Source organism: Homo sapiens, chromosome 9 (assembly GCF_000001405.40).
Source record: "Homo sapiens chromosome 9, GRCh38.p14 Primary Assembly".
In the NCBI taxonomy this organism is placed as follows: domain Eukaryota; kingdom Metazoa; phylum Chordata; class Mammalia; order Primates; family Hominidae; genus Homo; species Homo sapiens.
In genome coordinates, this window is record NC_000009.12 from 68,220,553 (window position 1) to 68,656,502 (window position 435,950).

The 435,950-nt window shown below is 40.4% G+C and overlaps 4 protein-coding genes, 10 long non-coding RNA genes and 2 pseudogenes across 31 annotated transcripts, besides 12 other annotated features; 9 read left to right on the forward strand and 7 right to left on the reverse strand.

The window, feature by feature from the left end:
• Positions 2,020 to 2,521: an enhancer, noted in NCBI's record as "OCT4-NANOG hESC enhancer chr9:70837488-70837989 (GRCh37/hg19 assembly coordinates)". NCBI's record gives its function as "activates a minimal SCP1, AML or CMV promoter by ChIP-STARR-seq in naive and primed H9 embryonic stem cells {active_cell/tissue: H9 hESC(naive and primed)}" and the evidence as "EXISTENCE:reporter gene assay evidence [ECO:0000049][PMID:30033119]".
• ZNG1C (Zn regulated GTPase metalloprotein activator 1C) lies at positions 21,431 to 79,483 on the forward strand. Of its 7 annotated transcripts, NM_201453.4 has the most exons (15): positions 21,431 to 21,633; positions 24,661 to 24,747; positions 27,061 to 27,157; positions 28,254 to 28,345; positions 36,369 to 36,428; positions 37,980 to 38,017; positions 43,916 to 43,962; positions 45,668 to 45,754; positions 48,382 to 48,426; positions 54,330 to 54,386; positions 65,437 to 65,488; positions 77,028 to 77,096; positions 77,200 to 77,265; positions 78,412 to 78,541; positions 78,929 to 79,483. In NM_201453.4, the coding sequence occupies exons 1-15, from the start codon at positions 21,480 to 21,482 to the stop codon at positions 79,033 to 79,035; spliced, it is 1,188 nt and encodes a 395-aa protein (NP_958861.2). In that variant the 5' UTR covers positions 21,431 to 21,479; the 3' UTR covers positions 79,036 to 79,483. The 7 variants fall into 7 exon arrangements, with proteins under 7 accessions (NP_958861.2, NP_001365042.1, NP_001365043.1 ...); NM_001378113.1 differs by lacking the exon at positions 77,028 to 77,096; NM_001378114.1 differs by lacking the exon at positions 45,668 to 45,754.
• Positions 59,929 to 60,512: an enhancer, noted in NCBI's record as "H3K27ac-H3K4me1 hESC enhancer chr9:70895397-70895980 (GRCh37/hg19 assembly coordinates)". NCBI's record gives its function as "activates a minimal SCP1, AML or CMV promoter by ChIP-STARR-seq in naive H9 embryonic stem cells {active_cell/tissue: H9 hESC(naive)}" and the evidence as "EXISTENCE:reporter gene assay evidence [ECO:0000049][PMID:30033119]".
• Positions 60,513 to 61,096: an enhancer, noted in NCBI's record as "H3K27ac-H3K4me1 hESC enhancer chr9:70895981-70896564 (GRCh37/hg19 assembly coordinates)". NCBI's record gives its function as "activates a minimal SCP1, AML or CMV promoter by ChIP-STARR-seq in naive and primed H9 embryonic stem cells {active_cell/tissue: H9 hESC(naive and primed)}" and the evidence as "EXISTENCE:reporter gene assay evidence [ECO:0000049][PMID:30033119]".
• LOC124902173 (uncharacterized) lies at positions 65,496 to 71,867 on the forward strand. Its single transcript, XR_007061560.1, has 2 exons — positions 65,496 to 68,391; positions 68,474 to 71,867. It is a non-coding gene; the product is annotated as an uncharacterized LOC124902173 (long non-coding RNA).
• A 2,831-nt stretch (positions 79,484 to 82,314) lies between the features above and the next one.
• Positions 82,315 to 84,532, forward strand: FOXD4L3 (forkhead box D4 like 3). Its single transcript, NM_199135.4, has one exon. It carries the CDS (start codon positions 82,400 to 82,402, stop codon positions 83,651 to 83,653), a length of 1,254 nt encoding a protein of 417 aa, NP_954586.4. The 5' UTR covers positions 82,315 to 82,399; the 3' UTR covers positions 83,654 to 84,532.
• Positions 84,533 to 85,979: 1,447 nt separating this feature from the next.
• On the forward strand, positions 85,980 to 91,272 carry LOC107987077 (uncharacterized). The gene is made up of 3 exons (XR_001746700.1): positions 85,980 to 87,272; positions 89,046 to 89,051; positions 91,140 to 91,272. It is a non-coding gene; the product is annotated as an uncharacterized LOC107987077 (long non-coding RNA).
• Positions 91,273 to 101,911: 10,639 nt separating this feature from the next.
• On the forward strand, positions 101,912 to 103,284 carry LOC124902323 (putative uncharacterized protein FLJ45355; annotated as a pseudogene).
• A 17-nt stretch (positions 103,285 to 103,301) lies between these two features.
• Positions 103,302 to 109,884, forward strand: LOC101929800 (uncharacterized). Its single transcript, XR_007061561.1, has 7 exons — positions 103,302 to 103,354; positions 103,394 to 103,750; positions 104,002 to 104,705; positions 105,711 to 105,947; positions 106,332 to 106,402; positions 108,028 to 108,138; positions 109,574 to 109,884. It is a non-coding gene; the product is annotated as an uncharacterized LOC101929800 (long non-coding RNA).
• An 11,544-nt stretch (positions 109,885 to 121,428) lies between these two features.
• LOC102723624 (uncharacterized) lies at positions 121,429 to 130,591 on the reverse strand. Of its 3 annotated transcripts, none has more exons than XR_929893.3 (3): positions 130,399 to 130,591; positions 129,134 to 129,290; positions 121,429 to 122,247 (listed from the first exon to the last, which is right to left on the reverse strand). It is a non-coding gene; the product is annotated as an uncharacterized LOC102723624 (long non-coding RNA). The 3 variants fall into 3 exon arrangements; XR_428544.3 differs by lacking the exon at positions 121,429 to 122,247 and adding an exon at positions 123,293 to 123,676; XR_929894.3 differs by lacking the exon at positions 121,429 to 122,247 and adding an exon at positions 128,129 to 128,475.
• A 4,020-nt stretch (positions 130,592 to 134,611) lies between these two features.
• PGM5-AS1 (PGM5 antisense RNA 1) lies at positions 134,612 to 137,314 on the reverse strand. 3 transcript variants are annotated; one of them, NR_121192.1, is made up of 3 exons: positions 137,171 to 137,314; positions 135,738 to 135,794; positions 134,612 to 135,053 (listed from the first exon to the last, which is right to left on the reverse strand). It is a non-coding gene; the product is annotated as a PGM5 antisense RNA 1 (long non-coding RNA). The 3 variants fall into 3 exon arrangements; NR_015423.2 differs by lacking the exon at positions 135,738 to 135,794; NR_121191.1 differs by lacking the exon at positions 135,738 to 135,794 and having other exon boundaries at positions 137,051 to 137,314.
• PGM5 (phosphoglucomutase 5) lies at positions 136,059 to 310,509 on the forward strand. Of its 5 annotated transcripts, none has more exons than NM_021965.4 (11): positions 136,059 to 136,836; positions 157,647 to 157,809; positions 163,846 to 163,992; positions 166,911 to 167,036; positions 170,982 to 171,172; positions 171,767 to 171,921; positions 244,541 to 244,656; positions 258,866 to 259,001; positions 263,313 to 263,496; positions 278,675 to 278,809; positions 309,015 to 310,509. In NM_021965.4, the coding sequence occupies exons 1-11, from the start codon at positions 136,576 to 136,578 to the stop codon at positions 309,102 to 309,104; spliced, it is 1,704 nt and encodes a 567-aa protein (NP_068800.2). In that variant the 5' UTR covers positions 136,059 to 136,575; the 3' UTR covers positions 309,105 to 310,509. The 5 variants fall into 5 exon arrangements, with proteins under 5 accessions (NP_068800.2, XP_047279429.1, XP_024303341.1 ...); XM_047423473.1 differs by having other exon boundaries at positions 136,059 to 136,267; XM_024447573.2 differs by lacking the exons at positions 244,541 to 244,656; positions 258,866 to 259,001; positions 263,313 to 263,496; positions 278,675 to 278,809; positions 309,015 to 310,509 and adding exons at positions 184,795 to 184,848; positions 185,703 to 185,917.
• LOC105376070 (uncharacterized) lies at positions 173,848 to 185,838 on the reverse strand. Of its 4 annotated transcripts, none has more exons than XR_929898.3 (3): positions 178,531 to 179,448; positions 177,496 to 177,669; positions 173,848 to 173,887 (listed from the first exon to the last, which is right to left on the reverse strand). It is a non-coding gene; the product is annotated as an uncharacterized LOC105376070 (long non-coding RNA). The 4 variants fall into 4 exon arrangements; XR_007061563.1 differs by lacking the exon at positions 173,848 to 173,887 and adding an exon at positions 185,751 to 185,838 and having other exon boundaries at positions 175,144 to 177,669; positions 178,531 to 178,719; XR_929899.3 differs by lacking the exon at positions 173,848 to 173,887 and adding an exon at positions 175,144 to 176,190.
• On the reverse strand, positions 278,329 to 280,132 carry LOC124902174 (uncharacterized). The gene is made up of 2 exons (XR_007061565.1): positions 279,468 to 280,132; positions 278,329 to 278,901 (listed from the first exon to the last, which is right to left on the reverse strand). It is a non-coding gene; the product is annotated as an uncharacterized LOC124902174 (long non-coding RNA).
• Positions 310,510 to 316,027: 5,518 nt separating the features above from the next.
• On the reverse strand, positions 316,028 to 320,331 carry TMEM252 (transmembrane protein 252). The gene is made up of 2 exons (NM_153237.2): positions 319,985 to 320,331; positions 316,028 to 316,941 (listed from the first exon to the last, which is right to left on the reverse strand). Exons 1-2 carry the CDS (start codon positions 320,260 to 320,262, stop codon positions 316,707 to 316,709), a joined length of 513 nt encoding a protein of 170 aa, NP_694969.1. The 5' UTR covers positions 320,263 to 320,331; the 3' UTR covers positions 316,028 to 316,706.
• Positions 320,332 to 320,472: 141 nt separating this feature from the next.
• TMEM252-DT (TMEM252 divergent transcript) lies at positions 320,473 to 423,898 on the forward strand. Its single transcript, NR_187592.1, has 5 exons — positions 320,473 to 320,678; positions 321,826 to 322,090; positions 405,089 to 405,295; positions 412,487 to 412,708; positions 423,041 to 423,898. It is a non-coding gene; the product is annotated as a TMEM252 divergent transcript (long non-coding RNA).
• On the reverse strand, positions 322,989 to 326,050 carry LINC01506 (long intergenic non-protein coding RNA 1506). Its single transcript, NR_109769.1, has 4 exons — positions 326,007 to 326,050; positions 325,165 to 325,284; positions 324,949 to 325,072; positions 322,989 to 323,051 (listed from the first exon to the last, which is right to left on the reverse strand). It is a non-coding gene; the product is annotated as a long intergenic non-protein coding RNA 1506 (long non-coding RNA).
• Positions 339,346 to 339,455: an enhancer, noted in NCBI's record as "active region_28436". NCBI's record gives its function as "activates an Ori minimal core promoter by ATAC-STARR-seq in GM12878 lymphoblastoid cells {active_cell/tissue: GM12878}" and the evidence as "EXISTENCE:reporter gene assay evidence [ECO:0000049][PMID:35858748]".
• Positions 341,854 to 342,388: an enhancer, noted in NCBI's record as "OCT4-NANOG hESC enhancer chr9:71177322-71177856 (GRCh37/hg19 assembly coordinates)". NCBI's record gives its function as "activates a minimal SCP1, AML or CMV promoter by ChIP-STARR-seq in naive H9 embryonic stem cells {active_cell/tissue: H9 hESC(naive)}" and the evidence as "EXISTENCE:reporter gene assay evidence [ECO:0000049][PMID:30033119]".
• Positions 364,102 to 364,191: an enhancer, noted in NCBI's record as "active region_28437". NCBI's record gives its function as "activates an Ori minimal core promoter by ATAC-STARR-seq in GM12878 lymphoblastoid cells {active_cell/tissue: GM12878}" and the evidence as "EXISTENCE:reporter gene assay evidence [ECO:0000049][PMID:35858748]".
• Positions 375,022 to 375,522: an enhancer, noted in NCBI's record as "H3K4me1 hESC enhancer chr9:71210490-71210990 (GRCh37/hg19 assembly coordinates)". NCBI's record gives its function as "activates a minimal SCP1, AML or CMV promoter by ChIP-STARR-seq in naive H9 embryonic stem cells {active_cell/tissue: H9 hESC(naive)}" and the evidence as "EXISTENCE:reporter gene assay evidence [ECO:0000049][PMID:30033119]".
• Positions 375,523 to 376,023: an enhancer, noted in NCBI's record as "H3K4me1 hESC enhancer chr9:71210991-71211491 (GRCh37/hg19 assembly coordinates)". NCBI's record gives its function as "activates a minimal SCP1, AML or CMV promoter by ChIP-STARR-seq in naive H9 embryonic stem cells {active_cell/tissue: H9 hESC(naive)}" and the evidence as "EXISTENCE:reporter gene assay evidence [ECO:0000049][PMID:30033119]".
• On the forward strand, positions 388,347 to 391,829 carry LOC347097 (dermatan sulfate epimerase pseudogene; annotated as a pseudogene).
• Positions 396,229 to 396,730: an enhancer, noted in NCBI's record as "H3K4me1 hESC enhancer chr9:71231697-71232198 (GRCh37/hg19 assembly coordinates)". NCBI's record gives its function as "activates a minimal SCP1, AML or CMV promoter by ChIP-STARR-seq in naive H9 embryonic stem cells {active_cell/tissue: H9 hESC(naive)}" and the evidence as "EXISTENCE:reporter gene assay evidence [ECO:0000049][PMID:30033119]".
• LOC105376071 (uncharacterized) lies at positions 405,945 to 414,451 on the reverse strand. Its single transcript, XR_929902.3, has 3 exons — positions 414,217 to 414,451; positions 413,909 to 414,130; positions 405,945 to 406,480 (listed from the first exon to the last, which is right to left on the reverse strand). It is a non-coding gene; the product is annotated as an uncharacterized LOC105376071 (long non-coding RNA).
• Positions 418,634 to 418,723: a silencer, noted in NCBI's record as "silent region_19927". NCBI's record gives its function as "represses an Ori minimal core promoter by ATAC-STARR-seq in GM12878 lymphoblastoid cells {active_cell/tissue: GM12878}" and the evidence as "EXISTENCE:reporter gene assay evidence [ECO:0000049][PMID:35858748]".
• Positions 423,358 to 423,437: an enhancer, noted in NCBI's record as "active region_28438". NCBI's record gives its function as "activates an Ori minimal core promoter by ATAC-STARR-seq in GM12878 lymphoblastoid cells {active_cell/tissue: GM12878}" and the evidence as "EXISTENCE:reporter gene assay evidence [ECO:0000049][PMID:35858748]".
• Positions 432,803 to 432,902: a silencer, noted in NCBI's record as "silent region_19928". NCBI's record gives its function as "represses an Ori minimal core promoter by ATAC-STARR-seq in GM12878 lymphoblastoid cells {active_cell/tissue: GM12878}" and the evidence as "EXISTENCE:reporter gene assay evidence [ECO:0000049][PMID:35858748]".

Consider the following 435,950-nt stretch of genomic DNA (forward strand, 5'->3'; position numbering starts at 1 on the left):
GAATTCACTCAATCCTAACATAATGACACCAAGCAACTCATGAGGGATCTGCCCCCCTGACCCAAACACCTCCAACTAGGCCCCACCTCCCACATTAGGGATGAAATTTCAACATGATATTTGGAGGGAACTAATATCCAAACTATGTCATAGAGGTATGTGTGTAACCTCATTCATTTATGCATTCATTCAACAAAATATGTAGTGAGCACCTGCTATGTGCCAGGCACTGTGCTAGGCTGTAGATATGACTCATAAATAAGATGAATATTGCCACAGTCCTTAGGAGCCTAGTGTAGTTGGGGAGTAAATAAGCAAACAGATAATTTCTATACCTGGTAATTACTACCTTGATAGGGCAAAGAGGATTCTGTTTGTGCTGTATAAGCACATGAAAAGTACAAAGTCAATCCTTGGGAGGTCATGGAATCTTTCCTAGGAAATGATATATAAGGTGGATAAAAAGGTAACCAGATACAGATGAGAAGAGAAGGTGGGCCAGAAATTTTGAAATACTGAACCAACTGGATGTCATTCACTGACATAGGGTAATAGTATAGATGACTGGATTGGAAAATGAAAAAGGAACTAAAAGTAATTAAATGAGCTGCAGACATGAAAATGAACACTTGGGAAGTCCTGGCAGGAAGTCATCAATAAGACAACATAATGAAGTGGAAAGTGGTTGGGAGTAAGGCTGACTTGGATTCAAACCCTAGTTTCACCACTTAATAGACGTGTTACGTTGAACAAATCCTTTAACTTTTCAGAGCCTCAATTTTCCTCTTTGTAAAATACAGATAATAACATGGACACTATAAGGGTTTTGTTGTTGTTGTTGTTGTTGTGAGACGGAGTCTTGCTCTGTTGCCCAGGCTGGAGTGCAGTGCCTCGATCTTGGCTCACTGCAACCTCTGCCTCCTGGGTTCAAGCGATTCTCCTGCCTCAGCCTCCAGAGTAGCTGGGACTACAGGCGCACGCCACCATGCCTGGCTAATTTTTGTATTTTTTGTAGAGACGGGGTTTCACCATATTGGCCAGGCTGGTCTCGAACTCCTGATCTCAGATGATCCGCCTGCCTTGGCCTCCCAAAGTGCTGGGATTACAGGCGTGAGCCACCGCACCTGGCCCAGACACTGTAAGTTTTGGGGAGGATTAAATGGGATCATCCATGTAAATGCGCCTATCCCAGTCTCTAGCACACACTGAACACTCAAAAATGGGAGGTTTTGGTATTTCAGAAGAAAATCAGGTGTCGGGGAGTGTTAGTAGTAACCTTGAACTATATGCAAAGACTAAAGCTAGGAAGATAGGAAGAGTTTTACAAGATCCTTTTGGCTATATAGTTAAAGTTATTAGCAGTTAGAGTTTCCCTTACAGTTGACAAGTGAACCATACAAGTGAATGACTTGTGGTTCCTCAGATAAAAGCACGAGTCAGAGTTGTAATTTCTGTTTTGTGGACGTAATTGTTGACCAAGTGCACTGAAGGTAGGGATGGCCAGTAGCAAAATTATAAAGCAGGCCTGTTTGTCTTCAAACACTCCTGAGTAAACTTGTCATTTCCTTGTAAAAATGCAAAATAGACTACTGAGTAGAGGTGATCAATTACAGAAATGCACTTACTTTGGCTTTCTTCTGAAACCTAATAAAATGACAGTAAAGGGATTATTTTTTTAAGGCAGAAACCCACAATGATGATGAAATTAGAAAGGAAGACAAGAACAACAAGGTTGTGGAATTCAGAAGCCATATAGACAAGAGGTAACACACCTGAGAAAGATGATCCCTAAATTTGTCTTGGAGAAAACTCAGAAGTACCTGACTACATCATAGACCTCCCAAACAGCTTCCAAATGTCAGATACCACTGAAAATGGGGATAAAGGTAGGGTCAAAAATAGGAGGATTGGGTTATAAGTCTGTATAAGAAGTTGTTAGATCCCTACATCCTCTCTTCAAACCTGTATAGCCAGATAATGGTCCCTCTCCCAGCCTGGCAGAGGCTAGATAAGGTAAATAGAGAAACTTACTTCCTGGAGAACATTTGGCACATTTGGGGATGGAGTTCAGTAATATAAATGAAGGGGTAGTGAAAATTTATCGGAACATTTATAACCTAACAGAACCCCATGTCTTTTACCCCATTCTAATTCCAGACCACTAGAGATTAGAAAATTATTCTCTGGGGTATCTGACCACTTCCAGAGGAAAGACATAAAGATGCTGATGTCGAGAATGACCCAACTAAATGGCCCAGCCAGATGACCCAGTTGAAGCTGGTGGACAAGAAGTTTCATTCATGGAATCAGAACTTCCAATAAGGTCTTTTAGTACCTCACTCCTAAATTTGAATAGACTACCAAAGATTATCAGACATCTAAGGGGAACTACCAGCATGAAAGGTAGAGACCAAAGCAAACAAACAAACAAAGAAAATAATTTGGAACTAACCAAGACTATGCTGGGAGAAGAAAACTATTATTAATATCCACAGAGCGTAGTACAGCCACTATGGAGAACAGTATGGAGGTTCCTCTAAAGACTAAAAATAGAACCATCATATAATTCAACAATCCCACTGCTAGATATATACCCCAAAGAAAGGAAATCAGTATATTGAAAAGATATCTGCACTCTCATGTTTACTGTAGCGCTATTCATAATAGCCAAGATTTGGAAGCAACTTAAGTGTCCATCAACAGATGAATAGATTTTTTTAAAATGTGGTACATATACACAATGGAGTACTATTCAGCCATAAAAAAGAATGAGAAATGTCATTTGCAACAACATGGTTGGAACTGGAGGACCTTATGTTAAGTGAAATAAGCCAGGCCCAAAAAAGCAAATTTCACATGTTCTCACTCATTTGTGGGACCCAAAAATGAAAACAGTTGAACTCAGGGAGATAGAGTAGGATGATGGTTACCAGAGGCTGGAAGGGTAGTTGTGGTGGGAGGTGGGTGGTTAATGAGTACAAAAATATAGTTAGATAGAATGAATAAATCTAATAGTTGCTAGCACAACAGGGTGACTACAGTCAACAATAATTTACCGTACATTTAAAATAACTAAAAGAGTATAATTGGCATGTTAGTTACACAAAAAAAGGATAAATGCTTGAGGCAACGGATATACCATTTACCTGGATTTGGTTATCACACATTGTATACTTGCATTAAAATACCTGCCGGGCACATGGCTCATGCCTGTAATCCCAGCACTTTGGGAGGCTGAGGTGGGCAGATCACCTGAGGTCGGGAGTTTGAGACCAGCCTGACTAACATGGAGAAACCCGTCTCTACTAAAAATACAAAGTTAGCTGGGCATGGTGGCTCATTCCTGTAATCCAAGCTACTTGGGAGGCTGAGGCAGGAGAATCACTTGAACCTGGGAGGCGGAGGTTGCAGTGAGCCGAGACCACACCATTGCACTCCAGCCTGGGCAACAAGAGCAAAACTCCGTCTCAAAAAAAAAAAAAAAAATCTTATGTTCCCCATAAATATAAATACCTATTATGTACCAATAAAAGTAAAAAGTAAAAAGTTTCAATTGATTCACAACTTTAAAAAATATCCACAGAGGTGTAAGAGGAGATATTGTATTGCACCCACGAACCAGTCTTATGCTATTTCAGAAAGGGACATTCAAGAAACAAAAAGGGAGCTCTGGGAAATTTGAACAATAAATAATAGTAGAATAAAAAATTCAGAGAAAGTTTGGATGATAAATTTGAGCCAATCTCCCAGTAAGCAAAGCAAAAATATAGAAAATGAGAGTTAGAAAAGAAAAAGAAAAAAATTAAAGGACTAAAATAAGAAGTCCAACATCTAAATAAGAGGAGATCCACAAAGAGCAACAGAGATAAGAGAAGAAAGGAAATAATCAATAAAATAATTCAAGAAAATCCAAGGACATGAATTCTCAGATTGTAAGAGACTACTTGAGTGAAAAAAAAAAAAAAAAGAATGGAGTTAGACCCATCCCAAGGCACATTATTTGTGCGATTTTAAAATACCGATATATTAGTTTGCTAGAGCTGCAGTAACAAAACACCACAGACTGGGTGGCTTGAACAGCAGAAATTTGTTTTCTCATGGTTCTGGATGCTAGAAGTCTAAGATCGAGGTGACAGCAGTTTCGTTTTTTCCTGATGCTTCTCTCCTTAGCTCACAGATGGCTGCCTTCTAGTTGTGTCCTCATACTGTCTTCCCTTGGTCAGTGTTGTCTGTGTCCTCGTCTCCTCTTCTTAAAGGGACACCAGTCATATTAGGTTAAGAATTGCCCATTAGACCTCATTTTACCTTAATTACCTCTTTAAAGGCCCCACGTCTAAATACAGTCATATTCTAAACTACTGGGGGTTAGGGCTTCACTGAGTGAATTTTGGTGGAAAGTGGGGCAGGGGACACAATTCAGCCTACAAAAACTGGAAACAAAGTGAAAATCCTATGTGTTTCTGTGCTCAGAAGACAGGAAGTAGTCATACCCAAGAGTCAATAATTAAACTGGTTTCTCACCAGCAATTTGGGAGACTGGAAGTCGGAAGACACAGAGCAGTGCCTACCACATTCAAAAGAGAAAAGAGGCCGGGCATGGTGGCTCACGCCTGTAATCCCAGCACTTTAGGAGGCGAGGAGGATGGATCACCAGGTCAGGTGTTCAAGACCAGCCTGACCAACATGGTGAAATGCTGTCTCTACTAAAAATACAAAAATTAGCTGGGCATAGTGGAACACGCCTGTAATCCCAGCACTTTGGGAGGCCACAGAGGGCAGATCACCAGGTCAGGAGTTTGAGACCAGCCTGACCAACAAGGTGAAACCCCATCTCTACTAAAAATACAAAAATTAGCCAGGCGTGGTGGCGCATGCCTGTAATCCCAGCTACTCAGAAGGCTGAGACAGAAGAATCACTTGAACCCAGGAGGTGGAGGTTGCAGAGAGCCGAGATCATGCCACTGCACTCCATCCTGGGTGACAGAATGAGACTCCGTCTCAAAAAAAAAAAAAAAAAGAGAGAGAGAAAAGAATTCCAACCCAGAATTCTCAACTTCACTGTGTCAGAACATATGAAGTAAACAAATATTCATCTCTACATTTGCCAGTCCCTGTGGACTTAGACCAGATAGTATAAATAATAGTCACAAAAGGAGTATGAATGGGATAAGAAGCCACTTCTAGTCTGAGACAATTAAGAGTAGTAGTGCCTTCTCTGCACTCTCACCGCCTCATTCTGACAGCTGAAGTGAAGGACTCCCAACTTCTGGAACTGCCCAATGAAAGTAGCCTTGTGTGAGTGTTAGCTGGCCTGCTTTGGTCTGGGATGCAAGTAGAAATAAACTCCTCTCATATTAAGCCACTAAGACTTTAGGGATATGTTGCTGTAGCATAGCCTAATGTAGCCTGATTACTGAACGAGCCACCCCATCAACTGAATCTATGTATATACTAAAAACATTTTAAGATACGCAAGGTCTCAAAGAGTTCACTCGATGCACACTTTTTCTCAGGAAGCTACTAGAGGATGTGCTCCACAAAAAATAAAGGTATAAATTGTGAAAGAGGAAAACATAGGATTTAGGAATCAAGGGAATTCAGCACAAGACAGAAGAAAAGGGAATCTGCAGCAAGATCCCTGAGCTGTGCATGTAACATAAAGGGCAACAATTTCCAACACAGAGCAGATCACAAGACCCTAGGATAGATTTCTTGAAGAAAATGAAATTAAAAGAATACTGGATTCATCTGAACATACGAAAAGGAGATTTAAGCAACTTTTTAAGAGCTTGGGAATGAATTAATGATAAATATATGGTATTATGCAACCAAAACTACAATAAAAACTCATTAAAAATTATAACTCATAAAATTATTAATTTCAGGGAAAATAAAAAGTTGAGTAGGAATGAAAAAAGAATCAGAGGATACTATAAAGCTCATCTGTGGATATTGTTTACATAGTCATGATAATGAAAAAGAAATAATCTAACCAAAATTAAACGTTGGAAGTGTGGGGAGATAGAAATGGTAGTGTATTCGCTATTTATGTGTTGGGGAGGATACCTGTAACTTTAACATTAGTGAGCTTTACTTTACTAAGGCTAAATAAACAAACTCAAGTGTCCAGAAAGGCTAGAGAAGGAGCTTACAAGAATGAAGCTATTGTGGTGTGATTCAATAGGGAATAGGTGGGGCCTTGGCAACATCAATTTGTAGTATCCCTGCCAATTGATACTACAACATCAATTTGTAGTATCCCTGCCAAAATTTAACTATGGAAAATAGTTAAATTTTAATATGCACACATCTGTGGTTGTGGTTATACAGATATATATATATATATATATATATATATATAATAAAAATTTATATATAAATAAATACATAAACAAACTCAAGTGTCCAACAGGGCTAGATAAGGAGCTTACAAAAATGAAGCAGTTGTGATGTGATTCAATAGGGAATAGGTGGGGCCTTGGCAAACCAAAGAACATATTCTATCTAAAGTGGATGGCCACAACTTGCTCCAGCTGTGGAAACTTGGGCCATGTACTGCTAGATCTAAGGATTTTCTTTTGAGAGATGCTAGATATATACATTTTTTAAAAATAAAATTATCCTGATTTTAACAACATTGCCTTATTATATAAAACATACCTTGGAGGGTGTGGGTAAGACACAATGTCCTTGAAATTATATTTCACTGGGTTAATAAAATTGGCTCCGGAAGAAAATAATTTTAAACAGCAAACCAAAAAGTGAAGGCCTTCAAAACTAACAAACCAAAGGAAAACAAAACAAAATGACAACAAGAAAAAAACAAAGAAACAAAACCCCTGGACCTTACCATTTTTCTAAGGCATGTTGACATGATAAAATCAAAATTGCTTTGTGCTTATAAGGATCAAAGGTTATGCTTTTGACTTTATAAATTCAGAGAAAGAATTTAATTGGAATTATTTTTATGAATTAACTGAAGATCTAAGGCAACTGGATAATTTAGGTTCTGCTAGTATCTAGAATATTCAAAGTTTATGTTTAGTCTGACACTAAAGAATCCATTATTTCTCTTGACTTCCAGGCTGGTCAGTGTCTTTCCTGTGTCATATACCAAACAATGTGTTAGAAATTGTCTTCTCACTCATAAACTAATATTTGTTCAGAGTAAAAAGTCAAGCAAGTAAATAATGAGAAAAAATTCAGTGTATTGTATAAACAAAGACAGAAGGCAGACCAATGGTTACCTGGGGCCTAAGCTAAAGAGATTAATTGTACACAGTCACAAAGGAATTTTTTGGGATGGTGAAAGTGTTCTAAAACTGGATTGGGATGATTGTGGCACAACTGTATAAATGTTATTAAAACTCATTGAGTTGTACACTTAAATGAGTGGCTAAGTTGTGCTTTAATAAAGCTGTAATTTTGAAAAAGAATAATGGATGATCAACTGTGAGCTAGAGTATGATGAAAACACAAGACATTTACATAGCTTCAAAGTATCTCCCCATCAGGTACTTATTAACTGCATCAGGGAAACAGTAATTTTCTTGTGGCAGAACCCTGCTGACAAAGTTAACATTCTAGTAAAAGCACAGGTGGATGTCATGTGCCTCCTGAAGTGATGCACAGAGAAGGATGCAACATCAACTTGTAGTATTCCTGCCAAAAATATATAACCTGAATTTAACCATGCTGAAACATAAGACAAATCCAAGTGAAGGAACATTCTACAAAACAACTGACCAGTACTCCTCAAGAGTGTCAAGGTCCTGGAAGACAAAGACTGAGCAATGCTTCTGATTAAAGTAGACTGAGAGGTGACAACTGAATGCAATGTGGGATTCTGGATTAGGTCTTGGCCCAGAAACAGGTCTTCGGTGGGACAACTGGCAAAATGTGAATAAGGTCTCTGGTTTTGTGAATGGTAGTGTATCGACGCTCATTACCTGCTTTTGATCATGGTAGTGATAGTAAGATATCAACATTCAGGAAAGTACAGTGAAGGGTATATGGGAATCTCTACTATTTTTGTAACTTTTGTAAGTTGAAATTGTTTCAAAATGAGTTAGAAAATTAAAAGGAAGTTTTCTCTTTCAGCTGGGAAAACAGCAATGGATTAATAACAAGAAATTAATGGTGAAGTGGTGACGAAAATTCTACATTGCTTAGAAAGCAAGTAAGAAAATCAGTGGTTGTAGAGAAGTTCTTACATGAAGTAATAAAAATAAAAATTGTTATGTTAAGCATTTTCTATTTTCTTTTCCTCCCCTCCAAATGAAACAGCATACTATTCTGCATGTTTTTCTACCTAACAATGTATCTTTTTAATGACTCTTGTATTTTAAACCTAAAATTTTGATTAAGCTTCACTTAATATTAAAAAAGATAGTATAGGTCACGATGTTATTTGATGCAAACGTTGGAAAGACAGAATCTTCTTGATCCAAGAGCTTTTAGAATTCAAAGTCTGATTCTGGTTATTACTCTGCTCATTTAAGATAGTGAAATGAACATTTACATTCTGGCAACCTCAGAAGTACAATGAACAAAGGACACCAGCCAGGTAGGGCAAAGGCCTGTGCACCCCCTTTTGCTGTTACATGTTTATCAGATGCGTGCTCTGTTTCTGTTATATTACATTACTTTTCTCTTCAATGTTTACTGAGGAAGAACAAGTAGCTCCTCAGGCAAATCAACTGTTAACTTTGCAGTTTTTATTTAATCTCCCAGGAATGTAACCCTTAACTTTAAAGAATGTAGTGACCATAAAACTTATAAAGCATGTTTCTTAAGGAAATTGTACCTGTTTATTTAATCTATCAGATATGAATGTTATAGAAAATTAAATTTGTCCACTTAAGCTGTAGATGAACTTTTCACCTTTCTGATCAGAAATTCACCATCTTATAGTATAGGTTCTGTTATTAATCAGAATATTTCATTTAGACTCTTTCTATCCAACTTTTTCTTAGAGGCTATTCAAAATAAAGGTGCTTCTAACAGTTTCATATCGAAATACGATGCAAAGCCTTGCTCTTCCATGGTATCCTTTGAGTGAGCCAAACTTATTTAGCCATTCCCCTATAGTTAAATAGCTAGGATGTTTCCAACATCTCACCTTTAAAACAATAGTGCTATGAATGTCATAAATGTTTGTATATGTAAATATGTGGGATAAATCCCTATCAGTAGAATTTCAAAAGGTATACGCAATCAGTATTTTCATACATATTTAAAATTTTCCATCCATACAAAGGTTGCTAACATATTTATTTAAAATTTTAAAAATAATTTTATATGCCTCTTGTAACCAGTAATAGGATGCCAAGTTTTTTTTTAAGGTAACATTGCTCCTCTTCCCCCATTGTCTCTGTCATCTATAGTACTCCCTGAGGTAGTTCATGTTATTGCAAGGGTGTGTATCATCACAAACATATTGCTTCCACATACATATATCAGCATACATATATATATATATATATGTATAGCATATATATATATGAGCACATATTAATATATGCCCATGCACATACAAGCATGTTTTTGTTAATTTTTACTGAAATGGAATCATACTACATACTTATGAACAAATTGCTTCTTTCACCTTATATCACTTATAATTGTTATTCTACAAATCAGTACATATAAAAAATACATATTTACATATGTAATACTCTATCTTTCTGTTATAATTTTCTGCATGCACATGTATGCATATACATATATTCATAAACATAAAACTTAATCTAAACGGGATTTTTTTTTGGGGGGGTGATATGGTTTGGCTGTGTCCCCACCCAAATCTCATCTTGAATTCCCATGTGTTGTGGGGGGACCCGGTGGGAGGTAATTGAATTATGGGGGCAGGTCTTTCCTGTGCTGTTCTTGGGATAGTGAAAAAGTCTCACAAGATCTGATGGTTTTAAAAAGGTGAGTTTCCCTGCATAATCTCTCTTCTCCTGTCTGGTTCCATGTGAGATGTGCCTTTTGCCTTCCGCCATGATTGTGAGGCCTCCCCAGCCATGCGGACCCGTAAGTCCAATAAACCTCTTTCTTTTGCAAATTGCCCAGTCTCAGGTATGTCTTTATCAGCAGCATAAAAATGAAACAATACAGTAAATTGGTACAAGTAGAGTGGGGCGCTGCTGAAAAGATACCTGAAAATGTGGAAGAAACTTTGGAACTGGGCAACAAGCAGAGGTTGGAACAGTTTTGAGGGCTCAGAAGACAGGAATATGTGGGAAAGTTTGGAGCTTCCTAGAGACCTGTTGAATGACTTTGCCCAAAATGCTGATAGTGATATGGACAATAAAGTCCAGGCTGAGGTGGTCTTAGATGGAAACAAGAAACTTGTTGGGAACTGGAGCAATGGTGACTCTTCTTATGTTTTAGTAAAGATACTAGGGGCATTTTGCCCCTGCCATAGATATATGTGAAACTTTTAACTTGAGAGAGATGATTTAGGGTACCTGGCAGAAGAAATTTCTAAGCAGCAAAGCATTCAAGAGGTGACTTGGCTGCTGTTAAAGGTATTCAGTTTTATAAGGGAAGCAGAGCACAAAAGTTTGGAAAATTTGCAGCTTGACAATGTGCTAGAAAAGAAAATCCCATTTTCTAAGGAGAAATTCAAGCTGGCTGCAGAAATTTGCATAAGTAACAAGGAGCTGAATGTTAATCCCCAAGACAATGGGGAAAGTGTCTCCAGGGCATGTCAGAGTTCTTCATGGCAACCCCTCCCATCACAGGCCCAGAGGTTTAGGAGGAAAAAGTGGTTTTGTGGGCTAGGCCCAGGGTCCCTCTGCTGTATGCAGTCTAGGGACTTCATACCCTGCATCCCAGCCATGAATGAAAGGAGCCAAAGTACAGCTCTGTCTGTTGCTTCAGAGGGTGCAAGCCCCAAGCCTTGGCAGCTTCCACATGGCTTTGAGCCTGCGGGTGCACAGAAGTCAAGAATTGAGGTTTGGGAAACTCCTCCTAGATATCAGAAGATGTAGAAGTTTGCTGTAGGGGTGGGTCCCTCATGGAGAACCTCTGCTAGGGCAGTGTGAAAGGGAAATGTGAGATTGGAGCCCCCAAACAGAGTACCTACTGGGGCACCATCTAGTGGAGCAGTGAGAAGAGGGCCACTGTTCTTTAGACCCTGGAATGGTAGATCCATGGACGGCTTGCACTGTGCACCTAGAAAAGCCACAGACACTCAATGCCAGCCTGTGAAAGCAACCTGGAGAGAGGCTGTACCCTGCAAAACCTCAGGGGCAGAGCTGCCCAAGACCATAGGAACCAACCCCTTGCATCAGCATGACCTGGATGTGAGACATGGAGGCAAAGGAGATCATTTTGGAGCTTTAAGATTTGACTGTCCCACTGGATTTCAGACTTTCATGGGGCCTGTATCCCCTTTGTTTTGGCCAATTTCTCCCATTTGGGATGGCTGTATTTACTAATGCTGTACCTCCATTATATCTAGGAAGTAACTAACTCGCTTTTGATTTTACAGGCCCATAGGTGGAAGGGACTTGCCTTGTCTCGGATGAGACTTTGGACTTTGGACTGTGGACTTTTGAGTTAACACTGAAATGAATTAATGCTGAAATGAATTAAGACTTTGGGAGACGGTTGAGAAGCCATGACTCATTTTAAAATGTGAGAACATGAGATTTGGGAGGGGCTGGGGTGGAATGGTATGGTTTGGCTGTGTCCCCACCCAAATCTCATCTTGGATTCCCATGTATTGTGGGAGGGACCCGGTGGGAGGTAACTGAATCATGGGGGCAGGCCTTTCTCATGCTGTTTTTGTGATAGTGAACAAGTCTCATGAGATCTGATGGTTTTGAAAAGGGGAGTTTCCCTGCACAAGCTCTCTTCTCTTGTCTGCTTCCAGGTGAGACATGCCTTTCACCTTCTGCCATGATTGTGAGGCCTCTCCAGCCATGTGGAACTGTAAGTCCAATAAACCTCTTTCTTTTGCAAATTGCCCAGCAATGTGAAAACAGACTAATACAGTGGGAGATTACTTCTCCATACCCTCTTTGTCTGCCAACCATATCACCTCTGCTGTTTCCTCTCCCCAAAAGGTAACCCATGTTAACCTCTGATTATGATCAAATAATTATATGTATTTATTTATATAAATACCATTTCTTTATATATTTTGAACATATTAATGCATACACAAGTGTGCTAAAATTTATATTTCTACTGCTGTCACCATCTGTAGCTTGTATGATTTACAGAATTTCATGAACAAAAATACATGAAGTAAAAGGAACCATTATGATGTAAAAGCATATAGATTAATAATATTCTGCTTACTAAAAGTTTCTTTTTTCTTTTTTTTTCCTTTGGAGATGGAGTTTCTCTGTTATTGCCCAGGCTGGAATGCAATGGCATGATCTTGGCTCACTGCAACCTCCATCTCCTAGGTTCAAGCGATTCTCCTGCCTCAGCCTCCCGAGTAGCTGGGATTACAGGAGTGTGCTATCACACTCGGCAGATTTTTGTATTATTAGTAGGGACACGGTTGCACCATGTCGGTCAGGCTGTTCTCAAACTCCTGACCTCAGGTGATCCACCTGTCTTGGTCTCCCAAAGTGCTGGGATTACAGATGTGAGCCACCGTACCCGGCCTACCAGTGGTATTACCCAGGGATATGAATAGCTAAGCTATACTTTAGGCACAAACCAGCACTATTATCAAGATGCAATATGTGAACTCATCTTTCTTCTAGCATCAGTTCAGAATTAATTTTAATCTGTGTATTGTATACTGCTGCCAAAAACTCATTAACCACAATTAAATTATGAAAGTACATGTGTAAATTTATGGATAGCAATACACAATCCAAAATATGAGTTTGCTATAAAAATAAAGCATATGGGTAGAATCATATTAATTATAAGTAACCAGAACTGTTAATAAGAAATTAATATTAAAATATATTGAATTTGATATTTCCATAACTGAAGTAAACTAATTTAATAAGCGAAGCTAACCAGTCTAAAATATCAAAGGAGAATAAGAATAAAGTTTATTATTAAACATACAAGCTAATCAACTTACTTTCTTATATTTCTTGATAATATGTTGAATTTACTTTCGAGCATGTTTTGAAGAGGTAGTTAGTCAATCTTTATGTCCCTTTTGAAGATATGATGAAATAGTTACATCTCTATTATGGAATAACATGAAGTGGTTTAAAAAATGAGTGATGTATGGTCTGGCATGGTGGCTCACACCTGTAATCCCAGCACTTTGGGAGGCCGAGGCAGGTGGATTATCTGATGTCAGGAGTTCAAGACCAGCCTGGCCAATGTGGTGAAACCCCATCTGTACTAAAAATACAAAAATTAGCCAGGCGTTGTGGCGGGTGCCTGTAATCCCAGCTACTTGGGAGGCTGAGGCAAGAGAATTGCCTGAACCTTGGAGGCAGAGGTTGCAGTGAGCCAAGACTGCACCATTGTACTCCAGCCTGGACACCATGAGCAAAACTTCGTCTCAAAAAAAAAAAAAATGATGAATGATGTATTTCTAATTCTAGTGAGAAGGAAAGAGTATCAGTGCATATTGTCAAGTGAAGAAAGCAAGCTCCAGAACAAAGCCTATGTATGTTCCTATTTATTAAAAACAAAAGCCACATATGTATACAAATGTACTCTATCTTTCTGTTATAATTTTATGAATGCACATGTATGCAAATACATATATTCATATACATAAGACTTAGTCTAAACAGGAATATTCTTTCAGGAGGGAATCTTGCTTCTCCTACAGAAAAATACCTAACATGGCAGGGGCAAAGGTAATATTGGACCAAAAAAATCTGGACCTATGTCTATTAAATTGCTCACAGTGTTTATATAATATCGGTGAAGGGAAGTAAAATTGAGGTTAGTGAAAGATACTCCACGTTTTACCCTAATACTTTTCTACTGTTTGAATTTTTTATAGTTATAATACATTCAGGTATAATACATAATTTATATATAAATACTATATATATACACATACACACACATATATATATATGTGTGTCTATATATATTTTAATAAGAAACAAGGTCTTTCTCTCTCACCCAGGCTGGAGTGCAGTGCAGTGATCATAGCTCACTGTAACCTCAAACTCCTAGGCTTGCGTGATCCTCCCACCTCAGCCTCCTGAGTAGCTGGGACTACTGGTGCATGCCACCATGCCCAGCTAAGTTTTAAAATTTTTGTAGAAACAGGGTCTTGCTATGTTGCCCAGGTTGACCTTGAACTCCTGGCCTCAAGAGATCCTTTCCCCTCAGCCTCCCAAAGTGCTTGTATTACAGGCATGAGCCACTGTGCACAGCCTACTTATATTATTTAAAAAACAATTAATCAAATAAGTTGGTTAGGATTAGTTTCAGTGGCATAAACAGAAACTTAAACAATGTGAAAGCTTATTTCTGTCTCCTTCTGCCAGGTGAACACACAGTGTTCATCCCCTCAGGAGGACACAGCTTTTGAGGTACCATCTTGGAAGCAGAGACCAGCCCTCACTAGACACAAACTTCCTGGCACGTTGATTTTGGACTTCATAGCCTCTAGAACTGTGAGAAATAAATTTTTATTATTTATAAATTACCCTGTATTGGATATTTTGTTATAGCAGCACAAAAGGTCTAAGACAATGACTGAAGGACGGAGCTATAGGACTCAAAAGACCCTGGTCTTGAAGCCAGAAAGACCTGGCTTTGCCAGTAGCATGGTATTTCAATTAAGTATGATTAAACACTCTTCGAGGGAATAGAAAGGGGAAGGAAGAATGGAGATGGATCATTTGTTTCATGCCTTTTACTTACGTGTAAGGAATTATGAGCAGGTGCCTATGGATTTTGGAATATGCTTCTCTAACACTATAAAAATTAGAAAGTGAAACTTATAGCCACAAATGTCCATTTAAAATTTCTAATGACAATGGAAGAAATTATTTAGACTCTCTCCTAAACTATTACACCATACATCATTGCAAAACATTTTTTTTCATTTTGCCCAACCTCCACTCCTGTCATTCCACCACTCCTATAGTATCTAAAATATAGTTTCTTTTAGAGAGATTGGTGCACCACTCAACTTGTCAGCTTGAGGGCTTTGAATGGTGTTTTCTTTTTTTTTTTTAATTTCATGGCAAGCTGACTTACAAGTGACTCAACTGTAAGCTAAGACTTATTAATAGCATGGTTTAACCACCAAAGATAATGAATTCAAACAATGTTACTCACAGCCTTTAATGTCACAGCCCCTAAAAACATTGAAATGTACATTTTTCACCTGCTAGTCATCTTCAGTATTCTGGAGAGGAAATATTCTTTCCTGTCCTTACAGTGGTTGTATATCTTAAAAGACGACTATATGACACTTGAATATTGATATTCAACCTTAACCAAAGCAGTCACAAGAATACAAGCCATTGACCTCTGGCCTTTTAGATATGTTCCCAACAAGTTCATGTGTACCCAATGAAAAATGTTAAATAAACTGATAAACTTTAAACATTTAAAAATATTTTATTTATTTACTTGCCACAGCTAGATAAGAGGAACTGGGTTAATTTTGAAACTCTCAGCTTCCTTTCCTCTAAACCAGTAGCTATTGCTGGCCACTAGTATGTTGTTTCCTTTGCAGGAAGTTGCAAAAATGAGAAAGAAAAAAACGAAAAACAAAACCAAGTTGGTATTATTTTTAGCTTTCTTCTTATTTGGATATAGCTACAGTTCTTTTTCTTATGGTGATTAACATAACTATTCAAGAGAGAAGAACCAAGCAAAGGGGAGTAGTAGGGAATTAGTAGGGAATTGTGCCAAAGGACATATGGCAAGGTTATTGTCAGAAAGCTGAGCTGCTGAAATCCAGACAGTTTAAGAGCTTATCTGCTCTGCTCTGCTCCACCTAGGAGGACTCCTACTACAATGCAAAGACTCAAGTTTCACCTTAATTAGGTCTTTCCCAGGCCAGGTATTAGTGACCTTGGGAAAAAAGTTTAAGCTTCTCAGCTTCAGATCTTCCTCTGAATATTAGCACTGTGGTAATTGGCACAGTGGTACCTAACCCTTTGAGGGTCCAGGATTGTTTTAATGGTGAGTGATTTACAAACTGAGTTTAAAAGAGCAAGGAGGATCCAATTTCGCAAAATTTCATTAACTCTGCTTAAGAAAACAGTATATTATATTAGCTTAGATCAGGAGTTGGGAATCTATAGCCTGCTACCATTTATTGTGTAGCCTGCAAATGGTTTTTACATTTTTAATACATTGGAAAAAAAATTAAAGAAGATTATTATTTCGTGATGTGAAAATTATACATGTTGAAAGGAAAACTTTAGAGTTTAATTGAGTAAAGAATGATCTGTGAATTAGGCAGCCCCCAGAACCAGAGTAGGGTTGGTTACAGCTGAGCATTTGCCTTATTTGAACCTGGTTTGAAGAGTTGGCTGCCTGTGGTTGGCTGAAGTTCAGCTGCTGTGATTGGCTGAGACTCACTACTTGTTACAAGAGTAGGTTACATATCAAGTTTTACATATCAAGTTGAAATATAGTTTTTTATGTACTGGGAAACCTTTAGGGTAAACTTAAATTATGTAAGGAGGCAGCTTTAGGCCACAATGAATTTAACAATTCCTCCTTTTGGTCAACCTGTCAATTTTGAGAGGATGATTAATTTTGAGGTTGCCCAAAACTTTAGGCACTGACATCACTTTTTATCATCATAAATAGAGTTATTTGGTCTCTAATCCCATTGGAAAATAGCAGAACACTGGATTTTGTAAGGTGGGAACAAGGAAACAGTATAGAAAAAAAAACTGATTGGTTAACATCAGATTACTTTTTTATTTTTTTGTCACCCAGGATGGAGTGCAGTGGCACAATCTTGGCTCACTGCAACCTCACCTTTCGGGTTCAAGCAATTCTTCTGCCTCAACCTCCCAAGTAGCTGGGACTACAGGCGTGTGCCACCACACCCAGCTAATTTTTGTATTTTTAGTATAGACGGGGTTTTGCCACGTTGGCCAAGCTGATCTCAAGCTCCTGACCTCAGGTGATCCACCCGCCCTGGCTTTCCAAAGCGCTGGGATTACAGGCATGAGCCACTGTGTCTGGCTGAGATTGCTTTTTTGTAAGTAATCTGTTGTTACTTTGGGTTACTTTTCTGTAAGGGATAGAGCAGAGGGGACTTCCTTATTATACTGGAATCTTCTGTCTTCAGGAGAAGAAAAAAAAAAACTCGTCTATTTTGGGACCTGTTTTTTAAAGTTTTAGTTTGATTTTGTGGTGCTTAGCATGAGCGACTCCATTTTGGTTTGGTCTGGTCTGCTTGGGATTAGTGCAGGAGCTCAGTCCAAAACAATGGCCTCTCATAATTTTGTTTAATACATGAAATTCAAATTTCAAACTTGTAGACATTTGCTCTCTCTCTTATTATATAAGTACCTACACAATGTCCTCAAATTTGCTTTTTGATCTGTAAAGACTAAGATATTTATCATCTAGTTTTACAGAAGAGTTTGCAGATCTTCTGGTTTAAAAGAGCAGGAGATTTAGTGTCAGGCAGGTTTGGATTGAGCCCAAGGGCTGCCATTTACTGATTGTATGACTTTGAGCAAGGTATTTATCTTTTCTAAGCCTCAATTTCCTCATCTATAAAATGGGCACACAAATAGTATTTACCTTGGAGAGTTAAATGGGATAATGCATTTAATGTGCTTAACACAGTGCCTATCAGATGCTTAGGGGCTCAAAACATTATTATTGTTGTTGCTGTTGTTGTTTTACCCTAAAGTAAATGAGACAAAATAGCAAAGCTAGATGAGGAGGAATTTTTAAGATACATCAGAAACTGTAATAGATTCTAAAATATTATAATTAAGAAATTTCATACTTATTTAAAAAGGCATTTTCAATTTAACAATTTAACAATTTAACCCTCTTATAAGTTAAAAAAAAAAAAAAAGCCCGGCACAGTGGCTCACGCCTGTAATCCCAGCTCTTTAGGAGGCTGAGGTGGATGGATCAGGAGGTCAGGAGTTCAAGACCAGCCTGGCTAACGTGGTGAAACCTCGTCTCTACTAAAAATACAAAAATTAGCTGGGGGTGGTGGTGCATACCTGTAATCCCAGCTACTCAGGAAGCTGAGGCAGGAGAATCGCTTGAACCCGGAGGCAGAGGTTGCAGTGAGCCAAGATCGTGCCACTGCACTCCAGCCTCGGCAACAGAGCAAGACTCCATCTCAAAAAGAAAAAAGAAATAAAAATAAAAAGTCATGCCCAGCTATTTTGGGAGAACTGAAATTACAACTCTATCTGAGAAAATAAAATGACAGGACTCCACAGAATCCATAGATAAAAACTTAACTGAAGAGGAATATGGAACAGACTAAAGGAAAAATTTTATCAAGCTGTAATCTTTATACTTGTGCCTAAGGCCAGAACTTGAAACTGCTGAAGACAGTGTTTCTCTACAAATGCACACAGGCACCCCATTTTGATGCACAGATAGGTGTTTATTTCTTTTAAGAATAGCAGCTTTATTGAGATAAATTTCACATATGATACAATTCACCAATTTAAAGTGTACAAGTCAATGGTTTTCAGTATAATCAGAGTTGTACTACCATCACCATAATCAATTTTAGAACATTTTCATCACCGCCCAAAAACCACTGTAGTCTCTCCCCAGTCCTCCACTCCTGGGAACCATTAATGTACTTTCTGTCTCTATAGATTTGCCTATTTTGGTTATTTTATATAAATGGAATCATACAACATGTGGTCTTTTGTGAATAGCTTTTTTCACTTACCATAATGTTTTCAAGATTGATTCATTTTGTAGCAGGTATCAGTCCTTTTTCCTGTTTATTGCCAAATAATTTTCCATTGTACGGATAGATCATATTTTGTTTATCCATTTGTCACATTTTGGTTGTCTATCAGTTGATAGATATTTGTGGTGCATTTAATTTTTGGCCAATGTGTAAAACTTATTTTGCTCTCATTGAGGCTACATACTGTTACAACAATGCTATTTGGTCAACTTGACTGAGCTGGCCTCATAGGTTACAGGTTGTTCATTGTTAGAGATGAGACTTTAGACCAGACTGGACAACATAGTGAGACCCTGTCTCTACCAAAAAGAAAAAGAAAAATTAGCCAGATGTAATGGCATATGACTGGAGTCCCAGCTACTTGGGAGGCTGAGATGGGAGGATCACTTGAGCCCAGGAGTTTAGGACTGCAGTGAGCTGTGATCGTGCCAATGCAATCCATGCTGGGCGACAGAGTGAGACCCTGTCTCAAAAAACAGAAAGAGGGATTTTAGTATAACATTCAGCCAGTGCCATATTGGGAACCCACAAGAATGTACTTTTAAAAATATGTCAAAGAAGATGGTGAGGGCTGTAATAGCTGCTATTCAGGCAGTAATGCAGTGCTGAAGGGACATCAAGCAAATAGTGTGATGCCTGTGGGTGCAATGTTACTCCTTCCCTTAGGTTGCCAAAAAAATCAATACTTCATAGCATTCCTGAAACGAAAAAGCTTATGAACCATTGTGTTTAGGGCGTAAGCTATCTATTTTGGGCTACCCATCACAGCTTCTCTCCTTTGGCAGAATACAGTGAACTGAACCACCACACCTAAGGTATTTGCCTTATTTCTTCCTCAGCTGGTTCATGGTTACATTGTCAAAGCTGGCAAAGCATTCAAGACCTGATTTCTCAGACCGAGTGTATGTGTGAATATAATATACTCATTTGCACAAATATAAACCCTCTGTCTTAACTGTGTTCTGCAAAAGGCGTGATAAATACTTTCAAGTTATATGTACTTATCAGTAGAACTAATGGAATACACACAGTATATTTTATGGGGAATTTCAGAGAAGGAAGGAAAAGTCAACCTTTTATTTGGCATCAGGATAGTAGTAAAACATTCTACTTGTGCATCAGATAGATTTTTATGACCTAACCTGGACAAGTAACTTAACTCTTGGTGCCTCATGTTTGAAAGAGGGATAACACTCTACAGGGTCATTCTAAGAATTACATATTGCCAAAACACATGAAAAGATTCTCAACCTTGTTAGTAATCAAGGAAATGCAAATGAAGATCACAATGAAGTCTTCTTTTGTACTCAATTGATTGGTGAAAAATGCATGCCTGATAATATTGACATACAGACCAATGAGATCTCTTATAATTTGCTGGGAAAATGTATCAATTTGTACAAACATTTTGAAAAATAATTGTGCATTTTCTTGTGAAGTAAAACATTTGAATAATCTAGGACCCAGCAATTCAACTCTTAGACACTCAAGAGGAAGTTGCACACACATATGTCAGGAAAAATGTTCATAGCAGCCCTGTTCATAAGAGCAAAACCTGGAACAATTGAGAGGAAATGAATAAATTGCCGTGTAGCCACACAATAGAATACAAGACAGCAGTGATGCTGAAAAATATAGCAAGCCTCAGGAGTTTATATATTATATGGATAATTTTATGAAGCTCAAAAACACCCAAAATTAAACAACATATTCTCTAAGTACATACGTGGGATATGTGATAAAACTAAAAAGAAAACAGGGAAGGATCAGCAATCCAGAACCAATTCATGACTGTTGTTACTATCTTATGGGGCAGGCTGTGGATTGGAAGCGGGGGCGGTGCACATAGGTACGTGTAGCTTACTGGTAATGCTTTTATGTTAGGAATGAGGTCAAAGGAGTTCACTATAAATTTATATTAGAAAGAAGGGCTATCTATGGATTAGTGATGAGAGTGTCATGCACCAGCAAATATGATTAATGAACTTAGGTTACCTGAGGTCCAAATAAATAATGAGAAAAAAGTAAATAAAAGTGATGCATGAATACTAAAAATTTGGAATTACATATATAATATGTAATAATAAAAAAAGAAAAAATTGTCACTGGTTATCCTTCAGGTATAAAAATTACAATTAAAATTGTAATGTTATAACCTTCCATTCTTTCCCCTATGAATTAAAACTTTTTTTTTTAACGAGACTAAAAAATCAAGTTGATAAAATCTATGCCCTGTGGGAACTGGTTAGGTCAGGCTACCCACTCCAGATTTCCAGCAGGCTGGCCTCAGCTCTACCTACAGCCAGTAGCTTATTAAGGCTCTAGGCGCCAGTGACACCTTCAGACAGGTGGTTAGTGCGCCCTAAGGACTCTCCGCAGCGTCGCTCAGGTTCACAGAACACGCCCAGGGGCGTGTCCAGCTGTCGTCGGGGAGAGCCCACCTCCCCGGGGGGTGTGGCTAAGGGACGAGGCAGTTCTCGTCCAGAGCCCAGGTAATCCGGGCGGGATCAGCTAGCGTCGCGATGTGATGACGTCAGGCCCCGGCCAGGCCGGGAGTGGCGTGCTGGGCGTGCGCGGCTGCGGTACGGCGTGTTGGTCCCAGCGGTTCAGCTGAGGTAGGGACGTGCTGTAGGCCGGAATGTTACCGGCTGTTGGATCTGTGGATGAGGAAGAGGATCCTGCGGAGGAGGATTGTCCTGAATTGGTTCCCATTGAGACGACGCAAAGCGAGGAGGAGGAAAAGTCTGGCCTCGGCGCCAAGATCCCAGTCACAATTATCACCGGGTATTTAGGTAACTAACCATCCCAGTCACAAAATGCCGTGAACTCTGGTGTCATGGGATTTTGCGGGCTGCCGGTGCCTCTTCTCCTGAGGCATTGGGGCCTCATGATCAAGAGCAAATGTCTTTGAGGTAGGGGCTGGGTCACTTGCTTCTCGTATGGGTTACCTCTCATCTTGGGAGTTAATGATGCCCGGTCCCCTCTGCGTTAGATTCCCATTTCTCAAGTGAGATGGAAAGTTAGCCTTTGAAACAAGGCTTTGAAGCTAAGACACGCCCCCCTAATTGTCTCTGTGACCTCTTACCAAGTTATCTTACCTTCCTGACGCTCATCTACCTCACCTGAAAATGGAAAAATACCTGTCACCTGTGAAATAGGGCCGGAACAACCTACCTATTGCCATTAAAGGATGTCCCGTCTGTAAAATGCCCGACACGTGGGGCTTTCGTCAGCAGATTCCCCTTCCCCAGGAGCCAAAGTCCTCCAGCCAGTTGGCAGGAAGTGCTCCTATCTTAAACACTTTTCTTTTGAGGTCTGTTTGTAAACCACTGCGTAGGAAGTAAGAATAAAATCTCTGTCCTCCAAGACTATTTCTCAAACTAAGAACGTTTAGAGTGTACAGGGATACTCGAAACCACAAGTTTGTGAACTTGGTAGTTTCGTGAAGGGCGGTTTATGCACTTACACTAGAAGTTTCTTACTGGAAAAGTTTGAGAAATATATTTTTAAACCTTACAGTTAAATAGAAGGGCTAGAACAAATATATGACTGTATTAGAAGTTTGGAAAAAGTTAAGAAATGTAAATAAAATAATACTGTTTCCGGGAAATAATATTCCTAGTTGTTGCTAGAGACAGGTACAGACTTGGGCCACTTCGTGACCTTTTATGTAAAAATAAGAAATAACTGCTTTTGTTTTTTTAAAAACTTTGTAGACTGTAAGTTTATTCCCGTTTTTTGCTCGGAAGTAATTTTATAAAGGAATTTATTTTTGGCGTTTCCCCACAGTTATTCAGAGGCTGCTCTACTGAGAAGATGAACAAATTTCTTGTCCAAAACAATGTATTTCAAACGTGCCCCTCGGGCCTTTCCCGTGTTGCTCACTGGTAGGTCAGTAGATCATTGGAGAAAATGATCTGAAGCTCAGGAGTGAGAATTAATACCAGCAACCTTGTTGCTGAATCTAGGGATAGTTTCACTCCTATCCCTGACCATTTTCCCTTTTTGAAACACTGTTCCTTTGGCTTCTATTACATTTTTCTTCTGATTTTTCCACCTGCTTCTCTGGCTTCTTTTTAAGGCTCCCTCCTCCTTCCCCCTTTGTCCATCTTTAGCTACACACCTGTGTAATTTCTATTTTGATGTCCTACAACTTAAAACTTAACATGTCTGAAACTTCGTCTGTTACCATCCCCCCAAATCCTGCTTCTGTGATCCCAACCATTTGGAATACTCTAAAAGCCTCCTGACTAATCTGGAGTCTTGCTGCCCTTTAATTTATTCGTTGCATGTTAGCCTTAATGATCTTTATAAATGTCAATCCGACTGCGTCACACCTTTCAGTGGCGTCCCTATGGGTTAAAATTCAAATTCCTTAACATGAATTACAAGGACCTGTAGGATCTGGATCTTGCCAACCTTTCCAGCCTGCCAAATTGGCCCCGCACAATAAACTAAGGTTACTTCAAAGGTGCCAAGTGTTTTAGCCCCTTGGAATAGGTACTTTTTTACTGTGACTCCTCTGGCTAGATGTCCCTCTTAGGTTCTCCATAGCATTTTGTGCATCTCCTATTGAATATGTCACCCTGTGACATAATTGCCTCCTTATTCACTGAATTCCCCTCCATTCCCCCCTTCCCTTAATATTTCTAAGCTCTATGAAGGCAGAGACTATCTTGTTCACTTTTTCACCAAGGCCCAGCATAAATCTGTAACGTATTAGAAACCTTTGAATGAATGAACTATGTCTTAAAGTGTTTTTTTTTTTCATAATATGGTTAAAAAGCCCTAGTAAATCTTCTCTTAGAAGATTTCTTACATTCACCCTTTCCTTTCAGTTTTCACATCACTGCCCTGTGAAACACTCATGTTCAGGGCCTCTGTCTCAGGCTTGGACTGGTTTTAAGATCTTCCTCATTGCCCTAAGTCTCTCTCTTCCATACTATACTTCATATTTTTGTGATGTTGAGCTTCCTAAAGTACTCTAAATATAAGCCTTCATCTCTTAAAAAGCTTTGAAAGGAATATGACCTAAAAGATATTAATACCCTAATACTCCGTAAAATCTTCCTAGTTGTAGGAAGATCTAGTTATATACTAGAAAACTTTATTTCAGAAGACATGTATAGCCTACATGTAAAAGTTTTTAGCAGCACTGTAATAGTAAAACACTGGAAACAAACCAAATGTCCAACAAAAAAAAAGATAAAGAAATGATATAGTCATACAATTGAACTACAATACTATGCAGTTAGGATTTTCTTTTTTTCCTCTATGAATTTTAGTGTGTACGGTTCACAAGACTTTTTTTTCTACTGGAGATTGACATATTGGGTTTCATATGCCACCTGCTGGATAAAGTTGGTATAGCTTTATGAATTTATCTTAACTGAACATTCTGTTCATTGTTGACACTACCTGGCTCTATTCCCCATTTCATAAAAACTTTTATAGATTGTTTAAAGCATACTATAAGTAGCCATATAGTCAGCCTGAAGTTGCGTCTCGTTAATGTTGAAATAAAAGGTCACTATAAATAAAAGATTGTGTGTCAATTTTAGGGAAGGTTAGGCTAGGTTGAAGAAACTGTTTCAACTTGTAGGAGTGTTTGTAAATATTTATAAAATTTTATGTCTACATAAAGTATTTTGCAACAGGTTTCAAAGGATGCTTTAATCTTATCCTCTAGGATATTCTATACTAAAATAATATATGAAAAATAGCATGCAAATTCTCAAAAACGTTAGGATTCTTTATATGTTTTTTGTATCTTTAAAATTATTTTGAATTTTTTTATTTACAAAAAATATGTTTTATAGGTGCTGGGAAGACAACACTTCTGAACTATATTTTGACAGAGCAACATAGTAAAAGAGTAGCGGTCATTTTAAATGAATCTGGGGAAGGTAAGTAAAGTTCAATAAATGTCATGTTGCAAGATTTTGTGTGACTGTTTATTCCTCTGGTGAATTGATATTCCATATTTAAAAATGAAAATGCAAGGTATTGTATTGATGTGGATAGCTTTAGAAAAATTAGATTAATTTCTGTTAAGATTTATATGGGTTGAGATACTGAAATTAGTTTTAATAAAATTTTATTTTGTATAACTTTGGAATTCTTATTAACAGAATTAAACTACATTTTTACATGAAATAAATGACTCCAGAAGTAAAAATCTAGACATATGAAAAAACGTTTATTTTTTATTTTATTTTATTTTTTTTGAGATGGAGTCTCTCTCTTGCCAGGCTGGAGTGCAGTGGTGCAATCTCAGCTCACTGCCACCTCTGTCTCCCGGGTTAAAGTGATTCTCCTGCCTCAGCCTCCCGAGTAGCTGGGACTACAGGCATGCGCCACCATGCCCAGATAATTTTTGTATTTTTAGTAGAGACAGGGTTTCACCATGTTGGCCAGGATGGTCTTGAGCTCCTGGCCTTATGATCCACCCGCCTCGGCCTCCCAAAGTTGCTGGGATTACAGGCGTGAGGCACCATGCCTGGCCAAAAAATGTCTTTTTTAGGAATTAGAAAGGCAGTTTTGTATGGACTCTATTGCAACTCATGAAAAATATTTGAAAATGCTTCTGTTATTAGTTAACTTTGTTTAATGTTTATTATCTGCAATGCAGTTAAAACTCAATATTTTAAAAAGAAAGTAAACATATGGTCTTTATCCTCATGTATTTTATCTGTGAAAATAAGTGTGCTTAACTTCTCAACTCAAATATTAAACTGTAGTAAAAAAAAATAGCTCTAGACACAATACTTCTGTTATCTTTATAGGAGTTTTTCTTCATAAGTATGAATTGTAATCAAAGCTCACTTCTAGCCAAAAAACAATATCTATTAGACGATTTCTTTTAAAATGTACTATTTTTTTCAGTTGTAAAAAGTAAAAGAGCTAGGTTTTATGAACAGGATGGGAAGCCAGTTATATTCCAGTTATATTCGATTTCTGATTTTAATAAACTAAAGAGAAAAGTGCTTTTTAGGCAAAAATCCTGAGATTTCTAATAACAGACTGTTTTTTTCATCATCTTATTAAATAACCTATTGCACACTGATTACATTTATTCTTACTATTTTCTTTATTTTTTCCTGGATCATTTTCACAATTTTATTTTTCACAGCATTCTCAATACTTTTCTTCATGTTTCATTAATGTTCTGTATATAGTCCGAATTCTGTAGCAACCTCTTTAGAAGCTCTTTATTAATACCTAGCTGAAATATAAAAAATATGTAAGTGTAAAACTACTCGATTTTATGGGAGCTCATTTGCTTAGTGGACTTTTAGAACTTCACCGTTTGGTATATTTCTTTATTAGAGGAAAAGTAAAACATTTAAAATAATTCTTATAGATAACAAGCATTTCAAATATAGTTTATTCTTTCTTAAGTAAGTATTGCTAGGAAAATATGTGAATTTGACTAAAAGTTTAGGTTTTTTTTTTTTGAGATGGAGTCTCGCTGTGTTGCCCAGGCTGGAGTGCAGTGGCACAGTCTCGGGTCACTGCAACCTCCGCCTCCCGGGTTCACGCCATTCTCCTGCCTCAGCCGCCTGAGTAGCTGGGACTACAGGCGCCCGCTACCACACCTGGCTAATTTTTTGTAATTTTAGTAGAGATGAGGTTTCATTGTGTTAGCGAGGGTGGTCTCGATCTCCTGACCTCGTTATCCGCCCGCCTTGGCCTCCCTATAAGTTTAATTTTTAAATGAGCACATGGTACACTGGCCAAAAACCTTCCTCAGGATGAACTAGGGTTTTTACTCATTGGGAATATTCAGCAGTTTGTCTAACAGAAACAATTTAGAAGAAGAATGAAAAGAAAAAGATAAGGCAGTCTCTTAAGAGGTTGAAGGGCATACAGAATCCAGTATATAAAACATACTAGTCGATTTAGAAAGTTTACCCTGGACAAGAAAAAAATGCCTTCATTAAGAAATGGGGGTGGCCAAGTAAGAGGCCTAAGGAGGAAGTAGGTATGTTTATCAGTTTAGGATGTGTCTTTTTCAGGGCTTAAGACATCTTAAATAAAAGCTAAAATAATGTAGTGTACTGTAATTTAGGTATCAAGGCTGCATGAATAAAGTGAAAGAATATAAGTTATAAAATGCAGTTTCTGCTTTAAGATCTCCATTATTGAGTTATCCTCATCTTTGTTTTTTGTTGGCTAATGGACATAAGCTAAAGAGTGCTGTTTGTTATTTATTCTAGGAAGTGCGCTGGAGAAATCCTTAGCTGTCAGCCAAGGTGGAGAGCTCTATGAAGAGTGGCTGGAACTTAGAAACGGTTGCCTCTGCTGTTCAGTGAAGTGAGGAATGTGTTTACTGTGTACATGGTTTACTAGAAATGTTTATTGATTATATTTCCAGCTTTAATTTTCTTGAGTAATTTAACTGAATTTACACAGTTTGCTTCATTGTATTTTCAAACAAATAGAAAATAAACTTATTAGGAAGCATTTTCTTAAAGTGTTTCTTGCTGTCTTTTCTATCTGCTCTAATGTTTTGGTCCTTTTATTGAGTTTTTATTGCTTTTGATGTCAGGGCTTATTTAATCTCTAGTGCATGAAAGTCTCATATGTAAAAAATGATTATTCTGAATTTAATCTGTCATTGGTCATACTTCTAAGTGTTCAACCTTATAAAAAATAAATGACTATCAAAAAAGAAAAACCTTACATTATGTTCTAGTAGTTAAGTTTCCAAGGACAGTGATCACTAGTCTACCATAGACCCTAGAAGAGTTACCCAACACATAGTAGCACTCAAATATTTGTTGAATGAATTATAAAAATGACTACTTGTATTGTTAATTTTGTGTATTCTAGTGAATTAAATCTCTTCGGCATCATTTACTCCCTTAGGTATTTGACTTTGTGTCAAATGTTTTGGCAAGGATAAAATTATAACAGACTTTCTTGAACAACCAAAATGTAATCTATTAAGGATTTTCCTTCACTTTTGATAAAATAAGAAAAAAGGAATTTAAAACCTTGCATCCTAATGTAAAATAGAATTATATGGTGTTTAATATCAGTGTCCCTTTAGCTATTATATTAAACTACTATAGTTAATAAATTTTATCATTATTTTGTATGTTGGTTTTTAAAAATTTCATAAAGCTATAAAAAGATACTTGGTCAGATAAAGTTTCCTCTGCTTTTAATTTTAATAAAGTATTATTATGTATATGATTTCTTTTTACCTATTATATATATGCATCTATTGTTTTCTCACTGGTAAATATGGGACAGACATTTTGTTAGAAGGTTAGAAGTGAGTTAAATTTTCACATTCCTAAGGATACTTTTGTCTCGGGTTGTTGAATACATTTTAAAGTGTTTATAATAATCACTTCAAAATATTTAGGTAATTAACTGTAAATTATGTTTTGGTATTCTCCAGGGACAATGGCCTTAGAGCTATTGAGAATTTGATGCAAAAGAAGGGGAAATTTGATGACATACTGTTAGAGACCACTGGATTAGCAGACCCTGGTAAGAAGTGAGATTATTAATAACCAGAATATAGTTCTGTGATATATTGTAAATAGATGTATTAGAGGAATATCTAAAATGAGTATTAAAGCTTTTGTTAGTATTAAACCAAAAACTTTTTTTGGTTTAAAAGAGGAAAAGTACTCGTTTGTCATTTTCTTTGGCAGTTGAATGAATGATCAGAGTATTTCTTGGTGCTTTTAAGCTGTTAATAGAATTGGAAGTTTTATTGATTGATTTAGGATTATTTGTAAGAACAGAAGTTGTTAAAAATAAGGACATGTAGGAAGAGCAGAGACGTTCTACTTCTAAGTACAGTTGTCCCTTGGCATCCATGGCGTATTAGTTCCAGAACCTCTGAGGATACCAAAATCTATTAATGTTCAAGTCCCTTACATAAAATGGTGTAGTATTTGCCTATAACCTATGCACATCCTCCCATATACTTTAAATCATCTGTAGATTACTTATAATACCTAATACAATGTAAGTGCTGTGTAAGTAGTTATTATACTGCATTGATAAGGTAATCATGACAAGAAACTCTAAACTCTACTATGGAAAGCTACACAGAGTCAACCTGTTTCTCACAATGGGTTTCTGTTACCTTCTTACCAAGCTCTAATTCTTGATAAAGTCTGCTTATTTTCCCCAAATAACTTTTAGATAAAATCTTTATTTTCAGTTTGCATAAAAGTTAGTGCTTATTCTGTGAATCTGACCCATACCATTATTTTCTTTTTGATCTGGGTCTCTGGCATTGGGGCGATTTGTAAAACTATATTAAAGTATTTGGGGGTAATTTACTAAACAGGTCATAGTTGTCCAAAAGAAATATTGAAGTATCCTGAGAGTTCAAATGTGATCAGTGGTTATTGTACTTAAAACAATTACGTAGTAACATCATCCCCATGTTTTCAAAGTAGTATTGAATTAGGCTATTTTGGTCCTTATAGTAGGCATGGGTTTTCATACCTTTCTGATAAATCTGACTGATGATAGGACTTGGACTAATATGTTGGCGTTAAATATTATTTGAATCTGGTAAGAAAGAATATATTGTATGCTTTTATTAGAAATAGCAAATATCAGTTTATTTCATCATAGCCAGTTTTGCCATTTTATAGACAAAAACTTGATACTTTTGAGAGTTTAATTAAACACTATTCAGCTTTTCAGAGGAAGAAAGAAAAACTAAAGATCACAGAGAAAGCTTTTATACAAATTGTAGTTATAAAAAATGTTAATGTTTCTTGCTTCTAACTTTCTTTACAATAAAGATTTTATTGTTTGGGTAAAGATGGAACATTCATTGTAAAAAAATTTAAATACCTAAAAAATACAAAGAAGAAAGTTGAAAAGTAATCATCTCACTATTGTGATATACAAGTAAGGGCTGGGCATGGTGGCTCATGTCTGTAATCCCAGCACTTTGGGAGGCTGAGGCAGGTGGATCCCTTGAGGCCAGGAGTTCAAGACCAGCCTAGCCAACATGGTGAAATCCAGTCTCTACTGAAAATTCAAAAACTAGCCAGGCGTTGTGGCGCACCCCATAATCCCAGCTACTCAGGAGGCTAAGGCATGAGAATCGCTTGAAAGCTGGGAGGCGGAGGTTATGGTGAGCCGAGATCACGCCACTGCACTCCAGCCCAGGCAACAGAGCAAGACTGTATACACACACACGCACATGCACACGCACACACACACACACACATTCATACACACACACACAAGTAGGTAAATTTTATTCCAGGGATCTCTCTATGCCAGTGCTACTTGGTAGTATGTTGAATGGCAGCCTCAGCCTCAGCTGGGAGCTTGTTAGAAATGCAAATTCTTGACCAACCCAGATCTACTGAATCGGAATCTCTAAGGGAGGGGGTCAAGCAAGCTGTTTTTAATAAGCCCTTCAGGTGATTCTTATACTGTACAGCCATACCGCAGGGATATTGTGGGCTTAGTTCCATATCACTGCAGTAAACTGAATATCACAATAGAGTGAGTCACACACATTTTTTTGTTTCCCATTGCATATAAAAGTTATGCGTTTTGGCCGGGTGTGATGTGACAGGCCTGTAGTCCCAGCTACTTGGATCACTTGAGCTCAGGAGTTTGAGGCTGCAGTGAGTCATGATTGCACCACCGCACTCCAGCCTGGATGACAGCATGAGACCCCATTTCTTAAAAAAAAAAAAAAAAAAAAAAAGCTGTGTTTATACTATACTGTAGTCTATAAAATGTGTAATAGAATTGTCTAAAAAACATACATACCTTAATTAAAAATATTTATTGCTAAAAAATGCTAACGATCATCTCAGCTTTCAGCAAGTCATAATCTTTTTGCTGGTAGAGGGTCTTGCCACAATGTTGATGGGTGCTGACCAATCAGGGTAGTAGTTACTGAAGGTTGGGGTGGCTATCGCAATTTCATAAGATAATAATGAAGTTTGCTGCATTAGTTGACTCTCCCTTTCATAAAAGATGTCTCTATAGCACATGATGCTATTTGATAGCATTTTACCCACAGTATGACTTCTTTCAAAATTGGAGTCAGTCCTCTCAAACCCTGCTTTATCAATTAAGCTTCTGTCATATTTTAAATCCTTTGTTGTCATTTTGACAGTGTTCATAGCATCTTCACCAGGAGTAGATTCCATCTCAAGAAACCACGTTCTTTTCCCGTCCATAAGAAACAACTTCTCATTAGTTAAAGTTTTCTTATGAGATTGCAGGAATTGAGTCACATCTTCAGACTCCCCTTCTAATTCTAGTTCTCTTACTGTTTCCACCATATCTGCAGTTATTTCCTCCGTTGAAGTCTGAAATCCCTCAAAGTCATCTGTGAGGGCTGGAATCATCTTTCAAACTCCTATTCATGTTGATACTTTGATCTCCCATGAATCACGAATGTTCTTAATGGCATCTAGAATGATGAATCCTTTCCAGAAGGTTTTCAATTTACTTTGCCTAGATCCATCAGAGGAATCACTATCTATGGTAGCTATAGCCTTATGAAATATATTTCTTAAATAAGACTTAAAAGTCAAAGTTACTCCTTGATCAGTGGGCTGCAGAATGGATGTTGTGTTAGCAGGCATGAAAACAACATTAATCTCCTTGTACATCTCCATCACAGCTCTTGGGTGATCAGGTGTGTTGTCAATGAGCAATAATATTTTGAAGGAATCTTTTTTTTTCTAAGCAGTAGATCTCAATGGTGGGCTTAAAATAAACCATGCTGTAAACAGATGTGCTGTCATCTAGGCTTTATTATTTATAGAAAACAGGCAGAGGAGATTTAGCATAATTCTTAATGGCCCTAGAATTTTCAGGATGGTAAATGATTATTGGCTTCAACTTGAAGTCACCAGCTGCTTTAGCCTCTAACAAGAGAGTCAGCCTGTCCTTTGAATCTTTGAAGCCAGGCATTGACTTCTCTATAGCTATGAAAGTCCTAAATGGCATCTTCTTCCAAAAGGAGGCCATTTCATCTCCATTAAAAATCTGTTGCTGGCCGGGCTCGGTGGCTCATGCCTGTAATCTCAGCACTTTGGGAGGCCGAGATGGGCAGATCACGAGTTCAGGAGTTTAAGACCAGCCTGGCCAACATAGTGAAACCCCATCTCGACTAAAAATACCAAAAATTAGCCTGGCTTGGTGGTGGGAGCCTGTAATCCCAGTTACTTGGGAGGCTGAGGCAGGAGAATGGCTTGAACCCGGGAGGCGGAGGTGGCAGTGAGCTGAGATTGCACATTGCACTCCAGCCTGGGTGACAGAGCGAGACTCCATCTCAAAATAAATAAATAAATAAATAAAAAATAAGTCTGTTGCTTAGTGTAGCTACTTTCATGAATGATGTTAGCTACATCTTCTAGGTAGTTTACTACAGCTTCTATATCAGCATTTGCTGCTTTCCCTTGCACTTTTATGTTATGGAGATGGCTTCTTTCTTTAAATCTTGTGAACCAACCTCTGCTACCTTCCAACTTTTCTTCTCTAGCTTCCTCACCTCTCTCAGCCTTCATAGAACTGAAGAGAGTTAGGGTTGCTCTGAATTAGGCTTTGGCTTAAGGGAACATTGTGGCTTGTTTGATCATCTATCCAGACCACTTCATATCAGCAATAAGGCTGTTTTATTATCATTTGTGTGTTTACTGGAGTAGCACTTTTAATTTCCTTCAAGAACTTTTCCTTTGCATTCACAACTTAGCTAACTGGCTCAAGAGACCTAGCTTTTGGCGTATCTTGGCTTTCAACATAACTTTCTCACTAAGCATAATCATTTCTAGCTCTTGATTTAAAGTGAGAAACAGGTGACTGTTCCTTTCACTTGAACACTTAGAGGCCATTGTAGGATATTAATTGGCCTAGTTTCATGTTGATCATATTCTTTATGTTGTCATGGTTCTGTCATAATTCTTTTAGTTCTATGTTTTAATAGTTTTGGTGCTCATTACCAGTACTGTTGCTTCTCCATTCCCGAGTTAGTCCATCTCCTGATTGAATTTCATTGTCAGGCAGTCTTTTCAAGTTACAGGTACTGCATGCATTCTTTGGGTTCTTATACACTTCATTGATTCAAAATATTTGTCTTTTGTTTTTATATTACTTGAAGGATTACTTGGCTCGGTATAAAATTTATCAGTCACACTTTTTTCCCCCTCAACTTTGTAAATGTTGTTCCATAATCTCCTAGTGTTTGATTGGCTGGATTTCTTTGTCCAATGTTTTCTCCTTTTATTAGGAAGAATTTGTGAGTATTATAGTCTCTGAGTTTCAATGCTTGCTGTTTTCTTTAATGCTTGAGAATGTCTGTCTATTGCTTTCGTTCCTGAAAAATAACTTGTTTGGGAACACTTTCATTAGAACTTTGTGGTCACTGTTTTATTATTTTGGGACATCTAGTGTTACTGTAGAAAAGTCTGATTTTTCTCCCTCCCTCCTTGAAGGCACTTTTTTTTTTTTAATCTAAAATGCCTGAGAGTTTTCTTCTTTATTTTTGAAATTCAGTAATATAAACAAGGTATATCTAAGTGTCACTTATAATCATTTTTCCCTAAATTATAATATGCCCTTAGTTCTTCTAAGAACATTTTCCTTGTTTGTTACCATGAATACTTTTTTTTGGTCAAATTATTAGATCCTCTACTTCATGACACCAGTTTTTTTAATACTGAATTTTCTTTTGTTCTTCGTATGTATTCTAATTGCTTTGATTTGTCTTTTACCTTTGCATTTACTGTGATCATCTGAAGCCTTTCTTTTTGTCAATAATTCTGTTTTCTCCAGTATCTGTCCTGTTTTTGATATTTTAAATGAATTAATTGGTTAAGTCATTGTGTTATATAGGCTCTAAGTTTCTTTAGCACTACAAACTGCATTTTCATCTTATTCTGCTTCTTGCTTTTGAGCTTGTTTATTATAAGGTTGTATTGTTTTCAAGTTCTTCATTATGATGAAGTTGTTGAGAATTTTCTTTAGTTTTTATTGGGTTATGTATCCTTCCAGAATGGGTTCTTTGCCACTTGTATGCCCTATTCATTTCTTCATTTTGTGTTCTTTCTTGCTTTTTATTCCCTGTATGTGTGTATTTCTTTTTGTCAGGCTGTAATACATATGCATACAAGTTTCTTCTTGATATGGGAGAACTTCTATGTGGTGCTGATGGGAAATATTTTTAATACTCCACTCTCCTTACCCAAGTTTGTTTTTCTCCTGAGCCCTAGTTTGAAAGCTGTATATTGTTGGAGTGGAGGGAAAGAGAAGGGAAAAGTGGTGATTCAGAGAGCCAAATGGGGCAATGTGGCTTTTAGGCTCTGCTCTCTTGAAGTACCAAGTATTTCACTCTTGGGTCTGCCCAACTGCTTATGAATAAAATTCCTTTGCCTTGTATGGGGACATCATTCGACCTCAGACCTCTCATTTCTCTTTGTTCTGAGCCCTAGAATGTGACCTGACCTTCTCCTTCCCAAAGCATGGAGATGGTTAAAACTCACTCTTGAAATTTTTTTGTTGACTTTTCCCTCTGTTGCTTATTCATTCCTCGGCTCTACTTTTTGCCATTTTGGAGTGTATTTCTGGTAAGTGTTTAGGATTTTGTAAACTATTTCCCTACAACCTCTTATTGGAGGTAGGGGTAGAGTTGGGAATGACCATCAATCACATATAACTTTGTTTCTTATTTTGACTATCAGTCTTCAAAATTTATGGCAGGCCCTTTTATATTTGGTTGCTGCTAATAAAATGTTGGCCTTTTTGTTTTATTTTTTATTTTTATTTTTTGTTTTATTAGATTTTGAAGAAGGGAGATTCTAAAATGTAGTTCAGGTTTTCTCAGTGTCAGCACAAATAACATTTTGGGTTGGATAATTATTTGTTGTGAGGGGGTTGCCCTGTGCAGAGTAGGATATTTAACAACATCCCTGGCTTCTACCCACTAGATGCCAGTAGCATTCCCCTAGTTAAGACAACCAAAAACATCTTCAGACATTGCCAAATATTCCCTGGGGAGAAAAGCACCCTGGTTTGAGAGCCACTAATCAATTTTGTTCATTCATCTTTACTCCTCCTAAATACCTACATCCAAATTTTAAATAGATCTTTCTCATGTAGTCTGGCAAGTATTATATCAAAGATAAATACCAGTTTTAGAATAAAGCATTAATATACTCTTACATTTCAACTTAAGAGGCAAATATTAACAGTAGGATTTGTAAACTATTTATTAGACTAAAAATCAATGAATTTTTAAAAATTACAAAATGATTTATGTATGTTAGATATTTTACTGAGTGAAAAAATTCATGCTTTTTTAAATGACTTATTGTTTGGAGTAGTGATACAGTAGATTTAATTTTCCCCCTCATTAATTAAAATCATGTTTTAGCCAAGAAAGTGAACAGAATTCTTATTGGCAATTCAGTTGTTTCCCATTTTGGAGACTGACACTCTCCAGTTCTAAGTTAAATAATTGTCATGGTAAAGTAATTTCCTTGAAAAGAACGGACATTGATTCAGCCCCTGTTACTCACAAATCCTATTTGAGTCAAATTGGAAAACTATTACGTTTTTGGGAAAAAAATCAATAGGTATCAGGAAACCATTAGATCTTGTGGCCCTTGCTATATCTTGCATGAGTAATCACTGTAAACAGCTGACCGGTATTTCATTGTTGACACAGAGTGATGCTTGGGGGACCACATCTTGTCAGAGCAGGTGGACAGCTTTAGACGTTGGAATGAGTTTGATTATCCTTGTTTTTCTCCTACACTCATTCTTTTAGACAGCCCTGTCACTAACTGGGCCTGTGATGCTTTCAAAAATCAAATACTTTCCTTGCTGTCAGTTTTCTTTTTCTTGCGTTGTGGCATACTAATCAGGGTATGTGGTTTGGTACTGAACCAATTTCTGTCAAAAGCAAGTTTTAATTTATTATTTAGGAAAAATTTTTCCTAAGACCCAGGTTTTATACAGTCCTAAATAAATAGTGTGAGGAATAATTAGTAATGCCATAGAGTATATAATTTTACTTCTAGTTCTACACAGATTACAAGTAAATTTTTTTTGGGCAAGTGATTTTGGAATTATCTATGTTTTGTTTTCCTTTTCCTTTAGAGTGATAATTCACTATTTATGATTGAATGATTATCATATTAAAGAGGTGAGAAAATAAAAATAAGTCTGATGTGCACAAAGCCATACTGCTCAAATTGTTTGATAATATCTGTTAATTAAATTATTATGGCATCGGTAGAAGAATGATGTTTTGTTTATATGTGGTTAGAATTGGTCTTTTTTAAAGGAAATAACGAGAGATGGAAATGGAATGGGTATAAATAGTAAAAGGTTCTATCACTATAATTCCCTTTTGCTATAAATAGTTAAAGCTTCTATCACTATAATTTCCATAAGAAGATATATGTGTTTACCTGTTAATTTTATCAGGGCAAATTAAAACATGGATAGAATCATGTTTCTCAGTGTGAAGAAATATTTTTATTTGATGAATATTATATATTTTCAGGTGCAGTGGCTTCTATGTTTTGGGTTGATGCTGAATTAGGGAGTGATATTTACCTTGATGGTAAGTTAAAAAACAGTTTTCTTTTATCTTTCTTGGTTTTTTTTTTTGTTTTTTTTTTTTTTTTCTGAGACAGAGTCTCACTTTGTTGCCCAGACTGGAGTGCATGGAGTGCAGTGGCATGATCTCGGCTCACTGCAATCTTTACCTCCTGGGTTCAAGTGATTCTCCTGCCTCAGCCTCCCGAGTAGCTGGGACTACAGGCGTGCACCATCGTACCTGGCTAATTTTTGGATTTTTAGTAGAGACGGGGTTTCGCCATGTTGGCCTGACTGGTCTTGAACCCCTGACTTCAGGTGATCCGCCAGCCTCGGCCTCCCAAAGTGCTGGGATTACAGGCGTGAGCCACCACACCCTGCCTCTTTTGTTTTTTAGTAAAATCTTTATGGTTAAGCTTATTGTTGTTCATTCATATTATAACTTTAATTCCTTGCATTGTTGTTCTTTTCACACTTTAGTTTAATGATGAAATCTTTGTTCATATAGATTAAAAAACCCCAAACAGTGGTGGAAATCGATGTCACTCAACTTCCAATTTAGTGCTTCCACTAAGGTTTTCTTTAAAAAAAAAAATGCTTTGTAGGTTTTCTGTATCCTCTGTTGTTTGATTTATGCCCTTAATATAATGTTAGAGCCTTTTATTTTAATCCTCCAGGCAATATGAGGATCATATTTTTGCTTTTATTTTCTCTTGAAGATAAGAATTAAACACTCCTCCCTTACTTTATTTACCTGAACACTTTTGGGCAATGATATGCCTTCATTTAAAATATATTAGAAACTTTCTTAGTTAAGCGACTATGTTTTCTCCCTTTCTCTTTCCCTTTTTCACCTTTTTAAAAACCAGTCGAAATTTTCTTACTTTTTCAAAAGTAATAATCATTAAGAAATTTAAGAATTATTAAGCTGGGCCCCATCATTGAGCTCTAATATATGTGGCGGGTAACTGGTTGAATTCCTTAGCATAATTAAACTCATTCTTTTGTTATCAGCATATATTCAGAGATTGCAAAATGAATTGGTAGTTTGGAAACTTAGGCATATGTTATGTAAAACATTTATGAGCTGGATTTGGATTTGGATTTGGTGAGAGATGTTAGGAATGATACCTTAAGATGTCTCATTCTTTAGGCAATAATTTAAATCTTAAGAAAAGTCTTGATTTTGATTATGTGAAAATAAACTAGAAATAACCTGTCTTATGTACTTATCACATTTGACTATGTTATGAAATTTGACTTATATTTTGGATTGTAAGCTTTTTCAGTGCCAAGGAAATCTTATTTTCTTATTTATTTAATTTAAAATTTTTATTTGTTTTATATCTTCTCTAGTGCCTTAAAATAGTGCTAGCCACTCAGGAAATGCATTGACTTATTACTGGAATTTAATTAAATGGCAGCACTGGCAAGAGAAAAAAACAGTACATTGTTTTATTGAGTAGTATTTGTGAACTGAAATAGGTTAGTTTTAATTTTCATTCTGAAGTATGGTTGCACAAGTATTAATAAGCATTCTTTTTAAAAAGTGATTAAAATGTTTTTTCCTTTGTAGGTATCATAACTATTGTGGATTCAAAATATGGATTAAAAGTAAGTTGAAAGATTGCTATGAGTGGCTCATTATTGAGAGCTGGGAATATGGGGATTGATTGTTTAATTTTCTTTATGTTTGTATCTGAAATTTTCTTTAACAAAAACCTTTCTCAAAAAGATATCCTGAACAATAGGTGAAATTTGTGTTTTAATTATTAGTTTGTGTTAAATATTTCTTTTCTATTACTCTGAGTTTGATTTGGTGATAAAATTTGGAATTATAATTTGTAATAAGCATATGGGGTTAGGATAGAGTTTGGTATGTATAGCTCTTCACAAGGATTCAACCCCAATATTGCTAAGTTTTTCTGTTCCATAGAAGAAGCTGAGCTTGATAAAGCATCTGAGATCTTATTTTTCTTGTTAAATTACTATTAAACACACACTGGAAATGAGTTTTTAAAAAATATTGAAGACCTAGGTGATGGGTTAATAGGTGCAGGAAACCACCATGGCACCCGTTTACCTATGTAACAAACCTGCACATCGTGAGCATGTACCCTGGAACTTAAAATTTAAAAAGTACATATTGAAGAAAATCAGGATATACACATAGGATTAGTAAGAAGACTCTCTCCATTAAAAGGCATCTTGCATCGCTTCTTGGTCTTTTGGCTAAGATCAAGTGTAAAAGACATCCTGCTATGAATGTTTTTGTTAACTTCTAAGGTCCTAGAATGCATTTAAATGAGGTTTAATTTATAAAATGCATTTAGTAAGATCTTTAAAAGTATGTTGTTACATACAGTAAAATGATGTTTCTCAACTTCCCAGGTGAAATACCACTAAAGGCAGAAGAGAATGAAATCATCCCACCCACTGACCCGTTCCCAATCTGAGCATATGGATAGGGCCCAAAGCAGTAAGTTCTTAGAAGTTTAAATTCAGTGTTTAAAAATTAGTGTCTGTTTTGTATCCAACCTCATATCTGAACGTGTTAATTTTTTTTTTTTTTTTGAGACAGAGTCTCACTCTGTTGCCCAGGCTGGAGTGCAGTGGCACCATCTTGGCTCACTGCAACCTCCACCTCCCAGCTTCAAGCGATTCCCTTGTCTCAGCCTCCTGAGTATCTGGGATTACAGGTGCACACCACCATGCCCAGCTAATTTTGTATTTTTAGTAGAGACAGGATTTTACCATGTTGACCAGCCTGGTCATGAACTCCTGACCTCAAGTGATCCACTTGCCTCGGCCTCCCAAAGTGCTGGGATTACAGGCATGAGCCACCACGCCCTGCCTGAACTTGTTAATGTTTAAGTTTGCTTTTTTTTCCCAAATCTTTGCTGAAATTATGCTCTAAGGGGATATGTCAGGTTTGTCAAATAGCTACCAATACCTCTTCACTGGGCCTTCTCTCCCTCGTTGATAGAGTGCCCTAATTTGAAAAGTTTGGAAGAAAACTCCTTTTTTAGAGTTTAAAATCTCAATTTATGAATTTATGAATATAATTTAAGAATCAAAGAATGATCCCAAATACAGTATTACAGTTTCACGCAGAAAAATTCCAATGACTGTTGGAAATCATATTTCTTGCAAAATGCTTATGGAGGTAGCAAAAAAGCCCCAAATTATTCATTTTGAATGTTTATTATAGGCATGTTTGAATCTACCTCTTCCATAAATTTATTACAAAATTTGATATACCTATGTGACAGATAACTGCTAAGACATTTTGTTTTTTTTTTATTTTGATAGACTGAAAATGCCATGCTAAAAGTCAAACTGTTTATGTATTTTATGATTATAGGAAAAATTTTATATGTATAGTTGGGTATGGAGAAGAGTTAAATAGAATCTATTATCAGCATGACGGAGGCCAAAAAAACAAAGCAACATTCTGAATAATGCAAACACAGTAAACGTTTAACCTTCTGCTACCTTGATAAAACCTCTTAAATTATTAAATCAGTATACCTACACAAAACTGACACACTGTCAGGATAATGGAAACTTTAAATTTTCTAAGTCGGATGCCAGATAAATAACTTTGCCTTGATATAAAGAATTTTCCAACTTGTCCAATTCCTCTGGTTGCAAAGCTTGACCTCAGTAGCTGCTTGTGATTCAGAGAATTCTGAGGCAGTACAAGTAATGACACTTGGATAATGGGCAGCAATTTAAGAATGTCATGCTTCACAGAGCCAGCCCATGACAAGTAAAGCTGAGAAATGGTACCCTGTGGCCAGCCAGCCAAATTGAAACTGAAGTGGTAATTGATATCATGGGGTATCACTCTAATGGGATTGTCACCCATTGATCTGAAATATTCATTTTTTAATCATAGGCAAAGAATTGGACAACTTAAAATGACAGCTCTCTATTCTGAGGACTTGACACCCGGGCTACTGACATTGTTCTTTTCAGTTCTACAAATGTGACAGCATTTAATGCAATAGAAGCAATGAATGAAGTTACCCAGAGAAGGTCAAGTGAGAGGTTTCTTCTTGGTTCCTCTGTTATATTGCACAATCTGTTGAAACAATTCAGTCAGAAAACAGTTAGCTTGGAAAAGGCCAGAACAATAAATAGACTGACATTATGCAATAATTTTTTAAAAACTAAAATAGTGTTACATCTGTAACCAATCCATTTGAAAGAAATAGTTCCTGCTGCTGCTTTTTAAAAATGACACCAGACATCTTTGACACTAGATTTATTTCCACTCTGGTCAACAGCAGTGTTCTTTCATAGCCAGTGGGTTTTAAGATAGTTTTTTCTTTTCTTTCTTTCTCTTTTTTCGGTCCGGCTTCTTTCTTTATTTCTGCAGAAAAGGACACCCTATAGCCCTTCATGAAGTTAGGTCTACAGTGGTGTTATTTCAGAGAGTTCCTTTGTTTCTCTCTCTAACCCCCCAGCTTTATTGAGGTATAATTGACAAGTAAAAACTATATATATTTAAGGTATACAGTGTGTGAATTACATTATCAAACAATCGAGCTAGTTAACCTATCCATCACCTCACATTGCTATTTTTTTGAGAGGGGGTGGTAAGAACAATTAAGATCTATGTTTTAGCAGATTCAAGTATACAATAGAATTAACTACAGTCATCATGCTGTAATTAGCTCTCCATGACTTATGCATCTTGTATAACAAACTTTGTATTCTTTGACCAACATCTCACACCACTCCCTTTTAATTTCCTTTGTTTCTTGTGGTAAGTTAAATTGGGGTTTTGATCCTTAGCCTTTTGAATATGTTGGATTAATTAGTATCAAAATTATTTTTGTCTTTTTTGATATATAAGCAAAAGCCATAGTTGTTAAGCAGAGATAAGGAATACTTTGGACATCTATGTAATATAAAATATTTAAAAAATATTTTGCAAAAATTTTTTCTTCATTTACTTATACAGGTGGAATAGAATGCCAAACTTTCCATTTTGTTTTATTTTATAAATGAAAGTCATCTGACTTAATGACCAAATGGTATATAATGTATTATTGGAGAATGTTCTTTTGAATAGAAGACATTGATTTTATACTTTTTGCAGAGTTTGATTTGGGAAGGTAGGAAGTCACATGAGGGAAATGCAGGGCTGATATCTAAAGAAAATAAATGTTAAGATGCACTTATTTTTTTAAATATTTGTATAGCTTTCCTATGGGCATAGAAGAGGACATTTATCTCTTCTGCTATAATTGTATATGATTACATATAATTTTAATACAGCTGTAAATATTGGCAGGCTCTCATTTGGGGTGATTTTCATTTATTTTTATATTTGATACTTTCTGACTGCCTGGAAGTAGTAAAACGTTAGTCTACCACTGTTAGCTTTGAGTGAAGAATTCTAATATTTTGGAGAGGTAAATGCATTTAAAACATTGCACATTACCTTGTGAAACTAACATTGTATTAGTTACATTTAGGCATGGAAATGCAAAAACAAATCTGTAATTCTTCTGTCATATCATTTTTATGCCTCACAAACTCATAGCCAAATAACCCCAATTTCATATGTTAAAAAAGCTTTCATAAGGTCAATAATATAATATCTTGAAAAATATTTCAGTTTAAAAAGAATTTTCAGTACTATAGGATCATTCAGAGGCAGATGCCTTGCCAAAAATATATCATTGTTAAGTAGATTTACTGCTTAATGGGAAGAGATTTGTTGCTGCATGTTAGATGGCATTTTTCATGTAACATCTTTTATGTATCCCCACAACAGGAGGTGTTAATTACAATTCATTCAACAAATATTTCTTGAGCCTTTGTGCCAGGCACCATTCCAAGGTCTGTTAGCAGCCTCATTCTCTAGAGGCAGAGTATATAACAATAGGACTTGTTGTAGCCTCAGGCCAAGATGAATTATGAAAAAAATATTAAACTTGATCTTTTGGCATGGAATGATTTTTGATACAATACTTGTCAAGTTCTGTGACTTCCATAATTGCAGAGTGGGTCTGCAGTTGAATTGAACAAGATTTTGCCTGAAGTAGAAGTATCATTGCCATGATTTTATTTCAGTTTTGTTTTCCTCAAAATAGAATTTGCTGAACTTTTAGAAGGAAAAAATGTTTCTTCTATAGACCTAATCAAGCTTGTTAAATAAAATTATTACCTGCTTGCTCTGAGGTTCCAAACTATTCAGATACCCCTAATGATCATCTCCCCATGAATTATGAAACTGGTTTGGCTCTGATATATGGTTATTGACATTTGTGTAGCATTGTACACAGGCTGATTTTATGTGGCATAAAAGATTTCACAAAGGCTTTAAAATTATGTTCATTTTACTTGATGGGTGTGTGTTCAATTAAAAAAAAAAGTCCCTGTGATTGCATATAAAATATAGTATCCTGTGATGATGAGGGTGTTAGATTTAGTTTCTTCCTTTATAAATGAAAATAGCCATCTCCCATAATTATTATGAAAGCTAAATGAGAAAAATGTATATAATTTATAAAGTTAGATTCAAGGATTTAATTCATTTGTAAAGTTGGCTTCAAATATAGAGTATTACTATAATCTAGTTGCCTCTAAACCTCAGTAGCCAGCTTTTTATTGTGACAGGGAACCTCTATTGAGGTTTGAGGTAATGAGGGTAAAAGTGTAATTTCCCAGAGAAGAAGCTTGTGATGTTGATGACGTTAGGGATGTAAACAGGATTATGAGGGGGAAAAAAAAAAACAGACAACAAAACTTGCCTCCAGAGAGATGGAAACTACCACTTGGGCTCTAAGTCAGTGTCAAAATATTTTTTGGAGTTAGCCTGACTCTGGAGAGGTCAGTAAAATAAACAGTTGCACTGAGAGGCCAGATTAGCAAGTATGGGTTTCTAAATGATAAACTGCTTTTAGGCTAGAATCAGGGCTGAATCAGCCTTCCCACCACTTATTTGTTTCTAGGGTGTTTGAAAGGCCTAGTACTGAGTTCACGTGGTGCATGATTGTGGGCTGGGGTGTAGGGAAGTATTTTAGATTCTAATATGGGGGTTTGGTGTGAAGGGAAGTATATTAGATTCTAAGAAACTATATTTCAGTGGTTATCCTTTTTTTAAAATAAGTAATAATGAATATTTAGAACCAGAACAGTTTTGTAAGAAGGAAAATACCTAAAATCTGAACTGTAATCTTCTATGTTTTTATGACATTATGTGAATCAAAGGGGTTTTCCTTTTAAGTAAAAGAAAAGGTCAGGAGTATGAAATCCTAAGCCCTCTTCCTCCCCCTATAAAACCCCACAGGTTCACTTGTAGAAAAAAATTGCAAATGGGGAAGAAAAATGCTTTCAGCTAGAAAAGTTAGTTTTGGATTTGTGTATTCAGTAACAGAACATGTTGAAGTTTTTATTAAATGCAAGAAAATGTCTCTAAAGTAAAATCCTTTGTGTTGACATTAGATTTTTTATTGTATTATAGTAACTTTATTCAAACTTTTTTTTGTTTAGCATTTAACAGAAGAGAAACCTGATGGCCTTATCAATGAAGCTACTAGGTATTCATATTTAAAGTATATATTGATTGCTGGCTAATCGTAAAGAGAAAAATCACTAAGATGAAAACCAAAAACAAACTAAGAAATTTTAAAACATAGTCAAGGAAAATTTGTTTTCTTTTTTTCCCTTAGTTGAATTATTGCTATCTATTTATAATGATCTCATAACTAAACTTTTACTTGAAGTCATTTTTGTCGTAGCATAAAGTGAATGCTGAACACAGGAGTTCTGTAATTTTGAGGAACTCGGGAAATATTAACATTTAAAAATATTTTCTTGTTATACAATTTCTTTGGGATTGAAGATTATATATATATATATATATATATATATATATATATGTATAATAATAATTATTATTATTATTTTTTGAGACAGAATCTCACTCTGTCACCCAGGCTGAAGTGCAGGCTCACTGCAACCTCTGCCTCCCAGGTTCAAGCGATTCTCCTGCCTCAGCCTCCCAAGTAGCTGGGATTACAGGCACCCGCCACCATGCCCAGCTAATTTTTGCATTTTTTTATTTTATTTATTTTATTTTATTTTATTTTATTTTAGTAGAGATGGGGTTTCACCATGTTGGCCAGGCTGGTCTCGAGCTCCTGACCTCAGGTGATCCACCCGCCTCGGCCTCCCAAAGTGCTGGGATTACAGGCATGAATCCACTGCGCCTGGCGGAACTTAAGTATTTTTGTAACTTTTTTCCTTATGAAAATATGGTTATTATAGAAAATATAAATAAGCCAAATAGAAAATAGCCAAATTGGATTTGTGATGTACATACTGTTGAAACCTGCTCTTTCAGTGAACTAAAGTTAATTTAGTTTTGAGAATTTAGTTGTATTCTTTGAGATAAAGCATAAGACCCTGAATAATTGAGGAAAATTGAAAGAATTTCCAGTTTTACTATCCTGTTAATAGAAAATAGAGCTTCTGATTATTATCATCTACTTTGTTATCTAGCATTCAGTCAACTGGATTCTTTACAGAGATAATATACAGTATATTTATAGTGATAAAGAAGACATTTGTGCAATATCCTGATATATCTTCTGAAGTATAGCTTATTTTTTTTAAGAAATGGAGTCTTGCTATGTTGCCCAGGTTGGACTTGAACTCCTGGGCTTAAGGGATCCTCCCTCCTCAGCCTCCTAAGTAGCCAGGACTACAGGTGTGCTCTACCATGCCCAGCTCTGAAGTATAGTTTTAAAAAACCTGTTTAATACAGTTTTTAGTATTAAGTGAAGTTATTCTATTTCTTTGAAAATTTTGGTAAATATTACAGTATTTTAGTAGGTAAACTCTTCTTCTTTTTACCATATTGGATATCTGAATTTTATGCTTTTCTTCACAAAGAAAATTATGAGTTTAAAATCATCCTTTTGATTGTAAACTTTTTGAGACTTATCTTTGTAGCACAAGAGTAGCAAGTAACAGAACTTAGTAAATACTTTGCAAATGGGTAATGTGAAATCTGAACTTGCATAGTAATGAATACAATTCATTCACATTGAAAAATTAGCGGATTAGGAGTAAACTGAATCACTCCTATAGAGCACTATATAATCCTTAACTGATATATTGATCTACATGAGGTGTTTTTATTTATTTTTAATTTGTTAACATTTCTCTTTTGATGTATTAATCTGCATGCGTGTATATTATTTAAAATTTCTTAACATTTCTTTTTGTTTGCTATTTTAGGCAAGTTGCTTTGGCAGATATCATTCTCATTAATAAAACAGACTTGGTTCCAGAAGAAGATGTAAAGAAATTAAGAACGACAATTAGGTACAAAATGATAAGTGTGTTAAGTGCCTACAGATCCATATTGTATACACAGAATATTTTTTACTCTGATTGTTGCCCTGTAGAAACTTAAGGTATAAGGTTGACCTGCTTCAAGAACGTTAGGGAATCACATATATTGTTGATGGCTAATTGTTATATAAATGGTAATACATAAAATTAGTCCCCAGTGCTTGCAGAATATAGTTCACAGTTAATAGACTGATATTCAGGGTCTTCGCACTCCATCTTTCTTTTCCTGTCTTCTCTTTGACTCTTTCCTAATGTCAGTCTTCCCTAACTTTACCCAGGATGGTTAATTCACTTTCCCATGGATGCATCCTGTCAGTTCCTGTCTTTACTCATAATGTATTCTCACTCTGCCAATCCCTGAGTTCTTTCTTGTTCTGTTTTTTTTTTTTTAATTTATTCTATAGAGCCTATTCTGTCTCTCCCCGCTTCCTATGTGAAGTCTTCCCTGACTCAAGTGGTCTCAGTTTTCCCTGAACTCTTGTTGACTTCATCTTCCTTAACTGTCAACCATGCATTGTCTTCCAGCTTGCTTGTATATCTTCTTTGTCCATAGCCAAGGCTGATCAGCATAGGACAATCAGGACAATATGAATGATGCTCAAATATGTGCTAACAGTCATTTTGCTGACTGTTCTGGAGACTCCCATTCCTTTTGAAAACAAAGATGGACTTTTCAAATGAAGTTATAGTTCAGGGACTTTGTTTTGAATTATTTTGTAAGACCTGAACTAATAAAAGCCCTATACAGAGAGACATTCGGTAGCTATTATTATTGGTTATCTTTAATGTGTACAATGCTTTGAGCGTGATGGCTCAAAATTACTATTCTTAGTATTTATAAGTTCTACTGACTAGATTTTCAATCTGTCATCTCAGTTCATATAGTATATATTATAAATTGAATCAATAAAGGTAAGGCTCATTAGGAGATTATTTGCCATGATTAATGATTGTGGAAGAAAGAAATTCATATTTTTTCCACATATTTCATCTTATTTTAATAGTAATGTCCTTAAACTTTACTATAAAAAAATATAATGTCTCCATGTGGAGGGTAGGTATTGTTGCCTAGTGTTGAAGATCACAGACCTTGGAATCTGCTTGGGTTCTAATCCTTGGTCTGTTTCTCATTGTCTTCTTAGGGAGCTTATTTACCCTTTTAAAGCCTCCTCTGTAAAAGGCATAATGCCTATCATAAGTTTGCTTTGAGTATTACATGAGACAATGTTGGTAAACTTTGCACAGTGCTGACACATAGTAAGTGCTCTGTTAGCTATTATTATGTAATTTTTTTCTTAGCTTACATAGTAAGTTCAAGGTATAGTAAAAAAGGGAAGAAAGAAAAAGATGGCTGATTTTGAAAAGGAGAAAGTGATGAATGAAGATTGCTTTTACATTTTTTGACACTGGTCTTCTAATCTTGTTTCTCTTCATAAATCTTGTGCACCATTGTGATTGCTAAGAAGAACACAATCTATTTAGCAAACGTTTTTGGCATAAAAGGAATGATAATTATTACTTGACTTTTATATCCTTATAGAGACCTAAGCTAAATCTCTGACACTGACAATATTGACTATTAGCCAGCTTGTTAACAGTACTAGAAATGAATTTGGTAGAAGCAATTTGGTAAATTACACACCCTTTTGGCTTTTACCCTCCGTTTATATCAGACTTGTGACTGACTCAGAATGATATTTGGGGAGGTGAAAAAAGGTAAACATGTTTGAGAGGAATTAGCCATCAGACTAGAGTGTATTCAAAAAAGAAGATTTAAGAATTTTGTAAAATAGTGGAGAGACTTGCCTCAGAATCATTATATGTGGGAAGCCTTACCCATGAGAACAAACTTGAACAAGTAGCAAGAATCTTGGGTAAGTAACCCTAAAGACAATTGAATTCATGATAGAGAATTGATGATTGATGATAGGCAATGGAAAAGATAAATAGATGAGGTGTACAGTGTGTTGAAAAGAATTTAACAGGTACTTTTTGGTTCCATACAAAGCCATATTCTATAGTATCAAAAGAGGGAGAACAGGCATAACGGGTAGAGAGCCTAATTAGGGAACTGACGAGGTTATTCTATAAAGGAACCTGGGATGTGTGACTTAGAATTACTGTGAATACTAAGGACAGGCTGGGGGCAAAGCAACTTACAACTAGGTTTTTATTTTTAGTGTGTATATAGCCATTTCTACCATGTATGCCTGAGGAAAAAAGTGACCACCGTAAAAATTTTGAGTATCTACTCATTTTTAAGAACACTGGGATAACTGACTATTTATGAATGATTTTTTCTAAAGTGAAGCGTCTTTTTATTAACCACAAAGTAGCCCTTAATCTGACAGTTGTGTGAATTTTTGCATATATGTTTTATTGATGTATGAGTGGAATATATGTGATTTATTGTTTGAAGGAAAATCATAATTATTTTTTAAAGCAAGTTTTGTTTTTCTGTTTTTAATTTTTTTCTGGTTCCAGATGTATTTGGGTATGCTTATTTCCCGTTTTAGAAACAATATACTTTGTATACTTTTTTAAAAAGTTAATTTTTACTTTTAAACTTTGTCTTCCTCATTTATTATTTATTTCAGATCCATAAATGGACTAGGACAAATCTTAGAAACACAAAGATCAAGGTACTTTAAAAAAGCTATTCCTATTAATAACAAATCATTTTAGTTATTAATAATAAACATTAAGTAATTGACAAATATGCTTGATTCTGATATAAGAAAGATCTAAGTGCATTTAAAAAGATTTGGATCCAAAATGTTGTTTGGAATGCTCTTAATAAGTTAGTTTGGCATATTTGACTAGTACATTTGCCTGTCTTCAAAACTAAGATTACAAAGCCATGATAACACTGTGTAAGTGTTTGCTTAATGAGGAAGAAAAGACTTCCAAACACTCGAGAGGGTAACTCAGTACAGAAATCTGAAGTATATTGAGGAATCTTAATTTGAAGTGTTTAAATGGCTTTTTAATATTTAAAAAGCCTTCTTAGTGTTTTATAGTTGCCAAAAAATACATGGAGTCTTTACCTTGAAGTTCCTGACAAATTCTTTTATTAAATTTTGACTTTCATTTTCTCTAGGTTCTGTTCCTAAAACATCTGTGAAGTGTATTTCTGTAGATTAAATTCTGTTTTCCATTGAATGTTATCTTAATTTCAGAAAATTTCTGTGCAGGGTTATTTTATTAAGCTCATTTTTTTTTTTTTTTTTTTTTTTTTTTTTTTTTTTTTTTTGGTGAGAAAGGCTCAGCAGCTGATAGACTCAGCAACAGGCAGCCAGGAGCTCTGAGGCTCACAGCTGGCAGTCTAGTTCCACTCAGTCTCTACTTGAGAAATTCTTTCTTTGGAAGTACAGCAGAGGCCTTAGGTGAGTGGCTTGTCTGCTATGGCAGAGATTAGAGGTGCTGACAGACTGCCATAAGTATTAGGCAGTAACAGCAGCAGCTGCTTATATGCATGTGAACAGCTGGGGAATTAATTTGGTATGCATTCTCAGGAGCCACTCATCTGCTGGCAGAGGTAGCAGAAGAATGCCCTTAGTGTAAGTCCTCTACAACCATACACCAAATGTGCTCCCTGCGTTTCAAATTCCATTGTAGAGAGTCTCTGATAATCTCACTTATACCATGAGCCATTCCTCAGTATCTGTCCTCTTCCTGTTAGTGTTCTACAATTCCTTTCTCCTTAATTTTTCTCCGCTTTACAAAATGTCACACAGACAAGTGCATGATACTTAAACAAGCTTTTAAAAATAATGCTCATAAATAGCTTTGGTTCTGTCATAATATTCGTATTTATAAACATTTTAAGTCAATTCTCTTCTTTTATTTTCATTTCAGAAATATCCATGTCCTGAATAAAAGTTGTGTCTTGATTAGTTTATTATGTAACAATTTAGTGTGTTTGACATTTCTAACTTTTATTTCTAACATTTGCTTTATTATAGAACAATAAACATGCAGTGATTGATTTTTCTTACTTCAAGTGGATGAGTGAGCAAGTGACTAAAATCTTCTGTGAATTCTTCAGTGTATGGTGCTTGCCAATGCATCTGAGAATCTAGGGACTTTCTGAAATAGTACTTCCTTGCTATGAGGACTGAAGTTGGATTAGAATCCTTTTCAATGAAGATCAGATGTCCTGAGTAGAATTCTTACTATTGGGTCCTGAATCTTATATTAAATATTCTCTCAAATTCCTTGAGGCATAGCAACTTGAGCTTACCAGTTTAGAAACTGGAGATTTGGGCTGGGCACGGTGGCTCACGCCTGTAATCCCAGCACTTTGGGAGGCCAAGGTGGGCGGATCACGAGGTCAGGAGATGGAGACCATCCTGGCTAACACTGTGAAACCCCATCTCTACTAAAAATACAAAAAATTAGCTGAGGCTGGTGGTGGGCGCCTGTAGTCCCAGCTACTCAGGAGACTGAGGCAGGAGAATGGCGTGAACCCGGGAGGCGGAGCTTGCAGTGAGCTGAGATCGCACCACTGCACTCCAGCCTGGGTGACAGAGCGAGACTCTGTCTCAAAAAAAAAAAAACAAACAAACAAAAAACCCGGAGATATGGTTAACAAAATAGTCAAAGTCACTCTTATAGAAGTTTTGTTTTATTTTTTGTTTTTTAAAATTTTTTTACCATTTTGTAGCTGACAAGTACTGACAATAAACTGCTATAAGCATGTGTAGAAAAAGGCTCACCTTGAGTAGTTAAGAGTAAGGAAAAGGAATAGTGTGTAGCATCGTCTTAGTGGTAAGACTTAAGTTGATTTAGTAGCAAATGGAAGTACTAGTGAACCACATAGATTTCAGAAGTAGGAGTAACAGGTTAGAAGATGTGTCATTTTAATCTTCTCTAGACTTTTTCTTAATTTTTAGAAATGTAAGTGGACTGAACAGAGGAAAACCAAAACACAGCTGGTCAATAATAAGTTAAATTAATTTGACAAACTGCCTGCTATGCATTTCATAGCATTTTAAGGACTATATAAGCAATGGATAAGGCAAAAACTCTGCCTTTAAGGAGATCAGTCATTGGGGGGAAACAGAAGCAAACAAACAAAAAGGCAACATAATAGATATTAATATTAATACAAGAATTTTAAAAGCACAGAGTTCTATAATAATAGGAAAATAGAGGGAATGATTGCTCAACTTTTCTTGAAAAAGAGTCAGGAAAATATTGACCGAGAAGGCAGTCATTGACCTGAGTCTTAAAGAATGAATAAGGTTTTTACAGATGGAGTAGGGTAGGGATAACTTTCCAGGTATAAGGAAGATTTTGTATTCCAGGGACCTTTGAATATTTTAGAATGGCTAGAAAACTTGGTATTATGTAGCACAGAAAAAGTGGTATGACTGAAGAGATAGAGAACTTACCACAAAGGGTCTTGAATGCCATGATACATAGTTTGGATTTTCTTCTGTAGGGAGCAAGGAGTTAGTGAAGGATTTTAAAAGCAACATGACTCTTGGGAGGTAGATTCAATGTGAGACTAATCTCCGAGGTATAGGAAATACAGGAAGGAGGAGCAACAGGTCGGGTAGTGGTGGAAGCAGGTTTGGAAAATGTGATTGGTTTTGTAAACGTTTTTGAGTTTGAAGTGCCACTGGGGAAGGCTTTTGGAAATTTATTTCCAGAGTTCAAGACTGAGCTATCATTGCAGTTTGCTCAGCTATTTACTGAGCTATCTACTGTCAATTTGGATAGTATCTACAGTTTGCATTGTAGATACTGGATACTTGGATTGGCTGGTGCACCCTGTTTATGAGACTCACTGGAGTTTGAAGAGCTGACCACTGGAAAATATCCCTAAGCAGTAGCTGCAATTCCACCCCCACCGAGGAGAGCCAAAACCCTCTTCGTTTTCACTCTCCTGTCCTTGGTCTTAAGCTACTTAAAGCAGCCTTTAGACATAGGGAAAAATTGAAAGCCTCTCTTTTAAGAAAAACATTAGGTACTTCTGGAATAGAGAGTTCAAGAAATTAGGAGAAAAATGAACTTTTGAAGCTTTTTCTTTCCCTTTTTTGTTTACTTCATTCTCTTACTCAGTTTTAAAATGCTGGTAATGGTCTTTTTTTTCTTTTTTTTTTTTTTCTTGGCGATTTTAATGCTTTGGAAAAGATCTCATGGTTTTATCTCCAAAGGAGGAAATTAATTTGATGCCATGGAAATTAGTTTTCTAGTCGTATGCCTTGAATGAGTGAAGAATTTCTTTTTCATGGTGGTACTAAATTTGGGGAAAGCTATAGAAACTTTCATCTGGAAGCTTACACTTTTCCTCTTTTTTGAAAATTTGGTGAGAGACTTGGATATTTTATTATTTTCTGTAAAAGAGTGTAATTTGTTATACAGGTCTAATATTGATCCTTTTTTGGAAGTATGGAAAGAATCTGAGTATAAAGCAGAATTACCTCTGGATGGCATGTATTCTCAAGGACACTGTCACAGTGAAACAGTTTATTTAGAAGCTTGTGTTTCCAAACTGTTGAATTTGATATTCACAAAATTGGCATGTGTAAACTTTATTAAACTTTAAGCTATTTCCTAAGATGAAGATGACAAACTTGGAGGGAAACTTCATTCATTTGGTTTATTTTTATTTTTATTTTTATTTATTTTTATCTTTTTGAGACAGAATCTCACTCTGGTTTGAGACAGAATCTCACTCTGTCCCCCAAGTTGGAGTGTGGTGGTGCGTTCTCGGCTCACTGAAACCTCTGCCTCCTGGGTTCAAGCGATTCTCCTGCTTCACCCTCCGAGTAGCTGGGATTACAGGTGTGCACCACCACACCCAGCTAATTTTTGTATTTTTAGTAGAGACGGTTTCGCCACATTGGCCAGGTTGGTGTCAAACTCCTGGCCTCAAAGTGATCCGCCCACCTTGGCCTCCCAAAGTGGAGCCCCCATGCCCCTTGTTTGTGACCTGTCAATATAAATATGCTCAGTAGCGGGGGGAGGGGTGGGGGGTGAAAAAGGAAATATGTTTAATATTAAGACTTTGGCCTTTTAGTGTAAACTGATATTCAAAAATTTCTTCATAGAACATTTGCTTCTTTGCTTGATCATTTTTCTAATTCTGTACATCTAAAATGCCCAGAATTTGAGTTGCTGTTATAGTCTACTAACATAGAACTTTGGAGTAATAAGATGGGAATTTGTCTCTCTTTTGCCAAGACAAGCATTCATAATCTAACACAGTATTGTTGCCACGAGTACGAGTATGTGATAGACTGTTGAGAATAAAGAAAGCAGGCACAGTTGGTCAGTCCTAAGATAAAGGAGATGTTTTTTCTTATATGTTTGTGCATTAAAGAAAAAAAAATCTTGAATCTGACCAATGATGTTTTTTTTCCTTGTAAGAAAATTTAACAAATGTTTGGCAAGCTTCTGGAATCTAAATTTGAAATTATACATTTGTCATTTTCTTTAAATATTTCTTCACCTTAGCTTTGATTATGAGAAATCACTGTCCTCTGCTGTTCTTTTTTTTTTTTTTTTCTTTTGAGGCGGAGTCTCACTCTGTGCCAGGCTGGAGTGCAGTGGTGCAATCTCGGCTCACTGCAACCTCCACTTCCTAGGTTCAAATGATTCTCCTGCCGCAGCCTCCCGAGTAGCTGGGACTACAGGTGCGTGCCACCACACCCAGCTAATTTTTGTATTTTTGGTAGAGACAGGGTTTCACCACGTTGTCCATGGCCAGGATGGTCTTGATCTTGACCTTGTGATCCGCCCGCCTCGGCCTCCCAAAGTGCTGGGATTGCAGGCGTGAGCCACCGCGCCCAGCCTGTCCTCTGTGATTTTCTGGGCTTATGTTAAAATTATAACTCAATCACCAGTCTTTATAAATTTGCTTTTTTATATTTAAACCAAACCTAATGCTAATTGTGATATGTTATTTATTCTCACCTGATTTGAATCATTGGATTCAATTAAATGAGTTTAATTATCATTAAATAATTCTAAGAGAAATAATGTCTATTCGGATGGTGGGAATTTTCTTTCTACATGCAGCCCCATTCTGAATGAATGAAATCAAATCACGTGACGATCAGGGTCCTAGAGTAACTTAATATTTTGTACATTGGTTATTTGACTCCTCATTTTTATATTACATGTTATATCAAGGGAGGGGGTATAAAAGAAATACAAAAATTGCAGAGGTATCTGGAATGTACCTATTTGTTAATTCTATTTGTCATTTCTTTTGTTTCATCTTTTGAGTAATAAGCTGCTTGGAAAAGTTTCTGTTCTTTAGCTGATTTTTTAGCTATAAAAATGTATTTGAAAAGCTCATAAATTTCAGGATTGAAAAGATAATTGAAAGTTTAAAAAAAACCTAATTCATTGAAGTAATAACCAAATAATTTTCAATCTTGATTCAACTGTGATTCAAATCTTACACCATTTGCCCACTTCTATGAATTTTATGTATAAAATTTTTTAAGAGTCAGAGTTTTTTTTTCTTGATTAATTGGATGTATTTCACAGAATTTCCAACTGCTCACGTTAGTTTTCTTCCTTTTAGAGTTGATCTCTCTAATGTATTAGATCTTCATGCCTTTGATAGTCTCTCTGGAATAAGGTATGTTTTGTATAATTTGGTTACTTTTATTGTTATGTACCTTTTTTCCCCATAGTTAACAGGAATGATTTGCACAATTGCATCCATGATTTAAGCTTCCTGCCATTCCTTTGGCATACAAGACCATTCTTAATGAGGTATATTCTTGGAAGTTTTACTAATTGGTTGTTTGGAAATCATATTGCATTTTCCTGTAGAAATTATAGTGTAAATGATAGTTAACTTTAGAGGCTAATCGTTAACACTTCTACGCCAAACACTATGTCTAATACTCTTTCTATGAGAAAATGCATGAAATACATAGAAAATTTTAGCTTAGCGTTTTCACACAAATAACTCTCTTCACTTTATTTTTTTATTTTTTATTTTTTCTTGAGTTTTTTTTTAATTTATTTATTTATTATTATTTAAGTTTTAGGGTACATGTGCACAATGTGCAGGTTAGTTACATATGTATACATGTGCCATGCTGGTGTGCTACACCCACTAACTCGTCATCTAGCATTAGTTATATCTCCCAATGCTATCCCTCCCCCCTCCCCCCAACCCACAACAGTCCCCAGAGTGTGATGTTCCCCTTCCTGTGTCCATGTGTTCTCATTGTTCAATTCCCACCTATGAGTGAGAATATGCGGTGTTTGGTTTTTTGTTCTTGCGATAGTTTACTGAGAATGATGATTTCCAATTTCATCCATGTCCCTACAAAGGACATGAACTCATCATTTTTTATGGCTGCATAGTATTCCATGATGTATATGTGCCACATTTTCTTAATCCAGTCTATCATTGTTGGACATTTGGGTTGGTTCCAAGTCTTTGCTATTGTGAATAATGCCGCAATAAACATACGTGTGCATATAGTCCTTTAGGGTATATACCCAGTAATGGGATGGCTGGGTCAAATGGTATTTCTAGTTCTAGATCCCTGAGGAATCGCCACACTGACTTCCACAATGGTTGAACTAGTTTACAGTCCCGCCAACAGTGTAAAAGTGTTCCTATTTCTCCACATCCTCTCCAGCACCTGTTGTTTCCTGACTTTTTAATGATTGCCATTCTAACTGGTGTGAGATAGTATCTCATTGTGGTTTTGATTTGCATTTCTCTGATGGCCAGTGATGGTGAGCATTTTTTCACGTGTTTTTTGGTGGCATAAATGTCTTCTTTTGAGAAGTGTCTGTTCATGTCCTTCGCCCACTTTTTGATGGGGTGGTTTGCTTTTTTCTTGTAAATTTGTTTGAGTTCATTGTAGATTCTGGATATTAGCCCTTTGTCAGATGAGTAGGTTGCGAAAATTTTCTCCCATTTTGTAGGTTGCCTGTTCACTCTGATGGTAGTTTCTTTTGCTGTGCAGAAGCTGTTTAGTTTAATTAGATCCCATCTGTCAATTTTGGCTTTTGTTACCATTGCTTTTGGTGTTTTAGACATGAAGTCCTTGCCCATGCCTATGTCCTGAATGGTAATGCCTAGGTTTTCTTCTAGGGTTTTTATGGTTTTAGGTCGAACGTTTAAGTCTTTAATCCATCTTGAATTGATTTTTGTATAAGGTGTAAGGAAGGGATCCAGTTTCAGCTTTCGACATATGGCTAGCCGGTTTTCCCAGCACCATTTATTAAATAGGGAATCCTTTCCCCACTGCTTGTTTTTCTCAGGTTTGTCAAAGATCAGATAGTTGTAGATATGCGGCGTTATTTCTGAGGGCTCTGTTCTGTTCCATTGATCTATATCTCTGTTTTGGTACCAGTACCATGCTGTTTTGGTTACTGTAGGCTTGTAGTATAGTTTGAAGTCAGGTAGTGTGATGCCTCCAGCTTTGTTCTTTTGGCTTAGGATTGACTTGGCGATGCGGGCTCTTTTTTGGTTCCATATGAACTTTAAAGTAGTTTTTTCCAATTCTGTGAAGAAAGTCATTGGTAGCTTGATGGGGATGGCATTGAATCTGTAAATTACCTTGGGCAGTATGGCCATTTTCAGGATATTGATTCTTCCTACCCATGAGCATGGAATGTTCTTCCATTTGTTTGTATCCTCTTTTATTTCCTTGAGCAGTGGTTTGTAGTTCTCCTTGAAGAGGTCCTTCACATCCCTTGTAAGTTGGATTCCTAGGTATTTTATTCTCTTTGAAGCAATTGTGAATGGGAGTTCACTCATGATTTGGCTCTCTGTTTGTCTGTTGTTGGTGTATAAGAATGCTTGTGATTTTTGTACACTGATTTTGTATCCTGAGACTTTGCTGAAGTTGCTTATCAGCTTAAGGAGATTTTGGGCTGAGACGATGGGGTTTTCTAGATATACAATCATGTCGTCTGCAAACAGGGACAATTTGACTTCCTCTTTTCCTAATTGAATACCCTTTATTTCCTTCTCCTGCCTAATTGCCCTGGCCAGAACTTCCAACACTATGTTGAATAGGAGTGGTGAGAGAGGGCATCCCTGTCTTATGCCAGTTTTCAAAGGGAATGCTTCCAGTTTTTGCCCATTCAGTATGATATTGGCTGTGGGTTTGTCATAGATAGCTCTTATTATTTTGAAATACGTCCCATCAATACCTAATTTATTGAGAGTTTTTAGCATGACGGGTTGTTGAATTTTGTCAAAGGCCTTTTCTGCATCTATTGAGATAATCATGTGATTTTTGTCTTTGGTTCTGTTTATATGCTGGATTACATGTATTGATTTGCATATATTGAACCAGCCTTGCGTCCCAGGGATGAAGCCCACTTGATCATGGTGGATAAGCTTTTTGATGTGCTGCTGGATTCGGTTTGCCAGTATTTTATTGAGGATTTTTGCATCAATGTTCATCAAGGATATTGGTCTAAAATTCTCTTTTTTGGTTGTGTCTCTGCCCGGCTTTGGTATCAGGATGATGCTGGCCTCATCAAATGAGTTAGGGAGGATTCCCTCTTTTTCTATTGATTGGAATAGTTTCAGAAGGAATGGTACCAGTTCCTCCTTGTACCTCTGGTAGAATTCGGCTGTGAATCTATCTGGTCCTGGACTCTTTTTGGTTGGTAAGCTATTGATTATTGCCACAATTTCAGATCCTGTTATTGGTCTATTCAGAGATTCAACTTCTTCCTGGTTTAGTCTTTGGAGGGGGTATGTGTCAAGGAATTTATCCATTTCTTCTAGATTTTCTAGTTTATTTGCGTAGAGGTGTTTTTAGTATTCTCTGATGGTAGTTTGTATTTCTGTGGGATCGGTGGTGATATCCCCTTTATCATTTTTTATTGCGTCTATTTGATTCTTCTCTCTTTTTTTCTTTATTAGTCTTGCTAGTGGTCTATCAATTTTGTTGATCCTTTCAAAAAACCAGCTCCTGGATTCATTAATTTTTTGAAGGGTTTTTTGTGTCTCTATTCCCTTCAGTTCTGCTCTGATTTTAGTTATTTCTTGCCTTCTGCTAGCTTTTGAATGTGTTTGCTCTTGCTTTTCTAGTTCTTTTAATTGTGATGTTAGGGTGTCAATTTTGGATCTTTCCTGCTTTCTCTTGTGGGCATTTAGTGCTATAAATTTCCCTCTACACACTGCTTTGAATGTGTCCCAGAGATTCTGGTATGTTGTGTCTTTGTTCTCGTTGGTTTCAAAGAACATCTTTATTTCTGCCTTCATTTCGTTATGTACCCAGTAGTCATTCAGGAGCAGGTTGTTCAGTTTCCATGTAGTTGAGTGGTTTTGAGTGAGATTCTTAATCCTGAGTTCTAGTTTGATTGTACTGTGGTCTGAGAGATAGTTTGTTATAATTTCTGTTATTTTACATTTGCTGAGGAGAGCTTTACTTCCAAGTATGTGGTCAATTTTGGAATAGGTGTGGTGTGGTGCTGAAAAGAATGTATATTCTGTTGATTTGGGGTGGAGAGTTCTGTAGATGTCTATTAGGTCTGCTTGGTGCAGAGCTGAGTTCAATTCCTGGGTATCCTTGTTGACTTTCTGTCTCATTGATCTGTCTAATGTTGACAGTGGGGTGTTAAAGTCTCCCATTATTATTGTGTGGGAGTCTAAGTCTCTTTGTAGGTCACTCAGGACTTGCTTTATGAATCTGGGTGCTCCTGTATTGGGTGCATATATATTTAGGATAGTTAGCTCTTCTTGTTGAATTGATCCCTTTACCATTATGTAATGGCCTTCTTTGTCTCTTTTGATCTTTGTTGGTTGAAAGTCTGTTTTATCAGAGACTAGGATTGCAACCCCTGCCTTTTTTTGTTTTTCATTTGCTTGGTAGATTTTCCTCCATCCCTTTATTTTGAGCCTATGTGTGTCTCTGCACGTGAGATGGGTTTCCTGAATACAGCACACTGATGGGTCTTGACTCTTTATCCAATTTGCCAGTCTGTGTCTTTTAATTGGAGCATTTAGTCCATTTACATTTAAAGTTAATATCGTTATGTGTGAATTTGATCCTGTCATTATGATGTTAGCTGGTTATTTTGCTCGTTAGTTGATGCAGTTTCTTCCTAGTCTCGATGGTCTTTACATTTTGGCATGATTTTGCAGCGGCTGGTACCGGTTGTTCCTTTCCATGTTTAGCGCTTCCTTCAGGAGCTCTTTTAGGGCAGGCCTGGTGGTGACAAAATCTCTCAGCATTTGCTTGTCTGTAAAGTATTTTATTTCTCCTTCACTTATGAAGCTTAGTCTGGCTGGATATGAAATTCTGGATTGAAAATTCTTTTCTTTAAGAATGTTGAATATTGGCCCCCACTCTCTTCTGGCTTGTAGAGTTTCTGCCAAGAGATCCGCTGTTAGTCTGATGGGCTTCCCTTTGAGGGTAACCCGAACTTTCTCTCTGGCTGCCCTTAACATTTTTTCCTTCATTTCAACTTTGGTGAATCTGACAATTATGTGTCTTGGAGTTGCTCTTCTCGAGGAGTATCTTTGTGGCATTCTCTGTATTTCCTGAATCTGAATGTTGGCCTGCCTTGCTAGATTGGGGAAGTTCTCCTGCATGATATCCTGCAGAGTGTTTTCCAACTTGGTTCCATTCTCCCTGTCACTTTCAGGTACACCAATCAGACGTAGATTTGGTCTTTTCACATAGTCCCATATTTCTTGGAGGCTTTGTTTGTTTCTTTTTATTCTTTTTTCTCTAAACTTCCCTTCTTGCTTCATTTCATTCATTTCATCTTCCATCGCTGATACCCTTTCTTCCAGTTGATCGCATCGGCTCCTGAGGCTTCTGCATTCTTCACGTAGTTCTCAAGCCTTGGTTTTCAGCTCCATCAGCTCCTTTAAGCACTTCTCTGTATTGGTTATTCTAGTTATACATTCTTCTAAATTTTTTTCAAAGTTTTCAACTTCTTTGCCTTTGGTTTGAATGTCCTCCCGTAGCTTGGAGTAATTTGATCGTCTGAAGCCTTCTTCTCTCAGCTCGTCAAAGTCATTCTCCGTCCAGCTTTGTTCCGTTGCTGGTGAGGAGCTGCGTTTCTTTGGAGGAGGAGAGGCGCTGCGTTCCTTTGGAGGAGGAGAGGTGCTCTGCTTTTTAGAGTTTCCCGTTTTTCTGCTCTGTTTTTTCCCCATCTTTGTGGTTTTTATCTACTTTTGGTCTTTGATGATGGTGATGTACAGATGGGTTTTTGGTGTGGATGTCCTTTCTGTTTGTTAGTTTTCCTTCTAACAGACAGGACCTTCAGCTGCAGGTCTGTTGGAGTACCCGGCCGTGTGAGGTGTCAGCCTGCCTCTGCTAGGGGGTGCCTCCCAGTTAGGCTACTCGGGGGTCAGGGGTCAGGGACCCACTTGAGGAGGCAGTCTGCCCGTTCTCAGATCTCCAGCTGCGTGCTGGGAGAACCACTGCTCTCTTCAAAGCTGTCAGACAGGGACAGGTAAGTCTGCAGAGGTTACTGCTGTCTTTTTGTGTGTCTGTGCCCTGCCCCCAGAGGTGGAGCCTACAGAGGCAGGCAGGCTTCCTTGAGCTGTGGTGGGCTCCACCCAGTTGGAGCTTCCTGGCTGCTTTGTTTACCTAAGCAAGCCTGGGCAATGGCGGGCGCCCCTCCCCCAGCCTCGCTGCCGCCTTGCAGTTTGATCTCAGACTGCTGTGCTAGCAATCAGCGAGACTCCGTGGGCGTGGGTCCCTCCGAGCCAGGTGCGGGACACAATCTCCTGGTGCGCGGTTTTTTAAGCCCGTCAGAAAAGCGCAGTATTCGGGTGGGAGTGACCCAATCTTACAGGTGCAGTCTGTCACCCCTTTCTTTGACTAGGAAAGGGAACTCCCTGACCCCCTGTGCTTCCCAAGTGAGACAATGCCTCGCCCTGCTTTGGCTCGCGGATGGAGCACGCACCCACTGACCTGCGCCCACTGTCTGGCACTACCTAGTGAGATGAACCCGGTACCTCAGATGGAAATGGAGAAATCGCCTGTCTTCTGCGTCTCTCACGCTGGGAGCTGTAGACCGGAGCTGTTCCTATTCGGCCATCTTGGCTCCTCTCTCCTCTCTTCACTTTAATAATGGATTAGTTTTCTGCCTTCTCCTGTGGGGAATCTTTTTGGTAAGGGAGGGAAGAAAGATTAGTTATTCTTGTGCATCGGTATCTTTTTCTTTTTTTATTGTAGTAAGAACATCTAACATGAGATCTACCCTCTTAACAATTTTTTAAGTGTACAATACAGTATTGCTAACTATAGGCATGAGAATGTGCAGCAGATCTCTGGAACGTTTCACTCTTTAAAACTGAAGCTTTATACCCCTTGAATAGCAGCTTCCCATTTCCCTGTCTTCATAGCCCCTGGCATCCACCATTCTACACTCTTTCTGTGGGGTTGACTATTTTAATTACCTGACACAAGTGGAATCATGCATTATTTGTCTTTCTGTGACTGGTTGATTTCATGTAGCATAAAGTCATCAAGGTTCATCCATGTTTTTGCATATGGCAAGGTTTCCTTTTTAAGTCTGAATAATATTCCATTTTCTACATATACCACATTTACTTTATCCCTTTTTCTGTTAGTGGACATTTAACTTGTTCTCACAGCTTGGCTATTGCAAATAATGCTGCAATGAATATCTCATAAGTCTCATATATGTCCATACAAGATCATGAAAATGGACATGTCTCTGGGTATTTTGAATTGGTGGGACAATTTTGCTTAAGGGTAGGCATAGTGGGTGGCTCTACATTTGAGAGTTCTAATTCCCATTCCTATATATATTTCTTTTCTTTTTATTTATTTTTTTGAGATGGGGTTCTCTGTCACTCAGGCTGGAGTGCAGTGGCACAAACATGGCTTACTGCAGCCTCAGCCTCCTGGGCTCAAGTGATCCTCCCATCTCAGCCTCCCAAGAAGCTGGGACCACAGGCATGTGTCACCATGCCTGACTAATTTTTTTTTTTAATTTTCTATAAGCATGGGGTCTTGCTATGTTGCCTAGGCTGGTCTCAAACTCCTGGGCTCAAGTGATCCTCATGCCTCAGCCTCCCAAAGTGCTGGGATTACATGTGTAGGCCACCACACCCAGCCTTATAAATATATTTCTAATTTTGGCTTAGCCATGCCCTTAAAAACTAATTCTACTTTCAACTAGTTTTTTTTTCCACCTTCAGTCTGTAGTATTGTTCACATTTTGAAAACAATACCTACAGTAACCTGTGAGGTAGGACATGATAGTGTTTTATTGGACCCCTTTTACTTTATGAATTGGAAAAATTAAATTTGCATGTAGTTTGTAAAAAAAAAAAATAAAGAAAGAAAAAAGAAATTGATTGAGATTATTTCAGCAGCCAGAAGTGTGGGACAGGCAGGGCAGTTATTCCTCCTTCTCAGTTTGGAAACTGAAGCTCAGAGAGTAAACTTGTCAGTGACACAGTTATTCAAGAAGTTGTCTTCAGTTGAGAGATATGTTTTTCACCTGTAGCTTCTGGTATTGGAGGAGTACCTTTTTAGACTAAACAAATTACAGTTAAAATTATAAAGGTATTTTTGGAGTACCTGGAAAAAATCAGCATTTTGCTTTTCTAGTTCCATTTAGTAGGAAGGCAGGAAAGTTTGGTATACCTGAATTACATGTGAGTTATTTCTATTTTTCTAAAAATTCTTATAAATTGTGTAAGGTAAAAATGACTACTTCTTGTTTTATGGTAAATATAGTTATATCCTTTCAAGCCACTGCTGTACAAAGTTGTGAAATCTCCCTGAGGCTTTTTCCCTCATGTCAGCTTCAGGTATCCAGTATCACTTATGCTTGATAATGATTGTATGAAAATCATTCAGAATTATACTATGTTTTTTCATATAAAGCTTTTGTTTTACTAATTTTGAAATGACTGTTCCTCCATTAAGCGAATACAGCCCTAAGCATAAATTTGGTTTGTTCATTTAAAAATGGTCTTTTTTTCCCATCTTAGCTCTGGCTTTACTAGGGAGATAGATTGGCTGAGGTTGTCACCTAATTCTGGGAGGTTAAGAGCCTTTGTCTTTTGCTACCCATTTCTGAAATAACCAGAAGTCTAGCCCATCCTAACTTTTCTCTCGATGATCCTTTTCTTCTTTTTACTTCAAGGTTCCAGCCCTTCATTTGACTATCAGTGCTGTTTCACTAGTTAGCCATGATCGCTTTCATCCGCCGTGTCTGGATTAGAACTGTATTTTTAATTTGATGCTGTGGGCAGTTTTGATAGTTACAGATCCTGTGATACATTTAAATGTGTTTACAAGGGGAACAAATGAAACAATGCTGCATGAAATTTGCCTTTCTTTTTTTTTTTTTTTCCCCTTGGAGACAGGGTCTGGGTCTATTGCCCAGGCTAGAGTGCAGTGGTGCGATGTCAGCTCCCTATAGCCTCTGTGTCCTGGGCTTAAGCCATCTTCCCACCTCAGACTCATGAGTAGCTGGGACTATAGGCACGCACTACCATGCCTGGCTAATTTTTTATTTTGGTAGAAGATGAGGTTTTGCCATGTTGCCGAAGCTGATCTTAAACTCCTGGGCTTAAGTGATCTGCCCACCTCAGCCTCCCAAAGTAATGGGATTATAGGCGTGAGCCACCACACTTGGCCTTTTCTTTTTTTCATATTTATTTAATTATTTTATTTTATTGAGACAGAGTCTCACTCTGACACCTGGGCTGGAATGCAGTGGCTATCATGGCTCTCTGCAGTCGTGAACTCCTGGACTCAAGTGATCCTCCCATCTCAGCCTCCTGAGTAGCTGGGACTACAGGCTTGCACCCATGCCTGGCTAATTTTTTTATTTTTACTTTTTTGTAGTGACAGGCTCTCGCTACGTTGCTCAGGCTCGTCTTGAACTCCTGGCCTCAAGTGATTCTCCTACTTGGCCTCTCAAAGTGCTGGGATTATAAGCCTGAGCCACTGAACCCAGCAAAATTTGCCTTTCTTAAACTAATTTATCTCTGTTGGGTCCAAGAGCTTACAAGTTGGTTGTCATTTAATATGTTAAACACTAGAATATTTTTTAGTTGAAGTTTTATTTTTTCCCTTTACATATTGTATCCTTTAGTGCTTTATTTCACTAATAAGAATTATAGTATGCAATCATTTCCCACCTCTATATTCAGTATATCAATTTTTGTTTTTCCTTTCTACTTCTGTCTTTTGCTATAATTTGCTGTAATACAGGTACTTTCATCAAGGCATCCAGTTCTTTATATCATTCTATATTTTTACTTGGGAGAAATAGAAATGTTGCTAATTCCATCTTACTGACAATACCTAAATTATTGTTTGTTATAGAACATAATGATTTAAATATACAAAACACTAAACTGTTTGAGATTTTTTACATTTTATGCGTGCAGAATTTACATTTTATGTGTGCAGAGACAAAAATTGTTATAAGATTACAAGTTAATGTGCAAGATGATTTCCGATTCATGAGTTTCAGGTTTTGATAGCATATCCTTATCCACTAGATTAGTCTTTTAAAAATGTGTATGATAGGGAAAAAATCGAGGGCATGAAATTCTGAGACTTATGGGAACTAAACTTAAATGTTCGTTGTTAGATTTTTTTTTTTTTTTTTTTTTGCTGCGTATGAAGTTTTAGGCAGTCATTGTCCAACAACATTAAATACTGAACATATGGGAAAAGCATATGATTTTTCGAAATGTTTTTCTAAAGTAATCTCATTCTACATACACTTAAGAGCAGTTATAATGCTTTAGTGACACTTGAAGTAGCTATTTAATGTGATCTCACCACTATAGGGAAGGCCGTTGCATGACTTTTTTGTGTGTGCTTAACTGCTAAACAGGAGAATCTTTTCCTGAGCAACCAGCTGGGAAGGATTTAATTTGACATTCTCCCTACTAGGACCCCCCCAAAGAGACTCATTCCCTCCAATAGTTCCTACAAGTTCTTTCTCTTTCCTAAACTTGCTGTTACTAATTTACCCCTCACTGTTCTTCAAGGCAAAGCATCTGCAAGGTTTTCAGTCCTTTCCCCCTCCCGTCCTGTCCCCATCAGTGTTGAAATGTATGCTACAGTTATTATGGTTGTAATTTGTTATGCCATGTTGATCTTCTTGTGCTTTTCATATCAGAACAATGTATTTTTAACATTCTGACTTTCTTTTTCTCTCAATTGGTAACTGACTATATAGAAAATTTATATTTATGGATACTATTTCTTTTTTAATAAGTTCAAGGGAAAACATTGATAAAGGAAAATTTATCCTTTCAACTTTCTTTAGGTGCCAGCATTATTTTCATATTAGGAAGCAGGAGAAAGTTAAGGAACTCTAAGCAATACTAGAATGGTTATATATATATTTAAGTTTGTATTAAACCTGTTGGAATGGTAAAGAAATTTACTGACATATTTAACCATACAAAATAGTGTTGCTAAAAGACTAGTTTTTCTCTTTATTCTGTGCATATGTATATATATGAATGTGTGTTTTTTTTAAGAAATTTTAAAAAAACTTAATCTGCCAGCTTTTCTCTATTGGAATTTGCGAACAACTTGTAAAATTGGAATTACAGAATATTAGAATAGTCAGTTATGGAAAGTCACTTCATTATCCTTGTGTCACTAAATAACGTATAAAGTTAAATCAGAAGTGTATTCATCTCTGAATTTCTAATCAGTTGTTTTTAGTTTGCAGAAAAAACTTCAGCATGTGCCAGGAACACAACCTCACCTTGATCAGGTAAAGAAAAAAAATCTAAATCCAAAATTTCTAATCAATGTTTTTAAAGGACCTCTTTAACTAGATAGGCTATGTTTAGGACTATTTTATTATAAACTTTTTCTAAAATGGTATTTTTGAACTGTGTTGATAATTTTTGGAATCTTAAATGCTTTTGACATAGTCTAATTCTATTTCTTAACACATAATAGGAATTCATCAAACCAGATTTGTTTTAGAATCTGAGGAAACCATGCTTTCTAGCCTTTCCATTCTGTAGATTGCTTAGCATATTGGTTAGTTCTGATAGGGATTACTCCTTAAAAGCAGCCTGGGGGTTCTATAGGCAGTCTGTTTTTAAGTATGTTGAATTGTTTAAGGAAAGGTCTGATATAAGCATGGCTTATTTAAATAAAAATTGACTTGGAGTTTCACCTTCAGGTAGCACTATAAATTTGAACTCCTTAAGATGTTTTTCATGCTCTAAAATTCTAATCCCTAAGGTAAATATCTAAGATGCTAGGAACAATTTAAATATAATTTTACTGTACCTGCGTTTCTGTTAAGCAGATCATAGATCGTAGAGCTTTAGGATAACTTCTTTGTTCCTCTTAAAACCCTGAGGGGTGGAGTGGGGGATGTGTAAGTGAGCAGTGTGCCTAATCTTCCTTCCTCTCTCTCAAGTGATCACTCAATTTTTGAATTGCTATTGGTTGTAATAGGGCCAAGATAACAGCTACTTGCATTTGTATTCATTTTGGTTCACATTTATGAGCAGGTTTGCTACTATGTTTGTGGCACCTTTCCCTGTGAAACTTTTGTTAATAGGATATTCCTCTTCACTTATCTTTAAAATGAATAAATGAGAGAAATACAAGTCCTTGGAGATAGAATTTATGGTAAAAAAAAAAAAAAACTCAGTTCTTTATGATAGTCGGTATCTGTCATATAGTTGAACATGAAGCACATTTGAGCTTCTGGGTAAAGAACGTGATGCCAAGAATCATAGGGATGAAAAGATGAAGCAAACGCAGTACTCACTTACCATGAACATTTGGAGCAGCCAGTGTCTCCATCCATAGAATCTCGAATGAACCCCTATTGTGGCAGTTATGATGCCTTGTAGTTTGGTTGAAATGCTTTTGCCTTGCATTAGTCTATAAATTCCTTAAATATAAAATCTTTATTGCTTAGTACAGGGCTTGGTGGATACTCAGTGAATATTTGTTAAAAGAATGAAAAGCTGTGTTTCTCAAATGGGGTATAAATCAGAATCACATGTGGAGCTTTTTTAAAAAAAATTCGATAACTCAGTAGTTCTCACCCCTCAGTCTCCAGGATTGGGACTTGGGTATGTGTATATTAATGTATATTTTTAACATTTTATTATGGAAGATTTCAAAGATATAAAAGAATAAACAGAATAGTAAAGTAAACCCCTTGTATGCATCACCCAGTTTAAATGGCATCAACATTTAGCTGATTTTATTTCACCTATCCTCCCAACATTTCTTTTGCCTGGAGTATTTAAAAAAAACAAATGTATTTTAATAGGAAATTTCAAACGTGCATAAGAGTAGAATAGTATAATGAGCCTGTATGTACCTATTGCCCTTGGTGTAGTGTATTAAAGCAAATTCCAGACATTATGTCACTTTACTACTAAATAGGGCATATCTATATTTTTGTAGCCTCTGTAGGAGATTCTGATGCACTGTCCTGCTTTAGATAATATAAACATAGGGAAAAATAGTATCACAGCCAAAGGGCTATGGGATTCAGAGGCAAGAACAATTTCATTTGGTTTAGTGGATCTGAGGTGTAAGGGAGGAAATTTATCTTTTCCTCGCCTATCACTAGATTCATGGCTGAGGTCTCTCTAACAGAAGACCAACTATCAAGAGAAATTTCAACATAGAAATTTATTTAGTAAGTTTTACTTGACACAGGAGCCTTCATAAAACATACCTGTGTATGTTTTCTGTTAGTTATGGTATGGAAGAGGATAGTTAATGGAGAAGCATAATTAGATAAAACAGTATGATCTAATAATAAACTGGGAAGAACTTAGCAAGGCCTGTTTGTTCAGATTTTTCTCTGTGACCCTTCATATTCAGACTTAAGGATGTTCTTTTCCTCTGTGTATAGAGAGGGCACCTCTTAAATGAGGGTCTTATGACCTGCATCAGCGGAAGGTCAGAAAATCTTTCCTAGGTTTTATGACCTGCTTCAGGAGAGAAGGTGAGAGTGACCTTCCTGATTCTGCCATTTTCTCAAATATTGAGTTGCCATATTTTGGGATAGCATGTCCTGAACCCCATCAAATGCTTCATGAGGATAGTTTTTTGTTTGTTTGTTTTGGTTTTGGTTTATTTATTTGCATAAAGCATGCAAATGTGTAATTTTAGTGTACAATTCAATGTTTGGGTTTTGTTTTTGTTTTTGTTTTTTTGGTTTTTTCTGAGACGGAGTCTCGCTCCGGCTGGAGTCTCACCCAGGCTGGAGTGCAGTGGTGTGACCTTGGCTCACTGCAACTTCCTCCTTCTAGATTCAAGTGATTCTCATGCCTCAGCCTTCTGAGTAGCTGGGATTACAGGCATGTACCACCATGCCTAGCTAATTTTTGTATTTTTTTTTTTTTTTTTTTTTTTTTTTAGTAAAGATGGGGTTTCACCATGTTGGCCAAGCTGGTCTCAAACTCCTGACTTCAGGTGATCCACCTGCTTCGGCCTCCCAAAGTGCTGGGATTACAGGCGTGAGCCACTGTGCCCGGCCTCAATGTATTTTTACATATATTTGTACCTATATATCTGTCTATATGCACATTCAAACACATATCCTTCTAACTCCCACTCAGGTCAAGATACAAAAGATATCCAAAATTGTAAAGAGTTCCTTTTTGCCCCTTCCTAGTCAAAGAAGGGGTAAGTGCTATTCTGACTTACTTAACAAAAAATAACCTTGAACTGGTAGGATTTTTTTTGACGGTAGGATTTTTTTTGACAGGAAGAAGTAAGGAAAAGAGCAATATGGATGTTTAAAAATGAGAAGGTGAGAATCTTATAGATGAGTAGGTCTCTGGTACAGAAGTCTTAGTGGAGAGTTGGTACTGGAATCCTGGTCTAAGGTATTAGGTTTTAATTTGCTAGACAAAGAAAACTCAAGCAGTGCTGTCTAGGAGTGTTATGTAAGCTAGATTGGACTTTAGAGTCAGGAGACCATGCGGGAAGATACTGTGTGATAAGGGCCTGAAACATGTTGGTTACAGTGAGACTAGAAATGGGATAAATCCAGAGCTGTTTCACCAGTAGACTTGCCTGAATATCCTGTCTGACTGAGTATGGATCAGAAAGAAAAGAAGGGGTGATGGGAAACAAGCCTAGATTGACTAGAGAAACCTAGAAATAGAAAAATCGGGAAGGCAAAGTGATTTGGATGATAATGCCATATATTCAGTTGTCCCTGGTGGCCAGATATTATAGTATAGATATTATACAGGCAAAGAAGAACAGAGGGATAGAGTGTGAAGGTACAGATTTTGAGTTTAAGCACATTAGGGGGCTTAGTGTTCTGGATGAAGAAAACATATAAAAGTTATTGTATGTTAGGTATTGTTTGCAAAAGAGTAGAAAATGGAGAAATAACCCAGTGGGTTAAAGAAGAAACGGACTAAATAAACAAACCTGAGTAAGTTGTTCCTAAATTTTATTTTAGAGACAATTCCTCATTTTGCTTTAGTTTTCTCAATTATTGCCTCACTTTTCTGTTTCTTTCTGTGTCAGCATACATGGAAAAAGGAGTTAATTTTAGATTCAAAACAAAAACTGGAAAAAAAAAGTCTGAAATGGGTAATACCTAGGACCTAGTATATATGTGTTATTAAGGCTCTATCCCTGAATTTTTAATGCAGTTATCTATTTTTCATGGATTCTTTGTTTATTCCCCATAAGGAACACCTGGGTTTGGAGAGTGGGAAGGTAGATGAGAAAACCCAAGTGACAAATAATGTTTAGTTTATTATTAGAACCAACTATGAGTTGTGACCCTTATCTTCTGCACTGGGAATTACAGATTTTTTCAGGGTTTTTCTAACATGAAAAGAGTTTATTGGTGTAGGAAAACATCTGGTTCCAAAATGTAGATCATCCTTCTTGAGCTTTAATTTTTAAAGCCTTTTTTGTCTCATACTGGAGTTTATTGTACCCCTTAAAAATATTAAGTCACATATTTAACCTGTTAAAAGCAAAAATCATTATAAAAATCTTTAGGCTGGGTGTGGTGGCTTATGCTTGTAATCCTAGCGCTTTGACAGGCCAAGGTGGGTGGATTACTTAAAACCCAGGAGTTGTAGACCAGCCTGGGCAACATGGTGAAACCCCATTTCTGCAAAAAATACAAAAAATTAGCCAGGCATGGTGGCATGTACCTGTAATCCCAGCTACTCGAGAGGCTGAAGTGGGAGGATTGCTTTAGCTTGGGAGTTCAAAGCTACAGTAAGCCATGATTGTGCCACTCTACTCCAGCCTGGGCAACAGAGTGAGACCCCATCTCAAAAAAATTTATTCAGTTAAAATCTTTAACAATAAAGCAATTTTGAGTCGTATTTTGCGACATTCTCAATATAGTTTTCCAACTTGCATTAAAATACATTTTAAACATTTTTGAAGACTAAATTTATTTTTTTTTAACTGACAGTTATGTTTCATTTGACAACCTTTTGCTGTATATTTTTATGTGGACTTTTAGGTATTGTAGTGATTCCTTTAATGAAGAAATAAAATAATTGTCATTTAAAAATGCATATTATTATTACCTTATGCTATAAAAATAGTTTTAAAATAGAGTATGTTTATTAAGATTTAAAAATAAGTATAGTCATGCACTGCATAACAGCGTTTTAGTCAGACTGCATAAGATTACGATGGAGCTGAAAAATTACTGTCACACAAATACTTACCATTGTGTTATTATTTCGATACACTGTTCAGTACAGTAACATATATGCTGTACAGGTTTGTAGCCTAGGAGCAACAGGCTAATACAGCATAGCTTAGGTGTGTAGTAGGTTATACCATCTAGGTTTGTGTAAGTGCACTATCATGTTTGTATAACAACAAAATTGCCCAACAGCTCATTTCTCTTTATGTATCCATGACTGTATATTTTTTATTGTGGTAAAAAACACTTAACGTGAGACCTACCTTCTTCCACAAATTTTTAAGGGTACAATATAGTATTGTTAACTGTCTGTACATTGTTATATAGCAGATCTCTAGAACTTTTCATCTTGCATGACTAAAATTATACCCATTGAACAGCACCTCCCAATTTTCGTCTCCCTCTCACCCCTGGTAACCACCATTTTACTTTCTGATTTGATGAGTTTTACTGTTTTAGACACCTGATATTAGTGGATTCATGCAATATTTGTCCTTCTGTGACTGGCTTATTTCACTTAGTGTAATGTCCTCAAGATTCATCCATGTTGTAGTATATGACAGGATTTTTTTTAAGGATACATAATATTTGGTTGTATGTATATTACCACATTTATTTTATCCATTCAACTGTCCTGGACATTTAGGTGGTTGTTAGTGTCTTGGCTGCTGTGACAAAATAAGTAGTTTTAAAAGTCTCACATTTGCAAGTTCAATTTGAATCTTTTTTTAGTCTGCTTGTACTTCTCTTATCAAGCAAGAAAGCACTTTTCCGCTTTTCCTATTACTACTAACAGTGGAGATTAAGTATCTCATGTTTTTGGGCGTTCTAGAGCCCAACACATCACCTGTTCCTTTCCATACTACCACAACTGACACTCTCTGGAAAGTGCCACCTCCCTGCAGCAGGCCAACCAGCACAAAAATAGTACATTAAACCAGCAAAGCTAAGAACCCTCAAAGAGTACATTTCACCCTCCTACCACCTCCACTGGAACAGGTGCTGGTATCCACAGCTGAGAGACCCACAGATGGTTCACATCTCCCGACTCTGTGCAGACTACCCCCCAGTACCAGCCTGGAGCCTGGTAGACTTGCTGGGTGGCTAGATTCAGAAGAGAGAGAGCAATCACTACAGCTCAGCTCTCAGGAAGCCACATCCATAGGAAAAGGGAGAGAGTACTACATCAAGGGAACACCCCGTAGGACGAAAGAATCTGAACAACAACCTTCAGCCCTAGACCTTCTCTCTGACAGAGCCTACCCAAATGAGAAGGAACCAGAAAACCGACCCTGGTAGTATGACAAAACAAGGTTCTTTAACACCCCCCAAAAAATCACACTAGCTCACCAGCAATGGATCCAAACTAAGAAGAAATCCCTGACTTACTTGAAAAAGAATTCACTAGGTTGGTTATTAAGCTAAGGCACCAGAGAAAGGTGAAGCCCAATGTAAGGATATATATATATATAAAAAAGATACAAGAAGTAAAGGGAGAAATATTCAATGAACTAGATAGCATAAATAAAAAACAATCAAAACTTTAGGAAATAATGGACATACTTATAGAAATATAAAATGCTCTGGAAAGTCTTAGCAATAGAATTGAACAAGTAGAAGAAGGAAATTCAGAGCCTGAAGACAAGGTCTTCTAATTAACCAAATCCAATAAAGACAAAGAAAAAAGAATAAGAAAATATGAAGAAAGCCTTCAAGAAATCTGGAATTATGTTAAATGACCAAACCTAAGAATAACCGGCATTCCTGAGGAAGAAGAGAAATCTAAACGTTTGTTAAACATATTTGGGGGAATAATTGAGGAAAACTTCCCCAGCTTTGCTAGAGACCTAGATCCAAATACAAGAAGCACAAAGAACATCTGGGAAATTCATCGCAAAAAGATCATCATCTAGGCACATTGTCGTCAGGTTATCTAAAGTTAAGATGAAAGAAAGAGCTGTGAAACAAAAGCACCAGGTAACCTGTAAAGGAAAACTTACCAGATTAACAGCACATTTCTCAGCAGAAACCCTGCAAGCCAGAAGGGATTGGAACCCTATCTTCAGCCTCCTCAAACAAAACAATTATCAGCTGAGAATTTTGTATTCAGCAAAACTAAGCTTCATATATGAAGGCAAGATACAGCTTTTTCAGACAAACAGAGAATTCACCACTACCAAGCCACCAGTGCAAGAATGCTAAAAGGAACTCTAAATCTTGAAACAAATCCAGGAAACATATCAAAACAGAACCTCTTTAAAGCATAAATATCACAGGACCTATAAAACAAAAATACAATTAGAAAAACAACAAAAACCAAAAAAACAAGGTATACAGGCAACAAATAGCATGATGAATAGAGTGGTACCTCACATCTCAATACTAACATTGAATATAAATGGCCTAAATGCTCCACTTAAAAGATACAGAATTGCAGAATAGGTAAGAATTCACCAACCAACTATCTGTTGCCTTCAAGAGTCTCATCTAACACATAAGGACTCACATAAACTTAAGGTAAAGGGATGGACCGAGACATTTCATGCAAACGGACACCAAATGTGAGCAGGAGTAGCCATTCTTATATTAGACAAAACAAACTTTAAAGAAACAGCAGTTTAAAAAGACAAAGAGGGACATTATATAATGAAAAAAGGCCTTGTCCAACAGGAAAGTATCACAATCCTAAACATATGCACCTAACACTGGAGCTCCCAAATTTATAAAAGAATTACTAATAGACCTAAAAAATTAGACAGACAGCAACACAATAATAGTGAGGGATTTTAATACTCCACTGACAGCACTGGACAGGTCATCAAGACAGAAAGTCAACAAAGAAACAGTGGATTTAAACTATACCTTGGAACAAATGGAGTTAAAAGATATATACAGAATATTCCATCCAACAACCACAGAATATACGTTCTGTTCAACAGCACATGAACTTTCTGTAAGATAGACCATATGATAGCCAACAAAATGAGCCTCAATAAATTTTAAGAAAATTAAAATTATATCAAGCACTTTCTCAGACCACAGTGGAATAAAACTGGAAATCAACTCCAAAAGGAACCTTCAAAACCATGCAGATACATGGAATAACCTGCTCCTGGATGATCTTTGGGTCAAAGATGAAATCAAGATGGAAATGTAAAAATTCCTCAAACTGAATGACAATAGTGACACAACCTATCAACCTCTGGGATACAGCAAAGGTGGTGCTAAGAGGAAAGTTCATAGCCCTAAATGCCTACATCAAAAAGTTGGAAAGAGCACAGACAATCTAAGGTCACATCTCAAAGAACTAGAGAAACAAGAACAAACCCAGCAGAAGAAAGAAGATCAGAGCGGAATTAAATGAAATTGAAACAAAACAACAAAAAAATCCAAAAGATAAATGAAACAAAAAGCTGGTTCTTTGAAAAGATAAATAAAATTGATAGACCGTTAGCAAGATTAGCCAAGAAAAGAGAGAAAATCCAAATAAGCTCAATAAGAAATGAAACGGGAGATATTACAACTGACACCACAGAAATACAAAAGATATTCAAGGCTACCATGAACACCTTTACATGCATAAACTAGAAAACCTAAAATAGATGGATAAATTCCTGGAAAGATACAACCCTCCTAGCTTAAATCAGGAAGAATTACCCTGAACAGACCAGTAACAAGCAGGGAGATTGAAATGGTAATTAAAAAATTACCAACAAAAAAATGTCCAGGACTAGACGGATTCACAACAGAATTCCACCAGATATTCAAAGAAGAATTGGTACCAGTCTTAAAGACACTATTCCACAAGAGAGAGAAAGAAGGAATCCTCCCTAAATCATTCTATGAAGCCAGTATCACCCTAATACCAAAACCAGGAAAGGACATAACCAAAGAAGAAAACTACAGACCAATATCCTTGAACATAGATGCTAAAATCCTTAAGAAAATTCTAGCTAACTGATTCCAACAACATATCAAAAAGATAATCCACCATGATCAAGGGGTTTCATACCAGGGATGCAGGGATGGTTTAACATACACATGTGCGTAGCCAAAGCAAGACTAAGCAAAAAGAACAAATCTGAAGGCATCACATTACCTGATTTCAAACTTATACTATAAGGCCATAGTCACCAAAACAGCATGGTACGGTTATAAAAATAGGCACATGGACCAATGGAACAGAATAGAGAACCCAGAAATAAACCCAAATACTTACAGCCAACTGATCTTCAACAAAGCAAACAAAAACGTAAAGTGGAAAAAGGATACCCTTTTCAACAAATGGTGCTGGGATAATTGGCTAGCCACATGTAGGAGAATGAAACTGGATCCTCCTCTCTCACTGTATACAAAAATCAACCCAAGATAAATTAAAGACTTAAATCTAAGACCTGAAACTATAAAAATTCTAAAAGATACCATTGGAAAAATCATTCTAGACATTGGCTTAGGCAAGGATTTCATGAACCCAAAAGCAAATGCAATAAAAACAAAGATAAATAGCTGGGACTTAATTAAACTAAAGAACTTTTGCAGAGCAAAAGGAAAAGTCAGCAGAGTAAACAGACAACCCACAGAGAAGGAGAAAATCTTTCATAATATATACATCTGAAAAAGAACAAATATCCAGAATCTACAATGAACTCCAACAAATCAGCAAGAAAAGCAGTCCCATCAAAAAGTGGGCTAAGGACATGAATAGACAATTCTTAAAAGAAGATATACAAATGGCCAATAAACATATGGAAAAATGCTCAACATCACTAATGATCAGGGAAATGCAAATCAAAACCACAGTGCGATACCACCTTACTTCTGCAAGAATGGCCATAATAAAAAAATCAAAAAAATAGTAGATGTTGGCATGGATGTGGTGAACACGGAACACTTCTACACTGCTGGTGGGAATGTAAACTAGTACAACCACTATGGAAAACAGTGTGGAGATTCCTTAAAGAACTAAAAGTAGAACTACCATTTGGTCCAGCAATCCCACTACTAGATATCCACCCAGAGGAAAAGAAGTCATTATACAAAAAAGATACGTGCACACGCATGTTTATAGCAGCACAATTCGCAATTGCAAAAACGTGGAACCAACCCAAATGCCCATCAATCAATGCGTGGATAAAGTAACTGTGATATATATACATACAATGGAATACTCCTCAGCCATAAAAAGGAGTGAATTAATGGCATTCACAGTGACCTGGATAAGATTGGAGACTATTATTCTAAGTGAAAGAACTCAGGAATGGAAAACCAAACATCGCTATGTTCTCACTCATAAGTGGGAGCTAAGCTATGAGGATGCAAAGGCATAAGAATGACACAATAAACTTTGGGGACTCAGGGAGAAAGGGTGGGAAGGGGATGAGGAATAAAAGACAAAAATTGGGTGCAGTGTATACTGCTCAGGTGATGGGTGTACCAAAATCTCACAAATCACCACTAAAGAAGTTAACCAACACCACCTGTTCCCCAGTAACCTATGGAAAGAAAGAAATGTCTCATATGTTTCTGCCTAAATTGGTCTTTAATACTTTAGCGATTCTCTTGAGTTTGGATTATAAAATAGTTTTTGGTCTTTTTGTATTTTCTGCTGTAAGCCTGTATGATTATGTAATGGTGAGTAAAATTGCTAGGCCAGATACGCAGTTCTAGGAAGTTATGCAAAGATGTGCTTTAGTATATTATTTTCTACCTTTTTAAATTCATTTTGAGCTTGGCTTTTGAGCCTCTATTTTCCAAGGTGGGGTGTATGTTTTTATAATGTTATGCTTAGCCCTTGTGTATTTTCATCTCTGAGTTTGAAATTTGGGGTTATATTGGCAAAGGGAGGTTTGGGTTTTAATTAGGTGACCTGTTAGAGGAAATGTTAAGCTTCTGTTTCTTTAGGGTAGACAGTGAGAGATTTATCAAGATAAAGAAGAAAAATAAATCCTAAAGTTAATATTCAATACATGATGATGTCACCCTTACTAAAGCCAAAGAGGGCATTATCCTATCATTCTCATCGCTAAGAACTCTTCTCCTCTTGGCACATGCTTATTCAGTTAAAGATAAGCCAAGCCTTTCTTTTGTATTTTTTTTTTAAGAGAACAAATTTACTTTGGTTTTGAGTTTTATTCCTGGCTCTGGGTAGCTTATTTTTTTGACCCTTATTTTCCCCAATTTATAAAATGAAATAGTTATCTTCACTCCCCAGGATTGTTGTGAAGAGTAAGTCAAAAGATACAATGAGGTGACTCAGGCAAAAGTACCTGGCCCTGTGTAGTGAGTACATTGTATGTGTTACATATATTCTTATTCCTGAGAATCCACGAAAGAATGAATTAAATAATGAGGACCCTTTCATCAGGGTTTCTGAGTGAGTTTTTTAAAATACAAGGTAGTAGTTTGTGTAAATACTAAATCCATTGGTACCTGTGCAGAATGTAGGAAATGGAGTTGCTAATTCCAAAAAAACAGCACATATGCTGAGGAAAGTATAATACGTAATATATATGGTTTAAGCAATGTAAAATTCCATGAATATGTTCCTTTCATCTTAAAATTTGTGATTTAAAAAACATTGATATTACTATAAAGAATTATTATTATTTCCCTTGATTTACAGAGTATTGTTACAATCACATTTGAAGTACCAGGAAATGCAAAGGAAGAACATCTTAATATGTTTATTCAGGTGAATGCAATTTTTAACTGATTAATGATTTATCAATGGTTTTGTTACATAGTTGTTGCTATTAGCGATGGTTGGTCTTATTAAAATATGTCACTTGATACAGAATCTTCTGTGGGAAAAGAATGTGAGAAACAAGGACAATCACTGCATGGAGGTCATAAGGCTGAAGGTACAGTTTACTGTTGCAGACTTTTGGACAAAGTCCTTTTCTTGGCTGTTATAAAAACTATATTTGGTTTTAAACAGAAACACTGGTTTTAGTACAAATCATCTTTGTCTACTTTCATTTTTCTTTATTATTTTCATGACTGAAAAGGAGCTTTGGAAATCACTGCATAAGGCTTGATTTATTTGCACAACTTTCTTTAGGGTTGCAGCTAGAACAAACCTGTGTGCTTTGAAATGTTACCTTCTGCTCTCTGTTCCCAAGTACAGAGAAATAATGTTGCAAATCTCACTTCTGCTGAACATTATGCTTCCTGATGCATTTAGCAGACACTAAACATTTGTTGTACTCTAAACAAAGTTACAAAGGACTAGAAGAATTCTTGTTCTGTATTTAGAAACCCACTCACATTACTTGATATTTGGGTATTTAAGTCATGAAAGGTATTTCTTCTAGGAAGCAGTGATTCTAAAGTGTATGCTTAACCAGTCAGTTGAGTGTCTACTCTTGTGTGTTCACAAGTGTGCACAAAGTTTTTGGTAAATTAAGAATATTATTTCAAATAAATTAATTTCATCCCCATAGGAGCCAGTTTATCAGATAATTCGTTTCTCATTTCTGCAAATCAATACACAATGAGCTCATATTCAGATAAATTGAGCTCATATCCAGATAAATATAATAGTTTTTCTTTATTTCAACATTGTTCATTGATTGCAACCCATTTCTAAAACAAATTATTTAATATAACAAAACTCCTTTAACTTCTCAACTTTTCCCACTAAAACTGTGAAACATTATATAAAATCTTTAATCAATAGGATATGATACATATTTCATCATTTTGTTTCAGGTTTTGGTTGTGATAAATAACACTGAAAAACCATCCTAATATATGTATTAACTTTATCATTAGAAAAGGGGATTGTTCAAAAAAAAATCAATACACAGAAACCTTTTTTGAAAATTAAAAACATTAAGAAACTTCTTGTAATTCACAAATAATTGGAATTAAGTAATTTTCTCAGCTTAAGAGTTTGTATTTTTTAAGTGAATATCAGTAATTAATCCATTAACATTGATGCTCTATTTCTGCTTTTAAGTTTGAACTGAGGCTGATTAATGTTCAGTCAATTCTCCTTTGAGCAGGGATTGGTGTCAATCAAAGACAAATCACAACAAGTGATTGTCCAGGGTGTCCATGAGCTCTATGATCTGGAGGAGACTCCAGTGAGCTGGAAGGATGACACTGAGAGAACAAATCGATTGGTCCTCATTGGTAAGTCTCAAAGGATTCACAGTTTTGAAACAAAGTGAAAAATATATTTGAAAGGGATATCATGTGCCACTTAAACAGATTAACCATTCAGGTCCTCTTTTAAAACTAAATAAGCTTGTGGTCAATGTTTCATCTTTGTCACATTACAACGTTCGTAAAAGCTTGTTAGGACTTTTGTTCTTCTTCAATTTTAGAAAAGTGGTTAATCCAAGGACCAATGTGACTTTGATGTACTGACCTGGAAAGTTAAAGATGGAATCACTCAATTACTATTCTTTTTGTAAATTTTTAAACACCATAAAGCATTTAATGAACTGGAATTGATAGGTGAACTGTGTCATTTTAATAAGCATAATGTAATCACGTCATATTTTGTTTTGTTTGCAGGCAGAAATTTAGATAAGGATATCCTTAAACAGCTGTTTATAGCTACTGTGACAGAAACAGAAAAGCAGTGGACAACACATTTCAAAGAAGATCAAGTTTGTACATAACACTAGAGGCATTTCTTATCAAAAGGATTGGATAATAAAAATAAGTTTCTACTGGGTATATTTCAAGCATTTATTTATTACTTTAGTTACGAATTCCAATATACTTTAAAATGGTATTTGTTTTACAGCATACATAAAATGTAGCAAATCAGTACTGTAAAACATTTAACATTCATACAATTATATATAATATCCTTTTTTTTAAAGAATGGTATTTCACAAAAATATCTTTTGAAATTGGCTTTGGAGTTTACATATACTGAACATGAAAGTTTATAATAATGATGATACAACTTTCAACATTGTCATTTTTTCTTAGAACTTCAGCTGATTGCAGAGATATAATGATTACATTGTTATTAAATTTTTTTAACACAAGTAAGTGTCACCATTTTATGACATGAAATAAAAGGTTATGACTGTTATTGATGTTGATGTTGACGACCTGATCACCTGGCTGAAGGAGTGTTTGTCAGGTTTCTCCATTGTAAAGTTACTCTTTTCCCCCATTTCATACTGTGCTCTTTGGAAGGAAATCACTATGCACAGCCCACACTAAAGGAATGGGGAGTTGTAGTGTACTTTCTTGGGAGTGGTCTACATAATTAATTGAAATTCTTCTGCGAGGGACAGTTGTCCCTTTCGCTTTATTAGTTCGATCATTTATGTTTATCAGTGTGGACACATGAATATTTTATACTTTGGGTTACAATTTAATACTACTTTATTTTGTTGCTCAAATTATCCCAGCTTTGACCATTGGGAACTCTTTCCGTTATCTCCTGTTCCCCCCTTTGACATACCCCCATCAATGTGGGTTTTGTGTTTTGTTTTTGAGCGCCTCCTTATTTTTCTCCTGTATTTTTAAATAACCCCAATCCCTATTGAAGCTGGCTCTAGGAAAACTAACAATACTCCCTTTCCCAGGTCATCCGATTCCTATGCTGATGGAGGAAATTTGCCTCACATGCTGGGGGGCGCTGGGGAGGAGGTGTCTGGGATTATGTGGTTGAATAAGACACCTGGCCTGGCCCTCCTGGAGCTTAGTTTAGTAGGTCACACAAGCAGTCATTGGTAAATTTGGGATTCAAACAAATCTGTTAGGCTCAAACCTGTCTGTTATTTGTCCTCCAAGCTTCATATAAACTGAGGAGCCTTAAAGGGTAAAAACTTCAGGAGCAGCAAAGTTTCAAAAAAAGATCAGCAAGAAAGCTCTTTTCCAGATTTTATCCTGAAGGCACTAGCTACTTTAAGCTATTTTTTATTATATTTTGCCCTTGCAGTTGGCGTTTGATTTCTCACTGAACATTCATTGTCATAATTATAGACACTATGTGACTATCAAGGGCATAATATTCTTTCATGCTGCATTTTTATTAGATGGCACCTCAAAGTTTTCCCAAGTAGGTGGGTTTTAAATTATGAATATATACCGTGGCATAGTATCTTACTTAGTATTTTAATAAGATTCTTATTTATATAACAAATTTTTTTTATTCCTCTGTAGTGCTACTTTAGTCTCTGAGCTAATTTTCATGAAGCCAATCTAAAAATCGTGTTATTTCTAAGGATGTGGAGCGAGTGAGATGAACAGTTGTGCTGTCATATTGCCCCTCCCCAGTGCAGATAGTGAATGAGGACCCACTGATTTAAAGGCAACACTGCAGCCCCTTCTTGCCTCATTGAAGTCCCAAGTTTTATTACAGTAAAAGCACTTAATGTTGACATTTCTGAAAGAATGAAGAGGCTGGGCATGGCGGCTCACGCCGGTAATCCCAGCACTTTGGGAGGCTGAGGCAAGCGGATCATGAGGTCAGGACATCGAGACCATCCTGGCTAACACGGTGAAACCCCGTCTCTACTAAAAATACAAAAAATTAGCCAGGCGTGGTGGCGAGCGCCTGTAGTCCCATCTACTTGGGAGGCTGAGGCAGGAGAATGGCGTGAACCCAGGAGGCGGAGCTTGCAGTGAGCTGAGATCGCCCCACTGCACTCCAGCCTGGGCGACAGAGCGACTCCGTCTCAAAAAAAAAAAAAAAAAAAAAAAAAAAAAAAAGAATGAAGAGCCAGAGCCAGGCATAGTGGCACGCCTGTAGTCCCACCTACTCAGGAGGCTGAGGCGGGAGGATCACTTGAGCCCAGGAATTCAAAGCCAGCCTGCGCAACATAGACCCTGTCTCTAAAAATGAATTGGTTATAAAGGATGAAGAAAGGAAGGAGGAAAGGGAGAGAGAGAAGCCCTTATAGAGTGGGTGCATTTCTTGTATGTGGGGCCACTTTGTAAGAACAGGATTTTTCAAACTGGGCCCATACTGGTATGTGTGAAATCAATTTAGTTGGTTATGGCCATTTTTTTTTAAAAGGAAATATCAGTGATCACTATAGTGTAAGTATATTGTTTCGTGAAACCCATCTTAGTTATGTATTATGTCTGTATGTGTGAGATTGTGATATAAAATGTATTTCTGTGGTTAAATATTCAAAGAAATTGGAGAACCATTGCTACAAGGGGACAGAGGACTCCGTGTGAGCTCTCCTGCCTTCCCTGAGTAAACTTACACAATTTAGTGCTGGGACATTTGAGCCTTTTCTGAAAATTTGAGTCAGGGAGAGCATCTTGAGGAGGTGGGAAGGAAGGTAGAAGGAGCAAAGCAACACCCCCCTGAAGCCTGGGAATATTGTCAGAACCTTAAATATAATTCAGCTCACCATTCTGGGTAAGGACAGACTCTACCAATGAAAATGGGTGATTACCAGCTGTGAAACACAAAAACATACTTTTACGGTTACACATTCCTTTACAAACAACCGTGTACATTTCAGCCTCCTGCCCCACCATTTCTTTTCTCCAGGCGGGAAGGCTGCATGTTGAGGTGGTCATAGAATGTTGAGTATCATACTTTCCTACCTCGCTTTTATTTGCGCGGGTTTAAATGCGCCTTAACAGAACCCGTGCAAAGGCTTGCCAACTGTCTGGCTGCACCGGATGAGTAGAGCATCTTCCTTGGTGGCAGGTGGGTGCGAGGAGGAGGGGGCTGGGCTTTTCTCCGGACGGGTGTTTGCCCAGAAGACCATCATCCCTGGACTACGTTAGGAGGAAGTGGCACCGCTCCGAGGTAGGGGAAGAAGGGTTATAAAGGGGGGAGTCCACCACACATGGTCTTGAAGAAGCTTTTATAAAAGGCAAAGGCATCTTTGCCGGACGTTGTTGCAAAGGAGTAGAAACAAGCAGACGAAAACATCCCAAAGGGTAACCACTAGCGTTCCTGCTTCTTGCAACATTCATCCCAGGCTTCCAGCTCAGCCCGCCCCAGGCCAGGTGATCGGCCGCCACATCCCCTGCGACTGAAGCACCTGCTCCTCCATGAACCTGCCAAGAGCTGAGCGCCTTCGCTCCACACCGCAGCGCAGCCTCCGGGACTCCGATGGGGAAGACGGTAAAATCGATGTCCTGGGAGAGGAGGAAGATGAAGACGAGGTGGAAGACGAGGAGGAGGCGGCGAGCCAGCAGTTCCTAGAGCAGTCGCTCCAGCCGGGGCTGCAGGTGGCCCGGTGGGGCGGGGTTGCGCTTCCCCGAGAGCACATCGAGGGCGGCGGCGGCCCGAGCGACCCCTCAGAGTTTGGCACCAAGTTCAGGGCACCGCCAAGGTCTGCGGCGGCCTCTGAAGATGCCCGGCAGCCGGCAAAGCCCCCCTACTCGTACATCGCGCTCATCACCATGGCCATCCTGCAAAACCCGCACAAGCGCCTCACGCTCAGCGGCATCTGCGCCTTCATTAGTGGCCGCTTCCCCTACTACCGCCGCAAGTTCCCCGCCTGGCAGAACAGCATCCGCCACAACCTCTCGCTGAACGACTGCTTCGTTAAGATCCCCCGCGAGCCGGGCCACCCAGGCAAGGGCAACTACTGGAGCCTGGACCCCGCCTCCCAAGACATGTTCGACAATGGCAGCTTTCTCCGGCGTAGGAAGCGTTTCAAGCGCCACCAACTGACCCCGGGAGCCCACCTGCCCCACCCCTTCCCTCTACCTGCTGCACACGCCGCCCTGCACAACCCCCGCCCAGGCCCTCTGCTTGGGGCCCCTGCCCCGCCGCAGCCAGTCCCGGGGGCCTACCCCAACACCGCCCCCGGGAGACGCCCTTACGCTCTGCTGCACCCGCATCCTCTTCGCTACCTACTGCTCTCGGCCCCCGTCTATGCCGGGGCACCGAAGAAAGCAGAAGGCGCGGCCCTGGCGACCCCGGCACCCTTCCCGTGCTGCAGCCCTCACTTGGTCCTCAGCCTTGGGAGGAGGGCAAGGGTCTGGCGTCGCCACCGGGAGGCGGATGCATCTCTTTCAGCATTGAGAGTATTATGCAAGGGGTCAGGGGAGCGGGTACAGGGGCTGCGCAGAATTTGTCCCCGACCGCGTGGAGCTACTGCCACCTGCTCCAGCGACCATCAAGCCTGTTGCATCCCCAGACCGCTGCCCCTTTGCTGCAAGTGTCCGCCGCCGCCGCTGCTCGGACAATTTTGCAGCAATAGCAGCAGCATCAGGAGGAGGACTGCGCCAACGGCTGCGCTCCCACCAAGGGCGCGGTGCTGGGCGGGCACCTGTCGGCCTCGTCGGCCCTGCTGAGGTATCAGGCAGTGGCAGAGGGCTCTAGGCTGACATCGCTGGCTGCCCCTTTGGGCGGAGAGGGGACCTCACCAGTTTTTTTAGTATCGCCCACGCCCAGTTCCCTGGCCAACTCCGCAGGGCCCTCCTAGAGCCAGGTGGGAGTGGGGAGCGACCCGCAGCTGCTCACTCCACCTTGCGCGGCCCATACTGGGCGTGTGCATCTGAATCCCGCTGGAGAGCAAACACGAACTTCTGTTCGCTGCAAAATGGTTAGAAAGAAACAGCTGGATTACGTTCCTCTAAAAACCACCTGAACGTAACCTTCGCAGGGCGTCAAGTCATCTTTTCTTGCCTTCGGTTGTGGCTTCTATGGCTGTCCCGATTTGCGCATTTCCTGGGGTACTATGAACGTGAGTGGGGTATTTTGTTCTGGCATTAAAAGAAAAACAAGCAAGCAAACAAAAACACAGCCTCCGATGCCAAACATGTTCCCCCTTCTTCACTTCCTTGGAGCTGGAAGTATTATTCCTAAGTCTAGTGCAAAATGCTTCTACTCTCTGTGTCTTCCTGATAGGGATGTTTAATGTAAGTAGGATATTAATTTCAGAACATTGATTTCTTATCTGTGTGTCTGACGTGCCATCTTTAATGTTAAAATTAAGGTGTTAAAATTAAGCCTAGTTATATAGACGAAATAAAATGCTAAGTCACTACACTACATCGTTTATTTTCTATTACATCTCATTCTTCCCTTTCTAAATGGAACTTTTTAAAACCTACGTTATTTTCCCTCAAACAATTTATTTTCACAATTCATATTTATTATAGATAGCAGAAGTAATCCATTTTAATATGGCCTTTAAAAATTCCAAATATTTGAGGTTGAAAATGTCCTGGCTTTTAAAATAGGAAATTTACTATTTATGAGACTTCTAAAAGAAAAGAATAGGAGGGCATGTAAATATATTCTCCATTTATTTTTCATCACCCCTCAACAAGCTGGAAAACCATTTGAGATAAATTTGGAATGTAGTGGCCAACATGTACTCAGAGAAAATAAAAGGCTATAAATTATATATATATATATATATATATATTTTAAGCACTAGAATTTTCAAAACTTATTTCTTAAAAAAAAAAACAACTCTGAAAAGACTTTGCAACTAGAAAGGTTTAAGTGTTACTCGGCGTCAGGGGACGGAGTGGGGGGAAACCAGACAAGAACGCCCATCATGAATTGCTCCCCACAAAGAAAACAAATTTCTAGGAACTTGGCCGTTTTCCCCTGTCCTGAGTGGGGTTCCCGATTCCGTGCCGCTTTGAGGGAAGCTGCTCCGTGAATGTGAGAAAGTTTTTCCCCCAGCCCCCATCTACTCCCCACCCCCAGCTATGAATTTCTTATTTCAGGAGGGAGGACAAACATGGAGACACACATTTTTACAGGAGTCTAATTGGCCGATTTTTCTCCGGCTTCTCTTCTCCATCCCGTCTCTTGGAATTTCTTGGCACGCCCTACCTGAGATCCCCTACGGGAGATTTCCTCTTGGCTCCTGCGGTTCTGAGGACGTTCTGAAAAGTTCCCAAGCCCCACCTTTGGTAGCTGCCCAGACCCCAGCTTCCAATTCTTCCCTCTTCTTTGCACAGGTAGCCGTCAGCCCCATAGCACCACCAGCGTCCAAAATAGACCACTTTTAGCAAATCCGGCAGGGCTGGGGCAGTCTAAGAGTTTGGAAACAAACTGAGAATAGAGGGGTCCTATTTCATGCCAGGTTCTCGCTGGTTTACATTCCAACTCCCCTCTGTCCGTTGTGCGAAAACGTCTCCAGGCCGACCTTCATTCATTTATTGTCAACAAACGTCCTGGGAGAGCGGCTACAGCCGGCCGCTGAACCCAGAAGGGACTTTCTCTAGGCTTTCTTGGCACCCTCCCAATTATCTTCCTTCTCTTGCCCGAGGGCAGACCAACACAGCTACGAACATGGGTGACTGAGGGTCAGACCCCTTCCCGGAACCGCCTCCAAGCTCCTAATTTTTGCCTAATGTTAAACCATATCCAAAGATGAATATTTAAACAATCAATTCAGTGGCGGAGTAAATTAAACGTTATTCTCCGATCAAACAGGAGCTTCGGGTCCACCTGTTTGGAAGCACCCAGGCAGCTTGGAGAGGTCCGGCCTTCGGGTGCGACCCGCAGGGGTTGCCCTGCCCGGTTCGCGGAACGGACGTTTACCTGTCGCAGCTACGAACCCACCAACGACACCAAGCACTTGCCGGGCAGACCAGGCGTCGTGGAGGCGCCCCAGCCCCCCCAACTCCCCCGCAACGACGCGTCCCAGGGGTGCGTAGTGCTTGGCGCGGTGACCAGACCTGGCCGCCTTCCTGACTGCACAGAGCAAGAGGCCACACTCTGGATCCCAGGCCGGGTCCCTGTGGTTCTGGGAGGGAGGTCCCGGATGCCTCCCAGATCTCGGGCTTCTGTAACCCTGAGGCTGGGTTTTAAAATCACGGCTCTTCCAAGTTACACGAAGAGTCCATGGTCAAGGGTCAAGGGTGGTCTTCGACCCTCGGGATCGTCTTCTTGAGAAATGGCTGAGAGCTAAGCCTAGAGCTGCCCAGGGAAGGAAGCCAAAGAGCTGGAGCCGAGCGCGAAGGGCTGGGAGGCGCGGGGAGGCCCCTTACCCCCGCCCCCCCCCCCCACACTGTCCTGGCCGCTAATAACGCTGATAATAGTAACAGTATCGGCCAACTGTTTCCCCCCTGCTCCTGGTCTGCCAGGCACCGGATCCTCCTTTAGCACTCCCAGCACTCACTGAAGAAGACACTATGGAATTCTCCGTTTTCCAGACTAGAAATAAGTAACTCGGAGAAATTAAGAAACTCGCCCGACGACCCTCAGGCAGTAGCACCTGGCCAGGTTTGCTTTCTGAACCACTAACTCCACTCGCGCACGCCACCTTTCCTGCCTGGGCCTCTTGCGGGTCGCAGGGGTGGAAGCCTGACCTGGGCCAGGGCCCGGATTTCTTCCTCCTGGCCTCTGTCCCACCGCCCCCGGTGCCAGGAAGCGCTTTTCTCTCCCCGAGACCCAGACGCGCCGAAAGACTCGCGCGGTCAGTTCCCTACCCCACGCCCTGGGCTGTGCGTTTTCTTGCAAGCCTCTGCCGAGTGCGGGGAACGGCGCCGCCAGACTCCCCCAGACCGCGCTCCGGCTCACGCCTGACTAGAGCACTCTGCTTCACAGAGGGGCGTTCTGCGCGTTCTTCCTCCCTGGTGTGATTTTCGTTCTTTTTCCTCTCATGGTCCCCAAGAACCCAGGCACCCCTCGACGTAGGTGCCGGCGGTACCGGGAATCCCTCCCCTGGACTCCCTGCGGGCCCGAAGCCACCTTCTAATCCCAGCCGCCTTCCCAAGGCGGCGGAGGTGGGCAGCTCCGGGCTCCGCGCCGCCCCGCGAAGCCGGAATTTCTCTTCGGAGTCTTGATACAGCTCTCCACTTCGTCGCCCCGCACTGGATCCTGGTAGCGTGAAACTTGCCCAGGAAGCTGGGCTGCGCTGGCCTGGGGTGAAGGTCCAAGAGACGAGGGGGCCGGGACGCGGGGCTGTCGCAACGACTGGCCCTCTGCGAACCCTCAGGCCAGCAGGTTCGGGACTATAGGAGTGGGAGTGGAGGTGGTGGCCACTGGAGAGTAGAGAGAACGTCCAGGAACCGGTGGACTAGGGGTCCCCGGCGGCTGGCCGAGGGTTGCAAGCAGAGGGGACTATCGGTTGCCAGCAAGTCCCAAGCAGATGCCTTCTGGCAGGGCAGTCACATTCTACAGTGCCGATTCTGTGTACATTGAGTATCCAAAATGAATAAAATCTGTTTATACATTGGAATGTAGCTTATGATTCCAAAATCTCATCTCCAGGCTGCCTAGATCACACGGCCCCGTTTCATTCATTTTTACTTAATAACGGTCGTTAGACAATTTAGAGAAACAGCAGAAACCACGAGAAAAATAATGGAATCAAACGGCGATAAGGACTAACAAGGCTGGCGGGGAGATTTAGCAAATGGTGGCTTCTGAGAGTTTGCACCAGTCCTTCACCACATTTTATTGGAAGTGTGGAGAGTCATGATTCTCATTCCTCCCCAGCCTTCCGGAAAAATGCTCAGAAATTTCTTTCCACATTGACACCTGATTACAGTCTAAATAGTAACCTTATTCTGACTGTTAATGTAACCTTCTCGTAATTTCTACAAAAATACTTTAGTTTTTCTAGCTGTGTTTTCATGTAATCACTGAAATTATTTTTAATTGGTTTTAAGCATTCATTGATTCCATATACACCACCTGCAAAAAAGTTACATAGGTGATCGCTAACAATACTAGAATTCGCCCCATCCAAAGGAAACATTAGAGTAGAAAAAGAAAAAGGATTTGAGAATCCAGTATGAAATTCAGTTAATCATTACTTCCCTGTTACTCAACTACCTTAACATTGTCAGGTTTACCTGAACATAAACTTCATTTTCTTAGTTGTTCTTAGAACGAAGGGATATGTTTATTGAAATCAGTAATTAAGAATATTTTGGGACAGTTATGATTTACTTAGCCAGTGAAGCAGTTTCTATTCCCAAATCCAGGCAAAGAGAACAATAAGATTAAACGTAGCCTAAGAGATTTCCTTTTTGTCAAATAATGTGATTTTGCTATGTATAGAGGAGATGTCTATATGTAAGGGCATATTTATGACCAGTAGTTCCTAAAATTAAGGGGACTATTATTGTGTTACTCAAGGTATCAGTTGTATAGGATACATTATGTCATATTTCAAACAATGTTTATAAAGAGATTAGTATAATTAACCTGTATGTACTTCTCCTCTGGGCCAACCTTGTGTCTTCTTTATCTGCTGACAGTCCCCTCCCCACTGAATTATTTTGAATCAAATCCCAGATAGTCTATCATTGTATTGTATTTTTGAATATTTCTCTAAAAGATAATAATTCCATCAATGAGACTGGATGCAGTGGCTCCTCCCTGTAATCCCAGCTCTTTGGGAGGCAGAGGTTGGAGGATCACTTTAGGCCAGGAGTTCAAGACCACCCTGAGCAACACAGCAAGACCCCATTTATAAAAAAGAAGATTCCCATCAATGTAACCACAATACCATTATCACACCTAAATAATCCATTAATAGCATCGGTTTATCCAGGCAATATTTAAATATCTTCAATTGTCTAAAAACTTTTTGTTTAGTTGGTTGGTTTGAATTAGAATGCTAATAAGGGTTACGTATTGTGTTTGGTTGATATGGGCTATTATATCTCTTTTAGATTTCCTCAATCCTCTTTTTTTGTTTCCCTTGCATTTTTTATGGGAGAAACTGAACTGTTTGTTCTGAAGAAGTTGACATTCTGAACTTTGTAGCTGCAGGTAATAGTTTTTTGGCAAGATATTCCCAGGGATAAGGTCGTTTATTCAGACTTTTGAATATTGGCAAATAATAATATTGTTTGTAGAGGGAGAAGGATTAGTCAAGATATTTTTAAGAATCAACTATTGAAAAAACAAATTTTTATCAGAGTAAGCATGGATCTGGTAAAGATTATGTGAAATTTTCCTAAATGCAAATACAATCTAAAATTGTAATGTCTTAAAATTAAAAAATAGATTATTTTCCATATATTTATAGAAATATAAATGATCAATCAACTATTTCACTGACAATTTTAAATCTAGTTTTATCTTGAGGAGAATAAAGTTTTTTATATCTTTAGTATTTTAGTTGAAGATCCAAAGACATTTTATGTTAAAACTTTAGGTTTTATATTGTTTTGTGTTTTAAAACATAAAATCTAAAATGTGGTAATATCCATGAGGTGCAGATAGAGTAATAGCACAAATTCTGTGTTCATGAAAATTCATTTTAGGATAACTTAATTAAAAGGACTCAGGATTTGAATGATATTAGATTAGACAGAAAAAAGTTCACCTGAGTGTAAGACATAAGTAATAAAAACCAAAGGTAGCTAACTTTTTTAGGCTTCTTCTTTCTTTAAAGAGTATGCATATGAAATAAAATTTCCATGTCAATGTCCATTTTTCCATGGTACATAGGGCTTCTATAATTTCGTCTATTTCATCCTGCAGTTATTTTCACGGGTTTCTGTGTCCACCACTATCTGGAATCTCTGAGATGGTGAAAACGAAATCTTATTCTTCTTTATATTTCAAACAATTCCTAGCACATTATCAAAAATACCTGATAAAATTTATTGTGTCTGTAATACTGGTAAGCATGTAAAAGGGTGGTAAATATATAGGCTTTAAGTTTAGATAGATCTAAATATTATTAAAATTACCAAATTATTGTTTTTAAAAAGTATTAGTTTCCTAGGACAAATAGAGATTTTTCGATAAGGCTGGATTTGTAATACTTTAAGCAACAGGTCACAGTGCTTAAGTATTTAATGCCGATTTGGCAAGCAGCTGATGTTTTACATAATGCTGTCGGGTATTTTATATTTGCGTGTATTTTCTGATGCACTGGATCCAGCACTTCATGTCACGTCATATATCTGTTTATAATATATACAAATGTATTTTCATATATATTTGATGTTTGATGGCTTTGAAACTTTAATCTTGAAATAGATTTTAAATTTTTATTAAAACTATTTAAATAATTACCATAAGGAAAGAGCTCTTATTAGTTGAAAGAAAATGTAGATTCATGTTTCCTTGGAGACTAGTCTAGTTTCCAAGGATAGACGGCAGTGAGGAGTTGGGTATCTAGATGGAATTTCTGTTGGTTTGGATTCCAGCTCTGCTGCTTACCAGCTTTGTGACCTCAGGCAAACAACTTAACCTCTCCAAGCCTCAATTTCCCCATCTATATAATGGTGATATTTATAAGTTTCACCTTATAGGGCCATGGTGGGGATCACATGAAATAGTGTATGTGAAGTGCTTAGCACAGTGCCTGGCACATACTCAATGCTCTATGCATGTCAGCTAGTACTTAATGATGCTAATAAACATGTTGTGTCCCTAAGCACGGGTGGAATCTTGCCTGACGTCCTTCTCTCTGCGTCCTGGTCAGTCTTCACATGGTGGGCCTCCTTTATTTCCGGTCACACACGGGTGGTACACAGAGCATGCTGTTTCTTTCCTGCCAGAAGGTTCCTGCTGCAGCTCTCCTGCTAGTTTAGCTTAGCCTTCTGGTTTGAGGGATGAGTCACATGTACCATCACTTCCCAGGACCAACAGGACCTTTCAGGAAAGCTATCCCTGCTTACACAGAGAATTGCCCTTGCCTAACACTGAAGCCTGGCAGAGTAACATGAAATAACCACAGCAATTCTAAAATTAGAATTAGCATGCCTAGAATAACAGGTATAACCTTCTCTTGTAGTTTATCACTTGCTTCATTTCTGCTCAGCCTAATTTTCACTTGATGTGTAGATTTATTTTTTGTTCACCCATCCAGAAAATGTTGACTGAGGAATTACTCTGTGTTAGGTGCTGTTGTAGGAGCAAGGGATACAATGATGATCAAGGCAGATGCAGCCGTTACCTTCAGGTTGTGGAGTCCGGATACAGACTGGAGGCAGGCAGCTGTAAGATGTGTGAGAAATGCTGCGCTGGATCAGCCCATGGTATAGGAGAGCAGGTAAGGAAGGGTGGGGACAGGAGCGGACAACCTGGAGGAAGAGGCACCTAAGCAGAGTCCGGAAGGCTGAGGAGGAGTCAGCAGGTAAAAGAGAGGGGAATCATGACATGACATCTCAACTGTAGGACACGGCTAGCTGGCTGACTTAGCTGCTGTAACACCGGATTTTTGCAAGACTCCCTGAGTATTTCTCGTGGACTTGCGAACAAATCTGAGCAAGAAAACCACGTAATTTCTTTTATGCCTTGCCCAAGAAAGCCACCTGGAGGGGCAAGGGGACCTTAGCAGAAAGAAGCTGGAGGTGGGGGGAGAACAGGGTGATATTACTCTCCATATGGTGGGGGGTGGACACCTCCCTGTCATATGGCTCGTAATATCCAGCGGGGGAGAGGGGGTTGACTTTCCCCTACGTTATTGGTAATATCACCCCCCTCTCTCCCGCTAAATATTAAGTACAATATCACAGGTGGGGTGTACACCCCCGGCGATGTTTGAAGTAATATCAACTTCTCCCCCTCTGGATGTTAGAAACAATATCACAGGGGGGTGTACACCCCCCTGCGATCCTGGGAGTAACATCATCCTCTTTCCCCCGGATATTAGGAACAATATCACGGGGAGGGGGGTGCACACCCCCTGCGATATTGAAAGTCATATCATCTTCTTTCTCCCCGGATATTAGGAACAATATCACAGAAGGTGTTTACAACTTTTGCAATGTTGGGAGTAATATCATCCTCTCTCACCCTAGATATTCAGAACAACATCACATGGGAATTGTACCCTTCTGTTTATTGAGAGTAATATCATCCTCTCCCTTTCTGTATATTAGAAACAATATCACAGAGGGCTGTGTACACCCCCAGGAATGTTTTGAGTAATATTATCCTCTCTCTGCCTGGATATTTGGAACAATATGACAGGAGTTGTGTACACCCACTGTGATATTCGGTTTAATATCAACTTCTATCCCCTGGATATTGGGAGTAATATCTATCTTTAGCCCCTGGATACTAGGGACAATATCACAGGAGGGGTGTATACACACGGCGCTATTGGGAGTAATATCATTTTCTCCACCCCTTGATATTAGGTACAATATAACAGTGGGGATGTGTACCCCCTGGGATATTGGGAGTAATATTAATCTCTTCCCCTGTGGATGTTAGGAACAATATCACAGAAGGGGTGTATACCCCCAGCGATATTGGGAGTAAGATCATCCTCTCCCAACTTGGATATTAGGAATAATATCACAGGGGAAGTGTATAACCACTGCGATATTGTGAGTAATATCATCCTCTCCCAAAATGGAGATTAGGAACAATATCACAGGAAAGGTGTACACCTCTTCTGATATTTGTGGTAATATCATCTCCTCCCCTCATTGATATTAGGAAAGATATCACAAGGTGTGTACAGCCCCTGCGATATTGGGAGTAATATTATTCTCTCTTCCCCTGGATATTAGAAATAATATCACAGGCGGAGTGTACAGCAAACCCCCTGCGATATTGGGGGTAATATCATCCTCTTTTAACCTGGATATTAGGAACAATATCACAGGGGGCTTGTACACTTCTTTTGACACTGGGAGTAATATCATCCTCTCCACAAGTAAATAGTAGGAAAAATATCAAAGAAGGTGTGTACACCGCTTGTGATATTGGGAGTAATATCATCCTACCTCACCTGGATGTTAGAAAAAATATCGGGGGGCGTTTACACCACCTGCGATATTGGGAGTAATATGATTTTCTACCCCAGTGGATATTTAGAACAATATCACAGGGGCAGTGTACACCCTCTGAGATATTGCGAGTAATATCGTTCTCACCCCGCCGCCCCCACCCCAGATATTAGGAACAATGTAACAGGCAGATTATACACCTGCTGCAACATTGAAAGTAATATCATCCTTTTCCCCCTGGATATTAGGAACAATATCTTATGGGGGGTTTACAGCCCATTCCATTTTGGGAGTAATATCAACTTTTCATTGCTGGAAATAAGAAACAATATAGCAGTTCTGGTGTACACACCCTGTGATATGGGCAGTAATATCATAGACTCTCCCCCGGCATATTAGGAACAATATCAGAAAGGGGTGTATACCCACAGCGATTTTGGGATTAATATCATACTCTCCCCCCTGGATATTAGGAACCATATCAAAGAAGGAGTGTCTACCCCTTGCGATAGTGACAGTAATATCATCCTCTCCCTCCCTGGATATTAAGAACAATACCACAGAATTGGCGTACACCCACTACGATCATGGGAGTAATGTCATCCTCTAACCCCTGGATATTAAAAACAATATCACAGAGGAGGTGTACACCCCTCGCGATATGGCCAGTAACATCATCGTCTCCTCCACTGCGTATTAGGAACAATATCAAAGGGGTGTGTACACCTCCTGCGCTATTGGGAGTAATGTCATTCTCTTTTCCCCTGAATATGAGGAATAATATCACTGATGGGGTGTACAACTCCTACGATATAGGCAGTAATATCATCCTCTCCCAACCTGGATATTAGGAACAAAATAACAGGACATCTACACCCCCTGCGATACTGGGAATAATATCATCCTCTCTCCCACTTAATATTAGAAACCGTATCCCAGGAAGAGTGTAAACCCTCTGAGATATTGAGAGTAATATCATCCACTCCCTACCTAAATATTAAAAACAATGTCACGGGAGGGGTGTACACCCCTACAATATTGGGAGTAATATCATCCTCTCCCTCCCGAGATATTAGAAACAATATAAAAGGGGTCGCGTACACCCCCTGTGATATTGGGAGTAATATCATTCTAATCCCCCCTGGATATTAGGAAGAATATTATACAGGGGATGTACACCCCTTGACATATTGTGAGTCATATCATTTCTCTTCCCTTGGACAATAGGGACAACATCACGGGGGGGGGGGTGTCCCCTGTTATATTGAAATTATTATCATCCTCTCCCAAACTGAATATTAAAAACAACGTCACGGGGCTGCTGTGACCCCAGTAATATGGACAGTACTATCATTGTCTCCCTCCCTAAATATTAAGAACAGTATCACAAGAGAGGTGTACACCCCCTGCGATATGGCCAGTAATATCATCGTCTCTACCTTTGGATACTAGGAACAACATCACAGAGGGTGTGTACACCCCCTGCGATATTGGGCATAATGTTAGCCTCTCTTCCCCTGGATATAAGGAACAATATCCCTGGTCGGGGGAGGTGGAGTACATTAAGAACAATATCTGAAGGAGGTGGGTGTACACCCCCTGAGATATTGGGTGTAGTATCATCCTCTCTTTCCTAGGATACTAAGAACAATATCACAGGAGGGGTGTACAGCCCCTGCGATATTGGGAATAATATCACCCTATCCCCCTCTCGATATAAGGAACAATATCCCAGGGTGGGTGTACATCCCCTGCGATATTGGGCGTAATGTCATCATCTCCCAACGTGGATATTGGGAATAATGTCCCAGGGGGGTGTACACCTTCTTCGATATTGGGAGTAGTATCGTCCTCTCCCCTCGGGATTGTAGGCAAAATATGGAAGGGGTTTTACAGCTCATGCGATATGGGCAGTAATATCATCCTCTCCACCTAGATATTAGGAACTATATCACAGGCGGCTGTACACTTGTTACGATATTGGGAGTAATATCATCCTCTCCCATCATGGATATTAAGAACAATATTCCAAAGGAGGTGTACACCCCCTGCGATACTGAGAGTAATATTATGCTCTCCCCTTCGGGATATTAGGAACAATATCGCAGGAGGTGTGTATAACCCCTGTGATATTGGGAGTGATATCGCCTTCTCCCCCTGAATATAAGGAACAATGTCACAGGAGGATGTACACCCCCTGGGATATTGGGAGTAATATGATTTTCTCCCCCTCGAGATATTCGGAACAATATCACAATGGGTGTGTACAGCCGCTGCGACATTGCCACTGGTATCATCCTCTCCCTCCCAGGATATAAGGAACAATGTCACAAGGGGTGTACACCTCCTGCGATATTGGGGGTAATATCTTCCCCTCCCCCGCTGGCCATTAGGAACAATGTCACAGAAGAGGTGTCCACTCCCTGCTACATTGGGAGTGAGATCATCCTCTCTGTCCCTGGATATTAGGAACAATATCCCTAGGGAGTGTACACCTCCTGCAATATTGAGACTAACATCATCCTCTTGCCCCCTGGATATTAGGATCAATATCACAGGGGTGGTGTACATCCCCTGCGAAACTGGAAGAAATATCATCCTCTCCACCTTTGGATGATAGGGACAATATCACGGGGGAAGTCTACGCCCCCTGCGGTATTGGGAGTCATATCATCCTCTCCCACCCACGATATTAGGAAAAAAGATGACCGAAGGGATGTATACACACTGCGATATTTTTCATAATGTCATCCTCTACTCCCTGGCAATTAGGAATAACATCATAGAGGGGTGTACACTTTCTGTGATATTGGGAGTAACATCCTCTACCCCTCGGATATCGGGAACAATTGTATTAAGTATTAATATTCATAAATATAATAACAATTAATAGAAATCATCGATATAAATAATTACTATAAAGATAGTAAAAGTTAATACGGATTAAAAATATTAATGTTTACTATTAATAATTAACAGCAACCTCACTATTAATAATAACATAATGATATCGGTAATTAATGTTACTTAATTAAATCAATAAGTGATGTTGGTAATAAAACAATAATTAATATTAAGGTTAATAACGAATATTGAAAAATGACAATACTAATAATTAATTTTAACCATGCATAATCATATTTAAAATAATCATTAATGATTAATAACGTTATACTATTAATTAATATTACCATTGATAATTATTAAGACTGATGTTTAATAATTAGTAATATTATTAAGACTGATGCTTAATAATTAATCATATTATTTCTCCTAATACCGTAGGGGGTGTACACCTACCTGTGATATTGTTCCTAATATCCAGGGATGGAGAGCATGATATTAGTTTTAATATCTCAGTAGGTGTACACTCACCCTGTGACACTGATCCTAATATCCAGGGGATAGAGCATGACATGACTCCCAACATAGCAATTAATGTACAGCCACCCGGTGATATTGCTCCTAATATTCACGGAAGAAGAGTATGATATTACTCCCAATATCGCAGGGAGTGTACACCTCTTCTGTGACATTGTTCCTGGTATCCCGCCGGGGAGAGGATGATAAAAATTAAAGTATCGCAGGCTGTGTTCACTCACCCTGTGATATTGTTATAAATATCCTGAAAGGGAGAGGACGATATTACTTCCTATAACAGATAGATATTACTCTCCATAATAGAGCAGGAGGTGTACACCCACCGTGTGATACTGTTCCTAATATTCAGAGGCAGAGAGGTCGATATTACTCTCAATATCGCAGGAAGTGTACACCCCCGTGTGAGATGGTCCTTAATAATATTCCAAGGCAGAGGGGGTGATATTACTACATTTATCGCAGAAAGTGTACACCCCCCCCCAGGGATGTTGTTCCCATGATCCTGGAGAGAAGAGGATGATATTAGTTTAAATATGACAGAAGGTGTACACGCCCCAACTGATATTGTTTCTAATTTCAGTGTAGGAGAGGAGGATATGACACCCAATATCGCAGGGAGTAGAAACACACCTGTGATACGGTTCTTAATATTCAGGGTGGAAGAGGATGATATTACTCTCAATACAGACGGGTGTACAACCTGCACACCGAGGGTGTACACCCATCTGTCAAACAGCACATAATTTCCAGAGGGGGAGATATTACCCCCAATATAGTAAACAGGCTGTGAGTCCACCGTGGATCGTAATAACTCGGGGGGGGAGAGGAGGTGGCTCTTACTCCCCATATCGCGGGGGGTGCCTCACCCCACTGCGAGGTGGATCATAATAGCGAGGGGGGGGGAGAAGGGGTGGCTGTTACTACCCATATCGCGGAGGGTGCCTCACCCCCGACATGTGGATCGTAATAAATAGCCGGGGGGGGGGGAAGGGGGTGGCTCTTACTCCCCATATCTCAGGGGGTGCCTCACACCCCTGCAATGTGGATCATAATAAATAGCTGGGGGGGAAAGGGGGTGGCCCTTACTCCCCATACCGCGGGGGGTGCCTCAACCCCTGCGATGTGACCTGTGTCCGTTGTGAGCATTCTCTTTTTTCCTGCTATTAGGAACAATTTCACAGAGTGTGTGTACACAGCCTGCGATATGAAAACTAATATCCTCTGCACCTCCGCATATACGGACCATATCACACAATGGGTGTACACTTTTTGCGGCATTTGGGGTCATGTCATCCTGTGTTTCCCTAAATAGTCGGGGAAATATCACAGGCCTATTCGGAGGCACATCCTACTTTTGCTACTGGAAATTAGGAGTAATATCACAGATGGGGTGTAAAGCCGCTGTCATATTTGAAGTAATATCATGCTCTCCCCCACTAGTTGTGACGCACAGTATCACAGGGGGTATATACCTTCTGCGGTATTGGGAGTAATATCATCATCTCTTCCTTTACATGATAGGAACAACATCAGAGACGGGGTGTACACCCCGTGTGTTTTTGAAAGCAATGTCATTCACTCTTCTTCTAGATTTTACGATTCATATCACAGGCGGGGTGTGCACCCCTTCTTATATTGGGAGTCATCGGATCCTTTTTCAAGCTGTATATTTAGAACAATATCCCATGGGGCTGTACATGTCTTCGATACTGGTCGTAATATCATCTTGTCCTTTCCTGGATACAAGAAAAAATATCACAGACGAGGTGTACACCCCTTGTAATATTGGGAGTAATATCACCTCTCCCCATGTGGTTATTAAGGACAAAATCACAGGGTGGTGTACAGTTCCTACTTTATTGAGAGTAATATCATCCACTCACCCCCTGGATATCAGGAGCCATATCACAGAAGAGTTGTACACCCCCTTCGATATTGTCAGCAATATCACCATCTTCCCACCTAGATATTAGGAACAATACCCCGGGGGGCTTGGGGGTGTACACCCACTGCGAGATCCAGAGTAATATCAGCCTTTTCCCGCTGGATATTAGGAAGTATATCACAGGTGTGTGTGCATCTTCTGCGATATTGGGAGTAATATCAGCCTCTACCCCGCTGCATATTAGGAACAATATACGGGGGGCGTGGGGGTTACACTCCCTGCGATATTGAGAGTAATGTTATTCTCTTCTCCCTGTACATTAGGAACCATTTCCGGGGTCGTGGGGGTTACGCTCCCTGCGATATTGAGAGTAATGTTATTCTCTTCTCCCTGTACATTAGGAACTATATCACGGGGTCTGTACACCTTCTGCCATGTTGGGATTAATGTAATCCTCTCCCCCCACTGAATATCAAAAACAATATCACAGACGGGCGTACACCCTCTGCGATATGGCCAGTAATATCATCGTCTCTACCTTTGGATACTAGGAACAACATCACAGAGGGTGTGTACACCCCCTGCGATATTGGGCGTGATATTAGCCTCTCTTCCCCTGGATATGAGGAACAACATCCCTGGTCAGGGGAGGTGGAGTACATTAAGAACAATATCTGAAGGAGGTGGGTGTACACCCCCTGAGATATTGGGTGTAGTATCATCCTCTCTTTCCTAGGATACTAAGAACAATATCACAGGAGGGGTGTACAGCCCCTGCGATATTGGGAGTAATATCATCCCCTCCCCCTCTCTATATAAGGAACAATATCCCGGGGTGGGTGTACATCCCCTGCGATATTGGGCGTAATGCCATCGTCTCCCAACGTGGATATTGGCAATAATGTCCCAGGGGGTTGTACACCTTCTTCGATATTGGGAGTAGTATCGTCCTCTCCCCTCGGGATTGTAGGCAAAATATGGAAGGGGTTTTAAAACTCATGCGATATGGGCAGTAATATCATCCTCTCTCCCCCTAGATATTAGGAACTATATCACAGGCGGCTGTACACTTCTTGCGATATTGGGAGTAATATCATCCTCTCCCATCATGGATATTAAGAACAATATTACCAAAGAGGTGTACACCCCCTGCGATATTGACAGTAATATTTGGCTCTCCCCTTCGGGATATTAGGAACAATATCGCAGGAGGTGTGCACAACCCCTGCGATATTGGGAGTCATATCATCCTCTCCCCCTGAATATAAGAAACAATATCACGGGAGGATGTACACCCCGTGCGATATTGGGAGTAATATCATTTTCTCCCCCTCGGGATATTCGGAACAATATCACAGTGGGTGTGTACAGCCGCTGCGACATTGTCACCAGTATCATCCTCTCCCTCCCAGGATATAAGGAACAATGTCACAAGGGGGCGCACACCCCCTGCGATATTGGGGGTAATATCTTCCTCTGCCGCGCTGGCTATTAGGAACAATGTCACAGAAGGGGTGTCCACTCCCTGCTATATTGGGAATGAGATCTTCCTCTCCATCCCTGAGTATTAGGAACAATATCCCTAGGGAGTGTACACCTCCTGCAATAGTGAGACTAAGATCATCCTCTCGCCCCCTGGATATTAGGATCAATATCATAGGGGTGGTGTACACCCCCTGCGAAATTGGAAGAAATATCATCCTCTCCACCTTTGGACGTTAGGGACAGTATCACGGGGGATGTCTACGCCCCCTGCGATATTGGGAGTCATATCATCCGCTCCCACCCAGGACATTAGGAACAAGATGACTGAACGGAGGTACACCCGCAGCGACATTTTCAATAATGTCATCCTCTACATCCTGGCAATTAGGAGAAACATCATAGAGGGGTGTACACTTTCAGCGACATCGGGAGTAATATCCTCTCCCCCACAGATATCGGGAACAGTTATATTAATTATTAATATTAATAAATATATTAATAATTAATAGTAATCATCGATATTAATAATTGCAATAGAGATAGTAAAAGTGAATATGGATGAAAATATTAACAATTACTATTAATAATAGCAATATCACTATTAATAATAAAATAATGATATTATTAATCAATGTTACATAAATCAGTCATAAGTGATGTTGGTAATAAAACAATAATTAATATTAAGATTAATAACTAATATTATTGAAAAATGACATTAATACAGATAATTTTAATCATGCATAATTGTACATTTAAAATAATCATTAATGATTAATAACGTTATACTATTAATTAATATTACCATTGATAATTATTAAGACTGATGTTTAACAATTAATAATATTATTAAGATTGATGCTTAATAATTAATCGTATTATTTCTCCTAATACCGCAGGGGGTGTACACCTACCCGTGATATTGTTCCTAATATCCAGGGATGGAGAGCATGATATTAGTTTTAATATCTCAGTAGGTGTACACTCACCCTGTGACACTGATCCTAATATCCAGGGAGTAGAGTATGACATGACTCCCAACATAGCAATGAATGTACAGCCACCCGGTGATATTGCTCCTAGTATTCACGGAAGAAGCGTAGGATATTACTTCCAAAATCGCAGGGAGTGTACACCTCTTCTGTGATATTGTTCCTGGTATCCCGAGGGGGAGAGGATGATAATAATTCCAGTATCGCAGGCTGTGATCACCCACCCTGTGATATTGTTATTAACATCCTGAAAGGGAGAGGATGATATTACTCCCCGTAATAGATAGATATTACTCCCCATAACAGAGCAGGAGGTGTACACCCACCCTGTGATATTGTTCCTAATATTCAGAGGCCGAGAGGTCGATATTACTCCCAATATGGCAGGAAGTGTACACCCCCGTGTGAGATGGTCCTTAATAATATTCCAAGGCGGAGGGGGAGATATTACTCCCAAAATCGCAGAAAGTGTACACCCCCAGGGATATTGTTCTCATGATCCTGGAGGGAAGAGGATGATATCACTTTAAATATCACAGAAGGTGTGCACGCCCCCACTGATATCGGTTATAATTTCCACGTGGGAGAGGAGGATGTGACGCCCAATCACACCTGCAGTAGAAACACAGCTGTGATACTGTTCTTAATATTCAGGGAGGAAGACGATGATATTACTCCCAAAACAGACGGCTGTACACCCTCTGCACACCGAGGGTCTACCCCCATCTGTGAAATAGTTTATAATTTCCAGAGGGGGAGATGATATCACTCCGAATATCGTAAACAGGCTGTGAGTCCACCGCGGATCCTAAAAACCAGGGAGGGAAGAGGGGCTGGCACTTACTCCCCGCATCGCGGGGGGTGTCTCAACCCCTTGCGATGGGGGTCCTAAGAGCCAGGGGGGGAAGAGGGGCTGGCTATTACACCCCGCATCAAGGGGGGTCCCGTCGATGGGGGTCCTAAGAGCTAGTGGGGGAAGAGGGCCTGGCTCTTATTCCCCGACTCGCGAGGGATGCCTCCCCCCTCTGCTATGGGGGTCCCAAGAGCCACAGGGGAAGAGGGGCTGCCTCTCAGTCCCCGCCTCGCGGGGGGTGCCTCCTCCTCCTGCGATGGGGGTCCTAAGAGCCAGGGGGGGAAAGGAGCTGGCTCGCAGTCCCTGTCTCGCGGGGGGTGCCTCCCCCCACTGCGATGGGGGTCCTAAGAGCCGGGGGGGGAAGAGGGGCTGGCTCTCAGTCCCCGCCTCGCGGGAGGTGCCTCCCCCCACTGCGATGGGGGTCCCAAGAGCCAGGGAGGGAAGAGGGGCTGGCTCTCAGTCCCCGCCTCGCGGGAGGTGCCTCCGCCCCTTCCGATGGGGGTCCCAAGACCCAGGGAGGGGAGAGGGGCTGGCTCTCAGTCCCCTCCTCCCGGGGGTACCTCCTCCGCCTGCGATGGGGGTCCCAAGAGACAGGGGGGGAAGAGGGGCTGGCTCTCAGTCCACGCCTCGTGGGGGATGCCTCCCCCCCCTGCGATTGGGGTCCCAACAGCCAGCGGGGGAAGAGGGGCTGGTTCTCAGTCCCCGCCTCGCGGGGGATGCCTCCCCGTGCTGCGATGGGGGTCCTAAAAGCCAGGGGGTGAAAAGGGGCTGGCTCTCAGTCCCCACCTCGCGAGGGGTGCCTCTCCCCCCTGCGATAGGTGTCCTAATAGCCAGGGGGGGAAGAGGGGCTGGCTGTCAGTCCCCACCTCGCGAGGGGTGCCTCTCCCCCCTGCGACAGGTGTCCTAATAGCCAGGGGGGGAAGAGGGGCTGGCTGTCAGTCCCTGCCTCGCGGGTGGTCCTTCACCCCGCTGCGATGGGGGTCCTAAGAGCAAGGGGGGGAAGTGGGGCTGGCTCTCTGTCCCCGCCTCGCCGGGGGTGCCTCGCACCCTTGCGATGGGGGTCCTAAGAGCCAGTAGGGGAAGAGGAGCTGGCTCTCAGTCACCTCAGCATGGAGGGCCTTTCTGTTCTGGTTTTGCCCAAGAGTAAGCTTATTTGCATCTGGTTCTAGCAAGGGAATTGCTGCGAAGGCCCTCAAACAGGGGGGCCATCCTTTCGAATCCCTATCTAGTTGTTTAGAGATGTAGGCCACCGGCCTCAGCCAAGGCCCCACAGTTTGGGTTAAAAGTCCAGCTGCCATCTTTTCTCTCTGACGCATACAATGGAAAAGGCTTTGTGAGATCGGGTAGCCCCTCGGCTGGGGCTTTCAGAAGTTTTTCCTTTAAGTCATGAAAGACTTGCTGTTGTTGGAATCCCCATTCCAAAAGTTCCCGGTCCCCGCCCCCATTGTGACCTCATACAAAGGCTTGGCTAATACTGCAAAGTTTGGGATTCCCAGTCTACAAAACCCCACAGCTCCTAGGAATTCTCTCACCACCCTTGTGCCTTTAGGCTTCGGTAGATTGCAAATGACCTGCTTTCTTTCGGATCCCGGGCTGCTTTCGGACACCTGTCGAATAGTAAATCCCAAGTAAGGTACCTGCGGTCGTCGGCAGATCTGAATTTTCTTCTTGGACACCTAATACCCACAGCCCTCCAGGTCGGTCCTAAGGATCTTAGAATCCGCGATGGGGGTCCTAAGCCACGGGAGGAAGAGGGACTGGCTCTCAGTCCCCGCCTCGCGGGGTGTGCCTCCCCCGTGTGATGGGGATCCTCAGAGGTGGGCGGGGAAGAAGGGCTGGCTCTTAGACACCGCCTCGCGGGGGGTGCCTCCCCCGCCTGCGATGGGGGTCCTAAGAGCCAGGGGGGAAAGAGCGGCTGGCTCTCAGTCCCCGCCTCGCGGGGGGTGCCTCCCCACCTGCTATGGGGGTCCTAAGAAAAATGGAGGGAAGAGGGGCTGGCTGTCAGTCCCCGCCACGCGGGGGGTGCCTCTCCCCCTGCGATGGGGGTCCCAAGAGCCAGGGGGGGAAGAGCGGCTGGCTCTCAGTCCCCGCCTCGCGGGGGGTGCCTCCGCCCCCTGCGATGGGGGTCCCAAGAGCCAGGGAGGGAAGGGGTCCCAAGAGCCAGGGGAGGAAAAGCAGCTGGCTCTCAGTCCCCGCCTCGCGGGGGGTGCCTCCACCCTGCGATGGGGGTCCCAAGAGCCAGGGGGGGAAGAGCGGCTGGCTCTAATTCCGCGCCTCGCGAGGGGTGCATCCCCCCACTGCGATGGGCGTCCTAAGAGCCAGGGAGGGAAGAAGGGCTGACTCTGAGTCCTTGCCTCGCGGGGGGTGCCTCACCCCCTGCGATGGGGATCCTAAGAGCCACGGGGGAAGAGGAGCTGGCTCTCAGTCCCCGCCTCGCGAGGGGTGCCTCCTCCCCCTGCGATGGGGGTCCTAAGAGCCAGGAGCGGAAGAGGGGCTGGCTCTCTGTATCCACCTCGCGGGGGGTGCCTCCCCGCCCTGTGATGGGTGTTCTAAGAGCCAGAAGGCTTAGGGGGGCTGTCTCTCAGTCCCCGCCTCGCGGGGAGTGCCTCCCCTTCCTGCGACGGGGGTCCTAAGAGCCAGGGGGGGAACAGGGGCTGGCTCAGTCCCCGCCTTGCGGGGGGTGGCTCGCTCCCCTGCGATGGGCATCCTAAGAACCAGGGGAGGAAGAGGGGGAGAGGATGATAATAATTTCAGCATCGCAGGCTGTGTTCACCCAGCCTGTTAAATCGTTATTTATATCCTGAAAGGGAGAGGATGATATTACTCCCCGTAATAGACAGATATGACTCCCCATCGTAGAGCACGAGGTGTACACCCGCCCTGTGATTTTCTTCCTCATATTCAGAGACCGAGAGGTTGATGTCACTCCCAATATCGGAGGAAGTATACACCCCCGTGTGAGATGGTCCTTAATAATATTCCACGGCGGAGGGGGTGATATGACTACATACATGGCAGAAAGTGGAAACCTCCCAGGGATATTGTTCCCACGATCCTGGAGGGAAGAAGATGATGTTACTTTCAATATGACAGAAGGTGGATGAAGTGGTGGACTGCCCCTCCACACCTGTGAGTATTTCTAGTTGGGTGGGTGGGAGGAGAGACTGAGAAAAGAAATAAGACACAGAGACAAAGTGTAAAGATACAACAGTGGGTCCAGGGGACCGGCGCTCAGCCCACCAAGGACCTGCACCGGCACCAGCCTCTGAGTTCCTTCAGTTTTTATTGATTATGATTTTCATTATTTTAGCAGAAAGGAATGTAGTAGGAGAGCAGGGTGATGATAAGGAGAGAGTCTGCAGAAGACATGTGAGCAAAAGAATCTATGTCATAATTAGGTTCAAGGGAAGGTACTATGACTGGACGTGCACGTAAGCCAGATTTGTTTCTCTCCACCCAAACATCTCAGTGGAGTAAAGAATAACAAGGCAGTGTTACTGCAAACATGTCTCGCCTCCCGCCACAGGGCAGCTTTTCCCCTGTCTCAGAGTTGAACGAATGTACAATCGGGTTTTACACCGAGACATTCAGTTCCCAGGGGCAAGCAGGAGATAGTGGCCTTCCTCCACCTCAGCTGCAAGAGGCTTTCCTCTTTTACTAATCCACCTCAGCACAGACCCTTTACGGGTGTCGGGCTGGGGGACAGTCAGGTCTTTCTCATCCCATGAGGCTATATTTCAGACTATCACATGGGGAGAAAGCTTGGACGATACCCTGCTTTCAAGGGCAGAGGTCCCTGCGGCTTTCCACAGTGCATTGTGCCCCTGGTTTATTGAGACTAGAGAATGGCGATGACTTTTACCAAGTATACTGCTGGTAAACATTTTGTTAACAAGGCACGTCCTGCACAGCCCTACATCCCTTAAACTTTGATTTTATACAACACATGTTTTTGTGAGCTCCAGGTTGGGTCAAAGTGGCTGGGGCCAAGCGGCTAGGGCAAAGCTACAAATTAACAACATCTCAGCAAAGCAATTGTTTAAAGGACAGGTCTTTTTCCAAATGGAGTCTCTTATGTCTTTCCTTTCTACATAGACACAGTGACAGTCTGATCTCTCTTTCTTTTCCCTACAGGTGGACACGCCCCCACTGATATTCCTTCTAATTGCAGCGTGGGAGAGGAGGATATGACACGCGATATCGCAGGGAGTAGAAACACCCCTGTGATACTGTTCTTAATATTCAGGGAGGAAGAGGATGATATTACTCCCAATACAGACGGGTGTACACCCTCTGTACACCGAGGGTGTACACCTGTCTGTGAAAGAGTTCTTAATCTCCAGAGGGGGAGATGATATTACTCACAATATGGTAAAGAGGCTGTGAGTCCACGGAGGATCCTCAGAGCCAGCGGGGGAAGAGGGGCTGGCTCTCAGTCCCCGCCTCGCGGGGGTGACTCCCCCCAGTGCGATGGGGGTCCTAAGAGCCAGTGGGGGAAGAGGGGCTGGCTCTGAGACCCCGCCTCGCGGGGGGTGCCTCCCCGCCCTGTGATGGGGGTCCCAAGAGCCAGAAGGCTTAGAGGGGCTGGCTCTCAGTCCCCGCCTCGCGGGGGGTGCCTCCTCCCCCTGCGATGGGGGTCGTAAGAGCCACTGGGGGAATAGGGGCTTGCTCTCAGTCACCGCCTCGCGGGGGGTGCCTCCTTTCCTTTCTACATAGACACAGTGACAGTCTGATCTCTCTTTCTTTTCCCTACAGATGGACACGCCCCCACTGATATTGTTTTTAATGCAGCGTGGGAGGGGAGGATATGACACGCGATATCGCAGGTAGTAGAAACACCCCTTTGATAGTGTTCTTAATATTCAGGGAGGAAGAAGATGATGTTACTCCCAATACAGACGGATGTACACCCTCTGTACACCGAGGGTGTACACCCGTCTGTGAAGGAGTTCGTAATCTCCAGAGGTGGAGATGATATTACTCACAATATGGTAAACAGGCTGCGAGTCCATCGCGGATCCTCAGAGCCAGGTGGGGAAGAGGGGCTGGCTGTCAGTCCCCTCCTCGCGGGGGGTGCCTCCCCCACTGCTATGGGGATCCCAAGAGCCAGTGGGGGAAGAGGTGCTGGCTCTCAGTCTCCGCCTCGCGAGGTGCCTCCCCACCCTGCGATCGGGGTCCGAAGAGCCAGGGGGGAAGAGGGGCTGGCTCTCTTCGTGGATGATTCTTTTTCCATTCTCAGGCAGTTTTCTTTTTTCTTTCTTTCTTTTTTTTTTTTTTGAGACTGAGTCTTGCTCTGTTGCCCATGCTTTGCTCGATCTCGGGTGACTGCAACCACTGCCTCCCAGGTTCAAGAGATTCTCCTGCCTCAGCCTCCTGAGTAGCTGGGACTAGAGGCGTGTGTCACCACACCCAGCTAATTTTTGTATTTTTAGTAGAGATGGGGTTTCACCATGTTTGCCAGGATGGTCTTTATCTCCTGCCCTTGTGATCCACCCACCTCAGCCTCCCAAAGTGCTGGGATTGCAGGTGCGAGCCACCGGGTCCAGCCTCTCAGGCGATTTTCATACCTGCATACTCTGATCACTACTCTGTTAAACAGTCAAGGAGGGTAAGTATTATCTTCAGATTTCCAGAGCTCTGTCTCTGTACAGCCCTCTCCTCCTCAATATTCTGCCCTATGAATTCTAGCCACATTGGCCTTCCCAGGCTCACAGTTCTGTCTTCTCAACTCAGGAAGATCTCTGAGTTCCATCTGCATTCTTTCTTCCTGTGCTGTGGCCTGGAAAGTTTTCTAAGGTGTTAGGGAGGTCAATTGTGGGGCTAGCCTCATTTGTTTCTCATCTCTTGAGGATCACTGCCCTTTGATGCTTGATTCCAGTGATTGATTCCCTTTGTTGCTTGAGGGCCATAGTTTCATATATTTTGTCCAGTAGTTTTGTTGTTTTAGGTCAGAAAGTAATTTTGGTCTCTGTTACTCTATCTTGGCCAGAAGTGTAAGACCTAAGCATTTACACATCAAAATACTGCACACATAATTTTAGTTTAAGCTACTTTTTAAAAAATCTCCTTCATTTTCCATTTAGCATTCTATTTAGGGTATTACATTGGTTTTTTTGAAATTCTGTTATTGGCAGTTTCTATTGCCTATCAATCCCATTTAAAGATAGTGCATAGGGTATTCTAAAATAGCTGTTAAGCAAAGAGAAAATTGGGCCTGATAGGGTGAGAATCACAGCTCTAATACCTAGAGTGACCTTATAATGTATTGTCCAAAGGAGATATTTTTGACAGTGAAAGAGGGTGTTGTTAGTAATTATATCAGGACCATGGCCTAAACCAGGACTATCCCAGGAAGCCTGGGACATATTTGTACCCCATCTCTATTTAATGCCTTTATACAATTCTTTACTTAATTCTACCAGCCTTTATTGAGCCTGCTTTCTTTGTCTAGCTGAGTGCCACGTGCTGACGTCACTAAGATCAATACAGCAAACTCTGAAAGATGGACAGAGAGACAGGAGATGGTCCTTTATAATGCAGTGTGATCTGTGCTGCAATAGAGGTGAGCACAAGGGCCTTACGAAGGTTCAGTGAAGAGCATGCTTGACTGCAGGGGAGGGTACTTAGGTTAGAAAAGATGAGTCGAAGTATGTTCATAGGGAGCATGAGATGAGAGGTGGTGGGAAAGGTATTCCAGACAGTGTGTGTCAAGGCCAAGAGCCAGGGGAACACAGGTAGGGCTTTTTTTTTTTCTTCTAAGATGGAAGAGTGTTCTGATTGGCTGGAAAACAATGCACATGGGAAGCTGTACAGAAATGAGTGGGGAAAGGTAATACTTAACAGCAACAGCAGTTAATATTTAGTGCCCACTTACGACATGCTGGACACAGTTCCGGGTACTCTGAACATATTCGCTCATTTAATCTTTACAACAACCCTATGAGGTAGGTACTATTATTATCCCCATTTTCAGGTGAGGAATCTGAGGCACAGAGAGAGTAAGTATGTTGCCCAGGGCCACGCACCAAGTATGTGGTAGGTCCTGGAGTTGAATGCAGAGCCCCTCCACTCTAAACTCCTGAAAGCCAGATGCTACAAGGCATTGTTATTCCAAGTGGAGGAATGCTAAGGACATCATCCTGCAGGTGACCAGGAAACCCTGAAGCATTCGAAGCAGGGGAATGGCTTAAAACAAGGTGGTATAGGAAAGTGCTCCCAGAGCAGCATGAAAGTCTGGTGTAGTGGAGGTCTCCGCTAGCCACAAGAGGTGGTAAGAGGCTGAGCTGAAGCAGCTGCAGCAGGGATGCAGAGGATACATTCCCCAAACCCTTATGGGCAGAGTCCTTTGGCTTCAGTGACCACGGCCAAGGGTGCAGAGGAGAAGCCCAAGAAGATGCCAGGTGTCTGGCTTATGCCCCTGTGTGAACGTGAAGCCTCTCATTGACATGCAGGTTACAGGAGGAAAAGCAGGTTTATTTGGGAAGGAGGCTTCTAGACCATGACTTCCATTTTAGCCATGTAGTTTTTGAAGTGCTTGTACAAGTTCTAGGTGGAAATGTCCAGGAGGCAGTGGGGAACTCAAAGTAGATCTCAGGAGAGAGGCTTAGGCCAGAGGGCTTGGGGAATCATCAGCATGGGGGTGGGAGGAGAGCTGGTATTTGGATGAGATTGCAGTGGAGCATGAACAGAGTGGGAAAAGGTGGTGATGAACCCAGGGACTCCAGTATGCGGTAGCTGGCTGTGAGATTAGGAAGCAATGAAGGAGGCCGAGAAGGATGTGGGGGAGAAGCATCAATAAGGAATAAATGAGTTGCACGTGCTCCAGAGAGGCCAGCTAAAGACTGGATTTGGCTCTCGCAGGTCATACACGAAAGAATCTTGGAACCAAAAGGAAAACTGTGGTGGTTTGAAGGGTATATTCAGTTTCTAGGTCTGCTGTCACAAAATACCAGAAACTGGGTGTCTTGTTAAAACAACAGAAATTTTTTCTCTCACAGTTTTGGAAGCTAGAAGTTCAAAACGAGGTGTTGGCAGCACCATGCTCTCTCTGAAGATGCTAGGAAGAATCTGCTCCATGCCTTTCCATTCGCTCCTGGGGTTTCCTGCAAGCCCTGACATTCCTTGGCTTGTAGATGCATCACCCCAGTTTCCGCCCCCATCATCACATGGCCTCCTCTCTGTGTGTGCCTCTGCGTTCCCTCTATTCTTCTTCTAAGGACACCGACACCAGTCATAGTGGATTAAGGGTCCACTCCTAACCAATTACATCTGCAACAACCCTATTTCCAAATAAAGTCACATTCTAAGATTCCTAGGGAGAACCTGAATTTTTGGGGGTGTGTGGATACTGTTCAACCTGGGATATGGAGTAAATAAATGGCAAGGAAGATTACAGATGACTTTAAGCTAAAGAGGGAGATAGGGTTAAATGTAGGACTTTTTTTTTTTCCAGGACGGGAGAGGTTTAAACATGTTACTACATTGAATAAATGAAATAATCACGGACATGGAGTGGCTAAAGATTCTGAACTAAGTGCAAGTAATTGATAGCGCAAGCTCCCAAGGGGCTGGGGCCTGGAGCGCAGGTGGATGGATCCACTGTGGGCAGAACTGGGGCGTGGGAGGGGTGTGCCGATGCAGATGTGTTTGAGTGTGGGGGGCCAGAAGCTGATTGGGGCGAAGCGTGACAGTGCAGCTCCAAGCACGCTGGAGGTGTTCACCAAGCAAATCAAGAGCAGATGGCAGAACAAGCAGCTGAAATAACAGCTTGTGAAATCAACCCTACTTTGTGGGGAGAGGATGAGTTAAGGATTCTAGCCATGAGAACCAAGAAGAGGAGGATAATCTGTTCATGCCTATTATGGGGCTTTGCGGGAGCAGTTTCAGCCTCAACCTGGAGAATGTTTTAGAAGGCCAGAGAAAGGAACCCTGCAAATCATGTGAGCTGGCCCCTCACTTTGAGATGAAGTGTCCATACAGCAGTAACGCCACCCTCTGTAGTGGTTCTAGAGTGTGGCAATCTGGAGGGGTCATTATGGAAAAGGGCTGAAGCATAAGAATGTAGGCCCAATACTGAGATAGAAAGAGGATTCTCTGAGATGACTTAGGCAGGGTGATGGTGGTGGAGGTGGGTGTAAGAAGCCCTCTGCTGCCTCAGTCCGAGCATGGAATTCAATTGGTCAAGAGCAGAGCCAATCACCATTTAGGCCCCCTTGTTAGCCTTAATTTATTCCTCAGGTATGGAGAATACTCCTCAAGATGCATTCAGAGTGTAAGCTCCCTCTTCCTCAGCAGAGGACTGCCCTGCAGGTTTGCAGTTCTGTCATTTGGAAACTCCCTGATGTGTCCCTTGGCTCTTCCCATTCTTTTGCTTCAACACATTTTAAGACCAGGCACCTTAACTGCAGAAACAGCATGAAAAACAAGTAGGTTTCAGGAAAAATTATCCCAAGTGGAGTCTCTACTGTGCTCTGTTTATCAGATGTAAAGCTTAAAACAGTGTAAGAGTTTTTACAGAGTGTATTCATATCACACCAGTTTTGGGTCCATAGACAGGGGCTTTTTCTAGATCAAACCGTTCAATTGTCCTGTTGATCCTGGCCTAAAATCTGAGTGGATAAAAAATATTCTAGGAGAGATGAGATTCTAACCCTCAATGGCAAAAAGCAGGGCTGAGCCCTAAGCCCACGTTTTTACACATATTTTACAATTGAATGTGTTGCACTACCGCTAGAACACTAGTTCTCAACCAGGGGCGATTTTGCTTTCCAGGGGACATTGGCAATGTCTGGAGACATTTTTTTTTCCATTTTCAAAAATTGTGGCAAAGCACATAACATAAAATTAGCCATTTGAACCATTTTCATGTGTATAGTTCAGTGGCACTAAGCACCTTCGCACTGATGTGCAACCATCACCACCATCCATCCATAGAACTCTCTTCATTTTGCAAAACTGTAACTCTGTACCCATTAAACACTAACTCGCCATTTCCCTCTTCTCCCAGCCCCTGACAACCATCATTTGACTTTCTGTCTCCATGATTTTGACTACTCTAGGTACCTCAAATAAGTGGAATCATACTGTTGAGGGATTTTTGATGGTCACAACTTGGGATGGGGTGCTGCTGGTGTCTAGTGGGTAAAGGCTAGGGAGGCCACTTAACATCCTGCAATGCACAGGATGGTCCCCACAAGAAAGCAATAACTAACCCCAAACGTCAATCCTACCAAAATTGAGAAACTCTGAGCTAGAAAAATCCCATGACTAGTCTTACACCATGGAGTATCAGTCAATAGAGACTAGTTATGTTGCAATAAGAAACCACCTCCAAATTTCTGTGGTTTAAAACAACTTATATTTTTGCTCTAACATGGAGCATCCTTAATCAGCAATCCAGGCTGGTGGGAGTTCCATCCTGACCTGGGCTTCTACGATGACTGAAGCAGAAAAAGGATCAGTGATAAATTGTGCACTGGCTTTTAAAGCTCCCATTGGAAGTGTCCAGGTCATTTTCGGTCACACTTTCTTGGCCAGATCAAATCACAGGTCCACATCTCACTTCAAAGGGAGGAAGGAAGTGCATTTTTACTCTGAGGAAATACAACCACCACACCTAGCAATTAAAAATAAACCTCATAGTGTTATCACCTGCTTGAAGTGCTGATATCAGAGCAAGCCTACCAGTAGGAGTGGTGCAGGCTGCAGGTTTTTGGTTTTGTTTTGTTTTGTTTTTTGAGACTGCACTCCAGCCTTAGTCTGTCATGCAGGCTGGAGTACAGTGGTGTCATCACAGCTTATTGCAGCCTTGATCTCCCCACACAAGCGATCCTCCCACTTCAGCCTCCTGAATAGTTGAGACTACAGGCCCGTGCCACCACGCCCGGTTAATTTTTTGTATTTTTTTTGTAGAGATGGGGTTTCACTATGTTGCCTAGACTGGTCTTGAACTCCTGGATGCAAGTGATCCACTTGCCTCGGCCTCCCAAAGTGCTGGGATTACAGGCGTGAGCCGCCATGCCTGGCCTAGAAGCTCATTCTTATTGGCCAGAAGCTAGAGAGTGATCTAAAGGCTCCAAGCCAGGCCAGACTGGTTTCAAGCCTTAGGGCTAGTGTATTAATGAATGAGGTTCGAGCTTCTGTGGCATGGGAACTGAGGGGCACCACAACACTCAGCTTACTCAAGGGACCAATTCTAGCAGCCTTCGAAGGAGTCTGAAAAAGGTAGCCTTGAATTAGTTTCCAGGTGAAAAATATTTGTCCCAATTGAAGCAAGTACTACTAGTGACTGCCTCTGCTATGGAAGAAGGGGTTACCCGCTTGCCCGTGAGCAACAGGATTTCTTGGGGTTGATTTTGCAGGAACATGTACCTCCATGTGGCCAAACAAGCAGGCTTGCTTAGATTTGCACCACAGGATATTAAAGTGGAAAGGAATCTTAAACATCTAATTGAGGGATGGCAAATTGGGTTCATTGTAAGGGTCACCTCTGACCCTTTGGTTGTGGCTGCTAGGAGCATTGGGTGGGAAGAATTCCGTAGTTTTTTCCAGAGAGAGACAGCCACGCTTCATTAGAGAGTCTAGTGGGCATGGAAGGGAGGGGGTGAGTTGTTGTGCCTGTAACAGGATTTTGCCATCCCTAGTTCTAATCCAACACTTTGAGAGCTGAGGCTCAGCTCCACAAGTGATTTATAGAGGTCCTTCCTTTATTGCTTTTATGTCACCACATCTAGAATTAGGTCTTCTGCTTCCAAGAAAGTCAGCTGCCTCATTACCATGTAGCATAGTTAGATTCCCCATTTCATCTAGAAAATAAACATTTATTGAGGGCTGGCCAAGTGCGGTGGCTCACGCCTGTAATCCCCGCATTTTGGGAGGCCAAGGTGGATGGATCATTTGAGGTCAGGAGTTCGAGACCAGCCTGGCCAACATGGTGAAACCCTGTTTCTACTAAAAATACAAAAATTAGCCAGAAATCCCTTGAACCCAGGAGACGGAGGTTGCAGCGAGCCAAGATCGCACCACTGCACTCCAGCCTGGGCGGAAGAGAGAGATTCCGTCTCAAAAAATAAAATAAATAAATAAATAAATTCACAAAAATATTTATTGAGGGCCCACTTGGTTTTTAGCACTGAAATAGGAGCCGAACATAGAGCAGTGAATGAATAGGCCAAGTCCCTGCTCTTCTTGGCCTTACATTTTGGGGGAGGAGACAGATTAGTAATTATTAGGAGAATTATTAGTAATTATTAGGAGAAAGCAGGAAATTTCTGCTTTCATGGGTGGGATACCAGAAGGTAAATCATTATGAAAGGATATTTTGGGACAAGTTTCTATAGCATAGATGTATTTTAGGATGATTGGGGCTGTGTGTTGTGAGCACGGGATCTCTGAGGCAGTCAAAGGGCACCAGGAACCTCATCTCTTAAGACATGCATGCACCGTAGGCTGCCGTTTGTGTCCCTCACTTTGGCCAAGCTCCCTTCTTCATCATGGCCTTTGCACTTGCTGTTCTCTGTCTGGGGAAGAATGCTCTTTCCCTAGAGATCCAAATGGCTCACTCCTTCAGTGTCTTCAAATCTCTGTCAAATATCACCTAAACAGAGAGGCTTTCCCTGGCCTCTAGAGGACAAAGTAGCACATTTTCTCACCCACTTACCCTGCTCATCCTTCTTTATAGCACCCCTCACCACCTGCTGTATTATTTGCTTATCGTTCAGCTTTCTCTCTAAAATGGAAGATCTATGAGAACAAGAACCTGTCTGCTCATTGAGGTGTTACTCCAGAAAAATGTCTGGCCCATGGCAGGTGCTTAATCAACAATTTTTGAAGGAAAAGTGGAGGAAAAAAAGATAGGAGAAAGCAAACTCATGAAGAAGAGTGCTTGGGTGGGGTGGGAGGAGAAGAGGGCAATGGATCCAGGCCCTACAGGGATTCACTGTTCAAGCAGAAAGTCCAGGGAAAGCCACATGGCCTCCTTCAATCGGACGAGCTGGAGCTGCTGACATCCCCTGCAACCTGGGAGCCAGTGCATGCAATGCTCCAGCTGGGTCTAAGGACAGAAGGAGGCTAATGAACAGCCACCTTCGGAGCAACAGGGTCACTTCAGTCCTCCCTGTTTACTTCCAAGCTGCTGGGAGTCTTATGCACATTTCCTCTTCTCACTTGCCTCTTCACATCCCTAGCTGCCGCAGGAATTTATGGCTTAATTAAAGTGGGAAGCAGGGTTTATATATGTTTATATAAAGTTATATTTTCCTCCACCTCTTTGTTGGAAGAAAACTCAAATGTTAAAATTCTTAGGAGCCCAGGAGTTCGAGACTAGCCTGGGAAACATTGCAACCCCATCTCTACAAAGAATAAAAAAATTAGCTGGGAGTGGTGGTCCCAGCTACTTGGGAGGCTGAGGCAGGAGAATCATTTGAGCCCAGGAGGTTGAGGCTGCAGTGAGCCATGTTAGTGCCATTGCACTCCAGCCTGGGTGACAGAGTGAGATCTTGTTTAAAAATAAAGAAAGAAAGAAACACCTAGAAAGGACACTAGAGATAAATCTAGTTCATGCTCCTTGTTTTCTGTGGGAGGACACTGAGGTCCAGGGTCACACAACTCACAAATGGCCAGCCTACGGAAACCCTGTAAGAGGCACAGTGTGAGGAAAAGGCAGGCACTTGTGATAACCCCACTGGTGGGCAGGAGCTAAGCCTCCATAGGTGGGGAAGGGAATTAACCCCAGGACACAGGCTCCAGTCTGGGGGCTTGAGATGTTCAGGGGACGCCAGTTAGAACTAAGGCAGGAGGCCAAGGCAGAAGCTGTGCTCCTCTGCCTGGATGTATGAGGGCAGCAGAGGAAGAAGAGTTGGCAAAGCAGCCCAGAAACACATGAAGAGGAGGAGTGAATGTAAGTAGAGCATGCCAGAGATGGCAGATCAAGGCAGGGAGTTAAATTGAAGGAGGAGGCGGCTGCGGCCAAGGGTGCACAGTGATTCAAAGTTACAGTTGGTTATGGGCTGAGGAAACAGCTTTCTGTTTCACTGCTGTGAGAGGCAACCAGGTTGCAAGGAAAGGAGGGGAAGAGGGAGGCGTTAACATGGAGGAGTGAATGTAGACAGAACCTTCCAGATGTTGGCTGAAGATAGAAAGGAGAGGGAGGAGGGGTTCTGGAGGGAGAAAGAAGTTAAAGAGTATTTTTTTATATGGGGAGATATGGGAGTTTTGGGTTTTATTTTTGGCTTGTGAGAATGAGCTAATCTTGTATAAAGGGATTAAAGATTTTTAAAAAAATTTATCTCTGAGCCTTAGGTCTTTCAACTTTAAAACGAAGATCAAAAATCTATGTCTTTGGCTTATGAGGATTAAAATGTGAAAACACATTACTCCAGTGCCTGGCACATTATAAACACATAATACATGGTAGCTATTTTAAATATTTTATTATAAACTTATGTAGTGCTCATCTGGAGGCCTAGGAAAGTGTTATTGAAAGTATTTTAAATCTTAGTATCTTATATTTATCATTTATAGGGTATAGTAGATTAAGAAATACTTCACGTATTTTGAAAGATTGGGCTGGAAACATACCCGAAGAAGCATTCTTTTTATCTCTCATGTACATGTGGACATTATACATTTTAATTAAGTGTTATTATATGAGCCAAATTCCCTCCTCATGGGTGTTAGTAGGAGTTGACCTCGAAGGAGGGAGGATTTGGTTGTGGATTTATGACTCACATCTGCGAAAGGAGTAAGGGCGAATAAGAACAGGAAACTCTCTGATAAGCAATTTTACTATGTTTTCATTTTTATCTGAAACTCTGTAATCCAAGACTGGGGTAACTTTTCATATTTTTTAAAAATACTTTTTTATAGGCTGGAGTGATCTTGTGTAAGCAAGGATAAATCATAGATGTTAGAGAGACGTTTGTCTCTGTGCTGTTTGGTGCAAATTCCATGAAAAAGAGCCAAGGCAGGGGGTGGGGGTGGTTGTCAGGAAACCAAGGGATGAGATGTTTTTCTTTTTCAAAGATGACACCTATGATGCCAACTAGTGAGCATGGGCGAACAGAGCGGAAAGGAATTCGTTACAGTCCTAAAGAGGGATAAATGCATCTGGTGTCAGATTAACTCCAGCGAACAGCCTCACTCAGTCCTAAATACTGACTCAAAAGCATGTTGATTTCAGTGTGAGAAACAGATGTGTAAAGGTGACTTCTCATGAGGTAAAATATAAAGCAACATGCCTAGGTCTTAAAATCATGATGTTGAGTGCAACTATAAGAAAAAAATGGGCTTACTGATATAATGTTATTATGTAATTTAAAGCCACATTTGCATATCAAACAACCTTGCCTATTTCTACAGAGAGAGTTGTTTTTTCTTTTTTTTTTTTTCTTGTGACAGGGTCTCACTCTGTTGCCCAGCCTGGAGTGCAGTGGCACCATCTCAGCTTACTGCAGTCTTGACCTCCCAGGCCCAAGTGATCCTCCCACCTCAGCCTCCCGAGTAGCTAGGATTACAGGCACAGGCCACCATACCTGGCTAAATTTTTTTGTTTTTTATTTTTAGTAAAGATGAAATCTTACTATGTTGCCTAGGCTGATCTCAAACTCCTGGGCTCAAGTGATAGACCCACCTCCATCTCCCAAAGTGCTGAGATTACAGCCACCGCGCCCCCGGCCAAGATATAAAGTTTAAGGACACATATCAAACATACTAGAGAGGTTGCTGATGGGATAGGGAGGATGAGTGTGAGCATCACAGACAAGGGAAAAAGCAAAATGAGACAGCGGCTTTGCCCAGATGGACAATGAAAATGTGCTATGAGTTAAAGAGCATGATTTTTAAAAGGAGAGAAATCTTTTAGTCATTGGTCTTCTCTTTGTTCTGGCTTAATGAATCTGCTGCAAAGGCAAATAGCTTTCAGGCAAACTTGCTGTCCTAGTGGTAACATTGGCTTCAAGGACTCCTCGAGCGGTTTGGGATGGCTTCCTGAGGGTGACAAAGAGGAGCTGTGTTTTCAGCCAAATATCAGAACCAGGGCCACTGCCTGCCGCCAAACCCCAGCGGGCACCCCTACTTTGTGTTTATCTGTGGTGGCTACGCTTGCCCACCTGGGTGGGAACCCCGAGAATGACTCCAGACTTTTCCAGGGACTGCATGCCAGGGTATTTTTACAATTTATGTGTAGACTTTGTTCAGGTGGAAAAGTTATTTTATGAAGACGAAACAAGCAACTGGGGTACCTACCTTATGGCATTTTTTACATTGAGAGTGTTAAAAATACCCCTCCCTTAACCAAAACCCTGACAAATAGAGCCAGGGAAGGCCATGCAAAAAAGGATTCTTGGGCTTGTATGCCTGATAACAAAAAATTATCACAGAAGACTGCAAAAAACACAATCTTGCACAAAGCCCATTGCAACTTTGCACACAACAATGCTTCTGAAGGATATTTGCCCAACAACTGCCTGTCCAACCTGGGCCTGGCATCACCTTTGTTATTGATCTTTGTAGCCAAGGATAATCATTTCCAAATGATCATATAATCTTCCTCATTTTTTCTTTTGTCTTCCTTTACCTCCGTGAATATGCATATAGTTTACTCTGGCTTGCCTATTGCTATTGCAAGGCTCTGTTTCCAAACGAATATCTTTTTCTTGTGGAGAGCCTCTCTCTGTTTGTTATTTAGGTTGATAAGAGAAATGTGAACATTTGAGAGCTCAGGTAAAAGGCCTTAGTCTACAGTGAAACTTTTTTGCACCCTTAGAGGCTTACTTCCACTACAACTTGCAGGTGGGCCTTGAAAAGTTCTTGGAATAAGTTTGAGCTTTGATCTTGTCCGGTTCATTTAGCATAGATTCTCAAAATGTGGTCCCTGGACCCACAGCATTAGCATCGCCTGGAGATTGTTAGAAATGCAAATCATCGGGCCTCATTCCAGACCCTCAGCTGGAAACTCTAGGGGCATGGCCAGACCCCCTGTAGCTGAACAAGCCATCCAGGTGGTTTTGATGCAGCTAAAGTTCTGGAACAACTAATGTAGCCCCATTTGGAAAACTTGGCTGTACAGGCCTCCCTAGCTGGTAAGCTGCTAGCATTTTTTGTTTGTTTGTTTGTTTGTTTGTTTGTTTTGATACAGGGTCTTGCTCTGTTGACCAGACCGTGACCTCCTGGGTTCAAGCGAGGACTCAGCCTCCTGAGTAGCCGGGACTACAGGTATGTGCTACCACTATGCCCAACTACTTTTTGTATTTTTTTTTTTTGTAGGGATGGGGTTTTAGCCCAGGCTAGTCTCAAACTCCTGGACTCAAGCAATCTGCCCACTTTGGCCTCACAAAGTGCTGGGATTATAGGCATGAGCCACTGTGCCCGGCCCTGCCAGCTTTGTATAAGCTGAGGAGTTTTTAAAAATACCTAGACTCAGGGCAAACCCCAGACACTTAAATCAGATTCTCTGGGAGGTGAAGCCCAGGCACTGGTATTTTTAAAGTCTCTACAGATGGTTCTAATGTGCTGCTAAGTTAGAGAACTGCTGATCTAGACCAGGCCTTTTCAAACTTAATGTGCACGTGAATTACCTGGACCTTGTTAAAATGCAGATTCAGTCTGCATAGGCCTGGGGTGGAGCCTGAGCTTCTGCATTTTTAACAAGTCTCTAGAGGATGCTGCTGCATCTGGGCTGCTAACTACACTTGGAGAGAGGAGGTTCTGGAGAGCAGAGGAAGGAGCATGAACCATAACCTAGGGGCTGGTAGTCCTGACTTCCGAGCCAAGGTTTGCCTTTATGTGGCTGGCAACTTGCTTGGACTCCTACCTCAATTCTTTGGGCCCAAGGTTTGTCCTGCCTCAGAAGGATGTCAAGAAAATTGAGTAATGCAGAATTGTTTCTTAAAGTGTGTGCAGATGCTCCATGAATTTAGAGAGTATGTGGATGCACATTACTAAATTTTAATAGTTGTGAACATGTTGTTATGAGTACTTAGAACAAGTAATAATGGCTTTTGATGTATAGTAGTAAAAAAGCTTCCTTTTAAAAGGCATGTATTTAAGTTTCAAAAGTGGGGCTATTTAAAAATATATGAAATAAATAATAGTAGAGGTAATTGACAGAGCAAAATTATGAAGGCAGGATGAGAATGACTCAAGTTTGGGAAATGCTGAGAAAGCAGATGCCCAAGGGCTATGAAAACTTAAAAAAATAGGTAGCACTTGATTTTGATTGGCTGAATGAGATGATGTGTTCGATCATTTATGGGGTTGGCATTTGGCAACATGCACTGGGTGGCTGGGATCACTGTTTATTAAAAAATATTTGAGTCTCTACTTTGCACTTGATACTCTTTTAGTCTCTTGGAAAAGGGATTGGGGGGGCAGGCAGGATAAAAACAAATCATTTATGCCCACAAGAAAATTGCAGGAAGATAAAAGTCATGAAATAAACTCTGTGCTTCTAATTTAATATTTTTTTATAGATTATGAGAAAAAAGTTTTGCTCACTATCAGCTAGGAAAGCTGTCTTAGCACAACCATTCATTCTTGCACAAATCAAAATCAAGACGAGCCAGATTTAATTTAATATTTTTTTACAGATTGTGAGAAAAAAGTTCTAATTTAATTTTTTTATAGATTATGAGAAAAAAGTTTTGCTCACTATCAGCTAGGAAAGCTGTCTTAGCACAACCATTCATTCTTGCACAAATCAAAATCAAGATGAGCCAGAAGGCTCCATTCTGACAGCTTCTAATGGAGAAGCTACATTTACTGGACATGGGGAAAGTTGCTGGGCTCTAAGGACTGTGCTCATTTCTTGAACTAGATAAATGGTCTTGGTGTAGCATAATACCAAAACTTCTTGTCGCAGCCCGTAAGGACAGAACTCAATCAGCCTGAAAAGGAAGTCAGTGACTCCGACTCAACACAGGAATGTTCTGTGATTCCTAAAGAAGGATGTAGGAGTGTGGCACAATTCAACCACAGTCTGTGGCCCTGTGCCTCTGCCTTGACATGAGTGGGATATCCCAGCTGGTCATTTTCTTCTTATCTAAGACATTGGGAACAAATTACTTGACCTCCTCTGGGCTTCAGTACTCCCACTCATCAAATTAGAGGACTGGGCAATCGCTAGGCTCTCTTTAGGCATCATATTTTAGTTTCTGTGATTTTAAATTTGAGAAGGGGTGTCTAAGGGAGAATACATAGGGGAGGGGGAAAGGCTTATTAAAAGTGTAGTTAGGCACTGAATTTTTAAGAATTGCATTTTGTAATAATACCTTTACCTAATCAGGACTGACAATCTTACCTGATGATAGCACCTGGAGGAATGGCTGCATTCAAAAATAAAAATGAAATAAAACAAGACCTTATTTGAACTTAGCAATAATGCTGATTCCTCTTTTTGATTTGAGGAGGTTATAGCTGTTGTAAATGCTTGAATTGGGTCTGCCCAGGCAAAACGGAGTCAAGAGTCCATGTCTGATGAATTTTAACAATGTAGACAATAAAAAGGGTTGCTTAAACTGCCCCTCTTTTACCAAAACACATTTACAAATGAAAGAACAACACTTCCATTTTTTAAAAACATTTTTTGAGATGAAGTCTTGCTTTGTCACCCAGAGTGGAGTGCAGTGGTGCAATCTTGGCTCACTGCAAACTTTGCCTCCCGGGTTCAAGTGATTCTCCTGCCTCATCCTCCCGAGTAGCTGGGACTACAGGCGCCCACCACCATTCCTAGCTAATTTTTGTATTTTTAGTACAGACAGGGTTTCACCATGTTGGCCAGGCTGGTCTCGAACTCCTGACCCCAGGTGATCCGCCGACCTCGGCCTCCGAAAGTGCTGGGATTACAGGCGTGAGCCAACACGCGTGGCCAAAAAATTTCCATTTTTAATTGCAGGGTCTGGGGAATTAAAATGCATCCATAATTTCTTGCATCTCTCCGCTCGGGCTTGCATGAATGCAGAGGGATGGGGAGGACTTCTTGAGGCAAGCATCCCCCTCTTGTCGCCTGCCATCTGGAGAGAGAGGGCTGTGATTTATCTCACTTTAATCAGGAAGGACCCGATGGGTGGATGGAGAGGTCTGATGGCTTTGTTGCTCCATGTGGGAAAGAAACGGACAGAGTGAATTTGTGTATGATCCCTAAGGAGAAAGCGTCTTTGTGCTCTATTTCTTTTTGACCTGGAGCCCCTGAAAGCAAGCTAGTTACAAGTTGAAATAGGCCGTTTCTAAAGTGTGATTTTGTTTGTGTATGAGCCTTGATTACAAAGGGGAAAAAAACCCGCTTAATTTACATACACCAGATGTAGTGCAGGATCCCCTGGGCTATCTTTTCAGGTATCAGGAAACTTTGATGAAAGTCACTTGTCTCATCTAGGAGTCATTTCATATTGTTTAGCAGAGCCTGGTATTAACATTTCCTTCCAACTGTTTACTGGAATCTGTGTGTTCCCTTCAAGTGATGCATACTAGGTGCACAGGCTTCCTGCCACTGTCATCCTAATCTTTCCGTGCAGACAGGAGCAGAGGGGAGAGCGCTGAGCCAGGCCCCAGCTTGCTTTTCTTTCCTGACTCAGCCCGGCTCCGCTGCACTTCTCAGCTCTTGCTGTAGGTGGTGCTGTTTGACCATTTTCTTCATGTGACCCTCCACTCGGTAATATAAATTCATTCGGAGGATGACCTGATATCAAAAAAAATTCCTTTTGATTAGTAGAATCAACTTATTTCTTCACACGATACTCTTCCCACTGAGACACATGGAGACAATTCTGACTCCAGGTTTGCAACCTTGAGATTTCTCTCAGATGCAATAAAAAACAAAAAAGCATTTTGAGTGGCACAGTGATGCCTAGTGCATGATCATGTTTGTCTGCTCAAACATAAAAGGGAAACTGGTGGGTTTGAGGATGCCCAGCAGCACGACAGCTGCCAATGTAAATGAGCGGTGTAGAGAGAGAGGGGGCGGGAGGGGACTACAAACTTCAGAATATGAGCTGATCGTTTATAAGTTAAAAAAAAAAAAAAAAAAGTCAAAAGGGAGCCCAGGATGGTGCAGGAAAAAGGAGAAGGGAAGATTTCCTTGCAGCTAATCAGGAGAGTTCATAAGGGCTGATTACATGTGTGGAAGCCTTCAGTTCTTTTTTTTAAAAATGTGAAAGTTTGCATGTATGTATGTATGTATAGCTTCGTGTATTACCATTATTATTGCAATCAGCAAATGGATTTACTTCCTTTATCTCATGGGCTCCTTCCCACTCACTTCTGGCAGCCCTTTTTCCTTTCTCCTTCATCCCAGAACACCAAAGAACAGATGCGCTTCCTAACCCTGGCTCCAGGGGACTTTATACAATGTAAACAGTGCACCTCTAAAGTGGTTCACCGCTTAGAGAACATGTGTCCCATTTTAAAACTGTGACTCCTTTATATTTTGCAGTGCTTATTTTAATAAGAGACATTGGACTTGTGACTTATTTTTCATGGAGGAGTGAGCTTAATGGTTGAAAGTAATCGATAAACTTGTTTTTCCTCTGATGCCATCAGCCAAGATCCTATGGCAATAGTAAGAGGATGACACTGGGCTGGCACCCCCTCCATAACATATTTGGACCATTTTTTTCTCCCAGAATGCACATGCAATAGCTTTGGTTTGGTAAGAGAGAGATGGTGTACTTGGTTTCCTTCTGTCACACTTTTGGTGAAATGAATCAGACTTTTAAATCAGGAAATTCAGCGAGATGAGTTAGATTTTTACACAAGAGCAGTGGAGGACTTCCAGCTGGTTGGGGGAATGATACGGAAATATCTTGCTAAATCAGGGTCTGGTGGAATGCTGCTCCCCTGGCAGGCTCCTCTTCACAGGGAGCAATCTGTGGGTTGCTTATAGAACAGAGCGAGCAGGAGGCATAGCATGGTCTTGCTCGTGGGAAGACCCGGTGTTCAGATGTTTGTCATTAGGAACTGGGTGTGGGCTTTTTCAAGTTAAACTGAAGCGGCAGTTCTATTAGGAAGAGCCTCCCAGATCAGCATCTTCTGTTTCTGGATACTCTCCCTTTGAAAAGCCAGATTTCAGCAAAAAGCTTTCCTAATGGTGAAATTGCACAACTGAAACCCTATGGGAGCAATGGGAAAGATGGAGAAAGAGGTGGTTATATCATGTACTTCAACAGTTTATTTAGAGGCTGTTGACATTAGAATAACAAGCCAAGACAAACAAAAATACTCATTTTGGATGAAAATATTGTCTTTTCATGTTATTATAGATAGCTGAGTCCTAAGACTTATACAGAAACACATTTTCCTAATGAGTGGCTGATTTTTCTGGTTGTGCAAGTAATATCCAAATTATTGTACAAATTTTTGGCTCAGGAGCAAACATTGTATTGCATATTGAGCTAATCACTTGCCCTTTCTAAGGTAAGCCCTTACCTCTGCTTTCCCTTCATCTTGTCATTTCTGTTTGTTGGGTACAGGTTTCCTGTTGGTTCTTTCTGTTGGCTCTGATGTAACATGAATGAAGTTCTTAACATCCTTTCAGACATAAACACAACTTAGCTCATTGTTTCTGAGTTCATATAGAGGTTTTCTTGCCCCTGAGACTTTCGTGTCAGACAGCTGGATGTTGCTGTGTTCAAGGCTCTATATGTTGATTTTGTATCCTACAACTTTACTGATTTCACCTATCAGTTCAGTTCTAACAGTTTTCAAATTTTATTTATTTGTTTTTGTTTTTTAAATATTGTATGTTTCATTTTAGAGTCAGGAGGGTAGATGTACAGGTTTCTTACACAGGTATATTGCATGGTGCTGAGGTTTGGGCTTCTAATGATCCCACCACCCAAGCAGTGAGCATAGTAATCGACAGGTAGTTTTTCAACCCTTGCTCCCACCATCCTTCCCTCCCACCTTTGGAGTCCCCCAGTGTCTATTGTTCCCTTCTTTGTGTTGAGTTCTAACCTTTTTTTAGTGAAGTTTGTAGGGTTTTCTATATATAACAAGATCATGCTGTCAGTAGAGACAATTTCATTTCTTCCTTTCCTATTAGGATGCCTTTTATTTCTTTCTATTGCCTAATTACCCTGAGAAGTGGTGTCCGTGGGCATCCTTGTCTTGTTCCTGATGGTAGAGGAAAAGTTTCAACTTTTCACCATTGATTATGGTGTTAGCTATGGGTTTGTCATATATGGCCTTTATTTTGTTGGGATACAGTCCCTCAATACGTGATCTGTTGGGTGTTTTTTTTTCACCATGAAAGTGTTTCGAAGTTTGTCAAAAGCTTTTTCTATATCTATTGAGATGGCCATATAGTTTCTATCCTTTATTTTTCTAATATGGTATATTATATGTATTGATTTGCTTATGTTGAACCATGACATCATCATGGTGAATGATTCTTTCAATGTGCTATTGAATTTGGTTTGCTAGGATTTTGTTGAGGATTTTTGCATCTATGTAGATCAAGGATATTGGCCTGTAATTTTCCTTTCTTGTAGTGTTCTTGTCTGGCTTTGGAATCAGGGTAATGCTGGCCCTGTAAGATGAGTTTGGAAGTATTCCCTCCACTTCAGCTTTTTGGAAGAGTTTGAGAAGGACTGGTATTAGTTCTTCTTAAAATATTTGGTAGAATTAATCTGGGAAGCCATCTGGTTTTGGGTTTTTCATTGATGGGAGACATTTTCTTACTGATTCAACCTCCTTGCTTGCTATTAGTCTATTCAGATTTTTTAATTTCTTCATGAGTCAATCTTGGTAGGTTTTATGTGTCTGGGAATTTATCCATTTCTTCTAGATGATCCAATTGGTTAGTGTGTAATTATACCTAGCAGTTTCTTAGGATCCTTTGTATTTCTGTGATATTGGCTATGATGTTTCATCTTTCATTTCTGATTTTATGCTATATTGAAAACATGAGGCATAGCAGGTAGGGGGCACTGGTCAGGACTTGGGGTATAAACTGGCAGATGTTAAGGTGGGTGATTCTGGTTAACTCAGAAACTCCAAAGTCCCGTGTGGAAGAATTAACTGCCTGTACTTGCCTAGTAATGTATATCCTTGGTCAAAAAAAGATCCAGCTGAGAATGTTGGATGAAGGGACCAAATCAATATTCATCATTATGTTGAAAACAAGTCAGATTGGCTGTGGTCTTTTGACAGCAGGTCAGTGGCTAAGTCTATTTGAACAAAGTTAGGGCAGGTTCAAGAGAGAATCCTGAGATCGGTATTCTTTGTTCCATACAACCTTGCCTTTCAGTTTCTTCTCCCCATGCCTCCAGGATGTCCCTGCACAGCCCGTAGGGCCCCCTCCTTCAGTACCTTGCCTTATGAAGGGGAGAAAATGAGTTTTCCAATGTTAGCATATATTGAGCCTTCCAAAATTTCTATTTTAGGGGAGCTCTAGGAAAATAGCAGATTACTCTAAATCCCCAGGTAAAAATCTGAAATGGTGGAATTTCATACGACCAGGAGACATATTTTGGGGCAAGTGGGCTTTTCACAATCACTTGGACATGAAGGCATCTGCTTCTTCTATGCCTAAAATATTCCTTCAATTTAGTAGTTTAATTCCTCTTCCTCTTTTTCAAATTTCAAGACAATACATGTAGTGACTGAACAATTTGAATCCAAGTTTCACTATTTAACTGCCAGTGTGACCTTGGGCGAGTCACTTAATCTTTTCAAGGCTCAATTTCATCATGTAAAGTGGAAGTACAAACAATCCCTGACTTACAATATTTTGACTTATGATCTTTCAACTTTAAGATAGTTTGAAAGCAATACACATTCAGCGGAAGCTGTACTTTGAGTACCCATACAACCATTCTGTTTTCCACTTTCAGTACAGTATTCATTATATTACATGAGATATTCAAAGCCCATTTTATTATAAAATGGGCTTTCTGTTAGATGATTTTGCCTAACTGTAGGTTAATGTGAGTGTTTAAGGTAGGCTGAGCTAGGCTATGATGTTTAGTAGGTTAAGTGTATTAAATGCATTTTCAGCTTACAATATTTTCATAAGTTTATTGGAATATAACCCCATTGTAAATTGAGGGGTATTTGTAATAATGATATCTCTTCAAGGAGACTTTGTGAGCCTCTCATAGGAAAATGCATACACAGATGCATATAAATATATAATCTTTCTTTTCCATACATATGATATTCTTTAAGGATATTCAAAAATCTGGAAACAGTTGCCTCCAGGGAGATAAATGGTAGTGGGTTGGGAAACTTTTAACTGTATACGCTTTTGTACCTTTTGCATTTTGAATCAGATGAATGTATAATCTACATAAAATATTAAGATTAAAACATCACCGAATAACTTATCAGGAGTTTGGTGAACATAAGGGAAGGCCACCTATGGTGGCTGTATTTTATTCAGTGTTGGTCACTGTTGGTCACTGTTGGTCACTTCATAGAGCTTATTTCATTTCATCCTCACAAGCGCCGTAGGAGGAAGGGGCCCCAGAGGGATTCATGGTTAGAATAGCAGAGTAGGAGCATTTGGCAGCTATATTCTGTGTAGGTGATAACTTAAAAAATATTTTTGTTATAAAATGTTTCAAACATACAAAAAATATAGAGAAGCAGTTTTCTATAGTTATTAAATATTCTTAATGGGTAGTCATAGAAATTATCATCCAAAGTGGGATATTCTTGAGAGAAAAAGGAGGTTCTATTTATAATTATGGTGGGATAACAAACTTAAGATGAACAGCTCTAGACAAACTGGGTTGTATGGTCCCTGGAAAACAAGGATTACTGTAAATGTGAGTCCCGCCTTGTGCTTCTCTCTGTCCCACCAAGAAAATATGATCTTGATACAGATGTTCATTGTGTCAAGGCAACCATGGCAACCATGATCTAGATACACTGTTCAAGTTTTATGCTGATCCTACCTATATATGTCTCAGGAGCTTTCCAGAGTTTCCTTTGAGTGCTTCTAAATTTTGCATAAATGGTATGCTGTCCCTTGTCTCTTTTTAAAACCCGTAAGCCATTTTCCCTTCTTTTCCTGGAAAATTAAAGGAACAAGGACCAGGAAATAACAATGTATTAGCTAAGGTTCTGTTGATTGAAAGCAACAGAACCTAATTCTGGCTAGCTTAAACCATGCTAGGATTTAATGAAGAATACTGCAGAATCTTAGATATCTTATGACTGGGAAAGAGGAGGTTCAGGTAGTTCCTAGGATGTCAGCAACAGGTAGCTGTCAATTAACTGCCCCCACACCACCCACTGCTGCCGTCATCAATATAGCACACCACAATGGCTCCCAGCCTCTGTACGTCTGGGTTCCGGTGTTCAAATTCTAGAGACAGCAAGAGAAATCCCATTGAGTCAGGGATCCTTCCCTGGGTCACCCTCCCTGCCTACGGTCAGAAATGCAGGATTATGTAGTAAAGACACAGCTAAAGAGGACCCACTTCACTGTATTGGGACCATTTGCAGGGGAGGCAAAATTGTGAGCTACGCACTTAAAGAGGTGATAACCATAAGTTTGCAGGAAAAAAAAATTGGAGAAGAGAAGGGTAACACTATGCTACGGTTTCTTCTGAAAATGGACGAAGGGAACAGCATTTCCATTTGGAAATTCTCTCCTGGCATTTCAATATTTATGGATTCTGAATTCTGAGAAAAATCAGTTGAGAAATTAGGAAAATGGGAAGGAACATTCTAATTTTCCTGTGAGAATTACAGCTTAATAGTCAGTATAGAGAACTTACTGGCTTGAAGAAATGCACTGACTTCAAGTCAAGCAAGATGAGGAAGCGCTGACATGTGGAGATGAAAGTTAAGGTGAACGGGACAGGAGCAGTAATGGAGCCTCAGTCAGACTTTCTTGTATCTGTTGCTGTGTTATAAGTGTGTGTTCATGGCCTTGTCCACTGCTAACAGTGAACCATTTCTGCAAATAAATATTAATGTGTTCATAGGCATAGTATATGTTTTACAAATCCTATGAGAGGTGTTCTAAGAAATGCCAAGTTTTAGAAACAAAATATGCCCTTAAATCAGCAATTTTGACAGTTGCTTCTTTCTAGTGCTGTTCATCTTGCCAGGAGATCAGAATGTTATGTTATTTAAATGGTATTGGAGGGGATGATTGAAGCCTTGTTTAACAATGTCATGTAAACAATGATTAAAGCATTAAGTATTTGTGGTGTTACCTTTCAATCTTTAAAGGACTTTTCTTTAGCATTTATTTTGTGATAATATTCATTTCTTTTTAATGTTTTCTCTATTAATGCTATTGGATTTTATAATCTTGTTACAATATGTTGGCTCATAATAATAAATCATCATTTGTTATCATATCTTTTTAAAACAGAAGACTACTAAACTTTTTCATGTAATCCTGTTACAGAAAAAATGACTATTTGCTTGTTATTATAGTCACTTATTATTTTTCAAAAACTTGTAAGTGAAGTGTTATGAAAATCATATGAATTTGGGAATTCCCAAGCATTCTCAGAAATTTTATTTCCTTGTTCCCAAATCCCAATGATTAATATCTGCCAGGAGTCAGAAAACAGTGAAAGGAAGTAACATCCTATGTTGGATACCTGGTAGGGTTAGTGAAGAAACGTTATTGCTGAGCTCTGTGTTACGCTCACGAATGATGCCATTGAGGAAGTCACACTTGTTGAAAGGAACGCAGATACACAAAGAGTTTTGCTGCTGTCTGTTGGATAAGAACCCCCTGGTCGATTTCAGCTCCTACTGCAAGTTAGAAAAATCAATCCAATGATAAATGAAAAGTGACCAGTGTGCTGGGAAATAACTTATTTTTTGGCTTCAGAGGAAATTTTAGAAACAGTGCCAAGTGAAACGTAAAAACAAACTACGAAGACGTTCATGAATTTCCCTCTGAAGCTGACAGCCGTATTTTAGCAGATGGAACTCCTACTATTAGCCCAACTCTTGGGTTGAAACAGTGTGTCCAGGAAACCCTATGTTAAAATGCAATGTGTTGGGGATATTGTTCCTCTTTTTGCTTGAGTTAATTTTCAAATTAGTGTACTCTTGCTTAGCTGTGCTCTGAGGGAATGAACAAAAGATTGGTAAACTCTGATGGAGAACACTGGTCAGGCAGGGCACATAGAATCCCTGGGGATGGTGGTTCCTGACAAATGGGGGAGGAGGACCTGAGCCAGGCTTGGGCTGGGCTGGAGGAACATGAAGATGGGATCTACTCACAACCCCCAAAACTGAGGGGTCCTGATAACACATTATTTCACCCTCAGCCATGCAAATTCATTATTTTTATGGATAAAATAGCTTTAAAAAACTAATTTACATTGAAATGTTAAAATATTTATATAGAGATTAGAAATATTTATATAGAGATTATTGGGAATCCCCTCCTAAAGCCCAAACATAAAAACTACCAAAAAAAAAATTCCGTGTAGGCTAAGATTGCAAATGACTGATGGAACGTAATTTAAATTAAACATGGAAAATATATTTCCTCTTTAATAAAGATCTGAATTCTATTCTTTTTAGGAGCCTTCAGAAATGAAATTCAACTATTAAAAAAAGTATAGAGAAGCCTTTAGAAAAGAAACTTTTCTTTTGCTGTATTATATAATAAAGAACTTTGATGAGAATAGTTCTAAAGTGTTTAATAATCGATTACACTGATGTTCCTAGGTATTGTGGGGAACACCTAGAAATTAAATCTTCATCTTTGGCAGATCAGAGGCCTATTATTTTTAGGTAAAACAATTAAAATCTGCTTTTAATAAATCACAAATTTTGCAAGTTAGCCATTAATAGTAAGTGCTTTCCAAAGTTGGGCCCAATACATGAAAAAGCCAGAAAAACATACCTGCATTAGTTTTGCCCATCACCTTCTTATGCTGGCCTCAGGAGATTTATTAACAGCATTCAATATTTTAGGTAGGCTGGATGTGGTGGCTCATGCATGTAATCCCAGCACTTTGGGAGGCTGAGGTGGGAGGATGGCTTGAGGCCAGGAGTTCAAGACCAGCCTGGTCAACCTAGTGAGCCCCTCGGTCTCTCTGAAAAGAAAAAAAAATTTAGGTATCCTGTGGCTACCTCCAAAAACAAGCTCCAGAGGAACTGAATTTTTTTTTTATTTCATGTGTTGGGATAATGGCTTCTTTTGCAGTTACTTACGAAGAATTTAAGGGTCAGTAAAAATATTTTTTCATCCTTAATAACATAAATTCTCTAATTTGTATGTGATATAATGCTAGATATTGTGCCAAAAGGGTTACGTAGACATAATCCATGCCCATTTTCAAAGATAATACTAATATAGAGAATAAGAATCATTATTATTGTATTAATTATTATTTTAGTAATAGTAGTAATAATCAAAACAATTACATCAAACACTTATTAAACCCTTATTATGTGACAGGTACTGTGTAAGCAATTTCCACATATTAGCTCCTTAAATGTGATCAGTAACCCCATGAGGTAGGTAGCATTATGTCCATTTTATAGATGCAGAAACTGAGCTTTGAAGAGGGAAAGCAACTTGCCCAAGGCCATGCAGGCAGTCACTGATAAGGGTGGGAAGCGAGAAGTTGAATTCTGAGATGTAAGTTCACAGACACGAGTACACAAACACGTACAAGATACTCGTATGACATGTGGGGTTGCTTGAAATATGTAATTGACTTTCCCCAGCACAAGAAAGTGTTTGGACAGATTTCAAAGGGATCTAACACCTCCTTAGAGGACTGCCCTATGACATTTTTCCATGTGCTTTTCTGCCTCTTGTCCTATACTTTTGGCATTTCTTCTGCTCTTAGAGGCAATGAGTCAACAGCATATTTTTAGCACCTCCTGTGTGCATAGAAGTGGCCCCTGACTCAATGGGAGTGTATAACTACCATGGGCCAAATCAATGTGCTTTCCTGTCAGCCAGGGGATTATAGAAGAACACGCTCCCCTGATTCCAACAGAACTTGCTGCCACTCTGATGTCTTCATGGTAAGGCCTCTAAATGAATGTTCCAGAAATTCATGTTAAAGGCACGTGTCATATGTGTAACTTGTAAACATTTGTGTACTTGTCTCTGTGTCCTTACACCTCAGGCTTCAACTCTTGTTTTTACCTTTATCAATGACTACCTGTGTGCTGTGTGGCTTTGGACCAATTGCTCACCCCCTCTAAAGCTCAGTTTCTGCATCTGTAAAATGGATATAATGCCATATATACATAGATATAGATATACATACACAAATATATATACACACATATATATGTGTGTATATACATATATATGTAATATACAAACTGAAATATATAGTTATATAAATATTTCAGTTTAAGTTTCAAAAATCACTGGAGGGTATTTTTATAATACCCTTCGGCAATTTTACCTGCTGCCTTTGCACATTCTGGTGAATTTCTAAATGGAAGTCTGATAGAGATTAATCTTTTAATGCATCATAAATAAAAAAGAAAATCACAGAATGATGTAGCTGGAGAGGACCCTGGGGATCTAAAGTGTTTCATGAAAGATTAATGTCCTTGATCTGTTTGTAAGTGTTTTGGAAAAATCTTCCATGGTCAAATAAAACTTGGCAATGTTGGATTAAAGTTAAATAGGTTTTTTTTCCTGCAGAACTTCATAGTCTTTAATATGCTAATGTGTTTTGTGAATCTACAAGGAATGAAGTGTTTCAATACTTATTTTACCCAGATTCTCATTTTGGGACAGGCTGGTCAAACTGAGTCAGCTAGTATATTCTCTAGATGGAGATGATGGCTGATGCCTTTTTGAGAGCAAGAGAGTCCCCAGGGGAAGCAAGGATATATCAGTTGCTCCTATTTCATGCCAAGAATCCTCAGTCTTTAGAGGCTCAGAGAAGGCTGAAAGGCTACTCTAGGCTATCAGGGCTACCATTCATTGTGACCCATGCTACAGAGAAGCTTTGAGCTCAGTGCAAAGGAGTGACCAGCCCTTGAGAATCAGGAAAATTTATTTATTTCTGACCTAGTCCACTGAGGACATACAAGGAATGGGGCAGGGGAATGTCACCAGCTATGGTTACAAGCTAGTCTGATTCTCTTTCATTAAGAAAACTGGTCCCTGTGAGTTTAGATTGGGAAGCACCAGGTTAAAAAAAATTTTTAGGCCAGGAGTGGTGGCCACTGTACTCCAGCGTGGGTGACAGAGTGAGAATCTGTCTTAAAAAAAAAAAAAGTTAATTGATGTCTTCTGTTGAGGACCTCTCAGAACTTTTAATATGAAAGTGTGCATTGTGAAGAATGGGAGTAGAGTGTACAGGAGTTTTAAAAGCTACTTGGTCATGAAACTCTTGCTTTGTGCAGGATTCGAGGGGCACTAACATTCTGAGGAAAATATTTTGGGAAACATTGATCTAATCCAAACTTCTCATTTTACCAGCAAACAACTGTGGGGCCCTCTAAGTTTCCTTTCTCCATCATTGTGACAAATTCATTGGAATTAATTCAATTAAACCTGGGGTCAGCTTTGAAGAGATTTATTTAGCAGGTAAATCTGTTTTGTACATTTTGAGGGAGTTCTGAGTTTCCATAGTCAAAAACCACAGAACAATTTAACCAACCTTTATGGAATATCACCTATGGCCCAAAGACCCTTTAGCTACAGTGATGGTCTACAAAAATATAAACTGTAATTCTTGCAATACAGGAGATTAGTAATAATGGTAAATATAATGATGATGACACCATGAATAGCTAACATTTATTGAATGCCTTTCTATTAGTCAGGCACTTTACTAAGTATTTTAATCCTCCCAACAATTTATGAGGTAGGGATTATAATAATTCCCATTTTATAGTGAGGACACTGAGGTTAGGAAATTATCCTAGCCTAAATGTTAGGTATAAGCATGAATAGAAAGGTGTTATCAGCCTATAAGACATTCCTTTATGAGTGATACAAAGTCCTATATAAATTCAGAGAAAAGACAAATGGTTTTAGAAATCCTTGATCAGTGAGTGTGAAGCACGTGGTGGCCCGGTTACTGTTTGGTTGCCCATCTGTCCTCCCTCTGGGGATCAGCACCCCCTTACTTTGGAAGACTTGTTTTCCTTGTCACTGTAAGGTTCTTTCTGGCTATGTGGTAGGGCACATTGCCTCAAACTAGCCCTGTTCCAGTCTTTGAGAACCTTGAAATTGGAACCAAGGGAAGAGGATTGCCTCTTGAATGGTAATTCTCTAAAATCTAGTCTGAGGTGCTGGTGCCTAATCCCTGGGTCTGTGGAAGGAGCTGGGCTGTGAGAGGGGAGAATGATGTTGATGTCAAGAGAGAGGCAGGTGCTAGGAGCAGAGAGATGGAGGCCTGGAGGGTTTCTGGGCTTCTCTGAGGCTTAGGGTTTGGATCATTGTCTTCGTTACTGGAACAAAGGATTTACCATACCTGCTCTTCTGGGAATGAAACTGTCCTGCTTTGCAAAAAAAAGTGTCATTAGAAAGAGATCTTAAAAACCCCACACCATAGACAGGTGCACAGATCCCTAGAAGTGTTAAAGTTCTGTCTGTTGGATGCTAAGCCAAGACTCTTAAGTATGTTCTAAAGAGAAACTGGTGTGTGTAGGCTGTGCACTCCCAGGGAGATAAAAAGTTAGGAACTTTATGGGTTGGGCTTGGTGGCTCACACCTGTAATCCCAGCACTGTGGGAGGCTAAAGTGGGCAGATTGATTGAGCTGAGGAGTTCGAGACCAGCCTAGGCAACATGGTGAAACCCCATGTCTACAAAAACTACAAAAATTAGCTGGGCGTGGTGGCATGTACCTGTAGGCAGGAGGATCGCTTGAGCCCAAGAGGGAGAGGGTGCAGTGAGCCATGATTGTGCCACTGCACTCCACCTGGGTGACAGGAACTTTATGGGAAATGGGATCTTGGAGACTGAGTAGAGACTAGAGGAAAAAAAAAAACTACCTCCCCGACTGGCCACACTATTCTTTTAAAAAAATGTTAATTGACAAATTAAAATTGTATGTATTTACGGAGGTATGATGTGATGTTATGATATATGTATACATTGTGGAATAATTAAATCCAGAGAATTAATAGATTCATCACCTCAAAACCTATCTTTTTTGTGGTGAGAACATTTGAAATTTATTGTCTTAGCAATTTTGAAATACACAATACTTCATTGTTAACTACAGTCACCATGCTGTGCTGTAGATCTCAACAAAATATATTCCTCCTGTCTCAACTAAAACATTGTACTCTTTGACAACATTTCCCCATTCCTCTCACCCCCTCCAAAAACACCCATTCTTTATGTTGAAGAGAATGGCTAAAAAGTCCCAGCAGGTTTCAACAGACGGCTTCAGTGGTTGTCCCATCACACTTCAATGTTATTAATAAAAAGGGGAGGGGCAATACATAATTCGGACAGGCTGAAAGTACCATTGTAACCACTTTCTTGACTTCACAGAAAAAGTCCTCTTGTTTTCATCTGTAAAATGGGAACTGCATGAATACCATTCTTCTTTTCTTCAGCCTCCAAAGAAAAAACAGATGCAAAGCCTTTAATCAATTGCAAAACAGTATACAATGTGTGTTATTACTCACAGTTGTCTTACTGTGACCAAACACTTTATAAGCCTGCGGCAAGTCAGCCTTACTCTCAGTAAGTGGACAATATTTGGGGAAGGAGAAGCAGCAGGATATTTCAGGACAGTAGCCTTGGTGGGTCCAAAAATTCCTTGAGAGAAATGGGAGATAGAACTTTCTTCCTGCTTTGGGTTTTATCCTGTTAGTCTTTTCTCTCTTCACTCCTATTTTCTATGGAGAATTTCCTGGTTTTGGAGTTTGGGTGCGTTTTATGGAGAGGAGGCAGAAAATCTTTAGCTCCAGCAGAATGAAAGGATACATGCAAAGGAACCTAGCACAGTATCTGGTACCCAGGTCTCCTTTAACTTGGCTTTATTCATTCACTCCTGGTAGGGCATTAATAAGGGATTTAGCCCCCTCCTATTGAAAACGATTAATTCAAGGAAGAGTTCAGACAGTGTGGACAGATACAGTGTAGGAAAGCCTATTTCTAAGGCAGGAGCTGGGTAGGGAGGGTGAGAAGGGCGAGAAGAATAGGGAAATATGTGTCGTCTGTGTTGCTGCTGTTGCAACCACCACAACAAACAAACAAGTGAAAAAAAAAAAAAAAAAAAAAAAGAATTGTCCATACCGGAAAGTGTGCTGTTTTGGAGGAGGCTGGGGAAAGTGTGGATGGCTCGAGTGGGTCCTGTTGGATTGAAGTCTGACAGTGGTGATTCCCTTCAACAAATGGTCGGGGTGGGAGGGTACACACACACACACACACACACACACACACCCCACACGCAGCGCCCAGCCTCCGATTTCAGCGCTGGCAGGAGATAACCATTCTTAGCTCGCCTTTCCAGGGTTATTTTTGGCTGAGGCTGTTCGCTGATGGCAAAAGGTTTCAGCCCCCTCCCAAATCCCTCCCCGTCCTTGTTCTAAAGAGAAACTGGTGTGTGTAGGCTGCGCACTCCCAGGGAGACAGGGAGACGGGCCGGGCGCCGGAGAGGAACCCGGACTCTGCCCAAAGTCTCGCCGCCCGCCGGCTGTTTTCTGGCGGAGGGTGTGCCCCGGAGGGCGGCGATCGCGGGTGAAGGCTGGGGCCAGGCGCGGGTGGAGGCGTCACCGGGGTCGGGCTAGCAGGCCCTGGAATCAGGCTTTTGGGACACCCCGAAAGTGAGTCCAACTTGGGGAGAAACTGAGGGCAGCTCGGGCGGTCTGGCAGCGGAGAAGGTGGGTGGGAGAAAACTTTACAGGAAGGCAGAAGCAATCTCTGCCGAGAGAGTCAGCCGAGCGGCCGCGCGGAGAGGAGGGGCGGGCGGTCCCCAGGCGGGCGGGTGCAGGGCGCAGGGCGCCGACCTGCTGGAGAGGGGGCCCGGGCGCGAGGCGGAGTCCCGGCGCGCAGCCAGGCTGGTGGAGGCCCCCGGCAGGCTGCAGATTCCCTCCGGCTCCGGGAGCCGCAGCAGGACCGGCCAGGAGGCGCCATGGAGGGGAGCCCCATCCCGGTGCTGACAGTGCCCACCGCGCCCTACGAGGACCAGCGGCCGGCCGGCGGCGGGGGTCTGCGGCGACCCACCGGCCTCTTCGAGGGCCAGCGCAACTACCTGCCCAACTTTATCCAGAGCGTGCTGTCGTCCATCGACCTGCGCGACCGTCAGGGCTGCACCATGGTGGTGGGCAGCGACGGCAGGTACTTTAGCAGGACGGCCATCGAGATCGTGGTGCAGATGGCCGCGGCCAACGGGGTGAGTGTCCGGATGCCCCTCGCTTCCCGCCGCGCCGCCGCCATGCCCTCTCCTAGCCCTTGTCCCCCTGCTGCCTCCGGGCCCAGTTGGGAGGCCCCTGCCCGGCCCCGGCTTTGCTACCTCACTCCCGCGTCCTCACCCTCCAGCGCCCCACTCCCGCCGCGCTCGCAGCCTCCCCGGTGCACCCCGGACACTGGGTTCTATTAGTACCCACCGCCCCCAAAAGCCTTGAGGGGTTTCCGTCGTTCCTGGAGCCACTCCGGGCGCCCTGGACTCTTCTCCGACTCTGCGCACATCCCGCACCTGCTCATTTTTCTTTCGGACATTCTCTTACCCGGCCCTGTAGATTCCAAGGCAGCTCCCAGTTTTCCATATTGTTCCCAACGCATTCACTGCCCACAGTCCCCACACAAACTTCTTTCGCAGGCTCACAACATAGTCCCTCTGCCCCGTGCCCTTTTTGCAATAATCTGCCAGTCCCCTAAGTCTTAGCTCTGCCTATTTAACAGTAGTGGTGTCTCAGAACACACACACACACACACACACACACACACACACACACACACACACACACACGATCCCTGACATATTTGGCAAGAGTAGGCCCTGAAGGTTTTTATTATTTTGGTTCTTTAACCCAGTGGAATTACTGAATGATTTATTTAATTAGGGTAGGGATGGAGTGGATCCATTTGTTTGATGCTAAACAGCCTGAGCTCGCAGTTCCCAGGGGGCATATCTCTAAATGGTCTGAAATGAGATTTGCAGTGGTTTTCTTAATGCAATTCCCAACTTCTCTCCAAATGCCTTTTGGCATTTGACAACATTTCATGCCTCTTCCCCTTTCGGTTTTCATCCTTGTTTTCTCTCCCTTCTCCCACGACCTCGGTAGTCTTCTGCAATCCAGATTCTCAGACTTCAGGTTTTTCTCCCTCTGCCCCTTTCCTCTCTGTCCTATAACTAGAAGCACCTTTTGGCATAGACCCATATCCCAGTTTCCTCTTTCCCAGGTCCAGCAGCATCTCAAGGACATCTACAAGAGGGATACCTAATTTCAGGGGTCTCTGAATTATATGTGGGAAACATCGTCTAAAAAAGTAATTTTATCCTTATTCATGCAACCAGACCCACACTCATAGAACTTTTCTTTAAGGAAAGTGTCTTGCAGATGTATAAATGAGTGTTAACATCTTTAAAAGCGAAACTGAACAATTCCCTGGCATTTGAATTCCCTCCTTCCTTCCCAACCCTCTCCTTTTCATTTTCTCATTTATTATTAAAAACATTTTTAAAGGATCTCCATGCTTCATATTTATCTACTATAATTCCTCCTTCTCGGTGTTGCAGGGATGGGGAAAGAGGATTTTTTTAAAAACATAATAAAACGCAATTGGGAGAAACAGGGCCAGTGGTGTTGGGGTGGGTAGTGGAATTGTGATTTTTGACTCCAGTAGACAATGATGCTGGATATATGGGGTTTGATTTATCTCTGGCTCCTCACTTGGGATTGATGAAGTTTGGCTAGAATCAGGGAGTTGAAGAGAGGTTGACAAATGGTCTTTCACTCTTCTCTGACAGGCTGTTCCTGTGGAGTGATGGAGAATAACGAGCCTTGGGAGAGCTATGGGAGCTCTCATACTTCTTCCCGAGCCAATTTTTTAGGGAGTGAGAGAAACATGGCCTGTCCAATACTTGTTGTGGGTCAGGATATTTTTGAAGCTACGGTTGTTGATTTGCATGGGAAAATTATTATGTCTTATTATTTCTTGTCCCACTTTACCATAAGGACTCCTCAGCTTCTTACTTCAATGGGTCTTCTATGACAAACACACTTTATTAACTCTAAGAGTGGAATTTATTTTAACAGATAATTAGCATAGGTCAATATATGCTTAAAATAGGGTCAAATTAAACCTACTAGCTGTTATAAAGGACAGATGACAAATTAAAATCCACATAGAAGCATCGACTCTTAAATAATCTGAAAGTACTACTTCTAAGAGGGGTGGGCATGGGTGAAGGGAATGGTGGACATGTTTCAGAATTTCAAACAGCCAACTTTAACCAATCTTTTCCTCATTTTGTTCACCTTCTTGGGGGCTTATGCTAAAGTGAAGTGAATAGCCATAAGGCTGGCTTCAGGAGAAAGGTGGTCTAAAAGAACTGGATAATTATAAGCAAAATTGGTCTTGAATGATTGAAAATTGATGAGAATGTGCTTGTCTCCTGATTTGGCATCCTGAATTAGACTCAGGAATACTGAACTTGGATCCCAAAGGCTTTGGTCTTTTTTGATATCCTATTGGATACTCATAAGCAGGCTAGAAAAATAGAAAACTAGAATTTATTCTCTTTGAACTGACAAATCTAACCAGTGGGCTGCATTCTCTATATCTGAAAAATCTTGGTTTTGATTGAAAAAGTTAATTTTACAAAGCAATTTTCTTTTTTTAAATTAAATTTCATTTTTTTTGAGACTGGGTCTCACTTTGTTGCCCAGGCTGGAGTGCAATGGCACAGTCTTGGCTCACTGTAGCCTTGACCTCCCCAGATTCAGGTGATCTTCCCACCTCAGCCTCCTGAGTAGCTGGGGCTATAGGTGCATGCCACTATGCACAGCTGATTTTTGTGTTTTTACTACTCATAGGGTTTCTCTGTGTTGCCCAGTCTAGTCTCAAACTCCTGATCTCAAGAGATCTGCCTGCCTTGGCCTCCTAAAGTGTCATGAACCACCATGCCCAGCCTACAAAGCAATGTTCTAGGAAAAACTACAGTTACTCTTTGATTATGTAATTGCTGGAGAAGAAAAACATGGCATTTCTAAAATGATGAACTATATTACTTATATTTTAATATCTCATAAAGTTTGAAATAGACATTTCAAACATAAACATGTATAAAAAATTTTATAAATTAAAAATATAATATCAAAAACATAAAATTATTTTATTATAAAATTATTATAGAATCAAAAACATTATAAATTTAAACAACTTTTTTAAAAATTTATTTTGGGATTTCCCATGGAGTGATGGAGAATAATGAGCCTTGGGAGAGCTATGGCAGCTCTCATACTCCTTCCTGGGCCAACTTTTTTAGGAAATGGGAGAAATATACCCTGTTCAATGTTTATTGTGGGTCAGGATATTTTTGAAGCTATAGTTGTTGATTTGCTTCAAACTTTAAAAAATTTATTATAAAATTATGGGATGTAAAAAAATTTATTATAAAACTTTGAAATTTTCAAACTTTCAGAAAAGCAGAGAGATGAGATTAATGGCACTCATAGGCAAACATAGAACATAGATTGTAAACATTTTCCTATATTTGTGTCATGATTATTTTTTGCTTGTGTTTGAAAGTATATTAAAGAAAATGATATTTTACCCCTAAATCTTTAGTACAGATTTCTAAAAAATAAGAACATTTTCCTGTATAGTTACGAAATCATCTTTTCAAACAAAATAAAAAATGGTTTTTTTATATCATTTATTACCCAGTCCACATTCAGATTTCCTCAATTATTATGAAATGTCCTTTTATTTTTTGAGACAAAGTCTTGCTCTTTCACACAGCCTGAAGTGCAGTGAAACAATCATAGCTCATTGCAGCCTCAAATTCCTGGGCTCAAGTGATCTTCCTGCCTCAGCTTCCTGAGTAGCTAGGACTATAGGTGCACACCACCATGCCCAGCTAATTTATTGTTTTTGTAGAGATGGAGGTCTTACTACGTTGCCCAGGCTGGTCTCAAACACCTGGCCTCAAGTGATCCTTCCAGCTTGGTCTCCCTGAAATATCTTTTGTGGCTGGTTTGTTCAAATTAGTTTCTTCTAATCAAGGGACACACATTGCATTTGATTATTTAGCTCAAGACTTTTTTTAACCTGGAAAATACCCTCACTCTTTGTTTATGTATTTATTTAATGAAATTGATTGTTGAAAAACTAGTCAGTTGTCCTGCAGAATATTTCCCCTTCTGGAATTTTCTGGTTGCTTTTTATGGTGTCATTTAACTTTTCACTCTGTTTTTTCCTGGTTAACTGGAAGTTAGTTCTAAAGGCTTTTAGGCCTGCTATAACAAAATACCAAAAACTGGATGACTTATAAAGAACAGAAATTTATTTCTCACAGTTCTAGAGACTAGCAAGTTTAAGATCAAGGAGCATGCGGTTTTGATATCTGGTTAGGACCAACTTTCTGGTTCATAGATTGGCCTTCTTGCTGGGCCCTCACATAGTGGGAGAGACTAGCTAGCTCTCTGGGGCCTCTTTTATAAGGGCACTAATTCCAATCATGAGGGCTCTGTCCTTATGATCTAATGACCGCCTAAAGGCCCCACCTTTTAATACCAGCACCTTTGGGGTTAGGATGTCAACATATTAATTTTGGGAAGACATACACGTTCAGCCCATTGCAAGGTTTAGTTAGATTCAGGTTCAACTTCTTTTTTTAAAGACTATTTCATAGGCAATAATGTGTATTCACATCCCATCATTAGTGATGGTGAGATGATCGCAAGGTTAGGGCGATCACTGCCTATCTCCTCTGTTATATTCCCCCTTGGGTCAAGCCAGTAGTCTGTGACGTGAACTTTGTACCATGTGTATATTCAGTTATATTCTGTATCAATATTTACTTGATTGTTTTAGCATTTATTAATGATCCTTGCTTGAGTTGATTATTTCATTAGGGGTTTCAAAATGGTGAATTTCTAATTCTCTAATTCTATATACATGTTTTAGCTGGCATTTTTCTATAAGCAGACCATTTTCTTCACAACTGGGTTATTTGGCTACCCTGAAACATAGTTCCTTCCGGGAAGGCAGAACATATGTTTATTTCTGTCTTTTAAAAATTACTGGTGTTTGGAGTGAAGATTTGGTGAGTTAACTACCTCCACAGGTGACAAATGAATTTTGTTTTGTCTCACTTTTGCTTTTTTGAATATCACTGTGGATGCTTGGATTTTTATATTTAATTTGAATGGATTAGGGAATAAATGAGAAGATAGGTTTTATCTGTTTCTGTAGTTTTTATGTGGCTGTGTGAACTTACATTTAAAAATTCCCAGAAATATTTTAATTCCCCTTTAAAGATATAAACTATGTCATACTATAAAGCAAAAGAAAAACCAATCATGTGAAGAGTAAATAGTATCTTTAAACGAATTGTGGTTAAGCTTAGTTTGTAACTAATTAGTTTTTTATTTTCTTTCTACTTTTATCTGCTTCAGAGCCTCTTCAGTGGTTTAGATCTTCTATGTGTCAAATTATTCTAATCTCTTAAAAAGTTTAAGAGCTAAAATACAACACAATGACTACAGGAATGCCTTTGTCCTTTTCTGGGTGGGTACACCTAAGGCAATTTCTTTTTCTCTTCTTTGTTCTCTGCTTCTTTCTTATTCTTAAATCATCTTCAATATTGGACAGATGTCAGCACTGTGCCTGCCTCAAGATGTTTCTGACTTTTTCTTTTTCTTTTTTTTTTTTTTTTTTTTTGAGATGGAGTCTTGCTCTGTCACCCAGGCTAGAGTGCAGTGGCACAATCTTGGCTCACTAGAACTTCCGCCTCCTGGGTTCCAGTGATTCTCCCAACTCAGCCTCCTGAGTAGCTGGGGTTACAGGCATGCACCACCACGCCTAGCTAATTTTTTGTATTTTTACTAGAGACGGGGTTTCACCATGTCGGCCAGGCTGGTCTTGAACTCCTGACCTCAAGGGATCTGCCTGCCTTGGCCTCCCAAAGTGCTGGGATTACACGTGTGAGCCACTGCGCCCGGCCGTTTCTGACTTTTTCTAAAGTCTTCTTTCTCTGGAGATGACATTATATAATAGCACTGTTCAATAGAAGTTTCTTTGATGATGGAACTGTTCTGTAATCTGCATTGTCCCAGCCACTAGCCATATGTGACTACTGAACACTTGAAATGTGGCTAGAGCAACTGAAGAACTGAATTTTGCATTTTACTTAATTTTAATTAATTAAAATAGAAATGCAAATAACCATAAGTGGTTAGTAGCTACCATACTGGACAGCAAAGACCTATAATTCAGCATTTAAAATCGATTTTGTTTTGTTTTCAAAAATGGAGTCAGACTGTTACAACCCAAAAGAACTGTAGGTTAAATTAAGGTAAATCACCAAATACTACATACACATTTGGGAAATCCAAACCAGATTTTTTCATGTGATAACCACACCCTCTTTTGACTTTAGCCTTGGAGGTAATGGAGTATGGCAGAAAAAACCCTGTATCAGCAGCTGGAAGACTCACCTTCTTTTCCTAGCTCTGCCATATATTGACCAAAAGAGTCAAAGTCCATTCAGATGGTTGAGGGGCCTTGGAATTTTGTTTTTGGTTTTCACATACAAGTTGGAGGGCAGATGCGTTAGCCTCTTGAAATACCCAGAAACCACTTGTTTCCTCATCTAAAAATCAGGTATGACAGGATCATTTAATTATCCTGGAAATCAGATGAAGCACTGCATATGAAAGCACTTTGTAACATCGATAGCACTGGGAAATGTAAAGACCTTTTACTGAAATATAAAGGTGTATGGTCAACTGAATATATCTCAGATAATTATGATTTGACTGTATGTATTGAATATAACCTGTAGTGGGCCCCTTGGTAAACAACTTACAGTTTTGTTGCAAGTTTTAGCCAAGAGAAAATGTATTTGTTGACTAGTCATGCCCTTTATTGGCCACATGATGAGCAGCAATGATATTAACACACAGTGCACCTTGCAGAATTCAAGAATGTCTCAGTGTCTTGTGAACTAGGAAGCTGAAATGCAGTGGTATGCAGAAGGCTGGCTCAGTAGGAGCCTTGGGAGTGTCCTCCAGATAGATGTTTGTGCAGGTTGTATTTGATTCCAGTTGGCCATGAAAAGCTGGTTGCTCTAAAGAATGAGAATATACTTGGTTTTGCATTTACTAGAACTATCTGGGGAACAAATTCTTGGGGTGGAAGAAAGAAGGGAGGGAGAGAAAGCTGTGCTTCAATACCTAGGGCTTCTTTCCTGGAATGGATCTGAGAATCTGGGATTGGGTGGCTAATATCTCATCTCTAGAAGGGAGAAAGAACTGGGTGGTGATGGCTTTGTATTTTCTACTGGAGTTCACTACAGAATAGGTGAATGGAATGGGCTGCTATGATCCAGACATTAGGGAGGACAGGTTTGTGATACATTAGAAGACTTGAATGAGCCCTTCTATGATTCTCTCTTCCCTCTTTCTGCTTCCCTTTCTGAATCCCCATCCCCAGGTTGTGGAATTAGCAAATCTATTATGTGAGCAATAGCAAACTTACAGGAGCCCTTGGCTCCATCTATCTCCCTGTTTGTGTCAGTTCATTCTGGATGCTTTTAGTCTGTGGTCTTCATTCACTCTTTTTATGGGGAAGTAAAAGGAGTGGGACAGATTATGAGAACAGCTGGGTCCTCCCAGTTGCTGGGGTGGTTATTTTAAGCTTTGTTTAATGTGTCCAGAGACCCAGATGGCATTTTTAACTAAGCTGCTTTATTAAATCTTGTGATAAAGCATAGTGATGTTTATTGAAAAGGCAGACACACATCAGCAACATTATGCGTGAAACTTGCCCTAAGAATTTTCTATAAAACATCTGTTCTCTTTGAGCCTTTTGTGAACTCTGGAAGTTTGCTAGTTTCTATACAGACTTGAGGACAAGAAGTTGGAACCCACTTTTGGAGATGTCCAAGCATAGGTATTGGAATCATTAATCCTAACCCTCTCAGTTTTAAGGCCCCGGATACCCTTCTGTTAGACAACAGTAACATGAGCAAGCACTGTAATAACATTTAAACAAGATTATTTGGAAATAATGGACAAGAAAAATTAGTATAAATTGTTTGGGGATTTTAAAATTAAAGATAAAAAGCTAGGGCTTCAATGACCTGTGCCAGCCTATAGCCTTAAGAGTCAATTTGCAAACACTCAAGATTTGGCCAATATGCCTCTACTACTTCTACTTAACACAGTCAAAGGGAAATTTTTAGATTCTTTCATCTGATTTGACTCTCTTAGTTATGAATAAGAGGATATCTAGAATATATATGTGACTTGTTAAAATGAAAATCCACCTTCTCTGAGTCTTCAAATATCTTACATATCTTACATTTTTAGTAACATCAACTTTTGAAGTCATGTCCGTAGTTGTATGAAAAGAAAAATTTCAGGAACATTCAACCTCAAAAGTTCTTTTTCTTAGTCTGAAGTCGTAGAAGCATTTGACTTTTACTTTCTCTTTTTAAGTTTGTACTAGTAGGTATTTTGTATAAATATAATATTTAATTATTGCCTTTGTATTCTTTTTCTCTAGTAAACATCCTGGTTTTTAGCTATCAATATGTAGTTTTACATTTAGGGATTTCTAATGGAAAGAGAAAGGAATCTGAAATCAGAGGACAAGAGTTTATTCTACTTGACCAAACACATACGAAATACTGGAAGGAGAGTTTTACAACAAATATTTAATATCTATGACATGTAAAAAGGTTTTCCAAATCAAGAAAATTCAAACAATTCAATACAAATATCATCAATAATAACACATGAACAGGTGGCCAACCTTATTAATAACCAGAGAAATATAAATTAAAACAATCCATCAACTTGTAAAAAAGATGAAATTACCCAGAGTTGGTGTAGGTGATGGAAAATTGTCATGTTTGTATACTGTTCATAGAAGTTAAATTGACATAACTTTTTGGTCAGGCAATTTGGAAGTATATATCTAAATTAATAGAGTAGTTTTCTAATAACCTGGGAATCTCTTAATCTAAGAATCTTTACTGTAGATTTTTCTAGAACAAATGTACAAACATCTATGTACAAGGGTACTCACTGCAGCATTTTGCTAAGGAAAAACTCAGAAAAAATCTATATGTTCAACAGAGAACAGGTACATAATTTATGACACAACTGCACAATATACACCACTAAAATAAAGGATATAAATTTATATGTAGTATGAAAAAGATGTGAATGATAGCTTGTTGGTGAAAAACAGCAATGACTGGAATATTGTGTGTAACGTAATCCTGCTTTTCTGTATATAATGTAGGCATAGAAAATAGGATTGAAAGGACATACTCTAGTCAACAGTGGATATAGCTTGGGTGGAGGGGGTGTATAATGGGGAAGGAGAGTCCCTTTTCCTATCTATTCCATATACATCTCTGGATTTAAAAGATCATACATGCATATGCATTACCTTCAAAATTAAAATGATAAAGACAAAAGGAGAAGCTTTGGATTTGAATCATGATACTACTGTTTGCAACTTATATGACCATGGGGAAGTCGCCTAGCCTCCTAGGGTTTATTTCCTCATTTATAAAAATAGGGAAAGTAATAATACTTGTCTACATATCTTCTAGGGTTGTTGGGAGGATTGAATGTGATAATGGGTTACAGCATTATGAATTATTTATTCATATAACACAATTATTATAAAAATATTTTGCTCTGATTAAAATAAAAGAAGGACGAGATCATGTGTGTTTTTGTCCCAGTAGCTTTACTAACCAGAAAGCGCCTGCTGATGTGGTGATCACAGTTGCTTTGGTGCAGCTTCCTCTTGACTTTTGGCATTTCTCCATGCTGCTAGCTAAGGCTGAGGTGGCGACTGTTGAAGGTGTGAGCTTCTCCCCCTCCCGGCACACATTTGTATGCGTACTCACACTCATGCACACACAAACACACACATGCACACTCTATCACAGTACATGAGGTGGCAGCAGCTGCTCCGGCATAGACTTTCACACAACATAAAGGACTTTTTTGGTGTGGTCTGTGCATTATTTCCTGTTAAGCGTGAGCTGAGTCAGTGCCCTGCTTTTCCATCTGAAACCTTTCTGAGGCTCAGGCTGTGTTAAGAGCAAACCCTCTCCCCTTCATGCCCACCCCATGGCCCTCTACTGAAGCCAGATCTTAATCTGCTCATTTCATGAGGATTTTCAAATCGAATGGACTGGGCCATGTGAGAGATTACTGAAAGGAACAGACCAAGCAGGGGCTAAGAGACTCCACGCTAATCTGCTGAGTCGTCTGAAAATGCACAGCTGTGGGAGCTCACGGTGCTTTAAAGTACTTTGGCAGGATGTTTGTTCAGGGGGCCTGTTCCTGCATCCCTGCTGAATGTTTGGTTAGGAGGCATAATCTTTTTTTGGACAGGATCTCCCAAATGTAAAGTGATAGATGCTAATGTGGAATATAATACAGAAGATCCAGCTTGGATGTCATAAATAACAATAAATTGTTTAATCTTGCTGAGCTGTAAATCTATGATTGCCAGAGGTCTTTAGTTCACTGGAACATAGTATGGGGGCAGGGGCACTTAGCAAATAGGCAGTTATTATTTTCCAACCAGACAGAAACTGGTCTGATGGAATTTATCTAAAAAGGCATACACATGTATTTTAATTAATTGTGACAATTACTCAGAGAAAACACATGGCCCTAAAGAGGCTGAGGGGTTTTTTTGTTCTACCTATAAATGTATATGTATATTCACCTATATTCTACCTATGTATAAGTAAGAGAATGAGTTTTTGTTTTGGGGATATATATTTATACGTATCTATACAGATAGATATACACATACTTAATTTCTGTCTACCTATTAAGGTGCAGTGCCAGATGGAAAGTATTTTTAAGCATTTAGATAGTTTATTCTATAGCATATGTGTGCATATAGCCCCCCCATAAAGCTTTGTCTCTTTTCTGGATATATTTAACAAGAGGCTAGAACAGAGTCCAAAATGTCAGAAATGTTTGAACATTCCATAGAAATGAAGGAGGTGTTTCCAAATGACCTATGTTTCTATGGCAATAAATAGAACTTGTGCTGCGTTGGATGGGTCAGGAGTAAGGAATATAAACAGTGTAAGTATGACTATTCCAGGCAGAAATCTACCTTGTAAGAACAGCTTTGTGCAGTGAGCTCAACAACATTGATCAGTTAGCAGTCCGGTTCAGTACAACATTGATCAGGTAGCAAGCCGGTTCGGCAGTGCCAGTCGGAGACACAGATGGGGACAATCAAAGAAGATGCAGGTCAGGACAAGGATGCAGACATGTACCTGTCACTACCATGGACTTCAGCAGCTTCTTAGTGAGCAGGTTTATGATTAAAGAAGAAAGACATCGTTGATATGTAAGCATGTTACAATTAATTTGCTGTTTAGTTATTAGCAAACTACATCCAGTTTTTAGTTTTTAGGTTTTTTTTTTCTTTTTTCTTTTTTGAAACAGGTTCTTGTTCTGTCATCCAGGCTGGAGTGCAGTCGTTATCCAAGCTCACCACAGCCTTAAACTCCTGGGCTCAGTGGATCCTCCCACCTCAGCTTCCCAAGAAGCTGGGACTACAGGTGCACGCCACCATGGCCAGCTAATTTTTCTTATTTTTTTGTAGAGATGAGGTCTTGCTGTATTGCCCAGGCTGCTCTTGAGCTCCTGGCTTCAAGCCATCCTCCTGTCTTGGTTTCCCAAAGTGCTGGGACTATAGGTGTGACTCACCATGCCTGGCCTACATCCAGTTTAATTTATACTACAGTGTGGGTTTAGTCCTCAAACATGTTTTTGTTTTACATATAAAAATTTGAGGTAAAAGAACATTTTTACATTGGTCAATAATGGTACATTTAAACAATGGACGACTATATCCATTAAAATCATGTTGTGGAAGAATATTCAGTGACATGGAAAGATTGACTCAAGGGCAAGTGAAACGTGTCAAGAGTCTGTTAGGTACTAGACACTGTAAACTGGGTCTTGGCTGTGCTACTTGCTTACATCCTCCATCATGTGATCTTTTAGATAACAAAATCGAGATACATAGGGATTTGGGATCTTGCGCAAAGTCACCCAGGCAGTAGGTGGCAAAGTCAATTCTTACATTCTTTCCCATCGAACACCAAAATCTCAGCTTACCTCAGGGCACTCAACTCTGCTTTCTTGACCCACACCCAGGTAGACCCAATGGACACTTGTAGCTCTTATCCAGCTGGGGTGGTCACCTCATAAAATGGCAACAAGTGGAGCCCTTTCTTGTTCTAGTGAGTCAGACTGTATACCTTAAAGATTTCAGAGCACTTCCTATGTACTGAAATAGCCTCATTACCAGGAAGGACATACTTCCAATTTTCACCACCTCCATTTTGCATCCAAGGAAGATTAGATTTCTTGATCTTCTCAATGAAATCTTGAGAAATGGGTGGGCCGATTGAAGAACAAGACTTGGGCCACACTTCTAGATGCCTGTGACTTTTCGGCACTTATTCAGATATTAGGAATTGATTATGAAATCCATGGTGGTTTGATGCTCATGAACTCTCATCCATCTCTCCAGCATGTGTGTAAAGACTTCCAGAGGTACAGGACGTTGAGGATGAGCTCTCTTACTTCCATCTGGTCTCCATGTAACAAATCATATAACTGCACAATTATCCAAATGCAAATGAAGGAGTCCCTTGATGTTTGGATAACCACATTCATGCCTTGAGTTTGTTATTTCTTGAAATTGCCCTTATCCGTCACCTGTTTACCCATGGACAACACTACTTAAGGACTGGCATTCTGCAACCCATGGCAGCTTGGCTTTGGGGTTCCTTCCAGTGTTTTGTTTTTGTTTTTAACCGAGAAGACAGGAAACAGGCATCTTTGTGTATATGGCTTGCCACAGCCCTTCGTAGATGGACATGGTGGAGGCTGTATGGTCCTGGAGAACACTTCCTCTGTGTAGCATCAGGGAAGTTTCTGTTCATTGTGTCTTCACTCTCTCCAATTCACTTGGGGAGTGATAGGGATTATAACACAGTGAGCAGAGGATATTGGGGAATGTCATGCTTAATTTTCTTTTCTTTTTTTTTCTTAAATGACATTTAAAGCTAAAAGAGAATCACAAAGGGTAAGTCTGATTTAAGACATTTCACACATGAAAGAAATCCTGCTTTCATGCGTGTTATGTCACAGGAAAAACTCATTTAGAGTCAACATTCTGCACCTACTCCGAAATTTTAGCCTGAGGGTTTAAATATTACCTCGCTGCTCTCTAGGACTTTAATTTGAGCTAATTAGAAATGGAACTCATACTAAAACTAGTTTAGGAAAGAAGCTGTTGATGTTCTGAAGAAAAACAGCTGTCAGAAATAAGATCATTAAAAAACCATAGTTGTATATGGCACAAAATGTAAAGGAATAGAAATGCTGGGAGAAAGCTTTTATAGAATGACATTTTATCTTTCTTTGGACACTGGTCTAAGGCATGTGAAAGGGCATATTGATTCCCTTGGCACCTGGTATGCTCATTTATGGATGAAAAAGCCCAATGACATAATTTAGGTGAGGTTTAAGGCTTGATGGGAGGCATTGGTGCCATTAGAAGGACGGACACAAAGAGTTCTTAAGTAACGGCATCATGGGAAATGATAATTGCACACTCCTTTCTACTATGTCTTGGTTTCCCCAAGCATTTAGAAGTCATGGCTAGGTAGGAACAAATTTATCATGAGTCTGTCTGTGTGTTTGGGAATGCATATGCCTCACAGATGTGTCTGCAGGGGTCTGTGTGATAATGTTCATATATGTGATAGATGTGGACCCTGGGATCTGTATCTGTGTGGACCCTGGGATCTGTACATGTGTGTGAGTGACAGTGGACTAGGGTCCACTTTGCCCCCTTTTCCGCGTGGGAGTTGAAGGAAATGCCCCTTAATGGCAGTAGCATCCACTTGGGTGTGTGCACCTTCTGGAGGACTGGGTGAGGTTGCCCTTCTTCCAGCCAAACCCAGACCCTATGGTGTGGGACGTTCAGCGGGGAGCAACAGAATGCCATGGCTTGGTCCTCCCTGGGCTGTGGCCTGGATTTCACTCAGGAATGAAAGTCAGATATTGCCTGCTTCAATGCTGTAAACATAACTAAGGATAATTATGTAAGTAGACCATCTTTTCCTTGCAAGGTAGCGGTCTGCTGCATTGACAGAGGGTAGTATTTCTAGGACTTTTTCAGAGAGTAAAATGGTACTTTAAGGGATAATCTGCTATCTAAAGATGAATTTTAAATGTTGGAGGGGGTTGTGGGATTTGGGGAAGACAATAGAATAATTTGTGTCATGGTTAATTTAACAAAGAGTTTTTGTTTATAGAATCTGATCTTCGGTGGATTTTAACAACCCTCTTCTTTCTTGGCTTTTCAGATAAAGATGCAGAGCCTCAGAGAAGTTAAATGATTGATCCTATGTCAGGGGATAGTCAAGACTCATACCTATGCCTTTTAACTTCAAGTTGAGTGCTTTTTCTTTATACAAAAGGGCTTTCAAAAGTTATATTTCTTTTTATCAATGACTAGATCTTGAAAGCCATACCTTTTCTGATGGCATTTATCCTGAGCTAATTGGTAGAGAGAGGGTGAACAGAAGAGAAGACATAGACACGCAGAGAAGAAGACGTGAAAACAGAGGCAGAGACTGGAGTGATGTGAACACAAGCTCGGAAATATGTGGAGGCAACAGAAACTGGAAGAGGCAAGGGAGGATCCTCCCCTAGAGCCTTTCGATGAGGCAGACCCTCACTGACACCTTGATTTTGAACTTCTGGCCTCCAGAACTGTAAGGGAATAAATTTTAATTGCTTTTAGCCACCAGGTTTATGGCAATTTGTTATAGCAGCCTTGTGAAGCTAATACAAACTTTGTATTAGATTACAAACTTTGTATTCATTTCCTAGGACTCCCATAACAAATTACCACATATTTGGTGGTTTAAAATCACAGAAATTTATTCTCTCACAGTTCTGGAGGCCAGAAGTCAAAATCAAGGTATCGGCATGGCCACACTCTGTAGATGCTCTAGGGAGAATCTGCTCCCGCCTCTTCCAGCTTCTGGCAGCAGAATACATTCCTTGGCTTCCCGGGTGTGGCTGCATCACTCCAATCTTTGCATCTGTCTTCATATCTCCTCTTCTTTGTGTCTATTCTAGTAAGGACAAAGTGCTGCATCTTCCGTGATGGAAGTGGCCCAAATTAACCAATCTACCACCACGTAGCTGGCTGATCATTTGGGGAATGGTACCATAAGGAGACTCAGTGTTGGCCCCTGCTGCTGGTAGAGTAGGCACTCTGCAGTGGCCATAGCCAGGTCAGCCTTGGTGAGTGAATGTCCATGTTGTTGAGCCCATGCATAGCCTTCACCCCTGCCATCACGGCCATGGTATTACAGCATTCTTGCATTGCTATAAAGAAATACCTGAGGCTGGGTAATTTACAAAGAAAAGAAGTTTCCTTAGCTCATGGTTCTGAAGGCTGTACAAGCCTGGTGCCAGCATCTCCTTGGCTTCTGGTGAGGCCTCAGGAGCTTTTACACATGGCGGATGACAAAGTGGGAGCAGGCATATCACACAGCAAGAGTGGGAGCAAGAGAACAAAAGAGAAGGTGCCACATACTTTTAAACAAGCAGATCTCATGTAAACTCAGAGCGAGAACACACTTATCGTCAAGGGCATGGTGCTAGACCATTCATGAGGGACTCGCCCCCATGATCCAAACACCTCTCACTGGGCCCCACCGCTAACACTGAGGATTACATTTCAATATGAGATTTGGAGGAGACAAACATCTAAACCATATCAGCCACTTGGCTCATGAGCCCATTGGACAATGACAGGAATGGCTGGGGGAAAGCCACTCATTGACATCCACAGAACTGGTCATCCTATTATTAAAATCCTCCTCTGCCTAGGTCACCATTTTGTGAGTGTCCATAAGGGACACACATATCTTCACAATTTTCCATGTCTTACCTTAGAAGCCCCATCACCCTCTCTTTCACATCTCCTCCAGTACTTATCCCCCAGATGATAGGACCATGTCCAGCAATACCTCTTCTCTCTGGTATTGATGGGTTAATGAGCAGATCTCACATAGGTAAAATTTCCAGATATCTAGAATTTAATCTTCTGGTAATTCTCCAATTATAACTAAAGTATTTCAGGTTGAAACTTTATTCAAGTGTAATTACTCACTTTAACCTTCTTAAACAGAATGTATATTACCTTTTCAAAAATAACTGAAATTTAATAAGATAAAAATGTATCTATAATTGTTCCTACTTAATAACTTTACATGTTTATTTCTGCATTTTTCTAAGTCCTTGCCCCAAAGTGGACATAATTTTATACTGTAATAGCATAAAATAATTTTGCATTTGACATTTTTGATTTGGCATTAAACTGTCGTTTATGTTTCTTTCGCTACTGCTTAAGAAAATGTGGGTGGTTGTAATAAATAAACCTGAAATGTAGGCAATTTTTATTGCCTTAAAAACAATAGAATGTTATTTCTCACTCACACCATAGTCCAATGAGGATGTCCCTGGTGGGCAAAGACTCTTGTCTACCAAATGGGATGGGGACCCAGTTTCCTTCCCTCTTGTGACTCTGGCATTGCCTAGAGCCACATGATTACCTGTACTGAATCTGTAGAAAGAGAAATAAGCAGTGTAGAGATGATATGTTTGTTTTCTGATATCCTCAGCCTAGAAGAAACACACATTACTTCTGTTCTCATTCTCATACTAGTTTATCACCCATTGTCCAAATGCACCATGTGGCCACACCTAGATGCAAGGGTGGGTTGGAAAATGTAGCCCCTGGCTGGGCAGCTGTTCCTCAGCATTGACTCTGTGCTATGGAAGGGCTTCCTAAGTTTTTGTGGACTGCTATCCCAGTCTGTCACCACTATACAATCTTCATAATTTTCCCTTTAAATGGCTGAGAGAAAATTTTGAACAAAAGCTACAAACATTTTTCAGATTCTTGATTCTCCAGACTTATTACTTGAGGGCAGTGACTAAATTATATTCAGTTCTATATCAGAAGGTTCTTCCATATTGCCAGTTTCATGGTAGATACTCAATAAAATAAGTTGAATGACTACATAAATTTTAGCAAGAGCATATGGAAAATAATTTATCATGACTTTGGGTAATACTATAGGTGTAATTATTGTCCTTTCTCTTTCCTGACTTGATTAATAGCACCACTATCCATTAAGTTATTAAAGGTAGAAAGCTGAGATTATTCTTGACTCCTTTTCTCACTGGTCCAGTATTAGTTATTTATTGCAGTGTAAGAAATTACCATGAAACTTAGTGGCTTAGTTGGGGCTTGATGGGGGCTGGAGGATCCACTGCAAGATGGCTCAGTCACTTGGCTGGCAAGGTGGTGCTGGCTGTTAGCCTCCCATCTGATCCTCCTCTTTCCGCTCCTGCCACTCTTCAAGGTATTTTTTCCAGAGCAGCCGTTCATCATTCATTTATTTTTTCCCATTAATTAATTCAACAGATATTTATTGTATACTTACCATATGCCAGATTTGTTCTAGGTTCTTGGAATATAGCAGTGAAAAAGAAAACAGTCCTTGGATCTTATATACAGTGGGGAAATAAACATATAATGTAGAAAATTAGATGGTAATATGTGTGAGCACATATATTTATTATTTCTCATCATTTCTATGAGACAGGAGATGGGTATTCTGGCTTGGGGACTCACATGAGGTCACAGTTACATGTTGGTATTGGTTTGGTCATATGAAGTCTTGGTGGGGGCTGGAGGATCCACTGTGAGATGGCTCAGTCCCTTGGCTGGAAAGTTGGTGCTGGCTGTTGTTGGCAGGCCTTGCTCCCTCTTCACAGGGCTTCTTGAGTGTCTTCATGACATGGCGGCTGGTCTCTCCCAAAATAAGCTGTCCAAGAGAGCAGGGGAGAAGTGTCCATGCCATTTATGGCCTCACCATGGAAGTCACACACAATCACTTCTGCAATATATACTGATTACCCAGATCTGCATCGTTCAGTGTGGGAGGGGACCACAAAAAGGCAAAAATGCCAAAAGGCAAGGACGATTGGGGCCATTTTGGAGGCTATTTACCACAGCCCCTCTCTTCAATATTCCAGTCCACCTGCATATTCTGTTCATCCTCCTTCCAAAAATGTATCTCAAACCAAATGACTAATTTTCATTTCTGTTGGCTTTAGCCTAGTCCAAGACTCTATCAACACTCGACTCGAAGAGTCTCCCATCTGATATTCCTCTTTCTGCTCTTGCCCCCCTTCAAGGTATTTCTCCCAGAGAATCCATTCATCATACTTTCATTATTCTCCATTCATTAATTCAACAAATATTTATTGTACGCTTACCACATGCCAGATTTATTTTAAGTTCTTGGGATATAGCAGTGAAAAAAAGTCCTTGGGCTTTACATACAGTGGGAAAATAAATAATATGGAAAATGTTAAAGGCAATATATGTGATCCAGAAAATTATAGCAGGGTGAAGGAAATAGGAAACAATAGAAAAGTTAGGGACTTCTGGCCATAGTATTATATAGGGCTGTCAAGGGTGCTATCTCTGATTAGCTTACATTGAAACAGAAACCCAAAAGACAGTAGAGGGCAGGTATGTTAATATCTGGGCAAGTATTCTAAGCAGAGGAAAAAGAAAATGCAAGGGCCCTGAGGCCGGATCATGTTTGGTATGTTTGAGGAATAGCTGTTCTGTTCCGTTGTGGCTGGAACAGAAGAAGGAGGGCGGGAGGGCGATGGAGAATGGTACATGATGGAGGTCAGATTATGTAGGGCCTTGTAGACTACAATGAAGACTTTGGCTTTGTTTTGGGTTGGTGAGGGACAAGGAAAGCTATTGGAATGTTTTAGTGACTTGATGTGACTTACTTTTTAATAGGACCATTTGGGCTGCTCAGCCCATGATGTTTAAAAATGCAATCAGGTCACTTCCACTGTTTAAAACCTTTCAATGGATTCTGGTTGTACTTAGAATAAAATCTAAGCTCCCTTAGCTATTATTATTATATTATTATTAAAATTGACATCCTTTATTCTCTATTATAGCAGTCTAATTCCTTCCTAATATGTACCTCACTAGTAACTATTATTATTATTGCTTATTTGTTTATAATCTGTCTCCTCTGCTTGAAAATATGTAGCCTGGGGATCTTGTGGATTTCCATACTAAATCATCCCAAGGCCACTTTGCTTTTGAGCTGTGTGTGTGTGTGTGTGTGTGTGTGTGTGTGTGTGTGTGTGTGTGTGTTTTGATCTCTTCTGTATCTTTTTTTCCCCTGATCTCGCTGATTGTTATATTTGGTCAGTGACGGACCTCTAGCAATGATGGTGCCAGGGCAACTTTGTTGTTGAACTGTATGTTAAAGTTTGTTTTGGCTTGTCGGTTATATCAGTACTTATCAAATGAATTATCTGGGAAGAGAGGAGAGGATCTTATTAAAATACAGGTTCTTATTCGGTAGGCCTTGGGTGGGCCTTGAGGTTCTGCATTTCTTTCTTTCTTTCTTTCTTTCTTTCTTTCTTTCTTTCTTTCTTTCTTTCTTTCTTTCTTTCTTTCTCTTTCTTTCTTTCTTTCTCTTTCTTTCTTTTTTCTTTCTCTTTCTTTCTTTTTTTCTTTCTTTCTCTCTCTTTCTTTCTTTCTTTTTCTTTCTTCTTTCTTTCTTTCCCTCAGACAGAGTCTCACTCTGTAGCCCAGGCTGGAGTGCAGTGGCGCCATCTTAGCTCACTGCAACCTCTGCCTCCCAGGTTCAAGCAATTCTCCCACCTCAGCCCCCGGAGTAGCTGGGACTACAGGCGTGCACCACCATGCTCAGCTAATTTTTGTATTTTTAGTAGAAATAGGGTTTCACCACTTTGGCCAGGCTGGTCTCGAACTCTGGACCTCAAGTGATCTGCCCACCTCAGCCTCCCAAAGTGCTGGGATTTCAGGTGGAGCCACCACGCCCAGCTGAGGTTCTGCATTTCTATCAAGCTTGCAGGTGATGCCCATGTTGCCAGCCCTTTGAGTAACAAGGGGGCTTTATTACTGAGCTTGGCTGAACATTGGAATCATCTGTGGAGCTTTAAAACTACTAATGCTGGGCTCTCAACCCCAGAGATTGCAATATAATCAGTCTAGAATACAGTTTGAGTACTAGGGTTTTAAAAAGCTTCGTAAGTGATTCTATTTTGTAGAAATATTGAGAACTACTAGATTGGATGATATTGAATCCAATTTTAAAACAAGGTGTAGCAATAAATGTTCTTCAGCGCTGTGTTGCTGACTTTTTAGAAAGTCAGTTTTGTAGCTCTGGAAAGAATCTGGCTGCATCCATGAATGACCTCCAGATCTCTGCTTAGCATGACTGGGTAATTTCTCCAATGTCTCCAGCACATGCTGTCACTTAACAGCAGAAAGAGAATTCCTACTTTCAGGAGAAAAGTCATTCCTGAAGATTACAGTTAAAATATGCCCACAGGTGATGAGGTTGTACTAAATCAGTCCCCTTGCTCTCTGAGCTTGTTCTAAGTTACAGGAAGCAGAAGAAGCAGAGAAGCACTCCATTTCTTTTTTCTTGTAATCTCTAGCATGTCCACATGCATAGTTTCTGAGTCAGTAGCAAACTAAGAACTTCTTGTGTGATTCAAGCTAACCCCTCGATTATCAGAAGCAGATGTTTCAAACTACTGAAGATCAATGAGGCATATCCTATTTACAGGTTAATAATTGACTACTAGATGCAGGTGCACCAAATGGTCTTAGAGACATTAGATAGGAGAGACAATGTCAGTGCTCCCCCTACCCTGCCTCCCCTAATCTAAAGCCTACTCTGTTTCTTTTATCAAGTTATTGGCTGTATGTTAACAGAGCCTGGGGCACTTTCCTGTTGAAATGGCTTTAATCCCAAGGAACTGGATTGATTTTTTTTTTTGGATGGTTTAGATTGGACGACTGATTATTGGACAGAATGGCATCTTGTCGACACCTGCGGTCTCCTGCATTATCAGGAAGATCAAGGCAGCTGGTGGAATCATTCTAACAGCCAGCCACTGCCCTGGAGGACCAGGGGGAGAGTTTGGAGTGAAGTTTAATGTTGCCAATGGAGGTATGTGGTTCAGCATATGCCTTAATAATTACGATTTCTTTCCTCTTATATTATTATAGTCTCACAGTGACTCTTTGATGATAGACAAGCAAGGTGCAGAGGACCTAGCTCAGAAAAATTCAGTGAGGTGCCCAAAGAGATCCAACAAAGAAGTGGCATGATGGGCTCATGAACCCATTTGGGTGGTCTCTTGGTCCCCTGTACTCTTCAGCATAAACTATTGAATAGTTGATGCTTATCTGATATGGAAGGACTCTGAATTTTAACATTAAAACATACCCTGAAGGTCGTTGTCTAAATGAAAATGACCCTCATTTTACACATGAACAAATCAAAGGCCTGAGAGGCTGAGTTACTGCTGAAGGCCACAGGGTTGATCAGGGTCAGATTAATGATTTTTAGCCCAAATCCTGGCCTCTCTTTTTCCTACAGTGTTGACTTTCTCTCAAAATCATAGAATTGTTTCACTTTTTCTTATATTCACAGCAATCTATAGTTTGGGGGTCCTTAGTGGAGGGGGTGGGATATATGTATGGAGTAAATTTCTTTTAAAATTGAACACACAAAAAAATAGGGAGAATAAGAAATAGATAACATGTACCCATTATCTTGTTTTTCTATTTTGCTTATCTTTTTTTCTGAAGAATTTTAAAGCAAATTATAGCACGAGAACATTTCACACCCAAATATTTTTGTATGCATCTCTAAAAAAGAAAGACACATTGCTGCATGACTGTGCTAACATACCTAACAATAATAACATTAATTCTCCAATATCACCTGAAAACTAATCTATAGTCAAATTTTTCAATAATCCCCAAAATATTATTATTTATAGCTGTTTTATTCAAATCAGGATACATCTAAGGATGCCATGCATTTGCTTGGCAAGTCTCTTAAATCTCTTTTAATCTAGAACACTGAGTTTGCATGAATGTGGGTAGGAGCCAAATTTTAACCAGCAACAGTTACCATTATAAATTATTCCTCATCCCAGGCAAAGCAGTGCAGTCTGAAGGGAAAACTTATTATCTATCCCTCCTTGCAGACGTTTTACACGTTATCCAAACAAGAAAGTGTATTCATGTTGAATATTTAAAAAACAATATTGTAACCACAAAGCAGAAAACTAAACCACCAAACTACAAAGGTAGACAACAATAGAGGAAGAAGAGAACAAATTATCTACAAAGTAACCAGAAAACAATTAGCAAAATGGCAGGAGTAAGTCTTTTACTATCAATAATAACCTTGCTGGTACATGGGTTAAACTCTCCAATCAAAAGATACAGAATGGCTGAGTGGATCAACAACAAGATCCAACTAGATGCTGCCTACAAGAGACCCATTTTTAAACTTTAAGAATAGGCATATATTGAAAGTAAAGGGATAGAAGGAGATATGCCATGAAAACAGTTACCAAAAGAGAGCAGGGATGCCTATACTTATATCAGATAAAACAGACTTCCAGTAAAAAGCTGTTCCAAGAGACAAAGAAGGTCATGATTTAATGATAAAGAGGTCATCTTATCAAGAGGACATAACAATTGTAAACATATATGCATCCAACATTGAAGCACTTAAATATGTAAAGCAAATATTAGTGGACATGAAGGAAGAAATATACAGCAATATAACACTAATAGGGGACTTCAGTACTCCACTTGCAACAATGGAGAGATCAACCAGACAAAAAATTAACAAGACAACACTAAATTTGAACTATACTTCAGACCAAATGGACCTACCAAACCTACATTCATCCAACAACAGCAGAATATACATTCTTCTCTAGCATACATAGAACATTCTCCAGGATAGACCATATGTTAGGCCACAAAATAAACCTTAACAAATTCAAAAAGATTGAAATCATGTCTAGTATTGTTTCCAACCACAATGGTGTGAAGCTAAAAATCAATAACAAGAGGAATCTTGGAAAATTTACAAATATGTGGAAATTAAACAACATGCTTATGATGAACTAATGGGTCAAAGAAGAAATCAACAGGGAAATTAAAAAATACTTTGAGATTAATGACAATGGAAACACAATGTATCAAAACCTACAGTATGCGGCAAAGTCAGTTCTAAGAGAGAAGTTTATAGCAATAAATGCCTACATTAAAAAAGGAAAAAGATCTAAATAAGTAGACTAACATTATGCCCCAAGGAGCTAAAGAAAGAACAAACTAAACCCAAAGTGAGCAAAAGGAAGGAAATAATGAAGATCAGAACAGAAGCAAATAAAATGTAGTATAGAAAAACTATAGAAAATATAAATAAAATCAAAAGTTGGTTCTTTGAAAAAATAAAATCTACAAACTCTTAGCTAGATTCACTAAAAAAAGCAGACTCAAATAAATAAAATCAGAAATGAAAGTGGAGACATTGCAATAGATACCTCAGAAATAAAAATGGTCATAAGGGATTATTATGAACAATTTTATGCCAACAAATTGGAGGACCTAGAAGAAATGGATAAATTTCTAGAAAAACTAACCCAACAAGATTGAATTGGGAAGAAACAAAAAGTTTGAACACTCCAACAACAAATAAAGAAATTGAAGAAGTGATTAAAAACTTTCCAAAATAGAAAAGCCTAGGACCAAACGGCTTCATGGCTGAATTTTATCAAACATTCAAAGAATAATTATTACCAACACTTCTTAGACTCTTCCAAAAATTAGAGCTACAGGGAATACTTCCAAACACATTTTGTTAGGCCAGCATCACCTTGATACCTAAAGCCAGACAAACATATTGTAAGAAAATAAAACCACAGGCCAATATCTCTGATAAATATTGACGAAAACCAAATTCAACAACACATTAAAGAAATTATGAATCATGGCCAAGTGGGATTTATCCCTGACATGCAAGACTGGCTAAACAGAATGAAAGATAAAAACCACATGATCATCTCAACTGGTGCAGGAAAGGCATTTTAGAAAGTTCAGCATTCTTTCTTAACAAAAACTCTTAACACTTTAGGTATAGAAGGAAAGTTTCTCAACATAATAAAGGTCGTTTATAAGAAACCCACAGCTAACATCATAATCAATTGGGGACAACTGAAAACTTTTCCACAATTTAGTACATGGCAGGGATGCCCACTCTTGCTATTTCTATTCAACATAGTTTTGGAAGTACTAGCAAGAGCAATCAGACAAGAAAAATAAATAAAAGTCATCCAAATTGGAAAGGAGAAAGTAAAATAATCTCTATTTACAGATGATATGATCCTATATATAGAGAATTCTAAAGATTCTACACATGCACACACACACACACACACAAACACACACACAAATTTTTAGAACTAATAAATGAATTCAGTAAATTGCAGGATACAAAATCAACATACAAACATCAGTAGCATTTCTATACATAAATAATGACCCAGCTGAAAATAATCAAGAAAACAATGCCATTTATGATAGCATCAAAAAAATACTTAGGAATAAATTTAACCAAGGGGTGAAAGTATACTGAAAACTATAAAACATTGATTGAATAAGACACAAATAAATAGATATCCTGTGCTCACTGATCATGGATCAAAAACATTAATATTATTAAAACATTCATACTACCAAAAACAATATACAGATTTAACACAACCCCTATCAAAATTTCAATAACATTCTTCATGGAAATAGAAAAGCAATACTAAAATTTGTTTGGAGCCCCCAAAAACCAAAGCAATGTTGAGGAAAAAAAAGTTGGAGGTACCACACTTGCTGATTTAAAATTATATTACAAAGCTAAAGTAAAACCAAAACAGTATGATACTGGCATAAAAACAGAAACATAGACCAAGGGAACAGAATAGAGAGCCCAGAAATAAATCAAGGCATATATAGTCAAGTAATTTTGGACCAGGGCACCAAGAGGACATAATGGAGAAAGAAAAAAACCTCTTCAATAAATGGTGCCTGGGAAAACAAAAATGTAAAAGAATGAAATTGGACCCTTATCTTACACTATACACAGAAATAAAATGAATAAAGAACTAAATATAAGATCTGAAACCATAAAAATCCTAGAAGAGAACATAGGGAAAAAGTTATTTGACATTGGCCTTGGCAATGATTTCTTGGATATCACATCAAAAGCTCAGGCTACAAAAGCAAAAACAAATAAATGGGACTACCTCAAACTAAAAAGCTTTTTAGCTTTTCCATTTTTCATTTATTTATTTTATGCACTTTAAAATCTCTGGGTATTCTTTTTTAGCATCTTAAAATTTATTTTTATATGAGTGCCTGTAGATTTGCCGTATCCTTTAAAAAACAATTATTTTAATATATATTATAATTGTACATATTTTTGGTGTGCATATGGTGAAAGTCATTGGAGTGGAAGATATCAGGGAGCTTGGAAATTGAAAAGGAATTCAGAAGTTGTTGATGAACTCTGAAGTTATCAGCATGGATGGTTGAATGGCATCATAGACAACTATCTAGAGAGACAGTACTTTCTTTACTTTTGGAAATCAGTGTGCTTTGGCATTAAAACTCAGGGACTTGAAAATGATGGACACAGCCAAAGAATATAGTATGGTGCCTGGGGTGTAGGGAGTGGAGGGAGATATTCATGCATTCTATAATCTGGCAAGCATAAAATAATGCAAAAACGAAACAAGACTACCTATTCTTTAAGTTTTGTGAAGGGTAAAAAATGGTAAGGAGTGAAGAAAAGGGCTATGTTTATTTCTTTGAGGACTTCACTTTTCCCACACAACAAGAAAATTGTTGGTAAAATCTTCTGGGCTGTCTTCTCTCCCACTTACTAGAATAGGACTATTGCTATTCTTTTTTATGAGCATGTATTGGAATACGGTGATGGTGCTACACTCTAAGGCAGCGTTGTCCAACAGAAAAATATTGTGAGTCACATACATACTTTACATTTTTAGTAGCCACATTAAAAAAGTGAAAAGAAACAAGTGAAATTCACATTGTGTTTTATTTAAACTACTATATCTAAAATATTATTATACCATGTCATCAATATAAAAATTATTAATGCAATCGATTGCATTTTCTACTAACTCTTCAAAATTTGGTGTGCATTTACAATTGCAGCACACCTCAACTTGACTAGCCACATTTTAAGTGCTCAACAGCTAAATGTGACAAGTAACTATTGTATTGGACAATGCAGTTCTAAGGATTGAGATATTTTAAAAATCAAGAAACAATTTTTGTTCAGTAGAAAGTTACAGTATAGTTGACAAGTAAGATTCATACAGAAAGCTATCTATACATCTAGCGATCATTTATACTTTAGATCTTTCAATCTACTTATTTGTTTCTCAACCTTGTTGCAAAAAAAAAAAAAATCTGAAATGGCTTGCATTAAGATATACAAGGTAAAAAAAAAAAAAAAAAAAAAGCAAAACCCCAAAAGGTGAACAAGTATTGATTTCATGTTCAATTTATTTAAAGTCTAATACTACTTGTCAATTTGGTCTTCCGAGGAAATGCATCACATATTTTTAGTTGAGCTTCATTTTGGAAGTGACTAGAGATTGTGAGTTGGGGAAAATAATTAACTTACCCTGCTAAGCTCACACATCAATTAGGTAGCAGAGCTGGGAATAGAAAGCATAGTCTCCTCTTCTAGATGCACTGGGGAAGCTGCATGTAAATCTGGAATCCCTCACTTCTGTCAAATGCATATCCTGTTTGTGTCTCATAACCTGAATAAAGCTGATTACGTAACCAGGTTTCCCTGGCAGGTGTGAAACTATTTTTAGGAAAGATGTGTCATTGCTTAGAAGTGGATTAAAACAAACAAACAAACATATGGGTTGTTAGTCTACATAGAACAGGTGAGGCTGATCAAATTTCCCCCATAGTGGATGAGTACAGTATAAGAAATATCAAGGCTAATTGAACTGTGAACCATTGATCATTGTTTAGAGAACAAATGAATCTTTTTCTGCCTGGTGGAGGAGGATGGTAACATTTCACTGCTTGAAACTCACGAGACTTTCAAAAACATGTATTTTTGGTGTTCACATTTTAGGTCCTGCACCCGATGTTGTCTCAGACAAAATCTACCAAATCAGCAAAACGATTGAGGAATATGCTATATGTCCTGATCTCCGAATCGACCTATCTCGACTAGGAAGACAAGAATTTGACCTAGAAAACAAATTCAAACCATTCAGAGGTAACAGAGATTTTATTTTGAAGAAGTCAGAGTAACTATGTGGATGGGGCTGACTGGTTTCTGTAGGGAAGTAAACTCATGAAAATTATTGCATTGTTAATCTCAGGGGTGACTCGATAAATGTGTGTAAACTTAATATGGTGTAGAGAGAAGACATGAGAGCAGCCAAGATATTCAGAACTGGAAACTTTCAAAAACCACTTCCCAAACTCGATATCATTTTCAACATAGGAAAAGTTTTATGGTTGACTTCATTATAGCATTCCAAAAATAGGCTGTGAATTGCCAAAACTTGTCTAAGCAATTAAGGTGAAGATGCTGGAATGCCTTAGTTAAGAAGAAACCTAACAAGTCAATGGGTTATTAAATTTCTCATGAAAGGTAGGAGTTTCTTTTCCAAGCCATAACCAAGCTTGGAATAATTATGCATCAGCTTATTGAATGCATAATTATTGATCACCTGCCCTATACCAAGCACCGTGTTAGGAGATTTTACAAAGGAATTCAGTAACTATCAAATATATTTAGGCAAGTGATTCAAAAATTAAAGAACCAAAATGAGATTGTCAAAAATATTATCTTATATTGTAAAGCAAATATAACTTCTACAGTATTCAGAAGATAGCTTTTTGTTTTATAGATTAATTTTAGACCATATGACAACAACATTAATAACATGTATGTATACATTTTCCCCCTGTATTTTATCATATTGCTTTTTCCTAGAAGGCATAGAATAGCAATAGATCTAACATGTTTTACTTTTTTAGTGCTTCTATAAGCTTGAATGCAGTTTGTGTTAAGATGGTATCCTCATTTTAGAAGTAATTTAACTTAGCCCAAAAGAGGAAATACCTGGTTTGTGTCCATGTGATATTTTAGGGATAGAGAAAAGATTAAAATGGATTGTGTGGGGGGTCACAGTATTTGCCCAATGTTACCAAATCTTTCTTGAGAAGTTTTGAGTCAGTTGTTTGCTTAGGTAATGAGCAGAAATTTACAGAGAGCCATGATACTCACTGGAAGCAACAGTGCCTGCTTTTGCTAATCTAGCTGGGAGAATGCATAGGCATATGTGTGCACATGCATGGGATGGCTGGACAATTAAAGGCAAGGGGTACATTATATTAAGCAAAATGATTTCAATATGCTGATTACATATGGTTGGAAGGACTAGGCTTATTTTTGGCATCTTCACAATTTTTATAGTTGTCCGAGAGACCCGAATCTTCGTGGGCTCTCATTCAGGCTCATTGCTGCAGCCACATTGCTAGTTGAATGAGTTTTCTAAAAATGTTACTGATACCAGGAGATAGGTAGAGAGATTCCCTGGCTTCCAAGAATTTGGAGATAATCGTTTGGGATAATTTATGTGCTGTATTCTTGCTGGTTCAAGTGTTGAGCAAAGCTTGAGTTAATTAGGAACAAATAATTCCTTTGCATTTCACTTTAAAGTGTCAAGAGCATGAACTATATGATGTGAACTTTCAATTTTTACTGACTTCTTGTTCCCTCGTTTTTCACATTTGTTTGGTACTGTGTGTTACCTATTGTAAATACCAAATGTATTTAGGCAAGTGGTTCAAGAATTGAAGAGCCAGAATGAAATTGTCAAAAACATTATCCTATAATGTAGAGTGAGTAAAACTTCCAAAGTACTCAGGGCATAACCTTTTGTCTTACAGATTAATTTTTTTATGGTGGTAAAATATACATAACAAAATTTACCATTTTAACCATTGTTAGGTGTACACTTTATACAGGTTAATTTTTAATTACTTCATAGATTATTATGCTCCTCATGTAAAAAGATAATTTAAAAGTATCCATGTTACAAATATAATTATATTTGAATGAACACATAAATTACATTGACTTAAGTGTAAGAAAAAATATTTTTAGATATGTATTTGATCAGATGAAGGAATAATATTATATGGCATATTAAGATCTCATCCATTAAATATCACACCTGGATTTACTAAAAATTATTGAAAGTGGGTTGGTAATATCTTCAGTGCAAGTTTAAAAGTATTTCAGGGTTTCAAAGTAGTATGTATTTGAAAAATCTGAAAACAATATACGTAAGTTTCAAAATTTAGCTATGAATTTAAAAAAGCAGGGCTCCTGGACAAATTTTAGCACCTAAAGAATTGATTTACTACTTCTTGGAAAAGTACTTTCTGAGCATTAATTATACACTGATTGACAAGTATGAAAAATGTATTCTGAGCTTTTTGGTATGTCACATAAATGAATAAAACTTTTTGGATTATTGGTTACTGGGTGGTGCTAGATACTGGAAAGCATTTGTGTTTAATGAGAACTTCTAGATATTTGCCATTCATTTGGAAATTGGGTGCTAGATTGGGCATGAATGAGATTTCACGCAAACCCAGGAATATATTCATCACCAATTCTGCACTCGAATCTGGTAGGCACAATGGCTTTTGGAAAATAGGGGTCACTACTGAGGTCACTTGCTGATTTGTTTCATACCAGCTGAGTCAGTCTTTGGCCAGCCCCCACAAGAAAGGCAACTGGATATGCCAAAATGCCTCTAAACATTGAGATGTGTGCTGTGTGCATTTTTTTGGGAGGGAAAGTGGGAGCAGGAGTAACAGGGCACATTTTTATCTTAATTTATTCTTGTGGTTGATATTTTCCTTGCAAAGAAGAATTTATAACTTGGTATCATTTATACCCATTGAGCACCTGAAAAGCTTGTAGTATCTTGATTGTGCCCTGATTTGTGATTTTTGTCAACAAATGGGCACTTCGCTTCCCACATCATGTGCAGGGATATGATGGGCTTGTGACCAGAATTTCATGCTCTTAAGGTAGTGATTCTTTTTATGCTTCCAAGTATCTTTCATGGGTACAGTCAATGACATTTTCCTTTGTTTTTCTATCTTTAGTGGAGATAGTGGACCCAGTGGATATCTATCTTAACCTCCTTCGGACCATCTTTGACTTTCATGCCATCAAGGGTTTGCTGACTGGACCCAGCCAACTGAAGATTCGCATTGACGCAATGCACGGAGGTAAGCTTGTGATTTTCTCCAAATCAGTGGGCAGGAAATATTGAGACCTGTACACCTGTTGGGTTTCAGAGGTTAAGAGGAAAGTTGGATTCATAGATATTCACACAACATGTGTATGTTCAGATATTTGGAATGCTCTGGAAAACTTCAGGACCCTTATTTCTGTCTTTGGATGTAAATGAAAACAAAAGTTGAACAAATGAGTTTGAGGCTATGCATGTTCAAGTGTGGAGTATAGTAAAACTGTTATTTATTTGATCATATGCATGGCATAGTTTAAACAGTCAAATAAATAGTTCAAGATTTATTGTGAAAACAATCTGTACCCAACTCCTATCTTCCCCCAATTTGTTACCTTCCAGAGTTAAATTTTTCCATTTTTTCAGCTGTTTCTTTTTTGTATTTATCTCCCTATCATTAAATATTATGAATATACAGACCCTTGTTGGTTTTTCAGTTTTGAGCATTACTGAATTCATACTACAGGAACTGGAGCTGCAGCTCTTTTTCACCCTCTCCACCCACCACCCACCTCTCCACCCACCCTTTCCACCCACCAGTTAGGGAATCCTAGCATGCTTCCCTAATTATATCACCAGTTTGGTAAGATCATTATCTAGTGTTTACATTACCACAACACTGCTGAGCCATGCAATATGCTATAATTATATTTCCTTTACAGTACAACTTTTTGATTTCCTTGGAAACAGCAATTATCTTGTTTTCTCATTGCTTGCTTTTAATCAAGTATGTTTACCACTCTTAATCCTCAAGCTCTCCGCTAGTGTCTAAATCTTCCTTCACTTCATTTTCCTGGAGACTTTGATCTGCCCCACTCTGCCCTGGTTGCTCTCTGAGCATGCTGTCATCATGAAATCTCCCTTTATCACCATGGTAGTAATTCTTTTTACACATCTCTTATGTTAAATGTCCTGTTCCCTGGTTTCTTTGTCTGACACCTTGATTTACTCGTACATTTTGGAGGAACACATTCTCCAGGAACTCAGTGAGAGAAAGCTCATGGTAGGTAAATATTTTGTGTATTGTATATCTGAAAAGGCCTTTTATTCTACACTTGCCCTTGATTAATATTTGACTGATATGGAAATCTAAGTTGGATATTATTTTTCTTCAGAAGTTTGAGGGCATTGCTCTACTGTGTTATAGCTATTATATTAAACTTGAGAAATCCAGTGCTATTTTGATTTTTAATCCATTGTCTTTCCTTTTTCTTCTCTGGAAGCTTTTAGGACCTTTGACTTATCTTCAGTGTTCCTCTGTTTTTCAATAATGGATCTTAGTGTGGGACTCTATCTTTATTATATTGGACACCTGATGGACCCTTTCAGTCTGAACACTTGTGTCCTTTAATTCTGGAAAAGTTTTTGAATTACTATTTAGTAACCATTCTGGTTATTTTTACTACTGAATTGATCCTTTAATTATTCTATTTCCCCTTCTCCTCCCCAGTTTTTCATCTCTTTATTTTGTTCTACTTTCTGGGAAATTTCCTTGACTTTATCTTCCAGTCCTTTAGTTCTACCATTATATTTTTAATTTCCCAAAACTTTTGTTTGTATTTTCCAAAGATTCTCTCTTGTAAAAACGCATCCTAGTTATGTTTCATGGATACCATATCTTTTTAAACTTAGGTTTACTGAGGTATAATTTATACACAGTAAAACTCACTCCTGGTAGGTATACAGTTTGATAAGATTTGACCAACATATACAGTCATGTAACCACTATCACAATCAAGACTGAATATTTCCATCACCCCAAAGAGCTTTTGGCAGCCCTTTGTAGTCAAACCTCTCCCCTTATCCCCAGCCCCTGGCAACCACTCATCTGCTTTCTGCCCCCATAGTTTTGCATTTTCCAGAAAGTTATGTAAATGGAAGCATACAATATGTCACCTTTTGCTTCAAGCTTCTTTCACTCAGCATAATAATTTCGATATACATTCCTGGTGTTGCATGTATCAGTAGTTGTTCCTTTTACTGCTGAGTACAATTTTATTGTGTTGTCGATATACCACAATTTGTTTATCCATTAACTGGTTAATGAAAATTAGATTTCTTTTTCTTCTAGTTGTTGGCTATTATAAAGAAAGATACTGTGAACATTCGTGAACAAGTCTGTATGTTTTCATTTGTCTTGGGTAAACAGCTAGGAATGGGATTGCTGAGTCATATGATACGTGTATGTTTACCTTTATAAGAAACGGCCAAATCATTTTCCAAAATGCCTGTTCCATTTGCACCACTGGCAATGCATGAGGGCTCCAGTTTACCTGTATCTTCACCAATACTTGGTACTGTCAGTCTTTTCCATTTTAGCCATTCTACTCTATCTTGTTAATCTCTATTAGGATATTACTGATATATTTTAAAAAGTTTTCTTTTCCCTGTATAATTTTTGTTTCCTCCAGGTTTCTCTTTACTTTTTGTTTATTTTCACCTCATCTCAAATACATTCCTCAAAATTTTGGTGATCCTTGGCTTTCTGGCATATTTAAGAATGAGGCACTAAAAATCTGCTGGGAGCTCTGAGCCTGCTATGGGTCTTCTCCATGGGCCTTACTCTAAGGGCTTCTGGCTAGGCTGTTCTGTTCTTTCTTGTTGGGCTGATCATATTCCTCAGGAAAAGAACTTTCAGGTTCTTGCCTTAGCATTATCTGGCCTACAGGGAAGACAGCTTTGCTTTTTTTCCAAATAGTATGAGCAATGTTTCTGGGTTTCAGCCTCATTGCCTGGTTTATATTGTATGTCCATCTTTGAATCAATTGCTCTGGCTAGAAGATGGAGGACGCTGATTGCGCAGACATAGGTCACCTCCTTAGCCTTGGGGAGGTGGGATTTAGCCATACCCAGACCCCATGAACTGAGATGGGGAAGAGAGTTTTTCTCCAAACAAATCCCAAATGCTGTATCCAGAGGAAGAGGAAATGTGTGCTGGGCAGGCACAATCAAGAGATGTTCACTATTGGAGGATTGTGTGTTGTATTGGTGGAAAATAAGTGGAAAGCAATATCTTTCAGATATTTCAGCTAGGAGGATTACATGCTGTTCCACAGATGTGCCTTATGTTCTACCTCAGGCTCTGTTCCCTTGCTCATAATGTTCCTTCGATTTAGATGGGCTTCCCACTCTAAACCCAAACACTTGCCAACTTTATATTATTCCGTCAAGTTCCACCAGAAATGCTGCTTCTTCCTTGAAGCCTTATGTGTGGTTATTGCTTCTCTGAAGCCATTGGATATAATTATTTCATCAATGTGCATTGTTTAGTCTTACCACTGCAGTCATTCATTTGCAGCTTTGACTCATCCCACTACTAGATTACAAGCCCAGGAATGTAGAAACTATGTGCTTTGCATCCCTTCAATATGATCCCTTCATTTCCTAGCAGAGCAGCTCCATATTGCATACTCCATAATGTTCATTGAACTGGAAAATACTATTCCTTGGCATGTATTTTGGTAAAATGTGCTTGTTTTTATATGCTTCAGTGGTTTATAGTGTTTAATTATATACTTGGCAGAGTCCAAATGATTGCAGAGACAAAGAACATTGCTAGAGCCCTTTAATGCTTTTGCATATATTCAGCTAAAACTTTTAATACATGAAAAGCAACAGACAATGAATCATTATTATGTAGCTGATTTCTTTCTGGCAACCTTTTAGAAAAATTTCAGGTGAAAAAATTTATGGAACTAGATGACTGAATACATCTTCTGTATTCCTACCACAGTAACTGGCACATAGTAGATGCTCAATAAATAGTAGTTCAAGCAAATATTGTTCTATATTGTATCTTTAAAACGATTGTAAATTTATGTTTTTCTTCTGGGTTATTAAATGGTGTTTCCTGTACTATTCAGAACAAAATACTCTGGGGAGAAGGTTCTGCAAATATTTAATATTGCTGTGTATCTATTTTTAGTTATGGGACCTTATGTGAGAAAAGTTCTGTGTGATGAGCTGGGGGCCCCAGCCAATTCTGCAATAAACTGTGTTCCCCTGGAAGACTTTGGAGGGCAGCACCCTGACCCAAACCTGACATATGCAACGACTCTTCTGGAAGCAATGAAAGGAGGAGAATATGGATTTGGAGCTGCATTTGATGCTGATGGGGTAAGTAGGAAAGCTGTCTGTCTGCTGACCCTTTGATCATATAATGAGCCATGCACTGGAAAGCAGAGAATTAATGAACACATCTGGAGCTAACATGTATGGGACATGTGTGCCCTAACTGGCTCTGCATCTGCCCTTCTGTTTAATGACTAAGTATTGCAATTAAATAGCGATTACTTTTCTTAGTTCCAGATTTACGTTATGGCATACAAAGGTTGTTTATTTAAAAATATATATTATTCCATAAACCTTTATTTATGGCTGGTGTTGTTGAAAGCACCAAGTTAAGAAATCAGCTATTTCTGCAAGAACCAGTGTTCTCTATTATGTTTGGGAGAAAGAAAGAGTTAGGTATTTGGGGACTTCTAAAGCTTGAGCCACATTTCAACAGGTGGAACATATTCCTGGTGTGTCAAGATTCTGGGCCCTTGGTACTCAGAGATTTCGAAGAATGTTTCCCATGTTCTCTTTGGCCTCATTCAAGTTGTTAGATTGTTAAATATAAGATGGCAGTAAAGTGGATTGTGATGATTATGGGAATGGGCTGCTAGCAGATGCTTCTGTCCGATCATTTTTACGCATTCCTTCCTACAGGACCGTTATATGATCCTAGGCCAAAATGGCTTCTTTGTGAGCCCTTCTGACTCCCTGGCCATCATTGCTGCCAACCTCTCTTGCATTCCATATTTCCGTCAGATGGGGGTCCGCGGGTTTGGGAGGAGTATGCCAACCAGCATGGCCCTGGACAGGTAAGCAAGGATGTCACCGTGAAAAACTTTATGGTAGACCTTTGGCGTTGATGTCTCCTTTGTTGGTTGCTGGCGCTTATTCTCCCCTGCTCCATTTGGGAATGCGTTGAAAGCATGGGAACACGGTATAGTGTACTGGGTAGAAGCTGGAGAATCAGGTGGCCTGAGCTTAATTCTTGGTTCTGCCACTTACTAGCTGTGGGAATTTAGACTTATTTAGTCTCTGTGCCTCAGTTTTCTTATCTGTAAAATGTGGATAATAATAGTGGTATCTTTATATGGATTGTCATGAAGTACAAATGAGGTGCTTCATGTAGAACATTTAACATGGTGCCTGGTACATAGTAAATACTACATAAATGTTTAGCAACAGAACTTATTAACCTGAAAGTGTGTATGTATAAGTGAGGGAAAAAAAGCATGGGTTTTGAGGTCAGATTATATTATGTTCAAATGCTAACTTATAGCCTTATTAGCACTGTACAAATAGAAAAATGATACTTCATAGGTTTATTGTAAGAATGAAACGAGACAGTGCATGGAAAATACCCAACAAGAGATTCACTCAGTAGGGCTCTAACTAACCCTATTAGGTTTCATTCTTCTTGCTCTATCCATCCCTCTTGTCTATCACCCTATATTATAAAACATTGAATTTCAGAGTCTGACATGTTCAACCAGCACGTGTTATTATAGAAACAGTGTATGTGCCTGGTGGAAAGTTAGAAAACACAAATAAGAGAATGTAAATATCATATCCCCTACCTTGGGTTACCTATGTTAATAGAAAAACTTATATTCCTTACTGTATCTCTTTCTATACATATACATTATATGCATATAATTAAAATACATAATATAATATACATAATATATATACATATATAATTTATTTGCCTGTGATAATACCAAAGACATCAAAAAGCACATTGCTTGTAACCTGCTTTTTCTTTTCCATCAACAATTGCCAACTACCAATTAATAAATTTTGGCCGGGCGTGGCGACTCACACCTGTAATCCTAGAGCTTTGAGTGGCTGAGGTGGGAGGATCACTTGAGGCCAGGAATTCAAGACCAGCCTGGATAATAGAGCAAAACCCTGTCTCTACAAAAAATTTTCTTTAATCAACCAGGTGTAGTGGCATGTTCCTGTAGTCCCACACCAAATGTTGATTAGGATAGGAAGCAACCAGAACTTTCATACATTGCAAACAAAAGTGTAGAATGGAAGACAGTTTGGCAGTTTCTTGTAAAATGGAGCCTACAGCTGACCAACATTCCATTCCTAAATATTTACCCAAAAATAATGGAGATGTGTCCACAAAAGACCTGTATAATAATATACATAGTTGCATGATTCATAATGGCTAATAACTGGAAACAATACAAATGTCCATCAACAGGAGATTGCAAAAATAAATTGTGATATATTTATATATTTGTATACTACACAATAACAAGAAGGAATGAAATACTGACACATGCAGTGGGTATGGATGAATAAAAAAATATTAAATGATAAAAAGCCAGTAACAAACAAATACATAATATATAATTCCATTTCTGTGAAGTTTCAGAACAGGTAAACATATATGTGGCAATAGAAATTATTACAATGTTACTGTATGAGGGGTAGGAAGAAGGCACCGGGAAACATTCTGAGGTGACGGGAATGTTCTGTGTCTTAATCTGGGTGGTGGTTACATGGATGTACACACTTTTCAAAACTCATTGAATTGTACCCATAAGATGCATTTCACTGTATATAAATTTTACCTTATGAATGAATCAACACCATGAAAAAATAGCCACAAAATCCAGAAGATGAGATTCTATGGGACAAATTAGCTAGGTATGATGACGCATGCCTGTAATCCCAGCTACTTGGGAGGCTGAGGCAGAAAAATCGCTTGAACCCAGGAGACAGAGGTTGCAGTGAGCCGATACCATGCCATTGCACTCCAGCCTGGGCAACAAGAGAACAAGAGTGAAACTCTGTCTCAACAACAACAACAAAAAAATACTGAAGGGCCATAACACGTGGTTCTAAATGAGATACTACATTGGGCAAACCATTCAAAAAAGACATTCTGGAGACACTGAGGGAAAATTTCAGTATGATCTTAGTTTCAGATGACATAAAAATTATTTATTTGTTTATTTTAGAGAAAGGGTCTCACTCTGTTGCCCAGGCTGGAGTGCAGTGGTACGATCATAGTTCACTGTAACCTTCAACTGCTGGGCTCAAGCAATCCTCCCAACTCAGCCTCCTGAGTAGCTAGGACTACACATGCGCCATCATACCCAGTTAATTTTAAAAACATTTTTTGTAGAAATGAGATCTTGCTATGTTGCCTAGGCTGGTATCAAATTCCTGGCCTGAAGTGATCCCCCTGCTTCAGCCTCCCAAAGTGCTGGGATTATGGGTATGAGCCACTGAACCTGGCTACTTTTAATCTTCTTATTAGTATCTTTTAATGGGCAGAAGTTTTAAATTTTGATGAAGTCCAGTTTATTTTTCTTATAATTAATGGATTATATGATTATTATATATGTCTTTGTCAACTACAAGAAATTTTTGCTTCCTCCAAGGTCAGAGAGATATTTTCTCCATATTTTCTTCTAGAGTCATTGCAGTTTCAACTTTTACACTTATGTCTAGAATGATTTTGAATTAATTTTTGAGCACGGTATAAGGTAGGGGTCGAGGTTCACTTATTTCCCTTATCCAGTTTTTCCAATCCCATTTTTAAAAAAGAATTTTCTTTCCCCTGAATAGCCTTGGCACCATTATTAAAAATCTGTTGACCATATATATGTAGATCTCTTTCAGCATTCTCTATTCTATACCACTGATCCATTTGTTGATTCGTATGTAAATATTACACTGAAATTAGGTGAGCTTCCCAATATGTTTTTCTTCTTTGTCAAATTAAAGGGAAATTATATATTCTAGGTCCCCTGCATTTTATTTCATTTTAGAACCAACATCTCAATTTCTACCAAAGCCTACTGGGATTTTGATTGGGATTATGTTGAATCTATAGAGCCATTTGGGGAGAATAGTATTTTAATAATCTTGAATCTTCCATTCCATGAATGTGGTATATCTCTCTATTTAGGTTTTCTTTAATTTCTCTTACATGTATTTCATAATTTTTAATGTAGAGATCTTATACAATTTTTGTTAAATTTATTTCTGAGTATTTTCTTTATTTTGACGCTATTATGAATGTTTTATGAATTTAATTTTCCAATTATTTGCTGCTGGTGCTTTTTTGTAAATTGACCTTGTATTCTTCACTAGAGGGGAGAAGAATCACCTACCTTTTGGATGCCTCCCACTCTACTTGTCTCCCTGAGGTGATATGGACCTTAAGTCCACGATGGTGAACTAAACTCAGTTTAAAATTCTTGCCTAGCAGCACCAAAGAGTGGTATGTGATTCCATGTTTTCTCCCATTTACCTTTGCCTACACCCTTCCTTTAAAAAAAAAAAAGACTCCGTAGAATTGTAGGGAACAAAGCAAAAATGGGACCATTTCTAGAAATTGAGAACTCAGAGTCATATAGGATCCTGAGTGATATGTAGGGTATTTAATAATATGGGAGTATATTTAACCCTTCCACTTATACAGAATCTTATAATTTAGAAATAATTTGTAACATATCAACTCACTTGATCTTTGCAATAATTTTATGAGGTAATTGAGGTAGGTATTACTCTCCTCATATTAAAGATGTTGAACCAATGATCAGAGAGCTTAAGTGACTTGTACAAGGTCACACAGTGAATTAGAAATTGACTCAGGATTTGAAACTAGGTCTTCTGATAATAGGGTACTACTGTATCTGCCCAATAATTATAATTGGATCAAAAGGGTCCCTGATAAACCAGTTGAGAATATTGTCCCCTGTGGGCTAGCAAATAACTTTCCAAACCATGGCTAGGGGAGGCTGGTTTTATTCTGACAACAAAAACCATTTGTCCTTGTTTCTTGTGGAAATTTCCCAGTAGTTCTTGATTTCACTTTACCCCTCCTTCTCAATAAATCTCTGTTTCAGTCAGAAACCAGAGGCCTTGCTTAGAAATTTCACAAAGGACCTGTTCTGATATGTAAGTGACCATTTAAAAGGATTATTCATGCTTGCTGGTTGGGAATCAGAATTCTGTGGGGCTCTGACTTGGTGATTTGTTCTGGGTATTTGATCTGTTGTGTAGGTCCCAGGTGGATTCTCATGATGGACACTTTATAAGCTTCTTTCTTCCTAGGTAAAATCAATGCAGCTTCAAAATTTCGACCTTGACAGTGGTTTCCCATATAGCTTATTTTTTCTTTAATTAGTAAAATTATAGGAATGTGCCCATAAATGCCAGGCCCTGGAATAATAACAACTGAGGACACAGTTGAGATCCATTAAATGACACACTTGCCTAAACTCCTGGGATTCCAGAATAAGGGGAGGCCTGTACCCTTGAGGCTGATGAATTATTCAGACAAACTTTCATTGTTCACAGATAATTGTGGCTCCCCAAGGGAAGATTTTCAGTGTCTTTAATTTCTACTCTTACAGTGTCACTAAAACAAGGATTCCATTTAGCCCAGAATAATACAGTTTCAGCCTTGAAAATGGCATTCTTTTGGGGCTTTGTCATTCTGAATGTGTCTGATTTGTGGTTGCAGATGAATCTGTGTTGCTGAAACATTTTGGTTCAAATGATTTCAGAAGTAAAACACATTGAAAGTATGTTTGTGGCCTGAGGTCCGTCTCCACCCCATGTAGAGGTATTAAATAATCTTTTGTGTCATCATCCTTCCATAATATTTATGAAGCACCCATCTGTGCTTGGGGCTGTGCCGAATTCTGTGCAAAACAAGGCAAACACACACAGCCTGAAGCCCTATTCACTAGACATATTTACAGTCTCAAACATGGCTAGCATCCTTGAATACATCCCAAGAAGCCAGATCTAAAAAGTATGTTTTGACTATGAAAAAGGCCATCCAAGATCCATCACCCATAAACAGGGTGGTGAATGGATTAGTGCTCATCTACCCTCTATTTGCTCTTATGCCACCCCTATGGTTCACCATTTATCCACTCAAGAAATATTTATTAAGGACCTCCTATGTCCTAGACATGGTCCCCGTGGCAGTGCTTTCAGTCTAATGCGGAAGACAAAGAATAACAAGTAAGGGAAACATACAGAAACACAAATTGTAACACAGGCTAGTGGAAATGAACTTGGTGCAGTACTCATTGGTGGGCATCGAGCATCTTGCTTAGATAGGAGATCCAGGGAAGGACTCTTGGAGGAGATTAGGCATAGGACCAAAGATCAGAAACAGGTATCTGGACCTGACTGTGATGCTGGGATTAGAAATGACACCCACACATGTGAAAACACTTATTCCTCAGAAGGTAGTCTACAGCTATTTGTTGCCAATCCCCAATCTAAAATATGTACTATAGCTTTATCTTGAACATACTCAGCTGATCGTTGGAATCCAGACAGTGTTAATCCTGCAAGTATGCAAGTATCTACTGATCTCTGGTGATCTCGATTCTTACCACGTCCTTTAGATCTGTGCTGTTTCATCTCCCAGATCAGTCATGATGGATGACAGTGGTGGAAGAGATAGTGATGTGAGCTTATATGTAATTACTCAGTCTCCCATACATTGCTTCTGCTATAGAATGATGGGAATTATTTTGCTTTAGCAGATAAATATGTTCAAATGTAACCTATATTAACATAAAAGAAAAAAAGAAGAAAGCCCTTTATCCTGTAAGTTTTTGCCCTGAAACTCTGTATAGCTGATTCTGTTAGGATCAAGGCAGGAAAGAGATGGCACCCTCAAAAAGGTCTTACTAAAGAGAATTTAGTAATTGTAACTTAATAACCTGGTCTAAGGAACGGATGAGGTTAAGGAAACCAAAAAACACAAGAAGGAATGGGGAGGTACCTTAGCATCAGCAATAGCAGGAAGCTGTTAACACCCCTAGGACTAAGAAGGGTCCAGGGGAGAGGTCAGGGTGACCACAGCCTAGTGAGGTCTGGAGTTGTGAAAAGTGGGCTGTCAGACAAGAGCTGAACTTGGCAGGGGGGAGAAATGCCCCAACTTGTCTCTTCTCACCCTCCAACCTCCTGCTGGTGCCTCCTATAACCAAACTGCACTGGAAGCCAGAGGGCAGCCTATGGAGTTCTGCCTCCTGGGGAAGAGAACAGGGCATTTGATGAAGTGGGGACTTTGGGGTAGAAGGGGACAAAAAGCCACCAGCATAAATGGCACAATGGCCCATCTTTTTGCTTATTTCTACTTGCTTATCTCCTAGTCTCACCCTCTTCCCTCTTTTTTGGACCTCAGGCATAGAGAGTTGAGTTAATCATACTCATCGTTGAACAATCCTTTAATAATTGGTCTGATTGAAGGCTCATTTCTTATTACTTTAAAAATGATAATGCATTTCTTTTCTCTCTGTTTGACTGCCCCACCATAGACAACCACAAAAAATGTGTTTATTGGGTATTGTGTATATATTTTTTGCATATATTTTTACTTAATGTGACTAGTACTATATAAGAGATTGTATTTGATTTCTTACCTTTTTTTCCACTAAAGACCACACTTTAAGATCCTCTTGATGGCTGTACATCCATCTAGGTTGTTGCTTCAAACTGCTGCTTATTTGTCCATGAGTGCATCCATGATATTTTGCCCTTGATTCCCTCAGCAATGAACACTCAGACTGCTTCTCACTTCCTATCACAGTGAATACTGCTGCACAGGCACCCTGTGGATATGTGTGAGAATCTCTTCAACACGTGTATTCAGAAGCAGAATTATTGGGCCAGAGGGGGTGTCTATACTTAATTTAGTCAATTTTAACCAAATACTGTCAGATTGCACTCCAGAATGCCCATCTCTTGCCTGCTTCTCCAACCAGTCTCTAAATTCCTGCATCTTCAAATCCAGGCCAACACTTCATGTTGTCTAACTTTCTAATTTTTATCCAGTAGACTAGATAGAGAGTAACATACCATTGCAATTTTAATTTTTCATGTCTCACATTACTAATGAGCTTAAGCATCTCTTCATATGCTTGAGAAATTTGGGAGTTTCCTTTTCTATTAATTGCCTATTCCTGTCCTTTGACCATTTTTTTTTTTCTATTTAGGGTTCTTCTTTTTAGTCTGATGAATTTGCGGAAGTTCCTTGGATGATCTAGATACCAGACCCGTTGTCAGTTTTAGGCACTTCTAATTTTCATCTTTTATCTTTAGACAAAATTTTACTCCTGAGTTCGATAGCCAAATTGTTATCAGTAGACAGATCTGTTATAGACAACTCAAATTTAACATGTATAAATAGCAACTTTTCTAATTTTTCCTGAAAATTGTTTTTCCTGTGTTTAGTCTCTGCATGAGTCACCTATTATCTAAATAATAAACCTTGGAATAATCCCTCATTCCAGATGTACCACTAATCACTGGGTTTTGTTAGAAGGATCCCTTAAATGTTTTTAAATTGTTATTTCTTCTCCATTCCTACATTTCCTTTTCTACTTTATGTTCTCATTATCTTTTGCTTGGACTATTGTAATAGTCAATAAACTGTTCCCACTTCCTCTAGACTTCCTCTTCTTCATTTCCTCTTCTGTACTGTCCCAAGGGCAGTTGTTCTAAAGCAGAAAGTCACGCATTTTCTTCCCTTGTTTAAAATGGGTTAGTGGGCTTTGAATGCCTGCAGGAGATTCCGTCTCCTGATTATACAACATGCACAATCTCCTGATTATAGAACACGCATAATCTCCTGATTATGAACACTTCACTCCTGCAGACATTCTTATCCTGCACTCTAAACATGTCATGCTGCTTACAGTTTCCCAAATTTGATGCCCTCACATTTCTGTGCCTTTGCATGCACTTCTGTCCCTGAAATGTATTCCCTTTGCCCCACCTCATTCCACTTTGTTCTTCTTTATCTTTTATGGCTTGAGTCAAGCATCCCCTTCTCAGTAAGTCCTTTGATACCATGTTCCCTCCACCCCAACAGATATTTCAAAAAGTTAACTACTATGAGCTATCAACATGCTTCTTTTGACTTTTTTACAAAGAGACATCTGGTGATACTATCTGTTGATTGCAAAGAAAAATATACCTGACTAATAAGAAGAAAATGAATGGTGCATAATGACCCAATCTCCTTTGGATATAATAAAACTATGCCTGATTTGTGGTTTTCGTTTACATTTAGGTGAGTTTGTAATGAGTTGGATTTTTAGTAATGATATGTGGGTACTGACGCTCTTAGCAAATACAGCTTAATCAATGTGAGATGAAAGGAAGCAACTGCATTGTAGTTATTTCCTAGTCGATAATGAACTCCCCACAGCCTGAACTTAAGCGCAAGGTTGTTTATTCCTTGCCCTGGCAAATTGAATGAGGACTGGATTCATTACCAAGGCATTTACAAGACGCATAAGGTGGCCTTCCTTTATGGTTTGTGTGTTGACCTACTGGAAAGGATGCTGAGACTGGTTCAAGTCTGTAATTGTGTGTTTCTAAGAGTTGGTGTCTAATGGGAAAGTGATCTCAGGCCTGTAGTTGGTAAAAAGCATTTATGTATTAAACTGGCTAGAGTGAGAGGAATAAATTGTTAACACTTAAGACTATAAACTGTAGGAGATTTGGAGATAGTGGTTAAATCCTCTTGGAAATGCTGGATGCATCATCTTTTATTCAATTTTTCTGAGCCATCTTGGGTTTCTGCTATCTGAGTTAGTCAGAAAAACACTTAGATGAATGTTAAGTAACCCAAGTGCTAAAATATATAGTCGTCATCACTCTCCCATGAGAACTGAAAGACGAACCTTTTTTGGAAGTCAGCTCTCTTTTATCTGCTGTATTTGTGAGGACTCTTTGATACTCAGATTCTGTCTCGGGAAGGGCATTGTCGTTATTTAGGGTGTCCAGCAGCCTATTTTCAGCCCTCCCAACGATGTGGCCCTTCTTGGTCTAAACAAGTCACTTTGACCAGTGGTGGATGGATCCAATACTGAAAGAAGCTCCTTAGAATCGCCCTGTCTGATTAGGGATTCAAGGCTACTTTAAACTGGGGTTTCAATGCCATCCAGTCTCAGTGCCACCCAGTCTCGAACATGTGGCGTGCTGTTGTTCTCCAACGGGAACATTAACTTCATGGCCTGCCTTTGTAATCTCAATTTTGGTCTTCCGAGGCTACATTTGGTTAAATAACCTCTCTCTTTTATTCCTTGTGACTTAAAATACTTATTCAATTTAAAAATCAATCCCATTGATTACTGCAAAGAGGCATGAGGTATATGTTTTGAGCTGATAAAAATGTTCCATATCTTGATTACAGTGGTAGTTACACAGCTATATATATATATGTGTGTGTGTGTGTGTGTGTGTGTGTGTGTGTGTGTGTGTATATATTTGTCAAGGCTCATGAAACTGTACACTTAGAAGTGATGAATTTTGGCTGGGCGCGGTGGCTCACGCCTGTAATCCCAGCACTTTGGGAGGCTGAGGCAGGAGGATCACTTGAGGTCAGGAGTTCAAGACCAGCCTGGCTAACATGGCGAAGCCCCTGTCTCTACTAAAAATGCAAAAATTAGCTGGGTGTGGTGGCGCAGGCTTGTAATCCCAGCTACTTGGGAGGCTGAGGCATGAGAATCGCTTAAACCTGGGAGGCAGAGCTTGCAGTGAGCTGAGATCCTGCCACTGCACTCCAGCCTGGGTGACAGAGTGAGACTCCTTCTCAAAAAAATAAAAAAAGAAGTAATGAATTTTATTTTATATAAACTATACCTTGATAAAGGTGATAAAAATAATCAAACTCTATTTATTTAAAAATAAAACAAAGCATCTCTCTTGGAACTTCTTTTCTGACTAGGGGCAAGAATCATTGCTCTCTTTGAATGACTCTAGTTCCCAGCATAGAGGTTTGTATTTACTAGACCACCAATAAACATTGGTTAGGTTCAGGTGAGTTGAATTGTCTCTGGAATCACTGTTTACTGCTTTCCTTTTTGTTTGAACCAGGACATAAATATATAGCCTGCAATCTTGTCTTTGGAAAAGACATAACTTACAGAGTTGGAGGTTTTCAGATATCAGTCATCAGTCAAATTTATTGGTGATATAAAAGATATAAGGAAGGTAGTTTAGCCCAGCCTAACTCTCAATCATATGCTTTGTGAAGCCACCAGAGAAGTTTGGTGCTTGACAACGTTTTAAAATGAAGGAGGATAATGTTAAGTCATCTTAGGCCTGAAGGTACTTCTGGAGTGAAAGAGCATTGCAGTTCTTGTGTGTGCTTTATATTTCAAAATGTATTTTGTAGCTCTCCCCACCAAAAAAGTCTTAAAATGGATTTCAGCTTCAACTTTCTAGGGTAGTGTTGAGCTGGGTCTATTGAAATACTGCTTAAATGCTTGCTAAATATCACTGATTTCACTTTACCTGTCATGCTGAGGGAAAGATAGTATCTAAGATACATGTGCAGGGTGAATCAAGATGCTGCCTGAAAGTTTTGTGTGCTCAGGAAAGCATTTTTATTTACAAGTGAACTCTATTACAGCAGAGATCCCCAACCCCAGGCCACATAGCAGGTGAGTGAGCATTACTGCATGAGTGCCACCTCCTGTCAGATCGGTGGCAGCATTAGATTCTCATAGGAGAGCAAATCCTACTGTGAACTGTGCATGTGAGGAGTCTAGGTTGCATGCTCCTTGCGAGAATCTAATGCCTGATGATCTGTCACTGTCTCCCATCATCTCCAGATGGGAACCATCTAGTTTCAGGAAAACAAGCTCAGGACTCCCACTGATTCTACATTATGGTGTGTTGTATAATTATTTCAGTATATATTACAGAGTAATAATAATAGAAATAAAGTGCACAATAAATGGAATGTTCTCGAATCATCCCCAAATCATCCTCCTCCCCCAGTCTGTGGAAAAATTGTCTTCCACAAAACCGGTCCCTGGTGCCAAAAAGGTTGGGGACCACTATGTTATATAGTATGTTGTTTGATTGTCATACAAACCTTCAGAAGTATTTGAGGCAGGCACTATTATTGACATTGTATTTACAGAAAAATATGATGATGAGATGTTAAGTAATTGCCCAAGGTCACACAGAATAAATTAGTCAATATTGGTACCAGATTATCTGGCTCAAGCCTCATAATCTCTTCACTATTCCTTATTTGTGAGGGCAGGAAAAGTTCTGATTATACTCCGAGTGAAAGTCATTCGTGTGGGTTGGTGTGGGGGTAGGGGTGGGGGTAGGGAGAGAGACCTGTATTACCCCCAAGGTGGTAGATGACATCAGATAAGCAGAATTAATTTCAACCCAATACATCTGTAATTTTGACGTTGAATATCACTACTGTTTAGTAAAACTCTGAAAGAAGCAGTCCTGGCTTTAACTTAAGACTTCCAGGAAAATGTTGACCGTAGTTCAAGGTAAGGTTGGAAATTTACATCTTTGCCTCAGGATCTGCTTGAAGATCATCAGCAGCAGCTGCACTAAAAAGTATTTATTAGGCTTCGGCAGCTTTTCTCCCTTATATTCTGGGTAAAGTGGGTTAAGCAGGTATGATTCCTTCTAGAGGTTGTTTTGTTTTGTTTTGTTTTGGAGATGAAGTCTTGCTGTGTTGCCCAGGCTGGAGTGCAGTGGTGCAGTCTCGGCTCACTGCAACCTCTGCCTCCTGGGTTGAAGCAATTCTCATGCCTCAGCCTCCCGAGCAGCTGGGATTACAGGCATGTGACACAATGCCTGGCTAATTTTTTTGTATTTTTACTAGAGACAGGGTTTTGCCATGTTGGCCAGGCTGGTTTTTAACTCCTGGCCTCAAGTGATCCACCCACCTTGGCTTCCCAAAGTGCTGGGATTAGAGGTGTGAGCTACTGCGCCCAGCCTAAGTTTTAAATCTGAGATAGACAACACTGATGACCAGAAACATAAAAGATATCAATTAAGTACAATGAGATCCTCTAGTAAATAATATGTTAGCAATTGGATATGAGATGCCCGAGCCTAGGAAAAAATGAAAACAAATCTTGTCAGCCCTATCTATATGCCCTACACAGGTGAGGGTGGAATCCAGACCTGGGAATCCAGTCATCTCATCTCTGATCAGGTTGCTGCCTGACGATTAAATTTGTCATTTGGAGTTCCAAGTTCTTTTAGAGTCCCTGATGGCATTGGTGGTTTATATTCTGGCATGAGGGAAAACTCCTTGTAAGTTGATGCCTGTATTTAAGAATGCAAGATCCACCAGGACTCACAGAGAGATCATATCACTTGGGATCTTTGTGCAGCAAATTAGAGAAAACTAGCTGAAATGGGGCCTAAATAGCAAAAGGAATGTGTTGGCCCACATAACTGAAGTAGATTGGCCTCAGGTGAACCGTGATCCAGCAGCTCACATGATACTACCATTTGACCTGGTATTCCCTCTTGTCTGCTTTGCCTTAGATGGTATCACTCTTATCCCTAGGCTCTGAGCCTCTGACTTTCTGGTCCAGGTAGCAAGTGTCTGCAGGATTTCTAGACCCCATGCTCTTACACCAGCTTGTCTATGAAGATGGAAGACAAAGCTTTTCTTTCCAAGAAGAAACTGAAAACATCAACTCAAGTCTTGACTTTGGTTGGGGTTTGTACTTTCACTGACTCATTGATTCTCTGGGACTATAGAAGATGGGATAGACTGACAGTCTTAAGCCTCCTTCCCCTCATTAGGTAGAGCTAGGAGGAGGGTCATTCCTTCCCAAACTAAATGACTAAGAATGCATACATTTGTCCTCCAAAGCAAGATCTTTCTTTTTTCCTTCCAGAAAGAGTAACTGCAGTAATTAGGACCCAATTGATGGCAAAGGGGTATGATCTAGGTGAGTCCATTGGGGTGCAGTTCTGGAGGGGGAATTCAGGACCTTCTTCTTACCTCCTCCTACCCCTGCAAATAGTCTGAGACTCACTAATAACTGACAGTGGTATTCAAATTGGAACAGTGGTTCTTGCCTCTGACCTTTGCATGTGCTCAAGTAGCCATCTGTCCTTCTTTCTCATCCTCTCCTCTTTATTCCTTTCTTCCTTCTTCCCACCCTTTCCCTCCATCTCTATTCCTCCCTCCTTCCCTTCGCTTCTCCTTCCCTTCTCCCTCCTTCCTTCCTTCCTTCTTTTCTTATCTTCCCTTCCTCCCCACCTTGCCTACCTCTCACATTTCCATTTTCCAAAAACCTTTTTTAGCCCCTTTTGTGTGCCAAGCACACTGCATGGTACTGGATATTCCTGATGGAGCTCATCTTCCCTTCCATGTTCCCTTTTCCTTTAGCAAACTTCACTGCCAACAAAATGTGTTAATATTCTCTGTGTAAGGTGTTCTGCTAGATTCAGGGAGGTCCGTGGCTTCAGCGTGAATCTCAAGGATAGAGCTGGGGAGTGTTTTTAAATCATGATGACATTGTTCATAAAGATTGTCTCACACAGATTCTACTACCTATATTTTGGGGTGGGAGGGAGAGACAGGGAATGTAGTTTAAGAAAAGCAAGCATTTATGTCTGCCAGTGTACTCAAATGAGCTCATGTACGAAGTGGGACATGGAACTCGCTGACCTTTATTGGCCTCTGCATTCAGACTACCTGGGGTTGAATTCTAACTCCTCTGCCTTCTGACTTTATGACCTTGGGCTGTTTACCTAACTTCTCAGGGTGTCTTAGTCTATTTTTGGTTTCTTATAACAGAATACCTGAAACTTGGTAATTTATGAAGAAAAGGAATTCATTTCTTACAGTTATGGAGGCTGAGAAGTCCAAGGTCCAGGGGCATAACAGGTGAGAGCCTTCTTACTGTCGAGGACTCTGCAGAGTCCCAAGGTAGCACAGGGGGTGAGGGGGCTGAGCATGCTAGCTCAGGTCTCTCTTCCTCCTCTTATAAAGCCACCAGACCCACTCCCATGGTAACTCATTAATCCACTAATCCATGAATGAGTTAATCCATTCATGAGGTCAGAGTCCTCATGACCCAATCCCTTCTTAAAGCCCCCACCTCTCGATACTGCCACACTAGGGATGAAGTTTCAACAGAAATTTTGAAGGGGATAAACATTCAAACCATAGCACAGGGTCTTGTACTGAGGATTAAATTAGGTATATATATATATATATGTATATATATATATATATATATATATATATATATATATATATATATATGTATATAGTGCTTACAGCAGTGCCAGTCCACAGTATGCGTTCAATGAAGTTAGCTATTATTGTCATGGCGATGGGGCTTTATGGATAAGAGAGTGAAGCATAGGCAGTGGATTCTCATGAGTAGTCTCCCGTGCTTCCACATTAAGGACTAAATGTTGGCCAGTGGCTGTGCTCAGGCCCCGTCTTCCACATGTGGATACTAGTGAGGCAGGGGTGCTTTCTTGCTGTGTATATTCACATTTCAGAGTCCATCAGAGCTTCCAGAGGACTCTGCTGTGTGAACCTCACATATCTCTATTTTATAGTTTTTCAGATTACTTTGTAAATAATTATTGTTAATTTTCTTTAGCTTTTTAAAAATATGTATTCATATATTGAGCCTTTCAGTTAGTGACCTAGGAATAGACGTACGTTTTTTTGGGGTGGGGAAGGGGTCTGTCTGTTGCCTAGGCTGGAGGGCAGTGGCACAATCACAGCTCACTACAATGAACTTCCAGGCTCAAGTGATCCTCCCACCTCAGCCTCCCAAGTAGCTGGGAACACAGACATGCACCACCCTACCTGGCTAATTTTTTATTTTTATTTTTTGTAGAGACAAGGTCTCACTACGCTGCCTAGGCTCGTCTCAAACTCCTGGACTCAAGCAATCCTCCTGCCTCGGCCTCTCAAAGTGCTGGGATTATAGGCGTGAGCCACCATGCCCAGCCCCTATTGCCTTTTGATCCGTACTTTTTGATTAATATCCTCTAAAACACATGAAAATTCACTGTTCCCTCTGTTAGGTGCTCCCATAGAACACATATAGGACCCTAGAAGTCCCATCTCTTTAGAAAAATTATCTTTCTGGGAAAATACAGAGTTTCTTTTATAACACATCTGTGTCTCTGTATGCTGGCCAAAAGCCTCAAACCCCCAAACAGACCTGAAATGTTTATCCCTACCACTACTTCTGATAATAGGGGTTTGACTTTGTATTGCCCACACATCCCATTAAAACATATAATGTGATTTGTGTGCATATTGTGAGCATTTGTTCATTTTATAACCTGTTTAGTAGTTCAGCCAAAAGCAGCAAAAGTGAAATAAGAGAAACATCCTGAGCAAAAGAATTGCTCTTTGATATACCTGTGCACTGGCATGAGAGGACAGAGGAGAGATTTGTGAAAGTGGACTCCTTTGTTACTAATATAACACCGGCTACTTTCTTTAACAATTAACATCTCAACCCCAATTTATCATTATTATGGCTGTTTTTTTGCTTTCATAATGACTTCAGAAAAATTCATAACATCACCTGGAGTCCCTTTATCTGCAAAGCCATTAGTCAATTTCACTGGTACTCTAGGGAGAGACTTGGGAAGTGAAAGGTGGACATTTCCCCCCAGATGGGGTTTCTTTACATGACTCTTATCAAATCAGGTGGGTGTTAGGAGCCTGAGAAATGTGAGCGTGAAGAAATGTGAAATGTGAGATTTGGATAAGGTCGTTTGGATTTAAAGAGGAAATTTCCATCAAGGGCCAACTCCTAGAGGAGATCACAGAGCAGAGGCTGGGGTGTGGCTGCAGGTAGGCATGCCATTGAGCCAAGGTGGGCTGACTCGAGGAAGAGCTCAAGCAGATGCTTTAGAACAAAGCATAAATGTCTTCTTTTGAGAAGTGTCTGTTCATGTCCTTCACCCACTTTTTGATGGGGTTGTTTGTTTTTTTCTTGTAAATTTGTTTGAGTTCATTGTAGACTCTGGATATTAGCCCTTTGTCAGATGAGTAGGTTGCGAAAATTTTCTCCCATTTTGTAAGTTGCCTGTTCACTCTGATGGTAGTTTCTTTTGCTGTGCAGAAGCTCTTTAGTTGAATTAGATCCCATTTGTCAATTTTGGCTTTTCTTGCCATTGCTTTTGGTGTTTTAGACATGAAGTCCTTGCCCATGCCTATGTCCTGAATGGTAATGCCTAGGTTTTCTTCTAGGGTTTTTATGGTTTTAGGTCGAACGTTTAAGTCTTTAATCCATCTTGAATTGATTTTTGTATAAGGTGTAAGGAAGGGATCCAGTTTCAGCTTTCTACATATGACTAGCCAGTTTTCCCAGCACCATTTATTAAATAGGGAATCCTTTCCCCATCGCTTTTTTTTTCTCAGGTTTGTCAAAGATCAGATAGTTGTAGACATGCGGCATTATTTCTGAGGGCTCTGTTCTGTTCCATTGATCTATATCTCTGTTTTGGTACCAGTACCATGCTGTTTTGGTTACTGTAGGCTTGTAGTATAGTTTGAAGTCAGGTAGTGTGATGCCTCCAGCTTTGTTCTTTTGGCTTAGGATTGACTTGGCGATGCGGGCTCTTTTTTGGTTCCATATGAACTTTAAAGTAGACATTTATGCAGCCAAAAAACACATGAAAAAATGCTCATCATCACTGGCCATCAGAGAAATGCAAATCAAAACCACAATGAGATACCATCTCACACCAGTTAGAATGGCAATCATTAAAAAGTCAGGAAACAACAGGTGCTGGAGAGGATGTGGAGAAATAGGAACACTTTTACACTGTTGGTGGGACTGTAAACTAGTTCAACCATTGTGGAAGTCAGTGTGGCGATTCCTCAGGGATCTAGAACTAGAAATACCATTTGACCCAGCCATCCCATTACTGGGTATATACCCAAAGAACTATAAATCATGCTGCTATAAAGACACATGCACACGTATGTTTATTGCGGCATTATTCACAATAGCAAAGACTTGGAACCAACCCAAATGTCCAACAATGATAGACTGGATTAAGAAAATGTGGCACATATACACCATGGAATACTATGCAGCCATAAAAAATGATGAGTTCATGACCTTTGTAGGGACATGGATGAAATTGGAAATCATCATTCTCAGTAAACTATCGCAAGAACAAAAAACCAAACACCGCATGTTCTCACTCATAGGTGGGAATTGAACAATGAGAACACATGGACACAGGAAGGGGAACATCACACTCTGGGGACTGTTGTGGGGTGGGGGGAGGGGGGAGGGATAGCATTGGGAGATATACCTAATGCTAGATGACGAGTTAGTGGGTGCAGCCCACCAGCATGGCACATGTATACATATGTAACTAACCTGCACAATGTGCATATGTACCCTAAAACTTAAAGTATAAAAAAAAAAAAAAAAGAACAAAGCAAAAAAATGTGAGTGTGTGACTGAGGTGGTACATCTGACTTCGCCATTGATTCTCATCACTTCTCAGGGCCTCGCTTTCCCCATCTAGAAGGGCTGGGATAGTGGCTGTTCTGCAAAGAGCCCCCAGGGGCCACATTGCGTCTAGCTCATAGCTCTGCCTCCCTAGTAGGATGCAGCCCTTGTCCTCAGGGTTCCAGGCAGTGGGAGCTCCGGCCACCATGCCCATATTTAGGCAGCAACTAGAGAGAGGATGAAGAAGAAGGGCAAAGGACTACACTATCTTTTAAGGAGATTCATGGAAGTGGATAGTTGACACTTTTGCATATATCCTATAGGCCAGGACTTAATGATGTGGCCACACATAGCTCCAAGGGAAGTTGTGAAATGGGAGTCTTCATTCTGAATGGCCACGAGCATGGCTAAAAATGAGGGGTTGTCTTATTAAGATAGAAGGGGATGAGAGTTATAGAGGGACAACTAGCTGTCTGTACTGTGGGTTTAGATGATGTCCTAAACATTCAGTGTAGAATATTGCAGTCTTCAAAGATGTAAAATATCTTTAATATTTGATCGTTAATTTTTTTCTTTAGACTAAATAATTTAGGATGCTGACATAAACTATCATGATGATATTTTTGATGATGGTGATGAGGATGATGATGAGGAGGAGGAGGAGGAGGAGGAGAGGAGGAATATCTACCAGAGAAAATACTCCAGGGTGTAGGATATGACAATTTACAACCCAATAAGAAAAGTATTTTTCCCATTTTACAAATAAGTAAATTGATGCTCAGAGTGGGCAAACCTCTGAGGCCAAACCAGGTCTTACCTATGGAGTCATGATATAGCCACAAAGATTGGGAACAAGGTTTTTGGGAAGCAATGTGGCTCTCTGTTGCAAGTAACAAAAACTGAATTCCAAATGACATAAACAACAAGGAAAAAGTTACATCTCGTATTAAAATGTCTAGAAAGGGCAGCAGCAGAGGTGGGTAATTCATTGCCTCAGCAATGTCTTCAAGGAACCAGGTTCTATCATTCTCAGGATGTGGTCTTTGACCTTGATGAGATTTCCTCATGGAAAGGCCCCAGCAGTGCAAGCTATTACCCTCACATACGATGTGGTCTTATGGCAGAAAAAAGACTGCCTACTGTTTATGTGTCTTTTTAAAGTCAGGGAAACTTTTCCAGAAGTCCTCCTGTGCCATATTTGTCCTATTTTGTGTAAATTCACCTTTGCTGAGGACTAGGTACCTGAATAAAGTCATGATTCTCTTAATATGAAAAGCAGTGGGAATGATTTTGGGTAGGCAACTGTCAACACCTCTAATTCATTCATAGGTTATTTGCCCATTAGCCGGGTGTGCCTGTAGTCCCAACTACCCCAGAGGCTGAGGCTGGAGGATTGCTTGAGCCCAGGAGTTCAAGACCACCCTGGGCAACATAGAGACATACAGCGACCCTATCTCTTTAAAAAGTATATATAAATATATATATACACACACATATATACACACATACATGTGTGTATATATATACACATATATGTAGTGTGTGTATTAAATATATAATGTGTGTGTGTGTGTGTGTGTATATATATATATATGATTTTCCCAATATTTAAGGACAATCTAGAATTCTAGAATTATGGATATTTCCCTGAAAATGTCATTACTTTTGGATGTCCCTTGCTTATTACAACTTACTCACTTGCTTATCAATAAACATTTATTGAAAACCTTCTCTGGGTCAGATAGTGTACGAATAATGAAATTCATGCTTACTGTCAAAAAACATTTTATGATTTAGTGACAGAGTCAGATATCCTCAGCAACATTTACAAAACAATGCATGGAATGCCACAATAGAGGCAATGAGGATGCTTAGAGGAAACCACTTATATTGGCCTGGGGAATCGGAACTTGTGGCTGTAATAAAGCTTTCTTCTCTTAGATTATGAATGTTGCTCATGGGGAGCACTTAAATGAGCTCCCTGAGAACAGGGACCACAACTTCTTTGTTTTTATTTTTTAGTCTGAGTGTAGTGCTTTGACTATAGTAGTTGATCAATGTGGTGAGCAGAAAAGGTAGCTTCCCTACATTACAGCTAGTAGTGGTGTTTGCTGGACTTCAGCAGGTCTTTGTAAATTCAAAGCCCAGGCTCTCTAACACCATACATAGCACTTTGTTACTCACAATGAATGGTTTGCTACAGAATGCTTTCTCTTTTCTAATCTGCTTCTTGTCTGATTGTCATGCAAACTTGAATGGGATAATAAATGTAAAGTAATTAGCATAGAAGAAGCACTCAGTGACTATTACCTGCTATTATTACTTTATAATGTAGTCTGCATTATTTTTCTTCCTTTATTTAAATCTTCAACTTTGCTGAATTGCTTATTGAAGAAAATGCTGTCTCTAAACATAACATTACTGGCAGCTGAAAGTGAACCTTACACATGATGCTTCATGGTATCTGAGAGTCATGAAGTTTACAAAGACATTTCTGGTCTTATTCTGATAAATATCACATGCTAATATTTCCTACATTCCCATTTACTCAGTGTTCCCTACTTCCTAAATGAGGGAAAAGCACTGTCGAACAGTTGTCAAATTTTCTTCACAAGCAGCTTGGTTTTCCTTAATGGATGAAATCACCCTTCGTTGATGGATCCATCTGCACAGGAATTTCTAGATCATCTCAGGGCTCACACTCTGGGTCCCACCTCCTGCTCTGCTACAAACGGTTAGGTATCTTTATGCATCAGTATCCAGCTGGCCATAGCGGCCCTGTGTCAGAAATTATATTTCCTCTAATTGGCTAAAGGGACCATTTTCTTAACAGTTTCTTTCTTTTATAGGGCCATGTGCTATGTTCCATTTATATACACATTCTGGAACACAGTATTCCAGAGCATGTTAATTGTTTAGAGATAATGGACCTAATAAATAGAATGGTGCGGTTAAGGAGAAATCCAGTTGCATGGAGGTCCTTGGTCTTTTGTGTGGCTTGAAGAGGTTGAGGATGCTGATGTGTTCTTTGGGAAGAGATTCACAGTTGACAGGAAACATCTGCTTTAATTTGCTCCAACATCAACAAGATTGATGTGGTAGGAAACCTGTTGTTACTGTGTGAGTTCCATTTATCAAGGCAGGGCTTGGCCCGAAATCAGGGCTATTTGGACAGGTACCACAATGGGTCAAAATATGGACATAACAAAGCAGCATTACTTGAGAGTATCATGTGGCTGTTTCTCTATTTAAAGGGAGTCATGTTCCTTCTATACCTGTCTGGCTATCTTCATTTCTTTCTATGTCTTTCTCTTTATGTTTTTCTTTCTCAGCACATTTCCATTCAGGGCCTCAATTACGAGTGTAACAGTTCTCACCCTAAATTCTGCCTCCATATCCTCTCTCCTGGGTAAGAAAGGCTCCCAGTGATGGTGACTCTCAATGGAGGGAAATTCTCCCCAAGGGTTTCCCAAATATTTTCAGAAACAGCTATGCAAACACACAGACTCACACACGCAAGTACTCACCAAACCTTGGAGATTATCCACTACCCCTAAGGTATACCTGCCTTTTCTGGCTAACTTTCAGAATCACTTACCTAGAATTAATTAAAGATGCTCTTACCTTCAGGAAAACTGCCTTGGTTTTCATTATTTGGAAAAGTAAAGTTTGTATCTGACACTTAAAATATGCCTCTGGAGAACTCAAAGAATTCAAAGCATTCTTATATCAGTGCATCTGTGATACTAATCTTTTAGAAAATTATTACACTGCTAATAAAATGTGAAGTGTGGATTCATGCCACTGAGCTTAGGTTATTGCCTCCACTATTTTTGAAATGCTAGTGCCCATGATGTCCTGATGCAGGAACTCATCTCTTAACAAAACAACACAGCCATATACAGAAAAAATAAGGTCCTTTTTCACCCATTCTGGTGTAGGGTAGATCAATCAATTAAAAGAAATTGCAAAGGCTATATGCTATGGTTTGGGTGTTTGTCCTCTCCAAACCTCATGTTGAAATATGATTCCCAGTATTGAAGGTGGGGCCTAATGGGAGGTGTTTGGATCATGAGATGAGGACAGATCCCTCATGAATAAATTAATTGTGTCTCTTGGAGGTGAGTTCTTACTCAGTTCCCATGAGAGCTGGTTGTCACAAAGAGCTGGTATCTCCCCACCTTCTTGCTTCCTCTCTCTCCATGTGATCTCTGCACATGCCAGCTCTCCTTCACCTTCTACCATGAGTGGACACAGCCTGAGGGCCTCACCAGAAGCTGAGCAGATGCTGGCACCAGGCTTCCCGTATAGCCCGCAGAACCATGAGCTAAATAGACCTCTTTTCTTAATAAATTACCCAGCCTCAGGTATTCCTTTATAGCCACACAAAATGGACTAAGACACCCTATCACTGGAGTCCACTCAGACTACCAGGTGAGATAAATCCAGGAGCTTCCAGGTTCTTTGTTCTTGATTCTGGCAATGGGTTCAAATAAAAGACAATGAAAGGATATGCTATTGGCTACTTTGTCATTTCATCTTCCTGCTTCCTACCTAATGACCTGAATGCACATGTGCTCCCGCTGTCAGTCTCCCCACTGTGAACAACCCTCCTTTCTCTTTACGAACCTCCTCTGCCCTGGGCAGGCTGGTGACCACACTGCTCTGGGCCAGATACTGTGCCCAGTACAGAGAGGAGGTGCACGAGGAAATGATAAGGCACATCTCTGCTTTGGAGAATCTCATTGCCCAAGAAGACATATAGACAAGTAAACCAGTTACAGAAATAATGGTTAAGGTACACTGGTGGTACGAAGAAGGGACGAATCAGTTTTGCCTAAGATTGGAGGATGCTGGGCAAAAAAGGCTTCAGAGAAGAGGAGGTATTTGAAGAGTGCATTGAAGGTTGAATAGAAGGTTTAGAGAATCAGAATTTGCCTAGTGTACAGAAAGAAAAATTGAAAGGCAGTGGACGGCCATCAGTAGAAGGGTGTGAGGCACAAGTTATTGAGGTACATGAAGAGACTGACAGTCATGATCATTATGAAGCATTAGTTGAAGGGTCACTGAGGTACACATAAGTATACCAATGGTAATGCTGCTGGAAGAGTAGCCAGGGGACTGGGGAAAAGAAGGCACCATGTTATGTGCTGGGACCTCATTCATTCTTCATGTCATAAGGAGCCAATTCTTCTCTGGACTTTTCCACATTCCATGCAAAGTCTGTCTGGCTTCCTGTCCATTTACTTTCTGGTCATTCAAGGCCTACCACTGTCCGGTGTCCAGTTGCTCCTCATATGCAGATGAAAAACCTGGGCCAGGTCAAAGTCTGAAGACCTAGAGAACTGGGCAGAGCTCTGGGCAGTGTGGGATCTGCCCACACCTCTCAGAGAGAGGAACTGAGGTGGTTGTTCTGAGAGGCAGTGAGCAGGGAGACCCTGAAGCCAAAGGCTGGCAGGATCCAGCAGGGCAGAGGCCAGCAGGGGAATTCAGGGAAGAGCCTCAGGGCTGACAATGGGGACACCTGACTACAGTCAAGGGGATTCAAAGCACAGCCTGGAACCTGGAGGAATCCCCTGGAACATGGACACAGAAATGTGGACAGCTGAAGCCATGACCTTGACCACAGGTAGGGAGCTTGCAGTTAGGGACAGGAGCCAACTTTACTTAGACATAACTCAAATTCATGTCATTTCTGAAGGAAATGAAATTTCCTTCATTTTCACCTGGTTGGAATTTATTGCTCTCTCCTTAATGGTGCATAGCACCTTGTTTATTTATGCTTTGAGTAATTGTAATATGCCTTGTTTTATAGTATTTTTATACATTTCTACTTCAACTCTTGATTATAAATTTGTTAAGGCAGGGAATATCTATCTATCTATCTATCTATCTATCTATCTATCTTATCTATCTATCATCTACACACACTAATGGTATTTTAGCTATAGCATACATAAATACATAGGTACATTTTGTTGAATTGAAATTAATTGAATTAATCCCATCCTCTTTCAGAATAGAAATTATGTTTTCTGGGAGCTAGAAACTATTGTGAGAGATGTTAGTATTGTTGAAATTTAAAAGGGGCTGTCCAGTTCAGTTGTGGCCTGGTGTGTACTGAATGACATCCAAATTCTAAGTAAGTGGAATTGCTATCAGATCTGAGATAAATTAACCATGCTCATGAGAAGATGTAGAGTGAGGAATTCCTTCCACAAATGCTCTGCTTATCTGATTATTGGTTAGCCAGTGATTTCCTGTCATCCACAAAAAAAGATGAAATAGTAAGAGAAAAGTAAATACTAGGTGAAGTGCTTTGAGCCAAAGGGAGTCCATCTAAGAAGTGATGGATGGCTCTGTTGGGATTCCGGCAGTAGTGCATGATGATGTTGGTGTATAAATACGTCAGCTCCTTTAACCCTTGGGGGACCCTGAGGCATGTGTTTTTCATGGGCCCCTAGCGTGCTCATGCAGGATTAAGTTTCAGTTGCCTACTGTGGTAATTGGCTTGAGAAGCCTATCTTTATTAATTTTCTTCTCTTCCTTGTCTTATTTCTCTTCTTCCCTACCTGTGTTCTCTTCATTCCCTTCCTCCCTACAAAATAAACTATGTGAGTTTGAATTCTTCTTTCAGGATTCAAGTTTACTCCTGGGGAACCAAATTAAGACTAAAGAATATGTATTCTCTTTCTTCTCATTTGGCGTTGAGACATTTTAAAGCCTCAACAATTTTCCCTATATAAGCAGTTCCAATTATTTGTGCCTCACTTATAAAAAGTAGGTAATGAGAAAATTAAGGCTTGCAGACAAATCTTACACAATTGCAGCAGAATATCTCAGAAATGTGCTCAATTCTCGGGCTTTCTGTTTGGTCTCTTTAAGCAGGCAACCTCAAAGAGGTGATTCTAGCTTTTGTGATTATGTGTGATTTTGTTATTTTACAGCCTACTGCTGTGGAACTCTATTGAGAAAAGACACTGATAAAGCTAATAAAATATACATCTGCTACAAAGAAAATTTTATCTCAAAAATGCTATTTCCTCTTCAGCTCTGAATGTTGACAGATTTTTTTTCCTAACGGGGTTCAGTAGGTTGGCTGGAAAGCCAAGATCAAATACCAACGGGAGGTGTGAAGACTGGCCAGCCTATGTTCAACGAGTTCACCATCCAGCTGCTAAGTTCTCCATGCTGATAAGACAAACACTCTCTGAATCGGATACGGGCCTACTGGTATCTTTAGGACCATCTGCAGCACAGCTAGGTAAAGTAGGCACAATTTTTAAGTTAGGTTTTGCAGAAGGTCCCATGAAACAGGGTTTCCTTGTCAAAATACAGTGAGACATAATAACAGAGCCATGTTTGGAGGTCCCTTCATTGACAATGGGTTATGCCTTCAGCTTTCAGGCTGATCCTGCTGAGAAGCATATGTGATTAGCCCCAAGAAGCTCTTTACTGCCCCCTAGATCCCTGTCAAATCTAGGAGATCTTGAGCTGTACTTCCCCTGGGCCCGGGGGACGTGTGAAATGCTTGTGTTGTATCTTCATTAGTGGAAATTTTTGATCAATTATCCTGGATGATCCATGTCATGGAACATTGAGCTGCGTATCCTTTCATTTCCATCATTCAGGGTGATATTCAAAATATAGGATAGGCATTTTTAACCCCAAAGTATATTGAGAAGTAAAATTAATGTTGGAGATTAGTACATTACACACCTCATCAAGCAGGAAGAGACAAGAAAGCATATAAATGCGACACAATTCTGGGGCAACTCCTGTCTTCAAAACTTATTTGCTTCAGCTATAGCCGCTGAGGCCTTACTCCTTTTCCTGCCTGTCTTGAAAGATTGTTCTATGCGGCCACCCAGATTTCTTGGGATCTGATGCTAGACCTTGGAGGAAGTCAGGTAAAGCTTTCTAGCTCTGCCTCAGTTGGACCATGTCTCTCCCCTGTCTCTGGTTTCTTGGGCTACTTTGATTTCACTTTCTGTGTTATGGAAACCTCTGGCAGTAACTGTTCCCTGTGTGCCTTACACTTCAATTGAGATGCACAATTGCCAAAGCTCTCTCTGATACCACCAGGGAGCAGCGAACTTAATTCTTCTGTCTTTGATCTCTCTCTTGTTTTGCTGTTTCTCCCCTGACAAGAGGCTGAGCTGCTTTGGGGGCCACCAAGGGCCATTCTCTCCACTTTGTCCTTCACTATATCACATCCCCATATGTCTTCCTATAGTCACCTGCTGGCGTGATTCCATTTTGTTTGTTGAATTTGACTAAAGGTGTCTTGAGCTTAGGAGTCATATCAGCCTGCCCACAAAAGTGTCCCATTTCACTGGGCAAATCAACTAGAATGTTGTTGTATTTACTCTGTGGACTTAGGAAGGGATCCTCTGGGAATTAGCCCCATGGGGTTTCTGTCACCTCCCATTCTACTTTGGCTTAGACAAGGTATCTGAGTTCAGAACCTGACTCTGTTCCTGCGCTCAGCTTTACAGACAAGTGGTATTATTTTTAGCCTGCAGACCTTTTAGTTAACACCCTGCTGCATTGAGGGTGTGAGAGAGAAGTGCTTTGGAAATCAGACTCTGTTACTGATAGCTTGTCCTAAACTGAAAAGGCGACAGGAGAAAGGATGCTTTGTGTTCAAGCAGAAGAAATCTCCGATGCTGCAGCTGCTGCTGCAGCCTTCCCCTGTGTTTCTCACCTTGCTGCGGCCTGCTGTTTGGCAGGACGACTTGACTGGCTGCGCTGTGGTTTCTGCGCCTGTGATGGCTCCTTCTGAATGCCCTCTGAGCCCTGGGGGTCTTATCAGCTGGCTGCGGCGGGGGTGGGAGATGAACAGCTCCCTTGTCAAGCCCGCTTTCTCCTTCTCCTGGGAACCCCTGCCGGGTCACCAGCCTAAACCCCCTCTAGCACCCCATGGCCTCTTGCTTGGGGTGTCAGAGTCAGAGAGAGTAAGGAGGTGTTGGGAGATGAAGTTCAGAGGGTAAAATGATACCGCAGGAGGAACCAGGCTTATGCGAGCTTTATAGTCGGCTGAAAAAGAGAATGTGGTAAAGATCAGGTGGCCCGTTTCAAAATGGCTGGAACTTTTACTTAATACTTTACAAGGTGCGCCCCTGCCCCAAAGTATAGGTGGAAATAAACCTCTGCTTTAAAATCTCAACAGAAAAATCAGATCAAAGAAATCTGGTGAAATACCTTTGATTAAATGTAACACACAATTGATCTCAATTCCATAGCTGATTATTAATTTTTAATTAGGAGTAAGATACAGGCACCATGATGTGTAGATTTTGTTGTCTAAGAAAGAAGATGAATAGAAGATAATATGTTTTAACTTTTTTTTTCCACCAAGTTTTAAAGTTCTAAGACTGCTGGCAATTTTCAATGAATATATGGGGTCTCCATCACTGGCCATTTTATGGGCAAAACAGCAAAACACAAATAGGTTTAATGCTGAGCTCCCAGCCCTTATCTTTGCTTCTCCCCCTCCATTTCCACCAGTCAGGTGTCTAGAAAAGAAGGGCATCCTGGTTGGGAGGAATTGGTTGTGGGGAGGATTTGGCCATGATCAGAGTAGGTACTGCTTCAGACCGAGCTGGGGCATTTTAAAACTGAGGCAGAAGAAGCCATACTTTAGGGGTCCGGGGAAAGAAAGTAGGACTAGGATGGCTCCACAATTCCTCTGCTGATCCTCTCAGAGACTTAGCTTTGCTTAGAAGCATTCCCTGGTAACCAGCATCTATTGCTGTCTTTACTTAGCATTTAAATGCCCCCAGTCTGGCAATGTCAGTTATCTCAGAGCCAAGACAGAATAATTTTGTGGTAGAAATCAAAGAATTTTCAGTGTAACATCTAGGGCAGGATTTGTGCCTCTTTTGCAGTGGATGGCCTTTTCCCCTCTTGACAGAATTCTGTTAGAGCCTCACATTGTTGAGATATCCCCCTCATCTCCATTCTACAGAGTGTTAATGCTGCTGGAAGACTGTCTGTTAAAATCAGATTCCCATCAGGCTTTGAATGCTCCCTACCAAATGGCGTAGCTGCCTTTGATCTGTAGTCTCACTTAAGGAAGCTTTTCAAGTGCATGGAAAATGTCTTGACCCCAGTGTTTGGACCTGTCACTGCTTGCACACCAAATCAAGGTATCATCAAGCTGAAAACGTACACCTAGAGGAATTCCTGCTATTTAATGGGCTCAGCCATTCCTGCTGTATTGATGGCAGTCTCAGCTCAGCTCTCCCTCTGGGGGCTCCGAAGACCCTAGAGTTATGTTCCTCCCAGCAGCAAACCTCTGAGGCTTGGTGTGGCTCAAAGACAGAGTCAGAGCTGCTTTGTCATCTGTGATTCTGTGGGTTGGAGGAGTAGTCAGAAGTAGGTCACATCTGAAGAAAAATTCTCTGCTTGTGATCTTGAGTACAACTGAAGGAAACTGACCCCTTTGAATTCATGAAGTAGGATGCAAGGTTCATATTATCTATGAGGACTGTAAAAATGGCTCCACTGACCTTGAGCTTATTCGCTCACAATGCATGCCAGTTAGATATGGGTATTTAGCATGCTGTATTTTAGGAATATTACATCAAATGTGGAAATACGGAGGCACATGGTAAACTGTCACGTACTATACAAATGATCATTGTGATGACATTTTCTTAAAATGGGTTATATGAAGTATAAAGAATTGAGAGGCTGACTATTGCCAGCAATTAGTTTAGTATAGCCTTGTTTATTAATCTATGGCCAGATGTGGTACCTTAGAGCCTATAGATCTTACTGTGCACACCCATGACCTTCAGATGTTCGTCGGGAGACACAACATAGAGCCTGGTCTTGGTGCTTGAGGAATCTGGGATGTCATACCTGACTCTTTGATGCATTATTTGGATACCTTAATCTCTCCAAATTTCCTTGTTTATAAAATGAAGATGTAAATGCCTCAATTGCCTCATGTGGTGGTTATGAAAGCTAAAATAAAAATGCACAGATGGTTTTGAATGTGCTTTGGGTCAGTGAAGTGTTATAAAGTGTAAGGTGTTATGATGATCATAGATGTAACTTGGGATGTATGCTTTGTCCATGGATGGTTTCTTATCTGAAAGGAAAAGCTGATGAAAGCTAGGTCGACGAATAATGTGTGATGAGTATATGTGTGCATATGCACACGTGGACATGTAGGTGCACATGTCCATGTCAGGGTACATAGTGTTACAAAGGGGAGACGAGGTGTGTACTGATCATTTTCACATTTGCACTCTGCCCCGTTCACTGATCTTCCCCTAATCGGCCCTGTATCTCCAGGAGTTCCACTGCATAGGCCTCTGCCTAGGGCCTGCTTCTTCTCTCACCCCTGGTGGCTGGCTGGGTCCTGTTGGGTGGCTCCAGCCTCAGAGGCTACAGCAGTTTCCTGATGTTGTTTATCTATAGATGGTCTCTCTTCTGTTTGGTGTCTGAGCTCTTCCATCTTATGGGCAACGGATTCTCCATATTAAATTCCTTCTGTTTGAAATACTTAGAGCTGGCCAGGCATGGTGGCTCACGCTGGTAATCTCAGCATTTGGGGAGGCTGAGGGAGGCAGATCACCTGAGGTCAGGAGTTCAAGACCAGCCTGGCCAACATGGAGAAACCTGTCTTTACTAAAAATACAAAAATTAGTCAGGCATGGTGGTGCGTGCCTGTAATCCCAGCTATTCGGGAGGCTGAGGCAGGAGAATCACTTGAACCCGGGAGGCGGAGGTTGCAGTGAGCGGAGATCATACCACTGTACTCCAGCCTGGGTGACAGAGTGAGACTCCGTCTCAAAAACAAAGCAAAACAAAACAAAACAGAAATACTTAGAGCTGATTCTGCTTTCCTGACTGGCCCCTGACTGATTCCAGATGCTTACTTTGTAGATGGATACTAGATTAAGACATGCATAGTACAATTTGTAGAGAAGAAAGATAATGTAGAATCTAACTTTATACTGTTTATAAGAGATATGTCTAAAAAATGTGATTCAAAATGGTTTAAAATTAAAAATTAGGCAAATATATAAAAAATGAAGAGAAAAAAGCAAAAATCAAGGTAATAAAATGTTAAAGCAATGAAGATCACTTTTATTTATTTTAAATAACTATCATAAATATTTATGTATTGAATGACAGCATCAGAATATATAAATAAATAATTTTTAAATGTAAAAAAAAAAATTTAGAAGCTATATATTAAGAGACCTTACTGTAATTTTCCTAACTTTTGATAGACCAAGTAGCCAAGTAGGAGGAACAATCTCAACAATAAAATAATAATTTATTGACCTGAAAAAACATTTAGTAGCATTGATTGGCTCAAAACTATCTATATGGGGGGTTTGCCTGGGAACTCCATTTGCATAGCAAACACTCAGTTTTTATTCATGTTGAGTTATATTATTGGGAGGAGCTGAAGGAGATTACTGTTGGGGCTAATGTCCCCATCCCCTACCTCTTGGTAACAAAACTGACCCTCAAGAGTCACTCCTTGTGTGGTGGTTTTTTGTTTTGTTTTGTTTTTTGTTTTGTTTTGTTTTTTGTTTTTTTGAGAGGGGTTTCACTATGTTGCCCAGGATGGTCTCAAACTCCTAGGCTCAAGTGATCCTCCTGCCTCAGCCTCCCAAAATTCTGGAATTATAGGTGTGAGCCACCTAGCCGGGCCCGGTGTACTTTCTTCCCCATTCATCTAGAAAAGTAAGAAGGCATATTGTTGATGAGGTAATTAAAATAAATTAATTAGCACAACAATAAGAAAATAAGTAATGTGATAAAAGCAGTCTGCAAAGGCATAATTAAAAAAATTTTTTTCCCATAGGTTATTGGGAAACAGGTGGTGTTTGGTTACATGAGTAAGTTCTTTAGTGGTGATTTGTGAGATTTTGGTGCACCCATCACCTGAGCAGTACACAGTGCATGCTATTTGTAGTCTTCTGTCTCTCATCCCCTTCCCACCCTTTCCCCCGTGTCCCCAAAGTCCATTGTGTCATTCTTATGCCTTTGCATCCTCATAGCTTAGCTCCCACTTAGGAGTGAGAATATACCATGTTTGGTTTCCCATTCCTGAATTACTTCACTTAGAGTAATAGTCTCCAGTCTCATCCAGGTCCCTGCAAATGCCATTAATTCATTCCTTTTTATGGCTGAGTAGTATTCCATTGTATATATATACCACAGTTTCTTTATCCACTCGTTGATTGATGGGCATTTGGGTTGGTTCCATGTTTTTCCTATTGTGAATTGTGCTGCTATAAACATGCATGTGCAAGTATCTTTTTCGTATAATGACTTCTTTTCCTCTGAGTGGACACCCAGTAGTGGGATTGCTGGATCAAATGGTAGTTCTACTTTTAGTTCTTTAAGGAATCTCCACACTGTTTTCCATAGTGGTTGTACTAGTTTACATTCCCACCAGCAGTATAGAAGTGTTCCCTGTTCACCGCATCCACACCAACATCTACTATATTTTTTTATTTTTGGATTATGGCCATTCTGCAAGGGCGAAAATTTAAAAGAACACACAAGAACCTGAATTTGAAAGAGTAAATGGTGGTGAGGCACCTTTGAAGGGAGAGTGCTCTGAGGAGCAGGACTGAAGAGCTTGGTGTTGAGAATGGCATGCAGAGCTGACATTAGGTTCAATCAGGTTGTTTCTCTTCCCCTGGAATGGCAGCCTTTGGGAAATAACCCCAAGAGCACAAAATCTCTCTCTCTCTCTCTCTCTCTCTGTCTCTCTCTCTCTCTCTCTCTCTCTCTGCCTCCCTCTTTCTCTCTTTCTTTTGGGGGCTGAGGCCCTTGAAGACCCTTTGCAATTCCATAAATAGTCAGAGACATCCCTCAAATACTACACCATGTTCCTCTGCATGGGAAAAGTGTGGTCACGCATACACGTAACTCCATTCCCTCCCCTCCTTTCCTCCTTGCAATGGAAGGAGCAGGAAGTGGACAAGAAAACAGAACAGTATTAGAGAAACAGAATGTACCTAAATGGGGAAGACTGGGCTGAATTTGAGGAGGCTGAGTTTTACTTCCAAACCCACCCAATTCACTACTGCTGTATCTCTTGACAAAATAAGTAGACATAGTCTGTGGCCAATTTTCTTCTAACTTCATCTCAGAACTCCTCTCTCCTCTCTATGCATATCTGCCCTCCGCAAGCCTCAGACCTCATGATGAACGAGGAAGGTAAAGCATCTGGAAAAGTTTCCTATGAAGAGCTGCTGAAAAAGCCTGAGATGTTGTTTAGTGTAGAAAAGACTCAACTTTGCATTTCCCACAAAGTGTTTCATGGAACACCCTTTGTCTTAGTCTGTTCCAGCTGCTGTCACAAAATAACACAGACAGTGTGGCTTATGAACAACAGAAATTTATTTCTCACAGTACTGAAAGCTGAGAAGTCCAAAATCAAGGAGCTGGTGTGTTGGGTGTCTGGTGAGGGCCTGGCTTCCTGGTTTATACATGGTTTCTTCTTGCTGTGTCCTCACATGGTGGAAGGGGCAAGGCAGCTCTCAGGGGCTTCTTTTATAAGGGCTCTAATCTCATTCACAAGGGATCTGCCCTTGGGATCTAATCACCCCCAAAAGGTCCCACCTCCTAAAATCATATTATTGATAACTAGATTTCAACATGTGAATTTTGGGTCAACCAAAGCTATAGCACTACTCACAAGAAATGTTAATGGGTGTTCTTAAACAAGGCAGAAGGGTTCCATGGACAAAATAAATTTGGAAAAGGATGAAATAAATATAAAGCAAGTTTCTTAACTTCTTCACTTTTCATAGCTTTTGACAGATTGTTGTGATTCTCCAGTAAGGACTACAGAATGTAGCATTTCCCAAACATATTTGACCAATGAACTACCATCCCAGGTGTACCTATTAATGTCTCTTAGGGGACTAGTGGGAGGTTGCACTGTTTGATTTTAAAGAACGCTTGCAAAACCAGACACCATGACTTCAAGTTGCCCTTATTAGTTAGACCTGTCTTCTGAGGTCCAAAATTGACCTCCTTCTTCCTTTCTCTGAAATTCATATAATTATATGATTAAACAAATTTCTACTAAGACAAATTTGGTATAATCCTCTAGCTCTTCATTTGTTATTCATTGTTTTAAAAGTTTCTTATTTGAAATAAACAGTTAGATAATTATAATGGGAGATCATCTTTTTTGAGGGCTTTTCTGTATGCTCTTTCTAGTATAAGTCACCTCTTTCTCTTTTACTGTTCCTTGGCAAGCAAAAACACAAGTTTAGGAACAAGCCAGAGTTATCAAAAGTTCTACAGGAGTGAGGAAAAAAAGAGCAAGAGGAACGCAGGAGAGGCAACTCACTTGATGACATGGCAGAAGCATCCAAGCTGCTGAATTGTTTTCAAAAGATGGCAGGCAGGGCCCACAGTGAAAGCATCCCATCTGGTTGTCCAATCCACCATGAAAGGGGTCGAGAGTGGTAAGGATTAGAGTAGAGGAGATTCCCAGGAGCTATTGCTGGTGATGGAGGGATGTGGAGACTTTCCATTGTTTATGTACATTAGAGAAGATTGACTTGAAATTTCATAAATATATATCTTATCTTATATTCCTTAATGTACATAATGGAGAAAAAAACCCAAGAGAGCACTCCAAGAGGAGTTGAGTTTGGATCAAATCCTATCCTAAGCATTATCCTATTTTGGAGTTGAGATACCTACATTTTAGAAATATTTTTAATCCAGAATAGGTCACATGCTAAATATTCTGGGTAAATGGTGTTTATTTGTTCATTGTTTTTTTTCTTGGCATGTGGAAGAGAAATCATCTTGAATCAATTGTGTTCATTGGCCAAACAGTATGATAATTTGTTAAATTTTACTGATTAATGATGCAGAGTCTTGACTTTCATTGTAAGTAAACTCAGGACACAAAAAGCACTAAGAGATGCCCAAAGTGGTTTTCTATAATTTAAATGGAAATAAATTTGTATCGAAAGTACACTAGATTTCACATTTCACATCCTTTTAGTTTTAGATTTAAAAAAAGAGCGATACTTTCTGACTTCTCAGCTAAGATTTTTATAGTGGTAGTGGTTGTTGATATTTGGTGTGTAAAACCTCTTTATGCTGCTTTAGCTATATATTTTTTAAGCTGACTTTACTATCAAAAGCACTTGAAATTTAAAAATTATGTCCATGATTAAAAACTTGCAGAAGTTGCCCAGCAACTATTTTCATTCCCCAGAGGCAGAGAGTATAATGGAAAGGAGGAATTTGGGGTGAGATGTCTTTCTTGTGTTTAAATTTTCTACTCTGAACTTGGACAAGTCACTTATCTTCCTAAATCCCAATTCCTCATGTATTTAAAAAAAAAAAAAAGAGGATGTCACAATCATACTGCCTATTTTCCAGGATTATTGTGAGTATCCAGTGAGGAAAATATATAAAAGACTCTTATAACCTTCAGATTTCTTACACATACATATAATTGTTTTTAACACATTTCTGATCTTTGTTCATATGTATATATGGTTTCAATCACAGGACCCTATACACATTTGTGTTCCACTTTTCATATCTAATGTTATAGTTGTGCCATAATTTACTAGCCCTTTCCCTATTGATGGACATTTAAATGGTTTACAGTTGTTCCCTATTATAATAGTGCAGTAATAAACATCTTTGTACATTCAGGCTTTTGTCTTTCTCTCTTTATTATTTTTTTTTTTTTTTGGCCAATTTCTCTGGGACTAGTTCCAGAAGGGAGGTTGTGGAGTCAAAGTGAATGACCATTTTTTTAACTAACCTGTCTTTTGAGCTTTTCACTTCATCCAAATATCTTTCCCTTGGTAACTTTCCTAGAAAGTCACAGAGCACTCAAATGCCTTCTTGAAGTCAGCCAGAAAGATTCAGAATCTACATTTGGTGGCCATATTTCCATTTTCAGGCTCTTTCAGAACCACTGGCCTGTGAGGCCTCCCCTAGACTGCAAGGCCCTTCAGGACAAGATTGTGCCTTAATCATGTTGGCATCCTAGCATGGCCTGGCTTGTCACAAGAACTCGGTAAGTGATTAATCAATGGAGCTAAACAGAGCAGATGCCTAATACATGATAGGCTCCTTATGGTCACCTGACTTGCCAAAGCATTCATTCATCAAAGAGTTTTTAACAATGTCAGGCACTGGTGCTAGAAACTGGAGACAGAGAGGCAAATGTGACACAGGTGGCCTCATCAGCCTAGCAAGCAGAGCCCCCCTGGCAGTGGAAGAGCTTAGTCTTGAATCTGAGAATTCCTTGAGAAGGGGTCCAAGAGTGGAGTTGACCTTGGCCCATGTAATGTGATTGCAGGGAAGGCCCTTGCTATGCCTAAATATTTTAATCATCTACCCCTTAATATCAGTCATTCTGTAACACAGATCTTGTTACAGAGATGGAGGTGACAGAAGGGGCCTCTGCAATGTTATTTGACAACCATATCCTGTGTCAAAGAACCTCAAGCTCTGTTGTCTGAGCCAGGATGTGAGAACAGAGTTCCTTGACCCAGCAGGGTTAGGGAGGGTTTCCAAATCCCCTCTGGAGCAGAAAATCCCTGTTTGATCCTATCCAGCATCATAAGGCCACCTGCTGTGGGCATGAATGCTGGGGAGGGTGGGGTCTCTGGCCAACTCAGGAAAGATCTGATTCTGGGCTTTTCACTTGTGTATAAATGAATGTGTCTAAACATTATATGCTTTCCATTTGCCTATTGCTGGAAAATTTGATAAAGGGTGCAGAAATTGAGCAAATAGTTCTGCAAGGGGATGTAGAAAGTTTTCCTTGGCCTCAGACTCTGGGCTGTCTTGCAACTAGTTCCTTGGAAGTCTGTGTAATTTACTTAAGGCTGGATGAAAACCAATCCTAGGTTTTCCATGATGCCTCTGGTAGTGCTGGCTTAGCTTGAACTCTGTGGGCAGAGATTGTCAAAGAGGCAGCTCTGCTCTAAATTTCTTGTTATTGTTCTCTGTGGAAACTCACAGAGAACACTGACAAGTTTCTGAGACCCTAGGTTGTTTTATGTTGAACACTGCACTGTTGAGTAAAGACTTGGAGTTCTCTTTATGAGTTAGAATGTTGTGGCTTTCCTTTTATAATGCTCTGTAAAGAGCTCTCCAAATTTGGCTAAAAATTTATACACTTTATGGCTATCCATTGTGGTACAACCATATGTTCAGTTTAGAACAAATAAACACACTTGAACTTATAAACAGATGAAACTCAGTTTGGTAATATTTATAATTTGTTTTAATTTGACCAGAAAAGTATTATGTGCCCAAGCCTGTCACTTAGTCAATGGTCATCGCTGGGACTGAGCACTGTTTCTGGGTGTCAGATAGAAACATTAATGATTTGCGAGTTTCAAATGTCCCCAGGGAGACGGCTCTAGCACTGTTGTGTTGCATGGGATATTGGAGGCAATTTCATATGTGCACATATAGTTAGAGGTTTGCGAGGTGTTTATTTTTTGGCTACCTGTAGATGGTTTCATTATCCCAAATTTGTATTGATGAGCAAATTCAAACTTTTTCATTTCAGTTCCTATTTCAAAAGCGCCTGTGTCTGTTTTTTCTTTGCCTCTGTTAACTGGCTCTGAGGTAGGCATCCTAATGCCTGTTTCCCCTGAGCCAAGATCACATCTTGTGTTTCAGCTGCAAGCTAATAGCCTGTCAGGAGTATGGAAATATATATCTGAGGTTTGTGATTCTGCATGGGATCAGGATTTCCAGGAGTGCCTGTTGGAGAACACTCTGCTCTGTGCTTCTCATGTCTTAATGTTGGTTCTTAATGTTAATTCAAACCAGCTGTGGCAGACCCAGTTGTTCCTAGAAGTTGCTATCTCTGTCTTTCACATTCTGCAATTTTATATGCACATACATTCTATGAAACTTCATGAAATTTCTATGATATTTGTGTTTCGGAGAATGCTCCTTATAACTCTGATTTCATGCAAAAAGTTACTGCCACATAAATGGGGAGGTGATATCAATTATGCAGTACTGGATTCAAACATCAACTCTGTTACTTACTAGTTGGGTGAGCCTGGAAAAATCTCTTAACTTTTATGTCCTTCGCTTTCTTGATCTGCAAAATGAAGATGCAAATGATCTTGGTTTGGAGTCTTCTAGTGGTCTACAGTATATGGATGCAACACTTTTAGGGTCTGCTCCAGTTACAGTACCAGGTTATAAGGATTGTACCATCTTGTTTTAAAAATGATATGAAGTTAAACTCTGAAGCACTTAGAACAGGTCTAGCACATAATAAACTTTTCGTATGTATTAGTTACTACGATTACCATAAAAATCTCAAGAAAATATTAATTCTCTGCTTCGGATATTGGACAGAACTCTAATTAAATCTGATATATGCCTACCGTGGGAAGCTCACTTTTTTTCTGCATTGCTAGAGCAATAAATACAATCAAATGTTAAAAAAATCATCAACCAACCAACCAATCAACAAAAAAACCAATCCAGATTCTAAAGCAGGAGAATGGCAATCATATTCACCACTAACACAAATTTCACAAAACACAAGCTTATATCAAAGAGTCAATTCAAACTTCCAATTTAATACTCTCCCTTCAGGAAGTGCTCATTACTCTTACAGCCTTCAAAAGACAGAAACTCCCCACCTGACCATGGTCTTTGTCAATGTTTTTGGAAGCTAAATGAAATAAATATGTTTTAGAATGAAATAGGGGGTGACAAATATCCCCCTCTGCAATTTTTCATTGATTCCTACCAATTGCAGCATCTTGGATTAAGAAGCATTCCTTCTATTTGTCCTGACATCTGGAGAACAGGCCACAGATTTTCTCAGGCCTCCATCCTGGAGTTTAACAGCTATCACTATATGGAAATCCTTCTTAGAGATAATCTCCACTGATGCGATTTACAACAGTTTTCTTCTTAGCCACTCTTCCATGCTCATCCTTTGAATGACAGCCATGTATGGACTTGAACCTCACAGTCCTCTGTCGCACAGGGAAGAATGCCAGTGATCTTGAATAAGACTCAGTTTTTGTGTTGCTGGAAGAAGGAACAGTATCTGGGTATCTGAGGTTGGTTTTGTTTCCTTTATTTTCTCAACATCTTTGAGCTTTGTTTGAAATGCAAAACCTAATTTTAAAAATTCTGCTGTTGGATATATCATTTGAAATGTAGAAATACTCTGAAAAAATAAACATAATTGAAATAGCTTTCAACTATTAATAATTTTAAAAATACATGGTTTCCTTTGTCTCCTCTATGGTTTTGAAATTTAACAATGGGATATTTGTCATCATTCTGCAGGTTGAGTTTTTCAGTCCAGCGTAGAGTGATTGTTTCTGTTTTTATTTTATTTCTAAATTTTTATGCCTGCAGTGGATGTGCGTGAGCTATGGCCTTGGGGCCTAAACAGCTCTGGGTCTCATGGAGAGCGAAATGAGTGCATTTCATGCTTTCGCTTTCCACAATGTTTATTCTGTTAAAGTAAACTCAACTTATGGATGTATCATTGGTTGTAATTATACCATTCACATAAAAGGTAAATAATTTCAAGTAAAATTAGAATGGTATTTTTGTAAATCCTTGTACTTTCCTCACTGACTTTCAAATTTTCCTCTTTCCTAATTTCATCCTAATTTTCTCCAGGCCCAAGGACATTAAAGGCATCCATCAACTTTTCCGGAATCAGGTTTCTCTGGATACCGTTTCTGATTTGGAGGCTTGCAGCCATTTTTTTCCAAGCATAAAAATGGCTTCAACTTTCCATAGTAAGGGAAATCTCAGTAAGGGAAATCATATACCCCTAAGTATATGCATTTTAATTTTCCATGTCTTGTCACTGTTATGATAAAAAAGAACAACAGAGTTTGAAAACTTTCAGTGATTGTAATTTTCTAGTTAGAAGTTTATTTTGTTACATGGTTCTTTCTTTGAATCTCAGCTGTCTTTTGTAATTAGAGTATTCATCATAACATGCATCAACTATTTATATTTTCTCAATAAATAGTCCTTAGCAACCAATTTTGTGCCTTGGTCTCTTTAAAGACAGTCATACAGGTGTCATACCCACCTTTTCCTCTAGAATATATTATAACCTGAATAAATCCTGGGCCTTATGTCACCAAGTTTCAGGGCAGTGTAACATTCAAAGAAACAACCAAAAGCAAATGAAACTCTAAGTTTTGCTTGCAGTCCTCAGAACGCATTAAAAGAGATTCAATTTACAGATCCTAGCCACATCGTCTAAGGTTCCCCCAACTCCACTTCCTCACTGTCACAGCCCATCTGGAGCCCTTGTTCTCCACTGCCGCCTTCCCACTACTCGCCAACACTGTCCACTTTTCTTTGCCTCTTGTATTCTGTTTTTCTAGTCCTACCTCTTTCTTCGCATTCTCCTGTTTCTGTATCACAGGAACCCAGGAGTCAAGTTGGGGTAGACAAAGAAGAGAAGCTGATCAGGCAAAGACAAAATTATCTTTACTGGGAAGTGGAGGCCTTGAGGGTTCAGAGTGAGGCTGCAAATACTCAGATAGTAATATTTTTTTGTAATATTACTGTCACCAAGGCATTTTTACAAAGAACACCAGGATTTAATGCAGCTATTAAAGTTCTTAGTTTACTTTGTTGAACTTTCCAAAAGAGGCAACCTGTCCACAGTTCTGAAGGCTGTGGCAATGGAGTGTGCCCTCAGAGAAACCTCAGGAGATAAAATCACAGTCTTCTTCTAGAATGATCTTATAACAGCTAGAAGGGCAAAATACACTTTTAAGAGTTGGAGTCTATTCCATCTTATAAGGATGGGGGATTTATTAGGACTCTGTGCCAAGATTTTCCAGAATTTCTCTCTAGGAGTAGCTAAAGGAGGGAGCTGTCTGAGAGGGGATTGCTGGGGACAATGAAACTTGGGTTTGAATAGCACTTCATGTAAGATGGAAAGAACATCATTTCTCACAGCAAAGTATTAGGGGTGGGGATGGGGGTGGGTGATCAAGATCAATGCAGTGTCAAAACCTCAGCCCTCCAATCTACTCCTGGAATTTTTACAGAGTGTGAGATGTTTGCAGACCAGGAGGCTTTCTTGCATTTATGCCTCAGGAAATGGGTCGTTTTATAATTCTTGTGGGGTTCTTTTTGTTGTGTTGTTTTTTGTTTTTAAAAAAATCCCTCTTCCTATACAGAATCACTATTAACAGTGGTATGTGACTTTTCAGACATTGTATGTGCATACATCCCCACACACACCTTTATGTTGTTTTTTATTTATTTGTTTTTATTTTTTAATTTTTTTTTTTTGAGACAAAGTCTTGCTCTGTTGCCCAGGCTGGAGTGTAGTGGTGCCATCTCAGGTCACTGCAACCTCTGCCTCCTGGGTTCCAGCAATTCTCCTGTCTCAGCAACCCAAGTAGCTGGATTACACAGGCAAGCGCCACCACACCCAGCAAATTTTTGTATGTTTTGTAGAGACAGGGTTTTGCCATGTTGGCCAGGCTGATCTTGAACTCATGGTCTCAAGTGATCGGCCCACCTCAGCCTCTGAAAGTGGTGAGATTACAGGCGTGAGCCATTGTGCCTGACCATGTTTTAAACAAAAAAAAAAATTGACGTTATATTTACACTTTAATCTGAAATTTGCTTTTTTCAATTTACAGTTTGTCATGAATATCCATGTCAGAATATTTAAATGTACCATTTTTTTTTTGAGACAGTATCTCACTCTGTTACCCAGGCTGGAGGGCAGTGGTGCAATCTCGGCTCACTGCAACCTCTGCCTCCTGGGTTCAAGCCATTCTCCTGTCTCATCTTCCCGAGTAGCTGGGATTACAGGTGCCTGCCACCACACCTGGCTAATTTTTGGTATTTTTAGTAGAAATGGGGTTTCTCCATGTTGGCCAGGCTGGTATCGAACTCCTGACCTCAGGTGATCCGCCTGCCTTGACCTCCCAAAGTGCTGGGATTAAAGGCACGAGCCACTGCGCCTGGCCTAAATGAACCATATTTTTTTAAACAGTTATTTTATTCCGTTATACCATGATGGAATCTTGTACACAATAATTCCCCTATTGTTCAATATATAGGTTGCTTCCAATTTTGCACTATATATACAATACTGCAGTGAATACCCTGCTATGTATATTTTTGACACACCTGCCTTAGTGTTTCTATACTATTGATTTCTAAACTTGTAGTTTCTAGGTCAAAGAGTGTGCTTTCAAATTTTTAATTGCTGATGCTACAACCCCCCGTCTTCCCCAAAGTTAAAAACCCTTTGTCCCAAAAGTCAGGGGACTTAATCTGGATTCTGTCGCTGTTTAGTTATTCATGTTGGGCAAGCTGCTTCTTCACATCTCTGTGAAATGAGGAAAGTGGAACAGAAGATGACCTCTGTGTTCCAATGTCCCATGAGCCTTTACCTTTACAAATTGATTTGCCCAATTTCAGAGAATTATTTAGGGCTGTTTCAAACCAATATGAAAATCTGCTCTTTAAAAGATTGTTGAGAGCGGAGCTAATTTTTTTTCTGATTAAGCTTTGATTAGTAAACAAATCCATTAACCTCCTATAGGATTATTTTGACATATTCAAGCTGTGACTTTTTCTTTCACAGTTTTTTGAAAGCTGAGAGCCACCACTGAGCAAACTCTCATTTAGGCCAGATTTTGTTTTATTTTGTCCAGTTCGAATCAGTTTGATGGCTGTGTGTTTATGCATGATCTTAAATGTTCCCCAGTACTGGGACAGGGCACATTTGACCTGTTGGCCGATGAACAGATTTGGTTTTAATCAAGTTCCAAGTCAGATAACAGCACTCATGTGATAGTGATCTTTCACTTTAAGGCCATGTTTTGTTCACTGAACCTTGTAAAAATCAAATACATAAATAAAATGAAGAGGTCAGGAAAGATGGTTTGGTTTCTTTCAACCTACTGCTTTTTGAAGGCTCAGGGCCAAAAGAAAAGGAAAGTAGAATGATAGGGATTTTGTTATTTACTATACTTAACTGAATAAGTCTGCAGATGTCTGGAACTATCCTGTATAAAACATCCTATTCACCAGTTCCTAAGAGACCCTCAAAGAGACAATTCGAGTTTAACGCATAAAATATCAAAGTGGGCCAGACGCAGTGGCTCACGCCTATAATCCCAGCACTTTGGGAGGCAGAGGCAGATGGATCACTTGAGGTTAGGAGTTTGAGACCAGCCTGGCCAACATGGTGAAACCCTGTCTCTACTAAAAATACAAAAATTAGCTGTGCATGGTGGTGGGTGCCTGTAACCCGAGCTACTTGGGAGGCTGAGCCAGGAAAATGGCTTGAACCCAAGAGGCAGAGGTTGCAGTGAGCCAAGATTGTGCCACTGCAGTCCAGCCTGGGCAACAGAGTGAGACTCCGTCTCAAAAAAAAAAAAAAAAAAAAAAAGAAAAAGAAAAAAAGAAAAAAATGTCAAAGTGAAGATTTGAAATCTGTTCACAGCAATACAGATATGGTTGAGAATTTTGCATTGATAGGGTACTTTGAGGTCCACTCTGCAAAATATTATTTGTAAATTATTTTGTTTGCTAGTTAGCCAAAGGTGTGAAACCTGGTGTTAAAATTGTGATCTTGGCTTGGTGCGGTGGCTCACGCTTCTAATCCCAATACTTTGGGAGGCCGAGGCAAGTGGATCACCCGAGGTCAGGAGTTTGAGACCAGCCTGGACAACATGACAAAACCCATCTCTACTAAAAACACAAAGTTTGGCTGGGTGTGCTGGCAGGCGCCTGTAATCCCAGCTACTCAGGAGGCTGAGGCAGAAGAATCGCTTGAACCTGGGAGTCGGAGATCGCACCACTGCGCTCCAGACTGAGAGACAGCAAGACTCCATCTCAAAAAAAAAAAAATGGTGATCTCTCTGTGATGTAGGGTCCTGACTAGAGTGACTACTGCACACCACATATAAATTATTCCTACTTATAGTTAAGGTGCCAAAGACTGGTGTTAATTTGATTTTTAAATAAATTGGAATTAATTAAAAATTATCTTAAAGTCACTCGGAAACACTTGCATCCTAAGTGGGAGAGAAAGTGATGGCCATTCTCCTGATAAGTCCTGCCTGCCTCCAGGCCTTTGCTCAAGCTGTTTCCTCTACTAGGAGTGCTGTTCTCACAGCTGGTTCCTATTCTTCCTCCAGTTCTTGGGTTCTGTGCCACCCACTTAGAGAGGCCTCCCTTGAGCACACTACCTAAGGAGAGCCCCTCCCTTTTATTCTTTATCTCAGTCTCTTGTTTCCTTTATAGCCCATGCACATTTAATTTTATTAATTTTCTGCATGTGTTTAGTTTTTAGAATTTTAACAGCTTTATTGAGATATAATTCACACACCATACAGTTTGCACATTTAAAATATACAATTTAATAGTTTTTAGTTTATTCACAGATACATGCAACCATCATCATAATGGTTGGCAATTTTCATCGGGTAAAAAAGAAATCCTGTACCCTTTAGCTATCACCCCATCATACATCCATCACCTCTCCATCCCTAAGCAACCACAAATCTACTTCCTGTCTCTGTAGATTTCCCTTTTCCAGACTTTCATATGAATAAAATCATATACTATGAGGTCTTTTGTATCTGGTTTCTTTAACTTAGCCTCATGTTTTTAATGTTCATCAGTGTTGTAGCATGTATCAGAACTTTATCCCTTTTTATGGCTTAATAATATTTCACCATATGGTTATAGTGTGTTTTGTTTATCCATTTGTCCATTGATGGACATTTGGGTTGTTTATATTTTTTGTCTATTATGAATAATGCTGCTTTAAGAATTTGTGTACAAGTTTTTATGTGAACATGTGTTTTCTTTTCTCTGTATCCTGTATCTAAAAGTGGGCTTGCTGAGTTGCTTATATATATTTTTGGATGTCTCATTTACTACAGTAGAAACTCCATAAGAACAGGGACCACATCTGCCTTGTCACTCTTACTGCCACAGTACCTGGCATTCTACCTTACAAAGTAGGTGATTTGTTAGTAACTTGGTGAACTTTTCGGTAAACTAACATGCATTGCACCTACCAGACATCTGGCATGGTGCTGGATGCCTATATTAGATATGGCCTGAAGGAGTTACTGTGCCAGAAATGTCAGCCCCAGCACCAACATCCTCACACTTACTAAGGGAACTAACCCGGAGACCCACCTGCCTATTTCACACCACATAACTTAGCTCCCACAGCAAGACTTCACCCTTGAGCCATAACAGATTAGCCCAAAGGTGGGCAACCAGCACAAATGTAGCCTATTACAAACTGGTCAGTGTCCTTTGAGGTACAGCAAAAAGCTCTACCCAAACAGGGAATTACCAAGCCTATCATGTCTTGTTTTTAATAATCCTGAACCTAGTAATTTGAATATATAAGAAGTAGGTAAGACTTAGTGGGAGTAGTTTACAGGTCATTGGCGGAGGGAAGCTGGTAGGTCAAGATGATCGTGGAAGTTATACACAACCAGAATGATGAGAAAGCAGGACCCGGAAGATAAAAAATGTACTTATAGAATGAAGACGAGCAGCCAGAGAGAAGGAGTATCTGGGTCAAGGTGATGACAAGCCAATGACAAACTGTATACACTCCTTAGTTCTGAACAACATGAGGCTTTTTCTCTTTCTGAGACCTGGTTGTTTAGCATTTCCTGTATGTCTTTGAAGGCTTGGCCTCATGATTGAAATTTCTGTGTCCTCACTGCCAAGTGTATTTGTACCAACCACTTCATCTCACAAAATCCTGCCCTGTTATTCAAGGTTACTTGAGTTGAGGCTTTTTTCCTTGCAACCAGGAAAGCTGATTTTTAAAATTCGATATTAACTACATTTTACAGAAGATGAAACCAGAGCTCAAGGTCATGTTTTAGTAAAGTGAAGGTTGTGGAATTCAGAACCAGATTTATCTGACTCCAAGGTCCAAGCTTTTTACCCTCTACCATCCACCCAGATGTATTTCCTGACTCATTCAGGAGTTTAACTTTAATTGTGATAGCAATATTCTCCCATCAGCTAAGTGAACCAGCTTGGAAATAAGTGTATTAATGAATTTCTTCACTAAAATTTAAAAATGCCTTTGTATTTATGCATAGCTAACTCCTGAGTTTCCATTATTGATAATAATTAAGAACTGGTTTGTATATGAAAATGTGTTTGTAGCATACATTTGGCTTCATTATCTCCATCAGTTCACATCACTTTGAAATTAAAATCAAATGAGATCATGACACATACCTGTCAGTGACATGCAAATTAAAAATTCTTGGCAACATAGATTAATGATCATTTTTGAGATTTTTCTCTCTTTTATTAATTTTCTCCTCTTGTTTTATTACATCTGGGTACTTATTGAAGGAAGAGACTCTGATAGAGGATATTGTTAGTGGAGAAAAGGAAGCTTGGCAACTTTCGTGAAATGGTGTGCCTTAAAGAGGAAGGAATTTACAGTAAAGCCTCAGGGAGCCCAATGCTTAGGCAACAGTCTACAAGTTGGTGAATATCTCTTTCAGATTGGTGTTGTGCTTTACACGATACTGTATTACAAAGCTGCTAAACAACAAATGGTTTTTCTACAGATAGGGGATCTCTAGGCATCTCAAGGATAGGAATCAATTTTTCAAAGGGACACACACACTCACACACACACACACACACACACTCTCACACATTTTACCCACACATGCATATACTGTATATACACACCCACAATACTTTGTAGAAATGCTGCCAGTATCTCTCTAGACTAAAAGTAGTAAACATTCTCTGCAGTTTTATTTTTGAATTATGTTGCTAACCTTTAAAAATGGGGATATTTCATATAAAAATCCAAGTTGTTGTGGTATTATTGAAAAATTGCAGTTCTGGCAGTACTGGGCCTACATTTCCCTATAGCAATATTTGTCTGAAGCTGAGTGGAGGCTGTTTCTAACAGCCACACAGGCTGTCTAGTTCATCATTGTCCCCATAATTCTCTGTTGTCACATATCCAGCTGGCTGCTTTACCACACATCACGTGCTTGGCTCATGGAGACATTTACTCTCTGATTAGGAACCCAGAGTTCCTGGCCAGGCGAGGTGGCTCATGCCTGTAATCCCAGCACTGTGGGAGGCTGAGGTGGGTGGATCGCCTGAGCTCGGGAGTTCAGAACCAACTTGGGCAACATGGCGAAACCCTGTCTCTACTAAAAACACAAAAAATTAGCTGAGCGTGGTGGCACACACCTGTAGTCCCAGCTACTCGGGAGGCTGAGGCAGGACAATCGCTTGAACCCAGGAGGCAGAGGTTGCAGTGAGCCGAGATCGCACCACTGCACTCCAGCCTGGGCGACAGAGGGAGACTCTGTCAAAAAAAAAAAAAAAAAAAAAAAAAAAGATAGAATCTGAGCGGTTGAAGGTAATCTGTAGCTGTTTGAACATATTTTGAGACATGACTGTCAACCTCAGATGTGTATCAACATTTCCTGTGGAGCTTTCCAAAAATCTACCTTTTATCTCCCACTTCCCAGCTCCCCTTTCAGATTCATTAGGTCTACAGTGGAGTCAGGGAATCTGAATGTTGAAAAAGCTTCCCATTTAGTTCTGATTTTGAGTAAGATGGAGTAAGCACACTTCATCCACGGTCTTCCCCATTGTATGTGGCTATAAAGTCTAGACAAGATGTACGAAACAAGCTATTTGAGGACTCTGAAAAAGTAAATAATAGTAGATAGATTGGAGAAGACCAGAATTTAAGACACCAGTGAACTGATGATGAGTTTCTCTTTTGTCTGTCCAGTATTCTTCCACTTGAACCCAACATAGCCTGCAACCTGGAAGCAGGCATGAATGCAGACAGGAAAGTCCTCTAGTTCTGTTTCGAGGAACTTAACAGTCAGAGAGAGTCTCTGTGTGTATGTTGGGGGAGGAGGGAGAGATTCCTCATTTTTCATTTTGTTTTTTTCCCTTTCTCTTCTTTACTCTCTGTGCCATAGCTCCCAAACAATCCAAGATGGCCAAAAAGAGCCTAAAACTTGGAGGGAGGAAAGCCTTCATTGCCACTTGGAGAAGTGGTGGTCCCAACAGACTAGGGAGAAACACTGTTGCCTCTTTTTTCTTCTGTTTTCCTACTCATTAACCCCATTTCTTTCAAAACGTGGGTAGACTGAGCATGGTGGCTCATGCCTGAAGTCCCAACACTTTGGGAGGCTGATGTGGGAGGATTACTTGAGCCCAGGAGTTCAAGGCCAGCCTAGGCAACAAAGTGAGACCCTGTCTCTGCAAGAAAACTGAAAAAATTAGCCAGGCATGGTGGCAAACACCTGTGATCCCAGCTACTTGGGAGGCTGTGTTGGGAGGATTTCTTGAACACAGGAGGGACAAGGCTGCAGTGAACTGTGTTCATGCCACTGCACTCTAGCCTGGGCAACAGGGCAAGATGCTGTTTCAATATATAAATATATATATATCTTTATAAGTCTGCTTATATATATAAATATATATAATATAATATATAAATATATATTATATATGTAAAATATATATATATTCACTCTGTTCTGCCATATACTCTCCATGTCTGCCCATATATATGAGTGTATATATATAACATATATATATATGACAGCTGTTTCTCAGAAGATGATCAAACAGCTACAGATTACCCACAACAGCTCAGAGTCTACCCCAGCTCATTCTAATATTTTATATAAAATATTAGACATGAACATATATATACATATATACACATGTGTATATATAATACACATGCACACATATATATATATATACACACACACATATATATATATAAATATTAGACATGGAACGTGTATGGCAGAACAGAGTAAATAAAGCCCCAACTTTATTTCTGGTCAGAGAACCAAAAAGAGTCCCAGGGAAGCTGAAAATTATCAGGGATATCAAGAAAGAGGGTGAAGTTAGGGAAAATGACTTTTAAAGTTTTGTAGAAACTCCTGGGCTCACCTCTGATCTGGGCATGAATAGATCTGACCCTCAACAGTATATACAAAACTTGAGAACTAAACTGCACTGCAAAGTCTTTGAAAACTGAAATCATGTTGGGTCAGTTTACCAAAAAGATCCAACGGTCCTAAATGTATATGCTCCTATTAGGATAATTTTAAAGTACATAAGCAAAAATGGACAGAATGGAAAAGAGAAATAGACAAATCCATAATTATAGTTGAAGACATCAACAGTCTTCTGTGAGAAACTGACAGAACAGACAGAAACAGATAGATCTGATGGAAAATCAGTAAGAGAAGGAAGTACTGAACACCATCTATCAGCTAGATTTAATTTACATTTATAGAACCCTCCAACCAACAGCAGAATATACACTTTTTTCAAGTGCATGGAGCATTCACCCAGGTAGACCACATCCTGGGTCATTAAAACAAACAAACTAACTAAATGTAAAAGAACGGAAACCATGCAAAGTATGTTCCCTGACCATAATAGAATTAGACTAAAATTTAATAACAGAGAGATAGCAAGGACATCTCTAAATGCTTGGAAGGTAAACAATATGCTTCTAAATAATCCATCAAAGAAAAAGTTTCAAGGGTTATTGTAGATGTCCTTTATTTGGCTGAAGAAGTTACCTTTTATTCCTAGTTTGAATGGATGTTGAAATTTTGTCAAATGATTCTTTGAACTAAATTAAAGATATTTTAAATTAAATTAAAATGAAAATACATCAAAATTTGTAGGATGCAGGTAAAACATTGCTTAGGAGGGAAATTCTTTAATATAAGCATTAAGAGCTTATATTTATAAGAGAAAGGTTTCACATCAATAAACTATGCTTCTACTTTAATAATGTAGAGAAAAGAGAATAAATAAACCCAAGGAAGGAATGGATAAAGATAAAAGTAGAAATCAATGATAATGAAAACAGGAAAACAATTTAAAACACCAATAGAAACAAAAGCTGGTTCTTTGGAAAAGTAAATAAAATTGATAAACCTTTAGCAAGACCAACAAAGATGAAAAGAGAGAAGACACAAATTATAAACATCAGGAGTAAGAATACTACTGTAGACCCTTTAGACTTTAAAATAATACTAAGAGGACACTACAGACAACTCTTCATGAATAAATTCAACAACTTAGATGAAATGGGCCAATTCCTTGAAAAATACAAATTATCAACACTCACCCAACATGAAGTAATTTGAATATTTCCATGACTATTAAAGAAATTGACTTCATAGTTTAAAACCTTCCAAAAAATCCTAGTGCAAATAAATATATTGGTGAATTATTGCAAACATTAAAAAAATTCTAAATAATATCTTCCAGAAAAAGGAAGAAGATGGAAAATCCCCAACACATTTTATGAGGCTAGCATTACCTGACACTAAAACTAGACAAAGATAGAATTTTTAAAAAAGAAAAATATAAACTGATATTCCATAAATATAGATGTAAAAATCATTAACAAAATATTAACACAATATATCTAGCAGTATATAAAAAGAAAAGTCAGTGGGATTTACTGGGAAAGTGAGGCTGTTTTAATATTTAAAAATCAATCAATACAATCTACTTTATTAGCAGTTTAAGGAGAAAGACCACATGATTACATCAATTGAGGCACAAGATCATTTGACAAAATTTCAACATCCATTCAAACTAGGAATAAAAGGTAACTTCTTCAAACAAATAAAGAGCATCTACAATAACCCTACAGCTAAAATCATATTTAATAGTAAAAGACTGAACACCTTTCCCCTAAGATCAGGAACAAGACAAGGATATCCACTTTCACCACTGTTATTCAATATTGCACTAGCAGACCCAGCCAATGCAATAAGGCAAGAAAAGGAATTAAAAGGCATATAGGGTGAAAAGGAAAAAAAATATGGATTCTATTCATAAATAACGTAATTGTCTACATAGAAAATCCAAAGTAATACACACACAAAGGTCAGAGGATACAAAATCAATACTCAGAAGTCAATTTTATTTTTATATACTATCAGTGTTCAATTGGAAACTGAATTGAAAAAAGCAATACTATTTAGATTGCTCAAAAATTAAATACTTAGCTGTAAATTTATTAAAATGCATACATGATCGATATGCTGAAAACTACAAAACATTAATGAAAAAAAGTCTAAGAATACCTAGAAGGAGAGACATACAATGTTCATGATCAACATAGTAAAGATGTCATTTATTTATAAATTGATTTATAGATTAATACAATTCCAATAAAAATTTCCACAGGATATTGATAGATATAAACAAACTGGTTCTAAATTTATATTGAAAGGCAAAGGAACTAGAAGAGGCAGAACAATTTTCAAAAACAAGAAAGCTACAGGAATCACACTTTATTTTTTTCTTTTTTTTTGAGACAGAGTTTTGCTCTTGTTGCTGGGGCTGGAGTGCAATGGCACCGTGTTGGATCACTGCAACCTCCACCTCCCAGGTTCAAGTGATCCTCCTGCCTCAGCAGGAGCCACCACCATGCCCAGCTAATTTTTGTATTTTTAATAGAGATGGGGTTTCACCATGTTGGCCAGGCTGGTCTTGAACTCCTGACCTCAGGTGATCTGTCCACCCTGGCCTCCCAAAGTGCTGGGAGTAATCACACTTTCTAATTAACAGAAAGCAATGTGTTATTAGCAAAGGCAGAGATAATGAAGCAGAATAGAGAGTCCAGAAATACACCTAAATAAATGTGGCTGACTGATTTTTGACAATGGTGCTAAAGCAATTCATATGAGAAGGTATAATCTTTTCAACATATTTAAAGAGTTAAAACAGTTAACCCAATTAAAATTATATAAAATGTTTTAACAGATACTTCACCAGAGAGGATATATGGATGTCAAATAAGAACACGAAAATGTGTTCAACATCATTAACCATTAGAAGATGCAAATAAAACTGTGATGAGATACTGCTACATAACAATTAGAATTGCTAAAATAAAAATTACTGCTAATACCTTAGTGTTGATGAGGATGCATATCATCTAGAGCTGTCATATAGTACTGATGGAAATGCCAAATGGGCCACTCTGGAAAGCAGTTTGTCAATTGCTTATAAAACTAAACAGATGCTTACCATATGACCCTGTACTCCCACTCTTATTCTATAGCTACAGAATTAAAACTGTACACAAATATTTATAGCAGCTCTATTCATAATAGCCCCCAAAATGGAAACAACTCAAAGTCCTTCAACAGGTGAATAATAAACTGTGATATTTCTATACAATGGAATACTACTCAGCAATTAAACAGAAGTACTGATACACACAACTTGGATGCATGTCAAATGATTTTGCTGAATGAAAGGAGCCCAACTCAAAATGTCACATACTGTATCATCCCATTTGTATTATGCTCAAAAAGACAAAATTATGGAGACAAAAACAAAGCAGTAGCTGCCAGGGGCTAGGGGTGGAGGGAGGTGTGTGACTTCATGAGGGAGTTTCTGTGGTTGATGGAAATGTTATGTTTCCTGATTGTTGTGCTAGTTCCATAGATCTACACATGTCAAAATTTATAAAACAGAACACAGCAAAAAGTCAATTTCACTGTAGGTTAATTTAAAACCTTAAAATATATTTCAAAGCTTCCCTCTTAATCCTAATGTGCTGTGCAGCTTGCGTACCACTTCTCTGGAGCAACTACCAATGCTAGACCTCTTTATCAACTCTCCTCCAAAAAGTTAGAACTTATTTTGGAGAATCACAGTAAAGGGCAAGTAACTTGCAGCAGAAGATAGACGGTCATTTCAAAGCAAGAGCAGTAGAGAGTCTGAGAGTCCTTTGTTCTGCCAAGTCAAACAGAAAACATAAATATTTGTATAGCTTTGTAACAAAAGAGCAATATGGGTTTTGGCAGAAAGACCTCTTAATCGCATTTAAGACTTTAAAGTAATGGAGCCCTGCTCCTATTATGTGGAAATTGCATGCAGATGTAGTGTACATCAGGGATCAGGGTCCTGTCTGAGGGAGACAATGTTAAAGGTAAAACCCAGACTGACAAGGAGGGCAATCTGTCTACTTGTGCAGATATGGTGGAGCCCATTTGCTTTTTGGCACTGGATCTTGAGGAGATTGCATGTGCTACTTAGAAGAGTCTCTCTCTTTCTTTCTTTCTTTTTTTTTTTTTTTTGGATCACTTTGCAGTTGTGAGTTCATGACTTTCTATTTTCAGTTGCACAGATAGCCTTTTAGTTCAAGGATGGGGTGTTTTGGGATCAAAGACAGAAATATTGAGCTATTTGGAATAAGTAGAGTGGTGGGCATTGAGGGAGACTGGGATTTCCAGTACTGCCTCATCCCCACCCATCCAACTGCAAGTCTCACATCCTCTCTGCTTCCAAAAGGGAGATATTTGACCCTAACTTCTCTTTCCATAGGATTCAGTCAAATGCTAGTGCATATGGTTATGATATAAGGAAATGGGTCAAGTAGAATTATTGGGGTGCTAGAAGCAAGACCAATTTTAGATTACTTAAAAGGAATGCAATGGAAGGATAAGGAGTAACCCAGAATCAATGAAAAAGCTGGTCTCAAAAATAATAGGAACCTAGGTGGTAGGAATTATGTATGGGCAATCTCTCCAGAGAATTATCTTCCAGATCAAGGAAGAAATGACATACATTTCCCCCATTCTCACTTCACTCAAGATTCAGCATTTTCTTAGTATGAGTTGAGTCGCATGCCCACTCTTTGGCCAGGCAAGAGGAGATCACCTTGAGTGACATACACTGGGGAGGGGAAAAGTTCTACAAAAGTAAACCAGTGGTCTCTTGTCTTCAGCAGGGGTTGGGTATTTGAAAGGCAGAAACAACAGCTTTCAGATCACCATGGTGGGTTATTCTACATTTTAAACTAAACACCCCTGGAGGGTGTACAGATAAGCAAAGAAGGGGTACAGGAAGGAGTGGAAAAGGTGGTGGGTATTATGGCAGAAAGAGCAATAGTTTTGGAACTAGACCTGGACCAGAACTCCCACAGGGATTGGCCTTCAGCTGGCATTACGACCCCAGGGCAAGTCAGTTACTCTGCCTGGAGCTTTGCTTTCTTCATCTAAAGACTGAAGAGGCTGAACTAGCTGTCCCCTAATATCCCTTTTTGTTACAAATCTTAAGAAATATATACTTTGGGTCTAGGGCCATAACTTAATTTCTTAGCTGAGTATAAAACTGTGTTAAACTCAATAGGATTTTTTTTTTAATGCTTATAGCAGTGGTCTTCAAATGTTAGAGTGCGTAAGAATCTTATCAGGATTAGATAGGTGGAAAAAAAAATCCCTTGTAAAATGCAGATTTCAGGGCCCCATCCCCAGAGATTCTGATCCATTCTTTCTGAACAGAACCCAAGAGTCTGCATTTTTAAACAACGTTGTCAGGTAATTCCAATGCAGGTGATCAAAGCTAAAGACCTGCACACCATCTGTTTGATTCCCAGTCCCTAGAAGGAAACCCCATCCATTGGAGCTGCAAGCACTTAGAAAATGTTTAAAGTTGAACAACTGGACATACCCTTTGAAAGCTCCCTCCTAGGCTCCCTAGATAGTGTGAGGATGCTTGGAATACAGCAGACACCAGGGTAGCCAGGGGCTCCACCGCCTGCATATTGGGACACAACGTGGAGATCTTGCATTCTCTCCTTACACTTGCTCACTCACTCTGACTCAAGTGTAGCCATTCAATAAACCCAAAGGGTAGAGAGTCTGCTGTGAGTACCTTGTGAGTTTTCCTTATTGTTCTGATCGTATGAAGACCTTAAATAGAACCTTTTCAAATTCTATGTATTTGGGCTCAGCAGTGCCTGCTTTAGTAAATTTCTGGTTGTAAGAAGTTTAACCTTCAGGCTAAACATTTACACTAAACACCTCTCATTTGGGGAGTTACACTGAAGGGAGTGTTGTCCATTGTTTTCTTACGTGTAGTTATTTGTGCTCTACCATGTATCTGGGGATCTCCAAGTGCCTTTTAAAAGTAATCAGTTTCGCATCAAGGTGTTCCTTACAGACATGTGGTTTACAAATGGTGAAGGAATATTTTTTATGTGTATAAAATGCCTGAGTCTTTCCCTGTCCACTACCTTGTATGATGCTCCATTAAAATGTAGCATGGATGCCAAGAGTTCCTTGGCTTTTTGAGGCAAGATAGAAGAGATTGGTCATTTGGCCCAGTATGTCCTTCCAAATATATCCAGAGGCCTGACCAAATGAAAGTGAATTATAACAAGGGTGAAAGTAATTTAAATAATGTCACAACTTATACTCAGTTACATCCAAGGAAACCAGTTGTGTATTAAAACCAATAAATAGTAATTTAAAAAGTAATAATTCAAGGAGGACATTACCACAATGTTTGAAATAACTATGCATATTATATGGTTTACAATGTGCAACACACTTTCCCATACATTCTCATTTCATACACCCTCTTGTCTTCGTTGCGTCCAACCTTAGGATAGAGAGTGAATAGGGAAACTTGGTCTATAGCCTCTAACAACATGGGCAAGGCCCATTAGGGAGAAGAACTCTTTGTAGAGGACTGATCCCCTATTTCTTTCTGTGTTCTGTTTAAAATGAAATTGTTGTCTCTGTTCAGAAGCCTGATTGGTTGTGTACGTGCTGTGCGTGTCTCTGTGTGTATATGTGTTTAATGGGGAAACGAAGGCTAGGAAAGGAGGGAGATAAATTTATGAAGGATGAAGTCTACAGGTTTTTATTCTTGCTTTATTTTTCACTTTCTCTAATACTGGGGTGGAGAAGCTCTGCATATACTTTGGCTTCATGAAATGTTGACATTCGAGAGAGGAATAAAAGTGTTTATTCTCTAGAGTTAAAAAGAAACTCAACTCATCAAGTGTGTGTTCTGTTCCACTTGGTCTTATAAGTCATTTGCCAGCAAGATGAGCTTTATATCGTCTCTCTGGTAAAACATCCTCCCATCTCCTGATCGGCATTCCTCCACTCTTTTGCTTCATAAATTAGAAGGGAGGATGCCATTGTAATACTTGACCTTATAAGGGGGAAGAGTGGCCCAGCCGTTCCTTAGCTCTGCCCTCCTGTCAGAACTGTATACACTCTGGAGGCCTTTTAAGGGAACGTGGTGCGTGCAGGGAAAACATCCCAAGGCAGACCATCCATTTTCTTTGCTACTGCAGAGTTGGTGCCTGCAAGCTCTGTGTGACTCTGAAGCATAAATCATAAGGGGTTGCTGGTGCCAAGCCGGAGGGAGGGACATGTCTGAGGATCATGCTCACTGCCAAATGCAGCCGACCTCTTAGTTTTCACTAAAATCCCATCTCACCACTGGCCTTCTGACTTTTAGTGAAAATTTCACAAGTTGCACATCCTGACATTACTTGTACTTGCCTCCCTGTTGTGAATTATAATGATGGCTGCAGAGAAGCAACCACTGCCTCCTTAAGGTTTCAGTTTATCCTTCCTGCGCTGTACCATTCACTTCTGTACAGTGAGGCTCGAGTTTGGAGAGAGAGAGAGAGAGAGCTGGCTTTGAACCACAGGGCTTTTTTGTACTAGCTCTGAGGCCTTGGACAAGTCATATAACCTCTCTGAGTCTCAATATCCTCTATTAAGAATGGGGAGGATAAAGGTGATAACATCCTTTTATAGTGTTTAGCACAATGCCTAACACATAGTAAATGCTGAAATGTTAGCTGTTATTATTATTATTATTACTACTAGAAGAAGGCTATAGTTTTGGTGTTTGCAGCAAGTATTTCCTACAGTTCCACTATTTCAATCCAGCACGCTTTTTATAAACAATTTTTTATAGGCAAAACATATCCAGAAATACCCATAGAGGTCCCTAAGAACATCTTGGCATGATTCAGTGTACAGAGAATGGGTTCTGGAATTGGACAGGACAGGGCCTGACTCCCTGCCCGGCCACTTACCAGTTCATAGCTTTGGACAAACTATTTAATCTCTTGGTAATTCAGTTTTCCAGTTAGTAGTCTGAGGATACTGGTTGTTTAAATACAGGCATTTGGGTTGCCAGGGGCAGAAACAAATTAAATTGGAGCAAAGAAAAAGAAAGGGTTTGTTGCAAACCTATAGAAATTTCACTGAAATAAACTATGGTTTATTTTACAAGATGGGGAAGAGGGAAGAGGAAAAGGGGCTTTGAGGGGAGGAGGGGCTTCTACTTGTAGGCAAATAGGTTGTCTTCTCCAGTAGCTTCTAATCCTAGACTCACTTCCTTCTTTGAAATCCACCTTTTTGAAGTATATTTCCCAGTAAACAAAAGTCTGCAGGAGAGGCTAAAAATCACAGAAATGTGACAGTATGTGTCCTCCAAAGGTATGAACCCTCTGTTCTGGGACAGGTCTAGCAGTAGCAACGCTCTTCCCAGGGCACCCAGGTAGCCGAGTCACCCAGGGAGGGGTTGTTTGGGGAGACACTTAGGGAAGGCTGCGTGTAGCCTCTCTTGAGACCCCTGCACCTTCATGCACAGCCTGTTCCCACTTAGAGGCTTCCACCCAGCACCCAAGAGTCATGCTAATTTCATTAACAAACCTGCATTAACCAGGACCTCTCTTCTCTTCTCAGTTAGCTCAGGGGTTCTCAAACTCTTTTTCTGTGTGCAGCCAAAGTCCACTTGCAGCAGGAGCACCACTTGCTACCTGCAGTGATTTTCAAAGCAGCTGGGGCTCTGTATATTAGAATCTCTTCACTCCTGAGTTTTTGATAATCCTTCTTACGCCCATTGGAATATAGTCCAGAGATCATTGTTCAATCAATAGGCACCCCTCAAGCCCTGTTCATTGCCAGACCCTGAACTGAGTTGATATTCAGAGAAAGACACAGCCCTTGTCCTCCTGAAGCTGCTGGAGATGCATGCAGGGGACAGCATAGTGTGAAAGGTGTTGTGGCAGAAATGCTCTAGGTGCTATGGGACAGCAGATTGTGGGCTGATTGTGTCTCTCTGGGGAACCCCAGGAGGGGCCTCTCATTCTAGACTTCTTCACCCACTTGGGCTACTATAGTAAATTACCATAGACTGAGTGGCTTATAAACAACAGAAATGCATTTCTCACAGTTCTGGAGGCTGGGAAGTCCAAGATCAAGGACCCAGCAGATTCAGTGTGTTGCAAGGGCCTGCTTCCTGGTTCATAGATGGCTGTCTTTTTGCTGTATCCTCATGTGGCAGAAGGGTCGAGGGAGCTCTCTGGAGTCTCTAATGTAAGGGCACTAATCCCATTTATGAGGGCTTCACCTTCATGAACTAATCACCTCCCAAAGCCTACCTCCTAATAATATCACGTTGGGGGTTAAGATTTAACATATGAATTTGGAGTGGACACAGACCTTTAGTCTATAGCCCTGGGGCTCTAGCTTTGCTTCCCAGAAGCTGAGACTGAAAGGACAATTAAGACTCAGCTAGCCGAAGTGAGGGAAGCAGCATCACCAAGCCCTGGAGGGCAAAAAGAATGGCTTGTCTGGGAATTGCAAGCCTTTGGAGTCCCTGGAAAGTAAAATTGAGGAGTATTTCCTCAAGAGAGGAGAGATTCTTTTCCTCAAGGTGAACTTCAGCTATGGGTGCCCTCTGATGGGGACCCCATGGTCAGAGAGCTTTCAACTCACACAGGCACCTTCCCCTACCCAAGGTAAGGATTTCTGCCTGTTAAGTGATAGCTGCATTTATGGAGTGTTTATCATGTGTCGCAACTGCCCCCATCTCTGCCTATGAGCACGTGAAGGCTTGTAGAAAAGCAGTGACTTACCCAAGTCCCCAAAGCTAGTGAAAGGTGGGCATCAGGATTTGAACCCAGGTTTGTCTACCCAAGGAGCCAGAGCTTGTTTCACTCTACTGCACAGCCTCTTTAATCTTAGATGCAGGAACTGAGGATAAGAGAGGATAAATGACTGGCTTACAAGTGTCGCAGAATTAATAGTGTAAGAGTGCAACTTCAAACCCCAGTCTGTCAGATTTTAAATCCAGTGAGATGCTTACAGCTATGGGGGTAGGGTGGGGAGGACAATTGCTTTGCTTACATTTAAGAGAGATGTCCAGGGGAGGCAAGAGTTGGACCTCAGCCTGCTGGGGTTTGACCAGTATAGTCAGCATGCTCACATGGTAGACTCTCATACCAGCACCAATGTTCAATGTCAGTTCAAGTGTGAACCCCTTTTGAGGACCTCTTAAACACTGTATGATACATGAATCAAAATTCAGCTATTAAAATTGTGAATAGAGATATACAATTGCATATGTTAATTGATCATTGTCATTTGTGTACAGTTTGTCTTAACTATTTTAAACTTGCCTAAAAACAAGAATCTCTAGAAATAAAAAATAAAAACAAAAACAAAAACAAAACAAACAAAAAAACCACTGCTTTTAAGTACTGACACCTGGGCTCTAACCAAGACCTGTAACCCAGAATATTCTAGCAAAGAGGCCCAGGAATTCACATTTTTAATTAGCACCCCAGGTGGTTCTTATTATCAAGAAAGTGTAAAAAACTTTAACCTCTTCCGAAGGTGAATGATCAAGTACCTCCAGCTCCCCCAACTCAGAATGTTTTACAGCTTGCCAAAAAGAGGGGGAAACACTGTCCAAGCTTGTTTGCTAGGTTAGGCCTTTAAGGCCACTATCTGGGAATTCCATATGTGTAATCATACTGTAAGTTTAATAAAAGTTTACATCATATGAAGTAAATTTGCCACTTTTATTTGGATTGGATATGCACATTTGGTTTCATGAGGGGGGAAAAATCCACTGTCATATTTCATCCAGCTAGAAAATATGTTATAAGTGAAGGATCATTTCTCTTTTCTGACTCTTGGAACATTGTTTCAAGATTTTCAGAGAAACTCAGTCAATAGCTTAGTGCTGGGTTAGTGTGCTGGGATTGCATGTGTCTGTATCTCATATTCGAAATCTGCATAATTAACTGCATTGGAAATTGACAGAGAAAATGTGAGCTGACTGAGAGAATTCTGGGATGGAATGTTCGGAAATAAATTTGTAGAACCTTATGAAAGCAAAAACAAGATATGCAGAATATTGTAGGAATGGTGGAGGATTCTTCCTGAAACCTTATTGTGCGAGAAATAACCTAAGGTCCTGCTGAGTTAAACTATCCTTCTGTGTCCCCAAAATACACAGCCACCTACCCACTTGAACATCCATACACAAACACATACAAGCATACACACACATACACACATGCATTTTATCCCTCATTGGCACTTTCAACCCCTTGCCTAGGACTGTTGATATTCATGAACCCACTTAAAGACCTGAAAACAATTATAAGCTCCAAAATGAAGACATCCGCAATGCCAACACGATTAACTGCGTAATTGAATATGTATAAAATACCACATGTTGTCACTTTATTCTTAAATTTAATATTCAAGAAATCACTATAACACTTTAGAATAATTTGTAGGATATATTTTCTTCTTTTGAAAGGTTTCCAGAGTGTGCGTGAGCAATATCATTGCCAATAGTTAATTAAATGAGTGACTTGTAGCCTCGTCATTTCAAAAGCAAAATTATAAAAATTCTTTCAAGTTCTTTTGGAGCAAAAGTAGATTTTTATGTGAGATGTGGACATATTTTAATATTTTTGGTATGATATGGGATGGGGCCTCATAAACACACATTCAGAGAGTTTACCACCACCGAATGCTTTTGCACAGGGCACACAATTGGAAAAAATAAAATATGCCATTCAAAGTTGGGTCTTTAACAGCTCAAAGATGGTGAAAGGCTTTCAGGGCCTCTCTCCATTGTGTGACTGTCTCTGAAGGGTGTAGTCTACTTCCTGCTACACCAGAATTGTCCTTAGGGAACTTGAGGACAGTAGATTCTACTCTGCCTGAATTCAGGTGAGGCCAATGGTGAGCTGCTGCATCCAGTTGCATAGGATGTGCACTGTGTAAGGGCACCACATACCAAGGGGGCATTATTCCCATTGCAAACACCCTACACTTGAATATTTATTATGACAGCGCTTCAGCAGATGGCATTAAAGTGTTCTGTTCTGAGAAACTCAGTGTGCTACAATACTTTTTAATAGCCATAAATTACTGGATCTTGAAGAAGGGATACCTTTAGCACAAAAGGCACAGCTTGGGCTTCAGCCCTGGCCTGACAGAGAGAGAGGTATTCCTCCTGCTCCATTCACCTTTATCTCCCTCCACTGTAGGCTGTGGGATTTTGACCTAAAGGGACTGCTCACCAACCCCCTGCCCCACCACAAGACTGTGCCCCTGAAGCAGTTCCAAGCTCAGAAGCCCTGGAGTCTTCCATTCCTACCAGCCCTTTGCCCTTCTACCACCAGCAGGCTTGCTTGTTTTCTGGCAGTTAGTCCCTGAAGTAAAAGCTCCCTGCCCTTCTCTTAGTAGGAAGTTTCTCCTAAGCACCAAGAGCCCCTACACGGAATGGAACCACGCAGACCAACATGGCCCTTGCCTCAGTCTCCAGAGAAGGGGGGAGGGTCAGTTAAGTGGCCTTCTCATCTCCCTGGGGAGTCTCTGCTTCTCCAGTTGATCTCAGGAACTTCCTGTTCTCACCAACCTATTTTGGTCTCTGTCTCCCATAGACGACTAGAACCTCTGAGAGAGGATCGGTCTCAGTGCAGGTAGCACTGCACGGGTGATCCTGAATGCAAACAGCTGCTGTTCCCATCTCCTTCCTCTTCCCCTACCACATCCTCTGGATCTGAACCCCAGAACAAGACTGCTCAGGGGAACAGAGAACATGTCACTCAGATACCAAACAGACGTACTGTCAGCCACATTCACTAGCCATGCCTTCAGCTGTCCCCACTAGGCTAGTCCCAGAGTGGATGCTAAGGCAGGGCTGCCCTTCCCTGCTGAGTTCAGAGCTTAGTGCAAACTAGGACCTGGAGGAGGGGTATCTCTGCTTCCAAGGCATCACCTTCCAACATCTCCTTTCTCAAGGCTCTTTGGACAAGACATCTTGCTGGGAATCCTTGATGTGAGTTAAAAGCATTTAACATAGTCCTTCTTCTCCCTTGCTCTTCAAAAGTGTTCAGTAGGAGTAAATTCCCTTGGACCCCACCACTATCATAGTCCTATGAAGAAAATATTGGTTGGTAAATCTTAGCCAGCATTTTCCCATGTGTGCTGAATGAAACCACCAACTCCACAAGGTGCTCTGTGTAAATGTGAGAAATGTATACTCTACCCTCTTTGTGAAGTTTTACAATGAAATGAGCATTTGGTTTTGAAATATCCTGCCAAAGTAGAGAGTCCACTTTTACCATAGTCTCTTACCTTTTCATAATAAATTTATAGCACTGGACTTGGTAAATTAACATATAAGGTTATTAACCTTTTCAGCCAACCCTTTGTATGTAATTCCTTTGGAAATTCATCCACCATCGCTTAATTTTATCTTAAACTTTCTGGTTTGGTTTTGTTTTTTGAGACAGGGTCTTGCTGCTGCCCAGGCTGGAGTACAGTGGCATAATTATAGCTAACTGCAGCCTTGAACTCCTGGGCTCAAGCAATCCTCCCATCTCAGCCTCCCAAGTAGATGAGACTACAGGTGCACACCACCACAGCTGGCTAATTTTAGTATTTTTTCTTTTTTTGAGCCAGGAGTTTTGCCTAGGGTGGTCTCAAACTCCTGGGCTCAAGCTATCCCCCCTCCTTGGCCTCCCAAAGTGTTGGGATTACAGGGGTGAACATGCTGTAATCTCCCTCCTTATCTCAAACTTTCAATCATCCCATGTATTTGCTTCCACTGGTATTTTAAGACCAAGTTCTGGAAGCACCTTTATATTAATGTAGGAGGAGTCCATGTTCTGATGGGCCCCATGAAGTTTGCATGAAATGAGCAAGTGTCTTTAAGCACTTACCTTCAAGAGACTAACGGATTAGAGAAGGAGTTAGGTGTCCCAGCATCTAAGGCAATATCCTGTGCTGAGTGTCTAACTCCTGGGGTTTGCAGTGGCAGTACAAAGAGAGGACTGGCCAGATAAACCTGGAAAGTAAGGAAGCGGCCTAAGTCCAGGAGGGGGTGGATGAAGAGTGTACTGGTGTCTTTCATTTTCCTTCAAGACCTCCACTCCATCTCTTTCTCTCTGCTCCCCGTCCTGTAGACTGACCTATAGGGACTATCAAGAGATCCCCACCCTTCCCTCCAGATTTTAGTTGGGCTTGGGCAATTGGGAGCACTGCAGTTACTAGACAGAAGGAGGAGAATGCAAGCAGGGATTTCTTTCTCTCCCTATAGGATTTCCATAGGCTGGAAACATGACTCTTCTGAAGGTCAAGGTTCCTGCCAAGCAGCCCTATCCACACAGATCTGTCCCTGGATTTCAGTAATGAATCTAGGGATGGGACGCTGGTAGCCCTGATGTTACTTGCCCTCTCCACTAGCCACACCTGTGTAAACAGTTCCTGTATTAAACTCTCAAACTACTCAGTTTTGAGTGTGCCATCAATTCTGTTGGGGACCTCATTGATACAAGGAGTATCCCTACCTAAGTGAACGATGTGTGCAAAGAACTGAAGTGGCCTGGTGCTTGAAGGGGGCTCCATCTCAAAAATAGTTTGTTATGGCAGGATGATGCCGCAGTAGGAGAGTTCATGAGGCCGATCACTCTTGCCGATGCCCACGGAGTGCTCTGGGGATCCAGGGCTCCCAGGCCTCATCGCATTTAGTCCCCACTGAGTAAGGAGACATATTATCATTCCATTTTGTAGGTAAAAGATCCAGGCTTATGGAGGTTAAGTAACTTGGCCAAGGTTGCACTGCAAGAAGGGGTGGAGCTGCGTGGGGACTGAGAGTCCCTACTCTCCTCCGTGCTAAGACATTAAACTGGATTCCACAGGCAGCGCATGTTTGCCTGCCTTTCCTGCTCACTCAGCCTTAGCTTTTGCTGTAAAACTCTCACGTCCCACAAAAGAACATTGACCTTTCCAATATTCCCTTTCCTCGTAACTATGTGTCATTAAACTGAAGTGTTTCTTTAAAAGACATTAGAGCAGAATTAGTATGGCATGACCTTTCCTTATGCTTCCTGATAAAATTAAACTCAAACCTGGGTGACCGAAGGAAACCCTGGGAAGGTAAATGCAGTCTTGAAGATGGTTCCTTTCAGGCAGGGTGGCTGCCTGTGCATCCCTTGATATATGCTCGTCTTCTCGGAACCATGCAGAGAGAGCTGCCTGTGACCTGATTTGGCTTCATAGGAAACAGCAACCTGCGTCATCCATTGGGTCACAGATCAGAGTTACACGATGAAATGAAACAGGTGGAATGTGGTGTTCAATCCATGGTATTCTGAACCCACCATGGACAGCTGACACTCACATTCCCAAAGGGAATGCAAAGTTTTGCATGTTGCCCTGCTCAGGGCATCTCCGCCTGGAATCGGTAGAGTTTTGGCCCTGAGAGATATTAATCTATTGTCCAAAAAACAGGAACTCCCTAAAGAGAGCCAAAAATAAGAACCATACCCAGGACTGATGAATTCTTTTCTGTGATATTGGTGGACAGGTTAGCAGGAGAAAAGGAAGGGGAAATGTTCATAGTACACAAAGTATAAGCATCATCTCTTAGTTAAAAAAAAAAAAAAACAGGAAAGGTTTTGAGTTCTATTCATGTAAATAAAAGGCACTAAGAATCTTGGGAAATGTCCAGGCTAATTAATTACAGTTGGCTTCAGGAGCATGCACAGACTTGCCTTCTGCCATCAGAGGCATAGTTATCGGGGAGGGTAGATCTTCCAAGTTCCTCCACAGCCCTGGTGGCATTGGTGGGTTCTGGCTGCTTCTCTGAGCCAGGTGGTGGTGTGTCTCTTCATTTAGTCTCATTAATTCTTCAGTGTTGCAAATATCTGAAACCTGTTATTAAAGAGCTGGAACGATATCCCACTAGGTTTTCAATATGGACTATTGATGAAGAAACAGTAATTGGAATAGCAGGGGTCTGAGATAATATTGCAAGACAAAAGAACATACAATTTCTTTTTTGTGGCTCTTTTGCATTCTATAATTTGGTGGCCTTGGACTATGGCTGTTTGTCGCTGTAGAAATAAACTACAGCTTGTCTAGTGCCTTTCTGATGGATAATAGGTTGCTTCTGATTTAGCTCTATTTCTCTTTCACATATAGTGTGGTAATAAACATCCTTGAACCTCATCTTCTTGTGCGCGTGTGTTCAAGTTTCTCTAGGAAAGATACCAGAGAGGGGTTTGCTGGATTATAGGGCATGATCAAGTCTACTAGGAATTCTCAAACAACTCTGAGTGTAAAGTGAGTGTACCAACTTATAATCTTGCTGTCTTTTTTTTTCTTTTCTGTTTTCCCATGATACTTCACCAACATTTGGTATTAGATTTTTTCTTTTTTTTTCTTTTTTTTTGGGGGTGGGGGGGTGGCAGGAGGGACAGAGTCTCGCTGTGTCACCCAGGCTGAAGTGCAGTGGCGAGATCTTGGCTCACTGCAATCTCCGCCTCCCAGGTTCACACCATTCTCCTGCTTCAGCCTCCCGAGTAGCTGGGACTACAGGTGCCTGCCACCACGCCTGGCTAATTTTTTTTTTTTTTTGTATTTTTAGTAGAGATGGGGTTTCACCCCATCAGCCAGGATGGTCTCGATCTCCTGACGTCATGAGCCGCCCGCCTTGGCCTCCCAAAGTGCTGGGATTACATGCAAGAGCACTGTGCCCTGTCCTTTTTTTTTTTTTTTTTTTTCCTTGAAACAGAATATTACTCTGTCACCCAGGCTGGAGTACAATGGTGCAATCTCGGCTCACTGCAGCCTCCACTTCCCGGGTTCAAGTGATTCTCCTGCCTCAACCTCCCAAGTAGCTAGGATTACAGGAGCCCACCACCATGCCTGGCTAATTTTTTGTATTTTTAGTAGAAATGGGGTTTTGCCATCTTGGCCAGGCTGGTTTTGAACTCCTGAACTCAGGTGATCTACCCTCCTCGGCCTCCCAAAGTGCTGTGATTACAGGCGTGAGCCACTGTGCCCAGCCTCTTTTTTTCTTATTTGGCTAATGTGATGCATGTGACATGATACCTGGCTGTTATTTTAATTTTCATTTCCCTGATTTACTATATATTTTCATATTGGCCAATCAGTCTTCTTCTTCTGTGACTTGCTTAGGTCATCTGAGTTTTTCTTATCAGTTTGTAGGACTTCTTCATTTAGATTAGCCATTAATCCTTTGATTTTATGCATTGCAACTATCTTCTCTCAATCTATGGCTTACTTCTTTTTTTTAGTGTCTTTGACAAATAGAAATTTTATAATTTTTAATGTGATTACGTTTATCAATCTTTTTCTTATATTTAGACCCAACTTATAGAATATTCTGCCCATTCTTTATTCCCCCCTCATAGAACATGGGACAGACAGTGAGGTCCCTGTGGCCTTGCTGAAACAGAATCCAATATGAAATACCATAGCAAGGAACAGGTATTTGCTTTGGGAACACTGATAATGCCATTGTATTTCAGTGGATACCCATGCCTCACAGAATTACTCTGTTACTCATAGAGTAGTGAAGCAGCATTATACAAATACTAGTCTTCTCTGTTCTTTCTTCTTCTTTTAGAGTGAGTATCCATTTATAGTTGCTGTATATTCATTTAATGTCCAGTGCCTAGATGTGTCCTTTCCCTCATGTCTTATGACATAGATTCAATAAGATTTCTATAATACTATCTAAGAAAACATGCTAATTGGATATAGAAAAGAGAACAAACAAAAATAGTTTAAGAGACATAAAAAGCTTTGTTTTACAGAAATGCTTTATCTCCTGGGTTGGAGCTGTCATGTCAGTAATTATCACTTTTAGTTTATAGGAGTGAATGAACTGATTTTAAATCTTCCAAGAGTATTATATAAGTCATTTTTTTTTAAGCTTCAGTAAGAGGTCTGTATAACTTGGAAAATACAAAGCAAAGCAAAACAAAACAAACAGATAAGAAGATGATTCATGTCTTGCTAGTCTGGGAACAATCTCATGGAAGCCTGAAGGATAGCTGACAATTAGCTCTTGACTATCTCTCAACTTAGCTGGAGCACTTGAGACTTAAAATTCCCCAGCCCTAGACCCTCGGCAATGTATTTTCTTTGAAAATAACCAGAGCCAGGAACAGCTTACATTAAAGTGCTCAAGCATCAAGGCTGTAAACACAGACAGTTGTTAATTCCCCAGATGTAGGGGTCCAGATTATTTAACAGTTGAAGAGAGTGAACCTGTGGTAGTTTCAATTTTACATTTTTTTTTTCTTGGATCTTTGGTCAATTTCCTAAAGCCAAGTTTTTCTTCTTTCAATTAAAGTTAGGATTTTCAGAAATCTGCCTGCCTATGTTGCCTAACAAAATTTAAGATCTAACTGGGAAGAGTCCTCTTCTTTTCCCCATGACACCTACCTAAAATGAAAGTGGAGAAGCTTCTAGGTAAAGCGGCAAAGGCCCATGGGGTTGGGGTCCACCTTTATTTGTTTTATAATTGGTCAAACTCTAGAAGTTTAGAGATACTATGAGACATGCAGTTATCTTTTGCTTTTTCTTTTAAATATTCTTTAAATGATATATTTAGTTCCCTTTGGTTTAAGTGAAATGTCCAGTACTAAGAGCAGTGATAATATCGCAACTCTGTAGGCCATTTTGCAAAATTATATACTATCCCATTTGAACCTCACAACCTCTCTGATAAGACAGGCAAGGCAGGGGTTATTTAATATGTGGATTTTGAAGTTTAGACCAGGCTGAAATAATGGAGGCCCCAGGATTGAATAGCACTGTGCTAAAATTTATATATATGGTTGAAAAACTTTTGTAGTTATCTTATTTTGATAGCCTCATGTTTTATGTTCATTTTATTAATACCTGAAAGTGTGAGTTGTTCCATCCAAAAAATGGGTTTAAGAGTAGATTTTAAGATTGCTATTAGAAAACCAGGTTTAGCTGAACTCTGCCTCATTCATATATGAACCAGGTAGGCTTTCTTGAAAAGGCTTTTAAAGTGCAAACTCATATAAGCCTTTTACCATACAGCAGCCCCAGCCAGCAGTGCTAGACATCAAAGAAGGGATCTGGGAGTGAACTCATCAATGTGAAAATATTGAAGAGCTAACTTGAGGGCTGTTGTGTTTAATGTCTGTTAGACATTAACCAGCATATCCAGGATGCTATTAAACTCCATCTTCAGTAGTTTGTTTCTTGGGATTGTGTAAACATCACTAATTCAAACATGCACTTAGTCATAAACACTGCAGAGAGCTTTTTCTTTTAAATATACTTTTAATTGAAGTATAATGGACATACAGAAAAGGCACAACTCATAAATGTTTACTTCAAGGAATTTTTCACCAAATGAACACACCCGTGTAACTACCATCTGGATCAAGAAACAGAATAGCACCTGAAGCTTCCTTGTTCCCCATTCTGATCATTTATTCTCTCTCCTCCTGAGACGTAACCACTATTCTGACTTTTCCCATCAATGATGAGTTTTGTCTATTTTTGAATGGTACATAAATGAAATCATAGAGTGTATATTCCTCTGGGTCTGGCTTATTTTACTCAATGTTATGAGTATGACATTCATTCTTGTTGTTTCATCTAATGGCAGGCAGTTCATTTTTGTTGTTCTATGGTACTCCTTTGTGTGAATACACCACATTAAATAAATACACCACAGTTGGTACTAATTTGCATCCCTTCAACAGTACATTAGGGCTCCACATCTTTACCAGCACTTGGCCGTACCACTCTTTCCAGCTAGTCTTGTGGATACATAGTAATATTTCACTGTGGTTTTAATTTGCATTTCCCTGATCTCTAGTGATGTTGCATTTCCCTGATCTCTAGTGATCTTTTCATATGCTAATTGTTATTTGAATATGGTCTTTTGTAAAGTGCCTGTTCAAAACTTTTGCCTATTTTTTTAAGGTTATCTGCCTTTAAAAAAAACTAATTTATAAGAGTTTTTAAAATATAAACTGCATGTAAGTCCTTTGTTAGATATATACGATGCAAATATCTTTTTCTAATCTGTGTATTTGAGGGTCTTAAAAGGGGTCTGAGAGTTCAGTGTGTAGAAAATAGTACCATGGGCCCTTCTTGGCTCTTAAGAAAGTGGACATTTGAAGATAGAGGAATGGAAGAGAGACCTGGATCTTGTGCTCTTTAAATCTATCACAACTTTCTTGAAGTAGGATTCCAAGAGCAGCTGGATATGCCTCACACACTTGATATGATCAGTCTGTGTTTTTTTGGCTACTCTCTTGCAAGGTAAACAGAGCCATCAATATATGATATTCTGGTAGACTCTTATCATACATAATGATATAGTGCTTTGGGTTAATAAATATTTGAATACCTACTATGAGCAAGCACTGGCCAGGACACTGGAGGTGCAAAGGTGGATATGTCAGCACCCCTGTGCTTAGTGAGCTTTCAGGGCACTTTTAAGGTACTTTTGTATCTACTATCCTGTTTGATCACATAAGGGTAGGGTGACCATCAGACTGGTCAGATAAAAATAATGTATCCTTTTGCTCCTCAAACCTTTGAGGATCATTTAGTCACTGCCCCTCATTCTGTAAGAACTGTCTTTCTAAGATATGCCTTTGCCACATCCTGATAGCCTCACTAATTCATACCTGGAGAAATTCTTTTTTCTCAAAGTGACTAATTTAGATAAAGCATGCAGAAATGACTTTATATTTTAAAGAAAGCTACAAGAGTCAAAGACCATAAAATAGATTTACTTAGTCCCCTGCTATTTAACAGCCCTTTTAACAACTCCTTAAATAATATTTATTAGTCAACTGAAATCATATAGCATTTATTGAGGGCAAGTCTGGAGAGGCACTGTTTTATTCTAGACATTGAAGGAGCCATGAAGACATACAAGATGCAATTCCTGCGCTCATGGAAGTTCTAGCACATTGGTGGTGGTGATAGTGTTTGTGTGTGGAGGGAAAGTGTTCAGTAAGCACACAGCATATTCAAGAACAATGTGAACATAAAGACCCATACCACGGAAGCTCCGCAGCAGGAAGGGTCACGTTGGATTGATTTCAGTGATGAGGAAAGGACTATACTCATTAAGATAGTGTCGCTGCTACTATAAAAATATCCCCAAGATGTATAACCACTCAAACACATAAAAAGGTGTTTTCAATCCCCTAAAGTTAAAAACAGGTGTTCCTGATTCATAGTTGACTCTGTTCCAAATGGTGATTCAGAGATCCAGGTCCTCCCCTCTCGTGGGTCAGCCGCCTTCAACACATGGCTTTTAAGATTGCTGGGCTTGTCCACATCAAGCTGGCAGAAGGAGAAAGAACATGGAAAATGGAAAGATCTTATAACCAGATCTGAAAGAGGAGTTCCATTGGCTAGAACTTGAGTTTCATTGGCTAGAACTCAGTCACATGGCCACAGCTAATTTCAAGGGAGGTTGAGAACTACAGTCCACCTGTGTGTCTGAAAAGATGAGATGGATTGTTGACCACGTAGCAGTCGTTGCCACAGGTTTTGTTATGGTCTGGATGTTTTTGTCACTTTCAATATTCATGTTGGAACTTCAGTCCCTCCAAAATTCAGGTGTTGCCAATGTGATAGTATTCAGAGATAGGGCCTTTAAGAGGTGTTCAGGCCAGGAGGGCTCCTTCCTCATTAATGGCATTAAGACCCTTATAAAAAAAGCCTTTACACAGCATTTGGCTAGCTTTTCCTGCTGCCTTTGCCATGTGCAGCAAGAAGGCCTTCACCACACCAGATGCTGGTGCCTTGATCTCAGACTTCCTAACCTCTAGAACTGTGGGAAATAAATTTCTATTTTTTATAAATTATCTAGTATCAGCTATCCCATTATAAGAGCACAAAATGGAATAACAGGCTTTATGCTGGAAAAGCATTTAAGGTAGGTCTTCAGGCAACTTGAAGTATTCTGACAGACGTGGGAAAGGAGGATTAATCCAGGAAAAATGAATAGCATAAAGAAGGACTGGGCAGTATACAACAACAAAATTTAAGGGCATATTTGGAAAATAGGAAATCATTCATCTTGTTAGCAGCATAGAATACATAGGGAGTAGTGTGGGAGAAACTGTTGGAAAGCTAGGTTGATGCAATTTCCAACCTACGTCACATTTTAGGAGGTTTTAAAATTCTGACTAAAGAGTTATATCCAGCATAGTTTTCAGGCTCCTTCTCACTCGCAGGAAAAAATGTGGCCCAGGTTACCTTTCTTTTTTTCCCTTCACACTCTGGCCTTTCCTAGGAAGTGAGTTCTCATGTTTATCTCCCCGACACAATGGCAAGCAGTTAGGGAGAAGGGTTCAGCCCCTCAGCATGGGCAGCTTCGTTTTCAGCTTTTGTACTAGAGAATTTCAGAGATTCCAGGGGCTTTCTGCCAAAAACCCATCTAATGCATGGTATCTGCTGAATGCTGTGTTTGGGATGAATCCCAAGTTCAGGAGAGGGAGGAGAGAGGGAAATTCCTTTTTGACCCTAGGACACAATTAACTCATACCCAGGATCCTGGAATTTGATTACCCATATTGTTATTTTGGCTTGGATAGCTGCAACTGTGGCTCATAGTTATAAAAGTATCCGGTCCTTTAAAATCCAGCCGCAGCTTTCAGCTTGATGACCTCCTGACTGATTAATTGGAAAGGGTGGGAGCTGGGGAAATCCTTTTCCCTCCCTTCAGACCTGCCAACTTGGCTTTGAACCTACAAGAATGTTTTGGTCAGAGAACATACATCCCCACACCCCGTACCCTCCCTCTCACCCTCACCTCTGCCCCATGTTGCGCATTTTATTTGTTATCCATATGCATTCATCTTTGTTGAATTAACTTTGACCCAGGCTTGACTATGTGCTGCCCCAGAAGGCTTCTGTGTGACTTATTCTCTCTTCCTTGAGTTTCTGATGATGAAATTCATGTTATTCTGACCTTCCATAGCCTTCTGACCATGAAAATAATGTTATTATAAAGGTAAATGAAAATTTACCTTTGCTGTATAGTTTGTGGGTGGTTTCTTTCATTGTTCCTACCAGAATGTAAGCATGATTCTATATCTTTCTTAAACCATTGAAAAAGAGAGAAGACGGAATATTTGAAGTAACAGCTGACCACCTGAAAAGTGCTTTTCAATGCAAACTGGAAGAGGCAGCCCACAGTTTTTCAGTCCTGAGCACATTCATTGTATTTGGGGTTTGTGAAAAGGGAGGTGTTCACCTTCCCATGGCAAGAGTTTCTAGATGTTTTTTTTTTTTTTCCTTATTTGACCACAAAGCCAACCTAAAGGAATCATTACTATGCGGCGTATTTTATCCTGTGTTTGTCTTTCTTCCTCTTCTTTCTCAAGACCCTCATTGATCCCACTCTACGGTCATCCCCTGCACTCACAGCCTTCAAATAACTAAATCTTGCTGTTCGTAGGCATTTGGTGTTTTTCTCTTTCAGTTGCTAGCTCTGGGGAAGATGAAACTCTTCAGGCCAATGTCTGTGGTACCAGCTCATTCCCTAGCCTGCTTTGAGATCTACATCCTTCATGAAGCACTAAGACATTTGAAGAGACAGGATGGTGTAATGGAATGGAACATGAGGAGAAATTAAGCAGATCTGGGTCCCAATTCTAGCACTGCCCCTTACCTCTGTGAAACTTTGAACAAAAACTTGACTTCTCTGAGCCTGAAACTTGACAGCATTGATAAGTTTTCGCTGTTTTTTAATTTTATCTAAGTGGAACAATACAGTATATACACCTTTGTTACTGATTTCTTTTACTTAATACAGATGCTCTTTGACTTAAGATGGCATTGCATCCTGATAAACCCATCTTAAGTCAAAAATATTGTTAAGTCAAAAATGCATTTAATGCTGGCAATACAGCAGACAGTCTCTGACATATGACGGTTCAACTTAAGAATTTTGACTTTATGATGGTGCAAAAGTAATAGCCATTCAGTAGAAACCACAACCCCACCATAAGTCATAGGAGCTCCTCAACTTACGATGGGATTGTATCTGGATAAACCAATCATAAAGGGGAAAAATTGTAAGTCAAACCATCATAAGCCAGATCCTGTCTGGGTTATATTTATGAGATTCATTCAAATTGTTGCATGCGGCAATAGTTTGCACAATAGGATTTATGGTATTACATTGTATATCACAAATTATTTGTCCATTCTACTTTGATGGACATTTGGATTGTTTCAGTTATTACAAATTGTGATTCTATGATCATACTTGTAAAATCTTATATATACACCCTGTTGAGCAACATTGCACACTAGGTTCCCCAGGAAGCAGCTCTAAGAGATATTTGCTTTCAGGAAGTTTATTCCTTTCTGCCTTTAAGATCAAAGTTGCATTCAAGATCAAAACTTATAGGGGAGTGAGGAAGGAGGATTGAACACAGAGAAGTTGGATTGAAATGCAGTCACAACAAAGGCCTCAGCCAACTTGTGGGGAGCTCTGGAGCTGAAATGGCCCTCTAGAGTTGTGCAAAATTTGGGCAAGGAGGCCAGGCCTTTATATATCCCTTTATACCAGTCATTGCATGTGGATTAACCCAGGCATGGGAACATGATTTGGGGTGACACATTTCTCTTTGGCAGAGAACAGGGGCCACATCTGCGAGCTGTCAGCAATCAGCCTTCCTAGTAGCTGGTAGAATGCATATTTTTATCCTAAAATGTCTAAAGTGTGTGTGTGTGTGCACACGTGTGTCTAAGGGGTAGTAGGTGAGTGGGTGGGGGTAAATCTGAGCAGTGCATCACAGTTCATCTTTAGTAGATACTGTTAAACAATATTCCCAAGTGTTTATGCCCAAATACCCTCTTAATTTAGATTCTGATATCCCCACATGGACTCTTTCCAAAAAGATAAAGAAAAATGTATAGAAGTGAAACAAATGTAAAAAATATTCTGTATATTAACTTATTATTTTCTATATGGTGGAGAAAGCAAAATTGAGAACCATTGAAATGGGTTGTTTATTATTTTCTAACTTATGGCTTGATATCCTGAAATCTGTCAACACTACCCAGGTTGTTCTGAAATCTAGCTATGGATTTAGTAGATCCTAAAGACTTCCTACTGTGCTGAGAAAAAAAAACAGAAAATGAAATATATGAATTGACTTTTCTCAAATTTCATTTTTCAGAGTGGCCAAATCAATGAAGGTCCCTGTATATGAGACCCCAGCTGGATGGAGATTCTTCTCAAATCTGATGGACTCAGGACGTTGCAATCTGTGTGGGGAAGAGAGCTTTGGCACTGGTAGGCTTTGTTGGGTTGATATTACTGGGGAGGGCGGCTGCAGCCTTTTGTGATCTCAGTTTGGAGATCTGTGAACTTTCTGTGAATTACAGAGGAACAGTTAAGTAGAGGCAAAAAATCAGAGAAACCTAGTAGAGTATGTGCTGTGATATGCTTACCTCTTTTGTCCATTTTGTTTCTTCTTTTTAGAAATTTCTCTTTCTTTAAAAATTTCTATTATGGAAATCTTTAAAGTGTATAAGAGTAGAGAGAATATCGCATTGAATCCCCATGTTACTGTCACTCCCATTTCAACCACCATAAACTTGTGATCAATCTTCCTTTATCTCTACCCTCATCCGCAGGGGAACACTCCTCCCTGATTATTGTGAAGCAATCCTCTGTAGCTCATTGTTTTATCCGTAAGCATTTCAAGATGAATCTTTAAATATAAGGGCTCTTGTTCAGAAAAACCACATAACCACAGTACCATTATCACACCTAAAATGTTAAAAACGTTTTCTTTTTTTACATACTTTAAATACTTCATCCAGTTGTTTTCTGGCTTGCATCATGTCCAAGAAGTCGGATTTAATTTTTATGTTTATTCCTCTATGTAAAGTACTCTGTGTAAAGTACCCCCCAGTCTCCTGCCTTTGGCTGACTTCAATATTTTTTAATCTTTGATTGTCAAAAGTCTAATCATATTAATAATGTGTCTAGGGGTGTATGCATGTATGTATTTAACCCTATGTGGGATTCTCTTGAATTCTTGGCTCTGTTGTTTGTTGTTGTTCATTAATTTTAGGAAATGCTCAGCTATTATTTTTTCAAATATTTCTCCTTCCCCATTCTTTGTCTCTTGTCCTTCTGAGGCTCCAATTACACATGTGTTAGATAATTTGTGATGACAAATGAGCTCTTACATTCATTTTTCTGATTTATTTCTCCCCTTTTTTCTTCTTGTGTTTCAGTTTAGATCGTCTCTATTGGAACATCTTTAAGTTCACTGATTCTTTCCTTAGCTGTGTCCAATCTGCTGATGAGCCTGTTGAAGGAATTCTTCTTCTCCGATACTGTGTGTTTTTTTTTTTTTTTTAGCATTTCTCTTTGACTCTTTTAAAATAGTTTTTAGTTCTCTGAAATTCCCCATCTGTTTATGTAATTGTTTATCTTTTTCATTAGATCATTTAACATATTAGACATGGTTGTTTTAAACACCCTGTCTGATAGTTCCAATCTCTGGTTCATCTCTGACTTTGGTTCAGCTGATTGCTTTATCTCTTGACAATGGTTTGGGTTTTCCTGTTTTTTGTAGATCTCATAAATTTTTATTGAATGCTGAATAATATGTGGATAAGAACAGTAGATATTCAGGTCAATTGTATTTATGCCTAGAAATGGGTACAACCCTTTTTTGGGGCAATTAGTGTGGAAGGTTAAGTTAACCTAGTCAAGCGGTGATCTGGGTTTGGGTTTTACTGTTTCTGTTTTAACCTTCAGTGTACCACAGGCCTCAAATTCCCCCAGCAGTGGCATATTTTTACTGGGTACTGGAACTGGGGAAGGGTACTGGAGAGGTTTTTAAGTGTTCCTGTTTCTCCCTCAGTTTTCAGTAGTGACTGCAAGTCTGTAACACAAAATACAGTTCTATCTCCAGGGTCTTAAACTTTCCCTGGTAGCAGAGACCTCTGACTAGTATTGGTGCAGGATTCTGAGCACAAGTTTTCCTACCCTCTCCCCAGAGGCAGAAGAGTTTTTACTTTTGCCCGTCTCTCAGAGACAATAGATCTCTTTCTGGACCTGGGGATGAGAAGGTTTTTAGCGTGTACACCTAGGAACATAAAGCATTTGTTTCATGTAAGAGAAGGGTTTGGGGGAGCAGAAGGGCTTCATCCTTGTCTCCCAGTGACAGCTGATCGTCGCTTGCATACCTGTACCACCAAGTTTCCTTCTTTGTTCCTAATTTTTTGTGAGGACCCAGTGGAAATCTGTGGAAAAGAACTTAAAAATGTGCCCCTTGTATCTGGAACCCCAGGTGATTTTAAAGTAATGTAAAGGCCTATACTAGGCCTTTAAGAATTTTTTAAACTCTTACATGATTTCTTATTATCTGGTTTTTATGGCAGCCTCCTCTTTCTCCTATGCTTTGCCAAAGCTGAGAGAATTTTCAGGATCTGTCTCTCCTTGGAGTGGCTCTTTGGAATTCACTTGACTGTGTGGTCATCTCAGATCTCTGAGTTCAAGAAAACTTACCATGTTTGAGATTTCCTGGCCTTTTACCATTGCTAGGATGGGAATAGCTTTCTCTTACTGATTTGCATATCCTAAAGAGAAGTACACAAGTGGAACTCTAAAAGTAATTTCTTAATAATTTCCTCTATCCTCATTTTCCCCCTCCCCATTAACAGTTTGTTCTAATTGGATCTAAAAGATCTTACACTGTAATTGGCTGATATGTCTCTTAAGTCTCTTTTAATCTACGTTTCTCTTCTTTACATTTTGCCCTTATTATTTATTCATTGAAGAAACTGGGTCATATTTCCTATAGAGCTTTAAAATTGCTTTGATTTTGATGCTGCTGTCCTAATTTTCCTTTCTAATTTGCTTAATGTTTATATGAAGAGAAGCTATTGATTAATATGCTTTTTCTCTGGTTTGCAACTTCCTTAGTTGCAATTATAGTAATTATTAATTTAATTATCATATTAATTGTAGTGGATTTTTTTTCCAAAAACTCTATATTCTCTTGGGATTTTAAAATATATAATCACATAATCTATGAATAAAATATTTTTTGTGTTTTTCCCCTAAAACCTACAACCCACCCTCCCTTCCTTCCTTCCTTCCTTTCTTTCTTGGCTCAGGTGCACATGTGAATGTTTGTTACATGAGCAAACTCATGTCACAGGGGTTTGTGGTACAGATTATTTCATCACCCAGGAATTAAGCCCAGTACCCAATAATTGTCGTTTCTGCTCCTCTCCTTCCTCCCACCCTACTCCTCAAGAAGACCCGGTGTCTGTTGTTTCCTTCTTTGTGTTCATAAATTCTCATCATTTCGCTCCCACTTATAACTGAGAACATCATGCTTATATAGACTATTGTTCCCATTCCTAGTTACTTAGAGTCTTATATATTGTATACAATAATTCTGCCACTAGTTAGTCAAATAAATCTAGCAACTGGAATGAAAACTGGTAAGTACAGGTTATCCCTTTTCTCTGTCTTTATAAGCATTTATTAAGTGTTTACAATATATTATAGACTTTTAGTTTCCAATTAAAGGGGTAAATATTCCATGTGTAAGCCATGTTACGCTTTTAGTAATAAGTATTTGCCTATTTCAATTCAATAAACATTTACTCAGTGCTGACAGAGTACCAGGCATTGTGTTGGATGGTGTGTAGAATACAAAATGCTCAACACCACACCCTTCAGAATTTTCTAATAATTTCCTCTATCCTCATTTTCCCCCTCCCCGTTAACAGTTTGTTCTAATTGGTTCTAAAAGATCTTACACTGTAATTGGCTGATATGTCTCTTAAGTCTCTTTTAATCTACGTTTCTCTTCTTTACATTTTGCCCTTATTATTTATTCATTGAAGAAACTGGGTCATATTTCCTATAGAGCTTTAAAATTGCCTTTTACCATTGCTAGGATGGGAATAGCTTTCTCTTACTGATTTTCATATCCTAAAGAGAAGTACACAAGTGGAACTCTAAAAGTAATTTCTTAATTGCTTTGGAGATGGACTCTTGCTCTGTCACCCAGGCTGGAGTGTAGTGGCACTATCTCAGCTCACTGCAACCTCTGCTTCCTGGGTTCAGGTGATTCTCATGCCTCAGCCTCCCAAGTAGCAGGACCACAGGCGTGTGCCATCACTCCCTGACTAATATTTGTATTTTTAGGAGAGACAGGATTTCACCATATTGGCCAGGCTGGTCTAAAACTCCTGGCCTCAAGTGATCCGCCCACCTTGGCCTCCGAAAGTGCTGGGATGGCAGGCATGAACCGCCATGCCGGCCACTATTACTTTTTACTATGTGTTCTTTAAAAACTAATGTCAATAGTCATACAAATTTGCCAACTAAAATCAAGCGATGTAACAATGTTTATTATTTCCAAGAAAGTACTCTGTTGAGTCTTTCACAGAAATAATAGTGTTTTTTAAAAAAAAAATGAGCACTTAGTATGTACCTTTTGTATGTATTCATCTTTTTCTAGAAATTTGGAATTGAATCCAGAGCTGCTGGCATTAGCATGAGTTGTCCATACTTGTCACACCAAATTTTTCCACTGTGAACTCTGAAGTACAGCCTGGTGCTCTTGAAGTTGACTGTTTTCATATGTGCCCAATTTCTAGCACAAGAAGGGGCCCTGAGTGTGTGTGTATTCTGTGTCACAAGGACTCTTGAGTATCTTTCCAGTCTTTTGAGGTTTGCTGGATGCTTCCATGCATGGATTCCATGCCAATATTGTAAATGCCCTGAAGACAGGGCCCATGTCTATCTTTCTCAGCTCTATTTCTTTGATGAATGGTAGGCCCTAAGTAAATGCTTGTAGGATGGGTGGAAAGATAAAAGGATGAATGGGAGAAGGGAAGGAAGGTTGGAAAGATGAAAGGAAGATAGGTGGGTGGAAGGAAAGTACAAAGAATTTTCGTTTTGTTATCTCTTCCTTGTATTATTAGTAGTTATCTTTTTGTCATCCTTAAATGGATGTATTTCTGAAGATCTGGGTATTTGGGTATCCCAAGATTTGGGAAGATTTATAAAACAAAATCACACAAATACAGACCATTTGGAAAGGGATGGGGAGAGATGTTATGAATGATAACAAAATTAGAATTATATAAAATATAATCTTTAAATATTTTCAATCATCATAATTATTAGCACAAACTAATAGCTAACAACATGCTTCTAGGGAGATCTCCCTTCCTGGAACTAGTGTTAATAAACAGATTTTAAATTATTTATAATTTATTATGTTAACTTGTTTATTTCTTATGCCTGTAGTTGTTGACAATAACAGAAATAGCCATGTTCAACAGTGGGCTAGGTTCCAGCTTTAGTGATCTTTTGTATGCACCAAATTCTTACTGACTTTAGCATAGTCATTTTGTGCTCTGTTGTCTTATGGTTTATGTTATCATTCTCCAGTTACTTTGTGAATGAGCACTTTATTTCCCCTGAGAGTTGTAGAGTTTGTAACATGTTTAGGGCCATGCCTCTTTCTTCATTTATATTTCACATATGAATGATGTATATCCTAACTGAAGATTGGGTTCACAATAGTGCTGTTGCACAAATACTGAGTAAGTTTAACTGTCTCTTATTTATACAATTATTACATTTACTATTTTATATTCCTCAAAAGGTAAAATATAGGAAAACTTTAGTCCATTCCCTATCTGGATGGTTATTCCCTCTACATTTGTCTCTTTTCGCATCTGCCGATTCTAGTCTCTAGGAGAGAGAAAGAGGCCATATATCCATGCATTTCAGATTACTGAGGTCCTACTGCACTTCTTTTTCTTATTTGTGGCCAGTGTGTATAAATTTGGCTGGGTTGCAGATGTGCGGTGTGGAGGCCATGATGACAGCATTATCAGTGCTAGATGAGCAGTTTCTCTGTGGGGCTATTTGAAACAGGCTGAGTGCATGTGTGCATTTCAATCTAGGCTGGGCCAGAGCACAGAGGTGCTATGATTGACACCCCCGTGAGCCTTCTTATAAAGCCAGAAAATTGAAACTCCCTTCTGGGTCCTCTGTGAATGATCAACCCCTGTGCCGGGAAACAGAACTCTCACTTAGCATTGGAAGAATGTCTCCATCACTAAGATCCTTTTCTTGGAATCTCAATGGTCCCAGTTCCATTGATCCTTCTATTAATCCTCCAAGCTAATGAAAAGTGGTAAGAGGGAGTGTTGTGTGACACCTAAGGGTGGAGCAAAAACAAAGGAATGGGGCTTCTGAAACCACATCTGTACTGACCAGAGTATCCTGGGACTGACTGGGAGTCCTGAGACATCATGGCTCTTAGTCAGAGACTGAAGACTTCCAAACAGACTAAGGGGTTCTTTTCCCAGTGTCTAGTAAGGGACTTTTAACAAGGAGAACTGTCCCTTGGGATTTAAAATACAATCCCTAAAGTTGTGCTTCGAGGCTTCCCAATCTGCATTCTAGGAGACTACTGGTTGCTAGGTGGCCCCACTGAGAACACAGTACAGTGACTGTAGAAGTGACAGGTCTTCAACCTTAAAAGCCACTGGAGAGATTTTTGATTCAGTGTATGACCTGTCAAGAAACAATTCTTAAACAGGTTATGGTGGTTTGTGCCTATGTGGGAAGCTGAGGCAGGAGGATTGCCTGAGGCCAGGAGTTCAAGGCCAGCCTGGTCAACACAAAAAGACCCTGTCTCTTAAAAAAAAAAAAAAAAAGAGAGACTCGGTGCAGTGGCTCATGCCTGTAATCCCAGCACTTTGGGAAGCCAAGGCGGGTGAACTCCTGAGGTCAGGAGTTCAAGACCAGCCTGGCCAACATGGTGAAACCTTGTCTCTATTAACAATACAAAAATTAGCCGGATGTGGTGGCGGGTGCCTGTAATCCCAGCTACTCGGGAGGTTGAGGCAGGAGAATCACTTGAACCCAGGAGATGGAGGTTGTGATGAGCCAAGATCGTGCTACTGCACTCCAGCCTGGGTGACAGGGTGAGACTCCATCTCAAAAAAAAAGGACAATTCTTAGAGTCCTATTGTTCCTATCTGCCTTGGTGACAAAAAAAAAAAAAAATGAGTTGGGATGTATGAGTTAGGAGCATGCTGGTATGCTCTGTGAGGGAAGCATGTCAGCTGGCTGGCCATGATATGGTTAATGTGCTCCCTGCTCTGGGATGGATGGCTTGATGCCTCCTAAGTGATAGACACAATTCCTAGTGCCTCCTGTACTTTATTTTAGAGTCTTCTTCACAATGATGGTATAGAGACCCTAATGACCCCATTTTGTTGATGAAGTCGTTGAGGTTTAGGGAGGAATGTCAAGCCGCTGGCCAAAGTCACACTGGCTGAGCCACAATTCAAACCCAACCTTGCTGGCTTCACAGTGTCTGCTGCTGATGTTTTCAGTTCATGCTGATGAGTCATTTCCCACCCTCCCCAACCCCCTCCTGGTTATTCTTTTGGATGAAGGTAGAAGGAATGCCAGGGGACTTGGGAGAATGGTCTCATGTAAACAGCATGGCATGAGAAGTTGAGGGACCCAGCTTCCATCTTGACTCCCCCTCTCTTAGACAAATAGCTTAGCTTCTCTGTGACTCAATTTCCTCATTGCGAGACAACTTCGTCTGAGGGGATGATCTGTAGGTTTCTTCCATCATGATATTTCAGGTTGCTTCTAACTAGCTACCCTTAGTGAGGAGCAAACCTGATGAATTATATGCACTACATACTAAAGAGGCATTCATTTATTCATTCAGTGAACATTTACTGCACACCTTCTATGAGCCAGCCCAGGGTAGAGTGCGAGTAATTTCAGACACAGGCCCTTCCCTCAGGGAGTTTATAGGGTGTTGCTATGGTCAGGATATCAGCCTTGTGTGAAACACTATTTATTACTATTTTACTTATTAAATGTGTTGTGACACAGAATTATTCACTGGGAGCCACATTGCCCACAGCACAGGATGTGTCCTTTGCTGCTGTCTGACTCTTCTGCGCTTGCACCTGGCTCTGACTTACATGCAGGAGAGCTTTGTTCTCTAATTGATGAACATTAGGTACATTTAAGAATATTTTTTTAAGCATAGAAAGGTGACTTTTTTTTCAGTGAGCCTTGCTTTTTCACCTGATGTTAAAGATCTGAACATAAGTGGTTTGAGAAATGAAAATCAATCTATCTATCAGTCTACCGATCGATCGATCGATCTCCATCACAATTCTGTAGCATGTTCTCAAATCTCAGATCCACCCAAAAAGAGTGACCCCACTTTAACCTCATAACTCCACTATTTTTCAAAGACAAATCTTTATCTTGAGTAGCTGAAAAAAGGATGAGAAGGCTGCAAATTAATGAAAACCATTTCTAAATGAAAAAAGGTAAACTGGAGAAATAAAGGGAAAATTTGCAGCTTGTCCTTTAGAAAGCCTGCCCCAGCTCTCACCACATAGGATGCTTTACCCGCTTTCTTGCAACTCCTGAGGGCCACAGCATTGCTGGGATAATCCAGTGGCAGTTAAGTCCATAGGCTTTGGAGCCAAATTGCCCAGCTTGGAACCTTCTTTTTACCACTTAGTAGCTGTGTGGCCTCATACAGATGACCTAAGCTCAATCTCTTATTTGTAAAAGGGGGCTATCAAATTGTGGAAATTAAATAATAGATGCATAAAATCCCCTAGCGCAGTGCCTGGTGCCTTGCTGCTTTCTTCTTAGAATGGAATTTATCCTCCTTGTGATTGTGCTTCAAAAATAATCAGGAACCTCTTTGAGTGAGTGGCCTCTCTTATTGTATGACCAACAATCCTGGTTTGTCCAGGACTAAGAAGTTTCATGAGATGTGGGACTTTATGTGCTAAAAGTGGGAAAATCCCATGCAAACCAGGATAAGTTGGTCACTCCAAAGCTGGCAAAGTCCTCAGTTTTCCAGATGAAAATGGCAAGGAGAAATCTTGATACTGAAGCTGACTCCAGTGAGAACCCCCCCATGTGAGCAAGGCCAGGGCCGTGAATTAAATGAGAGACCCATGGCTGCTTTCCCTTAGCACCACATTCAAGCAAAAAGAGGAAGAGGCCTCACTCACTACCCCCAGGCATTCTGCCCCAAACATGAGACTGCATACGGTGCCTTTCTGCTGAAGCAAGTGACTTTCAAGCCCGGCTGCCTGTGAAAATCACCCAAGGAGTTTTTAAAAAAGAAATACCAATGCCTGGGCCCCATCATTAAAAGTTTTTATTTTATTGGCTCAGGGTGAGACCTGAGCATTTGTATTTTTTTAAAATCTCCTTGGGTGATTCTAATGTGCAGTGCAGGGTTGAAAATTGCCAACATATGTTACAACTTGGAGTTGGCAACAGGTGCAAATTGACTTATAGTTTTCCTAATTGACAAATTTAGAATTTCCTTATCTGAGTTTCAGCTGTAATGGCTTGATCTGTTAGTAATGCATGGGATGCTTTATTGAGCTGATGTGTCCATACTGGTGTTTCCATGTGAAGAAAACATCTTTAAGATGATTGAGCATTCTCTTTATTTTTCCCTTTTCTTTTGTGAGGGCAATATACTTATTAGTGTCCTGCCTAGCTCAAGTAGCATGGTTTTGAAGATTGAGAAAATTCAAAGTTTAATTTGAGTGGAGGGGGAACAGTGATATTTCTCTAGAAAAAAAAAAAGGCCTTCTTTTTTGTACCAGTTTTTGCTGGAGTCATGGCAGAGAAGAGCTGAGCGCCCTCCTTCTGGTATGTGGATGGAGATGGCTGCTTCTCAGGGCTGCTCAGAGTAAGATTGCGTGGGCTTTGGGCTGGGCTAGGTTGGATGAGAAAGGCAAGGTGAGTGGTACTTACAGCTTTGGAAATATGGGTATATTCTCCCTGCAATGTCCTGAGCCAGGCAGCAAGCTTCAAAAATTGTGCTGGTGTTATTCAATGCTAAAAAGACACTCACTCTCAAGCCATAAAAAGACATGAAGGAACCATAAATGCATATTATTAAGCAAAAGAAGACAATAAAAAAATACATACTAGATGAGCCCAACTATATGACTCTAGAAAAGGCATGTTTTAAATGTGAATTTCTATGCACCATTGACAACTTTGTTTACTTTATTTTTATTTATTGTTTTTTTTGAGACGGAGTTTCACTCTTCTTGCCCAGGCTGGAGTGCAGTGGTGTGATCTCAGCTCACTGCAACCTCTACCTTCTGGGTTCAAATGATTCTCTTGCCTCAGCTTCCCAAGTAGCAGGGATTACATGGATGTGTCTGCCATCATGCCTGGCTAATTTTTTTTTTTTTTTTTTTTTTGTATTTTTAGTAGAGACGAGGTTTCACCATGTTGGCCAGGCTGGTCTCAAACTCCTGACCTCAGGTGATTCCCCCACCTTGGCCTCCCAAAGTGCTGTGATTACAGGTGTGAGCCACCGTGCCTGGCTAACAACTTTAAAAATTTATTTTTTTCTTATGAAATAATACGTTGTTATTGCGAAAATATTTAAAAGGAAAGAGAGGAAAAGCATCTGCAGTTCTACCACTTCAGAGATAATAACCATGTTAAGAGTTTGGTGTATATTCTTCTGTTTACTTGTGTACACACATATATACATATCTATATTTTTTATAAAAATATACTGAATATTCTTTTTTAGTAAACTGATTTTTCATTTATTAAAATTGAATGCACAATTACCTATTGGATACAATGTTTTCTATTTAAGTGATGAGTACACTAAAAGCCACTAGGCAATATATCCATGTAATAAAACTGGACTTGTACCTCCTGAAACTATAAAAATAAAATAAAATGAAAAGAATTGAATAAACATGGTTTTCTGTGTTACTAAAGATTCTTGTTTGATTTATTTTGTCTACCCACAAGGTTTTGAATGAATTTTGTGCAATGATCCTATTGTTCAACAATTAAGCCTGGGCAACACAGTGAGACCCCATCTCTAAAAAAGTAAATAAATAAATTAGCCAGGCATGGTGGTGTGCACCTTGAGTCCCAGCTACTCGAGAGGCTGAAGTGGGAGGATCACTTGAGCCTGGGAGGTCGCGGCTGCAGTGAGCCATGATTGAACCCCTGTACTCCAGCCTGGGTGACAGAGCAAGACCCTGTCTCAGAAAAATCAAAACAATATTTTTCCAATTTTTCTTTATTCTCTTATCTACTTCATTGAATGTCCTATGACTTAAGGTTAAGAAATAAAATAGCTGGGTCGAAAGCTGCATGATATTTTTAAAGACTGTTGATCATTATTGCCAAGTTAACTCTTCCCCCGTCAAACCTTTGCTAACCTGACAGGCCCCAGATGGTATCCCATTTTACACACTTTTCTTTGACCACAGTGAGGGTGAACATTTGTTCCAATGTTGACTATTATTATTTTCCTCTGACAATTGCATGCTTGTGCCTTTTCATTCCATTGTCCATTGAGGTTTCTCTTTTTCTTATTGACCTATGAAAACATTAAAAAAATATCCAGCCTATTATCCCTGTCATATATATAGTGTGAACATTTCTACTCCCATTTTTACTCTGTTTATAGTGGGGTTTTAGAAAACCATTTGATACCTTTGTGCTTTCTGGAATTTCTTGTTTAATCTGCCTGTCACTGATACAGCATAGCGTTCACTTGCCTGAAAGCCTTTTTAAAAGGAGAGTTATAGCCCCCAAATCCACTCCAAAGTACACTATAATCATCCAGTGGAAACATCTGTGTAATTGAAGCATCATTAATGTCTCTGTCCCAAACTCAAAGAACTATAAAGGGCATTGTTAATTTTACTTCATCATCAGCCCCTTATTAATCTTGGCAAATGTTTAACTTGTAGGCAAGGATGTCCAAGCCAACTCACAATTTACTATGCAATTGGCTACAAATGTTGAGGTGGGTTTTTTTGTTTATCCACCTAAAAGAACTTTATGTCCCTCTAGCACTAAATTATGACATCTTATCTCACAGATTTAACAGCATCTAATGGTTCTATCTCTAGGTAATGTAATCCAGCTGGAGTTCGAAGGTATGCAAAGCCCATGTTTTAGAACAAAAGGGTATTTTTCTCTAGCCAGTAAATAAAAGTGATTTTTTTTTTCAGCTGTAAAAGGACAAAAGGTTTTGAAGTGATCCCACTGGGCAGGGTTTCCTAAACTTGTTTTTTGGCAGTTGGCCATGGAGCTAACTCAGTCTTCCAAACTTCTTCCATTTTTGTAGCAGTGTAAAGAATTCACTGGATAAGACTAAAGACACTTCATGGTGTGATGATTAATGCCCAGGGTCCTGTTAACCCAGAGGCAACCACAACTGGACATCCAACAGTGCCATTAGCAGACCGTTGATCAGTGTGTAGGAAGAACTAAAAACCTGACCCTTTTTCTTATTGATTTTAGTACCTTCACAGCCCCCCTCAGGTTTGCATGTTTTCCTTATTGAGAAAAAAAGTTTAACATTTAACACCATAAATGTCACAAGTACGGTAAATGGTCTGTAGCTTTAGTTAGAAGTTGTCAAAGATGTTTGACTTAAGTATTGTTTGATCCCATTTTCAGGGGTTAAACAGCTCTGTGGCGTTGCGTCTCCCTTGTTGGTTTTCCATGTATGTTTTGTAGTTCTGAAACCCAAGAATACTGTTGTCCATTCTCATTGCCCTGCTGCAAGAAGGTCCACTCTGTGGACCCAGTCCTGTTTCTTAAGACATTACTATTGCTAGAGTGAGAGGATAAAATTACATGAATAACCAAGAACAATTTCTGAAAGCAGGTATTGAGGAATCAGCACCTTGCAGTAATTCACACAGCTTTATTAAAATTACCAACAACAAGATCAACAGCAAAGATATGTGATATCCCAGCCACTGTTCTGAACATCTGGGCATATTTAGTTGCTTAATCCTGACAGTAACCCCATGGGGTAGGGGCTGTTATTGTCCATAGATTACAGATGAGTACCGCAAACAAAGGTAAATGGCTGAGCCAGGATTAGAACATGAGAAATCTAACTCTAGAGCTTGTCCTCTTAACTTGATTAAGTTGATACAACAACAATGCCGCAAAATGGGTGATGGGGTCCCCATTTTACAAATGAGAAGCTGAGGCTCAGGGGAATTAATGACTTTGTAATAACTTTCCACACATCTGTGAAGTAGCAGTTTGGCTTAAGCCCTAATTCTAAAGCCTTCCCCAGGATACCACATGTCTCGTACTACAACACATTTCTTTACATACAGGGCTTTATTCACTTCAGAGAGAGCTTATAACTGGCTAACAGACAGATACCCAAATGGGCCTGTGACACACTCTTCTGGGTTCTCATTGCACAGGAAGCTGGTCATTTAGACTGCAGTCTTCATTTGTGTGCCTGATGCAATAAGAACTGCCTCCAACTCTTTCTATATGAATAGCTGTAGGATATACCTTCTCTATTCATTCCTGCCTCAGGAACTTTGCTTTTTCTGTGCCCTAGCTTGGAATACGTCATCCCCAGATCTTGGCATGTCTGACTTCTTCTCAGGGGTTAGCTCAGATGCCATTGCCTCAGTGGGGGCAGACCCTAACTATCTGTATTAATCTCCTAGGGCTGTCATAACAAATCACCACCAACTGGGTGGCTTAAAGCAGTAGAAATGTATTCTCTTATAGTTCTGGAGGCCAGAAGTCTAAAACCAAGGTGTAGGCAGGACCACCCTTCCTTGGAAGGCTGTAGAGGAGGATTCCCCTTGCCTCTTTCAGTTTCTGGTGGCTCCACATGTTCCATGACTTGTGGCGGCACAACTGTAATCTCTGCCTCTGTCTGCACATAGCTTGCCCCTCTGTATTTCTCCTCTTCTGTGTCTTCTCCTCTTCTTATAAGAATGTTTATCATTGGATTTAGGTGCTTGAGATAATCTCACCTCAAGATTCCTAACTTAATTGTATCTGCAAAGAGCATTTCCCAAAATAAGGTCACATTCACAGGTTCCAGGTGGACATATCTGTTGGGTCGGGGAACCACCAGCCAACCTTAGGTCAAGCAGCTTTTGGTGCTGTTATGCTCTGTGACATCATCACCTCTTTATTTTCTTCAAAGCACTTGTCCTTATTTGATGCATCTTGTTCTCTTATCTACTTTTCTTTGCCTGTCTCCACCTAACTCCATCTACTTGGATTCAAACTTTATGAGTAAAGAACTATCTTGTTCACTGCTTTACCCCAAGACGTAGAACAATGCCTGATATATTGTAGGGGTCACTAAATATTTACTGAATAAATGAATAATCTCATTGGGCTAATGAGATGTCAACTTGGCTCTCTGATCCCTTCAGAAATTTCCAAGTTTTATTTTTTTTACTATTTTATTTGAATTTCAGTTGGATATTTTTCAGAAATGCAAATGTATTAGGAGACATATATTTAATATAATGGGTAAATGATCCAATCATTTCTACATAACATTCAATCACTAACTGGTCTTCTTAATTCATTTAGCTTTTGCTTTGCTCCCACAAATGAATGCTCAGCAGAATTTTTCTTTCACCTTTAGGCTCTGACCACCTCCGAGAGAAGGATGGCCTGTGGGCTGTCTTGGTCTGGCTCTCCATTATTGCTGCCCGGAAGCAGAGTGTGGAGGAAATTGTCCGAGATCACTGGGCCAAATTTGGCCGCCACTACTATTGCAGGTGAGGAGAAGGGGAAGGGTCTCTGTATGGACCCTGAAGAACTACTCCTAGAACAGGTTTCTAAAACTGATGGGCTAGAACCTTAAAAAGGAGGCATCAGGCCGGGCGCGGTGGCTCACGCCTGTAATCCCAGCACTTTGGGAGGCCGAGGTGGGCGGATCACGAGGTCAGGAGATCGAGACCATCCCGGCTAAAACGGTGAAACCCCGTCTCTACTAAAAATACAAAAAATTAGCTGGGCGTAGTGGCGGGCGCCTGTAGTCCCAGCTACTTGGGAGGCTGAGGCAGGAGAATGGCGTGAACCCGGAAGGCGGAGCCGAGATCCCGCCACTGCACTCCAGCCTGGGCGACAGAGCGAGACTCCGTCTCAAAAAAAAAAAAAAAAAAAGGAGGCATCTTCCCAGAAGATCTGAGGAACACAGAGGCTGGAGCTGAATCACCCCTTATAGATAGTTGGGGGTGGTGTCAAAGGCTACCAAGCTGGAAGGCACCAATTTCCTTTCCCCTGATGACATCACTCTTTAATCTTTTCATCAATGCCTATAAGGTAGGTGGCCCTCTCAAGAGGAACTCTGAACTGCAGAGCTTTGAAAAGTTATTTGGTAACTATCATGGCTGTGAGAGCCGTGCAGTCAAACCAGAGGCATTTCTTGTTGGTTTTCCATTCATATTTATCAAGTAAAAAAGGCAGACACAGAAGCTGTGACAGGTTGGTATGCTTTCATAATCCTCTCTCTACCTCTTTCTTACCTCCTCACCAATAATCAGATTCAGTGTCCAAGATGCCTGAGCTGGCACCCCTTGAAGGAACCTCATGGTTCAAGAGCCCCAGATATTGTTAAAGTTTTGTCCTCATGAAAAGAGGTACAGGCCAGGTGTGGTGGCTCACGCCTGTAATACCAGCACTTTGGGAGGCCGAGGCAGGCGGATCACCTGAGGTCAGGAGTTTGAGACCAGGCTGACCAACATGGTGAAACTCTGTCTCTACTAAAAATACAAAAATTAGCTGGGTTTGGTGGTGCACACCTGTAGCTACTAGGGAGGCTGAGGCAGGAGAATCGCTTGAACCTGGGAGGCAGAAGTTGCAGTGAGTGGAGATCGTGCCACTGCACTACAGCCTGGGCAACAGAGTGAGACTCCATCTCAAAAAAAAAAACAAAACAAAACAAAACAAAAAAACAGGGAAAAAGAAGTACAGAAAAGGAAACCATTATTTTGGAAGGAAGAAAAGGAAAGATCAGTGGGTAGGAGCTTAGGGTTGGGGGTCTATATCACTTTCCCGTTGTTTAAGTAAATGAAAGTAAGAGTATTCTGGAAGTGTGGTTACTTGCTAGGAGTGTGAACCTAGGTATGCTAGATATGTGTACATAACAAGAACGAAGCCATGGGTTAGGAGGAGGGAGTAGGAAACGATGTTAACTGTAAAGAACTTGGAGGTGGGGCAAGGGAATCCTTGGGTAGTCTCAGAGACTCTGTATTAAAAGCAGAAAGATTGTGACTCATTTTGCTTTGTTTATGAATAGTTAACTACTTTGAATGTTTGGTTGTGTTTCAAGAGCTTAAGGGACAGAAAGAGAGCTTTAGACTTTCCTCATAAGGTGATTATTTCTTCTGTTAAGAAGACTTTTACTTAGATATGTATCAGAGAATAAGGAAGCCCATGACTGTACTCGTTAAAATCAAAGAGATTACAACCTTCTGGGAGATGTAAACAACAACAACATCATATTCTTAGTTCCCATTTAGTCAAGAAAGCTGGGGATGTGATAGCTTGCAAAACAACTCGAATTATTCAGTGTATCATAAAAAATGAATTCTCAGGACAGGTAGAAACTTGGTTTACTCATTATTTCTAACAAGTACCAAAACCCCCTGATTCATGTGTGTTTTCTTTTCCTGGCATACCAAGAGTTAATTGGCACATGACATTCTTCTATTGCATGAAGCTGTTCCAAAACGTCCAACCTGACAAAATATATTATGATTGACAACCTCTGGCCTAGTGAGATCGCTTTGAGTCAGAGATGTGTTCCTCATAATTTGTGGAATGATTATCTAGGTTTCTGCTGGTGTCTTGAATAATTGGTGTTATGGTAACTGTATTTATAATGTAGTTTATTTTTTGTGGCCAAGAGCTTACATGATAATTACTTCTTCATAACAAATACCATATTTGAAAATAATATGCAATACAGATTTAATTTCTTCTAGGACATTGAGTTATGTTTCAGATTTCTTTCCAAAAAGATCACAGAGATAAAGAAAAAGGGAGGAGAAAATACATAGAATGAAAGGTAAACATTTCCTTCAACCCCCAGCAAATGGCAAATTAGAAGGTGCTTGTGAAATGTAATTATTCCTAGCTTGACAATTTTCTTGGCAGGCTGAAAATAATAAAACAATTTCACTTTAACTAATACTGAGCCTGAATATCTGAGAAAATCTTCCAGATTATTTTTCTTGTATGAGTAGACCCCAGAAGGAATCTTCCATTTAAAGATTTCTTCCTTGAAAAGTGTGTTGTTATTGGTGGTGATCAGACGGGGATTTGGGGGTGGAAGGCAGTGCTAGATCCTGCTTGTATATGAAGGTGAACGTTTGGGCAAACAGATCTGATGATTCTCAACCCTAGACTGAACGTGATCTATCATATTAGTGGATTTTTTTCAACTCCTGAATCTCTTTCAATGCCTCTCTGTCTCCTGCTAGACTCTCTTCTCCTGTCTTCCTGCCCCTTTCTCCTTGGTTGGGTCTTTACCTTCTCCAAATGTCTACCTTTAAAGTGACTGCAGTCTCAGAATATATGCCCTGCTGAAAAAGAATGTTCTGAGGGAGTTCCTTTTTTTTCCCTCTGAGGCTGAGAAAAAAACACCTTGTGTAGGAGGAAGAGAATAAAAGAAAGGGATGTAGATGCAGGGGACCCATTGCTAGACATGGTATTATTCCATATTTTGCATCTTGGCTAATATGCTGATGTTTACTGGATGTCTTAAAGATCTTGAGTGGAAAAAAGTAGTAACAACTATTCAGAGCTTCCTTCTTCCAGTTCACTCTGAGAACTCACATCCTTTCTCTATGCTACAGGAAGCCCAAATGTAAGATCCTCCAAGTGACTTGGGTGCAGCTGCCCCTCCTATGGCTTCCTTCTTAAACAGACAGTCCTAGGTGTGCCATTAGGTCTCAGCCAAGACCATCTGACATTGTAAAATATAGTTTATTTATGGTGGTGATGGCAAATAAAAGTTGTTAGCTGTTTTTAAGCACAAGTGCCTGGCACTGTGCCAACTCTTGGTATACATCATCATATTTTAAACCCCACAATGACAAATGCAATTGGTATTATTTTTAGTCTTTTATTTTATTTTTTCTAATCGACTTCCAGCCCCATTGTTACATTTAATACGCTTGGCTAGGAGGACTTTTTTGAATGGAACAATTGTGATATTTCTTCCAAGTTTCCAAGAGTTCTATATTGTGCTCAGTTCCCCTTCTCCCTTTCTTTTTACCTTCCTTGATTTTTCTCTCTTTCCTTCCTTCCTTTCCTTTCTCCCATTTTTCATTCCATTCTACTTACATAGAACTTACTATGTACTAGAAATAGCAGAGAGCAAGACAGTTCCTGGAGCTCACGTTCTGGTGGCCAAAGACAGGCAATGAATAGGTAAACAAATATACAAACAAGATACATACAGTTTGGGATAACTACCAAAAGAAAATATGAAGGGTGATGAGAGAAGAAGACGAGTGGGGAAGCTGCCTTAGATAGATGGTCAGAGAAGGTCACATTCTAATGGTGACAGTGGGTTTGAAAATGGAAGGAAAGAACGAGCCTGGTATTTGAAGAGCTGGCAGAAGAATGTACAAGGTAGAGGGAACACACAGCTAGCGCAAGGGCCCAGAGGCAGGAAAGGGTGCAATGTCAATGCACACTGGAGAAGAGACCAGTGTGGCTGGAGCCAGTGAACAATGATAAAAAGACAGAACAAAGTTGAGTCAAAGAGGTGGGCCAGGGCAGATCCCACAGTGCCTGATAGACCAAGGTTAAAGTGTTGAGTTTTGTTCTCAATGTGATGGGAATTTATAGAGGGATTTAATAGAAAGAAAGTGGCATGATTTGATTTTTACAAGATTACTCTGGCCGCTGTATGGGGAATGGACTGTAAGGGTCAGATGAAAGAGGGGAGATGAGTTGAAGGTGCATTTCTGTGCTGTCCTTCCCTGGAAACAGAACCAATGATTAAATAACTGTAAGTGGGCCACCCAGTTGCTGGTTCTCTGATTAGGTTTCTGTTCCTCCTGTGTCCTCACCAGGTTTGACTATGAGGGGTTGGATCCCAAGACGACATATTATATCATGAGGGACCTGGAGGCCCTGGTCACAGACAAATCCTTCATTGGCCAGCAGTTTGCTGTGGGGAGCCATGTCTACAGCGTGGCGAAGACGGATAGTTTTGAATACGTGGACCCTGTGGATGGCACTGTGACCAAGAAACAGGTACTTGCTAGGAAATCACTACAACGGGTTATCAGGCAGAACCAGTGGCCAAAATGTCCTAGAACTGGAGAGGTCCTTAGGGATGATCTAAGGTGACCTCATTTTATAGATGAGAACTGTGCAGCCAGGAAAGAGGAAAGCCCTTGATGAAGGACACCTAACAAGTTAGTGCACAGGGTAGATTAGAACATGGGCTTTCTGTGGCCAGGCACAGTGGCTCATACTTGTTATCCCAGCATTTTGGGAGGCCAAGGTGGGAGGGTCACTTTTGAGCTCAGGAGTTCAAAACCAGCGTGGGCAACAAAGTGAGACCCCCATCTCTACCAAAAAAAAAAAAAAAAAATAGCTGGGCATGGTGGCACACAATTGTAGTCCCAGCCACTTAGGAGGCTAAGGTGGGAGGATCGCTTGAGCCCAAGAGGTCAAGTCTGCAGTGACTCATGATCACACCATTGCACTTCAGCGTGGGAGACAAAGTGAGACCATGTCTCAAACACACACACACACACACACACACACACACACACACAAAACAAAACAAACAAAAAACAAAAAAAAAAACAAAAGAACATGGGTACTCTATGTCCAGTATTTGTCCCACTTGGTAATGGATAGACCAATATGTCAAATAAATACAGACCCAACATTTCCTTATGAAATGTTTGTAGCCTGCAGGTGCTCATATGTGGTGGCCATTATTGGTGACAGATTCAGAAAAGTTACCAAGAACTAAAGATCCCTGTCCTTGGGGCCTCAGTGAGTCAGTCCTTGGAATTGTAAAGTCAGGAGCTCAGCTGGCATCTTTGAGCCCCCGTGCCCTGGATAGGTCTTTTCCAGTTTTGGACCACATTCCCACTTCCATTTTACAAACTTTTCTTAGATTCAAGTCTCATTTTGATGTAGAATTCAAGAGATATAAAATAATGTGCCTTTTAAAGTATCCTTGGGATATTTTTGCTCACCGACAAGGAAGGCTCGGAAACCATTCCTTCAAGGGAATGGTCTAATCCGCACTCAGTTATGGATTTTATCTACTTGCAAGAAGCTTGTCTGTTGAGCTTATTTGTTTTGCTGTTAATGCAGTATTCCTCTACCTTATATCTTCCTCAGTGTACTCAGTGCTTGGATACCTTTTCCTTAGATTTTCTTTAACTGTTCACATCAGGCCAGTTCTGCAACTGTATCTCAAGTTCATCTATTTATTTCATTTCCCCTCCCCCTCCATAACTCTGACTGTTGGTTTTCATTTTTACACTGGAATGTGTTTGATAGGGTTTGGCTGTGTCCCCACCCAAATCTCATCTTGAACTGTAGCTCCCATAATCCCCACGTGTCATGGGAGGGACCAGGTGGGAGGTAATTGAATCATGGGGGTGGGTTTTTCCTGTGCAGTCTTGTGGTAGTGAATAAGTCTCATGAGATCTGATGTTTTTATAAAGGGCACTTCCCCTGCACATGCTTTCTTGCCTGCTGCCATGTAAGACATGTGTTTGCTCCTCCCTCGCCTTCCACCATTATTGTGAGTCCATTAAACCTCTTTTCCGCTATAAATTACCCAGTCTTTGGTAATTCTTCATAGCAGTATGAAAATGGACTAATACAGTATTGATTTCCCCCAACCTCTTCTACACTCTTCTGTCTGAGCTCAATTGTAGCTATAAATGGATACATGCTGCCAGGATCTGCTCTTGGGAATTTTTCTGGTAAAGAAAGAAGGAAGTTTTTTGTTCCTTTTCCCAGATTCCAGGACCCAGGTGATATCTTCATTGGCTGGTGGTCCTGAGACACACTAGAGCTTCTTTGCAGGTCTGGGTTTAGCTCAAGGGGGGTGATGAGAGACCAGTTACTTAATACTTAGCAGCATCCCCATTGTTGGCAAGTTACAGATGGTTCCTTTGCTGCCGTTGGTCCTGTTGGGTAGAGGTGGAATCCCTGCATAGCAGTGTTGTTGAGACCCTCTCAGGATGTCAACATGCATCAGCATTCAGCCCCAGGGATAGTTGAGTCTGGGGTACACTTTAGGTAACATAGTGCAAAATAAGCATACTTTTCAAACTATAGACATCTGAAAGACATATTTGAATTTAAATAAACTAGTATTCTAAAATAACCATTAAGTACCTTGGTGCATTCATTCAGTGGATATTTATTGAGAGCCTACCAAATGCATAATTTGTTTTTTTTCATGGTACAGTTTTAAAATATAAATATATAGTATCTTTATTGATATATAATTCATATACCAGATGGTTCTCTCATTTAAAGGGCACACTTCAACAGTTTCTAGTATATTTACAGAATTGTGCAGTTATCACCACAACCAATTCAGAACACTTTCATCACCCCAGAAAAGAAATGTTGTGCTCTTTAGCTGTCATCTTCCTCCCAACATCCCTCCAACCCACAGCCCCTGGCAACCCCTGATCTTTCTGTCTCTATGGATTCGCCTATTTGGGACATTTTGTATAAATGGAATCATATAATACAAGGTCCTTTATGACTAGCTTCTTTCACTTATTGTAATATTTTCAGGGTTCATCCACTTTGTACCATATATCAGTACTTATTCCTTTTATTACCAAGTAATATTCTATCACGTGGATGTACCACAGTTTGTTTATCCATCCATTTGCTGTTGGATGTGTGAGGTATTTCCACTTTTTGACTATAATGCTGCTGTGGACATCCATCTACAAGTTTTTGTGCAGAGATAGGTTTTCAATTCTCCTGGGTACATACTTAGGAGCGGAATTGCTGGGTCAAATGGTATCTCTATGTTTAACCCTTAAAGGAACTGCCATATGGTCTTCGTAAGCAATTGCACCACTTGACATTCCTGCCAACAGTATATGAGGGTTCCAGTTTCTCCACACCTTTGCTAACCCTTGTTATTATGTCTTTGTGATTTAAAAATACTGTTATTTTAAAACAACCTACTATATTATGGATTATTTTTAAATTAAGATAGAAGGAGATTTGATTTCTATAAGGAGAAACAGAACTATATCTCTCTGTTAGCAAAGCTCAGAGGAGACATAATACTGCCAAGTGTCTGCTTCCTACAGGAGGCAGGTTGTTGTGGTTCTCTTCAGTATTCTCTTGTGTTGGAGTCAGATAGACACAGGATTGAAAGCTGGCCTTGTCACTGCCTAGATTTGTGATTTTAGGCATATTATTTAACTTCTTTGAACCTCATCTTGAGGGGAGGAGCTAGTGATAATTATCACACATGCATCATGGGGAAAGTTTGAAGAGAAAGTCATGTGAAGCCTCAGGTACAGCGGCAAGTACCTAATTGATGCTCAAGAAATATCAGTTCCCTCCCCTTGACCAGAATCCTTAATTTGATTGAATATCAGTTCAAGAAAAGGATACAACTATTCTCTCTCTCTCTCTCTCTGTGTCACACGCACATACACACACACACACACACACACACACACACACACAAATCAGGTGTATATTTTTAAAAGTAATAATCAGTGTGCCCTAGGGTTAGAAAACCCTCACCCAACTCTTCTATTTATTCTATTTTAAAAGTACTTTGCAGTAAAATTTGAGGCTCAGATTGATGATCCCAAGGTAGTGGGAGATTCCCAGTTGTCTCTTGTTTGGGTTAAATTCTACTTACTTAAAAAAAAAGTAGATAGCAGAAATAATTTTCAACAATGAATTGTTAAAATTTGTGCTGTTCCCGTTTTATACAGAAATTCTCTTCAAGAGCAGCTTTCTGCTCCAGAGCACCCAAGGCAACCTTGGTGCCATTGTAAATCGTGTGAGCAATGGTTGGGTGTGCAGGCTTGAAGTCAGAAAGTTTTGGGTTTGAGCCTCAACTCTGCCACCTCCTTGCTGGGTTATCTTAGGCAAGCTATTCAACCCCCCTACACCTGCATTTTTAAAATCTGTGAAATAGGAATAATAATTGTGGCTGTCTCATATAAGCGTTTGGGAGAATTAAGTGAGATGACACTTATAAAATCCTGGCACATAACAAATGATAACAATTGGTTAAATAAAATTATTTATGTTTTAAAAAAAGCATCCTTGGGAAAGACTGTAGCATTGAATGAACCAGATATGATAAGAAAAGCAGAAAAAAAACACACAATTTTGCAGTGTCACATAAAGATTTGAGAAGGCCCCTTCAGTTTCTAAGTCATCTGGGAATTGATTCAAACTCATATTTCTCCCCCTCTCCCATCCCCCAGCACACACACTCTGCTTTAGAAAGCGAAAGGTTTTTTAAGGCAGCTTGGTCTCCTTTATGTCCTTGACCTGAGGTCAGAGTCAGGAAATAAACCATGGAAAAAAATCCTGTTTCACATACATCTCCAGAGATAAAGTAGAAATGCTTCTCCATCCAAAATGAAATTAAAATCCTGTTCTGGTGATAACCACCCCACTACTGCCAACCCTGCTGCTGTGGAAACGTTCAGTGAAGGCTATCCTGCCTGGCTTTATGGGACCATTCAAGGAGCAAGAAGGAAACCCTGAAGTTCTCAACCCCTGACATGATTTCCCAGGGACCTCCCTGGCCTCAATGTGGCATGTTTGGTTTCATGGGATTTACTATGGCTGCCTCCAAGTGTCTGATGCATGTGTGACCTCGGATGCCAAGAGAAAAATTGATGTGTGCTTTCCACTATACAGGGCCCAAGAGAGACTCTGTTTGATTTAGAAAGCATTTTCATGAGGCATGGTTCAACAACTGCAGTTCTTCCTTCTATCTTCATGAGGATATGTCACTATTTTCAAGTGAAATCTAGTCACATGAAGGACTGACTGATGCTATTTTCTTCAAATATAAGTGGAAAAAAATAAGCCTATAGCTACAATGAGAATAGGGGAGCACTTTGATCAAATGGCTAAGTAGTTAAAGGAGTTCCCAGTTTATACCTTCTAAAGAGATAGGACAGAGAGGAGTTGTGTGATTCATGTGGGTTGCAGGGTGAGCCACTCTTTCTTCAGGGGCGACTTCATTGTGCAAACATCGAGGGTTTCCATCCATCATGCTAGGTGAGCTCTTTCTTCCCTTCACCATCGATACCCTAAAGAATATTATCAAGATTGTCTCTTACTATGATCTTTTCTCCATCTCTAACATGTGGCCTAAGTCCTGGAATCTCCACTCAGTGCCACAGTTGTGAGACTCCCCCAGCTCTGATAGAAGGAATACTCCAATCCTGGTATTGTGAGTGAAGGACAGTGTGACAGAAATGGCTCCACATTGAGAGACAGCATATTTCCACTATGGTGGGTATCAATCCAGAACCATGACCTATATTTTGAAAACTGGATTTGAAATGAGAAACCTTGACACTTCAGGAGCAAAATTTAAGCAACTGAGTCTCTTTTTATGACTCATCCTAATCCTATGTTGTTGTTGTTGTTGTTGTTGTTTTCTTTTTTCTTTTTCTTTTCTTTTTTTTTTTTTTTAGACAGAGTCTGGCTCTGTCGCCCAGGCTGGAGTGCAGTGGTGTGATCTTGGCTCACTGTGACCTCTGCTCCCGGGTTCAAGCGATTCTTGTGCCTCAGCCTCCTGAGTAGCTGGGGCTACAGGCGTGCACCACCACGCCCAGCTAATTTTTTTATACCCTTAGTAGAGACAGGGTTTTACCATGTTGGCCAGTCTGATCTCAAACTCCTGACCTCAAGTGATCCGCCCACCTCGGCCTCCCAAACCAACTCCTATATTTCTAACAAGCTCAAAAATCATGAAACTCTTCCAGTGCTGAAGTCATTTGCAAGTCACAGTTCAGCTGATGGTTAAAAAGCTGATGTAAATAAATGCATACCAGTTAGGTGATGTGGAAAACCAAATCCAATTTGATTATGTCAGGCTAACTCTGAGCTGATTAATACCTCTTCAAGTTAAGCAGGCTATGTGGAAACATTTTGATGTTGTCCTTAACCTGGAAAAAAAGAACCGTTTGAATTTAGTTCAGAGAAAAAGCACACTTTGAAGACTGATTTTGAAGTCAGTTTTCTTTTAGCGTTGTTATTTTAATTTGCAAGAAGGTGTCTGCTCTTTTTAATTTCAGTGTTTAGAAATAGTAAATTGGCAATCTCAAAGTCACATTTTATTTCCAGCATGTGGTGTTTTAATATGTACCTCGATGCAACAAACCCCTGGTCAGCAAATATGAAGCAGCTCACTAAGGTGTTGTCCCCAGCACTGTATAAAAGCAACTGAATCATATCAACTGGAGAATCTGAAGCTTTAAGATTGAGTTCTTCTCTCTTCAGAGTTAGCTAGTCAAATTTCAGCTTCAACTTTTTGTTTTTGTTTTTTGTTGTTGTTTTGTTTTTTGTTTTTTGAGACGGAGTCTCGCTCTGTCACCAGGCTGGAGTGCAGTGGCATGATCTTGGCTCACTGCAACACTGCAACCTCCACCTCCTGGGTTCAAGAGATTCTCCTGCCTCAGCCCCCCGAGTAGCTGGGATTACAGGCATGCGCCACCATACCCGGCTAATTTTTGTATTTTTAGTAAAGACAGGGTTTCACCATGTTGGTCAGGCTAGTCTCAAACTCCTGACCTCAGGTGATCTGCTTGCCTCGGGCTCCCAAAGTGCTGGGACTACAGGCGTGAGCCACTGCGCCTGACCTCAACTTCAACTTTGATCACATTCTAATCAATGAACTAATTGAGAGACTATAATTGTAACAATTTATCCTTGTCCCTTTTGCTGGAGTGCCATTTGCTGGAGTGTGGTTTGCGCATCTGGAAGTAGAGCCTCAGAAATCATTTTAGTCACACTGATTAACCCACCTATAGAATTTAGTTAAATCTGAAAATTAGCATACCCACAAATAGCACTTCTACACTGAGTCACAGAACTGTTTAAGTGAATGGGCTATTATCACATTTAGTTTATTGTGATTCGATGTGGGTTTAAAAAAACCTTTTTCTTTGAAAATTGTGATGTTGAAAAGAATCTCTGCAATAAACATATATTCCTTTCCTAACTTAGTCTAATATGGTGAAGGTTGTTAGAGGCTGATTCATTTACAACTTCATCTATTCAGTGAGTATTTACCAAACACCTACTAGACGCCAGTCAGCTCATTAGCACCGAGGATACAACAGTATTCAGGACAGTTGAGATTCCTGTCTGCTGCTTAAAATCTAGCAGGGAAGATAAATTGATATTAAACTTTAATTACTGTAGAGTTTGTTGAACGGTATTACAGAGGAAGAACTTATTTGGTGTGCATAGCGGGGGAAACTAGACTAGGGCTCTAGAAAGTTCTCCATAGAGAGGTGATATCTAAGTTGTACTCTGAAGAATGGGTAGAAGGCAGCCCAGGTGAAACCATTTTATCAGACTCTTTGCTTTTCTTCAGTCCAATGTGGTTGTTATATGGTTGTTTAGCTCTCCAGATAAAGAGCTAAGGTTTCCTATAGGCATTCTCAATGGGATGCTACGATAACTGTGATTAGGATTCTCAACTTCAGTGCTCACTCTACAACACTGTAGTTGGGGAAAATAAAGACAGTCGGGCTCTGTATTGCACTATGGCTTGTGCTAGGACATTTTGAAAACCATAGGTTTAAAAAAATAATTTCTACTAGCCACTTTTCCTGTGATTTTCCTATTTGTCCTCTGAAGGCCAAACGCATATTCAGTACTTTATAATGACCTGTCAGCTGATTTGAAAATAAAATGGGAAGCTGGGTGCAATGGCTTATGCCTGTAGTCCCAGCTACTTGGGAGGCTGAGACAGGAGGATTGCTTGAGTCCAGGAGTCCAAGATCACCCTGGGCAACACAGCGAGACCTCATCTCAAATTTTTAAAAAAGCGAGAAAGAAAATAGAATGAGGGAGACCCTGTTTCTGGTTAGTCGGGAAGTTCTCATCTCCCTGTTTCTGGTTAACTGGAGTATTGTTATAAAGAATTACCTTCTCCTGGCATAAGTTGATTGCTTTAGAACTATTGTCTAAAGTGTCAGTAGTAAAATTGTCCTAAAATGTGTAGCAAGCGTGTAAGCATTATCGAATGACAACACAGTTACTTTCTATTGGAATACTAATGTCTCTGTGTTGTCGGGTGGATGAGCTTCACCAGGAAATATAAATATAAAAGAGAAAAGCTGCAAATGATCACAGGAACTAAGGGAGGAAGCTATGCCGTTGTCTGGGTAAAGTGTGCCTGAATCCAAAATATCCCAGAACTGGGGTGGATATTGTGTGAACAGGGATCAGCAGTCATTGGCCAAAGAAATGGGGAAATAGAAGGTGCATGATTTTGTTCCATTGTTCCAGTTTTGAGAGTTGGAATTTGGATGAGGAATAGCTTTCAAGTCTTCGCCCTCCAGCAGCCCTCTCATCACCTAGCATGGCTTTTCTAGGTGAGTGCTTTAAAAGAGCGTGTAAGGAGTCACTTGACCTTGATTTCCCCAGATAGTTCTTTGCAATTGTTAGCCCCCAAGAAGGCTGGTTGGTTTTTAAAAGAGGCTGGGTGAGAACTGCTCCCAAGAGCAGGGCAGCTGAGTATGGCTGTGCAGTCAGCACACTGCACAATGGTACCCAGCCTAATGGGGAAGGAGAAGCTGAAGTCCAAGCCAGCCGAAGGAAGGATGGTTTTCTGCAATTTATCCATGCTGGGGGTAGAGGGGGGCACCTGTTTTTAACTCACACAAAAGCACCATATGGAGTAACTGCTGCCTTGCTCAACCACTTTTGGACTCATGCTCACAGCTAACTCTATGAATTATTAAACAAAGAAAAATGGGTAATTCTAGGTGGGTTTTTTTAGTGTGTGTGGAAAGATACGTCTGTTCAATCCAAATCTCCTGCTTTCTAGGCTGCATGCCCACTTCTACAAAATATGGTTCAGATGTTACGAAGCAGTATCTTCACCTTGACGCTTTCCAGATAAATCGTTGTGATTTCCTGTGGGAGATAAGATCTGAGTTAGGCTCGCAGAGTCTCTCTCTTCCAAGGCTGTCCTGTCTCCAGGTTCACATGCCTGCTGTGGCCAACTGACTATATATGCGACACTGTACCAGATTGCAGGGCCATATGCTGTTTTCCCCTGGAATTCATCCCAAGTCAGTATTTGACTAGGTCCAATGCTGCCAAATAACTGTTGGTAATGTACAGTTCACCCTTCCCTGCCTGGCTACAACATGTCCTACAGTCTCCAAACTAATATCTGGCAGCTCTGTGTGTATTTAGCAACTTACAGATTTCCCTGTATTGATTTACACAAGGGTTTATTTTTAAAATTAAAAAAATAGTAAAAACCCTAACATTTATTTATCAAACATTTATCAGATACCTACTCTACATAAGGCTCTGTGTCAGCTTTGGGAAAAATACAAAACATAAGATATTGTTCAGATATTTCGCATGAGAAGCAATGTGTGAATATCAGTAGTTGCATATGGTTCAACCTCAGATTGTAAGCCTAGAGTCAGAAGACCTAAATGGAAGTAAATGAAGCTCCTCCATTTACTAAATACGTTACCTTGAGCAAGTGTTTTAACTTCTTTCTTTTCAATAAAAAGAGAGATTGGCAAGAATGACTCTAAGATCCTTCTTTCAGGATGTTAAGATCTGACACTCACAACAACCCAATAAGCTAGGCTGTATTATTTTTCAACTGCTTTTTAGGAAACTAAGGCTTAGAGAGCTTAAGTGACTCAAGACCACCAGCTAAAAAAGTGGCCAAGCCAGCATTCTAGCCTGAGTTTATCCAGTTGCTATTCTTGTATCATTTCCAAACTGACTCTTCATAAACAGCAAATCAAAGAGGGGGCAAATCCAGGGAGAAAAAGAGATGCTACAGTGATAACTGGAAGCACACTGAAGGATTTTTGTGTGGAGATAGCTGCATATGGACAAGGGTTATGAAATCCTTTATCAATCATTCTTCACTGGGACAAAGCTAAGGTGAGCAGAACTCGACTGTCATCATTAAAGCTCACAACCACAGGCACTGAAAAGTAAGGAAAACACTAAGCTGGAACTGAAGTGCTCTTTTGATACCCACACTCCTCCCCACCACATAATTAACATTGTCTTCTAATAAAGGAGAGCATATTTTTCCCTTTTTTGAGTGTGTGGCTATGTGTCATCCTGGATATTCCGGCTACTCTAGCTGCTGTGGCTAGTGAGATATCATGAATTCTTTCACAGTTGCTCCAGGAATTCCTACGAAGACTGTGCTAAAAAAAAAAAATAATAATGTCAGATGGTTCAAGAGGTGGTTCTGCTGCTGACAAGGCCCCAGGGGGAAGCTTTCAGGATTCAGTGGCATGAAGTTGTTTTATTAGCCTCACTGTGTTAACAGCCCTCCTACAGTCCCAGCCCAGTGAGAGCCTATGTATGAAACCTTAAATCCTAAAGGGACCTTCCTTATAAGGGACATGTAGCACAGTCCAGTCACTTGATAGATGAGGCAAGTGACCCAGAAAAAAGAGGTTATTGCAATTAGTTACTGCACATTAGAATCACCCAGAAAGCTTTTAAAATCCTAATTCCCAAGTAACACCCCAAAAGAATTAAATCACAATGTTTGGGGTGAAAGCCAGGCACCACCATTTTTTAAAGACCTCCCACTGATTTCAATATGTAGCATTTTGCAATTAATGAGCTAATGGTTTGCCTAAGGTCATACATCTGGGGACAAGAACCTACCATGGTTCAACTCCATTGTTTTTAGCCAAAACTGGCCCTTGTCTTAAGACATCTTGAGAAATGGTGGAGGAATAAACAGTCAAGCCCTGCCATGATGATGCTATGCCAGGCACTTTCTTAGTTTATCTTTTGCAACCACTCTTCAAGGTAGATACATCAGCTCTAGTTCACCATGAAGAACGTGCATGTGTTTTCATGTAGCCTGTGGATCCTTGCTAAATGCGAAGGCAGGCTCTCTGAGACTGCCTCAGGGGGACTGCAGTGGTGCTCACTTTAGTTGTCGAACGTGCAGTGACATTCATTCAACAAGTGTTTATGGAAGGTCTACAGTGTGCCAGGCATTGTCCTAGGCTATGTGGATAAAATGATGATGAATGAGGTATATAAGGCTCTGTCCTCCCAGAGCTTGTTAGCTAATGAAGAACCCAAAGTCATAACTCAGCAAGTCCAAAATTTTAAGGTTAACACTGCGGTGGAAACTTGTTTTATTCATTTTCACTGAGCCTTGTTTCTTCAAGACTTGTGGCGGCAAAAACACACATAATGAAGTTGTTAGAATATAAATAAGAAACATAAATCAAGACTAGGGAATATATAAGTAAGAGTAGAGTCAAGAACAGAAGAAGAAAAATTTATAGTCATGCAAGTCATGAGGATCCACTTGGGCTGAACCTCAAATTTGGCATTAAGTATCCTGGCAGCCATATCGAAAAGGGAAATGTGGTTAGTTACAAAGTTCTTATTGTCAGAAAGAAAAAGAATACAAGTTCCTTAGGGAAGGAAAGGCTTTCCTAATACTTGGCTCTTGAAGGAATGTCTCAGGCAGAGCTTCATACAGCCTCTAACAATATTTCTACTAGTGACTACAAAAGTGGATTTTATAAGACATAGCTTGTAGCATCCTGCAGTAAAAGTGAGAACATAAAACTAAAGTGCAATTTAATAAATTCATTTATGTTAGGAGTAGGTGGTGAGAGGTAAGTTGATTTGAGCCAAATACAGGTTCAGGTGAACCTATGACTAGAAGCTGGAACACCAGGGAATGGAGGGATTTTATATCCTTATAACAATCTACATAAACATAATTTCTCTCTACTGAGATTTTGATAATTCAAATGGTTATATTTTCTATCTTATGCTGTAGGGATAAAAGGCAAGTATTCTATGTTGTGAATAATGTAATGCCTTATACCAGGGGTCAGCAAACATTTTCTGTAAAGGGCTAGGTAGTAAATATTTTATACCTTGGGGGCTAGATGGTCTCTGCCACAACTATTCATCTCTGCCACTGCAGCACAAAAGCAGCCATAGACAAGATATAAATGAATGGACACGACTGTGCCCCAGTACAACTTGTTTCATAAAAGTAGGTGGCAGGTCAACTTCTTACCTACAGGCTACATAGTGCCAACCCCTAGTATAACCTAAAAAATAAATGCGATTATTGGTATTCTTTCATTGAAATTCAGGAACAATTGGAAACTTTGCAAGTCTTGGTCAGTGGTAACTTTGGCTTCATAGTTTAAATGCTATTGGGTGATGACACATGATGGAAAGAACATGGCTCGTGTCTGGGTTGCAAATTCATTAAGTTCGTTGAAAGAACATGCAGATCCCAAAGCAATCCAATACAGCTATTCACACATAAAAGGGGGCCTCAGCAGACATGGTGCTGGGATTGTTGCAGCACAGAACTAGGCTGGCTCTAAAGAAACCCTTACATTCCATGTGGAGAAGGAGAATTAATGATGTTCCTCACCTGGAATGGTCTTGAAAAGCAACATGGATTCTCAGTTAAGATCTCATGGTTAGTTTCCTAGGAAAGAGGGAAGATGCTGGACCATTTCCAGTAGGCTGATGCATGCTATTCACATCTTTGTCATCTTTCCAAGTGAGAAATCTATTCCAGGCTACCAGACATAGGTTCTAACAATCTTCTAGGCATGTAGCATGTAGTATAGTCAAAGACATTATAATTAACCTCAGGGGAAAACAATAACATTATTTCATTTTTAAAAGGCTTAGTTATGAGCAGATAACACATGTTTATAGTTTGTTATGACCTGAATTCTTAAATTTCCCCTCACTGGCCAAAAATGAATCTGAGAATGTTAATTGTTTAATGGGAGGTACTTCAAAGGGTTGAGTCTGGGGGCTCATCAGAAGAGGTAATCCCAAGTGACTTGGAATCTGCAACAGGTGGGTTAGGACCTCATCCTTAGATATTGCTTTAACCAATTTATGGGTAAGCCATAGTTCTGAGCAGAGTCACGTGCTCACGCGCCCCACGTGTAGTGACAACGGGAATGTAGGCTTAAACATAGGTAACAGCTTCAAAAGAGTTTGTAAAAACAAGGCTGTGAATATCAATATAATTGTGAGACTTTTGGGGATTTATTGTAGGTTTGAACGTAACTTGAAATACAGTGATTTGTAGACAGTCAGTAATTGCTTCACTTGCTCCATTTGGAATTTTGTAACTATTCACTTCTCCAGCAGCATAAGGTGGTTAAGAAGACAGTTTCTGTTCGTTGTAAAAAATTACTCCAGGCTTAAGGAGGACAACTATTGTGTCTTTATATTCATATACCCAGGATTTAGCACAGTGCCTAATCCATAAGGGCCACACTAAAATGTTTGCCCAGTGAATAAATCCTGGATAATATCATCCTGTCTGCAAAGCCAGTATTACAGAGTGATTGGTTGCCAGTAGGGGAGATAGCTCCCTTTGGTTACACAAATTGTGGCAGACATTGAACCACTCCAAAAGAAACTAAAGCTATTTATTTGGGGATTGAAACAAAAAAGCCTACACAACTTGAAAAAAGCATAAAGACACTCAGATGGAACCATAGTGTCTCCCAGCAGATATCACCAGATGGGGGTGGGGGTAAATAATTGCAGTCACATATGCAGCAGGTATATATATTTTTACTAATGGCTTATTCTTAAACAGGACTTGAGGCCAGAGAAATTTCAAGGATAAATTGCTTTGGGAGAATGCCTGATATCAATGTCTCCTGAGACATAGAAGTTTTCCAAAATAACAAATCACCAGATATATTATTTTGTTGCCTCCTCTTCCTTCCCCTGGCCCCTGCCAATATGCTTATTTACAAGAGTTACCTTATCAGTTGTCTTAGGAGAACACATTTCCTTCAACAGAAGTCACAGTATCATCTTATGGTCATAATTTTACAATATCCCTGCCTCTACTGAGAAGAGATACATAGCGAATGGAGATGTGCTGAGCCAATGAGGAATTAATCCTAGGCAGCACTAGTAGATGTGGCCACAGCTCTGGCCCCACCCCACTCTGGTGGTCAGGCCAAAAAAGAAGTCAGGTAAGAAGTGTGAAAGGAAATTCAATCTTGGGACCCCCAAACTCATTAAGCCACAGGGAAAATTCAAGCTGGGAACTGGGTCACGCAAACATGCCTCCCCCTTTTGGTTCCTAAATAAGATGGCTACAAGATGAAAAGCTACATGCCTCCCCCATATTTTGCCCACAAGGGAATTCCCAGTGAGCTGCTAGATCTTTACACTAAAGGTGTTTCTATTAAAATTTCACCATGGCAATATAAATTGATAGTTTATAGATGCAGTCACCCCTGGCCCACCAGACACAAATGCATATCTGATTGTTCCCCTGGCCCAGTTTTGTCTGTTATCTTATATAAAATGCAGATTCCCTGCAATTTTCCTCTGCCTCATTTGTCTGTGTCATCTTATGTTAAAAAAAAATGCAGATTCACTGAGCCAGACAAAGGCATGAATGACTGTTTTTCCCTACCCACCTCTTACATGAAAATTGTGTACTTCTCAATATCCTGCCCTTTCCCCTTTAAATTTGGAGCCTTCAAAATCATCTTTGGAGAAAGGCATAGACCTGTCTCCTAGGTGTGCATCCTTAACTTTGGCAAATAAACCTCCTAAAATAATTGAGACTTGTCATTTTTCTCGATTGACAGAAGAAAAGACAGAGCCAAGAGGATGGCAGTGTACTTGGCTACCCCCAGAGCCTAGCTGAGGCTCCAGCCCTGGGCACTTCACTGGAGCATTCCCTTGCCAGCAGAGGAACCTGCAGCCTAACCTCATGCTGGGGTAACCTTAATGTGGGCAATCCGTCTTACTGTAATAGACAAATTGCCTGCTTTCACTTAATCCACAGATTTACAAGGGACAAACTTTGGCCCTAGGAATATTTATTGAATATCATTTCATCCCTGTGACTTCCACTTCTTTCTGATTCCCATATCACCAGCCCAAGAGAACTTGAGTATCTGTTCACAGCTTTGCTCCTCTTTCCCCACATTAACCACAAAGCAACGGAAATAGAATAAAGAGACAAATGGGTAACTCTAAGTAGGTTCATCACATTCATTACATGCCCTGTATCCAGAGCCAATATAAATGGTCTTGATTCTGATTGTGTTGAGGTATAAAAACATGCTGATTTCTGTGGCAGGTATTAATGATTATTACTTGTGTATTCATTTGCTCACTGCTCCATTCTGGATGTTCTTGGTCTCAGGGCCTAAGGATCATTTTCTCGGATGCATCACGGCTCATCTTCCGGCTCAGTTCCTCCAGTGGTGTGCGGGCCACCCTCAGACTGTACGCAGAGAGCTACGAGAGGGATCCCAGCGGCCATGACCAGGAGCCACAGGTACAGAAACAGCTGTGCTCCCAGCAGTGTGTCTCGCAGCTCCTGGCAAATTTAGAGAGCTCCATGGGCCTTTAGTGGGGCTATTTTACCTCCTGGAAAGGTACATGATAATTTCAGCTGGAGGACAAGCTCAGGGCAACTCCAAGCAAGTTTAATTCGTTCATTACAGTGTTTGAAACAGAAAAATTGCTCTCTCGCATCTATTTGTAATCCGTTTAGACCAGCATTTCCCAAACAACTGTCCTCTCTTGACTGTTGAGTGGTTTGTTAATTGGGGTAAAGAAAAAGCACCTTTTATAGACAAGGAAATTTAGCGTTAGAGTCAAACTGGTGAAACTCTCAGAGCCTTGACTACGCTTATGTAACTTTTGAATCTCCAGACATTTGGACCATGACCTTGAGGTGCCAATACAGATGGGCTTTGTCTCTGAGATTGCTACATTGTCCACTCTGAGAGGAGAGGATATAGGTGGCCTTTTAAGTTAAGGAAGCACATTGACAAGGCTAAGCCAGACTGTTTGGCAAAGTCTCCTCATGTTTTCAACAATAAGGCTAATTAAGAACTCAGAAAAATCATAAATAACACAACCATAAGCCTCTCCACTCCCACATTCATTAAAGCTCCAGCCAACATTAATTAATACCAGAAATGACTCACTTTAATGTTGGGTACTTCAAGCTATACAGCTGGCTGCTCCTGTCTTCTTGGTGTCTTCAATCTGGGTTTTGAAGCAAGGTCCTTGATAAGATGATTTTTTCAGATGAAAACATTGGTTCTACCTGCCATACTTCCTTTGTGGAAAAGTAGAGAAACAGAGAAATACTCACTGCTACTCATTTTAGAGGTGCTCAGAATTTCTAGCTATAATTTGCCCTGATGGAGTAAGATACCTGGCAGGCTTTTCTTTCTTTGTCAGTAGTTTAGGGGTTTTTTTGTTTTGTTTTGTTTTGTTTTGTTTTTTTCATGGTCTGTTTCTTTGGAGAGTCTCAAAGAACTTGGCAATAATGGGTGCTACAGATCCTTACACCTGACCCTACAGCCAGAAGATCTGTCTGGAGTAAAATCATCCTAGATGGGACAGGAGAGGCTGGAGGAGGCTGAGAGCTATTCTCAGGGTTACCAAGAGCATGAGTGGGCAAAGCAGGTGGCCAGCATGAAGCCCTTGGCTCTTCCTCTCAGGATCATAGCCTTTCCATGCAGGGGATGGGACACACTCTGCCAAAATAATTGGTTAGTGCGTACATTTCTCCCAAGATAGTACCAAATCATGCAAGAATTTGGGGCTTACCCTGTCTTTCCAAATAAAACACTATTCTACATCTCATGTTGGGGAGGGAGATTAAAGCAGGGGCCTAAAAGTCCAGAGCTACGTACGTGAGGAATGATATTCCTGGCCTCACCAACTCTGACTCACTCTGACTCCGGGCTATTTTTTCCTCAACATTCTTTTCCCTATTTGCACAGGGCAAGTGGCTGTGATATTTGCTTATTTTTATTTACCCTCCGCACTGGACTGAGACCAGGCCATTAGACAAGTGTCACAACAATCCTATACACACAAGAGTCTCTCCCTGAGGCAGTCCACAAAAGCAGTGCTTTTTTTTTTTCTTTTCCCAAGGCTTCCTTTGAAGCTGAAAGTCTCCATCAGCCTACTCTTAGAAGGTCATGTGAGTAAAGGAAACATAAGTCATGCTGGTTTTGGTCCCCATGACTGCACATTTCTCATCCTGTTGGTGGAAAGAATTTGCCACTTTGAAGGGTTGGCGAATCCCTTCACTGACGTTGCTGTTGGAATTTCTGATTTCCCCTCCCTTCTCCTCAGAAGCAAGAGTTTTCCTAGACCTGGCTCGATGGGCCCCCGAGTATGTAGCACATGATCTAGCTAAAAGTTTTACATTAAAATAGAACTCCTTGTTAAAATACCATACATCATTGACTCACCAACTTAAGCCCTATTGCATAATACATTTGAGTCAGGATATAACATAGAGTAAGATTTTAAAAGAAATCTAACCACCTAGGGGAAAGCAAGAAGATTCTCTCAGCAGGCCAACCTGTCTTAATTACTGCTGAACTCTACCTAAGCCTTTAAGTGGGAGCATTTTGAGGGCTCCTTACAGGGTTGCTTTCCAGGACCACCTGCTTCTGCCTTCTAAAAAGCCTTTGATTAACTGTTGAACAGAGATAAAAGTAAGATGTACTCCTGAAGCTGCTAGTGTTATTCCTGATCAGGGCCTGACTGGAAAGACCTGCTTGTGTTGCTTTCTCAGCTACCAAAAGAACCCCTTCCACCTTCTCTAATCTGCAGAGATTCCATTGCTGATCTTGTTCCAATTCAACAGGTAGTTTTTGATGTTTTACCCACTCTAACCCAATAGCCATCTACACTTAAATTATTTTGCAAGAGAACAGAGAGTTCCCTTCAACTGGCTTATTAATATCTGGCTATTTTACTTTGGCCATGGATAGTTTCTTTTCCAGACATTTTGAACACATGTGAACAGAGCATGTTTTAAGCATTTACACTGATTGCCTTGCAGACATACTCATAACAATCCTAGTGATGCAATTAGGAAAACTTGTGATATAATCTATATGCATTTAGACCATACTCACATGTAGATTTTCCATTTGCATCCTTTTGTAGAACAGTGATTATGCTATTTAAGTTAATATCAATTTCTTATCTACATCAAAAATATTTTTTAAAAATTATATCCATATGTGCCTACGAATTGGTGGTAAGGAGAGGATGGGCCGGGGAGGGCCCTGATGAGATGGGCAGGTTCTTGCCCTGATCCCACTCTGTGTCCTTGGTAAATCAGGAAGGAAAGCTTCCAAAGGCTTGTTGCTGGAAGACTACCTAGTTTTTTAAAATACAAGTTTATTTTAATTTTACCAGCAATCAGTAGGCCTTCAATGAGCCCTCAAACCAGCTGGTAATCATTTGGAAAAAGGAATGAGCCAAAAGGGTTTAAAATCACAGGTAACCAGAAACAGTACAATTGTTTCCGTTTTCTTTCCCATCCAATTTATTAGCAGGGCTGCTATTATTAGCTTCTCGTTGACCTTCTTCCCTTGTCCCTTTCAGCCTGTGGGTGGAGTAGTTAAGGAACAATAGAAGATCCAAAAGGAAAAGGAAGGAGAAGTTTTGTTAAGGGCTAGGAAAATCACAGACTGATAATCAGCCCGTGGCTAATCAACCCTTGGCTTTAGTACTTTCAAGGCAGAATACAGTCACACCCGATCTCACCCCAGTCCTTGGGAGGGGCCTGATTTTCCCCCAGTCTTCCTGAAAATTGAGGAATTTAAGTATTTGTTTGTTTGTTTGTTTGTTTGTTTTTTGAGAGGAAGTCTCACTCTGTGGCCCAGGTTGAAGTGCAGTGGCATGATCTCAGCTCACTGTAACCTCCACCTCTTGGATTCAAGGGATTCTCCTGCCTCAGCCCCCCGAGTAGCGGGGATTACAGGTGACCGCCACCATCCCTGGCTGATTTTGTATTTTTAGTAAGGACAGGGTTTTACCATGTTGGCCAGGCTGGTCTCAAACTCCTGACCTCAAGTGATCCACCCGCCTCGGCCTCCCAAAGTGCTGAGATTACAGGTGTGAACCACCACATCCGGCTTTAAGTATGTATTTTTGATAAACTGTACCTAGAAGGCTTTAACAACTAATACCTAAGAACCAGGTCCCTCATATTTATTCACCTGTCAAACCAAAGGTCATCTGTCATTTTGTTCTACCTGTTCTTAATAAGACTTTGTAATCCAGAAATAAAGTATAGAGCCATTTTGTTTTACATAGGAAGAACATATGATTTGTCATCTAAACCAGAATACAGATGCTCCTAGATTTACAACAGGGTTACACCCCAATAAACCCATCATAAGTTGAAAATGCATTGAATACACCTAGACTGCAGAACATCACAGCTTAGCTTAGCCTACCTTGAACAAACTCAGAACACTTACATTAACCTATGGTTGGGGAAGATCATCTAACACAACCCCATTTTATAATAAAGTGTTGAATATCTCATGAAATGAATACTGTACTGAAAGTGAAAAAATCGGTGTATGGGGACTCACAGTATGGTTTCTACTGAATGTGTATCTCTTTCACACCATCATAAGGTTGAAAAATCATTAAGTCGATCCAGCCAAAGTTGGGGATCTGTACTTTTGTGAGCGAAAGATAATAATTGTAATTATGTTTAGATTGTCCCCAATAAACCAGGAGACATGATTACTCTAGCTACCAGCCTGCATCCTCTCTTAGAACCGCATCTCTTTGGAGATGGCTTTCTAAGAAAACTAGCAATGAAACCTGGAAGGAAAGAGGGAACATACAGAAATGAGAAGAGTCAGCTCAGAGGTTCTCAACCCAGGCAGGCTGCACATCAGAACCACTCAGGCAGCTTGGTGAAAGTACCCATGCTTTGGCCCCAGTCCTAGAGATTCTACTTTAATTGTTTTGAGGTGGGACCTGTAGTTTTTAAAAAATTTCCCAGATGATATTAATTAGACAAGTGCATCTCAAACTAATTACCGGCCAATCACCTTGGGAATGTGTTAAAATGTGGATTCTGACTCAGGTATGAGGAGGGCCAGAGATTTTGCATTTCTAACAAGCTCCCAGGCAATACTGTGCTGCTGGTCCAGGAGCCACCCATTGAATAGCAAAGAGCTAGGTGAACTGTGAAGTGCTAGCAGCAGGACCTTGAATTCTTTAAAACTGTAGAATGAGCAGCACCTGTTTTTAATACCATTCCACACATCGATCTCTGTCTTCTAGACTTCTATTTCTGTTGCTTATTGGATTCCACCTGAATGTCTTATAGACATCACCAACTTGACATGTGCAACACTGATTTCCCGCCAGCCTCCTGTGCACTCCTCCAAAACAAACTCCAGCATGCTGTTTCTTTCATTCTTCTCCATCTCAGTAAATGGCAGTTCCTAAAACATGTTAGACCACCTCATAGCTCTGATAGAATCCTCCCCTCCACCTCATTTAGAGAAGAGCCCAAACCCTTACCATGATCTTGAATGACATACTGGAAATGGCCCCCTTCTCCCTCTGACCTCATTTCCTATCTCTTTTCCTGCTTCTTTCTCCACTCCAACCGCTGTTTGGTGAACATGACGAGAATGCTCTGCCTCGTGTTAGTTACGATGGCTGTTCCCTCTGCCTGAAATGCTTTTCCTTCTGACATCTGCATAGCTTGTCTCCTTACTTCTCAGTAAGGGTGTCCCTGGCCACCTAATATAAAATAGCCCTCACATGCAGGTACTTCTTACTTCCCTACCCTGCTTTGCTTTCTCCATGGCATTTATCCTCATCATATATATATATATTTATTTTATTTTATTATCTGTCTCCACCCAGTAGAATGGAAGCACCAGGAGGCTGGGACTTTGTCAGATTATTTCCCTGTATCCCCAGTGCACCTGGTACATGGTAAATGCCCAACGCAGTTTTGCCAAATTATTGCAATATTGACCATTAATTACTTTGGAATCTCTCAGCCCAATTATATCACACAGGAAGCTGAAATATTCTGTACTCAGGATGAATGTTGGTGCTATCATCAGGTTTCCTCCTATGACTGAGGTCTTGAATAAAATAAATGCCATTTTTAAGGTCCCTACAACATGCAGGCTCCATTCTAAATACATCCTTTATCTTATTCATCGTTCCAGTGGCCTCATGGCAGAATTATCCTGCTTTGCTTTTGCAGGAAAGGAGACTGAGTCAGGAAGCAATTCAGATTCATGGAGTAGGTAATTTCTGGATTGGAGGTTTAAACTAAGTCTTTCTTATAACAAAATCCACATTGTCCATGTTAACGTTGAAGGCCCAGAAGAGAATTTCTTTTTATTTGTGCTTGAGTCCAAGGCTACCTCTGGAGCCTCAGTACAGTGTTATTGAGAGGTTTTTTCCTCAGATCAATCAATTCTGTGATTCCCTGACACCAACTGGGTGCAACAATTCTATTCAAGTCAGTTCTGACATTATCTGGATTTAGCCCAGACCCCACAAGTTAAGGGCTCAGTCTCACAAGATTGCTCCTACTAGGAATGCCAGCTGCAAATGGGGTGCACAGGCTACCCACATTTTTGCCTTGCCAACTACAAATTTAGGGTTTTCTACAATCCCCCTTCAGATTTAATAATTCACTAGAATGACTCACTGACCTCAGAAAAGTGCTTCGCTTAGCATTACTGGTTTATTATAAAGGCTAGAACCCAGAACCAGCCAAATGGAAGAAATGCTTAGGGCCAGGTGTGGAGAAGGAGTGTGGAGCTTCCATGCCCTCTCTGGGTAAGACAGCCTCCAGCACCTTGATGTGTTCACCAGCCTGGAAGCTCTTCAAACCCTGTTGCTGAAGTGTTCTTATGGAGTTTTCACTAGGTAATTATGGTTGATTAAATCATTGGCCCTTGGCGGTTGGATTTGGTCTCCAGCCCTGCTCCCCTCCCTATAGGTCACGGGGTGGGGCTGAACATTCAAACCCTCTAACCACCTGTTTGGTTCCTCTGGCAGCCAGCCCTCCACCTGAAACTATGTTGGGGCCCACCAAGAGTCACCCACTAGCATAAAGTCTGCTGTGGCTGAAATAATAACAAAGACTCCTATCATTCAGGAAGTTCCAAAGGTTTTAGGAGCTCTGTGCCAGAAATTGAGGACAAACACCACATGTATTTGTTATTCCACACTGTTAAAAGAAGTTTAGCCTAAAGCTGCCTCCTTACATAATTTAAGTTTGGCCTAAAGGTTTTTCCATACATAGTGAACTATGACCTAACTGGATGTGTAAACAGACTGTAACCTACTCTTGTGACAAGTAGCTGAGTCTCAGCCAATCACAGTGGCTGAGTTTCAGCCAATTACAGGCAGCCACTTTTTCAAAATATGTTCAAATAAGGCAAAAACTGAGCTGTAACCAATCCAGCTATCTCTGGACCTCACTTCTGCTTTCTGTACTTCACTTTTCTTTTTCTGTTCATAAATGTTATCTGACGTCGTGGCAGCTCCAAGTTGCTCTGAACCTATCTGGTTCTGAAGGCTGCCTGATTCAAGAATCGTCCTTTGCTCAGTTAAACTCTTAAGTTTAATTTGTTTAAGGTTTTTCCTTTAACAACAGTTGTAAAAGTGAATAGCGTCTTAAAAACAACCAGTTTTCTGTACTAATTTTGAATTAGCAATGAATAGGATTCAGAAACATTATGAAAATAATAATGTTCTAAATACATATTGGATATCTTTTCTAGTTCATAAGGGATCTAGAGTGAGTAGTCAAAAACTTGGAGAATAAAGTAGAAATGGATATAATACATATGATGTGAAAGAGAAACAGAATGGAGTTCAGAAGTGATGCAAATCCACATTCACTTAGCCATTCACTTTCATGACAAGACAAAGATTTTTGTATATGTATATGTGTGTACATGCATGTGTGTATGAGAGCAAGATTTGGGGATCATACTAGGTATATATGATTTAAAGAGCTAAAAGTTGTGCCTCGGTCCTGGTTTTGGGTCAAGTTTGGATTACAGTTTATAGCCCCCCAAACCCTGAAAAAAATTATATTTCCTCTCCTTACTTTCCCATATGTAGTTAAAAATGAAAACAAATTCAATTTTAAAAATAAATAAAAGATGTTGTTATTTAAAAAGAAAACCTGAGCAAGGATATATTAATAGCCATATATATGAGGGAAAACATGAGGAAATACCTCATTTTATTTTTCTCCTCAGAATTTGGTCGGTATTGCTGCACTTTGGAACTATGGGGGAGGGCAAAGTGTTGAAGAGAGAGTTGAGAAGAGAAACACTTGGTGAAGAGTTGGGCTCTAAACTCTATGACCAAGTTAAGGAGCTGGCTCATTCCACTTAGACGAGAGGCGTGACTTGGAGGTCTTCAGGAATTTAAGGAATAATGTGAGGCGGGAAAGATGACCAGCTGTTCTCCATAACTAATGAATATGTAATTTGAGGAAATAAACTCAAGCTGAACTGGAAGGGATTCACGTTGACTGTTAGAACAATTTCTCAACTGTCAAGACTCCTGCCCAATTAGGATGGCTAGTTTGTGCTTTTCTAAGTCTCTTTGCCTACATATATTCAAATAATTTTAAAACAGGGGCAAGAGTAGAAAGTATTGAGCAGGATAATGTCTCAAAGTATGTGTCAGCCTTAAAATTTTAGTTCTGTAATTATAATTTTTTTTTTTTTTTTAAGAAACAAGAAACAAGTTCTGGTCAGGTGGGTTAGATTTCCCTCTAGTGGTGTTGAAAGGAATTTAGTATGGCTGTGTTTTCATAACTGGCTCTTGGGGCGGAATTAAACTTGGAAAGATGCAAAGATGTATAGGTTTTTTTCTATTTCTGCTTAGATGAGTACTTTCTGGAAAGGCAGACAAAACGCCAGGGCAAACAGTCCTTCTTTTTCTTCCTTAGATATTGAAATCTGGACTCATACTCTGCCGTTACTACATATTGTTTTCCCTGGAGCTGAGAACACTCCTTGGGAGGGTTGGTCATCTGATGGCATGTGAAAAACTCCCTTGGTTGGGAATCTGGGAGATTCCCTCAGGGCCTAGTGTCTATCATAGACCAGGGCTTTTTACAGTTTTGATGACAATAAGCCTTTTTCTTGGCCAAACATTGTGATCAGATCTCCTTTCAAGGTACTGAGTATGTGAAGCCCTGTGTATCCACACTCCACATGGTCTAGGACTTGTGGGAAACTATGGACTGCCACCGTGAACCACTCATGTTAATCCCACAGACAGAGCCCATCTCAAATCTCTCTTTGTGGCAATATATACAAAAGAGGCCCTTAATTCCAAATCTTGCAAGAATACCGGCATTGCCAGCTTATCCCGAGAACCAGTGGTCTTAAGAACAGACCACTGAAGAGCCAAAAGGCATGCCTTGATCCTGGCTTTAGGTCAAGCTTGGATTACAGTTTAGAAAGCCTGGACCCTAAAAAAAATTATATTTCTCCTTTCTACTTTCCTATATGTTGTTTAAAATAAAAAACAAAATTAGCTTTAAAAATAAATATAAGGAAACCTAAAAATGTTTTGATTTTTTTCCTTATAATGCTATTCTAATTTCTAAAATATTAAATATCAACTTCTTACCAAAATATCTTTTGTTTTGGTGCCAGTTTTACCATGTCTAAAGCACATGCTTAACCAGCTATTGGTTAACCCAGTGATGTTTATATCCACAAATCACCAAGTCTTGCTGGATCTTGTTTACTCAGCCTGAAAAAGGAGCATGAATGAATTTGCAGCGGTCACACAAGTCCAGAGGTCACTGGTCATCACTTCTCTTGCCAGATGGATGGGTTTGACAAGCTGTGTCCAGCACAATCTGCCTTTCCCAGCAGCCTTTTTGTTCTAGCCCAGATGCACAGCACAACCACATTTCCGTGCCTTTCAGGAGAAAGCTACCCAGGTCTCATGAACTGGTGGTGATTCAGGTTTTCTTTGAAGTGGTGTCCTTCCTTGGTGTACAGTAAATAATTTGCTTTGCTTATATAATAAACAAGAGTGTATCTTAACAAATGGGGACTGACAGTGAACCTGGAGGTTGCCTGTGGCCTTCAGAAGGAAGCTCTGGACTAGTGTGTGCAATTAGCCAGCATCTGGAAGCAGCTTTTCCTGGGCTTCCCAACACGGTCATGCTTCATTCACATGGGGAATACAGGATCTGAGCTGTTAAGGGGAGAATGTGGCTGTTTTTGCTCTCCCGTCTACTCTTGGCTGAATTTAAGTTTGATGCCCTAATCCCAGAACGAGAACTCCTGTTCAAGATGCAGGTGAGGGAGTTTCCCATCCCTTGTTTTTGACTCCCAGGAACGCTGGCAGGCCTGACAAACTCCAGGGAGGAGCATCTCAAAGCCAGAATGCTTAGGCCTTGGGCAGGAGGGAAAGCTGTTAAAGGTTTATACAATTCTGGTATCGTGTTTGTGTTTTTGGTTTTACTTTTGAGCATTTTTGTTGGTACAAATCATCACTTGGGACATACTTTGGCAGGTTGGGCCTGTGTACTATACCATCATGATATGAGATGGAAGGTAGATGAGGCTGACAGAGTGGCTTGAAATGTAGACTTCATTATTATTCAGGTATGGGGAGGCCAACAGATGATGAGATGACGGCCATTGAAGAGATAGTTTGTTACTCACAGTTCCCAAGAGGAGGGGACCCAACACGCCACACAGGGCCACGCAGGGAAGCGCCAGCGTCGGACAGGAGGCAGCATGAGCAAAGGGAAAATGTGGGTGAAGCCTTTTTGGAGATTCTCTGGGAAAGGTAAGGTAAAGCATGATGAGAAGGTTTAGGATTAGCTTGTTTGAATAATTTCAGCAGGCTCTGGGGCACAGGGACTGTCCCTAATTTGCTGGTACCTAGCCTTGGGGTGGTTAGGGCAGAGAAATAGTGGCCCAAGTGTGAGAGCCCTGTGAGGGTCTGAGAAAGGAAGTGTTTGGTTTGCATCTGAAAGGCAAGCTCCAGGGTGTGTTGTTTGCTGTCTCTAAGAATTAGCTAACCCTGGGAAGAACAAAACCTTCCAGAGTCAGCCAGGCCCCAAGATGTCAAAGCATTAGAATAAAAACACCAGCTTAACAGCCAGAGGAAAAGATAAAACCACTGTCACTTTCTCAGGTGGGTAAAATTGTTAGGGAGCACCCCAACAAGATTTTGTTTTTTTCACATACCATCAAAGCTGGATGGCCTCTGATACAAAGGTTGGGCTTTGAAATCAGCATTTTTTTTTTTTTTTTTTTTTTTGAGACAGAGCCTCGCTCTGTCACTCAGGCTGGAGTGCAGTGGCGCAATCTCAGCTCACTGCAAGCTCCGCCTCCTGGGTTCACGCCCTTCTCCTGCCTCAGCCTCCCAAGTAGCTGGGACTACACGCACCCGCCACCACGCCCGGCTAAATTTTTGTATTTTTAGTAGAGATGGGCTTTCACCATGTTAGTCAGGATGGTCTCGATCTCCTGACCTCGTGATCCGCCCACCTCAGCCTCCCAAAGTGCTGGGATTACAGGCTTGAGCCACCGTGCCTGGCCGAAATCAGTTATTTTTGTTTTGAGTCCTAGTTCTGCCATTTTCCAGTTTTGTGATCTTGGGCAACTTAATATCAGTCAAATTGAGATAGATATACTTCTTATTTTATATTGTTGTAATGATTAAATCAGATAATTCATATATGTAAAGAGTTTTGTACAATGCCTGTGTAAATCAAAGAAAATGACCAAGATGAGTCTCAATCGTTTTAGAGGTTTACTTTGCCAGGTTAAAGGTCATGGCCTGTGACACAGCCTCAGGAGGTCCTGAGAACATGTGCCCAAGGTGGTTGGGTTACACTTGGTTTTATACATTTTAGGAAGATAAAAGTTACAGGCAAAGACACAAGCAACACATGTAAAGTATATATTGGCCTGGCCCAGAAAAACAGGACATGTCAAAGAAGGGGAGGCTTCCAGGTCATAGGTGGATTCAAAGATTTTCTGATTGGCAATTGGTTGAAAAATCTAAGCTTTGTCTGAAGAGGTAAAGTCAGTATAAACAAATGCTTGAGTTAAGATAAAGAAAGTTGTGGAAGCTGAGGTTCTTGTTATGTGGATGAAGCCTCTAAGTAGCAGGCTTCAGAGAGAATAGAAGGTAAATGTCTCTTATTAGACCTCAAAAGGTGTCAGACTCTCCAGAGAAGATCTAGCAAGGGAAGGGGATTCTCTACAGAAGGCCGATTTCCCCCACAAAAGATGGCTTTGTAGAGCCATTCCAAATTACGTCAAAGAAATATATTTTGGGGTAAGATGCTTTGATTTCCTTCAGTGCCTGTTATCTGTCATCTGATGCTATATCAGGGTCAGGTTGGAATTTGGTATCTTACTGCTACAAAGAGTCTGTTCTGTCAGTCCTAGAATCTCTAAATGTCAACAGCTAAGCTCCAGAGAGGAGGATATATTGAGGCATATGCTACGCCCTTTTCCTGTTATGGCCTGAACTAGTTTTCGGGATCCTTTTGGCCAATGATTAGGGGCAGGGAGGAGATGTCCATTCAGTCAGTTTGGGGCTTAGAATTATATTTTTGGTTTATACCTGACATGTGAATAAATGTTCAATAAATGTTGATTGTCACTAATGTTATTGTTTTTGCCTTTTTTTTTTTTTTTTTTTTTTTTTAGATGGAGTCTCACTCTGTCACCAGGCTGGAGTGCAGTGGTGCAATCTCAGCTCACTGCAACCTCCACCTCCCAGGTTCAAGCAATTCTCCTGCCTCAGCTTCCTGAGCAGCTGGGACTACAGGCATGCGTCACCATGCCTGGCTAATTTTTGTATTTTTAGTAGAGAAGGGGTTTCACCACCATTATTTTTATTAATAATGGTATTGACTCATTTTCTTATCACATGAGGATAAAAGATTCCCAGATTACTTAGCAATTTGTTTTATAATGCAATTGACTTGTCCTTTTCCCTCCCATTAACATCTCAGAGACCAAACTGGATCTATGAGAAATGTCCCAAGAGAACTGACAGCTTCTAAAAACCTAGGTCTTCTCTGAGAGCTCCCAGGGCTCTCATGACATGGCATTTTAGATGTACCATGCTTTGTCAGAAGGTTCAAGGATGAAGTGGAGTTTCTCTACTTGTCTCTCCATTCATGGAACAAATTCACTGCCCTCCTGGCTTGGAGTAAGAGGTAGTGAGTAGGGGTTGTTCAATGATTTCATTTCATCCAAATAATGTGCAATCTGTTGGTTGTTCCAAGCTCTTTTACCAGAGAGAAAGGGCTTGAACACTGGAGTGGGTGTGTGATGAAAGGCAGGTTCATTGAAGAAAGGATGCCTGAAGTTTCTTTGACTAGCCAGGAGGCATGTGCTCTCTGGCTTCAAGGGATTAAACAGAAAAACTGGTCCCTTGGAGCAGGAGTCAAGTTTTTTCTGAATAGGCCCAGAGAGTAAATAGTTTAGGCTTTGCTAGCTGTATTAGTTTGCTAGGGCTGATATAACAAAGTACCACAAACTGGGTGGCTTACAAAGCAAGAACTTGTTTCTTATTCTGGAGGTTAGAAGTCTGAGATGAGTGTGTTGACAGAGCTGGTTCCCTCTGAGGGCTGTGAGGGAAGGATCTGTTGATCTGTTCCATGCCTCTCTTTTTGGCTCATAGATGGCTGTCTTTTCCCTGTATCTCTTCATTATCATCTTCCTTCTTGTGTGTCTCTGGGTCCAAATTTCCCCTTTTAATAAGGACACCAGTCATATTGGATTAGACCTCACCCTAATGATCTCATTTTAACATGAGTACCTCTGTAAAGGCCCCGTCTTAAAATAATGTCACATTCTGAGGTATTGGCAATTAGGACCTCAACGTATGCACTTATGGAAGACAAATTCAACCCATAATATTAGTCGTATGGTCTGTGTTACAACTTCTCAACTGCCACTGTTGCACAAAAGCCGCCACAGGTAATACATAAATGAATTAGTGAAGCTATATTCCAATAAAACTATAGGCACTGTAATTGACTTAAGATAATTTTAACATGTCACAAAATCTTATTTTTTTCCCAACCATTAAACATAAAAACCATTTTTATGGCTGCACCAAAACCAGGTGGTGGCCAGGGTTTGGCCTAAGGCCTATAATTTGTTGATCCTTGCCTTATAGGTTTCTGAATATGACACGTTATTTACAATTTCTGATTACATTCAGTACAGCATGTATCAACATGAGTTTGGGTAAACCATACACACTATAAATTTCAAAATTACATTTGTATTTGTGTATATTTGTATACATAGATGAATTGTGAAGTTTTAGGGAAAAAAATATCAAATCTCTCTGGAAATCTCCAGCATGAGGCTTCTGAGGTTGAACTCCATAGCTTTTGATTGCAACCAAACATGAAAGGGAAATGATTATGTTTGTATTCATGAAATCAAATTCCTTTTTCAGGTCTTTTGTTTCTTGTCAGAAGGGTTCTTCATTTTTCTTTTTAAAGCAATTGCTTACACATGATTTTCAGAAGAGCAGCACTATGTCAGAAGAAAAGGGAAAAACGTTAAGAAATAAATGGGATGAAAAAAGAAAAGTATGAATATGAGCCCTGGTGAATTCTTACAAAGAAAGGGAAGCAAACACGTGACATTCAGTAGTGACCCCAAGCCAGGGAGTGCTGTGACATTGCATGTCCCTGTGAATGGGGCTTCCGGGAGCTGATAACAAGGTTCTAGTGCATTTCAGTCACATTAACAGTGATCCTCAAACCCAGTCTCCAAGGAACCTCACCCCATTTCCCTAGGAAGTAGCAATTCTGTTGTTTTTATTCTTTCTTTCTTTGCTTTTAATTATATTCTTGGGAATTACAGTCAGGACAGTCAGTGTGGTGTTTAACAAAAGCTAAGATACTTTGATGATATACTGAGATTTCCCAGTTATACATTTTAGACTGTCTTTGACCATGTAAGTGTTTCTATATTGTTGAATCAAGCCGCTGGCTCTGACTCATATCAGCCCATGTTTTTCAGAATTTGCAGTCATTATGAATTCACTTTCCTTTTAATGGATAAGATTTGATAAAAAGCTTAAAAGAAAGTACTTTTACACTGTTTTTAACAGCGCTTTATACTTTTGCTACACTAAAGGTAGTTCTTGGACTAGCAGCATCAACATCACCTGGTTGCTACTTAGAAATGCAGAATCTCGGGCCCCAACCCAGATCTACTGACTCAGATTCTGTATTTTAACAAGCTCCTCAGGTGATTCATGTGCACATTAAAGTTTGAGAAGTCCTAATGCTGGGCGTGGTGGCATTAGCCTATAAAGTGCCATCTACTCAGGAGGCTGAGGTGGGGAGGATCCCTTGTGCTTAGGAGTTGAAGACCAGCATGGGCAACTTAAGGAGGCCCTATCTCTAAAAAAAGAAAACTGATGCTGGCTGTACTGGCTTAAACCTCCAATCCCAGCACTTTGGGAGGCTGAGACGGGTGAATCACCTGAGGTCAGGAGTTCGAGACCAGCCTGGCCAACATGGTGAAACCCCTTCTCTACTAAAAATATAAAAATTGGCTGGGCATGGTGGCAGGTGCCTGTAATCCCAGCTACTCAGGAGGCTGAGGCAGGAGAATCGCTTGAACCTGGGAGGCGGTGGAGGTTGTGGTGAACCAAGATTGCACCACTGCACTCCAGCTTGTGTGACAGAGTGAGACTCCATCTCAAAAAAACAAGCAAACAAACAACAACAACAACAAAACTGGAGGGAAAAAAGGGCAAGAAGTCCTGTGATGGATGACCTTTGGGATCCTTATTTCCACCTCTGCTTAGCAGGACTGACATTGTCTCCACACCAGACAAACCCTCTAATGCCAAACTAAATAGGATGCATTTATAGGGGTGCCTGGCCTCTATTTCTTCCTCATTTAGGAAAATCATAAAGCATGCAGAAAATAACCCAGACAAATGTGCCAAGATCCTTGAAGACTTGTTCCTGCTTCTCAGGTCAATTAACAAAAAAAGAAACAAGAAAATCAGTTTCAAGTTGCATCTCCATAGAAACCCTTTCTCAATATCAACTCAGCAGTGTTAGACAGTTTTCTTCACACAATTATACTAGTTGAGCTGAGAGATTCAAAATAACAGTGGATGAGGTAAAGAAAGTTCTAATTTGATTTTGCCAAGGCACAAAGCCTTGCTAAAATTGTGGGTAGACAGTCTAGCACACTTCAATTACTAGGAAAAGGTCAATTATTTAAAACACTTTAAATATGTTAGGTTAAATGGCAGCTGAGTCTAAAGGCAAAGGCCATAAAAGAACATGTTCCTTTGTCCAAACTGCATTCATAAAGTGTGCATTAACCATCCATTAATTTCACTAATAGTCTTTCTATTGTGGGGAAGAGTCTCTCCTCGTTTACAGGGCTCATTTCCATGTTTTTAGTGCCTGGTGTTAATGACTGTCCCACTACTGCCTCCTCCGTAAGACTCAGGTGGCCCTCACGGCAGAAGTTCTCTTCTAGTTTGCTTCTGCTACTCAACTCTGCCACTCAGCTTTGCTCAATGTGGAAGTCCTTGCTAACTTCTTTAGAATCTGATACACCCTTAAGGAATGTGTTCCAAAAGCTATGATGTCTGTTCCTTCTGTTGTCAACATCACCTTACGCAACTGCAATCTGATTGTACTCTCTCTGGCTGGATATATAGGGCCTGTTGCACACAAACAGAAATGCAGGCAAGCTTTCCCCCACTGGGTGTGTCACTGACCCTCTTGCTGACACAGAGAGATGTTGCCTCTGATTTGAGTGGCTTTCTCACTCCAAGAGCTGGGAACACCCCAACATTCTTAATCTCTTTTTATTTTATCTTTTATCAAAAAGATAACATGAACTTTATTTTATGGGCAAATAAACTTAAGCTAGAAGGGTTGTTGACTATCTACCAAAGGTCAGCTTATTGGGACTGGTATGCTGGTCCACTCACCTGTAGCCTACTTTTCTATTAATAGCAAGTCAGGCTTCTGTCTTCAATGATGATGATAATGGTAATAATAATAATAACAATAGTATCAAGTGCTTGCCCCGTATGGGGGCTAGGCAGAATGCTATGTGTTTTGTGTGTGTTATATCTCATTCTCACCACAATCCAATGCTATAGGTAGTCATGCTATCCATCCATGTTTTACAAATAAGAAAACTTTGGCCCTGAGAATTTGAACAATCTACTGTTTCTAAACAGTGTCCCTGGTATTTGAACCTAGATTTGGGCCTCAGAGCCCAAGACCTTAACTAAGGTCCTTATTATGTGCCATCAAAAAATATGGGGGTGCTCACCCACCTATAAAAAGTAAATTGGAGTAGACCAGCATTCCCATCTTCAATCTGGCATAGTTAACACACCTCAATCCATCCTCTAGGAATGTTCTAGAGGCAGTCCTCAAGCCCCACAATTCCAGACTAGTAGAAGGTGTGGTCTCTCTTTCAGTCCTCCTATTCCCTTTTATGTCCTCAGATCCTTTCCCAAGGGCTAGCCCTTTCTTAGAAGGCTGTACCCTCTGGAAGCTGGAGAATGCCACTGTGCTGCTTGTAACTGGTTACCTCAAGTAGGCTGTGGGGTGGCAGTTAGGCGAAGTACAGAGAGACTGTGAACTCTTCTCCCGGAGAAGCAGCATCACCACCTGGGGTGAACCTCACCATGGGTGGGCCTGAGAGGAGGTAGTGGGGTGGGCCTCCACCATCTGGCCACTGAGGTCCCTGCCTGGGCCTTGGCAGTCCCTCAACATGGGAGGGGGAAGAGCACACACTCTCAGGACTCCACTCAGCCAGGAGTTCTCCTTGCCAAAGTGGGCCTGGGGTCTCAGCCTCTTTGCTTTGTGACGTCCACCACACAGCTGCTTTGCCAGCTCTAGTGTGCTCCTAGGAGGGCTGGGTTGAGTGGAGACAGTTCCTGGATTTCATGTTTATATAGTTCTGTTTTTTTGTTTTGTTTTGTTTTTTGTTTTTTGTTTTGAGACAGAGTTTCGCTCTTGTTGCCCAGGCTGGAGTGCAATGGCGCGGTCTCGGCTCACTGCAACCTCCGCCTCCTGGGTTCAAACAATTCTCCTGCCTCAGCTTCCTGAGAAGCCGGGACTACAGGCATGCACCACCACGCCCGGCTAATTTTTTGTCTTTTTTTTTTTTTTTAAATAGAGACGGGGTTTCTCCATATTGGTCAGACTGGCCTCAAATTCCCGACTTCAGGTGATCTGCCCGCCTCGGCCTACCAAAATGCTGGGATTACAGGCCTGAGCCACTGCGCCTAGCCTAGTTCTGTGTTGTAGTCATGAGCAGTTGAGTCCATGCTGAGAGTTTGCATCTCAGGGCATAGGCATAATAGGGGACGGGGAGGACTGCAGTACCTTTACTCCCCAAATGGTTGCTGGGCTCTTACGCAAATCTGCCAGCCCTCCGCAGTAGTCTTCAAGGCCCTCATAATACAAAAATCTCTATTTCAGAAAAAGAGAAAATTTAAATTAGAATGCCCCAGATTCCTGGATATGTAACTATCCAGGTAAAATTTATACTTATTAATATTAAAATTATTTCACTGCCTCTAGTGTACTATTGCTTGTTCAGTGGTAGCAAATTCAGTCACCCACCAACACAGGCAGTAAGTCCTAGATTGGGGCCAATTTAAGACAATAGAGCATGGTGGGCACTCTGGTGATGCTCAGCTGTCTTTAATTATTGCATTGTTAATATGTGAGCTCAAGGTTGCCAGGTTTTCTGATTTTAAAAGGAGCAAGATATCTGGACTTTCAAATGAAATTTGATTTTTAAATATTGGCAGGAAAATGATTACAAAACAACACAAATCCCATATGAAGGACTTCTAACTTTTAGTAGTGGTGGACTAGGTGATTCAAACTAACCTTCCCTCTGTAAAGAGCTGAAAGAAATATATTAAAGCATCTTATTAAAAGCATGGTTGACCAATGACCTAATAAAACAGTAACAAGAACAGGAAAAGGGTTGGCACTCAGGAAAATGAGCCAAAGCTCTTTCTGTCCTAGGGAATTTGTCCATCTAGGAGAGGTACTAAAGAAGAGGTGCTTTTGATGACTGGCACAGGGTAAAGGTGACCGGCATCAGGTCCAGGTGGAGGAGGATCTGGTCTATTACAGTCTGCCTCTGCTAACCAGGAGACTAACCAAAGAGGCAGCAAAGAGGCAGACCTGTGTGGCATTTTCGTGTGGCCAAAAGAAATATGGTTAGTTAAGTACACATCAAAGGCAGAGATCCTGGCTTAACAATCCCTGCTCTAGGGTGTAAACTTGAAGAAGACCATTCCAAAGGTGGTATACAGACTGTACTCCAGAGGATTATAAATCCATGGCTCTGATCTTCTGGCTCCCTGAGGAGTCTCATGAAAGGAAATGAAGGAAACTAACAATATTCTAGGTCTCCAGTTATTTCTATAAGCAATTTTTCAAACAAAATGGGCACCAAACAATAAAAGATTATAAAGCACTTGGATACACAAAGCAACACATACCAGAATCAACAGAAACAACATACCACAGAAAAAGATCTATAGATACTGGAATTTATTCAATACACACTGTAAAATAGTTATTTTCACTATGTTCATGGAAATAAAGCACTGAATGTAAAAACATCAGCAAATAACTGAAAACTATAAAAATACACCAAGATGTTGAAATTAAAGAGCTGAGAAAGATAACCAAAATTAAGAACATAAATGGATTTAACAGCAGCTGAAGAATATCAGTGAACTTAAAATATTTCAGAAGAAACTATGCATCTGATTTTTCAGTTTAGTCCTTATGATTTGCAGAACAAAGAATATAAGATTGCTGCCTTTGGAAGATGAAAGATCATATTCGGAAAAATACAGAATAGAGGGTAAGAGACACAAAGGATACAGTGAGAAGTGCTAACATAATTTAGTTGGAGTCTCAAAAGAGGAGACAGAAACTTGGGTATAGGCAACACTGGAAAAAATGATAGGTGAAGATTTCCCAGAACCAATGAAGGAGGTCAGCCCACTGATTCTAGAAAGCCAAGCAGGATATATAAAAATAAATTCACATCTAGACACATCAGGCTAAAATTGCAGAAAATCAAAGGCAAAGAATAGTTTGATTGACAACTAATTTTTCTTTATCAACACTAAAAATAAGGAGACTGATGGCTTAGAACTCTTAATCTAGTGAAACTTTCCTTCTAAAATGAAAGCGAAATAAACACATCTTCAGATAAACAAAAGCTGAGAGAGTATCTACACAAAAAGAAATTCTCAAGGATATTCTTCAGGAAGAAGGAAAATTATCCCAGATAGATATTTGGAATAAAATGCAGCAAGGAATAAAAGAAATGTTAAAAATAGGAGTTGGTATAAATGAACATTGGCTGTATAAAATATTAATAATTGCTGAAATATGTATATTAATTAATATGGAGAATTAAATTATACAACCACAGTAACTAAACACCATGAGCATAATTGTAGTTAAGGTAAGATCCTTGAATATATTGGAAGAAAATAAAGGTATAGATAAATACTAGACTTTGATAGGTCAAGGATTCATGTTGTAGTTTCTAGGTAACGATTAAAAAAAATAGAAGGAAATTACATAACTTCTTAAGAGAGGAAAACATAGGAACTTTAAAAAATTGAGAAAGAAAAACAGCTAGGTCAATTTCATCCATGTATACATATGTAACTAACCTGCACAATGTGCACATGTACCCTAAAACTTAAAGTATAATAAAAAAAAATTAAAAAAAAAAAGAAAAACAGCTAGGTCAAGTAAAAAGCACATAAGGTGGTGGATTTAAACTTGAATTTACTGGTTATTACTTTAAATATAAGTGAACTAACTGCTGTAGGAAAAAGACAATGTAATGGTGATTCATACCTGTAATCCCAGCACTTTCAGAGGCCAAGGTGGTAGGATTGCTTAAGCCTGGGAGTTTGAGACCAGCCTGGGCAACATAAGGAGACCTTGTCTTTACAATAAATAAATAAATAAATAAATAAATAAATAAATAAATAAAATTAGCCAGGTGTGATGGTGTGCACTTGTAGTCCTAGCTAATTGGGAGGCTGAGGTGAGAGGATTGCTCAAGCCTGGGAAATTGATGATGCAGTCAGCCATGATCATACCACTGCGCTCCAGCTTGAGTGACAGAGTGAGACCCTGTCTCAAAAAAAAAAAAAAGACAACTATAAGCTCGTTATAAAAAATACATCTTTTATACATAAAAATACAGAAAATTTGAAAGTTAAAAGACGGAAAAAGATATACAAATGATAACCTAAAACTAGCTCTATTATTTCAGATAAAATAGACTTTAAGGTCAAAAGCATTGCTAAAGATAAAGAGAGACTCTTCAAACTGATAAAAGAGTTAAATCCCCCAGGAAGACACAGTAGTTTTAAATTTATAAAGAAAAAAAAAAGAGGGAGAGAGAGATGAAAATGTAAGAAGAAAATAAATCCACAGTTGCCCTTGAGTATTTTAGCACCCCTCTCAGTAATTATTAGAATAAGTATACAATTAGTAAAGAACATAGAATATTTAAACAACTTAGTTAACACACCTGACTTAATAGGCACATATAGATATTACACCACGCAACATCAACTCAACGTGTAAATTCTTTTCATGCCACAGGGGACACGTATAAAAATTACCTATATGCTGAGGAATGAAAGAATACAGAGTATTATAAGGGCAACTGAATTCGAAAATGAAAACAAAATTGACACAAAAAAAGCTTTTGATAAAATGTATCATCTCTTCATGATAAAAATTCTGTGAATAGGAATCAAAGGGAAGTCCTTTAATATCATAAAACGGTATTGCTAAAGAAAAAACCTGGACGTAGGCTATATGTGCTGACAGTATGCTAACAAGGGAGAACGACTTGATGGGTTCATTTAGAACTCAAATAGGCTTTGTCTTCAGAAGGACAAGCATCAGTTTTACATATAATTAGAGTATGTTAAATTGTTTGCATTTCCCTGTGATTGTTATATTTAATAATCCTTAAAAAGGTAATTTTCAAATAGTGTGCCTAGAAACAGGGAAACTTTTGGCATTAAGACAAATATATTTATAAACTTTCAGAAAATGAAAACTTTTCCCTCAGTATAAGGGCAGTCTAGATAGTGAGATACAGCCTAGCTTTGAGGTTAAAAATCACAGTACTGAGTAGGTTCAGAGCTCAGCTTTGCCACTTGATTGCCATGTGACTGCACAAGTTATGTAATGAGTCCAAGCCTCAGTTTCCTCATCTGTAAAATGAGAATAATACCACCTACCTCATAGACTGTTTAGAGATTAATTCAATACATGAATTTGGAATAGCACTTGGCACATTTTGGGTACTCAGTGCCAGCTATTACAAAATTACTAAAGAATCAAAACTTAGAATCCAAGGCACAAAGTATATAAAATGGCAGTGAGGACTGAGAACACTGATCGTGGCTTCCGAAGTCTTTTGGAGAAGAAAGGGAGGAAAAGGAGGAAAATGGAGAATGGAGAGAGTCCTTTGAGTAACAAACTGGAGAGGCAAAGGTCCTTTTGTTTTTTTAACCTCGGTTTCAATCTTGAAGTTTTATTTCTGCTAACCATTTGGTAAAGGCAGAGGAGATCCTAATTTCCCTTTGACCTAGCAAGTGTATTCCATGTGAAAGAAACCTGGAAGCCTAGTGTGGATATACCCAATGAAGAGAAATGTGAAGACATGTGAGGGACATTTGGGAGGGATGGGGATCTGAACCAATTAGTAATTCCCCATCCTTTTACAATGTTTTGGTGGCAGAAGGTGAGGGGAGAGGTGGATAGAAAGAAAGAAGAGAGGAACAGGGAAACCATGGCCAGGGAAACAGTCCTAACAATTTAAACTGACAACTCTTGCAGGTAGGTTTGTAGTATTCAGCAGCACAGTGAAAGGGCTCAGAGATTGTGCCTAAAGCCTCTCAGCTGCTCCTACAGACAGCGGCCAGTGCTCTTGCTCTCTCCCCTTCTCCATCCACACAGGGCATGGAGCCAATTAGAGCTCACATTTGAATAAGAATATCGGGCCTGGCACAGTGGCTCACACCTGTAATCCCAGCACTTTGGGAGGCCAAGACAGGTGGATCACCTGAGGTCTGGAGTTCAAGGCCGGCCTGGCCCACATGGAGAAATCCTGTCTTTACTAAAAATACAAAAATTAGGTGGGTGTGGTGGTGTGCACCTGTAATCCCAGCTACTCAGGAGGCTGGGGCAGTAGAATTGCTTGAACCCAAGAGGCAAAAGTTGCAGTGAGCCATCTGAGCCTTTTATATCAGGGGCTCACATGAACAAGTCTCTTGTAAAAAGAAGCTCTCTCTGATGAAACTGAGAACAGATAGCAGACTCACGCAAGCTCCGGATGGTGGGGCAGTGTGTTAAGGAAACAATGGGGATGAGAATGAGGAAGTAGATGGGGAGAAATAGAATCAGAGGGTTTGGCAACTGCTTGGATGTACAGGAAAGGGAGAAGGACCCACCAACAAGTACTTCCAGCTGAGCAGATTGAGAGTTCAGAGGGACCTGCTCCTAGCAGGAAAGAGAAGGTGGAACCATGGACTGGCGTAGCGAGGAAGTTAATTTTGGTTTGCAAGATGTTACATTTCATATTTTGGGTTTGTTGGTGGTAGAATACTGGACCATGATGGTACCTCCAAACAATCTAAGAGAAACACATTTTGAGTGTTTATCTTATTAATTGTGATTTTATTTTAATTTGCTTAAAATTTTTGATTTTAATACGCAAAGAGACCAAAGTTAGCTCAAGAAAGTCAAGAGTAGGGTCTGTCACATGTCCAAATCTCAGAGACTAGACCTGGAGTATGGTTACCACCTCAGGCCTTCCTATTGGGAGGTAATGGATCTTTAGAGATAATTGGGAGTCATGCCATTGTTTTCTCTCTACCAACTCCTTTATTATTTCCTTCTGCTCTCTTTAATTCTTCTCCTGGTTTCACCCTGCTTTCTTATAATTTTTTGTCACCTTTCTCAGAGTCTCTGCTTTCTCATAATCCAGGATTACCATGGAGTCTTATGCCCTCATGGTTAATTAATTATAACCTCGTGATTTAGTTCCCACTACTAACTGTCCGTTCTTTCATTACTTACAGTTCAAATCCCCGAGGCAAATAATCTGCTAGGCTAGGTGAAGTTTTTGCCCCAGGCTCTATTGTAGGTTGCTAGCCAGCCTCTCTATTGGCTGCCTGTAGGTCAGACAGCCACTTCTGGTCCAATCAGCTGCAGCCAGGGAGTGGGATCATGTGATGCAAACAATGCAGCCTGGGTTTGGGCTGGAGCAAAGCATTTGACAGGCACAATAATTAGAGTACCTTAGAGCAGTGGTCCTCAGAGTGTGGCTCCTGGACCAACAGCATCCTGGGAAGCTGTTGGAAATGTCAGTTCTTGGGCCCCAACCCAGACCCCTTGAATCAGACACTCAGGATGAGGGGTGCTGCAGTCTCCACTTTAACAGACCCACCAGGGGATACTGGTGCATGTTCAAGTTCAAGAACCACTCCCTTAGACTATGCAAAAGCATATTGACTAAAAATGAATGTTTGCATGAAATCTGGAGAGAAAGCCTGGCATTCAGGTTTAGCAGGTTTTAAACAAAGTGGGAGTGTTGTTAGTTGATCCTAGGGATCAGGAGAAAGTAGCATTTGTTATAAATCTCTATTTTATGGATGCCAGAATGTCAGTGTTTTCTGTTGTTGGATGACCTACCTGCATTTCTGGTTTGTATTGCCTGCCCCGAAAGATGAACTATGGTAATTATCGTCATCCACACCTATTCACTCTCCACCCATGGCTCCAATCCTTCCCCGACTGTACAAATGCACATTCCTCATAGAGACCAGCCCAGCACTAGGTTCCCTCCACAGATTCTGACAAATCTTGCTTGATAAGTGATTATGATTCTGGTTAGGGTATTGTTTTCCTCCGAAAAATCAGTTAACTATTTACTTTGAGTCTTGTGACATTCAGATCATTTACATCCTTCCTGTCTATTGCTTGTCCCAGAGTAAGAAGTTCAGTTTGTTAGGGTTGTTTTTTTTTTAATGGATCTAATTTACATGAAAGTGGATTATAACAATGACATAAAGCAAAAGAGAAGATGGGAGAGAAAGTAAAAAGAGAAACTCTGTCTTTCCAGGGAGTATGGACAAGTTAAAACCTAATCTAGGATTTATGTGGGCTAGGATTAATGTGAGGTTAACTGGGTGCAAAATTTAAGTGGGTGTGGATGCCAAAATACTCAGTAATCAAGATAAATATCGTAGTGCAATTTTTAAAAAATCAAAATCAATGTCCAAAAAATTCATGATAAACATAGTGTCAAAACTTTAAATAGAGAGAGGATCCAATACCCCCTGTAGCCTGTCTACATTAATGGACAGCAAACATCCAGAAAACCCTGCAAGGTGGCAGAAGATGCCATCTTGAAAGGATGCAAGGCCTGCTTGGTTTGGAGCAAGATAAGCGTTCACTGCTTCCTACTGTTGACTGTAGAAGAAATATGTTAGGCACTCTAAAAAACACTGGAATTAGAAAAAACAATGCTATACTCTAACATAATTGATTAAAGTCTCCATTAATTTATTTCCTTTATTCACAAAGGGTTATTTTGGAGTTTCCAGGACATTCACATAACCCACATAACTGAGAACACCTCTTCTCCCACTGTCTGCCTGGTTTTGGTCAGGGAGGAAGACTGGTCAGTCCTACCCAACTCCTCATCTGATGTGGGACTCATCTGGTCCAATAGGGTTGCAATCCCATGATTTCCCTGCTCCTCCCCATTCAGTGCATTTTGTCTTTCTCTCTTTATCCTTGTCACTCTCAGATCTTATATGCAGAACTGTATGATGGAAAATGCAGTAGAGGAGCCCACTGTATGTTCTTATCCCAGCTCAGCCACCAAACAGATGTGTGACCGTGGGTCAATCCTGTGTCGCACTGGGCTTTAGTGTCTTCATCTGTGCCATGAAGAAATCAAATGACACCAATCCACATTCCTCTCTGCTTTTGAAATTCTGTGCTTCCAGCTCCATGTTAGAAAACTCACATCCACAGTTCATAACCCCTCTTTTTGCTCCTCATTCCAACTGCCTCTCCAATTGCCCCAGGAAAATTAACTCCCACCCACCATGAGGCATGGTCGATGACATGAGAGAAGAGTTTGGGGTTTACGTGTATCAGAGGAGTGATTTCTAAAGAAAAACATGAGTAAAAACCCGGCACTGTTGACCCTCCCACATGCACACAATGTCCTCCAGGAATGCCCACAGGAGTCTCTATTTGCCTTATCATCTTTTCATCAAATATATCATTCATTTACTCCACAAAGATGTATTGAGTATCTCCTAAGCAGTAGATACTTTCCTTAGCCCTGAATAAGACAAAGTTTCTGCCCTCATCATGTGGCCACTCATTCTAGCACATATATACTGTCATGCACGGCGTAGTGATATCTCTGTCAACAACAGACCACATATTCCATGGTGGCCCCATAGGATTGGAATGGAGCATGTATAGAAACCTGCTACATGGCACTTGATATTGATGTTGCGAATCAACTAGGGGAAATGATTGATATTTAGTGATGGTGCTGGGACATTTGGTTTCCCATATGAAAAACAATATATAAATAAAAAGATATATACCATCTAGGTTTGTGTAAGTACACTCTATAATGTTTGCACAAGGATGAAATTGCCTAACGATGCATTTCTCAGAATGTATCCCCATCATTAAGTGATACATGACTGTTTAATTTATACACTCAGGGAAGAAAAAATATATTAGTTTATTAGCCTTAAAAATGGGAGCTTGCCGGGCGTGGTGGCTCACGCCTATTATCCCAGCACTTTGGGAGGCCGAGGCGGGCAAATCACGAGGTCAGGAGATCAAGACCGTCCTGGCTAACACTGTGAAACCTCATCTCTACTAAAAATACAAAAAATTATCCGAGCATGGTGGCAGGCACCTGTAGTCCCAGCTACTCAGGAGGCTGAGACAGGAGAATGGCGTGAACCCGGGAGGCGGAGCTTGCAGTGAGCCAAGATCGCGCCACTGCACTCCAGCCTGGGCGACAGAGTGAGACTCCTTCTCAAAAAAAAAAAAGAAAGAAAGAAAAAAAAGGAGCTTAACTTGAAGTTTCCTTTCCAGAAAGCTGGCAAAAAATTCAATCTTGGGTATTTTTAGGGACTTCTTCCCAGGCCTTCCTGGGGTCATACAAAATCTAAAGAAGTTCTGTGGTTCCTGGAAAATGGCTGAAAAGACTGAACATCAGTGAGGTGGTCTTCTTCCCAAACACTCATATTTCCCGGAAGGCAGATGACTCCATGGCATCTGTGCCGGATTAGCCCAGGCTCTTGGCTCAGGATGGGAGTCCTCATATTTAGGAGTTTCCTCATGTGGCATTTTCTTCCCTTCAGCTTGCATAAGCACCACGGAAGCCCTCTTCTCTGACATGAACAGAAGAAGGGACAAGTGCTTGGTTGATGAATCCAGAAACAGAGTTAAGTAGGTCCACTATACACATAGATATCCTATTACATTTGTATCATAAAACATATAAATGTACATGCATTTGCCAGTATTTTGATTTTGGCCCAAGACCTGTTCTTTAATATGAGCATACTGTTTGCCATTGTGATCCTCTTTCTTCAAAAGATTCCCACTCATAATTCATCATCTATAATATCTGTCTTTGATTCCTTTATATTACAGCGGGAACTTAAGGACAATTGTGAAGCAACCTGAAAAAATAATTCTTCTATAATTTTAAAATTTCTCCCTAATATTTTGTAGTATCTCACCCACATCTAATTTGACAGGATTAGCTAATCACCATTATCTGTTCTTTCCAAAACACTCAACTTAATTTTCATAGAAAAAAAGTCTTCTTATTTGCATTCACGTTTCATTGGTTTACATATAATTAAATTGCATAGTCTCAATAATTAGTACAATAGGCATTAACATATTGGGAACAAACTTAACTGACTCCTGATAAACACAGAACTCAACTGCTGAAGGGAGAAGTAGGTGAGCATATTAGAAAGTGATCTTTTGGTCACGGACATCTAGTGAGCTACGGACGTGAGTCAGGATGTTTTACTGAAGAAGTGGAAAGCACGCGTTAGTTTGTAGAGTTAAGTGGAGATCAGAAAAGAGAACTTCTCTGGTGTTTACAGTATTTGTTAAAACTTGCTTCCCCGCCCTTTTGCCAATAGGTACCACCACTTAAAGATGTGGAGTCAAAAAATCTTGAAATTTACAATGATGTAAAACTGAATATGTTTTAATCCTTTAGTTCCGTAAGGTTCAAATTCATTTTCATTGCATTTTCTTAAAATAATAGGATAGTATATGTTTATCTTTATTCACCCTCTAAAACCTCAGCTAAAGTGATTGAGTTTAACTTCACTCTCTTTTTCTGTCTGAGTTTAACTTCTTTGATAGGTGTTAATGAAGAATTACATAACCAAAAAGGGGGAGCAGGAAAGAGGGAAGAGAAGACAGGAAGAGGAGCAAAAACTAATAATTGAATTTCTGTACAAAATGGGCACTTTGCTCCTAAAGAATAGAGATCCCTCTATCTTGGCATCACATGGGATATGTCCTGGCAAAATGTGCCAGTGTAAAATGTTTCTGGGCACCAACAGGGTTATTAAGAGGAAAAGAATCCCTTCTGTTTTTACGAATCAAGATGATCAACACGGAACCGGAGGAAAGTGCCACTTTCTTGTGTTCTAGATTTTCATTTTTCTTCCAGCTTCCAGGAGTCTATGTGAGCTTGTCCATCTAGCCATCTTCATAGAGTAAGATAATTTAATACATGTAACCATAAATTGCTGCCAGATCAATATTTCCAAAGCACAGCTGTGATGTCACCTTTCAGCCCAAAACACTTCAATGCCTCCCCTTGCCTAATGAATTAAAACCTTACACCTCACTCTAGCATTTAGGTCCCTCCCAACAAGACTGGCTCACATCTCTCAGGATTCTTCTGTATCTACATGCCACTCAGGACACAATGGATTGCTTGTGATGTCTTGTACCTTGTGCATTTCCTTGTGTTCCTGTTGTGTGGATTGGAATGTGTGCACTCCCTTTATGCATGGGAATAGGTTAGGGCCCACAAGGAACTGAATTCCTCTCCCCCTCCCAAAATGCAAGCCTTCTTTTCCTGAATTACAGAATTTTTGTTTCTTCCATTATCCTAATATTACCCAAACTTCTTTTCTATCAGTATCTCTATATTAATAGGTGTCTTTATTTTTTATTTTATTTTTATTTTTTCTTTTTAGAGACAGGCAGGGTCTCACTTTGTCACCCAGGTTGGAATGCAGTTATGCAATCATAGTTCACTGTAACCTTGAACTTCTGGGCTCAAGCCATCCTCCCATCTCAGCCTACCGAGTAGCTAGGACTATAGGCACACACCACTGCACTCAGCTAATTCTTATTTTTTGTAGAGATGCGGTCTATGTTGTTCAGGCTGGTATTAAACTCCTGGCTCAAGTGATCCTCTGCCTCAGCCTTCCAAAATATTGGGATTACAGGCATGAGCCACCACGCGTGGCCAATATTTGTCTTTAAATTGACTCACTTTGTTTTTACCTCAATCTACTTATTTATTATAAAAGTACTCTACATGGAAAAAACAATACCACTTGATAAATATAAGCACATCATGAACATGAATTCAATAAAAACATTCAGTGACATTACATTCTAGCTGGGTAACTCCTGAGGCATGCACTATCTTGGTTAAATTGTTAAAGATTGGCAGCAAACAGAGTTTCTCCTTGATGAAATCAGAAGGATTGAAGAACGGAAAATAGACTGATTTTCTCACTGTTTTATTAGCAATACCATATCCATGCACCACTGAAAATCATTGTGAGTGTTGCATGCTCCACACCTCGGAAAACAATGCCTCAATCCCATGAAACAATAAGAAAGAAATGAGTCTTCCTCCTTCTCATGTCCTTCAACTTCCCAAGAACCTATTCCTTAGGCTTCTAAAGCATGCCCACCTCCTCCAGAAAACCCACTGAGGTGCCTCATAAGCCCAGTGTTACGTAATGGGAAGGCATGATCAGTCATTTCTGCAACGTTGGCCAATGAATTGGTCTGTCATTTCAGAAACATCAGGATTGTGGGTTCTTTAAATCCATGGCCCTAGGATGAAGAATGAGCTTTTATTCTCGTGTGTGTGTGTGTGTGTGTGTGTGTGTGTGTGTGTGTGTGTGTGTGGTGAGGATGAGGGTGTAGCAGCAGAAGACTGGAGTTTTTCTGAACTCCCTTAATTCACAATGCTGTCTTCATACAGTGCTCTCATGTTTGGTAGTTGGGTTGTACATTTTCCTATTATAGATAAATTTCTTTTGAAGCTGGTTAAGACTTTGGAGATCACCTTCTCCCCCTACTCTCCTGCCCTGCCCATTCCAACTACCATTGGTGGAGGAGGAAGCAAATGTCCTGCTCATGAAGACTGCCTGTAAACAGTGAATTGGAATCTGAGTCCAGATGCTTATGGTAGAAATCCATCAGAATGCCCCAAAATGTAACTGACTTGAGTTGTTCACAGACTTTCCTTTTCCTTTTGCAGGCAGTGCTGAGCCCTCTCATAGCCATCGCACTGAAAATATCCCAGATTCATGAGAGAACTGGCCGGAGGGGACCCACTGTCATCACCTGAATAGAGGAAAGATCACTCACCAGGGCCAAAGAGAGTGCTCAGCGGGAGATGCTTCACTGATGCCTTCTTGCTACCTGTTTGTGCCTCTTATGACTTTGGAAAAACAAAAGATATTTTGCTTTTGGGGGATAGAGGGTGGGTGGGAAAAGAAAAAAAATCCATTTGGTTTTGGTTTTGTCCTATTCCTCCAAATGCAGCAGGGCCTTTAGTTGTCTGTTAAAGCTGCACTATAATTTGGTATCTACATTTTATCACACAAAGGAACCTCCCCTTTTGACAACAACTGGGCTAGGCAGCTGTTAATCACAACATTTGTGCATCACTTGTGCCAAGTGAGAAAATGTTCTAAAATCACAAGAGAGAACAGTGCCAGAATGAAACTGACCCTAAGTCCCAGGTGCCCCTGGGCAGGCAGAAGGAGACACTCCCAGCATGGAGGAGGGTTTATCTTTTCATCCTAGGTCAGGTCTACAATGGGGGAAGGTTTTATTATAGAACTCCCAACAGCCCACCTCACTCCTGCCACCCACCCGATGGCCCTGCCTCCCCCATCCCATCCCCAACATCCCTGTACCACCTTCTCTCACATCTTCTAAAGCTTTGTACAAATCACAATGGTGCACTTCCAACAAAATATATCAATAGGTGTTTTCCTCTCTTATTTTGTAAATAGTATTATTTTAGCTATTAAGCTGGATACCTTCTTTCAAATTCAGCCATTCAGTTGTAAAGTTGGGAAGAAGTTTCTTGACAAGACTCTGCAATTAAATGCTTAAAATTTGGAGGGGATCCTTCCTTGATTACATCAAGTATGTTGGTACATGGGTTTATACAAGTTCCTCTTGAGAAGGCAAAAAGACCACCATGTGTGAGAGCTCTTTGACTTGGCCAATAGGGGCCTATCTTAATGCACTTGTTTGGACACATTTCTGATCTTATTTGTAAAGGCTGCAAAAGGAGAGGATGAAATGCTGTAAAAGTAGGAAATGAAGTGGAAGCTGGAAGAAAATGTAATTGGTGGTACAGCTATGGGCCAGATGGTGGAGGGGAGGGTGGGGACCCCTGCCGGCAAGCAGAGTGTCACAGCTGGCTTTCCTCACTTGGGAAAAGGGTACTGCCGGTCTAGCAGCCTCCTCTGTACTCAGCCAGGACACCCAGCGCGTGGGACCTGTTTGTGTCTGTTTTGCTTCCTTGGGAACGGCACAGTCACTCACCCTGCCATTTGCGGAAATGACCTGGTGCACTTTGACTGTTAAGCAATGCGTTATTGCTGTAGTCAAGGTTAGTGCAAGCAAGGAAACATTCCCAGTAAGGTATTTGTTTCCATTTTCTGTCTGTGCTTCTGTCAGAAACTTGCTAGGACATTTAGTGGCCAATAAAAAAGAAATTCCTAATTTCAACCTTATCCAAGGATTGTGGGTTTTTACTTATTTGTTTGTCTCACCAGTTGAGAAACTCCAGTACTGGTCACCTATCCTGATAAATCTGCCTTTCAGAAAACCTGCAAGGGCTGTTTTTCACTATTATGGCAAGAGACATGTATTAAATGGAACAGAAAAGGTAAGTTACTCAAAACTGCCTTTGGGAGTCAGCAGAAACTGAAATGGCATCTAGACCTCCACTGTAACTGTCTTCATTTCAAAATAATAGGAAGGTGGCTTTGAGCTGAGATTCTAAAACAAAACCATTTCAAGATTGATCACCAGTGGAATCAAATTCATGTCATAGCTTTGGTTCTCAGGTTCTTGTCTCAAGAGTGGACATCTATGCTAGCCATCCATGTGTTCATTAATCACGGATGTCTTGGTTGGGACGCTCAGATGTATTCTTAGGTGTATCAGCTCTAGGTAAGAAAATATTTATTTTCTCAAGTTGCTGAACTTTTAATGATCTCTAACTTGTAAGTTCATATGTAAATTAGTCCTTACATAAAAATTATATTTCTTTATTTTGATATGGAGTCATGCGTGGACAGTAGCCCAAATATATATTTAGCCATCAGTCCATCCATTCATCCATCTATGTGTTCATTCATTCATTCTGTGGACATTGGTTGAGCAACTCCTCTAGGCAGAGTTCTGTTTTAGATGGGGCAAAGAAATGGATAAAACATTATTCCTGATCTTATAAGTTTATAATTTGGGAGTAGGAGGCTATGACAAACATACACAAATAATCAGTTAGACAAAAATGTTATGAGAGACACAAATAATGTGCTGTGGGACTACACAGAGAGGGGCAATAGACTCAGAGACGGTGGCACGAGAGTGGTTTCCACAAGAGTAGAGTTGCTTGGGATTTGTAAGCATTTACAGAATTTCATCAAGGATGAGTGAAGTCAGAAGACAGACTAGGAGATGAGGGTTAGGATGGCTGGAGAGGAGACTTGCTTGGGGTCTCCTGAGGAGTTGGCTTGGATGCATGGGGTTGAAGCAGGCACAGGGTTGTGAATGTCAGGCAGAGCAAAGCCTTGGGCCCAGCCACCGGAAGAAGCAGCTACATAGCTGCCTATTTTGACAGAGTTTTTTCAGCTATGTTGTCAAGGGAAGGTCTTTTGGTGGGTCTAGGACACAGTCATTCTCTGGAACCTGCTCTGATTCACATTGCCAAGATATTATTTCTGCCTTACTTGAAATCCAAACTTCTCTTGCCGAACTATATGTGTACATCCTCTTGCCTAATTCTCGGGAGAGGAGAGAGGCAGGAAGTCACTGTTCCCCATATGATGTTCTTTATGTTCTTAAAGATGAAGCTCTAGGCTGGGCGTAGTGGCTTACACCTGTTATCCCAGCAATTTGGAAGGCCCAGGTGGGTGGATCACTTGAGGTCAGGAGTTTGAGACCAGCCTGGCCAACATAGTGAAACATTGTCTCTACCAAAAATACAAAAATTAGCCAGACGTGGTGGTGCATGCTTGTAATCCCAGCTACCCAGGAGGCTGAGGCAGGCAAATAGCTTGAACTTAGGAGGTGGAGGTTGCCGTGAGCCAAAATGGAGCAGTGTGCACTCCAGCATGGGCAACAGCAAGACTCTATTAAAAAAAAAAAAAAAAAAAAAAAAGAGCTGTAGCCACTGTAGCCACTGATCTTTGAGAGTAAATGACTTGACCGGGCGCAGTGGCTCGTGCCTGTAATCCCATCACTTTGGGAGGCCGAGGCAGGCGGATCACGAGGTCAGGAGTTTGAGACCAGTCTGGCCAACATAGTGAAACTCTGTCTCTACTAAAAATACAAAAAATTAACTGAGTGTGGTGGTGTGTGCCTGTAATCCCAGCTACTCAGGAGGCTGAGGCAGGAGAATTGCGTGAACTCGGGAGACGGCAGTGAGCCGAGATCATGCCATTGCACTCCAGCCAAGGTGACAATGTGAGACTCCGTCTCAAAAAAAAAAAAAAAAAAAAAAAACAGGAAATGACTTTAAAGGCCCCAAATTTCATGGGAACTGCAAGAGTCAATCAGAGGAAACTATGGATAGAGTGTGGCAACTTCCAGGGCAACTCTGGTGATCTGCTGTTACAGAGGGGTTCACTCATTACAGCACGTGTCTGCAGAAAAATGGCAAGCAACACTATACATCACATGCTGGTTTTCAACCAGGGCGGGTATTTGGAAATGTGTGTGTATTTGCCAGAGAGGCATTTAGTGGCAGTAGTAGGAAACCAAACACGCTAAATATCCTTCCAGGTGTCAGCCAGTCCCCCAGAACAAAAATTTGTTTTGTGTCACCCAGGAATCTTGAGTTTATTCAATGTCCTTGAAAATGGATAGGCAGTCATTATTAAAATGAGATCGTTTGTCAACTTTTACTGATCTAAGTGCAGCATACATCCGCAGTATTTGCGGGACAAATCGTGTTGCATGACGTTATAGGTGGAAGGGCTTGCACGTGGCATGCAGGCTTTCTGCACAGGAAGTCGAAGCTTGATGCACGGTCTCATGGATCAGTGTAAGGCATGGGATTTACTTTGACGTTCAGATGGGTGTAGGGAATTTGAAAAGCACCTGCAGGAGCTGGTAATGACATAACTGTGTGACTCCATTCCATTGCTGGATCATGCACTGGATACTCTCAAAACATGTGGACACTGAAATCCCAGACACATGTCTTAAGGAGCTTCCCATCCCTGAGTGTAGAAGGGTCTGAGAAACGGTGTGCCTTTGGAAATAACGTAACTGCCAGTAAATCAGCCTTTGGCCCTTTGACAGTTACAAACAGCAAGAGATTATCCGAAGCAGCAGAGCTTAGCAGAATGCCTGTTCCACTCCAACCAGCTGGAGTCCTTACTAGAAGAAATAGCTCATGCAGCTGACAGCCCACTTGGTATGTGAGTCAGCCTAGGTTGTCATGGAACCTTGTAGAATTTGGAGAAGATATAGATTATAAGTCCATGTCTTTATCATCTTTCCATGCCTATCTGCACCTAATATGTGCCCTACAATGTAGGTGAGCTAGAGCAATGCCTCACCAAAGACAGTATATTTAAATAGAATCTTAAATGATAGACAGGAGTGTCAGTAAAAGCACTGGTAAGATTTTGCATGGAGGGTCGAAAATGAACACAGTACATCTCAGATATGCAAAAGACACAGTATAACTTAATCTATAATTGAGGATAACTGACCTTATCCTCACCTTCTGGAGTGGTGGTAAGGCCTACTCAAACTTTCTGCTCAAAGGGACATTATGAGATTACAATACTGGAGGGCCTTCAACCCTGAGAACTTCCCTTCCCCATTGACATATGAACCTACCATCCACAGGTGAGAGAAGAGAATGAGCAAAGACTCTTTGTAGTGGGGATTTTTCTCTTTTCACTTTCTTATGCTGCATGTGCTCTCCCTGTCATTCATGGAATTGCTGTTTCCAATCCTTGACCGTAAATTTTATAAGCTTCAGAAGGAAGAGCAGAGGCAGTATCTATTTATCTTGAGTGAATCCTCTAGGGGATGACTACTATATTATTATTATGAACCACAATCGGATATTTTTGTCTGATTTGTCCAGTGGATTTTAATTGCTGGGTCTCTCGAATGTAGAATTTGCTTTGTGTCCTACCCTTGTTCTCGACACATGATTCAGAGTACATATGCAGTCGCTGGAAACTGCTCTGATTCACATTGCCAAGATATTATTTCTGCCTTACATGAAATGTTAAAAAAATGAACAAATAACTACTGGTATTTTATTTTCAAAAAGACACACCCAAGTTATTTTCCAAATCAGCAGTTAGAGTTCAATAATGTTTGGGTTTGCAGAAAGATCAACTCATTCTGACACTGTGTTAGTTTAACCAGAGAATAATACTTTGACTTATGGTCTTTTATTGATTTTTTTTTCTGATGCAAAAAAAAAATGGCAAAAGAGAAATTTAAGTACAAAATTTATTGCGGTAAAGAGATTAAAACTATTTCTTATGTAAACCAAAATCAACATTTGTTTCACTTGACTACCAGTAGTTGGAAAAACTATCTATTACAAATGCAAATTCTGGACAAAAGACCAATGATGGTCCTTGTTCAAGTCAGTAAATGTGCTCAGACCACCAGGGAGAATTTCAGGATAACTGTCTTAGTAGAGAGATAGAAAGAGATGACAAGAGGAATAATAAATTACATTACTAATAAATGATCACTTCCCTATTGGACAACCATGAGTGACCTTCATATCTTTATGCCCTCAATGCCAAGGATTCAAATAACAGATTCCCAAATTCATGCTTCATGGACAAGGATTTCCTTTTATGAAGCTTCTTATGCATTTTTCAGGATATACTTAATCTATGCATTCAGCAATGATGGAGAAGATGAGGCCACAGAGGAGGCTCCATCCCATCTGGACCACCCTCTTCCTCTTTGAAAGATGTACATCCTTCTCACCAACTGTCTAAAGCCCTTCCTGTGCCCATTCACCAAGGGCTATCTCCATTGGGAATCATTCTTCATCATCAATATAATGATCAGGGGGAAACTCTGCTATGAGGCAAGGGACCAGTTTCTAGGCAGAAAACCTGGAGGACATTTTACGTATTTTAAAAGAAGCCGATTAACCCTAAAGCAATCTCTGCCACTTCTCCAAGGGCTTTAAGATATTGCAGCAACCCTGGGGCTCCATTTTCTGTTACAGCCCATTTTCTGAAGGGAGAGAGAAATCCAAACTGTCTCCTAGAAGGAGAGAAGTTAGACAGGGCTACCTAGCTCAAAAGTGTGAAGTCAGTCAGTCCTCCCATGTTCCTCTAGGAACCGTTCTTCACCCTCCTAGAAGTCATTGTGTTATTGGAAAAGTTTCTTAACTTCTCACAATGTCAGTTTTATGCATATGTAAAATGGGAATAATCATAATGCCTGTCTCTTAAAGATGGAATGAGGGCTAACACGCATGGAAAGCTCATGGCACAGAGCCTGCCATATAACAGGCATTCCACAACTGTGAAGCCAGCATGAATGCCTCACTTAATAGAGGAGAAAACTGAGGCCCGGAGAGATGAAGATTCTTGGCCCAAGTTCAAAAGCATCAGGCTGCATCTCTGTCTACCACCCTGCAACCAGACTTGTCCTCTTGTATTTAAAAAAACAATAAAATATAATAAAGTTGAGGAGAAACCATCGGATTTAAAAATGAATGTCCTAAGTCTAAAAGTCAAGATCTGTATCTTGAGACACAAGAAATTTCCTGTTAATGATGAACGTACATCATTAGAGTTTCTTATCTTTCAAATTCTAGAGATTTATATGGGGATTCTTTGAATTACATACAAATATTTTTAACCTTTATAAGATTTATATCAAGTGGTATATTAATACCATCTGTGGCCAGTACAAATTCCACCCTACACCCCGGAATTCCATGTATTATGAATTAAGTATTCTGTCTATTCCATTTGGGTCTATAAGCATTCTTATCATGTCTATTTGTTTAAGGACCTCTTTTAAGAAACAGCTCATTTAATATTTTGTGTTTGAACCATCTTGAAGGCAAATATTACAGTCATTTTCCTTTTACATAGAAAAAATACATATCATGAAAATAAAATAATACAAAATAACATTCATGGGTTCCGAGGGCATATCTCCCAGGATGTGAAGTACTGCCTCACTCTGGTAGTATGGTCAGCTGGAGGTAACTAGGAAACAAGCTAACAAAACAAAAGGCTGAACAATCAATAAATTAAACAACAAACCTTCGCTTTGAGATTACTAGGTGATATAGAACAGGAAGGCATGTGGCTGTCCTGACAACCAGCATCTATTCCTCCCTGGCTGGAGTTGAGGTGATGGGAGGGAAATTGAGTGACAGCAGAAAGAATCTCTGTAAGCAGAGCTCTCAGAGTGACACCTTTGGGGACCCAAGGCCAGCCGGGGTTAAGATTAGTGTGAATGCTCTGAAATGTCTGCTTGGTGTTGGCCACACCCTTCCAGGGCCCCTGGCCTGCCCTGCCCTGGCATGGCCAGTTATGTCTGGAATTCAGGGCTGTCATCCCCTCCCCAAGCTCTCTTGTGGGGTCCCTGGTGTGGCTTTTCCTCCCACAGTCCCTCGTTTGCCTTTATTATCAGTAGCTGCTCCCCACAGTGGTGGCATCATGAGTGCTGGAGAGCTTTCTCTGCCTCAGCACTCTTGGCCTCGCCTCTGGGCGTCCTCTGAGATTGCTGTCACCACCAGGCCGGCTATGGACTCTCTATAAGATGGTGGGGCCTCTGGGTGGGAGTCATTTCCATCCTGGAATTCCAGGCCCGTCTCTGTATATAGAGGTGGAGGAATGCCAGAGGCCTCTCTCTCTGCAGGACAGCTCTGCTTTTCCACCTCAAGGCTCTCTTCATAAGCTGGAGGGTAAAAGTCTGGCCTAGGGGACAAAACAGCATAAACATGCGTGCGTTATTTAGGCATTAATGCCAAAGAGGCAGACGGCTGCCTCTCTCAGCTCAAATTGTGCGAAGCTAAACTGTTAAGAAACATGGATTTTTGAAACAGATGTACTTCTTCCTGGCATCACCAGTTTTTTAAAAATGTGCTGCTCTTCCAAAAGAACCTTTTTATCAGCCACAGGATGCCTGCCTCTAGTCACATTTTTTTCCCAGTGGGTTATGCCAAGCTATTCCTTCTCTATTGCTCATTCACTCATGAAAACAGGGCCATTCAGTGTGAGATCCTTGTCAACATTAGAGGAGGTGGGGGCTTTGGATAGGGAACTTCTCTCTACCGAGTACTTAGTCCATCCACATCCTTGCTCCCTTTCTCGCATGGCATCATCCCCTCAATTGCACTCACTTTCTCTGATCATCACAGCCAACAAAATAATGAATGAAAACCAACTCTGTGCTGATCCCTGAACTATACCAGATGCCATGTCTCTATCCTAACACCCTTTCGAGACTCAGTAGCTAGTTTCAAAGAAAATATACAAACATATTCATTTCTCAAATGATATCAACTGACAACTTTACACAGATTTCAGTTGTAGCCCTTTCTATGCCAGTAGGCTAAAGCAGCCATTCATTCGGGGGCTGATGTACTCATTGGTCATCTTGCCTGGCATTTCTAATTGCTAAATCCTCCTGGCTTCTCCATCATGAATGAATTTGGGGGAAGGGGAGAGGGGAGGAAGAGAGACCGGTGAGCTTGGCTGAGTTGTGTATTTATAGAGTGATCCTTCCAGTGCCTACAGGGAGTGTTTATGGTGTGTAACCACAACAGAACAGGGACTGCCATTTGTAGCCACAACTCCATTCCAAATGTTACCAGGCCCAAAGCCAGTAGCTGAAGAAGCTGTCTACTATAAGGCATAAATCTCAGCCTTCGCTCAGAATAGCCAAGGCTGAGTCACGGGGCACATGTGTAAAGGCATTTTACACAGAAAGGTGAGATGTTCCCTGGAGTGATGTGAAAGGTTCCAGGATGACTGCTGCCTGCCCCAAATCCCAGCTACCTCTCCCAACCCCACCCTCCTTCAACTGCCATCCATATTCCCAGTCCCCTGAATTCCATCATCGGAGACCCATTTGCTTTGATATCTCAACCTGGGTATCCATTTTGAGTGCAAATGCTTTGGAGAAATGTGACTTCCCAGGCTGACTTGCCAGCCATTCTGCGTGGGATAAGCATCTTATTACATGCAGCGAGAAGAGGCAGTAAAATGGGGGTGTTACGATGTCCATAATTTACTTTCAAACATTTCAGTATACTGTAATATTATGCAGTGTTAGTCAATTTAAGCTATATCCTAAAGGCAATCAGTTACATTTATCAGAAATTCACACTCTAGAGGTAGTCCTCTAACATTTATACAAAAAGAAATCATCACTCTAGAGGCATCTTCTACAATCACTTCATTTCTCTTAATTTTTAATCAAACCCAGAAACTCTGCTGGTTAGTATAACATTGGAAATAAGTTTTGGTTTTCATAATTATTATCTTATTAATTAGCATAAAGGATGCCAAAAGTGGATGCTCATGGGTAAGATTACTTATATTCAAGATACATGGAGTAGCTAAAATATTTTAGATACTTTCTACTCTTGCACGAAGAGGGCAAAATAATTATAGTCTTGTAGCCTGTATCTTGAGAATGATGCCTAGGGTGTTATCCCTAAATGGTCCTGTGGCTAGCCAAGAATTAGGAGGTTTCTTGTTGCCTGATACTGACTATAAGATTAACTGAATCTTTTTTTTCTTGTGGTAAAATATATATGACATAAAATTTACTGTTTTTAAGTGTATAGCTCAGTGGCACTAAATACACTCATATTGCTCTACAACCATCACCTTAAAACTCTCTACTCATTAAACAATAGGTCCCCAGTCTCTCCTTCCACCAGCCCCTGGGACCACTGTTCTACTTTCTGTGTCTGTGAATTTGACTACGCTAAGTACTCATGTAAGTGGAATTATACAATATTTGCCCTTTGTAACTGACTTGTTTCACTTAGCATAATGTTTTCAACTTCATCCAAGTGGTGGCATGTGCCAGGATTTCCTTCCTTTTTAAGGCTAATATTCCATTGCATGTATATACCACATTTTGTTTATCTACTCACCTGTTGATGGACATTTGGGCTATTATGAATAAATGTTGCTACAAGCATTGGTGTACAAACATCCATTTGAATCCCTGCTTTCAGTTCCTTTGTGTATAAACTCAGAATGTAGAATTGCCAGATCAAACAGTAATTCAATATTTAATGTATAGAGGAGTCTCCACACTGTTTTCCACAGTGGTTGCACCATTTTAACATTCCCACCAGCAATGCACAGCGTTCCAATTTATTGACATCCTCACCAACACTAGCTGTTTGGTTTTGTTTTTTGATGATAACTATCCTAATGTATGAGATGGCGAGAAAGAATGAATCTTGCCTCTAGAATATTATCACCTTCCCCTGAAGGAATGTTTTATGCAAGGTGAGATCACAACACCTAAAAGGACAGTAAACTGGGACTTTTCTGAGCTCACAGAGATTCCAGGACTCATTTTATGCCTGCTTCTTCATTTGTTGTGTGGCAGAATTTGGTCTGGGACTTGCTTTCCTTAGAACCTCATAGCCAGGTTATGGGAAGTAACTAACCATCACCTGCCACTAATTAATGACAGCTGCCATGATATAACAAAAGAGCCTGGGTTTCTAAATTGGCTTAGGTGGGTTTTCACTGGGGGTGGTGGTAGGGTTTCTCTGAGATGAGTTGCCCCTGCGTCATGGTTTTCCCCAAAGATGGCGCCACTCTTCCTAATAACAACCCCAGAGTAATTCCCTGACAATAAAGCTTTGGTTCTAGACAGACAGCCCATGGGACATGTAAGTCGCTCCATAGTAGGATCAGAAATTACTCAGATCTTACACAACTCAGCCCATCTCAGCCCTTCTTGGTCCCTCTGCCTGTCAGCACGTACCTGTCTACTGTGGCCACGGGCAGGGCCCCATGAGCAAGGTGTTGTCGGAGCATGTGCCTCAACACTCCTTTGCTTTCAGTCACCTGGCGATAGTTGCTCCAGAAAATTCCACTCAGAAGGATCACAAACCCCAGAGGCAGAAGCAAATAGGCCGCAATCAGGCTCCCCTGACAGTCGAATATGGAGCCCCAGGAAATGAAGAAGGCCCCCAGGCAGACCATCAGGAAACCCATCAGGAGGGCAAGAGCACAGAGAATGAGGCCAGTTCTGTTCTGCATCCTTGCACCTTAGGAACCCAGCACCCTGACCCTGCTGCTCCTCTGCTTCCCTGCTTGCTCCAAGAGAATGAGCTCATTAGCCAGCTTGCAGCTTTATATGCTCTGGGACCCACTGGCCTTTGGACAACTAAATGAAACAGGCACTTAGAAGCTATTCATTAACCATTGAAAGTAAGTGTAATATCCTTGGAGAATTAGCCAAAAAACATAGCATTGTATACTGCAGGCAGGAGTGGCTTCGTGTAGCTGTTTTGTTCTTCAGAGTTGGGTGGGACACTCAGCTGTTCCCAGTTATTTGAACGTACAGCCCTCCTTTGATTAAAAGGCGCTGGTCTCTTAATCCCCATGGAGGGCAATTCCCCACTAAAAGCTGGAGAAGTTAGCACTCTTTAAAGAACGATCTTCTTTGAGGTTTGGTAAGAAATCCCTTCCTGATTCCTTCTCCCTTTTTCTGTACTAAAAAGGCATTTCTTCAAGGCTGTTAACATGTTTGTCTTGCCTCCCTCAATGAATCCCCACTTATTGCCCCCACACTATGATACTGGCATAATTCCAAGACAGAAGTTCAGAGTGTGAACTTCGTGGTTCCTGCTCTGTTGACAAGATCGAAAGAGCCTGAGTGGGAGGGAAAGGAGAGTGCTGGAGAAAAGGACTATAATAGACAGAGCCTCGGGAATTTGGGGGGATTTTGGGCCTGTAATTCCTGCAATCTTTCCCCCTTTCATAAAGTACATATGAAATAGAATTCGTTTTAGAGGATGCTGCTAAAAATGTTCCCTGTCCTCTCCTCCACACCTCTGCTCTATGTAGCATTGCCTCAAAAAATCTTTCCAGAACCAGCCTTCTGTTTCCTGGCTGGAATTTGTTTTCTTTAGCTTGACTGTCTTTGATTGTGGATAGCTTATTTCAGACGTGCTTTATGCCCTGGCTCTGCCCTTTTTTATTTGATAATGTGGCATGTCTCTGCCAAAAGTCTCCTTCCCATAGGAACCCTGGGTTGCTTTTACTCAGGATAGCTTATCTTCAGTTCCTCTTTGCTGCTGTTCCACTCCACTACTCCATTACCATTATTTTCCATTTACTTTCCCAATGAGAGCAGCAGTTTTTTGTGGCGTGCCCTAATAATCCCTCATATAACCTTTAGTCTCACACTCACCATCTCCTTAGCTCTACCTTCATGTTAGGGCTGGGAGACACGGATATTAGAGAGGTACACACTATGGATCAAAAACTATATAAGGCACTTCTCCATTCCAACCCTTAGCCTTTACCTTTCTTAGCTTCAATTTCGACCTTGAACTACCTTGATCTTCTAGTCTTGATATTGTCTTTGTAATCTTAAAACAGCTCTTATTCCCTCCTTCCCCAAACTGTGAGATGGAATATTTCTAAGATGATCCCTAAGGATCCCACCTCCTGATATTCATGTCCTTGTGTAAGTAATCCTCTCCCCTGAGTGTAGGCTGGACCTAGTGACTTCATTCTAATCAATAGAATATGGTAACGGTGATCGGAAGTTACTTCCGTGGAGGCTACACAAGATTGTGGTTTTCATCTTTCTAGCAGACTCTCTCTATTGTCCTCTTGGCTTACGCCCTTTGAAGAAGGAAGCTGCCATATTGGAGAGGCCCATGAGGCAAGGAATTGAGGGCAGGTTCTGGCCAACAGTCACTGAAGAACTGAGGCCCTTAGTCCGTCAGCCCATGAGGAACTGCATCCTGTCAATGACCACGTGAGCTTGCAATCAAATCCTCATCCCACTGAGCCTTGAGATGACTCTGCTCCCAAGCATCACCTTGACTCAGTGACCCTGAAGTAGAGGACCCAGGTAAGTCATACTCGGATTCCTGACCCACAGAAACTGTGAGATAAAACGTTTCAGCCAGGGTCCTGGATGCCACAAGATGGCAAGAGCCATAATCAATGAATGCATTATGATCAAATCATTTCATGTTTATGGATGTCACTATTTTAACAAATAAAAGAGGTCAAAAGTTTAAAAAAAGTATATTTTAAAAATATGCTAAGTTTTGTGGCCATTTTTTAGATAGCAGTAGATAACTAAAAAAATTCTCTTAGAACTTTGAAAATCAGAAGAGACAATCAATGTTAAGTATTTATCATAGTACCTGGCACAGAGAGTGCCCTGTGAAGGTTATCTATAATCACCATCACCAATATTGTTATTATCATTGCTGTTACAATTCCAAAAATCTGTGGAAGACCCAGGACCCCCAGCTGAAAGGTCTGCACTAGGAGTTGGGTCCCAGGAACAGGTAGATGGTAAAGCCCCAGGATAATGTTAAGAATCAGGTGATGGAGGAAGAGTACTCTCAATCGGAACTGCCCATCAGACAGTTGGGCTTCTCTGTTTTAGACAAAAATGGAGGCAGAAATTAGACTGGGGATTATGACAGGTCAGGCCTCATTCTTGTGATCACATCAACACATGAGTAAATAAGTTTCTCTATACTTTTTCCTCCTCCATGCCAATAAAGTACACTAGAACCATTGCCTTATAGTTTGTCAGACAGTTCCTTCCCCTCCAGTGCCCTTTGAGGAGGCTCCTGTCATTCCACAGCAGTGTTGTTGTTGTGATGGTGGTGGTGGTATGTTTTTGGTGAGAAATTAGGTATGGAAGAGCAAAATCCAGGAAGTGGCAGGGGGATGGAAGGACTCAGTCCCTTTACATAAAATTTATGTGAAATTAAGAATAGTTCCTGGGCTCAGGGTATTTGAGGAATTTATTTTGGGCATCAAGGGGAAAAGGCTGGGAATATTTGCAGCATCTGTGGGAAGGAGACGAGAAAAGGAAAAAAAATCAATATGGAAATATGAAGTATCACAGGGAACCATATTTCTCCTTCAAAATGACTAAGAAATACTAATGAACACCACACAGTCTATCTGTGTAATAAAACTGTACCTGAAATACCTCCTAAATCTGTACAAATAAAAACAAACAAATTTAAAAGGCAAAAGAGAGAGAAATACTGGTGAAGTTGAGGTTATTTTGTATGTTTATGTTTATTATTAAATATACATTACTAAATAATTATAATTTTTTAAACTGTGACTCTGCTTCAGTTCCTCTTTTTGCCCATCATAAAATTTTATTATGAATAATTAAAACTTTACTCGCTGGTAAGAAATTACCAATGCTTAAAATGGTAATTTTAATTATAAGAAAAATTAGGTTGAAAAGATAGGGTGTTCCCTCGCATTGTCAAATAACATACAATGCCGCAGATAAAAACAGAGATCAGCATCGTTTTTAGGAACTATGCTTCACCCTCAAATTTATTTGTATACCTGGAAATTCAGTTGCCATCATCAAGCTTAGGTTAATTGATTATAAACTGGTTAACACAATTGAGCATCATAGCATCTTGAGACAGTTCTAGTCTGCAAATATAAGCCACCAGTGTACTTTACAGTAATAACACAAAATCAGCATAATACTGTAAGCAAAAGATGCTAAGTTATCATGTGTTATTATGAAGTTATGAAGGTTGTCATTGTTGTGCATACTTTCTTTTTTTCTGAAAATATTTGATCTTTACTTTTTATGTGCTTTGTAATATGTGCTATGAGTGTAGTCATATATATATGGAGATTATATATTAAGCTATATCTATATCAGGGGTATGTGCCCACTCTTTAAACTTTTAAGTTCAGAGGTACATGTGCAGGTTCGTTATATAGGTAAACTTGTGTCGTGGGGGTTTGTTGTACAGATTATTTCATCACCCAGGTATTTAGCCTAGTACCCATTGATTATTTTTCCTGATCCTCTCCCTCCTCCCACCCTCTACCCTCCAATAGGACCCAGTGTCTGTTGGTCCCTTCTTTGTGTCCATGTGTTTTGATCATTTAGCTCCCACTATAAATGGGAACATGCAGTAAATATGTTTTCTGTTCCTGTGTTAGTTTGATGATAATGGCCTCCAGCTCCACCCATATCCGTGCAAAGGACATGATCTTGTTCTTTCTTATGGCTCCATAGTATTCCATGGTGTATATGTACCACATTTTCTTTATCCAGCCTATTATTGATGGGCATTTAGGTTGATTCCATGTCTTTGCTATTGTGAATAGTACTGCAAAGAACATATGTGTGCATGTGTCTTTATGATAGAATGATTTATAGTCCCTTGGGTATATATCCAGTAATGGGATTGCTGGACTGAATGGCGTTTCTGTCTTCAGGTCTTTGAGGAATCACCATATTGTCTTCCGCAATGGCTGAACTAATTTACACTCCCACCAACAGTGTATAAGCATTCCTTTTTCTCCACAACCTTGCCAGTATCTGTTATTTTTGACTTTTAACAATAGCCATTCTGACTGGTGTTAGATCGTATCTCATTGTGGTTTTGATTTGCATTTCTCTAATCATCAGTGATGTTGAGCTTTTTTCATATGATTGTTGGTTGCATGAATGTCTTCTTTCTGCTTCAGTTCTAAACCACATGGATCACTGCTATATAAGCATTATTCCCCTTCTGTGCCTCAAAAATGACCAAGAATCACTAAAACCAATTACTTGTAATTTTAAACAATTTTTATTACTTGCAGTTTCCCTCCTATTTATGTTGCAGTATGCCCTCTTTCCCCACACTCACTAGTAGTAATAACATTTTTGAAAAAAAGAAATGAAAGCAGATGTACACTTGCTTTACTCACAGTGAAACAGCATAGACATGGAGAGAAAGCGTCTTGTTCTTCAGCCATCTTGAAGGTGTAGAAGAAACTCAAGCAGAAGAGCAGTTGTAATAACAGAAGAGAAAATCAGGCCACATTCTCAGGGCTGGGGCAAAATAAAAAGAATGTAAGAAAGAGGCAGTCAAACACTAAGAAGTTGCCTTGAAGAGTCATTTCAGGAGACCTTTGGCCCTTTACCTGAGCTGTATCCTATCTTCTGGATCTGCCTTCTCTCCCATGCCAACTTTTCCATTTTCTCCCCCTTGCCACTACTCAGCACTGATTATGAGAGTAAGGGGCCATTTAAAGGTGGCAACACTGCAGAAGAGAGAGACTGATGATTCACCAAAGTTCACAGACAGTATGAAACTGATGGGAAAATGGATACGCTGGAGGGGTATGGTTCACACCTCTAGAGAGAAAAGTTCTGGGACTCAGTGGAGGCCAAGCCAAAGTCCCCCATCACTGTTTCCATCTCCTTCTCAAGAGATCCACCAAGGAAATGATACCTTGCTTTTAAACTAGTCTATTTGCTTATTATTCTTCCTCTTAAAAATTCACCCATCAGGCCGGGTGCGGTGGCTCATGCCTGTAATCCCAGCACTTTGGGAGGCCGAGATGGGCAGATCACGAGGTCAGGAGATAGAGACCACCCTGGCTAACATGGTGAAACCCCATCTCTACTAAAAATACAAAAAACATTAGCCGGGCGTGGTGGTGGGCACCTGTAGTCCCAGCTACTCAGCAGGCTGAGGCAGGAGAATGGCTTGAACCCGGGAGGCGGAGCTTGCAGTGAGCCAAGATCGCACTACTGCACTCTAGCCTGGGCGACTAAGAGAGACTCCATCTCGAAAAATAAAAAAATAAAAATAAATTAAAAAAAAAATTCACCAATCAGCAGAAGTGTCTGACATAGCAGTAAGCAACAACATGTTATTTGGTTGACAGCCAAATTATCTTAAACCATAATCACTCTTTCAACACTGTTCCTTTGAGCATGACAGATCCATGAGGATTGTTCTGAACACTGAGTGCCTTACCTTGCACATCAGAGCCCCCAAAACCTCACCCTTCTTTCAGTCTCCGGTGCAATACACAAATGCCTTAGAACTTCTCACAGCCCTATGCACTCTAGTTTCTGTTTACCAGGCACATGGGCCAATACCCTTGTTTCGAAAACAGGAAGAGCATTGCTGTGAATGAGAAGTCAGTGGGGACTTTGGAAGGAAACTAATGGTGTGTAGAAGCTGTTGCATAGGAGGGACATGGGGCCAAGAGCTGAGGCAGACTGGCCAGATTTCAGAAGGTCACTTTGGTTTAGGAAGTGAGGCTTTGTGGGAGGCAGGGAAGGGGCGCATAGGCGTAGCAAGAGATGTCAGCCCTGCCTGATTTCACGGTGGTGATTACTGAGTGATTTCTGGATTAGCCTTTCACACTTGAGGGTTCACTGAGCACTGGCCACTTCCTCCTCTTTTCCATTCTTGTTTTCTTTGCTTTTGAAACTGTCCACCCTCCCTCCTCTTCCCCCACTCAGGAGAAGATTTATATGAAGGCTTTTTTTTGGTTGGCAAAGAACAGCTTCTCACAAAGTGCATGGCACAGTAAGGTAAGCTGATGTGAGAGCAGCACGTGAGGCCCCACTCACCCTGGGTGGAACCTAGTGGGTCTCTGGGCCAGGGGACTCTGTGGAGACCAGGACTAGGTGGAACTATGGGGCAGTTGCCTAAAGTGCAAAATTTGTTGGGGGTTATAGGGGGTGGGGAGGGTGGAACTTAGTAATCAAGAAAAATCATATTTTCCAGCAATGTTTTAAAAAATCTAATTGGCAGAATATGGCTCATGGGGCAGCAGCCTGTTTCTGTAAATAAAGTTGTGGTGAGGAAATTTGGTCCTGTCTATTGGCCAAACAGAAAGATAAATTTTGTTCTAGAGGGAGGTCAATTTAATCCACAAATAAGCCAGAACAAATTTAATTTCTTTGGGGATCCTTGGAAAACTGAAAAGACCACACTTCCATGGCCACTTTGGATCAGAGCAGAAGCCTCAAGCCAGGGCAGAATCTGACTGCCTGCATTGACACCACCTGGCATGATGGGCAGGGACTTGTAAATAGGAAGCAGTTTCTGTGCCCACTTTATGAAATTCTCTGTAATATTCTGTTTCCCTTTTCTCCACTTCCTAGTTTTAATACTCTTGAATAACTTAAGTGATAGCAAAATATGTGTTGCTCAAAGATTTAGTAGAACTCCCTCATAAAACCACTGGGTCCAAGACCTTTTTTTCTCTTACTTTTTTTTCCTTGTAATTTTTTATTGACTGCTAGGTACTGTGTGTAGGATAGTAGAGACTGAGATAAACAGTAGATATGCCATGCCTGAACATGGGCACAACTCTGCCATTGCTCACCTCTCGGTGTAGGGAGTTGAGCAAATCTAGTCAAGATTTGGGCTGAGTTTGGGTTTTGTTGTTATTATGGTTCCCTTCAGTGCACTACTGGCTTCAAATTCCTCTGGTATTAACTGGTGCTTGGGGTGAGGGATGGCTTGCTGAAGGGTTTTTTTCAATGTTCCTCCTCTATCCTCAATTTTAGACCTTCACTGAGTACTCGCACCTGAGTGGGGTGGGTCTTCATACTCTTGCCTATTTTTTCAGCAGCAGACTATGCTTATTACCTGATGCTTGCTAGCTGGGTGGTAGGGGGAGGGGGTTTCTCTGTTGTCTTGATCCACCTTAGTCTTATGCAGGCCTTAAGATCCTGGTGTTGGAGACTGGGGCTTTCTCAGTGAACCTACTCTTTCTCCAGCATTAGTTTCCTCTAACAATCTGACCTCAGGATAGTTCCCTGATCCTCCCTTACAGAGGGCTTTTTCTTTTCACTTTTTCCAGCCACATGGGTTTCGCCTGTGCCCTGGGGGAAGGAGGGTTTGCCACCTCCCGACTCTAGCAGCTCAACAGAGTCCAGCTGGGGCTTGACAATTTCCTGCAGCAGCTGGGTGGAGATCCACTGGAGAAGAGCCCAGAAGTGGGTGCAAACCCCCATCGTGTCTACAGCTCCTAGTGTTTCTGTACTCCCACATTAGCCCACATTTGGCATCTAACAATTAGTTAAAAACTTCAGCTGAATTATTCTTACGATCTTGTATGACATTTGTGTCTCTTATACCTGGGCCCTGTCATAGGAGAGCCAGGGCTTGTGTCCCGGCTTCCATTGGAGGCTCCTGTCTTTCCTTAGATTGAAGCTATTCACTTGCCCTGTAACCTCAGCTCCCTGATGGAGTCAAGAAATATTATGATTTTGTAGGTTGTCAGGCATTTTCTGGTTGTTAGATGAGAGCAATACTCTTTCAGGCTTTCTAACTCCTGGGCAGAAGGGGGGATATCCTTGGCATCATTTCTTTATGGTAAACTTCAATTAGTTTTTCAAATTCTCCTAAAGGTTTTAAGGTTATCTCTTCTCCTGAAGTCATTTTTTATAATTTACAATTTCCTAAAAAACATTCCACTTACATGCCTACAAATTCTCTTCACACACACACACACACATAACGTTCACTTATAATATAATATATGGTTATAATATTATATGCAGTATTCAATTATAATTTTAAAGTCTTATCTGATTTTCTAGGTATGTCACCTTTCCAATTCTTAACATTGCTATTTGTGTCTTTATTCCTTTTTGTTTTTTTGATGAGACTAACCATAGCTATTTCATTAGATTTTTCAAAACTACTTGTTCATGTATTGATCTAAGAGTCAGCATTTGGTTTTATAATCATTCAGGCTTTTTTTAAAGAAAGATTTTATTTTGTTTATAAATTTATATTTCATAAGTTTCTGAAGTTATCATCAATAATTCCTCTAGTCTACTTTGAATTTTTTGTCATTTTGGGATAGTGTCTTCAGTAAATCAGGCCTTTTTAAACGATTCTATTAGTTTTATGATTCACCAGTTTTTGCTTTAATCTTTAACAATTTCTTTAGTCTACTTTTAATGACTGTTTTGTCATCCTTTTTGCAGTATGCTTAATTTATCTCCAATCTTGTTTTCAAATAAATATAATTAGTGCCACCCATTTGTGTCACTTTGACCCAAATCACACACATTTTTATATGCCATGCTCTCATTGTCAGTCATTTCCAAATAATAAGTAATTTCACATAATATAAAAATGAGCAAAATATATAAGCATATAAGTGTTTTTAAAAGAAATAGGAAATAGCCCTTAAACAATTAAAATATGTTCAACCCCACTTATAATAAGGAAAGTACTAAAATACAATTTCTTGCCTATCAGATCAGCAAAAATCTCAGTTTGACAACACACTCTGTTGGCAAGGCTGCAGGGCAAAGATACTCATATATTGCAGGTGGGAATACAACAGCTAGCAAACTTACATTTGCATTTTTCTTTCTGACCCAGAAATCACACTTCTGGAAATATATTCCAAAGATACATTGGCAAAAATACAAAATTTTAAATGTGCAGATTTACTTATTGCAGCAGCATTGTTTGTAATTATATAAGACTGGAAACACTCAAATGGCCATGAATAAGGGCCCAGTTGAATAAACTAAGGTACATTCACGTGTCAGAATGCTATTCAGTTATAAAAAGGAATGAGTAACATCTCTATATTACTAGGGTATACTGATAAGATAACAAATCAAATAACAAAGTTTATAGTATAAAAAAGAGGGGATACAAATATGTATGAATATATGTCAATATTTTCAAAAAGAAACAATGAGATTATCAAAGAAAATTAATTTTTATAATGGTTACCTTTAGGAGGGAGGGAACAGGGTAGGAAGGATACAGTTGGAAGACAGATTTATCTGAATGTGTCTTTAAAATAGTTACAAAATTGGAACTATAAGCATATTTTACATAATTAAAAACCAAATTAAATCAAAGCAAAGTAATCCTTAAAATTTTTCTTTAAAAAAGGTAACAAATGAACCTAACTTCTTATCAGTTTGATTGCTTGCCATAAAAAAAGTATTCTAAGTAAATTTAAATTGCGGTATTTTCACTCAGTGGGAAAGACTCTAGTGTAAAACAATACAAAAACAAAATCTACAAATAAATCCTAATATGCATTCAGTAGTCTTATGGATGGTAAGAATATGGGGTATTGTAATCCTAGCATTGTGGGAGGCCAAAGCAGGCAGATCACTTGAGTCCAAGAGATCGAGACCAGCCTGGGCAACATGGCAAAACCCCATCTCTACAAAAAAATACAAAAATCAGCCAGGCATGGTGGCGTGCCTTAGTCCCAGGTACTCAGGGTGGGTACGCTGGGGATGGGCATGCTGAGGGAGGTCAAGTCTGCAATGAGCCATTATCATGCCACTGCACTCCAGCCTGGGCAGCAGAGTCCCCTTCCTTACAAACCCTTTAGGTAGACATAGGAGCTTCTGGAACTCTATTTATCTCTTTGCACTGTGTCCTGGAAGAGTCAGACTCAATATTGCAGCTCACTAATTTAATACTCATTTGCATCCATTTGGATATTCAGCCCGATTTTTAAAGTAGCAGTGATTGTATTTTCAATAATCCAGAAATCCGATTCTTTTTCTATTTTATGGCTGTGACAGTCATCCCAGTGAATGAAGGTTCTGATTATGGGAGCCATAATCCTCTAGAGTTTTGGGGTAGAAGCTGGCAGGTGTTCAGGTAGATGATGTTGATGTGAGGGGGTTTCTCTCCCCAGCATAAGTGGTCTGGGAACTTCTCACATCAGAAGCAGCTAATGGTTTCCTTTTCTTCCCACCGCTCCTCCTGCCACGCCTTGTTGTATATGTAGAATTACTCAACCCTGCTCTGCTTCTCTGTCCAGAGTCAGCCCTTCTGATAGGAAACTCCCCAGGTTCACTGTTTAAAGCAGTTACCGAGGCTTTAACCAGAAAGCAAACACCACTCTTGCCAAAAATGCAGCACGTGAGAGTGATAGGAAGATCATAACAGGCCAGGCAATTCATAATGTAATCTTTCAATTTTATTTTTTATTTTTCTTGAGACAAGGTCTTGCTCTGTCACTCAGGCTGGAGTGCAGTGGCATGGTCACAGCTTACTGCACCCTCAACTTCCCTGGGTTCAAGCAATCCTTCTGCCTCAGCCTCCCAAGTAGCTGGGACCACAGGCGCATACCACCATACCTAGCTAATTTTTTAATTGTGTGTGTGTGTGTGCGTGTGTGTATGTGTGTATGTGTGTGTGTGTTTATAGTAGAGACAGGGTTTCGCCATGTTGCCCAGGCTGGCCTTAAACTTCTGAGCTCAAGTGATCCTCCCACCTCAGCCTCCTAAAGTGCTGGGATTACAGGAATGAGCAACCACGCCTGGCCCATAATGCAATCTTTTAATTTATTGATCAGATAATTACTGACAAGGCCCCTCCCTGCACTGTACGAGTTAACTCTGAGCTTGAAATTTCTCTAGAACATTAGTGCACAAAACAGCCCTGACCTTTGCAGTAATCTCCTTCTGGTCATTTTCTGCTTTGATTTCTTTGTCAATCAATTCTTTGGTCTGTATTCCAGGAAATCTTCAGAATTTCTGATCTTCGACTGTAACTTTTCTTGTTTGGTATTTCAGTGGAATTTGAAGTCGGGGCGGGGGGAGTAGACTGATGTGCTCAGTCTGCCAATTCGATCCCCCATTTTTTTCTGAGTGTATAAGGATATGAGTGGGTATTGTTTACAAAATTAGGATCACGTTGTATACATAATTTTGTATTTTGCTTTTTTAGTATAACAACATGTGTTTTTTGAAAACAGTATTTTCAGTGATTATATTTTGAATGAGTCTTCGCTGTTTATCATACTGAAGTATAATTACTGATATTCTTTTATTTCTTCCACACTAAATAATAAGGTCCTTGAGAAGAGAGAAAATGTCAGCACTGTAGATCCTTAAGACGAATTGAAATTCCTGGCATGTAGTAGTTCCATAAGTCTTCATGATTCAATCTGATTTTTTTTTTTTTTTTCAGTTAAATAGGTGAGGACCAAGGCAGAGACTTAGAGAGGGGATGGATGGGAAAAAAAGGGAGTAAGTTTGACTTGGCAATAGGGGAGGATTAAATCTGCTCATTCCTGTCTTTTGATTTTATTCCCACTTTCCTTGTTTGCTGCTATTACAGAAGCAGAATCCTTAGTTGAATTGGAAAATATGGTTGTTGAGATTTTCCTCCCCCTTATTAGAGCCCTAGAGACAAGAACCTATCTTTGGAACACAATGTTTCTTTCAGCACATGTCACAATGTGTATAAAGTATTTCTGAGGGGATGTGTTTCTAAGTTAAAGGTATTCTAAGAAGTATAAAGATGGTGCTGATCTACCCAAGTTGCTATTTACTGCCTCAGAAAGATGAGTCATGCCCTGCTTATGTTGAGGGACTGAAGTAACGACTTCTCATAGCCAGGAGTATAATCAAGTCGTGAACATCCATAACAGTAACTATAAACTCTTATGGGATTGTGGCATTAGACGGTTAGAAACCTTTGTTTAAGTGTTTTGGGATGACTAGTTCACTGCACTTGAACAAGTGTTGGAAATCCAAATAAAAAGGCAAAACATTATCCTCACATAGATTTATCATCAAGCTCACATTTTTTTTTAATTTTACAAATATAGTTGAGTGTCTCAAAAACAGATGATTCCCATTTTCTAGCCCACAAAAGCTTAAAAATAAATCCTGGGTCTTATTTTTTTCTCTTTCTTTTTTTTTTTTTCAATGCATCTGTTTATTTAATGTGAGTCACTAATGCCTAGCCCAAGAAGAAGCTGAATAATTCATGACCAATATTTTTTTCTCTGAATGAGACTTAGACATAAATTATTGTACCTTCATATACATATATAATGTTCATTATCTTTTTAAAAATCAATAGGGGCCCACATTTTTTAGTTTTTGAAAAATGGGTAGAAGAAGGAAGGAGGGAGAAAATTGCTGCTGATCTATAGGAAAGAATAGCAGGGTATATCTTGGTTTAAACTGAACTATGTACAGTTTCTCGTGTTTTTCACTTTTCACATGGTCCAATATGAAAAATACACCTAAAACAATCATAATAATTATGTACCAAGTACCAACATGTACCAGGCAATTTTACTTTTGCTATCTTTAATTATCACAACAATATTGCAGTGTAGGTAAGTTCCCTTTAAGACTGAAGGATGCTGAGTCCTAAGAGTATCAGTGACCTCCTCGAGGTCATTTAGAGCCACTTTACAAACCCATCCCTACTGGCTCTATGTCCTACACTCTTCACCTTACATCACAATGTCTCTCTGCACAGCTGATTTTAACATTTGCAATTTTACGTAATACATTTACAATTGATGATAAAATTATTAATTGCTACTTCTAATAGATTTGCAAAATATTTTAGATTCACAGTATTTATCAAACACCTGTCATTTACAAGTGTATGAATCAGGATGGGCTAGGATTTGCTTTGTAGCAAACAACCTCATATCTCCATGGTTTTAAATGACAAAAATGTATTCCTTGTTCTCTCACAGAGTCCATCATAGGTCAGCTAAATCTTTGCTCTAAGTTGACCTTTTCTTCACTTTAGGATGCAGCTGAGGGAGTAGCTATTTTCCTAAACACAAATAGTCACAATAGCCAAGAGAACAGATGACACTGAAGGGTCTTGCATTGACAATTAAAATTTTGGCCCACAGGTTTCACACATCGCTTTGTTATAACTCATTAGCAATAACTGGTCACATGTCCCCAACCAACCACAGGGGACCAAGAAGTGTAAATCTACTGTAGGCCCAGAAGATTCAAATAGCTAGAAATATTTGGTGGGCACCATTAATTCTACCTCACCAGGAATGTAACTAAGTGCTGGAGGGAACACAAAGAATGAGTTATGCTCTTTGTCCTTTGAAAACTTACCGTGAGCCATGCAAACAAGCAACCACAATGCAAAGCAGGTAAGAGTGCAACTGTAGTAAAAGCACCATGTTCAAGGAAGACAGAGGAAAGAATGATTAATTTAAAATGGTGAGACTCCAGAATCCTTTGCAGAGAATACTACAGATGCATTCCTAAAGTTTAAAGGGTTTTAAAGCATCAAAAGGTATTTTAGGGAGAAAAGTACTTAAACTAAGGGAACTGCATGAAAGGGTCTGGTGAGTTCAAGGCAAAGATGAGTAGACTGATGGGACAGGACCAGCAGGTAAATGAGACTAGGAATGAAACGAGAGACTGAAAAGTCATCTGGGGACAGAGTATAAAAGTCTGAATGCCACACAAGGAAACAGTGCCCTTTATATTGAAATTGCTACATTTTATTAGAGCTAAATCAGAAATGTTCTTGTCTCAAATTGATTAATGTTTCCATCTTGACACATTTATGTTTTTTTAGAAGAATATATTCTCATGTTAAGTAGAGTAAAATAACAAGATTGTCAGAACAGAGTATCTGGTACATAACAGGTAATCAATAAATATGAATGAATGTATGGGTAGGAAGAAAGTCAAGGAAGGCATTATATATTAATCCTTTCATAATTTATCAAATTCTGAGTATGCACAACTGATTTTTTTAAATAAAGAAAGAGCATATATTACTGAAGAGAACTGGTTGGGTGATGCCTCAGTAAAATGTTATCTAATTCTACATGTTTAATTACTTCTCTTTCTTCCTTTCTTGAGCCTCAGGTATGTGAATGATTTTAACATTCCCTCTTAGGTTTGGTCCTCCCATTCTTTAAGCAAATTTGTTCTTCTCTGAAAATTTCCTAGGCTCTCTGTTTGTCTCTTTAAGCCTCAGAGCCTCAAACACTGGAGAGAACTTGCTGCATGCGAGCTTATTCTAATACTTAATATTTTCTGGGGCCTCAGGGTGAGGGTTGCCTCACAGTCCCTGTGTATAGAAGTTCTAATCTAGAGCATGCAATCTTGTGCACTAAGTAAAAGCAGCTATACTAAAAAATAAAAAAAAAAAATTAAAAACAAGCCAACAAAACCCCAAACCCCACCTAGAGTTGTTAAATACAGAACTTTTCAGCAGCCAAGTGACCCTGTCAGCCCTTAGCTAGAATTTCATGCCTCCCAGGAACAGGGTAATTGAAAGGAACAATGCTGATGGCTTGGGCTAGTCACAGCTGGAAGGTTGCTGCCTTTACACTAAGACTCTGTTCTGCCTCCTTCTGTGGAAAATGAAAGAGGACTTGTTAATGGAGCAAAACCTTGCAAAGCATGTGTGGTGCTGTGGGATTTGTGATGGAAGTACAAGTGGGAGAAGGAATGGACAAACAGCAGGGTGACCTGAGTCAACATAGCAGACACCATGGGCCCCCTTGCCATCTAGGCCAGGGCTTCTCACACATGGCCACATGGATCATTTGGGGAATCTCAAGAAAGTGCAGACTCTGATTCAGCAGGAAGGGGGTAGAACTGGAAATTCTGCAACTCTGACAAGCTTCCACGTGATGCTGATGCTCCCTAGACCACACTTTGAGTAGCAAGGAGTACAGGCAACAGCTTCCCCTTCCCAAGGAAGCTAACTCCTTCCTGTTATGAGAGCCTTAAGGTTCAGGTGTTCACCCTGCCCTATGCTCAGGCAGCATCACCCCTTCCCAGCCCCACAGAGTGAGGACTTTAATCAGCCTGAGCCAAGTGTGGTCATTCCACTCTTTTTGCCAGTTACTGTCTTGGACCTAGTTGTGTGACCAATCTTGGTGAACGAAACAAAAGGGAAGGTTGGTGGGAGCTTTTAGAAAGAGTTTCCTTGGTCTACTGGAGCCCCAGGTAGAGACTTACTGCTTCCTCTGTTTGGAAGTTACCTGGCTATCCTCAGAGCTGTTGTATTCATCTTACAAAATGTAAGGAGAGACCTTGCTGGTCCCTGGGTTCTTTCTGCTCACCTCTCCATTGGAGACTCACTATCTTCTTTCAGGCACCGCCTTCTCTAGTTGACCCTACACAATGGACTTCCTCAGGGGTCTACTTTGGCCCCTTTTTTCTTCTCATTCTGCATTCCCTAAATTAGACGTTTCAAACTATGCATAGCCACTCATTGATGGGTCATTAAATCAATGCGGAAGGTTGTCAGCGGCATTAGGAGAAAGAATAGCATATGATTGAACATCACATATGGCCAGATTAAGAATTGTTCAGGCTAACCTTGATTTATGGAGTGTGCACGTTTAATACAAAACACATTTTACATCGTAGATCCCCTTCAAAAAAGCTAGGGAGCCACAGGTACCTGTGACCTCATTTATTTGTATGACTCTCAAATCTCTATCTCTGCCTCTACTTCTATCTCTATCTGTATGTCTCCTATATCTATCTGTCAGTTCCAAGCTCATGTCTTCAACTATCTACTCAACATGTCCACTCAGAAAGCTCAGAGCAATTCAGAATCAAAGCCAGACTCACCATCATCCCCTTCAAGCCTGCCCCCATCCTCATGCCACTGCCCACTCCAAACCTCCTTCTCCTGTGTTTCTTGCATTAGGAAAGGACACTACCATCTACCCAAACTAATGAGACTGGAACCCTGGGAGTCATTCTTGGCCCTTCCCTCTCCTTCATATCCAACATTCTCTGTCTCCACATGCTGTTTATTTCACTCCCATTCACCTTTCCAAAAGGTAATTTTGAGATACCTTTTACCCCTCTCCACTACACGCTACCATCCTAATCTAAACCACTGTCATCCCACTTCTGGACAAGGACATTCGCTTCCTTAACTTGCCTCCCCATGTCATCTCTTCCTTCTTTCCAATTCTTTCTTCCCTCTGCAGACAGAGGACCTATTAGCCATGTCACTTCCCTATTTAAATATAAGGGGAAATTGCAAATCAATAACCTGTCATGGAACTGGACGTGGTGGCTCACGCCTGTAATCCCAGCACTTTGGGAGGCCTAGATGGGAGGATCGCTTGGGTCCAGGAGCTCAAGGCCAGCCTGGGTAATTGGCGAAACCCCAAAATTCAAAAATTAGCCAGGCATGGTGGCGCACCTAGTTTCAGCTTCTTGGGAGGCTGAGGTGGAAGGATCACTTGAGCCCAGGGGGCAGAGGTTACAGTGAGGTGAGATCGCGCCACTGCACTCCATCCCGGGCGATGGAGCCAGCTCCTGTCTCAAAAAATACATTTTAAAAAACCTGTCATGGAAGGCCCTTTGTAAAGATCCCTGACTGTCTCCCTTGCCTAGCCCTCACTGCTTCCTGTTTGGGGCTGCTCACAGCTTTTCTTACGTGCCACACTCTCTCATGGCTGTGACTTTGGAGGTGCTTCTCTTTCTAGGAAGTCTCTTCTCCCCTCATCTCTTCATGTATCCAACTCCCCCTTATTCACTGAAGTCTCAGAAGGCTGTTACCTCCTTAGGGAGGTCTTCCTTGGCTCCTGAATAAGATGAAGTCCTCCCAGAATAACACACAAAACAACTGTAAGTATTTATTTGTTCTACGGTCTTGATTCCATATGAAACTACAAGCCCCGTCGAGGCAAGCACTCTGTCTCCCCTCTTCACCTGGGTACTCACAGCTCCAAGCCCAGGATCTGGTACTCAGCAATGATGGCATAGTCATTATTTATTGAATAGACAGATGAAGGAAGCTGTGTCAAAGATACTTCTTAAATAATTATGGTGACCAATGCAATTTTATATCTTTAAAAGGATACCTGATTGTCTAAAAATGGACTGTTGCCATTTGAAACATTCTAGACCTATTTAGCAGTCCAAATGACTGTGAACTCCAGCTGAAGTTCACGTGTCGAGCAGAAGCATGTGTTCACTAGGGGTCTGATTTTACCACTCATCTGAGAGTAATGTCCTGGCAAATCCAATCTCTAAAGTGGTTCACCCTCAATCTGACTTCACTGTATCGCTGTTCATCAGAATACACATTTATAGATGTGACTTAGTGACACCTAGAATAGTGTGATCCATTCTCACACTTCTTTGTGTTATTTGTGTGTCTCTTCCACTCTTAGGCCAATGCCAAGTCTATAAACAGGCAGGAGATAACAAGGCTGCTGGTTTCTGATAATAGAGGCCTCACGTATTTTTCATATCCTTCAAATATTATTCCTCAATATGTCCCCAGGGCAAGATACTACAATAATCCCCTTGGCCTTGGCCTTGGCCTCTCTTTGAAGTTGAAAGTTAAAATGCATTTTCTCCAGTTGCTTTTAAGTAACATAGTTAAATATTACAGTGTGGTTGACCCCTGCCTCCCAACTGCTACCCTTTTGATGTGATTCTGGCTTGTGCTGACTGGCCTGCTGAGCACACAAGCATGGGTGAGCTGCGGAGGCAGGTACCAGGGAAAGGGACACGTTATACTTTAATAAAAAAGCAATTTCACTTTCCCGAAAGAGTTACCTTGGGACACGTGATGGAGGTTCATGTACTGCATCCTATAGAAATGACAAAGGCTAAACCTCAACCTGCATTCATCTTCTCTTCTACACCAACCAGTGCGGTAGACAATGGAAGTACAGACTCCTTCCTGCTGTAGCTGGTCCTCTTTCCTAGCTAGGCTGGGTAGGTGTCAGAAAGAGATGAAGTGTGGCCTCCCTGCCATGAGCTGAGACTCTGGAAGCATCTCTATCCCTTGTCACCTAGTGCTACTCAGCAGGAAGGGAGCATAGGCCATGTTGCTATTGTCCCATGCCAGAGACCAGACGCAGATGGAAAAGACACTCATCCCCTATGAGGCCATGGAGGGCCTCTGCTGGTGGAGCAAGTTCAAGCTGCATTCAAATAAAGTCCCTGGCAGTATTTCCCCTGCTGTCTTCATTTAGGCCTTTGGGTGCCAGAAAAGGCTGAGATGAGTTGCTGCGTCTTCTTGGCTTTGGGGGAATGACACTTGTTGAGGTTCATAGGAAAGCTCCGAGGAAGTCACTGTGCTCTTAATGACCACTCTGCTTCTAGGTACTGTTTGCTTCACCTCCATTTAATATACCTTGTAGACCCTCCCAGTCATTCTCCCTTGCTCTTCACTTTGCTTTTACTCTTTGACCCTCATTCCTTTCCTCCCTCTTTCCGGTTGAACATGTTTTGGTGAACTTGACAGCATTTGTATTTCTTTACTTATTTCATGTATAAGAGCAATGCTTTGTACATCAAACAAAGCAGCCTTGGCTTAGATTGGGTTCCTTGGAAACAGCCTCTGAGATAGAGAATTGCATGCAGAGTTGACTGGGGGTGCTTTAGGGAGCTGCACCAGTAAGGAAGTGAAGAAGGCAGAACTGGGTAAGGGGAGAAGCTGATCTACAAAGGGGCTGCCACCCAGAGGCCTTAACCAATCCTGCAGAGAGTTCTGGAGCTAGACGGTCCTCCAGAGGTGTACCAAATTGAAGCTAGGGGCCCAGCCTTTCCTTCCCTGCATCAGCCACCCATTGGCCACTGGCTCACCCTTGGGAAGGAATTTATTCTTGGACAAGGTAGTTGCCTTCCGTGGGGGGGAAGTTCTCAGTGAAAATGTGGAGCTCAGACTCAGGCCTTTGAGGAGGGGGAGCCCCCTGGCAGTGGCTGGTACTTTCAAAGTGGCACAATAAGGCTGGTTCTGAAAGTGTGAAGGAAAGCAGGAAACAGAAACCAGCTGTTGCTTCCAGGGAGAAAGTAAGTACCGGGGTCATGCTGGTGGGTCTGGCAACCACATACGAAGCTGTAAGTCCCTTCTCCCACAATCCTGCCACCCGATCTCTCTCTGGTGCCCCCTGTTGGCAGAATCTAACACGAAAGCCCCAGCGTTATGGAGCAGCAGGTAGGAGGGTAGACAGTCGCTTCACCACCAGCCTGTCTGCAATTCTGCATCCACGTGCCTGCATGGTAATAACTGGCAGGAGCTGCACATGAGCTGCCTTTTGAGAAAGGGTCACACGCCCTTGAGTTCACTAGGTCCCCACCCAGCTGCTGTCTTACTCATCAACCTTTCCAACCAGGCCCTTGTTTGTTACCCTTGCGGCGGGGGAGGGGGGCGAAAAAAAAAACTGCTTCCCTCAAAAGGATCCAAATCATTTTTTGAGAAGGGTTCCAGGAATCAGTATGAACACAGGAATTCATGCTCAAAACTTTCATCACAGCTAACATAACTTCATGATGTTTTTTCCTGCCAGAACTAACTGACTCTTCCTCCTGTCTTCTTGAGCAAGCCACAGGCACCCCACCCAGCCCCCTTGCTGAGGGAAGTTTGGGGGTTTGGCATTGTGTTGCACCACTCAGGGCTTGGTTTTTGACCTATCGCTCAGCCTCCCGCATTGTTTCCGCCCTCCTTCCCTTCCACTTTGGAGAGGCTGGGCTGCAGAGGCCAGGTCACTTTCCACAGCACACAGCTCAGCAAGCGCTGTCTCATGGAGTAAAAATTCCCTTGAGATAAACCAAAGCCCCAACTACAATTATTTTCTCTTTGTATGGATTTTTTTCTTGGAGTATGGCTGTAATCAGAGCTTGGCAAGAAAGTCATGTTCTTCTATTTTTTTAAGAAAGGCTACAAACATTTTAGCAAATTAATAGATAGCGCTGAAGCCAATAATAATTTTGTAAATTAAGATCCTGGGGCCAGGATCATGGAAATATGGATTATAGGTGTCTAATGTCTCCCAGAAGATGAACAGATTTCTTACATCAACAGCCCTAAAAGCATCTTTGCCTTGTCACTGTTGTCACTGCTGAATGTGTATTGTCACTCCCACCCACCTCTCCTCTGTTGGTCTTCTAGAACAAAATAAGTACAAGTGAGAGCCCAGATATAAAACACAGAGCTAAGATACCCAGCATACATTTTTGTCTGCCCCCACAAAGCGACCGTTAATCATAATGACTTACTGAGCACTTACTATGTGCCAGGCTACAGCTATATGTTATATCTGAACCTCTGAAGTTGTTTGCATTTTCAGATAGAAAACAGAGGTGAGGTTCAGGGCAGTTAGATGACACAGAACAAAGAAAGGACAAAAACAGATTCGGAAACCTCTCATTCATTATGATTATGTTAAGGAGAAAGTCTTACTCTGGTATTAATATATATTTTCATTTTATTTTGTTTCTTTGTTTTGTATTTATATTTTGGATTTGATATTTTTAACACCCCTACAACACTAGCCCTTCTCCACTGCCTCCCTTCCTCCCTTCCTCTTAACAAAAAGAGAGCCAAGCTATAATTTTTTTTTTTTTTTTTTTTTGAGACAGGTTCTCTTTCTGCAGCCCAGGCTGCAGGACAGTGGCAGGATCACAGCTCACCTCAGACTCAACCTCCTGGGCTCAAGTGATCCTCCTGCCTCAGCCTCCTGGGTAGCTGGGACTATAGGCATGTGCTACCACATCTGTCTACTTTTTAATTTTTTGTTGAGATGGGGTCTCACTAGGTTACCCAGGCTGATCTCAAACTCCTCAGCTCAAGCAATCCTCCTGCCTCAGCCTCCCAAAGTGTTGAGATTACCAGCTTGAGCCACCATGCCCAGCCTCGAGCTAGAATTTATATCATTGTTTTTCATTAGTTGTATCCATTTCATAGTTACCTCCTATTTATGACCAGTGATACTGATTTTCCTTTTACAGTAGAGACATGACATTCCATTTTAAAATAAACTTAAGTTAAAAAAACCAAGTCAGCTGGGCGCAGTGGCTAATGCCTGTAATCCCAGCACTTTGGGAAGCCAAGGTGGCTGGATCACTTGAGCTCAAGAGTTCGAGACCAGCCTGGGCAACATGGCAAAACCCCATCTCCACAAAAAAATACAAAAATTAGCCGGGTGTGGCGGCGCACAGCTGCCATCACAGCTACTTGGGAGGCGGAAGTGGGAGAATCACCTGAGCCCGGGAGGTCAAGGCTGCAGTGAGCTACGATTGCACCACTACCTTCCAGCCTGGAAGACAGAGTGAGACCCCGTCAAAAACAAAAAACAAACCAAACAAACAAAAACGGAGTCAAGTTCTAAAATAATAAATAAGTACCTAATAGCCAAAGTGGTACTTGACTGGGCAAATAATGTGAAAGTATGACCTTGCATAACGTTTCTGAACATCTCTGTGCCTCAGTTTCCCCAGGATAAGAATGGTACCTACCTCACAAGGTGGTTGTGAGGATTACCCATCTTGACCTATCCCGAAGGCATAAAGCAGTACCTAGGACACAGTCAGCACTACATGAGTGCTAACTGGTGTTGTTCTTATGCAAATGCATGAATTCAGTTCTTGTGTGCCTCTGGGAAAGACCAGCTGGTAAAAGCAAAGACAACCAGGGCATCAGACTTCTAAATGTAGATACATTGGTAGAGGCTATGCCTAGCTTCATACTGCTCTGTAAAACTGCAGAGTTTAAGGGGAAATTTTACTGTGATGTATAGTCATTAACATGCAGTCTTTCTTTTTTAGTAATCAATTGTGTTTGTTACTATAAGAAACTTAAAATCTTTGAAGTACTCTATTTCTAACAAGCTTCCCTGCCACCTCCTCCCCACGTGTCTACAGGAAATTGAGAACAGTACGCAAATTGCAGAGATTGCTTCAATAATTCATTTACTAGATACAAAGCTTAAATTTTAAAAGTCCTGGGACTTTTAGATCATGCATTTTACTCACAGGGATTATAATTATGATGAGATAAAACTTTGATGGTATCTTCTAAAACACACAAATTTCTGGAAATGCAATGTGGAATCAATGTGTCAAAGAAAAGCTTTAAAAGAGTTTGTGGAGCTTATTTTTGTGTTATCATGGGGTTTTCATAAGAATAAACTTTAAACAACCCAACATTCCAACCCAATTTTGGAAGGAGAAACTTGGTATGCGGTGTTGGTCATCAGAGACTGAAACGCAACTTCCCTGGGGTCTCAGGTGTGAGATATTTGGTGGACAAAGCATTACTAAGTCCCTGGTATACGAAGCAAATCAGCATTCTCCCTGATATTTAAGGTACAAAGGTACCAAAAGGGCATGGAAGAGAAAGTATACAAGCCTGCTAGGTCTGGATTGTTTATTTAGGGAACAATGGAAACAGTGGGATTGTTGAGGATTATGTAGTCTCCTGTCCGGCAGCAGCAGCATCAGCTGGGAATTTGTTTAAAAGGCAAATTCTCAGGTTCCACTGAATCTAGAGCCACTGAATCACAAACTGCGAGTTGGGCCAGGCACAGTGGGCTCATGCCTGTAATCCCAGCACGTTGGGAGGCCGAAGCGGGCACACCACCTGAGGTCGGGAGTTCAAGACCAGCCTGGCCAACATGGCAAAACCCCATCTCTACTAAAAATGCAAAAAATTAGCTGGGCATGGTGGCATGCACCTGTAGTCCCAGCTACTTGGGAGGCTGAGGCACAAGAATCGCTTGAACCCGGAAGGCAGAGGTTGCAGTGAGCCTAGATTGCACCACTGCACTCCAGCCTGGGCGAGAGACCAAGACTCCATCTAAAAAAAAAAAAAAAAAAAAAAAAAAAAAAAAAAACCCAAAAAAATGGTCTGGGAGTTGGTCCCAGCCATCTGTATGTTAGCAAGCCTTCCAGGGCATTCTGTAATGTTGTAGAACCACTAGTTTAGGGGAAAGACATAGCATCTGTCTAAAAGTAATTTTCATAAGGTGCCCGTAGACACAAGTAAATGTAGAATGATCATTAGCTCCTTTTTTCATCTTCCCTTTGCATCCTGAGGAACATAAACACAATAGCCTTCTAGGTCAAAGAAGGACAATTTTGCCCTACTGACTCCAAGTTCTCCTTTTTTTTTTGAAACAGAGTCTCACTCTGTCACCCAGGCTGGAGTGCAGTGGCGCAATCTTGGCTCACTGCAACTGCCGCCTCCTGGGTTCAAGCAATTCTCATGCCTCAGCCTCCTGAGTAGCTGGGATTACAGGCATGTGCCACCATGCCTGGCTAATGTTTTTTGTATTTTTAGTAGAGACGGGGTTTCACCATGTTGGCCAGGCTGGTCTTGAACTCTTGGCCTCCGGTAATCCACCTGCCTCGGCCTCCCAAAGTGCTGGGATTACAGGTGTGAGCCACTGTGACCGGCTGACTCCAAGTTCTTTAGGGCAACCAGGGCTTTTCTGGTGGCCAAGGCTTGACTCACAGAGAGCAAAGAATAAGAAACATTCTGATTCTTATTTTAGCAACTCAAGACATAGCAACCCAAGATGTGGAATCTGATGCAGATGGGTGCCCTCTGAAAAGATGAGTCATTCTATCATGGTCCATGACACATAACCTGGACAATTCAGAATGGGAAAGGGGTGCAGCTGGAACACAAGCGAGGAGAGAGAGAGGAGAGAGGGTAGTGGTAAGGGGGTCACTTGCTTCGGTGAGGCTATTTGTCAGGAAGCCAGGCTGGGTGCCTAATCAGTGTGGCCGTATTCTCTCTCTTCATGGCTCTGCAACCTGTTCATTGGATGAACCTGGCTTTGTTCCTTCCCACCTCTGGGTATTAATATATTAAGAAAACAAATTACAGCCCAATCCCACAAAGGCTAGGGAACCTGCCTTTCTTCTTCTTCATTGTGTCCCCAGAGCCTAGCAGATTGCCTGCTACGTAGTTGATAAATATTTGAAAAAAATCAGTGAGGCTGGAGGTAGAGTTTGTTCTCAAGGTGAGAGGTAGGGCAGGATTTCCTCCCTTAAGTAACCAGGCAGGAAAAGAACAGAGTGTCACTTGTTATAGGGTACCATGGTCAAACCAAGGAAATCAGGATTAATTTGAAAGTCCAAAAGGAAGTAGCACAGATGAAAACTGGATATAGTCAGAGGTCAGGACTTGGGCAGACCTGAACTTAAATGGGATCAAAGAAAGGAAATGAGGTAAGGATAGCCCTGCTGTCCACAAATTGCCCCATGCATAAGTAGATTAGGTTGGTGTAAAGCTATGTTAACTAATATTCAACAAATATTTATTCAGTCCCTATTATGTGACAGGTACTACTCTAAGAGGCACTCGCAATTCTGCAGTAAACGAAACAAACAAAAATCTCTACAGCCACGAAGTAGAGAGCACTGACCCCAAAAGGAATAATAATAATAGCCATTTGATGATTTAATAATCGTAATAAATAATTGCTTACCAGGTGCCAGGCATTGTCATCGTTATCATACATAGACCACCCAATCAGTTGATGTGGAAGTAAGTTCTATGCTTATGCTAACTTTCACTTTTCCAAAGGACTTTCTTCTTCAGACCATCACCTCTGGGTGCAGAAACGACAGGAGGAAGTAAAGTCTGAACTTACGACCTGGGATATTACATTTCAGTTTGGTTCTGGCCAGGCACCATGGCTCACACCTGTAATCCCAGCACTTTGGGAGGCTGAGGCAGGCAGATGACAAGGTCAGGAGTTCGAGACCAGGAGTTCTGGCCAATATGGTAAAACCCCATCTCTACTAAAAATACAATAATTAGCCGGGCGTGGTAGCAGGCACCTGTAGTCCCAGCTACTTGAGAGGCCGAGACAGGCGAATCGCTTGAACCCGGGGGGCGGAGCTTGCAGTGAGCCGAGATCACGCCACTGCACTCTAGCCTGGGCAACAGAGCGAGACTCCGTCTCAAAAAAAAAAAAAAATTGGTTCTAACAAGTAGGCAAGTCGCCTCATGACTTATATTACTGGTTACTGAAAGATTGAGTAACAAGATTGCAGTTAATGAAATAATATGAGGCTTTTGATGGGTGTTTATATGAATAGTAGGTAAAGAAAATGGTTTTAAGAGAATGAGCATCAAAAGTCTTTCTCTAAAATCCTTTGTGGCATGTTGTCAGAGGAACATTAATAATGAACTATTCTAGACATCCTCTCGACAATGCTTTCACAAAAACATAATATCACTCAACTGACATGGGTTTAGTTAAAAATTCCAGCCAGATGATGATTATTAAAAAAGAAAATCCTTACCAGTTAGACATGCATGTAGACCCTTGAGTGTGTTTTTAAAAAGATAGATACATGGAAACATTAGATATATAAAGATGTATATTCCAGCCAGAAGTGCCTGTAAGACAACAGTACTCCTAAACATAAAGTAAGTTATTTAGAAATTTTCAGATTTGACAAGGGGTTTTATTGTTTGCCTCATATACTTTATACACATAGAACTTGCTGTGTTAAAAAGCCCTAATTCACTAACTTCATTTGTGTATTATTCAATGCCTTTCCATGTATTAATATTTCTGGGGCTGTCCCTGGTGAATGATTGTGTATGGAAGAGAATAAATTATTTGGTTAAGACCCCAGCCTCGGGAGGCAAGTTGCCAATGCTTAATTACTGGCTCCGTCACTTACTGGCTGTCTGATATTGAGCAGGTTATTTAACTTCTCCATGCCTCATTTTCCCCATCTGTAAAAGGGGGTACTAATAATGTGTCATAGGGTGGTTAACAGGTTTGAATATGCTTATAAAATGCCTGGAAAAGTCTCTGGTACATCGTAAGTGCTGTGTGAGGTGCTGATGTTTTTCTGCTTCTGCAGGTGTGCCCTTGCTGTCCTTTGCCTCCTCAGCTGGGCTAACACTGCTGCTCTTCCCTTCTGAAGCTCACCATCTTCCATCCTCAGATCCCCTCTTTCACAGTGCTGCTGACATCTCTTCCACCCAACCTCACCTCCCATAATTCCCCACACCTCAGAAGAGCCAAGCTCTGCCATTGCACGTGGAGGTAGAAACTAGAGAGATAGCACCAAAAAATAACTTTCCTCCTTGACATAGGCCCACATCCATTTTAGGGTGGGTTCCTGAGCTGGCTCATGACATGGTCCTGGCATCTTCCCTGTAACCAGAGTCAGTTCTGCCCAACCACCCACTCCAGGCCTCCCCACGCCTCAGACCCTAACTCCAGGAAAAAGGACCATGTTGTCCCCTCACCCTAGGCTAAGGCCCACCACAGTTCATTTCTTGCCTTTGGATTGACCTCTTCCTAGGATGGCTGGGAATAAGAGCTTCCCTTCCCTTAAGGACAAGCCCCACTCCACCCACAGGGCTGTGGGACAGATCTGAGGCTCAACAAGATGATCCCATTAGAGTCCAATTTAGGGATTGCTGGGAAGTGCAGTCATCACTGCCAGTGGGGTCCCACCAAACACACTGTGCTCAATTCAGATCCTACTCAGCCAGCTTCTCTTTGTCAAGGTTTTCACAAATCCTGGGGTCGAGTCTCACCCAGGGTCACCTTGAGCCAGTGGAGTCTGGGATTCTGAGAGGCCCAGGTGGTGATCTAGGGTTCAGTTTCCTGCTCTGTCAAGGACTATTTTAGCTATGTTACACTTTAAGAAGAATTTGTGGGTCCCTCTGGGAACTTAACTCTATTTATAACATTGTTTCTATGGGAAAGAGTGTTCCAAGTGACAATCAATTTAAAACGGAATGCTTAGTACACAGCCTTTTCATCGCTGGGGGACTGCTGGTAATTTTTTCTTCACATGTAGAGATTATATTGAAGTTTCAAAACAAATCTAGTATAAACAAGTAGAGCAAAGAAAAAGCAGGTGTTGCTTCTTGTATTTTTTAGGAGACATTTTAAAAGTTGAAGTTTTTTAAGAAAAAAAGTTTATTTCACAGGGTAACATTTATTGAGCATTTACTGTTTACCAGCTACTAAATTAAAGACAGAGTCTGTGTAATCTCATTTAATCCTCACAGCAAAGCTCTATGGAGGTGTGATAAAGAATCACCGGCATTTTTGATGTTTAGCCAATGAAAGCTTTCAAACTCCACCAAACCCTCCCACTTCTGCCCCACATCTGGGCAAGCTGATGAAAGAGCACAGGTGCGCCCTCCTGTGGTGCTGGTGGGACATCCCATCCATGTAAACCCAGCTGCAAGAGCGAAGCTTCGCCCAGCCCCACTCTCCCACCTCCACAAAACCCCAAGGCCAGCCTCCGTTTCCCACTCCCTTAAACCATTCTTGGACCTCTTGGAAGCTCACTTTACTTCCCCCCGAAAGCCTTACTGTGTGAAATATAAAGCTTTTCACACCTTGTGTGTGTGTGTGTGTGTGTGTGTGTGTGTGTGTGTGTGATCATTAGTCCCAACATCCAAGCCAAATCTTCGGTGAGGGGTCCATCTTCTCTCCATGAGGTGACTATAGTAGGTGAGTATAGTAGTCTCTGTTTTACAGATGAGGAAACTGAGGCTCAGAGAGATTAAGTTGCTTGTCAACTAGATAACAGTATCATCTTAACCACTCTGCTCTTTCTTTACTTCAGCTCAGATGCGTCTTGCCTTTTGAAAATCAGTGAAGGAACTTACATTGAGGGATTTTACCTCTTGCTAATACTCAACACCTACTGATTACCTACCCTGAGCTAAGCTTTTTTCATGAATGAACTCATGTTATTCTTTTTTTTTTCTTTGAGACAGAGTCTTGCTCTTGTTTCCCAGGCTGGAGTGCAATGGCGCCATCTCGGCTCACTGCACCCTCTGCCTCCCAGTTCAAGCGATTCTCCGGCCTCAGCCTCCCAAGTAGCTGGGATGACAGGCATGCACCACCGTGCCCAGCTAATTTTATATTTTTAGTAGAGACGGGGTTTCACCATGTTGGTCAGGTTGGTCTCAAACTCCTGACCTCGGGTGATCTGCCCACCTCAGCCTCCCAAAGTGCTGGGATTACAGGCATGAGCCACCATGCCCAGTTAACTTATGTTATTCTTTTAATAACTCTATGAACTAAATACCATTGTCAGTCCCATTTTTATAGATGAGGAAACCAAGAAACAGCAAAGTTCAACAACTAATACAGGGTCACCCTGCTAATAAATAGCGGAACCGGGATTTAAACACAGACAGTCTGCTCAGAACATGTTCTCTTGGCCATAGGGCTATAATACTTCTTACATAGTCCACAAGTAAAGCTGATAATTCACCCAGTTTTTAAGGATTGTGGTTTGGCCACTGCTTAATTGGACAGCAGTTGTTTAAAGAAAGAAATCCTATATTAATGACACATTTACTGGTTTCATTATATCTTGTATAGTGTTCTTATGTTATTCATATGTAGTTTACTCAATACAGCAAATGTCTATAAAGAAAAGGCAATGCTTCAGTTTCTTTGATATCTTCTTCCCCACCCGACCCCCAATAACTAGGACATTGCTTTTTAGGCAATGGGAACCCAACAAATGTCATCTGAATGGCTTAAAATCAGTAGGTGTTGCAGAATGAAACCCCACAATTTCACCTTTGCCCTAGATACTACACTACACATCATTACAAATAGGCCAGGGCTCTCCAACAATTGCCATGGAAACTGTGTAGAATTCCTGTTCGCTGTCTCATGCCATCTGTTTGACTAAAGGTATAACAAGGAAAATAATAATCTGTAATTTCTCATAGCAAAGTTCCCCAAATTCACAAAGACAAGAGTATTTTTTTAACCATCTGCTTTCCCTTCAGGCTTTTCAGCAACTTCTGTGTAGCTAATACATAAAATTGTGTAACATTTATGAGGGCTGGTTCACCATATATGGTTTCTAGCTCTGAAAACTCAGTTATGTGGAAGCTAGAATTAAACAACATCAAAAACCAAAAACAAACAAAAAAAAACCATGATAACTCAAATGGAATCTGCATGATGAGTTACAGGACTGACAGTGGAAACAAAAGTTAAAAGTAGTCTCTTATTTCTGTCTGGGTACCAAAGGCAAAGCTTGCTGCTTTTCAGTTTGGCCCTGATTGTGTCTCTGTCAAATGCCTTGGGCAAATAGATTTAAAATTTGCCCACGAACAAAGTTAGCTTAATAATGGCTTCCATGCAGAGCTGTCAGAAGATAAAAGAGCTCTATAAAGGATTCTGAGGAATAAAACTTTATGGAACTTAGTGCCATATATGACAATTCCTTTGAGGAAATACATCAAAGGTAGAGATGAAGTGTTTGAGCTGGAAGGCACTTCATTCAGTTCAGTGGTTTTGAATCCGTGCTCCATGGAGCCCCTGGGTTTCCTCCAATTTCCCTCTGCAGCTGCCAGAGGTAAGAAGTTAGTAGAGTGAATGTCTGGAGTCACCAGCCCAACTTCCACTGAGCACCCTTGTGTGTATTTGATTTTCTTTTGAATATTCTCATAAAATTTATTTTAACAAAGGACTCTGTATTAGTCTCTTCTCATGTTGCTGATAAAGACATACCTGAGATTGGGTAATTTATAAAGAAAAAGAGGTTTAATGGACTCACAGTTCCATGTGGCTGGGGAGGCCTCACAGTCATGGTGGAAGGCGAAGAGGAGAAAAGTCACGTCTTACATGGTGGCAGGCAAGAGAGAGAATGAAAGCCAAGCGAAAGGGGAAACCTTTTATAAAATCATCAGATCTTGTGAGACTTATTCACTATCACAAGAACAGTATGAAGGAAACTGTCCCCATGATTCAGTTATCTCCCACCGGGTCCTTCCCACAACATGTGGGAATTAATGGGAGCTACAATTCAAGATGAGATTTGGGTGGGGACACAGAGCCAAACCGTATCAGACTTCGTGGCTTAACAATACTTTGATAAGATTCTGAGCTAATCCAACTCCCTCATTTTGTAGACGAAGAGATTCAGTGATTTGCTAAGGCCTCAGAGATACTCAGAGATGTGGCTGGGACTAGACAGGTGGTCTGGCTTCCCAATCTGCTATTCTCTCAGTGGTCTTTAGGCTGGAAATAAATTGCTACTGCACACCTGCAACTCAGGGACACAGTGCTGAACAATTTCTTCAAGAGACAGAATTCTGAACTTCTTCCCAGTCCTTGGAACATCATTCTCCTGTCTCTTAACTTCTTGCTTCTCTGATTATATTTTTATCTAGCCAATTGGATTTTCTGCCTAGCATGACTTTTCCAACAACAACCTGTTTGCTCCCCAGGTAGATAACTGATAAATGTTTATATCCTAAAAATCTCCAGTGCAATATGTCCTTGGAGGGAAAACACCCTCTGAGGCATATCAGTAAGGTACTGGATCTTGATGTCCCCAAGAAATGGTACTACGAAAGTTGCCCACTTCAAAGAAGATGTGATTTTTATTTATAGAGTGGAAAAATCATGAATGGGTCTCTTTGACAAAAGTTAAATAACGAGAATTATTGTATTATTAGTAATAACTTTTCATCAAGGTCCCCCGGAGAAAATAGTAATAATAGTAACAACAATAATAAAGGTGAAAAGTCCATGTTGCCTTTGTTAAATAGAAGCATCTCTGATCACAGCATTGGAACTGGAACTGGAAAGGACCATGCAGACCAGTTCTCCTTCAAAAGAATTCATAATTTCCAGTAGGAACCATTGTCATCATCCTCAATACTGCTACCATTTCTTGAGCACTTGCTATGGACCAGCCAACTGTGTTAAGTAAGCTCTTTACAAGCACTGTCATTTAATCTCTGTAACCATTCCAAGCGTTATTATTCTCCCCTTTCTACAGATATGAAAACTGAGGTTCAGAAAGTTTAAATCAGGGTCATGGCCTTGTACAACTACAGGGAACATTATTTACTTTGTTTTCTATGTAAATGGAACCTTCTGGAGCACAATGCAGCAGCCTTGGTTTAAGTGACTCCCAATTTCCCAGAACTGGTAAATGACAAATTCAGGAATCACCTCCAGGCCTGTCTGAAGCCAAAAGCCCCGTTCTGATCACTACACAAGCCCCTGCTTCAGAAATCCATATGTGTGCTCGCACTCTGGAGTCTTATATTGATGATGATGAGTTAAGAAGAAATTCAGTTGGCTGTTGTATTAGTCCGTTCTCATGCTGCTATAAAGACATACCTAAGACTGGATACTTAAAAAAAAAAAAGCGGTTTAATCAGCTAATAGGTTCTGCGGGCTGTACAGGCTTCTGCTTCTGCGGAAGCCTCAGGAAACTTACAATCATGTCAGAAGGTAAAGAGGAAGCAAGCACATCTTCACATGGCCAGCAGAAGAGAGAGAGAGAGAGAAGTGGGGGGGCCAGTGCTACACACTTTCAAACAACCAGATATGCTGAGAACTCTATCACAAGAGCAGCAGTGGGGAAGTCCGCCCCCATGATTCAATCACTTCCCTCCAGGCCCCTCCTCCAACACTGGGAATTACAATTTGACATGAGACTTGGGTGGGGACGCAAAGCCAAACCATGTTAGCTGTTAAGTGGTGAGCATGACTTGAACTCAAGACAAATGCCCAAGAAGACTTTATTCGAACTGGTTTTCTATTTGTTTAGACACCAAGTGTTAGCTTCATAAGGTATAATTTTTTTAAACTGTATTTTGAAATAATTTCAAACTTAGAGAAAATTCACACCAATAGTAAGGAGCTCCCAAATACCTGTTACCCAAATCCACCAATTATTAACATTTTGCTGCCTTTGCTTTCTCTCTCTCTTTCTCTCTTTCTGTGGTGTGTGTGTGTCTGTGTGTGCATGCATATGTGTGTGTGTGTGTGTGTGTGTGTGTGTGTTTGCGTATTTGGGAATTACATCCTGAATATATACATATATACACATACGGAATTTTTAGTGATCCTTGAGGTGTGCTCCCTATGAACCAGCATTGCCTTGGTACTTGTTAGAAATGCAGATTACTCAGTCCCACCTCAGATGCACTGAATCAGAAACTTTAGGGGGTGGCATCCAGCAATCTGTGTTTTAACAGTCCTCCAGGCGATTCTGAAGCTCACCTATTTGAGAACCATTGTCCTATTAAAGAATACTTCGGAGAAGATTGTTCTGAGCAATAGGACAATACTATTATTTTAATATTTAATATTTTACATTAATGCCATTTTCTCATAAAAGGAGAGAAGTTGGGAAAAGCTGGGAAGTGTACCTTAGTTTTTCTGGGGGGTTGAGCATGACATAAAAGAATCATTCTTAGATTTTTCACCATGCCTGAACTAATTCATATAAAGAGACTCTATAGGCTAAGCTAAGTTTTAGGACTTAGTGTTCTAATTAAAGATTTAAATATGACTTTCCAAATTATTGCCTGGAATGGATTCATTTCTGTGAGCCTAATCCCTTTGCAAGTGTCTAAAGCTTGCTCTCACATTCACACAAAAAACTTACAGAAATACAAATACAGTCATTATAGAGAAGCTTACTGATTATGTAAACAGTCATGTCCACCAAAATTGTTTAATATAATTTTCAGAGGGTGAGAGCCTGAATATATCCTTTCTAGAAAGCTGCTTAACAAGGTTGTCAAACATTGAGGTAACTGACAAAATCATCAACCACGTAAAATTTCATTAGTCTTTACAATTACAAAATCAAATTTCTCCCTTTAAATAAATGCTTTGGGGTTTTATAACATGCAAAGTGAAGACTCCCAGCTTCAAAGTGTGCCTGTGTGTATTCTCAAGTGTAGCCTGTGTCCCACAATAGTGGACATAGTTACCAATAATTATTTCTTTCTGTAACCTGAGTCAGTTGACAGCCATATAAAATGGGCTGATCATAACTGTGTCTAGAGGGAAGGGGATACATTTCTAAAAGAACACTGAACAATATTTCTCTGGGATTTTAAAGTCTGGGTAACTCTCTATGAAGTAGTGTCTTGGGGGAGATTTCTTCTTAGTTAACATGACAATTAAGTCAAATTACAATAAACAAATATTCAAAGTCTAGATGCTTCATTTATTTAAGTCAATTTTAAAAAATATAAGAAGAAGAGAAGCAACTGGGAGGAGGGCAGTCTCTTGAAATCTTTTGAAATGAAGCTAACTTGTATTTAGAATTGTGTGGGGAAGAGAGAAGGAGGTTTAGTATTCATTTCCTGGGGCTTATAAGCTGTGGAATAGTGACAGTATGTTTATTCTAAAACATCAAAGATCCCTGTCTCACAACATCTCAGACAACAAAGATGGGAAAACAAATGAACCAAGGACACATCCTAATATATTCTGCGATGTTTACTCCCCCTACAGGCAAATCAATCTTTTGAAAACTGTCTTTAATAATATCCTTGTAATTTTTACACTGTTTCTTTCTTCCAGCAGCCCTAGCCATTATTTATAAGTCTTCTAACTTCTGTCTCGTACTACTCTCTATCCCATGTAGCTCTCTCTCTTTAGCATTTATTTTTATATTTGTCAACTCCTTTCTCCTCTCTCCCAACTGTAAACGCCAAATCCAGCATTGGAAGGAATGCTCTACATCAAATCACATTTCTGATAAATGAACAGTGAAAATTTAACAATACGACTTTTATGACAATGTGATGGCAAGTGCCCTGAACTTGGGTGTCCAGAAACCTGAACTCGAGTTTGGGTTTGGCTACTAATTAGTTTGTAACCTTGGGTTCGTTGTCCTTGTCTATAAAATAACATGGTTGAAGGAAAATGAACTAGAAAATACCCTTGACCAACTCAACTTCTATATCTTTTCACATTATATTTAATATCTCAAGTGCTGCAAATCTAAGTTCTTTTTTTTTTCTTTTTTTTTTTGAGAAGGAGTTTCACTCTTGTTGCCCAGGCTGGAGTACATTGGCACAATCTCAGCTCACTGCAACCTCTGCCTCCCAGGTTCAAGCGATTCTCCTGCCTCAGCCTCCTGAGTAGCTGGGATTACAGGTGCAGGCCACTACACCTGGCTAATTTCTTTTTTTGGTTTTGGTTTTTTGTTTGTTTGTTTGTTTGTTTGTTTTTTGGCATTTTTAGTAGAGATGAGGTTTCACCATGTTGGCCAGGCTGGTCTCAAACTCCTGACCTCACATGATCCACCCACCTCAGCCTCCCAAGGTGCTGGGATTACAGGCATGAGCCACCGTGCCTGGCCTTGCAAATGTTAAGTTCTAAAAAATTAAATGAATAAGAGTTGAAAAGGAAATCAACATTGTTAAAGCAAAATATACCAGAAACAGTGTTGAGTTGATGTCCCTGGATCATCTTATGTGTATAATCTTTACAACAACTGTGCAAGATGATTGGTTTTACCTCCATTTGTATACATAGAATTTCACAGGGGGGTAAATAATTTCCCAAGATTGCATGGTTCAAAATGGCAAATCTGTCATTTGAATGACTTGGGTTTTCGATCAAAGAGTTTCGAGTCTATAGTTACAATTTACTCACTAATTGGACTTCCACAAATTGCCCTGGGTGAGTTTGTCTGTAAGTATATGTGTTTATACACATGTAATACTTAGTTTGGAAAGTAGGATCAAGTGTTTTTAGATAGTGAGGAAATTAACGCAGAAGACAAGTAACTTGGTTAAGTATTAATTTTCTGGTAGTAGAATCAAGAATGAAAGGATTTTTAATTTTTATGGGTTCATAGCAGGTGTATATGTTTATGGGGTATGAAATACTTGGACACCGGCATGCAATGCATACTCACATCATGGAAAATGAGATACTCATCCACTCAAGCGTTTATCCTCTGTGTTGCAAACAATCCAATGATTCTCTCTCAGTTATTTTAAAATGTACAATTAAACTATTTTGACTATAAAATACTAGGTATTATTCATTCTTTCACACTATTTTTTGTACCCGTTGTGCTATAAAATACTAGGTATTATTCATTCTCTCAAACTACTTTGTGTAACCATTAACCATTACCACCTCCTCCTGACCCCACACTACCAGGAAGGACAGGATTTTTCATAAGGCGATTTTGGAGTTTCAGAAGTCAGAGTTCACAGTAGGTATTGGAGAAGCTACACAGCCATAAACAGTCTTCTAAGGAAAATGGCAAAATGCATACTCTGAATTAAGCTTTAAAAAAATCAGATAGGGCCAGGCACAGTGGCTCGTGCCTGTAATCCTAGCGCTTTGGGAGGCCGAGGCAGGCAGATCACTTGAAGTAAGGAGTTCAAAACTACCCTGGCCAACATGGTGAAACCCCATCTGTACTAAAAATATTTTTTAAAAAATTAGCCAGGTGTGGTGGCAGGTGCCTGTAATCCCAGCTACTTGGGAGGCTGAGGCAGGAGAATTGCTTGAACCTGGGAGGCAGAGGTTGCAGTGAGCCAAGATCATGCCACTGCACTCCAGCCTGGGTGACAAAGCAAGACTCTGTCTCAAAAAAAAAAAAAAAAAAAAATCAGATAGTTATTTAAAAAGTTGCAAATGTTTGGTGTCATGTGAGATGCCTATTGAGGGATGTGCGGGTGGCATCCCTGCCTGAGATCCTCTTCTTTAAGAGCCATGCATATGTACTGGGATCATTTAAAGGAGAAAATCTTCTATTTTTTAAGAGTGTCAGAAGTGAAGATTTCACACCTGCCAACAGAAGGTGCCGTCAAAAAAAGACAGTGGAGATGGAGCTGCTCCTAATGGAAGACTGTCAGACAATGAAACTCACCTCCCATTTCCCGTAGACCTCTGTCTTTGCTAGACAATGGAGGTTGCCAGTTGGTCAATCAAGTAAGCAACCCCTTGCTACTAAGTCAACCAGTCAGTGTTCTATTCCTGCAGGCAAGAGACATCCTGGGTAAAATGCCCATAGCTAGTAACTCATAGGCATTCAATATCTGATTATTTAATTAATACTGCTTTTAGAAATTTAAAAATAATAACTGCGAATGCCAACAGCTTTCGGGCTCTGCAGCAAACCAGTGGAGGCATTTGGGACTTTCTTTTTCAACTGTTCTCATTGGGGCTGAGACTATCATCAAGAAGTACCAAATAAACATATTTTCAAAAATCGATGTTATTTTTAGATTCTTTGGATCCTTGTTTTTGGCATTAGCAGCAGGAAGAAACCTTGTGTTTTGAAACGTTTCTTTTCTAATTGTGCTGTTACACACACAGTTGGACAAAATGTCTGGTTTCCTTTGAGAGAGAACCATCAGCATAAACAAAGATGGTAAAACAGCTTCTTTCTTTTTTGTCATTATTCCTGTTCACTGAAGAGAAAGGATGGTCTACCTCAGAGGTTACACACTGGTGGCCTGTGGTTAGCATTTAGACTGGAGATGTATTTTGTTTGACCAGCACACTGTTAAAGCAAGCAAACAAACAAACAAATGCAATTTAAAAAAGGCAAACAAACCCTGATGTTGAATGCCTTTACAGGAGGTCTGATAGTCATCAGGCTTTTGCAATTTCTGTTTCTTGTATGACTCTTGTAGGTATTTTATTATGCAGCCCTGGGTCTGCGGAGAACAATGTATGCACAGCCAATTGTTTTTCTCTCATAAAGAAGAATACTGATTGAGTGGTGGTAGAGGGTGGTTAAGGGAGTCAGCAGAAACCTGCAGGTAATCTACCTAAAATCGTGACTCCTCCCCCACCGAGTTTCCACCTGCAACTATATTCTTTCTGTAGAAGACTTTGGCTAGACAGGGGTTGGAGTCCACTTTACAGGACAGGCTACTCCCAGGGAGGAGGAGCTGTCACAGGATGGGTCTGTTGTAAGGACATTAATTAGACCATGGTGCTAGGGGATGATGGACGGGGAGGAGCGAAGCTCTGAGCCCACTCCAAGGAAGTTTCTCTTTGGGTCCTTTGATCCTTTGGTTGGTGCAATGAGGTGAGTCTGCACAGGGCCTCTAAAGGGCTCGTTGCTGCAGGCTTCACCAAGCAGGCTTTGTTGGCAACAGGAAATATTCCCCAAGGTCAGAGGCGGTGACTTCATCCACATTTAGAAATCAGAAGGTGAGAATTGACTCAAATGCTTGCGGCTTTCCTACTCAGTTCAATATTTTGGAATATGTACAAAATTTCTTTCTAGAAAGTTCCTCAAACTTTTAGCACACAGAATGGCTCTAATTCGCTACTAATCCATCCTTTTTACCACAGATGTTTACACTCATTTTCTTAGGACCAGAGATTCCATCACATGTTTTTAATCCCCTGCCCCTGACCCCATAACACTCTCCCCAAACGCAGAGCAAGGCAAACCATAGGGCCTAATAAGTGGTTAATGGGTTGAGTTCATTTTCAGTTCCTTTTATTTCACACTTATAGGTTGGGCTATAAAAAGGTCAAACTTCCCTTGGTGATAGCATATTACTACTAGTGGTTGAAGCTCAGAAATAATAATAGTCTGGATTAACTGTACATTTTCAAACCATAGAAACCAGCTCAAGTTTGTGGTCAGGGCTTCTATTTATGCTTCCTTTAAAGAGTGTGACAAGGGTTAGATGAGTTCTGGTCTTAATCCTTTTAATTCAATGTGCACCTGTCCACTGCAAGGACACATGAAGCATACAGACCTTCTGGATTCAAATATGGCAGAAAGGAAATGGCCCGGGCTCCCTTCTGGAACATCACACACTGCAGCATCTCAGCCTTCCAGAGTGCCTTTATTCCATTCTCAACCCTGGGCCCATAGTTGAGAATCAGAATGTACTACTTTTTGTTTCCTTGTTTGTTTTTAAGACTTCAAAACACACAAGATTTTCATAACAATGTCTGTATACCAGGATATTATTTTAGGGTATAATTTCTGTAATAATGTTTGCCAATAGTTGATTGTCTAGACTGGATAAATGGAGTGATATGCGATCATCCCTTGTATTCACATATATTTCTACTACATTACCATCTATGTTGAAGGTCCTTTAACAGAGACATAAGAAAGAAAAGTATTGACTGGGCACGGTGGCTCATACCTGTAATCCCAGCAATTTGGGAGGCCGAGGCAGGTGGATTACCTGAGGTCAGGAGTTTGAGACCAGCCTGACCAACATGGTGAAACTCCATCTCTACTAAAAATACAAAAAAAAAAAATAGCGAAGCGTGGTGGTGGGTGCCTGTAATCCCAGCTACTAGGGAGGCTAACGCAGGAGAATCGCTTGAATCCAGGAGGTGGAGGTTGCGGTGAGCTGAGATTGCACCACTGTACTCTAGCCTGGGCGACAGAGTGAGACTCTATCTCAAAAAAAAAAAAGGATTATTTGAACATTATCACTTCATGTAGGCAAACTTACAAAATTTCTACCAAATAGTCCTACATATTTGAATTAAACACTCTGAATGAAGGTGATTCTGTTTTTAATGTTTACTCCTTCCCCTGGGCCAGTAGGTGATGAGTATCTCTCTGTTCATGAGTGACTGGGGACAGAGCTATCACGTTATTCTGAGTTTTTGAATTTTCATTTATATGTCCATGCCTTCTCTTCGTCATCATGCAGGAGATTTACTGACATAAAAATTATTTTGTAGACTCTTTATTACTGCTGCCGATGTGCCTGCTCCTCACAGAGATATCTAACATTGATCTCTTCTTCCTGCCTCTTCCATGATCACCTTCTCAAGCTGCCTGAGGACCTCCAGGGTCCTAGTTCCTCTTTGGTCACCTCCTTATTAGTGAGGCCTGGGGTTCTCTCGTCCACTTGCATGCTAGGTTCATGACCTTACTGATGACATTTTTCTCTCTCTCATATTACACTTGTAATGCACTGGGTATTCCATTTCTTTAGAAGTTCTGACTCTGGCAACAGACTCAGTCCTGCTGTCTCAGGCATGAGAGGGTCTATTGCCCTAACCCCAGTGTGATGGTTAGTTTTATGTGTCAACTTGACTAGGCTAAGGGATGCCCAGATAGCTGGTAAACATTATTTCTGGGTTTGTCTGTCATGGTGTTGTTTCTGGAAGAGATTAGCATTTGAATCATAAACTGAGTAGAGAAGACCTACCCTCATCAATGTGGGCAATACCATCTAATCTATCCAGGGCCCAAACAGAACAAAAAGGTGAGAGAAGGGAAAATTCACACTCTTGAAATGTGAAGGTATGATTTACTGAGGAAATGCTTCCTGGAGACAGGGACATTCATCTCCTGCCCTTGGACATCAGAGCTCCAGGTTCTTAAGCCTTCAGCCTCAGAGACTTCTATGAGCAGCCCCTCAGCTTCTCAGGTCTTTGGACTCAGGCCGAATTATACCGCTGGCTGTCCTGGGTCTCTCATTTGCAGATGGCATATCATGGACTTCTCAGCTTTCATAATCACATGAGCCACTTTCCATAACGAATATTTTCTTGCATCTCTTTATTTTGTAATTTTTTATTTTTTGAGACAGGATCCCACTCTGTCACCCAGGCTGGAGTGCAGTGGCACAATCTCAGCTCACAGCAACCTCTGCCTCCCAGGCTCAAGCGATTGTCCCATCTCAGCCTCTCAAGTAGCTGGGACCACAGTCATGCACCACCATCTGTGGCTAATTTTTTGTAAAGATAGGGTTTCTCCATGTTGCTCAGGATGGTTTTGAACTCCTGGTCTCAAGTGATCTGCCCACCTTGGCCTCCCAAAGTGCTGGGATTACAAGCATGAGCCACCACACCCGGCCCATATCTCTTTATATATATCCCGTTGGTTTTGTTTCTCTGGAGAATTCTGACTGATACACCCAGCGGCCTAAATAAGGAAAAATTAGCTTTCTAGGTGAGCAATGTTTCTTTACCAAAATGTAGTCAATAGAACATTGGGCAATTGGGATGTAAATACACATAATATAAAACAAAAAAGTAATGCCCTATGTGTTAAAATTAGATTTTTGGGGCCAGCCATGGTAGCTGCCTGTAATCCTAGCACTTTAGGAGGCCAAGGCAGGCGGATTATTTGAGGTCAGGAGTTTGATACTAGCCTGGCCAATATGGCAAAATCCTGTCTGTACTAAAAAATACAAAAATTAGCCGGGCATAGTGGCATGCACCTGAAATTCCAGCTACTCAGGAGGCTGAGGCATGAGAATCACTTGAGCCCAGGAGGTGGAGGTTGTGGTGAGCTGAGATCACACCACTGCACTCCAGCCTGGGTGACAGAGCAAGACTCTGTATCAGGAAAAAAAAAAAAAAAATCAGATTTTTCTATATAAAGGAAGTTTTGGGGGTCTTCATTCATGAATTCACTTTTTGATGAGAGCTTTGGGAGACACCATTGAAACCTTCCCAGATCCCACTCCCCCTTGGTTCTCTGTGCCCACACCCCAGCTTCTGTGGGCTCTGAAGCTAACTACTTGCAGCTTTGCCCTCTTTCAGAGATTTGACTGTGGCTACTGAAGCTACTTTGTCCATTTAGAGAGTTGAAGTGCCTGGGAGTTTATGACCCACCCTAGGGTCCCTGGTCTCTGCCACCAATGATGGACGGATGTTGTGGGAGGGGACATTCAAAATGCCAGCTAAGGCCGGGTACAGTGGCTCATGCCTGTATTCCCAGCATTTTGGGAGGTCAAGGCAGGTAAATCACATGAGGTCAGGAGTTCGAGACCAGCCTGGCCAACACGGTGAAACCCCGTCTCTACAAAAATACAAAAATTAGTTGGACATGATGGCGGGTGCCTATAATCCCAGCTACCCAGGAGGCTGAGGTGGGACAATTGCTTGAACCCGGGAGGTGGAGGTTGCAGTGAGCCGAGATCAGGCCACTGCACTCCAGCCTGGACAACAGAGCGAGACTGCATGTCAAAAAACAAATAAACAACAACAACAAAAAAAACCAGCTATGCCTCAGTGTGCCCCATGGGATCAGGCTGAGACTGGGACTTTCTCCTGGCATTGCTCAATTGCTTGGCTTCTTCCTCTACTCCACCCTGCCTCCCCACTCCCTTAGCAGTTTCTCCAGGAAGCACTTCCTTAATAAATCATATGCACCCACATTTTTGGTTAAGTGTCTGCTCCTAAGAAAACCCCATCTAAGACAAGCACCTTCTATGCACCAGGCACTGTGATTGTGTTCCAGTAGAAGAGGCCACTATGAACAAATTAACCAATATGATTAATGTATTTTAAAATGCTACTGGGCATCACGTTTCTCTAATGAAACATATGGTGTGTCAGCCAGGAGATGGCATACTCACTTTGGGTAATTCGAGAATAGTTTTGTAAAAATATTGTTTATAAAGGTATGGGCAGGATATAGGGAAATCACAAAGAGGAGTGCAACGCCCCAGCACTAGCACCAGCAGGGTACCAGAAACCCCTCCAGAGAGAAGTCAGCCTGACTGAAGTTACAGCCTTTGATCAAGAGATGGAACCAGAACAAGGTGACCTGGCAGGGGGTCCAGGGAGAAGAAGGGCAGAGTATGGGTCTGCGCTGGTTAACAAGCTTTTCAGCACATATGGTGTGTAATTGCCAAAAGTTACCTGAATATAGAAAATAATTTTTATAGACCACCTACTGACAACTCATGGAACACTGGTGTTTTGTAGGATTCCATTTAACACTACAGGAGAGCCCTGTCTGAAGATGATTTCCTTAAGGAACAAAACATCTCAATCTGAGAACTTTTTCTGTTACAAATATCCCCCATCCCACTGTCTCTGCCCAAGTAACAGCCTATTTCCATGCAACAAAGCCAGCACCACATTAAAATAGGACCACTCTTGATCTCCCTTGTGTATGGACTCTCAAAAAGTCAAACTCACAGAAGCGTAGAGTAGAATGGTGGTTGCCAGAGGTCAAGAATAGTTGAGAGGGGTACAAAGTTTCAGTTAGACTGGAGGAATAGGTTATGGAGATCTATTATACAGCATGGTGACTATAATTAATAACAATGCATTGCATACTTGAAAATGGCTAAGAGAATAGATTTTAAATATTCTCACCACAAAAAAATAGCTATGTGGGGGTGATGAATATGTTAAACCACTTATTTAATTATACCACAATATATACATACATTAAGACATCATGTTGTATACTGTAAAGGTATGCAATTTTTATTTGCCAAAAGTAAATAAATAGCTTATTAGGAAAAAAAACATGACCATTCTATCTAACTCCCACTGCCCTGTCCTGGATCACCCGCCGCGATCTCCAGGTGCCGCATTACCACTTCTCACCTTGACATTTGCACCCTTGGTTACAGACATACACAACCTTGACTCTGGTTGAGATTCTCCTCCACTTATGCTGTCCTGGGCAATATCCGCTTAGCATTCTGTTTATCCACACCTGCAGAACTTTTTTTCTGAAACCTCAGTCCTATGTAGCACACGGCCCTCCCCACCACCAGGGGACAGCGCTTCCAGCCCAGGGAGCAGAAACCAGGCCAAGGAGGCAAAGATGAAATCAGGCAGGGGACGGTGGCTCACGCCTGTAATCCCAGCACTTTGGGAGGCCTAGGCGGGCGGATCACATGAGGCCAGGAGTTTGAGACCAACCTGGCCAACATAGGAAACCTTGTCTCTACTAAAAATACAAAAATTAGCTGGGCGTGGTGGTGCACGCCTGTAATCCCAGCTACCCCGGAGGCACAGGCAGGAGAATCGTTTGAGCCCAGGAGGCGGAGGTGGTAGTGAGCCAAGATCGCACCACCGCACTCCAGCCTGGGCAACAAGAGTGAGACTCCGTCTCAAAAAAAAAGAAAAGAAAGGAAAGAAAGGAAAGAAAGAAAGAAGGAAAGAAAGAAAGAAAGAAAGAAAGAAAGAAAGAAAGAAAGAAAGAAAGAAAGAAAGAAAGAAAGAAGGAAGGAAGAAGGAAGAAAGAAAGAAAGAAAGAAAGAAAGAAAGAAAGAAAGAAAGAAAGAAAGAAAGAAAGAAAGAAAGAAAGAAACCAGGGCTGCCTCCAAAGCTCCCCGCTCACAGGATCAGCTGCCCGTCCTAGAGAAATTTCTTTTTAACACTTTCATTCTTTTAACTCTTTCCCACTCACTGGATAAGGATTACATAGGCACTAAAAGGCATGCGTGTATTTAGAAAAGACATTTCGTATTTTGCAAAGGGGAGAGCATTTCCAGTATTGACGGGGGTCTGTTTATTCTGTTGATAAATTAGAATTATAGCAAGCTTTGTTACCTCACTTCTGATCCCACAGCAGGTTAGAAGGAAGGAAGAGGTCAGGAGTGGTGTTAGAGACTGGCAGCAAGACAATGAGGGAAAAGGTGAAAATGGAAACAGAAATGAAAACCCAGAAAGCATTGCAGGCTGCAGGGAGTTCGCATGCAGGCTTCATAGTGGAAAAAAAAGTAGAACTGTGATCAGATCTCAGCAGCTTCTGAGCATTTACAGCTGTTTTTCATGGGGCCGGAGCCAATTTTTTAAAAGGAAAAATCTGAATCTCTGAGAAAATGGTTAATGTCGGTCATTGTACTCCAAGCAGGCAGCAAAGAATGCAATGCATTTTTAAAAGACATACAGCCCTAAAAGAATGAATGAGAATTGACTCGATTCTGCTTTTAGGGAATCTTTGAGGGAGAGGAGGTAATTCGTCTTTAGCATCTTTCACGCAGGCCCCGCTGGTCTTTGCCGGTCTACAAAGACCTCCTCCTGCCCTCCACAAGAGGGCGCCAGAATTCCTAGGACAGGACCCGGTCTGTGGTCAAGAGACCCGATGAAACTCGACATGACCACTAGAGGGGGGCAGTGAGGTCCTTAAACTGCATTCTGAGATTCCAATTTGTATTTGTTTATGTCATTTTAAAGATGCTTTCATCTAAGAGACATGCTTTGTCCTGTGTGCATGATGCCAGTGAAAAATGTGCTCTTCAAACCATGGGAGCACACTTCAGTTCAGCATTTCCATCGCATCAGGGCTGGTCTGACGTAAGCAGGTGACTTTGGCGGGAGGTGGGGGGATTGGGGGGCAGGGAGGGGGTGCCAGGTACTCTTTACCCAGCAGAAAAGGCATTTTGTTCTGCTCAGTCTATCCACAACAGTTTGCAGGAAACATTAAACCTATTAAAGTGTGCCTTGTTTCAAGAATGCATGTAGGTCACGAACAACTGCTAAAGATCGATCCTTGCCACTTCTTTTTGAGGGAATTGGAGTTAATACAGAATATCCAAAGATAACAGGAGGAATCAAGTCGGGGTTGATGTGCCCCCACCCCCCACCCCCAAGCAAATGAATCATCTCTCTTCCGAAGGAACCGTTCCATCCAATAGCACCACCTAAAGACCCTTTTGGAAGACTGCGGTATGCTCCACTGGAGTGCTCTGAAAATAGCCCTGTAGTGATTAACGTAAGGACAAGAATGATTCTGCTGGGATTTGTTTTTCAAGCACCCTGTTTTTGTGGCCAAGAACACATTCCTTGAATGGATACACTTCAGGTTGTTATATAGACAGTAGTGGGGGATTGGAGAAGGTTTAAGATGTACTTCAACATGGAATAATAAGCGATCATTTTTCAGGGGTCCCCAACCCTCGGGCTGCAGACCGGTATGGGTCCGTGGCCTTTTAGGAACAGAGCTACACACAGGAGATGAGTGGTGGGCGAGCGAGCGAAGCTTCATCTGTATTTACAGCCGCTCCCCATTGCTGGCATTGCCACCTGAGCTCCACCTCCTGTTATATCAGTAGTGATGTTAGATTCTCATAGAAGTGCAAACCCCATTGTGAACTGCGCATGCAAGGGATCTCGGTTGCGTGCTCTTTATGAGAATCTAACTAATGCCTGATGATCTGTCACTGTCTCCCGTCACCCACCCCCCCACCCCCGCCCCACCGCCGATGACACGGTCTAGTTGCAGGAAAACAAGCTCAGGGCTCCCACGAATTCTAAATTATGGTGAGTCGTATAATTATTTCATTATATTTTACAATGTAATAATAAGAGAAACAAAGTGTGCAATAAATGTAATGCACTTGAATCATTCCAAAACCATCCCCCACATCATCCCTGGAGAAATTGTCTTCTATGAAACCAGTCCCTGGTGCCAAAAATGTTGGGGACCACTCCTTTAAATGATGCTGAGGAGTACATTGACATAGATGGACAGTCGCAATATGTTGCTAAGTTTAAAAAAATAGGTTCTAAAACAGCATGACCCCATTTGTGTAATATATGTGTGTATACATACATTTTTAAAAGTCTGACAGATATATCCTAAAATGATTATTCCTGGATGGTACAATTATAAGTAATATTAAATATTTCTCATTTTTCCCTCCATTTGGTTTATCTGTATTTTCACATTTTATCTACCCAACCATGTATTACATGTGTAATTTTTTTTTAAGTTTGCCAACACATGCACTTTATATCTTTTTTTGGTATTAAAAAAGACCCAGTCTTGGAACTTTTTTACACTATTATCATACACTAAAAGAATTTTTACCATTCCACGTTAATAAGATAAACACAAATTCCTTCAATATATTATTCTCCCATTTTATATATGTATATACAGACTTATTAAATAAGCATTTATTAGCACTTTAAAGAGTTATTTTTAAGGAAGAGATAGAGTGATTCATCTTTTTGATTGCTCGCTTTCATCTAAGCCAAAATGATACATCTATAGAAACATTATGGGTGAGAATCAGAGTACACTCCTTTTGTTACTACATATATATAGTGTATATATAGTAACAAAACATATACTATATGTATGTATGTATACTATACTATGTACTATACATATACTGTATATTTACATATGTTTCTTAACCTTACTTTTACTAATAAAATTTCTTAAAGGGAAACCTTTGAAAGAATCATACTTGACTTCAATCATAACCTAAAGATGTTCTTTCAGGAAATTCTGGGATGATGTATGGGTTGTCGTGAAAATGATTCTGAAGCCAATTTTAGCAGCACTGAATCTCTTGTTTTTCTGTAATCAGTAAGAGGAATGCAGCGATTCTTGAGCTTCTCAGCCTGTTCTTTGTCTCACCTGTGACACTAAAATAGTCCATTTTTCTAAGTGCTCCAGCCTTCCCAAACTCAATTATTAACAGATTAAATTTCTATGAATGTTTAAAAACAGTTGAGGTAGATAAGAGTTGTGATTCTCTGCCATTTTCCAAATAATAAATGTATATTCACTGCTGCGTTAGTAAGAAACTATTCTGTATTCATAGGCCCTTCAAACTTTTAAGGAAATTTAGATTTATCTAAAGCTTAGGGTGTATAGTCAGAAAACTTTTTTTTTAATACTTTAAGTTCTGGGATACATGTGCAGAACGTGCAGGTTTGTTACATAGGTATATACATGTCATGGTGGTTTTCTGGACACATCAACCTGTCATCTACATTAGGTATTTCTCCTAATGCTATCCCTCCCCTAGCCCCCCACCGCCTGACAGGCCCCAGTGTGTGATGTTCCCTTCCCTGTGGGAAGGATGTGGCCATGTGTTCTGATTGTTCAGCTCCCATTTATGAGTGAGAACATGCAGTGTTTGGTTTTCTGTTCCTATGTTAGTTTCCTGAGAATGATGGTTTCCAGCTTCATCCATGTCCCTGCAAAGGACATGAACTCATCCTTTTTTATGGCTGCATAGTATTCCATGGTATATATGTGCCACATTTTCTTTATCCAGTCTATCATGAATGGGCATTTGGGTCGGTTTCAAGTCTTTGTTATTGTGAATAGTGCTGCAATAAACATACGTGTGCATGTGTCTTTATAATAGAATGATTCATACTCCTTTGGGTATGTACCCAGTAATGGGATTGCTGGGTCAAATGGTATTTCCAGTTCTAGATCCTTGAAGAATAGCCTCACTGTCTTCCACAATGGTTGAACTAATTTACACTCCCACCAACAGTGTAAAAGCATTCCTATTTCTCCACATCCTCTCCAGCATCTGTTGTTTCCTGACTTTTTAGTGATCACCATTATAACTGGTGTGAGATGGTATCTCATTGTGGTTTTGACTTGCATTTCTCTAATGACCAGTGATGATGAGCTTTTTTTCATATATTTGTTGGCCATATAAATGTCTTCTTTTGAGAAGTGTCTGTTCATATCCTTTGCCCACTTTTTGATGGGGTTGTTTGTTTGTTTTCTTGTAAATTTGTTTAAATTCTTTGTAGATTCTGGATATTAGCCCTTTGTCAGATGGATAGATTACAAAAATTTTCTTCCATTCTGTAGGTTGCCTGTTCACTCTGATGATAGATTTTTTTTTTTTTCTGTGCAAAAGCTCTTTAGTTTAATTAGATCCCATTTGTCAATTTTGGCTTTTGTTGCTATTGCTTTTGGTGTTTTAGTCATGAAGTCTTTGCTTATGCCTATGTCCTGAATGGTATTGCCTAGGTTTTCTTCTAGGGTTTTCATGGTTTTAGGTCTTACATTTAAGTCTTTAATCCATCTTGAGTTAATTTTTGTATGAGGTGTAAGGAAGTGGTCCAGTTTCAGTTTTCTGCATATGGGTAGCCAGTTTTCCCAACACCATGTATTGAATATGGAATCCTTTCCCCATTGCTTATTTTTGTCAGGTCTGTCAAAGATCAGATAGTTGTAGATGTGTGGCATTATTTCTGAGGCCTCTGTTCTGTTCCATTTGTCTATATCTCTGTTTTAGTACCAGTACCATGCTGTTTTGGTTACTGTAGCCTTGTAGTATAGTTTGAAGTCAGGCAGCATGATACCTCCAGCTTTGTTCTTTTTGCTTAGAATTGTCTTGGCTATACGGGCTCTTTTTTGGTTCCATTTGAAATTTAAAGTAGTTTTTTCAAATTCTGTGAAGAAAGTCAATGGTAGCTTGATGGGGTTAGCATTGAATCTATAAATTACTTTGGGCAGTATGGCCATTTTCACTATATTGACGCTTCTTATCCATGAGCATGGAATGTTTTTCCATCTGTTTGTGTCCTCTCTTGTTTGCCTGAGCAGTGGTTTGTAGTTCTCCTTGAAGAGGTCCTTCACATCCCTAGTAAGTTGTATTCCTAGGTATTTTATTCTCTTTGTAGCAATTGTGAATGGGAGTTCACTCGTGATTTGGCTCTCTGTCTATTATTGGTGTATAGGAATGCTTGTAATTTTTGCACATAGATTTTGTATCCTGAGACTTTGCTGAAGTTGCTTATCAGCTTAAGGAGATTTTGGGCTGAGACAATGAGTTTTTCTAAATATACAGTCATGTCATCTGCAAACAGAGACAACTTGACTTCCTCTCTTTCTATCTGAATACCTTTATCTCTTTCTCTTGCCTGATTGCCTTGGCCAGAACTTTCAATACTATGTTGAATAGGAGTGAGAAAGGACAACCTTTTCTTGTGCCAGTTTTCAAAGGGAATGCTTCCAGCTTTTGCCCATTCAGTATGATATTGGCTGTGGGTTTGTCATAAATAGCTCTTATTATTTTGAGATACATTCCATCAATACCTAGTTTATTGAGAGTTTTTAACATGAAGGGGTGTTGAATTTTATCGAAGGCCTTTTCTGCATCTATTGAGATATTCATGTGGTTTTTGTCATTGGTTCTGTTTATGTGATGGATTACACTTATTGATTTGAGTATGTGGAACCAGCCTTGTATCCCAGGGATGAAGCTGACTTCATCATGGTAGATAAGCTTTTTGATGTGCTGCTGGATTCGGTTTGCCAGTATTTTATTGAAGATTTTCATATCGATGTTCATCAGGGAAATTGGCCTGAAATTTTCTTTGTATGTTGTGTCTTTGCCAGGTTTTGGTATCAGGATGACGTTGGCCTCATAAAATGAGTTATGGAGGATTCCCTCTTTTTCTATTGTTTAGAATAGTTTCAGAAGGAATGGTACCATTTCCTCTTTGTACCTCTGATAGAATTCGGCTGTGAATCCAGCTGGTCCTGGGGTTTTATTGGTTGGTAGGCTATTAATTACAGCCTCAATTTCAGAACTTGTTATTGATTTATTCAGGGATTTGACTTCTTCCTGGTTTAGTCTTACGAAGGTGTATGTGTCTAGGAATTTATCCATTTCTTCTAGATTTTCTAGTTTATTTGCACAGAGGTGTTTATAGTATTCTCTGATGGTAGTTTGTATTTCTGTGGGAACAGTGGTGATATCCCCTTTATCATTTTTTATTGTGTCTATTTGATTCTTCTCTCTTTTCTTCTTCATTAGTCTGGCTAGTAGTCTATTTTGTTAATCTTTGCAAAAAATCAGCTCCTGGATTCATTAATTTTTTGCAGGGTTTTTCATGTCTCTATCTCCTTCAGTTCTGCTCTGATCTTAGTTATTTCTTGCCTTTTGCTAGCTTTGGAATTTGTTTGCTCTTGCTTCTCTAGTTCTTTTAATTGTGATATTAGGGTGTCAATTTTATATCTTTCCTGCTTTCTCCAGTGGGCACTTAGTGCTATAAATTTCCCTCTAAACACTGCTTTAGCTGTGTCCCAGAGATTCTGGTATGTTGTGTCTTTGTTCTTATTGGTTTCAAAGAACTTATTTATTTCTGCCTTCATTTCGCTATTTACCCAGTAGTCATTCAGGAGCAGGTTGTTCAGCTTTCATGTAGTTTTGCAGTTTTGAGTGAGTTTCTTAATCCTGAATTCTGATTTGATTGCACGGTGGTCTGAGAGACTGTTACGATTTCCATTCTTTTGCATTTGTTGAGGAGTATTTTACTTCCAATTATGTGGTCAATTTTAGAATAAGCGTGATGTGCTGAGAAGAATGTATATTCTGTTGATTTGGGGTGGAGAGTTCTGTAGATGTCTGTAGATGTCTATTAGTCCTGCTTGGTCCAGAGCTGAGTTCAAGTCCTGAATACCCTTGTTAATTTTCTGTCTTTTTGATTTGTCTAATATTGACAGTGGGGTGTTAAAGTCTCCCACAATTATTGTGTGGGAGTCTAAGTCTCTTTTTAAGACTCTAAGGACTTGCTTTATGAATCTGGGTCCTCCTGTATTGGGTGCATATATATTTAGGATAGTTAGCTCTTTTTGTTGCATTGATCCCTTTACCATTAAATAATGCTCTTCTTTGTCTCTTTTGATCTTTGTTCGTTTAAAGTCTGTTTTATCAGAGACCAGGATTGCAACCCCACTCTTTTTTTGCTTTCCATTTCCTTGGTAAATATTCCTCCATCCCTTTATTTTGAGCCTATGTGTGTCTTTGCACATGAGATGGGTCTCCTGAATACAGCACCCCAATGGGTCTTGACTCTTTATCCAGTTTGCCAGTCTGTGTCTTCTAATTGGGGCATTTAGCTCATTTACATTTAAGGTTAATATTGTTATGTGTGAATTTGATCCTGTCATTATGATGCTAGCTGGGTTTTTTGCCCATTGTTTGATGCAGTTTCTTCATAGTGTCGATGGTCTTTACAATTTAGTATGTTTTTGCAGTGGCTGGTACCGGTTTTTCCTTTCCATATTTAGTGCTTCCTTCAGGAGCTCTGGTAAGGCAGGCCTGGTGGTGACAAAATCTCTCAGCATTTGCTTATCTGTAAAGGAATTTATTTCTCCTTCACTTATGAAGCTCAGTTTGGCTGGATATAAAATTCTGGATTGAAAACTCTTTTCTTTAAGAATGTTGAATATTGGCCCCCACTCTCTCCTGGCTTGTAGGGTTTCTGCAGAAAGGTCCACTGTTAGTCTGATAGGCTTCCCTTTCTGGGTAACCTGACATTTCTCTCTGGCTGCCCTTAACATTTTTTCCTTCATTTCGACCTTGGTGAATCTGACAATTATGTGTCTTGGGGTTGCTCTTCTCGAGGAGTATCTTTGTGGTGTTCTCTGTATTTCCTGAATTTGAATGTTGGCCTGTCTTGCTAGGTTGGGGACATTCTCCTGGATAATATCCTGAAGAATGTTTCCCAACTTGGTTCCATTCTCCCTGTCACTTTCAGGTACACCAATCGAACATAGTTTTGGTCTTTTCACATAGTCCCATATTTCTTAGAGGCTTTGTTTGTTCCTTTTCATTATTTTTTCTCTAATCTTGTCTTCACGCTTTATTTCATTAAGTTGGTCTTCCATCTCTGATGTCCTTTCTTCTGCTTGATCGATTTGACTATTGTGCTTCACAAAGTTCTTGTGCCGTTTTTCAGCTCCGTCAGATCATTTATGTTCTTCTGTAAACTGGTTATTCTAGTTAGCAATTCCTCTAAGCTTTTTTTCAAGGTTCTTAGCTTCCTTGCATTGGGTTAGAACATGCCCCTTTAGTTTGGAGCAGTTTGTTATTACCCACCTTCTGAAGCCTACTTCTGTCAATTCATCAAACTCATTCTCTGTCCAGTTTTGTTCCCTTGCTGGTGAGGAGTTGTGATCCTTTGGAGGAGAAGAGGCATTCTGGTTTTTGGAATTTTCAGCCTTTTTGCACTGGTTTTTCCTCATCTTTGTGGATTTATCTACCTTTTTTTTTTTATTATTATCCTTTAAGTTTTAGGGTACATGTGCACATTGTGCAGGTTAGTTACATATGTATACATGTGCCATGCTGGTGCGCTGCACCCACTAACTTGTCATCTAGCATTAGGTATATCTCCCAATGCTATCCCTCCCCACTCCCCAACCCCACCACAGTTCCCAGAGTGTGATATTCCCCTTCCTGTGTCCATGTGATCTCATTGTTCAATTCCCACCTATGAGTGAGAATATGCGGTGTTTGGTTTTTTGTTCTTGCAATAGTTTACTGAGAATGATGATTTCCAATTTCATCCATGTCCCTACAAAGGACAATGAACTCATCTTTTTTATGGCTGCATAGTATTCCATGGTGTATATGTGCCACATTTTCTTAATCCAGTCTATCATTGTTGGACATTTGGGTTGGTTCCAAGTCTTTGCTATTGTGAATAATGCCGCAATAAACATACGTGTGCATGTGTCTTTATAGCAGCATGATTTATAGTCCTTTGGGTATATACCCAGTAATGGGATGGCTGGGTCAAATGGTATTTCTAGTTCTAGATCCCTGAGGAATCGCCACACTGACTTCCACAATGGTTGAACTAGTTTACAGTCCCACCAACAGTGTAAAAGTGTTCCTATTTCTCCACATCCTCTCCAGCACCTGTTGTTTCCTGACTTTTTAATGATTGCCATTCTAACTGGTGTGAGATGGTATCTCATTGTGGTTTTGATTTGCATTTCTCTGATGGCCAGTGATGATGAGCATTTGAACAGGCATCCTACAAAATGGGAGAAAATTTTTGCAACCTACTCATCTGACAAGGGCTAATATCCAGAATCTACAATGAACTCAAACAAATTTACAAGAAAAAAACAAACAACCCCATCAAAAAGTGGGCGAAGGACATGAACAGACACTTCTCAAAAGAAGACGTTTATGCAGCCAAAAAACACATGGATTTATCTACCTTTGATCTTTGATGTTGGTGACCTTTGGATGGGTTTTTGTGTGGATGTCCTTTTTGTTGATGTTCATGCTATTCCTTTCTGTTTGTTAGTTTTCCTTCTAACAGTCAGGACCCTCTGCTGCAGGTCTGCTGGAGTTTGCTGGGGATCCACTCCAGACCGTGTTTGCCTGGTATCACCAACAGAGGCTGCAAAACAGCAAAGATTGCTGCCTGTTCCTTCCTCTGGATGCTTTGTCCCAGAGGGGCACCTGCCAGATGCCAGCCAGAGCTCTCCTGTATGAGGTGTCTGTCAATCCCTGCTGGGAGGTGTCTCCCAGCCAGGAGTCACAGGGGTCTGGGACCCACTTGAGGAGGCAGTCTGTCCCTTAGCAGAGCTTGAGCACTGTGCTGGGAGATCCACTGTTCTCTTCAGAGCCAGCAGGCAGGAACCTTTAAGTCTGCTGAAGCTGCGCCCACAGCCACCCCTTCCCCCAGGTGCTCTGTCCCAGGGAGATGGGAGTTTTATCTACAAGCCCCTGACGGGGCTACTGCCTTTCTTTCAGAGATGCCCTACCCATAGAGGAGGAATCTAGAGAGGCAGTGTGGCTACAGTGGCTTTGCCAAGCTGCAGTCAGCTCTGCCCAGTTTGAACTTCCTGGCAGCTTTGTTTACACTGTGAGGGGGAAACCACCTACTCAAGCCTCAGTAATGGCGGATGCCCCTCCCACCACCAAGCTTGAGCATCCCAGGTCAACTTCAGACTGCTGTGCTGGCAGCAAGAATTTCAAGCCATTGGATCTTAGCTTGCTGGGCTCCATGGCAGTGGGATCCACTAAGCTAGACCACTTGGCTCCCTGGCTTCAGCCCCATCTCCAGGGGAGTGAACAGTTCTGTCTCTCTGGTGTTCCAGGTGCCACTGGGGTATGAAAAAAAAAAAAAACTCCTGCAGCTAGCTCGGTGCCTGCCCAAAATGGCTGCCCAGTTTTGTGTTTGAAATCTAAGGCCCTGGTGATTTAGGCACCCGAGGGAATCTCCTGGTCTGTGGGTTGTGAAGACCGTGGGAAAAGCATAGTATCTGGGCCGGGATGCACCGTCCCTCATGGCACAGTCCCTCACAGCTTCTATTGGCTAGGGGAGGGAGTTCCCCAACCCCTTGCACTTCCCAGGTGAGGCGACGCCCCACCCTGCTTTGACTAGCCCTCCATGGGCTGCACCCACTGTCTAACCTGTCCCAATGAGATGAGCCGGGTACCTCAGTTGGGAATGCAGAAATCAGCTGCCTTCTGCGTTGAGCTCGCTGGGAGCTGTAGACCAGAGCTATTCCCATTCGGCCATCTTGCCAACCACTGCATGGGCTTTATATCTTTTGCATTTCAAGGGTTTGTTTAGGTAGAACCTTCTGATTTTTTTTTTTTTTTTTTTTTTTGAGACAGAGTTTCACTCTTGTCGCCCAGGCTGGAGTGCAACGGTGCGATCTCGGCTCACTGCAGCCCCTACCTCCAGGGTTCAAATGATTCTTTCCTGCCTCAGACTTCCGAGTAGCTGGGACTACAGGCGTGTGCCACCACGCCCAAGTAGTTTTTGTATTTTTAGTAGAGACAGGGTTTCACCATGTTGGTCAGGCTGGTCTCGAACTCCTGACCTCAGGTGATCTGCCTGCCTCAGCCTCCCAAAGTGCTGGGATTACAGGTGTGAGCCACTGCACCCGGCTGTCTTCTGATCTTTTTAAACAGGATGTTCTCATGATACGATTTCTATCCATCTGTTCTTACCCTAGATTCTCAAGGCTGAATAAAGAACTGGTCAGGTGGAATTGCTGCTTTCACGTAATCTTGAACTTCTCTGCTTTGCTTTTGGAATGAAATGCCGTGGCTCCAAACTGTCCCTGGTCAGGGTCCTCCCTCACAGCATTACTCCAACCATCTTCTCTGTCCCAGCTTATTCTATTTCTCAACTCCCAGGCTTAACCTGCCTAGACCTCTTCCTCATCCTTGATCATCCTCTGTGTGTGGGGGGTCCCAGGCTTTTGCTGAGTTTACCTCCACCACCTGGTGTGCCTGCTCTTTCTGGCCTCACCTGGTAACATCTCCATTCTTCCAGGCCACTTCAAATGCCCCTTCGTTTGGAGCCTTTCCTGAAGCCCAATAGGACATGAGCTCTGCAATGTTTGTAATGAAGGAGTAATGAAGCCAGATGTTGCCTCACGTGGTTCCCTGCTTTTCCTACAATGCAGTTTGAGTCTTTTTTAGAAACAGCGATCACCTCTGCAAACAACCAGCAACCCCACTGGTGCAGTGGGCATTTATAATGTTGAGTAACATAGTTTAGCCAAAAATACATACAATAAAGAAGAACTGGCCTCATACCAACATATTTCATGATGATTCAGAGATTATTAAGTGGTGCCAATTTCAAAAGCCTATCTGAGCACACAATTTCATTGCAGGGTTGTCCAATCTTTTGGCTTCGCTGGGCCACATCGGAAGAAGAAGAATTGTCTTGAGCCACCTGTAAAATACACAAACACTAATGATAGCTGATGAGCTAAAAAAAAAAAAAAAAAAAAAAAAATCGCAAAAAAATCTCATGTTTTAAGAAAGTTTACAAATTTGTATTGGGCCATATTCAAGCCATCCTGGGTCACATGTGGCCTGTGGGCTGTGGATTGGACAAGCTTGCTCTAGAGCCATAGACAAGGTTTGTTGGTGGTGTAGGACGACAAGAAAAGGTGACCTGGGCCCCATCACACGCAGGGCCAAGAGGAGCAGCTCCACTCTGCAGGCCCCACCCCCGCCACTCATGCAAATGAAGCTGTCCTCAGGCCTAGCAACTTGCCCTCTGCCCTCTTCAGCCTCAATACTATGCTGGCCTCTGTGCTGTCCTGGCCAATGGAGATGGGGACAAGGGGCTCCCCAGGGCAGCTGGAAGTCAGCTCCTGCTAGATCACTACTCCCTCCCACCCAGCTGATGGGGAGAATCTCTGGTGGAGCCATCCATTTTCTGGCTCTGTCTTACAGCCCAACCAGTGACATTGCCATCTTCTCCCATTTTCCAAGCTCCTCCCAGCCCCCTCCCCAGGCGTCCCCTCTGTCAGGTAGTGAGGGTCTCCTTGGGAGGCAAGCAACCAGTAAGGACAGTCAGGGCCACTTCTGGGTTGGAGGGAGGCAGACCCTGATCCAGAGGGAGTCCTGCTCATGGGTCCTCCAATGCTGCATGTGATTCCCCACTCTTTCCACAGTGCTCATGCTGTGACCCCCACCTGGAACCCCCCTACCTTAATTTCATCCCAACTCCTACCCATCCTCCAAGGCTGGCTGAGGTCTCACCTACCCTAGGGGCTTCTTGACCATTTCCCAGCCGCAGAGCATCTGTCTCCTCGTACTCTCGGCTCTGGCTTTCATTTATTTAGTCTAGAGCTAAAGCACATGGGCTATAGTCAGGCTGCCGGGACCCAGGCTGTGTGACCCTGGACAACTTACCCACAGTGTCCTCAGTTTTCGTATTTGTAAAATGGGAATACTCATTGTGCCTACCTTGTAGGGTTATTGTGAAAATTAAATGAACTGGGCCATAGGTCCAGCTACATACTAAGAACTTCATACATCTTATCTTTTCTCTGGATAGCCTGTATTTTTCAGGTCAGTTTATTGTTATTTAACTTTACATAGTTTACATATTGTCTTCTTAATGAGATTAGAGGTCCTCTGAGTGCTATAAGTAAGCTGTTGATGGTGCCTCTTTGTAGTCTTCACAGCACCTAGCCAGTAACCTACACACAGTAGGTGCTTAATACTTATTGTTTAAATTCAATATAGTGCTAGCAGTGTCATGTGGTCTGCAAAATAGATCATACCAAAATGTAAGTCATGGATCAGTATAACTCCCAAAGGCTTCTAGTTTCAGGTAGACTTTGCTGCAACACAAACCAGCCTAAAACATGGTGGTCTAAAAACAGCAATGACGATTTATTATTTCTCATGATTCTGTGGGTTGACTCGGGAGTTCTGTTCATTTGCAACATTTAGCTGGAGGGTCAGTGGGGCTGGAGGGCCCAAGATGACCTCACTCATGTCTAGCCCTTGGTTCTGGCTGGTGGCTGGGCTCCATGGTTCTTCTTCATGTGACTGCTCATGCTCCAATAGACTAGACTAGGCTTCTTAATAGCATGGTGGTGACTCAGGATTTTAAAAGTGTTACAATCAAAGGTATATTAGCATCCATGTCTAGGTTCTGGAACTTGCTGTGTCACTTTTGTCATACTCTATTGATTAAAGCAAGTCACAAAGCTGGCCCCAGTTCAAAGAGGTAGTGAAATAGATATCACCATTTGAAGGTAACACACCCTTGGTAAGAAGTTTGGTTAGCTTGTGAGATGACAATCTTCATAAACTTTCTATGTCATGCTTTACAGTTGAACAGTTGAACAAAGTTGCTCACAAGCATTTGCTATTTGAGCCTCATAACAACTCAAAATTCCTCTGAGGCAGGAAGGAGAGGTATACTATCTTTAAAATGTAGAGTAGAAGGCTAAATTTACACATGTTCCTCAGACTCATACAGTCAATTAATAGAATTGCACTCATGCAGCAATTTCCTTTTTTTGCTTTGAAATATTTCAGTCCTACAACAAGTATAGAAAAATAATACTCACACATGTATCTTCCACCTCGCTTAAGAAATAGGATGTTAGCAATTCACTGAAGCTTCCTGAACATCAGTCACCAATCACATAGCCTCCATTTCACTAACTGCTTTCTCTAGGATAATAGCCATCTTGGATTTGGTGTCTATCATGTCCATGCATAAAGTTACGCATTTTCCACATGTTTTGTTGTTGTTGAGTTGTTTTTTGTTTGTTTGTTTGTTTTTGTTTGTTTTTTGTTTGTTTTAAGACAGAGTCTTGCTCTATCACCCAGGCTGGAGTACAGTGGCAAAATATCGGCTTACTGCAGCCTCCACCTCCCAGGTTCAAGTGATTTTTGTGCCTCAGCCTCCTGAATAGCAGGGATTACAGATTTGCACCACCATGCTCGGCTAATTTTTGTATTTTTAGTAGAGACAAAGTTTCAGCTTGTTGGCTAGGCTGGTCTCGATCTCCTAACCTCAAGTGATCTGCCTGCCTTGGCATCCCAAAGTGCTAGGATTACAGGCATGAGCCACCGTGCCTGGCCTTCTTTCCACATATGTTTTTATCCGTCAGTTACAACTACCATATTTCATTGTTTCTAAGGCACATTTGTTTTTTCACATTTTCATCTCTCTGAAGTCAGGATGCTCTCATCATTGGTGACATCTTCCAAAAGCAGTCAGCCAGGTGGCCGCTGTATCACAGCCATCATGGCCGTACATTCTCTGGCATCACAGGGACAAGAAACAAACTTGCAGAATTGGTGTCAACATGTGGGAAAAGATTCTGGAGACAATGGCAGGGTACTCTTCTTACCCTGAGGAACCAAATGGCTATGAGGAGGGGGTAGGGGAAGAAGGGGTGGCAAATCAGAAATGTTTTAGCAAGATTCCAGAGCAGGAACAAAAAGTAGGTTAGCTGCACCTAACTGCAAAAATAGCTTGAGAGTACAATGCCAATGACTTTGTTCTTTTATAGATTCTTTTCAAAAATGCTGTATCACCAATACTCAATTTGCATGGAAGTTTTATTGTGCCAAAAAACACAGACACCAGGAAAGAATTCTAAGAAGTCAGATGTTAAATGTGGAAAAATTTATAGAATACCTTAATTGATTATGTTACTTATATTTTCCTCTTTTATGCATGTATAAGAGTAATATATGGTTTAAAAAAACTGTCAAATCAGTGTGGAATTGTAAGGGACAAGAAAACATTTTGTCAGAGTTTAATTCTCAGCATTTTTTCTGTCTTAATGGTGCACAAACTAATAGTCTATCTCATAAACTTTATTTTTATTTATTTATTTTTTTGGAGACAGAGTTTCACTCTTGTCACCCAGGCTGGAGTGCAACGGTGCCATCTTGGCTCACTGCAACCTCCACTTCCCTTGTTCAAGCGATCCTCCTGCCTCATCTTCCCAAGTAGCTGGGATTACAGGCACATGTCACTGCACCCAGCTATTTTTTGTATTTTTAGTAGAGACGGGGTTTTCCCGTGTAGGCCAGGCTGGTCTTGAAATCCTGACCTCAGGTGAGCCGCCTACGTTGGCCTCCCAAAGTGCTGGAATTACAGGTGTGAGCCAGCCCGCCCAGCTATCTTATAAGCTTTAGGTAAATACTGTTAAATTGTATCTATAATTCTGTAAACCACACTTGTTTGCCTGACATTATGTTTTTGAGGTTTTTCAATTTGCTAAATCTAGGCCTGCTTCATTCATCTTAACTACTGTATAACATCCCATTGTATAAATATACCATGTTTTATGTATCCTTTTTATCCATTCCCCCATTTATGGGCATTTAGATTGCTTCAATTTTTTTTAATTTCAAAGAACGTAGTTATGGGTATCTTGTACAGAGCTCCTTGTGAATAGAATTTCTGAATCACAAATAATACACATCTTTGACTTAATAGACATTCTCAAATCATTCTACAATGTGTCAAATTTGCAATCTGATTATTCCTGTATGAGAGGTCCTGATTTCAAGGGCCTCTTCGTTGAACTTCCATCCTCCTCTCTCCTCTTCATTGAACTTCCATCCTCCTCTCTAGTTCCCTCTAACTCACTCCTTTATATAGCCCAAGTGACCACTAAAATACACAGCAGATCAAATCACATCTTAGCTTTAAATCTTTCCATGGATTTCCACTGTGATTTCCAACAAGACCGCAATGACTCACTGGGCCCTGAATTTGCTCCAGAGCCTCAACTCTTGCTGTCACTACATCTGACCAGACCCACCCTCAACATTACAACCAATGCTTCAGAATCCTCTTAGCTCCTTTTCCATAAGAGTCCTTTCTCTCACCCTCTGTATACACCATTTTCTCTCCTTGGAATGCTCTTTCTATTAAAACCTCTCCTGTCCCACCTAAGCCCAAATTTCCCTAATTAACTCTATTCACCATACTATGTCTAAACGTAGTCACCTCTTTTCCCTGGGAGCCTTCTTTGGCTCCCACTCCCCCCACACCCACCATCATCACTGGAGTAAGTACCTTTCCCATATCCTCTGTAGCATATTTGACAGGCACTCCCCCATCACAGCATCATCACACAGTTCTAAAATCACCTCTTTGCTGGTTTTACTCCCCTACTAGACTTTGAAGTCCCCAAATTGAAAAGGAGGGGAACAGTGTCTATCTTGTTCACTGCTGTATTCTCACCCGATATGCAGTTTATACGGCACTCATAAATACTGTGTTTGTTGGATAAACAAGTACATGAAGCAAGTCAGCACTTGAATCTAGATCATTTGATCTGAATTCTCATTTCATCCAAGACAACTTCTCTTCCTAAAATAGAAATTACTACACAAGCCATCATGAGGAGGAAATGCCAGAGATAAAATTTGGAATTGGGGTGTCAAACTATAAAAATTCCTCTAGGTTTGACGGCAACTTCAAGCCTTATAAGTGGTCTCTTGGGTCTAGGCATGCCATTTATAGCATGAGGAGGGAGAGAAGGAAGGAGTCCACTGGGATGGTCCTGTTTGCAGCCACCTGTAATGCACAGCTTGGTAATGGAAAGCACACCTGGAGATGTTTGAGAAGAAATCAGCCATTCCCAACATAGGATAGAAACAAAATGGAAAAGGTTAAAGTTAACATGGAGAGATTAAAAATCATTTGGAATTATTTCATAAGGATGTCCTGTAGTTTTTTGACATATATGTATTTTAAGACAAGAAATGAATTTGCCAGGTCCTGACAGCTCTCTCTTACATCAAGAAAAATGAAAATATATTTTGTTTCTAAAATGCCTACATCAACTATGGGTCTTCAGCTGAATCATAGTATACTGGATTTAGGAAGCCAACAACTTCCTTCTGAGTTAAACATCAGAGACTGGCATCCCCTAAGTCAGTGGTTCCTAAACTCTAGCATACATCTGAATCACCAAGAGACTTACAAAAACACAAATTGCTGCCGCCACACACCTCTGAGAGTTTCTTATTCACTCGGTCTGGGTAAGGCAGGAAATATGCATTTCTAAAAAGTTCCTAGAATCATTAAAAAAAGATGAAGTATTAATACATGCTACAACATGGATGAACCTCCAAAACACTATGCTAAGTGAAAGAAGCCACATACATAAAGTCATAGATTGTGTGACTCAATTTATATGAAACACCTAGAACAGGCAAATCTGTAGAGATGAAAAGTAGATTCATGGTTTCCAGAGGCCAAGGTGAGGGGGAAATGGGGACTGACTACTTAATGTGTATAGGCTTTCCTTTTGGAGTAATGAAAACATTTTGCAACTAGATAGAGGTGATGGTTGCATAACACTGAGGATGTACTAAACATGAGTGGATTGTTCACTTTGATTGTATGTTATGTGAATTTTACCTCAACAACAAAAAGTTTCTAGGTAATGCTGATATGGTCCAGAGACCACACTTGGAGAAGCATTGACTTTAGTTACAAGCACAGAGAAGAGACGGAAGTAAGCCAACTTCCAAAATGGATGGAAGCCTCCACGTGTAATCCAGCAAGCCTGTCTACAGCTGAGAACTCAGAAAGGCTGAAATAGGCTGTTGCACTGGAAATCTTCACTCTCAATTTGGGCTCGGACCAATAGCTGGTAGCCACTTCCACATTCCAAATTGAAGTCCTGAACCACCCAAGCAAAGGACGGGGCTGAATCCAGTTGTACTCATCTCAGCTGACCAATCACCTCTGGCTTATAAAGAGGACTTTAAGGAATGAGGGAAAGTTGGCAAATGGACAGATAATTTCTTTGGATATAGGCGCTGGCATTCTGTGAGGCTGCCCTCATGCCTTGGGGAAGGGGTGAGAATTCTTCCCTTTTCACTTCACATGTGCCCATCTACCCATCTCTGGATACTGTTTGCAGGCCTAGGGCCATTAATCTTTTTAAAGAACTTGAGAAGGTGAAGACCATTTCATCCCCACTGCAACATGTAAAAAGAGAGATCACCTGGAGCCAGAACAACAAAGCTTTACTCTCAGTTCTGCCTCTCACTAATTCACTGGCTTGACCAATTATTTACTTTCTCTGAGCCTCAGTTTCCTCATCTGGAAAATGGGAATAAGAGTGACTTCTTCATAGGGCTTTTGTGAGAACTAAACAAGATAACCTTTGAAAGCACTATAATATGCTTTATGTATCATGGTTATTATTTGCCACAATTAGAATGTTGCTCTACCACTGTACCCACTGATCCAGTGTGCCTAAAAGGCTCCAAGGGATGCTCCTCCTCCTGAGAGGTGCAGCCCCCTATCTTTTTTCCTATAACTACTCATGAACGATGGTATCTACATGTGTCACAATGTAATATGGATCTGGGTATTATTGGAGGAAAACCTATTCTGCATAGAAGACAAGAAAAACAAATAGGAAGTATGGATAAGTAGGTTGACACCTGCAAGACAAGTTAGAGCACAAAGAAGAGGTAAATGCTGAACATAGAAAGGAGAGAATGGAATGACTGAGAGGAACCTATTGTAAATGACACAGTCAATATCCATGAGGCCTCAAATCAACCCAATTGATGATGGCCATTCTGGCCTTATATGTGGTCTGCCCAAGAAGCGCATATGAAGGCCATAGTGCTTCTCATCAGGCTGAAGGGTGAGCTACAGCTGCCTTCAGGAGTGCTTATTCCTGTGTTTCAGCAAAGGGACAAATGTGTGTGTTGCTGACTGTAGACATCTTTCATATGCCTCTCTCCCTTGCTTACATATCCACTCTGTACATACATACACAGGACATGGTGGGGAGGCTGATGCAGCAGAGAGAGAGAACAAATGAACATTGCTAGCACAGGGTGCAGACAGTGGGATCTTCCATCCACTGAGATCTTTCTCTAAGTGTATTAGCCTACTCCACATGTCTCCTTGCTTCTCACTATGTGTTTTAAATGGAATCAATAAACCAGCTCATTCAAGTGTTTTACTTTGTTCTGGGAGACTTTCTGTTCCCTGTCTTTAAGAGAGCTTGCCTGGTGTGTTTTGTGAGGCTGCCATTACATCAGGGTAGTTTCCCACATGGCACACTCCTCATGCCTTTGCACACATGGCCTGTGCCCTCTGCCTGGAATGCCCTTTGTTGGGCTCACACCATTTACTCTTCGAAACCACAATTGAATATCAGTTTTTCTGCAAAGCCTTCCCTCATCCTGTCCCAACTGTCACCCCACCGTAAATGTCTGCCCCTTAATATTTTGTCTCCATTGTAAGACTTATCACACTGGACCATACATGTGTGTCTTCTCATTTTTCCCTCCTTCTGTATGCCATAATCAGCTTGAGGGAAGGAACCAGGTACAACTCCTGATGCACAGTAGGTGCATGCAAGTATCTATGCCAAAAGTGTCTGCAAAAAGGACTGATGTATGACAACTGATGCTTATAGGACCTCCTACTGAGAGAGATGGTAAAATCATTTAGAGCCAAAATTTTTCAGTCTGCTTCTAGAAGTTAAGCCAGAAAATATGGATACATTTTATTTTCGGAAACTTTCCATGGCAATAAAACACCACTGCAAAGTTAGAAGACATATGACAAACAGGGACATTTTGAAAATTATATCACAAAAGGTTAATGTTCCTAATATGTAAAGAAGTACTAAAAATAGATAAGAAAAAACCAATAATCCTATAGAAAAGTAGCGGGCGGGGAGGGAGTAACAAGTAGACAGACCAGATAAGAATTGTCAGTGGTTTGTAAACTTATTACAAGATGTTCAACTTTACTCAGAATTAGGAAAATGCAAATTAAAACTCTTTGGGGATAATATTTTTTACCCACCAGATGAACAAGAATATTAATGTTTAGCAAAATGCTTTATGGCAAGGTTATGGGGAAACTGGCATTCTCATACATTGCTGGAGGAAATGCCAAACATTAGAAACATTACAGGAGGGATCTTGTAGCATCTTGTGCACACTCCTTCACCCTTTGACCTAGTAAACACACTTCTAGAAATCTATCCCAAAGTTACACTGCAAAAACACAAAGGCAAAAAAGGTGTATGTGGAAACTATTGTTCATTGCAGTTCTATTCATAATGGCAAAAGAATGGAAAGACCCAAATGCCCAAGTATAAAAAATTGTTTGATGAAGCTAGACAAATATACTCAATACAGTGCTATACAGTTGTGAAAAAGAATAACAAATCTCTCTGTGTAATCTATGGGATCATCTCCAAGATATATCCCTTATATCTGGAATCCCCTCAGAGCACCTTCTTTTGAAACAGGCAAGAATAATCAAATCTCTCATACAACAAAGTCCAAATAATACTTTCCCCTCAGGGAGTGGGGCAGAGTTCTCTATCCCTTAAGTGTGGGCTGCAGATGGTGACTTTCTTCCAAAGTGTACAATATGGAAAGAACAGAAAAAAGGGAACATTAGCATGGAAAGATCTGACAGAATCGTACCTCATCCATGTGACCAAGGTCAACATCAACAGTGATCAGTCATGTTGATAGTATGTGTCCCTGATAAGATGTGGTGAGAATGGCATTTTCCCTCTGTGGCCTTCCTCCCAAAACCCATATTCCCAATCTATCAGGAAAACATTTGATAAGCCCCAGTGGAGGGACATTATACAAAATACCCGACTAGTACTTCTCAAAACTGTGAAGGTCAGGCCGGGCACGGTGGCTCACGCCTGTAATCCCAGCACTTTGGGAGGCCGAGGCAGGCAGATCACCTGAGGTCAGGAGTTTGAGACCAGCCTGACCAACATGGAGAAACCCCATCTCTTCTAAAAATACAAAATTATCCGGGCAGGGTGGCGACCTGTAATCCCAGCTACTCGGGAGGCTGAGGCAGGAGAATCGCTTGAACCCGGGAGGCGGAGGTTGCGGTGAACTGAGATCATGCCATGGCCCTCCAGCCTGGGCAACAAGAGCAAAACTCCATCAGAACAAAAACAAAAACAAATGTCAAGGTCATCAAAACCAAAGAAAGTCTGGAAACTGTCACAGTTAGAGGAGCCTGAGGAGACAAGGATGACCAAATGTAATGTGGTATCATGGGTGGGATCTTGGAACAGAAACAGTGCATTAGGTAAACACTAAGGAGCCCTGAATACAGTAAGGACTTCAATTAGTAACAGTGTATAAATATTGGTTCATTAGTTGTGACAAATGTACCATACTAATAATGTAAGATATTAATAAAAGTGGAAACTTCATGAAGTGTGTATGGAAACTCTATCTGTTATCTTTGAAATGCTCTCTAAATTTAAAACTATCCTGAAACAAAAATTGGATTCTAAAAAGTGTCACTTTTCAAACTTGGCTATAGCTTTAAAACAAGCAAATACATACATAGAAAAAGGGAACAATTTAAATTCTATTAACAGTAAGCTTGTTAAACTATGGCATACTCATCTGACACACTGAAAAATAAAAATGAGGTAGGTACAATGTGAAAGGAGTTCCATAATATATTAAGGGAAAAAAAATCAAGGCACAGAACATTGTGCATAGTAAAATCCCTCTTGTATAAATAAATAATTTTTAAAAGATAAAATATAGATCTATTTTTGTATGCTGATATACACATGAAAGATTTTCCAGAAAGATACTAGAAAATATATTTATATTTTTATAAATATAATAAATATATGTTACTTCTGAGTTTAGAACTGGTGCTACAGGGTGGGGAGGGCTTTTAACACTTTCATCTAATGTTGAACTTTGTGTGCGTGTATTTTAATTTTTAAAAATCATCATCCTTTTGGATTACAACTAATCTAGCTTCAGGATTACATACAGCTAAAATTGAAGAGAGGATTTGAAAGGATCTGCATCTCCATGCTATACTTTTTGAGTGTTTCCAAGAAACCCAGCCTGATATTAACCTCTGTCACATTACTCCTTTTTTTTTTTTTTTTGAGACAGAGTCTCGCTCTGTCACCCAGGCTGGAGTGCAATGGTTCAATCTTGGCTCACTGCAGCCTCCGCCTCCCAGGTTCAAGAGAATCTCCTACCTCAGCTCCCCCGAGTAGCTGGGACTATAGGTGTGCACCACAATACCTGGCTAATTTTTGTATTCTTTTAGTAGAGATGAGGTTTCACCATGTTGGCCAGGCTGGTCTTGAACTCCTGACCTCAGGTGATCCACCTGCCTCAGCCTCCCAAAGTGCTGGGATTACAGGTGTGAGCCACCGTGCCCGGCCAACATTACCCATTTTTGATGATTAATTTATGTGTCAACTTGACTGGGCTAAGGGCTGCCAGGATAGCTAGCTGGTAAAATGTTATTTCTGCATGTGTCTGTGAGGGTGTTTCTGGAACAGATTAGCATTTGAATCAGCAAACTGAATAGAGAAGATTATCTTCACCACTGTGGTTGGGTATCATCTAGTCCATGGAGGGTCCAAATAGAACAAAAATGTGGGAAAAAAGCAAATTTGCTCTCTTCTTGAGCTGAGACATTTATATTCTCCCACCATTGGACATCAGTGTTCCTGGTTCTCTGGCCTCTGGACACAGACTGGGACTTACACCAACTGTACCCCGGTTCTCAGGCCTTTTGATTCAGACTGATTCAGACTAAAGTTACACCACCAGCTTTTTTGGTTGTCTAGCTTGCCGATGTCAAATCGTGGAAGTACTCAGCCTCCATAGTTATGTTGGCCAACTCTTACCATAAATACATATGTATACATATGTATTCTGTTATATGTATATATGATTCTGTTTCTCTGGAGAATCCTAATATACCATTAAAGCATTAACATTAATTATCAATTGGATGCCATCATCTTAGAAATCTAAGAGGAATCTTCTGAGAAGTTGGATATGAGAGATCTGCATACTGATGAGTGCATGCAAATGAGCAGTAGGGAGACTGGCACATACGGTGGATGAGCAAATGTTTCCAAGGGATAGGCTGGGTTGACCGGGGGACACACTAGATCATGAGTTATTTGATAAGGCAGAGGAGGCTACAGATGCAGGATGATGTGATTTGAAGGAGACAGACCACAAGGGAAGGGCCTAATATTTACCTTAATAGACTATTGAGCAGTTTTATCTAGCCCAGAGATTCTCAACTCCGGAGGTACATTAGAATCACCTGGGGAACCTTTTTAAGGCTATGTTCTTCAACAGCGGAATAGAGAAACAAATCGTGGCACATCCATATGGAGTAACACTCAGCAATAAAAATGAACTATGGACACGCTGTATCAACCAAACCGATGAATCTCAAATGCATTATGTTAAGTGAAAGAAGCCCGCACTGAAAAACTACATACTACATGATTTCATTCCCATGTCATTCTGCAAAAGACAAGACTATAGGAAAAGAAAACATATCAACAGCTGCCAAGAGCTTGGGGTGAAAGGACAGCTTGACTACAAAGGGGCATAAAAGAATTTGGGAGAGGGCGTGGACCTGTTCTATGTGGATTGTAATAGTTACATGACTGTACGCATATGGCAAAATTTACAAAACTTTACCCTAAATAAGATGAATTTTATTGCATGTAAATTATACTTTAATACAAAAGGCCTTCCCCCAAATATTAGAATTCATTTGGTCTTGGGTGGAGCCTAGAGATTATTTTTTAAAAGCTCCTCAGATGGAAAATATCTGCTTCGGTCTAAGATGGAGTATCAGGGAATGGATTTTCCGTCCCACCTGAGTCAATCAAAAAAAAAAAAAAAAAGAAAAAGAAAAAGAAAAGCAGAGAAAATATATGAAACAATGGGCTTTAAGACACTAACCATCAGGCAACCAAGGATGGTGAACCCTGCAATTTGGAGGGATGGAATACTGCTCTTTATCTTGATTATAGGAATTATTCCATGGGTGTATATACATGTTAAAACTTAGCAAATTGTACATTTTATATGTGTAGTTTATTGTACATCAATTATGCATCATTAAAGGCATTTTCTTTAAGTTCCCCAGGTGATTCCAAACATAATAGCCAGAGTTAAGAACCATCAGCCCCAACATATAACCTTACTTGGCCCTGGAATCCAACATCGTAAGATTCTAATCATTTGAACTCAATGTAATGTGATTGAAGCATATAAAATGTTAAAGTTTATTACAAGTCATACTTTACTTAAACAGAACTCATTTTAGGAACTAAGTTCACACTTGCAGGAATAGTAGTTTTTGACAATGATTCTTTTGATAGTGATTGACATCACTGCTAAAAACAAAAGACAGACACAGAGAGAGAGGCTGGGACCCTAACTGGAAAGATGTTTAAATGTTAGAACAAAACACATTAATACCAACTTCTAGGAAACTTAGAATATGCACAAAAAGCCTTAAAATTGTTCATAACATTTAACCCAGAATTTAAACTAAGGACATAAGAAAAGAGCACAAGTGTGCCACTTCAGCAATGCTATAATAGCAGGAACATGGGAATCTAAAACAACAGCAAAAAAGAAGTGGTTACATGAGTTATAGTATGTGAGTAAAAAGAATAGTACAAGGCCATCTAAAATAATATTGTATAATAATATCTAATGATATCATTAGATACGATATTAGCCCGAGGCTGCAGCAGCGCATCCCCGGGCGCGGCGCCCACCAACACTCACAGTGCAAGGGCTTGGCTCCGAGGGGGCTGGGAGCCCGGGCGCCCTGGAGTGAGGGGGGCCAGGAGCGGGCTCTGGAGGCTGCAGAGGCGACTCTGGAGAGGACGGAGCCTCGGCGGGGAGCGGATGTTTTGAAGATGCTTTGGCTGCCTTGGAGATTTGGAGATCTGATGCCACGATGAGGACTCACACACAGGGGTGCTCCCAGTGTGTTTTTCATATATTTGCTTTGCATTGTGTCAGCCTACATCACCGACGAGAACCCAGAAGTCATGATTCCCTTCACCAATGCCAGCCACAACAGCCACCCCATGCTGTACTTCAGGGCAGAGGTGGCGGAGCTGCAGCTCAGGGCGGCCAGCTGGCAGGAGCACATTGCAGCCCGCCTCACGGAGGATGTGCACACGATGCTGTGCAGCCCCTTGGAATACCTCCCTCCCTGGGATCCCAAGGATTACAGTGCCCGCTAGAACGAAATCTATGGAAACAACTTGGGTGTCTTGGCAATGTTCTGTGTGCTGTATCCTGAGGACACTGAAGCCCAAGACATGGCCAAAGTCTACATGGAGAGGATGGCAGTGCAGCCTATTTGGTTGGTGAAAGATGCTCCTTGGGATGAGGTCCCGCTTGCTCACTCCCTGGTTGGTTTTGCCACTGCTTATGACTTCTTGCACAACTACCTGAGCAAGACACAACAGAAGAAGTTTCTTGAAGTGATTGCCAGTGCCTCAGGGTATATGTATGAAAATTCATACAGGAGAGGACGGGGATTTCAATACCTGCACAATCATCAGCCCACCAACTGCATGGCTTTGCTCACAGGAAGCCTAGTACTGACGAATCAAGGATATCTTCAAGAATCCTGCTTATGGACCAAACAAGTTCTGACCATCATGGAGAAATCTCTGGTCTTGCTCAGGGAGATGATGGATGGCTCCCTCTATGAAAGAGTTGTGTATGGAAGCTACACCACTAGATCACTCTTCCAATACATGTTTCTCATCCAGAGGCACTTCATGTTGGCCATCCGTGGCTTAAACAACACTTTGCATTTATGTATAGAACCATCCTGCCAGGGTTTCAAAGGACTGTGGCTATTGAGGACTCAAATTACAACTGATTTTATGGTCCAGAAAGCCAATTAGTTTTCCTTGATAAATTTATCATGCGTAACAGCAGTGGTAACTGGCTAGCTGACCAAATCAGAAGGAACTGTGTGGTGGAAGGTCCAGGAACACTGTCCAAAGGGCAGCGCCGGTGCACTCTGCACACAGAATTTCTCTGGTATGATGCCAGCTTGAAATCAGTTCCTCCTCCAGACTTTGGCACCCCTACGCTGCATTATTTTGAAGACTGGGTGTCGTGACTTGAAGTGCACTACCTGCTGAAATCAATAAATCTTTCCTCTCTTTCAAGTCTGGAAAACCGGGGGGACATGCAATATGTGACATTGTCCACAGAAACAAATACAAAGATTGGATCAAAGGATGGAGAAATTTTAGGACAGGGCATGAACATTATGATCAAAACTCATTTACTTTTGCTCCCAGTTGTGTGCCTTTCGTTATTGAGGCTCTGTACAGGCCAAAGTACACCTTCTTCAACAATGTTTTGATGTTTTCCGCAGCTGTGTCGAAGAGCTGCTTTTCTCCCTGGAAGGGTCAAGTCACAGAACACTGTTCATCAAAATGGTCTAAATACCAGCATGACCTGGCAGCTAGCTGTCAGGGGAGAGTGGTTGCAGCAGAGGAGAAAAATGGGGTGGTTTTCATCTGAGGAGAAGGTGTGGGAGCTTATAACCTCCAGCTCAACCTGAAGAATGTTCAGAGGAATCTGATCCTCCTACATCCACAGCTGCTTCTCCTTGTAGACCAAATACACCTGGGAGAGGAGAGTCCCCTGGAGACAGCAGCGAGCTTCTTCCACAATGTGGATGTTCCTTTTGAGGAGACTGTGGTAGATGGTGTCCATGGGGCTTTCATCAGGTAGAGAAATGGTCTCTATAAAAAGTACTGGATGGACAATACTGGCTACGGCAAGAAAGCAATATTTGCATCAGTGACATATCCTGGGAGCTATCCCTACAATGGGACAAACTATGTGAATGTCACCATGCACCTCTGAAGTCCCATCACCAGGCCAGCTTACCTCTTCATAGGGTCACTATAGATGTTCAGAGCTTCACCATCCACAGAGACTCTCAGCAACTGGATGTGTTCATAGCCACCAGAGAACATGCCTACGCAATGTACCTGTGGACAGGTGAGGCCGCAGGACAGTCTGCCTTTGCACAGGTCATTGCTGATCATCACAAAATTCTGTTTGACCAGAATTCAGCCATCAAGAGCAGCATTGTCCCTGAGGTGAAGGACTATGCTGCTATTGTGGAACAGAACCTGCAGCATTTTAAGCCAGTGTTTCAGCTGGAGAAGCAGATACTCTCCTGAGTCCAGAACCAGCTAGCTTTAGGAAGACTGCTGACCGGCTGCTGAGATTTTCAGATAAGAGACAGGCTGAAGAGGCCATCGACAGGATTTTTGCCGTAACACAGCAACAGCAGCAGCAAAGCAAGTCAAAGAAAAACCGAAGGGCAGGCGAATGCTATAAATCTGTGGATGCTGTCCCTGATATTTTTGCACAGATTGAGGTCAATGAGAAAAAGATTAGACAGAAAGCTCAGATTCAGGCACAGAAAGAACTACCCATAAATGAAGATGAAGAAATGAAAAACCTCTTAGATTTTGCAGATATAACATATGAGAAACATAAAAATGGGGCTTGAGGAAAGGCCGGGTTGGACAGGCATGGATGGTGACAACTACTCGTAGCAGGGCCTCATCACTATCTGCTTCCTATACCAGATTGTTCCTCATCCTGAACATTGCTATTTTCTTTGTCATGTTGGCAATACAACTGACTTTTTCCAGAGGGCCCACAACCTTTTTCCAGAGGGCCAAAGATGTCTTTATGCAGTTCTTCTAACAGATAGCTGTATTTTATTGTGGTTGTACTCTTCTTGTTCCCAATCACAGTGTTAGCACTGAAGCTATAAGTTGCCTGGTCATTTTGTGATCATAAAAGTCCATGAAAAAAAAATTTATTACCCCAGTTTATCAGATTTTTTCCCTCAGATTCATTTTAACAAATTAAGGGAAGATATTTTGACACAAGAAAGCAGGAACATGGAGAAATTGGAGCAGGAAAGGAATTTATCAAGGCAATAGGAATAGCTTGGTGGTCCTATGGTGTTTCCAGAAGTATTTGGCATTGCAATTGAGCAGTCCAAGTAGTACTACTTTTAGAAGAAACAAAAAGTCTGTTTTTTAAAGTAATGTTTTTTCTTATGAGAAAAAGGTTTAGATAGAATTGGGTTTTATTCATATTAATTTAATGCTATTAGCAATTTCCATATACTATATTATGGAAAAGACTGAAGAACACAATTCTGAGAAATATTTTAAAAATTTTAATGGTATAGTCATGTTGAAAGATAAATGTTGGCTGGGTGCAGTGGCTCACGCCTGTAATCTCAGCACTTTGGGAGGCTGAGGCGGAGGGATCACGAGGTCAAGAGATGGAGACCATCCTGGCCAACATGGTGAAACTCTGTCTCTACTAAAAATACAAAAATTAGCTGGGCATGGTGACGCGTGCTTGTAATCCCAGCTACTCGGGAGGCTGAGGCAGAAGACTCGCTTGAACCAGGGAGGCAGAGGTTGCAGTGAGCCAAGATCGCACCACTGCACTCCAGCCTAGCAACAGAGTGAGACCCTGTCTCAAAAAAAAAAAAAGCTAAATGTTGTAAGTCCTGGTATGATGGTGTCAGCTTCCTTGGGGAAGTACTTCTTTAGTTATGTAGCTAACGAGATCTTTTACTACAGATCTGGATGGCTATTCAGATAACATAGCAAAAATGATAGCAGAAGATCATCAAAAACTTAAAATATATTTTATTAGAAAACATGTATCTATGAATGAGTATTTCCTTGATGCTAGTCTCTGCACACATATAATTTGTTACTTGTATGCATTCATTGGTTGTTCAGTATGTAAGACAATTACAAATAACTTAATACTGTATTTTCCTTGTATGGAAAACTGTTGTAGACCCAATGACTAAAACTTTCAAAATAAAATATTTTCTATTATGAAAAAAAAAGAATATCTAATGACAAGAGAAATTCTGTTAGATAAGTTGCTTTTGGCTATAAGTAACAGAAAAATTTAAACAGCATAAACAATATAGCTATTTATTTTACCATCTGTCAAGATGTCCAGTTTGGGAATGGTTGCAACATCGGTTAATTCAGAAGTTTAACAAAGGAATAGCAGTCCTGGTTCTGATCTTGTTCATCAGCTGATCTTGTTCATCAAGCTTGCTCCCCCATCCCCCATGTTTGCAAATTGGCTGCCATTGTTTCAGATACATTCAGACAATACCCAGACTTGAAAACGGAAGTTTCTTCCTACAAGTCATTTTTTTTTAAAGAGCAAAGAAACTTTTCCCAGACATTCCCTAAGGACTTCCCTGATGTCTCTTTGGCCAAAATAATGTCACATGCTTACTCCCAAGTCCATCACTGACAAGGTGAAAGGAATGATTAAGAATGACCTAGACCAATTAAGTTTCATTCCCTCAGGCTGGAGAAGGTTCCAGCTTTCCCTACAGCACATGGCTGTCCTATGTCTCAACAAAATCAGGGTTGGCTCACAAACCAGAATGGAGAGAATTGGCTGTTAACTAGACTACCGTCAGGTAACACAACAGTAAATGCAACATATTTCCATTTGTATAAAGAAAAGTGAATATAGATAGGTCTATAAAGAATAAAAGCCTATGCATATTTTAAAATATTATTCATGTTGTTGGGATTATAGAAAATATTTATTTTTCTTGTTTCTGCTTTTCTTTTTTTCCTAAATGTTCTGCAATGAATATGTAATATATTTGAAGTCTATTTGTGCCCTCCCCCCACCAAAAATATATCCAAGAAAGGTTACTTTAAAATAAAACATTTATAGTCCTTGCCAGGTCTTTTTTTTTTTTTCTTTTAAAGTAAGTATTAAGAGCAGTTATGTAAAATCAAACTCAGAGGTTTCATTCAGTTGAGGCTAGAATGTGTCTGATGCAGCCTCCAAAGACATGGAGCCTCCTGCACTCGCATGAGTCCCAGGACCCTGAGGCCCCACGGAGATGTCAGCAATTTTATCCCAGGGGCTACTCTTGCTGCTTAGAAGACGATGTCCTGTGACTTATCTTCCCAAACTGGAAGGTTGGACAGTACAAACCAGATTCTAAACCAGTTCTCAGTGTCAAGGCCAAGAAGATATCAGACCTGTCTAGGGAACAGGGTTACACTGAGACTTTCGGTTCCACCACAAGCAGGAAGACAGAGCTGGAGGAATGAAAACAGAAGGCACAGCAAAAAAGACAATTAAAGAGCAGCGAAGTCACTCTATGCCTCTAGACACATGTCCAATAACTTGGCATAAAAGCACATGCATTTTGTGACCAAGTTGGACTGGAATTCTGTCCTGGTGTACTCTGCATGTCACCTGTAGACACTTCTCAGCCTGTACCCGGGATTCAAAAAGTTGAGGGCGATCAAGAATGAGGAAAGATATTTCTGCAGCCAAAGCAGGGACAGTCCACATTCACTCAGCAAATCTCTGACCCTCTGCATGAAACCCCAGTGGCCACCTCCAGCCCAGTCCTGGCGACACAGAGCAGGCAGTGCCCTCAAGGAGATGAGAGACGCAACCCAAGTGGAAAAGACTCGAGCTTTAGAGCAACACAGACCTCAGCTCCAATCGGACGTCACCAATTGCTAGTTGTGCAAACTTCGGCAAGCCACTTCACCACCCTGTGCCTCAGTTTCTTCACGTGTAAAATGAGAATAAGGCTTTTTAAGTATTCATCGAGTTCGCTTATGCAAAGTGTGACGAACCTCAGCTCAGCATAATTGAGTGAAGAAGCTGGAAGGGCAGTAATGGCCTCCAAATGCACCTCCAACAGCCACCCAGGAAATCCCGCCCTTGCTTTCGCCTCAGACTCTGGGCACAAAAATTAATCAAGAGCTCTGAGGCCGGAAATCTGGAGCTGTCAGATTCACTCTTCTGGATTGAACTTTTAATGGAGGTGGATCACTGGGGCTTGCTCTTGCCAGATAAATAAATGGTACTTTAAAAATTATACCCAGCTAACAAAACCTGCTCACAGCCACACCACTGGTGCTGGGGAAGCGAGCTCTGACTCCGAAGAACAAATCACGCCTGAGGGGCCTGAGTGGAGAAAGTAAGGTTAAATCACTGGAACCACGTATCCATCTGCAACGGACTGTGTGGGTGGTGTGCATGAAAAGAACAGAGAAGAAGGTAGGAGAAGCTGCAGGAGGCAGAAACTGGAGGGGAGGCTCTGTCTTTGGAGTAGCTGCCACTTTGATATCTCTCTTTTTTTGGAAATGCTCTCTGCTGCTACTTGTTTGGGAGTTTAGCACAGCTAGAGAAATGGCTCATGAAGCTTGAGGTGAGGTGGAGATGAATTCCCTCTAATGAAAATCCCTGAGCCATCAAAGTGCTTCATTAGTTCCACACAAGACCTCTAAGGTGCGCAATGGACATACGGGGCTCTTCAGTGAAAAGATTATTCCCCGTGTGCTCATCTGGACACTAAATTCTGGTTTAATCACTATTAAAACTGTCCTGAGAGAAAAAATGGGGCATGTGAAAATGAGAACACTCAAGGTCATATTTATCCACATTGTTTAGAGTGAAAAGTGTAGCTCATACAAAGCTTGCCTGGCTACTGAAACCACTTCATTGAAAAAAAAAAGGCCAATAAATATGTCCAAGCCTTTGTACTTCCATTTTTGTAATCTAAAATGTTTTGGTTTGTTTTAGTATTTTATCTAAGAAAAAGAATGTGTTTGGGGCCAGGAGCAGTGCCTCATGCCTGCAATTCCAGCACTTTGGGAGGCCGAGGCGGGCAGATCGCCTGAGGTCAGGAGTTCTAGACCAGCCTGGCCAGCATGGTGAAACCCTGTCTCTACTAAAAATACAAAAATTAGCCAGGCATGGTGGCACATGCCTGTAATTCCAGCTACTTGGGAGGCTGAGGCAGGGGAATTGCTGGAACCTGGAAGGCGGAGGTTGCAGGGAGCCAAGATTGTGCCACTGCACTCCAGCCTGGGTGACAGAGCGATACTCTCCGTCTGAAAAAAAAAAAAAAAAAAGCAAATAAAAAGAATGTGTTTGTAAACTTTCAAGATATTTTACAAGTTTGTGTTTTGATGATAGTGAATTAGTGATATCTAATATCATCACTTGATAATAGTGATGGTGGTACAATAGCCAGAGAGTTCAAACCTTCTGCTTGCGAATTGGGAAACTGAGACCCAGAGAGATGAAAGGACTTACTCAGGACACAGAAATTGCCACTGGCTGACCTAGGTCTGGAGCCCAGGGCTTTGTGTAAATATATAAATATTTATGGATTTAGGTATGTACTTATTAATTTTTAAATAGTAACTAACCTTCATCTCACAGTGAGTACATGTCCATATTTTAAAGAGTCAAACAGCACTATGTGGTTTATAACAGAAAACAGTGGTCTCAAACCCTAAATGCAGGCAACTGCTTTCAAATCTGTCCCATGCTTCCTCTGACACATGCCTCCCTTTTTTTATTATTATTATTTTTTGAGATGGAGTCTCGCTCTGTTGCCCAGGCTGGAGTGCAGTGGTGCGATCCCAGCTAATTTTTCATATTTTTAGTAGAGACGGGGTTTGGCCATGTTGGCCAGGCTGGTCTCGAACTCGGGACCTCAGGGGATCCACCTGCTTCAGCCTCCCAAAGTTCTGGGATTACAGGTGTGAGCTATCATGCATGGCTGCCTCTGAGAAGTGACAGCGTGCTGGCAGTCCTCACAGCCCTCGCTCGCTCTTGGTGCCACCTCTGCCTGGGCTCCCACTTTGGCAGCACTTGAGGAGCCCTTCAGCTCACCGCTGCACTGTGGGAGCCCCTTTCTGGGCTGGCCAAGGCCGGAGCCGGCTCCCTCAGCTTGCAGGGAGGTGTGGAGGGAAAGGCGCGAGTGGGAACCGGGGCTGCCCGCGGCGCTTGCGGGCCAGCTGGAGTTCCGGGTGGGCGTGGGCTTGGCGGGCCCCACACTCGGAGCAGCCCGCCGGCCCTGCCAGCCCTGGGCAATGAGGGGCTCAGCACCCGGACCAGCGGCTGCGGAGGGTGTACTGGGTCCCCCAGCAGTGCCAGCCCACCGGCGCTGCGCTGGATTTCTCGCCGGGCCTTAGCTGCCTTCCCGCGGGGCAGGGCTTGGGACCTGCAGCCCGCCAGGCCTGAGCCTCCCACCCCCTCCGTGGGCTCCTGTGCGGCCCAAGCCTCCCCGATGAGCGCGGCCCCCTGCTCCACGGCGCCCAGTCCCATCGACCACCCAAGGGCTGAGGAGTGCAGGCGCACGGCGCAGGACTGGCAGGCAGCTCCACCTGCAGCCCTGGTGCCGGATCCACTGGGTGAAGCCAGCTGGGCTCCTGAGTCTGGTGGGGACATGGAGAACCTTTATGTCTAGCTCAGGGATTCTAAATACACCAATTGGCACTCTGTATCTAGCTCAAGGTTTGTAAACACACCAATCAGCACCCTGTGTCTAGCTCAGGGTTTGTGAATGCACCAATGGACACTCTGTATCTAGCTACTCTGGTGGGGCCTTGGAGAACCTTTGTGTGGACACTCTGTATCTAGCTAATCTGGTGGGGACGTGGAGAACCTTTATGTCCAGCTCAGGGATTGTAAACGCACCAATCAGCGCCCTGTCAAAACAGACCACTGGCTCTACCAATCAGCAGGATGTGGGTGGGGCCAGATAAGAGAACAAAAGCAGGCTGCCCGAGCCGGCAGTGGCAACCCGCTCTGGTCCCCTTCTACAGTGTGGAAGCTTTGTTCTTTCGCTCTTTGCAATAAATCTTGCTGCTGATCACACTTTGGGTCCACACTGCCTTTATGAGCTGTAGCCAGCTCATAAAGCCAGCTTCAACTCCTGAAGCCAGCAAGACCACGAACCCACCAGAAGGAAGAAACTCCGAACACATCCGAACATCAGAAGGAACAAACTCCTAACACGCCGCCTTTAAGAACTGTTAACACTCACCGCGAGGGTTGGCGGCTTCATTCTTGAAGTCAGTGAGACCAAGCACCCACCAATTCCGGACACACCTCCATATTTTAAAATAACCTACTGATAGTAGATTTCTTGTTGTTACCACTTTTAGGCATAATCTATTGATATCCTAATTTGAAAAACGAAGAGTTATCCTCTCCTGACTTCTCCTCCTCTGTTCTACCTATATTTGGCAATTATTTTTAAATTTCTGATTCAATCAGTAATTAGTAAATAAATTATTACAACCCTGCACATCTTCTCTGCTGAGTCTATTATGACTTCATTTTTTTCTTTTTGAATTTTTTTCTTGTTTATGGAGTTAGTAATTGCCTTATGTATATATTTTTTCTTTTGCTTAGTCGTGCACTGTCATGAATTCTCAAACTCTCCAGTAGAATGTACTCTCCCTCTCAGCACTATTTTCCGTATATGTCTGGTTCCCTAGCAGTTTTACACTGTTCCTGATTATGTCTCCCTTTGAGTCCGGTTCTCCTGCTGCAGACTAGCCAGTTACTTACAAGGCTCTGCCCAGACTTCAAGCTGGGAAAATCCTTCACAGGAATCCCCTCTGTCTTAGGTTGGATTCTCCTGTTTCCTAGACCACATGTATTCTTCTTGGACAAATAATTCATTCATTTTGGTGAAGTACTGCCAGAGAAAAGATTCATAGCATACAAATTTTTGTGAAAATGACGGCATTCTACCCTCATATTCAATTGATAGTTTGGCTAGGTATAGACTTTTCTACCTAATTGATAGTTTAGCTGTGTCTAAACTTTTCCTTCAGAAGTTTGAAGGCTTTGCCCCTTGGATAGATATCTAGCTGCCAATGTTGCATTTGGGAATTTTGATGTCATTCTGATTCCCATTTTTTTAAATATAATATGTTTCTAGAATGTTCTCTTTATCCCTTTGGAGAGGAAAAATGTATTGAATATTTATTATGTATTAGACCTATTCAAAGCTATGCACTTATCTTGACAGTCCTTACAAAAAAAAAAAAAGTGAAAATTACTTTTCCTCTTTTTCAATAATAGAATTGAAACTCAGGGAGGGTATGTAATCTGCCTGATGCATGGGGCCTGTCACTGTAGGTTATGCTGTAGTGACAACCCTAAAACCTCAGAAAACTTGCTCATGCATATTATATGTTTGACATGAGTTATTAGCGGTCTCAGCTTATCAAAGTCACTCAGGGACGCTAGTTCTGGAGGTTCTAACAACATGTGCATCCATGCTCAATGCTGCAGGGAAAAGGAAACACGGCAAGTCACTTAATCATCGTCAAAGTTTCTGCCTGAAAGTAACACAGGCCACTCCTTTCCATGTCCAATTGCCTAAACCCTGTGACATGGGCACACATAACTTTAAAGGCAGTGGTAGTATTTCCATGAGGGAATTCCTTCCTGGCAGTTTTCTGTAAATGTATATGTTTTTCCAAATTCCAAGTCCCAGTGAAATTTAGTCGACAAGGTGGGAAAACAGAAAACGAGTATTATGATTCTTCCATAAGAATTAAAGCATAGGAATTAACATAGACATGTTACTCATGTTGATTCGAAAAGCAAGACCAAAAAATGCTAATGGGGAAAATCAAAGGTTAAGGTCAACATTTCTGGGAACCAGGATAGGAGGAGGGACTAGAGAAGTGAGAATCATCTAATCAGTCTTGTTTGTAGCATTGTTATATTGTAAGTGTGTATTCATGGCTTTGCCTGCTGGGTGACTCATTCTTGCAAATAAAGTAAACATCAGTAAGTTTGTATGTGTAGTGTACTTCATACAAATCCTATGAGTGATGTTCTAAGAAACCAGTTTTGAAAACAAATGTCCTTAAATTGGCAGTTTCAATGCATGGTTCTATTTAGTGCTGTTAACTTTGCTAAGGGATCTGAATGTCATATTATTTGAATACAACCCAGTAATGTTGACTGGTGTTTTTCAGTTTTTGAATATTCCCTCTAGGCTACAGTTCTTTGTAAATATTTTAACTGAAGAAATGCAAGGAGCAGATGATATGAATGTTGTGGAAGACTCCGACAGGAAATCAGAGACTGTACAAAAACCTGAATTAGCAAAAGCAATATCAATTTCAATGGCAAAATCAAAACCAGAACTAGCAGACAAGAAAAGCAAATATTTTTATTTTCATTATTAAAAAAACAAATAACTTACATGAAGTAATAGGTGTTCTAAAACTCAGCTTGAAGATGCTTTTGTATGCAATCCTCACAATTGAACAAATGTCCATGCAAGGCAGGAAATTGGCTAGGCAAATAATTCTTTGTGGGTTCTACATTTTCATTTTAATAATGATAACTTATAGAAGTATTTGTGGTAATATATTTCATTTTAGTAATAATTTTTACTTGCTATTTATCTTATGTTATTATCTCCATCTTTTAATATTTTCTAGTATCAGATGTCTATATGAAGAAGATTATTTTTACATGTTACTGAAACATATATTCTTGTTGGAATAAATCAGTTCACAGTAATAATACGCCATCCATTTATTATTATGTCATTTCTAATAGAAAACTTCTGATAGCATAACCCTATCACAGAAAAATGACTTAGTATTCACAATTATGGCCGCTCATTATTATACAAATACATGTAAAAAAAGATTATGAAAAATGAATAATTTATGACTTCAGGGTTCCTGAGAACTAAAAATCCTGACTTGTTCCCCAATCCCAAAGACCTATGCCTCTTGGAAATTTGAAAATACTAAGCAGTGCAAGATATAATACTACCAAATGCCTGAAATGACCACAGCCATAAATATTTATTTGGTGAATAGTACTAAGTACAACCCAAATAGTCGTGCCAGAATCCAAATCCAGGTTTCTTATTCCAGAACTCATGTTCTGTCTTCTACTCAAACTTCCTCTATTGTCACTAATTGTGTATTAGTATTTATTTGCTCATTAGATTATTCCAGGATTCATTCATTTATCCAACAAGTATTTGCTAAACCCCATGTGTATAGGAATCACATTGGTCTCACACAGTGATGTTCATAATTATTTATTGAATACCTGACTACCAGACACTAAAGGTATTATAGAGCATGAAACAGTAGTCCTAAAAGAATGAGGCACAGGACACTTTCGATTGGGAATAGAAGGTAAAATCTAGAAAACAGTGGGACAATTGGGATCTAGAGTGTGGTAGATGGTCGGGCGCGGTGGCTCATGCCTGTAATCCCAGCACTTTGGGAGGCCGAGGTAGGTGGATCACCTGCAGTCAGGAGTTCCAGACCAGCCTGGCCAACATAGGGAAACCCTATCTCTACTAAAAATACAAAAATTAGCCATGTGTGGTATTAGGCGCCTGTAATCCCAGCTACTCAGGAGGCTGAAGCAGAAGAATGGCTAGAACGTGAGAGGTGGAGGTTGCAGTGAGCCAAGATCATGCCTGGGAGATAGAGAGAGACACTGTCAAAAAAAAAAAAAAAAAAAGAAAAGAAAAGAAAAGAAAAGAAAAGAAAAAAGAAAAAGAAAAAGAAAAGTGTGGTAGATGGCTTCTGAAGTCACACCTAGCAATGTAAATGTGAGGAAGGAAGGAAGGAAGGGAGGGAGGGAGGGAGGGAGGGAGGGAGGGAGGGAGGGAAGGTCCTAAAATGAAGGAGGTGGGCTTCTAGGAGAAAGATGAGAGCTTGCTGAGACATACAACACACTGAGTAGGAACATGGTCTTTGACATCTGATAGTGCTGCTTTTAATTCCTAATTTTTTGGGCCAGGCACGGTAACTCACGCCTGTAATTCCAGCACTTTGGGAGGCTAAGGTAGGAGGACTGCTTGAGCCTAGGAGTTCAAGAGCAGTCTGAGCAATACAGTGAGATTTCATTGCTACAAAAAAAAAATTAATTTTAAAAATCCAAATCTTGTGATCTTAATCAAGTTGCTGAAGTGCTCTGTGCCTCAGTTTTCTCATTTGCAAAATGGGAACAAAATAATTAATTTTAAAGCTTATTGTATGAGTTAAATATAAAGAAAACTCTTAATATAGTACCTGGGACACAGTAAATACTCAGTAAGAGGTAGCTATTAATCATACTTTATCGTTCTGCCTAGCTCTCAACATTCTTGAGGATTTTTAAACATTTATAAGAAATGTGCCTTACAGATTTTTAAAAGTTTCTTCAATGGACGAAGAGTTCTGGCCTAAGGAGAGAATATTTAAAATGTAGTCTGACTTTTTGGAGAGAAAAAGTAGCCAAGATCTCATATTTCTCTGCATGTTTGTCCCAAAACCACTAATATAGCATAAAAACAGAGGAATGTGCTTGCTCTGAGATTTGGGATGCACATGCTAGTCAGAAAGAGTAAACAAATAGGCCAGGCGCAGTGGCTCACGCCTGTAATCCCAGCACTTTGGGAGGCCAAGGCGGGTGGATCGCCTGAGGTCAGGAGTTCGAGACCAGCCTGGCCAACATTGTGAAACCCCGTCTCTACTAAAAATACAAAAATTGGCCAGGCATGGTGGTAGGCGCTTATAATCCCAGCTACTTGGGAGGCTGAGTCAGGAGAATCACTTGAACCTGGCAGGCAGAGGTTGCAGTGAGCCCAGATTGCACCACTTCACTCTAGCCTGGGCAAAAGAGTGAAACTCTGTCATATCCAATGTGTTTGCAATATCTTTTCTCTCAAGATATAATAAATGTGGGCTGGGCGCAGTGGCTCATGCCTGTAATCCCAACACTTTGGGAGGCTGGGGCAGATGGATCGCCTGAGGTCGGGAGTTCAAGACCAGCCTGGCCAGCATGGTAAAACCCCGTCTCTACTAAAAATACAAAAATTAGCTGGGCGTGGTGGCAGCCACCTGTAATCCCAGCTACTCGGGAGTCTGAGGCAGGAGAATCACTTGAACCCGAGAGGTGGAGGTTGCAGTGAGCTGAGACTGTGCCATTACAATCCAGCCTAGGCAACAGAGCAAGACTCCATCTCAAAAAAATAAAAGATAGAATAAATGTGGTAGCCATTCTTATTCAAGCCCGTTGTGAGATCATGGTGCATCCCATGTTTGCTTATCTTTTTCAATGGCTTCACCTGTCCTGAAGAACAAACTGTTCAAGGTACTTCTCTTCCAACTAAGAAGAGGATCCACAGCTTGGGGGCAGCTTTATCCAGTTAGAGTCCTGGAAATGACCAAGTCAAGATTGCTTCCATGATTTCCCAAGAGATGATTACTTTGTATGCCTACAAAACACATTCCAGACATATGTCAGCTTGTGCCCAGCTTGATCTGTCTGGCCAGAAACGAGGCAAGAAAGAGGTGCCATCGTGGAAATTTCCCTCCAACTCTGTGTTGTAGGGACCTTGTACACCATGTTAGAGAATTTAGACTTACCACTTTAACCAATGGTCCTTAAAGCAATGGAGAGCTACCAAAGGGCTTAATGGGGGTTAGGTTTGGGAGGACATGATCAGATTTATACTTCAGAAAGGTCACTCTGGCTGAAGTGAGAAGAATGGATTGCAGCACAGAAAACCTTAGAGGCAGGAGGAGAGGCAGGAGGAGAGGCAGAAGGCTATTGCAGAAGACCGAGTGAGAGGTGAAGGTAGCCTAGACCAGGTGGTGGTGATAGAGATGGAGAAAGGGGGACAAATTCTTGGAGATGTTTGGAAAGTCTCATCACACAGGATTTAGTTGTTGATTAGATGTGGAGAAGGGGGAAGAGGAAGGAGTAACAGAATGCTGCTCAGATTTTTGGCTGGGGCATCTGAGTAAATGGCAGTGAATTCACTGAAATTGGAATGCTGGTGTAAGCACAGGTTGGTAGGAGTCAGCAAGTTCAGTTTAGGACATGCTCATTTAGAGCAACCCATGGAACCTCCAAGTGGAGATGCAGGTCGTCAGCTCTCTGATTCTCAGTGTAGGGCTCTCTTTGCTTCTCCATAGCTGCTTTATCCCCCAGGAACATCTCAGACTTGAGGATGGAGGGGAGGAGATGCTATCAGGGATCTTTAGTCATAGCTGGCATATATGGGCCCAGATGGTTTGGCTGGGGGATCCCTTTTGGTGTTAGGGGGGATAATGTGTGGGGGTGGGGAGTGCAGCGAGGAAACCTTGATATGAAAATATTCTCATTTCCAAAAGCACTGATCCACTATAACAATATTGTAATTGATTCAGGCAAGGGCCATGGATGGATGCTAAAACAAGTTTGTTTGTAAACAAGCTATTTACCCAGTCTAAAATTATCCTCCTGAAGATTATTACCACAAAGGAAAAATGTTTTAGAGTGAAGAAATCTGGGTGACACCACCAGTACCTCCCCATAGATTATTTATTCTAAAGAGGGAGAGATTCCCCAGAAGTGGAGCAGTCACACGGATACTACTTTAACCACATGATCAAAGTTACCTTCACCACCAATGGGGCAAACTGACATCAGGTGCCCCCTAATGTGACACACTGAGAAGGACACAGTGTGTGCATAATTTGAATCTCACACCAGACAAATCCCAGAGATATGTTACAGAAAAATAGGCCTGCACTCTTCAAAAATGCTGGTGTCTTAAAAGACAAAAATTGGGAGCCTTTTCATTCTCAAATAAAAGAGACTAAAGAAGCAACTGGCTTCTTAGACAACTGGCTGGGTGCGGTGGCTCAAGTCTGTAATCCCCACACTTTGGGAGGCCGAGGTGGGCAGATCACGAGATCAGGAGATGGAGACCATCCTGGCTAACACGGTGAAACCCCGTCTCTACTAAAAATACAAAAAACTAGCTGGGCGTGGTGGTGGGCGCCTGTAGCTACTTGGGAGGCTGAGGCAGGAGAATGGCGTGAACCCGGGAGGCGGAGCTTGCAGTGAGCCGAGATAGCACACTGCACTCCAGCCTGGGCAACAGAGCAAGACTCCGTCTCAAAAAAAAAAAAAAAAAAAAAAAAAAGCATGACAACTATGTAGAAATACAAAGTCCTGGGTTGGGAAAACATGTTATAAACCCCAATATTGGAAAGACTGGCAAAACTTGGATATGATTGTATTCAGTAAGAGATTCAAAGCTGTGTTAAATTTCCTAAATTTGATCATTGCACTATGTCTTTGTTTTTAGGAGACACTTGCCAATGTGTTTAGGTGGGAAAGGTCATGATATCTGCAACTTATCTCAAATAGTTCCTAACAATAATAATAATAATAAATGTACATATAGAGAAAGCAAATATAGCAAAATGTCAATAACTGGTGAATGTAGGTGAGAGTATACAGGGGTTTGACATATTCTTTTTGCAACTTTTCTAGGAGTTATATATTTTTTTTCAAAAGGAAAAGAAGCACAAGCCGAGGGAGTTCTAAACATTGAAGACTCTAACCAGTGTTTTTTTTTAAGGTCAAATATTTTAATATTATTTTTTCTAGCCACTAAATTCCATCTTAATGAAATGTCAAAATAGGAAACAGGTGAAGGAGTAATTTCCTGCACTGCCAGGCTCCTAAGAATGTACAGTATTAGCTTCAATTTCAAACCTGCAGTGTTTAGAAAGGAATTTGTTTTCTTTTAAATCCAGGTACCAAAGTTGAAAGCCCCGAATGCTCACAGAGCAGCTGGAACAAGAATTACTGCCTGCAGGCGCTTCTGTCCACCAGCCACGTGTCAGTGAGTGGCCCTGGACCCAGCCAGGTTGTGTGTGCACCTGCGGTTCTTGCCATGGGGAGCAGGAGCCATTTGGCTGCTCCTCTTCATAGGGCACCACCTGCAATCTTTCACTGCCCAGGTAAGCAGAGCATAGGAAGTCAGGGAATCAGAGCACTGAATGGATCTTGGAAAGCACCCAGTCCAACTCTCCCCACCTTCCCATCTGTGGCATTAATCACCTCTATAACGTTGTAACCAACTGGTCAACCAGCCTCTATTTGAACATAGCCAGTGGCTAAAACGTCTAAGCAGCTCATCCATTTTTGAATAGCTTAAATTGTTTGAATATCCTTTCTCTTAAGAATAAGTATCAGTACAAAATGCCTACTTCCGTTTTGTAGGTATCTGGTAAATTTTTTTCAATAAAAAAAGTCAAGTCAGATTAACTAAAATTGTGGAACAACTTGAATATTTGCAGTCAATAACTAAAGTCATATATTTCAGATCCTTCAGCAGGGCATCTCTGTAAAATAACATTTGGAAATCACAGAAATTTACTCTTAAAGGGCCTTTCTTGTTCATTACATTCTGAGATATACCCATTTTATGGCCATATATTTGAAAACAGACAAAAATACAGGAAATTTATAGGGACACGTAGTAGGCATATGTATATGTATGGATAGCACGTTTACATGTGCATAGATAGGGGACATGGGAGGATAGATATCAAGGGTATTCCTAGGGAGTGGGAGTGGGTAAAGGAAAAGAGGCTTTTACTCTCCACCTTAGACATTTTGTTATTGTTTGATTTTATTTTTTATAAAGAGTATGTTGCTATTTCTATCACTTAAAACCATTTTCTCAAAAATTTACAAAACAACAATAGAGAGAAATCACTTACATTGAGCTGAAATCTGATTGCCCAGAGTTTCCATTTTCTACTGCACTCTGGACAACTTAAGATAAGCCCACTCCTTCTTGCACATAGCAGCGAGTCAGCTGTCTGATGCCAGTCCTTGAGGCCTCCATATTTCTCTTCTCCAAGATAAATGTTCCCATTTCCTTCAGCTGTCTCTCAGTTGGCAGGAATTCAAGTCTTCTTGACTTCTTATCACTGCCCACCTCCCACTGAAGTAGAGCATATCAGGTGGGCTCAGAGAAAAACCCATTCAGAAGTTCAGGTGGCAGTTGGTCATCTATTGAAAATTAGCGAGTCCATGGTTCTTTGTGTTCTTGCACCAACTTGGCCTAACTTTTTGGGGTCTCAGGTGCTGTATTAAAGGTGCTCTATTTCATGCATCAGTGATGGATGAAAGCAGGTCTGCAGGACACACATGCAGTTATAATCAGAACACCATGGCGAGCTTTCCCAACACTTATAAAACCTGGCTGATATATCAATGCCAACTCAGCACAAGAACAGCAAGGAAAATGTATAAAGGGAATAGTAGGAAAATATGTTCCCCTGGCAATCAGAAGAATTAACAATGGTATAGCGAAGATATGCATGTTATGGCAGCACATGACCAAGATAAGAGCACATAGCAAAGCGGTCAAGAGGATCAGCTCTTCCACATATTTGCTGTGTGACTTGGGAAGGTTTCTTAACCACTCTGTGCCACAGTTTCATTATCTGTAAAATGGGGATAATAGTGGTCCCTACTTGATACAGCTAACACAAGGTTTAAATGAGCTGTTCCTTTAAAAGTGTCTCTGGCACATAAGATACGCTACATAAGTGTCTAACAAACAAAAAACAAATGAGGTGACTTTGATTTCATGGTTTCTGACTGGAATGGTCAGAGGAAATAATGTGAACAAGAGGTGTGCAAATGGACCTGCTTGGCAAATTTGAGGACTAAACTGTGCTCTGTTTAGGAAACATAACAAAGAATACAGTTCTATCGGCTGAAGCATTCCACCTGTTGCAAACACAGAGGAAACTGTCCTTTCATAGATTAGTGCTTTGGACACCTGCCTGCCTGCCATTTCTTCCTTGTCAAAAAAGGTTAAAATAGACCAACCTCATTAGTACCAGGAACATATGAATATGTTAAACGGTTGGTACAATGACTCCTATTCAAAAGTACAATGACTGAGAGGGAAACAACTACCACTCCTAGTTATTGCCATTCCTTCATTTACATGGGGCCCCATGGAGTTTATTTAGGGCATACAATTGAAGTACATTTCTCTATAACTTTCTCCTGCAATGGATCAGCAAATTTTATTTTTTTTTCTTTTTGAGACAGAGTCTTGCTCTGTCACCCAGGCTGGAGTGCAGTGGCGTGATCTCGGCTCACTGCAAGCTCCACCTCCTGGGTTCATGTCATTCTCCTGCCTCAGCCTCCTGAGTAGCTGGGACTATAGGCACCCGCCACCATGCCCGGCTAATTTTTTTGTATTTTTAGTAGAGACGGGGTTTCACCGTGTTAGCCAGGATGGTCTCGAACTCCTGACCTCATAATCCGCCTGTCTTGGCCTCCCAAATTGCTGGGATTACAGGCATGAGCCACCACACCCGGCCCCTGGATCAGCAACTTTTGTACATGAGGCAGACTGGATGTTCGGCAGAGCCAGAGTTCATACTATGCTGAACATGTCAGTAAAATACAAATTATCTTTGAACTGGGCTTTTTCTAATTCCAAGTTCTTCTCCCACTTTCTTTAGCTTTACCTGTGTTCTAATTCAAATCCCTGAGAGTGTAATGACCTTCACCCAGACTATGGGTCACTAAGAATGTTCAGTGTAGGATGTTGATCTTGATGTATTGAAAATGGCACTGGTTCTGCTAATTGTTGGTGGGGGACTCCTCTGGAAAAACATCTTGCATTACTGAGCACATTTCTTCATCAATCTTTATGAAATCTACCATTTCTCCTATACAGTCATTCTGAGTATCAAATGGTATTGGTAAAAACACTTTTTGGACACCAAACCTGGAATTGCAAACTCGAATGTCTGTGGTGGCCAGAGAGGTAACATAAACATGTGATTAGCGGCAAGTGTAACATGATAGAGAGTGGTGGTGACTGTTGACAAAGTGGGAAGTGTATGTCCAGCCTAAAGACATTCAAATTCAAGGGTTGAAAAAAGTGATACTGGTGAAACAATATTGCCTAATGTCAGATTAGTTCATGGACGAGATTTGACCTACAAAACACCTGCTTGCAACTCTCGGAAATAAAGAGCAATATGGTATGGTAGTGGGGAAGAAAATAGATTTTGGAGTTAAACTGGCCTATGTTGAAACTGGTGGTATGACCTCAAGTAAGTTAATGAAGGTCTTTAAGACTCAATTTTATGTATCTATGTCTCCAGGATTGTTATGAATATTTTAGAACAATGTAAACTTATTACCAATAATTATTAATTGAAGAAGTTCAAGTCTTTCTATGTAAATATCCTGCTCACTTTATCTAGAGTGCTCACAGCAACAGTTTTCCCCCAGTTTATTCTTGTTCAAAGTGTTGAGGTTTCCAAGTGCATGCTGAAGTTAGAAAGATAAAAGCATGAAGATACAGTGGGTGAACCTAGAGGAAGGCTGCCAAGACTGCGCTGGCTTTGTCTGCATGTTATCCCATGCTCTGAGATCTGACCCTTGGCCTCCCAGTCCAGCAGTAACTTCATTATAACACTCAGAAATGAGGAGACACACAGTAATGAACTCCTGTGAAGTTCACATGCAAATGGGACATGAAGCCGAATGTCTATGTGTTTTTTTCTTTAGGGTGGGTATTGATCTCCAGGTGGAACTATTTATATCCTTAAACCAAGGCAACTCACTCTCAATATTGGAGTGTCCAAGAAACTGCAGACATCTCACTTGGCCTCCCTTGTGCTACATCTGGTTGATTATAGTTTTTACTTGTTTTAAATTTTTTAAAAATATATGTGATACTTTTGTGAAGGAAAAAAATAAAAACAAGAAAAAAAAGAACTGCTTTATTTCTGAATTTAGAACCAGACATTAATTCCTGGTTCAGACTGTCATGACCACAAGGAAATGAGAAATATTTGCTCATGATTTCTTTCAGATGCTTCAAAATATTTAGAAGTTTTAGGACTTTCTTTGGCCAAAGTCTGGCAGAGGTCATATATTTTCTCTGTTCCTGAGTCTGGGGTGGTAAAGGGAGGATAAAGAACAGCAGGAATCTATTCCAACTAGGGTTGGCAGATTTAGCAAATGAAATTTGAATTTCAGATAAAAACGAATACGTTTTTAGGATAGGTATGCCCCCATTCGAATTGGCAATATCTGCAATTTATGGGATATAAGTTACACTAACAAGCTACTGTTGGTTATCTGAAATTCAAATTTCACTTAACATCCTGTATTTTTATTTGGTAACCCTAATTACAACCCACAAGGCAAAAGCCCTCATCAATGGCTTCCAAAAGTGTATATGGAGAGAGCGCTCTCTCTTTCATTAGTGTTGGGGGTGTTGTGGAGGTTGAGGAGGTATATTTTCTTTGGAGACTGATTTCTGGTAGGTAAGGCCTGAGCCTTGAGCACTAATAGCTGTTAGATCTCTATGGTCTTCCAGCCAACTATCATAGCATCTGGTGATGGGGACCAAAGAGGAGGGAGCTGAAGAAACCCTTCCCTCTATGTGCTTTTAGAACAGAGATGAGTTGCTTTTAGAGATAAAATATAGCATATTAGGACAATCAAAGAGAAAGTGTCAGGATATAGAATAAATTATCTGGAAAATCAGAATTATGTGTGTAACCATTACTTATAAATGGAAATGATTTTGGAGACAATCTCCTCTCTTCCTATCATTTTACAAATGAGAAGACAGAGACTCAAAGCAGTTTCCTTTCTGGAATGTGATGGAAGGGATGTGTCTGTGTGTGTGCATGTGTGTGCGTAAGCCTAGCAGTAGTAGTAGCAGTAGTAGCAGAAGGAGATGGTGAAGGAGAAAAAGGAGGAGGGAGAAGAGACAGAGGAGGAGGAAAAAAGGGGGGAGGAGGAAAGAAACTGAGGCAAAAAGACTTGAAGTACAAATACCTCTCCACTACACCTGTCCTGCTACATGATTGTGGGTTTCTACAACTGTTTTTCCTGTAACTTTTTAAAAACTTACATAAATAATACACATTCCTTAGAAAAATTCAGGATTACATACAAACAAACAAACAAACAGAAACCTCTTCCATGAATCCAACATACAGATATTACTATTGTTAACATTTTAGTGTATAAAGAAAGTACTTTGGTATGAAAGACCCAGCATTCATTCTGCCTTCTTCAGGGAGCCACACCCACATTTTGCTCTGGGGATAGCCACTCAATCAATGGAATATCATTTCTAGTGGGGCTACCAACCCAGGTGTCAGGTCCTTTGCTGGCAAAGCAGTAGGCAGGTGACCAAGCTGTGATTTCAGTCTCTAGCTAAGTGACCCTCGAAGACTGACAATGCTGGAGTTTCTTCCTCCTGAGAGGGGAACACTAATGAGATCACTCATTGGCACATATCATTCAGACACCTGGAGCAGCTCTGGGTCCTGGGCCTCCTGAGAACTAATTCTTCACCTTTTCCTTCAATTCTAATACGGGAAATTGATTGTATTCTTGGCCTCAACTAGTGGCCTCCATACCATGCCCTGTGCAAGAGACAGAGGCCCATCAAGAACTGAAATCTAGTTCTCCACCCCTTGAATCTGGGATGCATTGCAATTTGCTTTAGCCAGTAGAATGCAGGAACAGTGAAGTGTGTCAGCTCAGAGCCTCAACTTCTAGAGGGCTTGTGTGCTTCCAGTCTCTCTTGGAGCCACAAGAACAAAACTGGTGTCAGCTGCTGGAGGATAACAAACCACTTGGAGGAGAGCACAGGAGTCTCAGCCAACTCTCAGAAGTAGAACCACCTCATGCACACACAGCTGACCTCAGATACATGAAGAAGACGACCTTATATCACGAGCTAAATACATGTTCTAAGCCTCGAAGTTTGAAGTGGTTTGTTATGCAGCAATACCTAACTCATACTTGTATCAACTTCCACATCTTTCCAATAAATTCCTTTTTTGTGAATTTCTACAGCTACAAAGAACTCTATTAGACACTTTCCAACTAGTCTCTCATTCTTGTAACAGAATGTGATCATATCACACATGCTCTTTTGTAATCTACTTTATTTCACTTTGCAACTGATTTTGAGCATCTTTCCCAAACGATCAAATGTACACAGTTGAAGAAGGAAAATCTCCCAAATGCCACTTCTGAGCCTCTGCCCAAACCAAGTTTCATCATGACATTATGGCCACCAGCCAAAATGCCATTTGTAGGCAGGCCTAGCATGATCTGTTCTGTCCAGAAGGAAGTGCCTTTAGCTTGTTTCTCCATGAGATTATTGGACAGCACTGTGACTTTTCACAGCTTGATGACCAAGAAAAGGACACAGTCATGCCTGAGAGGTGCTTGAGAACATTAACCTTCCCAGGCACTGTTTACCTCTTTGGAGAAAGAAAGCAATAATTGCATTCAGAATGTTCTATTATTTTCAAACATATAAAACATATGGACAGCGAAGACAGAAAAAGAGATAGACATTCCCCATAATGATTTTATCTTCTGACCCAAAACTGAGTGATTGGAGCTCTCCAGTCCTTTTATTCCTGGTCATCCTATTTCCATTATCCTTTTTTTTTTTCCACCAAAAGGCAGCTTTAATTTGAGATATTATTTGTTTGGCAGAGTAGGGCAAGGGGAGGGTGCAATGCCAGCCCCATAACTCTAGTCTCTAGTCTCCACGCTAATGAAAATACATTAATATTTTCCAAGGAAATTAGTGTTTGTAAAATGGATCCCCTGCAACTGTGCACACATTTCTATTGGAAGGAATTTTCTGAATGCATGATCTGCTTTGATCCCTTCCAATAGGCACACAACTGTAGGTCTATTCTCACCTTGCTTGCTTTTCCTTTGGATTTGATTTTTTTGTTGATAACAATAATTCCTATGGCATTTATCTCATTTAATCCTCATCAAAACTGCATGAGGTAGATATTGTTATTATTCTCCTTGGAATAAATTGAGGCTTAGAGAAGGCAAGTAAATGGTGTGAAGTCTTGTAGCTAATAAATGACAGAGCTGCGATCCCACCCTTGTTTGTCAAACTCCCAAATCAGGATGTTTTACCGTGATGTTTTCATGTCCCAATTCTTACTGAATTTTAAATACAATAAAGACATAAAAAATAAATCACCAAAGTACAGGTTACTTTTTTTTAAAGTAGGAAACAATAAGTGGCCTTAATGAGTTTCCTTCCAATCCTAAAAGAGTATGATGTTGAAATCCCTGTCTCTTTTCTCCCTAGGCAGCGTCTTCAGACTTCCAAATAAGCCTGAAGAGGACAGGAGAGCGAGCAATGTCTCCCTGAATGGGACTACAGGGGACGCTGGTAACCGCACCTCATTCAGCAACTTGAGAAACATCAGCAATAATACTACAAGCAATCGCTTAGGTACTTGACTGTGAGCAGGAATATGAGACAAGTGGAACACACTGGCTCTCATTTTTTAAAGATGATTTCACCTTAAGAGGTAAATACTTACGGAAAACAATAAAGCACCTACAAGAAGAATTATGATACAGGTCAGCACTGTCCAACAGAACTTTCTGTCATCATGCAAATGTATTGTATCTGTGCTGTCCAAGATGTGACATATCCAATATATTACCCACCTATGGCTATGGAGCACATGAAATGTAGCTAGTATGATGGAGGAACTCATTTTTAAATTTTAATTATCTTTATTAGCTTAGTTAACTTTAATTAACTGAAATTAAAATTAAAATAGCCAAATGTGGCCAGTGGCTACCATATGGGATGGCACAGCTATAGATGGCCATAGAAGTATGGTGAAGTGGTCAGGGAAGTCCTCATCAAGAAAGTACATTTTGAGAAGCTTTTGAAGTGGGGTACAGAGGGAAGAAAATGCAACTGGATTGAGAAAGATGGGAGGAAATGAACAAAACACAAGGTTTGTTCTAGTAGAAGGCCTGGGGTTACAGATTCAAATGCCTACAGAAAGAATCATAAGGTGGGCCAGTAGGCCGGGCACGGTGGCTCATGCCTGTAATCCCAGCACTTTGGGAGGCCAAGGCGGCCGGATCACTTGAGATCAGGAGTTCAAGACCAGCCTGGCCAAAAGGATGAAGCTCCATCTCTACTAAAAATACAAATACTAGCCAGGTGTGGTGGCGCCTATAATCCCAGTACTCAGGAGGCTGAGGTGGGAGGATCACTTGAACCTAGGAGCCAGAAGTTGCAGTGAGCCAAGATCATGGCTTTGCACTCCAGCCTGGGTGACAGAGAGGATTGGTGGGGGTTATGGGGACCATGGAGATTAGAGACCCTACCCCCATGTAAAGTGTCAATCACTAGTCAGCTCCAGCCAGTTATTGCCATACAGAAATGTAGGCTCAATGTTGACTATCTTCTTATTTTTTGGAGGAAGTCAGAAACTCCAATTTTATGTTAAGTCACCTAATTTTAAGTCTTGGCCACAGTGTGTGCTAAACATTCTTAGCAGATGCTGTTGGTGCTCCACTCATATCCACTCAGCACTCCCCTCTGCAGGTGAGGCTGCCTAGTGTGACTGCCTTCAACTCTGCCTGAAGACACTGTGCACACACTTGACCTGCATTCAGCACATGTAGGAATGCTAAAACATTAATGCCCTTGGAAGCAGCTCTCAAACAATGAGAGGAAAGTATATAAATATGATAGATAGTCTTACCTTTCAGTTAGGATAGCTCTGAGATATGTCCTGTATTGCCTCCCAGAGTTTCCTTGTGTGACTGAGCTCCAGCTGCCACAGTACAAACTGGTAGATAATGTGCCATTCATTGGAATCCATCCCTTTTCCTTCTCACTCTCCCACTTGCCTGTATACTGATGTTTCCTGGGATCACCTCCCAATAAACTACTTGGACACCAATCCATATCTCAGAACCTGATCCTGGGAGGAACCCAAACAAAGACACTGTTGCAGCATACAAACTCAAATTCCAGTGGCGAACACAATGATGTTTCAATCTCACTCACATCACAGTCCAATGAGGGTCATTGTGGAGACTGTTCCACCATCCAGGGAGCCAGGCTCCTTTCATCATGTGGCTCTGCATCTTCTATGACACCTTCCTTCTCTGCATTCAGTTGCAGATGGGGACAGATAGAGAACGTGGAGGGCTGGGAGGAGGATTTTTACCATCAAGGCCTGGAAACAGTGACCAGCACTTCTGTTCATATCCATTGGCAGAACTCGTCATATGGTTCCTCCTACTTGCTGGGGACGCAGGGAAACGTAGTGCAGCTGTGCACCAACTGTAGAAGGAAATAGGTTTGCTGAACACATAGCAGTTTCAGCTGCTGCAACTTATTTATTTATTGAGACAGAGTCTCACTGTGTCACCCAGGCTGGAGTGCAGTGGCGTGATCTCAGTTCACTGCAACCTCTGCCTCCGGGGTTCAAATGATTCTCCTGTCTCAGCCTCCTGAGTAGCTGGGATTACAGGCATGTGCCACCACACCCGGCTAATTTTTGTATTTTTTTTAGTAGAGATGGGGTTTTCACCATGTTGGCCAGGCTGGTCTTGAACTCCTGGCCTCAAGTGATCTGCCTGCCTTGGCCTACCAAAGTGCTGGGATTACAGGCACGAGCCACTGCGCCTGGCCTGCAACTTATTTAGATTTTGTAAAAATACTGTCCGGGCCAAAGAAGCTATGCCTGTGGACCAAAGTCAGCTTGTGGAACACCAGTTTGGAAACTGTGGCCCAGATATTATTCCCTAGAGTTAAGGGAGAAAAATTTTGCTAGCAAGCCACCCAACAAGTTCTTAACTTGCACAGAAATAAGTGTGCCACATTTTATTCAATGTCCAAACACTGTACTGAGTGCTCCACGCACAGTGCTGCAGTGAGCAGCCTCTGGAGATGTGTGTGAAACATGCAGATATTGCATGACTATATGAAATTAATCTATATGAAATTTGAAATGACTTTATGAAAATTGAATCAATTCTCCACTGACTGAGTTTATAATTTCACAGGGAAAATGATCATTTCATTTCTGATAGTTCTTACATGAACAGTGGGTCCCTAATCAGATAGCTGTGACTTCCTTCATCCTCTGTCAAGTGATTGTCTCTCAGTAGGTCATGTCAATGTAGCCCCACTTCCACCTCATCTTCAGCTCTTCAGCCTCTCCCCCGATTCCCTACGCTCCAGCCCCACTGCTTGTTTCTCAAACTTGCCAAACTTTTTACACCTCCAGAATTTTGCAAATGCTGTTCCTTATTCCAGAAATGCATTCCTGCTCTCCTCTCTTCTCTTTGCTTCATTCTTTACCCAACTGGGTCCCTGGTATCTGCCAAGTCTTGGCATAAATATTCTTCCCTCATAGAAGCTTTGACTGACCACCCAAAACAAAGGGGCTTTTCTCCACCTACCATTATTCCCGCTCCTTCTATCTATCATGATTCAGAACCATATCTGCATGTTTCACACACATCTCCAGAGGCTGCTCACTGCAGCACTGTGCGTGGAGCACTCAGTACAGTGTTTGGACATTGTCAGAGCTCAAAGATATCTGTTGAATACATAAATGAATACCAAAAAAACTCCACTGCTTTAAAGAAGTTTGTGTGGATACCTTTTATAATTAAAATAACATCTCCCCATCTGTCTTGAAAGTTTAGTTAAACTTGATTAGGATTTAATGAAGAGAAATATTTATATATTGAATGCTACCTGAGGCAAAGAAATAAAATAAAATTCCTCTCTTTATCTCAGAAATCCCTGAACTTAGTCTCTTCTAAAACTAACCTAGATAAAACTCAGTGTGATCATTTATGTCAACAGGGGTGGAGAGACGAAAGCTCTTTGAAAAAGTGAAACTGATATTAAAATGCAAAATTTTAATTCCTAAAAGCATCATTGACCTAAATAATCTAACAAGTTGCTCAGGGAGAAAAAAATAGGAATCAGCTTTGATTTTTCCCCACCCCTTCCAATCTCTCTGCCATCCTTATGAGCTGTACTTCCAAACACAGCTCAGCTTCACCTCTTGCCTCTTCCCCTTTTGCCCAAGATTGTGTCAATCCAAGCTGCTGAATGCGTAATGAAGCTGTCTGTCTAAGAAGCACAGTTACTTGTTTAGTTAGAAATGTAATTTTTGTTTTGGGGTTTTATTTGGGAGGGATTTTTTGCCAAGTGGTAGAATTTGAAAGTGTTTTCCCTATAGGAGGCAGATTCGGAAGTCTGGCCTACGACTCTTTTGGAAGCTGAAACTAATTAAAATATTCATTTTTCGCCTCTGTAGCTAAGACCCGGCAGGGGAGATAGCATTTGTTTTATGAAGGTGTAACTATATCCACTAACCTCTTGTGTGCCACATTCGGCATCTGCCCCAAGGCTGCCACACCTGCTCAAACACCTGCCCAGTATGTGAGTATTTGGTAGAACAGTTTTTAATGGCTTACCTAAGGGCACCTAGGGTCACCCACCTTTACCTGAGGACAATAGAGTCTTGTTCCACATATTTATTACCTATACACTCACCTCTGAGTGAAGTACTTTCCTGGTTTCACCTTCAGTGAGATCTGAAAAGCTATGCAAAAGACAAATAGAAAAAGAGAAAGAGAAAGAGAAGTTAAAAAATAGTTGTGTGTCATTAAAAAAAAAAAAAAAAATCACTGACCGGGCATGGTAGCTCACACCTGCAATGCCAGCACTTTGAGAGGCTGAGGCAGGCAGATCACAAGGTCAAGAGATTGAGACCAGCTTGGCAAACATGGTGAAACTCCATCTCTACTAAAAATACAAAAATTGGCTGGGCGCGGTGGCGCATGCCTGTAATCCCAGCTACTCAGGAGGCTGAGGTAGGAGAGTCGCTTGAACCCAGGAGGCAAAGGTTGTAGTGGACTGAGATCACGCTACTGCACTCCAGCCTGGTGACAGAGTGAGACTCTGTCTCAAAAAAAAAATCACAGAGGTTGAGAAAGATACGAGAATATGTTAAGTGTCCTCCGTGCTTCCAGAGTGTCTACAGAATCCTCAAAGAAGTGTAAAGCCATAAACCAAGACAGAGCCAATTTCAGCATTCACTGTTTTTGAATGGCAAAAACTAATAATGATGCTTCTTCTGAATACTCAGTATGTCCAAGGACAGGCTAGATGTTTTACTTACATTATCACATTACTTCTCCCTACTCTCTACCATAGGAGACAGTATGAATATTTATGAATATTTTGTTATATTTATTTAATATTCATTAAATATTTATGAATGCTTTGCAAATGAGGAAACTGGAGCTCCAAGAAGTCCAGTGACTTGGGAAGTAGTAATGCATGGGCTAAGAGCAGACTTGGAGGTCACATCATCTGTGCTGGGGTCCCAGCTCTGCTATTGACCAGCAGTGTGACTTTAGACAAATTACTTAATCTCACTAAGCCTCTGTTTTGTCACAAAAGGGCAGTGGTAATAGGTAATGACCCACCTTACTTGTGAAGATGCAATGACTTAACACACACCCAATGCCTGGCACATCATCTAACACATCACCTAGCACACAAGACATGCTGAACCAAGGTTTGCTATCATCCTCCTCAAAGATCACACACAGCTAGAGGGTTGAGAGCAAGGCTGCCAACCCTGGTTGTTTTATTCTGCTCATAAAGCTTCTGTATCTTCCACTTGCAAAAACTAAATTCAGAGAAAAATAATTGGAAATAGAAAAGGGTGGTCAAAGAGAACACCAGAACCAGAAGGAGGCGAAGACCAGTTCCTTCTGTATCTGGAACTTGCCCTATATGGGTCCTTTGCCTCCTATACCAGGCTCTGGAGGAAAATCTGTTTGGTGAGCTAAGAAGTATTTTTTTTTCTAATCAAGAGAAGTCTCTATAAGCCTTCTAGAATTCTCATCCTTGATGGTGAAAGAAATTACAATGTGCATATTCTATTGTTACAGGCCAACTCCCCATTTTCTTTCCCCCAAGACTGCCTTTTCCCACACCTTATTCCTCATTCTCCCACCTCTCCACTTCTTGACATTGGCCTGGTTCTTCAAGGGCCACCTGAAATCCCACCACCTCCCCAGTGAAGGTTTCCCCTTTCTCTGGAGGCTGAAACATTTATTTTTAGTTTAAACATTTAATTGGTTTTCCTGTTTCATAGGGACTAATACCCCCCAAATAGATGATGTACTTCCTTTGTGTACTCCACAGGGATTGATACTAAGTTTCAAACCCAGAAAGTTCTAAATAGATATGCACTTTGTATAAATTATTGTTGAGAACTGGACTGATTGTAGCATTTGTGAAACTCCCACCTGGTAATAGGGATGCAACTGAAAACTCGGCAGAGTTTTAAGCCTTGGTCCCCACCCTCAAGGTGCTTTCATCCGTAAAGAGAACAAAGCCCGACCAGGTGTGGTGGCTCACGCCTGTAATCCCAGCACTTTGGGAGGCTGAGGTGGGTGGATTATCTGAGGTCAGGAGTTTGAGACTAGCCTGACCAACATGGTGAAACCCCGTCTCTACTAAAAATACAAAATTAGCTGGGCGTGGTGGCGCATGACTGTAATCCCAGCTACTCGGGGGGCTGAGGCAGGAGAATTGCTTGAACCTGGGAGGCGGAGGTTGCAGTGAGCCAAGATCGCTCTATTGCACTCCAGCCTGGGCGACAGAGTGAAACACCGTCTCAACCAAAAAAAGAGAGAGAGAGAGAGAGAGGAAGAAAAAAAAAAAAAAGCCCACAGCCTGTTATAACAGGGAGGCACTGAGGCAGAAAAGTTAGCATTATGGGTTACTTAATTTCCCTTTTTTTTTCTTAACAGTAAAATGGGTATAACAGTCATACCTACTTCATGGAGACTTTGTCAGGTTTAAATCAGATAGTGCAGAGCCTAGCATATCCTAAGAGTTCAAAAAATATAGCTACAGGTAGGTTCAGAAATTAGAAAAGCAATTGTTCAAATACCGGGGGAACAACAAACATCTTATAATTAAAAGGCTCAACTGGGTATATTTCCAGAGACAGCTGAGCTGCTATCAAGTTATTTTAAAGGTATTTTATGCTAAGTACATAGTTCACAGTAGAGATAGACACGTCTACTCATGCTAATTTCTATGCAGTGGGGCAGGGGAGAGGAATTAAGAGTTAAAGCAATGGAAAGGAGTGTGCTTCTGGGCCTGAGAAATCCCAGGTGGGAGGTGACTCTGGAAGTCAAGGCCATCATTGCTCTCTCCTACCTGAATCAAAGGAATGAGTAAATTGGAGACAAATTGATAGAGTTCCAAGTAATGAACCCGAAAGAGTTTCATTGCTTTATATTCCATTACGAGGAGAGTGTAGGGTTGAGTATGCTGACCTGCAGTGAAACTGTGTTTTATTTTTTCCAACAGAGGCCCCATTTCAACACAGGCAACATTTCCTTTTTTCTGAGGCTGCTTTGGGGAAAGCAGAAGGGAAAACAAGCAGGCAGATTGGACGTTACTGAGCTGAAATCATCTGGGCTCAGAAGCATCTTGTGAGATAGCAGACGGACTCTATGAGCCCTTGTGTCCAACTTTGGCACAGGGGGCTTAGGGGGTCCCACTCTTTGGGAAATGACTTTGGTCCACACTAATGTGCTCTATTAAAGGAGCTCCAGGAATCCTTTGAATAGGATTCTAGCAGTTTCTAGCAGTTGCTGGTCCTATCGGAAGTATCGTAACACTAAAATGCAGCTCCCCTAGCCACTGCATTTAGGGTAAGAGTACCACATGTAGCAACCAGGGGCATCTTGTTCAAAGCCTCCTGTTCCAAATTTAACTTGTGTTTTTGGTGAACTTGGTTGTGGGTGGAGTTGACACCTGCCAAGAAGGTCCCAGGTTGATCCTATTAATAGGCATGACTGTAGCTAAGGAAGTTACAGTGCTAAGTTGCACTTGGTTGAACTATAGCTTTGAATGTGATGATCCTCCTCGCCTGAATGAAAAGAAAAGAGAACCACCTGCAATTAGATTCTACAGAAGCATGTGCTGAAATACATACAGGAAACTTTGCAGGCTCAACAATGACAAGCTGAAAGTATTAGGAAGATGATAAGGTACACATCCTAATAATAGTATAGTGAACATTTCCTGCCTCCTTACTCTGTGCCAGGTAGTATACTCAAGACCATAGCTGTATTATGTCACAGTCCTTGCATCACTCTGTGTGGTATTTACTAAGGTCTTCCTTTCATAGTTGAGGTACCTGAAGCACTGAGGGGTCAGATGCCTGCCTAGGTCACACAACCAGAAAGTGCAGAGGCAGGACGTGAACACAGACCAGGTTCCAATGTCTCCACTCTTTCTATCAAACTGCCACTCTTAGTCTCTAATGTAAGCTTCATTGAACCAACACACAAAGCACCTGCTGGGTGTGGGGCAATGTATAAAATCCCTGGGGGCACAGAAAAGAAGTATAAACTTGATTGTGCTTGCAATATATTTCCAAAAAACCAATGAACTATTTGTGTGGTAAGTAATTGGATTAGAATAAGGGTCATCTCCCAAAGAAAATAGAAATCCTTCCCAGGGTGGAGACCACATCTGTTTTCCTATCCAGAGAGCTTTGCTCAAAGGCCTATACCTCCCAGGCTCTGGACAAACATCTCTTGATGCTGACGGGAGGGACATGGTGTCATAGAACAAATCAGGTCTTACGGCTGAAGGTCCTGAGTACTGGTCCCAGCACTACCCCAAATTTGTCCAGTGCCTTTGGCAAGTTAACTTACCTCTCTAGGGGTCAATTTCCATGTCTACAGAAAAGAAATAATAAAAATAAAAGTTAATGTATGCCCTAGCCTACCTCACAAAGTTTAGTGGCGATGAAATGCAGTAACTATACAAACATGCTATGGCTGGGTGTGGTGGCTCATGTCTGTAATCCCAGCATTTTGGGAGACCACGGCGGGTGGATCACTTGAGATCAGGAGTTCAAGACCAGCCTGGTCAACAGGGTGAAACCCCATCTCTAGTAAAAATACAAAAAAAAAAAAAATAGTCAGGTGTGGGGTGCACGCCTATAATTCCACCTACTCAGGAGGCTGAGGCAGGAGAATTGCTTGAACGCGGGAGGCGGAGGTTGCAGTGAGCCAAGATTGCATCACTGCACTGCAGCCTGGGTGACAGGGTGAGACTCCATCTTAAAACAAAACAAAACAAAAACCCAAAATGTGCTATGCAACACTATAAGGAATTTCTTTATGAGCTTTATTCCTTGAGAGTGCTGCAGAAAATCACCGGAGTGGATATCCCTGAGAGCTAAGCGCTTGGGTATGACTTCATGAATGAGGGGGACAACTGAAGCTATAGAGTCTTGTGGATTCTAGAATCCTTAAACTGGCCAATTCTCATTTTATGTTTGAAAGCCTGGAGTGGGATGTGAAGGATGTGATACAGAGTTGTCTCCAGCTTTGGGTTCCAGGATCTCCTTGTTTGGTGAAAGGAGCCTTGACATTTTTCCTTCCTGTAAACTTTGCCATCTTCCTTCTCTGCTTGGCAATTCATGCCTAACAAGTGACATTTCCTAGGGGCAAGATAGCATAACTGTCAAGAATAGGGAATTCCTATTATTAATTTTTTTGGTTTACTTGTAACCACCCAGTGGGTTCACCTTGCCTGCTGCCTAGACAAAGCCAATTTATCAAGGCAGGGGAATTGCAATACAGAAAGAGTAATTCACGCACAGATGGCTGTGCGGTAGATGGGAGTTTTATTATTACTCAAATCGGTCTCCCTGAGCATTCTGGGATCAGAGTTTTTAAGGACAACTTGGTGGGTAGGGGGAGGCCTGTGAGCCAGGAGTGCTGATTGGTCAGAGATGAAAGCAAGGGAGTCAAAGCTGTCTTCTTGTACTGAGTCAGTTCCTGGGTGGGGGCCACAAGATCAGATGAGCCAGTTTATCGATCTGGGTGGTGCCAGATGATCCATTAAGTGCAGGGGCTGCAAAATATCTCAAGCACTAATCTTAGGAGAAGTTTAGGGAGGGTCAGAATTTTATAGCCTCCAGCTGCATGACTTCTAAATCATAATTTTTAACCTTGTGGCTAATTTCTCAGTCCTACAAAGGCAGTCTAGTCCCCAGGCAAAAAGGAGGTTTGTTTTGGGAAAGGGCTGTCATCATCTTTGTTTTAAACTATAAACTGTTTCTCCCAAAGTTAGTTCGGCCTATGCCCAGGAATGAACAAGGACAGCTTGGAGGTTAGAAGCGAGATGGAGTTGGTTAGGTCAGATCTCTTTCACCGTCTCAGTTACAATTTTGCAATGGCTGTTCAATCATTCTAAATCTCAGTTTCCTCAGCAGAAAATAAAGAGATGATAATAGTACCAACCTTATAGGATTACTGTAAATTCTATAAGGTAATTATAGAATTCTATAAGGTAATTATAGAGAGGTAATTCCTATAAGGAGCTTAGCCCAATGGCTGGAAAATATATGTAGGCCATTGTTAATATGCATATATAGTTATAATTACGGTGTAGTTCTGTTTTTCTTCTACCAACCCTATCTTCAAATATACTTGCTGTCAGTTAAAGTTCAATATCTTATAAAGAGATTTTAAGGCTTGGGAAAGATTAGTGAAATCAAGAAACTGGGAGTTGCTAAAAAGTTAGTTATAAGGCAAGAAGCCAGAAACATCACCCTCCCTGGATTCAGGCTGTTCCCCAATAATCTAAAGTGAGAAACATAAATAGGGCAAAGATAATCTACTTCATAAGATTATGAATAAATGACATGCAAGGATTTTTTTTATTCTATAGCTCCTGTCACAGCATTGAGAAAGCAAACTTTTCATGAGGCAGTCACTGTCATTTGCTCTTTATTGCCTTAAATTTCCAGGCCGTGGAACCCCAAAGTCAACCCCCAAGCATCCCCAGAAGAAAAGTACACTTTGAATAATTACAGTCCTTTAACTTTCCTGATTCAACCTTCAAAGGCCACGAATTGCTTCTAACGAAGAAGCTGAAGTGAAAGAAGAAGGAACGTCAACAAAAATGTCTGTTTGTGTTATCTCTTTACTTTCACGGTTTATAGGTTTGGGGGAAAGTTTTTATTTTCGGTGGAATAGAAGAAGGGAAGAAGAGAGACTAAAAAGCATTTCTTAGATTTCCAGAAGCAGTAATGGAAAATCCCGACCCTAGAGTCTTGCTTTCTTCCTAGAAATAGAATGCTCCTGAAGTTCCCAGGAGAGCCCTTGGCAGACAGATGTCAATCATTCCATCCCTTGTTTTGCTGGGTGGAGTCACTGGAGCTTAAAGAAGGGGAAGTAAACTCAAGCACACATCCTGGTGACCTCTAGCCACGGGTCAAATTTCACTGATGTCAATTAAAAATGACCAAAGACCCGCCCCTGTGAAAACCCTGTGGGCAGCCATTTTGTCTCAGGGAAACTGCCCAGATCTGATGTAAAGTATTTCCGGACGTCTCTTCGTTGTATATGGCATTTCCCTGAAATAAGCAACTCTCTGAAAAATATCATAGCGCAGATCAAAATGAAGTACTCTGTGGTGAAGTAGAAGTACACAGTCAACAAAGAAACTTGCCCTCAGGCTGCACAGTAAAACGTTGGAAATCCCAGAGCAGCAACTTGGAAATCCCACCTGCTACATATTTGCCTGAGTACTTTAAGGTTCTATGGACAATTGTCTCTCTGCGTAGATTAACCTTAAATAAACTTGTTGCGTTTTGAGGTGGTATTTCTTGTTTCATTTCTCTTGCTTTTCTCCCCTATTTTATAATAAGTTTCATTCACACTGTGATACTTTAAGAAGAGATAACCTTCTACTAAGGGATGTTGCTGTGATAACCTCCAAGCCACAAACACAGGTTTTAATCTTACCTCAGGGAAGTCCTGCCTCCCTTGCAGACTAGTTTATGTCTGAGTGGATTTGCCTATCAGCGTCTTTTCTGATGAGGCATGTAGCCCAGCACGGCAGCAAAGAATCCTGCAGTAGGCAGATAAAGCTTTCTAAAAATGTTTTAATTTTACTTTAAATTGACAAATAATAATTGTATATACTTATGTGGTACAATGTGATGTTTCAATACATGCATACATTGTGGAATGATCAAATCAGGCTAATTAACCATACACATTACCTTACATACTCATTTTTTTGTGATGAGAACATTTAAAATCTAGTCTTTCAGCAATTTTGAAATATACAATCCATTATTGTTCTAGTCACTACACTGTGCAATAGATCACCAGAACTTATGCCTCAGATAAAGCTTTGAATCCTGTGAATCCTGTTACCACAGAATAGCAAGTGACCTCAGACCAGTTACTTAACCCCTCTAAAGCTCAATTTCCTCATCTCTACTATTGAGACTATAATAGCATCTACTTCACAGGGATGTTGGAAGGATTACGTGCTCTCAAGAAGGCTTAGTAAATCCTAACTCCTACTACATTATTTTATTGAGGTCTCATCGAATTAGATACCCGAGAGAGAGAAAATGAAAGGGAAGTGCTTAACATTTGTGACAACCTTAACGTGATCTGCACATTTCCTAAAAATTATACACTTGTATGACTTCATTTCCCCCAAGATAGTATATTAGTACTTTGGAAAGTGTGAGATGAAAAATTGTTATCCTGAACTGCAATATCCTACTTTCTGACTTCAAATCCTTATCTCTCCTGCACTTCTCACTATACCATCGCTTAGACCTCATTAGGGTCACCTCACGGCCTGTGCTTATCCTCCCACCTTTCCCATATCCTCCCACCTTTCCAGAAACTTTCCATGTATCAGTTACCCCTTCTCTCCTCTCAGCTGGGTCCTTCCCACAAGTAATGAAGCCCTAGGTCACTCTAGGCCTTTCCATATTACAAAATAATATGGAAAGGGCCATGTTTTCCCTCTTGCCACTTCTGTATCTCTCTCTTTTCCTTCAGAGCCAGTCTTTTAACAAATTATGTACTCACTGCTGCCATTTTTTCAAATCTGCCTCACTCTTTAGCACATTACAATCTGGTTTCTAGCCCAAATATTCCACCAAGTCGCCCTCACAAAGATCTCTAGTGGTCTCCATGTTGCTAAATCCAAAAAACTTTTTCAGTCTTTATCTCATTGACCCTCTTGCTGACAATGGGCACAATCCCTCTTGCTTGGACTTTGTTGCCTCTGATACTACATCTTGGTTTTCCTTCCAAGTCTCTGACTGCTCCTGTTTTGTCTCCATTTCTGCCTCTTTCTCCTCTACCTTCCATTAAATATTGAAGTTCCCCAAGTCTCAGTCCTAGACCCTCTTCTCACTTTGTATACTCCACTCTATCCTGACAATCATTATCAATCATGATTTCAGTTATGTGATACCAGCTTACATCTCCAGCCCAGACCACACCTCCATGTTCCAGACCCAGAAGCCCGATTATTTGTTTACCACATCTCCATTTGGAAGGCATTCCTCTTCAATTTGCTTAAGACCAAGTTCATGATCTTCCTCAGCAAAACTGCTCCTTTTCCTTTGTTCTCTGTCTCAATGATTGATACCATTATCCATCCAGCATATATCATTCTTGATGCCCTCTTCTCCCTCACTCACCATACTTAATTCATCACTAGGACCTATCTCTTTCATTTCTTAAATGTCTCTCAAAACAATCTTGATTCCAATATTTCCATAGTCATCACCATAGGATAGTCACTGTAGCATCAATCTAAGCTGCCATCATCTCTTTATTCTCCTGAGTTTTCTCTCCATTCACTCTGCTTTCCCAGCCCCAATTCCTTTCTCCACATTGCAGCCAGTCCCACCATGTCCTTCCTTAAAACTTGCCAATAACTTCCTATGGATCACAGGAAAATGATCAAAATTTTTAACACTGTGTTGCAAAGACAGCCTTTCCACAATATCTGTTTTCTCCTTCTACCTCCCAAAAATCTTCTGTTATTGGGACAGCAATATATCTCAGACACAAATAAACAAAAAGATAATTCCTAACTTCCTTTACAGAGAGGAATAAATAACCTGTGCGGTATAAGCAGAAGTTGTTAAACAGAGTACCCAGGAAAGTCCTTTTATCCTTGCCCTTTGGGTTCTTCATGTTTGAAATATGGTTGTGATGACTGGCACTCCAGCCTCCATCTTGAGACCTTGAAGGAGGCTAGAACCAGAAATGGTAAGGCAGAAAGATAAAAGAGGCATGGGTCCCGATGACTTGGGAAACCATGCTACAAGACTTGATTTTCTACTTCTGGGCTGCTTCTACGCCAGAGAACAAAATCTTTACATATTATATTCACCAGTTGGATTTCTGGCACTGGGAGTTGCAGTCAGTTTCTAATTGATACACACAAGATTTGCAAGGCCCTACATAGTCTTGTCTCTGCTGTACCTCCCGAGCTGCTTCTTGCCCCATTGTCACCTGTATGCTCTTCAATACAGCCACATTGGCCTGATTTTAATTCGAATGCACCTTGCTGCATTTCTTTTTATGTTATTTATTTATTTATTTGAGATGGAATCTTGTTCTGTGGCCCAGGTGGGAGTGCAGTGGTGCGATCTCGGCCCACAGCAACCTCCACCTCCCGGGTTCAAGCAATTCTCCTGCCTCAGCCTCCCAAGTAGCTGGGATTACAGGCACCCATCACTACACCCAGCTAATTTTTGTATGTTTAGTCCAGACAGGGTTTCACCATGTTGATCAGACTGGTCTCAAACTCCTGAACTCAAGTGATCCACCCGCCTCACCATCCCACAGTGCTGGGATTACAGGCTTGAGCCAGCACACCTGGCCCCATGCTGCATTTCTGCACAGGGCCTTTATACACTCTTTTCTCAGTCTATAAATTTTCCTCTCCAACCCCTCATCCTCCAGCCTGACCTAACTTACCTCTACTCATCTTTCAGATTTCAGTTAGAGCAGGACTTTCTTAGGGAAGTCCTCCTGAGCCTCCCTCTTTTCCTCTTCACTCCCGTTTCCACCAATCTAGAATAGGTTCCTTTGTTCTGTGCTGTCATGGAACTATATTCTTTTGCTTCAGAATATTTTCCTTAGGTTTAGAAATTAGATATTTATTGATGTCATTATTTGATAAATATCTGCCTCCTTTATTAGATTTAAGCTTTATGAAAGCAAGGGCCATGTCTGTTTTTGTTCAACATTCTATTCCCAGCACTTCGCACAGTCCTTGGTATATATCCTATGCCCACTAAATAATAGTCAAATGGGCTGGGCACAGTGGCTCACACCTGTAATCCCAGCACTTTGGGAGGCCAAGGTGGGCAGATCACCTGAGGTCAGGAGTTCGAGACCAGCCTGGCCAACATGGTGAAACCCCCGTCTCTACTGAAAAAACAAAAATTAGCCGAGCATGGTGGTGCACGTCTGTAGTCCCAGCTACTCAGGAGGCTGAGGTGGGAGAATCACTTGAACCCAGGAGGTGCAGGTTGCAGTGAGCTGAGATCACGCCATTGCACTCCAGCCTGAGCGACAAAGCAAGACTATCTCAAAAAAAAAAAAAAGAAAAGCAAAAAAGAAAAAATAGTCAAATGAGTGAATAGGGACCTCAAGTCCCTTTTTTCATAACCTATATCAGGCCCTTTCATTCTCTCTTGCCTCACCCACTCTCCTACCAAAACTCCATAACTTTACACTAATGTTTGCATAACGTTTTATGGCTTAAAAACAACTTTATATAAATTATCCCATTTTCATATCTACAACAACTATATAAGGTATGTAAATAGTGACAAATCTTTTTCAAACAAGGATTTCAACATAAAATCAGTCCCTTGTAATCTGTTTAAGTAGTCACCAGAGTTTTTGACCTCATTCTCTCTCATTTAAATCTTGAGCCTCACTAGCAAATTACAGTTTTGAGAATTATCCAACTGATCCATAGCCATCCAAAATACATATTCCAACAAGCAATAAGGAAAGACCAGCTAGGAAAGAAATTCAACATCACCATTGCTTTGCCCCTCAGATATTGTATTCTGTATTCAATTTGATTCTCCTGACCTTAATCCCTTAGCAAAGTGGTTCTGAAATTTAAGCATGCATCAGAATCACCTGGAAGTCTTGTTAAAGCACAGATTGCTGGTCTCTGATTCAGGAGGCCTAGAGTTTCTGATTCAGAAGGTCTGGGATAGGGTCAAAGGATTTGCATTTCTAACAAGATCCCAGGTGATGTCAATGCTGTTGGTTCAGGCACACTTTGAGAACCTCTGTTTTATTGGCTCCTCAAGAAAAGAGAATCTGTTTCTTTAAGAACCTAGCAGTGGATAAATTTGCTGTTTGGCATTTTTAACAGCAGCCTGCAGAGCATGTCAACAAGGGTATAATTTCCAGCTTACCAAGGGCAACACAGTAGAGTTGTGACTATCCTGAGAGCCACTGAGCCACTGCATATTACCCTATGGGTAATGAGGAAGAGAAGTCATCTAACCTTAGTGGGTAAGCCCTGGTTGTTGTGTGGCCTGCCCAGACCTCTGAACCTGCCCATCTCTCAAGACTATGGATGATAGCAGCAGCTGTGTGTGCTGATGGGTAGCCTGCATTTCAGTTTCTGTCTCAGCAGCTCAAATAGCTCAGCCCAAAAAGCACTAGTCCTCGAAATACAAAGAGCATGAAGAAAGCAGGATGGCATCTCCAGCTCCACTTTATCCCTACTGATGATTTGGAAGGTGAGATGATTTCTTCTGTGATCGTAGCCATCCACCCTCCTGTGAAACCCTTTCCAATCATAAAATCTGCGTATCTCCCAGCTGTGTCCCACCAAGATGCTTGTGTTGTTTTACCTTTTCATCCTCATTTTCTTCCTAAAATGGCTTGGGGAAATTGTTTTATTCCTAAAATATGATTGTGCCTGTTTTCATAATTGATTTTGAAATCTGTTTTGGATGTAAGGTTAAGGGCCAAAATAAAGACTGGTAAGGTTTAACTATCATTTCATCCATTCAACAAATCTTTAGGATAGATAATAGAGAGACACAAAGAAAGAAAAATGTCCTCATTCTTTTTTTTTTTTTTTTTTTTTTAAACAGAGTTTTGCTCTTGTTGCCCAGGCTGGAGTGCAATGGCACAATCTCGACTCACCACAACTTCTGCCTCCCAGATTCAAGCAGTTCTCTTGCCTCAGCCTCCTGAATAGCTGGGATTACAGGTGCCTGCCACCATGCCTGGCTAATTTTGTATTTTTAGTAGAAACAGGGTTTTTCCATGTTGGTCAGGCTGGTCTCAAACTCCCAATCTCAGATGATCTGTCCCCTTCGGCCTCCCAAAGTGCTGGGATTACAGGCATGAGCCACCGCGCCCAGCTGAAAAATGTCCTCATCATTCTTGTTAAGGAAATTTTCTGAAGCCTCACTCTCCTCACCTAAAAACTGAAGGTAATTATAATAACCCCTATCTTTTGCAGTTACTGTTGTAGTTAAAGAAGGTAAAACTATTAAGTTTTTAGCAGAGTATCCAGTGCATTGTAAATACTCGATACAAGCTGGTTGTTACTAAATTAGGTAGAAAGATGATAATACTGGTGTTTCAATAGATAGGCAAAAAGTATTGTTTTATCACAGTTTTGAATAAGGAAGTTCTTACAGAGGAAAGTGTAAAATTTTATTACATTTCCCATTGCCAACATTACTATCCAAATATTTACTTACATTAATCACAGGCCTCTGCTTAAGGTGAATTGCGTATTGCCTATAAGCTAGTATAAGGTGTATTTTTACAGTAATTCTATCTACCACATGTATGATGACCACTGCTACTAAGTAATAATAACTACAATATTCCTCCAGCCCTTGCCATGTACTATGCTCTATTCCTAAATGCTTTACAAGTATGATCTCATTTAACCCTCAAGACCACTCTAGGAAATAAACACTACTTTTCATGGTCCTTTTACATATGAGGAAACAGATACCCAGAGAGTTTAAATGACAAGGAAAACTTCATGAAGGCCAGGCACGGTGACTCACGCCTGTAATCCCAGCACTTTGGGAGGCCGAGGCAGGTGGATTACCTGAGGTCAGAAGTTCAAGAGCAGCCTGGCCAACATATAGTGAAATCCTGTCTCTACTGAAAAATACAAAAATTAGCTGGGTGTGGTGATGCACACCTGTAGTCCCAGCTACTTGGGAAGCTGAGGCAGGAGAATTGCTTGAACCTGGGAGGCAGAGGTTGCAGTGAGCTGAGATCTCACCATTGCACTCCAGCCTGGGCAACAGAGCAAGACTCTGTCTCTCAAAGGAGGAGAAAAAGAAAACTTCATGCAGCTCTTACTACAAACATGTGGGTATACTTTTCAGATATGTGCATGTGAATCTGTCGGGGGAAAATTATCAGGCATGTAAGTGTTTCTAGGTCTTACACCAAAGAGGATGCTGGCCCCACTGTCCCATTTCTTCTCCTTTCCCCATCTAAGGAAGGTCCCAGTTTGCCAGATGGTCTACCATGTTGGACTTTTATGCTGCAAAATTATTAAGAAAGATGGAGGGATGAGAACTGAAGCTACCATGATAATCCCTCTTGCCTCTGATGGTTGCTATTATGGAGTGAGAAGTGTATCCCCATTGTAGTAGGATTCTTATCTACAAAATGGGAGCTACACTATTTGAATTTCATGTGAGGCCCTCAGTACACTTTATCTGTGTTGATCCCATTATGCCACAGCTTTCTCTTTACCTCACTGTCTCCATTTGTGAAATATGATTAAGAATGTGGCGTACCCCACAGGACTGTTGTGAGGAATGACTCATGGTTATGAAGGAGTTTGTACAATGCAACATTCTATTTAGGGCTTCAGTATGTTTTTTATGGTTTTCAAGGACTAATTTTCAAAGCAATATGACAAAGTAGATAGAAACCTTTTCAGAAATGTTGGAGAAAGTGATTACTAATGTTAGTCAATAGTCATCATTTCATCACCTAAAAATAGATGCAACTTTGACCTTTGGTCATGCAGCAAATATAATATTTAAGAACCTGAAGAAAAGGAGAGAAACTTGGGTTAGGGCTGTGGGAGGGGTTTGGGGAGTGATGAAAAAAGAAATATGGGGGTTGATGCAATGTATATTGAAAGTGAGTGAAAGATAAAGGAGGAACTCTGAGAGGTACGTATTCGTATGTGTTCTCAATAAATATCTTCAGTTCTTCAATGACTTTTTGGATACCTAATTGGGTTTCTTTGATAGACAGACTGCTTTGAAACTGGACCATATAGATGGACAACTTTTAAACATTACAGGTGCATATTTAAAACACTATAACTTTATCAAAATTCTTCCAATCATATATGCTTATTTGCAATATAATATGCTGGTGACAACAAAATTTGTAAAACTTCATTCTGTGATGTTTCTTACATTACTCAGGGGTCAGAACACCTAGAAATTATAATTTCCTTTACACAAGGCCATGGACTATTGATATATCTAATTCTCTCAGAGAATAATCTTAACAAAGTTGTGAGGTTGGAGAGAGATTAGTGGATTTGAAAACAGGAAACTATCTTGAAGAGATGGAAACACTCAGGGTCATAGACAGGTTTACTTCTGGAAACAAAGACCTATTACAAAAACTCTGTGCACATCTCTGCATCTTCACAGAAAAGTGTACATACAATATCCTTAACAAATCAAGTTTATGAATTTTTCTGTTACTATAAGTTTCCTACTAATTCATTCATTTTTAAACAGACCACAAGCAATTGTGGGTACACAAATATTAAGACAACATTATGGGGACATTTTTTTATAACTGAGAAAATTGTTATTCATTAGCTAAAAGTTTTCTAAAAATTGGGGATAAGCTGCCACTATATTATATTAGTGGTAGAACATTGTGGTTCTGATCATTGAAACTGGCCTGCTGTGATAACAAAATCAGAATCACTGTACTAAAAACAAAGGTAGTTACAAAGAGATCAATTTGGGAGCTGTGTCTGCTAAAGTGGGCTATCGATGTGCCATTAATCATATAAATGTTTTGAGAGGGTCCATCTGATTGTGGAATGTAATTAACCAACATTTTCACTCTGAAGAATCCCTTTAATTATTTTCCCCACAGGAATCAGCATGTTTTTGATGCTATCAACTGTCAATCAGAATGTCTGAGCCACTTGCTAAACCAATATTTTTCTCATGAAAAGCTTAGTGTTTTGACTAGCCCATATAGACTACAATGAGTTTAGATTAAGTTTTTGGAAAAGATGAAAACATAGACTGGATTTCTGCATCTGGTGATACGCCAAATTACATGGCCTAAAAACCCTTTTGGTACAGAGCACATAGAAATTTCAGATACAAAAACATCCTTTTAGATGGATAGTGCTTGCAAAGAAGTAAATAAAAATAAGCAAGGAAAATTTCAATGGCCAAAAATGAAGAGGGAATTGACAACTAGAGTTATAAGTAAATCAGTTGACCTCATGGAAACTTGGTGGGGGAGGGTCTCAGTCATTTACAGTCTTGTGTTTCAACAACCTGAAACCCCTGCAAAACAAAGAGTTGAAAATGAAATCACCGCACGCAACCAAGACACTGGAAAGGGTGTAAATTTTTCCATCCGCACAGGGCAACAATATGGAAACTTCTTGGTTTCAATCTAGGTATTGGTGTGGGGGAAATATCTCCTCTAAGAATTTGTGACCACAGGAATGTCCTCACATAGGTTTGGGTGTTAAGTTTACACAGTTCATATGACTTAAGAAGTCCCAAGCTGAGAAATAAAAATCAAAGTGGTTCTGGTGGGTCATACCCCGTCCTGACAGGTAGGTCGCTGGAGAGACACAGCAGGATGAGATCACCGGGGTTTCCAATGGTCAAACTATCTGTTAGAGACCATAAATAAACTTTCAAAATGAGTAAGACTTAAAGGAAAAAATGAAAATATGTGAAAAGAACAACTATGAAAACTGAACAGGCTGAATTGGAAATTAACTAAAAGGACTTCTAAAAATTTAAATGTAATCTATAAAATTAAAAACCTGGGAAAATGGTAAGTACAAGTAAAATGCAACTGAAAAAAACATGAACCAACTGGAATATAGATCCTAGACACTACTTAGAATGTAGCACTGAGAAATAAAGAGATTAAAAATATTAAAATGAGGATAAAAAACAGTGTTTAAAGAATGAAAAGGTCTAACATACATTTAATAGGACTTTCAGAAGGACAGAATAGAGAGTAGGAAGATGCAGTATTCAAAGCAGGACACTTAGACACATCATAGTATAAGTGCAGAATACCAAAGGCAAAGATAAAGAAACCAGAGAAACTCTGTCACTGAAAATACTGAGAAACAATAACTACACTTTATCTCAATAAGTGCCACTTTTTTAAATGCAAAATATCACTTTGCACTGAAATAAGATATACAAGGCTAATTCCAGATCTGTTCAGAAAATATCTAAAATGAATCTGGGATATTTTGTCATATGAGCAGCAAGGAACTATCAAAGACGATGAAGTCATATCAAAATGACGTGGAAGCCATCCTGAAAAACTCCCGTTGGCCAAAGATGGGACAATTTGAACACAAATAAGAATAATAACTGACATGGGTTAAAATAGATCAAATGCGTAAAACCCATGACTTCATACTGATACTGCACAGAGCCTGTGTGATCACAGTGGAGGATGCCAGGGTACGATGATAGACATATAGAGCAACTATATTGTTTTGAGATCTGGTATAAAAAAAGAAAAATAATGCATAATTTATCCTAACATTACTGTATGAACTGCAACTCAGAGTAAACAAAAATATTTGCGAAATAACTTATACAAGTGTTTAGCTAATAGCTGAAGAAGGAATGATAGAATGTCATCATTTTACATGCCTTAGGAAATAATGGACCTAGACAATGGTCATCCATAGCTGCTAATGTGACAAAAAGAGAGACAATCAGACATTATATACTTCCTTATATCAACACACATCACCAGCTGTGGAGGAGTCTTGCAAAACACAAAACAAAATGAAATATAAACTGAAGGCTCTAGATTAACTATTGGCTTACAGGAAATAAAAAGGCAAGGGAAAAGAGTTAATATCACAGGGATACAACCAGCAAAATCCAGATTGTGGGGAATTTAAAAGAATGAATCAGATTCTTCAACAAAAAGTTTTAAGGAAAAAAATGTGGAAGAGGAATTTATAGATCGAAAGAAATTTAGAAGAACTATGAACTAATTGCAATGAATAGATTGTATTTGGTTCCTAATTCAAAGTGTTAAAAACATACAATACAATCAGATGTAAACACAAGATATTTAACAATATTAAGGTATTATTATTAACTGCAGATACGTCCTTTTTTTGGAGGGCAGCAATCTAGTCTGCAGACACTGTATCCCCTCTGGCACTTCCTGCTGCAGCCAATAAAGGCCGTTCCTACCATAGTTTATTTTATTTTTTTAAAATGTTATTTATTTATTTAAAGACAGAGTCTTGCTCTCTCTCCCAGGATGGAGTACAGTGGCGCAATCTTGGCTCACTGCAATCTCCATCTCCCAGATTCAAGCGATTCTCCTGCCTCAACCTCTTGAGTAGCTGGGACTCCTGGGTAATTTTTGTATTTTTAGTAGAGACAGGGTTTCACCATGTTGGCCAGGCTGGTCTCAAATTCCTGACCTCAGGTGATCCACCCACCCTAGCCTCCCAAAGTACTAAGATTACCGTTGTGAGCCACCATGCCCAGCCCCACAGTTTAAAAAAAAAAAAAATAGGTATATTGATGTATGCTGGTTATGTTGAAATGCACATGTGTACACACAAGGAATTCTTAAAATATCTCGAGCATAATTTGTTGTCTTGTTTAAGACATTAGAATGATTAAAAATAATGTAAAAATATTACATTAGGAATATCATGATAGGAAAATACCATTTAAAGAATATTAAAGTAATCATATACATAGGGCACAAGTTGTAAGACTTAAAGGGGGAAATTCAGACTTAGAAAAATAGTGATATTGCTTCTTTAAGTTATTCTAGGTTGATATGTTAACAGCCAGATATTTCAGTTGTTTTCTTCATCTTTCCTTAAATGCTCATGTCTTGTAAAGAACTTTATCCTTTTAGAATTGTAGGGGTTTTTATGGTCATCAGAAAGCACATCCTCATAATATGCTATTGTTAAGAAATAAAATTTTAAAAAATCTTTCAAACACAGATCTGTAATTAATTCAGGAGTCAAAGAAGAAATTATAATGGAAGTTATAATTATTTAAAATTAAATAATTAATAAAATTTAAAACTCATTGGAACAGTAATATAAGTAAAAGCAGCTGAAAGGAACATCAAGTAATCTAAAGAAAGAAAAAAAAGGGACTACATAATACAAAACAGCACAAATTAGTAAAATTAAAATCAGAAATTTGTTGGAGTGTAAGAGAGCCAAATAAATAACTTCCTTGTTGTCTCTTAAATTCTGAATCCACTGTAACATCAACAGAGTCGCAGATCTGAAGACCAAATTATCACTTTTATTAATGATAAATTATGTTAGAGGGTGTGACTAAGAGTAAGAGCCAAACAGATCTACTAATACTAATACCCTGCCCACCCTCTAGTTTGTAGAACTTGGAACTACATACCAGAGAGATGCAGACACACACACCCAGGATTGTTATCTTGCACTGGACTGGAGGGTGAAAAGAAATCTAATTCTCCATGCTTAGAATTTTTGATGGTTTACATCAACCCAACCAAGAAGTGAGGACCAATGGCTGTCACCTGACAACAGACACTCAAGTTAACCTTCATGCAGAGAGTAAGAAATGGGGAAAG

What these genes read in the sequence shown, in the direction of transcription:
- ZNG1C (NM_201453.4), top strand. Translation starts at nt 21,480, where the DNA reads ATGTTACCGGCTGTTGGATCTGTGGATGAGGAAGAGGATCCTGCGGAG. An exon ending in ATTCAAAATATGGATTAAAA is followed by an intron (nt 38,018 to 43,915) that starts GTAAGTTGAAAG and finishes TTTTTTGTTTAG; the next exon opens with CATTTAACAGAAGAGAAACC. An exon ending in CACAACCTCACCTTGATCAG is followed by an intron (nt 65,489 to 77,027) that starts GTAAAGAAAAAA and finishes CTTGATTTACAG; the next exon opens with AGTATTGTTACAATCACATT.
- FOXD4L3 (NM_199135.4), top strand. Translation starts at nt 82,400, where the DNA reads ATGAACCTGCCAAGAGCTGAGCGCCTTCGCTCCACACCGCAGCGCAGC.
- PGM5 (NM_021965.4), top strand. Translation starts at nt 136,576, where the DNA reads ATGGAGGGGAGCCCCATCCCGGTGCTGACAGTGCCCACCGCGCCCTAC. An exon ending in AGATGGCCGCGGCCAACGGG is followed by an intron (nt 136,837 to 157,646) that starts GTGAGTGTCCGG and finishes TGGATGGTTTAG; the next exon opens with ATTGGACGACTGATTATTGG. An exon ending in ACCAGCATGGCCCTGGACAG is followed by an intron (nt 171,922 to 244,540) that starts GTAAGCAAGGAT and finishes TTCATTTTTCAG; the next exon opens with AGTGGCCAAATCAATGAAGG.
- TMEM252 (NM_153237.2), bottom strand. Translation starts at nt 320,262, where the DNA reads ATGCAGAACAGAACTGGCCTCATTCTCTGTGCTCTTGCCCTCCTGATG. An exon ending in CCCGTGGCCACAGTAGACAG is followed by an intron (nt 316,942 to 319,984) that starts GTACGTGCTGAC and finishes TTTGTCCCCTAG; the next exon opens with GCCAGACTTTTACCCTCCAG.